At 42.5% G+C, this 576,716-nt stretch overlaps 2 protein-coding genes across 4 annotated transcripts; one reads left to right on the top strand and one right to left on the bottom strand.

The window, feature by feature from the left end:
• The first annotated feature begins 198,588 nt into the window (after positions 1–198,588).
• PPP1R17 (protein phosphatase 1 regulatory subunit 17) lies at positions 198,589–237,132 on the top strand. 3 transcript variants are annotated; one of them, XM_030205661.1, is made up of 6 exons: positions 201,021–201,034; positions 203,206–203,209; positions 203,385–203,487; positions 208,886–209,029; positions 211,183–211,341; positions 218,856–219,329. In XM_030205661.1, the coding sequence occupies exons 3-6, from the start codon at positions 203,409–203,411 to the stop codon at positions 218,933–218,935; spliced, it is 462 nt and encodes a 153-aa protein (XP_030061521.1). In that variant the 5' UTR covers positions 201,021–201,034; positions 203,206–203,209; positions 203,385–203,408; the 3' UTR covers positions 218,936–219,329. The 3 variants fall into 3 exon arrangements, with proteins under 3 accessions (XP_030061529.1, XP_030061513.1, XP_030061521.1); XM_030205669.1 differs by lacking the exons at positions 201,021–201,034; positions 203,206–203,209; positions 218,856–219,329 and adding exons at positions 198,589–198,677; positions 236,929–237,132; XM_030205653.1 differs by lacking the exons at positions 201,021–201,034; positions 203,206–203,209 and adding an exon at positions 198,589–198,677.
• Positions 226,163–475,532, bottom strand: ITPRID1 (ITPR interacting domain containing 1). Its single transcript, XM_030205640.1, has 13 exons — positions 475,498–475,532; positions 407,071–407,142; positions 398,584–398,623; positions 377,761–377,847; positions 362,994–363,196; positions 337,113–337,678; positions 304,963–305,017; positions 255,769–255,851; positions 248,266–249,627; positions 240,823–240,950; positions 236,993–237,104; positions 228,931–229,176; positions 226,163–226,841 (listed from the first exon to the last, which is right to left on the bottom strand). The coding sequence occupies exons 2-13, from the start codon at positions 407,087–407,089 to the stop codon at positions 226,785–226,787; spliced, it is 2,958 nt and encodes a 985-aa protein (XP_030061500.1). The 5' UTR covers positions 407,090–407,142; positions 475,498–475,532; the 3' UTR covers positions 226,163–226,784.
• Positions 475,533–576,716: the final 101,184 nt, after the last annotated feature.

Below are 576,716 nucleotides of genomic sequence, written 5' to 3'. Positions count from 1 at the left end.
CATATGAGAATATACAACCAGTTTCTATGTGAGAACAGCTGTAAACTCACCAGAAAATTCTCCAACCTGAAGGAAAAGAGAGGTCTACAATTGACTCAGCTGGCCTTCCTGTGCCAATACAGGGAAGCAAATGTCTCACCTACATTCCTCAAATTACAACATAATGTGGATACATCAGCAGCACAATGGATCCTTAAATACTCCAGCCTGGCACTTCTGAGAAAGGTTACATCAATTCTGGATATATCAAGTGCATCTAGAGAACGAATTCCTCAAACTACATTTACTCCTCTGTTGTTCTAGGCTAGGTGAGATCACAAACCTTCAACAGCCAGTTAAACTATTCCCAAGCAAAAACTTTACCAACAGACCAATTCTTTGGGGCAGGCAGGAAAGATCCCCGGTCCTGCCTGCCCACTGCTGACGCTGGTGCTGGCGCTCCCCACTGCCGGATCGCTGTTCACAATGGCCGCCGATACTTACAAGGGCAGCCTCCAGAACTTCAGCAGAAGTCTCGCGAGTCCACCATTGGACAGTGGTTAGGGTGGTGGACTTTGGTCCTGGGGAACTGAGGAACTGAGTTCGATTCCCACTTCAGGCACAAGCAGCTCCTTGTGACTCTGGGCAAGTCACTTAACCCTCCATTGCCCCATGTAAGCCGCATTGAGCCTGCCATGAGTGGAAAAGCGCGGGGTACAAATGTAATAAAAAAACCTGTGATCTGGCAGCAGGGGAGCGTCAGCACCAGCAGCGGGCAGGCAGGACCAGGGATCTTTCCTGCCTGCCCCGAAGAATTGGTTACACAACCTGGGTGGATGAAGGAGGGGCAGGTGAGAGAGTAGGGTCATTGGACATGGCTGGCTGGAGGGGGGGCAGGGGGAGAGGAGGGTCGTTATTTGATGCGCTGCTCCCTGCCACTTGCTCCGCGTGTTTCCCTACTCCTCCCCCTGCCTGGGAATCAGCTGTGAGTGATGTCAGCCTGGGTGGCTGGAGGGGAGGCAGGGGAGAGGAGGGTCGCTGGACATGGGTGGCTGCAGGGGAGCCATGGGGAGGAGGGTCGCTGGACATGGGTGACTGCAGGGGGGGCAGGGGGAGAGGAGGGTTGGTGGACATGGGTGGTTGGAGGGAGGGGTGAGGGGGCTCCTGAGACCAGAGAGGTGGGGGTGGAAGGGGGGCCTCAAACCATAAAGGGAGGGGGGGCACACACTCACTCGCTCTCTGTCTCTCACATACACACTCTCTGTCTATCACACTCTCCATCTCTCACACACACTCTCTCTCTCAAACATACAATCCGAGGAAAACCTTGCTAGCGCCCGTTTCATTTCTGACAGAAACGGGCCTTTTTTACTAGTATATCATAATACATCCTGCCTCCATGAATATGGAGGCAGAAGAGTCTGAACAAGGGACTGGAGCACCTTAGATGGCATCTTGAGAACCCATGCAAGCCATGCTTCTGAGAAAGCCAGGTCCAGACAGCACAGGAAGTTTGAAAATCTAACAGCAACCATAGCCAATGAATGCATTTTTAATTGCAGAATTAGAATAGATACACAGGACGGCAACGAAAATCATAAAGGGGATGGGATGGCTTCCTCCTAACCAGTTTCTAACCCAGTCAGATACTTTAGGGCCCATAACAAGGACATTCAGTTTATTTGTAAGTCACCTATGCAGAACTGTTTCAAAGGCTTTGCTAAAATCTAAGTACACCACATCTAGCACTCTTGTTCAATCCAACTGTTTGGTCACCCAATTAAAATAAATTAATCAGATTCATCTGATAAGACCTCAGGTCCTGCAATCCACTGGATTCTAGAAACCTCTCTATCCTTTAGAAATGTCTCTATTGATTACTCACTACAGAAGTCTGACTAACCCTTGGGACACACCCAGCCAGTCAGGTTTTCAGGATACCCACAATGAATATGCATGAGAAAAAATCTGCATGCACTACCTCCACTGGCTGAGTGTGTTCCGAGGACAAGGTTGAGAATCCCTGGACTAACCAGTCTGCAGTTACCAACCTTCTCCTTCCTTCTGCTTTTGTGGCGAGGAGACGTGAATCGCTTGTTTACTCTTTTCACAAATACTAAGACTAGGGCGCCTGCAATGAAGCTACAAAGTAGTAAATTTAAAACAAATCGGAGAAAATATTTCTTTACTCAATGTGTAATTAAACTCTGGAATTCGTTGCCAGAGAATGTGGTAAAAGTAGTTAGCTCAGTGGGGTTTTAAAAAGGTTTGGACAGCTTCTTAAAGGAAAAGTCCATAAGCCATTATTAAGATGGACTTGGGGAAAAATCCAATGCTTATTCCTAGGATAAGAAACATAAAATATATTGTACTGTTTTGGGATCTTGCCAGGTACTTGTAATCTGGATTGACCACTGCTGGAAACAGGATGCTGGGCTTGATAGACCTTTGGTCAGTCCCAGTATGGAAACACTTATGTACTTATTCTCCAGTCCTCTGGGAACACTCCAGACTCTAGAGAAGCATTGAAAAAGTCAGACAGTGGAGCACCAGAACTTCCTTAAGTTCCTTCAGTACCCTCAGATGGATCCCCTCTGGCCCCATCACTTTGTCTACCTGTACTTTATCTAGTTCCTTACAAACCCATCTTCTGAAAATTGGTCAAGGTCTACTACACATCCATTACTATTAGTGTTGTTTCCCCCTATGGTCCTATTCTCAGCCCGTTCTCTGTGAACAAAGAACAGAAATATCTGCTTTATCCTTATCAGCATCTACATATTTCTCCCTTTTACCCTTGAGCCTCACAATGCCACTTTTACACTTCCTCCTGTCACTAACATATCTATAAAATGTCTTGTCCCTGCATTTTACCATATTGGCTATCTTTTCCTCCATTTGTATCCTTCCTTTCCTCACCACTTTACTAGGTTCCCTTACCCCCCCCCCCCCCCACCGTTTACAAAGCCACGCTAGCAGCTGCCACGGCAGTGCTGACACAGCCCATTCAAAATGAACGGGCTGTGTCGGCATTACCACACTGACAGCTGCTAGCATGGCTTTTTAAAACATGAGTATTAGTTTTTCCAGGTGTTGTTGCCTGTCTTCCTATTTCTGCATTGTCTTGTAGTTGATTAAAGCTAACCTCTTTTTCTTTTCAGTTACGACTTTTAAGAACCAAAGTGGCCTCCTTTTCCTTTTGTTTTTATTTATTTTCCTAACAAAAAGGTTTGTTGCCCTTAAAATACCTCCTTTCATTTTTGTCCACTGCTTTTCTACTTCCTTTATAAAATACTAGTTTAGTGGGTATTTCACACCAAACTTTGGGTGCGAGCATTTAAGCTGGCCAAAGGCTGGTGTAAATGCTGGCACCTGACAGAGGAGAGTTAGGAGTGGAAATGACAGTATTCTATAATATTGTGCCTAATTTCTGGGAATGCCCCTGACCTGCCCATGCCGCCTCCCATGGCCATGCCCTCTTTGGAGTTGCATGCTATGAAATTTAAGCATATTTAGAGAATAGGACAGGGGGTGCTCAATGTCAGTCCTCGAGGGCTGCAACCCAGTTGGGTTCTCAGGATTTCCACAATGAATATGCATGAGATCTATTTGCATACATTGAAGGTAGTTCATACAAACAGATCTCATGCATATTCACTGTGGAAATCCTGCTCTCACCTCTCCTACTCCCTTCACTCCAGCCCATCCCCTTCCACCTCATCTACCCCTCCAATTGCTCACCTACCTGCGCTCACCCTCTATCACTCCCCTCATCCTTGCACCTCTACATTCTTATCTCTTTCATTACTCCGACTGTATTACTCCAATAACACCCAACTTAGTTCTCTTCATCAATACTTTGTAATTCCAACTACTATGTAAGCCGCATTTGAACCTGCTTTGAGTGGGAAAACACGGGGGTTCAAATGTAATAATAAAAAATATATAAAATCCGACTGGGTTGTGACCCTTGAGGACCGACAATGAGTCCCGCTGGAATAAGGCATAGGGCAGATTCACATGTAACTCTTAATTAATGCCAAGTAAGTGCTTGTTAACTCCAATAACTGATTGTTCATTTCTAATTAATTAATTTACATGTAGATCTGGGATCCATGCCCAAATCTGGGTGAACTATGCAGAATCCAGGGGTTACTGTACATGCACCCTGCTACCACTGTAGCTGCCTCAAAAATGTCAACATCCATCTTTCCAACCAACAAGGTTTATGCAGCCCTTTGGGCAAAATCTTAATAGTATAATGAAACTTCAGAGATTCTGGATATACCCATTGTCTTCAGCCTCTAGGGACATGATATGATGCTAAATTAAGCTATACATCTTTAACGGTATGAACATGGGTTTACTTGCGTTTTTCACTATGAGATCATTTGCTTCCATAGTTCTTTTTCACTGCAACTATTCGTTTTTCTTTTTTGAAAATCTATTACTGCGCAGTATAAACAAAACTGCTCACCAACACACAATTCCATGATTTTTAGTTTTTGAGAAAGTAAATCTTTTTGTTGTTGTTAAATTTTGCCCTGGATTTGACTTCTCTATGATCTCCATTAATAGTAACAACAGCTAAGACTACTTTGAAACTTGATTAACCAAAGCCTGAAAAGAACTCAGTGAAATTCCTTTAAAACATGCTTTAATCTTCCTGGAATGCCATAAATTATTTCCAGATGTGCTCCAGACAAAAGTCAGTCATAGCTATTTCTACTGATACTATGCAGTCCAAATCAGCAACATCTAAACAATGTGTCTCTGCTACAAGGAGGCCATAAATGTCAGTTTTGATGAGTCTGGAGGTGTTGTGGAGATTATGCTAATTTTTCTTCTGAGGTATCTGCTAAGTAGCAATGAATAAAACTGATGAAGGTTGGCGCAGGCTGTCTTCATTAGGCTACATTAGAAGCAAACTTGACACTTCCAACAATGATTTCGAAAGTATCACAGGTCAAGAGTCAAAATTCATTCACTTCAAACGTTAGAAACCTGTCATAGACATGAGGCCAGAGAAAGCTGAAACGCTAGGTTGATCTGTTCCCCTCCTTCCTAGCCCCAAATCCAAAGACATGTGTAGCACACCTTGGACCAAATGGACTGCTGCACAGTAACATTATATAACCTCTGATTGCACAGTATATCTCTTCAAGATGCTTTCAGGCTGTGCGAAACAGCATTTTTCTTTCTAATGTAATTAAGAAGGCCCAACACGGTAACTTAAGAAACTGTTTTACAAATGGCAAAAGTCACCACAGATAACATATGCTTCAAAAAAGATCTATTCTTTGGAGAACTGGGCAACCAACATGCAGAGGAAAAATGATTTAGAGTATAATTTTCAGTGCTGTTTCAAGAAAATGTATTATTGAAGGACTGTGGATTAATCGTGAAATTTCACAGAAACAATACAGTATTTACATTTTTACCTTTGAGCAATGTGCATCTTTAGAGGAGAATTTTAAAGTCCATTTCTGGTAATTATGTAAGAGACCAGACCATATAACGTCTATAGCAAGATGATACATAACATAACAATTTTCAAAGGGAAAGCACATACATTCCTTGCCTTTGAAATTTACACAACTTAATCTAAACCTACAAATTTAAACTTGCTATTTAGTTTGCCCAAATGTTTGAAGACAATCCAGCTTATTTTTAAAAGAGAAAGACGCCCATATTTCGAACCAAATCGGGAGATAGGCGTCTTTCTCCCGTGGGTGCCCAAATCGGTATAATCAAAAGCCGATTTTGGGCGGCTTCAACTGCAATCTGTCGCAGAAATGACCAAAGTTGACGGGGGCGTGTCGGAGGCGTGGTGAAGGCGGGACTGGGGGCGTGGTTATCGGCTGAGGAGAGATGGGCGTCCTCGGCCGATAATCGAAAAAAGAAAGGCGTTTTTAGCGCGAATTTGGGTCTCCCCCAGTGGTCACTAATCCCCTCCAACCAAAAAAACCCCACTTGAAAAACCTTTTTTGCCAGACTCTATGCCAGCCTCAAATGCCATACCCACCTCCATGACAGCAGAATGTGTTCTATCCTGTGACAGCCTTTCCATGGTTCTGATGTGCGTCTCGGGTGAGTGTGATACCTTTTCTGTTAGGTGCACTGCAGAGTCACATCAGCAATGCATTGTGGTGGGTGTAGGTATTGGGCTCCGTGATTCCACTAGCTTGTGTTAAATGCTCACGATGTTGATAGGTGATAGGCTCTATTCCCATGGTGCTTTTCCCCCTGCCTACTGGGTCAGAGTGTGCCCTGTTTTGTTTCCGGTAGTCCATGAGGTACTGGCCATTTTTGTAAGCCAATTTTAGATCCCTTTCATGTGTTAGCCACGTTACAGAACCTAGTTCTTACGTTGAATGTTGCTGAAAGAGGGCATTATACAGCATTCTGCCAGCTCTGACCTACTGCTAATCTCAGTACCAGGGAGACTCGTTGCCAGTGGGGCACAACCGCTGATCTGCAGTTAACTGTGAGTAAACGTGCTTATTCCAATAAAGAACGTTTTCGGAGCGATTAGTCTTCAGGTGTCAACTGGTGTGCCAAGGTTATACAGCAGCAACAAGTCCTAGAGGCCTGCGTGTATGCAGGTCCCTGGAGCACTTTTAGTGGGTACCGCAGTGCACTTCAGCCAGGCGGACCCAGGCCCATCCCCTCCCACCTGTAACACTTGTGCTGGTAAATGGGAGCACTCCAAAACCCAGTGTACCCACATGTAGGTGCCCCCTTCACCCCTAAGAGCTATGGTAGTGTTGTACATTTGTGGGCAGTGGGCTTTGGGGGAGGGGGGTTGGGGGCTCTGCACCTGTGGTAAGGGAGCTATGCATGTGGGAGCAGTTTCTGAAGTCCACCGCACTGACCTCTAGGGTGCCCAGTTGGTGTCCTGGCATGTCAAGGGGACCAGTGTACTACGAATCCTGGCCCCTCCCACAACCAAATGGCTTGGATTAGGCCGTTTGTGAGCTGGGCGTTTTTAGTTTCCATTATCGCTAAAAAAAAACCAAACGCCCAGCTCACAAACGACTAAATCCATGGCATATTTGGTCCGTACAAACCATATTTTCGAACCGAAAGATGGACGCCCATTTTTTTTCGAAAATACGGTCTGGTCCTCCCCTTCATGTACCCGTTTTTGGAAATAGTCGCCCATGGAGATGGGCGTTCGCATTCGATTATGCCCCTCAATGTATGCACATGTTCTGGAAAAGTGCAAATTATGTGCTTAAGTCCAAACGCCATCTTAACTCTTCCCCTAGCAATGTTACCTGCTTGCCATGGATAGAGGTGTGCATGAAATGGCATTATCCCCTGGATTCTATATACTACATCTAGCGTTCTGCGCTGAAATCCAAGCGGATTCTGTAACAACTCGTGTAACTTAATAAGCTTAATAAGCCAATCAGCGCTGTTAACAGCACTTGACAAGCAATAATGAGCACTAATTGACAATAATTAGAATTTACCTGCACAAATCACTAAGGGCCCTGTTTACTAAGGTGAGTTGGCATTTTTAACGCGCCCACAATTAATGCGCACACTAACCGTGTAGGAACCTATAGGGATATTGTAGGCACGTACCCGGGTAATGTGCGTACATGTTTAACGTGCATTAAAAATGCTAACGCACCTATAACGCAGCTTTGTATACAGGGCCCTTAAATGTATTCTGTAATGCAGAGTGCCTAAACTTTAATGCATGCAGACAAAAACAGGCATGGTTATAGGCGGGGAAATGGATGTTTTATGGACATTTCAAAACTTACATGCTCTGTTAGAGAATATGGCCCTCTGCACTTAAATCTACACATCAGGATTTCCACCATGTCTTTGTTGGTGTAAATGGAGGCGTGTAGTTTTAGGCAATGGGATATCGACTAATCGTATTCTATTTACCACGTCTAAATCTAGGTGCCGCTTATAGACTATGCTTAGGCGGAAATGTTTTCCGCACTGATTTTTTAGGTGCCTTATATAGAATCTGGCTCTATGTGCATACTTGTAAAGTATATACTTGGGGCAGTCTTGTAACAATCCATCTGTATGTACCTAAATTTCTGTTTAACAGATGTGAAACCACCATACCTTTATTCAGGAAATCTAGACTGCCTCAACTTGACATTTCGCCCATTAGATTGTAAGCTCCTTAGAGCAGGGACTGTACTTTTTGTTAATATGTACAGTGCTGCGTAACCCTAGTGGCGCTCTAGAAATGTTAAGTAGTAGTAGTAGTAAAGGCTCCTAAAATTACCCCTGAAACTGTGTTTTAAACATAGAAATTGGTGTTTTTGAAATTATGTGCTATAAACATGTGCAAACCAGTCTATACACATGTAACAATTCAAACTGTATTCTGAAAAGATGCACAAATGCACATAACTTAACCCAAACATTTGGGCATGTCAAAGATCAGGTGTAAATATAGGTGCATAAATTCCTTGACGTAAATTTCAAAACATAACGATATACATTTTCAATTGACAAGCGGGATTGAGTTGGGCACTTAAGTGGAACTGCTTCCCAGAGTTTAGAATGCAGTGTAAATTTCTGAGCATGCACGGCCCTTCCTGCAAAGATGGGTTTCCTTAGCTCCTCAATTTTGTTTTTTTTTCTATTCAGCTGAACAGATGCAAAACAAAGCTGCCCATTAAAACTGACCATTTCTTCAACATGCCAAATGCTTTCTATGTTTGGTTCCTTCCTCGCAAGGTTGCAACTTGAAGTCTCAGAAGCTATTTTTAAAAAGCGGTGGCAGCGAGAGGATCAGCGACAGCGGGCAGGAAAGAGTGGGGATCTTTCCTGCCCAGAAGAAGCCACTAGACCACTAGGGTGCCTTAAGGTATGTGTGGGAAGGACACCCTGCGGCTTGGGGGAGGGAAGGCAAAGCTTGGCTCGCCTCCATTCTTCCTCTGATCAACAAAGGAAATTGGATGTATACCCTGGATCTGAAAAGTCGCAAACACACATATTCCAACCTATCCTTCTTTCAAAAAGTACCTCAGGTTTACCCTTCAAACCAACCAACCATTTCCAAACTCCTTCCCTTTGGCCTCTTATCAGCCCCTAGAAAATGCTCAAATTGCCTTGCGGTGGCAGTTGCACACCTTTACAAACAAGGGTCTCTAGTAATTCCACACCTGGCTTTATAACTGCATTGCTGCAATTTCTGCAATGTCTGGTATACTATACTACTGTAAATAAATAAAGTGGTTCACTCGGAGTCACAGGCTTTAACTTTCCTAAACAAAACCATCACTCTCCCTCAGTCTACTACTACTACTTATCATTTCTATAGCACTATAATGCTGTTGTATCGCTCCATGGTGCGACCGCACCTTGAGTACTGTGTTCAATTCTGGTCGCCACATCTCAAGAAAGACATAGTAGAATTGGAAAAGGTGCAGCGAAGGGCAACTAAAATGATAGCGGGGATGGGACGACTTCCCTATGAAGAAAGACTAAGGAGGCTAGGGCTATACAGCTTGGAGAAGAGGCGGCTGAGGGGACACATGATAGAGGTATATAAAATAATGAGTGGAGTGGAACAGGTGGATGTGACGCGTCTGTTCACGCTTTCCAAAAATACTAGGACTAGGGGGCATGCGATGAAACTATAGTGTAGTAAATTTAAAACAAATCGGAGAAATGTTTCTTCACCCAACGCGTAATTAAACTCTGGAATTTGTTGCCGGAGAACGTGGTGAAGGCGGTTAGCTTGGCAGAGTTTAAAAAGGGGTTAGACAGTTTCCTAAAGGACAAGTCCGTAAACCATTACTAAATGGACTTGAGGAAAAATCTACAGTTCCAGGAATAACATGTATAGAATGTTTGTACGTTTGGGAAGCTTGCCAGGTGCCCTTGGCTTGGATTGGCCGCTGTCGTGGACAGGATGCTGGGCTTGATGGACCCTTGGTCTTTTCCCAGTGTGGCATTACTTATGTATTTATATATGTACACAGCGCTGTACACTAAACATGTAAGAGACGGTCCCTGCTCAACAGAGCTTATATTCTAATAAAGACAAACAGGACAGATAAGGGAGTAGGGAATTACTTATGGTGGGAATCATAAAACAGTCCCTGGGATTTCTTATCAACTCAGAGTCCGTGGTGCGTCTGTTCAAAATCATTGCCTTTAAAGGGGTAGTCCTGAACACTGACCAGTCTAGAGCCTTTCTTCCAAGGGACAGAATTCAGATGCCCATGGTCACTGTTTGTGCCATACAGTTATCGCCAAAGGTTGCAGCCAGGGTATATCTACAGATGCCGAGACACAAGAGCGCAGCTATTCATGCTATCCCTTGATCCACTTAAAAATGTGACATCCTCAGTGGGATGTAAAATTTCAGTGGGATAATATTTTCAGCCTCTTTACTGCAAACTTTATCCACTTCTTCAGCTTTGCATCATGTTGGATTTGTCGACTCACAAAACCAGCCTATGTATTCTGTATTATGTGTGTAATTGTGTAGCCTGCCCACAATGTGCCCAGATTCTGTCCATGTATTGAGTGCAGCCTCATGGTTAGTGTAGTGGCCTGAGAACCAGGGGAACTGAGTTTGATTCCCACGGCAGCTTCTTGTGACTCTGGGCAAGTCACTTAACCCTCCATTACCCCAGATACAAAATAAGCACAGTACAGTCTCGGTTAACTGACCTTACACCTCCTGAATCCCTCCCAAACAGATGCAGCTCCACTGCTCCCTGACCCTCCCTTACGTTTCTCCCCATTCACCAGTTCAATTGCAGCCACATGGGGGGGGGGGGGGGGCTCAGAGACCTGGGCCCCCTATAGTGTGGCACCAGCATTTGCTGCTATGGCTGGTGGTGGGGATCTCCAAGCTCTGTCAGCTGAAGAGATTGTCCACTGGCATTCTCTCAACTGCTACTGCTCCCATGAATGCATGAAAACTGAGCATGCATGAGGTAGGCGCCCCTCTCCGTGCATGCTCAGTTTTCATACTTGCATGGGGACAGGAGCAGTTGAGAGAACACCAATCAATCTTTTCAGCTGGCAGGGCTTGGGTAATCCCACCAGTCATAGCAGTAAACGCCGTTGCCCCACTATGAGGGAGTCCAGGACTTGGAGGCCTCCGTGGCTGCGGTTTAGCTGGTGAGTGGGGAGGAACTTAAGGGGGTCCAGGAGCACTGGAGCTGCACCTGTTTGGGAAGATCGGTGGGGTAGGAAGGGTTTCACGAAGTGCACAGTAGAGTCTCTGATAATCCGACTTTTCACTTATCCAGTAATAAGTTGATCCCATTTACATCAGATAATCAAGACTGTACTGTACTTACATATAATAAACTTCTTGACTGTACTGTACCTGCATATAATAAACTTCTTTAAAAGTAACCACAAAAAGGTGGTATATCAAATCCCATCCCCTTTCCCTATTCATCCACCTGCAAACTACTTGCTATTGAAGATATGCACTTTGTTACAGAATATCACCTAGGTGGCATATGTACATACACATGCATATGCTAGTATTTTAAACATTTAGTGGAAAAGTTACCAACCTTGGCTCCTGTTAAGACATGTTACTTTACTGCTAACCCTAGTTATTAGTAACTAGGTCTTGTGGCATAAAATGGAACCTGTGCTAAAATAGCATGAGTTGGTAGTAAACCAACACGTCTTAATAGTAGCCCATGTTAATAACTGTGACTCTAATTTGAAAAATGGACCCCTAACTGTTAATTCCTACTTTATAGAATTATCCTCCAAATATGCTTTTTCTCTGACAAAATTGCTAGAAGAAAAATATGATAAAATCAGTTCCCTGCCCATAATATGTCAAATATTTAGCAGGACCAGGCTAGTGGATGCTAATATCAACATTCATTTTCAGTTGAGAATTATTTCTCTGTTGTATAAGTAGAACTGAACACAATACATATAAATTTTTCCAATTTTTTTCTCTTTTTATAATGCAAAAAATTATAATTGGAAAAAATTGTTGCAGACAGAAATAGGCAGAACATCATTCATAGAGAAAACAGACATGGTTTTTTTATGCCCAGCTGCATACCTTCATGCATGTAGAATAAATTGCTGACTGGGGGATTATGAAAAATAAAACAATGAGGTGACCATGTCATACAAACACAGAACATGATCTCAGATGGAGAACATATGGCCTCTCTTCCCTTCTATTTTGCAGTACTACAGAATTCGTGTGGTCACTGGCTTTCCCCTCACTTCCCCACAACTAAGGATTTTCTAGATTTTATCCAGTCACCTCCATTGTGAAGATGCTCCATACATCTGCCATCCTTTCTGTGAAGAAATATTTTCTTGTCACTCATGTCATCTGACCCTTTTCAGCTATGCTGTAGAACTTCCTTTTAATTTAATTGCACATATATAACCCGCTTAACCATTGATGTGGAGGGGCATAATCGAACATCGCCAGCCAAATAGATCGCCGGCGATCTATGTTGGCGGTGGCGCTACAGCTGACCGGAACTGGCCATCTTTTTTTTCCGATAATACGGTTTAGCCCGGCCAAATGCCGTGGAGTTCGCTGGGTTTGAGATGGCCGGGTTTGTTTTTCAGCGATAATGGAAAGTTCTGTCGGCCATCTCAAACCCCGGCCAAATCCAAGGCATTTGGCCATGTGAGGAGCCAGCATTTTTAGTGCACTGGCCCCCCTGACATGGCAGGACACCAACCGGGCTTCCTAGGGGTCACTGCGGTGGACTTCAGAAAAGCTCCCATGTGCATAGCTCCCTTACTTTGATAGCTGAGCCCCCCAACCCCCCCCCAAAACCCACTACCCACAAATGTACTGCACCCACTAAAACTGCTCCAGGGACCTGCATACAGCCTCTAGGACTTATTGCTGCTGTATAACTTTGGCACACCAGTTCACACCTGAAGACTAATCTCTTTGAAAAAGTCCTTTATTTGAATAAGCATGTTTACTCACAGTTAACTGCAGATCAGAGGTTGTGCCCCACTGGCAAAGAGTCCCCTGGTACTAAGATTAGCAGTAGGTCAGAGCTGGCACAATGATGTACAATGCCCTCTTTCAGCACCATTCAAGGTAAGAACTACGTTCTCTAACGTGAGTAACACAGGAAAGGGAACTAAAACTGGCTTACAAAAATGGCCACTACCGCATGGACTACAACAGAAAACAAAACAGGGCACACTCTGACCCAGTTAGCATGGGGCAAAAGCACCATTGGAGTAGAGCCCAGTACCCTACACCCACCACAATGCATTGCTAATGTGACTCTGCAGGGCACCTAACAGAAAAGGTGTCACACTCACCCGAGAGCCACATTGCAACCAGGGAAAGGCTGTCGGAGGATACAACACATTCTGTTGTCATGGAGGTGGGTACGGCATTTGAGGCTGGCATACAGGCTGGCAAAAAAAGGTTTTTAGTTTTATTTTTTTAGTTTGGAAGGGGATTGGTGACCACTGGGGGAGTATGGGGAGGTCATACCCCATTCCCTCCAGTGGTCATCTGGTCAGTTGGGGCACCTTTTTGAGGCTTGGTCGTGAAAATAAAAAGGACCAAGTAAAGCCGGCGAAATACTGCTTAACGCCGCTTTTTTTTCCATTATCGGCGAAAGCCGGCCATCTGGTAGCCACGCCCATGCCCGCCCATATCCCACCTTCGCTAATCTACCAACACGCCCCCTTGAACGTTCACCAGCAAAGCGACGGGAAAGCAGCGATGCTGTCAAAAATGCCGCTTTCTATTATACCGATTTCACCACTTTTAAGAAATCGCTGGCCATCTCCCAATTTGTGTTGGAAGATGGCCGGCGATCACTTTTGATTATAAGCTGGATAGTTAAAGGCAGGGAACAGCCAGAAAAAATTACATAAAAATAAAAATGGTAGAAGAATACTTTGCCCTACAAAACAAATAAAATACAATCACAAAATCAATAAACTAAAGGAAAAAATAAGAAAGAAATACATATATGGTACATGTAGAGGGGCATTTTTGATATGATGTTTAAATCCAATTTTGAATGCTTTGCTCTTGCCCGCTTAAATCACTTTGAATTTTGGTCTCATTGGACTCAAGCCATTTCTTCTTGGTCACCCCTAAAATTATCGTGGCTAGGTAGAATTTCCTCATTTAAGATGACACTTGCACCTAAAATTAACTATATTATTTCTATGTTACCCTTAAGCCCAAAGGCCTTGTATTCATGGCTTTACTATAAGATTAACACCTTCATTTGGCTGCACAAGAAACCTGGAATAGCATTGAAGAAATTAAAAGCTTACAGATCATTTGCAAAGTATGGCACTTGCTGACTACTACATACTAACTCCAACTCCTTTCCCCGTTTTGGCTGGAATTGGAAGAAATGTTGTGCTTTCCTATACCTCTCTCAGGGGTCCTTTTATTAAGATGTGCTGAAAAACGGACTGCACCTAGTATAGGCACGTGTTTTGGGTGCGAGCAGATCCATTTTTCAGTGCGCCTGTAAAAAAGGCCTTTATAAAAAGTTTTGCCGAAAATGGACATGCAGCAAAATAAAAATTGGCACGTGTCCGTTTTGGGTCTGAGACCTTAAGGTCTTACACAGTAACCATGTGGTAATCATCTATGCAAACAGACTGATGATTACCGCCCGGTTTCCACTGCGTGCCAGAAAATAAAAATGACTTTCCAGCGCGCGTAGCGGACGCACATGAAAACCAAAATTACCTCCCAGGCCACGCGGTAGCCGGGCGGTAACTCTGAATTGACACGTGTTGGGCCCGCATAGGCGTCTACGTGGCTTAGTCAAAGGGCCCCTCTGTTCTTGGTACTATGAAGTTACCTTCCAATCCATCCTGAAGAAATACACCCTACTGACTGACACTCAGCAAGCTATATTCTCTCTAGACAATTAGCTGATACCTCCCTAATATGTGAAAATGTATGAGTCTGGAATAATCCTAGAATTATAAGGATAAATACAAACAAGAAGAGTTATTTCTTCTGGAAATATTAGCAGAAACATGATATATGGATTCTAGATCAGTTATATAATAGTAACAATCTGTTGTCATTCTGGGAATTTGTAAATAAGCTCCCAGCTCTTTTCTCACATAAGTCATAGTGGTTAACTTTAATCAATACTATATGTGTTACTTATATAAGTTTACTATCTGAACCAGCTTTAACTCGTATATGGTGTGATTTAGTCCTTTCCGTAGGCAAAGCTGTTCCACCTTCTACAAAATTTTTAGAGATAAAGTTTTTGGCATTCCAATTGATTTCTATGACAATTGGTGCTCCCAGCTTGAAGTTTCCTCTGCTCAACTGGATTGGTTCCTCATGTGGAACAAAGTCAACAGACCATTGCTTTCTGCAAGTATGATTCGATTTCTTTATTTCTTCATGATTAACACTTATTGGACCTCCTGGAAAGTGTGGAGGGCCAAACTCAGACAAAGATGACCTATGTTGACACTGTCAGTCCTCCACTGGAAACATGAGACATATGTTGTTTGACTGTCTTTCCATCCTGACTTTCTGGAAAGAGATTTGGGCTCACAATAAAATCAATTACGCACTGTTCATCTGACATCTCATATGATATTATTCTCCTAAGATCCCTTCATCCTTGCTTTGCATCAACTACATGCAATCCCAAGCTGATCAACATCTTTTTAGCAACTGGTATTCAACACATGTTCAAAAACGGAAAAAGTGCAATTTTTCTAAATTATACTTCTTGGTGGAATATAGTTTGCCTTTATAAACAATTTGAACTCTGAGCATCTGAAAAATCCTCCTCATTACATGTTGTACAGCAAATTTTGTTACCTAACGACTCTTTTCTTACCAAAAACTGATTGTTAAAACCATTTTATGTACATACATATAAAGGCCATATTTTCTGTTTCCCCCATATTGACTTCAGTTCCTATTCCTTTTTTTTCTACTTTCCTCTGTAATTTGCTTTCAAATAATCTTCAAGATTGTTTATACCACATCTGTTGAAATGTGGTATACCAATTTATTGTTAATTCCTTCAGTTGTAGTTTCCTCTCTCCATATTTTCCATGTGTCCCTTTCTATATTATATTACTATTTTATTCGTCAATAAAAATATTGAATTCAAACAAAGAAAATGGTGATTTACTAGATGTTTTTGTGTTCAGTGCATCTATTGTTTGAAAATAAAATGTCGAAGAGAAAAACACACAAAAACAAGCCACTGGGATGTATTGGGGGGGGGGGGGGGGGGCGGGCAGCATTCTTAGTAGATTGGCCAAACAGATATCCCGGCAGAGCGGTGGGCCACCCTGGGGAGCACTGCAGTGGACTTCACATAAAAGGTTTCAAGTACACATCTCACCATTACCCTCTTACCCACCAAAAACATACTGTACCCAAGTGGAGGAGTGGCCTAGTGGTTAGGGTGGTGGACTTTGGTCCTAGGGAACTGAGGAACTGAGTTCGATTCCCAGCACAGGCAGCTCCTTGTGACTCTGGGCAAGTCACTTAACCCTCCATTGCCCCATGTAAGCCACATTGAGCCTGCCATGAGTGGGAAAGCACGGGGTACAAATGTAACAAAAATAATGAAATATATACCACTACAATAGCTCTTGTGGCTGCAGATGTCACCTATATGTAGGATTTTGGTGGGTTTTGAATGGCTCACACTTTTCACCACAAGTATAACAGGTAGAATGGGATATGGGGCTGAGTTCCTTTCTCTATAATGCATTACATTGACCACTAGGCTACTCCAGAGACCTGCTTGCTGCTCTAATATGGCTGGTCATAGCATCTGAAGCTGACAGAGAAGCTGGTATTTACTGTTTCTTTGGGTGGGGGGGGGGGGGGGGTTGGATGTGTGGGAGGGTGTCAGTGACTACTGGGGGAGTAAGGGGGTCATGCCTTAATCAATCCAGTGGTCATCTGAGTGAGCTGATTAAATTTGCAGACACAAATCTATTCAAAACGCATGCGGATTGTGATAAATTGCAGGAAGACCTTAGGAAACTGGAAGACTGGGCATCCAAATGGCAGATGAAATTGAACGTAGACAAATGAAAAGTGATGCACATTGGGAAGAATAATCCGTATCATAGTTATCTGATGATAGGGTCCATCTTAGGAGTCAGAATACAAAAAAGATCTAGGTTTCATTGTAGAAAATACGTTGACATTTTTCTGTTCAGTGTGTGGCGGCGGCCAAAAATCAAACAGGATGCTAGGAATTATTAGGAAAGGAATGAAAAATAAGACCAATATTACAATGCCTCAGTATTGCTCCATGGTGCGACCTCACCTTGAGTATTAAGTACAATTCTGGTCGCCATATCTCAAAATAGATATAGCGGAATTAGAACAGGTTCAAAGAAGAGTGACCAGAATGATAAAGGAGATGGAACTCTCTCCATGTAAAGAAAGGCTAAAGTGGTTAGGACTCTTCAGCTTGGAAAAGAGATGGCTGATGGAAGGTATGATTGAGGTCTATAAAATCCTGAGTGATGCAGAACGAGTAAAAGTGAATTGATTTTTCACTCTTTCAAAAAGTACAAAGACCAGGGGACACGCAATGAAATTGCATGGGAATACTTTTAAAACAAATAGAAGGAAATATTTTTCACTCAAAAAATAGTAAAGTTCTGGAACTCACTGCCAGAGGATGTGGTAACAATAATTATTGTATCTGGGTTTTAAAAAGTTTGGCTAAGTTCCTGAAGGAAAATTTAGAATATGCTTAGCGAGTTATGCGCATAAATTCTAATTATTGTCAAATAGTGTTCATTATTGCTTGTTAAGTGCTGTTCAAAATGCTAATTGGCCAATTAAGTTATGTGCGTTGTTATAGAATTCGTTTGGATTTCGGCGTGGAATGCTAAGCGCGATATATGGAATCTGGTGGTTAATGCTCATATGCCCAGCTCTTGCCATACAGAAACGGTCTATAAAATTCTGCAGGTTCTTGACAGATTCAAAGTCAGCAGCTACTACCCACTGGGAAACAGGCAACAACTCCAAGATGTTTCGAGCAGACTGAACCTGCACTAACACTGACCGAGCACATCACTTGTTTCATTATAATAGCTTCATCATCCTTCAGACACCTGTCTTGAGTAATTATACAGCTATTTCTCTGATACATGTCTATTCTACTTCGTTCACAAATACAGTGTGTATATTTTGGCTGAACTTTCCTTTCAAGTGTGTAATAAAGTTAAACTCTGTTAAATATGTATTTTTTTTAGGCTAAACAGCTAAATAAGTTTTTGGAAGCTAAACTGATGGATTCACCTTTGCCACCACCAAGGACTATAACAACTTCAACTCCGTAATTAATATAAATACACCTGGTCGCTCCTATCAGCCGCCTTATCCTAGAATTAGAAGTTTAATTCTGTTCTGTTTAATTTCCTTAAATACTGTATGTTGCCCCGAAATTGTGGACTGAAGATGAGTAAATAGTCAATAATTTGATTTATATACTATTTTTTCTTTTTGATTATGTATTGACTAATAATCATCTTTTTCTGAACTCAAGATTTATACTTGAAGTACACTGTAAAAATTTAATAAAAACAAAACAAAAAACCCAAATACAGTGTGTGTAAGGCAAAGCTGTAGGGTATAGGTTTGGAGGAGGTCAATAACGCTAAAGTTGCCACCTGGCTCATGTCATAAAGAACAGATTCTTTCAGTGCCGATGTGACCCTAGTTCATAAAAACCAGGTTAGTCTTCACTTCCTAGAAAAACTCTAGGGAATATTTGCAGCTGAAGACTACCCAGATGATTGGGTAAAACCTGGAATGGACTGTCCTGCCCCTTATAACAGATTCAGGAAGCTATCTTACATAAGTACATAAGTACATAAGTACATAAGTAGTGCCATACTGGGAAAGACCAAAGGTCCATCTAGCCCAGCATCCTGTCACCGACAGTGGCCAATCCAGGTCAAGGGCACCTGGCACGCTCCCCAAACGTAAAAACATTCCAGACAAGTTATACCTAAAAATGCGGAATTTTTCCAAGTCCATTTAATAGCGGTCTATGGACTTGTCCTTTAGGAATCTATCCAACCCCTTTTTAAACTCCGTCAAGCTAACCGCCCGTACCACGTTCTCCGGCAACGAATTCCAGAGTCTAATTACACGTTGGGTGAAGAAAAATTTTCTCCGATTCGTTTTAAATTTACCACACTGTAGCTTCAACTCATGCCCTCTAGTCCTAGTATTTTTGGATAGCGTGAACAGTCGCTTCACATCCACCCGATCCATTCCACTCATTATTTTATACACTTCTATCATATCTCCCCTCAGCCGTCTCTTCTCCAAGCTGAAAAGCCCCAGCCTTCTCAGCCTCTCCTCATAGGAAAGTCGTCCCATCCCCACTATCATTTTCGTCGCCCTTCGCTGTACCTTTTCCAATTCTACTATATCTTTTTTGAGATACGGAGACCAGTACTGAACACAATACTCCAGGTGCGGTCGCACCATGGAGCGATACAACGGCATTATAACATCCGCACACCTGGACTCCATACCCTTCCTAATAACACCCATCTTATTTGTGTTTTCTCTGCATGGCCTCTGCTTCCTAAAATACACATGGCCCCCTTTCAACCATTACGGAGGCAAGGCTAGTCCTGTTGCCACTGCTTCCTCTCCTCCAAAGTGTCTGAAGGCCAAATGCTACTACTTTGCCCCTGACAGGGCTACTGTGTTTCTCTATTTGTGTCCTAAAAATTTAAAATTTAACAGTGCTTGAAGAGGTTTGCCTAGCTTTGAGTGGGAAGGAAATGGGATGAGGTAGGACCCTGGGAAGAGTAAATCATGAGTTATGAACTGAACAGTCAGGGCAGTTAACTACAGTTGGGGCAGAGCTAATCTTTAAAACCCCAGTAGAACAAGTTATAAACATACACATAAATACAGTCATGAAAACATCTGTTCTGAGCCATCTCTAAAAAGAATTTGAAAAATATCGTAAATCCTTCTCCTTTCTACCCTCCCCCCCCCCCCGAAAAAATATAGCACAGCCACACATCTCCATCAACAGTGCATTCTTGATAAATGAGACTTAACAGGCAATTATGGGGTGTCATTCAGTGGATCCATGAAGGATCCACAATCTGTTGGAGCAATGAGGAAACCAAGCCGACATCCATAGCTTTTTGGGGTACCTGAAATTAAACTGTACATGAAGTCAACTATGTGATGCTCAAGAAAGCTGTGTTTAATAAGTCAGAGTGCAGGAGTAGCCTAATGGTTAGTGTGGTGGGCGGGTTTGATTCCCACTACAGCTCCTTGAAACTTTAGGCAAGTCACTTAACCTTTCATTGTTCCGGGTACAAAAAAACTTAGATTGTGAACTCCCTACGTACAGAAAAAGTACCTGCATATAATGTATACAGCACTGCATACATCTAGTAGCACTATAGAAATGATTAGTAGTAATAGAATTTAGTTGTATGAACAGTATTTCCATTTGTTAGTGGAGATTTCATACATGTGTATTCTCTTGCTGATATTTACATTCACAATGAAATGTGTTTCTAGCAACGTAGCACTTCTGAATAGTTGGCTATGCCCATAGGATCTGAGAAGGACTCTTTGCTCTCCGTGCCTTCCAGTTCAGGCCATAGCAAAGGTTTTCTCTTTTCTGTGAAATTATTCTTTCTTCCCCTATTCTATGAGTTTCTCCCTAAGCTTGTACACCAAAGGGTCGAAATTCAAAGCAATTTCACTGGCCAGAAACAGCTCCTGACCAGTTCAATCATTTGTTTGGGGTTATCCGCTGATATTCAATTAACCATTTAGTGCCAATGAATATACTACAGACAGCTAAACTCAAAGCTAGTTATTTTGTGGGCGGTCGGCAGTTATGCAGTTAAGTGCTAATATTCAACACTTAACATCCTAAATTTAGCAGTTAAATTGGACCACATAAAAGTTAGTTCTATCTACGCTGAATATCTCACTTAACTGCATAAGAGATAGCTGGCCGCATAAACCCAGATATTTAGTGCCATGCCCAGACATGTTCCAGCATTAAATATTTGGGAATAATGCCGGAGGCAGCTTTAAAAAAAATGCTCACTGCCACGAGCTACCAACCCCCAAGTTTCCACCCATTAAAATCATTCTGTTAGTCCCTTGGTGCTTCTGGCTTTGGTGGGCTAAAATCCTGGACTAACCTCAAATGTCTCTCAGAGAAGAGGGTCAGTTAGTAACTCTGTTATCATGACCATCTACATTTCCCACCCTTATCTTTCCTCATCATTCATGTCCAGATGCTCTTTAGCTATACATGTGGCTTATGTTGGTCTGAAAATGTCCTTTATATGGCAGCAGGTTCTGCCTGGTGGATCCTCAGGATGCACAGTACAGGGCAGGCATCACCATTTTTTAAGATGATGGCACCAGAAGAAGGAGCAAATGGGAATCGCCCCTGCCTCTTTAATTAGGTACATCGGTTGGGCTGGGTGAGGGGTCAGGAATAGGAGGGTGCTACTAGATACCAGGGATTACATTTTTAAAATAAAGTCTGAGAGGGAGGGGTGCCACTAGACACCAGGATGGGCAGTGGGGGGGGGGGGGAGGGAGGAAAGGTAGGCTGGTGCCGGTCACGTTGGTGGTGGGAGGTTGGGAAGGCAACTAGATACCAGGGATTTGTCTGTCTCTTTCTTTTTTAATATTTGTGGTAGGGGGGAGGGAATGGGCCAAGTTAGGTGGGAGGGAGTTTAGTCAGGGGCCAGTGCAGATTGCTGGCAATTAAGTCCACCTTCAAACAACATACCCTTGCAGTTAAGAACCATATTATAGAATGTAGGCATAGGCAGAATATTGGCATTTAGATGCATATGTGCACACATACAAGTGTATATGTTGGTATTCTGGTCATTTACATATGTTCTCGGCACCCTCCTTACAAAACTACCACCCTCAATGAGAGTGATTTCCAAATGCCATTTACAAGGGTAAATAGGCGATTTGAAAATGGCCCATTCTTCCTGCATGTGCAAATGATTCTTTGAGTTTGTGTGGCTTTCAGGACCTATCATTTTGGTTCCAACTGCAGCTGGTGTTTGTCACATCCCCCCTCCCCCAGTCCCAGAAGCTGCTGCCCTAGGTGACTGCCTATTGGCTAAACTGGCCCTGACTCTGATTACTGCTGATATTCAAACCCACCTCCTTGGGAAGAAAGTTTCAGAGGCTGACTGCATAATTAGCCCAGTCCTGTCAGGTTTCCAGGATATCCACGCTGAATGAGCATGAGAGACATTTGCATACAATGGAGTCACTGCATGCAGATCTCTCTCATGCATATTCATTGTGGATATCCTGGAAACCTGATTGGTTTGGTGTGTCCTGAGGACTGGGTTGAGAACCCCTGCTGTATGCAGTACTACTTATTAGGAATGTGCATTCATTTGAAATGGCGTTTCCCATATTTTTTCATATCATTGGCAAAAGAAAATGAGCCTAAGAGAGACAAAATTTTGTATTCTTTTCATGTGCCGTCAATAGTGCATGCTTTTTGAAAGAGTACACACTATTCGCAAAGGGCCATATTCTATAAATAATGTTGGGAAAAATCGCCACAAAGTACTATTCTATAAGGGTTATTCTGGGCTGAGCATCCTTTATAGAACAGCATGTAGTCTCGATTCCTGCACTCAAATTTTGGTCCTAGCATACATACCAGCTTAAACTATCACAAGAATCGTGTCAAAATTGGAGAGAATATGTGATGCACTTGTGCAGCAGAGAAGACTTCAATTCACTGTAAGCACTTTCTGTGGAAAAATGTTCCCTATATATGCAGTCTCTAATACATCTGTTCCTAATGAGCCTGGAGCTCTGTTATACATGTTAACTTTCTTCCATTATAACCCTCACTGGAATATCTCATTATAAACTGTATCTTTGTCAGTTTTCACACTTGTAAATCTAACACTTAATGTTCATCCTCTTTATCTTTAATCTGTGCAATTACTTATTTCAAGTTCTCAGTGTTCAAAATGCTGAAACAGGAGAGCTTATCTGTTTCTATAAACAGCTGTCTGACAGCTTTATTGGATAGTGAGAAACACTGAAAACAAACAAAAAAAAGTACTCCCTGGACCTATCTACCAAATAATAAAGTTAACTCCTCAGACCTGCTCTATTGGGAAGGAACAACTGGAAATGCCTTGAAAGCCATTATCACTAGAATTAGTCTTCTTTCTAACAACTGTATTTTTTCAACAATGATTCAAGCATGCTGACTTTAGTAAAATGGAGGAATACCTGAGGAAGAAGCTGATGGGCTGGGAGGACATAAGAGAAGTGGAAGGACAGTGGTCCAGGCTGAAAGAAGCTATAAATATGGCCACAAACCTTTATGTGAGGAGAGTAAATAAAAGCAAGAGAAAAAGGAAACCGATATGGTTCTCCAAGCGAGTGGCTGAGAAAATTAAGGCTAAAGAGTTGGCGTTCATGAAACACAGAAAAACTCAAGAAGCGGAACACGGAGAGGAATACCGGATGAAACTGAAAGAAGCCAAGAGAGAGATACGTCTGGTGAAAGCGCAAGCGGAAGAACAAATGGCTAGAAATTGGCGACAAAAATGTCTTCAGGTATATTAGTGAAAGGAGGTAGAGTAAAAAGGGAATTGTGAGACTGAAAGATGCTGAGAACCGCTATGTAGTTAATGATGAAGAAAAAGCAAAATTTCTAAACAGATACGTTTGTTCTGTTTTCACAGAAGAAAATCCTGGAGGAGGACCACGATTGACTGGCAAAAGTACATATGAGAATGGAGTGGATATAGCACTGTCCAGGGAAGAGACTGTGTATGAACAACTTGAAAATCTAAAGGTGGACAAAGACATGGGACCGGACGGGATCCACCCCAGGATACTGAGGGAGCTCAGAGAGGTTCTGGCAGGTCCTCTTAAAGATTTGTTTAATAAATCCTTGGAGACAGGAGAGGTTCTGTGGGATTGGAGAAGAGCGGATGTGGTCCCGCTTCACAAAAGTGGTGATAGGGAAGAAGCTGGAAACTACAGGCAGGTAAGCCTCACTTCGGTTATTGGAAAAGTAATGGAAGCGATGCTGAAGGAAAGGATAGTGACTTTCCTGGAAGCCAATAAGTTGCAAGATCTGAGACAACATGGTTTTACCAAAGGGAAATCATGCCAAACGATTCTCATTGAATTCTTTGACTGGGTGACCGGAGAATTGAATCATGGACGTGCTATAGACGTAATCTACTTAGATTTCAGCAAAGCTTTTGACACGGTTCCCCACAGGAGGCTCTTGAATAAACTTGACAGGCTGAAGATAGGACCCGACGTGGTGAACTGGATTAGGAACTGGCTGACGGGCAGACGCCAGAGGGTGGTGGTTAATGGAATTCGCTCGGATGAGGGAAAAGTGAGTAGTGGAGTGCCTCAGGGATCAGTGCTGGGGCTGATTCTGTTCAATATATTTGTGAGTGACATTGATGAAGGGTTAGAAGGTAAAGTTTGCTTTTTTGCAGATGATACTAAGATTTATAACAGAGTGGACACCCAGGAGGGAGTGGAAAACATGAAAAAGGATCTGTGGAAGCTAGAAGAATGGTCTAAGGTACAGACGGGGAGAGGGATCTTGGGGTGATAGTATCTGAGGATCTGAAGGCGACACAGTGTGACAAGGCGGTGGCCATAGCCAGAAGGTTGCTAGGCTGTATAGAGAGAGGTGTGATCAGCAGAAGAAAGGAGGTTTTAATGCCCCTGTATAAGTCGTTGGTGAGGCCCCACCTGGAGTATTGTGTTCAGTTTTTGAGGCTGTATCTTGCTAAGGATATAAAAAGAATTGAAGCGGTGCAAAGAAAAGCTACAAGAATGGTATGGGATTTGCGTTACAAGACGTATGAGGAGAGACTTGCTGACCTGAACATGTATACCCTGGAGGAAAGGAGAAACAGGGGTGATATGATACAGACGTTCAAATATTTGAAAGGTATTAATCCGCAAATGAACCTTTTCCGTAGATGGGAAGGCGGTAGAACTAGAGGACATGAAATGAGATTGAAAGGGGGCAGACTCAAAAAAAATGTCAGGAAGTATTTTTTCACTGAGAGAGTGGTGGATATGTGGAATGCCCTCCCACGGGAGGTGGTGGAGATGAAAATGGTAAAGGAATTCAAAAATGCGTGGGATAAACATAAAGGAATCCTGTTCAGAAGAAATGGATCCTCAGAAGCTTAGCGGAGATTGGGTGGCAGCTCCGGTGGTGGGAGGCGGAGCTAGTGGTTGGGAGGTAGGGCTAGTGCTGGGCAGATTTCTACGGTCTGTGCCCTGAAAATGGCAGTTACAAATCAAGGTCAAGTATACACATAAAGTAGCACATATGAGTTTATCTTGTTGGGCAGACTGATTGGACCATACAGGTCTTTCTCTGCCATCATCTACTATGTTACTATGAGGGGCATAATCGAATGGTGTCGGCCAAATCAATGGCCAGTCATCTTTGGGGCCGGCGCCGTAAGCGGACGGAGCCAAGTGTATTTTCAAAATACACTTGGCGCTGGCCAAATCGCTCGCCGGGTTTACAACAGGATCGCCGGCGGATCCCCGGGTTTATATGAGATGGCCAGCTTCAGTTTTCAGCCATAATGGAAACCGGGCCCGGCCATCTCAAACCCGGTAAAATGCAAGGCATTTGGGCGTGGGAGGAGCCAGCATTTGTAGTGCACTGGCCCCCCTGACATGCCAGGACACCAACCGGGCACCCTAGGGGGGCACTTACAAAAATGTAAAAAAAAAAAAATAGCTTCCAGGTGTATAGCACCCTTACCTTGTGTGCTTAGCCCCCCTCCTAAATCCCCCCCAAAACCCGCTCGCCACAACTCTACACCATTACCATAGTCCTAAGGGGTGAGGGGGGGCACCTACATGTGGGTACAGTGGGTTTTGGGAGGTTTTGGAGGGCTTGACATTAACCACCACAAGTGTAACAGGTAGGGGGGATGGGCCTGGGTCCACCTGCCTGAAGTGCACTGCACTCACTAAAAACTGCTCCACGGACCTGCATACTGCTGTCAAGGAGCTGGGTATGATATTTTAGGCTGGCATACAGGCTGGCAAAAAAAGTTTTTTTTTTGGGTGGGAAGGGGTTAGTGACCACTGGCGGAGTAAGGGGAGGTGATCCCCGCTTCCCTCCGGTGGTCATCTGGTCAGTTGGGACACTTTTTCCAGACTTGGTCCTAAATATAAATGGACCAAGTCCGGCCGGCGAAATGCTCGTTCTAGCTGGCCTCTTTTTTTCCATTATTAACCGAAGATGGCCATCTCGTACCCACGCCCCCGCCCTGCCCCTTGTCCCGCCTTCACTACCCTACCAACACACCCCCTTGAAGGTTGGCCGGCGCTTTGACGAAACAGCAGTTGAAGCCGGCCAAAATCGGCTTTCGATAATATCGATTTGGCTGGGATCAGGAGATCGCCGGCGATCTCCCAATTTGTGTCAGAAGATCGCTGGCGATCCCTTTCGAAAATAAGCCTGTATGTTACTATGATACACAAAGCTGTGCACGAGAACCATGTGCTAGAGCTCAGTGCATGATTTCCTAATACACATGTAAAAATCTGCAGTGGTATAGATAAGGGAAGATGGTGTCTAGCATTCTTTCCCCCTCCTAGCAATGGGGGATCTCTTAACTGCACTCCCCCCTGTACCTTTTTAATCCTTCTGTTCTTTACCAGCAACAGGAACTCCTACCCGCTGCTCACAACAGCTCGAGCCTTCCATCTCATGTAACTTCCTGGTCCCGCAATGAGGAAGTTACTACTTCTACTACTACTTATCATTTCTATAGTGCTACTAGACATACACAGCGCTGTACACTGGACATAAAGAGATAGTCCCTGCTTGACAGAGCTTACAATCTAATTAGGACAGACAAACAGGGCAAATAAGAGACAATGGAATTACTAAGGTGGGAATGATAAAACATGGGTACTGAACAAGTGAGTAAGGGTTAGTAGTTAAAAGCAGCATCAAAAAGGAGGGCTTCTAGCCTAGATTTGAAGATGGCCAGAGATGGAGCTTGATGTACCAGCTCAGGAAGTCTATTCCAGGTATATGGTGCAGTAAGATAAGAGCAATGGAGTCTGGAGTTAGCGGTGGAGAAGAGTGCAGATAAGAGAGATTTACCCAGTGAATGGAATTCCAGGGGAGGAGTGTAGGGAGAGATGAGTGGAGAGGTACTATCCACTCTAATTTAATTGTAATCGTTTAACCACTGGTCTGGCGATAGCCTAATCAGTACATTGTAAGCCACTTTGAGCCTGCTCACATGTGGGAAAAAAAGTGGGGTATAAATGTGCAAATAAATAAATAAATAAATAAATATGCGGACGTAGATAGGGAGCCAACGTAGTGACCTGAGAGAGGGCTAATATGAGCATAGCGACACTGGCAGAATATAAGTCGTGCAGCAGAGTTTTGAATAGATTGAAGAGGACAGATGGCTAAGTGGGAGACCTGTGAGAAGCAAGTTGCAATAGTCTAAGTGAGAGGTGATAAGAGTGTGGATAAGGGTTCTGGTAATGTGTGTGTGTGGGAAATTAGATCTAAGGGAAGGCTCAGGGCCAGTGTGAGCAGTTGATAGGAATCCATGCTCACTGCCGGTGAAGAATAGAACTATTTAAAAGGTACTGTGGGAGGAATACAGTTAAGAGACCCTCCATCACTGGGGAGAGGGGAGAGGAGAGATGCCAGGAGTTTTCAGCTGGAGGGGCTTGGGAATTCCCACCAGCCACATCACTGCTGTGCTGCTGTAGGGTGGTGCCCCTGCTAAGACGGTGTCCGGGGCGGTCTGCCCCCACCCCCCTCTTACTATGATATTGATTTCCTGAAGTAGGCTGTGAAAACTGTAAGGCTGTTTATAGCTACTCTGCATCCTGTTTTTGATTCTTTAATTTGTAATTTTTCTATTGGTATTTATCTTTTCATTACTTTTTATTCTTTTTTTTTCAGAGCTGCATTTTCATTAAAATTTGTAATTGTGATTAATCACGCAATTAAAGGTATGTTATTTTTTTTTTTTTCTTGACTGTAGTTCCTTGTTATTTTGGGCAAATCACTTAACCCTGATAAAAAGGTCTAATGTTCTGGGAGTTCCTTCTTTCTATTTGATTCAAGTTTCTGTTTTTTATTTATTTTTATGATTTAAGTCTGAATGCTCTTTTTAATTTTGTATTTCAATCACTACTGCCCCTGACGCAGCCTGTAATTCTGGTGAAACATGGCCATGTCGGGCATTGCATGTTTTGAACTTCTGGGAGCTTTTAATTCACCCATAAAGACTATGTTTTTCACAAGAGCTGCCTTTTAGTTTTATCTTCCATATGTGTGCCAAGCCACCTTCAAACACCCTTACAGAATAGTTTGTAGGTTTTCTGCACACAAACAGGCTTATTTTCGAAAGAGAAGGGCGCCCATCTTCTGACACAAATCGGGAGATGGGTGTCCTTCTCTCAGGGTCGCCAAAATCGGCATAATCGAAAGCCGATTTTGGGCGTCCTCAACTGTTTTCCGTCGCAGAGACAACCAAAGTTCACGGGGGCATGTCGGCACTGTAGCAAAGGCGGGACTGGGGCGTGATTAAGAGATGGGCATCCTCAGCCGATAATAGAAAAAAGAAGGGTGTCCCTGACGAGCACTTGGCCGACTTTACTTGGTCCATTTTTTCTTGCGACCAAGCCTCAAAAAGGTGCCTGAACTGACCAGATGACTACCGGAAGGAATTGGGGATGACCTCCCCTTACTCCCCCAGTGGTCACCAACCCCCTCCCAACCTAAAAAAAAAAAAACTTTAAGAAATTCTTTTGCCAGCCTCAAATATCATACTCAGCTCCATGACAGCAGTATGCAGGTCCCTGGAGCAGTTTTAGTGGGTGCAGTGCACTTCAGCCAGGGAGACCCAGGCCCATACCCCCCCACACACCTGTTACACTTGTGGTAGTAAATGTGAGCGCTCCAAAATCCACCCAAAACCCACTCTACCCACATGTAGGTACCCCTTCACCCCTTAGGACTATGGTAGTGGTGTACAGTTGTGGGGAGTGGATTTTGGGGGGGGCTCAGCACACAAGTTAAGGGAGCAATGCACCTGGGAGAAATTTCTGAAGTCCACTGCAGTGCCCCCTAGAGTGCCCGGTTGGTGTCCTGGCATGTTAGGGAGACCAGTGCAGTATGAATTCTGGCTCCTCCCATGACCAAAGGGCGATTACACACTGGTGCTACAAAAATTAAAATATTTTTGTAGCGCCGGATATGATGCATGCTGGTGGTGGGAACTACTGCCAGGCTGCTGTGGTAGCCCGGCGGTACTTCCTTTTTAGCGAGTGGTAAGCCCACATTGGGCTTACCGCCGCTTTGTAAAAGGGGTCCAAAATCAGTCCAATTAAAAGATATCACAGTTATGTGCATTCCAGTGGACTCAAACAACAACCACACCACCATATCATTCACAGGTCTTAGTATAAACCCTGGAGATCAAAGGTTGCTCAGGAATAAAAGTCATTCAGTGATGTTAAAGCCAGCAGACAGTGAAAGTGAATGAAGATAAAGGAGTCATCCTTGAGATCTGATAGTACCGCTTTAGCATAACCAGAAGGGGTCAAGAAGAGGGTTACAAGATGTCACCACAGTGCTTATCTCACCCATTGCAGAAAGATAGCACAAATTGGACTGCTTTGAAAAAAGACCATTAAATAAAGAAATAAGTCAGAACATTCTAGCAAATAGTAAAGCGTGCTCTCATAGTTTTTATAGTTTACTCCATGAGCTTAGATTGCTCAATTTCTGCTTTTGTATTTCATGCTTATCCTTTTGTTCTGAATGGGTCTTCATCCAGGTGTCTCTGCTGATGGCAATCCTGTCATTTATTAATTTAAGAAATGTCCACTCCACACATTCATGGTGGATCACCAGTAAAACATACTAGTTATACCCTCATGGCAGTGACTGGGGCTCCTTATTTATGCTTGAAGATAAAATATCTTCATAACAGATCATGAAATGCAAACACACAATATCAAAGATCAATGCAAGTTAGCAAGAGACGTAACCAAAGAAACTCATGTTATTGAATTTTCAATAGAGACCAGCTCATGATAGTATCACTATTTTCTGCTGGGAACAAAGACAAATAGTACAAAACCTAAACGCTGACAAATGGAACTGCTAGAATGTTATGAGGCAGTTTTAAGTATAACTACCTAATTACACTCAGCGATAACACTTTCCAATTGGAAAATCCCTCATTTACCGAAACAAGCAACTGCATTACAGTTGAGATAATAACTTTAGTAGATAACACAATCTAATCAAATGAAAGGGAAAAATACAAAAGAAGCAGATTTTCTTCTTCTCTTTTACATCCTCTCAAACAGAGCCACTATCCTTACAGCTTTCCATCCAGCTCTTTTCTAATGTTCATCATGCACAATTATTGCATTTCTCTGTTGTCCATCACCTCTTGACTCTTTCTGTTGCGGACAGGGGAAATTGAAAATCACTTGGACTTTGATGTAGTAAGCACCACACTGAGCATTGTAATGTATGCATAAAAAAAAGTTTAGTCCAAATGCAGTTAAATATGCTCTGGTAGAATAGAAATAAAAGGGTGCATACCTCTGAAGTAATTTGCTGAATCACAAGTCAGTGTTTGAATGGGGTTTGCTTCATGTACTGACAGAAAGGGAGATAAACAAAAAACAGGCTGGACACCTCAAAAGATCCAACCTCCCTCCAGTCCATGGGCTCCTCAAACCTTACACCCCCCCCCCCCCCCCAATAGTACACTGTTTCCCCTTGCGTTAACTAACCCTCCAATAATCCAGCATCTCTCTTCTACCTTCCCTCAGTAGTCCAACATCTCCCCTTCCTTCCCTTACTCTCTACCCTCCCCAATAGACCAGCATCTCCCCATTCCTTCCCTACCTCCATAGTACAGCATTTTTCTCCTCATCCCTCCCCTCCCCCACTACCTTGCCCTGCATCCCATGTTTTCACCTCTTCTCTTTCTCTACCAGGCCTCCTCTGCTGCTACTACCACCCTCCCTTTTCTGAGGCTGAATTTGCAAGGGCATTCAGCACCTGCACGGTGGCTTTAACTACAGAAATGTGTTCAAGCACTGCCCTGAAAATTTATACAAAGTTTTACCTGTCCCTTAATACTCAGTCATTATGCTCACTCCACTGAATTTCCCCATTGCACCATCCTGATTCCGATACTCTCCACTCTCTCAGTAACCCCTTTGACTGTCGTGCCCCCCCAATCCACACAAATGGCTGTGATGGCCTGTGACCTCTGGACCCCCAACACCTGATTCCCTCTCTTATCCCTCACCATACCATATTACACTGTGGGCCAAAGTGGACCCCCCCCCCCCCAATACCCCTCAGAATCCCTCTGATAATCCCCAGAATCCTCCTTCTCATATTCCTCAATGTTTGGAGACAGGAGCAATATCAATTGACTTCTGCCTTCATGCCACCATTTTGGAAAATGTCAACGCCTAACTCCCTGAATGTATTATATAGGGGTCAGTCTGCCAAGAGGTGCATCCTGAAATATATCTTGGGAGGAGCCGGGTGCTGCATTTTGTATGATAATGGCACAGTTTCAGGAGTAAGTGAGCATGCTTACCGCCTCTCAACATTAAAAGGTACATGAGGTGGATTAGGGAGGTTGGATGATATTGGGGTGGTCTTCTTTGGCCCCTAGAGTACTTTGGTAGGGTTAAGGAAGTGAGAACTATGAGCCATGGTGCCCAGTAAAATTATTGGTGTGAGATGGGGGTGGGGGTGGGGTCAGGGAAAACGGGCCACTGGGCCACCTGAAAGGTCTTCAGGGTAGGTAGTCAGAGGCCAATGACCAGAGGCCACTAGTCCACTAGAGAGATCTTTGGGGGGGGGGCAGGGTAGATTGACAATCATGAAACTGCAAGGAGCCTGGCCTTTTATATATCCTATTAGGTTTTAATTTGCTGCTCTCAAGTTTACCTCAGTTATTGTATTCATGTTTATATTTGGCCATTTTTACTATTGTTATGCTTTTAAGAAAATTATAAGTTTTATGTTAAACTTTGCCTTCTGTACACCGCCTTAGATGAATCTCTTCATAAAGGCAGTTAATAAATCCCAATAAATAAATAAATCCTCAGTTTCTGCTCAATCTGATAGGGAGGTATTTTACTCCATAATAGAGCAAATGGTTGCATCTTACTGCAGCATGAATTTTGTTTTCTGACTGCACACTTTTTAAGGCTGCAATAATTTGCATGCTGTTTGTTTATAGCATCATTGAGTTAAATATTCGTTTTATGCTTGTATTAGGAAATAACAAGGCAACTGTATTGCTTCCAAAATCTTTACTGGCTCCAATAACAGACAGAACTGAACATAAAGTGTTGTGTTTAGTCTACCAGGCTTCTTATAGGGTCAGCCACAGTACAGTATCTTGTGGACAGGTTTTTCCATTATTCTCCTACCAGGTTCATCATCTAAGGACCTGTTGTGAATAATATTAGTGACAGAGTTGGGCCTGATGCCTATGCACGTGGGATCAATTTGTGAAGTCCACTGCAGTGCCCCCTAGGGTGCCCGGTTGGTGTCCTGGCATGTGAGGAGGACCAGTGCACTACGAATGCTGGCTCCTCCCACGTCCAATGGCTTGCATTTGGCCGTTTTTGACATGGACGTCTTTGGTTTCGAAAATCGCTGAAAGTCAGAAACGTCTAGATCCAAGGATGTCCAAATCTAGGGACATCCAAATTTAAGGATTTGGACGTCTCTGACGGTATTTTCGAAACAAAAGATGGATGTCCATCTTTTCACGAAAATACGGGTTTCCCTGCCCCTGGATTTCAACGTTTTGCAAAGACGTTCAAATTGCAACTTGGACATTTCTTTCGAAAATGCCCATCCACATCTCTCTCTATTTTTCCAGGACTGCTTGGTGCAATGATTGACATCTCTAAAGTTAAGCTTTTAGCTGAATCAGGTTGGAGAGTCTGAGGAGCACCTTCACATTTATATGTTTAATCTACCTGCCTGAATGCAAGGGCCTATTAATTGGTATATCAACCTGAATAGGCAGGGCTGTAAACCTTTATCTTTTCTGTTCCAATGTGGAGGTCTGTCTACTTCATCACCCTTTCCATACTGGGTGAACAAAAGTCCAAAATGACAGTCCATCTGATAAAAGCCTTACATTTGGTTTTTACCCAGAGTTTATGGTTACCTGTAATGCAACAAGTATATCAAACTCATGACTAATGATGGGCTGCACTAAACTATTCATCCTCTTTATTCTCCCCAATAGTTAGGAGTCAATGACCCCCACTAAAATATTTGTCTTCCTTATTCTCCCCATTACAATTATTTAGGAGCTAAATTTACATTACATAATTAACCAGATGTTAAATTTAGAATGTGCATTAGATGCTATGACATGAGCCACACAGAACTTCCCCACATGCGACATGCTTGACACACCTGCTGTAGTGTCTCTCTTCACTCGTAGGTGCACTGACAATAGTGATACTCTGTCAATACTCTTACATACCAATTATTGCAAGCAGCGCTAAATTGCTTGTCTATGGGGGTCTTTTAGTAAGGCGCACTAGCGTTTTTAGCATGCTAAAAATAGGCACACACTAAACATTAGAGATGCCAACGTATTCCTACGGGCGTCTCTAGTGTTTAGCACGTGCCTATTTTTAGCATGCACTAAAAACACCAGCACACCTTAGTAAAAGACTCCCTATAAGAAATAGTCACACAAACATGAAATGTTAACAATGTACTATATAGCCCAACATTTTTAACACCACGATTTCTCTAACTAATCATTGTCACAGCATTTAAAGAACCAAGACTATCTGTTCATTAAAGTGATTTATGCTTTTTGTGTAGGCCACAGTCTCTGATCAGACAGCGCAAACAGTAATGATGAATTCTGCATATTTTATTATACAGATTGACAGTACAGGTCTACTATTATCCATTTTAACTCCAATTCTCTATTTATCCTTTTCCCCCGCCCTCCTGGTAAAACAGTAGGTAACAATTTGTGATAACTTACATCAGTACATTCACACCTTCTTCTTTCCACAACTTCAAACACAATCTGATGCATGGAGCCATTCTAATCATTATACCACCTTTATTACAAAACGTCCGGTCTACTAATACTTGATTCCTGGAGCAATAATGATAGCACTGTTAGTTACTGCTGCTTAACTCCCCTCCGGGTATCAGCTTTTACAGTTACAAAAAACATAGAAAAGAAAATAAGATGATACTTTTTTTTATTGGACTAAATACATTACCTTCGAAAGCTAATCAAAATGTATTGTTAGTCCAATAAAAAAGGTATCATCGTATTTTCTTTTCTATGTTTAGTTTTATTTCTATTTATTACCTTTAAAAGTGGACTAGCACGACTACCACACCCCCTGTACTCAAGATTAAAATCTGGAAGCAGCACATCACCATTCTGCCAACATCAGTCTATTTATACTTCATCTTCCAAACTGAGCTGCTCACAGATTAAGAGTACAAAATGCACGAAATAAGTTTTCCGCAGTGTATTTTTTCAGCTGATAAGACTTGTTTTAAGCTCTTTCCACTGTCAATTACGGCAATAATGTCATTTTAGTGGTGCTTTTAAACATAATGAGCAATTATAAGAGTTACTGCACTCTCGCTCATTGATAAGACTAGCTTGTTTTGAAAAAGAATGTGTTTACATGGCACAACATCATTCAATGACCTACGATCTTACTGAATAAGCAGGGAGAGTGGGATGATCTTTCAACTCCGAGGTCAAATTCATATAGTATAATGAATCTATTTTCTGCAGACTACCTTTAGCAGAAAGCTGCAGATTGGCAAAAGAGAAAGGAAAACCAAAAAAGAAAAAGGAATTAACTCACAATTTGAAAGAGGGTAGCCCTATGAGAAAGCTATGTGCCTTTGCAATAGATCACTGCCAGTGATCTAACAGGAGTTCATTATCTTCCAGTGTTATGTGCTCATACAGCAAACCAAAAACAATTCATTAAAAAAATATCCACATATCTAATGCCTCGAAGATTACCAAGTAGTTTGAAATGCTTCCCTTCTCATTTAGCATATTCAGTTAGGAATGGAAGCCCTCTGGTGGTCAAGATTCCTTAACTGAGATCCATAATGGACAAAAGCTGCTGGAAAATTACATGAGAGACTGTTAAATTTTAGGGAACCACACTGGGTTTTTTTTCTTTAGACACAATTACACCCATGGGTTTGAAAGCAGAGGTAGAATGGATGACATTAATATGATATGGGCTCCAGTGATTGGTGGACGGTTCTTTAGTTGGTTGTTACTTGGTAGTATAAAGCATTATGGGAAGATGCCATCGCCACCTTGGCTGCATTAATTTTCTGTCGGCAAGATGAGCGAGAGCTAATAGAAGGTAATAGTTATTTTTACTTTGTTAGATGTACTGTATAGCAATTGCAAAGTTTGTAATGTAAATTTATTGTGTTTTATTTAGGGGATGTCCTTGAGGAAGCATTTAGCGAAACATGTGCCATGTCAGATTTAAACTCCCCTAAACCGACACCACAGTAAATGCCAACATTTCAGATGAGTAAAAATTTTTCAGTTGAATAAGATTTAATTCTGATACTTATAACACATATGAAATTCTTTTTTTTTTCAAAGGGAAGGGAGGTGGTGTGAGACCAGTGACGATTCTGGAGTGTAATTCGCCATGATTTAAAAAAAAACCCATATGACCACTGCATGACACTTCTGAGGTCTTTTCACCCACTCTTTAGAATTTGTTTAGCTCACTGGATTATGACTTATTGAGCTATCTATAGTCCAGAATATGGAAAGAAAACCAGCATTTAAATTGCCATAATTGTGCTTTGTGGAAAAATACAAATATGCATACATTGTGAATACTCAAAAATACAGAACCTGTAACCAAACATGGCAAATCTTCACAAAAACCTTATGAATACAGTTTTCTCTCAACTAGTCAGGGCATTTCTCTTAAATCTTTATTGCTGTTCACACATCGTAAAAGGACATGGGAATCATATAGGGTGTAGGGTGCCATGTTTTTTCAGTTTCATTTATGCTTGAGAAATCAAAACTCATAAATCACAAGTGGCAAAGCTAGAAGTGACTTATGAAGACCTTTCCCTAAGATGTGAAGATCAATGTTAATTCTGTGTAATACTACACAACAGTGAAAACCTAACATGCACTATGTACAATGAAATATAGTTTAAAATGTTTTACATTTTCTTAGAAAATGCTAGCTTATGTAGGTTATTGTAGAAGGGTTAGGTGCAGGGGTGGCCCTATAATGAGGCCAACTGAGGCAGTGGCCTTAGGTGCAGGTTTCAGAGAGCAGCATCACAGACAGTTCACCACTGCCCTCCATGCCTGACTGCCTTCCGCTGTCGCTCCCGCAACACTGCCTTTTGCTGCTGCTGCCCTCAGCCGTCCTGCTGTCATGCATCTCCTGTGCAAATTCAAAGCATGCCCCCCCCCTTCTGGTCCAGTAGCTCTCCTTCCACCACACTCCCCCAGTCTGGCAGTTCTCCTTCCATCTGCTTTCCCCAGTCTGGCAGTTCTTCCATTTACCCCTCCTTTTTTCTGGTCTGGTAGCTATCCTTTCCTCCTGCCTGGTCTACCTTCACTTGCTGTTTACAGTACAGGTCACCAACTGCAGCCATTCCCATAAGCTGGCTGCTGATTCTGGCTTCTTCCCTGTATGGCATCCTACCCGAGGGAACAGAAAATGACATCACAGAGAAGATGCTGGAGCCAGCAAACAGCATATGGGAATGGCTGCTTCCGGCAAACTCTGCATAGCACGTGATTACTGAAGATAGACCAGACAGGAGGTAAGGAGAGATGAGACCATGGGGGGGGGGGGGGGGGGGGAGGGGGGGAAGGAGGAGATCCTGGACCAGGGCAAGAAGGACTGTTGAGAGAGAGAGAGAGAGAGAGAGAGAGAGAAACTGATGGGAGGATGACAGAGCAATGCATACTGGGAGGGAAAGGCAAAGGGTGAACAAGAGATGCAATACTGGGTGGGTGGGAGGGAGGAAGCAAAGAGTGAGTGAGAGATGCAATAAGGGGATGGAGGGGGCAAAGGGTGAGCGAGAGATGTATTACTGGGTAGGGGAAGGGTGAGTAGAAGATGTATTACTGGGTAGGGGAAGGGTGAGTAGAAGATGCATTACTGGGAGGGAGGGGGCAGTGGGTGAGCAAGAGATACATTACTGGGCAGGGGGCAAATGGTGAGTTAGAGATACAGTACTGGCAGGGGGCAAAGGGTGAGCAAAAGATACAGTTACTGGGAGGGGGAAAAAGTGAGCAACAGATGCAGTATTTTATTATTAATTTTTTTTTATTTTTGTTACATTTGTACCCCACGCTTTCCCACTCATGGCAGGCTCAATGCGGCTTACATATTGTATACAGGTACTTATTTGTACCTGGGGCAATGGAGGGTTAAGTGACTTGCCCAGAGTCACAAGGAGTTGCCTGTGCCTGAAGCGGGAATTGAACTCAGTTCCTCAGGACCAGAGTCCACCACCCTAACCACTAGGCCACTCCTCCACAGTTCTAAAGCAAATGGTCAGTGAAATCTGTGTTCAGGGAGGGAGGGGCAAAGAGTGAGTGAGAGATGCAGTACTAGGAGGGGGGAAGAGAGGGGGGGGGACAAAGGGAGAGCAAGAGATATAGTTCTGGAAGGGAGAAAGGGGGTAAAGGGTGACTGAGAGATGTGTTCAGGGAAGGAGGGCAAAGGGTGAGCAAGAGATACAGTTCTGTGAGGAAGGAATGGGGAAAAGCATGAGCAAGTAATGCAGTTCAGGGAGGGAGGGGCAAAGGTGAGCAGGGGATGCAGTACTGGGAGGGAAGGGGACAAAATCCTGAATGAGAGATGCAGTTCTGGGAGAGAAGAAGGGGCAAAGGGTGAGTAAGGGATGCAGTTCTGGGAAGGGTGAAGGTGGCAAAGGGTGAGCGAGAGATGCAGTTCTGGGAGGGAGGAAGGGGCAAAAGGTAAGTGAGAGACGCAGTTATGGGAGGAAGGGAGGGGTAAAGCACGAGCGAGAGATGAGTTCATGGAGAGAAGAACAAAGGTTGAGTAAGAAATGCAGTTCTGGGAGGAAGGGGCAAAGGGTCAGCAAGAGATGTAGTTCAGGGAAGGAGGGGCAAAGGGTGAGCGAGAGATGCAGTTCTGGTAGGGAAGGAAGGAGAAAAAGGGAAAAGCATCAGCAGATATGCAGTTCTGGGAGGGAGGGGGGAGGGAGGGGAAAAGGCAGGGAGATGTCAGCCCTAAAGGGTGGAGCAGAGGATAGGAAGGGGAAATGCCAAGAATGGTGGAACCATGTGGGAGAGGCCATAGAAGAGCTGTCAAAGAAATGAGTGAGAAGAAGGTAGTGAATACAGATGGTAGAAATGTGGTAACGGGGAAGAGGACAATGATGAAGGAGTGATATGGGAAATGGAAGAGCAAGGTGGTAGCAGCTGATTGAAAGTTGCTAGGTAGATGAAAACTGAAAAAGAAGAGTGAGAGGGTGAAATGTGAAGAAAGGAAGGGAGAGAGATTTAAGGAAAAGATCAGTAGAGATATAGTGAGGGAATGGAACAAAGCAAGGCATTAGAGACCAATGGAAATAGAATTTGCAGAAGACAGAGAGGAATGCAGAAAAGAGACACTGTGATCAACATGATAGAAAAATAAAATGCCCAGACAACAAAGGTAGAAAAAAGTGTTTACATTGAATTTATAAATGTTTTGTATTCCTTAAGTAGGTATATTGGTGTTTTAGGGCCTATTTGCAGAGCTGCCTATTCGTAGTTTACGCCTGGGAGAATGCTACACCACTGTGCAATGCAAAATTCAGTACAGGGAACAGAAGGCAGAAAATTAGTCAAGTTTCTGATTCCCTCCCCTCGCAGCACATATCCACAAAGCGCTCATACAACCCTAGTTGCACCTGACTTATCCTGCTCTCCTGGATCATATGGCATAAGGAAAAACTAAGCAGCTGTTCATCAGACTACTTCCTCCTCTCCTGGCCTCAATGGGTGGCGGCAAATGCTCCTTGTCGCATGGCCACATGGTAAGGATTATCTTACTGTGTGGCCATTTTTTTTTGGGGGGGGGGGGGCATTTTATCAGTTGCGGTAAAAAGGGCCCTGGCGCAAAGGAAAAATGTCCTCCACCGCTACTGCAGGGCCCTTTTTCCTGCAGCTTAGTAAAAGGACCCCTCAGTCACTTCTCCCCTTCCCTGCTAACGCTGTCACTAAAATCTCCTCACTCACTCTTCCAACCTCACTTCTTTCCCATTGCCATTGCTCACTCTCCCAGGGTCTCAGAGGAGTACAGAGGCACCCCAGCTGCAAGCTCTTCCTCTGTGCTCAAAGCATAAACACTCCAGTCTTGGGCAGCCCAAGGTACCACAGGGTCTTTTTCCTCTGTGTCCTGATGTGGCACAGGAAGGAACATGAGGGGACTGCACGTGGAAGGATGTGTTGCCACTCCATTGCCCCAGAGAAGCTTTGGCTAGGAACCTGCTCTCAGTCACTCACAATGATGTCACAGGGACCAACCAATCCCATAGTAAGTGCTGAATTTTACAGTCGTTACCACAGTCATAGAACTGCAGAATTCCAAGGATTCTATATTGTATTCATATTGTATTAAGGTCTTAATTTTTTAATAAATGCTTTTTATAATATTTTGAATTCTGTTATAACAACAGTACATATTTTGCTCTTTTATTTTTCTGTTTCTTAGATGCTGTGTTTAATTGCATGTTTTATAATCACCTTCACGTCCTTCTGCATAGATGGAGAATTAAATGGAAACAAACAAATTCATTAAGGAATATAAGGGGTATCTTAGCATTTAGCAGACACTAATTTTTAGCGCATGCTAAAAACGCTAGTGCTCCTTTGTAAAAGATCCTCTAAATCATCACTGCAAGACTGATCTAGTTTGACAAATGTTTTTGTGTACTGTAATATCATATGTCTGACTTGATCCTCAAATTTACCCCATTAGTAAAGGATACTCTGTGTGTGTGCCAAATGCATTCTTCAATACCAGCAGTTTCATTTTTCTATTGAATGAAAACAAATATTTCAAGCAAACTATAATGGATCTTGGCATATTATACAAATGCTATCTCTCAGATTTTTTTTGTTAGAATTCTTAGCACTTCCCACCCCATCCACAGGTGCTAAAATATTATTTTGACCCAAAGTGAAATTCTCACCCATTACTTCCCTCACCCGTAACTGTCTTGTTTGTCTGTATTACTTAGATTGTAAGCTCTTTTGAGTAGGGACTGTCTCTTTGTGTCAGATGTTCAGCGCTGCGTGCGTCTGGTAGCGCTATACAAATGCTAATAATAATAGTAAGTGAAAATGATGTGTGCAAGAGTGAAACTTCCTAGCTTAGGGGCTTCTTTTGCAAAGCCGCATTAGTGATTCCTGAGTAGTAAATGAAAGGAAGCCCATTCAATTCCTATGGGCTTCCTCTCATTTGCCACGCGGGAATTGCTAGCGCGGCTTTGCAAAAGAAGCCCTACATGTTTGTTCAAACACAGAATGATGTTAAAACCTCTCGACACATCCTGCTCAGATAACAAATCTCTAATGCTTTTGTGGATGCAAATAGCAATGCAGAATTTCAGCAAGATGCAGCATAAAATATTCCTGCTCAGTGATTGAACAAGCCGTGTACCTTACAGCTGAGACACATAAAGACAATGGATGACCACACACAACTCTTAACATCTGTTCAAAACATGCACAGTTCACACTAGTTCTCCTTATCCTTTTTCAACACTTGTTAAGAAGTAAGTTTTTCTATATATGTTTTAAAAGTGCCAAGCGCTTAGTATGTAACATTTTAGTTATGCCTCATTTATAACTAGTGCTAACATATGTCTCACAATCAATTGGAAATTTGGAATCCTTTTCAGCACACCCTGAAGACTAATGAAATCAAGTTTTAGTGGAAAAGCTTGGGGAATAAGGCACACAGCTACCATCAAATGTAGGAACTGGCATGATTGCCTAATTTTTTGCATTGCTCACTGAGAACATATCCCAAAAGGGTTCCTCAGTCACTACATCAAATTACTCTGCTAGTGCATTGCGTATGTTTCCTATAAATGATTAAGTCGCTACTGGATGAAAGGGTTCTTTAAACTGTAAGGCAATTGGCTCAATGTTACTTTCAGGCTCATTTTTGAAAGTAAAGGATGTCTATCTTTCAACATAAATCGAAAGATGGATGTCCATCTCCCAGAGACGTTCAAATCGGTATAATCAAAACTCGATTTTGGACATCTCCAACAGCAGTCTGTCGAAAAAACGTCCAAATTTCAAGGGGCGTGTCGGAGGCGTAGCGAAAGTGGGACTTGGGCGTGCCTAACACTTAGATGTCTTTGACCCATAATTGAAAAAAGCAAGGACGTCAAGAGGTGTACAAATGCTCAGATCAAGCCCTTCCACCTACTCAGAGAATATATTACCTAAAAACTTTGCCAAAATTGAGTAAGAATGTTCCTGAAACTCTAGATAGGACTCTTGAATCATTGGATTTATCAAATATTTTGGAACAATCAAATGAAAACATTGAGGCCAGAGCTACTTTAATTGTTTCATTTATTTTCTTACAAGACAAAGAAACTCTATGGAGACTATACTTTAAGAATATACACCCAGAATTAAAGGGTGCTAAAATTTCAATCTTTCCAGATATATCTCGTTGGTCTCAACAGAGGAGAAAGAAATTCCTAGAGATGAAACAAGAATCTCTGGCTATAAAGGCAAAGTTTCAATTGCATTTCCCGTGTAAATGTATGTTGACTATGAATGAAAAAAAGATACATTTTCTTTGAGCCTGATCAATTACGTACGTTACTTGATGCACAAGGCGATAAGGGTTAAGTACATATAAAGAAAGGTTGTATAATTAAGGGGTAACCTCCTGCCGATCCTAAGGTTTATGATTGTTTAAATCCCAACTTCCATGGGTTTTCTTTAAACTATCTTGAATCCCCAATTGATTTTGTGGACTATAAAGCAACTAAGGTTATTATTATTATTTGGAAAGATTTTCTTTTGTAATTATATCCTATGGCTGTATCTTATCAAAGATGGTATCTTTGTAGTTAATGAAATAAATAAATAAATAATAAAAAAGAAAAAAGCAAGGACGTCCATGACAAACACTTGGACGTTTTCACCTGGATGTGTTTTTTTTACGAATAAGGCACAAAAAGGTTGCCGAAATGACCAGATGACCACCGAACGGAATTGAGGATGACCTCCTCCTTACTCCCCCAGTGGTCACTAACCCCTTTCCACCCTCAAAAAACATCTTTAAAAATATTTTATGCCAGCCTCAGATGTCATACTCAGGTCCATGACAGCGCATGCAGGTCCCTGGAGCAGTTTTAGTAGGTACTGCAGTGCACTTCAGACAGGCGGACCCAGGCCCATATCTCCACTACCTGTTACGGTTGTGGAGGAAACAGCAAGCCCTCCAAAACCCACCACAAATCCACTGTACCCACATTCAGGTGCCCCCCTTCACCCGTAAGGGCTATGGTAGTGGTGTACAGTTATGGGTAGTGGGTTTTGGGTTTTTTTTGGGGGGGCTCAGCATACAAGGTAAGGGAGCAATTTATAAAGTCCACTTCAGTGCCCCCTAAGGTGCCCGGTTGGTGTCCTGGCATGTCAGGGGGACCAGTGCACTACAAATGCTGGCTCCTCCCATGTCCAAATGGCTTGCATTTGGACGTTTTTGACATGGACATCTTTGGTTTTGAAAATCGCCGAAAGTCAAAGATGTCCATGTCTAGGGACGTCGAAATTTAAGGACGTCCTTGGATTTGGACATCTCTGACGGTATTTTCAAAACGAAAAAGATGGACATTCATCTTGTTTCAAAAATATGGTTTTCCCCGCCCCCCTGGATTTTGGCATTTTGCAAAGACGTCCAAATCGCAACTTGGGGACGTTTCTTTCGAAAATCCCCCTTTTTTGTCATCTGGGAATTACTTTGGGGGATTTTAGATTATTGGGATATAAAGTTTATTAAGATACACTAAGAGGACCTTTTACTAAACCGTGTAGGTGCCTACACGTGCCCAGCGTGCATCAATTTTGAGTTACCGCCCAGCTACCATGTGGCCCTTGCGGTAATTTCATTTTTGACGCGCATCCACTATGCGCAACGAAAAATATTTTAATGTGGGTAATCGAACAGTAATTGGCATTTTATGTATGTAGACCATTATCACCTGGTTACCAAGTGAGACCTTACCACTAGGTCAATGGCTGGCAGTAAGACCTCAGACCCAAAATGGACGCGTGGCAATTTTCATTATGCCACATGTCCATTTTTGGCAAAAATTTCAAAAAGGCATTTTTTTTACAGGTGCGCTGAAACATGATTCTGCGTGCACTCAAAACAGGCATCTACACTATAGCAGGCCTTTGTAAAAGGGACCCTAAGAAAGGGCCACATGCAGAGATGTATATCCAGTGATAATTTCTTTTAGTTCTAATTGAATATCAATTGAAGATATTACTGGAGTATGCAGACTATTTCTTGAGTTTTCTTTAATGAATATTTTCAGATCAGGTCAACAAGAAAATGAAAACACGAAAGAAACAAGAAATGTAGTAGTAGTAAATGAAGAAATAATTTTAATGTCTTAAATATACACCAGAGACCAAATCAATCTTTATATTTCAAGCTCAAAACTAGGAAGTAAGCAGACCTCAGCAGTGCAACTGGACCGGATGGTATTCATCCTAGAGTACTGATAGAGCTGAAAAATGAACTTGCGGAGCTACTGTTAGAGATATGCAATTTATCCTTAAAATCGAGCATGGTACCAGAAGATTGGAGGGTGGCCAATGTAACGCCGATTTTTAAAAAAGGTTTCAGGGGAGATCCGGGAAATTATAGACCGGTGAGTCTGACATCGGTGCCGGGGAAAATGATAGAGGCTATTATTAAAAACAAAAGTACAGAGCACATCCGAGGACATGGATTACTGAGACCAAGTCAGCACGGCTTTAGTGTGGGGAAATCTTGCCTGACCAATTTACTTCAATTCTTTGAAGGAGTAAACAAACATGTGGACAAAGGGGAGCCGGTTGATATTGTGTATCTGAATTTTCAAAAGGCGTTTGACAAGGTGCCTCATGAAAGGCTACAAAGGAAATTGGAGGGTCATGAGATAGGAGGAAATGTCCTATTGTGGATTAAAAACTGGTTGAAGGATAGGAAACAGAGAGTGGGGTTAAATGGGCAGTATTCACAATGGAGAAGGGTAGTTAGTGGGGTTCCTCAGGGGTTAGTGCTAGGACCGCTGCGTTTTAATATATTTATAAATGATTTAGAAATGCGTCCTCAACTGCTTTCCGTCGCGGGGACGACCAAAGTTCACAGGGGCGTGTCGGCAGTGTACCGAAGGTGGGACGGGGCGTGGTTAAGAGATGGAGTCCTTGGCCGATAATGGAAAAAAGAAGGGCGTCCCTCACGAGCATTTGGTCAACTTTACTTGGTCCCTTTTTCTTCACGACCAAGCCTCGAAAAGGTGCCTGAAGTGACCAGATGATCACCGGAGGGAATCGGGGATGACCTCCCCCAGTGGTCACCAACCCCTCCCATCCTAAAAACAAAACAAAACATTTTTTCCAGCCTCTATGCCAGCCTCAAATGTCATACCCTGCTCCATCACAGCACTACGCAGGTCCGTGGAGCAGTTTTTAGTGGGTGCAGTGCACTTCAGGCAGGCGGACCCAGGCCCATCTCCCCCGTTACACTTGTGGTGGTAAATGTGAGCCCTCCAAAACCCACCCGAAACCCACTGTACCCACATGTAGGTGCCCCCCTTCATCCCAGTTGTGGGGAGTGGGTTTTGGGGGGGGGGTTGGGGGGCTCAGCACCCGAGGTAAGGGAGCTATGCACCTGGGAGCAATTTGTGAAGTCCACTGCAGTGCCTCCTAAGGTGCCTGGTTGGTGTCCTGGCACTACGAATGCTGGCTCCTCCCACGACCAAAAGGCTTGGATTTGGTCATTTTTGAGATGGTCGTCCTCGATTTCCATTATGGCCGAAAACCGGGGACGACCAACTCTAAGGACGACCATATCTAGGTCGACCTAAATGTTGAGATTTGGGCGTCCCCGACCATATTATCGAAACGAAAGATGGACGTCTATCTTGTTTCGATAATACTGGTTTTCCTGCCCCTTCGCTGGAACATCCTTAGAGATGGACGCCCTTAGAGATGGTCGTCCCGTTCAATTATGCCCCTCAATGACACCTAGATCCTTTTCCTGGTCAGTGACTCCTATAGTGGAACCTTGCATCACGTAGCTATAGTTTGGGTTCCTTTTTCATCTGCATTTGCTCACATTAAAAGTCAGCTGCCATTTGGATGCCCTCTGCTGCTCCTTGTGATCTTGGGCAAGTCACTTAACCCTTCACTGCTTCAGGTACACACTTAGGTTATGAGCCATCTGAGAACAGGGAAAATACCTACTGTACTTGAATGTAACTTACCTTGCTCACAGGATAGCATATACTTATAAACACAGTTCTGAATAGCTTTATGAAATAGCCACCAAGAACCACTACTGGGGCTGGTTCTGGATAATTATATTGCCTTTATGAAATAGGTACTTTCTGGACTCTCCACATAGGCACTCTGTTATAAAATTACAACATGGCTCCTTGGAGCATTGTATTATTCCCGTTATACATCTGTTGAAAGTACAGTATAAAGACATTTTCTGCACAGTACTTTAATCAACAAGGGACACAAACAGTAGAATGGAACAGATGGATTTCTTTCTCCTAAATGTAGTTTGTTTCCTTCTAAGGTAATTCAGCAGGCCAAATGGAATTCAGCCATGGTGCCAAAATTCGCAAATCTAACCTCACAAAAAAAATAGCATGAAGCCTATTGATCCTCAGAGAACACCTTAATCTGCAAGATTGCGGATTAAGATATTTTCTGAAGTACAGATCTATCCCCTGCAAAGTGCCTCCTTGCATCAATTATCAAATTCAATTCCCTTAGCTTCTAGCATTCCCTGAAAGTCTCCAATATGTATAGGAGCTAATTTTATAGCAGGGCACTGCCATCCTAGCAGCAGAAATGTGCCTGATTTAAGCCAATTTTATGGTATTTTCCTGTGATTGATGTCCTGATTTCATGATGGGTTCGTTTTGCTGTCTACGAGTGTTTATTTCTTGTGAGAAAACTTAAACCACAATAAATACATAGTTGAAACATTTTTTAAAAAATAAAGGAAACAGAAGCTCCTATGTGCCATTATGAAACAGGATCCCAGAAGCAGTCCGAAGAGCATGCAAATGCTGATGCCTACATTTGCACCTGCTCTGACATTGGTGTAAATATGAGCCGGAACGCTTTCCCCCTCTTTCTATAACAGAGTGCTTAAGTGCCCTCTGCATATTTAAATAATAGAATACTAGCACTTAAGCAGATGAATGTACGCTTATGGAGGAGTGGAGGAGTAGCCTAGTAGTTCATGCAGCAACCTAAGGAGCCCTTTGACTAAGCCGTGTAAGCGTCTACGCATGCCAAAATGGAGTTACCACATGGCTACCACGTGGCTCTTGCAGTAATTTTATTTTTGGTGCACATCCGATACACGCATCTGAAAAATATTTTTTATTTTTGGACGTGCGGAACGGACACATGCGAAGTGGCGTTTAGTGCGTATAAGTCATTACCGGCCGGTTACCGCGCGAGTCTTTACTTCTAGGTCAATGGCTGGCGGTAACATCTCAGACCCAAAACGGACACGCAGCAATTTTCATTTTGCCGCACATCCATTTTCAGCAAATATTTTTAAAAAGGCTTTTACAGGCGCGCTGAAAAATTGATCGGCGCATGCCCAAACCCCGTGCCTACAATACCACAAGCCATTTTTAAGTGTGCCTTTGTAAAAGGACCACTAAGAGCCTGCGGAACTGGGTTCAATTTTCACTGCAGCTCCTTGTGACTCCTCCATTGTCCCAGGTACAAAAATAATAAGTACCTGTTTATAAATATGTAAACCTCTTTGGCTTCTTTTACAAAGCCGCGCTAGTGATTCCCATGCAGCAAATGAGAGGAAGCCTGTTCAATTCCTATGGGATTCCTCTTATTTGCCATGTCGGGAATCGCTAGCACAGTTTAGTAAAAGAGGCTCTTTGATTGTAACCACAGAAAAGCAGTATATTAAGTCCCATCCCCTTTCCCTTATGCACTGAAGTGCTAGCAGAGCACTCAGCGCATAATTTTTTGCAGAGGCTTTTGACATCTAATGAAGTTGATATCTTATACAACTTATTTACTGCACAACTCAAATCATTTTTGCTGTGTAGCTCAAAGAGGCGTTTGAAGGTACATTTTTTGTTGAGGCACCTGACACTTGTTGGAGCCAGTGTTTCACATGGTCAGTACATTATGGGGCCCTTTTACTAAGGTGCACCGAAAAAAATGGGCTGCGGTGATGTAGGTGTGTGTATTGGACATGCGCAGGTCCATTTTTCAGCACGCCTGCAAAAGAGACCTTTTGGGGGTTTGGCCAAAAACAGACGTGCGGCCAAATAAAAATTGGCACGCGTCCATTTTGGGCCTGAGACCTTACCGCCACCCACTGACTTAGCGGTAAGGTCTCACGCGTTAACCGGGCGGTAATGGTCAGCCCACGTGCACTACCGATCACTGCCCGGTTAGTGCCACGCGGTAGAAAATAAAAAATAGTTTCTGCCACGCATATTGAAGGCACGTAAAAATTAGAATTACCACCCAGGGCATGTGGTAGCCAGGCGGTAGTTCTAATTTGACATGCATTGTACACGCCTAGGTGCCTACACGCCTTAGTAAAAGGGCCCCTGTGTGTTGTTAGCTTCTTTTAATAATGTTGTGTATGTTTTAAGTGGAACCTGCTTGGTGCTGTAAGATTATGTATGTTTTTTTTTTTTTATTATTATTTTATTTATCAATGTTAATCATTATTTCACAACAAATTATGAATATGCAATAGGCATTGACAAGGAAATAACAAAACAAAGAATATAGTTTAAGGCCTGTTCGTCCACAAATTAAGAAATTGATCCCAAGAATCAAAAATTTATATTTACGAAGGCAATAAAAAGAAAAACCTCCCTTTGCATATCTCGGGGTTACTGATCCCAGCCTGCTATTATGGAGGGCACATAACATTCGTATCTACTCTAGCATCAAGAAATTCCTTTAACTGTTTAGGGTCTACAAATTGAAACTGACTGCCCTCTAGCATCAAATTACATATACAAGGAAAACGTAATACAAAGTTGATCCCCAATGCCAACGCTCTAGGACGCAGATCTAAGAAAGCCCTGCGTCTAGCTTGAGTAGGCCTTGAGAGATCAGGAAAAACACGAACCTTTGAGCCCATAAACAAGTTTTCTAAGTGTCTTAAAGAAAGTCTCAGTATTGCATTGCGGTCAGGCTCCAATACAAAGGTAACAAGCATAGTAGACCTCTGTGTAATTATCTCCAGTGAGCTTTCAAGGAATGAAGTTAAATTCATTCCATCCCCCACCTTTGGGAGATTTCGATCGTCTCCCTGTGGGTTCCAGATGTAATAGGCCCTTGTTATGGGGGGCAATGAATCCTTGTCCATTCCAAGAATGTCCACCATATATTTCTTGACCATTTCAAGAGGTGAAATTAAAGGAGACTTAGGGAAGTTTAGGAACCTAAGATTAAGTCTACGAATCTGGTTCTCAAGGTATTCCGTCCGTTTATGAAGAAAAATATTGTCTTTAACCAAAACATTCTCTAAAGTTCCCATCTCTTGCAATTTAATATTCAAATTTTCCATTTTAGTGGCCTGTTGTGCAGATACCTGTGCTTGGAGTAGCGCAGCTTCGGAAAGAGTTCTTATATTTTCAGTATTCTCTTTTAAAGTAGGTTGCATGGAGATTTGGATATTATGTACCATGTCCCATAGTGACTCTAAAGTCACAATTGCAGGTCTTACCACACCAGAAATTCCAGGAAGGACTTGAACCTGATCACCAACCTGAGATAGTTTTGAAACAATATCCAGTGGAAGTACCTGTAGAGCTGATTGGAAAAGTGCTTCTCTAGGTTGGGGTTCGTGTTCTATCACCGCAGACCTTTCCTCGAGAAGGTTAGGCTGAGCGTCTCCGTTCGCCGTTCCTACTTGGGCTGCCAGTAATTCCCTTCCGGGTTGAGGTGGAGCAATGCGCTCTACGGGGCTCAGGGAAGCCCCGTTAGCGCTTTCAATCGACGCCGACGCGTCGAGAGCGGCAGAAGGGGTCGAAGTTCCCCGAGGTCCCGGCTGCTGTCTGGAAAACTGCAGGGTCGTCTGTCGCAACGCCAAGGACGCCCCAGGAGCCGAGGAATGCTCCTTGACTTTCCCCCTTCGTTTCCCCATCAAGGAAACCACAAAGGCAGCGAAACCAACAGAAAACACCGGGGTCACCTCGGCAGCAGACTCAGGTGCGTCTGGTCACAGCGCCATCTTGGGATCAGCCAAGATTATGTATGTTTTGAGTGTAACCCAGTTAGAATTGTTGAATAGAGCAGGATAGAAAATGTTTAAATAAATAATTTAAGTGTGAAGCTTGCTGCACTGCATCTAGGCACCTAAATTTTGGTGCCCTGAATTATGTGTATCCACATATTTTATAAAATTTGTAGATAGCTTGTACCTGTGCTTCCATTCTGCCAGAACTTGTCCCTGGGAATGCCTATGTGTGATCTTATAAATAACTCACAATCACGTGCCGATGAACAAAAGTAAACCCGGGCGCTAGCGGTCATTAGCACCTTACTAGTGCCTGCATGAACCAGCGCAGAATGATCAGAGGGGTCTAGCACAGCACATAATGACCACACCAGGCCTTAGCACAGACAGCATGCAAATGTAGTCAAGCTTATTTACATGAGGTCATTCTGTATTCCTCCCAAATGATCAGAAAAGAGCGCCCGAAACAAAACTGCCTTACCGCTACAAAAAAATAACGACAGAGCGGAGCAGGCATTAGGATGTTAGATTTCTCATGATTCTCATGCTTCTCTCATGATTCTTTCTGCAAAATCTACCAGGTTTGATTGCATTTGGAAGCAGGAAGCCCGTGCAAGCCCTTGAGCACTGGTTGTGAGAAACAGCAGACCCGAACGTGAAGCACACATTGGCTTTCTTGTCCTGGGTCTAAGTTGCCATGATTTTAAAAAAAAACAAAAAAAACCCCCAAAGCACACATTGGAATCTGTTACTTGCATCTATATATATATAAGCATCCAGAAAAAAAAATTAAAACCACTTACATTTAGGCTGCAGAAAACAGACGCTAATGCGTACTTCACATACATAGTAGATGACGGCAGAAAAAGACCTGCACGGTCCATCCAGTCTGCCCAACAAGACAAACATATGTGTATATCTTACCTTGATTTGTACCTGCCTTTTTCAGGGCACAGACCGTACAAGTCTGCCCAGCAGTATTTCCCGCCTCCCAAGCACCAGTCCCGCCTCCCATCTCCGGCTCTGGCACAGACCGTATAAGTCTGCCCTCCACTATCCTCGCCTCCCAACTACCAACCTCTCTTCCCCCACCTGCTCCACCACCCAATTTCGGCATAGTAACATAGTAGATGACGGCAGAAAATAGTAGATGACGGCAGAAAATAGTAGATGACGGCAGGTTTTACCAGGTGCATACGCACAGGAGCTGAGCTACCCGCCGAACTCTTCTGTGTGTATGTGCCAACCACAATCCTCCCGCACCAAAGCACTGAATTTCTTAATGCTCAATTTTATGAGCATCCCTATATTTGCATCTCATTAGCTTTGAGCATTAGGGCATTGCTCTTCTGCGCTGTTCCAGTAGCATTTTTATGGCACTATTCAGAATAGCACAGAAGTTTTCATCATTGGCCCCTCAGATAGGGAGTACAATTTGTAAAAAAAAAATAAAAAAAAACCCTCTCCCCGATGATAATTGTAACAAAATACAAAAGAGGAAGCGACAATACCAAGAATCTCAATATACTCCAAGATTAGTGCTAAATGCAAAACAAAATGTGAAATGTGCAAAAACATGTGCGCAGATGTAAGTGCCAATGTACATCAGTCAGTGCAGGCAACCTGACATTCCGTCATTGCACAAACTAGACATCCTATCTTTGACCAAACATTTTACAAAAGTTCTTCTAAGTCGCAAAAATAATGTGCACTTATCTTAAACATGTAGATGTTGCCAATCTCAGTGCAAAGTCTAAAGCCTGTACAGCCGAGATGACACAGTGAAACATAAAAATCAACTGCTCCCTCAACACAGACTGTGTTTCAGCACCAGGGCTTCATCAGGAGGAAGCAGAAGCAATCACAGGTGTGCTTGCCCTGCCAAGATAAGTGATTTCTGCTTCCCTGAAACCTGAGCTCTAATGTGTCACATTTTAGATTATAACATTTATAAAATCAACCCTCAAATTTCACCAACATTTTAAAACAGTAGCCAGACTTTGGAAATACAATGTTTCATGAAATAGGGTAATATCTTAAAGTACCTGGCCTGTCAATGAGCCATACACATACTTGAATACTTTGGCATCGGAGGAAATGTCTTGAATTGGTTCAAGGGGTTCCTAACCCTGCGCTCGTATCAAGTCACATCAAATTCAACCACATCCAAGGCATGGATACCTGAATGTGGAGTCCCACAGGGATCACCTCTCTCTCCAACTATATTCAACCTAATGATGATCCCTTTAGCAAAACTCTTATCAAACCATAACCTCAACCCGTACATATACGCCGATGATGTGACAATATACATCCCATTCAAACAAGACATCAAAGAAATCTCCAGCGAAATCAATAAAAGTCTACACATCATGAACACATGGGCAGATGCATTCCGCCTGAAACTGAACGCAGAAAAAACCCAATGCCTGATACTCACCTCCCAATACAACACAACAGAATTCAACGTGATAAACACACCAAACCTAAAACTTCCAATCTCAGAAACGCTAAAAATCCTTGGAGTGACTATCGACCGCCACCTAACACTCGAAACTCACGCAAACAACATAACCAAGAAGATGTTCTTCAGCATGTGGAAATTGAAAAGAATTAGTCCATTCTTCCCAAGATTCGTCTTCCGCAGCCTAGTGCAATCCCTCGTCCTTAGCCACTTGGATTACTGCAACTCATTATACGCTGGCTGCAAAGAGCAAATACTAAGGAAACTTCAAACAGCCCAGAACACAGCAGCCAGGCTCATCTTCGGAAAACCTAAATATGAAAGGGCAAAACCACTACGAGAGAAACTACATTGGCTTCCACTCAAGGACCGCGTTACTTTTAAAACTTGCACACTAGTCCATAAGATCATTTACGGTGAAGCCCCAGCGTACATGTCTGATTTAATAAACCTACCACCTAGAAACGCCAAAAGATCATCCCGAACTCACCTCAACCTTCATTACCCAACCTGCAGGGGCTTGAAATACAAGACGATACACGCGTCAACCTTTTCCTACAAGAGCACGAAGTCTTGGAATACATTACCACGCAACCTAAGAATGATCAACGAACAAGCCTCCTTCCGTAAACTACTGAAGACACACCTGTTCGAACAAACTTATGGAAAGAGCCAAAACACATAGAGACCACTCACTGTCCACAATGCAATACACATCCACATCTGATCCATCATCCCTTTATCCAGTCAACCATACATTCGTCCACGGAACTATGTACACTATATGTCTAGGCGCCTAATAATGCCCTTTTTTCCCATTGTCTCTTTCTAATGTTTCTATGTTGTTGTCCCATTGTTATACTACCAATGATATTCGAATGCCTCACACAACTCTGCTCAATGTAATCCATAACTTAGTTGTAACAAATGTATCTCTATTATTCAAGTCTTATTGTAAGCCACACTGAACCCGCAAATAGGTGGGAAAATGTGGGATACAAATGCAACAAATAAATAAATAAATAAATAAATAAACTTGAATACACCTTAAATTTCTGGTTGGACTACAGCAGGCTGCTCTTTTATTGTCCTTTGTTTTGCTCCTGTCCTTTCTATCACGAGTGTAAAAGTGCTTTATGGGTTGAGAAATTTTGAGTGTCATTTACTGAATCCAGCCCTGTGCATATTTATGCCGGCTCTGGAGCAGGTGTAAAGATAGCACATGTATGTCTGCTGGGTTATGCATGTGTGCTTTGCAGTTCAGAAATTGAATTTCAATGAGAAATTGTAACCACTTTTATGCAAAATGCTGTTTGAAAACTTTATCTTGTATAACTGCTTATAATATGGGCCCTGTTCACTAAGCCACGCTGTAGGCTCGCAAACATTTTAGCACGTGCTAATGATAGAGACGCTCATACGAATATAATGGGTACCTGCACATTTTAATGGAACACCCCTGACCAACCCATATCCCTCCCATCATTATGACCTCTTTTCAGACCCGCCCAGAAACAGGTGATTTTCTATAACTGGATGCATAAGTGTAGTTCCATATGAATCTGCCATTTTTGGCCCATTTTGGTACCTTGCTTCCATTATAACACATTTGTGTGCTGAAAACTCAGCACAAATAATGTTAGGTGCTATATATAGAATTCCCTAGATTATCCATGATCTGTGGTGCCATATGTTCATGCTTCTATGACCCTCGTCACCTTTGAAAAGTAAGGATTGTCTGTGCATGTCCCATATCTTAAGCAAGTTCAAAGGTGGCTGAAGAAGGCTAGAAGGGCTTTCTCTCCCCAGTTAAGAATGCATGTTATGTTACTGTATACCAGTGGCTTAGCTATGTGAGGCTATGGCAGCCTAGGCCCACCCACATTTCCTCTGGGCCTCTGGTTTTGCTGGTGAGGGTCCCTAACCCCCATCAACTGAAGCCTTAGCCAGCACCGGTCTCTGGTCCCGCCTCATTGCCTGCCCTTTCTTCCCCTCACGTCCGGCAAACTTCTTTTAGTGAAACTGAGCATGCTCAGTTTCACTAAAAGGAGCATGCAGGACATGAGGGGAAGAGAGAGCAGGGCAGGTAACATGGCGACGTTGGAGACCGGCGCTAGACAAGGCTTCAGCTGGTGGGGGTTATGGACCCCCGTCAGCCAAGGTATTTGCTGCGGCAGTGGGTGGGGAGTGACAGGGTGGGGGTGGGGGGGGGGAGCAGCGGCAGGGCGGCAGACCAAAATGTGCCCCCCACCTCCGGCTCTGGCTCCCCTCCCACCGCAAGGTCTGGCTACGCCCCTGCTGTATAAAGAATCCCATGAAATGTTCGGAACTGATTAGCTCTAAACCATGACCTGGATTTATACTTTCCTTCAGTTACAACCCACTGACAGTACAAGTACCTGGTCCTGCTTCACTTTCAAGGTTTGATTCAAACTTGATCTCAGCATAAAGAGCCAAATCTGTGAACTGGAAATGTTGATTTTTATTCTTCATGTTATGCACATTCTTTTAATGCTGACAATATTAAGAAAAAGAGGAATATTTGATTCAGACTATCAGTGCCAAGCACATTGAGTAGCCATAAAGCAGAGAACTGTAGTCCAGCCAAGAAACTTGCAATCTGCCATGCTTGTAGGAGCTGTACTGTAATTCATCACATTACATGACCCTAAATTCTTAAAAGTAAAATCTATCACAATGGGATGGTTGCATTAAGTATGGTTTATCCCACTTTGTTATACTACTTACTACTAAACATTTCTAGAGCGCTACTAGGGTTACGCAGCGCTGTACAGTTTAACAAAGAAGAACAGTCCCTGCTCAATGGAGCTTACAATCTAAAGGACGAAATGTCAAGTTGGGGCAGCCTAGATTTCCTGAATAGAGTTCCATTATAATCAACATCAATATCCCAGGGAGTTATTTCAAAACACTTTTCATGAATGAAAACATCTTTTCTTTTTTTAGGCTTTGGCATAATATAAAAGGTTTGGAGAAAGAGATAGTATAGAGTGTTTATGGAAGAAAGAGTTAAAATTAAATTAAGAGCAATTTAGAATCCTGCACTTACAAACCAGGAGGGAATCTTGAATGACCTGCAGATCATGAAGCATTTGAGAGACAATAACCACAACCAGGCCTAAAATATCATCTCCAATGACACTGTCCCATGACAATAGAGGTAAATATTCAGCTGGTGGTGGTCATCGTTTTGTTAAGCACTGGCTGTCTCCAGCTGAATTGTGAGCAGATATTCAGTTCCAGGCCTTCTCTAGGCACTTAATATTGATTTGGTTTGATTTATTTACTTAATATACTGCTTAATACAACAAGGTTTTAAAGCAGTTTACAGTGACCAGGAAATAACAATTTTAAACAAAATAATGACACAAAACTATTATAATACAAATAAACTGTTGGGACAAAATGGAAAACAAATATCACATCTGAAAAAAGAATGTTATAATACAGAACCTGTTAGTGGCTAAAAACTAACACTGCTAATTTCAGCTGGTAAGGAGTTTCATAAAGAAGATCTGTCATAACAAAAGGCTCTATTTCTGGAGCTCCTTGTGACCTTGGGCAAGTAACTTAACTGTCCATTACACCAGGTACAAAATAAGTACCTGTATGTATACTGAACTCTAGAATGAGTCTCCTTTCACCACATATTCAGTCAGTTTAAACCTAATATTCCACTGCCAGAAAAGGACTCCAAGCTCTAAGTCCAATTGTTTTCGTTAATACAGTTGATCACAAGCAAAAGATAGATATACACTTACAGTTTCGAGTCTGTTCAGTGACCAGCCCTTCTGATACAGACAGAGAAGGGGCTGGGCAGAGAATAGCTTCAAGCTCCTGGTAATAGGTAAATATTTAAAGGTAAAAGAAAATCACCATGATTTTCAAAGGCTTGGGCTATCAAGCAGTAGGATTACTGCCTCAGCATGGAGAGGATCAGGTCTCTCAACACACTGGCAGTTTAACAAGCTGCCATCCTTCTCTTCATGAAAGCTAGACAGGCAGGCAGGCAGGCAATGGCATTCAATGGGAGGGGTAATTTGCTCCTCCCAGTATCACGGCAGCCAAGCAAAATAGAAGGGCCCCTTAAGGCAATCAGAGTGGGAACAGAGTACAAGTGCCCAGAAAGGGTCCATTACCCAAGGACTACAAACGCCAGATAGCTAATTAATCACAGCTTAATACTTATATATACACTAGTAAAAAAGGCCCGTTTCTGACACAAATGAAACGGGCGCTAGCAAGGTTTTCCTTGGAGTGTGTATGTTTGGGAGAGTATGTGAGAGTGACTGTTTGAGAGTCAGAGTGAAAGTGTGAGTGTGTGAGAGAGAGAGTGAGTCTGGGTGTCAGTGTGTTTGTGAGAGAGTGTGTGTGAGAATGAGAGTGTGTGTATGTGAGACACAGTGTGAGAGAGAGTGTGTGTGTGTGGGCAAGAGAGAGAGTGTGTGTGAGACACAGATTCTCTGTGAGAGTGAGTGTATGACACCAAGCGAGTGTGTGAGTGACTGTGTGGCACATAGAGAGTGAATGTGATACTGTGTGAGACAGAGTGTGTGAGAGTGAGAGTCAGAAAGACATTGTATATGAGAGAGAGAGTGTGAGCCGTGCCCTCCCAATCCATGGCCATCTGTCCCCTGCCCCCTCCATTCATCCTTTTCCAGCAATTCCCCTCTGTCCCTGAGCCCTGCCCTCCCAATCCATCGCCATCCATGTTTGTCTGTCACCTGCCCCCTCCATTCATCCCTATCCAGCATTTCCCCTCTCTGCCTGAGGCCTGCCCTGCAATCCATATCCATCCATGGCCATCTGTCCCCTCCATTCATCCCTATGCAGCAATTCCCCTCTCCCTGAGTCCTGCCCTTCCAATCCATGCCCATCCATGCTCCTCTGTCACCTGGCCCCTCCATTTTTCCCTATCCAGCATTTCCCCTCTCTGCCTGAGGCCTGCTCTGCAATCCATATCCATCCATGCCCATCTGTCCCCTCCATTCATCCCTATCCAGCAATTCCCCTCTCCCTGAGTCCTGCCCTTCCAATCCATGCCCATCCATGCTCATCTGTCACCTGGCCCCTCCATTTTTCCCTATCCAGCATTTCCCCTCTCTGCCTGAGGCCTGCTCTGCAATCCATATCCATCCATGCCCATCTGTCCCCTCCATTCATCCCTATCCAGCAATTCCCCTCTCCCTGAGTCCTGCCCTTCCAATCCATGCCCATCCATGCTCCTCTGTCACCTGGCCCCTCCATTTTTCCCTATCCAGCATTTCCCCTCTCTGCCTGAGGCCTGCTCTGCAATCCATATCCATCCATGCCCATCTGTCCCCTCCATTCATCCCTATCCAGCAATTCCCCTCTCCCTGAGTCCTGCCCTTCCAATCCATGCCCATCCATGCTCCTCTGTCACCTGGCCCCTCCATTTTTCCCTATCCAGCATTTGCCCTCTCTGCCTGAGGCCTGCTCTGCAATCCATATCCATCCATGCCCATCTGTCCCCTCCATTCATCCCTATCCAGCAATTCCCCTCTCCCTGAGTCCTGCCCTTCCAATCCATGCCCATCCATGCTCATCTGTCACCTGGCCCCTCCATTTTTCCCTATCCAGCAATTTCCCTCTCTCCCTGAGTCCTGCCCTCCCAATCCATGCCCATCCATGCTCCTCTGTCCCCTGCCCCCTCCATTCATCCATTTCCAGTAATTCCCCTCTCTCCCTGTGCCCTGCCCTCCTAATCCATACCCATCCATGCTCCTCTGTCCCCTGCCGCCTCCATTCATCCTTTTCCAGCAAGTCCCCTCTCGCCCTTCCATGACCCCCCCCCCCTCGCATCCATGCTACTCTCTCTGCCATGTCCCAGCCTGGCCCGCCCTCTTCTCCCCCCCCTTCGCATCCATGCCCCCCCCTCGCATCCATGCCTCGCATCCATGCCCCCCCCTTCGCATCCATGCCCCCCCACCCCTTCGCATCCATGCATCCCTTTTTTATTTTTTTTTATTCTTTTTAACTTTACCTCCGTGGCGGTTCGTGCAGCGAAGCGTCAGGGAAGGAGGCGGCGCTCCCGACGTCTAGCTTTCCCTTCGCTGTGTTCCGCCTTGTTTTGAAGGCGGAACACAGCGAAGGGAAGGGTAGACGTCGGGAGCGCCGCCTCCTTCCCTGACGCTTCGCTTCCGGATTTGTTTGTTTAGACGCGAGGGCGGGGCAGAGACGGCTGGATGGCTTCACACCACGAACACCACGAACGCCACGAACCCTACAGCCAGGGACTCAGGGAGTGACGTCAGATGGCTTCAGAACGTTGTCCTCATTAGAACGTTCACGGTGCGTTTTATTATATTAGATATGGACAATGTAATCTATCACACATAGACAGCAAGGTCTGCTCCCAAGCACATGGGGCAGAATCCTATATAATAAAACGCACCTCCAATGTTCTGAAGCTGACCGTGTGGACATAAGCCTTGAGGCATTCGTGCTTCTGTATCCATCTCCTGAAATGATGACGTCTCCCACTTCCGGGTGCGTCAGCAGTGGCAGTGCCCAACCACAACATAGCAGCGCGAGCCAACTCCGTCGTGTACCTGTGTTTGGGGGAGAGGTGCCGGATCGCAGACACGGAGAAGAGGTGGAAACATTTTAGATCGGTAGGAGAGAGGGAAAGATGGCAAAATGCGTGTGGAGGGGTGCTCAGCATATGTGAGTGTTAGGGCAGACGAGTGCGTGTGACTTGGTATATGAATCAGTAGGTGTTCAGTTCTCTGTAGTTCTACATGTAGCTAGGTTGTAAAATACAAAGTCTGATAGGCTTTTAAAGCCAAGTCCTAGGTAAAACGGTAAATCTGGGTTCTTAACACATCCCAAACTTGATAACCTATGCAATTTCTAAGGGTTTCGATTTTCTCTTAGTAGGAATGTAGTCCCTTTACTGTTAGAAAGTAGTGGGGTTCTCCTGAGTTCTTTTAATAGTCCGGCTTCGGGTCTTTAATCTTCCTCATCAAATTTATTCAATGGAATCCACCATCTCTGGCGCTGACAGCACAGGTACAGGACAGCGGCGGGGGAGGGTTTTCAGCGGAAAGGGGGGGGGGGTTGAGTGGGTCACGGCAGAGGGGTCCAGGGGTCAGTAACGCAGGGGGGGGGTGTTGAAATCGGAGGGAGGGGGAGTCTGTAACTCGGTGGGAGGGGCGTGAGGGGGCCTTGAACTGGAAGGGAGGGAGGGGGGTCTGGAACTCGGAAGGAAGGAAGGGAGGGAGGGAGGGAGGGAGGGAGGGAGGTGTGGGTCTCGGAGGGGATAGAGCGAGACAGCAAGGGAGGGTGGGGGATTACCTTGCTAGCGCCCGTTTCATTGCCTACCGAAACAGGCATTTTTTTACTAGTAGTATATAATATGTGAGCCACTTTGATTGTAACCATAGAAAGGCTTTATATCAAATCCCTACCCCTTTCATTTCTGGGTACATGGTGGCCACTGGGAGTTACCTGGGTATTGCTGATGTTCAAAGGTGGTCCCCTATTAACTTAGGACACCCTTTTTGCTGTAATAAATTAACTGGAAAATTATCTGGGTACTGCCACTGAATATTAGCAGTACCTGGGTAACTCCTGGCTCTATGCAGACACCATCCCTGGAACAGCCTGACACTAACCAGATAGTGCTAAAGTGGTCTGCCTACACTTCCAGTGGCACTATTCAGTGATGTGCTAGGTTTTAAAAGAACATGCTAATGCCCAATAATTTCTGAACACACTACAGGAGTCCCATAATATATTAAGAGTCCCTAATGTGATTGAATGCAAACACAAGATGACTGTGATGTGATTACTCCTTGGTATTCTAATACTTCAATTGCACACTATCAAAGAAAGAAGACTCATGAAGAAACAGATTTATTAATAGAATATGCGAATCGATTTTAAACTGGGGAAAGCTGAGCAATGCCTTATTACATAGAGATGAATACTGGACACTTCATTACGTTGTAATCATCCTGTCTCCTACATCCTGATAAAAACTGCAATAATTTATTCTTAGTTTGAGAAAGATAAAATCCTGCTGCTTTCATATGGTTCTCATCAAAGTGGAGGTGAAGAACTTAGCTATGCTGTAGGCAGTGTTTCTTTACTGTAATCTGTGGATTAGACAGTATTGATGCTGCTGGTCATTTTTCTTCTTAATAAGAGCAACATTCAAATGTTATTAATACTGCTGCCTTGGCAATCTACATTTAACACATAGGGTCTTGCCCTCTTCATGGCACATGGACCATCCATCAAGACGGAATGTTTTCCAGTTCATTATGGTTGTCATCTAAAGGAAAAAGTGCTTAGACCTTAAACGTGTCTGCCATGATAAAGGTGCAAATGATGTAGCTGTTACTAACATTAGAAGAAAATTCAGAATTTTATTTAAAAATGTATTTACACCCTAGTCTCCTATGTTTTACTATAGTGAAAGATTTTTTTAATGGAAGTCATAAGAGGTATAATTTATTGATATTTTTATTTACATATTTATTCATTCTATTAACTGTTTGCTCTTGGCATTTTACAATAATAAACAGAGGAGCAGAAAAACAGCAGTATTAAATCCACTTCATGTTAACTGGATCAGTTATTTAGTTAACTTGAAATGATTTTCAGCCAGCTCACATGGTTTGTCGGACCTCTAAATAAGTAGTCCTAACGTTAGCCAATTAAGTGATCCGATTAACTTTAGGAGAGATATTAGTGCTGACCAAAACACTGGAGTTAATAGGATAGTGCTAAATATCAGAAGAGTTTCTCACAGAAGCAAACAAAATATTTATGTTTATATTTATTCCATTTCAATATACCACCTTTCGTACCAGGAAACAGACCAGTTTACAATCAGATTCAGAAGAGGGTGAACATAACGCCATTAACTGATAGGAAAGCAGAATAACGGAAAAGCAGGTATTAACAGAGACCAGAAGAGACAACCAACACATCGGTAATGCCACCTGCCATCATGAGGCACTCCAAAATGCACGATTACACATCACAGACAAGTTTGAAGTCCTGAGCAAAAGCACGGGCAGCATTTTCCCAGACCTGAGCTATGGATGAGAAATAATATAGTGGTCCTTTTATTAGAATGATTAAGAAATGGGCTTAGCATGTTTTAACGTGGAACTTTCCTGCACGCTAAACTCTAAAATGATATGATATGTTTTCACATTTTTAAAATTGTAAACCACTGAGACCCTCTTTTGTAGGTATTGGCGGTATATCAAATTTTATTAAACATAAAATAGGGTTTTTTTTTTCCCTTTTGCAGGTCCCGCACTAACTTTCCATTAGTGTGCAAGACCTGCACAAATATTGATGTGGGAGCATTTGCCAAGTCCTATTTAGGAAGCTAAGAGGAGGTGGTAAATGCTCCCACATCGTCTGCATTATCTAGTTAGAGCGCGCTAATGCAAATGCACTAGCTGGATGACGTTTCTATGACCAATCCCCACCCATTACACACCCCCAACCCCAAAAATAACAACAAAATAAATTTCACACAATTAGTGTGCGCAGACAGGCAAATTATCACAAAACATTTCAATGCATTTTGCAGTATGCTTTTTCTTACGCGCTAAACCCACGTTAGAACTTAGCAAACTTTAGTAAAATAGCCCTTTAATTCTCTAAAACTATTTTAAACAGTTTGGGCAATCCCTGTTTACAGTTTTATAAATCAAGGGCCCTATATTCAGCTGGAGGTGATCAGAGTTTTGCTGACTGCTGCTGCTGGCATTATGCCTGAAAATCGAATGTTGGCCATGTCCAGACTCCTGCAATGAATTTCCAGGTATATGAAGTTTCTGAAAATATAGGGGCTCGTTTACTAAGGTACATAGGTGCCTACGTGCGTCCAACGTACGTCAATTTGGAACTAGTGCCCCGGGTGGTAATTCCATTTTTTACACACATTCAATACACATGGAAAAATATTTTTTATTTTCTACTGCATGGCGCTAACTGGACAGTAATCAGAAGTATGCACATTGATGATTACTGCTCGGTTCATGCATAGACCTTACCGCTAAGTCAATGGGTGGAGGTAAGGTCTCAGACCCAAAATGGATGCGCACAAATTTTTATTTTGCCGCACATCCATTTTTGCCCCCCCCCCAAAAAAGAGGTCTTTTTTGCAGGTGCACTGAAAAATGGACCTGCGCGTGTCCAATACACATGCCTACAACAGCGCATGCCATTTTTCAGCGCACCTTAGTAAAAGGGCACCTTAGCCAGTTAAGCTGCTAATAAGACAAAACTTTTTAGTGGCTCATTCAGCCTTCAGTTTTTCAGGTGAAAACAGTTCCATGGTTGAACAAATACTGTACTGTACTATGATCCTTCTAACTTCTCAGCATGTGACTGTTCTGTTTACTTTCAACAACCATGAGTCCCTATTCAGCAGCTGTCTAAGTTGAAAATGAATATAATTTACTCTTACAAAGCTGGGAAGGCTATAAAAGAAATCTCTAAATGTTTACAGAAAATATTTCTTCACTCAACGTGCAATTAAACTCTGGAATTCATTGCCAGAGAATGTAGCAAAAGCGGTTAGCTTAGCAGGGTTTAAAAAAAGGTTTGGATGGCTTCCTAAAGGATAAGTCCATAGACCTTTATTAAAATGGACTTGGGGAATATCCACTGCTTATTTCTAGAACAAGCAGCATAAAATGTATTGTTCTGTTGGGATACTTGTGACCTGGATTAGCCACTGTTGGAAACAGGATGCTGGGCTTGATGGACCTTTGGTCTATCCCAGTATGGCAATACTTATGTACAGCTGACAATTCCAGAAACATTGTTAAAAAATGTTAGTTACATGGAACTGTTGAAGTGAAGACAAGATCTAAAAGATTAAACATCTTAGTGGTCGGAAAGGCCGAAAATTTTTTTGTTTCCTTAATGTACTGTATTTTTCCGTAAAATTTATGCCGATTGCTTCTTCACATTGCTTTGTGATATATTATAAATATGAATAAAATAAAATAAAAAAAAAATAAAAGACTTATCATCTGACAGAACTTCCCAAAAATCATGACACTGGAGCAGCTGTCCACAGGTACACAATACAGAATTGCTTTCACAACAATAATCTGCATGGGAGCACTGTCAGAAGGAAACCTTTTTTCCAACCTTATCACAAAAGACTTCAAATAAAGTATGGAAAAGAAAACCTTGACAAACCTTAAACTTTTTGGAACTAAGTGCTTGGGGCTGATGAAATAAAAATTGAACTGTTCAACCGCAGTCAAGCAAGATATAATTTGGGGAAAAAAGGTAAAGTAGGGGAGTGGATGCTTTGGGTGTGTGTGAAAGCCAATGGAAACTCTTGGGTGGAAGGGTGAATATGACTTCTGAAAAATGGCTTGCGGTAGTGTAGGTGCGGGTTTTGGGCGCACGCAGATCCATTTTTCAGTGCAACTGCTAAAAATGCCTTTTTTTGCTGAAAATGGACGTGCGACAAAATCAAAATTGCTGCGTGTGCATTTTGGGTCTGAGACCTTACCACCAGCCATAGACCTAGCGGTAAAATATTTGGGCAGTAATGACCTGCGCACGTCCATTACGCATGCCAGAAAATAAAACATTTTTTTCGGATGCACGCCAAAATTGAAATTACCGTAAGGACCACGCAGTAACCGGGTGATAGTAAAAGGGGCCCCCAGTGTTTAGTTTCTGTGTAGGGATCTGTAGCAGTCAGACTTATTCTGTATTTTCAGTAGGAAGTATATTGATATTCTAGGGCTCTGCCTCTTTATAGGTAGAGTTGTTAGAATTTGAGTCCTGGACATTACCTCTTTTAGGTCTCTGCTACCCACAAGGAGCAAACTGTGAAATGCTTATGAGGCTACTGTAAGTGTGATAGTGAACCAGATCGTATAGGGTGAATATACAAGGTGAACTTTCTGACCCTTGGGATGCAGTGTGTGGAGTGCCTCAGGGGTCTCCTCTCTCACCTTCATTGTTTAACATCTTGATTCAGCCCTTATCAGACTATTTAGACTCACTTCAGTTGCAGTTTTATATATAGATTTTTCATCTAGTAGTGCTGTCATTAATATTGACCCTATTGGATTATTGTAATTCCATTTATATTGGCTATACAAAATCCTTAATAATGAAGTTGCATAGAGTGTGGCAAGGGAGCTGGGGCATGGCATGAGGGAGGGGCATGGCCAGAGCATTGAGCTGGGCAGGTGTCAGGTTTTTCTTCGGCAAAAAGTTGGCAACTCTACTCTTTGCTCTCCCGACCAGCCTACCACAGCCTTCTTGAAGGTTTCCACTGGGGATAGAGTGGCACCCAACAATCCCCTTGTTACTTTGGTGTGGTCCTTAGTCATCATCCATCTCCCACTGACACTGGCGCTCTGCTCTCCAGCCATCAACTTAGCAGAAAGAGAAAGAAAAAGAAAGGCAGTTTTCCTCCAAAATCTCTTAAACCCCTCTAGGTAATTCCCTAAAAATACTCAGCCGAAAATAAATAAATAAATAAAATAACCAAGACAAGAAAAGGACAAAAGTAATGAGCAAAGTCCTAAACGCTCATTATCTCAAGCTCCTGGGTCTTGAACAGGTTCATTTTCACCTTTTCATTTAGAATCCTCTTATGGGGCTCTGCTCAGACTCCCCATCTTATCTCTTTAGCACACTCACAGAAAATAGTCCTTCTAAACTTCAGAGTTCAGTTTTAAGGCCTTTAGGTAGCTACAGGAAATATCATTACCTTGGACATCTTTATGCACATTAATGCAATTCCACAATCCTCAGAAAAGTAGCTTTTGGAGAAAGGTATAGGAGAACAACTCAGAAGTTACCAAAAGTAAAACTGTATCAAAATATCTCGATCTCCCTCACTGCCTGCCTGCTCAGGATGAAATGTGGTCTAGTCTCTCATAGTTCAGCTTGAACATTCAAGGATATTTGAAACAGATACATCTTCTTGGTTCCCCAAACCTCCTCAGAAACACCAAAACTTACTCACAGATCACTGTCTTACAATAAACACCAGTTGACCTTGTCGTAATTTTTCACCAATGAAGTTTAATCTCATACCTTTCATTTATTATTATAAGATGAACTTTCCTTACCTGAATACCTAATCAATTCTGTCTCCTCTACCTTAACTATGTATTTTTCTTTTCCAGAACTGATAATCACCGTTACGGAACTATGTAAGCCACATTGAGCCTGCAAATAGGTGGGAAAATGTGGGATACAAATGTTATAAATAAATAAATAATGTCTATTGTAAAACTAGCTGCTACAACACTCAGCTAGAAATTGAACATGCTTCTCCAGAATCTTCTTTTGGTTTGATCTCCTCTCAAGCCTTCTCTCACTGTTAGGACAAGCTGGCCCAGTGTGGCTCCTATCCTCAGGCTATAGCCTACCTGGCAAGCCAGTTTCCCCTTCAGCTGCCTCTGAGCCCTAAGCTCCTTGTGTGACAGCAGCATCTCTGTCCAATTCTGGCACAACTCCCCACCACCAAACCCAAGCAGGGCTTTTTATAACTTCTTCCAAAACTGCAGGAGGACACAGCCCCTGGCCACTGACAGGCAGGCTCAACGACAATTACATTGCACTTTTAGAGAGCACACACACTTAGGAGTACGGACTCCAGAATCTTCCTGATTCTGAATAGAGAGGGCAGATATCTATAATCAGATATTCTAATTTACAGTTAAGCTCCCACTCAGTTTTAAAAAATAGAGCAAAGACATAAGTTTCAGAATACCCCTCATTATTCTACTGTGGACCTCACACATTAAAAATGCCTAGAAATCATATATAGCCTACCTCACAGCCCTTCTCAGCTCGGCCATACCCTTTATAGCCTTTTTCATAGACCTTCCCAAACAACCTGATCTTATTGTCTTCCAGAACAACTAAAGCAGGATAGAGTTCTCTTTTTGGTGAGAGACAATCTCACTATGAACTATTCTTACAGAAGTTGTACTGTCCAATTGGGTATTTGAAACAATGGGCCAATGGAAGAGCATTTTCGAAAGGGACGTCCAAGTTCTGATTTGGACGTCCTTGCAAAATGGCGAAATCCAGGGGCAGGGAAATTGTATTTTCGAAACAAGATGGATGCCCATCTTTCGTTTCGAAAATACCATCAGGGACGTCCAAATCCTTAAATTTGGACGTCCCTAGACATGGACGTTTCTGACTTTCGGTGATTTTTGAAACCAAAGGCGTCCAAGTCAAAAACATCCTAATGCAAGCCACTTGGGCGTGGGAGGAGACAGCATTTGTAGTGCACTGGTCCCCCTGACATGCGAGGACACCAACCGGGCACCCTAGGGAGTATTGCAGTGGACTTCATAAATTGCTCCCAGGTACATAGCTCCCTTATCTTGTGTGCACAGCCCCCCCCCCCAAGTCTCCCCAAAACCCACTACCCACAACTGTACACCACTACCATAGCCCTTACGGGTGAAGGGGGCACCTAGATGTGGGTACAGTGGGTTTGTGGTGGGTATGGGCCTGGGTCCGCCTGTCTGAAGTGCACTGCAGTACCCACTAAAACTGCTACCGGGACCTGCATGCGCTGTCATGGACCTGAGTATGATATCTGAGGCTGGCATAGAGGCTGGCACAACATATGTTTTTGAGGGTGGGAGGGGGTTAGTGACCACTGGGGGAGTAAGGGGAGGTCATCCCTGATTCTCTCCTGTGGTCATCTGGTTATTTTGGGCACCTTTTTGTGCCTTAGTCGTAAAAAAAACCACATCCGGGTTAAAACATCCAAGTGTTCGTCAGGGACGTCCTTGTTTTTTTTGATTATGGGCCAAGGACGTCTAAGTGTTAGGCACGCCCAAGTCCTGCCTTCGCTATGTCTCCGACACGCCCCCTTGAACTTTGGCCATCCTTATGACGGAGTGCAGTTGGAGACATCCTAAATCGGGTTTCGATTATACCGATTTGGATGTCCCTGGGAGAAGGACGTCCATCTTCTGATTTATGTCGAAAGATGGTCGTCCTTCTCTTTTGAAAATGAGCCCAATAGTGACTTACCTATGTGTCTCCCATTTTCTGGTTCCAAGTCTATTATTCCAACTACTAGGCCACCCATACTAACTTTCCTCTTTGTATGTATAATTATCACCGATGACATGCAGAAATAATGAAAAGTTTTAGGCCACCCTAGAATTTTCCAGGAATTAGAAACACTACTTTAAGCCTACATCCGTTATTTACTGTGAGGACTAGAGTTGGGCCTTGTTTTCAGCACTGGAAAAAATCGTCTCATCCTTTATTTTGCAGCTTTCTGCTGCTTCCCCCTTCCCCCCCAACCACTTCTTTCTTCAGTTTGGTGCACTCTATTACAGCTTATATGTTACTGTATAATTAGATTGTGTTGTGTTTATATTTTTTTGTATTACGTATGGGTAAGTTATTTATACTGTATATATATATATTTTTTTTAAATCATTTATTTATAATTTTTCATTTTATAAGGGTACTGTATATATTTTTGTATTCTAAACATGGAATACAAATGTTTACATCCCCACTAATTCAAACAGAGAAATAAGTAACACATAGCTTGAAGAGAAAATCTATTTAATCATCAAGAAATATACTGATTTATATAGTTCAACATTTCCTAAAGCCCATTACAAAATAAGGGTCCATCAACTATTTCAGGCTTCAGCTGTGTTCTTTGGTCATCAATGGTAATTCCAGTGAGTGAAAATGCCCTTTCAGATGAGGAACTGATTTCTGGAACTGCTAAAAGATACTTTGCAAGTTGACTTAGTTTAAGCCATACTGCCAAAATGATAAAATATTCTCTCAAGTTTCCGAGTTCATTAAGTAGCTGTTCTTACAAATCACTGTGCTGATGTTTTGGAGGTACTACCGCTTTAACATTATTACTGTTAGTGTGGTAATGCTATGCAGATCATTCTTGTTCCCGCAAGAGGTGCCATGGATACCTCAGTATTACCGCCTTCCCTATTTCTGTATCACACTTTAGTGCAGGGGTTCTCAATCCAGTCCTCAGGGCACACTTAGCTAGTCAGGTTTTTGGGATATCCACAATGAATATGCATGAGAGAAATTTGCATGCACTGTCTCCACTGTATGCAAATCGATCTCATGCATATTCAGTGTGGGTATCTTGAAAACCCAACTGACTAGATGTGTCCCAAGTACTGAGTTGAGAACCCCTGCACTACCGTGTACTTTCTTTCAGGGCAAACAACATTGTAACCATTTTAGTAGTTATCACTGATATGTAAGACTTGATTAAGCTTTTGGAACAGAAAGTGTCTTTTCTGTGTGATGTACTGCAGAAAAATAATAGCTCTCTTAGGCATGGAGAGAATTTTATAACTGGCAGCCTCCAATTAGCACATGTAAGTAGGATCCCTGCCTATGTCCTGCCCATGTTCTGCCCCGAACTATGGGGTCAATTCAATAAAGGGTGCTCAAACTTAGACACCTAAAATTAGACCACTCAACTAATATCATATAATGGTGCATTTGCGCACCTAATCTGTTACAGATACTACTGTACATAAGAACATAAGAGTAGCCATACTGGGTCAGACCGGTGGTCCATCTAGCCCAGTATCCTGTTTCCAACAGTGGCCAATCCAGGTCACAAGTACCTGGCAGAAACCCAATTAGCAACAACATTTCATGATACCAATCCCCGGGCAAGCAGTGGCTTCCCCATGTCTATCTGAATAGCAGACTATGGACTTTTTCCTCCAGGAACTTGTCCAAACCTTTTTTAAACCCAGATACGCTAACCGCCGTTACTGCATCCTCCAGCAAAGAGTTCCAGAGCTTAACTAGTCATTGAGTGAAAAATATTTCCTCCTATTTGTTTTAAAAGTATTTCCATGTAACTTCCTTGAGTGTCCCCCTAGTCTTCGTACTTCTGAAATGAGTAAAAAAATCCATTTACTGTAAGTTGATGTTTAGGTGCCATGTCTATGCCTGGTGTAAATGAGCATGCCTAAATGTTACATTGCACATGCAAATGGGAGTATTTTATAAAGCGTGTGCTAAGATAGTGGCAATGCCCATGGAACGCCCCCTTTGCAGTTATGTGCGAGAACACTTAGGTGCCCAGTTTTAGGGTAGCGCCTAAGTGCACTTATGCGTGTGCCTGATGTTTTACCCCATTTTGGCGCTCAACTGCCATTGTCTCCCATTTGCACACTGACAATTGGGTGCCTAACTTAGGGGTCCTTTTACTAAGCTGCGATAAAAGGGGGCCTGCGCAAGCAGTGTGTAATTTTGATGCGTGCTGAGGCCCCCTTTTACTGCAGCAGATAAAAAGCTGGCCATTTTGGGGAAAAGAAATAACCATGTGATAAGTGGCCATTTTGGTAGGAAGCCCTTATTGTCACCCATTGAGATGGCGGTAAGGGCTCCCATGCTAACCCGGCGGTAAGCAGGCAGCGTTGCCTGATTACCACCAGTTACGTTCTGGCACTACAAACGTTAAAATATGACTGTAGCACCGGAAATGGCATGTGCTGAGGATGGGAACTACCGCCGGGTTCCTTTGGTAGTAAAAGGGCCCCTTAGGGCGCATTATGTAGGCGGTCAGTGACTCAGCTGTTTGGGGAGGGTGGAGTTTGAGTCTATAACTGTCTGAGAACATATGTCAATGAATAAAAGTGACAAGAAAACTTAAACTACAAACTTCTATATATATATATATATATATATATATATATATATATATATATATATATATATATATATATATATATATATTTCTTTTAGGTAACAGAATTACAGTGGATTGAAAGTATCATTCATAGATGATGCCTACACCCTCCATAGAGGCCTACAGGCAGCCTGCCTCTCTCTTTCAATTCCAACTCCCTGCAGCCAGCCTACTCCCCACTCTCTCTCTCTCTCTTACATATCTTCTCTTGCTCCCCTTCCATTCTCAGAGAGGTTGTTGAATTTCCTGTCCCATGAGCTGCAAGATCAACAAGTTGTTCATGAACCTTGTTGCTAAAAGTGACGGCTCAGTGGCTGCACAGTGCAGCTGGAAAGAAAGCACATTTCTGCAAAGTAGATAGCCATAACTTTGGGATGACACAAAATCGCCACTGCCAAACTCCAGTTTGCAGGCACCATGGCAATATGGCGCTCAGGACTTGTTGAGTCTTGACTTGAATGACCTATACGTTCATTATTATGAGCATACAAATCAATAGATCCATAGTAAACAGAAAAAGACATAGGCATACATTAACCAATAGATGCCCTAGGAAACTCTGTCACTGATAAGCACAGTGCATATACTCCAGGGAATAAGGCACCAAAACAACATAATAAACAGAACAGTATTTGCTGTATTCTGGAAATATATACACCTACTTTAACACATACAACAATTTATGGATATCCAATATGTTTGTTGTGCATGGGATAGGGTTAAGGAAATTGTTGGACACTAGAGTAGGGCAGAGAAGGAAGATGCTAGACCAGAATGCAAAAGTGCCAAGGGTGACCCATCCCAAAGAGTGAGACGTACTACCCTAAGAAGTAAGACTGAAGGCCAATGAGTGAGGTTTATTTTCCAATGTACTTGGTGTATAAATTTAGCATAGTCATGAAGGGACTCAGGTTCAGGGAAGGGCTGCTGGCTACTCTTATTGACAAGTAATGCTTTCATATGCATTTCTGCCTCATGGGTGACGTTACATATTTTATACTCAAGTATATCAAGCACTTACTAACACTAAACCTCATACATATCTATGAAAACAATTCAACTATATTTAAAGATCCCTCAAAAAGCAGCGTCTCATATTTTAAACCTGATCACACAGAAGTCTGCTATAAAGATAACCACCTCAACACACATTAGATCCAACAAAAGTTTCTAAAACCACGTCTGATGTTATGGCAAACTAAAATTAGACTTTTAATGTCACTTCAATAAGACCATTAGAGAACTTACTTCCAATATAGTGCAAATATACCATAGACCTTGACCATAGCTGCATCATGCAAGGTTCCACATTAGGAGTCACAGACCAAGAAAGGGATCTAGGTGTCATCGTTCATAATACATTGAAACCTTCTGCTCAGTGTGCTGCTGCGGCTAAGAAAGCAAATAGAATGTTAGGTATTATTAGGAAAGGAATGGAAAATGAAAATGAGGATGTTATAATGCCTTTGTATCGCTCCATGGTGCGACCGCAACTTGAATATTGTGTTCAATTCTGGTCGCCGTATCTCAAACAGATATAGTGGAATTAGAAAAGGTGCAGAGAAGGGTGACGAAAATGATAAAGGGGATGGGACGAATTCCCTATGAGGAAAGGCTAAAGAGACTAGGCAGCTGAGGGGAGATATGATAGAGGTCTATAAAATAATGAGTGGAGTGGAACGGGTAGATGTGAAGCATCTGTTTACGTTTTCCAAAAATACTAGGACTAGGGGGCATGCAATGAAACTACAATGTAGTAAATTTAAAACGAATCGGAGAAAATGTTTCTTCACTCAACGTGTAATTAAACTCTGGAATTTGTTGCCAGAGAATGTAGTAAAGGCGGTTAGCTTAGCGGAGTTTTAAAGAAAAAGTCCACAGACAATTATTAAATGGACTTGGGGAAAATACACTATTTCTGGGATAAGCAGTATAAAATGATTTGTACTTTTTTGAGATCTTGCCAGGTATTTGTGACCTGGATTGGTCACTGTTGGAAACAGGATGCTGGGCTTGATGGACTTTTGGTCTTTCCCAGTATGGCAATACTTATGCACCTCAGTTGTGCCACTCACTGAATATTGATTTTAAACCTGTAAGAATTATGCACCCAACTCCTCATCGGTCCTTAGTATAAAGGTTTTTTTTTTTCAGTTTATTCACATTTTTACAACTCTATTCCTACTTATTCATATTTCCCAACAATTCAATTATAGTAAAGTTAACATAGTTGGAAATACTCATTTCAGGATGAATTCATTATCAGTCAATCAGGTGATTATTTAATCCGACATAGACTATGCTTCGCCCTGGAGCTGTTTCAAGGAACACCCCCTAATTTAAATGGTGCCAGCATTTCTCAGCCCTTTACACACACAGCTTTAAAAAAATCAATAAGGCCGGCACACAATTAGCTGTTTAGCAGATCAATGTGGTTTACAAAAAGGTAAAAACATTAAAAATTAGCAAGAAAAAGAACACCAGGACGTCAGGAGTCAAGACTCACAGAAACAGATCAGCGAACGCGCCAGAGACCGGCGCTGAAGAGGACTTCACCCCCGCCAGCAATGGTACCTGGCGGTGGTGGGGGAGTGGGGGAGAGTTGTGGCGGGACGGGGGGTTGAAAGTGGGGGGGTGGGTCATCGTCGGGGGGGGGGTCAAAAGTAGAGGGGGCCAGGGCTAAATCTGTGAGGGCCCATGCCCCCACCTAGCTACGCCCCTGCTTCAGCACTGTGCTCTTCTATACACTGAATCAAATAATATAGCTGCTCTGCTCTATTCTATTTTTCTAGGGGCCCTTTTACTAAGCTGCCGTAAAAGGGGCCCTGTAATAGTGCCAGTACCCATTACTGCCACATGCCAGGGCCCCCTTTACCGCAGCAGGTGAAAAGGCCAAAAAAAATAGCCATGCATTAAGTTTGCACTTGCTGCGCAGCCATTTCGTGGGGGGAGGGGAGCACTTACCATCACCCATTGAGGAGGCTGTAAGGGCTCCCATGTTAACCCGGCAGCAACCGGGTGGCACTGCCCGATTACCACCAGGTAACTCCTGCACTAGAAAACCAGACCTGATTTTCTGTAGCACCAGAAATCGCACGCACTGGGGTGGAACTACTGCCAGCACCCACGTTGGGTCGGCGGTAGTTCCCGGTTGACGTGCAACAACCCTTTAGTAAAAGGTCCCCCTAGTTTCCACACTTGATGCAAAAGATACATAAAAGCATATGCCTGAGGGAAAAAAAAAGCTGTATCTTTTGTTCGAGTCACTGAAAAACGCTAAAGAAAATTCCTGGTGCTTTCAGTTTTACCACACACAGTGTTTCCATTATTTTCGCATGTTCGATCTTGGAAGACTATTCTTTCACAAAATGAAAATTCAGCAGAACTCCTAATAGCTTTCATATTTCAGTCAAATAGGTGTCATGGTGTTGGATTGCCACCCATCTTTGCAGCTGTATCACATAGCACATTTAACTGCCACTTTTCTCCTTCAAATGGAGCTTATGTGCTGGTCTTTTCAGGGACCTTACTATTAACAGTTAGCACAATCTACAGGCACAAAGCACATTTATGAACACCTGCTGGGGTGCTTTATTAGCCTTAAAATTTTTATTATGACTGCTACATTTTCCTTTAATGGTTTCTGTGACCAGCTGTAAATGACAATCGGGGTCCATTAAGCAACACAACCTCATCATTGGCGCCTGTTCAATAAATGTTGCCATTGCCTAACCAGGTACCATCACCAATTTTGAAAGGCAGAGAGGCAATTTACTTATGATGGAACACATTGTATAGCAGAAAATTAAAAAAAAAATCAAAGCAGTTGCTGAAATGAAATTGTAGGGTCTGTGAAAAATAAAGACAAATGAAATGATAAAAAAAAGATTTTGCACCCTGCACAACAAACAAACAAACAAACAAAAAAAAACACATTGATTTTCTCTGATTACTGATTAGGTGATCAGATTGTAGCAGGTACCTGTTGTCTGTTTGAATCATATTTTATTATTGCACAGGATCAGACATCCAATTTGGAAATCAATGCCCACCTCATCAGTTTTCCCTGAAGGGTTCCATTATTCACAAATGACTGCGCAGGAATGAAAGGCACATTATTAACAAGGCTAGCTGCAGAAACTCCTTGGATGAGTTATTGAATGTCTAAAAGCAAGTTAATTTTAACATCGTCGAGACTCACCAATTGATGTTTCGTGTGCTGATGCTAACCCTTTCTCAGTTAGAGAACTGCAAAAGCACAGAGCAGCTTAGTCATCATTTAATTGTTTGGAAAGCATCGTTCAAAAATGATTAAAACTCATCCATACCGCAGTTTCAAGAAAGAAGGGCATAGGGTTTCAACGTGGTGGTTCACTGGCCATGCTGCACACTGCTGTGCCGAGGACCTGGGTTTAATTCTCCGGCTAAGTTTTCCAATAACCAGGCCAGCTTGGCTGCTGCAGAGGCAGGATTCACAGCCCCTGAGACAGGGTTGTAGCCAGACAACAGAGTTTGGGTGGGCATCAAGTGTTCCCCCCCCCCCCCCCCCCCCCCCCCCCCCCACAAAAAAAAAAAAAAAAACTTATCTCAGCTAACAGGAAAACGCTTTTTTCCACCCTGGCAGTCTGCAACAGGCATGCGCTGAAAACTGAGCATGCAGCAGGTGCCGGTATCATGGAGAGTAGCGTTTTTGTTACCATCAGGGGGAAGTCTTCAGCTGGTGGAGCTTGGGATCCCCACCAGTTACCACTAAACGTGTGCTACTGTTGGGTGGGCCTGAACCCTAAGTGGGTGGGCCCTGGCCCACCCAGGCTCACCTGTGGCTATGCCACTGCCCTGAGAGGAGGAGTCTCAATTATCACAGAACAATGACATCTTATATCTAATAAATAAAATAAAATAAAACAAGGGAAAATAAGGAAATACCTCTTTTACTGCACTAACAATACATTTCTGACAAGCTTTTGAAGGCAAAGCCACTGTCCTCAGGAACTGGAAACCATTTAGAGGTTACTACAAGAGCCACCCCTAAGGGTGAAGATATTGACGTCAATAAATAGAATTGGCTCATTTGCATAAAGACCACACAAATGGACTTGCATTATACAAATCATATTGAATTTTGTAGAGTGAAAAGGATCCCTAGGGGTCTACGCATTCTTAAGAAACCTAGGATGTTCTTAGAAGGTAAAGATTTTATCAAAGATTGCAACACTTTTTTAAACAAGTGTTCTTTAAATCTTATGATGAGATCTCAAGGAAATAAAGTGATAGAATAAAAAAAGAAGTAGAACAGAAAGATAAAGCTTTAGAAGAGGACTGCTGATTACAGTAAATTTATTGAGGAAGTTAATAGGACCTCGGATGAGTATCAGAAAGGTGTGAAGAAAGTTACAGTTGACAAATTTAAGAGAGAAGAAGCTAACTACAAAAAGGTCTAGTATATCAATGGATCAGGAGTAGGCCCCAAATACCTAGACTTGTCACCTTTTCTAACAATTAAGAACATAAGCAGGGTGAATCAGATGGTTAACTGAAAAGTAGGAAGTGAATTCAGAATGAGAAGCACCCTCCCCTCCCCCATCAAATACCCCACTTCCCACCCCTACCCCATCCACTTCTAGGATTCTTTTGTACAACAGCTCATGGAGGTAAATAGAGATGATCACTTATGGAACAAGGAGAGGGAGAGGCAGGAGGAGAAGAACGTCATAAACCAAATCAAACACTCAGTGGTAAATTTGTCAAATACATATTGATTTCAGTCAAAATAAAGTGCTTGGGAAAGGACTGTCATTCATCCCCACACATAAATATAATGCATTATAGACTCAGGTTGATCTTTTTAAATTTACCAGAAAAACTACAGATTCAACATTACTTTTCTAAATTATCTGAAAATCCTTGTGACGTCTAAATGGGTACCTCCTGAATCTTGGCCTTCCTGATCTCTGTATCCAAATGTTTCAGATGTTAGTAGTGAGGAACTTTGAATTTTGGAAAAGAAAAGACACAGGATGTTTCATAATATGACTAAAGAAAATCAAGGATTATAGGGGAGGGGGTAGATTCATCGATGTGCGGTAAAAGATCGCACTTTACTACATCTTGATACCCCATGGGATTCAGCAACATGCGGGAACCTGATACCGCAGGTTGCTGAATCTCACCTTACAGGAATAACACTGCTTGCAACTTGCAAGGAGTGTTATTCCCATAGCCAGATGCTCTCAGGCTGGAAGTAGAGGGTCCCTGCCTCAGTCCTGACTGTATCCCTCGACTAAACTCCCCCCCCCCCCAGCCCCCACCCTCCAGGGGCTACCTGTTAAAGAACACTGGTTTTCCAGGGGAATCCGAGGGTCTGGGGGGTCCAGAGGGTCCTCAGGCAGTAGTGAGGCCCAGTCACTCCTGCCTAGTCTGGTGCCTTTCTGAAAACGGTGCCTCTACCAGTAGTAAAGAGCATTTGCATATTTTGCATCTCATTACTACCTAACCCGCAGCAACTTAAATATGGCTGAGATATTTTAGGTCAGGGCAGCATTGGGACTTTTTTAAGTTGCACTAAAGTCCAAATAACATGACTTAAGGCCCTAATGTCTCTTTATGAATCCCCCCTAAGCTCACTGAGGAACAGCACAGATACAGTCATCAAACTGTCAACAAGGGCAGAGCAGTTATCTTGAACAGATGTGATTACATTGCAGAGATTGCAGATAATAAAGAAACACAAATTTCTACGTACCTCTGACTACAGATCCAACTAAATCCTTACAAAAACAGATTGAATCTCTGGTGACTATGTAAGTAGAAGCAGGCTTTCTTACACCAAAAAGAAAGATTTTCTATGTGTTGAACACCCTGTCATCCCTAAAATATATGTTCTACCAAAGATCCACAAATTTCTTGTGAACCTCCCAGTTGATCAACTGTATCAGTCATCAGATCAGTATAGAACCCCTGTCAAAATTCACTGATTTCCTTCTAAGACCCTTCATCCCCAAAACAAAATCCTGAGTCAATACATATTGGACTAGATTCTATAGATGGTGCTGAAAAACAACGGTGTGGAAAGGAATGTGCCTAGTGCTAGTCTATAACCCACACCTAACATTAGGCACAGTTTATATAATACCGTAGTGCCTGGACCCATGACTAAATTTAGGCGTGACCATTTAGGCCAAGCGTGGATGGGTGTATTCTATAATAGTGCATATAATTTCTAGAGAAGTCCACAACCCACTCATGTCCTTCCCATGACCACACCCCTTTTTGAGATCCACACATTAGAATTTACATGTACCACTTTATAGAATATGCTTAGAAAGTTCCAAGCATAAATTCTAATTAGTGCCAATTAATGCTGATAATTGTTTCTTGTTGGCCAATTATCAGCGCTTACTAGCTTGTTAATATATTGATAGTTGTTGTGTATTTTCGAATTCTTGGATCATTTCTTTAATTTTGTGGTCGATAGGAATTTTGTCATTTTCTTGGTTATTTTATTTCCTTATATTTTTCAAGTATTGTGTATTATTATTCTTGAATGAATATTATGTAAACTAAAATGCTTATAAATAAATAAATAAAAACTAGCTTGTTAAACAAATAAGTTGCTTGCACAGTTTCGTCCCACTGCTAAATTTGTGCACGCAACTTTAGTCGCCATATATAGAATCCAGGGGATAATCAATATACTGAAAGATATTTAACATGGACCTATCTGTGATCCTCTTGGTCACACTAGTCATTGAGTCTTTGTACACCAAATTTCACAAAATGAAGTGCTATCTATTGGTCCTCGGCAGTAGATGTTCTGCCAGAATTCCTACAGAATGTATTATGGTACAAGCTAGTATGGCATTGTTAAAAAATTTCTTCAATTGTAATAGATGATTTTTCCATCAGATAAATGGCACGGCAATGGTGGTCACATGGCCCTGATATTGCTAACCTGTATGTGGAAAGATCTGAGGAAACCTTTTTGAAGAAACACATTCACTGTAAAAATGTTTATCTTTGGAAAAGATACATTGATGATATTTTGTTACTGTGGTAGGGAGACCACCGGCAATCATAAGACTTCTATCAGTGGTTAAACCAATGCGCTGTGAAACACAGAAAAAGGACAGCAGATAAAGGCGCATAACCCATCAGTTTGCCCATCCATACCATCCACTATATCTTCCTCCCCCTGAGCGATCCCCTATGCCTGCCCCATGTTTTTTTGAACTCAGACACAGTACCTGTCTCCACCACCTCCACCGGGAGGTCGTTCCATGCATTCACCACCTTAGAATACTTCCGAGTCTGTCCCCTTTTAACTTCATCTTATACCCTCTCATTTCAGAGCTTCCTTTAAGTTGAAAGAGCCTTGTCTCCTATGCATTTATGCTGCAGAGCTATTTAAATGTCTTAATCATATATCTCCTCTATCTCATCTTTCTTCCAAAGTATACATATTGAGGTCTATGAGTCTGTCTCTATATACTTTATGATGAAGACCTTTGACCATTTTTGTAACTGCCCTCTGGACCAACTCCATTCTGTTTACATATTTTTGAAGGTGTAGTCTCCAGAATTGTACACAGTACTTTAAATGAGGCCTTACCAGAGACTTCCCCTTTTTCCTGCTGGCCATTCCTCTTCCTATGCACCCAAGCATCCTTCGGCTTTGACCGCCATCCTTTCTACCTGTTTGGCCATCATCAGCCCTCCAAAACTCACCAGAAACCCACTGTACCCACATATAGGTGCCCCCTTCATCCATAAGAGCTACTGTAGTGGTGTACAGTTGGGGGGTAGTGGATTTTGGGTGGGATTGGGGGGTCTCAGCAGACAAGGTAAGTGTGCCATAGTAAGATGTGTACCTGGGAGCATTTTTTTGAAGTTTACTGCAGTGCCCCCTAGGGTCCCCCATTGCTGTCCTGGGATGTCTGGGGGACCAGTTTACTAAAAATACTGGTCCCTCCTACATCCCAATGGCCCGATTTTCTACTACTACTACTACTACTACTAACTAGCATTTCTAAAGCGCTACTAGGGTTACGCAGCGCTGTACAATTTAGACATAGAAGGACGGTCCCTGCTCAAAGAGCTTACAATCTATGTAAGAAAGCACAAAACCTTGTACAAAACAGTATTTTCGAAAAAAAAAGAGACTTGTTTTTTAAAAATAACCTTCTTTCCTATATAGATTTTGGATGTTTTGTGTAAAATGTCCAAAGTCGTACTTAGACTTTATATTGAAAATGCCCCTCCATGTCTCCTTCCACTTAACCAGCTTCTAACCCAGACCAAGGGCACACAGTTTATTTATCAGTTGCCTATACAGAAACATGTCAAAGGCTTTATTAAAATCCAAGTACACCACATCTAATGTTCCCTCTAAATCCAACTGTTTGGTCACTCAGTCAAATTAATCGGACAAGTTTTCCTCTAGTAAAACCATGCTGCATTGGGGTCTGCAATCCATTTGACTCCAGAAACCTCTCTTGCTGCCGTTTTAGAAGTATTTCTTTTAATTTAGTCACCATGGTGATAAGACTAACAGGCCTGTAGTTCCCAGCCTCCTCCTTACTTCCACTTTTGTAGAGAGGGACCTTATGCGCCCTTCTCCAGTCTTCTGGGATCACTCCCACCTCCAGAGAAGCATTGAAAAGGTCAGCCAACAGAGCCACTAGAACTTCCCTAAGTTCCTTCATTACCCTTGGATATATTTCATTGCATTGTCTATCTTTAGTTTAGCTAGCTCCTCCTTAAGTTTCAAATCATTGGAATAGAATATTTGGACATTCTAATTAAAAAGAAATGTGATCATTTTGAAACTACAGTCTTTCACAAACCTACTGATAGAAATAAACTATTGCACTATCAAAGCTTTTATATCAGGAGTCTTAGCATATATAAAAACTGGTCAGCCAGTTTTTATGTATTAGAAAATTATGCACTACTTTTGAAAAATTGGAATATCAAGCAACAAATCTGGGGCAAAAATTTAGGGAGAAAAGTTATCCCGAAAAATGCATTAGCCAGGCATATATAAAAGGAAGAAATATAGATCCCATGTCATTTTTAAATGGACAAAGGAGTGAAAATAAGGACAAATTTGTATGCACTATCCGTTTTCACATTTGGCCAGGAAACATTGAAACTTACTCCAAAGTTTTAATTATTTTAAAGCCTAATCATTAATTGCTATGCATACAGGAGACATCTGCCCTTCCTGTGCCAAAAACAGAGAAAAAGAAACCTAGACATTTTAAATGTGGCAACTATATTTTCTTTACATCCTCGAGTAGTAGTGTCAATGTCAAACTGCATGATTTTTCAGACTGTACGTCAACCAATGTTATTTATGTGATTGTCTGTCCTTGTGATATGCTATACATTGGATAGACCAACCAGATGCTATGGCAGAGACTTTGAGCTTAAGAGTTGCATCAAGAGGAACCATTTGGAAACCACCTAGTGGAAAACTGTAGAGACAAGGGTCACACTTAAGAACTAAAACTTTATGTTTTTCGAGTGATGAAGAGTTAATTTACTGTAATTTTTTACTCTGTTGCATTACATATAATTGTTTTATTGTATACTCCTATCCATTTGGCCGACTTTACTTGGTCCAATGTTTTTCACGACCAAGCCTCAAAAAGGTGCTGAACTGACCAGATGACCAATGGAGGGAATCGGGGATCACTTCCCCGTACTCCCCCAGTGGTCAACAACCTCCTCCCACCCAAAAATTGTTTAAACATTTCTTGCCAGCCTCAAATGTCATACCCAGTTCCATCACAGCAGTATGCTGGTCCCTGGAGCAGTTTTTAGTGGGTACTGCAGTGCACTTCAGGCAGGCGGACCCAGGCCCATTCCCCCCCCCCCCCACTTGTTACACTTGTGCTGATAAATGGGAGCCCTCCAAAACCCACCCGAAACCCACTGTACCCACATCTAGTTGCCCCCCTTTAAGGGCTATGGTAGTGTTGTACAGTTGTGGGTAGTGGGTTTTGGGGGACTCAGCACCCAAGGTAAGGGAACTATGCACCATGGGAGCAATTTATGAAGTCCACTGCAGTGCCCCCTAGGGCATGTGAGGGGAACCAGTGCACTGGTCCTGGCATGTGAGGGGGACCAGTGCATTACGAATGCTGGCTTCTCCCATGACCAAAGGGCTTGGATTTGGTCATTTTTGAGATGGGTGACTTCGGTTTCCATTATGGCCGAAAACCGGGGATGACCATCTCAACATTTAGGTCGACCATCTCAAGGGTCGACCTAAATGTTGAGATTTGGGCGTCCTTGACCATATTATTGAAACGAAAGATGGACGTCCATCTTGTTTCAATAACACGGGATGCCCCGCCCCTTCACGGGGACATCCTCAGAGATGGATGCCCTTAGAGATGGGCGTCCCTGTTCGAAAATGCCCCTCCACGGCTCCTATTTTAGAAGCTGTATTTGTGTTTTAGATGTCTGAAAACTGGCATTTAGACATCCATATTGCACGAATGTCCAAATCCCGATTTGATTAAAGCCAGGTTATAAGCATCTAAGTCTACAGTACGACCATAAGGTAAAGGGAGATGGTCTGACTATATTTTGGGCAGGGATAGGAAGAGACCAAAACATGGATATCCAATTCCGATTTTAGAAGGGGAAGGGATGTCCATGTCCAAAAAGATGAACATCCATAATTAGACCTGGTACTTGGTACGTCCAGGTTACAGAAAGGTGCTTTGAATGAGCAGCTCTCCGCTGGATGGAGTAAGGGAAGTCACAGTAGGTATTTTTGTGTCCATGGAGGGCTCACGATTTAAAAAGAAAAGAAAAGAAAATTGCAAAGGACTGTAGTAGGATTTAACCCACCAGCAACCTCTGGTTCTCTGTTGGCTGTTCTAACCATTAGGCTACTCTTCCACATAAACATCTATGTGGCCATTTTATAATATGGATATTTCTAGGCTGCCACAAAGATGTCCTTGTCTCTTGTTTTGCCCAGTTTCAATGTTTCAGTTTGTAAAATAGACGTATATGCTGGATGTAGCCAGCAATTGGATGTGCATTTCTCATGCATTTTAGAATAGCCTGGATGTTGGCAGATCCTGTTCTAACATACATGAGAAATCGACATTTATATGTTACATACTGACTTGAACATCCTTATTCTGAGTTGGATGTCCTTTCTAAAATTAGCCTCTATGTACTTAAATGTCTTGTTTTAGTTTTGTTTTTGTTCTTATTTTTTATTTTTCATTATTCCTTTGATTATTTTTAGTTGCAAAGTTGTTTAAGTACATGAAATAGTTTCCCTTAAAAAAAAAAAGAAGGCCCTGTTTTGAAATTGCTGTGTTTTAAAAGAATGTTTAATGTTTGTTTGTGACTTTTATCAGCAATGATGTCATTGTGATGTTTTTGACTGGACACAGTCTGTGTTTTGGCGTAAAACAACACCTGCCTCAGGGGTCAATTCAACAGATCAGCACTAATCACATGAGTTGTAGCTCAAAATTTAATGTTTAGTGAATGGACAATCCACTCTGGGAACGGAGAGTCACCGCCTTGATGCGGAACAACCTGCCATAAAAACATATGAACTGGGACAGACCGAAATTCTTATGTTTTTATGGCAGGTTGTTCCGCATCAAGGCTGTGGCTCTCCGTTCCCAGAGTGGATTGTCCATTCACTGGACACGGCCCAAAAAAACATTAAAAATTATTTTAAAACATAGCAATTTCAAAAGAAGGCCTTCTTTTTTTTTTTTTTTAAAGGGAAACTATTTCATATACATAAACAAGCCTAGTATCCTGTTTCCAACAGTGACTGATCAAAGTCACAAAACCTGGTAAGATCCCAAAAGAGTAGGACAGATTATTCCAGAAATAAACAGTGGAATTTCCAAATCTATCTTAATAATGGCTTATGAACTTTTCTTTTAAACACTTGTCTAAACTTTTTTAAAATCCTGCTAAGCTTTTACCACATTCTCTGGCATTGAATTCCAGAGTTCAATTTCACATTGAGGGGTCCTTTTACTAAGCTGCAGTAAAAGGGGGCCTGGGCTAGCGTCAGCGAGTTTTTGATACACGCTGAGGCCACCTTTTATTGTGGTGGGTAAAAGGCAGGCTATTTTGGTGGGGGAGCTTATTGCCACCCATTGGCAGTGCGATTACCGTCAGTTAAGGCCCAGTGATACAAAAATCTAAAAAATTACTGTAGCGCAGATACTGGGACCAACATGATCAGAAAAATAAAGTCACCAGACAACAAAGGTAGAAAAAATAATTTTATTTTCATTTTAGTGTTTGGCAAATGGCCAATTTGAGAATTTATATCTATCTTATTTTGCACTGTATAGGAGTTAACATGTTTCTTTCTGGTAGTGTTCTGCATGCAGAGTCTAGCTTCTTAGGATTTCAGGTTAATTTTTGCCTGTATTTGAAGAGGGGCTATCTGTTCTGCATGTGTGACTGCAAGGTCAAGTGTCTGAATAGAGATCTGTTTGTTAGGTTCTGAGATTTTGATAACATATTGTGTTTCATATTTGGCAAGACTGTTCTCCTAATTCCTGGTCTGTGTACTAATTTGGTTTGTGTCATTTAGTACCAGCTGTACCAGCTTAAAGAAATGATAATGGAAAAAATGACAAGTTATTTTTCTTCTCCTATACTGGTATAATATTTTCATTGATCTCTTTTACTAGCCATGGTGCATATAAACAGGTGTGTGGCTACTGTGGGTGTGGCTACTCAAAGGGGTGGAGTCAGATAGTGACCCAACCCCTAAGGTTATCCATAATGAGTACGGGTACCTTTTTTCCTACAAAAAAAGCACTGACTAATACTAATAATTGTAGAGAAAGACTGTCTCAAAATCTATCCACAGTCTTGTTATCTATATCATTTCACTTCATTTATTAGTTCTTATACTCCACATTATCCAAAGTTTTGGTCAATGTGGCTTACAGTGTAACAGGGTGAAACATTACACACAACTATAAATAACAATGTAAGTAGGGTGGATACATGAGGGATATATGGGTAACATGAGACAATCATAGTATAGCTAAGGCAGAATACATGAAGTAATGGATTGCGATGTGATGGTCAGCAAAACGACAGATTGGTGGCAGTTTGACATTTTAACAGTGTGACAAATTAGTAGCAACTCAACAAAGTGACCAAAGGTGGCAACACAGAATGCTTCAGAATTAAGAATTAGTTCACCTTGGTCAATGCAGTCAGTGAGATGTGCCAGCACCGAACCACAGTATTACAAAAAAAAAAAAAAATAGTGCTCATACGTGAGCTTATTTTTCCTGAAAGTAAAATATAGTAGCTTTCTCCTACCTGCAGCTAGGGCTAGCTTCCATTCATCAGCAGTCTTGTCCTTTATACAATGTAATAGCGTGTCAAATGCTATGGGGTGTTTTGAGCAGGATTCTGTGCTGCCAACACAGCAAAGTATGTAAAAATCAGTATTTAATTATGGGTGCATTTCCGAGGGAGGAGGGATTTCTTTCACTAAGAGAAATAAAGGAAGAGGAGAGAGAGGGTATAATCTGCAGTCGGATTCCTGCTTTAATTCCAGAGTTGATGCCGCTCCTGGGACTCTTTCATTTTCGAAGAGAAGCCCGGACTAATTAAGATGGAAAGAAATAGGGCAGCTGGCACTTTGGCTTTTCCTAGTCAGCTCTTGTTGCTGAGTTCCTGCCTGCATTGTGTTAGCGATCCATTTCTACACTTTGGGTGTGTACACTTCTGCACAGTGTGAAATGGAGAACAGCATATTAAAAGGGACATTTTTGATGCGACATCTAAATCTGATTTTAGACGTTTTGCGAAAAGCATCCAAAAATACAGTAGAGAATACGGCCATTTTCAAACCAGAAAAACGTCCAACTTTTGTTTTGAAAATGACCATTTGCTAGAATTTTTCTGCTTAATGTGTCTATCTTTTAGGACTATTTTTTTTTTTTTAATTCCAAGGGAAAAACACACAAAAACAAGCCAGCATTCTTGGTAAACTGGCCACACAGACCTAGGGGGCACTGCAGTGGGTTTCACATAAAAGGTCCCAGGTACACCTCTCACCATTACCCCCTTATGGTGAGCCCTCCAAAACTCAACAAAAACCTACTGTGCCCAACTCTACACTACTACAATAGCCCTTATGCCTCCAGGTGTCACCTATATGTAGGAACAGTAGGTTTTTGGTGGGTTTTGGCGGGCTCACACTTTCCATCACAAGTGTAATAGACTGAATTCACTGAACTGACCAATAGACTACTCCAGGAACCTGCTTGCTGCTCTAATAGAACTGTCCATTTATCATTTTTTGAAAAAAAGTTCAAGTGAGAAACGTAGAAAATCAAGCCATTGGGATGTAGGAGGGGGGTCAGTATTTTTAGTATACTGGTTCCCCAGGCATCCCAGGAGAGCACTAGGGCACCCTAGGTGGCACTGCTGTGGACTTCATATAAATGCTCCCAGGTACACATCTTACCATTGCTCCCTTATCTTGTCTGCTGAGCACCCCAAAACCCACCCAAAACTCACCGCCCCCAAATGTACACCACTACAATAGCCCCTATGGGTGAAAGGGGAACCTATATGTAGATAAATTAGGGTTTAGGTGAGTTTGGGAAGGCTCACGTTTTCCACCACAAGTGTAACAGGTGGGGAGAGGTATGGGCCTGGGCCCACCTGTCTGCAGTGTAGTGTACTGAACCCACCACTAGACTACTCCAGGGACCTGCATGCTGCTCTAATGGACTTGAGTATAACATCTGAGGCTGGTAAGTAATGTTTTTAATCACATTTTGGAGCTATGGGAGAGGGTCATTGACCACAGGGGGAGTAAGGGAAGGTCATCTCTGATTCCCTCCAGTGGTCATCTGGTCATTTCAGGCATCTTTTCATGTCTTATTCATTCTAAGAACAGGTCTAGCTCAAAACATCTTAGTTTTAGTCCTGGATGGTTTTGTTTTGTTCCATTATAGCTGAAAAACATCCTGAAGTCTTAGGAACACCCAAATCCCATCCTTAACACCCCACCCCACCCCCCGACACACTGCAGATGAATAGCATAGAAAAAGTCTGAAAAACAGGTTTTGAAAATGCCGATTTGGATGTTTTTGTGAAAACAATGTCCAAATGCTGCTTTATGCCATTTTTTTTAGATGGTTTTCTCTTTTGAAAATGAGCCCCTTAGAGGGGCATAATTGAATGAAAACGCCTATCTCCATGGGCGTTTATCTCCGAGAACGGGTCCGTGAAGGGGCGGACCGAACCATATTTTTGAAAAAAATAGACGCCCATGTTTTATTCAACAATGTGTGAGCTGGGCGTTTTCGTTTTTCAGCGATAATGGAAAATGAAAGCGCCCAGCTCAAAAACGAATAAATCCAAGACATTTATTCGTGGGAGGGGCCAGGATTCGTAGTGCACTGGTCCCCCTCACATGCCAGGACACCAACCGGGCACCCTAGGGGGCACTTTTACAAAACCAAAAAAAAAGGTAAAAGAGCTCCCAGGTGCATAGCACCCTTCCCTTGTGTGTTGAGCCCCCCAAATCCCCCTCAAAACCCACTGCCCACAAGTCTACACCATTACTATAGCCCTAAGGGGTGAAGGGGGGCACCTACATGTGGGTACAGTGGGTTTGGGGGGGTTGGACGACTAATAAGCATTAAGCAGCACAATTGTAACAGGTAGGGGGGATGGGCCTGGGTCCACCTGCCTGAAGTCCACTGCACCCCCTAACAACTCCTCCAGTGACCTGCATACTGCTGCCAGGGAGCTGGGTATGACATTTGAGGGTGAAAATAAAAAGTTGTGAAACATCATTTTTTTGTGGTGGGAGGGGGTTAGTGACCACTTGGGGAGTCAGGGGAGGTCATCCCCGATTCCCTCCAGTGGTCATCTGGTCATTTAGGGCACTTTTTGGGGCCCTATTCGTGAAAAAACAGGGTCCAGGAAAAGTGTCCTAAATTCTAGCTAAAAACGCATACTTTTTTCCCATTACCGGTGAAATGCGCCCATCTTTGTTCGGCAGATAGCCACGCCCCAGTTCCGCCTTCACCACACCTCTGACACGCCCCCATCAACTTTGTCCGCATCCGTGACGGAGTGCAGTTGAAAACGTCCAAAAATCGGCTTTCGATTATACCGCTTTATTCATATTTGTGAGATAAACGTCCATCTCCCGATTTAGGTCGGAACTTGGGCGTTTTTCTCGTTCGATTATAAGCAGGATAGTCTCACATATGATCCAAGGATGGTATATAATGGTGTCAAATTATTTCCAAATGTTATCCAAATGATACATATATGTGGCCCATAATTCAGGTGCAGGATCACTGCCTCTACATATAACCTAATGGTACATTTCCTTTTCTAAAAACACGGAAAAGGATAATTATGGTTCTCTGAACAAGTGCATTGTAACTTTGTTATTTTACATAAACACGGATGTCTTATCTTTTAGTTAACTTTGAGGTTGATGTACTAACCTATGAAAAAATATTATAGGTTGCTGGCTGTTTTGCTTAAAGTTTAGGTCTAAATGCAAATGAACTCCTTGTTCACTTGATTGGGAAGTTAACCTTCACAAGAAATGTATCACACATTCACAGTCATGGCAACACGTAAGAAATTTTTACAAATACTGTGTCATTTGTGCAGTGGCAGCATCTATTTAAAGCAGGCGTGGGCAACCGTGGTTCTCAAGGGCCACAACACAGTCGAGTTTTCAAGATTTCCATCTTGTGTAATCAACATTTCCACAATGAATATGCATAAGATTGATCTGCACGTACTACTTCCATTGTATGCAAATGGATCTCATGCATATTCATTGTGGAAATCTTGAAAACCCGACTGTGTTGTGGCCCTCGAGGACCATGGTTGCCCACTCCCCTCCCCCTAATTTAAAAGAGCCACTGGCCTCATGTTCAAAGTCATCCTGGAGGGGAGCCTTAAATCCATAGTGGCCAAGTAACCTGTACAACCTCTGCCCCTCTCAGTCCTTCCTGGGAAACCCTTCTTATAATAAAATAAATTAGGTGCATGGCTAGGGAGCTCATTTTTGCCATCTCCCTCCAGAGTTCTGACTCACCCGCAAACCAACCAAACCTAAAGGAGGCAGGAACGATTTCCATTTGTCCCAGCCTGGGAGCTGCTATCATGAAAGATACAATTGCTAGGTCAAATTCAGGCATTTAAATAGTTTTAGACGCCATCTTTTCTTAAGATGGTGGCACTGAGGCCAACGTGAGTGTGGATCACTTCTGTGTCCTTCGGGCCTTGCAATTTTAAAGATGAGTTGAAACTCCAAAGAGAGAGAAGAGAGAAACAAGGAGAAAAATCCCAGCCGAACACCATAGTTTTAGGGCAAAGGAAAGGGAAAGGGGATGAGACTTGATATACTGCCTTTTTGTGGTTACAATCAAAGCAGTTTACATATTATATACAGGGAAATGGAGGAAGGAGCTTAGTATGAGGCAGGGATCCCTAGGAGGAAGAGGGGACCATGTTCCACCCCTTACAAGGGTTGGGGGGGGGGGGGGGGGAAGTGTATGGATCAATAGAGTAGCATAGATTCAAAGTCAGTCTCTAGACCACCATAGCTTTGAAGGCACCTCTCACATAGGGGCTGGCAGCTCCTTTAATGATATAGTGCTGTCACCATTTGAAAGAAGCTCCAGGGCAGGACAAAGAAAAATGGCAGGTCATTGAGATGCAGATTTTATTTATTTTAGAAACAGGCAAATAAAGCCCCTCTCATGCTTGTTTTCAAAAAATTCCAGATGAATGAGCTGCTTTGCCTGATTTCAACTCACAGCAGCTCCTTAATGCGGAATTTACATGAACATCCATGCAGGGCAGATTACATGTGAACGTTTACTACTGTGAAGCTCATATCCAAGGGAGTTTATAAATGTGGGCCACACATAGAAAATAGATCACAACGCAAAAAGTTGTGCAATTTGCAGTATTTTCTGCATGAAGCCCGATTCTGCACTCTGAAATATCAGCCTTTTGTTTTTTAAAGGATTATCCCTTTGACTCATTTTACTTTTCCGATGTAATGGCTGGATCCGATGCCTAAAGGTTTCCAAATACAAGAACAAAGGCACAAATCACCACACTCAGAAAACAAAACAAGATGTTTCAGTTTTTACTTTTTTCCTTGGAACACCTAAGTACAACTTCCTCCAAACAGAAATGGTTTGTTTCCAACATGGGAAAATGACAATGAAGCTGTAACTGTCAGTGCATTCAGAAAGGACTGCTGGCTTGCTGGAATTACAGTTCATCTTTTTTACACAGACGTACATCTCTGAAGTAAGTTAAATCAAGGTGATACCTAAATCCTGATTGGAAGATTACTGGGGGGGGGGGGGGGGGGGGAATTCAGTCAGTGGTGCCCAAAGTTAGACATTGGGAAGATCTGTGCTAAATTAATATTCTACAAAGATGCTCCGTGCATAGCGCCCTTTGCAAAATGCTAATGTAAAATGCATTTCACACCTAACTTTGGGCTCAAGCAATTATACCTGCTGAAATGCATACAGCCCTACACTGCACACTGTCACTGGTGCAGATGGTGGCAATGAGTGGAGGAGTGGCCTAGTGGTTAGAGCACTGGTCTTGCAATCCAGAGGTGGCTGGTTCAAATCCCACTGCTGCTCCTTGTAATATTGGGCAAGTCACTTAACTCTCCATTGCCTCAGGTAGAATTGTGAGCCCTCCTGGGAAAGAGAAATATCCAGAGTCCCTGAATGTAACTCACCTTGAGCCACCACTGAAAAACGTGTGAGCAAAATCTAAATAAATAGGTGCATCTAGGCCCTGTGCAATTGTATGTACTGTGTGGTAACTGTAAGATGATGGGAACAGGTCCAAGAGCACATTCCTGGATTCTGTATAGGTCACCCAAATGTGGGTGCAGATCAAAGATCTGTGTGTAAACTGATTAATCAGATAATTATGTGCAACTAATTAGTGGAGGGCTGTCAAGGGGCAAAGCCCCTGCCCCACTCCACATGCCTCCCCCCCCCCTCTGCACACAGGCCCCCACTCTCCCATCCCTGTTCCGGAGCAGGGAGCCAGCGGAGCCGACAGGCATGCGGCTGCTCTCTGCACCCCTCCAGCGGTGTGCACCCAGGGTGGACCGCCCCACCCTTGGTACGCCGCTGGGTCAGGGGTGCTCCCAGGATTTAGACGCAATGTTATAGAATAATATCATTTATTCAATGAACTGTCATTAGTTGGGTGCCAGTATTTACAGCACCTTTTGGCAAATGTATATGCTCATGCTCGTGCCTGCTAAGCTCGTATTCCATAAAGGCTGTTCCATGCAGAGCACCCTTTGCCTAGCGCAGATTATCCTAACGCCTAACATGGGCATCATTCACTGAATTCCTCCCACAGTAGGTTCATCTTTGAACTTTAGTAAAAGGACCCCTAATTCTCAATTGCTATGTCCTGTGGGGGGGGGGGGGGGAGGGAGTATTACACATTGCTATTTATTATTTAATATTAGGATTTATTTACTGCCTTTTTGAAGGAATTCACTTAAGACGATGTACAGTAAGAATAAATCAAACATGAGCAATAGACAATTACAGCAGTACAAATATTCAAATAATAATATAAAGTATGGCATGGTATACTACTTACAAATGTCAATACAATATGTAATAGAACATTTTAATTGATAGTGAAGGGTATAAGCAAAGATGGAACAAAAAGATAGATAAGAGAGTAAGAACAGTAAGAAACAATGAGACAAGGCGATGGCCACAACCAGAAGAATGCTAGGCTGCATAGAGAGGGGTATAACCAGCAGAAGAAAGGAGGTGTTGATGCCCCTCTACAAGTCGTTGGTGAGGCCCCACTTGGAGTATTGTGTACAGTTTTGGAGGCCGTATCTGGCTAAAGATGTAAAAAGACTGGAAGCGGTGCAAAGAAAAGCTACGAAAATGGTATGGGATTCGCGTTGCAAACTATACGAGGAAAGACTTGCCGACCTGAATATGTATACCTTAGAGGAAAGGAGAAACAGGGGTGACATGATACAGATGTTCAAATATTTGAAAGGTATTAATCTGCATTTGAACCTTTTCCGGAGATGGGAAGGTGGTAGAACTAGAGGACATGAATTGAGGTTGCAGGGGGGGCAAACTCAGGAGTAATGTCAGAAAGTATTTTTTCACTGAGAGGGTGGTGGATATGTGGAATGCCCTTCCATGGGAAGTGGTGGAGATGAAAACGGTAATGGAATTCAAACATGTGTGTGATAAACACAAAGGAATCCTGTTTAGAAGGAATGGATCTATGAAATCTTAGCGGGCATGGGTGGCAACACCGGCATTTGCAGAATAAAACCGGTGCAGGGTGGACTTCTATGGTCTGTGCCCTGAGAAAGAAGGGACAAATCAAACTCGGATATACATATAAAGTATTACATACCATGTAAAATTAATTATCGTGTTGGGCAGACCGTTCAGGTCTTTATCTGCCATCATTTACTATGTTACTATGTAAAATAAGGTGACTAATTTAAAGAAAAGTGCACATGAGGCCAGAGAGATGGTTAAATATTATCTCAGCTAGGGTAGGAGTGGATAAACATATCCTGCTGCAGTATAGTAACTCAGATATGTATATTCTGTTCAGCTCCTGTTCTCCACTTACATTGGGCAAGTTACATGATCACATCAAAGTTTGTGATACAGTATTAACAAATCATTCAATTTGCTGCAAATAGAAGTGAACTATGGGGTCCTACACTAAGGGAGGACTTCGTCAAGCAGCATTAGGGTCTTAATGCACATTAAGGGAATTAACGTGCGCTAAATGCTAAGAAGCCCATTTTATAGCAATGGGTTCCTTAGCATTTAGTGCTCGTTAATTCCCTTAACCTACATTAAAGGCCCTGAGGCTGTTTGATAAATTCTCCCCTAGGTACATTTCCAGTGCATCCAGCAAAAAAGGCTTTTTCAATTTGGTTCATTAATGGCTGTCCACTAATGTCAGCATCAGCATGCAGCCATTAAAAAAAAAAAAATTACCATGGGGGCTCTTACTGCCACCTATTTAGGTGGCAGAAAGGGCTCCCATGTTAACTGTGCACTCACAGAAACATCCACTCTGCACCCCTAACAAGCCCTTCAAAACAAAAATAAATTACCGCACACTTACCCCGGATTCTATATATCGCACCTACAGATCTGTGCCGAAATCCAAGCCTATTCTATAGCGATGCACATAACTTAATTGGTTTAACAAGCTGGAGGAGTGGCCTAGTGGTTAGCGTGGTGGACTTTGGTCCTGGGGAACAGAGTTCAATTCCCACTGCAGGCACAGGCAGCTCCTTGTGACTCTGGGCAAGTCACTTAACCCTCCATTGCCCCAGGTACAAATAAGTACCTGTATATAATATGTAAGCCGCATTGAGTCTGCTATGAGTGGGAAAGCGTGGGGTACAAATGTAACAAAAATATAAAAATCTGTGTTAATAGCTCTTCAGCAATAATGCGCACTAACTGGCAATAATTAAAATTTATACACACAACTCAAATAAGCACATTCTATAATGCAGTGCACCCAACTTCTATGGCATGCAGGCAAAAGGGGCATGGCTATAGGCGGGGAAATGGACACTTCGTGGGCATTCTGAAATGCAAGTGCATAGTTATAGAATATGGCCCAGTGCACCTAAATCTATGTTCTGGGATTGATATAAACGGATGCGCTGGGATACCAACTATGTGTATTCTATAAACACCTAAATCTAGGTGCCACTTATAGAAAACATTTAGTTGGCTTTGATTTCCACGCTGATTTTTTAGGTGCCTTATGTGGAATCTCTCCCTTAGCGTATGCACATGCCAGAAACAAACATGGAATGCTTTTGCATCCCACATTAGGCTATCTTTGTTGCATTAAGCGTGTGTTAGCACTTAATGCAGCTTAGTAAAAGTCCTACCTAACTGTGTAAAGATATAAAGGGGCTGATATTCAGCCAGTAGGAGGCAGCTCACATAATCGACGTGGTCAGTGCTGACTCTGGATAATCAATGCCAGGGGCCATTTCCGGTGACTGGCATTGAATAGTTTTCAAGTTTACCTCATTTATTGTATTTGTGTTTATTCTTGGTTATTTTACTATTGTTATGCGGTTAACAAAATTATACATTTTATGTTAAATTGTACCTGCTGAACACCACCTTGGGTGAATCTCCTCATAAAGGCGGTTAATAAATTCCAATAAATAAAATAAATAAATAATCCAGGTTTTCACTGACCAGCTAGGGCATGCCTGGTTAAGCTGATATCCAGCACTAATTGGGCATCGGCTAGTACATACATAAGTACGTACGTATTGCCATACTGGGACAGACCAAAGGTCCATCAAATCCAGCATCCTGTTTCCAACAGTGGCTAATCCAGGTCACAAATACCCGGCAAGATCCCCAAAAAGTACAAAACATTTTATGCTGCTTATCCCCGAAATAGTGGATTTTCCCCCCAAGTCCAATTTAATAATGGTCTATGGACTCCTTCCAGAGTTTGATTTACACATAAAGATAGGAGCGCATAAATAGCAGGTCACCTGCTGTCCCATCTTGTGCTAACCTTGCCTGGCCTCTGAGATAGCCAACTCGCAGTTAGGCACCAACCACGAATTTTCAGCGGAGATAACTGGTTATCTCCCACTGAATATTTGGGGATAGCTGGCTAGATGCGATTTATCCAGTCAGCAGCTGTCACTGACCAGTTAAATTGTTTTCAATATCGGAGGGGAGGAGGGAGGGGGGAGACTGTACTATGAGCAATCAAGTTGAATTTTTAAAATAAAAATTTATGAATTTATTTAAAATGTATAAACTGCCATTTTCAGAAACACAAGTATTGCCAAACCCTGTGTAAAAATAAAAAAACAATGTACAACACATAAGGTCATAAAATATTAAGAACTGGTAAGTGAACCAGAGCATATACTTCATTTCAGTGCCTTCATTTTCATGTTTCTCAAGTACTTGAACCACTCAGTTTCCCTTGCTCAAGTGATACTGTCTAACCACATTCCAGGTTATAAGACAAAATTCATTTAGGTAGTAATTTTAAAAGGCACAGTAAGTCCTTTTATTGTTGCTAATTACAACTAGAAAAGCTGCAACAACAACAACTGATCACGCTAAGTCCTGTTTGGTAAAATAAAATTCCTATGTTTAGGCATATACCAAAAAAGTTTTATTACAATATCCCAACATCATTTAACCTGTCATTCTCACCTTTTCATTAAATCACGGACTCCTCCTGCACCCAGTTACTTGGAAAACACATAATCCCCTTAATGCAAAATCAATAGGCAAAGACGATTCTTTGCTTAGATGAGAATCCATATCCCTCCACTGCCAAAAAGACCAGGAAAATCTCCGGCGTGAGAGCAGGGCTACACCGAGATTGCCCGTAGCAATCTTCCGGACTGTTAATTATGCAAAAGTGCAGAGATTTGTCACTCTGTGAAAGGATAGTGGGAGCTGGATCATTTAAGAATTTACATCAGGGTTTTTTTTTCTTTTCTTTTCGTATTATATAGGCACTACTGCCATAATCACGAGTGACTCTCAACCAAAAGAAAAAACAAAACAAAAGATTTTGTATACATTTTAGCGGCTCATTTGTGCCAAATGCAGAAACAGAATTCTAGAGGCAGATAATAACCTCATTTGCTGTTTATTTTGCTGCATCTATGTGTTGTCAGACTTCTGAGCATGGTTTAGTGTTTCCTATTCATGGCTTTATATTACCAAATCACTCCCTACCCTAATGATGCCTCAGATGTGCTTTTTCTCTGCAAATGAGAAGGAATAAAATACCAGGCCATTATCATTAAATTACCATCGTTAATGATGTAAATGCAAAAAATAATTACTTCGTGCCATTAATTGCGCTACTACGTTCATTACCGAAGTTCTTATCAAGCTTTGATTTTCTTGTACCAACTATCCCCCCTCCCCCCACACACATTTTGCTCAGTTATTTTATATTACAGACTGTATATCCTAACCCCATGCAGCACTTACCCAGTTCATCAACTCCTGTTTAAAGCGCCACTACAACTTTTCCAGCCGCCTAAAGTATGCGCACACCATCCAGCGCGTGCAGATATTACTTCTCCGTGTCAGGTGTCCGCTTACTGGCAAAACCAGTAGGCCAGTCCACACTCAGCAATCACTGGGAATCATCGGACAAGAAAACCGGAGCGATGTGAAAGGGTTTACAAGTCCACCTCATTTTCCAACCCGTCCTGCATCTGGGCTTGGCATCGCAAAGCAAGGAAGCCACATGCTACGGGTCACCTTTTTCCAAAACTGAACATGCGTAATGGACTTTTCCCCTACCTCTAGTTTTAAATCTTCCTTCGCCTCTTTTCTTAACGCCACACAAATAACTACAGCCGACGAGGCTGGCTTCTGTACAGAAAATCACTTGTTTCTAGGGCTGAGCCTGCTCTCTGTGGGCTGCACAATTCCACCCCCCCCCCCTCCTTTACTCTTTCTTACCAGCTATTAAACATATGCACTCTGAGCTCTTTCATCATTTAGAAACCCAGGCATCGTGGAGGATATGATTTTATTTGTATATTTTCACACGATAGTTTTTATTCATTTTCTTGCTAACTTCATACAAAAGGGTGATGTAATCCAACCAATAGAATCCTATATTGCTCAAACAACTGAGAATTGTGTGCTTCCTTTAAAAGTAAGTCCTTCTCTATTAAAAAGACAAAATAACCATCTGCATGCATGGTTAAAAGGTTATAGCAACTGCAAAGCTAAGCACGTGCAAGGATGGAGCTGATCTATCTTTACCGTTAGAAGTGGGCGGGGCGGGTGAACTGTGATCGGACAGCAGAGGGAAACATCAGCAACTCCGCGAACCTGCAGCATTCGCAGGCGGGACCAGTTATTGCTGCTTCGAGGCTGTCAGACGTCTTGGTACGGGACAGTCAAGGGAGGGCGCAGGCTGCCTTCCAGGGAGCAAAGCAAACGGGGCTCAGAACGTTCATAATACCAGCGTTCCATCTGTTTAAGGGACGTGCACCAATTAGGTTCGGATAGTGAGTTCAGATTTTACTTTATTTTCAACCAAGATTTCTGTTATGATGGATTGAGATGACGCAGATGAGTAAGAAACAACAGGTATCATATCTGGAACGCACGCACATCCATCGGATTTCCACAAAGGGAGCGAAATTATTTTCTAGAGATATGCAATAAGGCATTTTAAATAAATAAACAAATAAACACACACATACATAAACACACACACACTGATAATGTAATTGTGTTGTCTCCTTGTACCGGCGCACATTCTAATTTCGCAGGCTCACTGTACTTCAGTAAAGAGCGTTGGTAACAAGCAGGTTGATGACAGGAGAAGCCTTGAACCTATCTCTATCTGGCCCATTATCTGGGCTGAAGCCAGTGGGCGGAGCTTGCTCCATATTGAAAAGAATAGCAAACTTCTGAGGTTTATATAATTTTGCATTCTTTCTGTTAGGAGAGGATGGGGGTAAGGGGAGTTGGGGGGGGGGGGGACTTGGGGAGCTTTAGGGGTCTGTGAAGGGAGGAGGGTTATGTTCAAAATGTTGGCATTGCTCCAGAGCTTGCATTGTTATTTGTAATGCTGTGTTGTAGATTTAGTACTGGGATTCTATATATTGTGCTTTAATTTCCATGCAGAAATCGAAGTGTATTCTGTAACAGTGTGTGTAATTTAATCGGTTAACTAGCTAATCAGTGCTGTCAATTGGATGTCAACACTGTCAGCGTTAGTTGGCATTAAGATTTACGTGCTCAACTCGCTAAGTGTATTCTGTAATGTTGTGCACTTAAATTCTAAGTTGCATAGCTATAGGTAGGGCATGGGCGTTTTTAAAATCTATGCGTTTTGTTATAGAATACACCTGCTCTGCGCCTAATTTAGGCATTGGGATTTACACCAAGTAAAACAGTATAAATAGCCGTGACTACATTTGGTCACGTGGAGAGGTGCTTGGTGTGTTCTATATACTGCATGGAAATGTTATGCCTATTCTATAAAATATAGGCATGCTTTAGAGAATACGCATAGGCGTACTATTTTTCTTTGTGGGATTTTCAGGTACCATATATAGAATCATAGAAACCTAGAAACATGACAGTCGAAAAAAGACCAAATGGCTCATCCAGTCTGCCCATCTTCTGTAACCACTAACTCTTCCTTTTCCTAGCCCTATATGTCTATATTTTGCTTATGATGACAAAGATATTTCTAAGTAAAAACGAGGCCTTGGTCGCAGTTGGGGTCTGTGTGTGCAGACAAAGTGGGGGTAAGGGGGTCTGTGGGCCACTATGTCCTGAGAACAGGGGAGGAGAAGGGAAGTGGAAGCAGGCTCTGTGCCTTGTTAATTAAAAAATACTTGCGCACAGAGACTTGGAGCGGTCTCGCACAGTCAGCAGGTGTCTTCTTCCTTCCTATGCCTCTCGTACCCTTCTATTCCCCATGTCTCCCCTTTACTACAGTTCGACACATGGAGGTTTACTAACAGTGAACAACATGGATGCATCAGCTGATTGTTTTTGGAAGTACCAAGATGGTGACTGCTGGGGATACCGGCTTCAACTTTTTGACATCATGCTATCTCCTCTCATTAAACTCCTTGGTTGGTCGCAGCCCCCTTCCTTCCCAGGCTGTCCTCCGGGAGCTCACCTCAGGAAAGGAGCATATGCTGAATGCCCGGCTTGTTGGTGAGAGCACTTCCTCCTGACTATCTGTTTCATGCATCCACAAAGCCTCTATTTGTGGCAGAGTAGCAGCAAGTGTTATAGTATATTGGTTCCTAAGCTTGTCCTGGGGGACCCCCATCCACTCAGGATTTTAGGGTACCTGCAATGCATATTCATGAGAGACATTTGCATGCATTATGCAGATTTATCTAATGCAGGGCTGTCCATCCTTGTTCTACCGGGGGCCACATTTTCTGTTTCATAACATTCGGAAAGTCAAAACATGCATGTGCGCACACACAGAACCATATTTGTGTCCCTTGCCTTCACTCATTCTCTCTCTCTCTCTCTCTCTCTCTCTCTCTCTCATATGCTAAGCCCCCTCCCCTACACACGCACACACCTTCACCCATCTTTGGTTCTTTTTTTATAGCAGTTGAGGTTAAAGTAGCAGAGGAAGAAAAAGCTGGAAAAAATGAAAATGAAGAGTCCTCTTTTGTTATAGTTGGACTCATCATGCCTCACCTGGTTTCAGCTGCAAAGTCCTTCTGCAAGATCCTGCTTCCCTGCCGTGACTCCTCTAAGTGCAATCTTGAAGCAAACGGCTCAGAAGTTTGGGGTGGTCTCAGAATATGAAGCCTCACAAGATTTGAAACCATGGGACCAACCAAAACTTCCAGCACTGTGTGGCTCAAGCTCATAGTTAGAGGACTTGCAGCAAGGAAGCAGGGATCTCATTGAAGGAATCTGTTTCTAATGAACTTCTACAGGCCAGAAAAATTAAATTGGTGAGCCGGGTTATGGCCTGCAGGCCACGGGTTGGACAAGACTGATCCAATGTGTATTCAGTGTAGATACTGGAAAGCCTACTGGATGGAGGTCTTCAGGTCAGCTATGGGAACTATTTCTGTAATGTGCTTCAGAGGTACTGTTTGCTGGCAAACTTTGGGTCTGTCTTCCAGATTTCTGCCTTGGGGCCCAGCATGCTTAAAACTGCACTGCAGTGGGTTTCAGTTAGGCCTACCTAATCCAAGTGTCTCACAAGGCCAATGGGGCTCAGGAAGCAAAGATTATCAGCATACATAGTCCCAAACTGAAGAGAAAAAGGCAGAATGTTATTAGGCATGGTGGCTGATCCAAGAGGAGCTGAAGGAAGAGATATCCCTAGACCCTGAGTCGTGTTTTTTTTTTTTTCTGTGCCTTGGCACTGGTGACCCCACATCTAATTATGCAGCTACCTACAACTATCTGCAGTTGCCAACCCTCCCCTTAAGCCTTCCCTCCCTCCCCTGCAGATCAGTGAATTTCTAATGGCCCAATAAAAGAGTATTTTTTAAAACAGAAATCCCTACCAGCCTCCTTTAATGGTTTTTTTTTTTTTTAAGTGTGGGTTGTGTGTGCCTGTCCAGAAACTTCAGAGAATAAGAAGCCAGCCACCAGGGGGAATCCCTATTTTGTTCTGTTTGCCTGGGAAGAGACTAATACAGGAAATTAAAGTTTTGCCACAGACAGAAGACTTGGTAACTTTGAAAAGGTCTCCTAAAGTTAGACACATTCTAAGCATACGTTCTATAATGACAATGATACACATAACTGCTGTTCTAGAGTACTTGGGTAAGTCTAGCTTTAGGTATGAGCACTCGTGCTAGCTCAATGGCTACTGCAAATACTCACACTAATTGCAGTCAGTCAGGCGCATAACTGAGAGTGTTCTACAACCTACGTGTGTGCTAGACGCACCCCTGACCTGCCCATGTCCTTCCTAGCAGTAGCGCACTAAGGACCCCTTTTACAAAGGCGCACTAGCGTTTTTAGCGGACGCTAAAAATAAAATGCGCTAAACCCTAGCGATGCCCATATATTCTTTGGGTGTCTCTAGCATTTAGCGCACGCTTATTTTTAGCATGCGCTAAAAACGCTAGCGCGCCTTTGTAAAAGACCCCCTACAGGATCTATGTGCTAATATTATGCAATATCAACTAAGTGCTTTTACACCTGTAACTACAAATTAATGCCAAGTAACTCTAGTTATAGATAATTATTGATTGTTAATGCCATCTACTAGCGCCTAATAATCAATTAAGTTATGCACATAATAGTAGGTATTCTGCCACTTGTGCACACAGTTTAGTGCATTAAGTATACAATTGGTTGCTCAAGATTATATAATTAGGGGATTGTGTGTGTGCTGACCTCTAGAGTCACCCTCTGCCCCACCAATTGGAGGGACCAGCTAAATATTTTTTTAAAGGTTAGCACTTTGATGAATACAGATCTTTGAGGTAAACCAGACAAAATTGGTTCTGATTTGAGATCACTAATTGGTATACGTAAGAATTATGTAAACACTTTAAAGTGTAATAAATGCATGCAGTTCTGTTGAACTGTTTATGAACGCAACAGTGAACATTTTACTGCTAATGTCTTTTTAACTTTATATAGCTGGTGTAATAAGTCTTTGGCTTTGCTGTTTCATGGACAGGAAATCATTGCATGGTAATGGATGAGCCACTTCAGGAGAACTGCTAGATTCTGTGCGCATTCATTCATAAATGCTATATATTAGAAGAAGCAGGATGCCTGCCAGCTCTTCCAATTTAATTATTACCATGCCAGTTCCAGGCCTCTTGTTTCAACTTCCTAAGGCAACATGTGCCTATAATAACAGAAGAAAAAAAATTTGATCACACCATCTGAGGTTTTATTTTTATTCTTCTTCCTTATTGAACCTTCATCTAGTCAGACAGTCTCGGGCTCAGTAAATTGCTAAGCAAGAAGGATTTGCTGTCATCCTATGTCTACATTTACAGATTTCATCAAAACAGAAAACCATGGCCACTCCTGGGGATTCATTCTGGGTTACATCTTCTTGTTTTCTGGTTGGCCATTGTAAGAGATACTGCAAAATCCTTTGAGGGAGGGAATCAGTTGTTTAAGAGTGACACCTATTGGGCAGACATAGGGTTCAGTCTTGCCAGACTCTAGATACAGCCATGGTTTGTGAGCCCAGACAAAACACTCACTGCCGACGGCTGAATGGTGACCCCTTAGTGCCTATATGTTCTAGTACACAACTACAAAAGACGTGTGCACATGGGTGGATCAGGGGCGTGTCCAGTGGCATGCTGGTAAATTTTTAACAATAGGCTCTCTCCCCGGGTATAACCTGCACCAGTCCACCTCTGTGCCCCCTCCCCCCTGGGAAGAGAGCCTGGGGGTGCAATGCATTACTATCTCCAGGAAAAAAAAAAGATTTTAAATGCTCCCATGTTACAATCTAATTCATGTTTAATGTGGGATAAAATACCATAAATAAGTAACTAAATAGATAGATAGAAACTCTGAATGTTGAGCACCTGATTCTCATAACATGATGCCTGTTTTAGTGGCCCTTTACCAGCAGAAAAAAAATCTCTGCACGAATGTAACACGTGCTAGGGTGTCACTATAACCAGCCCCCACTGATTACGATTTATAACAAATTACTACTCTACCTATGAAAAGTTATTCTGTTATTATACTTCCTCTGTGTACATCCCTATGCACAAGCTGGCATGTTTGAAATATAAGTGAGATTAAATACAAATTCAACAATTTTTTTTATAGTATCCTTCCTACCCCACTACCTACCTAACTATTCCAGACTTCCTCCCCGGTCCCCTGAGCGGCAGGGTCCCAGCATATAACTGAAACTGAAGCCACCCTGGTGGTCTAGTGGATTCTATAACCTACACATGCAACTGCAAGACACATCCAGTGGTGTGCTGAAGCTGGCTTGCACCAGCTCGCAAGAGCCGGTTGTTAAATTTTCTAACATTTTGCAAGCGGTTGTTCATGCAGGGCGAGCTGGTTGTTCAGGCAGGGCTCTCCCTCTCGCTCCCTGTTGTGCTCTCGCTTCCGTGAGCCACAGGGTCCCAGCACATTGTGACAAGGCAAGCCCCAGAGTTTCCCCAGTTGAAGCAGTTGAGCACAGAACTACGGGTCCCAGAAGTCCTTGCAAGAATGAGTGAGGAGAGTAGTCCTAAAAAGATGGAATGGATTCCCAGTCCCAGCAGGGGGAGCAATGGCTCAAGGCAGGGTGAGCCTGTTACTCCCTTCCCCACTAGAGGGCGAGGGAAGGATGAAGCTCAGTTTCCCTGGCTTCACCATCAGTATATAATTCTCCCGGCTGTGTGAAGGGGAGAGCAGATTTCCTGGAGGCTCTCAGTCACCAGGAGAGAGGGGCGATGAATGGAGAGAGAGATTCCATGGAGTATGTGGAGGAAGGAAGTAGCCTGCCACTAGAGCTGCCTAAGGGAGAGGAGCCAGCTACCATGGAGTGGGAGAATTCAAAGGTGCCCTGCCAAGCACTGTGAAGGCAGTGGAGGAGCAACACCGGGCGTGGTGCTGAGAGGTGGGAGAAACTGCCAATCCTGCTCCTTACAGGGTTCCCCCTGTGCTGTGAAAAGGCAGGTGATTTGTGGCATAGGCGGTCGGTGGCCCAACTGTTTGGGGAGGCCCTCTGGAGGAGGGGTTAGGGGTGGGGCCAGGGGTGGAGCTTAAATCCCATAATTGTCTGATAAACACAGAAAAAATAAATAAATAAAAGTCACAATAATACCTTTTATTACATTTCGATATTAGCTATTTTATCATATGTCAAAGAATAAAGTGGTTCCTCAAGCATATACTAACCACAATCACTCAACTGCAAAACACTGCACAACTTTGTGCAAAAACACACACAGAACCTTACTGTACCATAAATATTACACTGGGCAGAACCTAATACACCAATATACACCCATACGGAAAATGCAGGACTGTCAACAATATAAAACAAGGGATCATAATCACAATTCTCATGTAGAGCCACAAATATCCTAATTCATGTTTAATGTGGGATAAAATGCCATAAATAAGTAAATAAATAAATATAAACTTTATTGTTTGAGCACTGATTCTCAAAGTGGACATATTCCAAACACTAATGAAAATAAAATGATTTTTTTCTAACCTTTGTTGTCTGGTGACTTTGTTTTTCTGATCATGCTGGCCCCAGTATCCGATTCTGCTACTATCTGTTCTCTTAACTCCGTTTCCCGGGCTTCCTTTCCATTTATTTCTTTACTTTCCGCCTTTCTTCTTCATTTCTGGTCTCAGCTTCTGCCTATTTTCTTCATCCATATGCAGTTTTTCTCCTCTCTTCCTTTTCCCTCATCTCATCTCCTTCCTCGCTTTTCCCTTCCCTCCATCCATGTCCAGCATTTCTTCTCTCTCCCTCCTATTCCTGCCCCTCCATCCACCCCTGTCCAGCGACCCTTCTCTCCCCCTGCCCTCCATCCACCCATGTCCAGCAGTGACCCTCCTCTCCCCTGCCCTCCATCCACCCATGTCCAGCGACCCTCCTCTCCCCTGCCCTCCAGTGACCCTCCTCTCCCCTGCCCTGCATGAATTCTCCTCCCTCCCTCCGGATCCTGACTCTTCAAATTCTTCGGGGCGGGCGCCGGGCAGGCAGGCAGTTTTGCCTGCCCGCTGCGAGCGCTGACTCTCCCCCAATGGCGCTGCCGCTACCGTCGTTCATGCTTCAAATGGCCGCCGAGACTTACAGAAGTCTCGCAAGGCCACTGGAAGTCTCGGCGGCCATTTTAAAGCGCGAACGCCGGCAGCGCAGCGCCAGCAGGGGAATCAGCACTGGCAGCGGGCGGGCAGGCAGGCAAGACTGCCCCAAAAAATTAGCACACCACCGTCGCTGCAGCTGGGGAGGCTTAGCCTCCCCAAGCCTCCAATACGGGCGCCTATGATTTGTGGTATTGGTTTGATGTGCAAAGGACTGTCCATGAAGGACTTGTTTGAACTGTTGTTGCTATATTGGAAGTGTGCTGAACTCTTACTAAACCCTTCTGAAGGAGGGGGAAAGGGAAAGCTAATGCCCTAATAGAAGACCTGAGGTCTTGAGGAGCCTGAGCATTTGCTGAGGGGATTTTGGGACCTGGACTGTACCTTTTTTCCTTTGAAGATGTATCTTATGAGGACTGTACCTTTTTCTTTTTGAAGACTATATTAAGAGGGCTGTACCTTTGTTATGAAGAATTAATTATGATTTTTGGTATGAAATTGCCTTGACAATAAAATACTTTGGCCCTGAGTCCCAGTATCAGCGGTATTCTGTCCTGGAACCCTGGACAGGGTTGCTGGCTCCACCCAAGAGGAGGAAGCGGACCTCCCTTTACACATACCAAAAGGCAGCCCACCTGTGCTCTAGTGGATTCTTTGGAATAGGAAAGATCCCCCGTCTTTCCTGCCCGCTGCCGGCGCTGACCCTCTTGCTGCCGTATCCTATATAATAAACGCACCTCCAACATTTGAAGCTGACCTGCATGGCTGAGGCATTCCTGCTCTCTGTATCCATTCCTGAATTGATATCACGTACTTCCGGGTTCGTCACAAGCAGAAGTGACCAACAACATGAGGTTCTCGGCTTCAGAATGTTGGAGGTGCATTCTATTAAATTGATTGGTCCGTTCCTTGAAGCACAGCCAGAGCTCAGCATCCTGCCACAGTAATGCTCAGACACCAGAGAGAGAGGGGGGGGGGGGGGGGGGGGCTGACACCAGAGAGAGGGAAGGAGGGGGCCTGACACCAGAGAGGGGGAGGTATCTCTGTCACACACACACTCTCTCACAGTCAATGTCCTTTCTCTCTCTCACTCTCACACACTGTCTCTCACACACTCTATGTCTCAAACTGTATCACATTCACTCTCTATGTGTCACACAGTCACTCACATATTCTCTTGGTCTCATACACTCTCTCAAACATACACACTCCGAGGAAACCTTGCTAGCGCCCGTTTCATTTGTGTCCGAAACTGGCCTTTTTTACTAGTCTTCTTTAAAATGGCTGCTGAGACTTACAACGGTGGCCTCGCAGTACTTCAGCGGAAGTCTCGGCAGACATTTTTAAAGAGTGATGCGTGCTGGCTCCAGCACACGACTGGGCGTGTCTTGCAGTTGCATGTGTAGGTTATAAAATACTTATCACTTTTGTGTGTAACTGTCAACTTTAGGCACCAGCATTTACACCAGCCTTTGATATGGCATAGTGCATGTCTATACTTATATCTGTGCATATTGATTTATCCTATATTCTATATTGTCAGTTTCACACTAAATTGGTGTTATAGAATTGACCACTTTGTGCCTATATTTTTGGCACCAAATTTTCGATGCCCTATCTAGAAGCTCCCCCTATATGACTTAGATGAGCATTTTCAAAAGAACATTCAAGTCAGAATTGGGATGTCCTGCTTATAACACACAAAAAAGACCCCATCCATCTCACAGCCAATTTGAACAGGAAAACGTTCAGATTTCTTATTCAGAAATATGTGAGAAGGACATTTGTGCACTGAAAGCATCCAAATGAACATCCATTTTCCAAAATGAAATGTCCAAAATATGAATGCCAAAAAGCAGCCACAAAAATGTCAGTTCTAGCATCATTTATACAAAAATGGCCACACAGATGTCTCAGAATAGGCGTAGTTTGTGGTGGCGAGGGGGGCATGCACATTTCCAAGTTAACATATTTCAGTGAATAATTTTTTAATGCCTTTTCTACCTTGTTGTCTGGACATTTTATGTTTCCATCATGTTGGTTCCAGTTTCTCTTTTCTCCTTTCCTGTCTGTCTACTGCTAATTCTTCAAGTGGCTGCTGTCCATTTGTCTTTTCTCCTCTCTCATTCTATTCCTTCTCTACACTTGCCTCTGACAATTATCTTTCTGTATTAGTTCTTACCTCCTTTTTCCCTCCCTTTTCTTCATCTCTGTCCACTCAAATTTCACATTTTTTTCTAATCCCTTTCCTTCTTTTTACTTTTCGGATATCCATCAAATGTCCATCTCCTGTTTCACCCACTAGCTTTCCTATTCCCATTTCCTTCCTCAGCCTTCCATGCCCTTCCATCTTCAATCTACTCCCCATTACCATATTTCTAAACCCCTGTAATCACTATCCTCCTCTCATTCATTTCCTTGCCACCTCCATCTCCCCCCACCCCACCCCACACCCTGGCCTTTCCCACATGGTTTCACCATTCACAGTGTCTCCCTCCCTCCACCTTTCTAGCCCAGCATCTGCTCCCTCTTTCTGTTTCTGTCCACCATAGTAGCCTGACCTTTCCCTCTCTTTTCCACTCCACCCCCCTCTTCCTGACCCTTCTCGCTTCCCTCTTGTCCCTCCCCCCACGGACCAACATTCCCCCTCCCAATTCTTAGCCCAGCATCTCTCCCTCTCTCTCTTCCCTCCCCACCCATAGTCCAGGGTGAGGCTCCTGATAAATACAAATCATTAATTGATTATCCAGTAGTTCTTTTTGTATAGATAAGCTAGATCTATATATGGTGCCTGAAAATTTCCACATGGAAAAAAAATATGCCTAGGTGTATGCTATAAAGTACACCTCAATTTTATAGAATAGGCTTAAATTTCCATGTAGTATCTAGAATAACACCAAGCGTCTCTCCACACAACCAAATGTCGTTGCGGCCATTTATGTCATGTTTTACTTGAGTAAATCCCTACACTTAAATTAGGTGCAAAGTGGGGTGTAGTCCACATCCTGCTTATGGCCCTGCCCCCTTTTCAAATATGTGACTTAGAATTTAGGCACACCACATACAGAATATGCCTAGCAAGCTGTTGTACTTACATATTAATGCCAGTTAGTGCTCAAATTGTTGTTAACATCCAATTAACAGCACTGATTAGCTAGTTAAACCAATTAAGTTAACTTCGATTTCCACATGGAAATTAAGGAACAATATACAGAAATCCTGGGGGATAATTTGTTCTTCTGGATTAGGTGACCCCTCCCCTCCAATCAGAATCAAACTAACATCATCCAAAGCCATAGTTGAGAGCCGTACCAGAAATTTGTTAGAAAATTATGAAGTAATAAGTCATGAAGTGTGTTGGATATCAATCAATAATTTTGTATCAATCAGGAACCTCACCCTGACACAAAAAAGTGAAATGTTGATATTATTATTATTGTTACATTTGTATGCACATTTTCCCACCTTTTACAGGCTGAATGTGGCTTACATATAACCGTTAACGGCGTTAACCGGTTACGGTTTGAACAATACCTAGTATGAATGAATACAAAGTGATATTGTGGTATAATGAGGTATAGGTATGGTAGGAAACAGTTGGGAGGAACTTAGAGGGGGAAAGGGGGAAGAAGAGTCAGGTAATGTCGTTACGGTCTTTGGTTATATTGTGTCGCAAGTGACCGGTATTTTTATGTTGGGTCAGTGGGGTATGTTCTTCTGAACAAGTCTGTCTTTAGTGTTTTCTGAAAATTAGGTAGTCGAGCGTAGTTTTTACTGCTTTTGGCAATGAGTTCCATAGTTGTGCGCTTAGGTAGGAAAAGCTGGTTTCATGGGTGGATTGTATTTGAGTCCCTTTGCTGCTTGGGTAGTGGAGGTTTAGATATGATCGTGCAGATTTTGTGGTTGTTTCTGGTTGGCAAGTCAGTGAGGTCTGTCATGTATCCCCGGTGCCGTGCCGTAAATAATCTTGTGAACAGCGTGCAGATTTTGAAAGTGATGCATTCTTTGATTGGTAGCCAATGCAGTTTTTCTTTGAGTGGTTTGGCGCTGTCAAAACGTGTTTTTCCAAATATAAGCCTGGCTGCTGTATTTTGGGCGGTCTGAAGTTTCTTTATGATTGATCCTTGCATCCCGCATAGATTCCATTACAGTAGTCTGCGTGGCTTAATACCATGGACTGAACCAGGTTACGAAATATTTCCGACGGTTTTACACGTTTGAGTTTCCACATTGAGAAAAACATTTTCTTATGGTGGATTTCACTTGGGTCTCTAGCGATAGGTTACTACTACTATAAATCATTTCTATAGTGCTACCAGTCGTACGCAGCACTTCACAATCGAACATGAAGAAAAGACAGTCCCTGCTCAAAAGAGCTTACAATCTAAATCAGGACAGACAGACAGACAGGACCAATAAGGATAAGGGTAAGACAAAGAAGGTTACGGTCGATTGTTACTCCGAGAATTTTCAGGCTGTCTGAGACAGGGAGGGTGTATCCTGGGGTGTTAATGTTTGTGGGTTTGTATGTATTGTATTGGGATGAGATGATGAGACAGTGTGTTTTTTCTGTATTGAGTTTTAGTTGGAATGCATTTGCCCATGAATATATGATGTTTAAGCTTAGTTTGATTTTGTTGGTAATTTCCGCCAGATCATGTTTGTATGGGATGTATAATGTAACATCATCAGCGTAGATATATGGTTGAGGCCTTGGGTGGATAGGGTCTTGGCTAGTGGGGTCATCATGAGGTTGAAGAGGATCGGTGATAGTGGTGAACCTTGCGGTATTCCGCAGCCTGGTTTCCACGGTGACGATATGTTTCTTTTTGATTTCACTTGATAAGTTCTTGTGGTTAGAAAGCCCTTAATCCAATTGAGAGTACCACACTGATTCCAAAATATTCTAGGAGTCTTAGCAGTATGTTATGATTGACCATGTTGAATGCACTTCATATGTCAAATTGGAGGAGAAGAATGCTCTTGCCTATTAGAGGAGGAGAATGCTCTTGTCTATTGCTATTTCCTGCTTGAATTTGGTTAGGAGAGTGAGTAGTACTGTTTCGGTGCTGTGTAGGGGTCGAAATCCTGATTGTGACTCATGTAGTATAGTGAATTTGTTTATGTAGACATTGAGTTGTTTGGTCACCAGTCTTTCCATGAGTTTTGACTATTAAGGGGATAGAAGCTACTATGCGGTAGTTGGTAATATCTTGTTTTTTTTCTAGGTGTCTTTGGTATTGGGGTGAGCAGGATGTTGCCTTGTTACAGTGATGTCATGTTAAGAGAGCTTCTGCATGGACGAAGCTCAAGTCCAGATAAGTAATCAGAGTAAATCATATATAAATGGGTTATGAAATAAGAATATAAAATAAGAACAGGAAAGGTAATTTAGCTGTGCTTAAGGAATAAGTCAATTTTACATTCTGATGACCTGACAAATAGTATGCAAAAATGTTATATGACAGTGGGTTTGTTGAATGATTTTATTTTAATTAGTGTCCAATGTTCCCGTAATAAGCCATATGGGAACAGATTGATGGGAACATTGGACACTAAAGGGTTAAAAAAGCATAAAACATAAGTACGGAATTTATAAGGACAAGAAAAACAAAGACAGAAGACCTAAGAGTAAACCCTACAGAAGGAACAAGAAAACCAAGAAAAGGTGAACCAGATCATTTGAGAACTCCATGTATTCTACCTGAACCTTTCCCACTTACCAATTCACTCATGTATTTATAAAGTTAAATACAACTTTCTTTAATAACATGAACATATGTGCAATCATCTGTTTGTAAATGCATAATTAATAACATGAAATGTACAGCCCTCCACAAATTTTACATTAATTCTGCATACAAATGTTACTGAGTCCACTAACGCAATTCCTTTGGCTGTTGCCAGAGCTTGTAGTATTTACTTGGCTGAGGACCAAATAATTAAAGCCAGATTCCAACAGAAATTATGGCTCTGCAGGGTACACTACACACATAGGAAGTCCAAAGAGGAGGATCGTTTTAGCTAGTTCAACGTTTATGTGCATATACTGCAATGCACATTTTGGTTTTGTGCTGAGACAATATTTTAGGTCTTTAGTCCACTTGGGATGATATAGAGAGGAAAAGAGAGAGAATGTGTCTGAAATCATTCTAAATCTGAAGTGCATTTTATGTGAAATAAATCAATGTATCCCCACAACAATAACAAAAATAGTTCAAATTTCCAAGCATCATGTTTCATTTTACAGAATTGCACTTGATGTTTTGATGGCTTAATAGCATGTAATATTTTATAAATAATATTTGATAAACAATAGCATTATAATCTCAACATTATTCATCAAAAGATATAAGCCTAAACCAATGCTAATTAATAATAAAATGCTGGTATTATTTAATTCTGTGATTGTAGTTGAGATATTGCACGACTATAAGATAATGGGTCTCTATGATCATCCCTCTAAAGAAAAAGGTCTGGATTTAATTTTAAACATTTAAATTAAATTAAATTAAACTAAATATTTCTATAGTGTAGGCCTATTCACTATTCCTATATCACATTAAATAGCCCATGTTTTTAGTGTCCAAAAGAAAAAAGGCTGTGAATTCTATAGAGGCTTGGTGCACCTCACCAAGGGCCTATTTTACAAAGCCGCACTACTGATTTTCGGTGCGGCAAATGGGAGGAAGCCATTTGATTTCTATGGGCTTCCTCTCATTTGCCGCACAGGAATCACCTGCATGGCTTTGTAAAAGAGGCCCCAAATGCACTAATGAGTTAGGATAAATAACAATGCCAACTCCTAACACCCTTAGCTATGAACTTAGAAAGTATGATCTTCATGATCTGATTAAAATGTTCCATCACCTGGCCATTTGTTATTGGTGATGGAGGCCCTCAATGTTTTGATGCCCAGATCACTAACTTGATTTTAAAAGCCATTCCCTAATCTTCCAGGACAAATCTACATAGGTGAAAATTAATTTTATTTATTTATTGAGTTTTATTAACTACCTTTATGAAGGAGTTCTATTGCCAGGACCTTAGTCAACATAGTTAATTGAGGAATGGCCCGTGGATATTGAGCTGCAATGTCTACTATTACCAACAGGTAAAAATAACCCTATCCCTTTATTTCTAGAGTTTTGTTGAGGAGGTGACCTATAACACTGTGTCCAGGGACAGTGTTGGAATATCATACTGACGCAGAAGCTCAGCACTGATAAAATTACCTGCTGCCCCAGAGTCAATGGGGGCAACAGTCTCAATGGTAATCCCAGTCCGTCGGAGGGTAACTGGAAAGGTCAACAATGAGTTGGGGAGGTTAGAAGATTGGCCCAAGAACACCTTCCCTGAAGATCCCAGGTGTAGTAGTTTCCCAACTTCTGAGGACATTACTGGTGTAAATGCTGGTGCCTAGCTGTAGGCAGTTAGACACATAATTGCAAGCATTCTATAACCCTGAGCCACCCATGCCTGTCCTAGGTCCATGTCTCCTTGCAGTTGTGCACCCAGTAATTTGCATGTACGGGTTACAGAATACCAACTACATAGTAACATAGTAGATGATGGCAGAAAAAGACCTGCACGGTCCATCCAGTCTGCCCAACAAGACAACTCATGTGTGCTACTTTTTGTGTATACCCTACTTTGATTTGTACCTATGCTCTTCAGGGCACAGACTTTATAAGTCTGCCCAGCACTATCCCCGCCTCCCAATCACCAGCCCCACCTCCCAACCACAGGCTGTGGCACAGACCGTATAAGTCTGCCCAGCACTATCCCTGCCTCCCACAGTTACATGCATAATACTAATTACTGCCAGGTAGCTACAATTAACACTGATTATTGCAATAATTGGTTGATAAAGCCAATTAGCAACTCATTAGTTAATCAAGTCATGCATGTAACTGACCCTTTGCTGTAACGTATGTAACTTTGCACGCTAGCAAGACCAGTTGGGTGTGCAACTTTATAGAATTGAGGGATATGTGCACACATTTACACCTTTTACATGGAGTGCATAGATTTCTCATGAACAGCAGACCCTTCTCCACTCCCACTTTTGGAAGCACCTCTGCTCACTGCAGGGAAAAAGTACATGTACTGGCTAAACATGGAATACTATTGCGTATCAATTTGGAGGACAATTTTGTAAAAGGTTATTTGCACAACAAAATTTTTCGTGTACTACTGGGCAAAACCCATTTGTCCTATACTAAATTCAGCATGCGTATTCCAAATCTGAAGTCAGAATTGTTGTAACACCTCAGGAAATTTTGTTATGCATAAGTTTGCCCAAATGAATTAAGCACTTGGAAAGCATTGAATAGTTTTTACAGAACGAGTTTTACTCCAACAATTACCTGATCTACATCAAAGTTTTCGTAGTAAACAGTATATGAAAATGTAATGGAATAACAAATTTTCAAAACCGAAGTCAGCCATCTGTAAACCCAGCGATCTGAACATGTGACCTAAATGCTGAGATTTAGCCGGCCCCAACCATATTATTGAAAGAAAAGATGGCCGGCCATCTTTTTCGATAATACAGTTGGTTCCGCCCCTTTGTGGCACCGGCCCCGAAGATGGCCAGCCATATAGATGGCTGGTGCCATTCGATTATGCTCCTCCAGGTGACCACTGGAGGGAATCAGGGATGACCTCCCCTTACTCCCCCAGTGGTCACTAACCCCTTCTCAACCCCAAAAAGTGTGTTGAAGAACATTACTTGCCAGCCTCTATGGCAGCCTCAGATGTCATACTCAGGTCCATGACAGTAGCATGCAGTCCCTGGAGTAGTTTAGTATATTTCAGACAGGTGGACCTGGCCCATACCCCCACTACCCATTACACTTGTGCAGGAAACTGTGAGCCTTCCAAAACCCACCACAAACCCACTGTACCCACATATAGCTGCCCCCTTCACCCGTAAGGGCTATGGTAGTGATGTACAGTTGGGGGTAGTGGGGTTTAGGGGGGGGGCTCAGCACACAAGGTAAGGGAGCAATGGTCAGATGTGTACCGGGGAGCATTTTATGAAGTCCACTGCAGTGCCCCCTAAGGTGCCCGATTGCTGTCCTGGCATGTCAGGGGGACCAGTCTACTAAAAATGCTGGCTTCTCCCACATCCCAATGGCTTGACTTTGGACGTTTTAGACTTGGACGTCTTTTTTTTGAAAATGGCCGAAAATCAAAGCCAAATCACAAAACGTCCAAATCGCAGGACGTCCATGGTATTTTCGAACACAAAAGATGGACGTCCATCTTTTTTGAAAATGACCTCCTTCCCACTTTGGAATTTAGACGTCTTTGTAAAATGTCCAAATTCTAATTTAGACATTTCTTTCGAAAATGCCCCTCCAATTGTATCTGTGAGATGTTGTTTTTAATTTAAAGGTTAGTGTAATCTAATTTAAGTTTTTGTAGAAGTCTAAAATACTTATTGGTTTTCCTTTTTATATCTGTCACTTTTTAAAAGTTATTTATATTTACTTTGTGTTTAATCATTATTTTGAATGAATTTAATTATGACATTCTTATCTGGTATTATTATTATTGTTTAAATTTTTTATTGTTATATAGGACCCCTTACATAAACATGTCTTCTGAAACATGGCCAAGATGGGTTGATTTGCTGATAAAGGTGTTTTAATCTGACCTCTGTCTATTCCTTCACTCTTTGGCTATTTCTACTCATTTATGTTTCCTGGTGTGTTCTGCAAAGATTGATTCTTCATATTTCTCTCCTTCTATTCTTCTTACATCCTATCTTTTTTATACAGATAGATTTGTTTGGGTCTGCACAAACAATTTTTGTATAAGTGTTGGAGAAATAGACAGACAAACAAATCCTCCCCAAATAACACTCACTTGAATGATACAAGCCGAAAAATGGTTGTTTCCCCAGAAATAATCTGCTTCTTGAAAACACTTGCATTTGAAACATCTCTCAACAAATTCACCAGCTGATTTATGGTGGCAAGTCGACTGAATTGTTCTAAGTGAAAAGAAGGCTGCTAATTCAAGGTTATAAAGTCAAAGAAGAGAGACAGTATATATAAATTATATGGTTTAAGTAATCTCTTCAATCTTTTAGGCTTTACAATTCCATGCAGTCATGGGGAAAGAAATTAGAGTTTGTCCTTCTAGAACTCTAATAGCACTAGCTAAAAGCAGCAGTATCTTCACACTGCACATAATTTAACAGCAAAATCAGGATAGAAGAAAGCTAACCGTAGGGAGATTCTGAATTTAAAGAAAATTGGAATTATAGCATGTTTTAAAAAAGTTAATGACTACAGTTCGAAACATAATGATTAGCAAAATTTATTTTTAAATAACATTTACAGTGTGGGTACCTTAACTGTGTACACAGTTTAACGTGCCTACACTATTAAGGCGCCTTAACTTGATAATATGCCTACACCATGTAGGCGCGTTATCGGGTTAAGGTGCTTGCACTATGTAGGCACGTTATCAGGTTAAGGCGCCCTAACGTGTAGGTGCCTTAACAGTGTAGGTACGTTATCAGGTTAAGTGGCCTACACCATGAAGGCACCTTACTAGTGTAGGCATCTTAACGATAACGCACCTACACGGTGTAGGCACCTTAACCCAATAACACCCTACACTGTTAAGGCGCCTTAACAGTTAACCCATTAAGGTGCCAATATTTTCCTATGGCAATTATGTTCAGATTATTTTCCAGTAACTTGTAAGAGTGTGTATATGTGCACATGGCTTAACACTGATATAAAATGTATTCAATGGCATGTTTAAAAAGCAAAAAGCATGTTTCAAATTGTATTCAGAATTCAACATTAAATTTAAATATGGTAACTTTAAATCCATATAGAGCCGAACGCAACTCTATAACCTGTGTTCCAAAAACACTTAATTGTCCATGTCCACTGTATCACAGTGCTTTCAATGTAATGAACAGTGCAATGAGATGCTGGATAAAGATGATGTTACACTCCTTTCACCAATAAACTGGTTGCACTTTAACAGAGCCACAGCGTCGGGCCAGAGTTAGGCTACTGGAGGAACCGGTAAAAGCCCATTTCCCAGGCCTGGATTTAATCATTAATTTTTGAAGATTCTTCCCCCTCCCCCCATCCCTAAACTGCTTATTTCTTGATCTGCATTAGTTTATATGAAGAGAGAAAAAAGTCAGTTCAGGGGGAGATAGATTTACCAGTACTCCTGCAGAGGATTATTTAAGGGGCCATTTGATAACGGTTAGTGCGTGTTAACATTTTTTAATTAGCATATAAGTGACCATTTTTTCTGGTGACAACTCCACTAAGATATCTTCGTGCATCTAACTGTTTGCTTGTTTGTGATACTATACATACAGTATGTACAGATGGGCTGATGAAAACACCATGTAGTTGTTTTAACAAATGCTTAAGATATTAATGTAGGTTATGGCTGCATAAGACCTTACACAAGTGCAGTATACCTTCTGGTGGTTCTGCGTTCACAATGTTTGTACACTTTCCTTATTACTTGAGGTGGTGAAAGAGGCTTTTAAGTGTCACCTTCTATCCCAAAGTGGCAAGGATTTTTTTTTTCCTTTTTGCTGAAAATATTAAACGTGAACCCACAGGGTTTGCACTTCTTGGTATCTACAGAGATGTACACTGACCCCTGGAGTTCCTCAGGGGTCGGTGCTGGGGCCTATTCTGGTTAATATATTTGTGGGAGATATTGCTGAAGGGTTGGAAGGAAAGGTGTGCCTTTTTGCAGATGAAACAAAAATAGTGGATACCCTGGAGGGAATAGAAACAAGAAGGATCTCTGAACCTTAGAAGAATGGTCGAGGGTCTGGCAGTTAAAATTTAATTGCACTACTTTCGGGGAAATTTTCAATTAACCGGAGTACAAATATTATCAGGTAGTAAACCATCAAGTACTCATTCAACAGATTGCTTGATTTGGTTCTCCTGATGAAGAATTTGACGAAATGCGGTCTCGCATTGAGGACCAGGATGAGTTAAGAAGAAATTGATGTTTGAACTTTTACCGGTTCCTCCAGTAGCCCGACACTGTGGCTCTGTTAAGTGCAACCAGTTTATTGGCGAAAGGAGTGTAACATCATCTTTATCCAGCATATCATTGCACTGTTCATTACATTGAAAGCACTGTGATCGGTGTTATACAGAGGACATGGACAATTAAGTGTTTTTGGAACACAGGTTATAGAGTTGCGTTCGGCTCTATATGGATTTAAAGTTACCATATTTAAATTGAATGTTGAACTCTGAATACAATTTGAAACATCATTGTGATCACTATAATGGTGGGCTTGAATGTATGAATATGGTAGTTGTGAGTGAGTGTGAGCATCTGTTGGGCTAGTATGTAAGGAGTTCTGGGGTTACTTGTTGTGGGATAGAGAGATTGGATATATTGACACAGCACAATAAAAAGTAATTTTATAAAAAAAGTGATAATATAATTGTAGTGTGAGTTAAAATTTAATGCCAAGTAGTGTAGAGTGATGCACTTGGGGTGCAGAAACCCGAAAGAGAGATACCGAATAGGAGGGGAGAGATTAGTAAGCTCGATTCAGGAGAGAGACCTTGGGGTGTTGGTGTCTGAGGATCTAAAGACGAAGAAACAATGCGACAAGGCGACGGCCAATGCCAAAAGGCTGCTAGGCTGCATAGAGAGGGGAATAACTAGCAAAAGAAAGGAGGTGTTGATGCCCCTCTACAAGTCATTGGTGAGGCCCCACTTGGAGTACTGTGTTCAGTTTTGGAGGCTGTATCTTGCTAAAGATGTAAAAAACTGGAAGCGGTGCAAAGAAAAGCTACAAAAATGGTATGGGATTTGCGTTGCAAACTGTACGAGGAGAGACTTGCTGACCTGAACATGTATACCTTAGAGGAAAGGAGAAACAGGGGTGACATGATACAGACATTCAAATATTTGAAAGGTATTAATCTGCAAATGAACCTTTTTTTGGGAGACGGGAAGGCGGTAGAACTAGAGGACATGAATTGAGGTTGAAGGGGGCAGACTCAGAACTAATGCCAGGAAGCATTTTTTCATGGAGAGTGTGGTGGATATGTGGAATGTCCTCCCGAGGGAGGTGGTGGAGATGAAAATGGTAATGGAATTCAAACATGCGTGGGATAAACACAAAGGAATCCTGTTTAAAAGGAATGGTTCCGCAGAATCTTAGCGGAGATTGGGTGGCGACGCCGTAATTGGGAAACAAAATGAGAGCTGGGCAGACTTCTATGGTCTATGCCCTGATCGTGAATGATAGGAGGGTGGCTGGAGTAAATTTTAAAGGGCTTTGACGTTAGCTTCAGAACTTAGTACAAGAACAGTGCTTGGCAGACTTCTACGGTCTGTGTCCTGAGAAAGGCACGGACAAATCAAACTCGGGTATACATATAAAGTATCACATACCATGTAAATCATTTTATGTTCTGGGGCAGACTGGATGGACCATACAGGTCTTTATCTGCCGTCATTTACTATGTTACTATATTAGACTTGTGTGGTCTTCCTGAGTTATAAAGAGAAACTAATTTTTAAAAAGTTATATCATCTCAGTTCACAAGGATGGTGAATATCTTTTACCAAATCACCTTGTTTAAATTTTCAGTAACTGGCTTTCCCCCACAAAAGCATACATGCAAAACTGAAAGGGGGGAGTGGGGCGGGGCATTATGGCTCATATATACTTAAAGGCCCTTTTACTAAGTACATAAGTACATAAGTAGTGCCATACTGGGAAAGACCAAAGGTCCATCTAGCCCAGCATCCTGTCACCGACAGTGGCCAATCCAGGTCAAGGGCACCTGGCACGCTCCCCAAACGTAAAAACATTCCAGACAAGTTATACCTAAAAATGAGGAATTTTTCCAGTCCATTTAATAGCGGTCTATGGACTTGTCCTTTAGGAATCTATCTAACCCCTTTTTAAACTCCGTCAAGCTAACCGCCCGTACCACGTTCTCCGGCAATGAATTCCAGAGTCTAATTACACGTTGGGTGAAGAAAAATTTTCTCCGATTCGTTTTAAATTTACCACACTGTAGCTTCAACTCATGCCCTCTAGTCCTAGTATTTTTGGATAGCGTGAACAGTCGCTTCACATCCACCCGATCCATTCCACTCATTATTTTATACACTTCTATCATATCTCCCCTCAGCCGTCTCTTCTCCAAGCTGAAAAGCCCTAGCCTTCTCAGCCTCTCTTCATAGGAAAGTCGTCCCATCCCCACTATCATTTTGTCGCCCTTCGCTGTACCTTTTCCAATTCTACTATATCTTTTTTGAGATACGGAGACCAGTACTGAACACAATACTCCAGGTGCGGTCGCACCATGGAGCGATACAACGGCATTATAACATCCGCACACCTGGACTCCATACCCTTCCTAATAACACCCAACCTATTCGCTTTCCTAGCCGCAGCAGCACACTGAGCAGAAGGTTTCAGCGTATCATCGACGACGACACCCAGATCCCTTTCTTGATCCGTAACTCCTAACGCGGAACCTTGCAAGACGTAGCTATAATTCGGGTTCCTCTTACCCACATGCATCACTTTGCACTTGTCAACATTGAACTTCATCTGCCACTTGCACGCCCATTCTCCCAGTCTCGCAAGGTCCTCCTGTAATCGTTCACATTCCTCCTGCGACTTGACGACCCTGAATAATTTTGTGTCATCGGCGAATTTAATTACCTCACTAGTTATTCCCATCTCTAGGTCATTTATAAATACATTAAAAAGCAACGGACCCAGCACAGACCCCTGCGGGACCCCACTAACTACCCTCCTCCACTGAGAATACTGGCCACGCAATCCTACTCTCTGCTTCCTATCTTTCAACCAGTTCTTAATCCATAATAATACCCTACCTCCGATTCCATGACTCTGCAATTTCTTCAGGAGTCTTTCGTGCGGCACTTTGTCAAACGCCTTCTGAAAATCCAGATATACAATATCAACCGGCTCCCCATTGTCCACATGTTTGTTTACCCCCTCAAAAAAATGCATTAGATTGGTGAGGCAAGACTTCCCTTCACTAAATCCGTGCTGACTTTGTCTCATCAGTCCATGTTTTTGTATATGCTCTGCAATTTTATTCTTAATAATAGCCTCCACCATCTTGCCCGGCACCGACGTCAGACTCACCGGTCTATAATTTCCCGGATCTCCTCTGGAACCTTTCTTAAAAATCGGAGTAACATTGGCTACCCTCCAGTCTTCCGGTATTACACTCGATTTTAGGGACAGATTGCATATTTCTAACAGTAGCTCCGCAAGTTCATTTTTTAGTTCTATTAATACTCTGGGATGAATACCATCAGGTCCCGGATTTACTACTCTTCAGCTTGCTGAACTGACCCATTACATCCTCCAAGGTTACAGAGAATTTGTTTAGTTTCTCCGACTCCCCCGCTTCAAATATTCTTTCCGGCACCGGTGTCCCCCCAAATCCTCCTCGGTGAAGACCGAAGCAAAGAATTCATTTAATTTCTCCGCTACGGCTTTGTCCTCCTTGATCGCCCTTTAACACCATTTTCGTCCAGCGGCCCAACCGACTCTTTGGCCGGTTTCCTGCTTTTAATGTATCTAAAAAAGTTTTTACTATGTATTTTTGCTTCCAACGCTAATTTCTTCTCAAAGTCCTTTTTTGCCCTCCTTATCTCCGCTTTGCATTTGGCTTGGCATTCCTTATGATCTATCCTGTTACTTTCAGTTGGTTCTCTTCTCCACTTTCTGAAGGATTGTTTTTTGGCTCTAATGATTTCCTTTATCTTACTGTTAGCCACGCCGGCTGACGTTTAGTCTTTTTTCCCTTTTTTCTAATACGTGGAATATTTGTCCTGAACCTCCAGGATGGTGTTTTTAAACAGCATCCACGCCTGATTAGTAAATGGGCTTAGTGCTCATCCTTGCATATTTTTCCTCATATGCTAAGCCTTACACAGCCACAAAATAGCTTTTTTGTCTATTTGTTTCATTTCTGGCCACGGACTAATGTTAGCATTAGAATGCGACCATTGAAAAAAATTAACTTTGGAACGCTTACCGCCTCCTATTTAGGAAGCCGTAAGGACTCTCGTGTAAATTTGCGCTAACCAATTCTCAGAGCGCTAGCTGGTTAATACTTCCATGACCACTTTCCACCTCGACACCTCATGTAAAAAAAAGGTTTAAAACTAATTACTGTGTGCTTAAAGCGCAGATGGCAAGACTAACATAGAATGCTTTAGAGTGTCCCTTTGCCAACAAAGTGTAGGCTCTCTCAAACTTTCCTAATCGAAAAATAAGTCTAGCAGCAGTATTCTGCGATAATTGCAGCCTCCTTAATGATTTATCCAAAAGTCCACAGTACATCACATTACAATAATCTGGATATGGAAGCAGTTTAGCCTGAGCAATACTCCTAAAACCCTAAGGACTCAATACTGATCAAACTGACCCTCAACTGTCTCAATCGAAAGAAGAATTTATTTCACCAGAGCATTAATTTGAGGTTCAAAAGTTAGATTAGAAGATAAGACTCCAAGAATTTTAGATTTATCTTTTTAATTTCAAGATCTCACTGGTAAGTAAGAACAATACACTATGGGGCTCATTTTCAAAAGAGAAAATGTCCAAAAATGACATAAGTTCTGCATTGGATGTTTATCTCCAAAAACATCCAAATTAGTATTTTTGAAATTTCTTTGTAGGGCATTTTTCTCTGAAATCCATCAGAAGAACATCTAAATCTCAAGGGGGCCTGCCAGGGGCGTGTTCAGGCGGGACTTGGGCATTCCTAAGGACTTAGACGTCTTTCAGGCATAATGGAACAAAACAAAAATGTCCAAGATGTTTTGAGCTAGACCTATTTTTATAACAAATAGCTACAGTGGGAATTAAAGTCAAACTGCACTAACCACTAGGCTACTCCTCCACTCCACACAAAAATATGCCTTTACTCCCCCAGTGGTCACTAAACCCCTCCCACCCAAAAAATGTGATTAAAAATATTACTTGCCAGGACTCTGATGTTATACTCAGGTCAATTAGAATAGCATGCAGGTCTATCAGTAGATTGAGCTTTGAATTCAGATCTATAGATAAAAAGGAGGTCTCATTATATATATCTAAATACCAGAGTGCTACTTTTCCATACTTCATAGCAAGAGTGTACATTCCCTATTTACCTGTCCCAAAAACAACTAAAGCTTTTACCTCCTCAGTGCATGTAAATGGTTTCATCCCTGTGTGTATTATCTGGTGCATTGTGAGGTTTACCTTCTGACCAAAGCTTTTACCAGACTCTATACATGCAAATGGTTTAACTCCCGTGTGGACTTTCTGATGCACTTTGAGATTTACATTACAACCAAAGCATTTACCACACTTAGTACACCTGAATGGTTTCACTCTATTGTAGATTTTCTGTGTATTTGGTATGTTTGCATTTGGACATTTTTTTGTTTGAAAATGGACCAAACACAATAAAACGTCCAAATCACAAAATGTTTTTTCCAAACAGCTTTTTCAAAAGGAAAAGAGAGTTATTTTTTTAAATAGAAAATGACCTTTTCTGTTCTGGATTTTGGACGTTTTACAAAAAACAACCAATTCAGACTTAGATGTCATATCCAAAAATGCCCCTTGTGCATTTGACTTGCCCAAAGTCACAAAGAGCAGCAATAGGAATTGAACTCATGTTGCCAGGATCAAAGCCCACATGGGACTAACCATTAAGCCACTCCTCCTATGTTTTTGGACATTTTGATTTGGACATTTATTGTTCGAAAAATTGACCAAAAACAAAAAAACGTTCCAAATCACAAAATGTCCAAATCACAGAGACATCCATAGTATTTCGAACACAAAAGGTAGACATCTATCTTTTTCGAAAATGACTTTCTTTCTTGTTCAGAATTTGGACGTTTTTGTAAAATGTCCAAATTCTGATTTAGACGTTCTATCAAAAATGCCCCTCCACACCACCACACCGTTAAAGGATAATTCGGGACAGTTCTGAAAAATATATATAAACACAACTCTCAGCCAAAAATTATTCTCAGCACAAACGATTCATGTCAGATTGTTGCAAAGGAACCAATAAAAGCTAACCTTACCAACCTATCTTCTCCAGCACATAGAGGGGTGGATTCAGTAAATGGTGCTCAAAATTCAGCTCCAACAAAAAATCCGTGCTGAACAGTATTTTATAAAGGGCATTCTGGGATGGGTGCCCTTTATAGAATAGTATGTAGAGCCAGGATCTCTGCTCAACTTTGGGAGCAAACATTTACACCAATTGAAACCAGAGGCCCTGTTACTAGTGTTTTTAGTGCATGATAAAATTAGTGTGCGCTAATGCTAGTCACCCAGGCGACTTTAGCATTTAGCATGCACTAATCATTAGCGCATGCTAAAAACACTAGTGCATCCTTAGTACAGCTTAATAAACAGGTCCCCAGGTGTGAATCCCAGCGTGCCAGTTGTAAATATATAAAAATTGGTGAACATATTTCAGGAAGTTACTGGGCAAATCGTGGTGTACCGCGGGATATGCATTGTAAGCATTGTTTATATGGCATCATTATTTATTTTTATTTATTTTATATCATTTATACCCCATATTTTCCCACCACTGGCAGGCTCAATGTGGCTTACAACATTAAGAAACAAACAGTACAGTACAATAAACTGAAAGTGATATGGATAGGGTTAGCATTTAGAAAACATGCTGATGGTATCCTGTTTTTTTTTCCCTATAACTAATAATGTGAATGATTTTTCTAAAATGTTTACTAAATACTTAGATACAATTACTGAATAGATGGAACATCATGAATTGTCTCTGAACTTTACTAGAACAGAAATAATGTATGCATGTCGAAGTATTGACTTTTCCCTTCCCTCATCAATAAAATATCAAGGCACAGAAATGAAAATTAAAGTTACTCTTTGAAATTTAGGAGTTATGCTGGATTCATAATTAGCTTATCAGAATCAAGTAGATTGTGTTATTCCAACATGTTTTCATTAACTTCATACTCTCAATAAACTGAAAGATCTGATTCCATTGTGTGATTTCCAAACAGTCTTGCAGAGCCTTCTAATATGTAGGTTGGATTATGCAATTCTCTATACCTTGGAGTGTCAGCAGCTAGGGTATAGGCTCTGCAAGTTATTCAAAATGTGGCAGTACATTTACTACCTGGACTAAAAAAGTCAGAACACATTACACCAACCTTAAAAATTCTTCATTGGTTACCAATAAAGTTTTGGATATTACCTTTGATCCTCCATTGGAGTTTGAGCATGCTCACCACGTGCTGTTAACAAGAAACTCAGCCAACCGCACCCAAGGCCTATAGTTGTGAAGCTACTGCACTTTCAACAAGCTCTCCAGTTATTAACGTCTGCTCGCTCACATTCAGCTTACATATTGACGGTAAGACTTATTGTTCCTGATCTTGCTAAAACTGCTGCAAGGAACAGAAAGGCTTTTCTTGAAATGTGACCGAAACTCAAATCTCTAGGGGCACGATTCGGCCTACAGTGACCAGCCCGAATGACTGTTACTGTTCATAACACTACTAAGACATACAACTCCCCAGAGCCAGTGGCGTTCTGTGGTTGCCTGACACCCAGGGCGGATCGCCACTGCTCCCCCTCCCCCCCCCGGGTGCAGGGCAACACAGCACGGCACCCCCCACCCCACACAGTCCCCACTTGCCTTCAAAGTTCCAGCTCCGTCCACCCCAGCATGGCGCCGCCTCCCTCCCTCCCCCCTGACATAGTCCCCACCTGCCAACCAGTTCCAGCTCCGTCCACCCCAGCGTGGTGCCTCGCATCTGCAGCGCTGCTGTAAAAAGAAGAAAATCGCCTCGTCATTGGCCTTTCCCTCACTGTGTCCCGCCCTCGAGGAAATAGGAAGTTATGTCAGAGGGCGGGACACAGTGAGGGAAGGGCCGACGACGAGGCGATTTTCTTCTTTTTACAGCAGCGCTGCAGATGCGAGACGCCATGCTGCGGTGGACGGAGCTGGACCTGGTTGGCAGGTGGGGACTGCGTTGGGGGGGAGGCGGTTCCATGCCAAGGGGGGGGGGGTGTGGATGGACGGAGCAGAGCACTCCCCCACACGTTGACACCCGGGGAGGACCGCCCCCCACCGCCCTGCCCTTGCTACACCACTGCCCTGAGCAATTACAGATTTATTTGGATCCACTACAAACTCATGGCGTGTCCTAGCAGTCCAACATATTTGTCTTCTTTTCAATGCAAAATCTAAATGTTAGCAAGTTATATCTTTGTTATCTGCTGTGAATCTCCACTAAATGATTGTCCACTTCATACTCTCACCAAAGTATAATCTCTTTTATATATATACTGCTTAGGTATATTATCATTTAACTAATGCTATTAGTTGTTCCAGTATACTTGAACAACGATCTAATAATTTTCTCTAGACTGGAGGGATTTGAATGTTAGGTGTCTCTGTGTTTTGTCCTAATCACCAGCACTACTTAGGGGTAATTTTCTCTTTGACTGAGCTTTTTCTTTTTAGCTCTATATGTCGTTAGGTTTCCTTATGCATAGGAGTTGGCTCCATTGAGTTATTTTTTTGAATGGGATCGTGTCAATAAGAAATGCTGTTCTCAATATTTATCAACCTCTTTAATGGCTAATTTTTCTCCCAAAGCAGCTCTTAATGTTGTTTCATGGAATGTAAATGGTATAAAACACCCTGTTAAATGCAAAAAAATATTTGCTTATCTTAAAAGATTAAAGCCCTCCATCATATTTCTACAGGAAACATGTTACCAATTTGACTAAATTAATCTCTCCTTATAATTGGATTTCACATTCTATTGATGCTCCATCCGTTGGCAGGAAAAATGGGGTTTCAATACTCCTACATAAAGATCTTCAGATTACAACATTTGAACATATTGCAGATACAGAAGGGTGCTGGTTAATTATTAGAGTGGAAATTGCTTCTCAACAATTATTATTGGTGAATATATATGCACCTAATATAGACTCACCAGTGGCAGGATGTTAGCTAATTTTCTTAAATGCAAACGAACTAAGGTTCAGATTCCTTCCATCAAATCAATAACAATATTGTTACCTCATCCCCTGAAATATTGGGTTCATTTCACCAATTTTATAACGTTCTATATACTACTGAGTCAAAGGGGGGTTCTACTCATATTACTGATTTCCTTACCTCTTATGAGCGTCCTCAATGGTCAGATGATGATATCAACTCTCTCTCCAAATCACTCAATTTAGAGGATATTATACAAGCCTTAAAAGATCTTCCCTCTATTAAGGCTCCCGGTCCAGATGGTATCCCAATTGAATTTTACAAAATTATTTTAAAACTCTCTAGCTCCAATTCTTACAAAATTATTCAATTTGATAGATCTCACAAATATTTCACCCAGTCGTTTTACGGAAGCTGTTATCACAGTTATTCCCAAACCTAACAAAGATTCTTAATTAGTCCAGAACTATAGACCATTCTCTCTGCTTAATACAGATTATAAATTCTACACTAAGATACTAGGTAACAGACTGAAAAAAATTATTGGAAAGGCCATTTCCCCAAATCAAATTGGGTTTATGCCACACAGGCTAATCACTGATAATTCTAGACTATTCTTTCACTTATCACAAGTAGCCAAGACTCAGGAAATCCCTATCATTGCCATGTCTATAGATGCTGATAAAGCTTTTGATAGGGTAGAATGGCCATATCTATTTTCAATTATTAAATGGTTTAGAGCTCCCTCTGAATTAATCAATAAAATTAAAGCCCTATACACTAATCCTACAGCTACAATTATTGCTAACAATCAGCTTTCAGACTACTTTACTCTCCAAAGAGGTACACATCAAGGGTGCCCTCTCTCTTCTTATTTATTTAATTTGGCTTTAGAACCACTCTTTTTTTTTTTTTTTTATAATTTTTATTGTTGAATGAAATCAGTAACAGATGGTAATTACAAGATCAGATCATTACAATTTCAATGCGGTAACATCTTTACAAAAGGGTAATTGAAGAGAAAAAAAAACTAAAACAAAACACAGGAACAGATATCCATTTCTCTTTCATTCTAATCTTCATAGCTTTTTATCATTTAATCCCTCTCCCCCCACCTCCTTCCCCCCTCCCCCAAAGGCTGCCATTGCATTATTCCATGCTGTTTCCTGTTTGATCACCATTTACTGGGCCCTTTGGCGAAAGCAAATCTAGCCGTAGCGGAGAAATTAAATGAATTCTTTGCTTCGGTCTTCACCGAGGAGGATTTGGGGGGGACACCGGTGCCGGAAAGAATATTTGAAGCGGGGGAGTCGGAGAAACTAAACAAATTCTCTGTAACCTTGGAGGATGTAATGGGTCAGTTCAGCAAGCTGAAGAGTAGTAAATCACCGGGACCTGATGGTATTCATCCCAGAGTATTAATAGAACTAAAAAATGAACTTGCGGAGCTACTGTTAGAAATATGCAATCTGTCCCTAAAATCGAGTGTAATACCGGAAGACTGGAGGGTAGCCAATGTTACTCCGATTTTTAAGAAAGGTTCCAGAGGAGATCCGGGAAATTATAGACCGGTGAGTCTGACGTCGGTGCCGGGCAAGATGGTGGAGGCTATTATTAAGAATAAAATTGCAGAGCATATACAAAAACATGGACTGATGAGACAAAGTCAGCACGGATTTAGTGAAGGGAAGTCTTGCCTCACCAATCTAATGCATTTTTTTGAGGGGGTAAGCAAACATGTGGACAATGGGGAGCCGGTTGATATTGTATATCTGGATTTTCAGAAGGCGTTTGACAAAGTGCCGCACGAAAGACTCCTGAAGAAATTGCAGAGTCATGGAATCGGAGGTAGGGTATTATTATGGATTAAGAACTGGTTGAAAGATAGGAAGCAGAGAGTAGGATTGCGTGGCCAGTATTCTCAGTGGAGGAGGGTAGTTAGTGGGGTCCCGCAGGGGTCTGTGCTGGGTCCGTTGCTTTTTAATGTATTTATAAATGACCTAGAGATGGGAATAACTAGTGAGGTAATTAAATTCGCCGATGACACAAAATTATTCAGGGTCGTCAAGTCGCAGGAGGAATGTGAACGATTACAGGAGGACCTTGCGAGACTGGGAGAATGGGCGTGCAAGTGGCAGATGAAGTTCAATGTTGACAAGTGCAAAGTGATGCATGTGGGTAAGAGGAACCCGAATTATAGCTACGTCTTGCAAGGTTCCGCGTTAGGAGTTACGGATCAAGAAAGGGATCTGGGTGTCGTCGTCGATGATACGCTGAAACCTTCTGCTCAGTGTGCTGCTGCGGCTAGGAAAGCGAATAGAATGTTGGGTGTTATTAGGAAGGGTATGGAGTCCAGGTGTGCGGATGTTATAATGCCGTTGTATCGCTCCATGGTGCGACCGCACCTGGAGTATTGTGTTCAGTACTGGTCTCCGTATCTCAAAAAAGATATAGTAGAATTGGAAAAGGTACAGCGAAGGGCGACGAAAATGATAGTGGGGATGGGACGACTTTCCTATGAAGAGAGGCTGAGAAGGCTAGGGCTTTTCAGCTTGGAGAAGAGACGGCTGAGGGGAGATATGATAGAAGTGTATAAAATAATGAGTGGAATGGATCGGGTGGATGTGAAGCGACTGTTCACGCTATCCAAAAATACTAGGACTAGAGGGCATGAGTTGAAGCTACAGTGTGGTAAATTTAAAACGAATCGGAGACAATTTTTCTTCACCCAACGTGTAATTAGACTCTGGAATTCATTGCCGGAGAACGTGGTACGGGCGGTTAGCTTGACGGAGTTTAAAAAGGGGTTAGATAGATTCCTAAAGGACAAGTCCATAGACCGCTATTAAATGGACTGGAAAAATTCCTCATTTTTAGGTATAACTTGTCTGGAATGTTTTTACGTTTGGGGAGCGTGCCAGGTGCCCTTGACCTGGATTGGCCACTGTCGGTGACAGGATGCTGGGCTAGATGGACCTTTGGTCTTTCCCAGTATGGCACTACTTATGTACTTATGTACTTATGTACTTAGTGCTCTCCCCCAAATATCTCTGTACTGGCGGTTCCTCCATGAAACAGCAAATCTGAGGGTAAGACGCACCCAATTGGCCATTTCAACCATACAGTTTTTCCACATATCTAGGTGCGGAGGTTCAGCATCCACCCATGTTTTTAACACACATTTCTTAAGCAACATCATCGCTAACAACACAAATTTAACTTGGGCTACTCCCAGCTTCAGCTCTCTAAGTGAGTCTCCACACCCTAGCAGAGTGATCGAGTACTTCCACTCCACTTGGCGTTGTAAAATGTTTTCCACCAACCCTAATGCCCCAACCCATAATGCATGTAGTGATGGGCATTCCATCAACGAGTGCAAAAATGTTCCTACCCTGCTCTTACATTTGTTGCACCGGTCATCCTCCCACATACCCAGCTGCTTCCCCTTTACCTTAGTGATATGTACTCTGTTTATAATCCGGTATTGTATATCTTGTAAGGCTGCGTTTGGGGTGATTTTCCCCAGGTTGCGATATACCGCACCCAATCGCTCCACTGTAACTTCTTCTACTATGTCCCTACTCCACACCTCCGCTAGTTGTGCTAAGTGGGGTGCTGTCTGGTGTTCCCTCATCACCTGGTACCACCCTGCCATTTTGTTATTAAGTGGCGTCATCTGTAGGAATATGTGGTCTAGTTGTGTAAAGCGGGTAAGGCTTTTACTCTTTCGCTCCATGCTCAGGATGTAGTCTCGCACTTGTAAATATGCAAAAAATTGGGAACCAGGGATCTGCAGTTCATGCCTGACCATGTCAAAAGTGGGGAAGGCGTCCTCTCCAACTTTCCTGAACTGCCCTATAAATCTGCAACTCTTCTCCCGCCAACCCTGGAACACTGACCTTCCCATTCCTGCAGGGAAGGCCATATTCCCTACCAGCGGCAAGAATGGGCTGGTTCCCTTCACTGCCCCTCCTTTCTCTCTCCACCATCTCCAACCCAGTTGTAAGGCTGCCACGTATGGGTTTTCCACTATTTTTTTTGCTCCCTGCACCTCCCGTGATTCCAGTACTGTAAAAGGATCATTCAAACCACACCAGCTCTCCCAGAATCCCAAGGGGGCATAGTACCCTTGTCCCGAGATCAGCTCATGGATCCAGCGTAATGAGGCTGCTACATTATACCCTCTCAAGTCTGGTAATCTAAGGCCCCCTTGCCCTTTACCCCGGGTCAGTTTTGCAAACGATATTCTGGGGCGCTTCGCGTTCCAAATGAACGTGCCTATAACACTTTTATACAGCTTGTCCTCCATGGTTCTCACCCATAGCGGGAGCATCTGCAGTGGGTATATTAACTTGGGTAGCATCACCATTTTAACTAGAGCTATTCTACCTAAAAAATTTAATGGCAGATCTTTCCACCGTTGACATAATCGTTTTACCTCTTCCAGTCTGTCTTTCACATTTTTTTTTATACACCCATAGTTGCTCTGCACCAAGATAAACCCCCAAATACTTAATGCCATTCTGGGCCCACCTCAGAGGAAAGTTCTGCAATTCTTTAATCTTACATGGGCTACTAACCGGCAAGGCCTCTGACGTTTCAAAATTTATGCTCAGGCCCGCAAACTCCCCAAACGATTGGATGATATCCATCACCACCGGCAATGTGCGGGATGCCTCATCCATCAGCAGCAGCATATCATCTGCGAATAAATTAATTCTATACTCCTCCTACTTTAATTCCTTTCAGCCTTGTATCTTGTCGTATCCTTGCCGCCAGTGGCTCCAGCGTCAAAATAAACAATAGGGGCGATAATGGGCATCCCTGCCTTGTTCCTCCCCCAGAGAGAATCCCTCAGTCAAGGAGTCGTTAATTATAATTTGGGCCGTTGGTCCACTGTATAACGCCTGAACTCATTCCAAGAATTCCCCCCGGATGCCGAACCGTTTCATTATCCAAAACGTACTTCCACACCACCTTATCAAAAGCTTTTTCGGCATCCAGGCTAGCCACTATAGAATCTCCCTTTATCCCTCTTCTCTCCATCAAAATGCGGCTTACTTTGAGAATGTTAGCTGATGCGAAGCGCCCCTGAACAAATCCTACCTGGTCAGGGTGCACCAGGCAGGGGACTACCTTCCCCAAGCGGTCTGCCAGCACTGCTGCCAGGATCTTTACATCCTGGTTTAACAGGGAAATAGGTCTGTAGGACCCTACCAGTTCTTCGTCCTTTCTTGGTTTGGGAATCATTACAATGTGTACGTGGTTGAGTACTGTTCCTAAAGCCCCTGTCTCCCTTACGTCCTCACACATAGAAATAAAAGGCGCTACAATGACATCCTGGAGTATTTTATAATATTCCACTCCCAACCCATCAGGGCCTGGTGCCTTTGCCAGCTTCAATCTCTTAATAACCTGTTGGACCTCCTTCCCCTGTATTGGCATATTTAGCATTTGCTGCTGCTCCTCCATTAGGGACGGGAGTTCCACCCCTGCTAGGAAGTCTGCACACTGTTCCTCTGAGAATGGGCCCTCCCTGTACAATGATGAATAATAATTCACAAACTCTCTCTGAACATCACTTAGCGTTGTGCTGGTTCCCCCATTCTTTGCTCTGATTTTACTGATAAATTTTCGTGTTGCCTTTTGTCTTACTAGTGATGCCAGCAGCTTGCCAGTTTTATTACCCCACTGATGTAACTTGTATTTATAAAGCTTTATGTTGTAAATCGCACTCTCATCCAAGATTCCCTGTATCTCTTTTCTACACTGCGCATATGCTTTTTTGTTGGACTCAGAGGGGTGCCCAGTAAGGGCTCTGCGAGCTTCCCTTAATTTTACTGTAAGGGCATCTATTTTTTGTCCTCGGCTCTTGTTTTGGGAGGCGACATATGCTATGATTTTCCCTCTTAATACTGCCTTAGCGGCCTCCCAGAATATTCTTGGACTCACTGACTGTGCATCATTATCCATTATATAGTCTTTCTCAGGTAAGTTTGGAATTCCCTACTCTGATATAATGCCGGGTTCATCCGCCAGCGTTTCGATCCCTCTCTGCTCCCCCAACTCAACTCCACCCACACTGGGGCATGATCAGACACATCCGGCTCTCCGATTCCTGTTTGTATTGCCACTGAGCTCATCGAGTGGGAGACCAGCAAGTAATCAAGTCGCGAATGAGTTCCGTGGGGATGCGAAAAGAAGGTGTAATCAGTTTCTTCTAAATGTTGATGCCGCCAGATGTCTATCAACTCTAATTCCCTCATCATTAGGTTCACCCCCTTGTCGTCATGATCTTTTCCTGCTCTTCTGGGGGGTTTGCAATCAATGGAGGGATCACTGATGATATTAAAATCCCCTCCAACAATTAGTTGATAGCTATCAAACGTGACCAATTTAGCTATTAGTGTTGTAAAGAATTTATGGGAGTAAATGTTAGGCGCATAGACATTGCAAAACCCCACCTTTTTACCCTGCAACGTCCCCGCCACTATTAGATATCTCCCTTCTGGGTCTTGGTATAGCTTGTGCATATCAAAAACTAATGTTTTTCTTATCAAGATAGCTACTCCTCGCTGCCTCCCATTATAGGAGGCAAAAAATATTTCTCCAACCCAGTCTCTTTTTAATTTGAGGTGTTCTAGTCTGCTTAGGTGGGTCTCCTATATCAGAGCTACATCAGCTTTCAGGCGTTTGAGTGCTTGCAGTATTTTCGCCCGTTTCACCGGGGAGTGCACTCCGTCAACGTTTAACGTCACTATTTTGAGATTAGCCATGCATTATATCAAAACAGTTATCTAAGCGAAAAACATTTTTATAGTGTATCCTGAGTGCCTTCCAGCTGGGCACCCAGGATCTGTCCCTATTCCCTTGTCTCTGTGGCCACCTAGGGTCCTGCTTCTGTCTTTTATCCCTCTGGTCCCGTACCTTCATGAAAAGCAGTCGCAACCTTTGTGCTTTCCTCCCTCCCTCCCCCTCCCCTCCCCTTCTCCCCCTCCCCTCTTCCCCCCTCCCCGTTCCACACACACCCTCCGGTCATGCCAGTTCTCAACACTCATACTTCCTTTACACACCACCAACTCCCCCGGTCTCCCCTCTTAGAACACTATCCTTTCCTTCCCTTTCAGCAAATCCTTTTCGGACCCCGCTTCTAACACCTTGAACCATAATATAACAGAACATTTTGAAACTTTTTTGAAAGAAGAAATAATAATAAAAAAAAACTGGTTGGGTTTCCAGTCCCGCAAGGAGCACCCTGTTGTCTGATCATCTGGGCCCCCAACTTTTCTTCAACTGGAGTTTGTTCTCTTGCAGTAGCTGGCTGGTTGCCTCGAAGCTGATCAGGGTGTCACGCCTTTTCCATGACTCAGAAACTTCTCAGCAATTTAAACATTCTCACTGTTTGCCGTCCAATCTTTAGAGTCCTCAAGTGTTCGGAGCAATTGCAGATAATGTTCGCCTTCCTCTGAGACTCTCAAAAGGTCAGGTGCTCCGCCACTCTAATATCCAGTCACTTAGGTAAACCAGTTGCTGCCAGCCTTATTGCTCCAGTACCTTACTTCTGCCTCACTGTAATCCATTTGCAAATGCTTCCAGCTCTGCCGCCTCAGTGAAGTATATGGTCTTGTTCTCATGTAGTACTCTTACTTTCGCTGGGTAGAGCAGAGCGAATCAGATCCCCTTGTCATATAGTCTTTTACAATGGCGACCCATTATCTTCCTCTGGTCTGACACAATAGTAGAGTAATCTTGAAAAAGAAGTATTTTCCCTCCTTCATAGGTAAGACTCTGTTTACCTCTGTGCGCCTGCAAAACTGCTTCTTTGTCAGAGTAGTTCAACACCTTTGCCAGCACTTGTCTCGGCCTGTTTTCATTGGCCCGCATTGCTCCCACTCTGTGCACTCTCTCGATCTGCAGGGCTTTTCCGCCAAGATCTAGGCCTAACTCCCGGGGGAGCCACTGTTCCACGAGCTTTCGGAGGTCTGCTGCCTTTACTGTTTCTGGAACTCCTACGATCCGGAGATTGTTGCGCCGACTGCGATTTTCAAGATCATCAGTTTTCTGTGTTAACTGTTCACATTTCCGTTCAAGCGCCACAATCCGATCGTTCGTGCCTACCGCCGCGTCCTCGCACTGTGACACTCGTTCTTCCACGTGCTGCAAGCGGGCACTCTGGCGCTCTAGCGTTTCATGAATTTGATCCACCGACGACTGGAGTTTTGATAGTTTTTCCTCCAGCATCGCGGAGATTTGTTGCGCTAGTTCCCTCACCAGCTCCGACGGCAATGGTCCGATCATCAGGGTCTCCGGAGCCACCTCCGCCATCTTGGACCGCACTGTGCAGGTGTTTTTCTTTCCCCACGAAGTCTTTGCGGGCATACCTTCGGGTACTCAGCTGGAACGGTTCCGCGAACGCTCGTTCTACTGCTCCTGCTTTCCCCTTGCGCAGGGGACCGGTTTGGGATCGCCTCTCGGGGTTAATCACTGTTTATTTTGCTGATTTTTGCCTGCTGAGCTGGAGCCGGTTTCAGGGACGTCCATTCAGCTCTACGTCATCACGTGACCGCCCAGAACCACTCTTAATTGCTATTAATTCCCAGGTTCAAATTACAGGGATAACCTATCAGAATACACATTTCAAAGCTTCCGCTTATGCGGATGATATACTACTGTATATTTCCAACCCCACAACATCTTTACCTTCACTCTTCTCCCTTATGCACAATTTCTCAACTATTTCTGGAAACAAAATTAACCAATCAAAAACAGAGGTCCTTCCATTAAATATACATCCTGATTTAATTCTTCCTTGTAATCTAGTCTGGTCTTCTAAGAAAATCAGATACCTTGGTATTGATCTACATTACACAATACAAGACACATCTCTTGGTAGGGAAGACTTGAAACTATTAAAATGATGATTTCCCCCAAGATAAACTTTATACTTAGTATGATACCTATTCTTTTTCATACCTCTTTCTATAAACAAATAGAAAAATTATTGGTTTCTTTTCTCTGGAAGTCCAAACCTTCTAGAATCTCTCTAACTAAACTCAAAGTTCCTAAGGAAAATTTTGGAGTACTGTTTCCTGATTTCTTATTATACCATAGAAATCAAACAAAAATAAAACATGGAAAAGAAAATAAGATGATACCTTTTTTATTGGACATAACTTAATACATTTCTTGATTAGCTTTCGAAGGTTGCCCTTCTTCGTCAGATCCGAAATAAGCAAATGTGCTAGCTGACAGTGTATATAAGTGAAAACATTCAAGCATTACTATGACAGTCTGACAGGGTGGGAGGATGGGGGTGGGTAGGAGGTATGCATGGGGACATCAAAGCATATCATTGATATTCTAACAGGATGAGTGTGGATAGGTGAGGGGTGGAGAGAAATACAGCTTTATGGTTTATAATGGGCTAGGAAACCCAGACTTTACTTGGTCCTTTTATTTTCATGACCAAGCCTCAAAAAGGTGCCCCAACTGACCAGATGACCACTGGAGGGAATGGGGTATGACTCCCCATACTCCCCCAGTGGTCACCAATCCCCTTCCAAACTAAAAAAATAAAACTAAAAACCTTTTTTGCCAGCCTCTATGCCAGCCTCAAATGCCATACCCACCTCCATGACAGCAGAATGTGTTGTATCCTCTGACAGCCTTTCCCTGGTTGCGATGTGGCTCTCGGGTGAGTGTGACACCTTTTCTGTTAGGTGCCCTGCAGAGTCACATTAGCAATGCATTGTGGTGGGTGTAGGGTACTGGGCTCTACTCCCATGGTGCTTTTCCCCCCTGCTAACTGGGTCAGAGTGTGTGCCCTGTTTTGTTTCCTGTTGTAGTCCATGCGGTAGTGGCCATTTTTGTAAGCCAGTTTTCCCTTTCCTGTGTTACCCACGTTAGAGAACGTAGTTCTTACCTTGAATGGTGCTGAAAGAGGGCATTGTACACCATTGTGCCAGCTCTGACCTACTGCTAATCTTAGTACCAGGGGACTCTTTGCCAGTGGGGCACAACCTCTGATCTGCAGTTAACTGTGAGTAAACGTGGTTATTTCAAGAAAGGACTTTTTCGGAGAGATTAGTCTTCAGGTGTGAACTGGTGTGCCAAAGTTATACTGCAGCAATAAGTCCTAGAGGCTGTATGCAGGCCCCTGGAGCAATTTTAGTGGGTGCAGTACATTTGTGGGTAGTGGGTTTGGGGGGGGGGGGGTTGGGGGGCTCAGCTCCCAAAGTAAGGGAGCTATGCACGTGGGATCTTTTCTGAAGCCCACCGCAGTGACCCCTAGGGTAGCTGGTTGGTGTCCTGGCATGTCAGGGGGGCCAGTGCACTAAAAATGCTGGCTCCTCCCAATGCCAAATGCCTTGAATTTGGCCGGGGTTTGAGATGGCCGACATAACTTTCCATTATCGCTGAAAAACAAACCCGGCCATCTCAAACCCGGTGAACTCCACGGCATTTGGCCGGGCTAAACTGTATTATCGTAAAAAAAGATGGCTGGCCATCTTTTTCAATAATACGGTTCAGGCCAGCTGTAGCGCCGCCGCCAACATAGATCGCCGGTGAGCTATTTGGCCGGCGACGTTTGATTATACCCCTCCACGTCTCATTAATCCATGCTGTAATTTTGTTTTTAATAATAGTCTCTACCATTTTGCCCGGCACCGATGTCATACTCACTGGTCTATAATTTCCCAGATCTCCTCTGGATCCTTTTTTAAAAATCAGCGTTACATTGGCCACCCTCTAATCTTCAGGTACCACGTTCGATTTTAAAGATAAATTACATATTTCTAACAGTAGCTCCGCAAGCTCATTTTTCAGTTTTATCAGTACTCTGGGATGAATACCATCCGCTCCAGGAGATTTGCTACTCTTCAGTTTGTAGAACTGCCCCATTACATCCTCCAGGTTTACAGAGAATTCATTACGTTTCTCCGATTCGTCAGCTTCGAATACCATTTCCAGCACCGGTATCCCACCCAAATCTTCCTCAGTGAAGACCAAAGCAAAGAATTCATTTAATCTCTCTGCTACGGCTTTGTGTTCCCTGTTTGCCCCTTTTACTCCTCGGTCATCTAGTGGTCCAACCGATTCTTTTGCCGGCTTCCTGCTTTTAATATACCTATATATATGGAACAACGCTAAGTTTCTCATTAATGATAACACTATTTTTTGGAAAATAGGGACAGATTGTGGTATATGGTCTGTTAAAGATATATTTAATTGCGTTAAAAAAGACTTACTAAATTTTCATGATCTTCAATCACAAAAACATTTGCCCTTTACTCAATACTTTCAATGTCTTCAATTAACACATTGTTTAAAAATATCTAATGTTTTGAAAACTGTTACCTGTCATGAACCATCTATGTACCAATTTGTTATATCCCTCTTTAATAACGGCCATATGGCTTCAGCTATATATAAGAATTTTTTGCTATATCATTATAAACACAATATCACTCTCCAGTCTATTTGGGAAAAAGATTCAGATACTAAGGTTCCTGAATCTTTGCAACCCAAATTATGGTTGCCCCTTATTAGGCCTTTATCTGCTGCAAATTTTATGCAGTCCATGTACTTCTTATATCAAAGAGCTGTTTGGACGCCACGTAAATTGCACAATGCAATATTAGCCACATCAAAGTTATGTTGGCCCCAGACACAAATTTGAATGTTAGTACATATGATATTTGAATGTGCGAAGATCCAACCTTTCTGGCATTCTATTTGAAAAGTTATATGCGGCATATTCAAAAGCACTATCATCTTCTTTATCCTTATCATTAATAGTCTTCAAATCTTACTCCTCTGATTTTTCTATTTTGGAACACCAAGAAGCTTAATTTGATATATTAATTACCACTGCACAACAATTGATATTGGCAAAATGGAAAAATTTCTCTTTATTAAATGAACATTTCTGGTGGTAATCTGTATTACCAGACCAAAATATGAATTAGCTTCAGTACAACTGCCTGGTTCAATAAACAAAAAAATTTAATTTGGTCTCCACTCACTGATTATATACATTCATTATCACAATAATAATAATATACTAGATTTTACTATTTATATGATTTCTGTGATTCCCATCTCCTATACATAGCATTGTTGTTCTCTTTTTGTATTTTTATCTTGGTTATTTTTCTATTTTCATGTAATTTTTAAAACTCAATAAAAATTTCTTGGAAAAAAAAGTAAAAAGTAGTAATACATACTCTAAATTAATTGTCTTATAACTTGGCAGAATAAATTCCTGACAGCAGAGATGAACCAGAATGAAGTATTTTGTGTAGGTGTTGTGGAAGGGCAAATTTCCAAAGATGTATCCTATTTCCCAGAGTCCTCTGCAACACTCGTCAGAGTCTCTTAGTCACTGTTTTCTTGGTAGATTAAATTTGCAGATGTCTTGGAGATTATATTGATAAATATTCCTGCTTGCAAAGCTAAATGGCAAGCAGCTGAAGAGGGTAGGTTGACATGATATGACAAATGGAAAAATTAAATGCACTACTGTGTAAAGCACTTACTTACTCATCTCAATTTTTTTTTTTTAGTTTTGATGGAAACTGGATCTCAAATGAACTGGATGACATTTGTGATGAAGATAGCAATGTTATCAATGATTTATAGGAGCATTCCTTTTAAGGAACGCAAATTAAGAAGGATAAAGTTAGGTACTTAGGCTGCTTAGGTTCCTCAGTGGTAAATTCACAGATGGAGCTCATGGAAAACATAAATTTAAGGTAAATGTCAACAGGAAAAAAGTAGCTGAAATAATTGGTTGCTTTGAGAATGAGCACGTAATAGACAAATCCATCTTCCCGCTGGAATTTAGTGCAGTGCCCCTTTACCCTGGAAATGTTTTGGAGCTGTAGTTTTAACATTCCAGTGCTCACACGGCTCTTCCTATTAACGGAATCCATCCTGCATTGAAAAATGCTGTTTTAGTTTATTTTGCACAGCCAGCTATGCAGAAATATCCTGACAAGCTGCACTTGGTAATAAATAGCAAGGAAATTCTTTGGTAATAATCACATATTAGTCAATAAGAGAGCTAGTGTCAAGTCACTTACAACTTGGCATAATGAATTACACTTAAAGCTCTTCCTGTGCTTCTTTTCTGCTGAGCCTGCTAGAGTCCTATCTCCTGGAGGAACAGAAATCAATTTCAATATGGATACTATGAAGGTCATTTTAGAATGATATATTATATATATCATTTACATGTGCACCATCTTCACATGTAAATGATTGATATACCGTTTACCATCATATAATAATGGTAAATTGCTTTGGTTCTACCACAGAAAAGCAGTCCATGACCTTTTACACCAATTTTCCAATGCTTCTAATTAAGGGGTCCTTTTACTAAGGTGCGCTGAAAAATGGTCTGCGGTTGTGTAGGCATGTGTTTTGGGCGCGCGCAGAATCATTTTTCATTGCACCTACAAAAAATGCCTTTTTTTATTTTTGCCGAAAATGGACATTAGGCAAAATGAAAATTGCTGCGCGTCCACTTTGGGTCTGAGTCCTTTCCACCAGCCATTGACCTAGCGGTAAAGTCTCACGTGATAACTGGGCGGTAATGACCTATGCACGTCAAATGCCACTTGGCGCGTGTCCAATACACGCGTCTGAAAATAAAAATTATTTTTCAGACTTGCGTATCAGTTGCCCGCCAAAAATGAAATTACCACAAGAGCCACACAGTAGCCGGGCGGTAACTCCATTTTGGCACGCGTACACACTTACACGGCTTAGTAAAAGGGCCCCTAAGTGATTCCCAAACCTGTCCTGGGGAAACCCTAGCCAGTCAGGTTTTCAAAATGAATATGCCTAGGTTAGATTTGCATACCAAAGGTAAAGGTGGACAAAGCCATGAGACCGGACGGGATCCACCCCAGGATATTGAGGGAGCTCAGAGAGGTTCTGGCGGGTCCTCTTAAAAATTTGTTTAATAAATCCTTGGAGACAGGAGAGGTTCCGTGGGATTGGAGAACGGTGGATGTGGTCCCTCTTCACAAAAGTGGTGATAGGGAAGAAGCTGAAAACTACAGGCCGGTAAGCCTCACTTCAGTTATTGGAAAAGTAATGGAAGCGATGCTGAAGGAAAGGATAGTGAATTTCCTGGAAGTCAATAAGTTGCAAGATCTGAGACAACATGGTTTTACCAAAGGGAAATCGTGCCAAACGAATCTCATTGAATTCTTTGACTGGGTGACCGGATAATTGAATCATGGACGTGCTATAGACGCAATCTACTTAGATTTCAGCAAAGCTTTTGATATGGTTCCCCACAGGAGGCTCTTAAATAAACTTGGCAGGCTGAAGATAGGACCCGACGTGATGAACTGGATACTGGTTGACAGACAGACGCCAGAGGGTGGTGGTTAACGGAATTCGCTTGGATGAGGGAAAGGCGAGTAGTGGAGTGCCTCAGGGATCGGTGCTGGGGCCGATTCTGTTCAATATATTTGTGAGTGACATTGCCGAAGGGTTAGAAGGTAAAGTTTGCCTTTTTGCGGATGATACTAAGATTTGTAACAGAGTGGACACCCGGGAGGGAGTGGAAAACATGAAAAAGGATCTGTGGAAGCTAGAAGAATGGACTAAGGTTTGGCTATTAAAATTCAATGCGAAGAAATGCAAAGTGATGCACTTAGGAAGTAGAAATCCACGGGAGACGTATGTGTTAGGCGGTAAGAGTCTGATATGTATAGACGGGGAGAGGGATCTTGGGGTGATAGTATTTGAGGATCTGAAGGTGAAGAAACAGTGTGACAAGGCAGTGGCCATAGCTAGAAGGTTGCTAGGCTGTATAGAGAGAGGTGTGACCAGTAGAAGAAAGGAGGTGTTGATGCCCCTCTATAAGTTGTTGGTGAGGCCCCACCTGGAGTATTGTGTTCAGTTTTGGAGGCCGTATCTTGCTAAGGATGTAAAAAGAATTGAAGCAGTGCAAAGAAAAGCTACAAAAATGGTATGGGATTTGTGTTCCAAGACGTATGAGGAGAGACTTGCTGACCTGAACATGTATACCCTGGAGGAAAGGAGAAACAGGGGTGATATGATACAGTCATTCAAATATTTGAAAGGTATTAATCCACAAACAAACCTTTTCCGTAGATGGGAAGGCGGTAGAACGAGAGGACATGAAATGAGATTGAAGGGGGGCAGACTCAAGAAAAATGTCAGGAAGCATTTTTTTCACGGAGAGAGTGGTGGATACTTGGAATGCCCTCCAGAGGGAGGTGGTGGATATGAAAACTGTAACGGAATTCAAAAAAGTGTGGGATAAACATAAAGGCATCCTGTGCAGAAGAAATGGATCCTCAGAAGCTTAGCAGAGATTGGGTGGCAGCGGTTGGGAGGCGGGGCTAGTGCTGGGCAGACCTCTACGGTCTGTGCCCTGAAAATGGCAGATGCAAATCAAGGTCAGGTATACACATAAAGTAGCACATATGAGTTTATCTTGTTCGGCAGACTGGATGGACCGTACAGGTCTTTCTCTGTCATCATCTACTATGTTACTATTAGTATATCCTGAAAACCTGACTGACTGGGGTTCCCCCAGGACAGGTTTGGGAATCACTGATCTAATTGATTGAATAAATAAACATAAATATACAGATGTTGGAGGATGTATAAATGTAAACTGTTTTGGTTGGTTGCTTGGGAGCCGGCCATCGGGATCTAACTATCTGGTTAATTCCCTTTTGAATATTGACCTCTAAATTTTGGTGGTCCATGTCAGGACCAGTGAGGGGAAGGGGAAGGGAAATGGGACTTGATATACCACCTTTCTGAGGTTTTTGCAACTACATTCAAAGCAGTTTACATATATTCAGGTACTTATTTTGTACCACGGGCAATAGAGGGTTAAGTGACTTGCCCAGAATCACAAGGAGCAGCAATGGGAATCAAACTCAGTTCCCCAGGATCAAAGTCCACTGCCCTAACCACTAGGCTATCGGAAATAAGCAAATGTTGGTTATTTGCTTATTTCCGATCTGACGAAGAAGGGCAACCTTCGAAAACTAATCAAGAAATGTTTAAAGTTATGTCCAATAAAAAGGCATCATCTTATTTTCTTTTCCATGTTTTATTTTGTTTTATTTCTATTGATAACCCAGATGTGGACACCCCTGTCATTTTCTTCACTTCTTAGCTCTTCTTTGTGAGATCCCAGACCCTATTTTACTCTTGGGATCTTGCCAGATACTTGTGACCTGGATTGGCCACTGTTGGAAACAGAATACTGGGCTCAATGGACCTTCGGTCTGTCCCAATATGGCAACACTTGTGTTCTTATGTTCTCCTGCTTCTCCAACTGCTCAACTCCTCTTCCTTCTCCTTGGAAGCAGCAGTGTGCTGATTCCCCATTCCAGATCCCACCTCCAAGCAAGCGCAGAAGCCTCAGCAGCCCTGTCACTTCTCATCACTTCTCATCACTTCTTTACTCCTCCTGGCACAATAACTGGGCCAGCCAAAGTCCTTGATCCCCTCACAAAACCAGTGTGGTGGCCAGGGAATCAGAATCAAAGAGCAAAGAATTAAAACCTGGGGTTATTATCCAATTCCAGTTACCTTCCAAATGGCGTTACTGATCAGGATAGCTCTCCGTTTTTTCTGAAAACTGTGCGGATATTTACGAGTTAAAGTACATTATGGGGCACTTTCACTAAGCTGCAGTAAAAGGTGGCCCTAGCACGCCCTTATGCAAGTTTTTCCTGTGCACTATGGACATTTTTCCCTTGTTGTAAAAATGGCCTTTTGTGTATTTTGTGTTTAATGTGAGCAAGTGCAAAGTGATACATGTGGGAAAGAGGAACCCGAACTATAGCTATGTAATGCAAGGTTCCACGATAGGAGTCACCGACCAACAAAGGGATCTCGGCGGCGTCGTTGATGATACGTTGAAACCTTCTGCTCAGTGTGCTGTGGCGGCTAAGAAAGCAAATAGAATGTTAGGTATTATTAGGAAAGGAATGGAAAATAAAAATGAGGATGCTATAATGCCTTTGTATAGCTCCATGGTGCGACTGCACTTTGAATACTGTGTGCAAGTTCTCCATGCAGCCCACAAAAGCCAGTCTGCCTTTCCTCACGAAACTCGGGGTGCAGCAAAGGATAAAAAATGAACAATTCATAGATCCAAGTGCTACATGTTCTTTTTTTTAGAGCACCTGAAAGAGGATTAAACCAAAGAAGATTAATGGAGGACAGACATGCAGACATCTGTGAGACTCTGTTTTTTCTTTCTTGGCTGCAAAGTTTAGGCCTGCTGGTGTGTGCTGGTTATGGACTTTTGACTGGGATATTGTGATTTTCCCTTTGTTGAATGTCCTCTAGGCCTTGATCTCTGTGTGGACATCATTGGAGTACTCTCTGAGACCTGGGAGGGACTGACATGCCTGAGAAGCCAATGGATTTCATAGGATAGGGCTCCTGATTTTTACAATGTATGTTTTGTGAAATATCATTGTGGGTTTAGGGAGGTTGCGGTTTATTTTGATATGTTTGTGGCTGGGATGGGGAAGATAAGGAGAATGATTGGATTTTGGATGTATATTGATTAAGAGACTGGCATATATTTGTGTATGAAGAGAGGTGAGGAATGGAAGGTAGGAGAGGATGGGGGAGGGGTTTTACATGGCTGGAGATGGGATATGGTAGGTGTTCTTATGCCTACATGGAGACAGGCAGATGGATGTGATGAGACAAAGGGGGAGGGGTGAGGGGGATGATGTGGAACAAGGGGGGACGTGGATGCTGACATGCTTGTTGATGGAATTTACAGTTTTTGATACTTATTTGAGGCTGGCACTGAATTTAAACAAGATTAAAGCTTTGCCTTTGGCATGGGAATATTCCACTGAGATGGGCAGGAGATCTTTTAAATATCTTTGGGTCATGGTGCCTGAAGATGTACAACAGCAATATCAGTTAAATGCACTTTCCCCTCCCCATGATTAGGGCTATGAAAGAGAAATTACATTTGTGGAATCTATTGTCATTGTATCTCTTGGGCAGGATAGCTTTGTTTAAGAAAACATTCTTTCCCAAGTAGTTGTATCTTTTCCAAACTTTGCCAGTGCGAGTCCTCCAAAAGAATCTGAGAACTGTTTACAGAATTATATGTCAGTTTTTGTGGAGAGGTAAAAAAGCATGAATTCCACTCAAAACATTGTTGTATCCTTGGCTTGGGGGGGGGGGGGGGGGGTTGAATTTACCTAAATTTAGAGTGCTATGGATTGGGCAGTTTGCTTAGTCTTGTGAAAGATGGGTTGGTTAGGCAGCTTTACTTGTGGTATGTGCTTTATGCCCCAGTGGGTGAAATTTCTAAGGAAATGTGATCAAGTGTGATTGTGGGTTCATTTTGCAGTGGGCATGGAAATGTCTTTGTGGTTGGATGGGGAATGACTTTGGAGCACTGAGGTTTCTTCCACTGAGGGATAATTTGCAGTTTTCATTGGGAATACAGTCATCTACGTTTAAGGTTTGGGAATGTATATGAAGATGTCTGGAGTAGCACAGACAGATCGGGAATCTGGTCTTTTCAGACACTACAAACAGGCTTTAGCTTGGAATCATGAAACTTCTTTGTGTATTTGCAGCTTTGCCATTACATTCTGTCACATAAGCAAGATTCTTTTTCCAATCAGTTGCCTGTGAAAATGTGTAAAGCATTTTTCCCACAAGGTTTTTAAAAACATGTACAAGGCATTCTATCCAAACTTGGGAATGCTCTGACAGAAGCTGGCATTGATAGGAAAGGTAAGGGTGGAGCATTAATTATACCACCTTTCTCTGGTATGTAGGGGGGGGGGGGGGGAGGAAAAGGCCAGAACCCCTCCCCTACACTCCCTTTGTGGAGGATAACCACTTCTCCCTTGTGGAGGATAATCAGCTTACATCAGACAACATTGTCAGCAACTCCATTCATTTATTCTGATCATCAGAAGCAGTAATGCATAAGATGCAGCCTATAAAACAAAGCACAGGTTATGGGAGGACCTCTCCTGGCTAATTCCTTACCCAGGTTAGGTAACCCCCCCCCCCCCCCCCCCCCCCCCACACACACACACACAACATCTGATTTTTTTTTCTTCTTTTTATAGAGGTGTACAAACAACTCAGCAAAATCCTTTACATCTGCAAATATGTTATCCTGCATCTCAAATGCAAGTGTCCAATAATTGCCGGCATGGTTAGGGAAAAGTAGATCCAATGTAAATATCTGATCAGAGGGGGAGGGGGGGGTAGGGGAGGTGTACACATTGTCCTTTACTACAAAAAAAAGATTTTATATTTGTTAGCAAACAGACACACTGGCAGCGGAAGCCATTGCTTTGGAATGCTTTTGTTGAGGGGATGCCATTCAAAGCAAGCAAGCTGATTTCTCTGTTAACCTTGGTGGCCAGGTGTGAGATAACAATGCACAGGAGAAAATGACTGGAATCTAGAACTATATCTTTAGTAAGGAAATTTGCAAAGCCATTTCTGCTGGAAAAGCAGTGCAACAGTGATTTTGCTACTGAGAGAAAAACATGTGATTTATACTAAATTGAACTCGCCGATTCAAAATATGAACTCCAAATTTGCCTGACACGTCTAGATTTTAAGTTATGCATGCAAAGCCTATTCACTTATAATATTAATGCATTATATATTGGAAATATTCCAACAGATATGCCTGGACATGCCCAGACCTGTCCGGACGCGCTCAGACAGGTCTATTGACTGATGTCAGCAGTAAGTATATAAGGCAAGATGGATAGACGCAAATGTGTTAACGATCCGGACAATTTCTGCTACATATGTGGCAAATACACTGCTTATGATCAGCGCAAGAATCTGACAAAGCGAGTGCGCCTTGCTTACAAGTATTACTTTGACTGTCAAATTGGAGATCAAGATAAAAGCTGGGCACCTCATGTTTGTTGCACTGTGTGTTACTCTGGGCTAACGCAGTGGTTGAATGGTAAAAGGAAAGGAATGGCTTTTGCAGTGCCGATGGTTTAGTGTGAGCAGAAAAATCACCATTCCGACTGTTATTTTTGCATGACTAAAATCGCCGGATATTCAAAGAGAAACTAGTCACAAATTGTGTATCCTGACTGTGAGTCTGCTCTTAAACCAGTACCACACGATGTAAAGAATCCAGTGCCTGCCCCTCCCACAGCAGGAACGGTAATTGAAGCTGACGCTTCTGATCCTGATGAAGAAGAAGATGTTGATTGGCACGATGTATTTCCTGATCCAGAACAACTGGAGGGTCAGCCGCACTTGCTGAGCCAATCCGATTTAGATGATCTGGTAAGAGATCTAAACAAAAAAAAAACAGCACCACGGGCCTTTAAAAATGGAACACAGTTCTTTAATGAATGAGCCTTGGCAAAAAGACCTGACACTGGCCGTGTTTCGGTGTCTAGCACCTGCATCAGGGGGTCACAGTGATGACATGGAAAACTTGGGGAATAACTCGAATATATTCCTCTACAATATATTATTCCTTACCCCATTTGGATACAGAAAGTGAAAGTGCCTTGGTGCTTTGTAGCTTTTACTATATGAGACGTGGGGTAAGGAATAATATATTGTAGAGGAATATATTCGAGTTATTCCCCAAGTTTTCCACGTCATCACTGTGACCCCTGACGCAGGTGCTAGTCACCGAAACACGGCCCGTGTCGGGTCTTTTTGTCAAGGCTCATTCATTAAAGAACTGTTTTCCATTTTTAAAGGCCCGTGGTGCTGTTTTTTTTGTTTGGACTTTAGTTTGTACTTCGTTCCCTCTCTTTTGTTATATCCTGGTAAGAGATCTGTCATTATCTAAAGAAAAGTTGGAACTGCTAGCTTCTAGACTTCGGGAATGGAATTTGCTACAACGAAGCACCACAACTTCACATTTTCGTCATCGACACACCAAGTTAGCTGCATACTATGCAATGGAAAGCGATGTCTGTTTCTGTATTGATGTAAATGGTCTTATGATGGAGTTAGATGGTACACATGTTCCTGGTGAATGGAGGCTATTCATATACTCTAGCAAAATGAATTTGAAAGCTGTCTTGTTGCACAATGGTAACGAAAAACCATCTGTTCCATTGGCTCATGGGGTTGGAATGAAAGAGACCCATGCTTCTATGGAGTTAATTTTGAAAATGATCAAATACTCTGAACATAAATGGAATATTTGTGCTGACCTGAAAGTGGTAGCACTGCTGCTTGGCCTACAGTTTGGGTATACAAAGCATATGTGTTTCTTGTGCCTATGGAATGGTCGAGATGACAAAAATCATTACAAAATGAAACAGTGGCCTCTCAGAGTCGAGCACACAGTTGGCCGGTACAATGTACAACACAAATCACTGGTCGATCCACTTCAAGTTTATATTCCACCACTTCACATTAAACTTGGTTTAATAAAAAATTTTGTAATTGCACTTGATCGTGATGGAAATGGTTTCCAGTATTTGAAGGAGATGTTTAGCCCACTGAAAACTGAGGCTAAAATAAAGACCAGAATTTTTATTGGCCCCGAAATCAGCAAACTAATGCATGATGACACATTCAGAACAAAACTCAACCCTCTGGAACTTGCAACTTGGAATGCATTTGTACTAGTAGTGCAAAACTTCCTTGGGAACAGATGAGCTGAAAACTATGCTGAACTAGTAGACAACATGCTTAAAGCTTATGAACAACCTGGCTGCCGAATGTCATTGAAAATGCATTTCTTACATTCCCATCTTGACTTTTTCCCACCAATTTGGGACACGTAAGTGACGAATATGGAGAGAGGTTCCATAAAGACATTTCTACAATGGAGAACAGATATCAAGGCTGCTGGAATCCCAACATGATAGGGGACTACTGCTGGTTTTTTGCAATGGGAAAGTATGACCGGTCACAAATGCAAAAGCAGATGCCTGAAGCACTTTTAACAGTACTGGGCCTTGCTGAAGTAAGACTTTTAAACTGGAATACGAGACTTCTGTGGAAGTGCTGATTTTCTTTACTGTTTTCTCACACAGCCCACTCTGTCCAGGCCCAAGCCCTTTCCTCACCCATTCTCATTCTATTCCTCCTGCTCCAGGCCTTTGCCTTTCCCTCCTCTTCTTCCTGGCTGACCTGGTGTAGTGAAGTACTGTCTCTTCATCGTAGTTTACTGTTGGTAGTAGCTGCAGCAGTCAGTTCAGGAAAAGCAGTCACAACCACGTCAGACCCCACAAGGATATCCAAGCAGCAGCAGCAACAACAACAGAGTTAGTTGGAAGAAACAGGAATACAGGTGCAGTACTCGACAACCAATTTTGTGTGGGCCTGAGCCCAAAGTGAGTGGGCATGAGAACCCCGCACCCACCTGGCATCTCTCCCTCCCCTCCCTCCTAGGCAACCAGGTATCTCTCAACTCTCTGCCTGCCCGCTGCAGCCCCAAGTCTTCCCTCAGACCTAGTCCTGTCTATGTGGAAACAGGAAGTTGCCTGAGAGGGGAGACTCAGGGCTGGCATGAGCAGTGGGTATGAGTCACTTCCAGCAAACAGTGCAGAGAGGGTTAAAAGTACAAAAAAGTACAAAATCAAACAGAAGCACCAGGAGCCTTCAGAAATGGGACACGATTCTTTATTAATGACTGTCAATATTCTAAATAGACCCGACACAGGCCGTGTTTCAGCGATCAGCGCCTGCGTCAGGGTCTGGGGTGTTGAAAGACCAAAGCTTCTTTACTATAAAGTAGGATAGTAATCCTTATAATTTGAAGAAAGTGGTACTCGATATGTCAGGAGTGTAAAGTTCCTTCGTATCTTGTTCAGATCGCTATCCTACTTCATAGTAAAGAAGCTTTGGTTTTTCAACACCCCAGACCCCTGACGCAGGTGCTGAGCGCTGAAACACGGCCCCTGTCGGGTCTATTTAGAGTGGAGGAGTGGCCTAGTGGTTAGGGTGGTGAACTCTGGTCCTGGGGAACTGAGGAACTGAGTTCGATTCCCACTTCAGGCACAGGCAGCTCCTTGTGACTCTGGGCAAGTCACTTAACCCTCCATTGCCCCAGGTACAAATAAGTACCTGTATAAAATATGTAAGCCGCATTGAGCCTGCCATGAGTGGGAAAGCGCGGGGTACAAACGTAACAAAAATAAATAAATAAATATTGACAGCCATTAATAAAGAATTGTGTCCCATTTTCGAAGGCTCCTGGTGTCACTTCCAGCAAAAAAATGAAGGTTTTAAAAGGTACGGGAAGTGTTGAGGGATTGGAGTTAAGAGACGCTGGAATGCCTGAGGGGGAATGGAGGGAAAGATGCTGAGAGTCTTCAGCTGGCAGGGCTTGAGGAGCCCTATCAGCCACCTCAGAGATATGCCACTGCTGGGTGGGCCTGAGTGCAAACTGGGAGGACCAGTGCCCACCCAGGCCCATCCATGGCTATGCCACTACAAGGCAGGCACAACTGGGTTGAGCCTCTTAGGGGCATTTGGATCACATGAGGCATAGGGCAGCAGCTTCAGCAGTCAGCTGCAGAAAATGCTGATGTAGCACACTTTTAGCAGAAGCCATGATACAAGCAGGCAGCAGGCCATACTTATGGTGGTGGAGGCTGCAGCCCAGTGTCCAGTGCAGGAACAAATCAAGCCCATTTGAAACATGGGAGATGTGGGGAATGTGGTGCACACTGTCTGTGAAGACAAGGGCTATAGAGCAAGTAATGCTATTAGGTTCTTTTTTGGGCACAATCAACACACAGCAGCACATGCAGAGTCACTGTGGCAACTAAATTAAGCAAGTCATGGCAGATCTGCACCTGTCCACTACCTATGCAATTAGAAATTGCATAGGTAGTGGGCAGGTGCAGATGACAAAAGCACCATGTCCTCAATCCACGCAGTGATGTAGATCTCATGAAAGGAAGGTGGATGGGGTTTGATACAGACAAAACAAGCCATTGAAGAAGAAAAAAGGGGCTTAAGTAACGGTGTCTTGCATAGCAAAGAAAACCTAATGATCTAAGTCAGTGGCATAGCCATTCAAGGTGCGTGTGTTGCGTATGCACCCCCTGTCAGTCCTTTCCTTCTCCTTCCTGCCACATCTCTCGCTTCTCTTTCCGGCTCTGCAAAACTCTCACAATTCTCTCTCTCTCTCCTCTCCCCATGCCTTAAAATCACTCCCAGTCTTTGCCTGGGCAGTGCCTGTGGCCTGCATCAGGGCTTTCTCTCTGAACCATCCTACCCTTCAAAAAACAGGAAGTTGCGTCAAAAGAGTTAGGATGATTCAGAGACAAAGCACCAGTGCAGGACGCCTATGAGTGCTGCTGCCCAGTCAAAGACTGCAGATGATTTTAGGGCATGGGGGTGGGGAGCAGGAGGAGGGAGGGAATTGTGAGAGCTTTGTGGGGCCAGGAAGGAAAGGAAGAGATGCAGCAGGAGGAAGAATTTGATATACTGCCTTTCTGTGGTTACAATCAAAGCAGTTTACATATTATATACAGGTACTTATTTTGTACCTATGGGCAATGGAGGGTTAAGTGACTTGCCCAGAGTGAAGGTGAGACTTGAACCTGGTTCCCCTGGTTCTCAAGCCAATGCACCAGTAGGCTACACCTCTGTACTTCCGGTTGCAAATTCCTGGCTACACCATTGATCTAAGTACAAAATTAAAATGTATTCAGACCAATGGAAATAAAGATGGGAATATAAAAAGAAGCAAATTAAGAGCAAGAAAAAGCCCTTAAGGTACTATCCAAAAAGCATAAACGGAAGTATAGACAAAAACGTAACAGGACAATGGCTGCAAAATGGATCATGAAAAAGAGAACCTGAGGCTGTAATTTTTGCAGCACAAGAACAAGCCGTACTTATGAAAGCAAAATTAGAAAAGTGAAGATGCTAAATGGCAGCTATGTAAAGAAAAAGATGAAACACTGCATCATGTAATTAGTAGTTTTAGTAAAATTGCTCAAACTGTATATAGAAAACATCACAATAATGTTGCTTGAATAATACATTAACACTTAGGCAAAACATATGGAGGGGCATTTCTGATATGACGCCCAAATTCGATTTTGGACGTTTTGCAAAAAACATCCAAAAATCCAAGGGCCAAATATGGTCATTTTCGAACCAGAAAATGTCTATCTTTTTGGTTTGAAAATCACCCTATTTTAAATGTTTTTGTCCTCAATATGTCTTTCACTAAGGGTCATTTTCAAACAAAAAACGTCCGAGGGAAAATGCACAAAAACAAGCCATTGGGATATCTGGAGGCAATCTTTCTAGACTGGCCACACAGACATCCCAGCAGAGCAGTGGGACAGGGGGAACTGCAGTGAACTTCACATAAAAGGTACCAGGTACACCTCACATCATAACCCCCTTATATTGTACAGTGAGCCCTCCAAGAATAGCAAAAAATGTACTATACCCAACTGTACACCACTACAATAGCCCTTATGCCTGCAGGTGTCACCTATATGTGGGTTCAGTAGGTATTTTATGGGTTTTGGGATGCTTACACTTTCCACCACAAATGTACCAGTTAGAGTGGGATATGGGCTTGAGTCCTCTTCTCTACAGACCACAGCACCAGCCACTTGGCTACTCCAGGGACCTGCTTGCTATTCTAATAGAATTGGTCATAACATCTGAAGCTGTCATAGGGGATGGTATGTACTGTTTCTTTCACATCTTTGGGGGTGGTGGTGGTGGGATCAGTGACCACTGGGGATTAAGGAGGGCCATGCCTTTATCCCTCCAGTGGTCATCTGGTCAGTTTGACATTTAGTTGTTATTGAAACAGGTCTAGCCAAAAACATTCTATTTTTTTGCCCTGGAAGGTTTTACAATGTTCCATCATTGTAGAAAAATGTCCAAATTGTAAGCCCACCCTAGTCTCTCCCAAAACATGCCTCCAACATACCCTCTTAAGATTTAGATGAACTGAATAGAAAAACATCTTTAAAATGAGTTTCAAAAAAAATAGTGATTTAAACATTTTTGCAAACAAAAATTGTCCATGTAGTGCTTTGTACCATTTTGGATGTTTTTTCTGCTTTGAAAATGAACCCCTTGGCTTTCCAGTGTGCAAACTTTTTCGGGAACATACATTCAAGGAAAAAGTCATAAAAAATGAGAAAACAAAATTTTATGGGACTTTAAAATCTAAATGGGCCATAATTTGGAATATAATACGCCAGATATAAAAGTAACAAAAGAAAAGTTTGTATGGTAGGGCACGAATTACCAGCGCATAATACCAGTCAAGACAGAAAAGCAACTGAAGTATAATGAATTTATTTATTTATAAAATCTTGATATACCACAAGTCACACTCAAAACAAATGCTGAAACCTAAATAAAACAAACGTTACAAATAAGCATGGAATATGATGACATATAGGACTAGATTCTATATATCACACCTAAAAAATTGGCACTAAAATGAAATATGCCTAGTGGGCTCATTTTCGAAAGAGAAGGGCACCCATCTTTTGACACAAATCGGGAGATTGGCGTCCTTCTCCCAGGGTCGACCAAATCAGCATAATCGAAAGCTGATTTTGGGTGCCCTCAACTGCTTTCCATCGTGGGGATGATTAAAGTTCCCGGAGCGTGTTGAAAGCATAGCGAAGGCGGGACTGGGACGTGCTTAATACATGGGTATCTTCGGACAATAATGGAAAAAAGAAGAGCGTCCCTGACGAACACTTGGCCAACTTTACTTGGGCCTTTTTTTTTAAGACCAAGACACAAAAATGTGCCCTAAATGACCAGATGACCACCGGAGGGAATTGGGGATGACATCCCCCTACTCCCCCAATGGTCACTAACCCCCTCCCACCCTAAAAACATTTTAAAAATATTTTTTCCAGCCTCTATGCCAGTCTCAAATATCATACCCAGCTCCATGACAGCAGTATGCAGGTCCCTGGAGCAGTTTTAGTGGGCACTGCAGTGCACTTCAGGCAGGCGGACCCAGGCCCATCCCCCCTACCTGCTAAACTTGTGGTAGTAAATGTGACCCCTCCAAAACCCACCACAAACCCACTGTACCCACATCTAGGTGCTCCCCTTCATCCCTAAGGGCTATGGTAGTGGTGTACAGTTGTAGGGAGTGGGTTTTGGGAGGCTCAGTACACAAGGTAATGGAACTATGCACCTGGGAGCAACTTCTGAAGTCCACTGCAGTGCCCCCTAGGGTGCCCGGTTGGTGTCCTGGTATGTGAGGGGAACCAGTGCACTATGAATGCTGGCTCCTCCCACGACCAAAGGGCTTGCATTTGGTCATTTTAGAGATGGGCGTGCTTGGTTTCCATTATCGGTGAAAATTGGGGACAACCATCTCTAGGGACAACCATCTCTAAGGTCGACCTAAATGTGGAGATTTGGGCGTCCCCGACCATATTATCGAAATGAAAGATGGCCGCCCATCTTGTTTCGATAATACGGGTTTTACCCGCCCCTTCGCGGGATGTCCTCTGAGGACGCCCTCAGGAAAACTTGGGCTCCCCATTCGATTATGCCCCTATAGGTGTATTTATTTATTTGTTTGTGACATTTATATCCCACATTAACCCAAACAAGTTTGAGTTCAATGTGGCTTACAATAAAGAGTATAGGATACATAACAAAGAATAATGCATAAGGAAGTAATTTGTTGTAAGAATCTAATTTTACAATACAGTATCATAAATGTACTGGGATAGCTATGGATGTTTAACATTTAGAAAATCTATTATGAATGAAAAATTGTACATGAAGCAAAGAGAAGGTTAATGGTAAATAGAGTAATAACCAATTCAAGAAATAATTAGTTGTTTGAGATATGGATGTTCTTTATGATGGATTGTTTGAATAGGAACGATTTTGTGGAATCTAGTATATTCCTGTATATTTCTTATTTTGGGTGGTAAGGAGTTCCACCATTTGGTTCCTAGGTAAGTGAAGTTTGCTGAATGGACAGTTTTGTAGATCACTTTTTTGTAATTTTGGAGGTGTAGTCTGAGATAATTTATTGCCTCATATTTAGTGTTTCTTTGAGGAAAGTGCCCCAATTTCCCTTTTTAGAAAGTCTGGTAACAGAAGACTGGTAACAGTCACAAACAGATTGGGTAAGATCTGGGACAATAAGAAAGCTAACAAATCAAATAAAGACACGTGTATAATAATACTGTAATATCCACTGTGTCATACAGTGCAGAAACCTGGCCAGTAGCAAAAATTCTCCAAAACAGACTAGATAGTTTTGATTAATACAGCTTAAGAAGACTCCTACATGTCAAAGGTGGCTAGATAAGAGAGACTAGACAGCCAACAGTTTTTAAGATACTACAACAATGGTGACAGCACATTTGGGCACCTAAAAAAAAGTGTAACCCGGGTCTCGCAGTCCCCGTTAGCTCAGGTCCCACCCGGGCCACAAAGTAGAATTTAACTTTTCCATCACCAGATGTGTCAGGGGACCACACCAACCACACTAAGAGCTCCAGTTTGACTGCAGTTGAGCTTGGGAGTGAGTCAATGGTCTAGAAAAGCAATCCAGGTTGTTGGGAGTTTTAAGAACCCTTTATAGTGATACCTCACGTAGTCTAGAAGCAAATGCGTTCAGTCTCTCTCCAAAAAAAACAACCCCCCCCCCCCCCTGCAAAATACACGCTGTTCTCTAGGAGTTTGTAGAATGCAAAATAACTTTATTGGAACTCAGTCAACACTTCAACCTCTTTACATACACAGTTCTATTCAACATCAGTTGTGGCAATCTTGACCTCTCTTCTTCTCTCTCCAAGTAATTCACAGCTGTGCATATTTACATCACTGGTCCTTTGCCCATCCTGTTATGTAAGAAATAAATCCAAGACTGTTTCCACTACTTCTGGTTTCCAGTCCAAATCATGCAGGCACAGACCCTTTAGACTGTCCTTCTTCTAGCAGTGCACCTTTCAGGGCTATCTGGCCTTGGACAGGCTTCTCCTGTCTTAATCCCGCTTGAAGGCTGGATTCCCATTATCCACCTGAAGCTCCCTCTCCTGCATTGCTACTTATGCGGTAGCAATCCTGCTTATTTTTGAAGGAGAAGACCGGCCATCTTCCGACACAAATTGGGAGATGGCTGGCCGTTTCCTAAACCCGGCCAAATCGGTATAATCGAAAGCTGATTTTGGCCGGCTTCAACTGCTTTCCATCGCAGGGCTGGCCGAAGTTAAAGGGGGCGTTTTGGCAGGGTACGGAAGGTGGGACGGGGGCATGGTTACGAGATGGATGACTTCGGCCGATAATGGAAATAAGAAGTGCCCCAACTGAGCAGATGACCACCGGAGGGAATCAGGGATCACCTCCCCTTACTCCCCCAGTGGTCACCAACCCCTCTCACCCAGCTTCTATGCCAGCCTGAAATGTCATACCCAGCTCCATCACAGCACTATGCAGGTCCCTGGAGCAGTTTTTAGTGGGTACTGCAGTGGACATCACGCAGGCGGACCCAGGACCATCCCCCCCTACCTGTTACACTTGTGGTGATAAATGTGAGCCCTTCAAAACCCACCTGAAACCCACTGTACCCACATGTAGGTGCCCCCCTTCACCCATAAGGGCTATGGTAGTGTTGTACAGTTGTGGGTAGTGGGTTTGGGGGGTTTTGGGGGGCTCAGCACACAAGGTAAGGGAGCTATGCACCTGGGAGCAATTTGTGAAGTCCACTGCAGTGCCCCCTAGGGTGCCTGGTTGATGTCCTGGCATGTGAGGGAGACCAGTGCACTATAAATGCTGGCTCCTTCCACGACCAAATGGCTTGGATTTGGATAGGTTTGAGATGGCTGCCATTAGTTTGCATTATTGGTGGGAAACCAATGGCAGTGATCTTTAACGCCGGCCATCTCTAACGCCAGCCCAAATATTGAGATTTGGCCAGCCCCAACCATATTATCGAAATGAAAGATGGCTGGCCATCTTGTTTCGATAATACGGTCAGGTATGCCGCTTTACGGGGCCGGCCTTAGAGATGGCCGCCCATATAGATGGCCGGCCCCGTTCGATTATGCCCCTCTAAGTCTCTTATAATCAGCCTGTATTTATTTCTCACATTCCAGGATCCCCCAATACTCCCAAGGATCCTGGCAAGGCTACAGGCAACCATAGACCCCGTGTACCTCACTCCAATCCCTTTTATTATTTCTCAAGCTCCACCCCTGCTGTCACTCTCTATAGGGAAACACTTTCTTTCTGCAACTTATTTCAACACCACTCCCTTGGGCTGGGCTTCCTCCTACCTAGGGTCATCCTAACTCTCCAACCCACTGGCAGGGACTTCCTTCCTCCCAGGGCCTCTGAGAACTCTAACCTGTAGGCTCCAGTAATATCCATATCATGGGGTATTTCAAATGCATTGCAGCATATACCAAGGGAAGCCATGAATTGGAAAACAGAAGGGAAGTAATATCCAAGAATGCCAAAACAGAAGTGGCATCAGACAGTTGAAATAATAATACTAATAATTACATTACACCTAATAGATTAAGCTCTCTAGCAGGATACCCTTTACCAGACTGTGTACCGTGAAAGAGAAAATTGAGAGTATTGAAATATATTTTTGGCCAGACATTACTATAATTATTATGTGTTGGCCTCTAGAGTAACCCTGAGACCCAATACATGAGAGGTCCATTATACTAATCTTGGAATTTTTCATTATGTTGGTCCAATAAAGTGGTAGTTTTGTTTTTCTCCAGAACCAATATGAGTAGTAGAGCTTGGCACAACTCTAGGGGATCCTTTCACAAAGGCACATAATGGACTACATGCATGCAGCGTCTGTCAAATCGGCATTACCATCTGGCTAGCGCATGTACCTGGTGGTAATTCCGAGCTTTGTGTGTGCCAAAAACACTCGGTAGAAAATAATTTTCTACCGTGGGGCCTTCCTGCCGGTAATCAGCAGTTGGCGCATGCTGGATGGTTACCATGCGAGTAACATGTGAACCCTTTCTACTAAGTCAATGGGTGGTGTTAAGGGCTCAGGCCATAAATAGATGCGCGCTAGTTTTCATTTTACGCACGTCCATTTCCCGGCCCCTCCAAACCCCACCTTTTTCCAGATGCGGTGGAGAAATGATCCAGTGCATGTCCAATACACATGCCCACACTACCGCAGGCCACTTTTTGGTATGCCTTTGTAAAAGGGCACTTAGCTGAATAAAATAAAAACAGCCACTTTATAGAGAATTATGAGATGCTCTTTGAAGTGTTGCTGCTTCATTTGTAGACAAAAAGTTTCAAGTGAACTACACTTCGAAAAAAATATCTTAAGAGTCTATAGTTTCTTTATAGTCCCTTTTGGACAATGCTTACTAACCAATTAGATATAAATAGAAGCCAGCAGGGCTTTAAGAACAGCTCCCTATCTGGTGTTAGAGCAGATCAATAAATAAGCAGTAACTAGCCAAAAATACATTCTCTGTTGAAATAGAACACACACAGCATGAGACCTCGTATTAAGAAAAACATTATTTACAGAAAAGAAACCAGACAGCCATAATTCAACATTTTGAGAAAATGATCCTTTGTCATTGTGAAGTGTTGATTTACTGACTTTCTGGTTCCTTTGTAATAGTAATAAATTTCCCATGCTTCACATTACTCAGCTCCACTTTGTGTTCATACTGTTTCTATTAAACTAGTCAATTACATGACCACACATATCTTCCAAGAAAGTTTAAGGACCTAAATCTATCATGTGAAGGAAGAGAATAGACCAGTGAACATTCAGAGACAATAGTGGGAATTAACTAAAATTAATAAACCTTAAAATCAAAATGAAAGTGTATGGAGTTCCACATTATTCAGTGAACATCAGTACATGTTGTTAATAAACAATGAACATGACATGTTTCTGTTTGCATTTATGATTCAATTATGTTATTAAATATTGCCAAAACATTAGTCTGTCGTGAGTTTGTTTCTTATGCATGCCCTACCGAAGTACATAAATCTCTACATCTTGATTATTTATTTTTAATACAGATTCCTAAACATTGTCGTAGTCATATCTAAAAATTGCTGTGATATGTAACAGGAGTTCTGAGCATGGGCAGACAGATACATATGGATGAATGAAGAAGGCAGACAGACGGAAGGACTGACCCTCAACAACAAACAGCACCACCTGGTGGCTAATTATGAGTCTGATCTAATGTTCTATTATTCATCTCAGTGATTTTGGTGCAAGAACTAAGGGGCCCTTTTACTAAGCCATGTAAGCGTCTACGCATGCCCATCGCGCCAAAATGGAGTTACACCCCCCCCCCCCCAGCTACCGCGTGACTGTTGTGGTAATTTCATTTTGGTGCACATCTGATACCCGCGTCCGAAAAATAATTTTTATTTTCAGACACACGTATTGGATGTGCGCCAAGTGGCATTTGACGCACATGGGTCATTACTGCCCAGTTACCGTGTGAGACTTTGCCGCTAGGTTAGTGGCTGGCGGTAAGGTCTCAGACCCAAAATGGACGCGTGGCACCGCACGTCCATTTTCGGAAACAATTTTAAAAAGGCATTTTTTACAAGTGTGCTGAAAAATGATTCTGCGCACGCCCAGAACACGCATATATACTACTGCAGGCCATTTTTCAGCGCACCTTTGTAAAAGGGCCCCTAAGGGAAATTAATAATGTTGCTTCTAGCTTCAGGAGTTAGTGTTTAGATGTATGTCTCTCATGTGATCATGGAGACCTTTTTCTTCCAAGGTGAGCCTGTTGTAGCTATATTCATTTCACTGAGACTTACACTGTTGCTGTGTGTGAGCTGCATTTTATTCGGAGGAACATATCACACAAAATTTTGGAAAGCATCAGCCTTTTGAAATTAGTCTGTTGAAGCCTCCTTTGTGACCCCTGACGCAGGTGCGATAGCACCGAAACACGGCCCGTGTCGGGTCTTTCGTCAATCAAAGTTCACTATTAAAGGATTTTTTAATGAAAGAACTGTGTTCCCTTTTGTTTTTAAAGGCCCTTTGTGCTGTTTTTTTTTTGCTTGTAGCTATATTCTCCACATGGATATATTCCTTCATGCTTCACTCCAGTGCGAGTGATATATGTCAGCTCTGTGGGTGCTGTGAGTGCTTGAGCACCCCCAATATTAAGCAAATTCCATGACTATGTCCAGGGAGGAGTAATTTCTGTTGTATTTAGCACCCCCAATCATTTTGAAAAGTTGTCTCCTATGGTGAAAGTAGGGAGGAGTTTTATAATGTACTATCTCCCTGCAAATCCATTTGAAACTTGTAGAATTCCCTCCATTCACTGTTTTAGTTTTTTGATCTGCCTACAGAGAGCAGTCTGAATGACTCTGGTCACCTAATAGGTGTAGGATCAAAAGATCTTTTCTTTTTTTAATTTCCTATGACTTTTTCTACTTGTCATAGTTAACAGCTGCTTCTGACTGACATCTACAGGCAATTCAGTGCCAGCCAGAGCAACTTATGCTGCAAACTGGTTGTGGATCTAGGGTTTATGTTTAATGTTTATTAAAATTCTTCTATACCGCATTTTCCGAACGAGCGGGTCAAGGCAGTGCACAATCTATACTATCCCACCTAGTATATGGGATAGGAAAGAGGTATAGTAATCAGCAGTTCAAAACAAAATAAAATAAAATACAGATAACAGTATCAATACAGTGAGGTCCCAGCTCCAAACAGAATATTAGTAAAATATCAAATTGGGGAATTAAAAGCCAAATTAAAGAAATATGTTTTCAAAAGTTGTTTAAACTGAGTAAAGGTCTCTACCATGTGGAGAGAGGAAGAAAAATTGTTCCAGAGGCGTGGGACTAAGAAATAAAAGGAAGAGTTGCATGGAGGGGCAAAATCGAATGGGGTGCCCAACTTTTCATGAGGACGTCCTCGCAGGATGGCCCTGCGAAGGGGCGGAGAAATCCGTATTATCGAAACAAGATGGGCGTCCATCTTTTGTTTCGATAATATGGTCGGGGACGCCCAAATCATGAAATTTAGGTTGACCTTAGAGATGGTCATCCTTAGGTCGTTTTTGCGATGGTCGTCCCCGTTTTTCAGCACTAATGGAAACCGAGGACACCCATCTCAAAAACGACCATATGCAAGCCCTTTGGTCATGGGAGGAGCCAGCATTTGTAGTGCACTGGTCCCCCTAACATGCCAGGACACCAACCGGGCACACTAGGGGGCACTGCAGTGGACTTCAGAAAAAGGTCCCAGGTGCATAGCTCCCTTACTTTGGGTGCTGAGCCCCCCAACCCCCCCAGACCCAAAACTGTACACCACTACCATAACCCTTAGGGATGAAGGGGGACACCTACATGTGGGTACAGTGGGTTTCTGGTGGGTTTTGGAGGGCTCACATTTACCACCACAAGTCAGGGACGCCCTTCTTTTTTCCAATGTCAGCCAAGGACGCCCATCTCCTAAGCACGCCCCAGTCCCATCTTCGCTACACTGCCGACACACCCCCATGAACTTTGGTCATCCCCACAACGGAAAGCAATTGAGGGCGCCCAAAATCGGCTTTCGATTATGCCGATTTGGGCGACCTTGCGAGGAGGACGCCCATCTCCCGATTTGTGTCGAAAATTCACCTGATAGAGATTCATATTAAGCTTGCCTTGGGCCAGGTAATACCAAAAGATGAGACTCCATAGACCTGACTATGGGAGGGAGTATAAGGGACTGTAACAGAAGAAAGATTCAAAGGAATAGTAGTAAAATATGCTATATGACTCAGACAGAGAAGTCTGAAGGATATTAGAAGTCAGTGAAGCTTGCACAGCAGTGGGGAAGCATGATCAGAACACCTTGCTTTATATACTAGACGGACTGCCAAATTCTGTAGTGTCTGAAGCCGTTTAAGTTGTAAAGTTGACATTCTGGAATAAACAGTATTGCAGTAGACTAAGTGCAAACAAATGCATGAATGAGAGTGTGCATGGCAGAGATATCTAAGAAATCACTAATAGAACGGATGCGACAAAGGTTACAATAGCGTGATTTGATAACATTGAGCATTTGATTCTGGAAAGACAGTGCAGAATCCAACACCAGACCAAGACAACAAAAGGATTCAACAGGAGTAAAGGGGAGGCCAAAGAGCACTGGAGATAGGCTTGGCTGAGTATCTGCGCCTGTAATCCAACATGTTACCATCTTTTCATTTGTGATTAGTAATCCCGTCAGAGACAAAATTTAGACAGTCTTGTAATGACCAGGATTCTGGGTTCAGAGGGGAAATTGGAAAGAGGATCAGAATGTCATCTACATAGATGGATGCCCTAATGTTGAATGACTGCATCAGAGTACATCTAGTAGCGCTATAGAAACGATAAGTAGTAGTAGTAGAGTTGCAAGCGGGCTCAAAAATATATTAAAAAACAAAGGTGAGAGCACTAAAGCCTGGGGAACACCACACACCAACCTTTGAGGTGTGGAATGCAAAGACAAAGTAGAAACAATGCAGAACCAGTCTGATAAAAGTGACTTGAGCCAGTCTAGCACAGCCTCTGCCATGCCGATCTCAACTAGCCTATTCAGTAGGAGCATATGAACGATCCGGTCGAAAGCTGCAGTGAGATCTAAAGATACCACAAGAACAAAATTGTTGTCTAGAAAGGAATAAATATCTCTCTGACCAGTACGAAATCTGGTTTGTCGAGGATGTAAAATGAAGTGTTCTGTGGAAGAAGAATAATGTTGATTAAATACAATCCTTTCTGTCAATTTAGAAATAAAACGTAGATTAGAGATTGGACAGTAGTTACCAGGAATATAAGAATCCAGTTGTGATTTCTTTAAAAGTGGGCAAACAATAGCATCTTTCCAAAGGGAAGGCACCATATCAGATGACAAACTTCCACTGATTAAAATGAGAGCCAATGGAAGCAGGCCATGACGAGATTGTTTAAACCAAGAAGAAGGGACAAGGTCATGGATACATGTGGTGATATGAATTGAATCAAGACCTTAAAAAAGACAGTAAGAGTAGGGAAAGAAAAAAACAGACCAGGAAGATAAAAGCTGATTGGATGTAGAGATTTACATCTGAGTGGAACTACCAGGAGGAAGTAATGACTGATTGCAGACAAATGATGATCACAATGAAGAAATCATATCTGTAAAATAGCTTGCAGTAGAAGCTGGAAGAAGAATGTAAAAGTCTCAGAAATGCTTTAAACGGCGTCTTTTTTCGCGACCGCCGGCTACACTGAGCGGAGGTAGGCACTGTGTGAGGAGGTTTCATTATGCCGATGGCTTTCACTGATATATTTATTTAATTTTCAGATAACTTGGCGTGTGATCCTGATGCAGATAGGACTCAAAACGCTGGCCGCTGTAGATCATAGCCAACATTCACAGCCAATGCCTGTAGCCTAGACGTGAATTTCAAGACCGTTGATGGACATAAAAAGCTAAGTAGAAAAGCTTTATAGTTCTATTTATAACATCTGGAGGTTTTTTCAGCCGATGATGAAGAAGTCCAACTCCGTTTAAAGTATTTGTTTGCATGTAATAGGAGTTCTCGAGGCTTTTTCGTCCAGTAACACACACTTTTGCCACAACATTAGTCAACCCTGTTTTGTCCTTTTGAATCATTTGAATTTGTACAGTGGTTGAACCCTGAGTTGACTGTTGAATCTTGAAAGTCTCAGAAATTGACATGAGAACAGCAAGACTAATGAAAACAGCACCTTACCTGAATTCTGAGATTTAAAAATCAAATTAGAAAAATATTTTTAGGCTGTTTTAAATGGGTATTCAATGTATACAGCCATTCTTTGCACAAGTTTATTTTTGGGGGTATGATTTTTACACCAACGGCATTCAGCCTCTCTAATTAGTTGACACAGCTGACACAAACCTTGATCAAACCAAGGAACAGAATGACAAGGCTTACTTTGCACATACAAAGAGGAGCAATAGCATCTAAGCCAGCTGTCAGACAAGTACTTCAGGATACTGCTTGCTCTTCTGTCAAAAGAGTTCGGGAATCAAGGTCAACACTGTTCAAGCATCTACTCTCATAACCATAGAGCATAACATTATATCTGCAATCTAACTTCTAATTAACGGACCATCAGAGGTGAACTTCCACAGAGACATAATGAAAGTTCAAGAAGATAGTTTTAATGGTGACTATGGATGTCTCGGCTCTTTAAAATAACATTTCACAAAAAGCAGCATTGGAAATGATTGAAACCATTCTAAGTCAAAGAACAGCACCCACTAGGATTTCTATTGCGGTATTGTTAGAAAAGGCCAATTTGGTTATTAAGAACAATTATTTTTGGTTTGAGGGACAACTTTATTTGAAAACTCATGGATGATTTTGGTCTGATCACGCCTTGGATTGGGGGAGAAATTGAGTCATGTGACTGGGGCTGAATATTGAGTGAAGAAAAATGCCATGGCCATTTTGAACTAAAAGCAGTAGGATGAGAATTTACAGCAGTACCACAGTTTAATATTTATTTATTTATTACATTTGTATCCCGCACTATCCCACTAAAAGCAGGCTCAATGTGGCTTACATAGTAATAGGTAACACAGAATTTTGTTATGTAAAGTATGAAATTAAGTATAACATAGTAATAGGATGGATGGGTAGGTAGAGACAGGTGATAGAGAGGAAGGTAAGGTAGGAGATAGTCTGGTTCAATGTCGTTTTCTCTTCGGTATATGTAAGATAGATGGGTTCATAAGATTAATCTGGGTCCTTTGGGTAGGCTTGCTTGAATAAATGGGATTGTAGTGCTTTCCTGAATGGTATTCGGTGCCCATAGGTTGAAAATTTTATAAGTTGCATAGATAAGATAACGCTGAATGTTTGATTTATAGGAGGACTGCCTTGAAACAGCTAAAGCGAAACATGTATCGGCACATATCCCCTTCGGATGAGATTTGAAGTATTTGATTTTTTTGTTAAAGTAAATGAAGTAAAAACAAATTGAATAAGAACAAGTTAATAAATGGAAAATGGAACTGAAAGTGGAATTTATAAAAAATATCTGAAAAATATCTAAAAAAAAAGGATAAAAAAGATTTTAGTGTGCCGACTGCTGACGATATAAGGTGTTTCACCAACTCTCATTATGGGGTCCTTTTACAAAGCCGCAGTAAAAAGTGGACTGCAATAGTGTGGGTGTATCTTTTAGGCACATGCTGGGCCATTTTTTACATTGACTGGAAAAAAGGCCTGAGCCCTTACCGCCACCCATTGACCTAGGGGTAAGGGCTCTGATGTTACCCATGTGGTTACCATGCAGCGCGTGCCAATGCGGGCACGCTGTCGGTTACCGCTGAGAATGCCCCCCCCCCCCCCCCGTGGTAGAAAATAGAAAATTATTTTCTCCCACAGGATTTGGTACACACCAAAATTGGAATTACCACCGGGCGCATACACTACCCCAGCGTTGATCCAATTGGGTGCATGCTACCTAAATGTTAACCCTCCCACACCTTTGTAAAAGGGCCCCTATATAAGATTACAATCTCTGTGGAAGTTCACCTCTGATGGCCCGTTAATTAGAAGAAGTTAGATTGCAGATATAATTTTATGCTCTATGGTTACAAGTGATTATTTTGTAAGTATCATAGTTTTGCATGAATAGGCCTACTTGATACTCAAACATCTACTCTGACATAAGGTTAATTTTATTTAAAAATAGGCAAGCAAATATTTTAAATACTTCTATTTCTTCTGCTTTCCACTGTCACAGCTGAACAGAGGTCACTTTGCCAATGCCTACCTTGTATTTATGAGAATTACATTCATTGCTTTGCTTTTCTGGAATGGAATATCAGGATATTTTCATGTACCTAAGCATTTCCTGCAGTGGCTATTTTAACACTGTATCAATTGTGCTATATTTTTGAAGCCCCTCCTTCCCCCCAGACTTGTAGCATCTTTATCTTCCTATTCCCTATAAGGCCTGATCGGCACAGAAAAGTCCATATTGCACGAATGATTCATGTTGGTTAATAATCCCAGGAGATTGATGCTGAACAGAAGCTACAGCTAAAGCTTAAAACTGATTTTGCAATATGAAAGTCAACAGACTGGGGCTCAGGCTCAGTTGCTGAAGGTAAGCATAAAAGAATAAATAAAACTCAAAGTCATTACATTAGATGGACAATAAAATCTGATAGTTCAAGACCTTTGGGGCTCGAATCATATACAATAACATTGCTTTGATGGCCTCCCTTGGCGTTGCTGTGCATTGTTTGAAAGGGAGTACTCAGGTATGCACTGTATGTGTGGCTCTAAAGAAAAGAGCTGAGGAAATTCTCATGCTGCTGAGGTGCTTGTGCAGTGGCAAAAACAATTAAATATGGCAAATGAAAAAAAAAAACCTGTATTTTTGATTCATGACAATGATTTCATGTTTTCCTTGAATACTGCATTCCTATATTCCACTAACCTTTACTATCATCCCTCAGCTTCAATAAAATAATGAAATTTGAGATAAAGAGAGTCAAGGAGATAATTTTATAAAGAAGGTGCCTCAAATGCATTTAAATAACCAGAATAGCAGCATATATGCATTTATGTGTACCCCATACCCCTGAATGCCCATATTCCAGCTATGAGTTGTTTTGTAAACTAGCACCTAAATGCTAGGGCACATAGTTTGGAAGGTGAGAATGCCAGAGTATGTTATCCACATCTACTATAATAAACCTCACCCTCAACGTTCTGAGGACACTGACGTCAGTGAAGCCAAGCTCTGACTTCCTTCAAAAAGGTTTGAAGGTTCGTGGTGGTGAAGCCACCAAAATCGCTCCGGGCCCCGCCCTCGAGGGCGGAGCAATGGCAGAACAACGAAGGGGTTGGCAGGGAGGCGGGGGTGGGTGGGAAATCGCTCCGGGCCCCGCCCTTGAGGGCGGAGCAATGGCAGGACAACGAAGGGGTTGGCAGGGAGGGAGGCAGGGAGGCGGGGAGGCGGGGGGTGGGAAATCGCTCCGGGCCCCGCCCTCGCGTCTAACATCATGATGTTGGGGGCGGAGCAATGCCAGAACAACGAAGGGGTTGGCCAGGGAGGGAGGAGGGTGTTGGCGACGAAAGCCTTGCTAGCACCCATTTCATTTGCTCTGAAACGGGCTTCTTTTACTAGTAGATTATAAAATACTATAAATGACACACTTTTTTTTTTAACAATCTAGGTACATGCATAGTCCAGCATTTACCTTCTCTTCTTTTCTTTTCGAGCGGTCAGCAGCAGCAAGCAGCAATTCAAACAGCCTGTTTGTGCCAACCCCAGAACCTTCTCTCTGATCTAACTTCCTTCTTCCGCATAGGCAGGAAACATTAGAGAGAAGGATAAATGCTGGACTATTTGTATGTGTGGGGGGGGGGGGGAGGTACATGCTGGACTAATTGTGAGGGTGGAGTACAGAGAAGGTAAATGCAAGACTCTTTGTGATGGTGGGGGGGGGGAGAGAAGGTAAATGCTGGACTATTTGTAGGGGGGGGGGAGTGGAGAAGGTAAAAATGCTGGACCGTGTGTTGGGGTTGGAGGGAAGAAGGTAAAATGTTAGACCATGAGTGGGGTTGTGCCTTGACAATTTTAGTGTTATGTGAGTGTGCTATAAGATGAAAAAGGTTGAAAATCTCTGCTATAACAGGAAAACAAAATATGTTTTAAGTGCCTTCTAGAAACCAGTAAGGGATATCCCATGTTTTAAGTCTACTGGCAGTTTATTCCAAACTTCAGCCACTAACTGCCAAAAGCCTTTTACCTCCACTTTTGTTTTCCAAAGGTCTCTTTATCAGGAGCAAGCAATAAACTTTTTCTGTGCAGACTGCACTAAGCATCTGAGCGTATACATTTGAAGCTGTGAGCAAAGCAAGGAAGCTACATGAAATCTCAAAATTGTTAGAGTCAAAATCATGATTTTAAACATACTCTTCTCCTACATAGGCAACCAATGAAACTGAAATAAAAATTGAGTAGCACTGACTCGCCATGAACTCATAGTTAAAAATCTTGCCACAGTAGTCTGGGCCACTTGGAGTTTTTCTAATAACCTCTCATGTAGATTTTCCCTTTAAAAATACCTTTATAATCCCATGTGTACAATGTAGCCCCAGGCACAGTTTCAAAATTTCCTTAGTAGTGAATACCACTATGTTCTAACATACCTTTTTAAAATGTTTATGATATAAATATTTTGATTTATATTTGTTTATTTTTTGTGTTAGTCAGAGAGTGCTGTTGGTTAAAGTAATGAAAACAGCTCGGTTCATTAATCACTTATTTTCAAAAATGTAATGAGCAGGCCTGGCACCCGCATTCACTTTTGTGAACTGCAGCACTATAAATAGAGAGTAGCTTTCCAACAATAAACAAGCAGTGAATTCTGTTAGTGTATTTCTTCGTGAAACATGTTTATGTGATAGCCTTCCAATTTTATGGCTGGCGTTTATCACCATAAGGTGCATTTCATGACAGCCAAATAACTACATTCAGTTAGACTTGTCAGCACGTGCCTTCAGTATCAAGACACATGCTGATTGTATCAAATACTGTTGACTGTCTTAGTGCTACAAATAGAAAAGATGATTACATTGTTCTCGCAAGACGTGATGTAATGTTATTCACATGGTGAGGAGCAGAAGGTCAAGGTTGCCTGAAAACAGTAGCTGCGTAGACTGTTGATAGCATAAATTAACCTCAGTTAGGATGCGCTCAGGAAGCGAGCGAGTTCAAAATAAGTGTTCCTTTAATTTTAGATAAGCTGGTCAGTTAAAGGTATATACAGAAAATAGTCTAGGATAATAATCGGAGTGGAGGAGTAACCTAAGAACCAGGGGAACTGGGTTTGATTCCCACTGCAGCTCCTTGTGACTCTAGGCAAGTCACTTAACCCTCCATTGCCCCACGTACAAGATAAATACCTTTATATAATGTGTAAACCACTTTGTAACCACAGAAAGGTAGTATATCAAATCCCCTCCCCCAACTGCACATGTCTATATCCCTTCTTAGTTCCCTGATCTTCACATAGTAATTCATAACTAACTACAAGAAAGAGATAAAAGGGAAGGCATTTTGTAAGATTCATATTTATTTATTTATTGCATTTGTATCCCACATTTTCCCACCTATTTGCAGGCTCAATGTGGCTTACAATACATCATGAATGGTGAAACATAAAAGAGTATATACATTTAGTATTACATAGGATCTTGGGTAACATGACATTGACGAAACATGACAGTAGTGTAACAAGCAAACACTACAAGACAATTCTGGATATATGTGTAGGAGTTCACATTTGTTGATCTTTGTGGTATGCCTTGTTAAAGAGATGGGTCTTCAGTAGTTTACGGAAGTTAGTTAATTCATAGATTGTTTTCAGGCTGTGCGGCAGCGCGTTCCAGAATTGTGTGCTCAAGTAGGAAAAGGTTGATGCGTGTGATTGTTTGTATTTTAGACCTTTACAGTTATTTTACTGCTCACTAAAGTATAGTGGCCTATTGTACGGCTTGGTTTGTTGATAAAAAAGAGGTAGAGCTGTGAAGCTAGGGAGTGGGGGTGTATGGAGGCAGGCCATGAGTAGTGGTGAACTGTGCAAAGAGGTGTTGGTCAGGGTTGGGCATGAAGTGTCACTCTCCAGAAAAACCCATGCTCTCCTATAGACATACATGAACATACTCTACACCTTCCTTTTCTCTTTGGAGACAGATGAGTGAAGGATAGCCGGGGGTTGAGCCCTGGAGGGGCTAGGAATAGAGGATCACTTGGGATCTCTTGCCCCTCCCCCAGCATCATTCTTTTCCCCCTCCCTCCAGTTCCTTCATTCATCCTCTCCAACCCTCTCTCCCACTGTGGTCATCAGATGCAAAGGTGGTGTGGCTTGAGAAGACAGCATGAGTAGTAGCAGTCGGGCCAGGAAACTAACACACAAGTAGCAGAAGAAGCAGTGGACCTGACAGATATTCACTCCTTTAGTCTTATGTCATTGATATTTAACGTTGTAACACCAATCATGGTCATCTTAATTCAAACTAGGTTCCCAGTTCAAAAATCCACATTCATATAAAGGGTCACACTAACATTTAATCTATGCATTTTATATAGGACCATCAGAAGGTGGGCTATCTCTTCAATGTATGTACTATAGACATACATAGGCTGCCACAACATTTATCCTCATTGGTCCATAAGTCTCTTTTTTTCCTTTTCTTTTCTTTTTTCACTTGTAAATATAAAAAAGTCCTTCTTATTCTATCTCAACTGCAATATTCCTTAAATATTCAAAATCAGATAATCATAGATTTTCCTCAACTTTAAATCCAAGAGTAGTACTTATCTTCGAATGTATAACAGCTTAAGCTTCAATTGATAGGTTTGTAGATTAGGTAACTGTCAGTCGCTCTGATAAGAACCAGCCCAACATAGCGCCACATTTTGCCATGCTGGCTGCATCAGGGACTAATAGTTTATCTTATTTTGCTTGGCACTTCACTGCATAATCACCCCCCATTTCATTATGAATTGAAGCTTAAGCTGTTTTGCATTCGAAGATGTAGGTGTGGCAGCTTATGTATGGTCCTATATAAAATTCATAGATTAAATGTTAGTGTGACTCTTTATATGAATGTGGATTGATACTTAACTGCACTTAACAGAACAGTGACGCTGAATATCAGCACTAACCGGCCATTTTGAAGATGGGCAGGAGAGGGGCATTACAAGGCAACGTTGAGGAGGAAGCAGCAGTTATGTGGGGGTCACAATATTCAGTGCTGGTGCCTGCACTGCTAACAGAGATGTAGGACCACATAAGTAGTTGTCCTAACTTTGCCCAATTAACTATGTGAGTGCTTGCACTGAATATCGGTCAGCATCCACATAACTGCTGGGTACCGGCCTGAAGCTGCTTATGCTTTCCCATCCCTCACACCCTCCTCACTGATGAAAAAAGTCCTCATCCCATAGTCTTCCACCTACAGTAGCCCCCCAACCTACCATTCCATTTCCTGGTTATCAAGTGGTCTTTGGGCAGGAGCAATGTCCAGTCATTCCTTCCCAGACCTGCTCCATTATCAAAATGGCTACCGTGATCTCTAGCAGCAGTATTGTAATACTATCATTCTATCGTGAGACTTCCACTAGAGGTTGTGGCTGCCATTTTGACACCGAACCACCTGGGTAGGAGCATCTGGACATTGCTCCTGCCCTGAAGACCACTTGACCAGCCAGGAATGGAAAGGAGGGGTCTGTTGGCCAATGAATATCCAATGAATATCCCCATATAAGAGATTTAAACTACCAGGAGCTTGTCCTGGCCATTTAAATTGCTTTGAATATCAACTCCTTTATTTCAGTGAAATAGTTGGTTCAGAACATCAACTTTGGAGTGGACTGAGTTATTAGGAGTGTAGAAAGCACAGGGAGAGTGTACAAACCTGCTTATGGCCTTCCGGTGATTAGCAGTGCCTACTTTAATGTACGTACGCACTGGGTCCACTTCATAAGTCATAGAGGGTCAAAGTACACAGCACAAACAGTCCAGAAAAAAAAAAGCACAAAGGACTTTCAAGAATGAAACCAGTACACTTTGGGCCCCTTTTACTAAGCCGCTTAAGGCTCTATGTGCGCCCAATGTGCACCAAAATGGACTTACCGTTCGACTACTGCATGCCTCTTGCAGTAATTTCATTTTTGCCACACGTCCACAAAATACTTTTTTTATTTTCGGAGGCGCATAGTGGAAACCAAGTGGCATCTGATGCGCGTAGGTCCTTACTACCCAAATTCTTTACAGCTAGGTCTATGGCTGGCGGTAAGGTCTCAGACCCAAAATGGACATGCAGCAATTTTGATTTTGCCACACAACCATTTTGGGAAAAACTTTTAAAAAGGCATTTTTTGTAGGTGCGCTGAAAAATAAATCTGCGTGCACCCAAAACCTGCGCCTACACTACTGCAGGTCACTTTTTACCACGGCTTAGTAAAAGGACCCCTTTATTAGTGACCCAGCATGGGCCATGTTTTGTCATAAAGCAATGTCTGCCTCGGGGGTCAATCAACCAAGCAACGCTAGATACTAAACTTGTTGCTCACAATATAGTGATTCAATACAGTGAAAATCTGCTCTGAAAGCGGGATGAATATCTAATGTGGAGCAGGACACCAAGAAGTGGTGCCAAAACACTAAAACCACTATATTGTGAGCAACAACTCTAGTATTTAGCGTTGCTTGGTTGACTGACCCAAGACAGGGGTTGTTTTACGCCAAAACATGGCCCATGTAAGGTCATTAATACAGTGTACTGGTTCCATTCTTGACAGCCCTTTGTGCTTTTTTCTGGACTGTCCATTTCAAAGTGCCAGTTTGCAGACATACAATGCTGCTCTACATGCTTAAGACATTTATAAAATTAACCCCTAATTGGCTGTCTTAAACTTACCCTAGGAACCCCCCCCCCCCCCCCCCCAGAGTAGCCTCTTCTTTCCTAGGCTAACTTTAGCTTCCATTGTGAATTTAGGAGGATGCATTTAGCTAGTCAATGGGGTAAAATTTTGAAAACCTGGTGGGGGAGGGGGTTAATTAGGTAACTCCCAAAGTTATATTGTGAAACCTTTTGATAATTGATTCCCATAACCTTAGGGTGCACTCTAAATTTTAGCAAGCAGATGGTTAACCATGCTGTCATAGTCTTGATAATGAGAATAATGGTATACAAATGAAAGCATAATGAGTTTTTGCAAACTATCATCCTATTCACTAAACCTGAAAGGCCATAAATTCTATATATCATGCAACTGAAGAGCGGATAGTTTAATTACACCATTTATTTAAAGTTGCATTGTCGGTGCTGAATCTACCATTGCTTTACCTATATTAATTTAGCATTTAAGCCTAAATTTGATTGATCAAGCATCATTGAAGGTTTGTTTTTTTGTAAGTTTAACACTAGTTTGTCATGTACCTTCCATTTCTGGACTGCATCCAAACATGTGGATAATTTAGTAGCTGGGAATTCTGATCCCTACAGGGTTTTGTATGAATTTGGACATCATCTAAGTGTAATACATAATTCAGTGGCTCCCAAACCTGATCCTGAAGGACCCCAGCCAGTCAGATTTTCACCTTAGTGTCCTATGAAGTATGTAGAAGGAGATCCTGTTCTTCATGTACTGGGGGCCATTTCCTTTAAGGGCCTTGAAGAACAGACCCAGAGTTTTAAATGTAGTCCTGTATTGTACTGGTAGCCAGTGAAGGTTTTGTTAAAATGGTGTGATGTGGTCACGTCACTTGCAACCTTCTATTAGTCTTGCTGCAGTATTCTGAATTAATTGAAGCTGGTGCAGACCCTTTGTAGAAACCAAGAGGTAACTGAACACAAGAATTTCAAGTGATAAGCACAAAAAAAAAAATAAAAAGTGGAAAACAGAAAAAGGCTAAACAAAAAAGGGTGTTTGTAAAACAATATGTTAAACTTTATTACTCCGGTAGTATAAAAATGTATATTGCCACTACATTGTCTGGACCAACTCTTCACTCCATTTTTTCTCATAAGGGTATCTTGTGGACATACCATTACTAAGTGCGTTTTCCAAATGCACAGTCTTTTTAAAGACCATCTGATATCCACTTATTTTTGGAGTAGTTAATTTTTCAGTATTTGGATTATATTCCATACAAGACTCCTCCTGAGGCAGGCACTTTGTGCCGACTCACGATGCTGTGTTGAGTTGTTTATGTAGTGGCAATATACATTGTTATACTACAGGTATATTAAAGTTTAACATACTGTTTTACAAACACACTCGTTTGCTTAGCCTTCTTCCTTTTTCCACTTTTTTGTTTTTTTTGCAAACCCTTTGAGTCAGACCAGTGTAGAATGCATTACAGTAATCCAGTCTTGATGTTATCATGGCATGCACAACTGAGACAAGACTTGCCTTCTCAATGGAAAGAGACAGGCAGTGTAGTTGTCGCAAATAATAGAAGCAGCTCATGAAGGTTGCTTTGATTTGGGGAATCAGAGGAAGTGTTGAATCTAACTGTATTCCAAGGTTCCTGACTTGTGATTTGAGGGGAGTTCGTACTTCTCAAAAGAGATTTTGATGTCAGGTATGTATCCACTTGTGTTAGGGACCCAGAGAAACTCGGTTTTATTTGGGTTCAGGCAAAGTTTGTTGTGTTTAGCCTATTCTTGAATTGATGTTAGACAGGTAGTCAGTTTATTCAGAGCTGCAGGTAAGTAAGATTCAATGGGTATAAAAGTACCTTATATAAGAGCAAATTATAACTAGACACCTGCATTTACATGCATTTACCTAAACACTATTCTGTAAGGACATGGAGTGTTCACATGGGTGTAGCATAGGAGGGGCAAGGGCAGGGCTGCCTTACATGTGCAGTTAAATATCTATTCATGACATTTATACCCCACATTAACCCAAAATAGACTCAAGTTCAATTTGGCTTACAGACAAACAATAAAATGAATAAAACATAATAATATACTGAATATGACACAAATTACAATAAGTTCAAGAAGCAAATTAATACATGTGCAGTAAGTAACCAGGGATTTAGACTATCTCAAGGACAAACAAATAATTGAGGGTGGATAGGTGAAGCTGCATTTGGCACCCACAGTTGCCCCAGGTCTGGAATTGTGGGCACCAAAATGTGAGGTGCACCAATGCTGGGTTACACTTGTATTCTATAAGGGAAGCTGGGTGCCTAGATGCCATTATAGCATTGCTATGGCAGGAGCGTAGCCAGACTTCGGCAGGAGGGGGGGTCCAGAGCCCGAGGTGAGGGGGCACATTTTTCCCCCCTGGCGCCGCCGACCCCTCCCCCCCACTGCCACCACCACCAACAACAACAACAACTTTGACCCCCCTGCCAACGACCCTCTCGACCCCCCTCCCGCCGCCAACCCGCCGCCGTCGCGTACCTTTGCTTATGTGTGTAAGTCCACAGTAACGCACCTCACACTAACTGCTAGTATTCTATAACCTGTGTACATAAATGCCAGGCATGCCCATTCCTCTTTCGGGTCCATGCCCACTGTGCAATTACATGCTATGGATTTGGATTTTAGATGCTCAAGTTGTAGAATATTGACTAAGGGCACTTACACATATAACTGCAAATTAATACCAATGGTCACCAGTTAACACCAATTATAGCCAATCATTTATTTAGATTTTGCTCACATCTTTTTCAGTAGTAGATCAAGGTGAGTTACATTCAGGTACACTGGATATTTCTCTGTCCCAGGAGGGCTCACAATCTAAGTTTGTACCTGAGGCAATGGAGGGTTAAGTGACTTGCCCAAGATCACAAGGGGCAGCAGCGGGATTTGAACTGGCCACTTCTGGATTGCAAGACCAGTGCTCTAACCACTAGGTCACTCCTCCACTCATAGGTTTAAACAGCAATTAGCAGCTAGTTTCACATTAAGTTACAAGCACAGCTGACACTGTTCTATGACTGGTGTGTAAAACTTTGCATACTAAACATTAAATTGTGCACGCAAATCTGTAAAATTAGAGGGACGGAGTGCTGTATACTTTTGCATTTATGCACTACAGGGTGGGGTGTTAAGAGCCTACCTCATAAAGCCATATAGAGGGGCATAATCGAATGTCGCCGGCGAAATAGATCGCTGGCAATCTATGTTGGCAGCTGCGCTACAGCTGGCCGGAACCGTATTATCAAAAAAGATGTCCGGCCATCTTTTTTTCCGATAATACGGTTTAGCCCGGCCAAATGCCACAGTTCACCAGGTTTGAGATGGCTGGTTTTGTTTTTCAGCGATAATGGAAAAAAATGCCGGCCATCTCAAACCCGGCGACATCCAAGGCATTTGGTCATGGGAGGAGCCAGCATTTGTAGTGCACTGGTCCCCCTCACATGCCAGGACACCAACTGGGCACCCTAGGGGTCAGTGCGGTGGACTTCAGAAAAAGCTCCCACATGCATAGTTCTCTTACTTTGGGTGCTGAGCCCCCAACCCCCCCCCCCCAAAAAAACCCCCACTACCCACAAATGTACAACACTACCGTAGCTCTTAGGGGTGAAGGGGGCAACTACATGTGGGTACAGTGGGTTTTGGAGGGCTCCCATTACCAGCACAAATGTTACAGGTAGGGGGGATGGGCCTGGGTCCGCCTGCCTTAAGTGTACTGCAGTACCCACTAAAAGTGCTCCAGGGATCTGCATATACGCAGGCCTCTAGGACTTGTTGCTGCTGTATAACCTTGGCACACCAGTTGACACCTGAAGACTAATCTCTTTGAAAAAGTCCTTTATTGGAATAAGCACGTTTACTCACAGTTAACTGGAGATCAGAGCAGTGGCATAGCAAGGGGGGGGGCGGAGGGGGCGGTCCGCCCCGGGTGTCAGCACAAGGGGGGGTGCTCTGCCACTCCCGCTTCTTCCGGGCACCCCCCCCCCCACACCCAAAATCCGCCCCCCTCCATGGGCACCTTGTAGAACCCTCCTCCTCCTTCCTTCCCACCCTCGGCAGCCCTCCTCCTCCTCTCCGCCCCCCCCCCTCCGTATCATAACCTTTTACTTCCCGTAGTGGCAGCGATGTCAGTTACTTACAAAGAAGGCTGCAGGCTCCCCTCCGGCTTCAGCTTCTCCCTTCGCTCTTCACACAGTGAGTGTCCCGCCTTCGCGGAAACAGGAAATGCGTCATCGCGAAGGCGGGACACTCACTGTGTGAAGAGCGAAGGGAGAAGCTGAACCCAGAGGGGAACCTGCAGTGCCTTCTTTGTAACGGAACTGACGCCGCTGCCACCACGGGAAGTAAAAGGTTGTGATACGGGGGGGGGGGCAGAGAGGAGGAGGAGGAGGGCTGCCATGGGCGGGAAGGAAGGAACGGAGAGGGCAGGGGAGAGAGGAGAATGCTGGACATGGATGGGAGGGGAGATCAGGGGGAGAGAACAGATTGCTGGGCATGGGGGAGAGAAGGGGAGGGCATGGGGGAGAGAATGGGAGGGCATGGGGAGAGAAGAGGTTGCTGGAGGGGAGGGCATGGGGGAGAAAAGAGATCGCTGGAGGGGAGGGCAGGGGAGGAGAATTGCTGGACGTGGGTGGATGGATGGAGGGAGGGGAGGGCAGGAAGGAACGGAGAGGAGGGCTGTGGGGGAGCTGAGGGAGGGCAGGGAGAATCGCTGGACATGGATGGGAGGGGAGGGCATGGGGAGAGAAGAGATCACTGGAGAGGAGGGGAAGGCAGGGGAGAGAGGAGAATTGCTGGTGGATGGATGGCGGGGGCAGGGGAGAGAGGAAATTTGCTGGATATGGATGGATGGAGGAGAGGTAGAGGAGAGGAGAATTGCTGGACATGGATGAATGAATGGGGCAGGGGAGAGAGGAAATTTGAAGGATATGGGTGGATGGAGGAGACGGCAGGAGAGAATGGAGAGTTCCTGGACATAGATGGAGAATTGCTGGATATGGATGGATGAATGGGGGCAGGGGAGAGAGGAAATTTGAAGGATATGGGTGGATGCAGGAGACGGCAGGGGAGAATGGAGAGTTGTTGGACAGGATGGATGGATGGAGGGGAGGAAAGTCAGGAAGGAAATGCACATGGATGGAAAAGAGAAAAGAGGAGAAATGTTGGACAAGGATGGAGGGAAGGAAAGACAAAGGAAGGAGATGCACATGGAGAGAGGGCAGATCCTAGATGGAAGGGGCAGGGAGAGAGGGCAGACTTTGGATGGAGGGGACAGGAGAGAGAGGGCAGACACTGGATGGCAGGGAGAGAGAGAGAAGGCAGATGCTGGATGGAAGGAAGACAGTGAAAAGAAGATGAGGAAAGCAGAAACCAGAGACAACAAACTGCAAGTAAAATATATACTTTTATTTTTTGCTTTAGGATAAAGTAGTATTGTAGCTGTGTTAATAAATAGAACATGGAAATAAGGTAATCTTTATTGGACTAATTTTAATATATTTTGACTAACTTTCGGGGAACAAAACCCCCTTCCTCAGGCCAGGATAGGATATTGTAAAATCACTATACTGTACTGATCTGATCTGAGGAAGGAGGTTTTGGTCTCTGAAAGCTAAATGTATTAGTCCAATAAAATGGTGGTATTTTATTTTCTGTTTCTGTGGTGTTGCATTGTATGCTCAGTCTGGCCTCTTGGGGGTTCAGTTTAATTTTTGTCTAAATAGAAAGTTTGATTACTTATTCTATAGTGGTTTAGGGTTTATCTGTGTTTGTGAAAAAGTCACGGCTTTCAGTTGGCATTGACTGTGCAGGATCGACGATCTGTACTATTCTGTCTGGTTACGTTTTACAGTAGGCGAATTGATGTTCTAGTGCTCACTGTAGTGTTTAAGATGCTTTCCTTTTCCTTATGTGACTCGTAGAAATTACTGCTTATGGTATGGTAAAATTGTTCTAGAGATCCTGAGTGTTTTGTATTCTCGGTATGCCTAGTACTGGATTTTGGAGGGGGGTGTTAAAAAATGACCGGCCCCGGGTGTCAACTACCCTAGCTACGCCACTGGATCAGAGGTTGTGCCCCAGTGGCAAAGAGTCTCCCTGGTACTGAGATTAGCAGTAGGTCAGAGCTGGCAGAATGCTGTACAATGCCCTCTTTCAGCCACATTCAAGGTAATAACTAAGTTCTCTAACGTGGGTAACACATGAAAGGGATCTAAAACTGGCTTACAAAAATGGCCACTACCTCATGGACTACCGGAAACAAAACAGGGCACACTCTGACCCAGTTAGCAGGGGGGAAAGCACCATGGGAGTAAAGCCCACTACCCTACACCCACCACAATGCATTGCTGATGTGACTCTGCAGTGCACCTAATAGAAAAGGTGTCACACTCCCCCGAGAGCCATATCACAACCAGAGAAAGGCTGTCAGAGGATACAACACATTCTGCTGTCATGGAGGTGGGTACGGCATTTGAGGCTGGCATACAGGCTGGCAAAAAAGGTTTTTAGTTTTATTTTTTTAGTATGGGAGGGGATTGGTGACCACTGGGGGAGTATGGGGAGGTCATCCCGCATTCCCTCCAGTGGTCATCTGGTGAGTTGGGGCACCTTTTTGAGACTTGGTCGTGAAAATAAAAGGAACAAGTAAACCCGGCGAAATACTGCTTAACGCCGCTTTTTTTTCCCATTATCGGCGAAAGCCGGCCATCTGGTAGCCACACCCATGCCTGTCCATGTTCCGCCTTCGCTTCGCCGCCGACACTCCCTTTTGAACTTTCGCCAGTGAGGCGACGGGAAAGTGGTGATGCTGTCAAAAAAGCCAGCTTTCGATTATACCGATTTTGCCACTTTTCCGAGATCGCCGGCCATCTCCCAATTTATGTCAGGAAATGGCCGGCGATCACTTTCGACAATAAGCCTGATAGGCACCTATGTTGCCTTTCTAACATAGTCTTAAAATTAAGCACTTTGTGGACCTCTCCTTGAGGTATCCTATTATAAAATTAATCTCTTTCCAGATATACAGTACATCTATAGATAGCTGGCTAGACAAACAGATAGATCCCTTTTCCCTTTATTTTATTCTTTTTGAAACCACTTAGACTACTTCAGATATCTAGGCAGTATATCCGGTGCGTTTCTTATAGCAAAAATGGTGCCGGTACTCAAATGTCAGGCCACCCTTCAGGGATGAGGTGATCACTGAGGTACTCACCCCACAATAGCCAGGACCCCTGCAACCAGTCACAGAATCTAAGACAAGGCAGAATTGGTGTGTAGAGCCTGAGCTCTTTCATTAAAACTTGGGAACCATGGGCCAATTTCAGCACACAATGGAAAAGGTGCCGGTACTCAGTACCCCCAAGTACCCCCTCAAAAAAAGCCCTGAGTATATCAACTAAATTGAACTTGAACTTGGTGTAGATATAAAACCAAGTGTACACCGACATACTTTGTACAATATACATTTAGTTCCTGGGTTTAGGAAGCATAGCAGTTAATACAGACAGAAGATGCCATCTTCTGGCAGAAAAGAGTTTTGCTATACAACATCCCTGACTTAAAGCTAGGTATATAGGGCTCAAATTTCAAACCAGACCATATTCAGCCAATGGTGGTCAGCGGGTTTTTATACACTTACCATAGCTGGCTAGATTACACCAAATATTCAGTGCCAGGCCATGTTCGGGCACCAGCACTGAATATCCAAGGCTAACTGAAAGGGCCCTGGCTACCGTAGCTTATGCAGATCCAGGCCAATATTCAGCCAGGGTCCACATAAAACAGTTATGTGGGCCCTGGCTAAATATCGGCCAGGACCAGCATAACTTTTTTTTTTTTTTGGCTCCCTGATCCTCTGAAAAGCCTTCCTTCCTTTCTTCTTCTTTCTCAAGCTCACAAGTCACAACCCCCCCCTCCCACTCCCCTTGGAACAACCCCCTGTCACAAAATGCCTAGCCAACCATCTGGGGTTAGACCCGCAGCCACTTAAAGAGTCTATCTCCAGCACAGCTCAGGTCCACCTGCACCTGCTGCTTTTGCTCTACACTAGCACCCTCCTCCCACTGACTGGGTCGCAACTGCCTCTGGTTGAGTCTCCTACTCTCCAATTATCCCCAGTGATTTCTAGGTTACTGGATCCACACTCCCAGTGGTCCCACAGTTCCAAGAAAACACTCACAAAAAAAAAAAAACACACAAACCGCCAGGATTCTTTATCAGTCGACAGGCAGAGTCAACAAACTAAACAGGTTTATTGTCACACTGCAACAATGAACAAAAAAAAACCCTGTACAATCAGCAAACAATAACAGGTAACTGAATTATAGATCAATTTTAATGCTAACTAAACATTTCCATACTGTCTAAACAGTACCTGGGAAGTTCAGGAAATATAATTCACTGAACCTCAGCAAAGAGATCTACTATTACTACTACTACTTATAATTTCTAAAGCGCTACCAGACATACGCAGCGCTGTACACTTGAACATGAAGAGACTGTCCCTGCTCGACAGAGCTTACAAACTAATTAGGACAGACAAACAGGACAAACAAGAGATAAGGGAATATTAAAGTGAGGATGATAAAATAAGGGTTATGAACAGTGAATAAGGGTTAAGAGTTAAAAGCTGCATCAAAAAGGTGGGCTTTTAGCTTAGATTTGAAGACAGCCAGAGGTGGAGCTTGACGTACCGGCTCAGGAAGTCAATTCAAGGCTTATGGTGCAGCAAGATAAAAGGAACGGAGTCTGGAGTTAGCAATGGAGGAGAAGGGTGCAGATAAGAGAGATTTACCCAGTGAACGGAGTTCCCGGGGAGGAATGTAGGGAGAGATGAGAGTGGAGAGATACTGAGGAGCTGAAGAGTGAATGCACTTATAGGTCAATAAGAGGAGTTTGAACTGTATGCGGAAACGGATAGGAAGCCAGCGAAGTGACTTGAGGAGAGGGCTAATATGAGCATAACGACACTGGCGGAATATTAGTCGTGCAGCAGAATTTTGAACAAATTGAAGAGGAGAAAGATGGCTAAGTGGGAGACCTGTGAGAAGCAAGTTGCAATAGTCTAAGCGAGAAGGGGTAGGACTGAAGCAACAATCAATACTGCTGGGTAATTTCAAACTCTAGGCCAATCAGAGCCTAGTCAACAAGTTTTAAAAGTATACTGCTCACAGTATGTAGATTCACTTCTTCACTAAATGAAACTAAAAGAGGGCAAGCAGTTTTCTGTAACAGCTTTAACATAAAACATGTACCACCTGCTGGCCAAACTACAGAAATGCACTTCAAGAGTTAGTAAAGCAGTTTTACAGGTTTAAAACACACTGTTCTGTCACACCGCCAAACTCCCTGTCTCGGTAGGTCCCCTGGACCTATATGATATCCCTGGTGGTCCAGTGGGGTTGATTAGGGCAGGAGCAAAGGCCAGTTGTTCCTGCCCCTTGAGGCTGCTAAGGGAACATAGCTGCTGTGAGTGTGACCTCTCACAGCAGCACGTGGTACTCATTCTGGGGAGGAGGGAGAGGGTTTGTGACTCATGGATTGGGAGAAGGGGTAGAAAGGAGGGGGCTTTTTTAGGTGGGTCAGACAGCTAAAAAAAACTGTTATGTGGGTTATGACCTATATTCAGTGGTAGGACTCGCATAGCTAGGCCAGCCAAAGCTAGGAGAATTTTTGAGCTGTCCTAACTTGGATGGCCTAGCTATATAGGTCCTGGCATTGAAAATTGCCAGCATCCACTTAACTGCAGGCTCCTCCCCAGTGCCACCTCCTGTACCACCCTTGACCTGCCTACTTTTGACATGGGTGGTCAGAGATGATATTTAGTGATGCTGCCCAGTTGAGCACTGCTGAATATCATTGGTTAGGTGGCTCAGGGCAATTTAAGTGGCCCGGAGCTTCTTCTGCCCACTTAAATTGCTCAGAATATCAGGGGAAGGAGAATGTTTCCTTTTGAGATATTGTTCCCTATAAAACTGACTAGGGCTGAGTGCCTAGGGACTTAAATAGTAATAGTCCAATATTCAGGCATCTAAAGTTAAGGGCCAATGCTTAACTTTATTCATAAATTTCACATGTTCTGTTTCATTGGACATTGGAAGTGTATGTATACAGTTATTTATCTGAGGCTTCTGCCCAGTTTAACCCCACTAAGTGAGCCAGCATCTAATATTCAGCAATTCTTAAGGTAGTGCCACTGAATATATCCAGTAACTGCCCATTCACTGGTGCTAGATTAATGGCAGGCTGGGGGCAGAGTGTCAACTTAGATGGTTAGTGGTGGTTTTTAGTCCGCTAACCGGCTAAGTAACTACATAAAGTTAGGACAGCAAAGCTGTTGTCCTAACTTAATGCAGTAAGTTAATCAGGCACCAATCTGAAAATTGAGTCAGTAGATATACCCAGATATTCAGTGCTGGGAGCCACTCATACACTGGCATTGAATATCTGGGTTTTGTTCAACCTACAGCTGGTAGTATAGTGAAAGTAGGAGTGATTCCCAGTTGCTCCTGCTCCTGTGGCTCCAAGCTCAAAATGGTTTTGTGGCCCCTAATAATACTCTTGCTGTACTACCTATAGGGTTCAAGCAGTCAAATATTTGTACTTATTGATAAGACTATGATTAAGGGTCACAGACACCACTTTGAACCTGGGGCTGAAGGAACAGAAGCAATTGGGGTTCGCTCCTGCTCCCACTACATCACCAGAGATCCTCAGTAAAAGCCAGGTGGAGGGGGTGTATGTCTAGGGTGGATCTATTGGGGGATTTTGATGTCAGGGGTGGAGAGATCACTGCTGTTTTGTTGGGAGGGATCAGGGAGTGAGAGGGATGGATGCTGCCTGGAGCAGTGATTTTACTAAGCTATTCCAGCACAGATCTGGGGAAAAGCTGCATGTATTTTTTACCCATGTGCAGCGTTGCAGAATCGCTGCTGCAGCTGAATATGATAAGACATTAACATGTAGTCCTACATAAGTATTGCAATACTGGGAAAGACCAAAGGTCCATCGAGCCCAACATCCTGTTTCCAACAGTGGCCAATCCAGGTCACAAATACCCGGCAAGATCCCAAAAATGTACAAAACATTTTATACTGCTTATCCCAGAAATAGTGGATTTTCCCCCAAGTTCATTTAATAACGGTCTATGGACTTTTCCTTTAGGAAGCTGTCCAAACCTTTTTTAAACTCCGCTAAGCTAACCGCCTTTACCACATTCTCTGGCAACGAATTCCAGAGTTTAATTACACGTTGAGTGAAGAAAAATGTTCTCCGATTTGTTTTAAATTTACTACATTGTAGCTACATCGCATGCCCCCTAGTCCTAGTATTTTTGGAAAGCATGAACAGACGCTTCACATCTACACATTCAACTCCACTCATTATTTTATAGACCTCTATCATATCTCCCCTCAGCCGCCTTTTCTCCACGCTGAAGAGCCCTAGCCATTTTTGCCTTTCCTCATAGGGAAGTCATCCCATCCCCTTTATCATTTTCGTCGCCCTTCTCGGCACCTTTTCTAATTCCACTATATCTTTTTTGAGATGCGGTGACCAGAATTGTACACAATATTCGAGGTGTGGTCGCACCATGGAGCGATACAAAGGCATTATAACATCCTCATTTTTGTTTTCCATTCCTTTCCTAATAATACCTAACATTCTATTTGCTTTCTTAGCCGCAGCAGCACACTGAGCAGAAGGTTTCAAAGTATCATCAACGACGACGACACCTAGATCCCTTTCTTGGTCTGTGACTCCTAACGTGGAACCTTGCATGACGTAGCTATAATTCTTTATAAGAGGATCTCCATTTGGCAGACCTGGACATCTCAATTCACCTCTCCAAGTCCTATCTAAGAGGGGCCTTCACTTTTGTTTATTGGACATTTCTTGAAAACACCACCAGATGGCAGTAAAAGAGAAATAAAGGAGAGACCAAGGCAGCAGAGGAATAATGGGCAAGAGTTGAAAGAATAAAACAGCCACAATGTATCCAAATCATGAATGGAAATTGTGACTATATGTAATTGTGTCCATTATTCTCATACAGTCCTTGTTTAATTTATTGAAAGGTGAATAAATAAGCAGAACATAAAGAAATTAGGAAAGTCATGGTGAATTGCATTTTAACACCCCAAAGAAGAGTCTAATTTGGATTCAAAACATTTTATGGAATAAAATCAGAAGTTAATCTGGATGGATATACATCTATAAAAGGTTGACAAATAAAGGCTATTTGACACATTCAATTCACACCGGCTGCGGCTGTACGAACCCTACTGTGTGTTAGAGCCTGAGCATTCTCCTTTTGCCTCTTGCTGATACATGTGTCCAAGTCAGTCTGCAGCCCATTCTAGGAAACCTGCTACCACCTTTCCCATTAAATCTGAGAATGTGTGAAAGCCTTTGAAGTCATTGATCAGAAATGTGCTGAGCAAGCTCAGCAGGGGAAGTGGAAGAGGAGAGGTTCTGGTAAAAATGTGGTGAAAGCATGGAAGGCTCTCAGATTGGGTGGTAGTAGCTAAAATAGAAAAGATTTTAAAAGGATAGTGGATAAGGACAGAGGTGCTTGGCTGCTAAAAGTGGGGACAGTATAAGCATGGTTTGATGACACATATTTAAGCATTTACGACACCATGCTTGCCACAACACCATGCTTGTCAATTACTGGCAACACCAGTAATTGGGAAGCAAAGCCAATGCTGAGCAGACCTTTACAGTCTGTGCCCTGATCATGGCTGGATAGATTCAGCTTCAGTAACTGGAGAGCAAGACCAGTGCTGGGCAGACTTCTATAGTCTGTGCCCCGACAAATTAAGATCAAGTGTTAAGTATGTAGTATCTCATCATCAGGGCTTTTTTTGTGCTGGTACACAGCGAACCAGCACTTTTTTTTCCCCAGCGAGTCCTGCAGCTGGCCTGCACCCTTCCTCTCACTCCCCTCTTCCCCGCGACCCTCCAGTGGCGTTCCTACCCTCAATGACACCCGGAGCGGATCGCCGATGCCCCCCGGGTGCAACGCCCCCCCCTGCGAAATGACATCTCCCCCCGGCGAAATGACACCCCCCCAGGTGCACGCCGCTGGGGGGGGGTGCTGCGGCGCTCGCCTGTGGGCTCCAAGTTCGCTACGCTAACTTCGCTGGTTTGCTGCAGCTCCCTCTGCCCCGGAACAGGAAGTAACTTGTTCCTGGGCAGAGGGAGGGAGCTGCAGCAAACCAGCGAAGTTAGCGTAGCGAACTCGGAGCCCACAGGTGCACACCGCGGCACCCCCCAGCGGCGTGCACCTGGGGCGGACCGCCCCCCCTTGGTACACCACTGCGACCCTCCTTACCTTTGGCAGCGCGGTGCAGCGATTAAGAGAGACTACTGGCGTCAGGGCCTTCCTTCTGCGAGTCCCGCCTATGCATAAACAGGAAGTTGAAACAAAGTAGGCAGGACTCGCAGAGGGAAGGCCCTGACACCAGAAGCCTCTCTTAATTGCTGCACTGGCTGATGCTGGGGGCCCGGACTCTCAAGCAGACAGGCAGAGAAAGAAGGAAGATGGGCGAGGGGAGGGAGAATCGCTGGACTGGATAGCAGGGGAGGATGGGGGGGGGAGGGAAGAGAAGAATTGCTGGACATGGATGGCAGGAGAGGAAAGAGAATTGCTGGATATGGATGAGAGGTGAGGGCAGGGGGGAGAGAGGAGAATCACTGGACATGGATGGATGAAGGGGAGGGCAGGGGAGAGAAGAGAATTGCTGGACTTGGATGGAGGAGAGGAGAGGTGAGAATTATTGCTGGATATGGATATAGGGGAGGGAAGAGAGAGGAGAAATTCTGGACATGGATAGAGGGAAGGAGAGAGGAGAAATGCTGGACATGGATGGAGAAGAGGGAAGAGAAAAGAAGAAGATGCACATGGATAGAGATGAGGGAAAGGGAGGAGTGGAGAAAACTGCACATGGATGCAGAAAATAGGCAAAAGCTGGGACTGTATACCTCGTCCAATCAAGTCTGCGGAGGTCCCTGGTTTTACTTATGGATGTAGGGCAAAAATGAAGAAGAAAGGAGGAAAGTAAAGAAATAAATGGACAGGAGGCCCTGGAAATTGAGTTAAGAGAACAGATAGAAACAGCAGAATCATAGACTGGGACCAACATGATAAAAAAAAAAAAAAGCAACAAAGTCACCAGGCAACAAAGGTAGAAAAATCATGTTATTTTCATTTTAGTGTTTGGAATATGTCCAATTTGAGAATTTACATCTGCGGTTTTATTTTGTACTGTATAGAAGGAATCATGTTTCTTTTTGTTTTTCTGGTATTGTGCTGCATGCAGAGTCTAGTTTCTTGGGATTTCAGGTTGAATTTTGAAGAATTTGAAGAGAGGCTATCTCTGTTCTGCATGTATGACTGCAAGGCAGTGTCTGAATAGGGATCTATTTGTAGTTCTGAGATTTTGATAACATATTGTGTTTCAGATTTGGCAAGACTGTTCTCCTAATTCCTGTTCCATGTTCTAATTTCATTTGTATCATTTTGGGTATTTTGGAGCTGTAACAGTTTACAGAAATTATAATGAAAAAAAATCACAAGTTATTTTTCTTCTAAACTGGTGTAATATTGTCAATGATACTGTTTATATGCTCCATGGCTGGTAAAAGGGGTGTGGCTACTGTGGGTGTTTCTACCATAGGGGCGTAGCCATAGATAGTGACCCCGCCCCCAAGGTTACCCATAATGAGTACTAGTGCCTTTATTCCTACAAAAAAAGCACTGGGGCCCATAGTGGGGGTAATTGGGGTCTCCAAGATATAGACCCTCACTCAACTTCTGTGCTTTCCCATAAAGAAGAAACAAGAAGTAAAAAGCAATAAAGAGTGCAGCACCAGTAATTCAGTCTGCCTTCATATTGTTCCTGCCTCTCTAGATCACATACATGTCTAAATTGTAGAAAACTGCCACTTGGATGTCTATAAGCCCCCGCCCCTGAATACAGAGATTTAAAGGAGGCATGGAAGGAATACAAGTATAGTTTGGATCTGCCCCAAACACAGATGTGTACTTTCCATTTCACAATGGAGGAGTTTTTAAAACTTAAACTTGTCTTCCATTGGCTTTTGTATCTCCGCCAAGGCACACACAAGTAACAGCTCCCGTTTTAAACCAGGGAAATCACTAACAAGGGTCAGGTGCTAAGGCCAACAGCCTAGACAGCACAACTTAGGGGGAGGCACAAGATGAAAGTCAGTGTGTCTAGAGAAGGCTCATCATAGCCTGCATGGGGTCTTCAGCATCCATTCATGCTCAAGGCTTGCTGGGGTTTGACCTCTCTGAAATTCCTGTTTAGAGTGGGTGGATCCTGCAAGCTTTGGATATTTGTGGATGCTCAAGGCCCTGCACCAGCCCTGATAAGTCTTCTTTAGACACACTCCAACTGCCATGCTGGTGTTACCCCAGAGGATGTGGGGAAGGGAAGGAGAAATTATGAACACCTCAGGAGTGGAGGGATGGGAGATGTTGAACACATTATTTATTTATTTATTTGTAACTTGATATACCACTTTTAACTTGATATACCACCTGTAACTTGATATACTGCCTTTAACAAACAGAGCAAGGTGGCTAACAATAAAAACTACAATGTTTTGACAGGAAAGGTAACCAAACAAAATCAAGCACTCCACTACAAAATGACAAACGTCTTTCCTCTCCCAGGTGCTGATACCCCCAACAAGCTGTCTTAATCAGCCAGTGTAAGCTTGCTTGAATAACCAAGTCTTCAACATAACCTAAAATTATGTTCACTGCGTAGAGGTAGAGGCATGGAGTTCCAGAGATGGGGGAGAGGAAAAAGGAGATTCTAAACAACTTGGTGGTGGGGGAGGGAGAAATGGGAGATACTAAACACCTTGGGGGGGGGGGAGAAAGGGAATATGCAGAAAAACTAGGAGGGAGGCGGAAAGGGGATGAAGAACTACTTGGGGGGGGGGGGGAGGGAGATACTATGTACCTTGAGGAGGGAGAAGGGAGGGTGAGATGCTGAATACCTTGAGGGGGGGGAGAGGTAGGGAAAGGGAGATGCTGGACTATGAAAGAGCAGCTGTAAACTCCAACATTCTAGTATCAGGACATACACATGCATTTCCTTTCTAAAATCAGGGATACATGTGTAGTTTTTGGTTCCACCCCCTTGCAAACCAATCACACCCCCTTGCAATCTACTTGGGATAGGAAAGGGATGATGTTGAATACGGAGGAGGGTCATGAGCTCCTCACCCCCCACCCCATCCCACTTGGTAGGGTACAGAGCTGAAAATTTGCCTAAGGTGTCAGATACTATTGGGCCTGCTTTGCCAACTACACCTTTCCAAATAACCTCCCTCAAACCAAGCCATACTCTCCTACCCCAAAATCCCCTCCAATGCTCCCCCACCATGGACTAAGTAAAATTCACCTCAGATCTCCCCAAATCTACCTGGCTCTTACTGGGGGCTCTTCCTGATGACTAGTGGGGGGGGGGGGGGGCAGGAATGATCCCCAGTCACTCCTGCCCCATTAGGCACTTAGAATCAAAATGGCATATCTGACCCCTAGTGGTAGTACACAAAACTACAACTAGAGGTCAGAGGTACCATTCTTAACCCAATCCAGTGTTGCTGCTGTCCCTTACTAGACACCAGAGAACCCCTAGTAAGAGCCAGGGAGGATGTCAGAGAGGTAAGAGGATACTTTAAGGAAATTGGGTGGCTGTCTGGATGGGTGAAAAAGTAATGTGATGGATGTCAGGTCTGTCATGGTAGGTGACATAGTACTTTGATGGATGTCATGGGGCTCATGCAGTTTTGGAGGGTACTTTAAGGAATATTGGAGGCTGTTGGAGGGTTAAGGGATTCTGTTTCACACCTTCAGCCCCTTAAGGCATTGTTGAGAGCGCAGATGCAACCTAACTTCTCGCAGTGCACAACCTGCAGTAAAGGTCTGTTTTGGGAGGTAATTACATGGGCAGATGCTGGCCACACCCCCAACAGTTACCTCATAGATTTTGCAGTTACTGTGCATTCATTTTTGCAACCAACAATGCAGTTACTGTGCATTCATTTTTGCAACTAAAATGTCCCTAAGTTTTAGGTTCAAATCCACCTAAATTTAGGAGCAGGGCCAGCTTAAGGGATAGTGGTGCCCTGAGCCAACTTGCTTTGGTGGTGCCTCCCCCTCCCCCCATTGTATCACTTCTGGTGCCCGCTCCCTCCCTCCCCCCATCATGGATTCAGCATCTTTCCCCCTCCCCCCAGTCCCCAGTCCAGTCTCTCTTCCATCCATCCTCCATTGGCATGGCACTCCTTCAACTCTCTCACACGCGTGCCTCCTCTGTTGCAATTTCCTGTGGGCAGGATGTGGCAGAGGGAAGACTCAGAGGCTAGCCAAAGATAAGAGAGTGAGAGAGGTGAGGGAGCAGAGTCAGACCCTCGAGGATGGGGAAAAGAGAAGGAGAGAGACCAGACCAGGGATGGGGAGGGGGGAAAGAAAAGGTATAACCTGTAGACCAGGTGAGTCTACAGGTGCTATGGAGGTCTTGCCCTCCATCTGCATATTCATCTCAGAATTCTCTGGGGAGAATCCAAGGTACATCCTGATCCATTCAGGGCCTCTGGTCCAGATGCCCTGTGCCAAAACAGAAAACAAAACATTTTATCTCTACAGGTTTTTCTTTTCTTTTCTCCTATTTCCAATGGCTCCAGTGCACTTTCTTCTCTTGATAATGACTTTTCCCAACTCTTTCTGCATCTAAAACCACAGCATAATCCCCTGTTAGGTTGGGATTACTGAGAAGAGTAAGTCCTTGTGAAGAGACTAGGAGGTCCTGGGGTGGGAGGAAGCCCAGCCAAGGAGAGTAGCTTTGAAAAGCTGTTGGTTGCAGTTCTGTTCCAAAATGCTGTAATCTTCAGCATTGTAAAGGAGTACAACGCTGAAGATTACAGCGTTTTGAAACAGAACTACTAGAATTTAGTAACGCTGAAACCAGCAGCTTTCAAGGACCACAGCTTCAGAGGTTTCATCGGATTCACACACACCCAGACTTCCCTCAGGAAAGTATTTTACAGTGGTGTGCTATTCCCACTTTCCCCAGAAGCAGGTCTCTAGACTGAAAAACTGTTCCATAACTGTTCTGGCGTCGGGCTGTGGAGAATTTCCTTGATCAGCGCTGAGTCTGCTAATGCAGATAAGTAGTCGTTAATTTTTCAATTTTTAGTATGTTGTAAGCTTGATTAGAAGATTTCTATGAGAGTTTTTTCCATGAATAATTACTTGATATGATTTTTTAGTTTGATTAATAAAGTTTTGATAGTAAGTAAAAATGTTCTCTGGAAGAACTTTAGGGCTTGGGTTTCGGTTGGCAAGTGATTAATTCTATACAGTAGGCTCAAGGATTTGTGATAACTATGCTCTATGGGAGACCTAATAGCCTGGCCACTGACATAAATCTGATGCCCCCCTACCCATTTTCCTCCTTTTTTTGCTTTAGTTACTTTCCTTTTTTTTCCAACTTCCACTCATAATTATTTATGTGGAACATTAGTTGGCATTCCTCACCGAGGATTGTCCCGTTTGTCTTTTATTGATAACGATTTGGGTTTCTGCCAGGTACTTGTGACCCGGCTTGGCCACTGTTTGGAAAATAGGATACTGGGCTAGATAGACCATTAGTCTGACCCAGTATGGCTACTCTTATGGTTTTTGGTTTTTTGTTTGTGCTGTGGGTCTTTTGTTCCCTGCAAGTCCTTGGCAAGTTGATGCCCCTGTATAAATCGTTGGTGAAGCCCCACCTGGAGTATTGTGTTCAGTTTTGGAGGCCGTATCTTGCTAAGAATGTAAAAAGAGTTGAAGCGGTGCAAAGAAAAGCTATGAGAATGGTAAGGGATTTGCGTTACAAGACGTATGAGGAGAGACTTGATGACTAATGTAATAGAGGTATTTTGAATGAGTTATAAAAGATGCAGATATTTTTGCCGTAAACCTTTATATAGTTGAGTTATAATAATCCAAATGTGAGAGGACAAGGGAATGAACTAAGATATCAAGGGCTGACGGATGAAGAATTGCCTTAACAGAACGTATCAGACATAATTTAAAGAAACAATGATGAATGAAAGAGAGCTCAGGTTGAAAAGTCAGAACATGGTCCAGTATGATATCAAGAAGCTTTAAAGAAGGAACTAAAGGAATCTGCACATTACAGAGCATCAATGATGTAGCAAATGATTAGTCACAGATATTGAAAAATAGAAGCGCTTTAGAATTTTCTGGGTTCAGTTTCATTTTGTTATCACTTAACCAGTTTGTAATTTGATTGAGCTTGTCATAAGAATTTGTATTTCCTGTGGATTGGATGGACTTAAATGTGTCATTATTTGGATATTATCAGCATAGATAAAGCCTGTGAGTTCGATGGATTGGAGAAGAGTAAGAAGTGGTGTCAAAAATATATTGAATACATTTGGTGCTAATATGGAGCCCTGGAGGACACCACAGGTCAAAGGGTAAGATCCAGGAAATGGATCTTGATAGCATCTTGGGACAAAAGATATGATTTAAACCAATCTAATACTGAACCAATAACCCCAATAGAGTCATTGAAGTAGGATTGAATGATCTACTAGATCAACTGCAGCTCAAAGATCCAGAGAGAGTAACAGCACAGAATGAGCCTGATTAGATGAAATTGAACATATTTATGAACACCTAACAAAGATGTTTCCATACTATAATGTTGTCTGAACCCAGTCTGATTGAGGTGAAGTAAGTTTGTTTTGTCAATTAAATCAAATATCTGAGAATGAACAATGGTTTCTGTTAATTTAGCAAGAAAAGGTAAATTTGAAACGGGTCGGTAGTTCGAGCACAAAGAAATAGAACTACTGGGATATTCTATTTTTGGCCACAAAACAGCAAGTTTCCAAATGTCAGGGACTTGTGCTTGAGAAAGACAAGTTGTTACCATACAGTGAATATAAGGGACAAGAGTATTTTCATAACGTTATAGTAGAGGGTACAAGATCACGAGGAACTGTTATAGCTTTTATGGAGTCTAATGCATTTTAACTGTTATGAGAGATGGTATATTGAAGTCATTGTAGCATAAAGAGAGCATGGAGAAGGAGAAATAAGAGAAGGATTGAACTGTTGTGAATTTTTGGCAAAGAAATCCCTCAGGTTCTGAATCGTATCTGAAAAATAGTCTGCCAGGGCCTGTGCAGAGGGGTGAGAAGATTGGATATACATAAAGGAAGGGGGAGAGGTAAGTGATCTTACTACTACTACTATTTAGCATTTCTATAGCGCTACAAGGCGTACGCAGCGCTGCACAAACATAGAAGAAAGACAGTCCCCGCTCAAAGAGCTTACAATCTAATAGACAAAAAATAAAGTAAGCAAATCAAATCAATTAATGTGTACGGGAAGGAGGAGAGGAGGGTAGGTGGAGGCGAGTGGTTTTATACAAAACAGAAGTATTGGGAACTTTTGCAATATGGTGCGAATAGTGATTTTTCTTAGCTCAAAGTGCTGCGGCAGCTAAGAAGGTGAACAGAATGTTGAGTATTATTAGAAAAGGGATGGAAACCAAGCATGAGGATGTTATAATGCTGTTATATCGCTCCATGGTGCGACCGCACCTGGAGTATTGTGTTCAGTTCTGGTCGCCTCATCTCAAAAAAGATATAAAGGAATTGGAAAAGGTGCAGAGAAGGGCGTCAAAAATGATAAAAGGGATGGGATGACTACCCTATGAGGTGAGGTTAAAATGGCTAGGACTCTTTAGCCTGGAGTGAAGGCGGCTGAGAGGTGATATGATAGAGGTTTACAAAATAATGAGCGGGATAGAGCGGACAGATGTGAAGCGTTTGTTTACGCTTTCTAACAATAATAGAACCAGGGGACACAAGATAAAATTAGAATGTGGTAGGTTTAAACCAAATCGGAGAAAGTTTTTCTTTACTCAGCGCGTGGTTAGACTCTGGAACTCATTGCTGGAGAAGGTAGTGATGGCAGCTGGCCTTGCTGAGTTTAAAGGGGGTCTGGACAGATTTCTGAAGGAAAAGTCCATTGATCGTTATTACATTTTGGGTTTTTTGCCAGGTTCTTGGGGCCTGGATTGGCTGCTGTCGGAGACAGAGTGCTGGGCTTGATGGACCTTTGGTCTTTTTCCAGCATGGCAGTGCTTATGTGCTTATGTAAAATAGCCTTTCTATACATAGAAACAAGGGCTTTAAAATTAGTAAGCAGGAGGAAATATTTTTTCACTCAATGAATAGTTAACCTCCGGAACTCTTTGCTGGAGGATATAGTATCAGCGGTTAGTATATCAAAGTTTGGACAAGTTCCTGGAGGAAAAGTCCATAGTCTGCTTTTGAGACAGACAAGGGGAAGCCACTGCTTGCCCTGAGATTGTTAGCATGGAATGTTGGCACAATTTGGGTTTCTGCCAGGTAATTTTGACCTGACGTGGCCACTGTTGAAAACAGGATACTGGGCTAGATGAACCACTGGTCTGTCCCAGTATGGCTACTCTTACATTCTTATGTCTGATGACGGCAATTGGGTTTTAAAGAGCTTTAAGTTAGGTTTATACCAAGGTTTTTTGTCTATATTCAAGTGAGTTGATGTTATTGGAGGAGCTATTAGATTTATAGCCTCCTTTACAGAATAATTAAAAAGAGAGACTTGATCAAAAAGGGAAGAATTGACAAAATCAGAAAGAGATAATTTGAGGTTAGCTTCCAGAGTCTTTGATGTCAGTTTGGTTAAATCATGATTGTGACAGAACTGTGGGGTTTTTAAGCCTGTAAAACTGCCTTAATTCTTGAAGTGTATTTCTCTAGTTTGGCCAGCAGGTGGTGCATGTTTATGCTTAAAGCTGTTAAGAGGAAAGACCTGCAGTGATGTGGCCAGATTGTTTTTTAAACTTGTGGTTCTGGGCTCTGATTGACCCAGAAACTCAATTTCATTTGGAATATACTGGCTTTTGCCCCAGTCTTAGCCAGGGAGAAGAGAGAGAGACAGATCTCTTTGCTGAGGCCCTGTGATCAGTTATATTTGATAATCTGTGAGCAGCATATTTCCTGATCTCCCCAAGTACTTTTTAGAAAGTAAACAAATGTTTTATAATTGATCCATATTTCAGTTACTTGTTATTATTTGCTGATTGCACTTTTTCTGTTTCACTGTTCAAGTTCTGACAATAAACTTGGTTAGTTTGTTCACTCTGCCTGTCTGGACTGATAAAGAATCCAGGTGGTTTGTGTATTGGGTCTGTGAGTGCTTTCTGGGAACTGTGGGACCACTGGTAATGTGGTCTCCAGTAACCTAGAAATCACTGGAGATAATTTGAGAGCGGGAGACTCACCCAGAAGCAGTTGAGACCCCGTCGGTAGGAGATGGGTGCTAATATAGAGTAGCAGGTGCAGGCAGACCTGAGCTGTGCTAGGGATAGACACTCTAAGTAACCACAGGGTAACCCCAAGTGGGTGGCTAGGTGTTTCGTGACAGACCTTATGTCTTTCTTTTTTGGTGGCAGCATGGTGAGATTGTCAGACTCAGTGTGTGGGTGAAAATCACCATCTACTGAGTGGTTCAGAGGTTTTTTTTATCTGTAACCTTCAGACACACAGCACAGTGATAAAGTGCAGCAGTAACAGGGTACCTTCCCCATTCAGTTTTTTTTTTTTATGGTAGTGTTAGGAGATTAGCAGCATGCTGATGGTGACTGGCAGCAGTCTTCAGACACCAGAGATGCCTGATCTAACACAACAGCAACCGGATGACCTTGCAAGGAGGAGCTGCAGGACCTGCCTATTCGGAGTTCAACTGGGTGGAGACCAAACTCCTTGTGGGCAAAGGCCCATGAGTTGGCAGGGCTGGATGCCACACCCGCTGAAATCTGGCAGATCTACTAGGAAGAGCGCCAGTGGCGAGAGGAATGGGAAGAGCGACAGTGGCGAAAGGAATGGGACAGAGAAGAGTGGAAATGGGAATGTGAATTCCAGCTGCAGAAAATTAAGTTGGAGATGGAAATGGCTCAGGTCCAAAGCTCCAGCCCAATCCCTGCATCAAGGCTCAAGACAGGATCCACAGCCCAGATCGAGCCCAACTTATTTTCGCAGTTTGATGATACCAGAGGTGACATTGATGGATATCTAAGAGGGGCATAATCGAACGAAAACGTCTATCTCCATGGGCGTTTATCTCCAAGAACGGGTCCGTGAAGGGGCGGACCGAACCGTATTTTGGGAAAAAATAGATGTCCATGTTTTATTCGACAATTTGTGAGCTGGGCGTTTTTGTTTTTCAGCGATAATGGAAAATGAAAGCGCCCAGCTCAAAAACGAATAAATCCAAGGCATTTGTTCATGGGAGGGGCCAGGAGTCGTAGTGCACTGGTCCCCCTCACATGCCAGGACACCAACCGGGCACCCTACGGGGCACTTTTACAAAAAAAAAAAAAAAAGGTAAAAGAGCTCCCAGGTGTATAGCACCCTTCCCTTGTGTGTTGAGCCCCCCAAATCCCCCTCAAAACCCACCACCCACAAGTCTACACCATTACTATAGCCCTAAGGGGTGAAGGGGGGCACCTACTTGTGGGTACAGTGGGTTTGGGGGGCGGTGTGGAGGGCTCCCATTTACCAGCACAAGTGTAACAGGTGGGGGGGGGGGATGGGCCTGGGTCCACCTACCTGAAGTCCACTGCACCCCCTAATATCTGCTCCAGTGACCTGCATACTGCTGCCAGGGAGGTGGGTATGACATTTGAGGGTGAACATAAAAAGTTGTGAAACGGCATATTTTTGTGGTGGGAGGGGGTTTGTGACCACTGGGGGAGTCAGGGGAGGTCATCCCCGACTCCCTCCAATGGTCATCTGGTCATTTAGGGCACTTTTTGGGGCCCTATTCGTGGAAAAACAGGGTCCAGGAAAAGTGGCCTAAATTCTCGCTAAAAACGCATATTTTTTTTCCATTATCGGCGAAAGGCGCCTATCTCTGATCGCCCGATAACCACGCCCCAGTTCCGCCTTCACCACGCCTTCGACACGCCCCCATCAACTTTGTCCGCATCCGCGACGGAGTGCAGTTGAAAACGTCCAAATTCGGCTTTCGATTATACCGCTTTATTCGTTTTTGTGAGATAAACGTCTATCTCCCGATTTGGGTCCCAATATAGGCGTTTTACTATTTTGATTATAAGCTGGTAAGTGACTTTGAAAAAACTTTTCTGCCTCAGTAAGATTTCTTAGAAAGGCTGGGTGCACTCTCTAGGAGGAAAGCTCACTGGTAGAGCACTTGAGGCATTCCAAGGACTGTCCATGGAGATGTGCTCCCATTTTGAGGAGGTGCGCAAAGCTCTGTCGAACCATTATGCCATTACCCCCGAGACCTACAGAATAAAGTTCCAGACTATCAAAAGGGGGAGGATGATTCTGACAGCGAGTTTGTGATTCAGATAAGATACCAGCATTAGCGGTGGCTCAGTGGAGCTGAAGTTAAAACCCTGGAGGGCTGCCAAAACCTGATGGTCCTGGAACAGTTTTTCAGCTTTGTCGCCAAGAGGTGAGGGAACATGTTCAAGATCAAAGCGGCTGAGTTGACTGACATCTTTATGGCTATCCATCCCTGGTTGGCAAATAGAACCATCCTAATCTGCAGCAGCCGCGAACTAAGAGCAGCCAGGGCCCTAAGCCACATATACCTGCAACTTCAGAGACTGTCAGCAAACCCTCCAGTGTTCCCCAAAAACCTAAAGGCATGAACATCCTTGTTACCAGCGTGGGCACACAGGACATTTCAAAGAGGATTACCCAGAAAATCCCAAGCCTGCACTAAAGAGAATTCCAGTTCCTGCACCAAGGCTGGAGGCTTTCATGTGTGGCTCCAGTACCATGAAGGAGACCCACACAGTTGCTTCAGCACAAAATGTTACTGGCCATTCATCAAGCAAGGAAGCAGATGGGTTTCCACAACACTACAGCATCACAGTAACTGTGAATCAGACCAAGGTAGCTGGGCTTGTGGACATTGTCTCTAGCATGACTTTATTACGACCAGAGCTAGTTCCGGAAGATACAATTCTTCCAGGGCTCACTGCGGAGGTAGTGTTAGCCAATGGATCCAGAGAGATTGTACCCATTGTTCGAGTATTCCTGGATTGAGGTACCAAGCCTGGATACAGATAAGTAGGCATAAAGATAAACATGCTGGTACAAATGCTGTGTGGGACCGACTTGGGTCCAATGAACATTACCCTTGATAGCGGAGTCAGCATTTCCACTATGGTGACCTGTAGTCAGGCCTGGGCAGCCCAACAAGTAGGTGCTGCAGAGATCACATCTCCAGTTCCAGATCTTGAGCCAGTCCAGGTAGAATCAGCTAACCAAGCGACAGGAAGAGGCGCTCCAGTGCTTCTAGTAGCATCAGTTCCTGAGGTAGCCGGGTTCATGAGTATGGAACAGCCTGACTTAACTGACATACCTGTTGATCAGACTGTTGACCCTTTCAGATATGGATGCTGATATAGGACAGAGACATGCTTTTCAGAAAGCACGGTGCTCTGATCCTGTCCTGGAAGCCCTGAGGCAGAGGGCTGGGCAACTGATCATTGAGGCTTGTAAAGATTGTATCCTATGGAAAGGGGGTTTGTTGTACAAAGATACTGATCCTGTTGATCCTAATAGACCCCCTGGAGAGCAGGCAAACAGATTAAAGTGCCCAGGACATACAGAGAAAAACTCCTACAGATTGCACATGATATTCCAGTAGCAGGACATCAGGGGGGGGGGGGGTGACCTGCACACGCACTAGATTGACATAGAATTTCTATTGGCTGGGAGTATCTTGAGCCATAGCTGACTATTATCGAACCTGTGATGCATGCCAAAGAATGGACAAGACTCAAGATCACCCCCAAGCTCCCCTGAAACCGTTACCCATTATCAGTGACCCTTTGAGAGAATAGCTGTTGATTATAGTGTGGCCTGTAGCTGTTCCTAGTCAGACTGAGAAAAGATATATATTGACCGTGGTGGACTTTGCTACCAGATTTCTTGAAGTGGTAGCCTTATCCTCCATAGAATCAGAGAAAATTGCCACTGCCCTGCTAGAAATATTTTCCCGAATAGGATATCCATGAGAAATACTCTCAGACCAAGGGACACAGTTTATGTCTGAGTTGAACCAGAATCTGTGGGCACACTGTAGAGTGAAATCTGTTCATACCACACCATATCACCCTGAAACTAATGGGTTGGTTGAGAGATTTAATGGGACATTAAATCATATGTTAATGACTTTTGTGGTATCAGGAGACTGTGACTGGGAATAATACCCTACCTACTGATTGCATACAAAGAAGCACCTCAGGAGTCTACAGGGTTCTCCCCATTTGAGCTGCTTTATGGCTAGAGGGTGAAAGGGCCCCTTGACCTATTAAGAGAATATTGGGAGAGGAAAGTTGATACCTCTAACACCCCTGTAATTGAATATGAGGTTAATATGCAGCAGAGATTAGAAGAATGTGTGGACTTTGTCAGATATAACTTGCAGGCAGCCCAAACTAAGCAAAAGACCTGGTATGATCATAAGACACAAAATAGAGAGTTTTATGAAGGCCAGTAGGTACTTTAGTCTCAGTTCATCAGAATAAACGTCAAGCTAATTGGGCGGGACCTTACAAGGTCATAAGACACCTGAATGATACAAACTATGTTATAACTATCGACTCTCAAGACAGAAAGCAGCGTACCTTTCGTGTAAATATGTTAAAGGCCTATGCAAATCACATAGCCATGGTACTAGCTATGTGTAGCCTACCAGAAGAGTGTCAGGATAGTGAACCCATACCTGACCTCCTAGCAGAGACCTTACTAGAGGGGTCTATACAACAAATTGTAGTGGGAGGGCAATTAACCCCTACCCGGAGACTGCAGTTAGAAGCAGTATTTATTCCCCACATGTGGCCATTACTGAAACTAAGGGGACTACATGTGAATCCATGGGTTCCTGCGGTACCGACTTCTGAGAGTCAATACCCCTAGCCTTCCTCTTGCTCCATCTCTGCAAGAGCAGTAACAGAAAGTCAGTAGCAAAAGCAAAAATTACTTTGGTTTTGAAGCACAACGGGCAATTCTACAACTAGTTGCCTCTATTTAGATGTCCCAAAGATACATGGTAGGAGCCTATTCTATAATGGAACCTGGGTGATGCCATTATACCAGCCATAGAGCTGGCATATATGTATACCTAAATATGGAAAGAGTGTGTATAACTTACAGTATTCTGTCAATGATTTACATCAGTTTAACATCAAACTTACAATTTTGTTAACAGTATAACATTAGTAACATGAACAAGTAAAGACGTAGACAGAATGAAAGAGGAAAACTTGAAATAGGACTACCATGAAACAGGATCAAAAATATACATATTTAACAGCACTGAAATTCAAATGAGATATAATATGATGCAAGCATAATAGTGATGGAATATCTAATAAGCACACAATTAGAACATTCAAATAATATTGATATGATACTAACGCTTTTCTACAATGCAGCTTACCATATAGCTGCGGGGCCAATGATGCACCTAAGTGGTATCTCCACCAAGTCCCACCCATGTTCAAGAAATGTGTATACCCCCTTGCATTTATGTGCTATGTAAGTTACAAAATAATGCTTTAGGCGACTCGCGGGCACTTTCTCAGGTAAGTGTACACATACTCATATAAGCGATAGCATTCTAGATATTTACATGTGAAAGGGACATATAGGCGGGAAATTTATTGTCAATTCAGTCCAAATTTTAATGAGGACAGTGGTATAAACCCCAAAAACATCCAACAATGGGATTGTTGTTTGATATTTTTAGGAGGGAATTGTGCTCAAAATTTGGAAAAAAATCTGCGCCAGACTTACGCCTGCTAAAACCTGGTATAAATGCTGGTACCCAAGTTAGGTGCGCTGAGGCCGTATTCTATAACTACACGCTCATGGCCATGCCCCCTTGTGAGTTATACATTAGTAGAGTTAGGCACTGTGCCTTGTAGAATAGCGTGTAGCCAGATGCGCGTGCAAACTTCAATAAGTGCCAATTAACTTCAATAATTGGTTGTTAGCACCCAATTATTGATAGTTAAGGGCTCATTAATCAACTAAAATTGCAGGCACATCTTGGGTGTGGAAATCTGGGTGCCATATATAGAATTTGGGGTATAGTACGGGTGTCTAGAGTATAGAATTGCCTTTATAGTCGAGGTGACAGAATCTGTAAACTAGGACCCAACAAGAAGTTTACGTATGGTTAACCCCATGTATCTTTATACTTTGTGTAAAGCCCTCTGTAATGTTTTATCCACAAACCTTCATCAACTCATCTTGTTCTTATGCATGCTTTATTTCAGCGCAATAGCTATCTATAGCAACATGTTTCTCTGATACACAATCTCATGTCAGTGATTATTTTTCTTTTTGAAATACACACTTTCTTTGGCTTTGTCCCTTCTAGCTTTGTTTTAAGTAATATCATTTATTACCACAATGATGGATATTCTAGGCCCTTTTTAAAATAGGTTTCTGGCTTTTTCTTTCTTCACTTGGATTTTGTGAAAATACTCTTCTTTCCCCGCCCCCACCCTCACCCCCTTTATTGTTAATGTGCTGATTCCAGTGATAATGCAGGCAGGCAGCATGCATCATCTCACATTTCATGCTGGTTAGTAAGCAGCAGGGCTAAAGGCTGGTGTGTGTGTGTGTGCGCGCTCGCGGGTGTGTTTCCTAGTGCTACTTAACTCAGAAACAAAGGATTGCCATGGAAATCACTGCTACTGCTGCTGCTTCCTAGATAAGGCATGCTGGATGATAGAGCAGCAGCAGAGGAGAAAGGCCTGACTTCAGCACACAGGCACTGCTTATCACACCCTTCCCACTTTTCGGTAAGTCCCTGTGCTTTCTGGATGGATGCTTTAGCTGGAGGAAGGAATGCTGAGTAACTTTGCAGCATCTTCTGCAGGATTCAAGTACAGAGATAAGGGATTGCTTTGTAACTGGGGAACACTTCCACCTAACACAGAGGCAGCTCAGGTATAGTTATGGACAGGGCTTTTTTTGAGGTAGTACTCGGGGGTACTGAGTACTGGCACCTTTTCCACTGTCTCCTAAAATTGACCCACGGACCATAGGTTTTAATGAAAGAGCTCAGGCTCAAGACACCAATTCTGCCTTTGTCATAGATTCTGTGACTGGTTGCAGGGGGCCTGGCTATTGTGGAGTGAGTCCCTCAGTGATTATCCCACCCCTGAAGGGTGGCCTGGCATTTGAGTGCCGGCACCTTTTTTGCTAGAAAAATTGCACTGGTTATGGAACTGACCATCCTGCAAAGAGGCAAGGGGTTAGGCTTCCAGTGAACCATGCCCAAGTTCCCCAGGATGTTATCCTCTTAATGAGATTTGTAAATTGAGAGTGAAGTTGTTTGTTGCTTACTATCCCAGCATTCAAGATGTAGGGTATGGGTCCTGCCAAGTTACATAGGAATGTGCATTTCTTAGTTCACCTTCAGGGGTTCTTTTACTAAGTTGCACTAAGAAATGGGCTTAGCATGCCCTTACATGGGCCTTTCCTGCACATTAAGCCCTTTTTAGAGTGGTTGTCAAAAAGGGCTTTTTTTTCTATTTTTTTTTAATGGTCATATGCTAATGTTAGCATTAGTGCATGGCCATTTAAAAAAATTACCATGGGACTTATCACCTCTTATTTAGGTGGTAAGGGCTTCCGTATTATGGATGTGCTAACCAGTTAGCATGGTGGTAATGTGCATGCGCTAGCTGATTACGGCATCCATGCCCATTTTCTGTCCCTGACATGCCCCTCCCCCCCAAAATACCATGTGGTTAGCGTGCACAGATGGCAAAACTATCATGGAACACTTTAGCGTGTCCCATGTTAGGCCATTTTTGCTGTGTTAGGGGTGCGTTAGTACCTAAAGCAGCTTAGTAAAAGGGCCCCTCAGTTTGTTAGCACACCTTAAAAATGTAGTGTGTGCTAAGATGATTTAACATCTGTTAATTGATGTCCTGGTTATTATACAAAACACTCACCGAATGTAGCCTCCCAAACAACAACCACCCTGCTGTCTCGTAAACCTCCCCCCTTCCCTTCAACAACAACCAGAACATGCATAACCTGAGTAAAAAAAGGATAGAGAAAGGAACGAATAAGAAATGGATATGGGAGATAGGAAAAAAAAATGAAAAATATAATAAGAAATGAAGGAAAGAAAAAAGATGAAGGAAAGGTAAAGACACAGATGAAAGAGATGGAGAGAAAAGATAACGTAAGAGGTATCAGAGAGACAGAGGAGGAAGGTGATGAGAGAGAAACTCAGAAGGGAGAAGACACACAAACAAAGGAGAATTTTAAAGAAAGTCAAAAGAAGAGAGAAGATGAAAGAAGAACTTTAGTAATATAAAGATAAAGGGGGAACTGGTGGAAAAGCTTTTTAATGTAAATACTAAGTTCTGTGAACTGTGAAAATACTGGATCGTATTGTGTGTATGTCGTTCTGCTGCTGGGTTGCACAGTTTAAGATGCAGTGTGTCCTGACAAAGCAGTGGCATGCTCTTCTTTCTGAGTCTTTGTCTATGAATAATGCTAAAGGGATGTGAAGTACCAGGTTTAAGATATTTTGGATAAGCAGAAGGTGTATTTCACTTTCACTCACTATTTAGCAGCAGTCTTGGCAGCTTGATGACTGTGAGTGAGTATTCAGGGTTTCCCCCATCAACTCCTCTTCCTAAATACAAAGCTCACGGAGGTGGAGGAAGAACTGCAGCATTCAGTGTTTGCAGTGCACGTGGACACTTTTAGCTTACACACATTGCATTTGTTGTAAAATGTGAAATGACACCGCTCCTAATTTCCAAAAGGGATCCATGATTATGTGGGTGATTAGGAGCTGTGAAATACATGCTCTAAAATCTCCCACATATTTTGTACCTGCTGCATGTACAAGGGGCCAACCTGGGGGCGGGGCAGCATATGCATTTAAATATCAGATGCTCATGTGCTTTTTGAAACCCACAAAATAAACAGTTAATGCATCTCTGGTAATTCCTTTTTTTAACTCAGCTAAATACTTTTATGTGGGCAGAGAAATGTAATGTTGAGCCAGACATCATAGCCAGGGAAAGAAAGATTTACCTTGGTCTTCCTCTGTATCTCAGCCTCCTCTCTGCACTGGAAGACTACCTGTGCTGCTAGAGCCTTCGGTAGCAAAGGAGAATGTGTGTGTGGAGTTGAGATTAAAGCTTGTTGAAGTAAAGCCTCAGAGATGGCAGTACAGGAAGGAGAAGTAGAAAACTGAGGTGTGGTGATTGGTGTAGGTAGTATGGAATGGAGGCAGGATGCTGAAGTTGAGGCATGGCATGACGGATGCATGCATGTGGTCATTTTTTTTCTTCCTTATAGTCTGCAACTTTAACATGGTCAAAATGCATCTCCTGTTGGATTCTTATCATAACCTCATGGTACTCTTCCTCACAGGTGTCCACAGATGACCCATGAAAACCTTCAGTTGATTCTTTTCAAATTCAGGCATTAAAGCATTCATACTGTCTCTCTGAAAATGATTTTGCATAGCCTTTGACTTTCCCACATGGTGAATAAATGACTTCATACTATGGGAATACGTGAGGATCAACCACCAAGTTGGAGGAATGTGGAACACTACGATAAGTAACACAGTAGTGAAGGAGCAGTGTGCCAACAGGATACTTCCAAGAAGACATGAGGGAGACTGAAATTACTGAACACAAAGTTTATTCATGAAAAGACTCAACGCGGCACTGTGTTTTGGCAAAAGTGCCTGCCTCAGGAGTCTAAAAACAAATATATATAAAAATAAAGACAACGCAGCACCGTGTTTCAGCAAAAGTGCCTGCCTCAGGAGTCTAAAAACATATATATATATATATATATATATATATATATATATATATATATATATATATATATATATATATATATATTTGTTTTTACATTCCTGAGGTAGGCACTTTTACCGAAACACAGTGCCGCGTTGAGTCTTTTCATGAATAAACTTTGTGTTCAGCAATTTCAGTCTCCCTCCTGTCTTCTTGGAAGTGTCCTTTTGGCACACTGCTCCTTCGCTACTGTGGGCTATAAAAACTAAGAAAGATAAGATAAGATAAGATGGACCTTTGATCTATCCCTGTAAAGCAATGCTTATGCACTTGTATACTTATGATAGTACTTTGCTACTCTTTCATTTTTACTACTAGAGAACGGACATAATCTTTAATGAGTATTCTAGACTATGGAATAATTTTATAAAGGCTCTCTAGGTATAAAACTGAGTTTTGCATATAGAAAGTGTATTTTATAACATTTCCCACCAAAGAGAAGTATGGAAGGGTACAGAGGGAGCAATCCTATGCATACCTTTATACAGATGTAAAGTGAGTGTCCTGGGTGCAGGACTGAGCAGAGCTTCAGGTTTATAAAATATACTTTATAAAATGCAATAGGATACATGAATAATCAGCACACACTCACACGCATATTTATCCCTGTTCCAGGGCAGGGGCAAATACCCTTTCGTCATTGGTGGCACGTATAAGCACCAAGTTTATAACAGACAGCATGCATGTACTTTCCCTCTTTTAAACTGTTGCTTTTCTGGCATAAAGGGCCAGATTCAGTAAATTAGGCACTGGGAAAACTTCCTCCTAAGTGCTAATGTATAAAGGGCGCTCAAGGCAGAGCACGTTTTATAGAGTAGCTCTTTGCCCGGTTTCCCCTGCCCAACTTTGGGTGTGAGGATTTATGCCTGCTGAAACCAGGTGTAAATCCTGGAGTGCAAGTTGGCCATGTAACCCCGGTATTCTACCATACAGCACCAAAATTTGTGGAACACCCCTGTCCCGCCCAGGGCCACACCCCCTTTTGAATTGCACACTAGAAAAGTTAGTTGCACTGGGATAGATTTAGGCCTGCAGCTGATCTTCATGAAAATCCTAATTATTGCCAATTAAGGGTCAATTAACATCATGTATTGATTGTTAATGGCTCATTAACTAATTAATTTAGGTGCAGATCTCTGATGCACGCCCAGCTTTGGGCAACCTATAGAATCTGAGGGATACTGGTCACACCTCCTTATGTCAGCATTTATTAATTTTCTGGCTGCATCAGTTTCTTTTCAGGCAGCTATTAGAGCACTGGGTCCCAAACCTGGTCCTGGAGGCATCCCTGCCAGTCAGGTTTTCAGGATATCCATAACAAATATTCGTGAGAGAGATGTGCATGCACTGACTCCACTGCATGCAAATCTTTCTCGTGAATAATCATTGTGGATTTCCTGAAAACCTGACTGGCTGGGGTGCCTCCAGGACCAGGTTTGAGAACCACTGTTTTAGAGTCATCTTAGCTAAACATTTCTAGCAGAATGGTTTATTATAGAAAATGAATTTAAAATGTATGAAAAATACACCTTTGGATTATATGTAATTTTATTTTTAATACAATGATCCCTTAAAGAGCTTGAAACTGGCATAAGTCCATTGCGTACATTTTTATTATCTTACAATAATATATTTTTTCCAACTCACATATTCTTTTTGCAGCTTTAAGAATACCCTTCTTCAGTGATGTCCACAGAATGTGTGCATCTAGCGGACCCCCCAGAAGACAGATTGGATAAAAAAGACCAGTGCAGTAGCCTTTTAGGTAAATATGATTTCGATCCTATAGAAGAGAGGCTGAATCATCCTTAGTTATTGTCCAGTTTACCGTAGATTTTTGGCCATGCTGAAACTTTATAGACTTTGCCTTCTGCTGACAAATCTGATGACAGCTGATGGGGCAAAGTGCAGGTCTCTCTCTCCAAGGGTCAAAATATAAGTGCTGAAACTCTAGAGCAGGACGTTCCCAAATCTGTCCTATCAACCTCATAGTCTTTTCAGTTTCCTGGATGTCCACAATATTGTCAAATACTGGTCCCTCTAGCTTTGCTCGGTGGGTCAGGAACACAGCAACCTCTTCCTTTTCCAAAGATGAGGCAGGGAACTTGTATATAGTTTGCATGTTTTAAGTGAATGTATCACAATGAGCTTCTAGTTAACAACTTTCCATATAGTCCTTTTGTATGTCTCAGTCTAAAAACAGGTGAAAGGGGTCCTTTTGCTAAGCGAAGGCAAAAAAACCCAAAAAACCTTAGTGCATCCTTACTGGGTTTTTCTTGCATGCTAAGACCATTTTTACTGCAACAGTAAAATGGCCAAGAAATGTTCCTTTTTTTTAAAATTAATGGCCATGCAGTAACGTTGCCATTAGCTCATAGTCATTAAAAAAAATTACCACGTGAGCACTTACCAACACCTATTTTGCAGGTGGTAAGGGCTCACACGATAATCCTGCACTAGCCAGTTAGCACGTGGTAATGTGGACGTGGTCACTGATTAGTGCCATAGGTCTCATGAGGCCTGCTGGAGGAACCAGTGGAGGCAGGAGTGACTGGAATAGCTCCTGCCCCAAAGAGGCCACTAAACCACCAGGGCAGTTAAAGGCAGGCCTGGGGAGAGCCTTCGGGTGGTCGGGGGAGTAAGATCGGTGACACCCACTCTCTTCCACTGGGGCAGGGTGGGACAGGTGGCTGGCCTAGCCTGCTGGGATCCAGTTTCTGGAGGGGGGGGGGGGGGGTAGTGCTAGTGGCCCAGGAGGACCTGCCTTCTGCTGGGGGTGGAGGAGGTGCTGTTTTCATTTCCAGTTTCAGCCAAAACCAATTAACTAATTTCAGCTGCTGATTTGGTTTCAGTCAAACTGAGAATCCTGGTTTTGATCGGCCTCTAAAGACCATATGGCCTATCTAGTCTGCCCATCCATGCCATCCAGTGGCGTTCCTAGGGTGGCTGACACCTGGGGTGGATCGCCAATGGGCCCTGCCGGGTGCAGCGCGACCCCCCCCCCCCCCGGCGAAAGGACACCCCCCCCAGTGAAAGGACACACCTCCCCCCAGCGAAAGGACATTTTTACCTGCTGCATTTTTACCTGCTGGGGGAGGGGGTGCCACGCGCCTGTCTGCTTCGCTCGTTCTATGCTCCCTCTGCCCCGGAACAGGAAGTAACCTGTTCCGGGGCAGAGGGAGCACGGAATGAGCGGAGCAGACAGGCGCACGGCACCCCCCCCCCCCCCAGCGGTGTGCACCCGGGGTGGACCACACCCACCGCCCCCCCCCCCCAGGAACGCCACTGATGCCATCTACTCTCCCTTTCACTCCCTTAGAGATCTTCTGTATTTGTCCCAAGCTTTCTTGAATTCTGACACAGTTTTCATGTCCATTGCCTCCACCGGGAGGTCAAGCCATGAATTTACCACCCTTTCTATGAAGAAATATTTCTTCAGGTTACTCCGGAGTCTATCCCCTTTCACATTAATCCTCCTATTGGCCACTTGCACTTATGCAAGTCCTGGCTGATATTCAGCTGGGATATACATAAGATACTTATGCAGGTTTTGGCTGAATATTGGCTGGGACCCATATAAATGCCTCCATCAGTTGCTTTATCCCCTGCCTCTCCCCCACTGATTCATACCCCCCCCCCCCTTCATACACACACTAGCCTCCCTGCCAATTCAAATACCCCTGAACAACAACCTGCCATTTCAGACCCACCCCTGAACACCCCACTACCACCACCATGCTGATTCATCTCCCTTGGGGCCTACCTGCATCCATGGAAGTTCAGTGGTGGTATCCAGGTAGAAGAGATCTTCACTTGGTCCTGTCCATAGCAGCAATATATACTAGAATGAGAAACTGAAACAAATGTAAAATATCAGAAATGTTCATTTTCAAAAGTTGAAATATTCCAATCAATAAATTCAGAATAGAATACTTTTTTTCTTCATATCTTGTCTGAATATTTTATTTTTCTGTTCACTTTGATCCCGGTCTCTCTTTTCTGTGTTTCTTTCTTTTTTTCCAGTCTTTACAGTGTCTCTTGTCCATTTGACATTTCATCTTTCTCTATGTCCACTATCCTTCTTTTGCATCCCTATCCATCTTGTCCAGTATCTCCCCTCTGTGTCCCTGTTCCTATCCTTCCTCGTTTCAGTGTCTGCCCTCTAAGTGTCCCTACCCTCCCTTATATTCAGCGTTTCTCCTCTGTTACTCTGTCTTACCTGTCCCTCCATAGCTAGACTCTCTCCTCTCACTCTCTACCCTATACTTCCTCCATGCCCAGCATCTGTCTTCCTGTCCATTCCCTTTTTTTCCCATTCGTTCCACACTCCTATAACCTGGGTTCAGTATCCCTCCCTACCCACCCCCTCACGTCAGTATCACTACCTCCTGGGTCTCCAGTGTCTCTCCCTCTCTTCCATCCAGCATCTTTCCCCCTATTCCCCTCCCCAATCTGCTCTCTCTTTCTGTCTTTCTCTCACTTCCTCTCTCCTCCAAATGGTCCAGCATCTATCCTATCCCTATACCTCGACCGCTTCCCATCCAGTACTTTGTTCTGTCTATCCCTCCCTTCCCTTCTCCTGGTACGGCAGAACAGCATTTCTCCCTCCCTGGGTCGAACACCTCTCTATCCGTCCCTCTCACTCACAGGTCTTGGCAGCCATTTTGAGACCCAGGATCATTGGGGGGGGGGGGGGGGGGGGGGACGGTCCATCAGGAACAGGTGATAGAGGAGAAGCCGAATGTCAACATTTACACTGCTCCTTCCAGCAGGCATTTATGCACACCTCCTATTACTTTCTGTTAAATGGGTAACCATGTCTGTACTGTAGGACAATCCAGGGCACTCCCTCTCCCTGCCCTACCCATGCACCCTTGACAACCCTAGCCCCGCTCTATAACCTCACCTAGCCCCACCCACTTTAGCCTCCCCAAACAACTGAGTCACCATCCGACCACCTATGTTCACATGATGATGGGAAGAGTTGATTGGAAGAGGAGGCATTCACTAAATAAATGTGTTTCTGTGTCTGAAGAGTGAGAGAATACTAGATTCTATACATGGTGTTGAAAAATCAGCGCCAAAAAAAAAAATAAGCTATTCAGTAAACAGTGCTTCAGTAAAATAAATCAGCATTTTAATAAAATTAAGCAATTCAATAAACAACGCCGTTTAACACCAGTAGCCATGTCTAGCTTTTAGGCACAAGGATTTACACCAATTGAAATCTAGTATAAATCCCCATGCCTACATTAGGTGCGGATCAGACATATTTTGTAACAGTGCACATAAATTCTTGGAATGCCCATACCCCACCCATGCCCCTCACATGGTCACACCCTGTTCTCAGATCCGTGCATTAGAATTTATGCGCACATCTTTATAGACTATGCCTAGCGAGATATGCATGTAAATTCTAATTATTGCAAATTAGCATCAATAATTGATTATTTGCACCCAATTCTCAGCTCTAATTGGTTTGTTATTCAATTAAATTGCATATGGAAATTGGACACATGCCTAATTTCACACACACAATTTTTAAGTCCATATATAGAATCCGAGCGAGAATGCATACATATGTGTGGTGTGAGTGGTTGTGTTTTTTTTTCCCTGGTGGGTACATCTGATATAAATGGAGGTTTCCCTTTGAAAATCTGGATTGGAGTAGTGAGGTCCGGTAGCACACCAAGGGTAGGGCGGTGAAGGCGGTCCGCCCTGGATGCAAGTAGCAAGGTGTGTGCAGCTGTCGGCTCTGCCAGTCCCCTGCCCCTTCTGACGTTACTTCCTGTTCTGGGGCAGGGGAGTAGCAGAGTCGACAGGCACATGCTGACTCCATGCACCCCTTGCTAGGAGGAAAGGTGGTAGGGTGATGTGCTTTGGAGGGGATGGATCAGTGGCAACCCGCCCCGGGTGGCGAAAAAGCTAGGAACAGCACTGGTGAGGTCTACTGGTACAAATGTGCCTTATAGAGGGGCTCTTTTAAGGGGCAAAGAAGGGTGTTAAGCTGAAATTAGTTAATATATTCTACCACAATGTTCACAGAACTGGCAGGTTAGTTAGTGACTTTCATGGTAAATATAAATTTGTGCTTTTGCAGCCCTCTGTCTATTAAAGGGGTTGATAATGTTCTAATTCCTTTGCTCATTCCCCTTATCCTCTCTCAGCAAAGGTCCCTCCCCCTATTATAGGCTCCAAATAAACTCCCCAACAGACTTCCCCTCAAAGAGACCCCACAGACACCCACCACCAATCGGACTCCCCTCCCCCCCCCCCCCCGATCCCCTAAAACAGGCTGTCCACCTTCACAAAGAGACCCCTTCAGACCTAGCATCACTATCCACGGTGTCTAGCAGCGGGGAAGAGGGGCTATTAGTGATCCCTTGTTGCTTCTCTCCTCTTTCTGTCCTTCTCTTCTCTGTTTTCTGATCTTTCTGATTCTTTGGTGTCTTTTCTATCAGTTCTTTTCCTTATTCATTTTTAGAATTGTGAACTGTGAATACCATTGTGTGCTAAGGCAGTACATAAAAATTGATATAGACATTCATGTGCAGCAGTGGCGTAGCCACAGGTGGGCTTGGGTGAGCCAGGGCCCACCCATTTATGGCTCAGGCCCACCCAACAGTAGCACATGTTTAGTGGTAACTGGTGGGAATCCCAAGCTCCGCCAGCTGAAGATTTTCCTCTGATTGTAACGAAAACGCTACTCTCCATGACACCGGCACCTGCGCATGCTCAGTTTTCAGTGCATGCCTGCTGCCAAGGTGGAAAGAAGCGTTTTCTGACCAGCTGAGATAATTTTTTTTTTTTTTGGGGGGGGGGGGAGAACACTTTGTGCCCACCCAATTCTTGCCTAGGGCCACCCAAAATCTGTTGTCTGGCTACGCCCCTGATGTGCAGTATACATTTTATCCAGTGTAAAATTCAGGAAGGGCTGTTGTGAGAGAGGCTGTGGGGCTTGAAGGCACCCAGGGACGTTATCCTCAAGGGCCATTTTCAAAGGCAAACTTTATGGCAAAGGACCTGTGGTTTCCATATAGTGTGAGTATTTTTACCCACCGAGAGGGCTGGTTAATTTTTAAATATATTTTTTTCCATAGGTAAACAGATTTGAAAAAGTAATAATCTGCTCTGTGCATGTAATACTTTTTTTGTGTGTGCAGATGATCTCTCTGAACAGCTAATAAAAAACTGTGATGTTGAAAGTAATCAAAGAACAAGCAAAAATTTTCAGAACCCCGACCAGGAGCTGAAGAAACCTAAGAGGAAAGACACACCTGCATTGCCTATGCCCCCTTTCATACCGAGTGAGCAAGATTTTAGTCTGCATGCTATTAAATTATAGTTTGTACCAAGGGCATAGCCAGACTTTGCGGTGGGAGGGGGCCAGCACATTTTGTTCTGCCACTCCGCCGCCACCCCCTTGCCACCTTGCCGCTCACCACCCACTGCCACAGCAAATACCTTGGCTGGCGGGGGTCCCCAACCCCCGCCAGCTGAAGTGTTGCGCAGAGCCATTCTCTGGTACTGCCGTGTTGCCTGCCCTGCTCTGTCTTCCCCTCACATCCTGCACGCTCCTTTTAGTGAAATTGAGCATGCTCAGTTTCACTAAAAGGAGCATGCCGGACATGAGAGGAAGACAGAGCAGGGCAGGCAATGCGGCAGCACTGGAGACTGGCGCTGGACAACGCTTCAGCTGGCTGGGGTTGGCGACCCCTGCCAGCAAAACCAGGGGCCCAGAGGAAATTGGGGGGGGGGCAGACCCCCCATGGCCCCACTTAGCTACGCCATTGGTTTGTATACATTTTGATGTGGATTGGATAAGGAACATCATTTTTCTTTTGATAAAGTTTTTATTGGTGGCACAAAGTAACAAACATCAGAAGAACATTGATAACAATCAAGAGAGTGGGAGCCAAAAAAAAGTGCACCAACCCTCGGATTCTATATAACATGCCTAGATTTACGTATGGTTCTGTGTGTAAATCTAGGCATATTCTATAACTACACGCGTAGATTAATTGTTTTAACAAGCTGTTAAGCATTAACAGCTCTTAACAAGCAATAATGAGCGCGCGTCAAAAATACACACTGATGCTAGTGCAGGTCCCCCTTTTACCACAGCTTAGTAAAAGGGCCCCAAAAGGATTTAGACCAACTGAACCCTAAATTAGGCACAGATCCCCCCAAACTCTATAACACTGCAGGCAAATCCTAGAAATGCCCCTGATCTGCCCATGTCCTTCCCATAGCCACACCCACTTTCAGATCCTCAGAAAAAATTACACACGTATTCCTCTGCTAACAAGTTAGTGGGTGATAATGTAGCTGTGCTAACTGATTAGTGGCGGGATGCCCACTCTCTACCCCCCACAGAACATCCGAGTGTGTCCCACGGTATGACATTTTAAGCTGCGTTAAACACATTAGCGCCTAATGCAGCTTAGAAAAGGGTTCCTAAGATAGGGACAGTCGTATACTTAGGATAATATGGTATATGCAAATATTTTTATAATTATCTTTCCCAAATATTATATCGTTTTTTAAAAAAATATGTTTTTCTAGATTTTTGATACTTTTTATTCTGCAGATTGGCGAGTCATTTTCCCTGGTAATATGAATCCTATGACTAGAATCATCTATCCATACCAACTTTAGATGAGAAAAACATTAAAGTATAGGCCTTTTTCCTCAAAGTTGTATCATAATAGGTATGTCTTTCATGGGCCCTTTTACTAAAAGGTTGGCGCATGGCAACAGGCTTGCTGCGCGCTAACCTGGAACTACTGTCTGGCTACCGCAGCAGCCAGGTGGTAGTTCTCACCCCCAGCATGCACCATTCCCGGTGCTTAAAAAATCTTTGCTATTTTTGTAGTGCTGGTGCTTACCCGGAGGTTATCGGGAAGCACCGTGCGCTGGTTAGCACAAGAGCCTTTAACGCCACCTCAGCGGGTGGAGGTAAGTGCTCCCTCCCCCTCTTAAATGGCTGCACAGCAAGTGGTTCACTTACTGCGCAGCCATATCTTTTTCAGAAAAAAAAAAGACAGCCTTTTACCTGCTGCAGTAAAAAGGGGCCTCAGCGTGCGTCAAAAACACATGCTGATGCTAGTGCAGGCCCCCTTTTAACGCAGCTTAGTAAAAGGACCCCTTGTTAACCAATAATGTTTCTGTCATGTCTGTCATAATTATGATTTTTTTTTTGTTACATTTGTATCCCGTGCTTTCCCACTCATGGCAGGCTCAATGTGGCTTACAGGTACTTATTTGTACCTGGGGCAATGGAGGGTTAAGTGACTTGCCCAGGGTCACAGGGAGCTGGCTGTGCCTGAAGTGGGAATTGAACTCAGTTCCCCAGGACCAAGGTCCACCACCCTAACCACTAGGCCAACTTTTCTCCCCTCCCCCCTCCTGAGTCCTTGCTTATATTATTTCTATAAATGACGTACTTTTTCTCATACAGGCACATTTCCTGACTCTGAACGGCAAACTAGAATTTGTAATACACAAATGAATCCACAAAAAGGCAAAGTAAGTCCAGATTCTCAGAGCTCTGAGGAGCAGCTGAAAAAACCCAGGAGAAAGGACACACCAGCATTACACCTACCACCACTTATATCAGGTAACGCAGCAGAAAAAAGGTATAATTTTAGCTTAGAACTTGGAACCGTTAACAGCAGAGGAATCATGCAAGGAAGACTTTATTTACTTTAGATTAACACTCACTTGGCTTGGACTTGGATTGGATTGGATTTATTACTTATAACAGGCCCTTGTCCAGGGCGGCAAACAAAAGTACATACATCAAATCACATAAAAAACAATTTACAAAACAAATTTTTCACAATACACAATCAAAAAGAGAACAAATGTCCAGGTTCCCTAGATGGATTAAGTAGTAGCACCAGCAGGCACATAGAACACTAAGCGCAAATCGGGCAGGTGGCACTTCAGCACTCTCCTTTCAGTCCAGACCATACATAGTATATATTCACACTTGACCAGTTATCCAATAAAGAGTGGAATTTATTGTGGCCGCAGCATTCTACAATTTATATCTATGAATTATTCACAATAGCAAGCAAATTCCAATCATGTATACATTTTACACTAATAACCAAATATATGACTCGATTTCTATCTAGAGCATTTGAGGCAAGTGGCCTAGCCTTTTTGAGTCACATAGTTCTCTCTTTTTCTGCCATAATCATGCTGTAGCTTTTTGCTCCACTTGGGGCATATACCGCCGACATGCCCAGGTGCTAACATCACAGCTTTGCTCAAGGGATTGCCGTAAAAGCATCTTCCCTCTCACACCCGTTGACTCTCTTTCTTGAAGCCTTCAGCCTCCCCATTCCGTCCAAGTCTGAGGTAGGCTCCGCTGATCATCTGCTAATCTGGCACTGGCCCCCCTCCATACAAGAGGGGAACTGCCCTTGATCTTAGACATCATCCATGCCACTGCTAGCATGGGACAACAACCACATGACCTTTGACCTTGCTTTGATCTGAAACATAGTGTGGTGTACTCTTTCAGGCTAGGACCCACCGCCTGTGGAATGTTGCGACAAGTCCCTACCTCCTTGATATGGGGTGGGTGGGGTGGGAGAGCTGTGGAAGCAGCAGGCTAAAATGGTGAATGCACCTTGCAGGCACTGCCCTTCTTGCTCCCAGAGGTCACCTCTTTCCCCACCTCCCAGACTTCCTATCTTGTTACCTGCCTCCCTATAGGTCCTCTATTCCTTAGTGCCTCCCCCTTACTTATCCCTTTCCTAACTTGCCTGTGCTTCAGCTCTTCTATACTTCCCATCCCCCTCCCCCCGCCCCCTCCCCCCTAGTCCTGCTGTGCTGGGCCACCGCCCGTTTGTGCTTGTGACCGCCTAATGCTGGATCACTGTCCTTAACAAGTGTGTTTTCATTTGTCGCTTAAATGTTTGTGCATGTCTCTCATTTTTAAGTCGACTTGGCAGCTTATTCAATGCCAATGGTCCATTTATTGAAAAAGTTCCTTTTCGAATTATGTCCAAATGCACTCGATTTAAGGCAGGCATTACCAGATCACAGAACATCAGTAATCGTAATTAATGACATAGAACACTTTTTGCACTTCTTGTTTCAAATGTAAAGAAAACTCCTGATATAAAACATTATGCAATAACTAAAGTAGTTTATAACGTACACGACAAGCAACTGGTAACCACCTCAGTCTCTTCAGATATACAGTAATATGTTTAAACTAGCAAATCAAAGAATAAGCAAACTGCCGAGTTATGAAACATCTGCACAGATATAGTACAAGTGGCAGGCAAACCCAAATAGGCTGTTACACTACAGTAATCAATACCGCTCAAAACCATGGCTTCAAGAACTCTTAGAAGATCCATGTTTGGCAAAAGTATTGGTAATGTACTCAACGAATGAAGTTTAAAATAAGAACTGTGTACCTGCTGCTGAATCTGGAGCCGGAGAGAAAATTGAGGATCAAACAGTAACCCCAGTCTTTGCACCCGAGTACTCCCTTTCACAGACATTTCTGATAAAGGGGAAATGGGACTTGATATACCGCCTTTCTGTGGTATTTTGCAACTACATTCAAAGCGGTTTACATATATACAGGTACTTATTTTGTACCTGGGGCAATAGAGGGTTAAGTGACTTGCCCACAGTCACAAGGAGCTGCAGTGAGAATCGAACCCAGTTCCCCAGGATCAAAGTCCACTGCACTAACCACTAGGCTACTCAGGAAAACAGGCATAGAGTTGCCACTAACACAGAGCAATTTTGTTTTATTATATAACTTTGTAAGTCTTAGTGCTTTGAAAATATGGCTCCACATGTTTTAATGGTCAGCCTAACCTGTGCAGCCAAAGTACACATTATACCAGTTTTTCAAGGGTAAAGTACCCATATTTGTCTTTGAGAAATATCCCATTGTAAAAACCATCACACTTTTACATCTGCTATGTAGTATGCACAATCCCCTGGAATCTATCAATGGCGACTAAAGTTGCAAGCGTAGATAAACAAGCGTAGACGATTTACATGTGCAACTTAATTGCTTAACAAGCTAATTGACCACTAACAAGAAATTATTGGCACTAATTGGCAACTAATTTGAATTTACACGTGCAAATTTCTAAGCTGTGTAAAGTGGTGCATGTAAATTCTAATGCGTGGATCACAAAAGGGGGTGTGGCCATGGGCGGGGCATGGGTAGGTCATGAGCATTCCTAAAATTTACTCGCACTTTTATGGAATACCCCTGATCCATGCCTAAATTAGGTGTGGTCATTTACACCAGGTTTTAGTTGGTGTAAATGGTTGCGTCTAAATTTTAGTCATGGGGACAGGTTCTACATATATTCTATAAACTGTACCCAAACTTTAAGTGAGATTTATAGAATAGACTAAGCACGGTTTTTATCAGCACCGATTTTGTAGGTGCCATTTATAGAATTTGATCCAATGGACCTAATATTGAAAAAAAGCTGTGCACCTAAATTTTCACCCCATTTTCAGCCAAATGGGCTCAGCATTCAAAGGATTTATGCTCCTAACCTTGCCATTGAATATCCGGGTTAGCCTCTGACTCATCTTGAATATCTATTCCTACATGTAAATGGTAGCTTTCTGAAATTGCTATTTGCATATGGATGCCATTTAAAATTACCTCTTTTGTGAACTGCAAGTTCATTTAAGAGTTTGCTTACCCATTCAGTATTGTTTTTTCTTGTGTAATCCATTTTAATCCATTTGCACTGAGTTGGTTTCTCTGCTGTTTACTGTGATCAGATTTATAGATTTTCTCAGTGAGTCTTTCATAGCATTGATTTTGTTGTTGAAGAGGAGTAGACCGTCTCTAATTTTTAAATTTTTGTAGTGGTTCTGATATTTATGCAACCTCAATGGATGGGCTCACAGTTGAAGACAACAGTCAGAAGTGAGGAAATAAAAAAGGAGAAAACCAAAGCAAATCCAGATAATCAGGTCATGATTACTTCAAAAACAATGTAAACCAATTGTCGAAAGGCTCGACACGGCTGTGTTTCAGTAGAAATGCCTTCGTCAGGAGCCTTATCTTAGTACCCACAGAAACAAAAGTGTAAAATAATGACTGGTACAGATATAGTACACATTAGACTCAGACATGTCGAGCGGTAACACCCAGCATTGGGCTCATAGCTTGGAGTTACCACTCAATATATTTGAGTCTAATGTATACTATATTTGTACCATTCAACATTTTTACGCTTTTGTTTCTGTGGGTAATAAGATAAGGTTCCTAACAAAGGCACATCTGCCAAAACACGGCTCTGTTGAGCCTTTTGATAATTGGCTTACACAAAGCAAGAAGCGCAAGTGAATCTTCAGTCCTGATTGTTGGCTTTACACACATCCGTGAGGTTTGGAGTTTCTCTTTCCTTTTTGGTTCTTGTGACTCTCACACTTGAAGATGCGTTACTAGCTGCTGAAATAAAGAAAGCTGAAAGAGGTAGTAAGTTTTAGCCTAAGAAGGTGGTATGTTGTATACGTCAGCTCTTTCACAGGATACTTTTGCAAATAGTAAAGGCTCCTTTTACAAAGTCGCAATAGAAAGTGGCCTTAGCGCACCCTTGAGCGGGTCTTTCCCGCACGCTAAGGCCATTTCTACCGCTGCCAGAAAATAGCTGATTTTCCATTTTCCAAATGAATAGCCAGATGCTAATGTTGCCATTAGCGTGCGGCTATTACTATTTTGTAGGTGGTAAGGGCTCATGCGCTAATCCTGCGCTAATCGGTTAGCATGTGGCAATTAGCACAGAAATTCCCACTCTCTGCCCCCCAGACATACCCCCTCCTAGGAAAATTAAAAAATATTTGTAGCACCTGGTTTGTGTGTGTACATTCAAAACGTACCATGGGACGCCTCAGCGCATCCCGCAGTAAACTCTTTTAAGTTGTGGTAAGCACGTGCTAGTGTTTATCGCAGCTTAGTAAAAAAAAAGCCCTAAGTTAATCTTTTTTGTCTCTTCTTTGAAAAGAGAAAGAAGGGATGTGTAAGTTAAATTTGCTTCTGATTTGCATTAAAATGTCATTATTGTGTGGTAATAGCACTGTTCAAGAACATGAAATGCCCCATTATAAGGAAAATATTAATGAACTGCACTGCACACAAAAGCATGCATAATAGCTCACTGATATTTACGAGAGTAATAGTAAAGCAGATCACACTACATTTTGCAATCTGCATTAATTCTTAAAATATATCTATACCTCAAAAGATAGAGTTTACTCTGCCCTGAGAGCACTGGCAGGCTAATTTGTCTCTGAAAATGCTTAGACTACTACTACTACTACTACTAATCATTTCTATAGCGCTATTGAACGTACGCAGCGCTTCACACTTGAACATGGAGAGACAGTCCCTGCTCAATAGAGCTTACAATCTAATTATGACAGACAGACAGGACAAGTAAGGGATAAGGGTTAGGACTGACAGGACATATCAGGGATAGGGGCAGTTGAAGGTTTAGGTTTAGGAGTTAAAAGCAGCATCAAAGAGGTGGGTTTTTAGCCAAGATTAGATTAGAGACAGATAGTTCTACATTTACGCTACCCCAGTGCTTCCCAAACCTGGTCCTGCAGGCACCCCAGCCAGTCAGGTTTTCAGGATACCCACAGTGAATATTCATGAGAGATCTGCATGCAGTGGAGGCAGTGCGTGCAAATATCTCTCATGAATATTCATTGTGGATATCATGAAAATCTGACTGGCTAGGGTGCCTCCAGGACCAGGTTTGGGAACCACTACCCGAAGCACCAAATTATCCTCCCCAAAGCACAGCTTCTCCCCTTATAGTCCCCAGTTCAACACCCCCTCCTCCTCCTCCACCCATCCAGTATAGCTAGCTGAAAGCCACAATCCCTGTGCCCAAAACACTCCTACAGGACATACCAAAACAGTAACCTCCCAAAGTGATCTAATTTATTTTATGAATTTTAACATTAGTAAGGTAGGAGTGCCTGGGAAGACCTCCACTGGCTCTTGGTGGTGGGTCGGGGGCAATTCTTTCTTTTGGCAAATTGTATTGGATGGGCTTTGGACTGGAGACAGGATCACTACCTAGCTGTTTTGGGATAGGTGGGTTATGCCAGGGGGAGTAGAAGGTAGGATTAGGTGCCTAATAAGGCTAACTCAGGGCTTGCTGGCTGTTTAAAATTTTAGGGTTCAAAGGTGAAGGGGGGGTGTGTGTGGGAAATGTATGTTCCTTGCAATGGTAAATATCATAAAAATGGTGCATTAATGTGCTACTTTAGTACCTTTTAGTAACTAAGCCTTTCAAAATTCCATAGTTGTTGTGTTTTGTTTTCTCAGTGCACAAGATTGTAGAAAGGAATTCCACTGGGTAGTCGCGGAACACTGGATCAACCCATGTTTCCTACTTTAATCCTTATTATAATCTCTGATACATTGTTGTACATTCATGTACAAATCATGAGTACTTGGCATGGAAGTATATTGTAAAAAGTTGTCAAAACACTGTAACTGTGACATAATAGGTCAATCAAAGTTACTTATTATCTTGGTATTGGAGCTTACAAAGTTATTTAACCTTTATATAATGATGTCATTAATGGCCTAATTCTAGATATGGTGTCCAAAATTGCATGTGGAAATTTGGGCGCGTGCCCAATTTCTGTGTGTAATTTAATTGAATAACAAGCTAATTAGCACCACGAATTGGCTGCTAATAATCAATCATCTACCCATGCTTTATAAACCTTCCCAGGCACAAATTCACTTCTATAAAATTTTTATTTTCTATAAAAGTTTTATAGAAGTGAATTTGTGCCTGGGAAGGTTTATAAAGCATAGGTATATGATGGTCCCCGCAGAGGTATAAATTAAATTCTCCAGTTTTATGTGAATAATCAATCATCAGCACTAATTGACATCAATTAAAATTTACATGTACATTTTTAGGCACTGGGAACCACCTGTACATTTTATGTGTAGATTCAAAAAGAAGATGCAGCCATGGGAGGAGCATGGGAGGATCAGGGGCGTTCCTGGAATTTGTGAGCATTTTTATAGAATAAGGGAGATCCATGCGTAATTTAGGCTTGAGAGTTTGCACCAGATTTTACCTTGTGCAAACCCTTGTGCCTTAAATTGGGCATAGATCCTGGCGCCAAATGCTATTCTATAAATGGCACCCAACTCTGAGCGCTTAGGGCTGGATTCTGTAAATGGCGACTGAAAATCCACATGGAAAAAAATTACACCTAGGCATATTATCTAAAGTATGTCTAAATGTTATAGAATAGAATTAAATTTCCATGCGGTATATAGAATACGCTGAGCAGCTTGCCATGCGACCAAATTTGGTCACATCTAGTTAGGCCATTTTTTACTTGGTGTAAATCCCGACGCCCAAATTAGACGCTGATCGGGTGTACTCTATAATAATGCACATAGATTTTAGAAACACCTATGCCCAGCCCATAGCCATGCCCCCTTTTCAACTATGCGACTTAGAGTTTAAGCACACCACGTTATAGAATACACTTATTTATTTGTTGCATTTGTACCCCACATTTTCCCACCTATTTACAGGCTCAATGTGGCTTACATAGTACCGTCAAAGGCGATTACCCAGTTAGTTGATAACAAATATAGGTTGTATAGTGATCGAATGAGGTATATGTGGAGGATCGGAAGGGATGAAGATTGCGTGATGTCCAGTACGACCATTAGTCATGTTATGTTCCTGAGTGAAGAGGTTTACGTGGGGTCGTTGGGGTAGGCCTTTTTGAAGAGGTTGGTTTTTAGTGAAGTTCGGGTGGTCATGGATTGTTTTCACCACTTTGGGAGGCCATTCCATAGTTGTGCACTTATATAGGAGAAGCCGGATGCGTGAGTAGCGAGCTGTGCGTGTAAATCTCAAGAAATGCCAATTAGTGTTGGGAATTGCTTGTTAACATCCATTTAACAGTGCTGATTAGTTAGTTAACCAATTAAATTATGCACAATGTTATAGAATTCGCTTCGGTTTCTGCGCGGATTTTCAGGCACCATATATAGAATTTTGGCCTTAACCTTTTTGTAATTTTCTTTTTGTTTTGTATTATTTGTTTTTTGTTTTTTCTTTTTAGGTGGCAAACTTCTTAAGATTGAAAACAGGACAACAATTGTGGAAGTTGAAGAAAAAGACAGAGAAAAAAATCCTGTTTAACTTTTGTTCTTTATGAAAGGATGACTACGGAAAACATCTAGGATAGTTGAAATGCCTTAAAAACAATTACTTTTAAATTACTTATCTAGGGAACAATAATAAAATATTTTACATGGGTAGATACAAGTTTACCTGCAGAAGGACAAGCCAAGTAAATCTGTCTGTAGTGTCGGACGGACGCAGAAACGCCTGAGAAACAAACAGCAATCCAATATGCACATCTACAGATGGATGTACTTGTCTGTGCTGGTGTTTTGCACCAGGATTCCCTGTTATTTAACCTTTGCTTAGCAAGTTGTATTGTGACTCTTGAAGCAGGTGGTTTTACCGCAGAAACATGGACCATGTCAGGTCCAGTTACTGGTGCTTTGAATAAAAGACTCTTTCACTTCATCCTGTTGGCTGGTTGTGTTTTGTGGCATCCTCAACCCTTGCTTTGGACTTTGGACTATACGTAGTGTTTTGTGTTTTTGACATTTATTTTGCGCTGAATGACCCATTACTTGTAGTGCAGCAAAATATATAGGGTGACGAATCATGGCTCCATTTCTCAATTGCTTATTGGTTAGTAATGTAAAATCATGTCAGGGAAAATGGTTTAGTTTAATGTGCTTTCTCTATCACCTTTCTAATCAATATCATAGTGGGTTATAACAGTGGCGTAGCTATGGGTGGGCCTAGTTTGAAGTTTGGTCGGCTCCGCAAAAGACTGCAGTTGAGGCTGGCCAAAATCAGCTTTCGATAATGTCGATTTTGCCAGCCTTGAGAGATGGCCAGCCATCTCCCGATTTGTGTCGGAAGATGGCTAGCCTTCTCTTTCGAAAATAAGCTGGATAGTGACCCCTAGAATTCTCCAGGAAAGAGAGAGAGCAATTCTTATCCTCCTTGCAAAAGTTGGCAGGAGAAATTGTGGCAGTGTGGATTTGTATATTTTCCCTACAAGAATCAATTACTTACCTGAGGACAGAATTAGAGAGCTGGTTCCCTGTTCCCTTACCCTTCCAGTGCTTGGTTTACACTATAAAGTGCAAATCTGAACTGTCAGGATATCCCCTCTTAGAAGGGCTGTGATGGATCCTGGAACTCTAGAGTTAGGAAATATATTGTATGTGAAGGAATTCTAACTCCTTGATGTAGAATACAGTAGACAAGACAAGATAAGGTATGGAAAAGTAAATGAGCATTTTATTAAACATTATTTTTATTCTTCATATATATGCAAGTCTCCTGTATGGTATTAATTTTAATTTCTTTTTCATTGTAACAATGTATTTTATACCAACAATTACAGATATTTCATTTTAGTTTATTTTCCCCTTTCTCTCAGTACATTTGCATTCTATAGAGTGGACCCCTAAATGCTTTAGAACATATTAAAACAAGGCAGCATAGACTGGCCAAGTGGCACAATGGCAGTGCTGTGTTCCGCCATTTAAGGAATCTGGGTTTGATTCCTAGATAAAGATCTCCTGGTCCCTGGGTCAGTCTGTTACTGGGAACACTGTGTTCTGCTGCTAGATAGGGAGGGAGGGAGTGCCAATTATGATGAAATAGTGACACCTAGTGGTCATATGGAGAACTAATGATTATTGAATGCTACAAAAAGCCCTAATTGTCACTACAATAACTGGACTAAGTTGATTGGGAAGAGTTATAAGTTAAGGGAAGATTCTCTGGCTAGTTGGGAATAAAAATTCATGGCACCATAAACGAGCAAAAGCAAAACACACACAGAAAAATCCAGCATATTGATCAATGTGTAGAAAAATGTCTCTCTCTTGAGTTGACATCACAATGGGAGAATACTCAATGGATTTCCTCAGCTGTTAATTACATTATGACAGTACATGTCTACTGACAAATGAATAATGAGGGTCATGTATACTGTGATAAAGTTGATACTATATTATGCAAACTGAATAGTTGCCATCCTAAACAGTCAAGGAATAGATAAATGTTCATACAACTTTTTCAAGACAATCTACATTTTTTTCATGAGATATGCTTATTTTTATTCACTAAACTTTGTTCTCCCGATATTCAAAACAATTTAACTGGCCAGGAATGGCACCTGGCTGGTTAAATGGCTCTTAACCAGCTATCCGGTGATATTCAGCAGGAGACAGCCAGCCAGCTATCCCCCACTGAATATTCCCAGATAGTGGCTAGAAAATAACTGGCTATACTGTACGATATAACCAGCTATCCCTGGATATCCAGCACATCACCGGCTATTGTAAACGGCCACATTGGACTGCTTAAATAACTGGAATATCTTTGGCCAGTTTAAACTTAGCCAGTTAGTTTATACTGGCCAAAAATAAACCAGATATTCAATGCTGGTCACCGGAAATGGCCCGGCATTGAAACTTAGAGGAGCAGCTGTGAAGGTCAAAAATGTACATCAGGCGTGATTGCTGTTCAAAAATACCATCCTGGAAGCCCAGGCCAAATATATTCCATGTATTAAAAAAGACGGAAGGAAGTCCAAGCGACAGCCAATATGGTTAAAAAGTGAAGTGAAGAAAGCTATTATAGCTAAAAGAAAATCCTACAGAAAATAGAAGGACCCAACTGAAAATAATAAGAAACAGCAGCATAAGGAATAGCAAGTCAAATGCAAAGTGCTGATAAGGAAGGCAAAGAGGGACTTTGAAAAATAGATTGCATAAGAGGCAAAAACATATAGTAAACATTTTTTTAGGTATATTAAAAGCAAGAAGCCAACATAAGAATCAGTTGGACCTCAAGATGACCGAGGGGTAAAAGGGGCACTCAGTGAACACAAAGTCATAGTGAAGAGATTAAATTAATTCTTTCCTTCGGTCTTCACTGAGGAAGATTTGGGAGAGATACCAGTCTAGAAATGGTATTCAAAGCTGATGAATCAGAGAAACTGAATGAAATCTTTATAAACCTAGAGGATATAATGGCGCAATTTGACAAATGGAAGAGTAGCAAATAGCCTGGACTGGATGATATTCATCCCAGAGTACTGATAGAACTGAAAAATGAACTTGCAGAGCTATTGTTAGTAATATGTAATTTATCTTTAAAATCAAGCATGGTTCTGGAAGAGTAGAGGGTGGCCAATATAACGCTGATTTTTAAAAAAGGTTTCAGAGGTTATCCGGGAAATTATAGACCGGTGAGTGCTGACGTCGGTGCCGGGCAAAATGGTAGAGACTATTATAAACAGCAAAATTGCAGAGCATATTCAAAAGCATGGATTAATGAGACAAAGCCAACACGGATTTAGTAAAGGGAAATCTTGCCTCACCGATCTATTACATGTCTTTGAAGGGGTGAATAAACATGTGGATAAAGGTGAGCTGGTCGATATTGTATATCTGGATTTTCAAAAGGCATTTGACAAAGTACCTCATAAAATACTCCAGAAGAAATTGGAAAGTCATGGGATAGGAGGTAGTGTTCTATTGTGGATTAAAAACTGGTTAAAAGATAGAAAACAGAGAGTACAGTTAAATGGTCAGTATTCTAAATGGAGAAGGGTAGATAGTGGTGTTCCGCATGGGGTCTGTGCTGGGAACACTGCTTTTTAACATATTTATAAATGATCTAAAGATGGGAGTAACCAGTGAGATAATTACATTTGCTGACAACATAAAGTTATTCAAAGTTGTTAAATTGCAAGAGGATTGTGAAAAATTACAAGAGGACCTTACGAGACTGGGCATCCAAATGACAGAAGATGTTTAACCTGAGCAAGTGCAAAGTGATGCATGTGGGAAAGAGGAACCCAACATAATGCAAGGTTCCATATTAGGAGTCACCAACCAGGAAAGGGATCTAAGCATCATCGTTGATGATACGTTGAAACCTTCTGCTCAGTGTATGGCGGCGGCTATAAAAGCAAATAGAATGTTAGGTACTATCAGGAAAGGAATGGAAAACAAAAATGAGGACATTATAATGCCTTTGTATTGCTCCATGGTGCAACTGCATCTTGAATATTGTGTGCAATTCTGGTCACCTCATCTCAAAAGAAATAGTGGAATTAGAAAAGGTACAGAGAAGGGCAACAAAAATGATAAATGGGATGGGAAGACTTCCCTATGAGGAAAGACTAAAGCATCTAGGGCTCTTCAGCTTGGAGACCTGATGGTATTCATCCCAGAGTATTAATAGAACTAAAAAATGAACTTGCGGAGCTACTGTTAGAAATATGCAATCTGTCCCTAAAATCGAGTGTAGTACCGGAAGACTGGAGGGTAGCCAATGTTACTCCGATTTTTAAGAAGGGTTCCAGAGGAGATCCGGGAAATTATAGACCGGTGAGTCTGACGTCAGTGCCGGGCAAGATGGTGGAGGCTATTATTAAGAATAAAATTGCAGAGCATATACAAAAACATGGACTGATGAGACAAAGTCAGCACGGATTTAGTGAAGGGAAGTCTTGCCTCACCAATCTAATGCATTTTTTTGAGGGGGTAAGCAAACATGTGGACAATGGGGAGCCGGTTGATATTGTATATCTGGATTTTCAGAAGGCGTTTGACAAAGTGCCGCACGAAAGACTCCTGAAGAAATTGCTGAGTCATGGAATCGGAGGTAGGGTATTATTATGGATTAAGAACTGGTTGAAAGATAGGAAGCAGAGAGTAGGATTGCGTGGCCAGTATTCTCAGTGGAGGAGGGTAGTTAGTGGGGTCCCGCAGGGGTCTGTGCTGGGTCCGTTGCTTTTTAATGTATTTATAAATGACCTAGAGATGGGAATAACTAGTGAGGTAATTAAATTCGCCGATGACACAAAATTATTCAGGGTCGTCAAGTCGCAGGAGGAATGTGAACGATTACAGGAGGACCTTGCGAGACTGGGAGAATGGGCGTGCAAGTGGCAGATGAAGTTCAATGTTGACAAGTGCAAAGTGATGCATGTGGGTAAGAGGAACCCGAATTATAGCTACGTCTTGCAAGGTTCCGCGTTAGGAGTTACGGATCAAGAAAGGGATCTGGGTGTCGTCGTCGATGATACGCTGAAACCTTCTGCTCAGTGTGCTGCTGCGGCTAGGAAAGCGAATAGAATGTTGGGTGTTATTAGGAAGGGTATGGAGTCCAGGTGTGCGGATGTTATAATGCCGTTGTATCGCTCCATGGTGCGACCGCACCTGGAGTATTGTGTTCAGTACTGGTCTCCGTATCTCAAAAAAGATATAGTAGAATTGGAAAAGGTACAGCGAAGGGCGACGAAAATGATAGTGGGGATGGGACGACTTTCCTATGAAGAGAGGCTGAGAAGGCTAGGGCTTTTCAGCTTGGAGAAGAGACGGCTGAGGGGAGATATGATAGAAGTGTATAAAATAATGAGTGGAATGGATCGGGTGGATGTGAAGCGACTGTTCACGCTATCCAAAAATACTAGGACTAGAGGGCATGAGTTGAAGCTACAGTGTGGTAAATTTAAAACGAATCGGAGAAAATTTTTCTTCACCCAACGTGTAATTAGACTCTAGAATTCATTGCCGGAGAACGTGGTACGGGCGGTTAGCTTGACGGAGTTTAAAAAGGGGTTAGATAGATTCCTAAAGGACAAGTCCATAGACCGCTATTAAATGGACTTGGAAAAATTCCGCATTTTTAGGTATAACTTGTCTGGAATGTTTTTACGTTTGGGGAGCGTGCCAGGTGCCCTTGACCTGGATTGGCCACTGTCGGTGACAGGATGCTGGGCTAGATGGACCTTTGGTCTTTCCCAGTATGGCACTACTTATGTATTTATGTACTTATGAGAAAAGACTGCTGAGGGGAGATATGATATAGGTCTATAAAATAATGAATGGATTGGAATGGGTAGACGTGAATCGTTTGTTTACTCTTTCCAAAAATACTAGGACTAGTGGTCATGCAATGAAGCTACAAAGTAGTAAATTTAAAATGAATTGGAGAAAATATTTCTTCAGTCAACGTGTAATTTTTTTTTAAACATTTTTTTTATTGAAGATGAGAGAACAAGTCAACTTCACTTACACACACCTCAGAACCTTATACTACATTCCATAAAGACTTGACATTAACATTGTTATCCCCTCCCTTAGCCTCATCCCTCCCCATCCTCCCTATCAGTTACTCACACACATGATCTCCTCTCCTACTAACTAAGTTTCCATTAGTCCAACTCCTTCCTCCTCTTCACATCCTCTTCCTGCACAACTTCCACACTGTAGATACAGTTTTCAGACACAGGGACCTCTCACACGTTTCATAGCTGCACTCAGGCTCCTCACCTCCTGGATCGCCATAGTCATCCAGTTTCCTGGCATGTACAGGTCTCTTGGCTCCTAAACTCACTCACCTCAACCTGCAGGCAACACCTCCCAATACTGGGTAGCCTTCTCTTATACCTCTTCTTCCTTCTGGAGTACCAGTCTCTTGTTCCTTTTAGTATTCTTTTCCATGTTCCTTCTTTTAGCACCTTCCTGTTCCTTTGCCTTAAGATCAGGGTCGTACTTTAGGGCTCAACCCTCACAAGGTTGTCGACTTCTGGATACAGCTCCCCTTGCTTCCAAGCACCAGAAAAGACGCCAAAGACTCTTATATGACTTCTGGGACCTCCTGACTCCTCCCTTGGTTTCTTGGGATCAAGCAGAAAAAATTCTGAGACCTATAAATCCATGTTGCTCCCAGGCCATATACTACCCCTGAATGACCACCAGCACAGGCAAAATATGTCTCCTATTGCTAAGGGAATTAGTGATGCTAGGGTCACCCTGTGAAACTCTCTGCAGCACTCTCGTCCCTTGCAGTCCTTCTACATACAATCAGGTAGTATGCATCCCAGGCTCATTCTATGTCATTTCTCTTCCACATGCAAACTGTTTCTACTCCATTCCTTTCCTCAGTCTTCCTCTAACTCTTGTTGTCATGCCAACTAAAGTCTGCTTTGTCTTAACCAAGTCTTCTTATAACTTGACGTTTTGCATTTCTCTATGAGACGCTATGAGGCTAATTTTAAAACAAAGCATGTGCACACAGAGTACTGGTAAATTTTCAAAATGAAAGTGGATGCAATTCCATTTTAAAAATTGTGCTACAACTGAAAGACATGGGCTACATCCCAAATCCTTTCCCCTCCTCTCATATTAATCCTACTTAATATGCTTGTGTTATAAGCACATAAGTACGTAAATATATATGTATTGCTGCACTGGGACAGACTGAAGGTCCATCAAACCCAGTATCCTGTTTCCAGCAGTGGCCAACCCAAGTCACAAGTACCTGGCAAGATCTCACGAGAGTAAATAGATTCCATACTGTTTATCCTAGGAATAAGCAGTGGATTTTCTCCCAGTCCACCTCAATCATTATTTATGGACTTTTCTTCCAGGAACATGTTCAAAACTTGTTTTTAAAACCCTTCTAACATAGGATATCATCTGTGAATTTTGTGACAATTATGTTTAGTGTAGTGTAAAACATGCCTTGTCTACACATTTTACTGAATTACAGTGAGAGAAAGGAATTCTTTTTAAACACAGTTGAAACTTTCTTAAAGAGTCCACATTATCATTACACAATGTGCGAGTAGCAGTTCTGATGTAATATGAAACACCCAGCGAGACTCTAGCAATGATTAAGAAAGCTGTAGATTACAGGTCAGGTGGCATTTTACATCATACAGTGGATCTAACAAATCGTCAGATATGTTAAATGCACTTCTAACCTTATTAACCTGCACAGAGCTATCAGACTTAATTCTGTTCCTCTATTGGTACAATGACCTTTGGCAACCTGAACTCATAATGTCAACATAAAGGAAATAAGACTATTGCAGCTAGCAGAAGTTGTTCGGGAGTTGTTGTTTTTAAATTCTTTTTCTTTTGCTGATCCATCATTTCCTTACTTCTGCTGTGTCACTGCCAAAAGGATTTTGGAAGGATTTTTTAAGCTGAAAAGAAAAAGAGAAAAAATTGATATGCTTAGAAAAATGAAAATGGAGAAAATACAGGTAACCTTTACTTTTTTTTAGGACATAAATATAACATTTATAGATGGAACAGTAATAATAAGAATTAGGGCCTGGCAAACTAATAATCATAACATTCATCTTCAATCCTGGTATTTGCATATGAGTGAGGATTGGAGATATTTATGCACGTTTTGGAAGAATATCGGCAGGGATCAGTATATAGAAATGCCCTATATTTATTCCCCCTGGATTCTGATTTCCTCCTCCTCCTTCTGGCTAACATTAGTTGGACAACTTTGCTACTTAACTTTACCAGATATTAAGCCTGATACTTAGCCCAAATTCTTAAAGGACCAACCAGGAAAAAATATAGTGCGTGAACTTTGGATACCAAACACATCTTTTACAAAGGAACGCTAGCGTTTTTAGTGAGTGCATTAGATATGCATGTGCTAAACACTAGAGATGCCCATATCTCTAGCATTTAACACATGCTAATCATTAGCGCATGCTAAAAACGGTAGCGCACCTTTGCAAAAGGACCCCATAGTCTTTAAGAGTTACAAGCAATTTTTTCTTCATGACTTCAGATCTACATGGTGTCCAGAAAAAAATTAGACCCCTTACAATTTGTTTAAACATTAGAAGATTTTTGAAAACACATTTGTATAATGTTTTTTCTTTCTTAATTTATAATTTGTATTCAAAGTGTTCAACCTTGACACATTCACAAAGTCTTCAATGCCACTGAGTCGTTGGCTCAATAAATTCTGGGGGTTTCATTAATTAAGATCTCAGCTGTTTTGCGAGCTCAATATGCTGGAGCTCCATTCTATTGAAATATAAAGTACTCAGAAGTGTCTCGAATTTCAGGCAGAAGTTTCTGCTGCAGTAGGACATTTACTGGTTATTTGGAAAAATGTTGAGGTCTCGTTTTTTCCAGACACTGTGTATATTATTTTAAATATGACTTACTACACAGCGTCCTATATTTTAGTTGCAATAGAGAGTAATTAGAATACATAAAGATCGATATTCAATCGGCAGCAGTCATTGTTTTTTTGTGTGCTGACTGTTGCTGGCTAAATTAGACCCAGCTATTCAATGCTGAGCCATGTCTGGGCACTGACATTGAATACGTGCATCTCACTGGACGCGTGCTGGCCACCGGAACTTTTGCAGCTCCCAGATGATATTCAATTGGGATTCACCTAACAACAGTCACAGTCATAGCAAGAAGACTAGACTTGCATCTTTATTAAATGATCTTCATTTTGCCTTAAGTGTAATGAGGTACTTGTAGTGTCGCTAGACCTCACTGCTGTTTTGGACCTTACTGTTCACTTGTTACTTCTTTCTAGACTTTCTGACATTGATATTACATTGTTTCCATGGTTCTCTTATTTCCTCTCAGAGCGGTTCTTCTCAGTCACACTGCCTGTTTAAGTGATCCTTTTCCTATGATGTGTAGTGTCTCTCAGTGTTCAGTTCTTTCCTCTCTTCTCTTTAATATCTTCCTGAGCCCATTTGCCTCCCTAATCCAGAATTTGTCTATTACCTCTTACTTCTACACTAGCAATATCCTCATGTTATCCATTCAGGACCCCTATGACCCAGATTTAAACTCCCTCTAATCATGTCTTGACTCTGTCAACTCTTGACTGATGAATCACTGCCTTTTCAACCCTGCTAAAAGTGTTGCAGCATGGATTACTGGGCTCCCTTTGTTACCACATCTCTGTTACCATCCTTGAAAGGCAACCCACTAGTCTGGTTGGTAGTCAGTGCTGGCATCCACATAGCTAAACAGGCCAAGTTAGGACTGCTATTTACATGATCCTACATGCCTAGTTAGCAAAGTGAACACTGGCACTGAATACTGACGGCATCCAAATAACTGTCAACTCCTTCCCAACTCCACCCATAAAATGCCCCTCTCCTGCCCACTTTCAAAATGGATGATTAGTCTCCATATTTATCCCAGTGAGTGTGAATTAAGTTGCGGGAGTGGGAGGGAGCCTCTCTTGCCCCCTTAAATTGCTTTAAATATTAGGCCCATAGTTCTTACATTCTGTAGAAAACTGCTAAAATCCATTTTTGGCTGTGCAGGAAGTCCTTTTCTTTCCTTGCAATCCACAGGTATTTCCTTTGATTCCTCTTCTGAAGATACAGTGGTAAGACATTCAGCTACTAAATGAGATGTAGAACCTGAAGACAGAGAAACATCTGAAGTAGTCTTTTCTTCTTCCCGCCAATTAAAGAAGTCAAGCTCTGAACATAGTTTTGACTGTTCTTCTAATAGCTGTTCCAACTGCTGGACAGGAAAACAAAAAGAAGTAACTTATTTCTGTAAAAGTTATTATACTATTTAATTTCTTATTACAACACTAAAATTCTGAAACTTTCAGTAGCAAGTTTATAATTAGGGAAGTGGCTGGTGGATTTAAGATTCACTTGCCAAGAGTGCTGGGGAGGAGCCAGCTACTGTAGCAGATGTTCCTACCAACAACATAGAAATGTGCAGGAAGGAAGTTACATAAGTCAATTTTAGACTTCGATAGGAAATTGAAATCTGGATTTTTAATGGTAGCATCTGCAGAAATGTTCCTTATTTTATGTGGAGGACCCCATAGGCAGGCTAAGCTCCAGAGTCCCAATGCATGGATGAGACAAGGATGCAGAGACGAAAACTTTAGATTCTTTGGGATCTCAGCAACATTTGGAGAAGGAGAACCTATTCCAAAAGGAAGGATTCTACCTTAATCAAGTGCAACCTGACTGCTGATACTTATTTATTTTAATTTTGCTCACACCTTTTTCAGTAGTAGCTCAAGGTGAGTTACATTCAGGTACTCTGGATATTTCTCTGTCCCAGGAGGGCTCACAATCTAAGTTTCTACCTGAAGCAATGGAGGATTAAGTGACTTGTCCAAGATCACAAGGAGCAGCAGTGGGATTTAAACTGGCCACCACTGGATTGCAAGACTAGTGCTCTAACCACTACACTACACTACACTACACTACACTAGCAGAACAGCTTTGAAACTGGACCTTGGTGAAGAAAGTTGACATTCAAGAGCACATGGGTTGGAGTGAGGTATTTCAAAGGACAGTGGCAAAATGGAGCATTTCATGACTGTGATTTGTATTACTATTTTTATGACATGTATTTCTCTTGTTAGGCCAGCTGGTGGTGTCTGTCCTCTACTTTAAAGCTGTTGCAGAGGTGACTGTTTTTCTTTCAGCTTAAGCCCTGAGGGAAAGTAACCTGCACTGCTATTGACCAAATACCCTTCAGTGCTAATGCTCTGGGCTCTGATTAGCCCTGAAGTACAAAATCCAGCTAGAATGTGATGGATTACCCTAATCTCAGAGAGGGAGTGTGGAGAGTAAAGACCGCTGCACTGAGACCCTGTTCAAAACCTGTGAGTCGTTATTTTCCTGAACTCCCCAGGTACTACTCAGGTAGTAAGAAAGTGTCTAGTTAGTTTTTATGTTGATACCTGTTAATTTACCTGTTATTGTTTGCTGTTTATACCTTTTTTTCACCATTCACTGTTCCACTTTCCTGATAATAAACCTATTAGTTTATTAGCTCTGTTGTCCTGGACTGGCTAAGAATCCTGGTGGTTTATGTTCTTAGTCTGTAGGTATTTTCTAGGAACACTGAGACCCCTGGGATTGTGGCCCCAGTGTCCTTAGAAACCACCAGGGAAATAACTTTTGAGTGAGAGACTTGCCCAGAAGCAAGAGAAACCCAGTGCAGTGGAGTGGAGGGTATGCCAGTGTAGAGCATGTGCACAGGTACAGGCGGACATGAGCAGTGCTCTTTAGGTGGCTGCAGGGTTAGCTCCAGGTGGGTGCTAAGCGTTTCGTGACAGAAGGCAAATCTGAATGACAAGCATAGCAAGCTAGAAATGTGCTCTGTGTGACACACCCCCAAGCACTCCTGGAACAGTCCCACTCCACCCACATGTATCACGATGGCAAGGCAAGTGTCCCAGTTTCTCTTGCGCACTGTATGGAGACTGGAAAGTTATAATGTATAAAACTAAGGGGCCTATTTACTAAAGCTTAGTGCATGCTAATGGAATTAGCACATGCTAAATACTAATTAGTTTATAAGTACAAAAAGGGCTTATTAGCATTTAGCGTGCCCTAAGCTTTACTTAGCCCGCCCCCCCCCCAGCCCAGTATAAGAGGCTTGGGGAGGCCTCCCCAGTCACATAAGCAACAGCCCAACACAGCAATCAACAACAGAGTGGTTTCCTCTCCTACCCCAGGTATGCTGGCATCTTGCATCTCTCTAATACCCTTGATCGCTGCCAGTAGCAGCACTGCCACTGTAGCAATTATAGCAGTCTGCCTCAGAGCCTCAGCTTTCTCAGCCATACATCCTGACTATGCAGAACAGGAAGTTGCAGCAGAGGAGGTGGGACATTTAGCGGAGAAGGCCGAGGCTCTGAGGCAGACTATTATAATTGCTGCAATGCTGCTACCAGCAGCGATTATGGTAAATGCCAGGGATTATCAGAGGGAGGGAAAGGGAGAGACACTGGAACTGCACCATGAGAGGAGGAGAGGGAGGGAAGGGGAAAGATGCAGGTATTGCTCTGCTGAACCTTTGAGAGGGGTGATGGACAGACAGGAAGATGTTCTGGAACCACATGGGAGATGGGGAGGATGGAAGGGGAGAGATGCAGGATCTACAGGATGAAGAGAGAGAGGTGCAGGTACTGCTGCTGTACCTTTTGGGGGGGGGGGGATGATGGACAGACAGGAAGAGATGCTGGACTAGGTGGGGGAGGGAAGGGGAAAGATTCTGGATCTATAGGATGGAGGGAGAGAGGTGCAGGTGCTGCTCTGATGGACCTTTTTTGGGGAGGGTGAAGAGCAGAGAGGAAGAGGTGCTGGACTTGGGGGGGGGGGGGGAGGAAAGGGGAGAGATGCGGGACCTACAGGATGGAGGGAGAGAGGAAACCGCTCTGCTCTGCTGGACCTTTTAGGGGGATGATGGACATAGAGGAAGGGGTGCTAGACTCCGGAGGGAGGGGATTGTTAGATGTGGACTAGCTGGTGGGAGGGAGAGAAAGAGAGGCTGAACTTGGGGAAAGGGGGAGAGACATTGGACTATGAAAGGGTGATGGGAATTGAGGACACATTGGCCTCAGGGTAGGGGGCAGGAGGAAGGGAAGAGAAAGGGGAGCATTAGGGTGACAGAGAAGAGATGCTGGGCACTGAGGGAGCATAAGGAGAGGGACACAACACTGGGCAGAGAGGGGATATGGACATACAGGAGCAATGCTGATCATGGGGGGGGGGGGGGGGGGTGAGGGATAGTGATACAGGAGCAATGTTGATCATAGGAGGAGGATTAGGGACAAAGGGAATAGGTCAAGGTAGGAACCCAGAGGGGAGATGCTGAACATGGAGAAAAGGACAGGGTCAGCGACACAGAGGGGAGATGAAAGCAGGATGCATAGGGACAGAGAAATGATGAACAGTGGACATGGATAGAGAGGAAATGTCAAATGAATAGGAGATCCTGCAAAGTCAAGAAAAAACAAATAGGGAAAAGCAGACAAGAGATACTGGGACCAAAGCCAATAGAAAAATAATATGTTCAGACAACAAAAGTTAAAAAAAAGTATTTTATTTTGTATTTATTAATTGGAATATGTTAACTTTTGGAAATGTGTATCTCTGATATTTTGCATTTAAGTTTCTACTTCTCTGTTAGTGCTGTGTGCAGAATCTGATTTTGAGGTTTCTAGTTCATATTTTTATTACTGATTTTTATTACCTTCTTCAGATATATTAGTGAATGGAGGAAGACTAAAAAGGGCATTGTGAGACTGAAAGATGCTGAGAACCGCTATATAGATAATGATGAAGAAAAAGCAAATTTGCTAAATAGATACTTTTGTTCTGTTTTCACAGAAGAAAATCCTGGAGCAGGACCGCAATGGACTGGCAAAAGTACATGTGAGAATGGAATGGATATAGCACCGTTCACGGAAGAGAGTGTGTATGAACAACTTAAAAATCTAAAGGTGGACAAAGCAGTGGGACCGGATGGGATCCACCCCAGGATATTGAGGGAGCTCAGAGAGGTTCTGGCGGGTCCTCTTAAAGATTTGTTTAATAAATCCTTGGAGATGGGAGAGGTTCTGTGGGATTGGAGAATGGCGGAGGTGGTCCCTCTTCACAAAAGTGGTGATAGGGAAGAAGCTGGAAACTACAGGCCGGTAAGCCTCACTTCAATTATTGGAAAAGTAATGGAAGCGATGCTGAAGGAAAGGATAGTGAATTTCTTGGAAGCAAATACGTTGCAAGATCCGCGACAACATGGTTTTACCAAAGGGGAAATCATGCCAAACGAATCTCATTGAATTCTTTGACTGGGTGACCGGAGAATTAAATCAAGGACGTGCTGTGGACGTAATCTACTTAGATTTCAGTAAAGCTTTTGACACGGTTCCCCACAGGAGGCTCTTGAATAAACTAGACGGGCTGAAGATAGGACCCGAAGTGGTGAACTGGATTAGGAACTGGTTTGCGGGCAGACGCCAGAGGGTGGTGGTAAATGGAGTTCGCTCAGAGGAGAGAAAGGTCAGTAGTGGAGTGCCTCAGGGATCGGTGCTGGGGCCGATTCTATTCAATGTATTTGTGAGTGATATTGCCGAAGGGCTAGAAGGTAAAGTTTGCCTTTTTGCGGATGACACCAAGATTTGCAACAGAGTGGACACTCCGGAGGGAGTGGAAAGCATGAAAAAAGATCTGCGGAAGCTAGAAGAATGGTCTAATGTTTGGCAATTAAAATTCAATGCGAAGAAATGCAAAGTGATGCACTTAGGGAGTAGAAATCCACAGGAGACGTATGTGTTCGGCGGGGAGAGTCTGATAGGTACGGATGGGGAGAGGGATCTTGGGGTGATAGTATCTGAGGACCTGAAGGCGACGAAACAGTGTGACAAGGCGGTGGCCGTAGCTGGAAGATTGCTAGGCTGTATAGAGAGAGGTGTGACCAGCAGAAGAAAAGAGGTTTTAATACCCCTGTATAAGACGTTGGTGAGGCCCCACCTGGAGTATTGTGTTCAGTTTTGGAGGCCGTATCTTGTGAAGGATGTTAAAAAAATGGAAGCGGTGCAAAGAAAAGCTACGAGAATGGTATGGGATTTGCATTCCAAGACGTATGAGGAGAGACTTGTTGACCTGAACATGTATACCCTGGAGGAAAGGAGAAACAGGGGTGATATGATACAGACGTTCAAATATTTGAAAGGTATTAATCCGCAAACGAACCTTTTCCGGAGATGGGAAGGCGGTAGAACGAGAAGACATGAAATGAGATTGAAGGAGGGCAGACTCAAGAAAAATGTCAGGAAGTATTTTTTCATGGAGAGAGTGGTGGATGCTTGGAATGCCCTCCCGTGGGAGGTGGTGGAGAGGAAAACGGTAACGGAATTCAAACATGCGTGGGATAAACATAAAGGAATCCTGCACAAAAGGAAGGGATCCCCAGAAGCTTAGCCGGTGGTGGGAGGCAGGGCTGGTGGTTGGGAGGTGGGGGTAGTGCTGGGCAGACTTATACGGTCTGTGCCAGAGCCGGTGGTGGGAGGCGGGACTGGTGGTTGGGAGGTGGGGATAGTGCTGGGCAGACTTATACGGTTTGTGCCCTGAAAAAGACAGGTACAAATCAAGGTAAGGTATACACAAAAAATGGCACATGTGAGTTTATCTTGTTGGGCAGACTGGGTGGACCATGCAGGTCTTTTTCTGCCGTCATCTACTATGTTACTATGATTTGTAGTTCCTTGTTTCTTATTTGTTGAGAGTCTGTGTTGTGTGTGTGATCAAGGTGTAGTACATAAGTAATGCCACACTGGGAAAAGACCAAGGGTCCATCGAGCCCAGCATCCTGTCCACAACAGCGGCCAATCCAGGTCAAGGGCAACTGGCAAGCTTCCCAAACGTACAAACATTCTATACATGTTATTCCCGGAATTGTGGATTTTTCCCAAGTCCATTTAGTATTCTGCTATCATGTAGGGTCTGTGTAGAGATCTTGTTGCAGTACTGTTTGTTTTGTTGTTGTTTTTCACTAGCTAGTGCATTGGTGTTTTAGTGCCTGGTGTAACATGTACAGTACTTGCCTTTCTGTGGATGCAAAATATATGTTTAAATTAGCAGCTTGATAGTCCAGTGTGCAGTGTTAGGGGTCGGTATTATTTATATCAGATTTCTTAGGCTACATATTTAACTGCTATATCAAAAGTATTCACCTGTTTTATTAACACAACTTATTAAGGTGTTTATTATAAAGCAAAGTTGAAGATATGTGCCATGTGGTAATTATTTTGCAGGGTACTGTGATGTGTGTTGAGATGTTGACCAGACTCAAGTCTACTTTAATGGCAAAGTTTAAGCTAAGGGATAATGCACATTTATTTAAAAATGTCACTATTTCCAAATGACTCCTTTTACAAAGCCATGGTAGTGATTCCCACATGGTGAATGCGATGAAGCTCATAGGAATTGAATGGATTTTGTCGCATCTGCTGTGCTGGGAATCACTACCACTGCTTTGTAAAAGGAGCTCGAAGTCTCTACAAGTATGTATGGAGTTTATGTTTGATGCAGGATAGACTGTTACTTAGAAATCTGTCATCAAGTGCACTCTAAGGCATTATTAAGGAGTATACCAAACACTACTCACACCTATATGTCTAGTGCCCCCTCATGTTAGGTCTGCCCCCCCCCCTAAAACAAAAGGTGAAGTATGGCTACACCACTGGTACCACCATCTACCTGACCAGGATGAAGAAAAAGATGATTAAATATTAACAGAAATTAGAAATACAAATACAGTTGGAAATAAGAAAAATAGAGGGATTTTAATTAACCCAGTAGTGACTGGATAAATGTCTAATTAGGACACGTAAGGTAAGGTTTCTAGATGCCATAAAAGACTGCTTCATGGAGCAGCTGGTCCTGGAACTGCTTCAAGTCTAGTCCTCACTGGAATGTAGTATCTGGTGCAAGAGACAACACTAGTGGGGTTGTATAGCAATAGTGTTCATAATGCCATCAATTTTGCCTTAATAACTGAAGGGGGGCACTAATGAAAACTAGAGTACCATCTAACTTTAACAAACAGGATGATAAAACAAGGAAATTAAAAAACTAAAAACAGCAGTTGCAAAAGTTAAAAGTTTGCATGCAACATGGAAACCAGGGGCAGACTGGCCATTGGAACAATAAGGCAGTGTCTGAGGGCCCACGGCAGTAGGGGGCCTATTTCCCCCTAGTCATCATATAGTTTTATCATTTTTTTAAGGTGGTTAGGGGCCTATGTCTGGGTGTCTGTTATTTGGACTAATCATAAATTTGTTTATATAGGGCCCTGTTTACTAAGCCGCGCTGTAGGCGCGTTAACTTTTTAGCGCGCGCTAAAAATTAGCACACACTAATGCTAGAGACACCCATATATTCCTATGGGTCTCTATAGCATTAGCACATACTAATATTTAGCACACGCTAAAAAGTTAACGCGCCTACAGCACGGTTTAGTAAACAGGGCCCATAGTTTAAATGTCTCCTCTGTTAATTTTTTTCTCCAGTATTGGTTTTATTTTATACTCACTTTTTATGTTTCTGTTCCATTGTACCCTCAGAGATCTAGACAGATCACAAGTTGATATGTACATATTCACAATACAGTACTGATGCTTGTAAACATACTAGATTCTGTGGTTCGATTTATTAAGAATACTTTTTACTTTGTAGTAAAAAAGTAGTTTTAAGAGCTGTACTTTATTACTTAAGTATTTTGGGGGGATAAGACTTTCTACTTTTACTTCACTACTTTTGAAGATAGTAGTTTTACTTTTTAGTTAAGTACTTTTAAAAAGTAACAAATCCATCTCTGTAAACGTGTATGTTTTGAAATGGCAGAGTCCCTATAAAGAGGTGACAGACTCAGAGGTTAGTTACTCAGACTTGGTAAAACAATGCATTTTACTGCAGTTTTGTAACTAACCCCGAGTTTGTCTCCCCTCCACAGAGATGCTACTCCAAGAACAAAACAACTCTTAACAAGAAGCAGAGAATAAGAACCTTTACAATACCATTACACTTCCTTCCTTAAGCTGACGGATCCGATCATCCAGCTGGAATTCTAATTCTGCTATCTCTTGGTGAACAGCTCGGCGTAAACCTTGAAGTCTTCTTGATTCCTCCCTACAGTAAAGACATATGCATGACTATATAGCTGATACATTAATGAATGAGATGTATTAAATTTCCACACAACATTGTTTTTCTATACAACAAAATATCTTTCATCAGGAGTAGAAAAATGATTAAGTCACTTTGGGCCCTGTTTACTAAGGTGCGTTAGTGTTTTTAGTGTGCCTACACTTAGCGCGCATGCTAACCACGTAGGTGCCTATAGGGATATTGTAGGCACGTACATGGTTAACGCACGTACATGGTTAATGCACATTAAAAACATTAACGCGCCTATAGTGATATTGTAGGCATGTACATGGTTAACGCACTTATAACGTTGCTTAGTAAACAGGGCCCCAACTTAGGTCAAGAATTGTAAAACGTCACATAAAAGAATGGTAATGTTAAGCACAATAGCACAAGTGAGTAATTCTAATATTTTTGGTAGTGATGCCAGAGGAGTGGCCTAGTGGTTACAGCCCCGGTCGTGCAATCCAGAGGTGGCCAGTTCAAATTCCACTGCTGCTCCTTGTGATCTTGGGCAAGTCACTTAACCCTCCATTGCCTCAGGTACAAACTTAGATTGTGAGCCCTCCTGGGACAGAGGAATAAATACCCAGTGTACCTGAATGTAAATCACCTTGAGCTACTACTGAAAAAGGTGTGAGCAAAATCTAAATAAATAATGTAAATTAACTAAATTACTCTCTTCCCCCCTCCTTCTATAACGTTGTGAGCACATTTATATATACACTATGCTTGCAATTGCAAGTGTATGTTATAGAATACTAGTACATGTGCAACTTAGGGGGCAGATACTCTGCCTACAGTGATCAATGTTTTGTTCACTGCCACTGGCTTTAAACCCGGAAATTCAATGCTGGGCCATGTCCAGGCACCAGCACTGAATTTCCAGGTTTGCGGAGCCGGCTTACTGTGATATTCAGCACTTAACCAGCTATGGGTTACTGCATAAAGACAGGACTGACTTTTATGTAGTCCTATTTATGTGGTTACCATGGCCAGTTAAGTATCGAATAGAGACTCTTAACCAGCTAAGTGCTGACTCCATCTCTGGAACGCTCCCAAAATAGCCGGTTTTCATTTCAATGCTAACTGGTTATTTTCAGCAGTACTAACCAGTTAAGTGCACTGAAAATTAGCAGTTATCCCTGAACAGGCGATTAAACCTGACAGGAGCCATTTCTGGCCCATTAAATTGCTTTGAATATTGATCCCTTAAATAATTTGTAATTGGTGCTAAGGGGCATTAATTGGCTCATATTTACAGATATGCTGGCAAAGAAAAATTATGTCTTACCTGATAATTTTCTTTCCTTTAGTCCTATACCAAATGAGTCCAGACCAATGGATTTTGTGCATTGACCAGCACATGTAGACAGAGAGAAAAAGTAGTTCCAAGTGATTTGTCCCAAAGGGTATTGTGAAGCCATAAGATCTTCAGTATTTCTATTAGCCAAGCAGTGGTGCTCATATTCATACTGTCAATTAAGACCAGATATATGTGGCAGAACCAATGTCAAACTCAGCCAGTATCAATTGGAATTATTCAGGCATAACCTCTACTGACATGCAGCAAGACCATAGAGTCAGGAAATGCATTCCAAAAAATACATGAAAGAAACGTGAAAACAGAAACAAAGGTATCTGCAAAAGGAAAATAATGGCAACAAAGACAGAACCTCAAAGTTCCATCCAATTCCAGAAGGAGTGGAGTTCCAAATACAGAATAGCAGTTCTACTTCATGTAGTTGAGAAGTGTAGCTGTACCCATGGAGCAAAGTAATGCAGATGAGGAGAACAGGGTGCCTGGACTCTTATGCCTTCCAGTTGAATAGAATAACTGGGCAATACAGCTGCCAGAGTACTCATGAGTCAATGAACTCATTAGAACAGAGATTAAAAAACAAAACAAAACAGCTTGTGCCATTCCCATGCAATCAGACTCAGGGTCTCATTTTCAAATCACTTAGACTTACAAAGTTCCATAGTAACCTTTCTAAGTCTAAGTGCTTTGAAAATACATCTCTCAGTGTCTTACCAAATATTGGTATGATAGGAGAAATACTAAGAGAGCGAGAGAGAGAGAGCTCCATTCAGATAAGAACATATCTACCCAGGGAGTATGGGTTAAGCTGAGTGAAGCCAAAGCTGGAAAAAAGAGTCAGCAACTAGCTGAGAAATTTCCCCAGAGGCAAAATAGGAGCACCGGGAAAGCAGAGGCCGAGACCAGCACAAAAGGAGTAAATGAGCTAAAAATAGGCTAAGGAAAAATGTAAACAAAAAGTTGTGAAACCACAAGCAGCTAAAGTAATCAAAAATAATGTTTCTTCAGCATTTAGGAATACTAAGTCCTCAGAAGAAGGAGCTTATGAATATGAAAGCATTATGAGAAACTTGCAGAGCAGGAGGTTCCCAACAATTCAAAATGAAGTACAAAACAAAACTCAAGGCAGAATGGCTGAGACATACAAAAATTAAAGGTAAAATACTTACCCAGTTAAGAATACATAAATATTGTCTTATCAGAGTATAAAATTCTTTCAGCCTGTAGCCTTCTCATTATTACTTCTTAGCATAATGGAGGAGAGGGGGGGGGGGGGGGGGGGGGGGAAACCCAGCACCACTAAGTGTCACCCAAGTTCCAGCCAAATCTTTAAAAAAGAGTGGGGAAACCCCATGCTCAACTGATGTCCAGATAGTACTAGGTCAGGAGCTGGCTCAACTGACATCTTGGTAACACTGAGTCAGGAGCCAGCTGAGAAGCACCAAGTAAGAGCTGAACAGTCCATCAACCATCCACTTGGAGACAGAGAGAATACTGACGATCCTATGGGCTGCACAATACCTTTTGGGGTGAATCACTTGGAGCTACTTTCTCTCTTTGTCTACATGCGCTTGTCGATGGATATAACCCATTGGTCTGGACTAGTCTGGTATAGATCAAAAGGAAGATACTGTTCTAGAATATTATAAGTTACATGCTAAAATACAACATTTAGGCAGGTGCATTTATACCTGCCACAGACTAAGCATAAGTGGTCATGCCTAAATGTTGACATTAAACCCCTAACTTTTTACACAGCACTCAAAATTGCATGTGCAAATTTCAGCGTGCACCCAAATTGTGTGTGCAATTTAATTAAACAGTCAATTAGCGCTGATAATTGGGTGTTATCAAATGTCAGAGCTTATTGGCAATAATTGGAATTTACGCATGCATCTTTATAGACACTATTCTATAAAGATAGCATGTACATTTTTCTGCATGGATCTGAAAATAGAGTATGGCTGTGGGAGGTGCATGGGCAGATCAGGGGCATTCCTATGATTTGCACATAGTGTTATAGAATATGTGGGATCCACGCCTATTTTAGGTGCAGGGATTAACACCCGGGTTCAGTTAGTGTAAATCCTCATGCCCAAAATTGAATGCAGATCCCAGAGCTAAGCGCTATTCTATAAATGGCACCAAACTTTAAGCGCTGTTTCTAGAATAATACTTAATGTGTATTTTTTTTGGTGTCCAAATTTGGGCTCCATTTACAAAACTGAGTCCTAAGTGTTGACTTACACTCTATTGTATCGTGGCATCTGGGCACCCAGATGCTTTTAAAAAATAGCAAATGCCCACCATTTTGGGACCTACAAGCTGGTGACATCTACAGAATTGCCTTTTTAATGTTCTGTGTAGGAACGCAGTTACCTTCCTTCCGTTGATAACGCATTGGAAGACAAAGCTTGCTGCTCAACCAGTTGCTGTTCAATTTCCACAAGCTGCTCTCGATAATGCTGGCAGGAATTTTTCATTCTTTCCATTTCATGAACTGAGCACTATGTAGAAAAAGGAAGGCAGAATAAGATATTTCATTTAAAGGTAATGATGAGGTTAGTGCTGCACAGTAACAATATATGTCTGAGCAGATAAGATTCTTGATCCAACCATGCTCATTTTTCTTGCCCCTGGCCCATATTTGGTTTTCATTCATTTCTTTGCCTTGCTTTTATCACCTTCTGTCCCAATTACTACTCCCAACACAACAGGAAGAAATCTTCACAGTATATATAGCAACCAAAGGAGTGAAGGTGGTCAAGGAAGAAGAAGCAGCAGCCAAGGTTAGCACCAATGCAAATTTATTGAGAGTTGACAGTGCACTGCAGACTGACACTCAGTGGATTCTGAGGAGAGACAAGACAGTGCTGTACAATTGTCCAATACTTGATTTACTGAGAATTGGATGACCCCCCCGATGCAGGCAATTGTTCCGAGCTGGGTCAACTCTCAATAAATTCACATTGGTGATAACTTTGGCATCCTCTCCTTCCTTTGACCACCTTCACTCCTTTGGTTGTCAATTACTAACCCCTCCCACTGGTAGGCTGTTAGTGGTGATCACCACCTTCTAGTTAAAGTGTGTGTGTGTGGGAGGGGGGGGGGGTTCCTCTCATCTCCACTGAAATTCTCTCCTTTCATTTCCTGACCACTTCACATTTTTGGGTGTCTGTTAATGTCACCATTGACCTGAACACTACAAATCCACAGCTTGCTATGACTTGCCGTGAATATACCTGGTTTACCATGAATTCTTGGAACATTAAAAGAGCACAATAAAGACTCCTTTTTATGTGAGAAAAGTGAACCATGGTACACATGCTTGAAAATATATATATATATAAATGATGTGTATGTATTACTTGATAGCACTGTGCCTGCCATCTCCTGTTGCAACCATTTGACCTCACCCTTGGACTTCTCATGTTGTTTCTCAATCCGCCAGGCATTCTTTGCTTCCTGAAATTCCCGGAGCAGCTTGTCAACCTGGTTCAGTGACTGGATGTCCTTGTTTCATTGCAGTACAGTTTTCTTAGGTCTCTCTTTCAAGGGTTTGGGCCCCAACTGTTTGATTTTCTCCTCCTACCACTTGATGGTTTCATGTAGCTCCCTGTTCTCCATTTCCACAACAATGCAGACTGCTTGGAGTTCCTCCACATATTTCTCAGCTTGCTTTCTAATCTCCTTCAGAGCTTCAGCCATTTGGGTTTAGAAGAACTCCTTATCCCGTAACCTTCAAGTATACCTAACTGCTTGCTTGGAACAATCTTCCAACTCAGAAATATAGCATTGGGCTTTATCCAAGTCATTATACAAAGTTGAGGATCAATTTGGAACCCTATTGGTATGCCTGGCTGAGGATCCTTTTCCTCCCATGTGTGATATACTATTGCTGATAACCCATCTGGGTTCTGACAGACCACTGAGTCAGGTTTACTGCCACTGAAGTCAGGTCTACTACTGCCTCTGGACGCAAAGGACAATGCTCCTTCAAGCTTGGGTCATGCCAATCTAGCTCCTTTCTTAGGCCATCTCTTTGCTGGGCCCAGATGGTTTCAATGGTTGGAAAATCTCAGCCCAGAACAACTGGATAAAGGAGGTAGGCCACCACCACCACCGCTTGCAGCTGGGCTGATCCAGTCGATGTTTGGAGGGAGACTTGAGCTGTGGGGTACTGTCTCTAGCCCCCATGCACATAAGACAATGCCATAGTTCGTTTATAGTTTATTTGCTGTTTGGTAACCACTCCTCTTTGCTCGAGGTTCTTCACACTACTGGAGTATACCAGCTCTTGGTAGGGCTTCTTGTTCACTTCAACTTACAGTACACATAAGTATTGCCATACTGGGACAGACCAAAAGTCCATCAAGCCCAGCATCTTTTTTCCAGCAGTGACCAATCCAAGTCACAAATACCTGGCAAGATCCCCAAAAAGTACTAAACATTTTATACTGCTTATCCCAGAAATAGTGGATTTTCCCCAATTCCTGTTCTTGGAATGAAAGTCCTCCACATAGTTGCAAGCATGTGAAGTGACCATATTCACACCCCTGGCCTCTAACCCTAAGCAGTCTTTGGCTAGGTGACCTCTTTCCCTACATCTGAAGCAGGTGAGAAAGTATGGTTCCCACATGGCTGGGTCAACAAAGGGTGTGGCCTCCATGGAGACGAATGCCTCCATCGCTCTAACCCCCTCCTTGGGGACGCTGGACCAGAGAGCAGTTTTGGGTCGCTCGGGTTCTCTGATCCTATTTTTCTAATTTCTTCCCAGGATTTCCAGCTCGCCTCTCTTCCTTGTAGGGTTACAGTTCCAATTGTGCTTGATAAAAAGCTTCTGCTGCTTCCAAAGCACTCTCCAGTCAGTTTAGGGTGTGGCCTCACCCATTGTTTCATAGCTAAAGGTAGCCCTTCAATAAATTGTTCCAGGAGAATGACTCTTGCTATATCTGGACCTATCTTGCCCTCCGGTTGGAGCCATCTCCAGGCTACTTCCTGGAGTCTGTAGAAGAAACCTCAGGGGGTTACTTTGACTTGAAGAGACCCTTTCCAGAACCACTGCTGATAAGCCTCTGAGGTGCAGCCTACCCTCTCTAGAATGGCGACCTTTACTTCTGCATAGGTGATTGTCCCACTGGAGTTGGCATCTTGAAATGCAGTTTTGCTGCTACCAGTCTGTAAATTCCCTAAGTAAGCTGTCCATGATGCTTCTTGCCAATCAGAAAGGCAGGCAGTAATTTCAAATTTGGTCATGAAATATTCTGGGTTGTCCTAAGGTACCATCTTCAGTAACACCGGAACCAGAGGGTGTAACCTGGAGAGACTGCAAGGCTTGTGTCACCTGGGTTATGGAGCTCTGCTGGGCTTCCAGAGAACTTTGGAAGGCTTGCTGGTGCTTCCATTGCCTCTGTACTATTTTCTGCAGCTGTTGCTGGCCCTCCGCCAAGGCCTGGAGCAGCCTCTTCATGTTTTGCTGTAGCAGCCTCGCCCAGGAATTTGCACTGCGTGAGAAAGACAAAAATATAACCTGCCTGTCCAGCACTAACTCTATGTCTCCTCATTAACTAATCCCTTTTGCTCAGTGTCCCATCATAGTATCGTTGAGAGGCCCAGAGCCTTGGAGGTCATGGATCTGGCTTCCTAGAGCATGATAAGCTCCAAATCTCACTCCTGACACCACATGTGACACCCTGAGCGAGGGTTGAGGGTAGGCCTGCAAAATAACACAGCTGGACAAAGGTATATAATGAAAACAAGTGTTTTATTAACTGAATCCTGAGGCCTGTTATGTCACAGGGCCTGGAATACAAGGTGAACCACCTCTGTAGTTCAGTACATACAGTCTCAAGCAGGCCTCTGGCTGGCAGGGCCAAAACACCGTCTGTGGCTAGTGGGACTGCCATGACCCAAACACAGTCTGTAAGTTCTTCTCTATTCTTCTCTGAGTTCCAGATCTGGCTCCACCCAGACCTCAGAGCAAGCCTTGTAAATATCAAATCAGGAAAAAAAGAAGGCTTACTTCAGCCAGGTCATGATCATTAAATACAAGTTGTAGCGGTATATGCTGGAGCTTCAGTTCTTCTTTTCTTGGGCCTCCTTAACCTCAGTCTGGCCCTACCTTTTATACTTCCTGGTTCTGACGCCACCCCTCCCGGCTCACTTCCTTCCAGGATGGGACTAGCAACCTTACAGTGGCTCAGGCTAACTGAGGGGTCCTTCTTAAGAGTGAGGGGCAGTGTTCTGCATATCCCCTCACAGTGTCCTTTTTTTTGTCTCCGCAAATATGGTAACCCTAGTTCACTGTGCCTTGCATTCTAATTCCCCTGGTTATCTGGCCTGTTTTTTTGTCTCCATATACTCCCTTCAGGCTCCTTAGCTCAGACACAGGCTTCTTTTCTTCCTTTTGCTTCTCCATTGTGCTGCCTCCTGCATATTTACAAGGACTCTGTTTTCTCTTGTCTTGGCCTTTCCCTCTGGGATTTTTCTTCCCCCTTACATTCATCTTGAGAGCCCATTCCCTATTTTAAAGAAGGCCATTAAAACTTGGCTTTCTGAACTTGCTTGCTGCAGAGTTTCTGCAGCACCAGAGTTTCTGGTGCTGGAAGGTAATACCTCTTGAAACATCTCCTGTATTCCTTCTTCTTGCCCTTCCCTCTCCTTCTCATTTTTTTCTATCCCATTTTAACCTTGGTTAAAATGTATATTATTTCCTTGAATTGTTTTTTAATGCTTTTATTCTGAGCCTCCTTGCTGCACTTTTCAGTCCTATGGTTGGTATAGCAAATGATATATATATACATAAATACATTCTGTGAGATATTCAAAGCGATTTAAATGGGTAGGATTGGCTCCTGCCTCCTTAAATCAATTGGTGCCTTCCAACTGCTGATATTTAGTTGCACTTAACTGGGCAGTGCTCTGACCAGGCATGTTTGAAGTGGGCAGGTCAGGGGTGGTAAAGAGTTGGAGAGAAACTGGCAGTTATGCATGTGCCAGCAACATCCAGTGCCGGCACCCACATAGCTAACCGGGCAAATTTAGGATAGTTTCAAAGTGAGTCAGGTTCACTCCTGTTCCCACTGGACCACCAGGGATCTTAGGTAGGATCAGGAATGTGAAGGGGGTTCTATCCTTGCTGGGGGGAGGGGGGCTGTGTCAAGTGGGTGGGAAGAGGATCGAAGTGGGGGGGGGGGGACACTCGGGAGGATGGGAAGGAGGGAGATCGGATGGGCTGTACACAATTCTAAAAGTTATGTGGGTCCTGACTGAATATTGGCCGGGACTTACAAAGGCTCTAGCAGCCAGAACAACCACAATTAGCCCTGGATAATCAGTGCCTAATGAAGCAAAGATGGCATTAGTTTTTGCATATGTGTGCAGTAACCGCACAGTAATATTTTTAAGGAATTTTTTTAAGGGGTTTGTCAGGAGCAGAGAGAGGGCATTTCTGCACTAACCAGTTGGTTAGCATATGGATAACGTTGGAGCCCTTACTGCCTACAAAATAGGTGGCAGTAAATGCACCTGCAGTAAGTTAAAAAATGCCCACACGCTAAAAGGAAATTGGGATTTTTTATGGCTGTGGTAAAAATGGCCTTAGCACGTGGGAATGACCTACATAAGGGTGCCTTAAAGCCATAGTAAAAGTTTCAACACATTTCTGGAGAAATCCAAAAAATGGTTATCGAGACAGACTTATGAGAACCGTAACTTCTCCTTTCAAATGAGCTATGAGAAATTTGATCTACATTTTTGGATGTGCATGAAACTTGTGACCTGGCCTGGCCACTTTAGGAGACAGGATGCTAGATTCAATGGACCTTGTTCTGACTCAGAATGGCTTATCTTATGTTGTGTAGAAACAGACCACCTCTGTACTGTGTAGCTTACAATATTGTCAAGACAAATATGTAATAGCTTTACTGTGCACTATCTGCTTCAATCTCATCTTTTCTCCTTCTTTTCTCTTTACAGGACAAAGTTACTCTTCTACCTAATTCAACCACTCCCCTCTTGCTGTTTTGTTGCCCTCCCCTCCCCCCACAAACATTTCTCTGCTCCTTTCCTGTGCAGAAAACACAAAGAAAGGGGTGAGCAAGACTGCTCTGCTCCCTAAGTCACTTGCTCACCATTTTTCTCTGATCCTCTTTTCTTTCCTCTGTAAAGGAGGGGAGAGGATGAGGCCGGTCTAGACATTAGAGCACAGAAGGGTTAGTCTGGTCCCTAATGGAGGCCCTCCTCTGATGATATTCTCCTCAAGGCCTTTCCCCCTTTGTCCTTGCAAAGAACAGGGATAAATGGGGTGAGCCTGGACAGAGAGGAGCACAAAGGAATAGCTTATTCCTTAATCTGGTCTCATCTTTCTGTCATTTCCTCCCTTCAGCATAGACAAAAATAGCAAATGTCTTCCCATTTGTTTCTGTGGAAACAGCAGACACAGAGAGGGGCATAATCGAACAGAAACGCCTATCTCCATGGGCGTTTATCTCCGAGAACGGGTCCGTGAAGGGGCGGGGTGGATCGTATTTTTTAAAAGAAAAAGACGCCCATGTTTTATTCGTCAAGGTGTGAGCTGGGCGTTTTTGCTTTTCAGCGATAATGGAAAATGAAATCGCCCAGCTCAAAAACGAATAAATCCAAGACATTTATTCGTGGGAGGGGCCAGGATTCATAGTGCACTGGTCCCCCTCACATGCCAGGACACCAACCGGGCACCCTAGGGGGCACTTTTACAAAACCAAAAAAACAGGTAAAAGAGCTCCCAGGTGCATAGCACCCTTCCCTTGGGTGTTGAGCCCCCCAAATCCCCCTCAAAACCCACTGCCCACAAGTCTACACCATTACTATAGCCCTAAGAGGTGAAGGGGGGCACCTACATGTGGGTACAGTGGGTTTGGGGGGGTTGGACGACTAGTAGCATTAAGCAGCACAATTGTAACAGGTAGGGGGGGATGGGCCTGGGTCCACCTGCCTGACGTCCACTGCACCCCCTAACAACTGCTCCAGGGACCTGCATACTGCTGCTTGGGAGGAGGGTATGACATTTGAGGGTGAAAGTAAAAAGTTGTGAAACATCATTTGTTGTGGTGGGAGGGGGTTAGTGACCACTGGGGGAGTCAGGGGAGGTCATCCCCGACTCCCTCTGGGGGTCATCTGGTCATTTAGGGCACTTTTGGGGGCCTTATTCGTGAAAAAACAGGGTCCAGGAAAAGTGTCCTAAATTCTAGCTCAAAACTGTTCCATTATCGGCGAAGGGCGCCCATCTCTGTTCGCCCGATAACCACGCCCCAGTTCCGCCTTCACCACGCCTCCGACACGCCCCCGTCAACTTTGTCCGCACCCGCGACGGAGTGCAGTTGAAAGCGTCCAAAGTTCGGCTTTCGATTATACCGCTTTATTTGTTTTTGTGAGAAGAACGCCCATCTCCCGATTTAGGTCGGAACTTGGGCGTTATTCTCGTTCGATTATAAGCTGGATAGTAACATAGTAGATGACGGCAGAAAAAGACCTGCACGGTCCATCCAGTCTGCCCAACAAGATAACTTATATGTGCTACTTTTTGTGTATACCCTACTTTGATTTGTACCTGTGCTCTTCAGGGCACAGACCGTATAAGTCTGCCCCGCACTATCCCCGCCTCCCAACCACCAGCTCCGCCTCCCAACCACCGGCTCTGGCACAGACCGTATAAGTCTGCCCAGCACTATCCCCACCTCCCAACCACCAGCCCCGCCTCCCACCACAAATGACATAGACCTAAAACCCAGTGATATAAAGATATAAACAAATCTTTTTCTTTTGTAGTTCCCTAATACTTACTGGAGAAATTGTCTTCAAAGAATCCTGCAGAAGTTTCAGTGTTTGCAAGAGTTCAGACTCAATGTTTGTATGGGTAGAGCAGCAGATCACAGGAGTACTTTGCATAGAAGTTACAGGACATGTCCGCAAAGCCCAGCAATGATGAATGCAGCAACAGTGAGAGCAATGACTGCATTTCTTAGACCAGGCATCCTGGACATTATTATCAAATACTTCATATTTCCCCAAAGATCCACTGTCAAGACTCGTTGCATTTGTAGGGAAACAAAACCCATGACTCTGAGAGGCAAAAAATTCCTTCAAGTGGGCACAATCATTCTCCATTTCCCTTCCTATACTGTCAGTCTGAATGGAGGAATCTTTTACTCTTTTCTTCTGTGTGCCAAACCTTAAAGTTAAGTCTTCTTCATCCTCTTCATACTCACTATTTCTTAATGATATTGATGTAGATTCATAAGAATTCTCCTTAACGAAATATTCATTAAAAGCAGCATTTTGCAAACCGGACACCAGATTTGAAGACATCTGAATGGTGACAGATTTGTAAAAATTAGTACTTGTTTCGGTAATCTGGATAGGAACCTTTGACTGAGTCTGTGAAATTTCTGTTTTGCTAGTGGGAGGCTCTTTGCATTGTACACAGTCGGATTCGAACTCATCTTCAGTACTAGGAATGCTAGGGCATTTGGTATGAGTACTTAAATTACCACACATATTTTGGACTGGAGAAGGTGTCGATGGTGCATCTGAATGCATCCTTGCCAATGATCGGTCCATGTGGTGTGAATCCATATCCCATACAGAGCCTAAAATAGGAACTGATTTAAGAGCCTCATTGTAGACATCTGGGCTAATTTCCTTTCCCTGCTCATCTTCCTGAGTATTCTGTTGCTGTAAGTTCTTACACGTCAGTTCAACTTTCTCATTCAGAGGTTCCTTACCTTGAAAGATTGTGTGTACCACATAAAACGGTATAAAACAGTCTGATTTGGCTGCAACAGTGTCAACTGCATCCAGATCACTGACTTGGTCACCTGTTGCTGATGTTCCCACGCAGCTGAAGACATGTTCTCTTGCTTTGATACTGTTCTCTGGCTGGTCCGTATCAAGCTCCATGCCTTTTCTGCAACTGCCAGGCAGAAATGGAACAGGCTCCTCTTCTTTTCCATCACCATAGTTGTCCCAGACTGTGTTCGGAGTCGCCTTCATGAAATCGTGTTCAGAGTCTGCCATAGTAGAGCTAGATGTAGCATCTTCTGATTCATACTTGCAATCCTGGTAAGAAAATATGAAATCAAGACTGCATTGCAGCTTTGCTTGACTATCGGAGCTAATATTGAAGGTTTCAGGAAGGCATGAGTTCTGAAAGAAAAGTAAGATGACAGCTGGGTTTCAGTGTAGTTATCAGTATCATTGCATCATTAGATAATCGCTTAATCAGTACCTAATAATGAACATTCTTATTCAATTATACCTATCAAGCTGTAGCTGTGCATATCAAATGAAACTTAATTAGAAATATATGGTTGATGGACATGGTGCTCAGTCATTCATGGAGAGATTAGTATCTGTAAGATAAGAAGTGTTAAGGGCACAGGGAGAACTCCATTTCTATCTTGGATGCATACACATTTTTCAAGTATTTTACCTCGCAGATAATGGTCCACTGGCTTTATTACTTACCATAAATAGGACACGAGTAAAAAGAATTACCAACATTTAAAAGATGTGTTTTATATTATGTAAGAGAGCTGAAACTTGATCCAGACAAAAAAATATTTTAAGATGTGGAGGAATTAGCCATCCAGAGACGCAGAAGACACTTCGAAGGAAACAGAGGAAAAAGTGAAAGAAATAAAAGTTGTGTGGCTTTAAGAAAGTGAGGGACAGAGAACAAGATGCAGCCAGGAGGAGAAAAAAAATATCAGTGAATGGTAAGATTCATTGTTTGGTCTGCAGAGCTGCAAAATTACCCAGTTTAGCTTAGTTTATTCCAACATTTTATATTATTACATTCAAAATGATGGGGGGGGGGGGATGCCCATCTTCAAATCCTTGCTCAAAACCCACCTCTTCAATGTCGCTTTCAGCACCTAACCATTTTACATCTATTCAGGAAATCTAGACTGCCCCAATTTGATTGACTGCACTTTTTTGTCCTTTAGATTGTAAGCTCCTTCGAGCAGGGACTGTTCTCTGTGTTAAATTGTACAGCGCTGCGTAACCCTGGTAGCGCTTTATAAATGTTAAGTAGTAGTAGTAGTAGTAGATTGCTTAATATTTGGAGTGTTCAGCATCCGCATATATCGCTGCTAAAACTCACTGAGAAAGGAGGTTGGGAAATAAAGCTGGTGCTTGGCAGTCTTCTATGCTATGTGCCCTGATCATGGCTGGATAGATCTGGATGGGCTGCAGTGGGCTTAGATGGCAGCTCCAATAGTTGGGAAATAAGACAAATGCCGGGCAGACTTCCATGGTCTGTGCCCAAAAAATGGCAAGAACAAATCAAGATCAAGTATGCATATGTAATATTGCATCATACCTTATGCTATGAGTTTTTCTTGTTGGGCAGACTGGATAGACCAAACAGGTCTTTATCTGCTGTCATCTATTTTGTTACTATATGCATGGAGAGAATGAATGTGGCTTACAATACATTAAAAGAAAAGCCCGCAAATCCTCCAGGTGCCAAGTTGCCATGGTGACTGAAAAATTGGGCCTGGCGCCTGGGTCTCGCCAGACCACCACAAGGCAGTAAACAGCTCCATTCAAGCTACAAAAACAGCAACGGCTCAGCTCACTCTCTCTTCCTCTCCAGCGCTAAGATCATGCGACAAGAAGCGGAGGAAGTGAACTGCGGCACAGTGAATCACTTCATCTTCCTGTCCCGGCTTAGACACAACTGTTTATGTGAACCATGATACCAAGGTTCACATAAACAGTTGGGTCTAAGCAGGCACAGAAGAAGGAAGTGGCCCACTGTGCCGTGATTCATTTCCTCCTTGCCGGGGGGAGCTCAGTGGGAGAGGGGAAGAGAGAGTGAGCTGAGCCTCTGCCATGGCTAAACATGAGAAGGGGCAAGAGAAAAGGTGAGTGTGCAATGGGGGATTGGGGGTGAAAGTAAGGGGTGAATCATGTGCCATCAGGCAGACTAAAGGGGTGCATCATGTTCCATGGGGGGGTGGGGACTGGGGGCAGAGAAAAGGGGTGAATGTATCATGGAGGATTTGCGGGCAGAGTAAGGGAGTGAATGTGTCATGGAGCGGTGCAGTGGCAACATGGTTCGGTGGTTTCCTAAAGTCCAGATCCCACATCGTAAAGATGTCAAACCAGACATCAGCCGCCTGGATCCTGGAATGTGGAGTACCACAGTGCTCCACACTATCACCAATACTGTTCAATGTAATGATGGCACAATTTGGCAAAAAACTCAAACTAATGGGTCTGAACCCACTCATATACGCAGATGACATTACTATCTTCATACCTTTTAAATACAGGATTACTGAAATATTGGACAGAATTAAAAAAGGACTGGACCTTATTTAGATTTTGCTCACACCTTTTTCAGTAGTAGCTCAAGGTGAGTTACAATCAGGTACACTGGATATTTCTCTGTCCCAGGAGGGCTCACAATCTAAGTTTGTACCTGAGGCAATGGAGGGTTAAGTGACTTGCCCAAGATCACAAGGAGCAGCAGCGGGATTTGAACCAGCCACCTTATGGAAGAATGGGCAATCACCTTCAAATTCAAACTTAACAGAGACAAATCAAATTCCTAGTTTTATCCAGCCCATATAACCCCACATCCCAGCAAAATTTCACAACCAACAAACCTTTCAAATTGAATTAAAACTAAAAATATTGGGAATCATCCTCGACAAACACCTATCACTGGACAGTCAAATATCAGCAGTAATGTCAAAATGCTTCAGAACACTATGGAAACTGAGAAGCATAAGAGACTATTTTTCCAAACAATCCTTCCGAATAATGGTTCATTCTACTATACTATCACAACTAGAGTACTGCAACGCAGCATACATAGGATGCAAACAAAGAACACTAAAATCACTACAAACTGTCTAGAAAACGACAGCAAGACTTATACTCAAGAAGTTGAAATATGAAAAAGTGACCCCACTGCTCAAAACACTACACTGACTGCCAATCAAGGCACACTTACTTTTCACAGCATGCATAACACTCATTTACAAGATACTATTTGGGATGGCACCCGAATATATGCTAGATCTGATAAAACTATCCCCAAGAAATGCTAGCCCAGAAACCAGGGAATATCTACTTCTGCATCTATCCAACTGCAGAAACATAACCTACAAAACTATCTATACAGCAGGATTTAGCTATCTGGCCTCCAAATGGTGGAACTCAATACCAAAAACCACAAGAAACATCACAAACTATCTTCAGTTCAGATAAGAACTGAAATCCTACCTCTTAAAAACAAATTCTACAGTTAACTGATAAAACCACAGCCGTCTCCCCCATATACAAATTGTACAAAAACGAATTGTAACTCACCAGATGTAATTGTAAGCCACTTTGAACCAAAACCTGTGTTTGGATAACAGTGGGATACAAGAATACATAAATAAATAAATGGGTGGTTTGAGGGCAGAGTAAAGGGTTGAATGTGCCATGGGGGTGGGGACAGCAAACTGAAGGCTAGCCATGGGGGATAGGGTGAGGGAAAATATACAGTGATACCTGGGGGAGAGGGTGAGGAGAAAGAATAAGAGGTTTGGGTATTGCATGTGGGAGAAGACTTTAGGGGCAGACAGAATTATGGGTTATGTGGGATTTAGAGGGAGAGAAAACTGCATTTGAAGTGAGAGAGGCAACTGAGGAAGCTGGAGTCTGAGAAAGAAAAAGGCAGGTGGGGGGAGGGAGAGAGTGCTGGGTATATGTGTAATGTAGGGGATGGAACAGGAAAGAACAAGAGGTAGGTGTTTGTGTCCTTTGGGGAGAGTGCGGGAGTGAGTGTTGGGTGGATGGGTATTGGGGAGAAGAAGGGAAACTTGAATGTCTGTGCTGTGGGGGTGGGGTAGGGATAGAGCCTTCCAGAGTTTAAGATTGAGATAAAAAAAGTATTACGTTGACCCGCATTTGGACTCGCACCACCCCCGACATTGGTTCACCAGAAGATTGGGCATCCATTTTGTCCTCCTCCTTGTTTAAGAAGCAGCTTTTCTTATCTTGTACTAAAACATTGCTGTCAAAAGACATGCTAGTTTTTTTCACATCTTGTATAAACAAGAATAGGGAGTGGAGGTAGGGTGTGCAATGATGGTGGTATGGTGAAAGTACATATCTCAAGTCTTCGGGTCTTGTTGTATTACACCAAAAAACTGAGCACAACATATTATTTAAACTATAAGATTTTTTATTTCCTTTTTTTATTTCTATTTTTATGTTTTCTGATAACTTTGGATAAATTCATTGAATGGGAAACCGAGACTATAGTTGAAGCCCAGAATACTTAGTGAAATTAAATTTTAACTGCCAGACCCTCGACCATTCTTCTAACGTTCGGAGATCCCTTCTCATTAGTTCTACTCCATCCAGGGTATCCACTCTATTGACTATTTTCGTGTCATCCGCAAAAAGGCACACCTTTCCTTACAACCCTTCAGCAATATCTCCCACAAATATATTAAACACAATAGGCCCCAGCACCGACCCCTGAGGAACTCCACTGCTCACCTTCCTTTCCTCCAAGAGGATTCCATTTACCACCACCCTCTGCCACCTGTCGGTCAACCAGTTTCTTATCCAGTTCACCACTTTTGGTCCTAAGTTCAATCCTTTCAGCTTATTCACGAGTCTTCTGTGGGGGACCATATTAAAGGCTTTGCTGAAGTCCAAGTAGATTACATCTAGCGAACATCCTTCATCCAGTTTTTTGGTAACCCAGTCAAAGAAGTCAATAAGATTCGTTTGGCACGATTTCCTTTGGTAAAGCCATGTTGCCTCGGGCCCTCTAACCCGTCGGCTTCTAGAAAGTTAAACTATCCTTTCTTTCAGCAGTGACTCCGTTATTTTTTCCTACCACTGACGTGAGATTTACTGGTCTGTAGTTCCCTGTCTCCACTTTTGTGAAGTGGGACCACATCCACTTGTCTCCAATCTCATGGAACCTCTCCCATCTCTAAAAATCTATTAAATAAATCTTTAAGAGGTCCTGCCAGGACCTCCCTGAGCTCCCTCAGTATCCTGGGATGTATTCCATATGGCCCCATAGCTTTGTCCACCAGATTCTCCAGCTGTTAATAAACTCTTTCTTCCGTAAACGGCTCAGTATCCACTCCATTCCCAGATGTTCCCTCGGCAGCCGACCGCGGTCCTTCTCCAGGATTTTCCTCCATGAACACTGAAGAGAAATAATTGTTTAGCACATTTGCTTTATCTTCATCACTCTCCACATAGCCATTCTCATTATCTTTCAGTCTCGCTATTCCATTCCTATCTCTTCTCCTTTCTCCAATATATCTGAAAAGGTCTTGTCACCTCTCTTTATATCTTTAGCCATTTTTTTCTTCCGCTCGCACTTTCACTAGCCTTATTTCCCTCTTCGTTTCTTTGAATTTAATTCAATAATCTTTTCCATGATCCTCTCGTTGCGTTTTTTTGTATTTCTTGAACAAAGCCTCTTTTGCTCTTATTTTTTCAGCTACTTGTTTGGAGAACCATATAGGCTTCCTGCTTCTCTTGTTTTTGTTTACTTTCCTCACAAAAAGATCAGTCACCATATTTATAGCAGCCTTTAGTTTGGACCACTGTTTTTCCACTTCTCCTTCACCGTCCCACGTCAACAGCTCCTTCTTCAGGTATTCCCCCATTTTATCAAAATCAGTACGTCTGCAATCCCGCACTTTTTAGTTTTGTGCGTCCGCACTCCGCCTTCTTTCATATATCAAACCATATGGTGTGATGATCACTATTACATAGGTGGGCACCCACCCGGATGTTGGAAACACTACCTCCATTTGTGAGCACTAGATCTAGCATCAACCCTTCCCGCGTGGGTTCCGTCACCATTTGTCTGAGCAAGGCACTTTGACAGGCATCCACAATCTCCCTACTTCTTTCCGATTTTGCAGACGGGACGTTCCAATCCACGTCAGACGAATTGCAATCTCCCAACAGTAGCACCTCCCCTTTCATACCAATCTTTTGACTATCTTCCATCAGATCTTTGTCTAACTTCTCAGTTTGCGCAGGAGGTCTGTAGACGTCCCATGCCCAAGTCATTTAACCCTCCATTGTTGCAGGTACATAAAAACAAAGTACCTGCATCTAATAAATGTAAACCACTTTTGGTGTACCACAGAAAGGCATTTTACATCAAACCCATGACCCATTACCCTTTATTTACAAGTGGCTCTACCTTGCTTCTTCCAAATCTAGAAAATCGCTGATATATGCTATTGACACGGTAATGAGTTTCATGTGACTGATCAGAGTGTAATTGTCTCTTACTTGTTGAGGCAAATGCTCTGGTGGTTCTTCCAGAAATCCACTGCTGTCAGATTGGCAGCTGCTTGTTCTTGTCATCTCAGCTTCTACCAAAACAACATAAAGTTCAGATTTATTGCAGATTAAGTATTTTGTAATCTACATATGTACATGCTAACTCCGACTATGCTCTGCCCAAACTCCTCTCCTGGGCACGTCACCTTATCCGCACAAAACTCAAACACTTATAAAGCACTGTTGATGAATTATTATTCATCCACAGATTTAAAAAATCATAGCACTGCTTCATAATGCATATTTCCACCCACTACAGTATACAGAACAGGTTGTATTTTGTCCCCCTGGACACTTTAACAGGGTGGATTACGGTTCCTTGGGATAGTAGAAGTCAGATATTGTTGGGGTTGAAAGGGTAAGGGGGGGGTATTTCAATTGATCATTGTTATTATAGTTTTCTATTTGTGATTTATAAACAACAGTCACACACAGGATATTATTCCTTTTAATACTTTAAGAATAAGATTTAAATATTAAATCATAAATTTTTGAGGCTTGAGCAGATTAGGACAGAGCCCATTGGGATGGGGCAAGGGTGGGGACAAAGACAGAGTCTATGGGGACAGAGCCTGCGGGGATGGGGTAAACTTTGTCTCTGTATCTTTCTCTAGATCTGAAGACATTCATGTTTGTACTTTTAAACAGGTTTCATTTTAGTAGGCTTATAAAAGATGCAATGCACCCCACATTAAGCCTCATAGCATTAAAATGTCTGCTATCTTCACTCTCTTGTGGGATCCTCTCTTTGGTTCCTAGAGAATTGCTGCTGGAGTTTAGGGCTGAGGTTGAGGGCATAAGAACTTAAGATAGCCATACTGGGTCTAGCTCAGTATCCTGCTTCCAGCAGTAGCCAATCCGGTCAATAGTACCTGGCAGAAACCGAATTATTAGCACCATTCCATGCTACCAATCCTAGGGGAAGCAGTGGCATCCCCCATAACATACTATGGACTGATTGAGCAGCTGTCCACTGGAGGGATTTGGACTGATTGAGCAGCTGTCCATTGGAGGGATTAAGGCATGACACCTCCTTAATTCCCCAGTAGTTGCTGTCCTCATTCAACGTGAAATCAGCAAGGGATACCACCAGGCTCTCTGGCAATGTACTATAGGTATTCTTAACAGAGGAGCAGTCTAGTGGTTAATGCAGTTGACTGAGGACCAAGGTACCCAGGTTCAACTCTACTTCAGTTCTATTTTTCCATTTAAAAGTGAGCCCTCCAGGGACAGAAAATACGTGGGGGGCATAATCGAACGGTGGTGCCAAGTTTTCCTGAGTGCGTCCTCGCAGGACATCCCCGCGAAGTGGCGGGGAAACCCGTATTATCGAAACAAGATGGGCGTCCATCTTTGGTTTTGATAATATGGTCGGGGACACCCAAATCTCAACATTTAGGTCGACCTTGGAGATGGTCATCCTTACAGATGGTCATCCCCGGTTTTCTGCGATAATGGAAACCGAGGATGCCCATCTCAAAAATGACCAAATCCAACTCATTTGGTCATGGGAGGAGCCAGCATTTGTAGTGCACTGGTCCGCCTGACATGCCAGGACACCAACCGGGCACCCTAGGGGGCACTGCAGTGGACTAACTGATGCACTAACTGAATGGAAAAAGCCCTTCCCTTACCGAACCCTTAGCGATTCAGAAGGGAACGGGCATGCATGAAGGAAACCGCATGCAAATAAGCTGCTCACTGTTAGCTCATTTGCACATGATTTCCTTCCTATGGAGGGGAAGCCAGTGCAGAGCAGCCAAGCATTATGTGTGGCTGCTCTGCGCATGCCAAAGATGGCTTTATACATGCAGACAAGCTGCATGTATAATAGCCATCTACAACCTTAGAAAAATACAAGTCCAGGTGAAAATGTCCAAGTGCTTGTCAGGGACGTCTTTTTTTTTTTTTTACAGTATGGGTGAAGGACGACCTTCGCTATGCCTCCGTCCCTGCAACGGCAGTTGAGGACGTCCCTTCGCTATGCCTACGTCCGTCCAAAATGTGGATGTTTCTGTGAGAAGAATGTCCATGCCTGCTATGCTTCTGACACCCCCTTTATTTGCTTGGATTTTGGATCACAAGTAGCAGCAGTGAGAATTGAACTGGCCACCTCTGGACTGCAAGACCAGTGTTCTAACCACTAGGGCTCTCCTCCACTCCACTCCCTTGAAAGTTGGCCATCTGTGTGTGTGTGGGGGGGGGGGGGGGCAGTTCAGGACGTCCAAAATGTTTGAAAGAAGGATGTCCATGCTTTTGCTATGCCTCCGCTGACACACATATACCTCCCCTCCCAGGGACCTGGATACTGCTGCGATGGACCTGAGTATGACATTTCAGGCTGGCAAAAAAAGTTTTTAAAGTTGTTTTTTTCAGGGTGGGAGGGGGTTAGTCACCACTGGGGGAGTCAGGGGAGGTCATCCCCAATTCCCTCCGGTGGCCATCTGGTCAGTTCATGCACCTTTTTGAGGCTTGGTCGTAAGAAAAAATGGACCAAGTAAAGTCGCCCAAGTGCTCATCAGCGACGCCCTTCTTTTTTTTCATTATTGCCTGAGGATGCCCATCTGTTAGGCATGCCCCAGTCCCGCCTTCACTATGCCTCCACCATGCCCCCAGGAACTTTGGTCGTCCCTGCGATGAGAAGCAGTTGTGAACGCCCAAATTTGGCTTTTGATTATGCCGATTTGGGTGACCCTGACAGAAGGATGTCCATCTCCCGATTTGTGTCGAAAGATGGGCGCCCTTCTCTTTTGAAAATAAGCCTGTTACTGTACCTGAATATATAAGATACCTACAAGCATGAAGGCTATTGAAGTGGTGTACATTCAAGTACATTAGGTATTTTTCTGTTCCTGCAGGGCTCACAATTAAAAAAAAAATCAATAGCTGAGGCAGGATTTAAATTACAGACCGGTGGTCTCCATCCCACTACTGATTAAAGTCATGGAAAGGATAGAATCATACAAACTAATGGATTACCTATTACTCCACGCAATCTTTATCAAACCCAATCAGGCTTTAGACCACAATTCAGTACAAAGACTGCCTTTATATCTTTTATGAGCAAAGTCAGAAAAGAGATAAGCCTGGGAAGAAAGGTCCTAATACTCTAATTCAACATGTCCAGCACATTTGATGTGGTGGACCATGCTATTCTACTCAATCTACTGGACAATATTGGAATTGGTGGAACTGTGCTAAACTGGTATGCAGTATTCCTTAGCTTAACCCTTTAGTGTCCAATGTTCCCATCAATCTGTTCCCATATGGCTTATTATGGGAACATTGGACACTAAAGGGTTAAGATCATACCAAGTCAAATTAGCTGATAAGATCTGACCCCCCCCCCCCGGCCCCAAAGTGTGGGGTATTCCAGGGCTCCCCACTTTCACCAATTTTATTCAACATACTGATGGCACCTTTAGGAAGAAACTTAGAATTGAGAGGACTACGATCATATATATACACAGACGATGTTATGATAGACATTCCATTTGATGGTGATATCAAAAACGCAACCGCAACAAACCAGACAGGACTTCATCTAATGGAGAAATGGGCTTCAACTTTTAGACTGAAACTAAACAAAGAAAAGAACAAATTCTTATCAATATCAAGCCCAAATAATTCCATATCCTCTACCAACTTTACAATCAGCCAAACCAGCTATCCACTGGAAAAAAAACGCTAAAGATATTAGGAGTCCTAATAGATCAGAATCTAACATTTGATGACTAAATGTCAGAGGTCACCAATTAGACATTAGGAACCCTATGGAAATTAAGAAGAATTAGAGGCCTCTTTACAGCTATGACATTTTATCTTCTGATCCAGTCACTGATACTAAAAGAGAATCCACAAACGTGGAGAACTCAAAAAGTCCCACGGAGATACTCAAGTAGAAAATGAAAGTGGGAAAGAGAACCAGGATTCCCAAAGACTGGACCACGATGATGATTGAAACGAAGCAAAAGTTTATTGAACAATAAATGACTCGACACAACGTTGTGTTTCGGCCAGAAGGCCTACATCAGGAGTCTTAATGTTCAATTGAAAAAATGATGATGAAAATCTTGAAATAGTCTATATGTTTATTCGAAATATGCTGAGAATCCAAAGATGGTGGATTATAGTAGCCTTTAAAAAGACCGTTGTTAAAAATCTGTGTGGAGTCTCAAAATAGGCAGTCTCTGACAGTTGACACCATTGAGCCACTCCCTTATTGTGATCATTACACTGGTTACCTGTGAAGACTAGGGTCCACGTTAAGATCATAATCATGGTTTTTAAGATTTTACAAGGCATGACCCCAGATTATATGTATACTCTAATAGACCTTCCACTAAGAAATACCTTATGTGGAGCCCAAATGTTTCTCCAGCTTCACCTCCCCAGCTGCAAGGATCTGGTGTATAAATCAATGTATGCAACTGGGTTCCCTTACCTTGCAACAAAGTTGTGGAACTAACTACCAGTAGATGTAAGGAGAATAACAGACTACCTTCATTTTCGCAAACTGGTAAAATCCTACCTATTCAAAGCATTCTCACCAGAAGATGGATAATTAAATTGTCTAGATATAAGACTGCACACTAAGGACACTACTTATTATTCTATTTGGACACTACTTATTATTCTATTAACTAAAGAGTGTTTAATTTGTATTGATTAGCATGAACATATTAAGAGTGCGATCACTTATTCAAGTTACCAGAGACCAATTGGAACATTATTAACATACTACTATATTGAACCAAATTTGTTCGGATAATGTAGGATATAAGAAGTAAAGGAAAGTAAATTTGGGTCCCCTGGTTCTCAGCCCATGGCCATTTTATAAGATGGAAGTTCCTGAACTGCTATGTAGACATCCATATCCCTTGTTTTCCCTGTTCATAATTTGGATGTTTCAGTTTCATAGGAGCCAACATTTCAAAATAATTGAGGGCACTAAACCCAGTGAAAATTACCCCTTCCTGGACACTGTTAAGGAGTTTGATAAATATTGGGAGTACTCAAGCACCCACAGAACTGGCTCCTATGTTCAGTCTGTAAAACGGATATTCATGCTGGACATTTCCAGCACATGGACATCCATCTCACATGTTTGTTAGAACAGTTTGTATCCTGTTCTAAAACACATGTGAGATGGATGCCCATTTGTGAAGTACTGACTTGAATATCCATATTCTGAGTTGGATGGCCTTTCTAAATGTCACTCTATACACACTTTGACTACTGTTCTCTCCTGCTCTGCTACTAGTACTACCGTTTGCTGAGTCTGCCTTCTTCTGCCAATGAATTATGCCAACAATGGAAGTTGCAGCAGGCAGCTGCTGTTGCTCTTTTATCACTTTGCTTCTGACCCAATCCTTTTTCTCTGGATCTGGTAGGTTTCTAAAAACTAGGCCTGCTCCTTATAAAATAACCCATGTACTCCTAGTTAAACACATCCCACACCAGGAGCAACAAATCATTTCCTCTTTCCTCCCCCTTTTTTTTTTTTATCAGCTGATGGACTTCTTTTTATCTTCAGGTTTTGCATTAAAATATGCAAATACTGCTTTGGAAAAGGGAGGCTTAGCATTGTGTGCTGGCATAACAGCTTCTAAAATAAGGACACTTATAAACTTAATTAAGTGCTCCATGTAAAATCCAACTGGTTACTGCCCTCCTAGGAACAATTTAAGCAACTTAACTCTTCAGCTAACCTTTGAGAGCTCTATCATGCAAGTTATGCTCCATTTAATTAGGTTTTCTATAGACTTCCCTTCAGATAGTGCTGAATGCTTCAAAAATATGTTCACTGAAGTTCATGGTTTTCATAATGATCAAATTTCTTAACACATACATCATCTTTCAGAATGGAACAGTTCATGTCCTCTTAAAGTGGAAGTCATGAATATTGAGTCTTCTCTGCATAAATACAGGTATAGTACTGTACTGCTTCATAGCCTTTATTGTCCTAGACAAATGATTCACTGTTATTACTCATGTTTTAATCCCTCTGGATGGGACTCATTGTCCTAAAGTGCCTCTGCCAAGCTATCACAGGTGGTACAAAGGGGGTAATTCTATAAATTGGATGTTAACATTGCATGTGCTGAATGCATGCATAAATGATTTGAAAAATATATATATATGTTTGTGTATGTGTACATTCGGTAAATGCATTCATAGCTTACAAAATCCCCCAGATTCAGTATAGGTTGCCCAAATTTGGACACAGAGCTAAGATCTGCATGTAAACTAATTAGTTAATTAAGCACTAACAATCAATTGATGTTAATAAGCAATTATTTGGTAGTAATTAGGAGTTATGTGCAAATTTGCCCTACACCCTATTCTATAACACGTGCACCTAATTTTCATAACTTGTGACTCAAAAGGGGGCATGGCCATGGAGGAGAGCATGGGCCGGTCAGGAGTGTTCCCAAAAATAGGTGTGATGTTATACCATACCTGCTATCAGTTGGGTGTGAGCATTTACACTAGCATTTGGCAGGCGTTAAGTGCTCGTGCCCAAAGTTAGGTGAGAGAAGCTTGCCAAGCTAGTATTCTGTAAAAGGTGCTCTGTGCACAGTGCCCTTTACAGAATACTAATTTAGCATGGATCATGCTGGTCCCTAACTTTGGGCACCATTTACTGAATTGGGCCCACTGTGTATCATAGGAGCTGACTCTCTGGGTGCTGTGGGTGCTTAAGCACCCCCAATATTGAGAAAATTCTTTGTATGTGTCCAGGGAGGGGTTATTTCCACTGGGTTTAGCACCCCCAATAATTTTGAAAAGTTGGCTCCTATGCCGTGTATGTCAGTTGAGTGTACACATAGGTGGAATCTGGGTGGACCCTCAACAATTGCAATTGCATTGAGGCAGGGAATTCGGTCATGCCCTTGAACTATAAATCCCTGTAATCCCGTAGTTCCCTGTGATAGGCTCTTTCAGAACACATGTTCAGCTCCCATTGTCTTTTGGAACTCTTTCTGTTGGCTTGTCCTGATCTTTGTGCATGCTGGGCTAGCTGCCCCCCCCCCCCCCCCCTTTCTCTCCCCATCAGGTCTGTAAGAGTCTACAGTATATCTCGTCAGTGAACTGAAACTGCCTATGCTGTATTTTGCTATATGATCCCCTTTAAGCTACTGTGATACTATAAAGATTTTATCAGTGTATTAGTATAAACAGCATCATTATTCAGCATGTTGCTGCAATCTCCCAGTCTCTTTTGCTTGAGAGAGAGAGAGAGAGAGAGAGAGAGAGAGAGAGAGAGAACAGACTCCCAGTTTGCAAGGCAAAAACTCTTGTCCAGCACATCTGAGCTGTAAGTTATTGTTCCTTGTTTGCTTACTGCATTAAAGAAGATTTTGGTTCAAGAGTTGAGTCTTCTCATAGTGATGTTCTACACACTGGTTTAAGCTGCATATCATTCACATCCAGTGAAAGGGCAGAACAGAATCCAACATCCCAAGAAATAGGGGTCATTTAAATAGGTCTATATATAATTTTTCTCTTAAATTTCCATCATTTAAAAATGTATCATCAACAAGGGCTCTTGAAACATCTTTTTTCTATCATGCGGTGTCTCTCTGGAATACTTTAACAACTCAGATAAAATCTCCGTTATCTTATAGTTAGTTCCAGCATTCCTTGAAGACCCATCTTTTTGCAAACTATCTGACATTACAATTGTAATTTTCTTCCTCCTTGGAATTTATTGAAATTGACGTTAATGTATCTTTTTCTCTCTATTCTTTTTGTAAGCCACTCTGGACCAAAGTAGTTTATAGTTTATTGAGATTTGCTATACCGCCATGCCTAACTAGGTGGTGTACAAAAATAAATCCAAAACAACGTAAAAGGAAATAGAAAGGAACTATAATAATTGACAGGAAAGTAAATAAGAACAGGCAGAAGAACACTCACACCAACTGACAGAAGGTTAAGGATGGGTAAAAATAGGAGAGGGGTAGAGAAAGGAAGGAAGTGGGGGGAAAGGGGAGAAAATCTACAGCCCAGATCAACCTCAGGCTAAGGGAGGCCAAAGGCCTGTTGGAAAAGGCATGACTTTGGTTTGGTTTTAAAGCTTTTGAAAGAGGTGTCAGTATGGATATCCAGAGGGAGTGAGTTCCAGGAGGATGGAGTGGTAAAGAAGAAGGTATGATGCCTGGTAAATTCTAAATGGGCAAATTTGGGAGCAGGAAGAACCAAATGTCAATCGTTGAGCAACGAGAAGACAAGCCAGAGTGATGAGATAGTGAGTAAGGATAAATATTGCGGAAGGCCAAGTCTGAAGGCTTTGAATGTGAGAAGTTTGAAGAGGACTCATTGCTTAATGGGTAGCCAGTGGAATTTCTGTAATAGAGGACAAACACGATCGCAATGCTGAGCGTGACATAGCAAGCGAATAGCAGTATTCTGGATAGACTGAAATTTCTTGATGTTAAATTGAGCACAGCCCAAATAAGTAATATTGCAGTAGTCAAGTTTAGTAGTCAGTAATGCAAGGATTAAGGAATGACACATTTCAGGTCTAAAGTAATGACAGATTGTGCAAAGCTGACGAAGGACAAAGAAACCAGATTTGCAGACATTGGAAATTTGAGGGACAAAGGTAAGCTGTGAATCAAAAACTCTGCCAAGATAATGAAATGATTCTACAGGGTTTGCAGGAGAGCCAACAAGATCTAAGGAGTGAATGGAGTAGAAAGCCCACCAGTAAACCAACACGTGACTGTTTTTTCCTTATTCAATACCAATGTGTGTTTGGAAAGCTACTTTGAAATGAGCGCCAAAAATCTTGGAGTGGCTTAATGGAGAGATTAAGACGTTGGGAAAAGTAATAAAATATTGTCCGCCACCAAAGTACTGGGATTTATTGAGATATAGGAGAGTAGACTCATTTGGATTGGGACTTACAGAATAATATAAATTAATGCACATATCTCTGGCATTTAGGCATGAAGGCTTACATCAGTTGCTGGTGTAAGTGTTTGTGCCTAAAATACTCGTATGTTTTACTGTTCTGGGATCTTGCCAGGTACTTGTGACCTGAATTGGCCATTGATGGAAACAGGATACTGGACTTGATGGACTTTCGGTCTGTCCCAGTATGGCAGTACTTATGTTCTTATGCCCAGTTACACTAGTATTGTATAGAGGAAAGCAGGTGCCTACTTTCTATTATGGAATAGGCACCAATATATACGTGAACTGTTGTAGAATTACCCACCATGTGTCCATGATTATAATGTAAGAAAGTGAAAAGAGGCGACTGTTTCTAATGTTCTTGTCCATTCAGTTTTATCCTCGTTCCTGGCTCATGTTGCTTTCTTTTGCTGTAGTGCACTGAATTTATTTCATTATACAGTCTCCACTCTCTCAGCACTCCAATTCCTTATTTCGCTCATGTACCCTGAAACACACTCAGATTGAAACCTCACAGTGTGATGTTCAAAGGAGCTGAGGCTGCTGAAAGTAGCAATTGGTGAAGATATAAAGTAGGAATGATGAGGAAAAGTAAGGTTGTCAGACTGTAAGGGCTTGATTTATTAACAGAAGGCAAACACTGGGAGATATTTGTGTTTTCCCAGATTTTGACTGTCATAAAAAAAAGCTGTCGTGCCAAGGAAAGAAACAGTCACACCCTCTAAATATAGATGTTCACCAAGTATGAGGAAGGGAATAACAAAAACATACATGTCAATTATTCAGCTGTGGAGATAGTGGGTTTCTAAAAACATTGCCAATTTATGCAAGTAATTCAGAGCAGACAAGAAATAATATTTCATTTGGATACAAACACAGAACAAGACTATTATGAGAAGAAACTATATTCATTGCAAGCACTATACCATTGAAGAAGAGTGTTATATATACATTGTTTAAAGACATCAAGGCAATAAGGAAACAAAGTATTTATGGACTATATGGCACTGACCCAAAGTGGGGACTGATGATCACACGATTGGAAAAGTGCTTTGAAGATTTGACAGAATATATCTAAAGTGATTTATCGTAGGACCATTGAACCATTAGGTCATGAAATCAACAGGAAAAAGATTGTGAATATATGTTAAACTTTATGGTCTTGAAATTCTGTGAAGACATGTATCTTAATTGGGATTTGCATAATTGATTAAGTATGGTATGATTGGATAGAATGACTGGATTGTATGATTAGAGGAAAATAAGATAAGATGATGATCATGGTAAAACGTCTTTGCATAGTAATGATTTGATATAAGAATATAATAAAATTATAAATACATTTCATTAGTATAGTGGTTACCTAAAACTAATAGATATAGAAAAGAATATTGATGACACATGAAAAGCATTTGGATTGGTGCACACATCAGTATTAAGCTAATTATCTGTATCTTCTGTATCTGAGTTTTTGTATTAAGAAGATAGGATTTTGTAAAAGGGTATTAATAATTAGAAAGGTGAACAATCATGCTTTTTGTGCAATCTGAGAGTTTAGTGATTTGTAAAAACCTTTTGTGGACATTAATGGGCCGGATAACATTTTATATATATTTTAGAATGGAAAATAAAGTATTGTGATTTCAAATATTGAATGTATATGTAAAGGGTCTTTATAGTGATCCTTGATTATAGATATCTAGAGACTAATTACAATTTGAGTCCTTTTGCTATAGTATTTAAGGAATACATAACTTACCTTTACTATAGGTTCCCCAGTGCGATGTTCCCTCTAAGCTGTGCTGGAGTCCTCCACCTATGTTCCTGCCAGTGGGAGGAGCTGTGTCAGTATCACATTTTCAATAGTGAGGGATAGGCAAATTCTGCAGGAATCCAGGAGACCTGCCTGTTTCTAGCAATTGAAAATATGATAGTGAAACTGCTCCCCATCACTGGCAGAAATATAGGTAGAGGACTCCTGCAGAGCTTAGGGGGAACATTGCCCCAGTCCCACATGGTGACAGCTTATTGTATAATGGCATCTGAGTGCTCAGATTGTGTTATGGAATAGTAGCACAATACAGTATCAGCACATCTTACACCCCTGCAGATCCACCAGCCATAGACCTGGCTTAACTGCAGTCAGGAACACATAAAGTTACTCTTGGAACTGGGAGCCCTGCCCATGTCCCGCCCTCCTATGTCATTATGTAAACCATTATAGAATAGTGCTTAAGTGCCCTGCTCGCAATGTCACAAGTGTAAGTGTGCACTTGCACAAGCACTAGAATTCTGTACATATATGAGCACAAGGGGGCGTGTAAATGGGGGTGCCAGTTACAGAATTGCTCTTCACTTGTTTAGTGATTACTACTAGATGTATAAATCCCTTTGAATATTGGCTCAACAGAGTTAGGAAAATCCAGCATACCTGATTGCTGTAGCCATATAGTCCTATTAATTATGGTGGATCCTTTTTCACTCTTTCAAAAATCTTTCCCTGTTTTTTCAAAAATGTTCTATCTTGCTCAGGGCTGTCCCAAGGGCTATGTGAGCAGTGCTGCTGCAGAGGGATCCTTGTGCATTGTCTCTTCCTGTGGTGGCCTCAGTGCAGTGGCCAAAGCAGGGCCACTAATGGGAATGTCACCCAGGGAGCTTTTCCACTAAGGATGCTCTTGATCTTGCTCACCCTATATCTCGGCTCGTTCTGTATTTGAAAAGCCTACGTTAAAAGGTTCTAGATGTATGTTTATTTTTAAGGCCTTCCTTACTCATAAAGCTCTTTGAACAGAAACGTCAAATTGTTTGGCACTGAGCATTACACTGCATGCTCTTCACTCGGCCTCAGAACGCCATCTTTGCATCCCCTCAGTTTTTTTTATCTCAATGCATTCTTTTCCCTTTCACCAGCCTTATGGAATGCTCTCTGTCCATCCATGGTGAGTTGTCATTCTCTAAGGCCGCACTGAATACCCATCTGTTCTCTCTTGCCTTCCCTGGAGTGGCAAAGTGACTGGCAGTGTTGGCATGGGTGGCCATCCTTACTTTTCTCCCCTCTCTGTTTTTCCTTTTTCATCTATTCTAGTCACCGTCCTGTTTAATATTGTAGTTCGCTCTCTTTTTTCCATTACTTAGTACGTAAACTGCTGTACTAATGTTGGTCGAAGGGCGGTATAGTAAGTATCTAGTAAAGATAAACATCCCGCTTATGTCACTTTTATAGGGTCAGTGCTGCTATACAAGTGCCCAGCTTTGAAGAGGTGTTTCTATTTCATGTTAAGGGCTTCAGTAGGTGTCTTAGGATAAGTTGCCTATAGGCTTAGGAGGAATCTAAGAAAGTATTCGTTCACAGAGAGGGTGGTGGAAGCATGGAATGGCCTCCTGGTAGATGTCATGGAGACAAGGACTGTGTCGGAATTTAAGAAAATGTGGGATAAACACATGGGATCCCTTAGGAAAAGGAAGAGATAGTGGTTACGGAGGATGGGCAGACTGGATGGGCCATTTGGCCTTTATCTGCCATCATGTTTCTATGTTTCTAAATATAAGTTACGGGCTAACAAACTGTAAAAAGCCTGTAGGTCAATTGATTTGTACAATTTTGTAACAGCTACCAATAGTTACTGACTGACCTTGCTATTATCAACTCAGAAATTAAATTAATAGAGAAACCCTATTGTTACTCATTTGTCTCCCATCATTGAAGATCATCTCCCTGTTTTTAAGCTGGTTTCAGGTCAAACTGCAGCTTCTGCAACCAGGTTCTGTCTTTCACAACTTTAATCAAAGGGACTTTTCAGTGCCAATATAAGACTTGGCATTTTCATTAACCTGTGATACAGTGTGGCAATGTGAGTTGAGGTTTAAAGATTCTTAGCTTGCCTGATGCTGACAAATGCTACACCTCGCCTCTACAATGATTTCTAACCTTTGCTTTTGTGTTCACCTTGGAGGGCAGGCAAGCCAGATTCATCCAGTTAATAATGAGCTCACTTCTATATTCCTGACATGAGCTAGATTTACACAGAAGGCACCTGCCATTGCCTTAATCAGCACTATAATGGACACAGACATTGAAAAACTGGAGCAATATGTCTGTTGTTTGAAACTATGTTCGGATCTGTCCAATACCTTGGCAAGAGCATTTTATATTGATTATGAAGTTGCTGCTGTAAAGCTGGACATTCATTCCAGCGAGGAGCAGAAAAGAACATGCAAACTCTGTGAAGTACCTAGGAGTCTGTCTGGATTGTTTCCTAAGCTTGAAGAACCATTTATCCAAGATCAGGAAAATGATGAAGAAGTTAACAAATTTCCTTCATCAACACACGTGAACCACACTGGACAAAAGTGCAAAGAACCTCCTGACCTATGTGTTCTCCACTGTGTAGTCACCACAGCAAGATGCTGGATATACAGCTAAACAAAGTGAGGCATCATGGCAAAAGAGCATTAAAATAATAGAAACATAGAACAATGTAAGCAGATCAAGACCATATGGCCTATCCATCTGCCCATCCATGCCATCTACTTTCCCTATAACTCCCTTAGAGATCTTATGTACTTGTTCCAAGTTCTCTTAAATTCAGGCACTGTTTTTGTCTCCACCACTTCCACCAGGAAGCCATTCCACAATTCCACCACCCTTTCCATGAAGGAATATTTCCTCAGGTTACTTCTGAGTCTATCACCTTTCACCTTCACCCTATGCCCCCTCGTTCCAGAGCTTCTTTTCAATTGAAAGTGACTCACCTCCTGTGCATTTACACTATGTAGGTATTTAAATGTCTCTCACATTTTTCCTGTTCCCACCTTTCTTCCAAAAAATACATATTGAGATCTTTAAGTCTGTCCCCATATTCGTTATGACGAAGACCAATGACAATTTTAGTAGCCGCCCTCTGGACCAACTCCACCCTATTTATATCTTTTTGAAGGTGCAGTCTCCAGAATTATACACAATATTCTAAACAATATTGCACCAGAGTCTTACATAGGGGCATCATCACCTCCTTTTTCCTGCTGGCCATTCCTCTTCCTATGCACCCAAGTATCCTTCTGGCTTTTGCTGTTGCCTTTTCTACCTATTTGGCCACCTTACTATCATCACATATGATCACACCCAAGTCCCGCTCCTCTTTCATGCACAAAAGTTCTTCCCTCTGGTTTTTGCAGCCCAAATGCATGACCCTGCATTTTTTTTTTTGCATTAAATCTAAACTGCCAAATTCCAGACCATTACTATAGCTTTGCCAGGTCCTTCCTCATGTTATCCACACCATCGGGTGTGTCTACCCTATTGCAGATTTTGGTATCATCCACAATGAGGCAAACCTTACCAGACAGCCCTTCAGCAATATCGCTTACAAAAATGTTAAAGAACTGGCCCCAAGAACCAAACTTTGAGCACACCACCGGTAACATCTTTTTCCTCAGAATGTGCTCCATTTACCACTACCCTCTGTCGCCTTCCATGGATGGAAGGTATAAAAAATTACAGGTTAATAGCAAAGGAAAAATAGAGCTCTGGATGGACAATGATAACATCCCAAATAAAGAGCTCATCACATATCTTTGGGAAGCAGTACCAGGCTGAACTAGATTTTTTCAAACAAGATATGGACCTCTTTGAACTAGATATGAGCTAGATGAGGAAGATCTTTTATACTGACTGAAACAGAGCAGAGCAAGCAAAAAGTGGAGGCCTAGTGTTCAGACCACTGAGCTTAACATCCAGGAGTGCCAGATTCAAATCCCACTACTGTCCCTTGTGATACTGGGCAAGTCACTTAACCTTCTATTACCTCAGGTACAAAATTAGATGGTGAACCATCCAGGGACACAGCAATACCTAGTGTACCTGAATGTAGCTCACCTTGAGCTACTACTGAAAAAGGTATGAATACAATCAAATCCTGCTTGTGACTGTGAGGACAAACAATGGAAAGTATTAAAGAAAGTCTCCTTCCTGCATGAGAGTGCTTTGCATACAGTGAAGGTATTGAGTATGTAAATGTCTATTATACATATTTATTATGGATGTCCTGAGTACTGAATTTGGCCAAGCCTGGCTACTATATGCTCCTTCTACCATCAAACTATTATTGAAAAGACCCATCTCTTTAACAAGGCATACCACAAAGATCAACAAATATGAACTCTTATACAAATATTCAGAAATGCCTTACAATATATGCTTGTTAAACTACTAGTATGTTTTATCATTGTCATGTTTACCCAAGATCCTTCTGTAATGCTAAATGTATATTTTCTTATATGTTTCTACTATTCATGATGTATTGTAAGCCACATTGAGCCTGCAAAGAGGTGGGAAAATGTGGAATACAAATGCAATAAATAAATATCTACCCCAAAATACTTTCCTCATTAATACACAACACCCAGAACCCTTAGTACCCGTGGTTTAACAACTGTCATCAATCAGATTTAAAAAAAAAATCATTGTATATTTTAATAAAGCAAACCAATACCAGCTATACGATGTGTTAATATTCAGAGCAGTGAGAGAGAGAGAGATACTGTATTAAGTGTTACATTTTGTAGTGTAATTCTCACCTGTGGTTTTCAGTTACAGATATAATTGTATGTGAAGATGAGGCCTCCAAGCAGGAAAGCCACTTTTTTTCTCAGCGCCCTACCACTCATCCCAGTTTGCTTTATATCTAGCCATATAAGGGCAGATTCAATATATGGCACCTAGATTCTGCGCGGAGATACGTGCATAAATTAATTGGTGTAACAAGGTAATCAGCATTTTTAACAGCACTGAACAAGCAATAATGAGCATCAATTGGCAATTATCACAGTTTATGCACAGAAATTGCTAAGCGTATTCTATAAAGACCTAAATTGCAAAGCGCATAGTTCAAAATAAACATGCGTAGCTTAAAATGTTTATGGGCATTTTGTGGGTGTTCCCAAATTTCCATGCGTAATTACAGAATATGGGTCAGTGCGTCTAAATCTACGTGCACTGATTTACACCAGGTTTTTATTGGCGTAAATGGGTGCACATAGATTTAGGCACTACAGTATCGACTATGTGTATTCTATACACCCGTGCCTAAATCTTATAGAATACACTTAGTTCCATGCAGATTTTTTAGATGCCCTACATAGAATCTGGGGGATAACAGGTAAGGTGGGGGACTTTCTCTTCTGAGGTGAGAAATGTGATTTTAAGGCTCATTTTAGATGACTTTTCATTCCTGAAGGGAGCATAGACATTGAAAAGTGTCTCCTGCTGGAAGAATGCACCCCATTCTTAAGCCAGAATATGTGGGCTACAGTCTCACTCTTAAATGAACTGATGCCATTGTAGACTTGCATTGTACCAAAGAGCTTCTTTCTGCAGCTTCTAAGATATTCTATATAGGCAACATATTGAGGTGCACTTGAAAATTCTTTTTAACCAGGCCAGAGGCGTCTAAGGTAATCCAGACCTATTTCTGTAACTTTCTACCCTATGTTCCTGCTCTTTGACTTCATTTCCTGTCTTTGAAAAATAGTTTTGCAATGACAGCTATGAGGATAATATAGTAATCAGCAGTGTAATTCATTCCAAAAGTATGTCTGAATAGAAAAACAAGCTGTATTGTAAATATTTGTAAGTCCTGAATTAAGCTATTTTCTTCTCACCCTATAAAATTGTTTAGTACATTTTAGGTTTAGTAATGCTGCATTTCTGAGATGTGGTCACCAGGTGGCAGCAACTGGCAATTTACAAGTTTTGAATTTACAGATTTGGTCTACACCAGCAGCATAAAAGTTGGAAGCAAGATATTAACATGCAGTTGCTAGTGCTGCTTCATTAGGAGGGAGACATTTTAGAAGGCCAAAAATATTACGAACTAACGGTTAACTGGATGTGGGAGAGAACTGCCCTTGGTGCAATCAACTTGGTCACGTAATGGAGGTTATTCTAGAGACATCTGCACATGTAACTAGCAGCATTTGCATGTGTAGATTGCATATATGGGTAAATGGGGAAGTTCAAAATTCTGCAAGTTACATGTGTAGATGCTTCAGTTTGCAGAGATTTCAAGGGGGCCTGGTTTTGGCAGACAGAAAATGTACACATGCAGTTCCATTGTACAATGGGAAAATACATATATATATATATTTTAAAAAATCTCAGTTGGCTTTTGCACCAGCTGCAAAGCATGCATAGTTTCAGCCAGAGCTTCGAATAAGGGATTAAGGGAGTAATTCTATTTGAAGCCTGTTTTAATCCATGCTAGTGTACAGCGGCAGACTAACCATTTGGGCAACTGGGTAGTGCCTGAGGGCCCAGAGGCTCTAGGGGGCCCAGATGTTCTACCTAATTGCTCCCCACCACCGCATACTACAACCTCCCCCCCCCCCCCCCCCCCCCCCCGATCCTACCTTGGAGGGCCCTGGTGGTCTAGTGGCCTCTGCGGGGGGACAGGAAGGAACAACACTCTTTCCTGCCTGCTGCCGCTATCCTGCCTGGCGCCTCCGTGTTTTAAAATAGCTGCTGAGACTCCCTGCGGAAGTCTCGTGAGATTGTCAAGACCCGTGAAACTACTAAGGGAAGTCTCGGACACCATTTTGAAAACATGGTGGCACTGGGCAGAATAGCGGTAGTGGACAAGAAAGACTGGGGTTCCTTTCTGCCCCCAAAGAAGCTAATAGACCACCAGGGCTGTTCAAGGTAGGACCGGGAAGGACCCACTGAGGCTCAGGGAACTGTGGTGTGTGGGAGGGGGTGGAAGCTGTGCGGGCAGTGTCCTAGGGGGGGGGCACCGGGCAGTGTCCGGGAGGGCCCAGTTCACTGTCAGTCCTCCTCTGCTAGTGTAACTGGATTACATAGGTGCATATGTTTTTAGGGGCTAGCAGACCAGCCATATAGCTGATATAAATGCTCACGCCTAGCTTGTTAAAGAATCTGCGACTAGTATTCTATATTTAAATATTTTAACTGTGCACCTTACCCATGCTCCACCCAGACTCTGCCCAGGTGTACACCCACCTTCAAACTATGGGGTCCTTTTACTAAGCTGAGCTAATTGATTTAGTGTGTGCTAATGATTAGCATGCACTAAATGATAAAATGTCCCTGCCAGCCCAGGTTGCAGTGGGGGCAGAGAGGAGTGGGGAGGCAATAATTGATTGCTAGCAGCCAATTATTGCTGTTAATTGGCTTATTAACCAATGAAGTTGCACACGCATCTCTCGATCATGCCCAAATTTTGGTACATAAATTTGGGCTACCTTCACAGAATTCAGGAGTTAATGTGCCATATTATCACAAATGGAAATCATGTGGAGGAGCATTTTCGATATGACATCTAAATCCAACTTTGGACGTTTTGCTAAAAACGTCCAAAAATCAAATGATGAACATGGCCATTTTCGAACCTGAAAAAAAGTCTTTCTTTTTGTTTTAAAAATGGCCATTTCTCAGATGTTTTTAGACATTTTGTGCTCAGTGCATTTTTCTAACCCATTGGGATGTCTGGGGGTGGGGCAGCATTCTTAGTAGACTGGCCATACAGACATTCCAGCAGAGCAGTGGGGCATCCTAGGGGGCACTGCAGTGGACTTCGCAAAAAAGGTCCCAGGCACACATCTCACCATTACCCCCTTATATTGTCTGAGGAGCCCTCCAAAACCCATGAAAACCCTATGTACCGAACTGTACACCACTACAATTGCCCTATATGTGGGTACAGTATATTTTTAGTGGATTTTGGAGGGCTCACATTTTAGAGTAGGATATGCTCCTGGGACCACTTCTTAATAGCGCACTGCTCCAACCACTAGGCTACTCCAGGGACCTGCTTGCTGCTCTAATAGGACTGGCCATAACATCTGGTGCTGTCATAGAGGCTGGTATGTACTGCTTCTTTCACATCTTTGGGGGAGTAGAAGGGGGTCAGTGACCACTGAGGGAGTAAGGGGGGGGGGGGGGTCATGCCATAATCCCTCTAGTGGTCATGAGGTAATTTAGAGCATCTTTTTTTAATCACATATTCATTATTGAAACAGGTCCAGATCAAAACGTCCAACTTTTAGTCCTGGATGTTTTTGCTTTGTTCCATTATGGCAGAAAAATGTCCAAGTTGTGAGAACGTTCAAATCCTGCTCCAACATGCCCCTGACACACCCCCTTGTGATTTGAACACACTGCAGAGGAACTGCATAGAAAAGCATGTTTCAAAAATAGCGATTTGTATATTTTTTGCAAGAAAAATCTGCTACTTTGTGCCATTTTTTAAAAACTTTTTTCTGTTTCGAAAATGAATCCCAAAATGTCATATTTTTCCTGCTTGTTATCACTTGTAACCAACATACAACAACATTGTCATTGACCTTATCCTATATCATTGCAAATGACAGTTCACCCCTACAGGAAAACTTAAATGGAGTGGTTATAGAGCAGCTCTTAGTACCCCAGCCCTATTGTTCTCAAGTACTTTGGCTCATAGCCATTTACTAAGGAGCCATTTAGAGGAAGAGAAAACTCACAAGCAAATATTGGCACAAATCTGTTTGCCAGAGTTTTATAAGCAAGCTCAGATTTATAGTCAGATCTGCTGTACTTGTCAGTAAACTAAGCCTGCTGGATCAGAGCTGCCCTTTATTCATTGCCTATTGTAAAAGCTCCCTTCAAGAGAGTTACCATACATTTGGTAAGATCTTTGGAGAAGACCATCTGAGGCAACTGGTACATATTGGAAATTATAGACCCATGAGTCTGACGTCGGTGCCGGAGAAAATGGTAGAGGCTATTATCAAAAACAAAATTACAGAGCATATCCAAGGACATGGATTACTGAGACCAAGTCAGCACAGCTTTTGTGTGGGGAAATCTTGCCTGACCAATTTACTTCAATTCTTTGAAGGAGTAAACAAACATGTGGACAAAGGGGAGCCAGTTGATATTGTGTATCTAGATTTTCAAAAGGCGTTTGACAAGGTACCTCATGAAAGGCTACAGAGGAAATTGGAGGGTCATGGGATAGGAGGAAATGTCCTATTGTGGATTAAAAACTGGTTGAAGGATAGGAAACTGAGAGTGGGGTTAAATGGGCAGTATTCACAATGGAGAAGGGTAGTTAGTGGGGTTCCTCAGGGGTCTGTGCTAGGACCGCTGCTTTTTAATATATTTATAAATGATTTAGAGATGGGAGTAACTAGCGAGGTAATAAAATTTGCTGATGACACAAAGTTATTCAAAGTCGTTAACTCGCGACAGGATTGTGAAAAATTACAGAAGGACCTTACGAGACTGGGAGACTGGGCGGCTAAATGGCAGATGACGTTTAATGTGAGCAAGTGCAAGGTGATGCATGTGGGAAAAAGAACCCAAATTATAGCTAGGTCATGCAAGGTTCCACGTTAGGAGTTACGGACCAAGAAAGGGATCTGGGTGTCGTCGTCGATAATACACTGAAACCTTCTGCTCAGTGTGCTGCTGCGGCTAGGAAAGTGAATAGAATGTTGGGTATTATTAGGAAAGGTATGGAAAACAAGTGTGAGGCTGTTATAATGCCATTGTATCGCTCCATGGTGCGACCGCACCTTGAGTATTGTGTTCAATTCTGGTTGCCGCATCTCAGGAAAGATATAGTAGAATTGGAAAAGGTGCAGCAAAGGGCGACTAAAATGATAGCAGGGATGGGATGACTTCCCTATGAAGAAAGACTAAGGAGGCTAGGGCTTTTCAGCTTGGAGAAGAGATGGCTGCCAATCCAGCTGTCCACGACAGCTGCCAATCCAGGCCAAGGGCATCTGGCAAGCTTCCCAAACGTACAAACATTCTATACATGTTATTCCTGGAATTGTGGATTTTTCCCAAGTCCATTTAGTAGTGGTTTATGGACTTGTCCTTTAGGAAACCGTCTAACCCCCTTTTAAACTCTGCTAAGCTAACCGCCTTCACCACGTTCTCCGGCAACGAATTCCAGAGTTTAATTATGCGTTGGGTAAAGAAATATTTTCTACACTGTAGTTTCATCGCATGCCCCCTAGTCCTAGTATTTTTGGAAAGTGTGAACAGACACTTCACATCCACCTGTTCCACACCACTCATTATTTTATATACCTCTATCGTGTCTCCCCTCAGCCGTCTCTTCTCCAAGCTGAAAAGCCCTAGCCCTAGCACTGCCCAGTGCCTGCCCAGGTCACGGCACTAAATGCAGGTTTCATGACCTCATTTGAGAAATCCTAGCATAAAGCTTCAAAGCTAGTTTTTACAACTGAAGTACTTTGTAAGTCAAATGTAAGCATAAAATCAAAGATGCACCCTAAACATTTTCTGCACTAAACAGTTAATGCACCTACTTTACCCCACACTAACTGATCAGCACAGGATTAGCATGTGAGCTCGTACCACCTACAAAATAGGTGTAAGTAAGTGCTCACATGCTAATTTTTTAAATGGCTGTGTGCTAATGGCAAAATTAGCGCATGGCTATTAATTAAAAAAATAGGAAAATCAGCCATTTTCCGATTGTAGTAAAAATGGCCTTAGTGCATGGGAAAGATACACATATGGGTACATTAAGGCCACTTTTTACAGCAGCTTAGTAAAAAGACCCCTAAGTGACTCTGGAAGATTTTGCCTGGTACTAAGATGACACCAGAATCAAGGATTTATTATTTTTAACGTTAATGTCTATGGTGAAATGTCTCAGTTCTGAACCCAATCATAGGGCATGGGTTTTCTGTGGATACAGAATATACATTCCAGAAAGAAAAAGTGAGAACCACAGTGCAGTTTATAATACCAAAATAAAAGCACTTTTAATCATTTTATTTTGGTGCTATGAACTATGCTATGGTTTTTGCTTTGTTATTTTGTTTTTAAACTTTTTTGGTATGCGAGTAGCTTACATATCCTTCGTTTTTTATTTTTCTGCAATATATATATATATATATATATATATATATATATATAATACCATTCTGGTTAATGCATAAATCTATAAATGGCGCCTAAAGAATCAGCACCAAAAAAAAGCATAACAGTATTCTATGAATTGCACCTAAAGTTAGGCACGGTTTATAGAATAGCATTTATGCCCAGGGATTGTGCCTATATTTAGGTGTGCCCATTTGCACCAATGAAAATGTGCTGCAAATGCCCACACCTGGAGCCCCCTTATTCTATAATTATGTGCATAAAGAAGTCACACCCGCAATCTTCCCCAAACTACCCATTGCCCTCTTATTTCTGCGCCCCTTTTCCTGATTCACACATAAAATTTAGGCATAGATCCCGCACCTAAATTTACATGTATATATGTTAATTGAATCTTTTAGTGCCAATATGTGCTTGTTAAAAAGCCAACTATTTGCGTTAATTAGCTCATTATTATTCAATTAACATGCATGTGCAAATTGGACGCACACCCAAATTTGCATTTGCATTTTTTAGCATTTTTTTTATAGACACGGAGGAGAAGCCTAATGATTAGTGCAGCAGGCTTTGATCCTGGGTTCAATTCCCACTGCAGCTCCTTGTGACTTTGGGCAAGTCACTTAACCCTCCATTTCCCTAGGTACAAAAATTTAGACTGTGAGCCCTCTTTGGACAGGGAAAGTATTCCCAGGTTCTATATATATCGCACCTAGGGGTCCTTTCACAAAGGTGCACTAGCGTTTTTAGCACATGCTAAAGATTAGAGATGCCCTTATATTCCTATGGGCGTCTCTAGAATTTAGCACACACTTATTTTTAGCATTCACTAAAAATGCTAGTGCGCCTTTGTAAAAGGACCCCCTAGTGTTCCGCACCAAAATCCAAGCATATTCTATAACAATGCACATGCTGGTACTTACGCCACATTTTCCTTGGTGTGTATGGATGCACATAGTTCTAGGCACTGGGATATCAACTAAGCGTATTATAAATACTGCGCCTAAATCTAAGTGCCGCTTATAGAATACACTTAAGCAGAAATGTATTCCACGTGGATTTTTCAGGTACCATATATAGACTCTAGCCCATAATTTGTACAGCACTGCATACATCTAGTAGCGCTATAGTGATTAGTAGTAGTCATAGAACTGGGGGGTAAGTGAACAGTGTATGGAATATTTTATATTAGAGTCCCAGACTACATAATTAAACAACTATGATTTTTGCTGTATATAAACAGTATTACAGAGGGGTTAGCTGTAGCTTAGCTGTATTTTTAATGGACATGTACTTTGTGCTGCTGAAAATACTCATGTAAGCTACATGTGTACTTACATAGATACTCTCTCTCTATATATATATATAGGCACCATTATTCGGGTGACAATGTGGAGGAACTGAAAGAAAATTGGGGGAATCTGGAAGATGTACTGAGCCAAATTGACAAATTAAAGAGTGATAAATCACCTAGACCGGATGGCAGACACCCCAGGGTACTGAAAGAGCTCAAACACAAAATTGCTGATCTACTGTTAATGATCTGAAACCTGTCATTAAAATTGTCTGTAGTATCTGAAGATTGGAGGGTGGCCAATGTAATGCCGATATTTAAAAAAGGGGTCCAGGGGTGAACCGAGAGTTAACAGACTGGTAAGCCTGACCTTAGTGCCAGGCAAAATAGTGGAACCCATTATAAAGAATAAAATTACAGAACACATAGACAAACATAGTTTAATGGAACAGAGTCATCATGGGTTCAGCCAAAAGAAGTCTTCATTTCACCAATTTGCTTCATTTCTTTGAAGGCATGAATAAACATGTGGATAAACCTGAGCCGGTTGATGTAGTGTATCTAGACTTTCAGAAAGCTTTTGACAAAGTTTCCTCTTGAGAGACTCCTGAGAAAATTTTAAAAGTCAATGGATAGAAGGCAATATCCTTCTGTGGGTTAGGAACTGGTTGTTGGATAGAAAACAGACCGTAGGGTTAAATTGCTATTTTTTCTCAATGTAAAAGGGTGAACAGTGGAGTGTCACAGGGATCTGTACTGAGACTGGTACTTTTAAACATATTTATAAATGATTTGGAAATCGGAATGACGAGTGAGGCGATTAAATTTGTAGATGACACAAAACTATTCAAAGTTGTCAAAACACATGTGTAATGTGAAAAATTGCAGGAAGACCTAAGGAAACTGGAAGACTGAGCATCCAAATGGCAGATGAAATTTAATGTGGACACATGCAAAGTGATGCACATTGAAAAGAATAACCTGAATCATAGATACCTGAAGCTAGGATCCACCTTTGGAGTCAGCTCTCAAGAAAAAGATCTAGGTGTCAATGTAGAGAATACTTTGTAATAATCTACCCAGTGTGTGGCAGCAGCCAAAAAAGCAAACAGGATGGTAGGAATTATTAGGAAAGGGATGCAAAATAAGACCAAGAATAATGTCTCTGTTTTGTTCCATGGTGCGACCTCACTTTGAGTATTACATTCAATTCTGGACGCCGTATCTCAAAAAAGATATAGTGGAATTAGAAAAGGTTCAAAGAAGAGCGACCAAAATGATAAAGGGGATAAAACTCCTTCCATATGAGGAAAGGTTAAAGAGGTTAGGGCTCTTCAGCTTGGAAAAGAGACAGCTGAGAGGGGATATGATTGAAATCTATATTCTCCTGAGAGGTGTAGAATGGATAAAAATGAATCAATTTCTCACTCTTTCAAAAAGCACAAAGAGCAGGGGACACTCAATGAAATTACATGGAAATAATTTTAAAACAAAAGGAGGAAACATTTTATCACTCAAAGAATAGTTTTGCTCTGGAACTCGCTGCCAGAGAACAGTGGTTAGCATATCTGAGTTTAAAAAAGATTTGGACAAGTTCCTGGAAGAAAGTCCACAGTTTAACATGGAATAGTTCTATTTATTGGGTTTCTGCCAGGTACTTGTGACCTAGATTGACCACTGTTGGAAGCAGGATACTGGGCTAGATGAACCATTGATCTGACCCAGTATGGTTATTCTTATGTTCTTATGTACCTATATGTGTTGCTTATTCATTTGACCCAGAGGCCAAACATATCATGTTGGGCCAACCATACAGTATGAACTGCATGTTGTATACTTATTGAGTATATATGTACTTGATGCTACCCTGGAATGCCCCTTCCATGCCCCATTTTCCTGATACAGTATCCCTCAGAGTCTATCTATGGTGCTTGGATTTGCGCACCAAATTTGGGCATGCTCCTGAGATGCGTGTCCTGATTAATTGAGTAATGAACAAATTAATATCAGTAATTGAGTGCTAAAAAATGATTACTGAAGTTAATTGGCACTCATTAAAATTTGTGCGTGCATCTGGCTGCATGCTATTCTATAAGGCATCCAATGTATTTGCTAGGCATACATAACTATTTAATGGTGAAGGGAGTGCATCAATCAACTACTTCATTATACTCAGCTTCATATCAAATAAATACTTAATCAAAACATTATGGTCTAATTAGGCGATTTTCTTTCAATAGGATCGTCAGATCAGCGTGTGTGCTTCCATCGTGGCTAAACTGAGCCAAGCATGATTCAAGGGGCAACACCGCAATCCTCATTAATCCTAATATACGTTTTTTCAAAGTTTTTATCTTTCTTTTTTATCTATTTTCCTTTTTTTCTATTATATATAATCTCACTATTATAGATTATGTAGAGATTGCATCGTTATTATTAGTCTTCAATTGAATAATTAGCTTTCTCCGCTTTAGTAGAGTTCATACTGGAGTTTCCAGTCACCCGCAACTTAATGGCAAGGGGCTCCAACATGAGGACATGGTCATCCCTGTTGGGTGCCCCTATGTAGGGGAAATGGATCAGTAAGTGCCCCATTCGATAGAAGTTGGGCTTCGGGAGCCTTGTACAAAACCCACAGCCATTATAGAAAATCTTTCCCAATCCCATACTGATCAAATGATTGAAGCCAGCTACGGCGCCAGGGCTAGATGGTTTTGGTATCAAATTTTATAAACTCATGGCTGATTTAGAAGCAGATTCCCTCTGTGCCTTGCACACAGAATTCCTTGCTAGGGGAGAAATGGAGCGTTATCAGAATTGGGCCCATTTCTTATAACCAAGATCTGAACTCCTCACCTCAGTTTTGGCATCCAGGCTGAACTTGGTTCTCACTTGGTTGGTGCATGCAGACCAGACTGGTTTTGTTCTGGGGCAATACACATCTACCAATATAGTTCAGACCTTCCTGGCACTTCATTTTTGGACCAGTGTTGGGGAGTGGACAGCACTTGTCGGCCTGGATGCTGAAAAAGCGTTTGACTGGGTAAAATGGGGATTATATGCATTGGCTGTGTAACCTGAGGCAGTTCTAAATGCTTGAAAAAAATATCCCATTATGCCACATTCATATCCTCTGGGCTATATAATTGCTGATAAAAATCTAAAAAAGCCTGAGAGATGGATGGGGAATCACGTACCATGGTGTCCTGAACCCTTATCTTAGTAATACATATCTGAATTTTGGAGGGGCAGACCACATTAGCTAATAGTTTACCGGTTTTGTTCCCCCACTTATATAACTTATATTTATACAGGAAAATATTATATCTGGCCTTCTGATTGAAAGGGGCATCCAGTTCCAATCAAACTTTTAATATTTCCTCCTTGTCAGTGGCGCTCGGAGTAGCAATGTTTCTTTCAACATATTTAAGCTGTATTGTAAGGGCCACGATCCAAGCTTCTCTCTGCTTGCAAACATGGCTAACATGATTTTACCCCTCAACATGGTTTTGGCCATTTCCCAAAAGGTAATGGTGCCAGTGTGTCCATGTATTCCTGCCTAGACTTCCTCAAATACACCTGGAAATCATGATCCTGACACAGGATCGCATTCAGGCCTCATAGGGAACCCCTCACCCCCAAACAAAATTGAAGCTGCAACTGAAGAGCAGAATGATCAGACATAATAGGCAGTAGTATATCAACTGACAAAATAGAGGAAGACGTAGCTTCTGATACCAAAAAATAGGCCAATCTACTATAGGCATTATGAACCTTAGAATCAATTATATAATCAGAATCCAGGGGGTGCAATGTACGCAAGGCATCTAATAGGTGTAATTGGGACATAAAGTTGATGCCCTTGTTAGCAAAATGGAGGGGGGGGGGCAGCATTCTAGGTGGCAAACAATCAAATTGTGGCTGAGCGACTATGCTAAAATCTCCTCCAAGCACCACAAACTGGCCCAAAATGACTTTGTGTCCTTTTATTCCACCCACAAAGCTAACCCTCTCAATTTTCAGGCACTATATGGGAGCGCTGTACCCAAAGTTTAAGGAAGCCAGGTGTCTACCAATGTCCAAGGAGGCTTAGAGGATACTGTTTCAGGGAGGCTCACAATGTATAGGTTATTCCTATGACTCCTACTTTCTTGATCCTCTAGCCAGTCCACCAAGATCTTGCAGCGGTCCTCCAGTTCCCAGATTTTCACTTCTAGCACTGTAGTACTATCCTCCTAGTGTGACACCTGGTCCTTGACCTGAGTCAGTCTGGCCACATGTCCTTCGAGACCCTGATTTCATCTACAGTTTGGTAAGTTTTTCATTCAGCATAGCAGACAAATTTCAAGTAAGCTCCTGCTGTGTTTCTTCATGCAGGGTAACACTGGTGGCAGAGATACGGCCTCTGATGCCATCTTCAGATCCTCGTGCTTCTACTACTACTACTTGACATTTCTAAAGCGCTACTAGGGTTACGCAGCGCTGTACAATTTAACATAGAAGGACAGTCCATGCTCAAAGGAGCTTACAATCTAAAGGACAAATGTACAGTCAGTCAAATAGGGGCAGTCTAGATTTCCTGAAAGGTATAAAGGTTAGGTGCCGAAAGCAACATTGAAGAGGTGGGCTTTGAGCTTTACTGGCTGCAGTGTACAAATTGGCATACCACAAATACAGCTGCACAGGTCTAAGTCTCTCACCCCAAGCTGTGTCCTGATATGTCAGGCTATGTGGCTCATCGAAAAAAAAAAAAAAAAGCTTGCCCAACAAGCTGATCTTCAACATTTTAGCACAAGAAATGGCAAATTGGAAGTGGAGCCAGAAGTCAGAGCCACCACTCAGGGCACTGTCATCACCTGACTCCGACCAGATTTAGATTGTGTGGTGTGAGCCAAAATTCAGGGCACAGTTAAGTGCCACTGAATATTGGCAGCTGGATCACTCAGCATGGCTTAAGCAGGCGGGGGCCTCCCCTGCCCACTGAAAACACACTGAATATTGACCTCAATATATTTACTAAGTGATAACTACAATGCAGATAGACTGATGTAGTTAACTGCATTTATTGAGGTGGTGATAATTGCCTCACATTATCTGCTATGTTAACAATGAATGCACTGTTGTTGTTGTTGTTATTGTTTTTACCATGCATTAAGTTGCAGTTCTTGCCATTTGCTGCTCATTCTCATTCTCCACCCAATCACTATTCTATAAAAATGGTGCCTACATGCAATGGTGCGTAGTGTGAAGATGTGCGTACATGTGGGTGGAGTCTAGGTGAAGCATTGATGGAGTGTATAATTATGTATGTAAATTATAGACTACTATAATTTATGAGCATTTTTCAGCAATCTAAGTGCAAGCATTTACCACCTCTGTGATTGGTGTAAGTGCTTGTGCCTAAACTCTACATGCATATTTATCCTGCTGTACTAGGATTCTATAAAGGAGAGTAGGTGCTTTCTTTTTTTTATAGAATAGGCTCCTATAAATAGAAACCCCTTTGTAGTATTACCCTCCAATCAGCTAATCTTCAATAGGGCAATGAATGGGAGGAGAACGAGCAGCAACTTCTGAGTTCTAATCTAATCAACCTCCCTTTCCAATCCTCCCAATCCTTTGTTCAAACCCACACCCTCACTTGACTCCCAAACCTCCCATTTCTATCCTCTGCCTGGATCCACAATCTAATCCCCTCCTTTTCTATCTCCCCTCACCCCACTGTTCTCCAACCCCCACCCCGTTCTGATCCCCTTCCTGTTCCAATTTCCCATTTTTCCAATAATGTTTACAGATGATACAGAATACTGCAGTTCGTATCATCTGCAGGGCCTCAAAATATGATAGAACGATGCCACTTTTATATCAACTTCACTGGCTTCCAGTTGAAGCCAGAATAAAATTTAAAATCTGTACACTGACTCACAAAGTACTATATTCACTCATTCCATCGTACTTATCAAATCTTATTCTGTCATATTCGCACAGGCGAACTCTTCGTTCTTTTACAGATAACAGATTGATTATCCCCTCTCCACAAAAGGCTAGATGGCAGTCCACCAGAAATTCAGCATATTTTTTCTTGGCCCCCTCTCTCTGGAATTGTCTCCCAAAACATCTTAGATTGGAAGAGTCTTACATTAAATTTCTAAAATTTTTGAAAACATATTTATTCCAGGAGACAGTCGAAAATAATCTGTGATAAAATGGCAATACTAGTTAGAATTGAGTATGCAGTAACATTTATATGTTAGTCATGTTGTTGTTATGAATGGCTGTTTAGCAAAATTGGTGTTTTATCTTTTCATGAATGGCTGTTTTAGTTTGCTTTCCTATCAACTTGATGGAGTTCTTTTATGTTTTTAATACTATTTTTATATTAATATGTAAACCGTTTCTGTTTTGTAACTACAATTTGAGACGGTATAGTAAAATGAATAAACGATAAGCAATAAACGATAAACGATAACCTGGCGCTTTTGGTGTCTAGTAGATGAGGATGTAGCAGTCTCCCTTTCTGCTCCTGCCCTATCAGTTCTGGGTCTCAAAATGACCCTTAAATGGAAGTCTGACCCCTAGTGATAATACTGCAAGTCTACTGCTAGAGGTCAATGCCACTATTTTGAGAACCATTATCAGTTGGGATCTACATAAGTACTGGCAGCTGCCTCCTAGTAGGTCATGTCCAGAGATATTCAACGCTGGTGCCTGGACATGGCCTGGCATTGGATATCTAGGTGTAACTTAGCTGGTGGTGGTAAATAAATCCTAGTAAATAAATAAATAAATAAATAAATAAATAAATAAAATAAGTATTTTTTTAAATGGTCGCTGCTACCCATTGAATATTGATCAGCTTGTCTTTAGGTTAACTGCATGGGACAGTCATTACATAGGTTATGCAGTTGCACCTATAAATTTTAGCAATTAAAGTGTGGCCACTATAAATCTCATAGAACTTTGGTAACTATGGGCCATGGTGATTTATTTGACCTCTATATACACTAAGACTGCTAGCCAGGCTGGGAGGATTTTTGAGATATGAAATCTTCCTGTTCACCCTTGATCTTGTGAACTGGGTAAAACCTAAACCAGCTTTCATCAACAAACTCAAGACAGCCAACCTAACATATGTTAGTCAACATAAGCTGGAAAATTCTGGTTTTAGTCTAGAGTGGATTAAAAATGGTTCAAAATATAGAACACACAACCATAACATATCAGCCTAATGTTACCTAGCATCTGAGTCAATGTTTCAGCTGTAAGATCTCCTTCTAAATTTCTTTTCCCTGGATCATTGCCAAGAAACATAAAACCTCTCTCCTTTTCTTACACTAGTCTTCCCTCCTAAGAACTAGTTGACATGTGCAATAAAATAGCAAGATAAAACACCATTTCCAATATCTGCCAGTAACTTCCCCATGATGTCAGTTTAGCTTGCTTTACAGTGCATACACTATTTATGGAGTAAATACCTCTACTGCCATTCTCACTTCCCATGATTAATCACATTTATACAGTGGCCTGATATTTATGTAATTGAATAAAAGAAAGTATCTTTGTGATTTAAATTATGCTCTCTAATATGTTTCAAGAGATCAAAAAGGACTTAGTAATTGAGTTCCAGAGATGAAAAGAAAAAAACAAAACAAAAAGGATGGACGTGGGATTCCAATCTTGCTACAGTAAGGCATATCAAATAGAATAACCATGATAACCAGTCTGATGAAAGAAAATGTCGAAGCAGCTGCTCAGAGTAGGCAGGTAGAGCTTTATTCTCTACCTGGAATTCTCATCTCTTTTAACGTTTATTAATTTCTGCAGCCAGAACGCTTTGCTGTGAATCTTTAAAAGTTTTATACTTAGACAACTGTATTTAATGGGCATCCAAGTGGAGTAACTACTTTCAATGTTTAACTGGTTCACTTCTAGGGAAAGAAGACTCTAGAAGGATTATATTCCCACTTTTCCTACAATCAATTAGTATTGTAACTGGTCCCTTAGAAACACTGTGGAGCCGATGATCAGAAGCAAACACTGGCACTAGAGGCTACTAGCGCAATACTAGTGCCTGTGTTTGCTCCCGCCCCATGATCAGAGCCCGCGAGCGCATGAAACACACTTGCGGGCTCTGACTGCAAGTAGCATGAAAATACATGCTTAGCAGGGCATTTACTATTCCTCCCCAGTGCTCAATGGGCAGTGCGCTAAGAATTAGTGCTGCTCCCGCGGCAAACCCTATGCCAGCTCAGAGCTGGTGTTAGGGTTTGCAGAGCACTGGGGAAGAATGCTTACAGGCCCTCCACCCCTCCTGCACGCAAGGAGATGGAGGTCCGGTGGACCTCCAGCCCCCCTTATACCCCTCAGACAAGTTTCCCTGGTGGCCCAGTGGCCTTCTCCTTCCCCCCGCCTCCCTGGACACTGGGGGCTGAAGGTTCGTGGATCTCCAGTCCCCTCTCTCCCCAATATGGGGACATAGGGGAGCTGGAGGTCCGGTGGACCACTAGCCTCACTAACCCCCCCCCCCCCCGACACAAAAAACTCCCTCCCTGGTGACCCAGTGGTCAACTCTACCACCACCCCCACCCGCCCTGCTGGTCTAGTGCCCCATGAACCCTCCCTGTACCTTGTAATGACGGAGGAGGAAGTAGCAATCCCTTCTCCTTCTAGCGTCGCTTACAAAATGGCAGCGCCCTGCCCAGCACATTCTGGGATGCGCTGGGCAGGGATTCCCCAAAATCTTTATTTCAAAGTATTTCAAGACTCCCTTGACACAACAAATATTATTGGTCTCCCTCTTCCCAGAAACTCTACTGGTCATAGGTCTGTCAGCAACACTTCTAGATGTAAGTATGTTCTGTTGAGCTGTCCAGAGTCAGTCATAGGACTTCAGTTCTCTCCCCTTTCCCTCAACATTTCTTCAAATAAAAGGTAGCAGATAACTTTCATTCTCCTCTTCAGGGCCTAAGTCAGCAACTAGAACCCAGTTTAACCAGCACCTCCTTGTTCCAGATGGCAGTATGGCAGAAAGGAGGCAAAGGCACATAAATCCTCTCTTTTTCCTTGATTCCCAGACCAGCTTGGTACTTCGGGGTCCACCCTCCTCAGGGCCCGAGAAGCCTGGCTGCTGAGTTCTCAGCCTGCTTCTGTGAGGCAAAAAAGAAGTAAAAGACAATTTTCCCTCCAAAACACCACTATTTATTAACTAGATGACCTTAATGGCTCTTCCCTTGGCACATTTTAATGGGGAGCCATCTAGGAAAATCATTCCATTTATTTACAAGACTTTGGGCCCAGAAGCAATGGCTGTATAAATGCATCCTCCTCTTTCCCTGCATCACTCACTAAGGAGCTCATTTTCAAAAGAGAAAAACATCCAAAAAGTGTCATAAAGCACCATTTCAGGGGCAGACTGACCATTCTGGTAACCGGGCAGTGCCCGAGGCCCAGAGGCTCTAGGGGGCCAGAGGCTCTGCCCAGATGTCCACCGCATACTACAGCCCTGCCCAGTCCTACCTTTAAAGATGCGCCACTGGTGAACTAGTGGCCTCTTCGGGGGGGGGGGGGGGGGGAGGAGGAACATGTTCTTTCTTGCTTATCGCGCTGCTGCTATTCCCCCTGTCCAGCACCGCTGTAATTTGAAAATGGCGGCCAAGACTCCCTGAAGAAGTCTCGCGAGACTAAGACCCAAAGGAATACTGCGGGAAATCTCAGACGCCATTTCAAAAACACGGCGGCGCTGGCAGGCAAAGGAATAGGGGCAGTACAATGGGCAGGAAAGAACGTTCCACCCCCCAAAGACCACTAAACCACCAGGGCCTTTCAGGTAGGCTGGGGCAGCGGGAGTGTTGGCTGCAGTGGTACGGGCAGAAGCATGGTGGTAAGGGATGTGTCAGGCAGTGACTGAGTGGGGGGCCAAGATCACCCTCAATGCCCGGGGGCCTAGACCACTCTCAGTCCGCCCCTGCATCATTTGGATGTTTTTATTCTAAAAACATCCAAATTGGTATTTTCGAAACCTATTTTGCAAACGTTTATCTATGCAATTTGTCTGCAGTGCGTCCAAATCACAAGGTGGCATGTCGGGGCCGTTTCTAAAGTGAGATTAGGGTGTGCCTAGCACTTGGACATTTTACAGCCATAATGGAACAAAACAGAACTAAAACTAAGATGTTCTTGTCTAGCCCTGTTTTCAGAACTAATAAGGCACAAAAAGGTGCCCTAAATGACCAGCACGCTCATTTTCGAAACAGATGGACGTCCATCTTCCGACATAAATCGGTACTTGGACGTCCATCTCTCAGAGACGTCCAAATCGGTATAATGGAAATCCGATTTTGGACGTCATCGCAAGGACGTCCAAATTTCAAGGGGGTGTATCAGAGGCATGGTGAAGGCGGGACTTGGGCATTCCTAAGACGTCTTTGACCCATAATCGAAAAAAGCAGAGACGTCTATGTCTAACACTTGGACGTTTTCACCCGGACGTGTTTTTATTACGAATAAGGCACAAAAAGGTGCCCGAAATGACCATATGACCACTGGAAGGAATCGGGGATGACCTCCCCTTACTCCCCCAGTGGTCACTAACCCCCTCCCACCTCAAAATCATCATTAAAATTATTACGTGCCAGACTCTATGCCTGTCTCAGATGTCATACTCAGGTCCATGACAGCGCATGCAGGTCCCTGGAGCAGTTTTAATGGATGCAGTGCACTTCAGAGAGGCAGACCGAGGCCCATACCCCCCCCCCCCCACCTGTGGAAGTCCGGCCACCTTGTGGTCTGTGGCTTGCCCTGCAACCTGGGCACATGACCCAGAAGGGGACCTGGTGTGGTGGCTGCTGGACCAGTGGCTGGGGAGGCTGAGGATCTCAAGCTCCTCTTCTTAGCGGGTAGTTGCTGTGCAGTGGTGGATGTAGATGCCACTTGTTTCTGCATCAGAGCTGTACTAGGTGCTTTCAGGTCACGGCGTAGGCCCTCAATGCTGTACTCTAGCCGTTGGAGCTGCTGTACCACTTCACATTGGGCCTGTACCGCTTCCCGTTGCAGCTCCAATTTCTGGCGCCAGTAGTCTTCCAAGTGCACATTCTGGCCCAACAATTGTGGGGTGAGGCGCAGTATCTGCCTCCTCTGGCTGGATGGCCTCTGCTGAGGAGGTGCCCCCCCCCCCCCTTCTGCATCTTCTTCTTCAGTGCCACCATCAGCAAAGGCTGCGGGTGGTGGAGGGAGAGCCTCTGCTGTGGGTGGTGGAGGGAGAGCCTCTGCTGCAGGTGGTGGAGGGAGAGCCGGTGCTGCTGCTGCTGCTGGGTCCTGTGGTTCCACCCCATGGTCCTGTGTGGTTTCTTGTGCAGGCCCACTGGTTTGCTGCTCTGTGTGTTGGGGCTGGTGGCCACTAGGGCCAGCTTCTTCCTCTGACTGGCTGCCATCACCTGCATAGCAAAAGGGGAGGAAGTGTGTTGGTCAAAATAACCCACTTTTGTTTTTCAGCATTCATATACATAGCCCCACACGCAAAGACCCAGCAAAGAGAAGGTGAGGAATAGGATTGGCAGACAAGCCACAGATGTCATTGTACATGGTACAGAGCTGGAGATGAGGAGCACAGTGTACTACAGAGACTGATGTGCAAGAGAGCCACACAGGCAGGTGGGTGGACATAGAACTGTGCAGAGGACACAGTGGCTACAGCACAGAGGTGTGGGAAAGAGATATGCAGAGTTTGGAGATGGGGAAAAGAGGAGGGAGTGGGGAAGGCCCCCAAAGCTGTGAAACAGTGGTAACCTACACACATATTGCTGGAAACCCTTCCCCTCCCCCGGCTACTCCCTATGTCATGGTCTGTAATGAAGAGTGATTTGTATTGCATGTGGTGTTCTCACCCCTCCCCCTACTGAGGAGCACCACACTGTCTCCCACTTGTGTAAAACATAGTGTAGTGCAGCACAACAGATACCCCAGCTTCCTAATGGTGAACCTACCTGAGCCCTCAGGCTGTGCTGATGTGTCAAGGGACCCAATGCCGTGGATCCCCTCCTGGGGCAAGAGCCCACGAATGATGCGCTCGATGGGGGTCAAGTTAGCGGTGTCATCTGCTGGGGGATTGGCACCAGCCTTCCTCCTGACATCATGCCTCAGCCGGCGCCACTTTCGTTTGCATTCTTCCACATCCCTGCCACAGTGGAAGACCACGTTGAGCCGGTCCCTTACTGCCTTCCATTCTCTCTGCTTCGTTGTAGCAGCCAGCCTCTGGCCCGTGGGAGCAAAGAGATGCGTGTGCCTCCTCTGGATTTCCTGAATCAGCAGTTCAATTTCAGGGTCACTGAAATTACCCTTGTGGGTGGGTGGTTGCTTTGGTGCCATTGTACTAATGCGATGCAAAGAATCAAAAATACAGAGAAGGGCGTTTAAATACTCTCCCAGGGACGCCCATGTAAGAACGCGAGGGGTGTCCCTGAGATGGGCATCCTAATTTTGATTATTGACAAAATCCCTAAACGTCCCCAGCTGCTCTGGCGATTTGGGCGTTCTCATTTCGATTATGGATGAAAATGATAGACGTCCCCAGAAGCTATTCTCATTTAGAAGTTTGCATTCCCTTTATTGGCGCCTCCTTAAAATGGCTTTCTCTGTGCTTGCACTTTAGAGGTTTTTCTTTAGATTATGGGGTGGTATTGCAAAATGTTTTAGATTCAGTTATAGTAAACCTTGTTTTTGCCACTGTATGCTTTTGTACACCTGGTTTTTTTTTTTTTTGGGGGGGGGGGGGGTTGCCAATTCTTGAACGATAACTGGTGTGTGGGCTTTGTACCTTTCCCTTCCAAAAGTTTCAGACTGGGTGTTAGCTGGTAGCTTAGCATATACTCACCATTCTCTACCCTCCAGGAGCTCCTTGCTGTGTGTGATGTGCTCCCTCACTGGCCCCCATTCTCTCTCTCTCTCCTTTGTTGAAGCAGGCAGTCTCTGGTCCCTTGGAGCCAACAGATTCTTGCACAACAAGTTTAAGGTAAGCTCATACCTCTCAGCCACCTCTTCCCTTTCTGCTATGTAGGTGCTAAACAAACACTTCTTGCATCTTGCAGGACAGCTGGTCAAGAAGATTGCAAGAGACAGCAGTGGACTGTAATACACTGCACTCTGAGAGCCATGATTGTTTCTACCCAATTCATTGTACAGATGTCTTGTTCTCTATTGGACACAGTTGTGGCTGCCTGTGGGGTGGGAGAGGGGGCCCTGAGAATGGATGTGTGCATCCCTCATGGTCAAGGGCTCCCCATTCTCTGTATGTTCTCTGTATTCAAATCTTACCTCTATTTTCACCAGGTTCACGGGTATCCATACCTGGTAGTTTTTCTCCCGCTTTGCACCTCATGTGTCTCCCCGCTAGGTTCCTTCTTTATGTGGTGAACCCCAGTCCCCTTTTATGAAGTGCCCACCCATTCTCAAGGTTGCTGGGGGTGGGGAGGGGTGGGAAGCATATATGCACTGAATGCCTTTTCCACATTACTTAACACAGTCCTACAATCCTCCATAGTTATGGAACAACAACATTTCTAAATTCTATCCTGCAAACTATTTTCAAGGTGGCCACAGGTGCGTGCCTACCACGGCATTGAGCCCTTAAGTCATGGTGAGGGAGAGGGGCTCTGGTTACAGTTCCTATTTTAAATTACCTGCAGGTGGCTACAGCCTGGTGCCTATATAATTCCCCTAGCCTGTGCCCTTCTGTACCTGATGTATTATATTGCAATTGTGATGAAGTAAACATCCATCTAATGCTTTTACCCTTGGTTTCCCTTTTCTCCTCAGCACTATATACCATTGCTGATACATTCAATGTGAAAAGATGACCCAGCTGTTTCTAGCTCCTTCCTCGCCCTCACCAATGTGGTTTGGTTGTGGGTAAGGGTATCTGGTGATCAGAGAGCAAACATCATCTATGCGCTACCTATGGTTATCTGCAAGTTTCTAATTGGCAGATCACTAGTGCTAGACAACATACCTATTATTTACACAACTCTGTGCTGTGGGGCTCTATGGTAAGGGGGGGAGAGGCTGGATGGGCATTTCTGTTCCTCAACAGGAAAAATTTTTTTTTTAATGCTTCCAGGTTTCAACCTAATTCATGTTTAATGTGAGATATAAATGCCATAAATAAATAAGTAGATAGAAACTCTGAAATGTTGAGTACCTGATTCTCATAATTGATATCTGTTTTAGTGGCCCTTTACCAGGAGAAAAATAAAATCTCTGCATGAATATAACACATGCTAGGGTGTCCCTATAACCAGCCCCTCCACATGACACACTGATTATGACATACAACAAATTACTACTCTACCTATGAAATGTTATTCCATTTTTATACTTCCTCTGTGTACATCCTTATTCCACACAAGCTGGCATGTTTGAAAATATAAGTAAGATTAAATAAAAATGCTACCAACAATAAAGAATGACAACGTGGATGCAGCAGCTCATAGGTTTGTTTGCTTTGTTTTGAGTGTATGCAGAATGATAGCTGCGTCGGGAAGGGGAAACACAGACCTGTTCTCAAATCTCCTTGACGTCTACCTGCCCTATGTTCCCACTTCCTTTGTGAAGCCATCTTCCTGTTGAGATGCACAGTAGAGAAATGGAGAACCACACTCTGGCAAAGGATACATATGAGCTGTAACTCACTCACTCACTTACTCACTCACTCACTCACTCACTCTCTGACATTCTCTCTCTCTATATATATGTTTTAACCAGCCAGAAATGGCTCCTGGTTGGTTAAATCACTTGTGGGGGGGGGGGGGGGGGGTCTATCTGCTGATATTCAGCCGCACTTAATCGGTTTGTGCCACTGAATATCACCACACACCACTAAACTTAAAGCTGGATATTTTGTGGGCAGTTTGGGGGGCAGAGTTGGCACTTATGTGATTAGGTACTGATATTCAGAACTTAACTGTTTAAGTTTAGCATTTAAATCAGACCACATACAAACCAGTCCTATCTTTGTGCAGTGTCACGTGCAGGGGCATAATCGAACTTCGCCGGCCAAATAGATTACCGGCGATCTATGTTGGCGGCAGCGCTACAGCTGGTCGGAACCGTATTATCGAAAAAGTTGGCCGGCCATCTTTTTTTTTTCGATAATACGGTTTAGCCCGGCCAAATGCCATGGAGTTCGCCGGGTTTGAGATGGCTGGGTTTGTTTTTCAGCGATAATGGAAAGTTATGTCGGCCATCTCAAACCCTGGCCAAATTCAAGGCATTTGGCCGTGGGAGGAGCCAGCATTTTTAGTGCACTGGCCCCACTGACATGCCAGGACACCAACCAGCCACCCTAGGGGTCACTGCGGTGGACTTCAGAAAAGCTCCCACGTGCATAGCTCCCTTACTTTAGGAGCTGAGCCCCCCAAACCCACTACCCACAAATGTACTGCACCCACTAAAATTGCTCCAGGGGCCTACATAAAGCCTCTAGGACTTATTGCTGCTGTATAACTTTGGCACACCAGTTCACACCTGAAGACTAATCTCTCTGAAAAAGTCCTTTCTTGAAATAACCACATTTACTCACAGTTAACTGCAGATCAGAGGTTGTGCCCCACTGGCAAAGAGTCCCCTGGTACTAAGATTAGCAGTAGGTCAGAGCTGGCACAATGGTGTACAATGCCCTCTTTCAGCACCATTCAAGGTAAGAACTACGTTCTCTAAAGTGGGTAACACAGGAAAGGGAAAACTGGCTTACAAAAATGGCCACTACCGCATGGACTACAACAGAAAACAAAACAGGGCACACTCTGACCCCGTTAGCATGGGGGAAAAGCACCATGGGAGTAGAGCCCAGTACCCTACACCCACCACAATGCATTGCTAATGTGACTCTGCAGTGCACCTAACAGAAAAGGTGTCACACTCACCCGAGAGCCACATCGCAACCAGGGAAAGGCTGTCAGAGGATACAACACATTCTGCTGTCATGGAGGTGGGTACGGCATTTGAGGCTGGCATAGAGGCTGGCAAAAAAGGTTTTTAGTTTTATTGTTTTAGTTTGGAAGGGGATTGCTGACCACTGGGGGAGTATGGGGAGGTCATACCCCATTCCCTCCAGTGGTCATCTGGTCAGTTGGGGCACCTTTTTGAGGCTTGGTCGTGAAAATAAAAGGACCAAGTAAAGTCGGCGAAATACTGCTTAACGCCGCTTTGTTTTCCATTATCGGCGAAAGCCGGCCATCTGGTAGCCACGCCCATGCCCCCCATGTCCCGCCTTCGCTAATCTACCAACACGCCCCCTTGAACTTTCGCCGGCGAAGCGACGGGAAAGCGGCGATGCTGTCAAAAATGCCGCTTTCGATTATACCGATTTCGCCGCTTTTAGGAAATCGCTGGCCATCTCCCGATTTGTGTCGGAAGATGGCCGGCGATCACTTTCGATTATAAGCTGGTTAGGCAGTTAAGTGCTGACTATCACGCTTAAGCACATATGAGATAGCTGGCAACATAAACCCAGATTTTCAATACCGGTGCCCAAACAGGGCCCAACATTGAATATCCAGGAATAATACTGGTTGACTATCGACCCCTTTGTGTTTTGTTGTTCGCTATTAATAGTGCACACTATGTGGAAAGAAGATGCACTATTTCAGAAAGAATGTACTCTCTTTCCCACTAATGGTACCATCATGCATGTGTGAACCATTGTGCATGTTCAAACTAGTGCACATGTGCAAATTTGGGAAAATAGTGCACCCTTTTCCATATAGTTTACCTTCTTTCCACATAGTGCATGCTTTTTCCACATAATGCGTTCTCTTTCCACATAGTGCATGATCTTTCCAAACAGTAGGCACTTTTATCAGACACTGACAAAATGACAAAAATGACCTGAAAAGCCTGAATAAAATGAAAAGTCTCATAAACAACATGGGGAACAACACGAAGGTAAAATTATCTAGCTGCTCATCCCTACTGGATAGGGGTTCCTCCAGGACCGATTTGAGAAACTGTTGTAGTATACTGTATGGTGTATCATGAAAAGGAAAACTTTCATACTTTACATAATCCAAAAGAGGTATGAGGATATTAAGTAGAAGAAAGCAAGATTTGATGATAATAATGATGAAGAATTATCACTAGAAAGTTTGCACATATTTGGTGCCCATTGTGAGAAATGAGAATATGACCATATACTGCAAAGATAACGGCTCAATAATTTAACCAGTGACGCCAGAGGTTGTGAGTTGAGAGTTAAGAAACATTAGTTGGGTACTATGTCATAAATGTGCCAGATGGAGGTGGTTAATCCTCTGATTGATTGCCTCTTGGGAGGAGCAGTTAGAGAGGAGCTTCCCAGCAGTCTAATGCCTTTGAACTGGCACACAACCTACAGGATCAGCAGGATCTACTTTGGCCAACGCCATAGCAAAATCCGTTGTCAGTAATATGCAGGCAACTGCACCTAGAAGGTATCTGTGCTAAGGCAATAAGCCACTAAGCAGTGATGGACTCTGGAACATCCCTCTGTCCCCTCTCACCACTTGCAAGCACTAACTGAAAGTTGAGTGAATCCAGTGCAAACTATTTAATTTGTCACATCTTCAACAGATGAGCTTACATTTGAGTTTCCACCTCATGAGGGCCAGAATACAGTAAATGAAGTGACTTTCTACTCCCCAACTGCCCTTTTCGGCATTTTCCTTTTTTAAAATACGAGCTTTATAATGTAAACAGCCATCTACACGGCAATAACTGCTGCTCCTGCTGGGTGCCAGCTTTGGCTGTTTTACAGTTGCTGTGTCCTGATGCAGGGCAGTGAATGAAGCTTCATTACAGAACAATGGTGCTGTCTGCCAGAGCCCGCAGATTTGAATAAACAACAAATAAGCAACATCTGCTCTAGCATATGTGTTTGGTATAAAAAAAAGTCACAAAATAAAAGAATCTGTAAATGCCAAAAGCAACACTAAACTGCCAGTTGCAACTGTAGAGTGAATTTTTAATTGCACTTGCATGTAGGCAGGCTGTGGGTATTAGTCTCACATATGTCTTGTTGCTGCCAACCTGGGAGTATAGATGAATTTAATTAAATAAGGATTATACTTTCTCCCCAGTACTATTACTAATTTATACCAATGGTAAAAATCACCTAATAAAAACGAATTGCAGTATTTTATGCAATGCTAGAAACTGTCTTCCTTTTTTTCGTAGTTGCTTAAATTGGTCTAGGATATTCTAGCTTTGGGGTTTTTAATAAAGTAACTCGTTGCATTTTGCCAGATATTTAAAAAAAAAATTGTCTTATTGTAAAGCTTATTGCAATTGAAGAGCCAGAATCCACTCTGTAGTGAAATAAAAAAATGATTCAAAGAGCCGGAGAATCAGCTATCATTTGGAGCATAAAAAATTAACCAAATGGAAAAAAAAAATCGAGGCCCAGCTATTAGGTTGATGGACAAGATCAAAGAGACGAGGCCTTCACTGAGCTAAGATTCAGTTTGCTCTAGCTACACAAGTGTGCCATGGCAATTCACCCCGTGTGCTTCTTATACACAATCTGTACTTTGCGGCACAGCTTTAAACTTCGTAACTGCTGTAGCATATTATTATTATTATTAGCATTTGTATAACACTACCAGACACACGCAGCGCTGAACACCTGATACAAAGAGACAGTCTCTGCTCAAAAGAGCTTACGGATACAAAGAGACAGTCCCTGCTCAAAAGAGCTTACAATCTAAATAATACAGACAGACAAGACAGTTACAGGTGAGGGAGTAATGGGAGCTAAAAAGCAGCAGTGAAAAGGTGGGCTTTCAGCACAGATTTGAAAACAGGTAGAGATGGAGCTAGACGTATAGGTCCAGGAAGTCTATTCCAGGCATAAGGCACACCAGCTAAATGACATTTTAAGTCAGGCCTTTTTTTTTAGAGAGTTGCTTAATGGTTAGAATAGGAGGCTGAGAACCAGGGAAGGCAGATTCCAATCCCGCCAGGGCTCCTTGTGATCTTGGGCGAATCCCTTGTTTCATGTATAGCCTTAGAGGCCCTTTTACTAAGCTGCGTAGGTGCTATGCGCGCCCAATGTGTGTCAATTTGGAGTTACCGCCGGGCTACCACATGGCCCATGCGGTAATTTCATTTTTGACGTGCATCCGCAATGCGAGCCAAAAAATATATTCTATTTTCTGGCCTGAGTAGAAAATCGGGCAGTAACTCCAACTTGACACTCATAGGCGATTACCGTACAGTTAACGTGAGAGACCTTACCACTAAGTCAATGGCTGGCGGTAAGGTCTCAGACCCAAAATGGATGTGCACCAATTTTTATTTTGCCACACGTCCATTTTTGGCAAAAATTAAAAAAGGCCTTTTTTACAGGTGCGCTGAAAAATGGATCTGCGCGCGCCGAAAACACGTGCCTACACTAGCGCAGCCCGTTTTTCTGCACACCTTAGTAAAAGGACCCCTTAGATTGTAAACCCTACAGGGAAATATGTACAGCACCTGAAATAAACTTGTCTAAAGCTGCTGCTGAGAAAGGCAGGAGTTAAATTCAGAATTCCTTCTTGTCCCCATCATATACACAGATAAGTTATGTTGACTGAAGCTGCTGGACTGTTATAGAAGGAATTGTAGTTGGGTTACTTTTCCCCCCTCTTAGGGGTACTTATGCACTAGAAAGTGGCTGGCGCTACGATTAGCATATGGGTTTGCCATGTGCTGTGGCCACTTTCTAGTGTGGCAGAAATATAGCTGCAGTCGGCTTTTTTTAAATGGCCACGTGTTAATTTCCCTATTAGTGCATGGCCATTACTGCTGGGAGCCCTTTCCGCTACCTATTTAGGAGGCAGTAAGGGCTCCTGCACTACACCTGCGCTAATCGTGTAGTGTGCGGTAATGTGCCCACACTACCTGATTATCACAGGCATACTTACTCTCCGTCCCCAGACAAGCCTCCCATGGCAAAAAATGTAAAGCATTTTCTACTGCGGGAGTAGCAGAAGCTGCTGTCAAAACTACCATGGGACACCTCAGCGCATCCCACGGTAGTACTCTTTTATCATATAGTAGGCCTACTGCGGCTTAGTAAAAGGGCCCCTTTGTACACACTGTTTTAGCTTTTCCCCCTGCCTACTTATATGGGGTAATTTCCTAACAGGGCACCTAAAAGATTTTTTTTTTTAATGCTGATATGGTTGATCACTGTTTAGTTGCTCTGTTGATATTTTTGCAATAACACAACAACATCTACAGTACTTGTTTATTTCAAGTCATTTTCAAAATGGGTGCTTGAGCGTATAAGGAAAGAAAACCAAATGATATTCTGTTCCAATTTGATTTTTCATTGCATACACAAAAACAAATTAATGTGCATTAATAGCGTTGAAGACATGCTAAAATAATTTAGGAGCACACACTAAAGCGCTTACCATACCATGGTGTCTAAAATCTTGTCTGGTGATGCTCCTTCATATATGACTGACTTAGTGGTGCTACTACATAGAGGGCCCCTTTTACTAAGCCGCGTAGGCACCTACGCGCGCCCAATGTGCGCCAAATTGGAGTTACAGCCCGGGTACTGTGTGGCCCTTGCGGTAATTTCAATTTTGGCACATGTCCGCCATGTGCATCTGAAAAATATTTTTTAATTTCTGGCGCGTGTAGCAGTCTCGTTCCGAGTGGCATCTGACGCACGTAGGTCATTACCGCCCAAATTCTTTACCACTAGGTCTATGGCTGGCTGTAAAGTCTCAGACCCCAAAATGGACACGCGGCAATTTTGATTTTGACACACATCCATTTTCGGGGGGAAAAAGAGGCCTTTTTTACAGGTGCGCTGAAAAATGATTCTGCGCGCGCCCAAAAGCCATGACTACACTACCGCAAGCCATTTTTCAGAGCGCCTTTGTAAAAGGACCCCAGAGTTTCTGTTGCAATTTCCCACAGTTTCCAAATTAAAATCAGTTAAACATTTTTCTTCATCACTTCAATATGAAACAGCTAACATTTGGAATTCTTTATCTTTATTTCTGCGATGCTGCCCTCATTATTTACTGTTCAGGAAAACTTTGAAAACCTTCTTTTTATCACAAAGCAGGCCTTAGTTTCTTTTAATGTGACTTATGTGTATATATGGAATATATGTTTTGATGGAGGTTTTTTTGATCATTTTATTCATTAGTGTAATTCTTAGACAATTTGATTCTGGTTTCTTTTATTGTAATTCACCCTGAACTGCATAGGTGGAGGCGGGCTATAAGACATAATGTAACATAACATAAAATAACATTTATAACATGGGCCTTATGGTACATAATGCATGTTAATAGCGCTAGCTGTATTAATGTTAACAAATCATCTCCTTAGTGCACACGTGAAGGGCGATTCTATAACTGCACACCTGCATTACATGCACTGTGCAGGGCTGCCAAGAGGGAAGGCAAGGGGGCAAGATTCCCCGGGCCCAGTGCCAGCAATCAAAAGAGACTGCTCTGCCAGCCACAGGTCCTTCTTTCTACCGTGACCTGCCTATGCACAAACAGGAAGATACTTCACAGGAGGCGAGGCACGGCAAGAAGAAGGACCTGTAGCCAGCAGAGCAGTCTCTCTCGTTCGCTGCTGAGGGAGGGGGGCAGCGGTGGTGGAGGCGGGGCCCTGAAGATTGTTTGCACCAGGCCCAGCTTTGTCTCTCAGCGGCTCTGGCACTGTGTATGTGTGAATGCAGCAGAAGGTGCCATTTACATGCACACGTGTCCTAAACACTATTCTATAAAAGCATGTGTAAGTGGCTTAAGGGTCAGTTCTATAAATGTGCCACAATTTAGGCACCAAAATTCACCACACTGAGTGAGAATTCTATAACACTCCATTATAGAATGCCAGTGTAAATTGACATTTACACACTGATATGTAGGTGTCCTACTTACCTCATGTCATAAATGTTCACACCTAAATGTAGCAATAAAGCACCTAAATGCAAGTATTCTAAAACCTATTGGGTTGATATTCAAAGCAATTTAACTGGCCAGAAATGACTCCTGGCTGGTGAATTCGCCTGTTTAGGGCTAATTGCTCATTTTCAGTGGTATTTAATCGGTCAGTGCCACTGAAAATAACCAGTTAGTGCAAACTGGAAACCGGCTATTTTGGGGGTGTTCTGGGGCAGATTCAGCACTTGGCTGGTTAAGTGCTGATATTGAGAACTTAACCGGCCAAGATGGCCACATAAATAGGACCACATAAAAGTAATTCCTATCTTTGGGGCCCTTTTACTAAGCTGTGCTAAAAAGTGGCCGGTGCTGTTGTCAGCACATGAGTTTCCCAAGGCCACATGTTAATTTCCCAATTAGCAAATGGCCATTACTGCGGGATCCCTTACTGACACCTATTTTATAGATGCTAAGGGCTCCCATACTAACCCTGTGGTAATTGAGCAGTGCATGGCAATGTGCCCTCGCAACCTGATTAGCACAGGGCATGCCTACTCTCTGCCTATAGTCACACCTCCCATGCTGAGAAATAAAAAAATATTTTTCAGCGCAGGATTAGCGCGCACTGATGGGCACACTACAAGCGGGATGCCGAGTGGTAGGCACGCACTAATGGCTACCATGGCTTAATAAAAGGGCCCCTTTATGCAGTGTCCCTTAGCCGGTTAAGTGTTGAATATGGCACTTAACTGGCTATGTATTAGCCAGCTCTGGAAACCCGGAAATTCAATGCCATTGCCCGGATATGGCCCAGAACTGAATTTCCAGGTTTAACGCCGATGGTGGTCAGTAAAATGCTGATTGCTGATGGCTGAATATCAGGCTCTATTCCCCGGATTCTATATATCGTGCCTAGTGTTCTCCACCAAAATCCAGGTATAGTCTATAACAATGAGTGTCACTTAATTGGCTTAACAAGCTAATCAGCATTGATAATAGGTCTTAAAAAGCAGTAATGAGCACTAATTGGTAATAACTACTACTACTACTACTACTTAACATTTCTAAAGCGCTACTAGGGTTACGCAGCGCTGTACAATTTCACATGGAAGGCCAGTCCCTGCTCAAGGAGCTTACAATCTAAAAGACAGATGTACAATCTAAAGACAAGTGTACAATCTAAGAGACAAGTGTAGAGTCAATCTGATAGGGCAGACAGATTGGGGGGCATACTATATTTCTCGAAAGGTTAGGTGCCAAAAGCAGCATTGAAGAGGTGAGTTTTAAGCAGAGATTTGAAGATGGGTAAGGAGGTAACTTGCTAAGTGTATTCTGTAACGCACTGCACCTAAATTCTAATACACACAGCCAGCAAGGGGGCATGGTTATGGGTGGGGAAATGAGCATTTCGTAGGCGTTCTAAAATTTACATGCACTGTTATAGCATATGCCACTGTGTTATAGCACTTATCCAACCAAGTGTTGTCTCCACCCGTAGAACACCCCCCCCCCCCAAAAAAAAAAAATAGCTGGGTTTCATTTAGGCGCTAACCATCAATTTTCAGTGGCATTAAAAGGTTAAGGGGTCCTTTTACAGAGCGGCAGTAAGTCCAATGCGCACAATTTCTGGGGGAAAACAGCCCAGAAATGGTTAGTGGAGCATTAAAGTTAGCAAATAGCCCCACCAAGCAATTTAACAAGTTAGCAGCCTTTTCCAGCTGGTTAAGTCATTTTGAATATCAACCACTAAATATGGAAAACAAACTGAAGACCCACCAGTGAAATGCAATAAAATAATAAAGTAAAACATATTTCCCTGTAAACTCAAACACTAATTTTAAACTTCTCTCAGATGTGAAGGAAATGATTTTCATTCACGTTTTCAAATGTTTTTGAAGCTGAAATTGAATGCATTGTAAATGTGTTTAAAGAAAAGTTAACTGATGATTGTATAGTACTACCATGATTGCAGAATGGTCAGCAGTTTAATAATAGAGATAAAACTCAGGAAAATGCACACATATATACGCACATACATACCCTTCCCATCTATTCATTACTATAGTTTCTCTTGGCTTTCTTGAAACAAATATCAAAGTCTACTGATGAAAATCAAGAGATTGTACCATACACTAGTAGCTGTGCTCTCAAATTGTGCATACACTTGTGAAAATAGTGAATAAAACATCCTAAAAAGTGAATTACTTTCCACGACCCCACTTGGTCCTGAAAAGGTAACTAAAAAGATAAGAATAGGAAGCTTTTGATTGCATGTGTGTTAAATTGAATACTATCAATCTCAATTCCTAAATCCTTGAACCCATTGAGCTTTGGATTAATACAGTCCAACAATGAATCCACCTGGAATTTCTGGAAAAGCCTTCTTAAGAAAGAAATATCATAAGAAAATACTTCTCAGGTATTTTGTTCTAACCCCTTGCCCTTAGTATTCTATACTTGGTCTGCCAAATCTCCTTGACATTCAGTGGAAAGGCTGTGAGGGACTCTTCTTTATAATGGAAATATGTTTCTCCAGAGCAGGGGTTCTCAGGTTTTCAGGATACCCACAATGGATATGCATGAAATTAAATTTGTACGTAATACCTGCATTGTATGCAAATCTATCTCATGCATATTTATTAAGGGTATCCTGAAAACTTGACTGGCTAGGTATGTCCTGAGGACAGGATTGAAAAGAAACAGATGAAAGAGAAAAAAAAATCATAATGTGAAAGCAAATCAAAATGGTAGTAAATTAATACATCATTGAGATTTGCATGGGCCCAGGGCAGAAATTTGGGAAGGAGATCAAAAGTCTACCAATAAGTTGTGCCTTTTTCAGATTTGGGGGTCCAGGCCAATTGCCCTGTTTGCGATCCTTCTGTGCCCCCCCCCCCACCCCACCCCGGACTCCAAACACCAGTCCTGCTTCAAACAAACTATCCTTTGACCATTTTTACTTCAAATTTGATGCATTCAAAGTGTACATATTTTCAGTTCCTACACATGGACTTTTTGCAGGTTGTGGAATGTGGCTATCTTTTATTAAACAAACATACATACTATCTGCTAGAACATGAGTATTCAAGCTCACATGGGAACCTTTGCCATGCCCTCTAAAAGCCTCACTTTGATGTCTTCATTTGTTAAATGAACATTAATCTTAAACCCTAGGCAAAATTAATCCTACTGATTCCACAAACAAGCCAGATGCTAAAGACACGGCTCAATTTACACAGACACAATATTAAACACTCCAGTGCCAACCAGGATGCCACCTCTGTGGGACAGCACTTTACAAAACCAGAACATTGCATCAGTAATCTTATGGTAAGAACACTGAAAGGAAATTTTAAGACAATCCAGGAATGTAAGACCTTTGAAGTCAAAATGAATAAGTATTTTGACACCCACCAGACAGGACTTAACAAAGATCTGGGCTTTCTATCTCACTATAAACCATAAAATTCTACTGCTGTGTCACTCTGCCATACATCTCTCCCTGTTACATTCTGATATTTGTCAACATTTGCTTATTTCCGATCTGAAGAAGAAGGGTTACCTTTAAAAGCTAATCAAAAGATGTATTAAGTTAGTCCAATAAAAAGGTATAATCTTATTTTCTTTTCTCTGTTTTGATTTATTTCTATTTATTGCAAATAATCTAGGAATTATGGTTCACTACATCACAGGTTTATACAGATTGAATCAATAGATCGTGTAATTTGGTCTGGACCATCTCAACTGGAGAGAAAGTAGCACAAAAGGGAAAACCACTGATACAAATGCATGTTACCTTTCTGCAAGGGTGACTGATGGAGCTAATCTACCTGCCACATGCAAATTAAAAAGAAAGTAGAGGCAAATCTATATGATATGTTCTTCTCTAAAGGAAGCAAAGTCTGAATGGCCTCATGCATTTGCAAGTGAAATTAAGCCTGGTTGAAGCTCTCGCATCAGAGCAGACATCATGAAAGCTACATAGCAAAATGCATCACTCAAAAAACAAAATAGAAACACATAGCCATTACAAAATATGCATATAAAGAGATCATATTAACTTAGATATTTTAAAAAGAGTAATGATGGCCAACCTGAAACAGCTTCTGTGTTCCTTCCCCGTGGAATTTCTTCATCAAAGCTCTGGATCTAAGAAACACCAATACAAAACAACGCAGAGATGTCAGAAAGATGGAAAAATAATACCATCCTAAACTGTTCATATTTTTCATTCTTTGTTTCTTGTTTTGCAAGGCTGTGGAGAGAAATGATGATGAAATTCAAAAAGGTGTGATATATAACAGAGGATCCGTAAATGGCAAGATGGTGGAAACCAAGCATCGGGCATCTCAGCTTAAAGCAACAGTGACACAACTTTTCTTGTGCTTCTACGAAAACTTGGAATGTTGGGAGAACCTGCATGGAGCAGTAGTTACAACCCTAACCACTTTACTAAGAGGCTGTTCAGTCTTTGCCTGCCATCATCTACTATGTTACTACAGTGTGCTTCTCTTGTACTAGTTCTTATCGATTGACACATAATTTGTGGAATAATTTTCAAAGGAACTGATATTCAAAGCAATTTAACCAGACAGAAATGGCTCCTGGCTGGTTAAATCATTTCTTCAGGGCTAACCGGTCATATTCAGTGGCATTTAGCCAGATAGCACTGCTGAAAATGTCCAGTTAGCACCCAGTGTGAAACCAGCTATTTTGGGGGCATTCTGGGAGCAGAGTCAGCACTTGGCTGGTTAAGTGCCAATATTCAGCACTTAGACCCCCTTTTACAAAGGCGCGCTCATGTTTTTAGCGTACACTAAAATTGTGGGCGCGCTAAACATTATAGACGCCCAAAGGAATGCATTGGCATCGCTAACGTTTAGCTTGCCCACAATTTTAGTGCGCGCTAAAAACGTTAGTAAAAGGAGGTATTTAACCAGCTACGGTAACCACGTAAGTAGGACCACACAAAAGTCAGCCCTATCATTATGTGGTTCTCCATAATCAGTTAAATGCTGAATGTGCCACTTGGGCCCAATATTCAAAACTATTTAACCGGCCACAAATGGCTCCTGGCCGGTTAAGTAGCGTTTTAGCGCCTAACTGCAGATATTCAGGGGAGATGTCAAGCGACATAGCCAGTTAGACATGGATATTCAGCATCAAACTGGCTATGTTTAGCAGTTGAAGTAGGCCGCATAAATAGCAGACCTATCTTTAACCGCTAAGCACTTAGCAATGAATATCAGCTTAAACGGTTAAGTTGCCATGGTCAAAAATGACACTGGTAACCAGAAACAGCCTGGCATTGAATATCTAGGTTTAACGCGGTGGCGCACAGCAAAAGCACTGCCCACTGCCAGCTGAATATTGGGGGGGGGGAGGGGAGAAGTATTTTTCATTTGTTCTATAAATAAACAGCTTTTTACTTGTAGAAATAGATCTTCTGAGAATCTTCTCCCCCACCAATTTACATACCAATTCCTACTGTAAGTTATTAATACTGTGGATACTTTTGCCCATAGCATATAAGGTGCAGGTTATATTAGGGGAGTGAGGTTCTGCACCAGGGGCGTAGCCAGACAGCAGATTTTGGCTGGGCCTGGGCAAGAAGTGGGTGGGCACCAAGTGTTCTTCACCGCACCAAAAAAATATCTCAGCTGGTGGAAAAATGCTTCTCTCCACCTTGGCAGTCTGCAGCAGACATGCGCTGAAAACTGAGCATTCGTAGGTACCAGTATTGTGGAAAGCAGCATTTTCGTTACCATCAGGGGGAAGTCTTCAGCTGGCAGAGATTGGGATCCCACCAGCTACCGCTAAACGTATACTACTGTTGGGTGGGCCTGAGCCCTATGTGGGTGGGCCCCTGCCCACCCAGGCCCACCTGTGGCTACGCCACTGTTCTGCACAAGGCTTTAATTGTCAAAGTCCCATGTATCATTTCAGCAGATGTATTTATACCTGCTTCAAGAGATGTGCAAATGTACGTATCAAAGACCAGGCCCTGTTTCCACTGCTGTTGGCATTTTCAAAATGCAATACTAAATAGATTTGTCCTTTGTAGCTGAGCTTGCAGACCTGGAGGTACAATGCATCCACAAATCTGAAAGCCCCACATCAGGTTTTAAAATTGTGCCCTATCTTTGCCACAATTTGCACAAGCACCCCTAATCAGTGGCGTTCCTAGGGGGGCTGACACCCGGGGCGGATCACCAATGCACCCCGCCCCCCCGGGTGCAGCGCGACCCTCCCCCCCCCCCGGCGAAAGGACACCCCCTCCCGGCGAAGGAATCCCCCTCCCCGGGTGCACGTCGCTGGGGAGGGGTACCGCGCGCCTGTCGGCTTTGTTCGTTTCCATGCTCCCTCTGCCCCGGAACAGGAAGTAACCTGTTCCGGGGCAGAGGGATCACAGAACGAACGTAGTGGACAGGTGCGCGGCAACCCTCCCCAGCGGCGTGCACCCGGGGCGGACCGCACCCACCGCCCCCCCCCCCCCCAGGAACGCCACCGCCCCTAATTGACGAGCACTTTCCAATACTTACTCAGTCTATTTTTTGTCAGGAGGGAGTAGAAACAATGAGAATGGATCTCCGAAAGTTAGAAGAAAGGTCGAGGGTCTGGCAGTTAAAATTTAATGATTATATAGACGTCTGGGGTGAATGACTCTGTTCGGTTTCACTCGTGTATTTCTAAATGTCATACAAAGAAACCCCTCAGTATTAAAAAATGAAAGTAAAGTGCAACGTGTATAACCTAACTATTTTTTTCTTTTTAAATATGCTGATAGTGCTCAGTGGAGGGGGTTATGTCCACAGGACTCTCTTGCAGTATATTACTGCTGATATCCCTTATAACATCATAGCACTTCCAACCTTCCTATCCTATTCATAATATGTTCTAAACATCATGCTATTCCTTATGAAAAGATGATGACAAAATGGTGCTACTTAGCTTGTTCAGGATGTTAAGGTTCACTGGTAACTCAAACGTCCTTTAGGGATCCCCATCCGTGATGTGACTTTAAAACATGACCGTAGTTTGCACTACTCCCTAAATTCCGGATTGAAGTCCAGATCTCAAGGTATACTGCACTATTTCCCATCCCCCATCTCTCTTTTTCCTATCAGCCACATGAAGGAATTTCTGGCAGGTCACATGCTCTGATGGGGTCTCATGTTACTAAGGCAATTCAGATACCTGGTATATCCTGTTACAAAAGTGAGTTACAGGTATGGCAAGGACCAATTGAAAGCTTCAAGCACATATGAAAGTCCCAATTACAAGTCTCCAGCCCATGTGCAGCACCTATGATTGGTCCAGGGTAGAGGAGAGATGGATGCTCACCACAGCCTATAAAACCCTGCTGCAGACAAAGGAACTCTGAAAAACCAGGCATGCTTGGAGAGAGTGTTTCAGATTCGTCCAAATGGCCTGTTTTGCCCAAAGGGGTTTGCTCTCCCTCCCCCCTTCATACTTGATAGAAACTAATTCTCTAAAACTATTAATCTTTCTTTCATTTATTCTTTCTCTGCTTTCTCTCTGCTTTCTCTCTGCTTTCTCTCTGTTCTGTGATCTTTCTATTAGGAACAAACTTTCTTCCTCCTTTCTCTCTTCTTTATCTAATTAGTCTAATTACTTATAATTACCAGACTGACTGATGTTAGATTTTGTAAGTTTGTTATAGCTTGAAACTGATGTCTGATGCTATACTGGTGGGTGAGTAATTAAAAAGACTTTTAATTCTCTCTAATTCCTGTATAAGTTTTTCTATGATATTTGATAGAATTCATAATTGTTTTAGTGAATAGCAAACCAAACGCAGCCTAGAACATTACCCACAGACTGCATCAGTTTCCAAATGTCCCTTTGAAAATTGAGGGGTCCTTTTACTAAGCCGCGTAAGCGCCTACGAGCACCTAACATGCGTCAATTCCGAGTTACTGCCTGGCTACTGTGCATCCACTACACACGTCAGAAAATATATTTTATTTTCTGGCACATGGCGAAAACTGGGCAGTAATCGGCATTGTACGCGCGTTGACCATTACCGCCCGGTTAACACATGAACCCCTACCGCTAAGTGAATGGGTGGCAGTAAGGTCTCAGACCCAAAATGGATGCGTGCCAATTTTGATTTTGCCACACGTCCATTTTTGGCAAAATTAATAGAAGGCCTTTTTTACAGGTGCGCTAAAAAATGGATCTGCGTGCATCCAAAACACACGCCTACACTATCGCAAGCCATTTTTCAGCGCACCTTAGTAAAGGACCCCTGAATCAGGTACAAATTTGCACCCCTTATTTTGTGCAAGAATTTTTTACATAGTAATGTAGTGTAATATATGGTAACATATATTAAATGTTTTTTCCTGGGGCTCTGGGGGGGGGGGGGGGGGGGGGCTGTGCCAGGGTTTTGGTGGAGGCTGCTGGCTGGAAAAGGTTTAAAGTTTAGTTTGGGAATTGTTAATGGAGTTAGCTGAAGAAAGTGTGAGATGTTTCTTAAATGTGGTTTTATTTTTCAAGAAATAAACCATGATTAAGTGGGGATTGTACTTTAAAATGTTCCTTTCTGTTTTGGGTACAAGTCAGGTTAAAATTGACTTTGAAATTCTCTGTATAGGAAGTTTTGCATTTACTTCTATGGGGGAGGGAGATTCTAAACAGATCAGAAAAAAAAACTGTCTTTCTCTGACAAGCTGATTGGTTGAGTGATGTCAGATCCTCTAGGGGGGGGGTGAGTTGCCAGGGAGACAGTGTTGCCAGGTGGGTGGTTTTACCGCCCAATTGGGCGGTTTTCCGCGACCCGCCGCGGGAAATTTTTGCCCGCGGCGGGTTGCGGTTTTTTGGGCTTCAGGGCGGTTTTTTGTGTGGCTTTTTCGGCCGCGGGGGCGGGGTTAGTGACATTTTGGGCGGGGTTAGTGACGTAGGAGGCGGGGCCGATGACGTGAGAGGCAGGGCCAGTGACGTGGGAGGCGGGGCCGATGACGGGGGAGGCGGGGCCGGTGACGGCGGGGGCGGGGGTGATGACGCGGGGGTGGGGGTGTCAGGGGCGGGGTTTGAGTTTGGGCGGGTTTTGGGCGGTTTTTGTGCTGGATTGGGTGGGAAAAAATTTTTCCACCTGGCAACACTGCAGGGAGACTGGAGTGAGCAGAGAGACCAGGGCTGTGAACATGGATTGAGAAAGAAAAAAACGTATAGTGTGTGTCTGTGTAAAAGTAAGAACAAAAGTATGGATTTTGTGAGTTTAAAGGGAAATGTGATATTGAAAAAGGGTACTTAAATATTGAAAGTGAGTGAAGGTGAGCTTTGGTGCTGAGAATGAGATGATTTGAGCTTAAAAGTGAGTACTTCAATAAACAGACTGCCTTTTTCATGATTGTGTTGCTGAATACATGTGGGGAAAAACTGGTGTATTTTGGGTGGGAGAGAGCTGTACTAATAGAACGCTGTGAGAAGTTTTAAACCAAATTTAGTTTGGTTTGGAGTGAAACAGAGGTATGTATGTCCCAGCATGCAGTGAATGGAATGGTTAAGTTCTAAGGGAATTTAAGGTCAAGGAAGGTGGAATGAGAGTCTGTATGCTCAGGTATTAAGTGGACACATGGCTGCCTACTCTTTTTAGAATAGGGGAAAACAGTTGAGACTCAGGTTCTGAGAGACTGTGATTTCTGCTGGTAGTTATACTAAGTGAAAGAAACTATAAGGGTGTCAGGAAAAAGTGTGTAAGGATTTTAACTCTGACACGGGAAGGACTGAGAGGTGAATCTGTGATTTGAAGAAAGAAGCCATTAAGCTGTGTCGGGGGGGGGGGGGGGGGGGGGGGGGGAAGGTGTGTTGTTTGTGAGAGTTCTGAGTTCAGTGCAAGCAAGGTTTGGAATCTGACTTCAGAATAAAGAAAATCCAGCACTGCTGTTGTCTGAGTGTGCTGTATTCTCCAGATTGATCTGATAGCTGTGAAGGGAAAAGTTATGCTTTTATGTGAAGTCTGTGAGATGGAATGTTGAAGCCTGCTGGATCATTTTAGACTAGGGAAACAACAGTGAGAAATAGGTTTTGTAGTGAGAAAACCTTTAACTTATTTTATTTCAATTAGAGAGTTTGGCCACAGTATTGAGAATTGGTTAATAGTCACCAGAGCCTGAACAAGAACTGAGGGAGTTCAAGGGTCTTGCCTCCATTTATTTTCTTTATAAGTGAGGTTTAGGGAGAAGAAATCTGGGGGAGTCATCCTCTGAAGGGTTCCAGATGAGCTCCAATGCAAGAAAGACATCACCTAAATAAATTCAACTACAGCTAAGTGACATTGCCAAGGGTGTTGAAAGAAATATGTTATTTTTTCACAACATTTTAAGGGAAAACAAAGGAACAGACCATCAGATATTAAAAATCCATGAGATCCCTGCAAAAACACCAATAGTGCACACAAAGAGACCAATTTCTACATCAGGAAAGAGAATAACCACAAATTCTGATTTTGATAAAAGACAATTTAAATACTTATCTGAAAAGGTTCTTTTCCGCCTTTTTAGGTGAAACAGACAAAGTTAAGGGTATACATGTAGTTCTACATTTGAATGTTGAATATGTTATTGCAGTTCTATTAAGCTTCACACTAATTGTGAATTTGAGTTTATTTGAATGAAAATTTGCTTGCATTTGTATTCAATAAAGAAAGAGATAATTTGCAAATCTGAAAGTTTGGTCCTTCCATTTCAGGAACAAATCCTAAATTTAGCTTCTTTTCCTCCTTATTCTTTGAGAGTAAAGGACGAGGTTAGTTTATTTGTTCCACTCCCTCGGCTGTGAGTGTGTGTTCCCTGGATATTCGCCACGACTACAACCATCAGGTATCTGGGAGCACATCACTACAGTCCAGCCGAGAGGGGTGGTAACAGTAGTAGATGATGGCAGATAAAGACCTGAACGGTCCATCCAGTCTGCCCAACAAGATAAACTCATATGTGCTACTTTATATATATACCTGACCTTGATTTATCCTTGCCATTTTCGGGGCATAGACCGTAGAAGTCTGCCCAGTATTTGCCCTGCCTCCCAACCATTGGTGCTGCCACCCAATCTCTGCTAAGCTTCTGAGGATCCATTCCTTCTGAACAGGATTCCTTTATGTTTATCTCACACATTTTTGAATTCTGTTACCATTTTCATCACCACCACCTGCTGCTGGAGGGCATTTCAATTATCCACCACTCTCTCCATGAAAAAATACTTCCTGGCATTTTTCTTGAGTCTGCCCCCCTTCAACCTCATTTCATGTCCTCTACTTCTACCACCTTCCCATCTCCAGAAAACATTTGTTTGCAGATTAATACCTTTCAAATATCTGAACATCTATATCATATCATCCCTGTTTTTCCTTTCCTCCAGGGTATACATGTTCAGGTCAGCAAGTCTCTCCTCATATGTCTTGTATCGCAAATCCCATACCATTATTGTAGCTTTTCTTTGCACCGCCTCAATTCTTTTTACATCCTTAGCAAGATACAGCCTCCAAAACTCAACACAAATACTCCAAGTGGGGCCTCACCAACAATTTGTACAGGGGAACCAACACCTCCTGCTGGTTACACCTCTCTCCATACAACCTAGCATCCTTCTGGCCATGGTCACCGCCTTGTTACACTGTTTCGTCGCCTTCAGATCCTCAGATACTATCACCCCAAGATCCCTCTCCCTGCCTCTACATATCAGAATTTCACCGCCTAACACATATGTATCCTGTGGATTTCTACTCCCTAAGTGCATCACTTTGCATTTATTTGCATTTAATTTTAATTGCCAAACTTTAGACCATTCTTCTAGGTTCTGCAGATCCTGTTTCATGTTTTCCAATTCCTGCAGGGTGTCCACTCTGTTACAAATCTTGGTATCATCCGCAAAAAGGCAAACTTTACCTTCTAACCCTTCAGCAATGTCACTCACAAATATATTGAACAGAATCGGCCCCAGCACTGATCCCTGAGGCACTCCGCTACTCACCTTTCCCTCATCGAGTGAATTCCATTAACCACCACCCTCTGTCCGTCAACCAGTTCCTAATCCAGTTCACCACTTTGGGTCCTATCTTCAGCCTGTTAAGTTTATTCAAGAGCCTCCTGTAAGGAACTGTCAAAGGCTTTGCTGAAATCTAAGTAGATTACATCTATCGCACGTCCTTGATTCAATTCTCTGGTCACCCAGTCAGAGAATTCAATGAGATTCATTTGGCACGATTTACCTTTGGTAAAACCATGTTGTCTTAGATCTTGCAACTTATTGGATTCCAGGAAATTCACTATCCTTTCCTTCAGCATCGCTTCCATTACTTTTCCAATAACCGAAGTGAGGCTTACCGGCCTGTAGTTTCCAGCTTCTTCCCTATCACCACTTTCGTGAAGAGGGACCACATCCGCTGTTTTCCAATCCTACGTAACCTCCCCTGTCTCCTAGGATTTATTAAACAAATCTTTAAGAGGACCCGCCAGAACCTCTCTGAGCTTCCTCGATATTCTGGGATGGATCACGTCCGGTCCCGTGGCTTACGTGTCTATTTACATACATACTTTTGGAAATACAATGGTTTATGTGTGTAAGTGTATCCTCTACTCAATTCTGCTGCCCAGATTAATTGTTGATCCTCAGGTACGATTTTATACACATTGGGGCTGATATTCAGACTGCGGGAGGCAGCCCAGCTAACTCCTACGGTTGGCAGCGAATCCAGAAATTCAAATTCTGGACCGTATCCAGCAACCAGCGTTGAATTTCTGGAGTTTTTTTGGCTGATATGAATATAGTCGGTTCAGCTGATATTCATTGGCTGACCGACTAAGTTATAGCATCCAAAGATAGACCTGCTATTTATGTGGATCTATCTGGCCACTAAACTTAGCTGATCAGCTAATGAATTTTGGCAATTTCTCAGGGTTCTTGGATGACATTGTCTTTCTCAGAGTTGCATTTCTGCTGCTGCTACGACCTTCAACAAATGTATCATTATCATTAGTCTTTTTAAAGACTCGATCCAGGGTTACACCCATTTTTTTGTACATTTTCATTATTTATCATCATTCAGACTCCTGATGCAGGCACTTTGCCGAAACATGATGCTGGGTTGAGTCTTCTTTTAGTACTAATTAAAGACTTATACCACATCATTACATCTCCTGGGATCTTTGGAAGAGTCCTGTTGATCACGCTACTCCTCTTTTTTTGAATATTGGTACTAACCAGCTATGTTCTCTCGTCCTCTAGATTGTTCACTTGTCTTTAGATTGTTCTCTTGTCTTTTAGATTGTAAGCTCTTTGAGCAGGGACTGTCCTTCTATGTTTGAATTGTACAGCGCTGCGTAACCCTAGTAGCGCTTTAGAAATGGTTGTTGTTGTTGTATGTCGTATGATAGCTGGTGACTGGGCTGGCTGCTAAAAGGCAGTAATCAGCCAAGATAGCCGGCTATCTCATGCTGAATATCACTTAGCTAGCTTCAGGCTATTTAACTGGCCAGGATACATTCTTGGACAGATAAATAGCACTGAATATCGGGGGGATTGACTGTACTAACAGAATTGTATCTGCATATGTGGTGGGCCATTTTCATAAGTTCTGTTTTATGTGTGGAAATGTGTTTGAAAATTGCCCTTTTAGGGTCTAAAGAAGGGACAGGTCCCATAGGCTACATAAATTTCACCCATGATACAGCTCATATGAATCATTTTTTAACTCTGAAGATAGGACTTTAAAATCCATATCCACTTTAAATATCCTGTGATTTTTCAAACTGTTTAGCAGGGTCAAGCTTGTGTATCCTGCATTTGTATTCTCCACAGACAGGAAATCATAGCACATTTTTAATAAATTACATTTAGGGCATCTATTTGTAGGTGGTTTGTTTTCTTTTTTTTTTTGGGGGGGGGGGGGGGTTGGAAAGAATTTTATTAGGTACCCAAATATAGCATACAAAACTCAGAGATGCAGCATAGATGCACAGAACTATTTACAAGCAGTCTAAGTAGACACAAATTAGTCTGCCAACAGGCCCGTAAGTAATAGAGGACTAATTTCAACATAATCTCCCCCCCCCCCCCATACAGAGACTACTAGCAAATTTGTTTTTAAATGGGGGGAGGCATAAATCTCTGTAGAAGGCAGATCTAACAGCACAAGAACATTTACATTATTTATTGAAAATATTTCTAGACCACCTATAAACTAGATGGTTTCCAATTAAAAACATACACAATCAAAAATACAAAATTGGCATACAAAACTATAAAATAACAAATCTCTTCATAACATCATATGACTACTACAGCTGCTTCAAAAAATGCTGTCACAAATAGGCGAGTCTTTAAAGTTTTCTTAAACTGTGTCAGGCTGCCACAATGGCGGAGTTGGACATATTAAGCAGCCTGCTCTGAGCATTGTGTGTGAAGGAATTCCAAAATGGCTCCCAGGTCAAGCAGCACTTCTCCCCAGGCACAGAATCCAAATCTGGAAAGGAACGCCGTTCCATCGTTAGTTGTTCAATAATGTAAGATCTCCTGTGAGCAAGTAGAGGTGCTGTAGGCAATAACCAGTTAAAAAGAATACATTTTTCCCAAATAAGATAGATCTCCGCAAGAATCTTTTAAGACCTTTAGGCAACAGTGCTGGCACCACATAAGTGTCAAAGAGTATAGCAGGCCTGGGGAACCATCAAACATTCCACATAGCATAAATATGAACACAGAGAATAACCCAAAAATGATGCATCCTGGGACAATATCAGAACATGTGTCCTAAAATCACTTTGTAGTGATGGCATTTCACACAATTAGCATCAGGGTGGAGGGTCACCTTGTTTGCTTTATGCGGAGAGGTATTCATGTACATCAAAAATTTGTATTGTGTTTCCCAATGTAGTATACTATAAGGCACTTTTTTATAAAGTGTAAAACTCCATTTGAATTGTTCCTCCACAATAGAAATACGCAGTTCTAATTTCCAGCTGTCTAAAAGGTGCCAGTAGTGTAAGTGAGGAATCTAGTCTTGTAAGGATCTATGGTAAAACTGAAGAAGAACCTGCACCTGGGCCTCTAAACAAAGGTCTTCAATGAGGCGTTTCCAAAGAGCATTGTCCAAATTACCTGGTGGTAAAGAGGAAATACAATGACACAATTGTAAGTATGCAAAAACATCTTTAGGTGTTAGATGGAGAGCCATATATAGAATGTCCAGGGTTTTTAGCCTTCCATCCTCTGGAAGCTTCTGCCAGATGTACACCAGTCCCCTTGAGAACCAACATTTGAAAGTGAGGGAAGAGAGTCCAGGTAAAAGTCACCATTAGCTTGATCACCAATAAGGGAGTGGAACCAGGTCAATAACCAAGGCGCTTAACAGCCATCTCCAAGTTTGGCACATTTATAAATAGAACTGTGCACAATCTCTCCCTCTAGCTTGGTGTAACTAAAATGCCACCAAGAGGTAAAGTTCGTTTCTGCTATAGTAAAAGAAAAATAATTATTAGCACAAAACCAAACATTTATGTGTTGCATTTGACAAGCCATAGAAAAAGCTGAATATCCAACAAACCCAACCCCCCTGTCCTGAGGCATTGAGACAAGGGAGAGGGGAAGATGTGTTCTTTTGCCATTCCATAAGAAACCAGTAATTGCCCTATAAAGTAGGCGTTTATGCTGCACCTGGAGCAGAAGGGGCAGCATCTGGAAAACATATAACCAAGCTGGGATAATCATCATATTATACAGTGCAATTTTACCCAGAAGGGACAAAGGATAAACATGCCGCATCTGCAATTTTTTAATGGTTGAGTTGAGCAGGAGAGTAACATCACATGTATAAAGGGGAGCGAGGTTCCAAGGAAGAACAACTCCCAAGTATTTGATAGCCTCATGCCAAGTCAAAGGAAATGCACTCTTCCAATTATGTACCACTGAATCTTGTAGCAGCAAAGCCACAGACTTCTGCAGGTTTAGTGCAAATCCCGTGTAAAGCCCAAATTCATCAAAAATACTAAGCAATTTAATTAAGGATGCTTGAAGGCTAGTCAAGTCAGCATTTTAATTTCAGCATCACCCAAGTCATCCCCATATATGTCATCATCTTTAAGGATAGTACGTAAAAAGGTCTCAGTATAAAAGGGGGGAGAGGGGGACATCCTTGATCTATTCCCTTTTGGATATGGAATGTCTCTGTCCAAACCCCATTAACAAACAGGCTTGCAGTGGGATCAGCATAAAACACATGCACTTCTTGATAAAACCAGCCTTGTATCCCGACATGGGCCAAAACTTTAAAAAGAAACATCCAATCAACCTGATCAAATGTTTTAGCTGTGGTGAGACTCTTGAGCATGCCCAATATTTTGGCTCGTTGTCAGCAAGACATAACCATCAGAACCTTACGCATGTTTAGGACAGACTGCCTACCTTTTACAAATCCCACCTGATGATCATCAATCAGAATAGGCAAGAGGGCAGACAGTCTACTTGCCAGTATATGGGATTTTTTTTTATATCTAAGAAGAAATATGGTCCTGTATGATTCAGGGTAGAGATCCGATTTCCCCGGTTTAGGAATTAATGTAATTAACACCTCATTGGTCTGAGGAGGAAAACAGCCCCGTTCCAAAGAAGTAGTATAATAAGCCTCCAGGGAGCCACATAAGTGAGGAGCTATTATTTTATAAAATTATGGGGTGTAGTTTTCAGTGCCCGCCCAAATAGCTATTTGTATTTCCTTAGATTTTATAGGGGCATTAAGTTGGACCCGAGCGCCCAGCGGTAGGCGTTAGGCATGCCCAAATCCTCCAAATAATCTGCAATGTCTAGGCCAACTCTCACATCCTTTGCAGCATACATATTCTCAACATGTCACAAAAAGCACATTGGAATCTCCTGTTGTTGTGTTACCACATGCCCCTCTGGTGTCTGCAGCTGGGAAACAAGGTGGGAATCCCTGCCATATTTTTGTGGGCTGTGCAAGTAGCTTACCAGACTGCCAAAATGGTGGTAATTACATCTCCAATAGGAGAGCATTTTCTTAATATGTTTATGAATAAGTGAGTTTAACGATGTGTGGGTAGCCAACATAGTTTCTTTAAGGGTCTGGGTTGGGTCGGTTGACATAACTACACTTTGCCATTTGATAGTTACGTTCTAACAACTGTATGCCTTGGGTGATATGCTTATTTTGAGCTGCAGTGTAGGCCAAAATATCGCTGTGAAGTACTACTTTTGCTGTTTCCCAGAACAATGCACCCTCCTGCTTATGTCGTGCATTAAAGAGGACATAGTCATTCCATTTTTATGTCAAATACCGCTGAAATTCAGGTTCTAAGTGCAAATACAAGAGGAATCTCCAGCTCTGAGACCCGGCTGGCACTCCTAATAATTCTACATCTACCCATAGGATAGCATGGTCTGTAATTTCTATAGGCCCAATGGCCGCTCAACTGATGGATGGAAAACATGACCTGGAGACCAAAAGGTAGTCTATTCTATAAAAAGTAACATTTGCCCTGGAAAGATGAGTGTAGTCCTGCTCTGTGGGGTGCAGGGTACTCCACGGATCCAAAAGCCCCAAGGAGGAGCACAAGTAAGGGAACCCCTCGTAGCACGGGAATGGACTTTGCAGTGGATTTATCTAAGTTGGGCATCAAGAACCTGATTGAAATCCCTGGTCAGCAGGAAAGGAGTATCTAGTTTGTCCACACAAGGTGGGGGAAGAGAGGTTGGTGGTTGTGAGGCGAGGATAGTAGAGGGCAGACTTATACGGTCTGTGCCAGAGCCGGTGATGGGAGGTAGGACTGGTGGTTGGGAGGCGGGAAATACTGCTGGGCAGACTTGTACGGTCTGTGCCCTGAAAAAGGCAGGTACAAATCAAGGTAAGATATACACATATGAGTTTATCTTGTTGGGCAGACTGGATGGACCATGCAGGTCTTTTTCTGCCGTCATCTACTATGTTAACTATGTATGTTACACCTATATGCACAATCTTTTTTAAAAAGGCATGCTGATAAGTATTGGGGGGCATAAATATCAAATAGGTAAAATTCACTTCCCTGCAAAGTCACTTTAACAGCAAAAATCTGCTAAATTCATCTTTAGAAACTAATTGCACCTTATAAGGCAGACCTTTACTGATCAGTATTACAACGCCTACCTTCTTACGAGAGGAAAAGGAGTCAAATATATCACTCACGCAACCACTTTTTAGTTTTTTTGTGTTCCCGTCTGTTAATTTAGTCTCCTGGAGACAAGCTATGTCTATTTTTCTGTCTCTTCAGGGCTGACTAAATTGTACTGCACTTTATGGGGGATATTATACCAGAGACATTCCAGGAACAATGCGTACGTGGTTATCCCCTAGAGTCAAAGATAGGCGAAAGCCATATAGAAAAAAGAGAATAACATGCAAACTCCTGGGGCGTCCAACCTTCACCTTGGAGCAGAAAAAGGATCAGAAACCCAAAGCAAACAATAAAGAACTAATGCTTGTGACACACTGCCTTGTCTACACACCCAACTCAACTCAAACCACACAGTACCAGGCTCACTATCACACCAAGTACACAGATGGGAAGAAAAAAAAAGAGAAGAGAAAAAAAAACAGCCCCGAAACCCCCTCCCAATCCACTCCCTCAACACCCCCAAGAGCTATCATGTTCACCACTTCCAAAGGTAAGGAGAGGTGAAAGATCACATATGTGACCGGGGCTCCACTGCACAGTAAAGTTATATGTCAGCAAAACAATGCACTTCTGTTAGTGACCAAAATCAGAGTCAATAAAATGAGATCTCATATTCTGTAAATTGGCATGCTAGCAGAAGAAGCAGTTTTAAGGCACAATCTCACATTGCAAAACAGTCCAACATATGATGAAAATCCAAGAAGGTCCATGTCATGAAAAACTAGCCACCCTCCTGGGGTTACCCCGCGACCAGTTAGAGGGTCTATCCCCAGCACAGCTCAGGTCCGCCTGCATCTGCCACTTGTGCTCTACACTAGCACCCTCCTTCCACCGACTGGGTCACAACCATCTCTGGGTGAGTCTCCCACTCTCAAATTATCCCCAGTGGTTACTGGGGCCACACTCCCAGTGGTCCCACATTTTCCAGAAAAAACTCACAGACCCAACACACAAACCATCAGGGTTCTTTATCAGTCCAGACAGGCAGGGTGTTTATTCTCATAAAAATATTGAACAGTGGACAGAAACTTTGCAATCAGCAAGCAATAACAGGTAACTGAAAATATGAATCAATTATTATACTAACTAAACATTTGCATATTGTCTAAACAGTACCTGGGAAGATCAGAACATAAAGCTGCTCCCAGTCTGACTATGACTGGGGCAAAAGCCAGTACAGTCCAAATGAAAATGAGTTCCTGGGCCAATTAGAACTCAGACAACAAGTTTGAAAGTATACTGTAGACTGCCTTTCCAAAAGGCTTAAACAAAGAGAACAGCCTTGGTTCTGCAGCAGCTTCAAAATATAAACATGCACCACCTGCTCTGTCACACTCCCCTACTAAGGTTCACTTCGCAGGCACAGTATCGGTACTATACCTGCACCATTAAGCCACTCAGTAGCTTTTGCCAGCGAGTCAAATGTCAGCCAACAGCCCTCATGGTGGACCTTCAGCAATGTTGGATAACATGAATTGCAGCTGTTTACCATTTAGTGCAGTGTAAATTGGAGAAAACAGCTTCCGCTTTTCTATCAGAGCCAGAGAATAATCCTGAAATATACAGATCAAGGAATCCTCATAACGGATCTCTCCACACTTAAGCTTGTAGCAGTGGAGTATCTCCATTTTTTGTGCATAATCATGGAGCATTGCAATAACAACGCGGAGCTGAGTTTCTCCATCGCGGCAGCGACCCAATCTATGCACCCACTCTGTTCTGACTGGTCGCATTTCATGCACTGTAGGAAAAGTGTACGCTAGCCAGTCTTCCAGCACATAGCGCAAACGGGAATCTGAGATCGATTCCGGGAAATCAATAAAGCATAAATTGTCTCTACATGAGTAGTTCTTCAAGTCATTAAATCTTAGCAGCCTGGAGTTCAAGCTGATTGCAGAGTATCGCCACTTCCCTGGCCTGGTGCTGAGCGCCATCTTCCAGATCCAAGACTCTGCATTCAAGTTCTCCCCGTGCGCCTCGAGACATCAGATATAAGTTGACGCATACTGGTAAGTTCAGACAGTTTATCAAATTTTGAATTTAGAGCTTCTACCACCGCATTGGTAAGCTCTGTGACCATGGTATCCGCATGGCGGGAAGCGAGGTGAGGCCTAGTGGTCAGCCATCTTGCCTTCACTCATCTTGCCCCACTCATGCTCCTTTCAAGTCGCATTCAGGACCAAATTTCAGGCAGATTAGTGGGGAGCTGCATAAACCCGATATTCAATGCTGAAGCCCGAACATGACCCAGTATTGAATATCTGGGAATAACACCAGCGGCAGTCAGTAAAACGCTCACTGCTGCCGGCTGAATATTTTACCCCTATAAATTTGGGTGCTTATTTTCTAGCTAATTTTAGTTTGTGGGTGCAAAAAATTGATGTTTCCTAGTGTTTTTGAACCACAGGTATTATTTGTGTCACTTAGAAGCTGTCAGTGCTGAAAAGGCACAAAGTCTGCGTGGATGATACAAGATAAGCTAAGGGAAGAGTAGGAGTACTAGAGGAAGTACCTTCAGAAAAAATATTGCTCTCAAATACAAATCAAAGCAGTATTTTAATCTTAATTTTTTTTTTGCATTGAGAGAATTTAACCTGTATTTGTTGGTTGAACCCTGAAGTCAGAAGCCTTAGTTATACCGCACAAGCAAAAAGCAAAAGAGGCATGGAAGAGTGCAGGTCTTTTTTATTCTATAGAGATCAAAATCCAGATGACAGTGACAGGCAAGACACAGTGTTGGTATAGGGGAGGGGAGTGATGTGTGTGTAGGAGGGGGGAGGTGGCCACAGATCCAAGAAAACAAAAAGGGTCTGTGAGCTGTTTGTGTGGCTGATGACCCATGAAAGGGAAGAGGGACATTTTGATAATAGATTCCTTTACCATTAATAAGGGGACCAATGAAAAAAAAATTAGTACAAAATAGAGAAAAGGATGGTTGTCACCCTCATTTGTTTCTGAAACATGAGATGAAGCACAGCAGCTGCGTGCCACATGAAATAAAGAACATGCAGCGACATTATAAATCCATTTAAACTCACTTTGTGATGTTTCAGTAGTGAATTATGTTGGTTTTGCATTTATAATTAGGCAACCGAACAGATGCGAGGCCTTAAAAGTTATGTTTCCATTAAAATAACTTATGCTGCCCAGCAATTGTTCATTATAGCTGCTAGATGCTTTCACTTAGACAGTTTGCTCCAGCTCCAGTGAAATGCACTTGAGACAAATGAACCCAGAAAAATGTTCAGTGTGTTACAAAACTCACTACAGTGTAGCCTTGTCTGTTAGTACAGAGATCTGTCTACAACTGAATTTTAAAGGGTCTTTTACTAAAGATTAGTGTGCATGTTATCTGCAGCAGAGCCCATAGGAATAAGGGGTCCTGCGTCAGATAAGATGCACTAATTTCTAGTAAATGATCCCTAGTGCGTTTGCTGCCCATTCTATATAGATACACTTTTTTGCTTATTATTCAGCTATAATAATTAATTTTCCCAAAAAATTTGTGTCGTCGCCATATTTTTTATTACCTAGGATTGTTTTTCCAAAACCATCACAAAGCAAATTTTCAAAAGTGGCAAGGTTTCACCCCTTGTGCACAAACTGGGAATCCTTTGGTTTGCAAGGTTATGGAATTTTTTGTTTGTTTGTTTCATGTGTTGCCTTTTGTTATACACTGCAGAAAATACAGGCGCAGCCTATTGCATTAGTAGTTCTGGTCCAATGACTAAGACAAATACAGTAAGAATGATGGATGCTTCACAATCATACACTTTGAGGGGTTCAGGGGTGGTTATTAAGCTACGTTAGGGCATTGACCTGTGCTATTTGTCCCTTAACAAGTGTTAAAGGGCTCTAAAGGTGCTTGTGGTGCCCTAATTCAGCGATACTTAGGAAACTCCATGCTAACTAGTAATGAGATGCAAAACATGAAAATGCATGCAAAGAAGCTCATTACTACATGTATACTATAACACAGAATGCACACTGCAAGCTGCATTATAGGAATATCAGGCCTCTAAGCTGTGGCCTAATGCTGCTAGACCACATGTTAAAGGGGCCAGCATCCCTTAGTAAGAGCAGTGGACAGAGTGCTCCCTCATGCCTATAGCCTCTCTTATTTGTACTAAATATTCAGGCAATATATAATTGTTCAAACTGGAACCTCTAAATAGCATCAAAATACATTTTAGATATCCAGTAGATATTGTTTGGAGAATCGGGAGGAGGGTGGGTCTTTAAAGAAACTGTTGAATTTTAGGGAACAATTTAATATCTTTTTGTTGCAAACAATTATGCCAAAGGGTTTAAATGCCGAGATTGAGTGGGCATCTCTCATTTGATCCTCTGATAGGAGAAGAGAATTAATACTATTGGAGGGGGGCCATGAGGGGGCGGGGTGTTCTGTAAAACGTCATTGTAAATGTCACTGCAAACGTCATTAAGTGGGAGGTACTTAATAGAGGAAAAATAACGCTAGCGCCATCTTGGCTGATAAATTACTTTTGCTAAGCTGATGCTAAAAAGACTATGGGGTAAGTCACTTTAAAATTAAGTTCTCTAGATATAGATTTAATACTTATGTCTGGCTAACTTTGATTGCTTTTATATGTTTCAGGGGATGTCCTTGAGACAGCCCGGTTTTGGGCGAAACATGCATGTCGGGAAGTGAACCCCTGGTCCGGCAAGACTAGAGATTGTTTACAAGATAAGTCTGTAAAAATCTAAAATTGAATGAAAATCAGAGAAATTGATATTGATAGATGAACCAGTGAAGAGGTTGATATTTATAGATCGCTAAAACTTTGAAATGGTTGGCGATCAACATCACTGAGGTTCATGGGAAAAACGCAGGTGTGAGCTGATAAGTGAAAAAGTGTAAAAAATTGTGTCTTTTGTTAAGTATGCTCATTTAAGTACCAAGAAAATATCTACTGGATATCTAAAATTTATTTTTATAGCCTCTCTTAGGCATCCCCAAATCAAGTCCATCCGTCCCCCAGTGGTACCAAAACCAGGTCCCTCCAACTCAAAGGGTCCCTAGTGGCTAACCCTCTTGAAAGTTGTCCCTTCCCTAACCAAAGACCCTCACAGGCCCCACCATCTCCCCAAAGCCGCCCCCCCCCCCCTCGCCAGTCTACCTAAGTCAAAATCCCCAGTTTCCAGTGGTGCTGGCCGAAGCAATCCCTGTTTGCTCCTGTACTTGCCAGTGCCTTCATCCAAAATGGTGCTGGTGACTCCTAACAATAGTTTTCTGGTAATACTGCTAGGGTTCATGTTTCTGTATAAACGATGCTGACCCCTATAAATTGCAGGCTAGGAGCATCGGGATGTGGCTTGGTGGCCAGCTGCTCCCGGGCCCATGGAATAACGCTGCTTTCCCACTTTTAAACACAGTTTGAAAATTTCTCTCCTTAATGTCTAAACCACTTTTGACTTAGTACGCTTAACCCAATTTCCAGTGGACAGTTATAGTAGTATACACACATTGCAAAAACCATCTTCATTTCTCCTGAGTCCTCAATGGAATAGCTCTTAGTAATTTCTCCAATGAGTCAATTATAAATTTATAACATAGGATTAAACTGATAACTGTGTGACCTGCACTGTATTTCTGATGAATGCATTATCTTTTCAGTATGTACATTGCAATGGCAAACAGTTCCGTTCTTGGCTTCCTGTAATATTGAGAACGTCATTTAACCATCCAATGTCTTAGGTACAAACTTAGGGCCTGATATTAAAAAAAGGCTTCTAAATTTATGATCCTAAATAGACTCCAAAATTTATGCCCTATTTTCAGCCAAATTTAAGAGACTATGGTGCTAATTTTCAAAGCAGACAGGTGTCTTAAAATGCCTAAAAAAGGGTCCATCTGCTAAAAATGTCCAAATCCTGATTTTGGAAAGTCAGAAGTTTGATATTTCATACTGCAGTTTGTTCAAATAGCAAGCGGGCATGTTGTGACCATGTATTAGGCGGGACTAGAGAGTGCCCAAAAGAAGGACAGTTGTCACAAAATACTTAGCCACCCGCCTGGGGTTACCCCGCGACCAGTTAGAGGGTCTATCCCCAGCACAGCTCAGGTCCACCTGCACCTGCCATTTGTGCTCTACACTAGCACCCTCCTCCCACTGACTGGGTCATAACCACCTCTGGGTGATTCTCCTGCTCTCAAATTACCCCCAGTGATTTCTAGGTTACTGGAGCCATTCTCCCAGTGGTCCCACAGTTCCCAGAAAGCATTCACAGACCCAACACACAAACCACCAGGATTCTTTATCAATCCAGACAGGCAGAACGAACAAACAAATGTGTTTATTCTCAGAACTTGAAACAGTGGACAAAAAATGTGCAATTAGCAAACAGTAACAAGTAAATGAAAAATGGATCAATTAGAAAACTAATTAAACATTTGCATACTTCCTACAAAGTACCTAGGGAGATCAGGACATATATAGCTGTTCACCAGGGCTTCAGCAAAGATCTTTCTCTCTCTCCTGAAACAGAACTGAAAACCAGTAAAGTCCAAATCAGAGCCTACTCAACAAGATTTCAAATATATACTGCTTCTTGCTTCTTGTTTGTGTCAAACTAAAGAAAAAGAACACTCAGTTCTCTGTAACAGCTTTACAGCAAAGAAGCACCACCTGCTGGCCAAATAGGAGAAATACACTTCAGAACATAATCAATGCAGGAAAATATCCAATACATTTTTCAGGCTTAAACACACTGTTTCTTCACAATGTCCAACAGGGATTTTCAAATGGGAAGAAACAGTCATGTCTAAAAAGAAGGATGTTTAATCTAGACCTGTTTTAGTCATGTCCAAATTACAAAAAGTTGCTCTAATTGCGCAGCTGGCCACTGGAGAGAATAAGGCATGACCCCTCCTTAATCCTCCAGTGGTTGCTGCCCCATTCCCTCTCCCTTGAAACTGAAACTGAAAAGGAAAACCAGGCTGTATATCAGCTGCAGGTATTATGGCCATTCTGAACAAAGCAGCAAGCAGGTCAGAGAGTAGCCTAGTGGTTAGTGCAGTGGACTATTAGCCAAGGGACCTAGGTTCCAGAAACAGAAAAATATCTACTGTACATAAATATATAACCCACCTGCACAGGGGCAGCCCAACCATTATGCCATCTGAGGTGGGGGCCTCAGGTGGCACTGTTCTGGGAGCGGCATCTCCCCCTTTCCTTCCTCTACCCATTCCCCGATTTTACCTTCTTTTTACATTTTTTTAAAAGCTGGCAATGGCAGCAATTCCCATACGCTGCCCTGCAACCAGCACTCACCTCTTCCCTTTACTGCGGTCGCCTCTCTGATGAACTTCCTGTTTCCTCAGAGGCAGCCGCAGTAGAGAAGAGGCCAGTGCCAGTGGCAGGGCAGTGTATGGGAATCGCTGCTGCTACCGGCTTTTAAAAAACATAAAAAGAAAGTAAAATCAGGGAACGGGATGGAGGAAGCAAGGGGGGGAACCCTGGGGGGCAGAATCTCAGCCCTGCCTTAGGTGGCAATCTTGTCTTGGGCTGCTCCTGCATTTACAAGCCTGAAGGCTATTGAGGTGATGTACTGTACATGCAGGTACAGTAGGTATTTTTCAGGTCCTGGAGGGATCACATTTACAAAAAAAGAGTTATAGTGGGGTTTGAGCCATTGTTCCCTCAAAGCTGAGTGGGAGTCCTCCACCTACAATCCTGCCAGTAGGTGCTGCTGTTTCACTATCATACTTTCAATAATGAGGAACAGACAAGTTCAGCAGGACTCCAGAGAACCTGCCTGTCCCTAGTGATTGAAAACACCGTATTGAAGCACCCCCCCCCCCCCCACTGGCAGCAATTCAGTTGGAGGACTCCCCCTCAGCTTAGGGGGAAACAATGGTGAACCTATGTCCCTTGGTTTAAAGTCCACTGCACTAACTACCAGGCTACTCCTCTGTTCTGCAGGGACATCTGTGTGGCCATATCTTTGAAAATGATGCCAGGCACACGTTCATGTCACTGTTTTTTTGTCATTCAAATGTTGAACATTTAACTTTGGAAAATAGCAATTCATTTTGGACTTTTTCAGTGCAAAACCATTCATCTCAAGGCCATAACTGAACAGGAAATCTAAATGGGTTTTTTTCTGTTTGATTATGGCTGTGAGATGAATGGGTTTTTTTTGGATGTCAAAAGTAGGATAGTTTTGGGGGGGGGGGGGGGTTTGAACTTAGATATTTTTTTTGAAAATGCCCCTCTAAGTTTTCAGCGAAAAATTCATCTTAAATTAGGAGCTTAAACATAGTAACATAGTAAATGAAGGCAGAAAAAAAACTGCATGGTCCATCCAGTCTGCCCAACAAGATAAACTCATATGTGCTACTTTTTGTGTATACCCTACTTTGATTTGTACCTGTCCTCTTCAGGGCACAGACCATATAAGTCTGCCCAGCACTATCCCCGCCTCCCGCCACCGGCTCTGCCACCCAATCTCGGCTAAGCTCCTTAGGATCCATTCCTTCTGAACAGGATTCCTTTATGTTTATTCCATCCGTGTTTGAATTCTGTTACCGTTTTCATTTCCACCACCTCCCGCGGGAGGGCATTCCAAGCATCCGTGAAAAAATACTTCCTGACATTTTTCTTGAGTCTGCCCCCCTTCAATCTCATTTCATGTCCTCTCGTTCTACCGCCTTCGCACCTCCAGAAAAGGTTTGTTTGCGGATTAATACTTTTCAAATATTTGAACGTCTGTATCATATCACCCCTGTTTCTCCTTTCTTCCAGGGTATACATGTTCAGGTCATCAAGTCTCTCCTCATACATCTTGTAACGCATATCCCTTACCATTCTCGTAGCTTTTCTTTGCACCGCTTCAATTCTTTTAACATCCTTCGCAAGGTACGGCCTCCAAAACTGAACACAATACTCTAGGTGGGGCCTCACCAACGACTTATACAGGGGCATCAACACCTCCTTTCTTCTGCTGGTCACACCTCTCTCTATACAGCCTAACAACCTTCTAGCTACGGCCACCGCCTTGTCACACTGTTTCGTCGCCTTCAGATCCTCAGATACTATCACCCCAAGATCCCTCTCCCCGTCCGTACCTATCAGATTCTCCCCGCCTAACACATACTGTACATCTCCCAAGGATTTCTATTCCCTAAGAAAAAATTATGGTCCTCATTTTACAAGCCTTGTTAGGGTTTAATATGTTCAAAAACTGATACTTAAACATTTATCTTGTATAAGTTCCAATTTTACAATGCCAAGGATATCCATATATTAGACCCAACTGAGTGCAAATGGCAACGGAGCTTGTTTTGGGCAGCACAAGGGCATGGAAATTTCACAGATATTTAGGGTCCCTTTTACCAAGCTGCAGTAATAGGGGGGGCCTGTGGTGGTGTCAGCACGTGGATTTGCTGCACGCCGAGGTCCCCTTTTACCGCAGCGGGTAAAAGATTGTTTTTGGCCGAAAAAAAGAAATGGCCCTGTGCTAATTACAGGCATTGACATGCAGCCATTTCCATGGAGAGCCCTTATCATCACCTATTTAGGTGACGGTAAGGGCTCCTGCGCTAACCCAGCGGTAACCTCTCACTGCCCGATTACCACCAGGTAAGCCCAGCACTACTAAAATAAAAAAAATGTTGTCGTGCCGGAAATGTCATGCACTGGGAGTAGGAACAACTGCGTAGTAAAAGGGCCCCTTAGTCTCCATTTCAGAAGGGGACAAATATCTATTTTCTAAAGATCCACATTGGAAGTTACACCTGCTCCCAAGCACATTTAGAGGTCTTTTTATAAAGACAAGCGTGTGTTTATTATGCGCTAAAAATAAATGTGCGTCAAAGGCTAGAGATGCCCATATATTTCTATGGGTGTCTTTAGTATTTAGCACATGCTAATCATTAGCGTGAACTACAAACACCAGCATGCCTTTGTAAAAGACCCCCTTAGGATTTAGTGAATAGCTGCTATTGAGCAGCACTCCACTGGAGTGATGAGTGGGGGAGTTGCTCCTTAATCCCTCAGTGGTTTTTGACACCCCCCTCCCAAATCTCAGACTGCCATGGTTAACAGGTCACTGTGACAGCATCAGAACATAACTGGTTATCTTTGCAATCTTAGACACATAAGCAGTTATGTGCCTGCTTTCTAAACATCTATCTTCTATATATATATATTTTCATGGCTGCTTATGCTGCATGCACCCAGCTTATAAACATCCATTTCCCTGTATTTTAGAACAGGCTCTTCGTCCACAGATTATGTTCTAAAATACAGAGGAAAATTGAGATGCTATGACCTGTATGTCTCAATTCCTACTTATATGACCTATCTAAAATGGCGTAGCATATTTATAAATTTAGGACTGCCATTGTTTTGCCCAGATTTATGAGCTTAATTAATGAGCCTAGTGCTGAAAATCAATGCTAAACTAACCAGAAACGCCAAGGTTGGTCCATCCCAATGATTTACCACCGCAATGATGGAGATTGAAGGCCAATGAATGAAGTTTTTCTCACAGGCCCCTGACATATTCCAATCAATAAATAGAAAATATTTTTTTTCTATCTTTGCTCATTTCATTTTTCTTATTGTGTTGGTCCTGGTTTCCGTTTTCTGGGGGGGGGGGGGGGGGGGGGGGTTGTTTTCCTTGCCAGTGTAGCCTGTCCAGTTGACATTTATTATTTCTCTCTATATATCAACCATCTTCTCTATGTTCAACATCTCCCCTCCCTATCTTCCCCTGTCCAGCATCTCTCTTTTATGTCTATATCCCTCCTCCTATGTTCAGCATTGCCCCTCTGTATCCCTATCCCTCCATTTCTATCACCTCTGTATCCCTGTCCCCACCCTCATTCAGGATTGTCCCTGTTTCCTTATCCTCCTATATCTAGCATCACTCCTTTGTGTCCTTATCCCTCCCAGTGTCTAACACCCCTGCTGTGTACCTGTTCATACCCCCTCTCTGTATCCAGCATTATACTTTTGTATACCTACCCCATCCAAAATCACCCATCTGTGTCCATGTTCCAATGCTCCCCCATACCCAGATCTCCCTTGTGTCCCTGTCCCTTCTTCCCACTCTCTGTCCTTCCTGCCCAACATGATCTCTCTTATGCTTCAACTACTCCACCCTCATGTGGTTGAGCATCTCTCTGTCTCTGACCTCTCTGATTCAGCCCAGTATCTCTTCCCTTCTCTTCTATCCATTCCCCACAGGCTGGCATTTCTCCCTATCTCCTCCCCTCTCCCCAGTTCCCTACTCCCTAGTCCAGCACTTCCTCTCTCTCTCTCCTGTTCCCTCACCCATAGTCCAGCATCTCTCCTGTCCTCCACCCCCACAGGTCCAGAACCTCAACCTCTCCCTCTCTTTCTCCCTCTTGATGAGTTCAGCACACTTACCCCCACCGGTAAGTCCAGCATCTCTTCCCCACCCCCACATCCCTGGTGAGTCCAACACCAATCCTACCCCCCCCCCCCCCCGTGACTCCAGCATGTCTCCCTTCTGATCCCCACGGGTGCAGCCCTCCTTCCTTCCTCCCTCCCTCCCCTCCCTCTGTAACCCTCATCCTTCAAGCCTTTCTGAATCCAAAATCTCTTCTCTTCCCTTCTCTATATGTATTGTGTGTTTTATTATTTTATTGCGAATTTGAATTTGTATTCCTTATCATTTATTTATGTTTCAAACCTTTGCAGGGGTAATTCATGATTGGAAAGAATACATTTTTTTAAAAAAAAGTCTTTGCAAACAGTATCATAAATAATTCCTAATGTCTGCTGTGTTTTTCCTAGGGAAGGAGGGGAAAATCCATAAGATCAAAACTCCTAAGTACTAAAGGTCTATCCTGGGAAAAGAGACTCTAGATATTAGACTTGCTATAATACAGAAGGTCAATATTTCAGTTTCAAGAGGGCTGACTGGATCTCTCTCAGGTGTGATAAACTTTACAGTTACAATAGTTCTTCAAGGTTTATACTGATTACAGGTGTTCCTCAGGGATCTGCACTGTCATTTAATATCTACATCTAACCAGTTTGTCATTTGTTAACAGGGCTTGGAGTGTCATATAAAGGTTACACTGATGATTTACAATTTTATACAGTTAAAGAAACAATGGAATTTGTTCTGTTATGTTTGAAAATCACTGAAACATGAATGTTTGCTAGTACATTTAGCCAGAGGAATAGCTAGGTGGATCACCAGGAGAGTAGCCGCTCCCCAAACTGACTACTCCAGGGACCTGCTTGCTGCTCTAATAGGACTGGCCATGTCATTTTTTATTTTATTTAAAAATGTATAGCCTGCCTGTTAACTAGGCAGGTTACAAAGCAAACATATAGAATAATTCAAACAAATCACATATATGCACAAAATAGTCATCATATATAATTTAAAATACTGTTTCTTCATCCTCATAAGAATGCATGTTTATCTAAATCCTAAAATATGCCTGTGCAAATGCCTTTAACTGTTTCTTAAAAATATCAAGCCCCTACAGCAGATGAAGTCTCATTCCAACCAATAGGGCCGACATAAGATAATGCTGCCTTCGCAGTAGCAGAAAAAGGCAATTGCCTCAATGACAGAATAATTGGTTGTTGTGAATTCATAGAACACAATGCCCATGTAGGCATTGCAACACCTTTTAAAATAGGTGGGAAATGAATCATGTAGGGTCTTAAAAATAATAATAACAATTTAAAACAAACTCTAGAAGCAAATGGCAGTCAATGGAGTGCCTTCATCGTACCCGTAAGAGACTCAAAATGACTCAAACCAGAGATCATAAGTACTGCAGCATGCTGTACTACCTGCACTGCATGAATTCTAGCTTCTTATATCCCCCAAAACAGACTATTACAGTAGTCTATTTTTGTAAGCACTAGGCTTTGAACCACGATCTGAAAATCATACTTTGGCAATAACGGTTTCAACTTACTCTAAAATTTTGAACTGAAAAAAGCACAACTGTACCTGTCTAGAAACTTGTGCCTGCATTGTCAACTGCTAATCAATAGTAACACCCAAACTCATAATCTGATTTTTAATGGGGATTTACATCCTCTCAAAAACAATGGGGCTGTAATCCACATCAACAGACCTAGGTATAATCATCACTTCGTCTTTAACAAATTCAAAGCCAAGTCATTTGCTTGAATCTACTGCTTAGTATTTCCTAAATAAACATCCAACTTCACTCGGCCAGTAGAAAATTTCACATCTACAAGGAAAAAAAACCCCTGAATGTCATCAGCACACAATTTAAATTCCACCTCCAACTCGTGCAACACAGCACAAAGCAGCGTCAAACATAAGTTAATAATAACGCTGGGGCCAAGCCCTGTGGAACTCCTACATCTACCTCAAAAACCTCTGACACTATATCCTTCCAATTCACTTGCCTAGTCCACCCAGAAAAATGGGATACAAACCAGCCATGTACTTTCCCCCTCACTCCAAGGGCATCTAACCTCTCACACAAAACACTATGATTAACAGGGTCAAATGCGGATGAGATATGTAACAACACAAAACAATATATTATACTGGCATCCAAACCGTGTCTTAAAACATCAAAACAAGAAGGTTTCACAACTGTGTCCTTTATGAAAACCAAACTGCCCCACATCCAGCAATTGGTTTTCATCCACAAATTCAAGAAATTGTTTTAGCACAACTTTCTCCACAATTTTTGCCAGTACAGGTAACACTGAAAAGGGGCGATAGTTTGCAAACATATTTGGATCCTTCTTCAATAATGGCTTAGCCTTTTTCAGACAATAAGACAAACAGCCTTCATTCAAAAATCTATTCACAATTTCACCTAAAATATGAACAATTTTAACCTCCAAACCTTTTAACTCCACAGAAGAGCATGAACAATAGGTCTCAAAGATGTTAACATGCATAGCAAATCTGAGGTATCAGTCACTTTAAAAGCATTCACATCTTGCCCTGATTTCACCACTGAAAAAGATGACAGTTGATGCAACAAAGCTTCTACTTTTCAAGTAAAATAATCACCAAAATTCCCAGCTGTCAAATCACTCCTCAATGAACTGACTTTCTTATTCTGAATCAAAAAATTAACTGTTGTAAATAATTCCTGCAGCCGGTTCAAAGCATTAGAAATTTTCTCCTGGAAATATGAACTGTTTCACATCCAGCAATATTCCTGTAAACGAATTTTATAAGAATCATAATTATCTGTATGTTAACAAGCAATTAGCAGCACTAATCGGCATTAAGATTTACGCACACAACTCGCTAAGTGTATTCCGTAACATGGTTTGCTTAAATTCTAAGTTGCATAGTTGAAAAGGGGGCATGGCCATAGGCAGGGCGTGGATGTTTCAAAAATCGATGTGCTTTGTTATAGACTACACCCGCCAATCAGTATTACTGCCTGACTACCGTGTGCCCCAGGTGGTAATTCTGAATTTGGTGCACGTCGAAAACACACGGTAGAAAATATTTTACCATGTGGCTCTTACCTGGCGGTAAATAGCAGTGGGTGCACGTAGCATGCCTACTACCCGGGTAGCGCGTGAGACCTTACCGCTAAGTCAATGGGTGGTGGTAAGGTGTCAGGCTGAAAATGGATGCGTGCTGGTTTTTATTTTGCCGCACGTCCATTTTCCGACCCCTTAAAATATGGCCCTTTTCCAGGACACAGCAAAAACTAGCCAGGCGCTGCAAGCCACTTTTTGCCATGGCTTAGTGATAAGGCCCCTAAATTAGCTTGCACTGACATTATCTTGCCAATGAATTCCAATGGACTGAGAAAATCTGTGCTCGTGTTTACATTGGGAACACCTCCAAGCATTCTTTGCTTATGCTGAGGCTTCTTCATGCATGCCTATCAAAACTGAACTGAAGACCCATCTCTTCAACAAGGCATACCACAAAGATCAACAAATGTGAACTCCTACACATATATCCAGAATTGTCTTATAATATTTGCTTGCTACACTGCTATCATGTTTCATCATTATCATGTTACCCAATATCCTTATGTAATACCAAAGGTATATTCTCTTATATATTGCCACCATACATGATGTATTGTAAGCCACATTGAGCCTGCAAAGAGGTGGGAAAATGTGGGATACAAATGCAATAAATAAATAAATAAATAAATAAAACAGAAATGGCATGCTGCTAATAAAGGGGTCCTTTTACTAAAAGGCATTAAGCCCCCTAACACGCGATTAGCATGTGAAAACAGGTTATTTGTCCTGTTTCGCTATACTGCACATTAGACATTTTTCAAAAATATTTTTGGGAGGGGGCATGATATGGGCATGGATTGGTACTTATTCTTGATAGGTTAATATTGAATATATATGTTTCCAGGGAGGATTTGATATAAATTCCCAGTTTTTTTCTTTATTACATAGACATGGTAGCCAAATAGTGAATTGTACTTAATGCATGCTACCTGGCTAATGCAGGAGCACTTAGCACCCTCTAAGCAGAAGATGGTATGTGCTCCTACGTTAACTCTAGGCAGATACCATGCACTAATCAAATTAAAGCACAACATGCAAAATAAAATTGAAAAAAAATGTAAAAACGTGCTGCATTAGAGACCCCTGTTACGAAGTGGTGGTAAGTCCAACGTGGACTTGCTGTTCGCTAAAAGGGAAGTACCGCCAGGCTAGCGCAGCAGCCTGGCAGTAGTTCCCTCTCCCAGCACACACCATTTCCGGCGCTACAAAAATATTTCAATTTTCGTAGTGCCGGTGTGTACCCAGCAGAAATCACTGCCCGGTAACCGCCGGGTTAGCGCAGCAGCTCTTACCGCCACCTCAATGGGTGGCAGTAAATGCTTCCCCCGAAATGGTCGTGCGGCAAGTGCTTCACTTGCCGCACGGCCATTTCTTGAAAAAACAAAGACCTGCCTTTTACCTGTTGCGGTAAAGAGGGGCCTTGGCGCAGGACAAAAACGCGTGCCAACGCCAGTGCAGGCCCTCTTTTGCCACAGCTTTATAAAAGGACCCTAGATTTGCAGTTAATGCATGGGAAAATCTTGCGTTAAACTGTGTTGACTGCAAATCTTAACGTGCCTTAGTAAATGGGCCCCAAATATTTGCAGTAGTAAAGAACTGTGCCTCTTGGCATCAGGGTAAACCTTCAATATACCATACTGCCCAAAATTTGAATAAAATAAAAAAAAGACACCTGCAAGGTTATAGCTTTGTCTCATCAATGGTGCACTGCAAACAGTAAAACGACTCATACAAAAATATAGGGTTGGAACTGATCTGTGTACAGATACCATAACAACAAGGACAGCACGACAAATAGCGATGGGCAGCTAGAAAAGTTTCATTTTGTGTTGTTTCCAGCAATTTTTGTTGCGTTTGTTTTTTCCAGACTTTCTTCATTATGGAACCCTTTTACTAAGCATTGGTAGGGCTAATGCTCGGGTAGCGAGCACCAAATCGGCACTAGTACTGGGGTAACACGGGCAACCCGTGGCAATTCCAAAGTTGGTGCATGTTGTTTCCCGTGGTAGAAAATATTTTTCTATTTTCTACCACGGGTGGCGTTCTTAGTGGTAATCGGCAGCAAGGCAATATTGGTGCATGCTGCATGATTACTGCATCAGCCCTTACCGCTAGGTCAGTGAGTGGCGGTAAGGGCTAAAGCCGTAAATAGCTGCACGCTACTTTTAATTTTAGCACATGGCCATTTACTGCCCCATTTTTTTTAAAAAAAAAGCTTTTTTTTCTCAGCCACAGTAATAAAGAGGCCCAATGTGCGCCAATTTCACGCTTCCAAACTACCGCAGGCCACTTTTTTTTATCACAGCTTAGTAAAAGGGCCCTTATGGGAGCTATGTCATCGAGAATGTGCAATCTTTTTCCAACAGTGTGCGCATATATGATGGTTTGTGCATGTGTGCACTATCAGGAAAAGAGTGCAAATTATTAATGAAAAATAAAAGCCCAACATGTCACGGTTTTTCTGCTCATTTTCACTTGTTAATGACATGCAATGGCATGGGACATGTTGTTTTGACATTTCTCATATCATTGCAACCAATAGCCCATCCCTAATGAGAAAGGGGGGAACCTATGCATGACGCTGTTCAATCCTATTCTATAAAGCATGCACCAGGATGAGTGCTCTTTATAGAACAGCACTGATCACCAAATTCTGCACTCAACTTTGGGGGTGAGGACTTACACCAGCTGAAACCTGGTGTAAATCCTGGCACACGAGTTGGGTGTGGATCCCTGCTATTCTGGAACACTGTGCATATCTTTTGTGAGCACCCCTGACCTGCCCATGTACCCTCCTCCCATGGCCACATCCCCTTTTGAGTTGCATGTAATCCAGTGTAGGCTTCCATTGTTACAGAACAGCATGCAGCCAGATCAGTGCCAATTAAATGCTTGTTAACTCCAAAAATTAAATCATTGGAGCTCAGTAACTAATTATTTTTTTGCGTGCTAATCTGGGATCCACACCCTTTATAGAATGTGGGAAAAACTGTATATGCCCGATATTTAAAAGAAAATGGCTGCTAAAATGGCACTTAGGTGGTTATCTGGCAGTATTCAGTGCCGGATAGCCAGTTTTCTGGCACTGAATATCGCCGGTTAGGGGCTATATCGGGTGATATAACCATCTATCCGCCGATTTTCAAAATCAGACCGGCCAAGTTTGGTGGCCATATTTGGCTCCACAATAGGTAGAATGACTGTGGCCAGCCTGACTTTAACCAGCCAGTACTGAATATCAACTAGGCTGGTTAAAGTCAGACTGGACAAAGTTAAACCGGATATTCAATGCCGGTCACTGGAAACAGACTGGCATTGAATATCTGGGTTTACAGTGGACCATGGGACATAGCCCGGCTATCTAAATATTGGGATCTAAATGTTTTTCTGGTAGAAGACATGATCTAAAGACTATCATACACCATTGCATTAAAAGGCTCATAGGCGAACTACAAAATGCACAATTTTAATAAAGAAGGTAATTTGTATAACATTTGTTTTATGACTGCAAAACATTTATATTACATGAACTAGGGATCTTACCTCTTCCATTTCAAATGAATCTGGAGACTGGCCTTCTATGCCAGAGGTCTTTCTAAGCGTTTTTTCCAAAAGTAGTTCAGCTTTTTTCCACACTCTCTCTCTGATTGGTATCTCTGATTGAAAAGTAAGGTGAGCTTGTTTTACAGGTGTTTGCATAAAGTCTCGAAGAGGTTTTGCTGGCTGTGAGGATTTCAATGTATTGTCTTCAGATGGCAACTGGTCCTCACCTAAAAGTGACCTAGTTCTGTTTTCTGAGAAATGCTTCCTTGATTTCTCAAATAATTTGTAGCAGTCTGGGGATTGTTCCTCATATCGTTGGCAAAGTTCTGGAACTTGGGTGTCCTGGATGCTTGGTTGATACGTCATGGTCTGCCTAGAGGTTTTTCTGAGAAGCTGACATATTCTTCTCCATCTCTCTCGTGTCCTCTTTGCCTTATTCTGGTGATTCTCTGCTGTGTTCTCCTCTGTCTTTGCTCCTAGTTTCTTCTGGGCAGCATTAACATTATTCAATAATGACGAGAAGACACTTGTAACTTGATCCAGGATCTCTAGTTGTCGGAATCGCCCTTAATTTTAATTAGAGAGAAAAAAAGATGCTTTTAAAAAGTGTATGCCATTTTTAATCATAGTGAAACCTACCTAGCATATAACATAGAAGCAAAGTAACATAGTAAATGATGGCACAGTCCATCCAGTCTGCCCAAAACGTTGACCAGAGCCACGTTATTATTATGGTTGCAGCATAGTCACACTCATTATCAATATCGATTAAACCAATAAGCCAACAAAATTGCTAACTAACAACATTTTACTTGATAATTTCAACCTTAAGATGTCTTACTCCCCAATGAGATATACAGCATCAATATTCCCTCTAAGCCAGGGGTTCCTCTGAAGCAGCGGGACAAGGCACTGCAAAACGTTGGCCAGTGTTGGGGTGACCAGTTTGACATTGAACTGAAGTTAAGTAAAAAATTAAAAAAGAACATTGATACATAAGAAGTGCAAGAGTTTTGAAATAATAATAAACAAAGAAGGAGAGGTTTATCGAAAAGCTGATGATTGAGAGCTGGAGGTGTATGTATTAACACCCACTATAGGCCTGAGACTATTTTTCCTCCTTTTTGATTTAAGAATGTGAATCACATTTCACTGTTGTTAAGAATTTTTCAGCACTATTACAGTGGAGTTCATATGATAATAGTATAGTGTGGATCACTTCACTCCTTTTGATATGAGATTTGTGTTTATTTTGTACTCCACTCAAGATAAGTGGTAATAAATTTATTTATTTATTTGTTACATTTATATCCCACATTTTCCCACCTATTTGTAGGTTCAATGAAATGACATGGAGATAAATTTGCATACAATGGAGGTAGGGCATGCAAATCTATCTTATGCATATTCATTGTTGGTATCCTGAAAACCTGAGCTAAGCATAAATCCTCCAACCTCATTCCTGCCAGTAGGGAGTAGTGCTTCAGTATTGTGTTTTCAATCACTAGGAACAGGCAGGTCCTTTGGAGTCCTGCAAAGTTTGCCTGTCCCCCACTATTGAAAATGTGATATTGAAACAGCACCCCTCCCCCACTGGCAGAAATGTAGATGGAGGCCTCCTGCACAGCTTACAGGGAACATTGCACAGCACCCACACTCATAGTGTATGAAATGAATGTGATACTGTATAAAATATCCATACTTGATCCTGATCTGTCTTTGCCATTTTCAGTGCATAGACCATAGAAATCTACCTGACACAGGCCTTACTGTCCAACTACTTAAGTTGCTGTCAAAGCCCACTCTAGCCTATCCTGATCTGTTTTGCCACTTTTAGGATTCAGAAAGTATTTATTTATTTAGCACATTTTTATACCACTTAAATCAAAGCAGTTTACAAGAAAACACACAAAGCAATAAAACATACAACAGTAAATTCATTAAAAATACATAATTCAAATAGTACCATAAAGTATATCACAGCCATCGCCTGCCTAATATCCGAACTGCACCCAGAATATCAATCCACATAAAAGCTTCCACTAACAGAGAGGTCTTTAACAACCGCTTGAATTGAAGACTTCATTGACTTCATTGCACAACTGAAGTTCTCCTTTCAATGCATTCCACAACTGTACTCCAATGATGGAAAAAGTAGCAGAAGTCTTTTTGACACTGGTCTTACTTTCCAACTACCGGAGTTGCTATCTAAGCATCACTCCTGCCCCATCCTGCCTATCACAGCACATTAACAGCCATAAGGTCATTTAAGTTTTGTTTTGTTTCCATCCTCCTTCTCTATAGGAAAGACCAACAGTTTATGTATGTACACAAATGTATGAAGAGGTGAATATTTTCACTGAAAAGAGTCAGCACCAAGCGGAGATTTTCTCATGGTGCCAGGTCATTCATATTATATGTAGATTGGAAGTACACATTTTTTTCTGGTGAAAGTTGGGTGACATTGCAGTGTTTTTCACAAAATTCTTTGCCATCTCTCTCTCAGGTGTAAGATTTACACAAAAAAAATGTTTTTATTAAATTGTGCACATGAAATTTTGCTGTCACAGAATTGTTCCTGAGCTGATCTGAATGTATTCTTCAGCTCATTAGATGATTTTGCATATGATTTGGGTACAACTGTGCACCCACAAAACTTCACGTGAACCAACAAGTAGCAAGCACAAAAATTTACAAACATGATGTAATGTGATTTAATTTGATATGGGTCTTGTATCCTGCCAACTCCCACCTAGGTGGTTCAAAGAGGGTTACAATAAGAAATGAAAAACAGAAATAATTAACAATAATACTTTTGAAATAAGTAAGTCTTCGAATTCTTACAAACACTCAAGTACATTGATATTTTTCTCAATGAAATAGGGAGAGAAGACCAGATCTTAACAGCCTGATAAGAAAATGACAAGTCTATAGATTTCTTGTTTTTAACACCCTCTACAGAAGGAAAGTAAAGAAGGCAGGAGTCCTCCTGGTTTAATAGAAGAAGAAGGAGATAATAGGAATGCGAATAGTTTAACCAGATACCCTGGACAAGACCCTTCAAATATTTTATAGATCAGACAAGCCAGCTTAAAAGAAACTCAGGACACAACAGGAAGCCAATGTAAATTCACTAAACAGGGGGTGGCAAATAAATTTGGTTGTAGCATTTTGTAAAACTTGCAGTTGAGAAAGTGTAGTAGATGATTCTAAACAGTACAGAGTATTACAATAATCTAGATGAGACAAAATGGCTACCAGAATGATGAAATGTCTTTCAGAGAATAATGAATGAGTTTCTTAATTGATAAAGTAAAAAAAAAAACCACTGACAACCACAGAGTTGATCTGGGGAATCAAAGATAAGAGAAGTATCCAAATAAACTCCCAGTAGAAGCTGAATGGCAGTGGATGTACCAGCACAGTTTAACCATTATAATTTCATCTTGTCTTTAATTTAAAACTATGAGCAACACTACATTTTTCAATCCTTTCCATACATGATATAATACTGGGCATCAATATCCTTATCTATGGGTAATAACAAAAATATATATTGTCTGCATAAGAAAAAAACTTAGTCCCCAGAGAGAGAAACCGGCCATGACAGAATGAAGTCATAAAGACCCTTGTGGAACACGACAAGGTGATTCCCACTGAACTAAAAGTTTATTGTTCATTTTAACATGATAATATCTGCGACTCAAAAACTCCCTAATACAATTAAGTACACTGCCTGAGATACCCAAAAGACTCAACTTACAGATCAACCACATCAAAAGCGGAAGTAAGATCAAACTGCAGCAGTATTTATTTTTTTCTTTATTTTTGTACCTTGCACTTTCCCATTCAGGGCAGGCTCAATGCAGCTTACATGGGGCAATGGAGGGTTAAGTGACTTGCCCAGAGTCACAAAGAGCTGCCTCTGCCTGAAGTGGGAATTGAACTTGGTTCCTCAGTTCCCCAGAACCAAAGTCCACCACCCTAACCACTAGGCCACTCCTCCAGGGCAGCTTTACCCTGACAAAAAAATAACTTTACTTCTGAAGTGATAGCCAACAAAATAGTCTCTGTTGAATGAAATGGACGGAAACCACATTACAAGGAATGAAAACAGTTAAATTTGATAAGAAAAGCAGATAATAATTCTGCCACATACGCTTCCAGTAACTTTGCAAGAAGCGGAATACTGGCTACTGATCTATAGCTTGAAGACTGATCAGAGTCCAAGTTAACATTTTTCAGACTAGGGGTTAAAATGATACCACCCGGAGCAGTTGGAAATGAGCCCTGTTGTAAAAATCATTTAAGAAAAAAGTAAGCCAAGCAAATAGCTGACTTGGGATATCTCTCGTAAGATAAGATGGACAACTATCCAATAGATAATTGGGTTTGGATAGCTTCCAATCAAGACTTTGAGCTTACAAATTGAAAGTGGTGGAAAATCTGCCCAAACTCTATCGGCTGGGCAGCTAATACAGCCATCGTGAACTGAAGAACTAATTACTATATCAAAATCTGGAGGAAATACATTTCTAGTTTTTGTTATTTTATCAGAAAAGTGACATGCCAGACTATCAGCAGAGAGACAAAGTTGTAAGTCATTGACATTTGAATTTAACCCATTAGTGCCCAATGTTCCCATAATAAGCTCCCATATGGGAACGTTGGGCACTAATAAGTTAAAGATATCAAAGTACGAAACAGGCCAAAAAGTTTCTTTTGATCTAAAACATTATTTTCTATTTCAGTGGCATAATATGTGCACTTGGCAGTTTATAAAGCACATTTATAATGTTTAAAAGCCTGTTTCCATTCAAGTCTACTTGATGTATTTTTGGCCTTTTCCAACTGATGTTCTAGCTAGCCTACTACAAGTTTTCTTCAAAGAAGCCAGCTCCATAGTATACCATGGTGCCTGATGTCTAGCTGATGACAATTTACAAATAGTCAGTGACAGAGTATCAGTTATTGTGAAAAGAATATTATGCCCAGTATTCACTTGATCAGAAACTGTTGCAAGATCTAATTGAGAAAAAACATTCATCCAAAAAACAACCACACTACTGGTTTCCAAATAATATTACTTACTGATAAATGAGAAACAGACCCAGAAACAAATGAAACCCAGTCTAAAGCATGCCCTTTCTCATGAGTAGGTTGTAAATCAATAATCCTAAAACATCAACCCCCATGTTTACAAAGGGCCCTGTTTACTAAGGTGTGCCAAAGTTTTTAGCGCATGTACAAAATTAGCACACGCTGTGTAGGCGCCCATAGCAATATTGTGGGCACCTACACAGTTAGCACGCACTAAAAATGTACGTCTAGTGTGGCTTAGTAAATAGGGCCCAAAGTACACTAGCGTCTCCCACGCGGCAATGCTGACACAGCCCATTCAAAGTCGGCATTAGCATACAAGCAGCCACTAGTGCAGCTTTGTAAACAGGAGGGGCAAGTTTCTAAAATTGACAAAGAAATCAGCTACATCATGATCTAGAGCCTTTTCGAGATGAAAATTAATTTACCCAAATAAAAATATTGAGTCAAAACATAAAAACTGCTGAGATATAAAATTAATAAAAGACTGTCTCAAATTGTTCCAGAGACCTGGAGGATGGTAGGGTATAACAAAGTCTACCAAACCTAACACAGATGAATCAGAAAATTTACAAGAAAATATCTCAAGGCCAGGAATACAGAGATAGTCAGTCAAAACTAATTTATAAAAACCCTTGCAAATTATTGCTAAACCACTTCCCTTCTTATCTAATCTCGGGCAACTCAAAATTTTATAGCTGAGTGGACAAAGGCTGTTTAAAATAAAAACATCTGAGTCCGTAAGGCCAGGCAGGGGCCCCAGATGACCAGATGAGCACTGGAGGGAATCAGGGATGACCTCCACTTGCTCCCCCAGTGATCACTAACCCCCTCCCATCCCCAAAAATTATGATGAAGAACATTACTTGCCAGCCTCTATGCCAGCATCAGATGTCATACTCAGGTCCATTACAGCAGCATGCAGGTCCCAGGAGTAGTTTAACAGTAGGTGCAGTGCACTTCAGACAGGTGGACCCAGGCTCCTACCTCCCCCTACCTGTTACACTTCTTGAGGAAACTATGAGACCTTCAAAACTCACCAGAAACCCACTGTACCCACATATAAGTGCCCCCTTCAGCCGTAAGGGCTATGATAGTGGTGTACAGTTGGGGTAGTGGGTTTGGGGGGCTCAGCACACAAGGCAAGGAAGCAATGGTCAGATGTGTACCTGGGAGCAGTTTATGAAGTCCACTGCAGTGCCCCCTAAGGTACCCTATTGCTGTGTTGGGATGTCAGGGGGACCAGTCTACTAAAACTGCTGGCTCCTCCTACATCCCAATGGCTTGATTTTGGACGTTTTGCACTTGGACATTTTTTTTTTTTTTTTTAAATGGCCCGCAAAAAACCATCCAAATCACAAAACGTCCATAGTATTTTCAAACACAAAAGATAGACGTCGAAAATGACCTTCTTTCTTGTTCAGAATTTGGACGTTTTGTGTAAAACCTCCAAATTCTGATTTAGACGTTCTATCGAAAATGCCCCTCCACATGTCATGCAACAACATCTTATTGTCTGGATCATAACAAGATAATTAAATCAACCAAGCTAAACAATTCTCATTACTTTGCAAGAAGCTAGAGCAACAGATAACATAATGTAAAATAACAACTTCCTAAAAGAAATTAAACAAAGATTATAATACCAGTCATTCCACCAATCATTACACCAAACTAAGTGCCTCTTATCAAGCCGCATGGCAATGCCAACGGAGCCCATTCAAATTGAATGGGCTTTGTCAGCATTACTGCATCGAGAGCGGCTTGATAAAAGAACGAAGCCCTAAAAGAAAAACCTAAATGGTGAACTAATCCACAATAACACAATGCACCAGTCTTGTGCCAGTCACTGCACAAAGGCTCGAACTAAAGTGCGCGCCTTTGGCTTGTGCCTTAGGCACTGTTGAAAATTACCCATGGCATCTGACGTCAGTTCTTGGGTAGGCAGAGCTTGCTATTTTCCATTTTAAGGTGCATCATCATATTTGCAATGACACCTTTATACACTGAAACCATAGTTGCTCAGGAATACTTTCAGTAATAGCTAAGTAAACTATTCCCAATGTATTATCAAGTGAAATGAGATAGTTGATTATTTTTCTACATTACAAAATGGCATAAGATAGAGCTTATAAAACCTTTCGTGGGGACCCCACAGCCAGTTAGGCTTTCAGGATATCCACAATGAATATGCACAACAAATTTGCATATATTGGGGCAGATCGAACCCATATATATTCATTGAGGCCGATATTCAACCTGTGGGAGGCAGCCCGCCTAGGTGCCATGATCAGCACTGACCCTGGATATTCAATGCCAGGCCATTTCCAGTGACCAGCATTGAATATCTGGGGGGGGGGGGGGGGGGGTTGGTTGGCTCAAACTTAACCAGCTATGTCAACATTCAGCACTGGTCGATCAAGTTTATAGCAGCCAAAGAAAGAAAGATTGCTATTTAGGCAGTCCAATTTGGCTGCTAAACTTAGCCGGTCAGAGCTGAATGTTGCTGGTTATCATGTGATATAGTCAGTTATCTTTTGGTGTTAACTGGCAATATTCATGCCGAATATTAGCGGTTAGGCGCTGAAACACTAATGGTCAGCCACCATTTCTGCCCAGTTAAATAGCACTGAATATCTGCCAGATTGTGGCTATTAGGGGCATGCATGGGCAAAAGAAATGTGTGGTTTGTGCTTATTTAAAACCACCTGGTGCCACTTTGTGGAAAGGGTAGAATATCAAGCATTTTCAACAAATACTGTAAATAAAACAATTTTTTTAGCAACTTATGGGCATTTTTTTCAAGTAAGAATTCAAAAATGTGTGCAATTGACTGTGCACACATTAATTCATAAGTGTAAGCAAGTTGCATGCACATTAAAGAGTGGATATTCAAAAGGGTTTAACCGGACGGAGGAGACTCCTGCCTGGTTAATCCCCACTGGGCTAGCAAGCCGCCGATATTCAGTGTCACTTAACCTGGTAGTACCGTTGAATATTACTGCTGACCAGTCATCCCCTAACTGGTTAGGTTAGGGGCAGGCTGGGGGCGGGGTTAAGATGGAGCAGCAGCTTAGTTGGTTAGTGGCGATATTCAGTCCACTAATTGGATAAGCAAACGCATAAAGTTAGAGCAGCAAAACAGCTATGAGACGAATTAACAGGCACCAGTCTGAATATCAGTTTGATAGGGGGTATAGATAATGAATGAGAGATAGGACTAGAGATGCATAGATGATGGGAGAGGGATTGGAGGGTGAGGAAGGACTGATGAAACAGTGAAACATTGGGGGAGGGGGGCTGGGCATGGATTAAGGAGGAGTTGATAACCTAATCTTGGCACTGCCTCCTGCAGGTCTGATTGTTTCATATTGAATTCTACCACCTCCCAGTTTGCTCAGCCTATGCTGCATCCTATCTATTAAGGCTGCTCCCACCATCTCCCCAAAACTATCACACTCTCTCTTATTTATGATGCAGACCTCCTCCCTTCTCTCCCCCCCCCCCCTAGCTAATGCTACTCCCTTCTTCACTCCTACAGTGGTGCTGCCCTCTTTCCTTCCCCTCACCCTTCCAGAGCTTTCCCCATCTCTCCCCTGTTGTACACTTCCCTTCCCTCTCTTCTTCTGATGCTAGCTCCCCCACCCTTCACTCTTCTCTTTTCAGTTCTGTCCCTTTACTCTCTCTCTCTCTCTCTCTCTCTCTTTCTTGATGTTTTTCCTTTTCTTCTTTCTTTCCTATTGTTTTGATGGCTATATATTTCTCCCTGTTCACAGTTACCTTGCCTCTACCTTCCCACTCCCTCTTCCCCCTCCAGACATAAGGGGAAGAGTAACAGAAAGTAGCAGGAAAAGAAAGGGAGAGTGAAATGATGCATTAAGTGAGGACACAAAGAGGCACTAGCTGAAACAGAAAATAAAAAGGAAGGAGACCAGACACAAGAAAATAACAGGTAGGAAAACATGAAACAGAAGATGAATAAAAAGAGAAACAGAGCAGAAAATAAAACCAGAGACACCAAAGGTATGCACTATCGGGAAACAGTGCATGGCAGTTTTTAGCTGCAAACCCTAATATTGGGCTTGGAGACACATGCTGCCTCTGATGGGAGGATTGGCTAGGGAAGGTGAGGGAGGGAGGGTGTATCTCCAGTCATGGGGACACTATCTACGTATAGATATATAGATAGATACATGAGCAGCAGAATGGGATGGGCCATAGTGCTACCAAGATTTTATCCAACACAGCATCAGAAATTAGAGAATCTGGGGTGGAGTCAGAGATTGGTTTGTTGACCCCCTCCAACCAAAAAAAGGCGAGGGATAGAGAGATAGCCTTCCCATGGCTGGAGGTAGCAGATATTTGGAGAAGTGTTCTGGCAGTAGAAGCAAATGGGTATATCTCACATGCTGGATTACAACTTCCCTGTACTGTACTGTGTTTGATAGTCAAAACAAGGCAAATCCGTTTTCTGCAGATGCAGGCTATTCAAACACTTTCCCTTTGAGCAACATGCCACACCGCTTGTTATTAAAGGTTTACTACAGAACATGCACAAAAATGAGGTAATTCACTGTTAGTTTACCATGGTAACTGTAACTCAGCATGCTTTAGCATTGTCATTATATCACAAATGATCATGTAAGTTACTCTCATGATGTTTAGATTTAACTCACAGTTCTTCAATGGAAGCTCAAGGTGTGTAACATTCCATAACATTAGACACTTTTTCTGCCCCAGAGGGTCAAAATGTTTTAAAAATTACAGAAAGCTGGGGGGGTGGGGCAGGTGTTTCCACTGAGCTATATATCAGAACACATATTTTAGAAGCATCTCTATGTGTAAATGGTGAATTGAACATATGGAGATCTGTATCAAACAGATGTTTCAAGGGCAGGCCCTGAGTGAGACAAAAATCTACCCGTGTATTCCCCATTTTACAAAGGGAATACTTGTGTATGAGAAGAAATTTCCCCATCAGGTTTTATACCAGCTTGGAAGCATGCACAGCTTTTTAATAAGGCCTTTGCACAAGGGATTAAGGGAACTATTCTTCTTAATCACCTAAAGTTTATTTTTGCATCCAAAATGAAACTACTTAGGAGGAAGTTTTCAGGGTGCGGTAAAATGTGATCTTTTACTGCACTTCGATATAATATCAGGCTTATTTTCAAAAGAGAAGGACGCCCATCTTTCGACACAAATCGCAAGATGGGCGTCCTTCTCACAGGGTCGCCCAAATCGGTATAATGGAAAGCTGATTTTGGGCATTCCCAACTGCTTTCCATCACGGGGATGACCAAAGTTCCCGGGGGCGTGTTGGAGGTGTAGCAAAGACGGGACTTGGGCGTGCCTAACACATGGGCATCCTCGACCCATAATGGAACAAAGGGTGTCCCTGATGAACACTTGGACAACTTCACCTGGTCCTTTTTTTCTTACGACCATGCCACAAAAAGGTGCCCGAACTGAGCAGATGACCATCAGAGGGAATTGGGGATGACCTCCCCTTACTCCCCCATTGGACACTAACCCCCTCCCACCCTCAAAAAAAAATTTTTAATATTTTTTGCCAGCCTCAAATATCATACCCAGGTCCATGACAGCAGTATGCAGGTCCCTGGAACAATTTTAGTGGGTGCAGTGCACTTCAGGCAGGCGGACCCAGGCCCATCGCCCCCCCCCCCCCCCCACACCTTTTACACTTGTGGTGGTAAATGTGAGCTCTTGAAAACCCACCAGAAACCCACTGTACCCACATCTAGGTGCCCCCTTCACCCGTAAGGGCTATGGTAGTGGTGTACAGTTGTGAGTAGTGGGTTTTGGGGGGGGGGGGCTCAGCACACAAGGCAAGGGAGCTATGCACTTGGGAGCAATTTATGAAGTCCACTGCAGTGCCCTCTAAGGTGCTCAGTTGTCCTGGCATGTCAGGGGGACCAGTGCACTAGGAATGCTGGCTCCTCCCATGACCAAAGGGCTTGTATTTGGTCGTTTCTGAGATAAATTATAATAAGACAAAAATGTTATAGTTAGGCACGCCTACTCTGACTCTATCAAATGGAGAATTAGAGTTAGAAATGCTACTTTACCCAACGAATCAACACTAAAGGTAGTAGAAGTAGTCATAAGAACATAGGAATAGCCATACTGTGTCAGATCAAATCCATCTAGACCGGTATCGTGCTTCCAACAGTGGCCAATCCAGGTCACAAGTTGCAAGACTCCATGTTACCAATTCCAGGGCAAGCAGTGGCTTCCCCCATGTCTACCTCAATAGCAGACTATGGACTTTTCCTCCATGAACTTGTCCAAGGCTTTTTTAAACCCAGATTTGCTAACTGCTATTACCACACTCTCTGGCAACAAGTTCCGGAGCTTAACTTTTCTTTTCACCTAGACACCAGGGGAACCCTTTTTTAGGGGTGGTGAGGGAAGGGCAATTATTGATGTGACTCAAGGGTTGGAGATTGCTGATGAAACTCTGGAAGGTTGGAGAGTGGGTCATTGCTGTTAGGGGGATCAGGTGGATTTGCTGTTCTACCTACAGGGTCATGGTAACTACTGCCATACCACAGTTGCACTTTATTTCTCCTCTTGAGGGTTAGCACATAGTACAGGGATAAAGGGTAAAAGGATATGCATGATATGCAGGTAATTCACCATGTGCTAACTGTAAATACTGCCCATCCCCTAGCTCCACCCATAGCCTGCTCTGTTTCCACCCAAACCGTACTAAACAGTTACTGTGGGATTTTTACCATGCTGTCTGTTTTAGCATGTGCTAAATCCTGTGTTAACTGTTTAGCGCACCTTAGTAAACATGCTCATAAATTCATTAAAAGGCTAAATCGCACATTATTTACCATTAATGCACATTCTTATGCAATGTAAGGAAAATAATGATGAGATTCAAAGCATGCAAAGTATACAAAGGAGCTCAGCATTATGCAAAATGAATAAAACAGTTTGCCTTTGACCTTGCATACTGCATTATTCATTGAAAGATGAACTGGCAATATCTTGTCTCCCTGGGAGTATGGGACTATTAATGCATAGACCAATGCTCCCAAGGGACCTCATAAAGGGGCTAGTGGCAGTGCCAACAACCCACCCATGCCCTGTCCTCATCATAACCAAATGCCCCTAAGAAGATCCCCCAAAGACCTTCCTCAACCAGATGTTCTCCTAATCTCTCGGCACCTACTAGGCATCTCCCAGTCACTCTAGTCCAATCAGAGTATGGATTCACAATGGCACCACTCAATACCAAGTGATAAATCTGGTTAAAATGCATTCAAATCACTTAACAGGAATGCCTACTAGACTAATTCAGGTTGTACGTATAACAGATTTCAGAGAGAGCTTTGGTCTCTGACCCTGGTGGAAGACTGTCACTTAATAGATTCAGCTACATGAGTAGGGGCTGAAGTGTGTGTGGGAAGGGAGAAACCCAGGTAGTCACAAATAAAGGCTCATGACTCTATAACCTCAATAGAAACCAGTTATGACTGAGCCAAAAACTCAAAGGAGATGGAGAAAAACTACAGGAGCCAAAAAATAATAATAAAAAAAAGTTTTCCTGAAGTTCCTACAATTTACAGATATCTTTTAACTAAGAACTTGCTTCTGCAACTTTTTGCTTCAAATGTCTTGGTGGCCTTTTTGGCTGATTATTTACTTAACTCAATTAAAAGCGAAAGGTGCATTGGCCTCCATGGACACATTTAAACTGCAGTTTTAATGATAACACTAAAGATGCAGAAGCTCGGGAAAGGTTGCCTCAGCTTGTCCTTAAAGTAATTAAGTTGTATAAATCATTGACTTTACAGGGAGTCATTATTCCAAATCGTAACAACTGATGAGGGAATACATGTTAACCTATTCTGCTCAAGGAGCTATTAAAGAATATTAGAGAATTTCTCAATTACCAAGTTGTGTTTTTATACACTGTTATGATGGGCTGTGTTAGCCAATCACTAGCACAGCCCAGTTGAAAACTCAGAACTACAATCAGCTTGCAGATGGGCAGATGGTGGAGGGAGGGGGAGAGTTTAGGGGTGCAGGTGCTACACATATTAAATTAAGATTGGATTTAAGTTTCCTTGGAGAGTTGGCAAACAGACCGCATTAGGACTCCACAGGTTGCAAAGGACAGATATATGAGGGAAGCAGGACCAGTACAAAAGTATTAGGCACCCATGGAGAATTTAAGCCTTGCACAGCTTCCCCTTGCCCTCCCTAAATTTTTGGACATAAATCATGGGCCACCCCCTTTGAGATTTTTTGATAAATAAACTCAACAGTCGCAATGACTTCACTACTCCACCCTCCCAGAGCAATTCTTAAAAAAGACAAACTTGTACCAGTGTGAAAGGACATTTTGAAATTTGGCCACCCTAAAAGCACTTAAAAGTATGCATTGTTCAAAGGAAATGTATGCTTGTACCTACTCTCTTAGACATGGTATAAAATCAACAAATAAAGGTCTCCACAAACTTTACTCCAAAGTATAGTTTTAAAATTCACCCATATACTTTTAAATTTTAATGCTAGTTCTATATAGAGGGTCGCAGATACAGATTATGTCACAGCGTCTGATGAACATGCTATGTATGATTTTGCGGGATAGACTACCGCAAAAATGAGAATAAAATACATATATTAATAGTATAAATTGAAAGAAATCCTTACCACTTTGGTTAAAGGAAGTCTCTCAAAAATCACTGGTTTACCCCACAAACATAGTAACATAGTAAATGGTGGCAGATAAAGATCTGTACAACCCATCCAATCTGCCCAACAAGATAAACTCGTTTTACATGGTATGCGATACTTTATATGTATACCAGAGTTTGATTTGTCCTTGCCATTCTCAGGGCACAGACCATAGAAGTCTGCCCAGCACTGTTCTTGTACTAAAAGTTCTGAAGCTAATGTCGAAGCCCCTTAAAATGTACACACCAGCCCATCCGTATCTATTCAGTCATGATCAGGGCACAGACCGAAGAAGTCTGCCCAGCACTGGTTTTGCTTCCCAATTACCACCCATTCTCCACTAACATTCCATAGATCCATTCCTTTTAAACAGGATTCCTTTGTGTCTACCCCACACATGTTTGAATTCCATTACCGTTTTCATCTCCACCACCTGCCGCGGGAGGGCATTCCATGTATCCACCACCCTTTCCATGATAAAATACTTCCTGATGTTACACCTGAGTCTGCCCCCCTTCAACCTTATGTCCTCTAGTTCTACAGCCTTCATATTGTTTTGTCATCTCAGTAACAGTGGCATAAGCTCTCTCCATTACCAGGCACATTGTGAAGTAACATCAAAAGTCTGTGAAAAAGTAATTGAGAATCTATATACTAGAACTTTTTTTTCCAGCACAGAAAGGAGTAGACTAGTGATTAGAACAACAGACTGTGAGCCAGGGAAAGCAGGGTTCAAATTCCCACTCCCACTCTTTTTCACCTTGGACAATTGCTTTATTGCATGTTGGTGATTGTTCACTTTCTGGTGAATTCAAAAAATGCCCTTAGCTCCACTCTGGTTAGGCTAATTGTATATACAATTATTTCCATCGGGAGTGGCATATGGAGCCGTCACTTCCAGTGGTCACCCCCAGCTAAAGACAAAACATGCATTCCAGCTAAAACTCAATGCAGAAAAAACACAATGTCTTATACTAACCTCACATGGATATAACAAAAGAGAGGGAACGAAGTACAAACTAAACTCCAAACAAAAAAAACAGCACCACGGGCCTTTAAAAATGGAACACAGTTCTTTAATGAATGAGCCTTGACAAAAAGACCCGACACGGGCCGTGTTTCGGTGACTAGCACCTGCGTCAGGGGTCACAGTGATGACGTGGAAAACTTGGGGAATAACTTGAATATATTCCTCTACAATATATTATTCCTTACCCCATGTCTCATATAGTAAAAGCTACAAAGCACCAAGGCACTTTCACTTTCTGTATCCAAACGGATACAGAAAATGAAAGTGCCTTGGTGCTTTGTAGCTTTTATCTATACTAACCTCACAACATAACACAAATAAATTTACCACCATAATCACCCGTAACTTTTCCCTCCCCATCTCAAACAGCCTGAAAATTCTGGGAGTCACCATTGACTGAAACCTCACACTTGAAAACCACGTGAAGAATACAATGAAGAAAATGTTCCACTCCATGTGGAAACTCAAAAGAGTAAAACCTTTCTTCCCAAGGGCCATCTTTCGAAACCTGGTACAATCCCTGATACTAAGTCACCTGGACTATTGTAACTCACTCTATGCTGGCTGTAAAGAACAGACCATCAAGAAACTCCAGATGGCCCAGAATACCTCAGCCAGACTCATATTTGGAAAAACAAAATATGAAAGTGCAAAACCCCTAAGAAAGAACCCCACTGAAAGAACGAACCACGTTCAAGATATGCACGACTGTTCATAAAATCATTCATGGAGATGCCCCGACCTACATACTAGACCTAGTGGACCTTCCACCAAGAAATGCTAAACGATTTTCCCGCACCTTTCTCAACCTACAGTTCCCCAGCTGTAAAGGGGTCAAATACAAACTAACACATGTGTCCAGCTTTTCCTACATGAGTACAAAGATGTGGAATGCACTACCAACTCACTTGAAAACGATCAACGAATTAAATAGCTTCGCAAAGCTTTGAAAACCTATCTCTTTAACAAAGCCTACCAAGAGAACCCATAATTACTTGAACACAAGCCTTACACTCCTTTATTCAGAATGTCTCACTGTACAGCTGCATAACCAGAACCTCTTGTTTCTTTTATCTCTTTGCAACACCAATTGTATTTATTCCCTGCTATGGCGATGCCATAACAGATCTTTGTAAGCCACATTGAGCCTGCAAATAGGTGGGAAAATGTGGGATACAAGTGCAATAAATAAATAAATAGTAAAGAAAATAATGAAAACGACAATTTTAGCAAATCACTTCCTATCAACACAGCAGGAAGTGAGACTAAGTAAAAAACTAAACAGAAGATGAGACTGCCACTGAAATGTTGCTGGAAAGCGATGACTACAATGCTCGCAGTCTAAGTAATGTTCATGATCCGCAAGCTCTGATGTTAGAGGCAGACATAGACGTTGTTGCTATCATGGAGACATGGTTCAATGATTCCCATGAATGGGATGCAAACACACCAGGCTACAATCTATTTAGGAAGGATAGAGCTGGTCGTAAAGGTGGAGGAGTAGCTCTGTATATGAGAAATGATATCGCAGCGACTGAAATGCCAGGGGCCTGGGGAAAGGAAGAAGTGATATGGATCACCTTGAAAAGAGATGATGGAACCTCTGTCCACATGGGTGTTGTCTACAGACCTCCAACGCAATCGGAGGAACTAGATAAAGATCTGGTTACAGATATCCAAAAGTTGGGAAAGAAAAGAGAGGTGCGGTTGCTGAGAGATTTCAACCTGCTGGATGCAGATTGGAAAGTTCCATCTGCGGAATTGGAAAGAAGTAGAGAGATCGGGATGCCTTTCAAAGTGCTCTGCTCAGACAAATGTGACGGAACCCACAAGGGAGGGAGCAATGCTGGATCTTGTGCTTATAAATAAGGAAAGTGTGTCTAATGTCTGACTGGGTGCCCACCTTAGCAGCAGTGATCATCAAACAATTTGGTTTGATATAACAGCTACAGGGGAGGGCAGCCACTCAAAGTCCTGGATTTCAAACATGCTGACTTTAGTAAAATGGAGAAATTCCTGAATAAAGAGCTGATGGGCTGGGAAAATCAATGAGAAGTGAAAATCCACAGTGGTACAGGTTGAAAGAAGCTATAAATATGGCTACTAACCTTTATGTAAGGAAAGTAAATAAAAGCCAGAGGAAAAGGAAACTGATATGGTTCTCCAAGCAAGTGGCTGAGAAAATAAAGGCTAAAGAGCTGGCGTTCATGGAATACAGAAAAACTCAAGAAGAGGAGCACAGAAAGGAATACCGGATGAAACTGAAAGAAGCCAAGAGAGGAAAGTGGGAGCAGAAGAAATGGTTAGAAATGCAAGGAAGGGGGCTACCCCTATGTGGTTAACTATTTGGATTATGTTAGCTAGCACTTTAGTTGTCCTAACTTTAACTAGATAGTTATCCAATAGCAGTCTGAATATCTCCAGAGAGCGATAATACTACCTCCCTACAAGTATATCCAGACAGCAATGCAGAATATCTGTGAGTTATTTAAATGATGCAGCCAGCATTTAAAACAGACATCAACCATGGACTTTAAATGTCAGGCCATGTGTTTATTTAAAAGTAGTTTAAAAGCCAGAGGCTTCTTTAAAAGCTTTTGGCTAATGTATTTTTAAAAAGTACATTATGCTTTGCAATACTCTATTAAAAATGAAGGGTCCCTTTTACTAAGAAACCTAATTAGGTGCATCCAACCGGTGTCAATTTGAACTATCATCCGGCTACTGTTTGTCCCGGGTGGTAATTCTATTTTTTACACGCATCTGATATGTGCAGCAGAAAATATTTTATTTTCTACCGTGTGGTGCTAACTGGGCGGTAATCGGCAGTGCACGTGCGCTGACGATTACCACCCGGTTAACACGTGAGACCTTACCACTAAGTCAAGGTCTCAGTCCCAAAATGGACGTGCGCTGATTTTTATTTTGTCGCACGTCCATTTTTGGCAAAAAAGGCCTTTTTTGCAGGCACTCTTGAAAAATGAACCTGCTCGCGTCCACTATATGAGTCTACACCAGTGCAGGCCATTTTTCAGCGCACCTTAGTAAAAGGACCCCTAAGTAAAGCTATACAGTAGGCTTGTTTAAAAACTTTCTGTAAATGTTTGTAACTCCTTTGGCTGTGAATTTTGATCCAAGATTGGTATGCCACTTCTGCATTATCTGTACTCAGTTTTTGCTTTGGTTTTCCCCTCACAGGCCACAGAGCACTCCTGAGGAAGGCTGGAAAGCTGAAACATGGCCTGTGTTCAGTCTAGATTTATCTGGGATTGTGGATTAATATTCTGTTCTGCTCAGGACTATGTACCTATACAGCTACGAATAAAGATTTGTTTTATCACCACCTTGGAACACCATGGTACTACCCACCCCAGGTTTAAGCTAATAAAGAAGATAAGATTGACATATGGAGTAGAGGAGTGACCTAGAGGGGCATTTTCGAAAGAAACGTCCAAGTTGCGATTTGGACGTCTTTGAAAAATGTCGAAATCCGGGGGCGGGGAAAACCGTATTTTCGAAGCAAGATGGACGTCCATCTTTTGTTTTGAAAATACTGTCAGAGACATCCAAATCCAAGGACGTCCTTAAATTTCGACGTCCCTAGATTTGGATGTCCCTAGACATGGACGTCTTTGACTTTTGACGATTTTCGAAACCAAAAACGTCCATGTCAAAAACGTCCAAATGCAAGCCATTTGGATGTGGGAGGAGCCAGCATTAGTAGTGCACTGGTCCCCCTGACATGTAGAACACCAACTGGGCACCCTAGAGGGCACTGCAGTGGACTTCATAAAATGCTCCCTGGAGCATAGCTCCCTTACCTTGTGTGCCGAGCCCCCCAACCCCCCCCCCAAACCCACTACCCACAACTGTACACCACTATCATAGACCTTACAGGTGAAGGGGGCACCTAGATGTGGGTACAGTGGATTTGTGGTGGGTTTTAGAGGGCTCGCTGTTTCCTCCACAAATGTAATAGGTAGGGGGGTATAGGCCTGGGTACGCCTGTCTGAAGTGCACTGCAGTACCCACTAAAACTGCTCCTGGGACCTGCATGCGCTGTCATGGACCTGAGTATGACATCTAAGGCTGGCACAGAGGCTGGCATGAAATATTTTTAAAGATGTTTTTTGAGGGTAGGAGGGGGTTAGTGACCACTGGGGGAGTAACGGGCGGTCATCCCCGATTCTGTCCGGTGGTCATCTGGGTTTTGTGTGGCCATGTAATATGACGATAAGATCAGATGTTTTACAACCTTACAGTTTAATTGGCCTTGAATACCTTTAATTGGTGGAGTGATGTTGGTTCATTAATGTTGCATAGCGGATATGGAGTGGAGGAGTGGCCTAGTGGTTAGGATGGTGGACTTTGGTCCTGGGGAACTGAAGAACTGAGTTCAATTCCCACTTCAGGCACAGGCAGCTCCTTGTGACTCTGGGCAAGTCACATAATCCTCCATTGCCCCATGTAAGCCGCATTGAGCCTGCCATGAGTGGGAAAGCGAGGGGTACAAAAATAAAAAATATATGCACTGAATATTAGATACAGTATCCTAGTACAGATGACACTTGTCTTTCTTATTGTAGAGACCATTAGACAACGTTCCATTTGTACCAAAACTATTGAATTACCATTCCAACATTACATCAGTACATTAATGGCTATACACGCATTGAAACTCAACATTTGAGTTCACTTCTTTCCGCTATCTGCTCCTCCCTCTATCCCTACCCTTCTCCAAATACGTAACCCCTTTGTCTCACACACAGCCAAAGAATTGACCGGCCCACTTAGTAATCTAGGGGTTAAGAGATCACACACCTTCAAAAATGTATGTATTCAAGACTGGCATTCTTTCCATCCTCAGCAGTTCATGCAGATGGTTTCTCCATAAGGTTAAGCCAACTAGTTGTTACTCCCCATGATATTCAAAGCCATTTAACCGACTAAGAATGGCACCTGGCTGGTTAAATGGTACTTAACCGGTTATCTGGCAATATTCAGCAGAGGGATAGCCAGCTATCTCCCACTGAATATTCCTGGTTAGCGGCTAAGAGAGGCTGTATCACGTGATATAGCCGGCTATCCCCGAAAATTCATTGCATACTACTACTACTATTTAGCATTTCTATAGTGCTACAAGGCATACGCAGCGCTGCACAAACATAGAAGAAAGACAGTCCCTGCTCAAAGAGTGGCCTAGTGGTTAGGGTGGTGGACTTTGGTCCTGAGGAACTGAGTTTGATTCCCACTTCAGGCACAGGCAGCTCCTTGTGACTCTGGGCAAGTCACTTAACCCTCCATTGCCCCATGTAAGCCGCATTGAGCCTGCCATGAGTGGGAAAGCGCAGGGTACAAATGTAACAAAAAAAAATTTCAGGCACCTTTTTGGGCCTTATTCGTAAAAAGAAACACGTCCGGGTGAAAACGTCCAAATGTTCGTCAGGGACGTCCTTGCTTTTTTTGATAATGGGTCAAAAACGTCCAAGTGTTAGGCACGCCGAAGTCCCGCTTTCGCTCCACCTCCAACATGCCCCCTTGAAATTTGGACGTCCTTGCGACAGACTGCAGTTGGAGACATCCAAAATCTGGTTTCAATTATACCGATTTGGACGTTTCTGGGAGATGGACGTCCATCTTCCGATTTATATCGAAAGATGGACGTCCTTCTCTTTTGAAAATGAACCTGCTAGTGGTTAGAGAACCAGCCTTGATATTCAGAGGTGGCCAGTTCAAATCCCACTCCCCTTGTGATCTTGGGCAAATTACTTAACTCTCTATTGCCTCAGATACAAACTTAGATTGTGAGCTCTCATGGAACAGTGTACCTGAATATAACTCACCTTGAGCTACAACTGAACATATGTGAGCAAATCCAAACAAATAAAAATTTCACCACAGAACATAATTGGAGATTTTCATCAGCAAATGATTAACCCTTAGCAACAGATTAATTTTAGGTCCTTTGCAGCTCATTGAGAAGCTAATATAAAATAGTAGCATAAAATATATTACTCCTGGGGGAATTCCAAACAATTGTGCAAAGCAGAATTTGTGCACAATTCTCCACCTGTACAGAATGTGCAGTTTTTTTCATCTCCCGTGCAGAATTCTATGCTGCAGCTATAATGGTTTGGTGGAGTGGAACAAGGCTTCCCTCACTGCCTCAGTCACCTCCCTTCCACACTCAAAGGGAGAGGGACATGGCTGCACATTAGGCCACTCTCTCCTCTGCCACCTTGCTCCTGACTGTTCCTTTAAGCCATATGGCTATACAGAGGCCTGTGCGGCTCAGAGGAACAGTCAGGTCCAGGACAGCAAAGGAGAAGGATGCAGCCTGATGTGCAGCTCCTCTTCTTGCTGCACCATTGGGAAGGGGAGAATGACTGAAGAAAGGCAGATGGGGCACTGTGTGTTATGGAAGGCTGTTGAAAGGTGAATGAGATAGTGTACCCCATGGGGGAGATGGAAAATGTGGATAGGGTGGAATGTGCCATAAGGGGACTGGAGAAAGTTGGATGAGGTGCGTGCCATGGGAGGGGGAGGAGGACTACTGAAAATAGATGCCATGAGGGATGGTATGGAGTGGTGTGTGCCAAGGGGGGCTGAAGAAAGATGGATGAGGTATGTTTGTGCACCATGGGAAGGAGTGGATGACAGCAGAAAGATGGATGAGGTTGTGTATTCCATGGGAGAGAGGAGGACTGGAGAAAGGTAGATGGGGTGATCTGCGCCATGGGGTGGGGGCTGGAGAAAGGTGAATAAGCTATGTGCGCCATGGGGTGGGGGGAGTAGAGGACAGTGGATCATGTGTGTGCCATGGTGGGTGGGAGGGCTAGGGAAAGGTGGATGGAGAATGTGTGTGTAGTGGAGATTGGGACAGAAAAAAGCAAGATGGAGTTTCTGTAGGGGAGGAGGGTAGAGACCTTGGGAGTGGACAGAACAGGGGTTATGCTGGGACTTTGGGAGAGAGAACAGGGGTCATGCTGAGATTTTGGGAGAGAGAGAACAAGGAGAGAAGTGAATGCTGAAGATTTGGGAGAGAACAGGGAGGGCTGTGAATGCTGTGAATGTGAAGAGAGAACTGCAGAAGGCAGAGAGCTGTTAGAGGGTAGAGAACACAAGAACAGAAAAGGGCTATAGGAAGGGGAGAAAATGGAGGAGCTCATCCTGGAGAAGGGACAAAGAAATCTGGGGGCTGAATTTACCAGGGAGAGGAAGGGATAGAAGCTAAGAGAGAAATGGAGAAGGTGGAACCTGAGGAGGGAAACTGCTGTGTGATTGGGGGGGGGGGGGGGGGGATGTATCTCATGCTGATGGGACAAGCCAGCCCATATAATGGGAGAATTCTGCACAAGAAAATTACAAATAAAGGAGCACATTTACCAAGATGTGGCAAAAAGCGGCCTCAGCGGGCCCTTATGTGGATCTTTCCCATGCACTAAGACCATTTTTATCGCAGCATGGCGACTAACAAAAATTAGTCTGTGAGCCCTTATCGCCACCCATTTTGTAGGTAGTAAGGGCTCATACACTAATCCTGCAGTAGTCAGTTAGTGTGCGGTAATGTGGCTGTAAGGGTTTTTTTGTGCAGAATTCCCCCCAGGAGTAAGATATCTAATTAACTTAAGGGACTTTATATTAGTTTAGGTAGCCCTATCCCATAGCAACTTTACATAACTAAAAACTCACCGATATAAAGCTACATCTAGCAATGAAATGGGGAGGCTATCCACATGTACAATTATCTCCTAGCCGGTGAGAAGTTATATATGTGCACTTGTTGCAAAGAGCTTCTAGCTCTCAGACAATGAGTTTGATCACTAGAGGCTAAACTAGCAGAGATGGAGGAGCCGAGGCAGAGAGACAGGTATATAGAGGAGACCTTCCAGTGGCAGAGAAGTCCCACATGCTACCATGGACAAGAAAGGTCACCTGGAAGAAGAGCATCACCTTGGTGTGACAAGAAATGATCCTGTAAATATGACCTTCCCTCCAGTTGATTTATGTGCCCAGGAGAGAAGAGTTAGGATGTTTGTTGTAGTTACTAGACATTTAGATAGGTGGCTGGTCGGTATAAAGATTGCTTAGTAACCTGCCTGCTTGATCTTTTTACATGAGAGTAGCAACAACACAGGAATGAGTGGGAGGGAGGTTCTAGAAGCAAACTTGAGAAACTCCATGGTAGCATTCTCAGAAACGCCTTCCGTCCAATGTGCAGGACCCAGAGAGTCTCAATGCATCCTCCAGTCCACAGACCTGGATATTCAATGTTGGTAATCCAGCATTAAATATTCAAGTCAAATTCGCCCATGGCTGTCAACAGCTTCAAGACAGTTGACTGCTGCGAGCTGAATACCACCCGGAAAATTACTGACCAACATACACAGCTTAATGGGAATGAGTCAGCATGGGTTAAGTGTAGGGCTATTTCTTGCAAAGCATAGGCAGCACAGTGAAAGTCTGCTGAAGCAGAGGAACACTGAAATCCCACGGTAACAAACAATAATGGAAAGTGGGAGGTAGACCAGGCTGCCTAGGAATAAACGCGGAGACTTCTAAGGATAATAAAAGATTTATTAGTGAACACTCGACACAGACTTGTGTTTCGGCGATTAGCCTGCTTTAGGAGTCTTCCTATAATGTGTATAAAACACCAACAGGTGAATGGTAGTGGTAAAAGTAGATGAGAAAATCTGGTCTTGAAAAAGACCTCTGTAGAGAAACGGGATTGGTAGCATCAGCAAGCTGTCTTTTTTACCACTACCATTCACCTGTTGGTGTTTTATATGAAGACTACTGAAGCAGGCTAACCGCCGATACACAGGTCTGTGTCGAGACTTCACCAACAAATGTTTTAATATCCTTAGAAGTCTCCGCATTTGTTTCTGGGCAGCCTGGTCTACTTCCCACTTTCCATTATTGTTCAGTATAGGCAAGACATGAGATAGAAGGCATTACGTTTTGTAGACAGCAAACTGGCTAAAAGACAGGAAACAGAGAATACAGCTGCATGGTCAGCTATTCACATAGAAAAGTGTGAGTAGTGGAGTGCCCCAAAATTCTATACTGTTGAACAAATTCACAAGTCATCTGCAGATAGAAGTAATGAGTGAGGTGAGCAAATTTGTGGATGACTCAAAATTATTCTAAGTTGTGAAAATGGCAGAGGATAGGAAATGGGGCACCAAAATAGCAGATGAAATTAATGTGGACAAGTGCAAAGTGATGCACATAGGGAAAAATAATTCCATCTACAGATACAAAATGCTGGGTTCTGAGTTAAAGCAGTCAACACCCAAGAAAAACATCTTGCACTCAGTGTGGACAGTACTTTGAAATTTTCAACCCAGTGTTTCCGTAGCTGCTAAAGCAAACAGAATGTTAGGGATTATGTGCACAGGGGGTGGAGAAGTACAAAACTAAGAATATCACTAGTTTTTACATAGGTCACTGGTGCAAATACATCTTGATTTATTGTGTGTTCAGGTCGCCAAGTTTCTAAAAGTGTATGCGGAACTAGAAAAGGTTCAGAGAAGGGCAACAAACATGATAAAGAGATAAAACACCTCCCTTATGGAAAAAAAAATTAAACAAATTAGGGTTTTTCACCTTGAAGAAAAGATAATGAGAGGATATACGGTAGAAATTTACAAAAACATGAGTGTGGGTACATCAGCTAAATAGGGAGCGCTACTTTAACTTTTCAAACAACACAAAAACAAGAGGGCAGTCCCTGAAACTAACAACTGAAAGCAAATCCTAGAGCATAATTAAACTGTGAAATCTGCTGCTGGAGGGTATGGTCAAAGTAACCAGCTTAGCAGGATCAAAAGAGGTTTAGTCAAGTTCCTGGAGGAAAAAGCCACAAAAAATTATTAGGTTTCCTGAATAAATATTCAAATATAGGGGTCCTTTTACTACGGTACGCCAACAGATTTAGCACACGCTAAATGATAAGATGCCCGTAGGAATATAATGGGTGTTTTATCATTTAGTGTGTGCTGATTAACACGAGCTAAAGGGTCCTTTTACTAAGGTGCGTCGAAAAATGGCCTGTGATGTTGTAGACTCATGTATTGGACACGCGCAGGCTCATTTTTCAGCATGCCTGCAAAAAAAGGCCTTTTTTGGCTGAAAATGGACATGTGGCAAAATGAAAATTGGCGTGCATCCATTTTGGGCCTGAGACCTTACAGCCACCCATTCACTTGGTGATAATCATCAGTGAGTGCACAATGCGGAGTGGAGGATTGGCCTAATGGTTAGAGCACTGGTCTTGAAATCCAGAGGTGGTTGGTTCAAATCCCACTGCCACTCCTTGTGATCTTGGGCAAGTCACTTAACCCTCCATTGCCTCAGGTACAAACCTAGATTATGAGCCCTCCTGGGACAGAGAAATATCCAGAATACCTGAATGTAGCTCACCTAGAGCTACTACTGAAAAAGGTGTGCGCAAAATCTAAAAAAAACATAATGCTGATTACCACACCTACTGGACATGCTTACACAATGAAATTACCACCTAGGCCACGAGGTAGCTGGGCAGTAGTTACGAATTGGAACACATTGGGTGCACACAGGCACCTACATGGTTTAGTTAAAGGGCCCCTCAATCTGTTAGTACACCATTATAAAAAGACCCAATAGTGTCAAGTCCCTACATTCTATGAGGCCGATTTTCAGACTGTGGGAGTTAGCAAGGCTGACTCCCACGGTCAGCCTCAGCGCCTGGCTATTCAATGCCAGGCCGTTTCCGTTGATCAGCATTGAATATCCAGTTTACTTTTGGCTGGTTTAAACATAACTGGCCAAGTCGATATTCAGTGCTGGCTGGTTAAGTTTAAACCGGCCAAAGATAGACCTGCTATTTCAGTGTCCCTATTTGGCCGCCAAACTTAGCCAGCGATGCACTGAATATTCGCGGTAGCAGGTTAAGTGCTATTTAAACTGCCAGGAGCTGTTCCTGGCCAGTTAAATAGCGTTGAGTATCTGGGGGCTTTAATTCAAGTGATTTGATGCATGTTATTGCTTACCATATAAATTAGGGCTCTCAATATCTAGACGTTGTTTTTGAGCTTGTAGGAAGACCCGAATGTTGATTCCTTTGGATTTGGAAGGATAACTAATAAATCGAGCTGGTATTTTAGTACATAGGTCAGGTTCTTCTTTTCCAAATCCAAGGTCTAGGAGAAGCTCGACTGGATCAGCTTCCAACAGTTCCAGAAATTCAATAATACTGTGTGAAAGAGGGAAAGATTTGTCATTTATAATTAGTTATTCAATTAACTTGTGAAATTTGGTGCCAGATAATGGTGGCAACATACTTGTGGAATTGATGAAATTAAAAATAATAATTCGAAAGGTTTTTTTTTAACAAACGAAAAACAGTTTTTAAAATTTAGTTACAGTTCCTATGCCTTCCCATTCTTGGAGTGATTTGGAAGTACAATGTCTTGTAAAAGTCTTCACACAATTGTATGTTTTTTGACATTTTGCTACCTGAAAAAGAAAACAATTCAAAATGCATTAAAGCAGCAGTTTGTCTCACTAATCTACACAACAAAATCTATGGGACCAATATTCAGTGGGTGGTGATCAACGTTTTGATGACTGTCACCTGCGTTATTCCCAGAAATTCAATGCTGGGCCATGTCTGCACTTTGGCATTAAATTTCCGAGTATACTGAACTGGCAAAAAAAACATAGCCAGTAAGAGCGATATTCAGTAGTTAACCACCTATGGCAAACCGCATAAAGACTTTTATGTGGTAGGCACTAACCACTCATTTTCAGCGGCACTAACCAGTTAAGTTCCACTGAATATAACTGGTTAGCCCAGAACAAGGAGTGTTTCTAGTCAGTTAAATCGCTTTGAATACCGACACTTACATTTTCAACATGAAGACCTATTACATAAATATTCAAAATCTTGAACATGGTGGAAACCCATTTTGCAGCAATAACAGCCTTGAGTCATCTAGGGTACCTGTCCACCAACATTGCACAGTGGGTTAATGCAGTTTTTTCCAATTCTTATTTGAGCTCAAGCTCTTTAAAGAGTTCATCTACAGAGTACAGAAGTTAATCAAAACTGAGCATGCGAAGGAGTGCCAGCATTGGCATTTGACGCATACCACCGACTTCTTTGTTGCTCAGGCATCATGGGAGGAAGCTCAGACAGTGGACCGCTTGGGTGTCCCCAGCAGCTATTACATGGGTGCCACAATTTTGGAAGGGGTCCGAGCCCAAAGTCAGGGGGCTCAGGCCCTCAAGGCTCCCCTCTTGCAGTATGCCCCACATAAGAGAAAATAAATTATGCACTAGGAAAAGTTAAGTCAGTCATCAATATCTCATTATTCCCAACATAACATTTCTGTGAGATTTTGAACTATCTCGTAGAATATTTTTCACTGATGAGTTAATAATGGCTTTTTTTATTCTCTAATTCTATGTCTTGTGTCTAATCTTTTTTTTTTTTTTTGTCTATTTCTCTCTGGTTCCCTTTTTCTTTTCTGTTTCAGCTCTCTCTCCCTTCTGTTTCTCTTTCCTTCAAAGTGGATATTTTAATATTTTCTCCTTCATTTCCTTTATAATCTCTTCTTCTGTCCTTTCTTCCTTATTTTCTTCTTTTCCTGTCTCCTTTTCTTCCTGTCTGCTCACATTTCCCCATTCCTCCTGCTCTTACTCCTACATTATCTTCTTAGGTTCTCCCTCCTCACCAAACCCTCTTCTGTTCCCATCCTAGTCCTCTTCATCTTAGAGTTGCCAACTTTTTAGCAAAGAAAACCCAACACCTGCTCTGCCCCATGCCCCTCCCCTGTCCCACCCCATGCCCCTCCTCTAGTCCCATACCATGCCCACTGATGTAACCTTCTCCACCCCACTCCTCTACAACCAACTATCCGTACTAGGGTTGCCATCTCAGAAGAAAAAACTGCCACATGCACGTATGCTCTATAATTATTTCACAAACTTTACATTAGAGAGTCAGAGCTCCAGTAACCAAACCCTGCAAAAAACAAACGCATTCCATACATATACTGTATAGAAAACCTGGTAAAATAAAGCAGCACTAAAGTCACCAAAAACTGCGCACACAAATTTGGGTGCGTGTCCAATTTGTGCATGCAATTTAGTTGGATAATGAGCTAATTAGTGCCAATAATTGGCTTTTTAACAAGCAATTATTGGCACAAATTAGATTTAGTTGGCATTTTTGCATGTAAATTTAGGTGCTGAATCCATGCCGAAAATATATGCATGATCTGAAAAAGGGGGGCGTGGAAATGGGAGGGCCATGGGCATAAAATGAATGCATGTTACAGAATAACGGGGATACACACCTAATATAGGTGTGTACATCTGCACCACATTTCAGTTGATACAAATGGCTGTGCCTACAGTTAGGTGTGATTTCCAGCATAAGTGCTATTCTATAAACAATGCTTAACTTTAAGCATGACTTATTGACTAGCTCATTTTCAGTGCTGATTTTTTGGTGCCATATATAGAATTTAGCCCTAAACGCCAATCTTCATACTTTGTATTTTGTACGCTCTTAAAAACAGTTTCATTCCATAAGTATTAGACTCAGGTTGCTTGTTCATTGAGTTCTTTCTTTTTTGTAGCTTTATTTCTCAGTATTTTGGTTGGTCAATCTTATTGTAAATCGCTCAAGATCTAGTTTGGATATTTACAGGTAAAAAATACCTGAGATTGAGGTTGAGATTGAATATAAATTAGCAGTGCTCATCACAGCAACCACACTGATGGCTGTGATGTTCGGCCTCTGTCCATATAGTACAGTGGTTTATATTAGGGCAGCAATTTTTCTGGCTTAACTTAAACCACTTAGTTGTACGGAAAAGGTACTAAAATTTAGATGTCAAAAATTTGGGCTAGATTCTATATATGGCGCCTGAAAAATCCACACGGAAAAAAATATGCCTAAATTTTATAGAATAGGCTTAAATTTTCACAGGATATACAGAATATGCGGTGCGGCTGTCCACACGACCCAAATTTGGTCACATCCATTTAGCCCACATTTTACTCGGTGTAAATCCCAATGCCTAAATTAGGCGCAAATTGGATGTATTTTATAATAATGTGCATTGATTTTAGAAATGCCCACGCCCTGCCTATGGCCATGCCTCCTTTTCAAATATGCAACTTAGAATTTAGGCGCACTACGTTATAGAATACACTTAGCGAGTTGTGCACATAAATGTCAATGTCAATTAGTGCTGATAATTAACAGCGCTGATTAGCTAGTTAACTAGTTAAACAATTAAGTTCTGCATATTGTAATAGAATACGTTTCGAATTCCGCATGGAAATTTAGGCACCATCTATAGAATCCCAGGGTAAGCGCCAACTTTATAATGCCAATATCTCACATAGTTGTATAATAGAATACTAGCATAAATCTGGATTTTGATGCCCAACTCTAGGTGTAAACACTTATGCCATGTCAAGGGCTGGTGTAAATATTTGCGCCCAAATACTGGCAGTTACATGCATGACCAGTGGCGTACCAAGGGGGGGGGGGGCGGTGGGGGCGGTCCGCCCTGGGTGCACGCCGCTGGGGGGTGCCACGGCGCGCGCCTGTCGGCTCCAAGTTCGCTAACTTCACTTGTTCGCTGCAGCTCCCTCTGCCCTGGAACAGTACTACTACTACTACTAACTAACATTTCTAAAGTGCTACTAGGGTTACGCAGCACTGTACAATTTAAACATAGAAGGACAGTCCCTGCTCAAAGAGCTTACAATCTAAAAGACAAGAGAACAATCTAAAGACAAGTGTACAATCTAGAGGACGAGTGAACAGTTAATCTGATAGGGTGGATAGATTGGGGCATTCTATATTTCTCAAGTGGTTAGGCGCCAAAGGCAGCATTGAAGAGGTGAGTTTTAAGCAGAGATTTGAAGATGGGTAGGGAGGGGGCATGGCGTATGGGTAAAGGAAGATTGTTCCAGGCATAGGGTGAGGCAAGGCAGAATGAGCGGAGCCTGGAGTTGGCAGTGGTGGAGAAGGGTACTGAGAGAAGGGCTTTGTCCTGTGAGCGGAGGTTACGGGCGGGAACATAGGGGGAGATGAGGGTGGAGAGGTTGTGAGGAGCCGCAGACTGAGTGCATTTGTAGGTAAGGAGGAGGAGCTTGAATTGTATGCGATATCTGATCGGAAGCCAATGAAGTGATTTGAGGAGAGGGGTGATATGAGTATATCGGTTCTGGCGGAATATAAGACGTGCGGCAGCGTTCTGAACGGATTGAAGGGGGGATAGATGGCTGAGTGGGAGGCCTGTGAGGAGTAAGTTGCAGTAATCAAGGCGAGAGGTAATGAGAGTGTGCACGAGAGTTCTGGTGGTGTGCTCAGAGAGGAAAGGGCGAATTTTGCTGATGTTGAAGAGGAAGAAGTGACAGGTCTTGGCAGTCTGTTGGATATGCGCAGAGAAGGAGAGGGAGGAGTCGAAGATGACTCCGAGGTTGCGGGCAGATGGGACGGGGAGGATGAGGGTGTTATCAACTGAGATAGAGAGTGGAGGAAGAGGAGAAGTGGGTTTAGGAGGAAAGATGAGGAGCTCGGTCTTGGACATGTTCAGCTTCAGGTGGTGGTTGGACATCCATGCCGCAATGTCGGATAAACAGGCCGATACCTTGGCCTGGGTCTCCGTGGTGATGTCAGGTGTGGAGAGGTATAGCTGGGTGTCATCAGCATAAAGATGATACTGAAAACCATGAGACGAGATCAGCGAGCCCAGGGAAGAGGTGTAGATTGAGAAAAGAAGGGGTCCAAGGACAGATCCCTGGGGAACTCCAACAGATAGTGGGATGGGATTGGAGGAAGATCCATGGGAGTGTACCTTGAAGGTGCGGTGGGAGAGATAAGAGGAGAACCAGGAGAGGACAGGGCCTTGGAACCCAAAAGAGGACAGCGTGGCAAGAAGTAAATCATGATTGACAGTGTCAAACGCGGCGGAAAGATCGAGGAGGATGAGGATGGAGTAGTGACCTCTGGATTTGGCCAGGAGCAGGTCATTGCAAACTTTAGAGAGTGCCGTTTCTGTCGAGTGCAGAGGGCGAAAACCGGATTGAAGTGGATCGAGGATGGCATGAGAGGAGAGAAAATCAAGGCAGCGGCTGTGAACAGCGCGCTCAAGTATTTTGGAGAGGAAGGGTAAAAGAGAGATGGGGCGGTAGTTGGAGGGGCAGGTAGGGTCAAGTGAAGGTTTTTTGAGGAGAGGTGTGACAACGGCGTGCTTGAAGGTGTCAGGGACAGTTGCAGTGGAGAGAGAGAGGTTGAGGATGCGACAGATGGAGGGGGTGACAGTATGGGAGATGGTGTTGAGTAGGTTGGTGGGTATGGGATCAGAGGAACAGGTGGTGCATTTCTAGGAGGAAAGAAGGCGGGAAGTTTCATCCTCAGTGATCTCAGGAAAAGAAGAGAAAGAGGCCTGGGTAGGTTGGTTGAGGGAGAGGGTTAAAGGGTGAAGAGGAGGTGGTGGCTTGGTCGTGAACTCAAGGTTGATCTTTTGCACTTTGTCGCGGAAATAGTCTGCCAGTGATTGAGGAGAGAGAGAAGGGGGAGTAGGAGCGGGGAGCACTTTTAGGAGGGAGTTAAGGGTGGTGAAGAGACGACGAGGGTTGGAGCTGAGAGAATTGGTCAATTGGGTGTAATAGTCCTGTTTTGCACGGAATAGGGAGGAGTGGAGGGAGGATAGCATGAATTTGTAGTGGAGGAAGTCTGAAAGGGTACGAGATTTCCTCTAGAGGCACTCAGCGGATCGGGTGCAGGAGCGAAGGTAACGGATGCAAGGAGTCAGCCAGGGCTGGGGATTGGTGCAGGAGATGGATGGTGCGAGGGTGTCCAAAGGTTACTTCCTGTTCCGGGGCAGAGGGAGCTACAGCGAAAGAGCGAAGTTAGCGAACTCGGAGCCGACAGGCGCGCGCCGCGGCACCCCCCCCCCCCCAGCGGCGTGCACCCAGGGGGGTGTCATTTCGCCGGGAGGGGAGGTGTCATTTCACGGGGGGGGGGGGGGGGGGGGCTGCACTCGGGGGGGGGGGGGGGGCGCGCATTGGCTATCCGCTCCGGGTGTCATCCAGGCTAGGAATGCCACTGTGCATGACTGACAGTATTCTATAACTTAGGGTGTCGTTTTACTAAGCTTTGGAAAAAGGGAGCCTGTGCTAGCACCTGCACATGTTTTTGGTGCTTGCTGAGGCCCCCTTTTACCACAGCAGGTAAAACACTGTCTTTTGGGGGGGAGGAAGAAATGGCTGTGTGGTAAGTGAACCAACGGCCATTTCAAGGGGGAGCACTTACCGCCACCCATTGAGATGGTGGTAAGGGCTCCTGCGCTAACCTGGCGATAACCGGGCAGCAAGCAGCAGTGCTTGATTACTGCTGGGTAAGCACTGATGCTACAAAATATAGACATTTTTTTGGAGCACCGGAAATGGGGCGCTGAGGATAGGAACTACCACTTGGCTCCTGTGGTAGCTCGCCGGCAGTTCTGGATTGGCGCATGGCAAGCTTGTTGCTGCGCACCAACCCTTTAATAAAAGGGCCTCTAAGTGTCTAATTGCTTCACACGCCCCCCTGACCCACCCATGCCTCTCCCACATCCACACCCTATAGAAATTAGGCACCAAGTTCATAGATTATGGGTGTAAATTGTGGGATAAACATAAAGGAATCCTGTTCAGAAGGAATGGATCCTCAGAAGCTTAGTGGAGATTAGGTGGCAGCACTGGTAGTGGGAGGTGGGGCTAGTGGTTGGGAGGCGGGGCTAGTACTGGGCAGACATCTACGGTCTGTGCCCTGAAAATGGTAGATACAAGTCAAGGTCAGGTATACATACAGTATAAAGTAGCGCATATGAGTTTATCTTGTTGGGCAGATTGGATGGACCATACAGGTCTTTTTCTACCATCACCTACTATGTTACTATAAATTACAGTCAATTAGTACTTGTTAGGTTATCTTTATTGAAAATAGCACTCTTTATTAACTCACAAACAGTAATTGTTAAGAGCAGGGAAAGGAACTACAGTATTTAATAGGATAGAAAATATTCACTCAAAGAATAGAAATTAATAGAAGAAAAACAACTTTCATTTAGGGAGAGTAATATACACCAATTTATTTATTTATTTATTGCATTCGTACCCCACATTTTCCCACCTATTTGCAGGCTCAATGTGGCTTACATAGTACCGTCAAAGGCGTTTGCCTAGTCGGTGGATAACAAATACAAAGTTGTATAGTGATCGTATGATGTATAAGTGGAGTGTCGAAATGGATGAAGATTGCGTGTTGTCCTGTGTAATCATAGTACATAAGTACATAAGTAGTGCCATACTGGGAAAGACCAAAGGTCCATCTAGCCCAGCATCCTGTCACCGACAGTGGCCAATCCAGGTCAAGGGCACCTGGCACGCTCCCCAAACGTAAAAACATTCCAGACAAGTTATACCTAAAAATGAGGAATTTTTCCAGTCCATTTAATAGCGGTCTATGGACTTGTCCTTTAGGAATCTATCTAACCCCTTTTTAAACTCCGTCAAGCTAACCGCCCGTACCACGTTCTCCGGCAATGAATTCCAGAGTCTAATTACACGTTGGGTGAAGAAAAATTTTCTCCGATTCGTTTTAAATTTACCACACTGTAGCTTCAACTCATGCCCTCTAGTCCTAGTATTTTTGGATAGCGTGAACAGTCGCTTCACATCCACCCGATCCATTCCACTCATTATTTTATACACTTCTATCATATCTCCCCTCAGCCGTCTCTTCTCCAAGCTGAAAAGCCCTAGCCTTCTCAGCCTCTCTTCATAGGAAAGTCGTCCCATCCCCACTATCATTTTCGTCGCCCTTCGCTGTACCTTTTCCAATTCTACTATATCTTTTTTGAGATACGGAGACCAGTACTGAACACAATACTCCAGGTGCGGTCGCACCATGGAGCGATACAACGGCATTATAACATCCGCACACCTGGACTCCATACCCTTCTTAATAACACCCAACATTCTATTCGCTTTCCTAGCCGCAGCAGCACACTGAGCAGAAGGTTTCAGCGTATCATCGACGACGACACCCAGATCCCTTTCTTGATCCGTAACTCCTAACGCGGAACCTTGCAAGACGTAGCTATAATTCGGGTTCCTCTTACCCACATGCATCACTTTGCACTTGTCAACATTGAACTTCATCTGCCACTTGCACGCCCATTCTCCCAGTCTCGCAAGGTCCTCCTGTAATCGTTCACATTCCTCCTGCGACTTGACGACCCTGAATAATTTTGTGTCATCGGCGAATTTAATTACCTCACTAGTTATTCCCATCTCTAGGTCATTTATAAATACATTAAAAAGCAACGGACCCAGCACAGACCCCTGCGGGACCCCACTAACTACCCTCCTCCACTGAGAATACTGGCCACGCAATCCTACTCTCTGCTTCCTATCTTTCAACCAGTTCTTAATCCATAATAATACCCTACCTCCGATTCCATGACTCTGCAATTTCTTCAGGAGTCTTTCGTGCGGCACTTTGTCAAACGCCTTCTGAAAATCCAGATATACAATATCAACCGGCTCCCCATTGTCCACATGTTTGCTTACCCCCTCAAAAAATGCATTAGATTGGTGAGGCAAGACTTCCCTTCACTAAATCCGTGCTGACTTTGTCTCATCAGTCCATGTTTTTGTATATGCTCTGCAATTTTATTCTTAATAATAGCCTCCACCATCTTGCCCGGCACCGACGTCAGACTCACCGGTCTATAATTTCCCGGATCTCCTCTGGAACCTTTCTTAAAAATCGGAGTAACATTGGCTACCCTCCAGTCTTCCGGTATTACACTCGATTTTAGGGACAGATTGCATATTTCTAACAGTAGCTCCGCAAGTTCATTTTTTAGTTCTATTAATACTCTGGGATGAATACCATCAGGTCCCGGTGATTTACTACTCTTCAGCTTGCTGAACTGACCCATTACATCCTCCAAGGTTACAGAGAATTTGTTTAGTTTCTCCGACTCCCCCGCTTCAAATATTCTTTCCGGCACCGGTGTCCCCCCCAAATCCTCCTCGGTGAAGACCGAAGCAAGAATTCATTTAATTTCTCCGCTACGGCTTTGTCCTCCTTGATCGCCCCTTTAACACCATTTTCGTCCAGCGGCCCAACCGACTCTTTGGCCGGTTTCCTGCTTTTAATGTATCTAAAAAAGTTTTTACTATAGTCATGCTGTGTTGGTAGGTGAAGAGGGTTACGTGGGGTTGTTGGGGTAGGCCTTTTTGAAGAGGTTGGTTTTTAGTGATTTCCTGAAGTTCAAGTGGTTGTGGATTGTTTTCACAGCTTTTGGGAGTCCATTCCATAGTTATGCGCTTATGTAAGAGAAGCTGCTGCACAAATTAGCTAACTAAATTTAGCACGAATTAGCTAACTTTGAGCCTCTTTTAACAAACTGTGCTAGTGATTCCCACATGGCAATGCTGATGAAGCCCATTCAAAGAGTCCCACAATCAAACAATAGCAAGTAACTATTATAAACAGACAAAATTTTGTATAACCGACCACACAAACTATATTCAGAAAGTGAACAATCATAACATTCAGAAAAAAACTGAATTGCATATGAGCAGTGAAATTAGACTAACATAATGAGTTAGGAGTGTTGGAAGCTTTAGAAAGAAAGTTGTCAAACTTGGACCATTTTCTATTATATTTGCAGTTAGCTAGTAAAGGATTCAGATAAATATCTTCATATTTTCTAAACTGTAGGACAGTGTTCTACCATATGAAAACAGAAAGATGTTGAAAGATCATTTAAAATGCTATAGAAATTTTTAAAAATTTAACAAAGCAGCATCCTTATCTGAAAGGACATTAGAGAAAGACAACGCTTTCCAAATGATGAATTTGTACGATAGTGATTCATTAATTTGTTGAATACTCACAATCTTGGACCAACCATCTGTCCAAAATGAATAAATGTTATTGCAATCAAAAATCATGTATCTGAGAGTTCCTTTCACATTGTTGCAAAGACCAACAAAGATAATTTTGAGAGAGACCACATTTGAAGGATTAAAATATTTTAAAAAGAAAAAGTCACTTTTTGCAGCTCTCCAATCATCCCCTCTTCATGATGCCTACTCTTACTGCTTCCAATATTACTAGCAGAACCAACAAGCCAATCAGCTTCTTCATGGTGTTCCCAGCTTCACCCATCAATCGCATGCAGGAAGGGACCAGGACAGGAGTCACAGAGACTGGGGGTAGGAACCAGCCAATGGGAAGGCACTGGTGGCAGAGCCACTGGAAGCAGCTGTAGCCATAGGACGAGAAGGGGTAAGCCAGGGGAATGTTACAGTGCTGTGTAACTGAGATTTGTGTTTGAAGTTGGGGCATGATCTTCAAGGACACTGAGCTGACCTAGCGAAAAGCTGGGGAACTAGTAAGGGTCCTGAAGGAAAGGTGCTGAGAATGGGTAGGAATGAGAAAGTGTTCTTAAGGCTGATCAAAAAGCTGGCAGCAACTGTAAGAATTTTAGGGGCCCTTTTACTAAGCCACGTAGACACCTGCGCACACCCAACGTGCATCAATTTTGAGTTACCGCTCGGCTACCGCTTGGCCCTTGTGGTAATTTCATTTTTGACGTGCATCCGATACGTGTACCGGAAAATATTTTTATTTTCTGGTGCATGGGCAGTAATCGGGCGGTAATCGGCATTTTACACGCATAGACCATTACCGCCCAGTTACTGCGTGAGAACTTACTGCAAGGTCTCAGACCCAAATGAACGCGCATCAATTTTCAATTTGTTGCACGTCCATTTTGGCAAAAAGTTTTAAAAAGGCATTTTTTACAGGTGCGCTGAAAAATGATTCTGCGCGTGCCCAAAACATGCGTCTACAGTATCGCAGGCCATTTTTCAGCATGCCTTGGTAAAAGGGCCCCTTACATGGCACTGAGCAGTGCCATTTAAAGGGGACACTCACTGAGTGAGCACAAGTGAAAGCAGAACACTATTATGCGCAAAACTAACCAATTTGGTGAAATTTCTCCTCCACCCTACGGAATGTGTATGAGTAAATGTATGTGTCTGAGGTATGTGTGTTTCTGAAGAGTAACAGTCACATGTGTCTGCGTGTGTGTGTGCTTGTGCTCCTTTGTCTTTCTCTATCATTTAAAGAAAGTTTCTCTTTGAACATTGGAGTTGGAGAAATCCACAAATACAAATGTGCCTCATACACATTTTAAATGAAGAGAAGATTCCAGCCCAGAGAATGTACCTAGTTAACTATTTAATTACCTTGCCAACTTCCTCTGAAAACTGCCCTAAGTCTGCCTCTATTCTGGTCTTTATCCCTCCTGTTGTTTCTTCCCATTGTGAAGCCTTTTGACACTTGCATTTTTCTAGACTTAAAACCTCAGATGCTTTGTCTGTAAATCCTTCTCTGTGGCCTTTAGTCTTACTTTCTGGAGAGGTCTACCTTCCACTTCTCTGATTTGTGACAGAGGCAGTAGAGTGAAGGAGTGGCCTAGTGGTATGAGCACCAGTCTTGCAATCCAGAGGTAGCCAGTTCAAAGCCCACTGCTTCGCCTTGTGATTTTGGGCAAGTCACTTAACCCTCCATTGCCTCAGGTACAAACTTAAGATTGTGAGCCCTCCAGGGACAGGGAAATATCCAGTGTACCTGAATGTAACTCACCTTGAGCTACTACTGAAAAAGATGTGAGCAAAATCTAAATAAATGGAAGCTGAAAATGACTTGCCTAGATTCCCCAGTTCTCAGCCCCCTGCTTTAAATATTAGCCTGCTCCACTCAAAATATGTGCTTACAACACAGCCACACACAAAAACAGTGAAGGTGACTCAAAAGAATGTACAGACGATGCTTCCATCCAACTAGAAGTCTATGCTCAGAAGCGAGGGCTTCGGTTCTTCAGTGCTGAACAACATAGTCCCCATCTTTACTCACAGCCTGCTGCTCCTATCACACCCAGACATAGGCCCTGCAGTTTTTTCTTCAGGCCACTTCTGGAGAAGTGAAACGTGAGGGGAAAGGCCATGAACACAGATCTGGTGGTGGAAAGGGGGTAGGGTAGAGTGAAAATGATTCTGTAGAGTGGGAGGGTTGAGGAAAGAATTAAATGTGAGTTTGTGGCAGGAGAACCACAAACATATGTTTGCCTAGGGTCCAATATAGTGTTAATCTGACCCTGAATTCATAGTAGGCAATGAAAAATAAATATAAATAATGCCAAGTTAAAAATATTACGCTTTCAGGTTTGTATATACTAACACAATGCTGTTTTTGCTGACCTATCCCCATTCCTATGAATCCACGCTCTAACCTAGCCTCATCTTCAGCATTTAACTTGTTTTCTAGTCACCATGTTGTGACCATAGGCGTAGTTTGACTGTTTCATTTGGGGGGGCAAAAATGGGCGGAGCATATTAGCATATCATTTGCATATATACATATGCAAATGAATATGCTAATATGGAGGAAGGAAATGAAATTTACAGGCAAAATATCACAGATGCACATTTCAAAAAGCTGACACATTTCAATTAATAAATTATGAATAAAATAAACTTTTATTTACCTTTGTTGTCTGATCATGTAGTTTTTCTATTCGCTTTGATCCCAGTGTCTTCTGTTTTATGCAGTGTCTTCTTTCCAGTAGGCTTCCCTCTGCTCCCCACCCTCCCAGTCCCATCCATCTCTTGCTCCTTCCCTCTGCTCCCCCCCCCTCCCAGTCCCATCCATCTTCTGTTCCTTCCCTCTGCTCACCATCCCTCCGTCCCATCCATCTCTTGCTCCTTCCCTCTGCTGTGCCTGACCTCTCCAAATCCCATCCATCTCCTGGTCCATCCCTCTGCTCCCCACCCCTCGCAGTCCCATCCATCTCTTGCTCCTTCCCTCTGCTCCCCACCCCTCCCAGTCCCAACCATCTCTTGCTCCTTCCCGCTGCTCCCCACCCCTCCCAGTCCCATCCATCTCCTGCTCCTTCCCTCTGCTCACCTCCTTTCCCAGTCCAATCCAATTCCTGGTCCTTCCCTCTGCTCCCCACCCACCCCTCCCAGTCCCATCCATCTCTTGCTCCTTCCCTCTGCTCCCCACCCCTCCCAGTCCCATCCATCTTCTGTTCCTTCCCTCTGCTCACCATCCCTCCGTCCCATCCATCTCTTGCTCCTTCCCTCTGCTGTGCCTGACCTCTCCAAATCCCATCCATCTCCTGGTCCATCCCTCTGCTCCCCACCCCTCGCAGTCCCATCCATCTTCTGTTCCTTCCCTCTGCTCACCTCCTTTCCCAGTCCAATCCAATTCCTGGTCCTTCCCTCTGCTCCCCACCCACCCCTCCCAGTCCCATCCATCTCTTGCTCCTTCCCTCTGCTTCCCACCCCTCCCAGTCCCATCCATCTCCTGCTCCTTCCCTCTGCTCACCTCCTTTCCCAGTCCACTCCAATTCCTGGTCCTTCCCTCTGCTCCCCACCCACCCCTCCCAGTCCCATCCATCTCTTGCTCCTTCCCACCCCTCCCAGTCCCATCCATCTCCTGCTCCTTCCCACTGCTTCCCACCCTCCCAGTCCCATCCATCTCCTGCTCCTTCCCACCCTCCCAGTCCCATCCATCTCCTGCTCCTTCCCACTGCTTCCCACCCTCCCAGTCCCATCCATCTCTTGCTCCTTCCCTCTGCTCCCCACCCCTCCCCCCCGCGCGAGGTCCAAGATGGTGACTCCGTTTACCCCCTCTCTTCCTCCCTCCCTCCCTCCGGCGCAGGCAGCAGTCTTTTCCAGCGTTCCTGGCAGCTGTAGCGATATACACGCTGCCTTCGGTCTGCCCCGGAAGCCTTCTCTTCAAGTTCCTGTTCCCACCTATGCGGGAACAGGAACTTGAAGAGAAGGCTTCGGGGCAGAGCCAAAGGCAGCGTGTACAACGCTACCGCTGCCAGGAACGCTGGAAGACTGCTGCCTGCGCCGGAGGGAGGGAGGAAGAGAGAGGAGTAGACGGAGAGACGCTCCTCTCCGTCCGCTTGGCTTCCCTGCCCTCTCTGTCTGCGTCCCGCCCGAAAGGAAATGACGTCAGAGGAAGGCGGGACGCAGATAGAGAGGGCAGGGAAGCCAATCGGACGGAGAGGAGCGCGTGCCTGCATGTGTTTTTTTTTTTTTTTTTTTACTTTTTTTTTTTTTTTTAAACTAATGGCGCGGCAGCGCCTCGCGTCGTTTGGGGGGGCACTGCCCCCCCTCGCCCCCCCCCAGTCTACGCCTATGGTTGTGACTATACCACTCCCCTTCTTCTCAGCCTGCAACTTCAGGCTTTACCATATGCTTCTGTCCTCCGCTTCCACATTTCTTTCTGGCTTCTCGCCAGTTTATCTACACTGGCTCTTGCCTTATGCACCACTCCGTCCAATTTATCTCAGTCTCCCAGGGATTCCTTGTATCTCTGACTTTCTCAAATGTCAGTCTCTGTTCCTTTGCCTTCCATTACCTGTCATGTCACTTGAAGATTCAGCTGTCATCCTACTTCTGCTGTACTTCTCTCTTTTTTCTCTCCCACCACACTTAAGATTCCCTTTCATCTAAATCCTAGAGTGATGGCAAGTGTAAATAGTTGACGTATGTAACCAAACTCTATATGACATCAAATATTAAATGGTAAATATCACTGTGCAAACAAAACTAAACTTTAGTCTCTCACCTGTTTTTTTCTCAGTATGAACAAGAAAAAAACCCCATAAATATATACTGATAACTTATTTTGAAATCACCAACCTTTTAGGCCTGAAAGAAGGTGCAGAGGAGAAGTTTACACTGGTCCGTCTTGGCTTAGCAGGAATTTCAGACAATGAGTTCATGGATCTGGTTGAAGAAAAGAAAAAGATCCATGTGGCATGTTGATTTTTACAAATCTCTACATAGAAATCTCTACCAGAACATCAACAAGAGAAAAATCTTGCAAATTAGTTTGTAAGCAGTGAGCAAGATTATGGTGAAAACCTCCAAATCTCCATTTAATGCATTTTGTTTGTTCATGCAGTTCTCGTTTTTGCTGTGTATTTCTTTTTCTTAAGGAATTATATTTCTTAAACATACAGCATTTCAGAGAGCAGTATGGCAAATCTTAGGTGTGAGAATAGAGGTGTTAGGTAGTGTAGTGGTAAATGCTAATTATACAATAAAAGGGACAGAAGGTACTGTTTTCTGACAGATGGAAAATCAGCTGTTAAACCTTCAGGGAACACATCTCCCCTAGCCCCCTACTTACAACTGATATTATTTCTACTATGGAAGGTTATTTTGAAAAGAAATTGTACAAAAGAGAGCAAGGTTTCTCTGAAATGAGTGCTTACAGTACCTTACCATTTGTGGAAAACAAAAATGTTCCACAATTGATTTTTAACCCATTGCCTGTTGGACTGCAGTGAAGGTTATGCTGAACAAATATTTTTTGTGTGGATTAAGGTTGAGGTTCTCTGCTTGTCACAGAACATTTGTACATTGCTTAACATGTTTCATACTTGCTTAGCAAACAGTATTCTGCCACACGTAAAGAAAAAGAGAGAAACATCTTGTATGATATACAGTATATACATAGCACACACTAAGGGGATCTTTTACTATGTTCAAGTGTACAGCGCTGCATACGTCTAGTAGCACTATAGAAATGATAAATAGTAGTAGTAGTAAGGTGCACTAGCGTTTGTAGCTCATGCTAAAAATCAGCTGGTGCTAAATGCTGAGATGCACATTATATTCCGATGGGCATCTCAGCATTTAGCACCAGCTGATTTTTAGCATGCACTAAAAAAGCTAGTACACCTTAGTAAAAAGACCCCTGTAGTATGAATAGGGAACACTATTAATGACTGCCATAACACAGACATGTAAAGTATGGATAGCTTCCTAAAAGAAAAGTCCATAAGCCATTATTAAAATGGACTTGGGGGAAAATCCACTGCTTATTTCTAGGATAGTGAAACTGTCAAAACTCTTGTGCCAAACTCTACTGAATCGTCTACACAACAAATACCAAACAATAGTAGAGATCTCTACTATTGTTTGGTATTTCTAGGATAAGCAGCATAAAATGTATTGACTTTTTTGGGATCTTGCCAGGTACTTGTAACCTGGATTGGCCACTGTGGGAAACAGGATGCTGGGCTTGATGGACATTCGGTCTGTCCCAGTATGGAAATACTTGTGTTCTTGTGTTCTTAAATGGCCTGGAGAGGCGCCTTGCCATTTTGGGGGGGGGGGGGGGGGGTAAGGATATAGAACTAGAGGGGAAGTTGGGGATAAAAAAAATAAAAAGTATGATGACACAATGTAATATCTCGCTATTACTGTATTTGCGTTTTTTGTATTATCTGTTAAATTGGAATTGTATGTATTCAGACTGTCTAATATGGTTATCTGAATTGGACATCAATAAAAAACGTTGAAAGATAAATCACTTGTCCGTGGATAACCACAAATAGTTAGTGGCACTTAACTGGTCAGTGCTGCTGAATATCCATGGTTAGCACGTGAGCTGAAACCAGCTAACCTGTGGGTGTTCCAGGGGTGGAGTTGGCACTTTTGTGGTTAAGTGCCGATACTCAGCCCTTAAGGGGGGATTCTATATATGGCACCTAAAAACTCCATGTGGAAAACATTTATGTCTAAGCAGTACATTTTTTCTAGTGGAAAAGGTGCCGGTACTCAAATGCCAGGTCACCCTTCAGGGGTGGTATGATCACTGAGGGACCCACCCCACAATAGCCAGGCTCCCTGCAACCAGTCACAGAATCTATGATAAGGCAGAATTAGTGTGTAGAGCCTGAGCTCTTTCATTAAAACTTGGGGACCATAGGTCAATTTTAGCAGACAATGAAAAAGGTGCCGGTACTCAGTACCCCAAAAGCCCTACGTCTAAGCGTATTCTATAAGCAGCACCTAGATTTAGACACAGGACATAGAATATGCTTAGTTGACACCGTAGTGCCTAAATCTATGTACCTCCATTTACACAAAAGAAAACATGGCGTAAATCCTGTTGCGTTGATTTAGGCACAGAGAGCCATACTCTATAACAGTGTGCATACATTTTGGAACACCCATGGATCGCCCATTTCCCTACCCATAAACACGCCCCCTTTTGCCTGCGTGCATTAAAATTTAGACACTGTGCATTACAGAATACAGTTAGCGATTTGTGAACGTACTGTAAATATTAATTACTGTCAAATGGTTCTCATTATTGCTTGTTAATTGCTCTTAATGCTGATTGGCTTGTTAAATCAATTAAGGTATGCATGTTGTTATAGAATACGCTTGGATTTCAGCACGGAATAGTAGGCGTACTATATAGAATCCAGGAGTAACCGCATAAATTGGGCCACATAAAAAGCAGTCCTATCTTATGAGGTTAAGGGCTGAATATTGTACTTAACCTTATATGTTTTGGTGGCCAACAGATAACCAGATATTCAATCCCAGTGCTCAGACATGGCCCAGCATTGCATATCCGGGAATACAGCCACGGCGTTGAATATCTGGGAATACAGCCAGTAGCAGACATAAAAAAGCTGACCGCTGCCTGCTGAATATTGGCCAGAATATTAACTGACAGGATATATTGTTGAAATATTCTCCGTCATTTCAAATGACTGTGCAGTCATTTCTTATACTACTACTACTACTAACTAGCATTTCTAAAGCGCTAGAGGTCAATATTCAGATTAATTCTAACTTCAAATTATACATATATATCAGCAATATCCAAATCAGACATTTCAAATTATACCTGCTATTTTTGCTGCATAGGTTTAATAATGCTATGCCCAAATCCCACCCCCTTTTTTCCTAAGAAATTATGGTATTGATATTGAACTGGAGTTAACTGAGCCAGGAGGGTTAACTCCCACACTGATCAGGTTTCGACAATGATATTCAGCAGCACCTAACCAAATAGTGCTGCTGAATATCATGTGTGATCACGATGACCCTATGCAGTTACCCCCGGATTCTATATATGGCGCTGGAAAATCCAGGCGAAAAACGAAGCGTGTGCTATAACAATGCACATAACTTAATCAGTTAACTAGCTAATCAGTGCAATTAATTGGATGTTAACAAGCAATTATCATTTTACGTGGAGGGGCATAATCGAAAGGTCGTCCAAGTACGCATTAGGACGTCCTTACGAAAACGGCCAAAATCAGGCATGTATAATCGAAAAATAGTATGGGCGTTTTTCGATAATCGATTATCCCTGTAGCAAAACAACCAAATGAGGAGCGTATAAGCGTGACTAAATTGGCGCTCTAACACGTTCGATTATCGCAGGTGCAAACGACCAAATCAGAAAGTGTGTAAAAGAATGTACATAGGTGTACCGCAAATACAGTACATGCTGTTCTGGACATCCAGGTACGGGAAAATATGAGGAACGATTATACGCGTCAACTACAGAAAGATCATGCTGCTCCACCGATATATTCCTCATATGTGCCCTATCTGGATGTCCGGAACTGCATGCAGCTATATGCATATTGTGTATATGTGAAAAGGGTCGGGTGCTTCATACTCATCTATATAAGGCAAGATCCGCACACATAACACCCAGGCATGCACGTCAAAGACGTCTATGCTTACGACGGCGTCCACGTGCTGATAGGGCCATATATGGGATGGTCATCCATATATGGAGCTGTGCACGAAACGACGTTTGATATCTTAAAGATTCCTGAACAAGCCTGCCCACCAATCTCGAATATTTACTATTTACAACCATATAAAAAATCAAGTTCTGGTGGACAACTTGACTCAGAAGGGACTGAACCGATATTTGAGACTTTGAATCTCTCACAAATAATAGAAGGAGATAACGTGGGTTTGGAATCAGCAACTCTTATTGTTACATTTGTGCTACAGCCACATAGGGATTGGATATTGAAACAATTTTTCCGACATAGAAAAGAAACTTTTCTTAATTTCAATGTAAGAATATATCCAGATGTATCCAAAGTAACACAAAAGCGGCGTCAAAGTTTTCTTAAGTTGCGCCCGATTGTCTTTCAATTGGGGGGATTGTTTTGATTGAATTTTCCTTGCAAGTGTGTTATGAAACTGAAATCAGTGAAATATATTTTCTATGATCCATTACATTTAAACTCTTTCTTGGAATCTAAGAAGGTAGCCACCCCAATCCCAAATTCAGATATGGTTTTGACAATTACTCCTTAATTATATAAATATATCCTGTGAATCTCCTTTCAGGGCTCCGAATGAAAATGTAAACGCTTGTTTTTTCCTTAAATTGTGCCTTTTTTTTTCTCCCCCATAATTATGGACTAACATAAGATGATTATAAATTGTTTTCAGTCATATTAACATTTTTCTTGTTTTAATATTGGGAATTATATCTAAAAAATAACTATTGTATAATAAAAATAAAATACAAGTTTAATGCAGTCACTTGATTTAGTGCATTGAATTCAATGGGGATATCCTGAAAACCCCAACAGGCTGAGTGTGCCCCGAGGACTGGGTTGAAAACCTCTGACTTTCTGCCTAAAACATAGACACCAGTAAGGGCTCATGCACTAAGTTTTAATAATTTAGGGGTCTTTTTAAGTAGAGAGGTGTGGTAGCCGTGTGAGTCCACTCTTAAAGGTTATCAATAGAAATCAAACAAAATAAAACATGGAAAAGAAAATAAGATGATACCTTTTTTATTGGACATAACTTAATACATTTCTTGATTAGCTTTCGAACCTTTTTATGACTGAGCTGGAAGAGACATTTCTGAATACATACAGTACCAGACCAAACCTCTAAAATACTACCGGTACATCGATGACATTTTTATGATTTGGACGGAGGGGGAAGAAACTCTGAAACAATTTTACTATTCCTTTAATACATACCATCCTACAATCAGATTCAAAATTGACTACTCCCCAGAAAAAGTCAATTTTTTGGACACCACTGTCTCAATCAGTGATGGCTGTATACAAACATCTATATACAAGAAACCCACAGACAGATGCAGCTACCTCCACAACTCCAGCTTCCATCCTTCACATACAAAAAGATCCATTATTTACAGCCAAGCCACAACATACCACCGTATCTGCTCTGACCCAGGGGATAGAGACAGACACCTTGAAATCCTGACCACATCCTTCAAACAGAAAGGCTACAACCCCAAAGTAATCTCCATTGCCTCCTCCCTCCAAACACCCAGGGAGAATCTGCTACAGTACAAAGAAAAGAAAGCCACAGACAGAATCCCCCTTGTAGTTACATATAACCCAGAGCTGGAGAAACTGAGGAAAATCATAAGAGACCTACAGCCCCTACTCCAGGAGGATGAATTACTGAAAGAGATATTCCCATCCCCACCAGTGCTGGCCTTCCGACAGCCACCCAACTTAAAACACAAGCTAATCAGAAGTAAACTCCCAACACAGACTGAAAAAGAAAAGGGCACGTTTCCCTGTAACAGATCCAGCTGCAAGCTATGCCAAAACATTTCACAGGACCCCACAGTCATTCACAAAGGAAAAACATTCAACATAAAGGAATCTTTCACATGCTCATCTTCCAATGTAGTATATATCATTCAGTGTAAAAAATGTAACGAAGGATGGAGAAACAGGCCAGATGCTTAAGACAAGATTCAATTTACATAGACACAACATGAAGAAAGCTGGTGCCAGTCAGATTCCCACCCCTGTGGGCGAACACTTTACAGGACCAGGACACTGCACCAGTGATTTCACAGTAAGAATCCTGAAAGGTAACTTTAAAACAATACAGGAACGTAAGACCTTTGAAGTCAGAATGATTGAATATTTTGACACCCAACAGACAGGACTTAACAAGGATATGGGTTTTCTAGCCCATTATAAACCATAAAGTTGAATTTCTCTGTTTATCACTCTCCTCTCAACTACCCGCACCCATCCCGTTAGACTATCAATGAAATGAAATGCTTTAATGTACCCATACATACCTCCTACCCACCCCCACCTTGCTAGACTGCCATTGAAATGCTTTGAAGCTTCACTTATATATACTATCAACTAACACATTTGCTTATTTCCGATCTGACGAAGAAGGGCAACCTTAGAAAGCTAATCAAGAAATATATTAAGTTATGTCCAATAAAAAAGGGGTCTTTTTACAAAGCCACGGTAAAAAGTGGCCTGCAGTAGTGTAGGCATGTATTTTTGACATGCGCTGGGCCACGTTTTACTGTGGCTGGGAAAAAAGCCATTTTTTAATGGGCGTGCACAAAAATTAAAACTAGTGTGTGCCTATTTATGACCTGAGCCCATACCGCCAACCATTGACCTAGCGGTAAGGGATTCGGTGCACGCCAATCTCGGAATTACCACCTGGCGCACGCACTTCCCGGCGGTAGTGCTGATTAGGCCTCCCACGGCTTTGTAAAATGGCACCTGATTTATTTGGATTTTTTGCTCACACCTTTTTTCAGTAGTAGCTCAAGGTGAGTTACATTCAGGTACACTGGGTATTTCACTGTCTGTTACGCTCTGCTACACTTCTCCAGGATGGGTTGGTTTCTGTTTCCTAACCTAGCAGCCGTCATCCGGGTTGGATCATGGACAGCAGCCATCTTGGCTAGCTCAGGAGGGGGCAGCCATCTTGGAGTAACGAGGTCAGGAAGGAAGCCCACATTTGGATATAGGCACCTCTGCTGATGGGGGCAGCTATCTTGGAACAGCTGCTCATGGTTGAGCCTAATTCCTGCTCTATTTAAAGCCCTGTTTCCAGTCCTTCCATGCTTCGGCTTCTATTCACTTAGAGGTTGTGGTCTTCATCTGTTCCAGTGTTTTCCTGTGTTCCTGACCTTGGATTGTTTACTGACCACGCGTTGTGTTGCTGCCTGCCCAGACTTTTGGATTGCTCTCTGTTTTGCTGCTTCACTGACTCTTTGCTCCTGGACTGTGTCTGCCTGCCTGCCAGCCTGGTCAGCGGTTGTGCAACTCCGCCGGTTCCAAAAGTCCTGGTGGCCGCCTGCACTTGGGGGCTCAACTCCCAGGGAACGGTGGTCGCTCCCCAGGTGAAGCTAGGGGTTGTCTGGCTGCCTGATCGAGTGCGGTGCCACTTCATCTTCGCCGTGCTCAGTCGGAGCACAAGGGCTCACATTCACCAGGTCATAACAGTAAGCCGAAGCCATGAGCTCGCCAGACAGGTCTGAGCTGTCTCACCTGGCTCAGGTTCTCCACAAGCAGCAGGAGCAGCTAACCCACCTGTCCAGTACCTTGCAGGAGGTCTGCAGTCAGCTACCAGGGCTCCAGCGGCAAGCGGCCGTGGTTCCTCCAGTCCCGAGAGCAGAGACTTCTGCCGCACGTCTGCGACTTCCAGAGCCACCTCGCTTTGACGGTACTCCCGCAGCTTGCCGGGGGTTCCTGAACCAGTGTCAGATCCTGTTTGAGCTGCAACAGGAGGCTTTCCCATCTGACAAAATAAAGGTGACCTACATCATCTCCCTGCTTTCCGGTGCCACGCTGGCTTGGGCGTCCCCGCTATGGGAACAGCGGAGTCTGGTTCTGGCAAACCTGGAGGAGTTCTTGTGGCAGTTCCGGATGGTATTCGACGTTCCTGGCCGACCTTCTTCTGCCTCTGGGGAGCTGCTGCGGATCCAGCAGGGCTCCGGGTTGGTCGGGGCGTATGCTGTCCGGTTCCGTACCTTGGCTGCGGAACTCAGGTGGAACCAGGAGGCCTTAACGGCCATTTTTTGGCAGTGGCTGGACGGCCAGATAAAAGATGAATTGGCCAGCCGAGAGATTCCCGCTACTTTGGATGCCCTTATTGCACTCTGCACTAGAATCGATATCCGGTTCCATGAGCGAGCCCAGGAGAGGGTCAAGCAGCCGGCAGCACAGGGATCCAGAGGCCTTCCCCGTCGCCCCAATACGCCCCGGTCCTTCGAAGAGGATTCGGAAGGAACCAAGGAGGAACCCATGGTATTGGGGCGGCATCGCCTGTCCAAGAAGGAGAGGGCCCATTGTCTCCAGAACCGGTTATGCCTATACTGTGGGCAGGCAGGACACTTCACGGGCTCCTGTCCAAACAAGCCTGGGAGATCGGGAAACGCTCCGGCCCGAGCCCTATGAAGGGGGTGGCTCTGGGCCGGTTGTCTGCCCTTCTGGACAACTTGCTCTCTGTTCCCATACTGCTCCAAGGAGAGGGTTTCCAGGCTCATACTAGGGCCTTGCTAGACTCCGGGGCCGGAGGGAACTTCATTGATGCCGAATTCCTGTCGCAGCTAGGTGGCTCCACGGTGCCCTGTCAACCGGAGCTTAGGGTCACCTCCATCCAGGGGGATAGTCTTCCTCGAAACATCACCCGGATCACCTCGTCCCTGGGTCTACAGGTGGGGGCGTTACATCAGGAGAAGATCCAGTTCCTGGTTCTTGCCCGAGCCATTCACCCGGTGATCCTTGGACTGCCTTGGCTCCGACTACACACTCCTGTTATCGACTGGGCCACCGGGGAGATCGGGAAATGGGGTTCCCGATGTGTCGAGCACTGTCTCCAGCAGTTCAAGCCACCTTTGCCACTCTGCTCAGCTAAGCTGCAGACCCCACAGGAAGGTTCGCCCATGCTGCCGGAGAACTACCAGGAATTCTGTGACATGTTCAGTGCTCGGGCAACTGACACGCTGCCTCCCCATCGGTCTTTTGACTGCGCCATAGACCTACTGCCCGGATCCAACCCACCTAGGGGGCGCCTTTACACCTTGTCCCGGGAGGAGTCCCGAGCCATGAGGGAGTATATCCAGGACAATCTTCGCAAGGGGTTCATCCGAGCCTCCACTTCCCCTGCAGGGGCCGGATTTTTCTTCGTCTCGAAGAAGGATGGGTCACTTCGTCCCTGCATTGATTACCGAGGATTGAATAAAATTACCATTAAAAACCGGTACCCGCTTCCACTCATCCTGGAGCTGTTTGACCGTCTTCAAGGGGCCAAGATCTTCACCAAGCTGGACCTGCATGGGGCCTACAATCTTGTATGGATCCGGGAGGGAGATGAGTGGAAGACGGCTTTCAACACCCATGAAGGACACTTTGAATATCGGGTGATGCCGTTTGGTCTCTGCAATGCCCCTGCAGTATTTCAGAACTTTGTGAATTACATTTTCCAGGACTTGCTCTACTCCTCAGTGATCGTCTATCTGGACGACATCCTGATTTTTTCCGCTTCATTGTCACAACATGTTACTCACGTCCGCACCGTGCTCCAGTGCCTCCGGGAACATCGGCTGTATGCCAAGTTGGAGAAATGTTCATTCCACCAACAGAGTTTGCCTTTCCTGGGATTTATCATTTCCTCCACCGGGTTACAGATGGATCCCGGTAAATTGACAGCGATCCGAGACTGGCCGGTGCCTCAAGGTCTGCGGGCTTTGCAGAGGTTCCTGGGGTTTGCGAACTACTACCGGCAGTTCATCCAGGATTACTCTCTCATCATGGCTCGTCTGACGGCCCTCACGAGGAAGGGGGCCGATGCAAAGAATTGGACGCCGGAGGCTTTCTCTGCATTCTCCACATTGAAGAAGGCCTTCCTCTCTGCCCCGGTACTCCGCAGTCCGGATCCTACTCAGCCTTTCCTGGTGGAAGTGGACGCCTCGTCCCTGGGAGTAGGGGCTGTTCTCTCTCAGACATCGGCATCCAGGAAAAAACATCCCTGCTTCTTCTTCTCCCAGAAGTTCACCCCCGTGGAGCGAAACTACACGGTGGGGGATCGGGAGCTTCTGGCGCTCAAACTAGCTTTTGAGGAATGGCGATACTTACTAGAGGGAGCAGCACATCCAGTAACTGTAATAACCGACCACAAGAACCTGCTCTATTTGCAAAATGCTATCAGACTGAATCCTTGCCAAGCCCGGTGGTCTCTGTTCTTTGCCCGGTTTGACTTCCGTCTGATCTTCAGACCGGGGGAAAAGAATGTCCAGGCGGATGCCCTGTTCCGCAGCTTCGAGGCTCCCGAGGACCAGGAGGAGCCCTACCCAATGTTGAATCCGGCATGCATTCCCTCCATGCCCGAGGCCAGTGCCACCTGCCAGAAGGCCGTTCCTGTGAGGCTTCGTAGGAAGGTGCTGCACTGGGGGTACGCTTCCGAATTTGCTGGATACTTCGGGTTCCACAAGACCCTACATCTGATCTCTCAATCGTATTGGTGGCCCCGGATGGCGCAGGATGTTCTACAATACGTATCTACCTATCCAGTGTGCACCCAAACTAAATCTTCACATAAAAAGCAGTGGGGGCTGATGCAGTCCATGCCGGTACCACAGCAGCCATGGGAGGACCTGTCCATGGATTTTATCACTGACCTGCCACCCTAGCAGGGCAACATGGTCATTTGGGTGGTGATCGACCGGTTCTCCAAGATAGTGGGGATGGGACGACTTTCCTATGAAGAGAGGCTGAGAAGGCTAGGGCTTTTCAGCTTGGAGAAGAGACGGCTGAGGGGATTTATGATAGAAGTGTATAAAATAATGAGTGGAATGGATCGGGTGGATATGAAGCGACTGTTCATGCTATCCAAAAATACTAGGACTAGAGGGCATGAGTTGAAGCTACAGTGTGGTAAATTTAAAACGAATCGGAGAAAATTTTTCTTCACCCAACGTGTAATTAGACTCTGGAATTCATTGCCGGAGAACGTGGTACGGGCAGTTAGCTTGACGGAGTTTAAAAAGGGGTTAGATAGATTCCTAAAGGACAAGTCCATAGACCGCTATTAAATGGACTTGGAAAAATTCCGCATTTTTAGGTATAACTTGTCTGGAATGTTTTTACGCTTGGGGAGCGTGCCAGGTGCCCTTGACCTGGATTGGCCACTGTCGGTGACAGGATGCTGGGCTAGATGGACCTTTGGTCTTTCCCAGTATGGCACTACTTATGTACTTATGTACTTATAAGATGGCCCACTTCATTCCCATGAAGGCTTTACCCACTGCCGCTACCCTGGCCGCAAACTTCATCACACACATCTTCCGGCTCCATGGACTGCCTCAGAGGATCATTAGTGACCAAGGCTCGCAGTTTACCTCGCGCTTCTGGAAAGCTTTGTGTTCAGCTTTTGGGGTTACCACTTTATTCTCGTCTGCATATCACCCCCAGACCAATGGTATGGTGGAGCGGGTCAACCAGACGGTGAAGGCGTTCCTTCGGGCATACTCTAACCAGCGCCAGGATGACTGATCTACGCTGCTACCCTGGGCTGAGTTTGCCTATAATAACAGTCTGCATTCGGCCTCCCGGACGACACCTTTCAGCACCATCTATGGATGCCACCCGCGTCTACCTCCTCCAATTGCCCCCGCAGAAGTTCCACCTCAGGTGCAGTCCACCGTCTGTTCCTTTCAGGAAGCTTGGAGGAAGGTCCAGGAACAGTTACGACGAGCCGCGGTCAAGGCCAAGGAGACCTATGACCGTAGAAGACAAGCGGCTCCCATATTCCTGCCGGGAGAAAAGGTTTGGTTGAGCACCCGATACCTGAAACTGCGGCTCCCATCTCTGAAGTTTGCTCCCCGGTTCATTGGACCTTTGCCGTTTCTGTTTCCTAACCTAGCAGCCGTCATCCGGGTTGGATCATGGACAGCAGCCATCTTGGCTAGCTCAGGAGGGGGCAGCCATCTTGGAGTAACGAGGTCAGGAAGGAAGCCCATATTTGGATGTAGCCACCTCTGCTGATGGGGGCAGCCATCTTGGAACAGCTGCTCATGGTTGAGCCTAATTCCTGCTCTATTTAAAGCCCTGTTTCCAGTCCTTCCATGCTTCGGCTTCTATTCGCTTAGAGGTTGTGGTCTTCATCTGTTCCAGTGTTTTCCTGTGTTCCTGACCTTGGATTGTTTACTGACCACGTGTTGTGTTGCTGCCTGCCCAGACTTTTGGATTGCTCTCTGTTTTGCTGCTTCACTGACTCTTTGCTCCTGGACTGTGTCTGCCTGCCTGCCAGCCTGGTCAGCGGTTGTGCAACCCCGCCGGTTCCAGAAGTCCTGGTGGCCGCCTGCACCTGGGGGCTCAACTCCCAGGGAACGGTGGTCGCTCCCCAGGTGAAGCTAGGGGTTGTCTGGCTGCCTGATTGAGTGCGGTGCCACTTCATCTTCGCTGTGCTCAGTCGGGGCACAAGGGCTCATATTCACCAGGTCATAACACTGTCCCTGGAGGGCTCACAATCTAACCCCCTCCCCCCATTTACTAAACCGTTTGCTAATGCCACACAGCAGCTGCAAGCGTAGCTTAGTAAACAAGGGGTTTGTTTGTACCTGAGACAACGGAGGGTTAAGTGACTTGCCTGAGATCACAAGGAGCAGCAGTGGGATTTGAACCAGGCACTGCTGGATGTCAAAATCTGTGCTCTAACCACTAGACCACTTCTCCACAACACTAGTGCATGGCCATTGATTCAGATGATGGAAAATCGGCCATTTTTCAGCTGCCTTAGCACACGGGAAAGGCCCACATAAGAGCACACTAAGACCACTTTCTACCACAGCGTAGTAAAAGGAGCTCTAAGCCTTCTAAAATCACTTCCTTTAGTTTTGAGAGAAGTACGAGAGCTGCTTAGTTGTTGATGTAGATGGTCAGATTGGAAGGTCATGTAGTTTTTAATCTACCATCATTTTCTGTGTTTCTGTTTACTGTTCCCTATCCCCCTTTGAAAGAGGAATGTGGATAAGATAATTGAATGTCATTTACTTATGATATATTTTTACTCATTTGTGTATACTGGCATTTAAATTGTTTGCTTATTGTTTTGTTCTATTGTATGATCTTGGCAGCTTTGAATTCTTTTTTGAAAAGGACTGGGAAATAAAAATGAAATTAAAAAAAATTATCTCCATGGTAGACAAGAAAGCACAATAAAATATTGGATATGTTCTTGCTACCTGAAGGCAGGCAAAAACAGATTGCATCAGCTGTAAAAAGGATTACCTGAGAGGCATATTCTTTTGGTGAACATGGAGCATTTTAAACCTCTGATTGCAGTAGGTGAAAGAAAGAGAGAGAGAGAGAGATCAAGAACAGCAAGGCAAAACAAGACAGAAAAGCCACTTTTTAATGGCAGAAGCAGAGGGCTGATTTTATAAGGTCATTTATGTGTATATGCTTGACCTCCAGTAAGCCTCCACTCACCGGCACTATACTTCCCCCATTGTTCAAGACTTTACATACAAATAGTGAACTCTTGAATTCTACTTGGTAAGCAACAGGAAGCCAATGGAGTTTGTACACAATTTATGTAGGTTCTGGAACACCCTGGGACCAGCCTTGCCACTGCATTCTGTGCTACTTGTAATGCACATAAAATACATATTGTCAGTCTAACAAATAAAGAGTTACAATAGTCAAAAGAAAGTGTAATTAAGCACTGAAGCACCATTCTGAGATTTCATCTATAAAATAGTCATGTAATCTTCTAATTAATCTTAGTTTAAAGAAATCAGTTTTAACTAATGCTTTAAGATGTGTTTGTAATGATAGTGATGAATCTAAGAGGACTCCCAAGTAGCACATTTCTTTCAAAATTAGGATACTACAGTTGTCTATTAATAGATTGTTGGAACAAACTACATTTTTTATGTAGTCAGAAATGAAACCAGGGTTTTATTTACATTGTTCCAGGTTAGGCATGTAACTGCAGGCTTATGCTAATATTCTATAACCAAAATTACACGCAAAACTGCCATCATAGAATTCCCACTTAGAGGTGAATTTTATATATGGTGCAGAAAAAAAGCACAATTCTATAAGCTGTGTGTACAGTTATGCGTTATGCCCAGCACTTATGCCCAGGAATCGCATCTAACTTTAGGCATGGCCATTTGCACCAACTGAAACGTGGTTCAAATGTGTGCGCCTAAATTAGTTAAGATTCCAACCTTATTCTATAACAATGTGGATAAATTCAAGGAACACTCCCGTTCTGCCCATGACCCTCCCATTTCTGCGTCCTTGTTTTACTCATGTGTAAAATTTAAGAGTGGATCCCGTGCCTAAATTTACAAGGGTAAATTCCAATTAAATCTAATTAGTGCCAATAATTGTTGTTTATTGGCACTAATTAACTTGTTATTCAATTAAATTGTGCACACAAATTAGACACATGCCCAAATTTGTACCCACAATTTCTGGCAACTGTTTATAAAATTATGAGGTTAGTGCACATACTTTGGGTGCCTAACCTTAGGCAATCTTTTGAAAATAAACCCCAAAGTGACTTTTTAGTGTCTGCAACACATTTATTGCTCTCTTCTTGCCTTTGCCTTTTCCTGTTTCTGTGGTGAGAACTGAGTTTTTCCAAACTATAAGTTGATTTAAAACATAGATTCATTCCTCAAGGATGCAAAACACACTTGTAGGGCTGGTTGCTTTGTCAATAGAACATGAAATTGCACAAAACATTAACCTGAAAAAATTTATTTACACATTGGGTGCTATATAAGAGAAAAAGCCAAATGCTAAAGACAAGATATAATCTACATAGACATCGTATGAAACATGACAATGCCAACCAAGATGTCACCTCTGTGCGATGGCACTTTACAAAACCAGAACACTGCATCAATGATTTTATGGTGAGAATACTAAAAGGAAAATTTAAGACAATCCAGGAACATAAGACCTTTGAAGTCAAAATGATGAAATATTTTGAAACCCACCAGGTTTATAGTGGGTTTTCAATCCCACTATAAACCATAAAATTCTACTGCTTTGTCACCCTCTTATCACCCATTCATCTCTCCCTGTCTTTCACCCATACAGCTCTCCCTGTTTCTCACCTAACCCACCCCACCATCTTCCTGTGATACTGCCATTGGAATGCTTTTATGTTTCAATTATATATTTTGATATTTGTCAACATTTGCTTTTTTTCTGATCTGAGGAAGATGGGCTACCTTTGAAAGCTAATCAAAAAATGTATTAAGCTAGTCCAATAAAAAAGGTATTATCTTATTTTATTTTCTATGTTTTGTTTAGTTCCATAATGTGTGCAATTCACAGACTCCCTCATTCCCCCCCCCCCAAAAAAAAAACCCCCCACAACATAACCCCAAATTGTTTGGAACAATAAGGGCTGCAGCTTTATTAATAATTTCACATAAACCATATTCAAGAACTTTAACAATCGACACCCTGTCCAGTCATTTATATATGCAATTGTCAATTCTTCAACCACTTGACTAGGCGGTAATGCCCTAGTCCAAAACATTCAAAAGACAATGGCCAACTGGGACCCCTATGGTGACACCAAAGGCCTTTTCCTGACCAAATGCCTTTATAAATTATTCATATGGCAGAAACATTCTCAACCAGTGACGCAACAGAAGATGTATTATCCATCCAAAAATTATCACATAACTCTTTAGGCTGGATTTTTCAGAGCATCCCCAATTTCCACTACCCAGCTGCAACAAATACAAAACCCTCAACAAGAAAACCTCCCTCACACCACAAACGATGTCACAGCAATGCTGCCAAAACCCGCTGTCATGGGATTGGCTTCACAACAGCCAATTATTGGCCACCATCGTTAGAAATTTTAAAAAATGGGGGAGGGGAAGAGGGGGCTGTTCCTGCCCATGTTATTTCACCCCAGCTAAGTCTGGGGCTTTATTCTTATTACCTCATGTGTAACACAAACTTTTGCTGAGGTGCGTTTTAAATTTCTTTCATATTATACTTATTTACTTTCACTTATGTTGAATACTCTATATTATGTATTTAATAGGTATTATCTGTGGTTTATTATTTTATTGGTTTAAGTTTAAGGATCACATTGTCTTAGCATTCAAAGTGATGTAAACAAAGGGGAATTCTATAACTAGGCACATGCAGTTACACGCCATGCACGTGTAAGTACATAAGTAATGCCACACTGGGAAAAGACCAAGGGTCCATCGAGCCCAGCATCCTGTCCACGACAGTGGCCAATCCAGGCCAAGGGCACCTGGTGAGCTTCCCAAACGTACAAACATTCTATACATGTTATTCCTGGAATTGTGGATTTTTCCCAAGTCCATTTAGTAGTGGTTTATGGACTTGTCCTTTAGGAAACCGTCTAACCCCTTTTAAAACTCTGCCAAGCTAACCGCCTTCACCAAGTTCTCTGGCAACAAATTCCAGAGTTTAATTACACGTTGGGTGAAGAAAACCTTTCTCCAATTTGTTTTAAATTTACTACACTGTAGTTTCATCGCATGTCCCCTAGTCCTAGTATTTTTGGAAAGCGTGAACAGACGCTTCACATCCACCTGTTCCACTCCACTCATTATTTTATATACCTGTATCATGTCTCCCCTCAGCCGTCTCTTCTCCAAGCTGAAAAGCCCTAGCCTCCTTAGTCTTTCTTCATAGGGAAGTCGTCCCATCCCCGCTATCATTTTAGTCGCCCTTCGCTGCACCTTTTCCAATTCTACTATACCTTTCTTGAGATGCGGTGACCAGAATTGAACACAATACTCAAGGTGTGGTCGCACCATGGAGCGATACAACAGCATTATAAGTACACAGAAAAGTGGCACTTTGGTGTGTAAAGTACAGTACACACCATTTTATTAGGGTGTTTATAAGTGCTATATGACTGGATTCAGTAAATGATGCCCAGCAATATTCTATAAAGGGCGCTCCCTCCCTCCCTTCCAGTTTCAGGCTTCCTCACTCCAAATTGTAAAAATCATCTTCACACGAAAGCAGCATTAAAAGGCGTGCAGCCTCGGCCCTTCTCTCTGTGTTAGCTCTGGTCCCGTCCTCATTGCAGAAACAGGAAATGAGGGCGGGACCAGAGCTAACAGAGAGAGAAGGGCCAAGCGTGCACGCCTGGGGGCGGCGACCTGGGGAGGCGTGGCATTGCGGCGAGGGTGGCAGGGGCGGGGCCTCATGCTGGTGTCGTGTTGTTGGTCAGTGCTGCGGTTGACGTACCCGGAAGTACGTGATGTCGGTTCAGTAGGTGGAGCCTTACAGAGCGCAGGAATGCTTCAGCCATGGAGTCAGCATCAGAACGTTGGAGGTGTGTTTTATTAGATAGGATGTTTATCATTGGGAACCTTTTTCACTGGTTTGGATATCTGTGCTTTATCCTATGCAGATGATATTTTTCTGTTGATTCCAATATTAGAAAGCTTCGATGATAGGTACTTTCTATTTTAAAAATTATATTTCTAGGATAGATACTTGGGGTAGGAGAAATTTCTTAAAATTGAACAAACAGAAGACTAGATTGGAAAAAAGACGGCTGAGGGGAGATATGATAGAAGTCTATAAAATAGTGAGTGGAGTGGAACGGGTAGATGTGAACCCCTTGTTTACTCTTTCCAAAAATACTAGGACAAGGGGGCACACAATGAAGCTACAAAGTAGTAAATTTAAAACAAATTGGAAAAAATGTATTACACTGTTTTGGGATCTTACCAGGTACTTGTAACCTGGATTGGCCACTGTTGGAAACAGGATGCTGGGCTTGATAGGCCTTCGTTGTGTCCCAGTATGGCAATACTTATGTACTTATTACTTAGATTACTTTCGTTTCGGAATTAAGAAAATATTCCTACACATAAATTTACTCTTATTTCAGGCAAAACTTTGAATATTGAAAACAGATCATTTTGGACTCTAAAATGTACTTTTGAGTACCAAATAAATGAATTAATGAGGAAATTTTTGTTAAACTTCGACAACGAGCAGTTTGCTCTTTTATAATGGATCAAAACTTCAGAATCATAACTCAAGCTATCTTACTACCTCAATTAGACTATTGAAATTCACTTTATCAATATTTCTCATCTATCCTGCTTATTTTTGAAGGAGGGTGGCCATCTTCCGACACAAATCGTGAGATTGATGGCCATCTCCTAAAGCTGGCCAAAACGGTATAATCGAAAGCCGATTTTGGCCGGCTTCAACTGCTTTCCGTCGCAGGGCCGGCCAAAGTTCAAGGGGGCGTGTCAGCAGTGTACCGAAGGCGGGACGGGAGTATGGTTAAGAGATGGCTGGCCTCAGCCAATAATGGAAAAAAGAAGGCCGGCCCTGACGAGCATTTGGCCGGCTTTACTTTGGCCGGTTAAAAGCATTTGGCCGGCTTTATTTTGGCCATGATCCGCTGAAAATTCCCAGTTAGTGGCTAGCAGATAGCTGGTTATATCGTGCGATATAACCAGCTATCTGCCAATTTTCAGTGCATCGCTGGCTCAGTTTGGCAGCCATATTTGGCCACGTGAACACCAGGCATATCTTTGGCAGGTCCAAACTTAATCAGCCAGTGCTGAATATCAGCTTGGCCAGTTAAGTTTGAACCAGCCAAAAATAAACTGAATTCCAGTCACGAGCATTGAATATCCAGGCTCAGCGCCGACTACGGGAGATAGCTAGGCTAACTCCCGCTGTCTGAATATCGAACCCTATGTTGTTGAAGCTTCTTTAATTTGTAATTCGCCTTTAATTCTTAGGGAAGTTGGCAGAATGTAAGAAACAGAATAGAATAGAAAAGAACGCCCCATTTTCAGTTGTTTGTGGATACAATGAGAAGCTATCCTATAACTGGACCCATAAGTATATTTCCACACTGATCTGCCATTTTAGCCCCATTTCGGTACCTTTCATCCACTGGAACACATTTGCATACTGAAATTTGGGCATGGAATTAGCGGCTAACTTTGGGTGCCATTTATACAAGTCCCCAGATAACCCGTAACAGCAAGGGGGTGTACTCATAAGTGGAGCATGGGAGGGGCATGGCCATGTCTCTTACTTCTACACACAAATTATAGAATACTATAAGTTATACACCCATTTATACGTACCTTTGACCAAGTGTAAATGGTCTTACCTACATTTTGGTGTGCTAATGTGGGTTTCTACTAGTATTCTATAACAGAATCTTGGAGCCCAGTTGACATTTAAAAAATAAGTGCTCCCCATGCAGCATTGGGAGCACCTAAATGATGCCCCCTGTTATACAATTTTCCATTTAGGAGGTAATTCTATAAACTTGTGCCTAGATGTATACACCATGCATCATAGGCACCTGGCCATTACACATAATTGGGTACTAGGTATTATTCTATAAGGTAGCACCTAAGTGCTATAGAATGTAACTACAGGGGGTATATACATACACAGAGCATGGATGTGTCTTCAACTGATGCAAATAACTTATAGAATACTATCAGTTACACGTGTCACGTGGAGCATGTATGCATGCCAGTTTACACCTGTCATTTGACATGGCTCAAATAGTTGTACCTAAACTTAGGCACTCCCATGTTGACTTACACTAGTATTCTATAACAGCATCCTGGCACACAAATGCCATTATAGAACTGGCATCCAGCGCTCGGCATCTGCACACCTAAATGAATATGCCAATTTATAGAATTGCCTCCTTAATGTTTATAATTTTTGCTTAAACTTGTCCCACTGCATTTTGTTGAATATCTTGATAGGAGGCAAACGATGGGGCCCTTTTACCAAACAGCGGTAAAAGGGGCCCTGTGGTGCACAGGTTTACTGCTTGCTGAGGCCCCCTTTTACTGCCACTGGTGAAAAGCATTTTTTTTAAAAAGGAAATGTCTGTGAGGTAAGTTAAACACTTGCTGCCTTGCTGCCTGGCCATATCCTGGGGAAGCCCTTACCACCTTCTATTTAGGAGGCAGTAAGGACTCCCACGGTAGTAACTGCTAGGCACACCCCTGGTGCTAGAAAATACACAAATATTTTCTAGTGCCGGGAATGGCATGCAGTGGGAGTTAGAAGTACCGCCGCGCTCCCCTGGGAGTCTAGCGGTAGAGCCAAATTGCCGCATGGCAAGTCCGCAGTAGGCTTGCTGCGCTTTGGTAAAAGGGCCCCTAAATGAGAATGTCAATCAGTATCATATTATTCTTTTTATTATAAACATGGAGCTTTTTTTTTTAATTTATACTCATGCTCAGTGTTAATTTTTAAAAGTTAATTGTGTGGAAGAGGGGGATATGACTGAAGGTTCACCTAGGGCACCCAATTCCTTTAGACCAGCCCTGACTCCCCATTAAAGAAGGAATCAAAAGAAAGGGAGACAGCTAGAGGTTGGGTTTTATTTTCACACCTATAGAATCAATATCAAGGTCATAGCTTTTGAGATGAGGTAAGCCAACCCTGAGTATCTGAGTGGCAGCAGGCTCTTATCATCAGGAAAACAGCTGGAAGATTATATTTTTTCTGAAGACATTACATAATCTTGTATGCTTAGTTTATAAAAATGTTCGTCCATATTATCTCAGAACCCCATTACTTTAGCATGCCTCTATCTTTTAGTTGACCCAATATGATTTGCTTTGTTCTTACAGCAAAATCACATTTTGAATCAGATCAACATCTGTATGTACTCATTCATAAAATTTAATTACCTCCAGGTGGCCAACTGCACTAACTCTCCTATGTTATGAAGCTTCAGTTCCAGGATAGAGATTTAAGCCTAGGCCTGGATTTCTGACTACCCTACCCAACGCATTTTTATGGGACCTGCAGCACAAATTTTAATGGGCAAATTCTATGCTATTATTCATTGGTAAATACCGTGCCTCAAACTTACTTTATGTAGTCCTTTACAGTCATTATACTGGACAAGGAACCTGTAAACAAAAGAGAATACACTATATCATTCTGTAAGATGGACTCTTCCCCCTGAATTCTATAAAGGTTGCTAAAAATTGTGTGTATAAATTTGGGCATGTACCCAATTTGAACACACAATTTAATTGAATAAGAAGCTAATTAGCACTGATAATTTTATTTATTTATTGGGATTTATTAACCACCTTTATGAAGTGATTCACCCAAGGCCATGTGCAGCAGGTAGAGTTTAACATAAAACGTACAATTTTGTTAACAGCATAACAATAGTAAAATAACCAAGAATAAACGTAAATCCAATAAGTGAGGTAAACTGAAACCTAATAATAGAATTACTGTGAAACAGTATCAAAAATATACACATTAACAGCACTGGAATTCAAGTACCAGAGATATAATACTAATGATACACCTATTAAGCATGCATTAGAACATTCAGCTAACATAGAAATGATGCTAAAGAATACAATACAGTTTACCACCTAGATAGGATTCTAGATAGTGCTGGGGAGGAGTCCACTGTCTTGGTACATGTGGGTACCAATGACATAGGAAAATGTGGGAGAGAGGTTCTGGAAGCCAAATTTAGGCTCTTAGGTAGAAAGATCAAATCCAGATCCTCTAGGGTAGCATTTTCTGAAATGCTACCTGTTCCACGCGCAGGGCCCAAGAGAGAGGCAGAGCTCCGGAGTCTCAATGCGTGGATGAGACGATGGTGCAGGGAGGAGGGTTTTAGATTTGTTAGGAACTGGGCAACATTCTGGGGAAAAGGGAGCCTATTCCGAAAGGATGGGCTCCACCTTAACCAGGGTGGGACCAGGCTGCTGGCGTCGGCATTTAAAAAGGAGAAAGAGCAGCTTTTAAACTAGAAATGGGGGCAAGGCCGACAGTCGCTCAAAAGCGCATGGTTCGGGAAAAGGTATCTTGCAAAGATACCTCACAAACAGGGAAGATAGGGTTCTGGATAGTGAGGTTGCACAACAGACCGTGGTAGGCCAGGTGCCCTTAAATACAACTAAAGATCAGACAAAAGATGGCAAATCAATAGTGTCAGGTACTAAGCATCATGCAAATAGGAACAACAAACATACTCTGAAATGTCTATATGCAAATGCTAGGAGTCTAAGAAATAAGATGGGAGAGTTGGAATATATTGCACTAAATGAAAAATTGGATATAATAGGCATTACTGAGACCTGGTGGAAGGAGGATAACCCGTGGGACACTGTCATACCGGGGTACAAATTATATCGTAGTGATAGGGTGGACCGGACTGGTGGAGGGGTAGCATTGTATATTAACGAGAGCCTTGACTCAGATAGATTACAAATTCAGCACGACACAAATCAGACCTTTGAATCATTGTGGGTTGAAATTCCATGTATAAAAGGGAAAAAAAAACGGTGATAGGAGTGTACTACCGTCCGCCTCGCCAGGATGAGCAGGTAGACACAGAAATGATAAAAGAAATCAGAGACGCGAACAAAATCGGCAATGTGATAATAATGGGTGACTTCAATTATCCAAATATAGACTGGGTAAATGTAACATCGGGACACGCTATAGAGGTACAATTCCTTGATGAAATCAAGGACAGCTTTATGGAGCAGATGGTGCAGGAGCCGATGAGAGAAGGAAAAATTCTAGACTTGGTCCTTAGTGGAGCGCATGATCTGGTGAGGGACGTTATGGTACACCGGCCGCTTGATAACAGTGATCATAATATGATCAGTTTTGATATTGACCTTGAAGTAACTGTACACAGAAAGTCAAATGCGTTAGCGTTTAACTTTAAAAAGGAGACTATGATAAAATGAGAAGAACGGTAAAAAAAAAACTTAGGGGGGCAACTGAGAGAGTAAAAACTGTACAACAGGCGTGGACGCTGTTCAAAAATACCATCCTGGAGGCCCAGACCATACATATTCCACGAATTAGAAAAGAAAGACGGAAGTCCAAAAGACAGCCGGCCTGGTTGAAAAGTGAGGTGAAGGAAGCTATTAGGGCTAAAAGAAACGCCTTCAGAAAATGGAAGAAGGAACCGTCTGAAAATAACAAGAAGCAGCATAAGGAGTGTCAAAGCAAATGCAAGGTGCAGATAAAGAAGGCCAAGAGGGATTACGAAAAAAGATAGCATTAGAGGCAAAAAAACATAGTAAAATTTTTTTTCGGTATATTAAAAGCAGGAAGCTGGCAAAAGAATCGGTTGGGCCGCTGGATGACCGAGGGGTAAAAGGGACGATCAAGGAAGACAAAGACGTAGCAGAGAGACTGAATGAATTCTTTGCTTCGGTCTTCACCGAGGAAGATTTGGGTGGGATACCGGTGTCAGAAATGGTATTTCAAGCGGACGAGTCGGAGAAACTTACTGACTTCACGGTAAACCTGGAGGATGTAATGGGGCAGTTCAGCAAACTGAAGAGTAGCAAATCTCCTGGACCAGATGGTATTCATCCTAGAGTACTGATAGAACTGAAAAATGAGCTTGCGGAGCTACTGCTAGTGATATGCAACTTATCCTTAAAATCGAGCGTGGTACCGGAAGATTGGAGGGTGGCCAACGTAACTCCGATTTTTAAAAAAGGCTCCAGGGGAGATCCGGGAAATTATAGACCGGTGAGTCTGACGTCAGTGCCGTGGAAAATGGTAGAGGCTATTATTAAAAACAAAATTACAGAGCACATCCGAGGACATGGATTACTGAGACCAAGTCAGCACGGCTTTTGTGTGGGGAAATCTTGCCTGACCAATTTACTTCAATTCTTTGAAGGAGTAAACAAACATGTGGACAAAGGGGAACCGGTTGATATTGTGTATCTGGATTTTCAAAAGGCGTTTGACAAGGTACCTCATGAAAGGCTACAGAGGAAATTGGAGGGTCATGGGATAGGAGGAAATGTCCTATTGTGGATTAAAAACTGGTTGAAGGATAGGAAACAGAGAGTGGGGTTAAGTGGGTAGTATTCACAATGGAGAAGGGTAGTTAGTGGGGTTCCTCAGGGGTCTGTGCTAGGACCGCTGCTTTTTAATATATTTATAAATGATTTAGAGATGGGAGTAACTAGCGAGGTAATTAAATTTGCTGATGACACAAAGTTATTCAAAGTTGTTAAATCACGACAGGATTGTGAAAAATTACAAGAGGACCTTACGAGACTGGGAGACTGGGCGGCTAAATTGCAGATCACGTTTAATGTGAGCAAGTGCAAGGTGATGCATGTGGGAAAAAAGAACCCGAATTATAGCTACGCCATGCAAAGTTCCACGTTAGGAGTTACGGACCAAGAAAGGGATCTGGGTGTCGTCGTAGATAATACACTGAAACCTTCTGCTCAGTGTGCTGCTGCGGCTAGAAAAGCAAATAGAATGTTGGGTATTATTAGGAAAGGTATGGAAAACAGGTGTGAGGATGTTATAATGCCGTTGTATCGCACCATGGTGCGACCGCACCTTGAGTATTGTATTCAATTCTGGTCGCCGCATCTCAAGAAAGATATAGTAGAATTGGAAAAGGTGCAGCGAAGGGCGACTAAAATGATAGCGGGGATGGGACGACTTCCCTATGAAGAAAGATTAAGGAGACTAGGGCTATTCAGCTTGGAGAAGAGACGGCTGAGGGGAGACATTATAGAGGTATATAAAATAATGAGTGGAGTGGAACAGGTGGATGTGAAGCATCTGTTCTCGCTTTCCAAAAATACTAGGACTAGGGGGCATGCGATGAAACTACAGTGTAGTAAATTTAAAACAAATCAGAGAAAGTTTTTCTTCACCCAACGTATAATTAAACTCTGGAATTCGTTGCCAGAGAAAGTGGTGAAGGTGGTTAGCTTAGCAGAGTTTAAAAAGGGGTTGGACGGTTTCCTTAAGGACAAGTCCATAAACCACTACTAAATGGACTTGGGAAAAATCCACAATTCCAGGAATAACATGTATAGAATGTTTGTACGTTTGGGAAGCTTGCCAGGTGCCCTTGGCCTGGATTGGCCGCTGTCGTGGACAGGATGCTGGGCTCGATGGACCCTTGGTCTTTTCCCAGTATGGCATTACTTATGTACTTATGTACCATATAGCTGAGGGACCAAGAGCAGATACAAGGTGCGTGGTACAGAGTTAGTTAGGATAATTTGATGGTTTGCTAAAATCAAAGCAAGTTCTTTGTATAGTTAAGCAAGAAAAAAGGAACTGATCTAAGTTACAGTATTGGGCTCATTTTCGAAAGAGAAGGACGTCCATCTTTCGACATAAATCGGAAGATGGACGTCCTTCTCCCAGGGATATCCAAATCGGTATAATCGAAACCCGATTTAGGATGTCCCCAACTGCACTCCATTGCGAGGATGGCCAAAGTTCAAGGGTGTGTGTCGGAAGGCGGGGCTTGGGCGTGCCTAACACTTGGACGTCCTTGAACCATAATCAAAAAAAAAAACAAGGATGTCCCTGATGAACACTTGGACGTTTTCACCCGGACCTGTTTTTCTTACAACCAAGGCACAAAAACGTGCCCAAAATGACCACCAGAGAGAATCAGGGATGACCTCCCCTTACTCCCCCCAGCACCCACTAAAACTGCTTCAGGGACCTGCATACAGCTGTCATGGACCTGAGTATGACATCTGAGGCTAGCATAGAGGCTGGCATGACATATTTTTTTAAAGATGTTTTTTGAGGGTGGGAGGGGGTTATTGACCACTGGGGAGTAAGGGGAGGTCATCCCCGATTCCCTCCGGTGATCATCTGGTCATTTCGGGCACCTTTTTGTGCCTTATTTGTAATAAAAACATGTCTGGGTGAAAAAGTCCAAGTTGTAGTCATGGACATCTCTGCTTTTTTCAATTATGGGTCAAAGACATCCAAGTCTTAGGAAAGCCCAAGTCCGCCTCCACCACGTCTCCGATACGCCCTCTTGAAATTTGGATGTCCTTGCGACGGACTTCAGTTAGAGACGTCCAAAATCGGGTTTCGATTATATCGATTTGGACGTCTCTGAGAGATGGACGTCCAGGTACCGATTTATGTCGGAAGATGGGCATCCATCTCTTTCGAAAATGAGCCTGATAGTCATATAGTACCTTTTCAAATTTTACAATATTTCTCCATACCACATAACCAAATGTTTAAATCATTCCAATTACAGCACATTGTTTCCAAAAATCAATGTGAATGCTCAGCAACCCTCTCTTTCCTCCTTTATTGAAACTCTTTTTCACTTAGGTCACATTGAGGGGCATAATTGAACGGCGCTGGCCAAATCGATGGCCAGCCATCTTCGGGGCTGGCTCCGCAAAGGGGTGGAGCAAACCGTATTTTAAAAATACGGTTGGGGACGGCTAAATCGATCGCTGGGTTTAGAGCAGGATCGCCGGGTTTACATGAGATGGCTGGCTTCATTTTCCAGCCATAATGGAAACCGGGCCTGGCCATCTCAAACCCGGCGAAATGCAAGCCATTTGGTCGTGGGAGGAGCCAGCATTTCTAGTGCACTGGTCCCCCTGACATGCCAGGACACCAACCGGGCACCCTAGGGGGCACTTCTAAATATAAAAAAACAAAAACAAAAATAGGTGCCAGGAGTATAGCTCCCTTACCTTGTGTGCTGAGCCCCCCAATTCCCCCCCCCAAAACCCACTCGCCACAACTCTACAACATTCCCATAGCCCTAAGGGGTGAAGGGGGGGGGCACCTAGATGTGGGTACAGTGGGTTTTGGGGGGGGGGTTGGAGGGCTCAATATTTATCACCACAACTGTAACAGGTAGGGGGGATGGGCCTGGGTCCACCTGCCTGAAGTGCACTGCACCCACTAAATACTGCTCCAGGGACCTGCATACTGCTGTCAAGGAGCTGGGTATGACATTTCAGGCTGGCATACAGGCTGGCAAAAAATGTTTTATTTTATTTTATTTTTTTGGGTGGAAAGGGGTTGGTGATCACTGGGGGAGTAAGGGGAGGTGATCCCCGCTTCCCTCTGGTGGTCATCTGGTCAATTGGGGCGCTTTTTTGAGACTTGGTCCTAAAAATAAATGGACCAAGACCAGCCGGCGAAATGCTCGTTCGAACCGGCCACTTTTTTTCCTAATAAGGCGAAGCCGGCCATCTCGTACCCACGCCCCCGCCCCGCCTTCACTACCCTACCAAAATGCCCCCTTGAAGGTTGGCTGGCGCCGCAACGAAAAAGCAGTTGGGGCCGGCCAAAATCGGCTTTCAATAATACCGATTTGGCCAGGATCAGAGATCGCCGGCGATCTCCCGATTTGTGTCGGAAGATTGCTGGCGATCACTTTCGAAAATGAGCTGGATTGCATCTCGCTTATATAAACAGTTTAATTTTCAAACTCTCAATGACAAGACTGGGACCGATAAAATCTTGGGAACTAGGTAAAGATGTGGAATTATCTTCAGATCAATGTTTTTTTGGTCCAAAATAAGCAGACCGTTATCATCGGCCAACCTAGTACAGTCATTATTTATTCTTCATCATTGTGCCGTTTGGACAACACAGAAGATGGCAGTGGCTGGCCTCCTTCCTAATAACTCTTGTTGGTCTTGTAGAAATTATCCTGGAATACTTAAACACCTATTTGAATGTGCTGACACACAATGCCCCTTATTATCTTTGGTTCGCTGGTATTAACACAAAAAATAGACAAATATGATGCAAAGTTACTGAACATCTTGTTAGCTTTGGCTCTGAAAGTGGTGCTGAGCAATTGGAAAGATAATTATTTTCTGAATATTCATTTCTGGTTGCAATCAGTATTACAAACCCATATTTGAAACTTCTTTAGCAGATAAATGTAATTCCTTTATATCTGTTTCTAAAACATGGGCGGTGTGGTAGCCGTGTTAGTCCACTCTTAAAGGTTATAAATAGAAATCAAACAAAATAAAACATGGAAAAGAAAATAAGATGTTACCTTTTTTATTGGACATAACTTAATACATTTCTTGATTAGCTTTCGAAGGTTGCCCTTCTTCGTCGGAGATAAGCAAATGTGTTAGCAAATAGTATATATAAGAGAAACATCAAAGCATTACTTTGACAGTCTGACAGATAGTATATATGTCCCCATGCATACCCCCACCCTCCCACTCTGTCAGACTGTCAAAGTAATGCTTTGATGTTTCTCTCATATATACTATCTGCTACCACATTTGCTTATTTCCGATCTGATGAAGAAGGGTATTAAGTTATGTCCAATAAAAAAGGTATCATCTTATTTTCTTTTCCATGTTTATTTTGTTTGATTTCTATTTAAAACATGGGCCAAACTAGACGAGTATTTGGCACTGGGATAGAAGGGGTGACAGAGAATTCTCTTACAGATACCTGCTTATAATCGAACGAGAAAAACGTCCAAGTTCCGACCTAAATCAGGAGATGGACGTTTATCTCACAAAAACGAATAACACGGTATAATCAAAAGCCGAACTTGGCCATTTTCAACTGCACTCCATCGCAGAAGCGTACAAAGTTGATGGGGGCCTGTCAGAGGTGTGGTGAAGGCGGGACTGGGGCATGGTTATCACCCGGACAGAGATGGGCGCCTTTCGCCGATAATGGAAAAAAAGTATGCGTTTGTAGCTAGAATTTAGGGCACTTTTCCTGGACCCTGTTTTTTCACAAATAAGGCCCCAAAAAGTGCCCTAAATGACCAGATTACCACCAGAGGGAATCGGGGATGACCTCCCCTGACTCCCCCAGTGGTCACTAACCCCCTCCCACCACAAAAAATGGTCATACCCACCTCCCTGGCAGCAGTATGCAGGTCCCTGGAGCAGTTGTTAGGGGGTGCAGTGGACTTCAGGCAGGTGGACCCAGGCCCATTCCCCCTACCTGTTACAATTGTGCTGCTTAATGCTTAGTCGTCCAACCCCCCCAAACCCACTGTACCCACATGTAGGTGCCCCCCTTCACCCCTTAGGGCTATAGTAATGGTGTAGACTTGTGGGCAGTGGGTTTTGAGGGGGATTTGGGGGGCTCAACACAAGGGAAGGGTGCTATGCACCTGGGAGCTCTTTTACCTTTTTTTTGTTTTTGTAAAAGTGCCCCCTAGGGTGCCCGGTTGGTGTCCTGGCATGTGAGGAGGACCAGTGCACTACGAATCCTGGCCCCTCCCACGAACAAATGCCTTGGATTTATTCATTTTTGAGCTGGGCGCTTTCATTTTCCATTATCGCTGAAAAGCAAAAACGCCCAGCTCACAAATTGTCGAATAAAACATGGACGTCTATTTTTTTCGAAAATACGTTTTGGTACGCCCCTTCACGGACCCGTTCTCGGAGATAAATGCCCATGGAGATAGACGTTTTCGTTCGATTATGCCCCTCATAGTATAGTATCTTTCACTACATGTCTTTCTTGGGATTCTTTTTTTTTTGGGGGGGGGGCAGGTGGAAGGATTGAATTTGAATGCATAACAGGATTCTACCTATCCATCTCTTACCTTTTGTGTTTAACATCATGCCATCCTTGCCAGGCTGTGGTCTTCAATGTGAAATATTAGCCACTTCATGATCTGTGGAGAAAATATTGCTTCTCTGTAAATCTGAAGCAAATGTGATGTATTGGGATTACTTTTCTCTATATGCTACTATATATTTGTCCCAGAGTTGTATTCTCTTTTCCGGAACCTTACCAACTTCCTTGCACCTACTGTTACTCTATTTTCCACTCTGTATATATTCCCGGAGATGGTACTCTACTCTCTGTAGCCTGTAAGCCACATCGAGCCTACTGCTATGTGGGAAAATGTGGGATGCAAATGTAATAAATAAATAAATAAATTAATTAATTAAAAGCTACCTTGGGGTAAATGACAATTTTAATCTTAGGCTTTTCAACTATTTAACATCCTCCTTCCTTCACCCCAAAAAACATTTGGGGTTCCAAATGATCTGCTACTATCTACAATTTGAATTTCTGGCACAGCCTGTGATAGCACAACACATCTTTATTTCATTTCTGCAGTGCCTTTACATATTAGTTATTTTATAAGCAATAGTAAACAGATTAATGCTAGTACACAGAATATCAGTATTCAGAGTGATTTGTTCAGGCAAGAGAGATCTTGCCAATTAAAATGCTCTGCCTGGCCCAAGCGCTGTTTAGTGACAATTAATTATTAACTCTGACCACCGTGGCAGTCTCAGTTAATACTGGGGTGGTCTGTGGGTGGAGTCAAGGCAGACCAAGAAGTTATCCAGGCACTGCCAATATTCAGTGCTGCTGCCCAGGCAAGTAGGACTACATAAAATGCAGTCCTAACCGTGCTGGTTAGTAATCTGGATACTGGCACTGGCATTGAATATTGGCAGAACCCATATAACGTCTGGTGGGCCGCAAAGACCCGGATATTCTGTGCCAGTACTTAGATTAGACCCAACACTAAATACCAGGTCTAATTTAGCCCATGGCAGTCACTACTTTAAAAATTTGCCTGCTCAGAAGTGGGGGTAAATGTTAATACCTAAAAAGACCCATTATAGATAGAATTAGAGGCCAACCAAATTTTGGCTTTGGTTTTGGTTTCAACATGGGCAAAAACATGAAATTCACTCTCCTACCCCATGATTACCCCCCCCCCCCTGCAATTACTCTCATCTACCATCTCACCATACCACCCATAGGCCCACCCCAGGCCTATCTTAGGAATTCCTAGTGGTCTAGTTAGGGTTACCATAAGGCTCCAGAAAAAGGAGGACAGATTGAGCCAGTCTGGGTTTTATTTTCCCTTGCTTTCAGTGGAAGCAAAACCCGGACTGGATCAATGTGTTCTCCTTTTTCTGGAGCCATATGGTAACCCTAGGTCTAGTGGTCTCTTCACTGGCAGGAACGAACCCCACTCATTCCTGTTCCATGCTGCTGCTCCCAACACAATGGCTGCCAAGACTGTCCCCCACCTCCCCCACTCCTGTCCATGCTGGTTCCAGTTGCAAAATGGCTGCTGGAACATAAATCATTACCGCCTGCACTCTGCTCAAGCTTTGCCTCTGAACATGCATACATATGGATCACATACAAACACATGCCTTCTTACCACCATATGTAGATTCATGTGCATAACCTCTGGGGTAATTTTATAAAAGTCATTTTAATCATGAAAAATTATTCATAAAATTAACCCCATAGTGCTTGAACAAATTAAGGGTGAATCTAATATCTCAAACACTAAGGATTAGCATTTTGTTTTTCAAATGATATAGGACCTTGGAAGCAATATTCTTTTAAATACAATTTACAATTATATTAATACCTATTCACAAAACCTATCAAATAACTATTGCCTATATTTATGAATGTTTTTAAATCCTAAACTGAAAACAGACTAAAGTGGTTGCTATAGGCTGAAACCAGATGGATCATTGTGTTTAATAGCACAGGCTCCCTGTAGGCAACAAAGCCTTTTCCCTAACAATGCTCTTGTGTCCCTTTGGCATGATGGATTATTAATTAGTTAAGGGGAACTGCAGGTTTCTGGTTATGTTATAAATTGACAGCCCAGAAGCTGAAGAGCTTTTGCTCTAAATAGACAAGATTTTAACTTAGTTACTTGTAAAATAATAATAAGTCCCACTAACAGGGGAGTTCCAGTACTCATATTTAAAACAAACTGTTGCATGAGGAGACTATTAGAATTAGTTGGGTTTTGTAAATACTGCAAACTGGAGAATACCACAGAAGTGACTGACAATTTTTTATTACATTTGTACCTCATGCTTTCCCACTCATGGCAGGTTCAATGCAGCAAGGAGGGTTAAGTGACTTACCCAGAGTCACAAGGAGCTGTCTGTGCTTGGAGTGGGAATCGAACTCAGCTCCTCAGGACCAAAGTCCACCACCCTAACCACTAGGCCACTCCTATCCCTTGATTTTCAAATACCATATAGAAATTACTACTACTAGATGTACACAGCAATAAGAGACAGTCCCTACTCAACAGAGTTTACAATCTATTCAATACAAATAGGATGAATAAGGGATTAGGGACTATTTAATAAGAGAATGATTAAAACAGACATGGGTACTGAACGAGTGAATAACGGTTAAGAGTTTAAAACAGCCTCTAAAAGGTGAGTACAACCACAGACAGAGCTTGATGTACCGATTCAGGAAGTCTGACAAACTGTTCATGCTCTACTGGAAGTCTTGAGGCTAAAAATATAGAAAAGTTTCTTACAAATGCAACTATACCTTCTACACCAGTGGTTCTCAAACCTATCCTAGAGGATCACCACCTAGTCGGGTTTTCAAGATATCCTTAATGAATATACATTAAACAAATTTGCATATAATGGAGGTGGCAGGCATGTAAATCTGTCTCATGCATATTGATTTCACATATAACTTGAGAATCAGTATTCTATCTAGTTACAAACATCAATACTCATATACTCCAAGTAACTAGCAATCTTTGTTTAGTAATTATTCCACAACTTTTTATTTATTACAAATCAATACAAATGTCAAATATCCAAAAGTGTTTGTTTAAAACCAGTATCTTTCATAGTAACATAGTAGATGACGGCAGAAAACAACCTGCACGGTCCATCCAGTCTGCCCAACAAGATAACTCATATGTGCTACTTTTTGTGCATACCTTACCTTGATTTGTATCTGTCTTTATCAGGGCACAGACCCTATAAGTCTGCCCAGCACTAGCCCCGCCTCCCAACCACTAGCTCCGCCTCTGCCATCAAATCTCCGCTAAGCTCCTGAGGATCCCTTCCTTCCGAACAGGATTCCTTTATGTTTATCCCATGCATGTTTGAATTCCGTTACCGTTTTCATCTCCACCACCTCCCGCGGGAGTGCATTCCAAGCATCCGCTACTCACTCCGTGAAAAAATACTTCCTAACATTTTTCTTGAGTCTGCACCCCTTCAATCTCATTTCATGTCCTCTAGTTCTACCGCCTTCCCATCTCCAGAAAAGGTTCATCCCTCACTCTCTCAATCCTCATTTATACCATACATACCCAATCAAACCTTATTACATATAATATAAAATGTTAATCCCTCATCCAAATTTCTCTCTGATGTTAGAAACTTCTTCAGAAAATGGAAGAAGGATCTGACTGAAAATAATGGGAAATAGCATAAGGAATGGCAAATCAAATGCAAACTGCTGCTAAAGAAGGCAAAGAGAGACTTTGACATCGATAGTAATATGTCATTTATTTTTAAAACCGAGCATGGTACCAGAAGATTGGAGGGTGGCCAATGTAATGTCAATTTTTAAAAAGACTTCCAGAGGTGATCCTAGAAATTATAGATCAGTGAGCCAGATATTGGTGCCAGGCAAAATGTACAGACTATTATAAAGAACAAAATTACAGAGCATATACATAAGGATTAATGAGACAAAGCCAACATGGATTTCATCAATGGAAATCTTGTCTCAACAATCTACTGCTTGTCTTTAAAGGGTTGAATAAACATGTGGATAAAGGTGAACTGGTCGATATTGTGTATCTGGATTTTCAAAAACTCATTTGACAAAGTACCTCATGAAAGACTCCTGTGGAGTTTAGAAAGTCATGGAATAGGAGGCAATGTCCTATTGTGGATTAAAAACTGGTTAAAAGATAGAAAACAGAGAGAAGGGTTAAATGGTCAGTATTCTCAATGGAGAAGAGCAGATAGTGGGGTTCCCCAGGGGTCTGTGCTAGGAACACTGCTTTTTAACATATTTATAAATGATCTACAGATGGGGAATAACTAGTGAGGTCATTAACCCCCCCCTGTTTACTAAGCTGCCCTAGCAGCTGGTGTTTCACTAACGTTGACAAAGCCCATTCACTGTGAATGCGCTGTGTCGGCGCAGCCACTAGTGCAGCTTAGTAAATGGGGGGGGGGGGGTAAATTTGCTGATGACACAAAGCTATTCAAAATAGTTAAATCACAAGAAGACTGTGAAAAATTGCAAGAGGACCTAACAAGACTTGGAGACTGGGCATCCAAATGCCAGATAATGTTTAATGTGAGCATGTGGAAAGTGATATGGAAAAGAGGAACTCAAACTATAGCTATTTGATGAAAGGTTCCACATTAGGAGTCACTGCCCTAGAAAAGGATCTAGGTGTCATCGCTGATGATACATTGAAACTCTCTGCTCAGTGTGGAGTAGCATCTAAGAAAGAAAAGAGAATGTTAGGAATTATTAAGAAAGGAATGGAATACAAAAATAAAAATGTTATAAAGCTTTTCTATTGCTCCATAATGCAAATGCACCTCGAATACTGTGTGCAATTCTGGCCACCGCATCTCAAAACAGATGTGGAGGGGCATAATCGAACGGAAACGCCTATCTCCATGGGCGTTTATCTCTGAGAACGGGTCCGTGAAGGGGCAGGCCGAACCATATTTTCAAAAAAATGGACGTTTTTGAGCTGGGCGTTTGTTTTTTTAGCGATAATGGAAACTAAAAACGCCCAGCTCAAAAACGTCCTAATCTGAGCCATTTGGTTGTGGGAGGGGCCAGGATTGGTAGTACACTGGCCCCCCTGATATGCCAGGACACCAAATGGGCACCCTAGGTCAGTGCGGTGGACTTCAGAAAAAGCTCCCACATGCATAGCTCCCTTACCACGGGTGATGAGCTCCCAACCCCCTCCCCCAATACCCACTACCCACAAATGTACAATACTATCATAGCTCTTAGGGGTGAAAGGGGCACCTACATGTGGGTACAGTGGGTTTTGGAGGCCTCCCATTTACCAGCACAAGTGTTACAGGTGGGGGGGGGGATGGGCCTGGGGCGACCTGGCTGAAGTGCACTGCGGTACCCACTAAAAGTGCTCCAGGGACCTGCATACACGCAGGCCTCTAGGACTGGTCGCTGCTATATAACATTGGCACACCAGTTTACACCTTAAGACTAATCTCTCCGAAAACGTCCTTTATTGGAATAACCGCCTTTACTCACAGTTAACTGCAGATCAGAGGTTGTGCCCCACTGGCAACGAGTCTCCCTGGTACTGAGATGAGCAGTAGGTCAGAGCTGGCAGAATGCTGTACAATGCCCTCTTTCAGCCACATTCAAGGGAAGAACTAAGTTGTCTAACGTGGCTAACACAGGAATGGGAACTAAAACTGGCTTACAAAAAGGCCACTACTGCATAGACTACAACAGGAAACACAACAGGGCACACTCTGACCCAGTAGGCAGGGGGGAAAAGCACCATGGGAGAAGAGCCTACCAACTACCAACATTGTGAGACTGTAACACAAGCTAATGAAATCATGGAGCCCAGTACCCTACACCCACCACAATGCAATGCTGATGTGACCCTGTCCTGCACCCGAGAGCCACATCTGACCCAGGGAAAGGCTGTGAGAGGATCAAACACATTCTGCTGTCATGGAGGTGGGTACGGCATTTGAGACTGGCATAGAGGCTGGAAAAAAAGTTTTTAAAGTGGAGTATTTTTGGTGGGAGGGGGTTAGTGACCACTGGGGGAGTCCGGGGAGGTCATCCCCGATTCCCTCCAGTGGTCATCTGGGCAGTTGGAGCACTTTTTTGGGACTTGTTCGTGAAAAAAAAGGGTCCAAAAAAAGTGACCCAAAATCGCGGTCAAAATGCCTTTTTTTTATTCGATTATCAGCTAAAGACACCCATCTCTCCTCGGCTGATAACCACGCCCCAGTTCCGCCTCCACCACGCCTCCGACATGCCCCCGTCAACTTTATTCGTTTCCGCGACGGAGTGCAGTTGGAAACGCCCAAAATTGGCTTTCGATTATACCGATTTGGGCGCCTTTGCGAGGCAAACGTCTATCTCCCGATTTAGGTCGCACTATAGGCGTTTTTCTCTTTCGAAAATAAGCTGGATAATGGAATTAGAAAAGGTACAGAGTGAAGGATGATGAAAATGATAAAGGGGATGGCATGACTTCCCTATGAGGAAAGGCTAAAGTAGCTAGGGTTCCAGCTTGGAGAAGAGACAGCTGTGGGGAGCTATGATAGAGGTCTATAAAATACTGAGTAGTGTGGAATGGGTAGAGGTAAATCACTTGTTTACTCTTTCCAAAAATACTAGAACTAAGGGACATGCAATGAAGCTACTATTTAGTAAACTTAAAACAAACCGGTGAAAGTATTTCTTCACTCAACGTGTAATTAAGCTCTGGAATTCATTGCCAGGGAATGTGATAAAAGCAGCTAGCTTAGCAGGGTTTAAAAAAGGTTTGGCTAATTTCCTAAAAGAAGTCATTATTAAGATGGACTTGGGAAAACCCACTGTTTATTGAATATTATTTTCCTTCCCTATATTTTCTGTTGGATTATTTGTAGTAAATAATTAGCAGATTTTAGTACACACAGCTTCAGCTTTAGAAATGTTAATTTCTTTCTTCATCTCTCTCTCATTCACCCCTGAATAATTCACTGCTGAGTCACTTTAAAGTTGAAGTAACAAAACATCTGTTTACTCACAGTTTGTAGTTAGATTATAATCAGACAGGCTTATATATACATATTACTATACATTTGTATTATCAGCTCCTTCCATGTGCTTAGATGGTAATGGATGCTCACACCACCATAGATCCTCTCAGGTTAGGAGAGATCATGAGCTCCATGTGCTCCATGTGCTGCATCTGCTGTGTCTAACCCCCACAGGAAGTTGCATAGCTGTGTGACCTCTCTAAGTAATTCACATCAGAGGTCACAGAGTAATCACAGAGAAATAATAGGTGACAGGCAATGCATGCAAAATACAATACATTCCAACAAACCCCTTCTCATGCATAACTGTCATGCAATTATTTATTCATACAAAGTCCAAGCTTTATACGCAGATTCACAAAATGTTCTCTGGGTAACGGTTTGGTCATGATGTCAGCTGTCATCTCACTGGTGTGACAATAGTGTAGACTGATGACCCCTTCTTTCGCCAACTCTCGCACGTTGTGGTATTTCGTTGCGATGTGCTTGGTGCGTGACTGAACCTTGTCATTCTGTGACAGTCGGATGCAGCTCTGATTATCTTCCATTAACTGGATTGGTCTCTTTTCAGCTATTCCGAAATCCAGCAAAAGTTTTTCAATCCACATCAGTTCTCTGCACGCTTCCGATACGGCCACATATTCAGCTTCTGTAGAAGACAGACTCACAATACTTTGTTTATGACTGGCCCATGAAATGTGTACATTTCCATACATAAACACATATCCACTTGTGGATTTATAATCAGAATGATCCCCTGCCCAATCTGAATCACAGTAACATATTAGTTTTGGATTACTATTGGCTGAAATCTTTAATTTACAATCAATGGTACCCTTTAAATACCTTACCATCCTTTTAACTGCAGTCCAATCTGATTTGGTAGGTGAGCTGACCCTTCTGCTCAAAATTCCTACTGCATTTGCTATATCAGCCCTGTATGTGGTAGCTAGATATAAAAGCTTACCTATGGCTGATCTATATTGGATGTTATCTGGTAAAGGTTCTCTTACTGTTTCATCCTTCAGAAAATCAGTGATCATGGGAGTGCTTACAACTTGGGCATCTTGCATACCTAAACTTTCAATAAGCTCATTTATTTTCTGCTTCTGGCTTAGAAGATAAGAACCATCATTTTGTTTCTCAATTTCTATACCAAGATAGTATGACACATTACCAAGTTCTTTTATCTCAACATTGAGGTTTAAACACTTTACAATGTCCTTGTACTCTTGCTCACTTTTGCTTGCAATGAGCAGATCATCAACAAAAGCTAAAATGTATGCATATTGTCCATTTCTGCACCTAGTGTACAAGCATTTATCTGCTTCACCTTGCTTAAATCCTAAATTTGTCAATATTTCATGCAATTTTTCATTCCAACATTTTGCACTTTGCTTTAATCCATAAAGACCTTTGTTTAATTTACACACTAGCTGTCTTTGTTTTGTATTTATGAAACCTGTTGGCTGTTCCATGTACAAGTCTTCAGTTATATCTCCGTGAAGAAACGCTGTTTTCACATCAATGTGTTTGACTTGCATGCCTTTTGAGACTGCAATGCTCAGAAGTGTTCTTATTGTCGTGTGTTTCACTACAGGTGCAAACACTTCATCAAAATCTTCTCCATATTTTTGAAGATATCCCTTTGCCACTAATCTGGCTTTATACCTTTCCACTTTTCCTTGTGCATTCCTTTTTAACTTGAATACCCATTTGCATCCTATAGCTTTCTTGCCAGGAGGTAATTTTGTAAGAATCCAAGTATTATTTTTATCCAATGCATCAATTTCTTCTTGTGCAGCTTTATGCCATTCAGCAGCTTCTTCTGCTGGCATTTTCTCAATCTCATCCCATGTTAAGGGCTCTTGAGCTTCTGCTGACTTTGTTAGGTAAGACAGTCTTGGGGGTGGAACACCTTTGTTTTCCCTGGATGAGCGTCTGACTACAGGTTGGTCTGACCTTTCCGCATCCTCTAAATCTGAGAGTTCTTCTCCAATTGATTCCCCTTCTCCAACTGTACTGTCTTCTTCAATGATCCTTTCTGTGTCTGCTTCCTCTGCCTGTTCCTCGTTAGATACAGATGAGTTGCTTTCAGACATCTGCCTTGGTATGGCATTTATATACACTGGCATGTCTATTATGGTTCTAGTTTCATATTCTGGATGATAAGGCTCATCTGGGATAATCCAGCCTTTATCAACCCTTTTGTTTTCATCAAAATATGTAACATGTCTTATGCCAACAATGCCAGTTTTCAGATTCAAAATTCTATATCCTTTGTGTCCTGGAGCATAGCCAACTAAAATGCCCCTTTCTGTTGTGGAATCCAGCTTATGCCTTCTTTGCTTTGGTATATGAGCATATGCTGTACTTCCAAATGTTCTTATGTGTGACAGGTTTGGCTTCCTACCATGCCATGTCTCATGTGGTGTGCGCTCAGCGCCTTTAGTTGGCATTCTGTTTTGTAGGTACACTGCTGTGAGAATGGCTTCCCCCCATAGTCTTTTAGGGAGATTGCTATCTGACAGCATACATCTGGTCATTTCCACAAGTGACCTAAATTTTCTCTCTGCAACAGAATTTTGCTCTGGTGTATAAGCTACTGTTGTGATATGCTGAATGCCTTCTTGTTCTAGAAATGTGCGCATGCTTTGTGAAGTGAACTCACCACCATTGTCGGTCTGAAGAACCTTTGGTTTTCTTTCAAATTTATTGCTCACCATGGCTACGTATTTCTTCAGCATGTCTGTGACTTGACTTTTTTCTTTCAGCAAATAGGCCACACAATATCTAGAGAAATCATCCAAGAATATTAGCACAAATCTGTTATTTCCCAATGATGGGATATTAAACGGTCCACATAAGTCACTGTGTATTAAGTCCAGCACTTTATTACTCCTATTTCCTGTGTATGCAGGAAATGAGGGTCTTACACCTTTTTGAGTAACACAGTCTATGCATTTCTCCATTTTACCAGCATCTGCACTTATCTGAATGCCGGTGGCCAGTTGCTTACTGTAAAGATCCTGGATCACCTTACAATCACGATGTCCCAGGCGGCGGTGCCAGATTTCCAGACTACATTTACCATCATTCTTCCTTACTTGCGCCATATGTGAGGCTTCACCTGAAATGTTCAGCTTATAAACATCATTATGCATAAAGCTTCAGCATACACTTCATCATTTTTAGAGATTGTGCACTTACTGTTTTCAAAATGAATCGCAAATCCCTTCTTATCTAATGTAGATACACTAAGCATATTGCAAACTGCTTGGGGAATATACAAGACATCACTTACAGGAATTTCTTTAACTTCATTAGACACTTTGCATTTTAAGAATCCAATACCTTTTGCTTGGATCTTAGCAGTCCCTGCGTTTGCAGTTTTAAGAATACCTTCCTCTGGACACATTTCCTGAAAGAAATTCTTACAATTGGTTAAATGGCATGTGCTCCCTGAATCCAAAATCCAAGTACTTTCATTTGAATTATTATTTACCATAGTCAAAGATTTTTCTGCCATTAGAAAGCCCTTGTGTTTATCTTTGTCCTTCATACATTTCCTGGTTTGAAAATTCTTTAGTTCCATTGGCTTAGGTGAGCTAGAGGGAGTGTTTTGTGTTTCCTTACACCATTTAGATACATGTCCCTCCTTTCCACATGAGTAGCAAATCAGCTTGCCCTTGGGTGGAGTTTTCCCATAGCTCCGCCTTCCTCTGTTCTTTGCCAAGAAATTTGTTTCATTTCTCTCTGACTGACTTTGAGAACACATCTCCTCAGAATCATTTATTATGCATTCCTGCCTTAGTTTTGATGTTGCCTGTTCAAAAGATTGCCCTTCAATGGCCTCATTTACAGACCTAAAAACATCAAACTTCTTTGATAGTGAGGTAAAAAGAAATGCTCTTTCAATGCATCACACATGGGAATTCCAGAAAGTTCTAGCTTTTGAAATGAAGACATAAGATGCATAATGTGATCATTACATTTACTTTTATCCCTTAATTTGGTTTCATTCAACTCTGCCAACCAAATTGGTTGCTGCTTTGCATATGTAGTTGCATACATAGTTCTCAGTTTATATAAAATGTCCTTTGGTGTATCTTTTCCCTCCACTAATATGGCTTGTTTCTCTGAGAGAGCTTCCAAAAGCATGCACTTCACATAATAGTTTGCATTGTCCCATTCAGCCATATTTTCAGCTGTTCTGTCTTGGTCTAAGCATATATTTAATCCTTTTGCTCGAAGGAGACATATGAATCTTAGTTCCCACTGCTGATAATTAAACTCAGTTAATCTAGGCACCTTGAGAGAATAGAAAAATGATGAATTTCTTCCCTCAGCCATTTTCTTAGCCTTCTGTCTGCTGTGTGGGGGGAGAGAGAGACAGACTGAATCTTTCCTTTAAAACTTAAGAGAAAAATGTGGCCTTTTTTTTCTGCCTGGTAATATTTCTCTTCTTTTTCAATTCCTGGACCCTGGGCCCATAACCCTTTTGTTGGATTATTTGTAGTAAATAATTAGCAGATTTTAGTACACACAGCTTCAGCTTTAGAAATGTTAATTTCTTTCTTCATCTCTCTCTCATTCACCCCTGAATAATTCACTGCTGAGTCACTTTAAAGTTGAAGTAACAAAACATCTGTTTACTCACAGTTTGTAGTTAGATTATAATCAGACAGGCTTATATATACATATTACTATACATTTGTATTATCAGCTCCTTCCATGTGCTTAGATGGTAATGGATGCTCACACCACCATAGATCCTCTCAGGTTAGGAGAGATCATGAGCTCCATGTGCTCCATGTGCTGCATCTGCTGTGTCTAACCCCCACAGGAAGTTGCATAGCTGTGTGACCTCTCTAAGTAATTCACATCAGAGGTCACAGAGTAATCACAGAGAAATAATAGGTGACAGGCAATGCATGCAAAATACAATACATTCCAACATTTTCTAGGTTGCTCTTAACAAGTTTTACTTGTGATGATTATGTTAAATTTCATAAATAAATACAAAAAATTTTAAATCCACTGTATATTTCTAGATAAGCAGTATAAAATCTGTTTTACTGTTCTGGGATCTTGCCAGGTACTTGTGACCTGGATTAGCCACTGTTGGAAACAGGATACTGGCCTTGTTGGACTTTTGGCAAAGCTTCCTATCTTTTCTCTGCTGTATACTCCAGCCTTACTTCCTACTTCCTCCTACAGAAAACTATGGGCACAATAGGAAGGGAGGGTCTGGATTATGAAGCAGAATGAATCTTCCTTGCTCTGTTCTGTCTGCTCCAGTTTCACTCCTTGCCTCATGTTCTCTGCACACTGCCTGCGAGATCAGGGACCTGAGCAAGAAGCACAGGATTGCCCTTTGCTGCATGAGATGAAGATCACAAGTAAAAGGAGTGTCACCTGCATGTTCATAGCATGAAACCCATGATTATAAGGAGGGCAACTTGTAACAGTGAATGTAGATGTAAAGATGAAGGGAAAAAAACAGAAAGGATTCAGGGTAATGTTCCCTTTAAACTGTATGGAGTTCTCCATCTACATTCCTAACAGGGCGGTGCTGTTTCAATATCATGTTTTCAATTTTTAAAAAAGTACAGAGAAGGACGATGAAAATGATAAAGGGGATGGGACGACTTCCCTATGAGGAAAGGCTAAAGCGGCTAAGGCTCTTCAGCTTGGAGAAAAGACGGCTGAGGGGAGATATGATAGAGGTCTATAAAATAATGAGTGGAGTAGAACAGGTAGATGTGAAGCGTCTGTTTATGCTTTCCAAAAATACTAGGACTAGGGGGCATGTGATGAAGCTACAAAGTAGTAAATTTAATACGAATTAGAGGAAATGTTTCTTCACTCAACGTGTAATTAAACTCTGGAATTCATTGCAAGAATATGTGGTAAAGGTGGTTAGCTTAGCGGGCTTTAAAAAAAAAAGGTCTGGACGGCTTCCTAAAGGAAAAGTCCATAGACCATTATTAAATTGACTTGGGGAAAATCCACTGCTGTTTCTGGGATAAGCAGCATAAAATGTATTGAACGTTTTGGGGATCTTGTTGTGACCTGGATTGGCCACAGTTGGAAACAGGATGCTGGGCTTGATGGACCTTTGATCTGTCCAAGTGTGGTAATACTTATGTACTTATGCAGTGAGAGATGGACAACTTCTGCAGGACTCCAGAGAACCTGCCTGTCTCTAGTGTTTGAAAACACAATATTGAGGCACTACTTCCTACTGGCAGGAATGCATTTGGAGGATTCCTGCAAAGCTTAAAGGGATTATGGATGGGAGCTCCACTCTGGTTATGCTAACCCTCACCCTAAGTTGTTAATTCTCTTTCTGTTTTGGATGTTAGTTAACATAGGGTAGATCTAGTGAAGAGATGATCTTGTTAGATATTTGGAATGTAGCAACTAGAACTGAAGCTCTTCTTTTCACACAAGACACTGTGGATAAATTAGAGGAACTGGAATATAGAACATTGAAGATGGAAAAATGCATGATGAATGCTGAACCTCAGTTACCTACACTGCAGGCATCTGGTGTTCTAGTATTAAACATAAGTTGCTTATCCATTCAAAGATGGAGCTCTCAGAAAATATGGCTAGGCTTAGGAATTTGAGGTTCTTACATTCTCCTGTAATGAAATTACTGTCACATGAGTTTTTACTAAACAAAATTTTACATGAGGTAGTTAGGGCTTAATTCTGTACATGAAGCCGAAATCTGAGAACCAAAAAACAGACATTAAGGAGCCATTTTTACTAAGCCATGTAGGTGCCTACGTATACCCAATGAACAATTTGGAGTTACCACCTGGCCACTGCGAGGCCCGGGTGGTAATTTCATTTTTTATATGTGTCCGCTATGCGTGCCAGAAAAAGTTTTATTTTCCTGCGTGCGGCGGAAACCAGGCAGTAATCATCATTCTACGCACGTAGATGATTACTGCATGGTTACCTCATGAGACCTTACTGCTAAGTCAATGGGTGGCGGTAAGGTCTCAGACCCAAAATGGACGCGCACCAATTTTTATTTCGCCACATGTCCATTTTCGGCAACAATTATAAAAAAACTTTTTTACAGGTGCACTGAAAAATGGATCTGCGCTGCCCAAAACACATGTCTACACTAGCACAATCCATTTTCTGGCGCACCTTAGTAAAACTTAGAGCACTGATTATAGAAAAGCGCTTAGGGCCTTATTCTATAAAGGTTATGCTCCTAAATGTATGCTCCTGAATTACAAGCATAATCTATTTTGGAGCACAGAGTATGCTCGTAATTTAAGAGCATACATTTAGGAGCATAAATTTAGAAGCGTGTTTCTATAAACGGTGCTCTAAGTTGCTTGCAGTTTATGGAACAGCGCTGAGCGCCAGGATTCACCGGAGGATTTACACCAACTGAACCCTGGTATAAATCCCCACACCTCAAATAGGTGTGGATTCCCCCAAATTCTATAACATTGCATGCAAATTCTAGAAATGCCCCTGACCTGCCCATGCCCCTCCCACAGCCACGCTCTTTTTTGGATCCACATGGAAAAATTTACCTGCATTGATTAGCGACTATACAGATGCATTATTGCCAATAATTGATTGTTAGCGCTCAATTATTGGCACTAATTGGCTCATTAAGTTATTAAATTATGTGCACAATTTGGGAGTGCAATTTTGAGCACTATATATAGAATTTGAGGGCTAGTGTCCCTATGCAGATGACGTGGTATCTGAAGTATTTTGAAGAGAAAAAACTGAGGCGGGTATAGATTTAGTGGTGAAACCTGAGAGATTTGATTTAACTGCCTTTTTAGAGACTTTGCAAGATGAGGATTCTCAGAGGGTTATCTTCTTTGTGACTTATTTCTGAATGTGATAAGTTAAATGCCCTTAAAGTTTACTTTCAAAATAAAGAAAAATGTTCTGTAGTCGGAGGATTCGGATATTCCCTGATGTGGCTTGTCCTTCTTGAGAAAAAAAGCCTTTCTTCAATTAATGTGACAGGTTCCTGCCATGAGGCCCACTTTTGTTTGAGATTCCCTTGCAAGTGCCTTTATTTTCAAGGTAACAGTTGTTTTCTGACCAGAGTTGGTCCAACAGCATTTGACATTCTAGGTAAACCCTCAGTCATACACTCCCCACATATAAAGGGGTGGGTCAAGGCTCCCCTCTCCCCTCCCATGTTCAATATCTTTCATTCTATTCTCTTCCTTTCCCTTCCCTTCTCTACTATTCCGTAGTCCAGCGTTTCACTCACCTCCAAACTCATGTGTCCAATGTCTGTCTTCTTCCCTACCCTCTACCCCATGGTGCCCAGTATCTCTCTCCTTTCCTATCTTCCCTCCTCAAGGTGTTTGCCTTTTGCCTGTGAGGTATTCAGCAGCTTCTCTCCCTTCTTGTCCACCTCCAGAGTGGCACTAATGCTATTGCAGCAGTCATGGTGTCTATAGAAGATTCATCACGGCCAGCACAAAGCCTTGAGCATCTGTGCATGCTTAGGGCCTTCTAGGTCCCACCCCCTCCAAACTTGCTGTTAGGGTGCATGGTTATCAAGATCCAGAAGGAGCTGTGTCTGTGGCCTTTGGCCAAGGACTGTCACTAAAATGTCTTGGGTAGTTGTGAATAAATGTTCACAGCACTGTAGTCCAGAAAGGGCCTGGCTCTGACGGAGCTGGCAATTCAGCAAAGTAAACTGTAACCATAGAGCTAATAACAAGAATAGAAACAAACATCTCTGATCTCATATAGAAAACAGGAAGCACGAAGCTTGATTTTTCATAGAGAGTCAAGGTAGGAAATGAGACATCTAGCTCTGGTCATGCACAGTTTCCCAAGTATTTTACAAAAGGTTTCCTGAACACAGAGCTTTCTATAAAATACAGCTAAGAGCTTGCAGCACATTCAGCAGGGACAACCATTTTACAACAGAACATGTGGAAAAAAGGTTTTCAACATGGATTCTATAAAACTAGATGTCCAGGGCCAATTAAGGAGCTGACTAAAAAAATAAAATCTCTTTTTTGTTTACTTTTTAGAGATTGATAAACATCAGAGAGATAAGACAAATATCTCCTCAATCAAATGTTCAAATGACCAATTAGCAGATACATCTGCCTCAGAACAGATGTAAATACCAATGTGTAGTGTTCTTTTTTTTTTTTCTTAGATATGCGTGTATTACCATTACAAAATTGAAAAGTCACATATGCTGTACCTTTAGACCCATACAAACCACACTCAAAACATACCCCCTTCTAAAATGTGCAAACTGTGGATCTGCATATAGGACTACATTCCATACATGGTGCCTACAAAATTGGCACCAAAAAAATAGCACTTAGCACTACTGTATAAATGGTGCTTAAAGTTACACACAAAACAGCGAAGAGGACCAACAAAAGAAAAAAGATAACATAAGAAAAAAAAGTTAAAAATATTTAAAAAAACACAAAAAAAATAAAATGTAGGGCGTCAACACTGGTTGTTGAAATTCAAAAATAAACTTTATTTGTCAATGGATAGCAAGGAGAAAGGGACTCGACACAGCTGTGTTTCGGCCATATAGGCCTGCGTCAGGAGTCTATACAAATAAAAACACATATATGATTTAAAATGAATAAATCTTATAAATGTTAAAACATGTAATGATAACATCAAGAGACATTACAAATGGCTAAACTTTCTATGACAATAAATATTATCAAACAAAAAACAAATTTTCGTATCAAAAGCAGCCAATCTCTAAAACGAATACATAAAGATAAAATATGAAAATCTAAAATACAAAAAAGCAAAATTTAAAACTGATCACATATTTATATAACATATTAAAACACCAAAAGCATCCTGTTAAACAAACACAAGGTTATATATATATATATATATATATATATATATGTAAAGCTAATGGTAATCAAACCCACTGTGGGTTATCTTTTTTCTTTTGTTGGTCCTCTTCGCTGTTTTGTTTGTTGCTAGTTTTTGCGAAGACTGGTTTCTTCTGTTTTTTGCACGCTTAAATCGCTGTTTTGTTTGTTGCTAGTTTTTATGAAGACTGGTTTCTTCTGTTTTTTGCACGCTTAAAGTTACACACCATGTATAGAATAGTGCTTAGCGTCGGGAACTGTGACTACATTTAGGTGCTGGTAAACAGTCCACCGAAGGTGGATGAATGCCAAAATCCCATGAAGAGATAGACAGTACAAAGGAAGTGGGAAGTGGACCAATGGACCAAGCCTTTGTACTGTCTACATTTAGGCACAACCATGTACACCAACAAAACCTTGGTGTAAATTCCCGCACCTAAATTAGGGGCCCTTTTACTAAGCCACAGTAGGCTCTACGCGTGTGCAGCGTGCACCAAAATGACCCTCCTTGCGGTAATTTCAAATTTGGCACATGTCCATAATGCCTGGATGAATTATTTATTTCCTCCTGAATCGGCACTTGGGACGCGCTGACCAGTCACCATGCATGCAGTATGTGAGCTTTACCACTAGATCAATTGGTAACGCTAAGGGCTCAGGCTGGTTTTGGGTGTGTGCTGGTTTCATTTTTACCGCAGGCTCTTTTTCCGTCCCATTAAAAAAACAACACATTTTTTTGTAGATGTGGTAAAAACTGACCCGGTACATGCCCAATACATGCACCTACACTACCACAGGCCACTTTTTACCTCAGCTTAGTAAAAAGACCCTTTAGGCACAGATCCCCATTATTCTATAACAACGTGCATAAATTAAAGGAATGCCCCTGATCTGCCCATGATCCCCCCATGGTTGTACCCCCTTTTTGGACCCACATATAAAGTCGATGCATGTAAATTTTAATTAAATCTAATTGGCACCAATAATTGCTCATTAAAATCTCAATTATCAGTGCTAATTGTCTCGTTATTCAACTAAATTTCATTACAATTTTTAGCAAGTTTTATAGAATTCAGAGGATACTGTATATGTAGTGTTTTTCTAAAATAACTATCATTATGCATAGAACATTTATGTAACACATCACTACATGTGGCAAGGTTACTTCCTATTATTGTCAAGTGTCACGGTTATCAGAAGTAACTTGTCACATATAATTACTGTACAGTGTTTAAACCCTTTACTTATTACCTTAATGCAACTTATAATGTGCAACCCCCTTATAAGAGAGCAGGCCTTAGTCAAAAGAACACTGTTTTTGTTTTTTAAAGGGAAAGGGGATGGAACTTGATATACTGCCTTTCTGTGGTTACAATTAAAGCAATTTACATAGTATATACAGGTGTTTATTTTGTACCTGAGGCAATGGCAGGTTAAGTAACTTGCTCAGAGTCACAAGGAGCTGCAGTGGGAATTGAACCCAGTTCCCCAGGATCAAAGTCCACTGTACTAACCACTAGGATACTCCTCTTCATAATTAGACTGAGTTTTTTTAAAATAAGCTGGATTGAGTTCTGAGATTGCTGACGATTTACTCATCCACACCATAACAATGCTTCATAAGGCACAGCGCCCAAAAGCACGGAACCTCAATACCTCGGGCAACATTCCGAACAATTGATTGCGATCTAATTACCCAACTCCACTCACAAAAAGAAGTTTCTTAGGGTCCCCTAGACTTTACCCCAACCAACAGCCCGGCGCCCAGGACTATAGAGTCTCTGTACCTTGGACGTCACCCCTTGATCATCTAACTGTGAGTATTTACTACCTCCAAACTGACACCAAAATGAATACAGTCAAACTTTTCCTAGCAATCCATTCTCTATTATTGATTCACCTAACACTATCATCCCACTCACACCAAACAATATCATACCCATCCTATCCATCCCACTCGCACCAAACAATATCATACCCATCCTACAAATTCACCAAAAGCTGATCATAAACTCCACACCTCACCAAACTGACAACCACCAAAATGAAGGAAGAATACCCACATACGGACAACACCAACAAAACGGTAAGAAAAGTCATAATAAGCAAACACTAAGGAAAGACAACTAAAAAAAATCCACATATAACCAATTATAGAAGCCCCATACCAAAAGATTCAAGTGGGCTATATTAATGGCAGATCCGTAGCACTTACTGCCACCCATTGGCATACATTTTAGGAGCGCAAAATTTAAGAACATAAATTTTAGGAGCGTAAATTTAAAATCATAAACTTTATAGAATAAGACCCTTACTGCTGGCCTTAGCACATGTCAATTATGTACTTCAGGGTTCCCGGCAGGGCTTAAACTGCAGTCTTGAGCTCCATGGGAAAGCATCCACAAGCTTTCCCCACTATGCTCTGCCAGCCACCACGGCCCCCTGCTTGCAGGCAAAATAACTGCCCCCCCCCCTTCTTATTGTCACATTTATATGTGGAGACACCATTATTTAGGAAAGAACAGTTACTGTGTCAAGTCTCCAACCAATAAAGCCTATTTGAGAAACTTTAGATTGCTGATCAAGACTCTTGAATCCACCGTTGATTTCCCACTGTCTGTTCTTTCCTGTGCACCTTCCATGGGAATCCAACATTCTTCCACTTCGATACCATTATTTAAACATTTCAAAGCTGTGCAAGATTTCTAAAATGGCTTGCATTGTGCAAGAATTTCAGCTTCTGCATTTTATACTAAGGTAAATAACACTGGGGTCCTTTTACTGAGCTGTGGTAAAAAGTGGCCTTAGTATGCCCTTATGCGGGCTTTCCTGCACGTTAAGGCCATTTTTAGTGCAGCTGTAACAATGACCTTTTTATATTTTTTGTCTTAATGATTATACATTAATGTTGCCATTAGCGCACAGCGATTAAAAAAATGTACCACATGAGCACTTACCGCCACCCATTTTGTAGACGATAAGGGTTCATGAGGAGTGCAGCTACATTAGTGAGTGGTAACTGGTTAGCACTGGAATGCCCACTCTCTGCTCCCAGATACACCCCCTCCAAAAAATACAAATAATTTTTTAGTGTGCAGTTAGGGAGCAGTTACCACAGACTGTCTGAGCACAGCCTGTGGTGCGCCATTTTGAGCTGTGTTATGCGCACACTAGCGCCTAATGCAGCTTAGTAAAAGGGCCCCATTGTAATTAGCTATAAACTAGCAAAAATGTCCATATAAAGAGCAGCCTTAAGTAAGAAAACATTTAAAAAATGCTTTTGTCAAAAATTGACTTTTGTCAAAAATGCCATTTTGGGGCCAATAAATGTGGCTTGAAATCTATGGACTGTGATGTACCAAGCATGCTCTAGACTTGTGGGACTTCAGCCTTAGTCACATATTGGTCATTTTCTGTTTGTATTTCATAGGTGTGCCTAGACTAATCTTCAAGTTACCTGTGTTATCATATAAATCAGTACCACATGGTGTTCCCCTAATGTCTTCTGTGAATTTAATTGCTTATACTCTATTCTAATCTAGTCGCTGCTCAGACACCAGACAGCTCAGTGATGCTGCGCCATCTGTTAACTGGTAGCTATCTAGTGCTGGAAGTTGGCATGATCTGCCATAAAGCTAACACTGCAACAGGATGTGACTAATGATATCACATTGTAAGACATTGCACACAGTGACCTGGAAGATATTTTAGTATAATCACTTTCTACTGGCTCTGCAGGGAGGTAGAAATGGTTGTCTTAAGCTGAAATGATTTAAGCAATAAAGTGAATTTTTGGATCAGAATGACTTGCTTGGAAGAGACCATTGCAATAAACACAATCCAAAGCCTAATACTTTGAAAAGACATTTGTAAATCGCTCACACATTTATAACAAATAGAGGGGCCCTTTTACTAAGCAACTTAGGCGCCTACGTGTGCCTAATGCACGTCAATTTTGAGTTACCACCCAGCTACCGTGTGGCCCTTGCGGTAATTTCATTTTTGACGTGCTTCCGCTACGCACGCCGGAAAATACTTTTATTTTCTGGTGGTTGGGCGGTAATCGGCATTTTACGTGCATAAACTGTTACCGCCCGGTTACCGTGCCAGATCTTACCACTAGGTTAATGGCTGGCAGTAAGGTCTCAGACCCAAAATGGACGCGCAGCAATTTTCATTTTGCCGCACGTCCATTTTCAGGAAAAATTTTAAAAAGGCCTTTTTTATGTGCAACAAAAACATGTGTCTACACTATCGCAGGCCATTTTTCAGCACACCTTTGTAAAAGGGCCTCAGAAATTGCTTGCTATTATTAATATACCAAATATACAATTGTTACATATAGTTGTATGCTTCGATGAATTCATAAGTAACCAGAAACTGATTGTGATAGTGTGGACAAGTACTTCAGCAATAATGCAAAAACAAAAAAAGTAGCTCATCCTCCCTTATGTGCTGTGGGATACTTGCAAGCCCATCTTTTGACACAAATCGGAAGATGGGTGTCCTTCTCACGGGATCTCCCAAATCGGCATAATCGAAAGCTGATTTTGGGCATCCCCAACTGCTTTCTGTCGTGGGGACAACCAAAGTTCCCAGGGGCGTGTCGGAGGTGTAGCGAAGGCGGGACATGGGCGTCCTCGACCCATAATCGAAAAAAGAAGGGCGTCCCTCATGAGCACGTGGACAACTTTACTTGGTCCTTTTTTTGTTACGACCAAGCCACGAAAAGGTGCCCGAACTGACCAGATGACCACCGGAGGGAATCGAGGATGACCTCCTCTTACTCCCCCAGCTTCTATGCCAGCCTCAAATGTCATACTCAGGTCCATCGCAGCAGTATGCAGGTCCCTGGAGCAGTGTTAGTGGGTGCAGTGCACTTCAGGCAGGCGGACCCAGGCCCATCCCCCCCTACCTGTTACACTTGTGGTGATAAATGTGAGCCCTTCAAAACCCACCAGAAACCCACTGTACCCACATCTAGGTGCCTCCCTTCACCCATGAGAGCTATGGTAGTGGTGTACAGTTGTGGGTAGTGGGTTTTGAGGGACTCAGCACACACAGTAAGGGAGCTATGCACCTGGGAGCAATTTGTGAAGTCCACTGCAGTGCCCCCTAGGGTGTCCGGTTGGTCTTGGTATGTGAGGGGACCAGTGCACTACGAATGCTGGCTCCTCCCATCAGTGGCGTTCCTAGGGGGGGGTGGTAGGTGTGGTCCGCCCAGGGTGCACGCTGCTGGGAGGGGGGGTGCCGCGCGCACCTGTCCTCCGTTGTTCCATGCTTCTTCTCTGCCCTGGAACAGGTTACTTCCTGTTCCGGGGCAGAGAAGAAGCATGGAACAATGGAGGACAGGCGCCGTGCACCCAGGGGGAGGGGGTTCCTTCGCAGGGGGTGTCCTTTCACTGGGGGGGGGGTCCGTGCTGCATCCGGGGGCGCTGCACCCGGGGGGCGGGGCACATCGGCGATCCGTCCCGGGTGTCAGCCCCCCTAGGAACGCCACTGCCTCCCATGAGCAAAGGGCTTGGATTTGGTCTTTTCTGAGATGGGCGTCCTCAGTTTCCATTATCGCCAAAAATCAGAAACGACCAAGTTGACCTAAATTTCTCTAAGGTTGACCTAAATTTCCAGAGTTGGGCATCCCTGACCGTATTATCGAAATGAAAGATGAACGTCCATCTTGTTTCAATAATATGGGTTTCCCCGCCCCTTCACGGGGACGTCTTGTGAGGACGTCCTCAGAAAAACTTGGGCGTCCCTTTCGATTATGCCCCTCCACATGTTCCTCACACGAATCCCAATTTCAGTAGGGATGTGAATTTATTAATTAGGTTCACTAGCTCCTTAAACAATGTAGTGTGTTCTAAATCAATTTAATGCAAATTTACATATGTTAAAAACGTCTAATGTGCATTTAAACATTTTTTTTTTTACTAAAACAATGGTAAAACATTGCTGATCAAATATCTAGAAAACATTAGAAAAAGTCCAAGCAAGCTAAAAATATACAGAAAATAAGTGTCCTGTGCACATCACTAGTGTTTAGGGCTTCCACAAGTCTGTGGGTAACTAATCTGCATACCATGGGTTACTGAAATAATAATGTGTCTACGTTTCAAATGTGTTAGCTTTTCTGAAAGTGAGACTTGTTTTGCTAGCTTCAGAGACAGCAATTGTATAGCTTGCCAAGAGTAAACAACCTGCAGTGACATCGATGCAGTTGTTGACAAGAAGTTAAGTTCAATGACGCACTGCACAGCTGTAGCCAGAAAAAGCAAACATGATGCTAGGTTATATTGTTGACTTTTCACTGAGTCACAGGAAAGAAAGCCAAAAAAGTGATATTTTAAGGTAAGGTAGGCAATGGAAGGGTTACCACAGAACGAAGTGTTGAAAAAGCATGTGTGATTTTTCTTTAGCAAAGGTGATGCAAGTATCGCAAAACATATAAGTATATAACCTTGACAAAGCCAACGGCACATTAGCATTGCACAGGAAAATATTTGAAGCAAACCAACGAGTTGCTTGTGCATGCATGACACTGTCCTAACCTAAAGGAGAATGACCAAATGTTATTCTATTCTATTCTAAAGTGTGCCCAGAAAAGACCCTCAACAGGCTCATCATCTTTTGGATGGGCTGGTACAGCAGCTGCTGTGGAACATCTTACATTGTTCCTTGATGTCGCATAAGCTTCCTTGGGGTCACTCTGATAGACAAGCACAGCAAAGGAATGCCTTTTCTAATTTAACTTTTGGCCCCTTATCCAACTACTGTTTCTGGCCTTCATGAATTTGAACATGTGGCACATCGTTCATCAAATTAACCAGAAATATATCCATACATTGAAAGAGAAGGAGAGAAAAAGAGAAACATGATGCTTTATGTTTCTCTTGAAACATGAAGTAAGGCGGATGCTGTGTTATGCCAGTTGGGTACATAGAAAAAGTCAGAAGCAGACTGCAGGCCATTCCTTTTCATTGCAAAGAATACATTTGTCACCAGGAGGCCCTTTTACTAATCCACGTAAGTGCCTACGCGCACCCAATGCGTGCCAAAATGGACTTACCGCCCAGCTACTGCATGGCCCTTGCAGTAATTTCATTTTTGGTGTGTGTCTGCTGAGCGCGGCTGAAAAATATTTTTTATTTTCTGTCACGCATAGTGGACACGCGTCAAGTGGCTTTCTATGCACGTAGGTAATTACCTCATGGTTAACGTGTGAGACCTTACCACTATGTCAATGGCTGGTGGTAAGGTCTCAGACTCAAAATGAACGTGCACCAGTTTTGATTTTGACGCACGTCCATTTTCAGCAAAAATGTTTAAAAAGGCATTTTTTACAGGCACTATACTAGCACAGGCCATTTTTCAGCGCACCTTAGTAAAAGGACCCCTAGCTTTTCAGAGTTGTGAACTCTGAAAAGCTAGGGGTCCTTTTACTAAGGTGATCTCTTAATCAGATCATTACAAAATGTTTTAGGTGTATTGTGCAGAGTGTCAAAAGATGACTAATACATTTTCAAAGAAATATCAGCTGTGAAATGTTTTAGTTGAAAGGGACTTAAGACATTTCTTTTCTAATCTTTAAGTCTCTTCAGTAGAACAGGGACTCTTTTATTAACTGCAGAGTATTAACCTACCCAAAATAAGAAATATACAGGAATATACTAGATTCTGCAAAATCCTCAAATCGTTCCTACTCAAACAAATCCTCACAAAGAACAACCATATCTCAAACAACTAATTATTACCTGAATTGGTTATTACTCTATTTACCATTAACTTTCTCTTTGCTTCATGTATAATTTCTCATTCATAATAGATTTTCTAAATGTTAAACATCCATAGCTATCCCAGTATGTTTATGATACTGTACTGTAAAATTGGATTCTTACAACAAATGACTTTCTTATGCATTATTCTTTGTTATGTATCCTATACTGTTTACTGTAAGCCACATTGAACTCAAACTTGTTTGGGATAATGTGGGATAAAAATGTCACAAATAAATAAAATAAACCTTGTAAAAAGGTGACACAGGTCATGCATGACCATCCCTGAACATGAGATTTATTACATGGGGAGCCCCATTTACTTTAGACTTAGATTCTTCTCGTAATGAAAATCATATTACCTCCCCTGATTCACTCAAGAACATCCCTTTTGTTTGTTCCTTCCCTATCTTTTCCTGAATGGAGTTCCTCCCTCCTTCCCTCACTTTTATTGTTGTCTATATACAACTTTCTATCTTTTTCTCATGAAATTGTAAGCTGCATAGATAGCACTCCCGACTGTTGGATCCGTAAATCCTAATAAACTTGAAACGAAGTCAAAATTGAGATGTCCAAGTCAGGACACCTAGAGAAATGTTTACTAAGGCGCATTAATATTTTTAATGTGCCTTTAAATTTAAGGTGCGTTAAATTTAAATGTAAGGCTGCAATACATTCCTATAGGTGCGTTAGTGTTTGAAACACGTTAACATTTAATGCACGTTAAAACTGCTAACGTGCCTTTAGCGTGCCTTTGTAAACAGAGGCACTAAAGTTTCACTTATATAGAACAGAATCTGCTGACATAGAATCTGTTCTAAAATGCAGGAGAAATGGACATTTATGAGCCCAAGTGTGTGTGGCATAAATATCCATTTTAGGAAAAAAAATTATGAAAATTTCAATGGGTTGAAAGCCAGCACACAAACATACAATTTCCTTCCCCTGATCCAACTGTTAACTTTTTGTGTCAGATGTGTTAACATACATACGTTTTACCCATGTGAGAGGGCAGCAATCAGCCTGCAATTTATTAGGCTAAACTGCAATATACATAAATGGCACATACACATTTATTGTAGCCAGTTTAGAATTATAAACATGTATTTTCCTGAAAATGTCACAGATACCAGCATCCCTTGTCTGTTTGACTTCTGGGGGGATTAACCCCCCTGATTTTATATAGCGCACCTAGAGATCCATGCTGAAATCCAACCGTATTCTGTAACAAAGCATGTAAATTGGCTTAACAAGCTAATCAACATTAACAGCACTTAAGCAATGAGAACTAATTGGCAATAATTAGAATTTATGCACACAACTCCCTATGCAAATTCTGTAACACACTGTGCCTAAATTCTAACGTGCGCAGGCAAAAGGGGGGCGTGGTTATAGGCGGGAAAATGGGTGTTTCGTTGGTATTTCAAACTTTACGTTGTAACCAGGATCCTCTAGGTGCAGCCAAGGATAGAGCAATCTCCTCCTGCCACAGACTCCTGGTACAGTCAAGAAATAAATGTCCACCAGCAACTTCAATCTTAAGGACTTTATTCCATGCAGGTTTCTAGTAGACCTGATACACAGTTCCAACAGCAGCATTCACCTTCCATCTTAAGCACATATAAGCCACCTGAAAGTGTGTGGCAAATAGTCCCCTTTAAGCAGTAGGCTATCAGCACATACCAGGATTCAATACAGGCTCACAGTCAGCTCCAGTCTGGGCTCTTTATCCAGTGCACAATAAACAGTAGTTCAATTCCAAATAGGCAGTTCATTCAGTTCATCATCACAGTTAAATCACCAAGCAGAGGTTTCTACCTTCTACTCTCTTTACCTTCATAATAGGTTCCATACTTTAGGGACTTCTCATACCCAAGGGATTCCACCCTGCATCTGCTTCACTGGTAGACTCAATACTTTAGGGACCTCTCTTACCCAAGGGTTTTCAGCCTGCACAAATTTAGGGACTTCTCTTACCCAAGGATTTTCACCCTGCATCTGCTTCACTCTACCCTCTTCTCTCCTTCTGCTTCTCTCTCCCCCGGGACTCCTTCCCACCTGCCTAATCAATCCCTTGCTTCTGCTCTCACAACCAATCATTCTCCTTCCTTTAGTTTACCCCACACCCATACCAGCTGAGTAGAGCATTAGACTAATGATGAGCTCCTATACACAGGGTTTCCTATCCCTCATTCCCCCTAGTGGCAGCCAATCTACACGTCCTGCCAGCTTACACCCATGTCTTCCCCTATTGCAGCTAGGAGTCCAGTCCGGGTTCTTCATCTCACTTCCTGGCTCCTTGCCTGCAATGCCTTCTGGGACTTGTATTTCAGACTGAAACTGCCTTAACCCAACTATCCTGGATGTGACTCTATCACAGCATGCGTTGTTATAGAATATGGCCCTCTGCGCCTAAATGTACATACTGGGATTTACGCTATGTTTTTCTTGGTGTAAATGGGGGCATGTAGTTTTAGGTGCTGGGATATCAATTAAGTGTATTGTATATACTACGCCTAAATCTAGGCACTGCTTATAGAATACACTTAGGTGGAAATATTTTCCCTGTGGATTTTCTAGGCACCATATATAGAATCTAGCCCTAAAGGGGCAACCTCCCCTAATCCCTCCAGTGAAGTGCAATTTGCTATTTCATGGTAGCAGAAATAAATCCTGACATCAATCTATTAGATCATCAATGCTTATTTCCCTTCTGAAACAGCCAATACACACCCAGACCATGCCGCCTTGGTATTCAGGGAAAGAATGAGACTCCCTTCAGGTGATGAAATTAAGGTGGGCATCATCATGTGGTCAATGTTTCCACAGGTTCCCAGACTGAATGAAATATTTCTGTTCTTTCAGTTTTCCAACTGAAAAGTGTCTCAAGTTTAAATGCAACACAAACTAAAATCTACCAATAGTGAATATCAAAGTAAGTCTTTATTCAATAAAATATAGTTAGAGGGCAATGAACACAAACACTCACAGTTTAAACTACAACGTTCAGGATCTGCAAGCTCTAATGTTAAAGGCAGATGTAGATATTGTTACTATCACAGAGACATGGTTCAAATAACTCCCATGAATGGGCCACAACCATAGCAGGCTTTAATAGTTTTAGAAAGGACAGAGATAGTCAAAAAGGGAGAGGAGCAGTGCTGTGTGTGAAAAAGAATATTCAAGTGACTGAAATGCAGAGGACTTAGATAAAGGAGGAAGCAACACAGATTCTTGGAAAGAAAAGATGAAACCTTTATCTAAGACAGCAAAAAAGGAAAGGGTCCAAAAGTACACAAAATGCAACAACGAACAGCACAAAAGGGCCTCCAGAACCTCATCAGGAAGCCATTGGTACAATCATATTGAAACTATTGTTTTTAAGAAACATCCATATCGACCCCTGAGGCAGGCGCGGTGGAGCCCATGTAGGGTCATTTGCAATAAAGACTGTACCACTGTTCCAGTTCTGGAGGCCCTTTCGTGCTGTTTTTCGTTGTTGAAACCTTTATCTACACAAACGTCATTGACAGACTTTCAACACAAACAGAAAAGCTGGATAAAGATTTTAACCTGGAAGTCTAAATAGTTTCTTACAGACCCGATGTGGCCACGTTTCGCCAATTAAGGCTGCATCGGGGTAGTAACATAAAACAGCTAACCAGGGACAAAGAAAGGCTTAGCCTGGATAGCACAACTGATCATCCAAGATGACTTCTGCAGAATCAAAACGGAATAGAGAGATTGTTGATGCCTTTCACACTGCTCTGCTCAGATAAATCATGATAGAGCCCATGAGGGAAGGAGGTGATGCTGGATCTAAAGAGTAACATTTGGGTGAGTGCCTATCTGGCCAGAGGTGATCATCACATGTTATGTTTCTCATCCTTCTTGATCTATCCACCGCTTTTGACACTGTTGTTCACGCTATCTTCATTTGGATTCCATGGCTCTGTTCTTTCCTGGTTCTCCTCCTACCTCTCGCTTCGCACCTTTAGTGTACAATCTGGTGGATCCTTTTCCACTTCTATCCCTCCACCAATTGGTGTACCTCAAAGTTCTGTTCTCGGTCCTCTCCTGTTCTCCATCTATACTTCTTCCCTTGGCTCTCTAATATCTTCCCATGGATTTCAATACCATCTCTATGCTGATGACTCCCAAATCTACCTCTCTACCCCCGAAATCTCAACCAGCATCCAGACCAATGTCTCAGCCTGCCTATCTGACATCGCTGCCTGGATATCTGAATGACACCTAAAACTTAACATGGCCAAAATCGAGCTCCTCATCTTTCTCCCTAAACCTACCTCTCCTCTCCCCCCTTTTTCTATTTCGGTGGATGGCACTCTCATTCTCCCAGTTTCATCAGCCCGTAACCTTGGGGTCATCTTCGACTCCTCTCTCTCTCCTTCTCTGCTCACATTCAGCAGACTGCCAAAACCTGTCGTTTCTTTCTCTATAACATCAGCAAAATCCGTCCCTTCATCTCTGAGCACTCTACCAAAACCCTTATCCACACTCTTATCACCTCCTGTCTTGATTATTGTATCCTACTACTCACCGGCCTCCCTCTTAGCCATCTCTCTCCTCTTCAATCAATCCAAAACTCTGCAGCGCGACTCATTTTCCGCCAAAGTCGCTATGCCCACATTAGCCCTCTCCTTAAGTCACTTCAATGGCTCCCTATCCATTTCCGTATTCTATTCAAACTTCTCCTATTGACCTATAAGTGCATTCACTCTGCCGCTCCCCAGTACCTCTCCACTCGTCTCCTCCTACGTTCCCCCTCGAGTACTCCGTTCTGTTGATAAATCTCTCTTATCCGTCCATTCCTCTGCTACTGCTAATTCGAGACTCCTTTCCTTTTATCTCGCTGCACCTCACGCCTGGAATAGACTTCCCGAGCCTGTACGTCTAGCCCCATCTTTAGCCGTTTTCAAGTCCAAACTCAAAACCCACCTCTTTACCATTGCTTTTGACTGCTAACTCACTTACCCTGGCCTTTATCCTCATCTCTCTTTATTCCCTTTACCCTTCATTGTTCTGTCTGCTTACCTGTCTTATCTAGATTGTAAGCTCTTTGAGCAGGGACTGTCTTATGTGTATGGTGTACAGCGCTGCGTATGCCCTGTAGCGCTATAGAAATGTTAAGTAGATAGGTAGAATATAAGAGCTAATGCAGAGTACAATCACACAAAACTCAAAGCCCTGGTTTTCAAACATGCTGACTTTAGTAAAATGTGGCGGTAAAATTATTATGAGTCGCCGGGATGGGAGGACATAAGAGAAGTGGAAAGAAAGTTGTCCAAGCTGTAAATAACTATAAAAATTCCAACAGATCTTTTATACAAGGAAAGTAAATAAAAGCAAAAGAAAAAAAGAAACTGATATAGTTCTCCAAACAAGTGACTGAAAAGCTAAAGACAAAAGAGATAGCATTCAAGAAACACAGAAGAATGCAAGTAGAGGAACACAGAAAAGAATACAAGACAAAACTTAAGGGCCCTTTTACTAAGCTGTGTAAGCGTCTACGCGTGCCCAATGCACACCAAAATGGACCGCGTGGCCCTTGTGATAATTTTATTTTTGGCATGCATCCACTACACACACCTGAAAAATATTTATTATTTTTGGCATTTGGCGCGCATAGGTCATTACCGCCCGGTTACCGCATGAGTCTTTACCGCTAGGTCAATGGCTGGCAGTAAGCTCTCAGACTCAAAATGGACACGTGGCAATTTTCATTTTGCTGCAGATCCATTTTTGGCAAAAAATTTTAAAATGGGCTTTTTTACAGGCAATCTGAAAAATGGATTGGCGCGCACCCAAAACCCGCGCCTACACTACCACAAGCCATTTTTCAGCACACCTTAGTAAAAGGGCCCCTCAATGAAACAAAGAGAGAAATATGGCTAACAAACGCACAGGCAAAAGAAAAGATGGCTAGAGATGTAAAGATTGATGACTAGACATTTTTCAAGTATGTTGAGGAAATGAAGATTTCTAGAAATGGAATGGTAAGACTGAAAGATGCTGAGAACTGCTATGTGGAGAGTGATGAGGAAAAAGTGGACATGCTAAACAAACACTTCTGCTTTTTACGATAGATCAAACTGTACAATAATCGAGCAGTGACCCTGACTCAACAAAGATTTCTCATGAGTAACCAGAGAACTCACAATTGATTCCGTACTGCACCCTTTATGGAAACCTGATTGCAATGAAGGCAAACTCCCAAATCTATCCAAGTAACTTTCTAGTTGTTGTGTAATCCAACCTGCCATGATTTTAGTTAAGTGCGGGATAGAGGCCACTGGTCTAAATTAGTCACTTCCTGAATGTTGTTACCCTTATTGTTCTTGAGAATAGAAGTTAAAACTGTCACCTCCTGATGATGGAAAATTTCCAGACTTCAACTGACTATTTAACCAATCAGTAATTGCACATAGAAAAGAAGAGGAGACTGTTGTCATCAACTGTAACCAAATCAAATTGTTTCCAAATTCTATCGACTGGGATCTCTCCCCTATCTTTGTTAAAAACGGTACCCAGACTATTGTTTAATATTAACTGATTCCTATTATTTTTAAAATAAGAAGCTAAGTGTGCAGCAGAAAGTGCCTGTTTTGCTATGCTATATGTTCAGACACAATACAGCTAAATGGTGTGAGTTTCCCCCAGAAGAAGCATAGCGAAACAGGCACTGTTGGGGCTTCTACACATACCAGTCTGAATTGTGGAGCACACAGGCTCTTTAAGCTAAGTGTCTTTTGAATATTCATATAATTGCAATTACAACATTAGGGTGGAGGTGGTTTATAGTCAATGATTAAACCAATGCACGTTTATAGAGTCACCAGGGGAGTGATATGAATATCCGTGCTAAGTGATATGAGACTCCACCTGGTTGTCAATTGCAAGTATTCTTAGGGACTTTCTACCCAGTTTATATTTTTTAGTAGTTTATACTTACAATTGGAGAAAGTCAAGCCATACAGTTTTTTATTTCTAGGATAAGTAGCAAAAAAATGTATTGTAATTTTTGGGGTCTTGCCAGGTACTTGTGACCTGGATTGGCCACTGTTGGAAACAAAGATGCTAGGCTTGTTGGACCTTCAGTCTGTCCCAGTATGGCAATACCTGTTAGAGGTCTTTTTACAAAGGTGCGCTAGCGTTTTTAGCGCAAGCATTAAATATGTGTGCGCTAAATGCTACAGACGCCTATATATATTCCCATGGTCATCTCTAGAATGTAGCATGTGCTAAAAACACTAGTGCATCTTGGTAAAAGACCACCTTAGTGTCTTATTGCCATATATTTTACATATGATTTTGTTGTTGTTGTTGTTGGACTCCTGACATTTTCATATACACATTGTTTTCCTATTTAGAATCTGCTTAATATTAACAGTGGTTCCAGGTAATTTGGAATTTTGGAATTATTGGTATTTGTTTGCTGTTCATTTACATTCATTTAAGCTACTTTGACTTTTACCACATCCTCTCTTACAGAATACTCATTTCTCTGTTTGAACACTAGCCTTTCAAAATACTGTACTCTGAATTATGTAGTCCTGTGAGATAGGGGCATAGCCAGACCTCAGTGGAAGGGGGGGGGGGGGTCAAGAGCCCAAGGTGGGGCAGCACAGTTTAACCTGCCTCCCCCAGCAGCTGACCCCTCCCTGCTGCCGCCGACCCTCCCCCACCACTTTCGATCCCGCCGCCACCTGGTATCTTTGCTGGCAGGGGTCCCCAACCAACGCCAGCTGAAGTCTTCTCAGCACCAGTCTCCGGCGCCTTCGCTGATCTGTTTCTGTGAGTCCTGAATCCTGAAGTCTTGCAGGATGTCAGGAGTCTGGACTCACAGAAACAGATCAACGGCGCTGAAGAAGACTTCGGCTGGCGTTGGTTGGGGACCCTCGCCAGCAACGGTACCAGGCAGCAGCAGTGGGGAAGGGTTGGCGGGGGGGGGGGGTCAAAATAGAGGGGGCCAGGGCTAAATCTGTGGGGTCCCATGCCCCCATGGCCCCACCTAGCTACGCCCCTGCTGTGAGACTGTCAGCTTTCCACCATAAGCACGTTTGAAAACTATTCTCTCTCCTTTTTAGTTGTTAGGGCTAGCAGTTGGTTTCTGGTCCATTGTAAATTCAAAATCCTGTCCCAGACATGTGAAGGGTAATTTTATAACAGAGCATCCAGGTAGGAAAGGTACAGAGGTATATACATTATGCAGAGTGTATTAAAACAATTTATCATGCACATATTAGGGATGTGAATGACAAAAAAATATTTAGTTCAGTTCATTTTCAGATAAATCACTTGCTCTGTTTGGTTTTAGATTCTGAATTATTCAGATCATTCATTTTCATTCAGATCACTGGGCCAAGTGAATTTGCATTCCAACAGTGGAGTTTTCCACCCATTTTTATTCAAATTTGCTAGTAAGCATCTGTCACAGAGACAAAAGCACTGTAATGCAACAACAACAACACCATAAAGACCCCATAGCACCAAAATAGTAATAATAATTAGGTTAGTCTAATCTAATCTTGACATTTTTATATTGCCTTTTCCCAAGGACTTTGGACCCAAAACAGCCTACAATAAGGATTATAAAAATAACATATGAATGTTAAAGTTTTCAAGAACATGCAGGAAGTAGTTTAAGCATTAACTAGAAACATTTTGATTACAGAGCTGTTTCTAAGTTTTTACGAAAATGATGGTTAGGAACCACTAGTCTTTAACAAAAAAAACGACAAGTATTTCATACTTGAAGTGCTCCATAAGAAAATGAATTTTCTAAGAACCTTTTAAAACAAACCACCTTAAAGGATGGGAAAACCTAGTCGCTGTTAGACTTTAACATGACATTTTGGAACTTAGGGGTCTTTTTACTAAACTGTGTGGAAAAAAGCACTTAGCTTGATAAAATGTATAAAAAAGCACTTAGCTTCAGGCGTGTCTTCCTCAGCTCCCCTCCTCCTAACAGATCGCGACCAACGGTGGCCAGACATTTCGTTGCCTGCTTCAGGGTCCAACGGTCAGGGGATATCGAGAGATCACACCAGTCTCTTCAAGCTAAGTGCTTTTTTTCCACACAACTTGAAAGTACAGCGTTGCATTTTCCACAGTTGTGATACAGGCTGTTTGGAGATTGTTGAATTTAGATAAGGAGGTTTTTTCATGCCGATGATGAAGCAGCCCTGCTCTATGTGCTTATAACACTTGAGAGCTTCTTGAGGATTTTTCCTCCTGTATAAATCAGCAGTTTTGGAAGTCGGGCCTTAAGAGAACTCCTACTATTGCACTAATATTGCCATTAAAAATATTACCGTACAAGCACTTACCAACACCTATTTTGTACACAATACGTAATCCTGCGATAACCAGGTAGCACGCATTAATATAGTTGCACTAACTGATTATTACATGGATGCCCACTCTCTGCCCCCTGACACGTCCCTCCATCAGGATTAGCACAGTCCCATTTGGAATTTATTGCAAGACCCCTGAGCACATCCCATGGTAAGCCAGGCAAACTTTTGTGAAATAAAAGAAACATTATAGAATCAGCCTAATAAGATAAAACTTCAGCAGGAGAACAACAGTAAGTTGCAAGTGATGAATTACTCTACTAATGGGGCAGTCTGCTTGTGTCTTAGGTCCCTCCAAGCCCAAGTGATCAATGCATAGAATGGTACATCTGGGAACTAGTAAACCATATATCTATCCTGGAGTATGTTCAATGGACAGGAGAGAAATATGTGAAGTCCTTAACTTCCCCAGAGAACTGGGCCAGTTAGTCCTTCAGTTGAGCATGCTCTTCTCTCCATTATTGCCTACAGCTTCCAGAACTATCCAGCAGAAGGTTCAGAGTAACAATAAAGTCACCACTCATTATCAGTTGGCCCTTTCCATGACCTCTCAATGTGTTCATTAAGTCCAAAAAAAAGCCTTTTGACCTTGATTCAGGACATAGACATTTGCCAACATATAAACCTGTTCTAAAATAGTCACAACTAAAATACGATATCTCCCCTCCCCCCCCCCCTTTATTTTTGCAAATTTGTTTGACTTGGCATGGTAGGTCCCTAGAGATAACAATACCTACCCCACAAGTTTTCTTTTTTTAAATAATTGGGAGCCTCTTTTACAAAGCTGCATTACCAATTCCCAATTTTCCTAACAGCTTCTTTTCATTTGCTATGAGGGAATAGCTGGTGTGGTTTTCTAAAAGAAGCCCTGGATGCCCAGAATATTTGAGGAAATTTAGGATGCACAAGGAGCTTCTCATGTTTGGGTAGTAAGGGCGTCTCTTGCATAAACCCTATGTGTGCCTGTAGCCAAGTTAGTTCTTTGAACCACAATTATCTCTTCATAGGGGTATTCAAGCCCTGAATATTCAAGGCTACTAATTTAATATTACTCAGTTGAGTTTATTCCCACTGACCATGCTCAAATAGCTAGTCCACTCATTAGGGTAAAATACAGTATTTGCCCCCACTTTCCATATTCAATCCCATTCCCCTCACCCCCACCCCTACAACCCCATAATACACTATCCATCTTCCTCACCTTGGTGTTAGAAGCAAGTGACGTACCTCACCCCCGCAAACCCATCCCCACCCACAAACTGTAGTAGTGCTGTTAAAGGAAAATGTTAAAAACATACCCAATAGGGAGAGTCAAACATGATAAAACAACGCAACATTGCACAGTGAGATCATTTTAGAAACCTGGCAAACACATGCAGATGCCATTCTGGAGCTCTCCCCTCATGCTGGTAATCTGTTTTTCTTTCGCCCAACCAGAGCTGCAGTTCTGCCCATGCGGATCCTTGGTTCTTACTGCACTCAGAGAAGGAGTCTCCATAGCATGTGGATGCTGAATCCTCCAGCTGCTTACTTGGCCCTTCCGGCATCTTAGGGTCAGGCTTCTTGCTAGTAAACCCAAACTTTTTTGAGGTCTGAAGTGTGCTTTTTCGATGTCATCGTATGGATCGGTAAACTGCAAGCTGGATAATTATAAAATGAAGGTGCTAATAGTGCCTTATAAGTGTGGGTAGGGAAGTGGAGCACCTCGATCACACCACTATCTCTGTCAGTGATGTCACTTCCTCCCCGATTTATCAAATTTTAAACTATATTTTTGCTACTTATTATCCAGAATTTCAGAACAATCCAGTATTTTCATTGAAATTATAGTACAGATAGAAAACAAAGAGCCTTCAAGTTTTTCTCACTCTACCTCACCACAACCTCTTCCAGGTTCTTCCTTCTTTTGTACTTCCCCCTTCCCCCATGCAGACAAAACATTTATTCAGACTGGCTGGCAGGAGGCAAGCATGTCAGACACTGAGGGCCAGATGCACTAAACCTAACGAGCCCACAACTTGCATTTTAAACTGGTTCCAGCCAGTTTAAAACGCAAGTAGTTTACCGGGGGCATGCACTAAGGGCATTTTCCCTGCCACGGTAGCAGGCAACGAAAACGGAATGCAAACTATTCAAAAGCTATTATAATGAGCTGCACTACCGTTGCAGCCCATTATAATGAGATGCACTACCGTTTTTCTGATTCCCTTACCGTAGGAACCCTAACGGGAGGTCTGCACCTCTCGTTAGGGCTCCTGTGAGGGAATCAGAAAGGAAAGGGCCCCCCAAAAAAGGTAAAAAAAGAAAAAAAAAAGCAGGGAGCGCATGTGAGGGGCATCCTTTATGGAAGTACTCTCCCTGCGCTTGTGAGAGACGTCTTTTTTTTCACCGTTTTTCGCTCTGCCGTTTTTCCCCCCTTCTATTTTGTCTTTGCCGCGCCACTTACCCCTCCACAGCAAAATTTTTCTATTTTCCCGGTTGCCGGAGAATCAGGACGTCCCTTTCGATTATGCACCTCTTCCTGGTCTCTTCAGCCAATCAGAGCGCGTTTTGCTGACAACAGCCAGCTACATCCGCTTTGATTGGCTGAAGAGACCAGGAAGAGGTGCATAATCGAAAGGGACGTCCTGATTCTCCGACTGGCAACCGAGGAAAATAGTGAATGCAACTGAGCTACAACGAGTAGCTCATTTGCATTCCCTATCGTTGATGCATTCCCGTTCCCTACCGATTCGCTATGGAATCGGTAGGGAACGGGAATTACCAATGACTTTAGTGCATCTGGCTCTGAATCTAACTCCATCAGTGGGTTGCAGTGCCAATTCCTGATCTTACCCTTCAGTTCCCTTATCCAGCCTGTCTGCAGAAGTGCTTAAGCACATATTCTCCTTGCTGCAAAACCACAATAAAACACTGCTCTTATCATGAGATTTAATCCTGCAGCAGGAGATTATGCATTTTAAGCACAGGCCTGATGGCACAATTGAAGAATAAAATCAGGAAGCAGCATAGCAACACTTTCAAAGCCAGGACTGGCCCTACCTGTAAGCAACTGTATTTTCTTTCAGCCCCTACTTACTTAATGTAAAGGAGTCCAACAATGATTGGCTGCACAAGTAGCCTAACATCCCTCGTGAGTCCCGCTCAGGTTAAAGAGAAGTAAGTGTGCCATACTCATCTCTTCCCAGTATGCTCACCACTGCTGCTGCCCCCTTCCTCAACAACTGCTACCCAAGATTACTGTCTTGGGTAGCCTATAACCTATCTACCCTGCAGATCACAGGTCACTGGACCCTTTTTTGACAAGGCCCCCCTATCCATTTTGCAGTTGGCAGGTGCTGCTTGCTTTTGGAGCACCCTCCAGCTGAAGGCAGGCAGCAGCTGCAGACTGAGGGACCAAAGCACCAGCCTCCTGGCACGTGCTGTCTCTTCTGCTGTCAGTCAGGAGCACTGGCAGCTCTTCACCTGCCTGGCATTGCATATCAGAGAGGAGGGGCTAGTACTGCTGTCATTCAGCAGCACTGACACTTCTTCTCCTCCTTGACTTCAGGTACATTGTCAGGAAGGGGAGGAGGAGCTAGCACTGCTGATTGGCTCTTCTGTTATGAATGGCAGCTTCTTCTACTTGTTCCCTCCTATCTCTGCTACTCCTCCCACAAGTTCCCATGGAGCCAGCTCATCAGCAGCAGAGTGGGCTGTTCCATGGCTCCTTGTCCTGCGGGCTTCCCAAGCTGTTCCTAATGAGGGTTGGGCTGGGCAAGGAGATGCAACCAGACCTGAAGAGGGGGAAGAGAAGATCTGATTGGGAAGCCCGCAGGACAAGGAGCCAAGGAGTAGCCCACTCTGCTGCTGATGAGCTGGCTTTTTGATGGCATGACATCAAAAAGTAGAAACCGTCTCTCCCGCACAGCTGCCATACTATCCAGCTTATAATCGAACGAGAAAAACGCCCAAGTTCCGACCTAAATCGGGAGATGGGCGTTTATCTCACAAAAACGAAGCGGTATAATCGAAAGCCGATTTTGGACGTTTTCAACTGCACTCCGTCGCGGATGCGGACAAAGTTGATGGGGGCGTGTCAGAGGTGTGGCGAAGGCGGAACTGGGGCGTGGTTATCTGCCGAACAGAGATGGGCGCATTTCACAGATAATGGGACAAAAGTATGCGTTTTTAGCTAGAATTTAGGGCACTTTTCCTGGACCCTGTTTTTTCACGAATAAGGCCCCAAAAAGTGCCCTAAATGACCAGATGACCACTGGAGGGAATCGGGGATGACCTCTCCTGACTCCCCCAGTGGTCATAAACCCCCTCCCACCACAAAAAATGATGTTTCACAACTTTTTATTTTGACCCTCAAATGTCATACCCACCTCCCTGGCAGCAGTATGCAGGTCCCTGGAGCAGTTGTTAGGGGGTGCAGTGGACTTCAGGCAGGTGGACCCAGGCCCATCCCCCCCCTACCTGTTACAATTGTGCTGCTTAATGCTTAGTCGTCCAACCCCCCCCGAACCCACTGTACCCACATGTAGGTGCCCCCCTTCACTCCTTAGGGCTATAGTAATGGTGTAGACTTGTGGGCAGTGGGTTTTGAGGGGGATTTGGGGGGCTCTACATACAAGGGAAGGGTGCTATGCACCTGGGAGCTCTTTTACCTTTTGTTCTGTTTTTGTAAAAGTGCCCCCTAGGGTGCCTGGTTGGTGTCCTGGCATGTTAGGGGGACCAGTGCACTACGACTCCTGGCCCCTCCCACGAACAAATGCCTTGGATTTATTCGTTTTTGAGCTGGGCGATTTCATTGTCCATTATCGCTGAAAAGCAAAAAACGCCCAGCTCACAACTTGGCGAATAAAACATGGACGTCTAATTTTTTCGAAAATACGCTTGGGTCCGCCCCTTCACGGACCCGTTCTCAGAGATAAACGCCCATGGAGATAGGCGTTTCTGTTAGATTATGCCCCTCCATGTGACCTCAAACCATTCGCAGACATTATTGAAAACAATAGCAAACTTGTGAGGTTTATGACTGCCTAGGTGTGTTTTTTTAATTTGACAGGGTTTTTTTATTTATTTGAAAGCTTCCCATATATCACCAGAGGTTTTTATTTTTTTTCCCTATGGAGGGGTCCTCACAACTAGGCCCTGAGGTTCAGGCAAAGTCGCAGCCTTTCTTAAAGCTGCCCCCTACAAAATGCAAGCCTTGCACAGTTCTAAAAACAAGTCTGCTGCTTGGAGCACCTGCGGACCGCGGCTCACGCCCCAGGACCCCCCAGAGGTTTAAAAAACTCCTCCAGTTTTGTGTGGGAAGCTATCACATTTTTAAAAACACACATAGGTAGTCATAAACATCACAAGTCTACTATTGTTTTCAATAGCATCTGCAAATGTTTGAGGGTCACACAACATGGTGGCTAGCTCCGCCTACTGCCTTCAGCCCACAGAATGGGCAAGATAGGCTCATGCCGACTCCTATCATAAAACCTCCTTGGAGCTGGGCACATGCCAAGGAGGTTTAATGTCAGGAACTAGCATAATGATCCTATCTGGCCCATTATCTGGGCTGAAAGTAGTGGGTGGGACTTACCACCATATTGGCCAGAACAAAACAATAACTATTGCTATTGAAAATAATAGGAAACCTGTGAAGTTTATATTGTTTATTAAACCTCCTAAGTTTTGCATTCTCTCTGTTAGGAGGGGATCAGGGGTAGGGAATATAAGGGGAGTTTTGGGGGGAGGGACTAGGGAGCTTTCAAGGGGTCTGTGAAGGGCAGTGCCATAGCGAGGGCAGCTGACACCCGGGGTGGGTTGCCGCTGCGCACCCCCCCCCTCGGGTGCAGCACGGTGCACCCTCCCCCCTCCGGAGCCCAACCCCTGGAGTGCGTACTTACGAGGGAAAGCGACGAGGGAAAGCGGCAAGGGATGGGCGGGAGGGCCGAACCGCCCCGACTGCATGTCACTGGGAGCTGCGTCAGCTCCATTGGTTCCCTCTTCCGGAGCAGAGGGAGCAGGGAACCAGCGGAGCCGACACCCCCCCAGCGGCGTGCACCTGGGGTGGACCGCCCCACTGCCCCCCCTTCCTACACCACTGATGAAGGGGGAGGGTTATATTCAAAATGTATTTGTCAGTGCTCCAGCACTTGCTTTGTTATTTGCAATGCTGTATTGTGGATTTCAGTGCTGTGCTATATGCCTTTATTTTTTCTTTTTATATAGAAATATCTTTATTGTCATCATAAGAAAACATTTCCAGAGGTAATGATGACAGCTAGAAACTACTACTTTGGTTCTTGGCACACACTTCACAGCTAGGAGTACTCATAGAATTTGGATAGTTTGAGCAGGTTTAATTAGTGCCCCCTTAATGTTTTTCTTCTGATGGCTTTGTTGTGTGATACTTTAAAGTTGATTTACACATTTTTAAAGTTGCTGTACAGTAGGGTAATTAAGTAAACAGGTTTCCTTCCAAACAATACCTAACAGCCTTAACACCGGTAAGATGATAACTGGATTAAACAATAACCCAAGCATATAATTACATGTTATTATAAGAAAATGTCATCTGCTAATTGCAAAAGTTCAACAACTTAAACTTGCAAAGGCACATCTTCACCCTATTTAAGCAGAATAAGATGTTTAACAACTTGTCAGGTCTGTAAAGAGGAGCGACGACATATTATTGGTAGAGCAGGGCTGGGAATAGATGGGAAAAGCTTTTTAATAATCTCCCAGACTTCCATCCAGTCGTAAAGCATGTGCCTCAGAATTCCCGCAATGTGGCCACAATGATGAGGGCAACAGACAGGCCTTATACATTTTGCATGGTGTTTAGGATGCTCTGTGTTGGAGGAAAATAGAGTTTGCATAAGGCTAGCTGATGAAGTTGGTCTAATTATAGTTTGCCAAAGATGCTTCCAATCAATAAGCTCTGGTGATATTTGAGCATTTTCAGGGCATTGAATTGGATAATGAAAGGCTTTGCATACAGAAGATCCAGCAATGTCTTGTAACACAACAATCCAGTATGGCTAAATAACGAGCTCTTAACTTGTAGTTCCATTATAGATGGCTCCCCATGCTGCATAGCCTTACGTAAAGAAGAATGTAAGAGGCAATGGTTTATTTGGAGCCAATGGTATTGAAGCAAGCTAGGGATGCCAAATGATGTCTGCATAGCAGTAAGGTTTTTTACAGCCTGACCATCACATATTTGATCAATGGACCATATGCCCCTGCTAGCCCAAGCTTTCCAATAAAATGATCTATTCTATTTTCAGTAGTGGATTATTCCAGATGGGGGCTGCCAAACTGGTAAGAAATGCAATAGGCTGCAAACCATCTGCAAATCACATTGCCAGGCAGGTATTCAAAGTTACATAATAGTCCTAGAGTGATGAGGGAATAGCCATAGCCTAAAACAGTGATAGAGGTAGTGGCTGAACAGCCCACTCATTCCAGTTGTAACCATTATGGTGCATTCTCTACTACTTGTGTAGATGCCAGCCAGCATAAACCATATCATTGTATGAATGAAACATTATAGAAGTCGGGGAAATTTAATCATCCTCTCCTATAAGGTTTTTTTCAGTTTTCAACTGGTAATCTTAAAAGGTTTCTTCATCCATTTAAACTTGAGCAGAGTTGCCTCACATCACTTACAGAAGCTCCTGGGAAATAAGTAAGGGGCCATACTCAGAATATAGTTGACTTAAGGAACCACCACCATGTCAACAAAGTCCAAACGGCCCCACCAAGTCAGGGACTTGACACACAAAGTAGAGACAGATTTGGCTAGGATGGATTCAATTTTTTTCTTAGCGCTGATCAAGTTTCATCAGGATCATGGGTTAACTTAGTGACAAGGTATTTGATGCCTGTACCAGCCCAGTGAAGTGAATAAGACTTGACCTGACTTAAGACGCAGTCTGAGTGGGACAGGAATAACAAAATATCATCTGTGTATGCAGTAAGTTTACACTCCACTTTAGCCACACCAATACCGACAATGGGTGGATCTTGATGAACTGCCAATAACAAAGGCTCCAAATTAACAATGAAAAGCAGGTGCAACAGCAGGCAGCCCTGCCTGGTGCCTCGATGTAGAGTGAAAGTCTCAGAAAGAACACCATTAACAAAATTATCTATGGCAAAGTCCCAGGCTACATGACTGACCTCATAGATCTACCAACCAGAAACACAACCAGATCATCACGAACATACCTAAACCTCCACTACCCAAACTGCAAAGGACTCAAATACAAAGCAACCTACACTTCCAGCTTTTCCTATATAAGCACACAACTATAGAACTCACTGCCAAAAGCTGTGAAAACAACCTACGACCATCTAAACTTCAGGAAATCACTAAAAACCAACCTGTTCAAAAAGGCATACCCTACTGACCCAAAATAAATGCCTACACTCTGCAACACAACAAAACGAAAGCTTGTAATGAACACTATATAACCTCTCCTCTCTTTGATCCCCATTGTGCCTGAACCTTAATAGACCACATCACCACCATATATTTGTTTCTCTACCGGACTTGGCAAACGCCTTTATGGTACTATGTAAGCCACATTGAGCCTGCAAATAGGTCGGAAACTGTGGGATACAAATGTAACAAATAAATAAAAAAATAAATAAACAAGGATGTGAGAGCTAGGCTTCCAATATAGGATGGAGATGCAATTTGAAAATGTTGTTCCAATTCCAAACCACTATAGGACAGCTGCAAGGAAAGGCCACTCAATGCAGTCAAATGCCTTTTCAGCATCTATAGAAAGGGCCACTGCTGGGACTGTAAAAAAGTCTGCCATTGTCAGTAATGCAACGATCTTTCATGAAGCCAACTTGGTCAGGATAAATAAGGGTGCCCAGAACTGAGCCTCTCCACAGTTCCAGAATTTTTCAATAAAGACTGAATAGTTTAAAAAAAAAAAAGCTTTCTTCTCTATATAATAATTGGTCAATCTGCCTCCCTGGCTGGCTGGCTGGGTTCGTAACTGTATGCAAATGACGTATACGTAATCAGCTCGCCTCCAGCCTTCCCTTTCCTCTGAGTGTCCCGCCCTCGCGGAAAGAGGAAATTACATCAGAGGAGGGCGGGACACTGAGATAGAAGGGAAGGGAAGGCTGGAGGCGAGCCAAGCTGAGCCTGCCACTTTCACTGACACCGCTGCGACTTCAGGTAAAATAAATGTTTTAAAGGAAGGGTGGCAGGTGGGGGCTGGGGCGAGTCACCGGACATGGAGGGGAGGGGAGAATAGAATCGCTGGACATGGATGGGATCGCTGGACATGGATGGGATGGGAGGGGGAAAATCACTGGACATGGAGGGGAGGGCAGGGGAGAGATGAGAAATCACTTAGACAAGAGCCTTCCTAGGGCCAGTTTCATTTTTGCAGAAACGGGCGTTTTTTGCTTGTAGCAGAATAATATAGGGCCCTGTTTACAAAGGCACACTAACATTTATAGCGTGCGCTAAAAATTAGCACGTGCTAACCGTATAGATGTCCGTAATATTCCTATGGGCATCTACACGGTTAGCATGCACTAATTTTTAGCGGACGCTAAAACCGCTAGTGTACCTTTGTAAACAGGGCCCATAATGTTTGGCAGCTAAGAATTACTGTAATGCAATGAAGTTCAGACTGATGCACTTGGGGTGTAGAAGGATTAAGGAGCTTTATGCAGTAAGAGATGAGAGACTGATGTGCATGGATCAGGAAAGAAACCTTGGTATGCTAGTTCCAGGATTTCAAAATCGTGCAAAAATATTTTTAAAGCAGTAGCCAAAGCCAGATGGATAATAGGCTGTACAGAGAGGGACATAACCTGCAGAAAGGAGGAGGTGATAATTGTCTTGTACAGGTCATTGTTGAGGCTTCACTTGGAGTACTGTATTCAATTTTGGAGGCCATATCTCACTAAGGATATGATAAGACTTGAAGCAGATCAGATAAACACAATTAAAATGTTATGGGGTCAGCACCAGAAGACAGAGAGACTTGAAGACCTGACTATGTATATCCTAGACAAGAGGAAGGGCGGGGAGATATGATAGAGACATTCAAATACTTCAAAGGTATTATTGAACACACAAACCTTTTCCAAAGATGGGGAAAAGTGTAGAACCAGAGGACCTGAAATACGCTGAAAGGAAGAAAATGTAAAAGCAATAACAGGAAATATTTTTTCATTGAAAAGATGGTGGATGCTTTCAATGCCCTCCCAGCGGAGGTGGTGGGGAGAAAACAGCAAGAGGTTGGAATCAAAGTATAGAGTATTTTGACTCAAAGCAAAACATAAATGACTTTATTTATATTGCAACCTGCTTAGATGACATATTGATAAGCTATAGATCAAGAAATAACGAAACTTTTCTGCTATCATTGCCTATATTACTATACAATATGTTGCACTTCAAAATTATTATCTTGGGCAGTTATGAACCTGAAGGTAAGTGAAAAATATAATGCATCATATACAGGTCAACTAAAAAAAAGTGTAACTGAGAAATGTTCCTGGTAAGTGGTATGCAATGATGGTTAATACTAGAAAGGTATAATGTAAGCACACAATCAATAAGGAAACATGTTAGTCTAATTACTACAACTCTAGTTCCTTGACAAAATATTTACACACTTGACAAATCCCGTAAAAATGCATTTCATCTCACTATATTCTGTTCAACACACAAATCATTTTCTTAAAATTATACAACTTACAGGATGTGAAAGCACTTCAGAAATCGTTTAAGCCCTGCATTTTAGTTTAAGTTCAGCCATTCTGTGAGTCCTTTTCTTCTCTCACATTTGGAAGGAGGCAGATGCAGGAATTTGTTAACCACAGAGCAAAGAGTACCCAGTGGTCAAGGTCCAGTCTGCCATGTCTGTGCTGGCATTTAAACAGAACATCTTTTTGGTGACCTGACCTAGTGCTGCACCATCTCTGCTCTATCGCAGACCTCAAAACTGAAAGCTCAGGATCCGTAATGCATGTTCAGAGGGCTACTTGAAAGTCAGCTGCTTACCCACACTTGCAGCTTTGAAATCTATGCAAAAGATCTGTAGGGAACGGCTTCTGACCAAAATCCAATTCCCAGACAGGCAGATCTGATAGATAGTTCATGGTTAGTAAATAGGAGGAGCAATGGAAAACTGAATGGGGTGAAGGAGGAGGGAGAGAAGAGCTGGAGTGGTGAAAGAGGTGAAGTAAATAGTGCTGGAAATAAAAGGAAAATGGCTTCATTTGCTTCTTTGTATTTTAACAGCATGCCTGTCACTGTCGCTTTCATGTACAGCCTGATGCTCTGGCATGTGCACAAGGGAAAGGGCTTCACTTCACCAAGGCGAAAACACAAATGTGTCTTTATGTGGTTTCCATGGCTGTGACACAGTTCGCTTCAACCCCTTCCATTTGCATCAGAGATAGTGAGAAAGAAGTATTAATGGCATAGAGCTTGATAGGATGCAGAGGCAAATAAAATAAAATAAAAAAATGAAATAAAAACCAGCAAGTGTTCAGCCAGCACTTATATTTAAAGGGAAATTCATACTGCCTTGTGGTGCAATTGTTTGGTCACTTGCTTACTGTGTGGTATCAATGTGACATGTCCACTGCACTTTTGGAATACTGAAACTGATATACTGTAGTTTGTGATAATGTGAGGTAAAGTTAAAGGTCCTGTACCAAGTCACAAACAACTCTTGGGAGCCACCACTTGCCTGAAATTTTCTTGGCAGACCATCAGATGGGCAACTTGCCATTGCCTTCCCCAGTCATCTTTACCCCCAGCTAAGGCTTGGTCTCATTTACCAACTGAAAGAGAGTGGATGGCCAGAAGCTCACTACCTGACAGAAATCCCAATGCAGGATTTGAACTCAGGATGAGGGTACACTGTAACATAGTAAATGTTGCCAGGTCCATCCAGCCTGCCCAACAAGGTGGCCAGAGTAGTATCTGGCACTCTGCACAGGCTCCGCTTCTTCATTATTAAACACTGGCATACTTAATCTCTGTATCTCTCTGTCAATGTTGGGGCACAGACTGCAGAAGTCTGCCCGGCACTGCCCAAGAAAATGTCAGGCAAGTGGTGGCTCCCGAGGACTTTTATCTTCACCTCGCATTACCACAAACTATAGTATATCAGTTTCAGTATTCGAAAAGTGCAGTGGACATGTGACACTGATACCACACATGAGAGCTCTTAATTCAAGTTAAAGTATATAGTTTCTGGCACATATAAATGGCAATAAATTTCAACAAGAATATAGGGAAATTATTTTTAAAACCTTCCCACCAATTTAGGGGCCCTTTTTACTAAAGCTTAGCAGGCTAAATGCTAAGTCCATAGGTATAAAATGGGCTTCTTATCATTTAGCACTTGCTAAGCTTTAATAAAAGGGCCCCTTGGTAAGGCAAAAACAAAACTGTAACTAGGAAGGATCAGTTTGTGATAATAATCAAGCTTTTTAACTCAATACATTTTAACCACCAACTTTTGACTACATTTTTGCTACATAAATATTAGAATGAGTAAGAGGGACATCCGAACAAATGTACAGGGGCCATAGGATCTCTTATAGCTATAGCTATTAGAACATACTGGGTCAGACCAATGAACAGTGGCCAATTCAGGTCACAAGTACCTGACAGAAACCCAAATAGTACCAACATTCCATGCTACCAATCCCAGGGGCAAGTAAGTAGTGGCTTCCCCACGTCTATCTCAATAGCAGACGATGGACTTTTCCTCCAGGACCCTGTCCAAACCTTTTTCAAACCCAGATACGCTAACCACTATTACCATATCCTTGTTTTAAAAGTATTTCCATGTAACTTCATTGAGTGTCCTCTGGTCTTTCTACATTTTGAAAGAGTAAAAAAAATCAATTCACTTTTACCTGTTCAACACCACTTAGGATTTTATAGACTTCAAGCATATCGCCCCTCAGCTGTCTCTTTTCCAAGCTGAAGAGCCCTAACCTGAAGTTGGTGTGCGCTGTTTCCCGTGGTAGACATTTTCTACCGCAGGGGACATTCCTGGTGGTAATTGGCAGCACGGCCACATTGCAGCATTTGCCTGATTACTGCCTGAGTAGCGGGTTAGCCCTTACCACCAAGTAAATAGGTGGCGGTAAGGACTCAGGCAGTAAATAGCCGCATGCTCCTTATATTAGCGCACAGCCATTTACTGCCCCATTTTAAAAAGGCTTTGTATCTGCCGTGGTAAAAAATGGCCCAGCACGCATCAATTTTACATGCCCACACTAGCGCAGTCCAATTTTTACTGCAGCTTAGTAAAATGGCAGATTTGAACACATTTAAGAGAGAACTGAAAACACTTTTTTTTTTTGTGAAGCATTCCTACCAGGAATGTACTGATGGAATCTGTGTGGAATATAGGAAGTGAGTAGAATTTTTATAAATGTTGATTACTGATGCTGATGTTTAGTAATAAGCAGGCTAGAAATTTTCAAAAGAAAATAAATAAATAAATTTAGGCCTATCATTCGTCTAGATTTATGAACCTACTTTGTTAACCTAGTGCTGAAAATTAGAGATAAACTAATTTTTTGTCCTGCCTAAGTCTACACCAGTGCTACTTGCTTTTTGTGCTCATTTAGGAGTTTACTGAAATTTATGAGTATAAATTTAGGCATTCAGCCCTGGTAAATTTTCAGTTTAGGAACATTTGAATATCAGGTACAGACGCCCAAGTCTTGTTTTTCAGTATATCATCCACTTCTGAACCACTTCTTTCTGGAGCTTCCAATATCTCCTCATTCTTCCAGCAGCAGCAGGAATTTTTCCCAGGGCTTATTTCTCTCATTTCCAAGTTGTTAAGTACAGATATCACATCTGCATATTCATTACAAGTCCAAAACCATATCAATTGGGAAAGGAAGGGCCAAGCACTATATTTAGAATTACTGTATTAGCAACACTCCATATATGTGAGACAAACTAAAACAGAAACACAGATCTGAATTCCCGACATTTATCCTCATCTGCTCTTTGGTCCAAATAGGACAGAAATTAACCCCAGTCATTCTTGGTCCATCAGGCACAAGCTGACGTGGAGGGGCATTTTGAAAAGGGATGTCCAAGTTGCGATTTGGATGTCCTTGCAAAACTAGGGGCAGGGAAACCGTGCCCTGGGGCCTTTAAATCTTTTACCTCCGGTCACAGCAGCATCAGTGAAAGCGCTGCCGACGTCTCCCTTCCCTTCACGCTCATTGGTTCCCTTAGTGTCCCGCCTTCTTATGACGTCAGAAGAAGGCGGGACACTGAGGGAACCAACGAGCGTGAAGGGAAGGGAGACGTTGGCAGCGCTTTCACTGCCGCTGCTGCTACCGTCGAGCCTTGGAGGTAAAAGGTTTAAAGGCCTCGGCGGCGCGGAGTGAGGGTAAGCGGCGAGGGTAAGCACCGCGGCGGCGCCCTCCAGATGTCGGCGCCCCCCTGCGGTGCTTACCCCACTTACCGTATCGGCACGGCCCTGCTCACAAATATATTGAACAGAATCGGCCTCAGCACCGAGGCATTCCACTACTCTGCTTTCCCTCCTCTGAGTGATTCCAACTACCACTCTCTAGCGTCTGTCCGTCAACCAGCTCCTAATCCAGTTCACCACTTTGGGTCCTACCTTCAGCCTGTCAAGTTTATTTAAAAGCCTCCTATGAGCAACCGTTTCAAAGGCTTTGCTGAAATCTAAGCCGATTACATCTATCGCACATCCTCGATTCAATTCTCTGGTCACCCAGTCGAAGAATTAAATGAGATTCACTTGGCATGATTTACCTTTGGTAAAACTACATTGTGTTGGATCTTGCAACTTATTGGATTCCAAGAAATTCACTATCCACTCCTTCAGCATCACTTCCATTACTTTTCCAATAACCGAAGTGAGGCTTACCAGCCTGTAGTTTCCAGCTTCTTCTCTGTCACCACTTTTGTGAAGAGGGACCACATCTACTCTTCTCCAATCCCACAAACCTCCCCTGTCTCCAAGGATTTATTAAATCTTTAAGAGGATCCGCCAGAACCTCTCTGAGTTCCCTCAATATCCTGGGATGGATCCTTTCTGGTCCCATGGCTTTGTCCCCTTTAGATTTTCAAGTTGTTCATAAACACTCTCTTCCGTGAACGGTTCTATATCCACTCCATTCTCATATGTACTTTTGCCAGTCAATCATGGTCCTTCTCCAGGATATTCTTCCGTGAAAACAGAAGTATTTGTTTAGCACATTTGCTTTTTCATCATCATTTTCCATATAGCGGTTCGCAGCATCTTTCAGTCTCACAATTCCATTTTTAGTCTTCCTCCTTTCACTAATATACCTGAAAAAATGTTGTCACCCCTGCTTATATTTCTCGCCATTTGTTCTTCTGCTTGCAATTTCACCAGATGTATATCTCTCTTGGCTTCTTTCAGTTTCATCCAGTATTAGATTGTAAGCTCTGTCAAGCAGGGACTCTCTCTTCATGTTCACGTGTACAGCGCTGCGTACGTCTAGTAGCACTATAGAAATGATAAGTAGTAGTAGTAGTAGTAGTAGTATAATTTTAACAAATTATACTCCTAGCAACTGGCGATCCTCTACCTTATTCTATAGTTACTTGAATTGTATTACGTTTTCTCTCTACCACCTCCACATCCACCACACATCCTCTAAAGAAACATTTTCTGTTTTTGGTCCTGATTTTACTTCCTTGGAACATCATGCCATTATCTCTTGTTCTAGAGTCTAGAGCTTGCCCTAGAGACAAAGTTCTCAAATTTTGGGAGAGGCATGCCTGGTTCCCAGTACCACTTTAGCTCTCCTTTGGCTCTGGTCACCACCTTTTCACAATGTTTTGCTACCACTAGATCATTAGACAAGATTACCCTGAGGCCTCTCTCCCAGGTGGTGTAAATTAGGGATGGGCAGCAGAAAATTTCTGTTTCATGTTGTTTCCCCATGTGGTTTACAGAAGCATTTATTTTACTTGGGGTTTTCTGGCCATTTTGTCAGTTTTCATTAATAGTGTGCAGTCTTTGGAAATTGCGTGTACTATGAAAAGAAGGCACATTATTTCAGAAATAGGACACACTCTTTTCCTGAAAGCGCATGTACGTATTTACAAGTTTGCAAATGTGCACTGTTTCTGAGATAGTGTACCCTCTTTCCACATAGTATGCATGATTTCCAAATAGTGTGCACTTAACATTTCTCTTACAATTCCTTATATACCATCTCACTGTCTCCATTCTCTTGACACTCATCGATTAGTTCTTCCCCCACCAAAATGTGCTCATTGCAAGACTACCAGGTATTCAGCTTTCTTTTTTTTTGGGGGGGGGGCACCCAAATTATGTAATACCCAAATTATGTAATACTTCATTCATTCGATCTGAGCTCTGTTTTACAATTTTTTGACAATTCTATATAACATGCGTTGCTCTAGCTGGGCCTGTGCATTGACACAATGTTCAGCTTTTCTGTGTAGTACTATTGTTAGGTTTTGTGTCTTGGTTTGAGTGTACGCTTTACTATTACCATTGGAATTCCTATTTCTATCTTATTCTGTTTTTACTTTTTTAAACTTTTTTTATTTATTTTGTAAACTACTGTGACCTAGCCTTAGACATGGCGGTAACATGAAATTTTTAATAAACAAACATTATCAGCAAACCACAAAACATTTAATTTTGTGTTTTTTCTGCTCACTTTAGTGCACTAACCATATGCAGTAACATAGGATATGTCATCATTTCCTGTGTCATTGCATCTTCCCCATCATATATTGCCCCCTTAGATTTCTATACCACAAATGACATCTGACTTCAATAACAGATCTTGAACATCAGTGAACCTATACCTAAGAACATACAAAATAACCCTACTCAAGACTAGCACAACTTAAAAAAATCATCCAGCAATCTAAAACAAGCATTTATCATCAAGAAGACCAGTTCCTGTAAAAATATTTGGAATAGCCATATATTAAAAGAATGTCTAAAATCTGCATAACTGATACTGCAAGTCATTTGGTAATGAGTGACATGTTTCTCGCCATCTAATTTGTTTTATATTCAGTATCTGCAAACTAATTTCTTCTAGGATAACTGTCATTGAGGAACATATAAAGTATTGCCTCATCTATTATGGTGCCAGACCAAACAAAATCTTAAAAACAAATAATGAAAGCTTAAACAAAGCTTGAGCTCTGATCAGGAGCCAGTATATTCTGACCAAATATGGCATAACCCGACCTGTTTTCTTTCCCCCTAGAATCAATTTAGCTGCCATATTTCTGTTCTGAAAGAAGCAATAACATAATGTTGCCATAGTCTAAACGGGTTAGTATAGTTGATTGTACAACCAACAGCAAATGTCCAGATTCTAAATTTGGTCTAATGTAATAGACTAATTTTACATTTAAAAAGACCTCTTTAACCAAAACCAGTGCATCTTTTCTAACAAAAATGGTGCCGGTACTCAAATGCTAGGCCACCCTACAAGGGTGGGGTGATCACTGAGGGATCCACCCCACAATAGTCAGTCCCCCTGCAACCAGTCACAGAACCTATGACAAGGCAGAATTGGTGTGTAGAGCCTGAGCTCTTTCATTAAATCTTGGGGTCCTTGGGTCAATTTTAGCAGACAATGGAAAAGGTGCCGGTACTCAGTACCCCCAAGTACCCCCACAAAAAAAGCCCTGACCAAAACCAAACAGCTTCTGAACTTATATATTATTTCAGTTTAGGGTTGTAACTGCAACTTCAATTTTTTTTTAGATCACTTCACATCCTGTGTGTCTGAAGATGGCATTCAGTATGACAAACTCAATGCTTATTCCTGAGTTCCTGATTATGTAAGATAAGGCAACTATTGCTCATAGTTCCTCCATACAAGGCTTTATATAATCAAAGAATCCTACACACAAGTTAGAATTTGCTTTTTAGTAATAAAGCAAAACTAGTGGAGGATTACTCAGTAATGCATCTCACTGGCATTTGTCAAACAAATTGACTTTGACAGGTGGCACACCCACTTCCGGGTTTTCAGCCAATCAGAAGCAAGGTCACACTCAAGCCGTGCCCATGCTCCACCCAAGCCATGCTCATGCCCCACCCCCTTTGATGATATCACTGGATATGATATCATAGCCTCACCCAAGCCCTGTTCCTTTTGCATAAACATATCCCTTGCCCCACCTTATTTGCATAGCCCCACCACAACCCCATTCCTTTTGGTGATGTTGCAGGAAGTGATGTCATAGCCATGCCCCTTTTCCACTACTAGCTGCCATCTGGGATGGCTTGCATGATGGAAAGTGATGCCAAATGCCCCCCTGACACCGCCCCTACAGCCATAGAGGAATGTGTGCAGCTTAACCTTTATTCTCACAGGAAAGAAAATAGGTATTTGTTTTCTTTTTTTCTTTTTCTTTCAAAATGACACCTTGTGCTTATTTTAAGCTGGATCGTTTTAGGTTCATCTGTTTTTAAGAACAGGCTGATTGCTGAATGACAGCTGTTTTAGATTTTAAAACAAAAGGCTCAGCCCAGACCCTCCTCCTCCTCTTCCTCTTTGCTTTAAAGGGCACATAGACAAAAGAACTAGGGCCAGATGCACTAAACTTAACGAGCCATTAACGAACAAGTAGTAAACCGTGGCATGCACAAAAGGCTTCTCCGAGCCATTTTCCAATCATGGTAGCAGCTAACGAAAATGGAATGCAGATGAGCAAATTAGTATTATAATGTGTAGAAATCGTATTGTAATGAGATGCACTACCATTTTACGATTGCCAAACCGTGGAAAATCTAACGGGAAGTCTGTACCTCTCGTTGGGGCTGCGTGGGATTTATTCGCCTCTAAAAACTTCTATAAATTTAACAAAAAAAACATCGGGAAAAAAAACATCCAAGTGCTCGTCAGGGACGTCCTTTATGGACGTCCTTCACTCAAAACCAAACAAACAACAAAAAAAAAGCAACCAGCTGGAAACCTTTGCCTAGCCACGCCAAGTGTTCATCAGGGCCGTCCTTCTAAAGTGCCTATCATGAATGTCCTTCACTAAAAAAAAAAAAAAAGGACATCCTTGACGAGCACTTGGACATTTTTCCTCCAGATTTTTTGTGATGGTGGCCTTCTACTGCCTATACTGACCACCGCCGGAGAGAATCGGGATGTGCAAGGACGTCCAAATCAAAAAACTATTTGGATGTGTCTTTCGATTATGCCCCCCTCCAGGTCTCTCTCAGCCAATCACAGCACGTTTAGCTGATACCAGTGACAGCTAAACGCGCTGTGATTGGCTGAGAGAGACCTGGAGGAGGGGCATAATCGTAAGAAAAACACGTCCAAGAAGGACGCCTATCAAAAAATCTGCAGGGAAAAAAAAAGTCCCATCAAGGACATCCATTTTTTGTTGCTTTTTGAGTGAGGCAGCCTGTGTCTGGTCCTGCACTGCTGTTCCAGTGCGGGCGACTCGCGAGAGGGTCGGGTTCATCTCCTTATTAGCCACGGCTCCTTCCCCACCTCTTGGTGCACAGCTGGTCCCTCTTCCCCAGGCATAAGGGTGGAAGCTGGGTCACTCCTTGTCTTGCCGGCTCAGGGAAAGAGGAGAGAGATCAGCTGTGAGGCACGGGGTTTGATTGTTTTTTTAGTGAAGGATGTCCTTGGCATGCGCAGAGCAGCCAGCATAATGCTTGGCTGCTCTGTGCATGCTCGACCGGCCGACTGGCCGACTGGCTTCCTAGGGAATAGAGAATGCAAGTAAGCTACAATGAGCAGTTCATTTGCATTCCCTTTCCTTGATGCATGGCCGTTCCCTACCGATTTGCTATGGAATTGGTAAGGGAAGGGCTCTTCCGAGGACCTTAGTGCATCTGCCCCCTAGTCTGAATGCGATGTGCTGTGCCCCTCCTCTCACAACCCTCCTGCTTTTTGTGCCTGAAGAGCTGTTTGCTTTTAAGACATTCTGTATGAAACACAACACAGATCAACTTCACTGAAATCAATTGCAGATACTTATCAAAACTCCAACAGTGAAGAATGACTTTTCAAGAAGGAAAAAAGATCTCATACAACTGTGACAATTAATTAGCGATTCTTCTGCACACAGTGCAAAAAGTAATCATAGATAAAAAAAACCCTAAAATATTTGTTGTTTTATTTATTGTAAGCCCCGCCCCTTTTGCCCTCAGCATAAGGGTGTATGTCCCCGATGTTATTGTTTGTAGTCTAATAACCGAGTGTTTGGGGTCACCCTACCAAGAGTAAGGGGAGGAAGTACAATAAATGTAACTTCTTCTTCTAAAGAAAACAGTGCCTAAGAGAATAATAAAATCAAACTTTTAAACATTTTACTTAAAAATGATCAGACCCAAACGTTAAGATAATTATTTTATTTTTCTCTAACTCAATCAGGTAAGTATTCAAAAAAAATTTTATGTTTCAAACTTTTTTTAGCAACTCAATAATATATTTTTCTTCTTCAATATTTGAACACAAAATTTCTCTATATATACTTATAAAAATTTACTTAAAGATTTCTTTTCATTCTCTTAACAGGGCTATCACCAATACCCTAGAATCTGTGCAACCATCAGATAAGTTCATGCTTTGAAATATTTTAATTTCCTTTACAAACTTTCATATTTCATTTATTATTTTTCCCTCTTTTGTAAGGATCTGATTCTCTGTGTGTACTTTTATGTCTCTGCAGAATTCACCATTTGACCACCCAAAATCTAGGTGAGTATTTCAGTTTATTTTCATTTCATAGTTACTTAGCTGTGGTCGAGCAAATTATTCTCCAGAGAAAAGCTGAGCTGTAGAACTCTTTCTTGCGTGGGGGCCCAATGAAGATCCAAATAGCGTTCTTTCACTTCTTTTCCTTGTAGGTCTTCTTCCTAAACCTAACTTAATCAAATTAAAACTGGAAAGATAACCCTCTCTTCCTGTCACTCATCAAAGGAACTCCTCTAGGTGACTTTTTAAAGAATTTTAAAACACTGTGGCCAATTGAACTTAAACATAAATTTACTTAATTAAAATGTCCCTGTCTTCCAGGCCTAAGCTTTATTACTGTTTCCCTAAGCTAAAGAAGGGCACATCCAATCATCCTCAAACCTAACCAGCAACCCTTTCAATGTTCCCAACAGACACTCCTCAACCCCTTCAGACTCCCACCTAAACCTATATTGTCACACAGCACTGCAGCTCAACTCGCTTCTCAATACAGGGAATTCCTTTTCATAAATTATGTTATCCCAAAATTCACTCCTACTCATTCACATTTACCAACTCTTTATAAACTCCCTTTAGAAATACCATCATTCACCAGTGTAATTAATTACACTTAGCACGAGTCACAACTACTCTGCTTAACTTACAAATTTTCTTTTAAGTACTTTCAAACTGCTCTTTCATACTCTCCACCTCAGACACTCTCTCAGCACATCCTTCTTCCTCAACTGCTTTTTCCCTTCTCCTCTGCTGACCAGCCAGCCGTTTCCTAGACAACAGAGTCTCAGCTCTCAGCAAATTCTAGGGACCTGCACTGCTGGCCACAATGGAACTCTGAGACAACTCAGGTAATTTTATTTATTTAAAAAAAAACCAATTCTATTATAACCCCTTAGGGTTACATTATCTTGGGACCGCACAATGTGCTGGAGTGTAACCACGCTTCACATGAACTGCACAGCGCCACAAAGATAAGTCTTTTACTTTCAATGTCACTAACCCCCTCCCACCCTCAAAAAAAACCTTTTAAAATATTTTTTGCCAGCCTCTATGCCAGCCTCAAGTGTCATACCCAGCTCCCTGACAGCAGTATGCAGGTTCCTGGAGCAGTTTTAGTGGGTGCAGTGCACTTCAGGCAGGTGGACCCAGGCCCATCCCCCCTACCTGTTACACTTGTGGTGGTAAATGTGAGCCCTTCAAAACCCACCACAAACCCACTGTACCCACATGTAGGTGCCCCCCCCTTCACTCCTTAGGGCTATGGTAGTGTTGTACAGTTGTGGGTAGTGGGTTTTTGGGGGGTTGGGGGGCTCAGCACCCAAGGTAAGGGAGCTATGCACCTGGGAGCAATTTCTGAAGTCCACTGCAGTGCCCCCTAGGGTGCCTGGTTGGTGTCTTGGCATGTCAGGGGGACCAGGGCACTACGAATGCTGGCTCCTCCTACTACCAAATGGCTTGCATTTGGTTGTTTCTGAGATGGGCGTCCTCGGATTCCATCATCGCTGAAAAACTGGAACGACCATCTCTAAGGATGACCATCTCTAAGGTCCACCTAAATTTCGCGATTTGGGCATCCCCGACCGTAATATCAAAACGAAAGATGAACGCCCATCTTGTTTCGATAATACGGGTTTCCCCGCACCTTCGCTGGGACGTCCTGCGAGGATGTCCTCAGGAAAACTTGGGCACCCCTTTCGATTATGCCCCTCCACGTCTTTTAACTTGATAGCCGTCGCAAGTGCACAAGAACTAGTTTTTACCTACGTTGTTTAGATCTACTAAATGTCTTCTTTTTTCACGATTATGTGGCTAATGAGAACATTTTGTCAAGACTTGATGCAACCCCCACCACCACTGTTGTTTCTGATAACCGTCACAATGAGATGCATTTTCTCACTGATGTGTATTTCTCTGAAACTCTATAGTAAATAACTGATCTGTTCTAAGAAATGCCCCGTCTCGGTCCCTCCTGGTCTGTGACTTCTAGAAAGCAAGGAATTATATAAACCACCAGGCATAAATCCTATTTGAAAATAATTCTCGGGCAATGCTCTACTATTTTTTATGATATCTAAAGCTTGTTGAATACCCTGTCATATGGCGTTTTGAACATCGCTGAATGATCTTGTCATATCTATATTAACAAAACAAAATTGGTCTGAGTAACTTGTGCCATTAAACCTGGGTGAGGTTCTAGTCTATATATCTCACTGGTTTAGGGTGCCCTATAACATTTTCAGACACATTGTTTATAACCATATCACTCACAGTTTCAGAATTGTTACCAGCCTCATACTCACTAACAGTGGTGTTTACGTTTGAAGACCCGCTCTCTGCATTGATATCTCAGCACACCCTCTTTCTCCCTCTTTTATTGAGAGGGCTACTCATGCATTTTTCTCTTTTCTCAGTTGTGCTCTTCGTTCGTTTTTCCAAATGGCTACCAATCAAAGAACGTATCGCCTTCAAACGTATCGCCTGGTTCACAAATTACTTCACAGACTAGCTCCTGGCTACATGACCGACCTGATCGAACTACCAATGAGAAACACATTCGAATCAGCAAGAACATACCTAAACCTTCACTTCCCAAGATGTAAAGGACTGAAGTACAAATCAACATACGCGTCCAGTTTTTCCTACATAAGCACACAACTATGGAACGCACTACCAAAAGATCTGAAAACCACGAGCAACCACCTAAACTTCAAAAAAAAACCTTACCCGACGGAACCAATATAAACGCCTGGCCACTGAAACACATCATCACTAAAACACAACATGGATGTAACGCAAATCTTCAGTTGTTCATTCCCCCAGTGTGGTTGAACCACAATAGTCCCATTTTAATCATACTATCACCTTGTAGTTGTTAACACCGCAGTTCTTAATCATCTTTCTGTAACCATGTAAGCCACATTGAGCCTACAAATAGGTGGTAAAAAGTGGGATACAAATGTAACAAATAAATAGGTTTAATTAGTTTGACAAATCCCGGTGAGATACAGTACTGTACTCTAATTGTTAGTGCAGTTGGCTGAGAACCAAGCTCCATCTCTGGCCATCTTCAAATCTAAGCTAAAAGCCCACCTTTTTGATGCTGCTTTTAACTCCTAACCCTTATTCACTTGTTCAGAACCGTTATTTCATCATCCTCACTTTAATATTCCCTTATCTCTTGTTTGTCCTGTTTGTCTGTCCTAATTAGATTGTAATCTCTGTCGAGCAGCATATAGCGGTTCGCAGCATCTTTCAGTCTCACAATTCCATTTTTAGTCTTCCTCCTTTCACTAATATACCTGAAAAAATGTTGTCACCCCTCCTTATATTTCTTGCCATTTGTTCTTCTGCTTGCAATTTCACCAGATGTATATCTCTCTTGGCTTCTTTCAGTTTCATCCGGTATTAGATTGTAAGCTCTGTCAAGCAGGGACTCTCTCTTCATGTTCAAGTGTTCAGCGCTGCGTACGTCTAGTAGCGCTATAGAAATGATAAGTAGTAGTACCTAGGTTCAATTCCCCCATGGCTCCTTGTGACCATGGATAAGTCAATTAATTCTCCATTGCCACAGGTACAAAACTTGGATTGTGAGCCCATAAGGGATAGAGAGAGAACCTATAAATAATACGTAAACTACTTTGGTTATGCCATAGAAAGACAGTATATCAAAGTGCATGATCCTTAAAGGTAAAATTTACTATACAGCAGCTGATATTACACAGCTGCACCATGAAGGGAAAAACTGCTTCTCAACTTGTAAATAATGTATCCAGTGATAAGAGGCATTAATGTCCACACTAACAATGTTTTCAATAATATAATTTCATAATAAGTACAAGGTCCTTTCACCTGTCTTATTGGGTCATATCTCATATACCTCATTATATTGATCTGTCCCTATATCTCATTTGTATTAAAAGCTATTTCATTGGTTGTATTTTTAGATTTACAGCCATGAATAGTACCATGCTGACTCAAAATAATCAGCACAAAAGAAAGTGGAAAAGAAACCAACTTCAAGAGATCAGTCCACACAAAGGGTAAGATGCTCCAATAAACAATTTTATTTGGACCCCTCCAATAAACAATTTTATTTGGACCCAATTGTTTATTGGAGCATCTTACCCTTGGTGTGGACTGATCTCTTGAAGTTGGTTTCTTTTCCACTTTCTTTTGTGCTGTTGAACTTTTGTGGATATTGTGAACCCCTCTTATTTTTGCGACTCAAAATAATCATCTGCATAGTCCAGCATCTTCTTTCTGACAGCGGCAACCTGGAATCAGTTTGGCGTACTCAGCATATCTTAATGGGAAGATCCCAGATATAGGAAGTAGCAACCCCTATGCTGCCTGGTTAATAAGCATCCATTGATCTATCTTTCAGAAAATTATCCAAACCTGACTATTCACCAACCACATCCTCGATCAATAAATTCCTCAGCGTAAGGGTATGTTGACTGAACTAAATAGGGGGTAATTGTATAAATAGGGGGTAATTGTATAAAGTGACACCTAAATGTAGGTGCAACAAAGAAACATGCTTAGTGCTAATTCTATAATGGAATTACGGCAAGCCTAACTCATTATAGAATAGTAACACAAAGACACCTTGGCATGCTGAAACAGGTGCAACAGCTTACTCCAGGTTAATCTAATCTAATTAATGTTTTATATACTGCTCTATCCCAACAGGAGGCTCCAAGTGGTTTAGATAAAAAGAAATTCAGTCAAAAGTGAAAAATGTAGTGAGCCACATAAGTGTCTATGAGGCATATTTTCAAAGCACTTTGGGAGGCTAAGTTCCATAGGTTTCTATGGAACTTTGGGAGGCTAAGTGCTTTGAAAATGAGCCTCAAAGTGCTCCAAAATGGAGTTACCATCCGGCTACCGTGTGGCTTTTGCGATAATTTCATTTATTGCGCACGTCCAATACGCGCATCAGAAAAATAGTTTCTATTTTTGGACACGCATATTGGACGCATGCCAAGTGGCATTTGACACATGTAGGTCATTACCACCCGGTTACCATGTGAGACTTTATCGCTAGGTCAATGGCTGGTGGTAATCAAAGATTTTTTAAAATGGAATATTTCAATAACAAACTTTCACAAATTCGGGTTAACATATAAAAACATTAAGAAAAAACTGAATTATTAACACTGAATTATTACCATATAAAATCTGGAAAATTATACATGCAGCGTTAAAGTAATCCAAGCATGAACATGAAGCCAATGAAGTTGTTTAAAGTAATCAGACACACTATCCCACTTCCTCAACAGGAAAATCATCCAAATGCCGTATTCTGTAATAATTGCGGTTTATAATGCAACTTATTATTCACTCCAACATATAAAGAGTTACAGTAATCTAAATTAGATAAAACCAGCATCTCAACCAGAAGAGCAAAGTGATAACTATGAAAAAAAAAGATCTAATCAGCCTCAATTGAGGTAAACAACAAAAAAGATTTCTTCCAAACTTGATTAACCTGGACTTCAAAAGAAAACGAATAGACCAGAATAACACCCAGAACCTTAGATTCCTTTTCAACATTTAGAATAATGCCATTTGGCAGTGCAAGATTCAAAGGACTATCCATTAGAGAATTAGAAAACCACAAGACTTTTGTTTTTACCTGGTTTAGCTGAAGCCTATGTTCCATAGCCCATTTCTGAATTTTTTTCATGGCAACAGAGATTTTAACAGCTGTTTTATCTAATGTAGAACAGACTAGGACCAACATTAGAATATCATCAGCATTAGAAAAAAAATTTCATCCTTACCTAAAGTACTTCCACTACCCAAGCAGCAAAAGTCTTAAATACAAATCTACCTATGCAACCAGCTTTTCCTACCTAAGCACACAACTATGGAACACACTGCCAAAAGCAGTAAAAACTATGCTCGACCACCTAAATTTCCGCAAAGCACTAAAGACAGACCTGTTCAGAAGAGCATACCCCACCGACCCAACATAAATATACCTGGTCACCCGAGACACAACATAACCAAAGACCGTAATGGACATTAACTGGCTCTTCTTCCCCATTTCCCTTTCTAAGTTCCCCCCAACTGCTCCTACCATACATGTACCCCATTATAGCACAATATCACTTTGTATTCATTCATACCATGTATTTGTTCAGACCGCAATCGGCTAACGCCGTTAACGGTTATATGTAAGCCACATTGAGCCTGCAAAGGGTGGGAAAATGTGGGATACAAATGTAGCAAATAATAATAATAATAGTAATACATGAAAGAGAATTCATAAACAAACTAAAAAAGATTGGGGACAAAGGCAAGCTAGTTTGCATTAAATTTTTTAAATATACAATTCTAAAAAAAAATTAAAAGATTTTTTTAAAAATTAAATGTAACAATTACCAGTGTGAGAAGGAAGAGGCTATCCTACCCTGGTTAGGCCCCTAAAGGGGCGCTGTTCCCCTAAAATGTCCAGGGAGAAGGGCTGGATGAGTCATTAAAGGAGCCAGTAAGGGGATGTATAGCTGGAGGTCGCTAGGACCGAGGAGAGTCCTGGGGATAGAAACAGGTGCAGCAGGTTATGGGCTGGGTCCTGTTTGGTCATTAACCACTTAAGACCCCACCAGAGTGTGAGGGAGAGGGGAGAGCTAGCAGCTGAAGAAGAGAGCTGGTAACTGAAGCAGGAGGATCCCCATGAGAAGTACTGGCTGAGCCCTTTGGACTGGTGGTGAACTGTGTGCAAAGCAAGGAAGCTGGCTGGGGTAAGAAGGCCCTAGATTGTCAGGTATAAGAACTGTGTATTACAAGGAAGGACTGTGTGTCCAGGTTACAAGGAAGGACTGGGTGTCCATGTTACAAGGAAGGACGGAGTGTCCAGGGGCTTAAGCTGGAAGATTGAACTGAGTAGGAAGAAATGTTTAAGCTGGAAGGACTGTTTAAGCTTGTAAAAGTGTTTTAAGCTGGAGGAAGTGTGCCCCAGGAAGGGGGAATAAAAGATTTGTATGAGAAATATTCTGTTGGTGAGACCTGACTGTGTTTGCCTTTTGAGAAGCAGGTCACCCTGAGCAGAAAGGGGTAGTAGAATAATTTGCATAAAATCTGCATACTGAGAACCAGCTCACCCTGAGTGAAAGAGGGACGTGGGATCCTGAGGTGGGAGCCTCATCTTCACAATAGCCTCATCTTCACACCAACTAAGAATGCTCAAATGTTAGCTCAGACATCTGAGAATGCTGTAATCCCAATAGATAGGTTATGGCTTTATTGCAACAACATTAATGTCCATAATACAAAGAGGTTATTGTTAAAGTACAACAACAAGAAAGAAGGATCTATTACACCAATAGCAACAACAGAGAACTCAAATAAATATACTGGTGCATAAAGGGAAATACAGGAATGTGCAAAATGCTCTACAAAAAATTGCTATAAAAATTGTCAAAATCAGGGAGAAAAAAAACCTCATAAAGACCATTACCAACAATATTAAGGCTCCCGAGTAAATAAAGCCACTGGGCAATGCACACGGTCAAAAAGTAATCATAGGTCTAAAAACTTCCCCCAATGGTCTGATAGCTCCAACAAAAACATTTTTTTTTTCATCTATGGAACTACCAATGGTAAATATATCAAAAAAGCACTTAGCTTTAGACGCTGACTTCACTGTAAGTGAAGGAAATAACATCTTCCAATCTCAAATGATTATATATTGTGTGCTCTCATTGTAGAATACTAAATAAATATTCTTCAGTAAATTGGCTAAGGTCCCAACAGGGACCCGTTTCACAGGTATAGCTTCTTCTAGAGACCTTGCCAAAATGTCACCTGATAGTACACAATGACTGATGATACTATAGTTCTGAAGGGATGTTTGTTGGCGAAGGGACTGTTCCAGTGTTTGGGACCCTGAACTGAAAAAATTGCCTTTCTGGTATGTTGATGGATTAGCTCTCAGAAAGATGGAATTATCCGCGAGTTTTGAAAAGTTGAACATAGCTTCTGCTTCTCAACCTGTGGGGACAGCACGAAAAACAAAATCGAGCTTCACCTCCACACTGCCTGCCTGCCCAAGCTACCACTTTCCCAATTCAGTGGCTCAATAGACAGAAACCTTGCGCAGGGTCATAGGGGATACAGGTACCTATACAGGCTCTGTATGCTGTTGATGGCTTTGCTAGTCCATCTGAACAGGAAGTTACATCATAAGGGATGGACCGGCAGAGCTGTCAGCAGCGTGCAGAGCTCTATAAACCTGTTCATGGATTCTGTTTTTTGAGCCGTTGAATCTGGAAAGGCTGCAGGTCAGGCAGGCAAGTAGTGCGGAGGTGAAGCTCAATTTTGTTTTTCATTTTATTAAAGATATTTTGTTTTTCTTACTGCAGCTGGGCAGAGGTGCCCAAGAGCAAGTAGATGGGGAGGAAAAAGAGAGATAGGGTTCTATGTTGGAGGTGAGAAATGGAAGGAAAGAAAGACGACAATGGGGGGGGGGGGGGGGAGGGAAGAGACAGAGGGGTAAAGCTGGATAGTAGGTAAGGAGAAAGAGATAGGCAGTGCTGAATGTTGGGGGAAGAGAGGCAGAGGGGTGATATAGAGGGACAAGAGGAAATAAGCCATTACTGGATTGGAGGGGGGTACATAAGAACAAAAGAATAGACATACTGGGTCAGAGAAATGGTCCATCTAGACCAGCATCCTGCTCCAACAGTACAAAAGTGGCCAATTCAGGTCACAAGTACCTGGCAGAAACCCAATTAGAAGCAACATTCCATGCTACCAATCCCAGGGCAAAGAGTAGCTTTCCCATGTCTGTCTCAATAGCAGACGTCGACCTTTTCCTTCAGGAACTTGTCCAAACCTTTTTAAACCCAGATACAATAACCACTGTTACTACATCCTCCAGCAATGTGTTCTAGAATTTAACTATTCTTTCAGTGAAACATTATTTCCTCTTGTAATACCATGTACTAATATGTACGCAAGATCACAATGCATCCTTCCACCATGTTTGTACGCACTTGATTGCAAAACCATGTGCATATTTGTAGTCCGGAATGGCAATCGCCATTACGGCAAATGTAAGCCACATTGAGCCTGCAAATAGGTGGGAAAATGTGGGATACAAATGCTACAAATAAATAAATAAAAAATAAATAAAAGTATTTCCATGTAATTTCATTGAGCGCCCCCTGGTCTTTACAATTTTTGAAAGAGGAAAAAAATCGATTCAGTTTTATTCATTCTACACCACTCAGGATTTTATAGACCTCAATCATATCCCCCCTTAGCAGTCTCTGAGACAGAGGGGCATCATTGTAAGGGGGGGGTGGAGAGACAGAGAAGAGATCCTGGATGGCTAGGAGAGGGGAGAGAGACAGAGAAGAGATGCTACATTGCAGAAGGGAGAGAGAGACGGGGTAGGATGTTGCATGGGGAAGAGAAACAGAAAGGAGATATTGCATGACAGGTGGGGGGGGGGGGAGATAGAGAGAGAGAGGGAGGGAGAGAGACATACAAAGACAGACAGAAGATCCTGGATGGTGGGGTGGGTGGGAGAGAAAGAGAAGATCCTAGATGTCTGTGGGGGGTCCTTCTCTGCTGTGTCCAAACAGGTGCTGCCACACCCAAAGTTTTAAATTTGTCCTTCCACACCCCATCCCACCCTGCCTTAGCCCCCCCCCCCCCCCCCAACACACACACACTTTAGCCTCCCAAAACATCTGAGTCACCAACCACCTATGGTTCTATGGTACATGGAACACAGTACACAGTTTATAGACATTTTGTTGAAGAATCTTCTTTGTCCCTTTTGGACACAGTCTTAGCTTTGAGAAAGCTTAAGCAGTACAGCGTTAGGTGAGTGGGTCAAAGTTACTGGTGAGAATCAAGCCCAGCCCCCCCCCCCCCACCATCTGTTCCTAGGCTGCTACCCTAACCATTAGGCTACTAGTCCAGGCAGAGTTGTAAAGTTTGACTATGAGGGACCCATAGCACTGTATAGGCTAGATATCCAACATCTCTGGCCACCTACAGACCACCTTGGCATGGGATGTGAAGTGCTATACAGGCCCCCATCACCATGCTTAAGATCACTTCTGATCCATAATGCATAGAACCCACATTGCCCTCAGACCACCTTCAGTCAGTGAGGCTGCATATAGGAACAGGAAGTCTGATGCACGTCACTTAGATAAGCTTGGGATGCTCCACTCTTGACCTGCCAGCTCATTTGAAAATGTTATCACATATAACAGCTGCAGTTAAAGGTCCTCTACAAAAGAGTGAACTATCCTATACAAGTAGAGATCAGGGTGAGAAATACCTGTGCCTTTACGATTTAATTAAAAAGATTATTAAAGATTGTGAGAAAATGAGAGAAAAAAACACATCAAATTATATTCCACACCCATATCATAGTCAAGCATGCAAATATAAACCCTATTCTGATGATTTTGGCGCCAAAATGTTGGGCATGTGATTCAGTGATATTTTCTGGTCTGCCAACCCTATAAATAAAGTGCCATTTTATAAAATCCTCATTCAACATGAAAATGTTATGCTCAGGGAGGGGGCCAGTGGTTGGGTAAAGGGACAGCAGGGCAAAGGGTGGATGTAAGGGACAGCAGGAAGGGATAGAGGTGGGGGCAGGAAGTGGCAATAAGAGAGTAGACAGAAGTAGCTAGGACACAACTCAGGTGAATTTGGTATAAGGTAAGTTCTAAACACTCACCACAATTGCAAAATTTCGCCAGTAACACTGTACAGCATGCCAACACAATTTCCAAGCCCAACAGACAAATGCCACCGGACTTGGGCGCTTGTTATAGAAGGTGCAAAATTCCATGCAGATCTTTGGTGGCATCAAGATCCACGCCATTTACAGAATATGTTTTCTGCGCTGATTTTTATGACACTCCCCCCACTCCACCCACTCTCCACCCCATCCCTACCTCTTTTTTTGGCATGGAAAAATAGGCATGATGGGCAAGTTGCACGCTCAACTTTAGATCTTTATAGAATTGTGCTTCCCTCTTTTTGGTGCCGAAATTGCTGATCGGTGCCCAACTTAGAAGCTGATTTTTTTTTTATAGAATTAGGTGGTAAATGTCCAGTCACGGTCCCCAAGGCTCAGTACTAAGGCTGGTACTTTTCAATATCTATGAAGACAATTTCCAAGCTTTTCTAAGTCTACGCCAAAATGACTACCGAGTATTGCTCCCTCCCCCAAGGCCTTGGTGGGTTATACATTTTTTCAGAACAGAACATACTGTACATATACTCTAGCAAATTGATTAATACCCCCAACAGCACCCAGCAATTTAAAAAGTAGCAATGTTCTACGATTGTAACAATTTTCAGTGCATTCTTTCACAGCTAAAAATATACTTAACTGCTTATAACTAATGGGACTCCTAATTTTGCATAGAGTGTCTAGGTGGAAAAAGGGATGTCTAAATAGGGGTGTTTGAAATGTGCAAGATATATAACAAAAGGCTTGTTGAATGCAGATCCTTTTATAAAATATATATAAAGCCATGGAAAACATGTGTATTCATTGGCACACACAGTGGAAAAGTGATTCCACAAAAATACACATTAAAAAAAAAAGTGCCATCATTTGGAGATCTGAAAATATAAGTAGCAGCTCTTAGAAATGTAAGTGGCACATTTTGCAAGCTATGTGTATAAGTGTTAGATCTCACAAAACTGAATATCCAAGGGGAGCCAATTAAGAATCAAAGCCACAAATCTGAAATGTCTGGATTTTTTGAGATAATTATAAGCACAGAGCTAAGCACAAGAACTTCCTTAATCATCCACCCCCCCCCCCCCCCCCCCAAAAAAAAAAAAAAAAAATCCAAACAAGAAGTTAGCTGACATATGAGTCAGAGCAGGTATAAATTTAGACAGGTACATGTTTAAAAATAGATGTGTGTTTCCATTGTCAAATGGAACATTCATATGTACTATTCAGGTCCTCCCAAATCATAATCAGAATCCACCCCCTTCATAACTGTGCTTATCCTAAAATTGCTTCTGCAGGGTCTATATTCAAAGTGATTTAAATGGGCAGGAGAGTCTTCTGTGCAGGGCTATCCAGGGATATTCAACAACATCTAACCAGATAGTGCTGCTGAAAATCCCTTTTAATCGCCTGTGCTGAAACCGGCTATGTTATGGGTGGTCCGGGGGCAGAGTCTGCACTTCTGTGGTCAAGTGCCAATATTCACCACTTAATTGGATAAGGTAACCAGACAAATTGCACTGCATAAAACACAGTCCTGTCTTTGTCTGGTTAAGGACTGAATATTGCTCTTATCGGATAAGTGCCAGCAGTCCACACATACTTGGATATTCAAAGCATGGCCCAACATTGAATATCCTGTCACAAAATTGCTAACCATCACCGGGTGAATATTGACCCTACATGTCTAGGACCATTTACATTTATAAATCAACTTTCTACACATAAATTACACCTAACCATTTAAAAAAGGTCCTCCTTAAGCTGATTATTTCATTCTATAGAGGGATAAAGGTACCTAAGGGCCCCTTTTACCAAGCTGTAGCAAAAGGAGACCGGCGCTGGCATCGGTGCATGTTTTACATGTGTGCCGAGGCCCAATTTTAACCGCAGCTGGTAAAAGGGAAGTTTCGCTTTCAAAACAAGAAATGGCCAGGCAGCAAGTAAAGCACTTGCTGCGCGGCCATTTCAGGGGGGAGCCCTTACTGCCACTCATTGAGGTTGTAGTAAGGGCTCCCACATTAATCTGGCAGTAAACGGGAAGCGCAAGGCACTGCCCAATTACCGCCGAGTACACTCCAGCACTACAAAAATAAAAAACGTTTTGGAGCTCTGGAAATGACGGTGCACTAGGGATGGGAAGTACCGCCAGGCTGCGGTAGCCTAAGCTCGTGTTGGGCTTACCAGCACTTAGTAAAAGGAGTCCTAAGTCTTTGAAAATTTACCCTGAGTGTCATGAGATTTAAATGTTCTAATTTTATTTTTCCCCTATGCAATAAGGGTAATTTATAACAGGGCATGTACTGTGTGCATCAGGAATGCTAATAACTTCTACCTATGTCATAGAGGAAATATAAGTGCATATCTGCCTTTTATGAAATAGCCTCTGGAAGGTCGATGCTGATACACCTGTTCTCATGATTGAGCAAATGTCCCAGTTTATTTTACATATATCTATGTGTATTTTATAACATACTCTTATAAACCAAAACTCTGCCCCAGTTCTGCCTCAATGGAAGTTTGTACATCTGCTGCCTGTGCATGCTTTTACATATGCATGCCTGGCCAATAGCATAAATGCCTAATTTTGCATGTAAAGCATTGTTTTAACTAAAGAAGAGGCTAACACATTAGTACTTCTAGCCACCTAAGACTAAAGATCTTACAGTTTCCTTAAAACAAAATTCATTCTTTTCACCAAGATTTCATTCATTCAGACATGGCAACAAACTCATTCTCAAACTCCAGCCCCTGCCTCTAATTAAATCCAGTTTTGCATATTGCCCATAAACAAGATTCCAGAGATAAACACACACAAATACACACCATGTTTCTATATCTCATCTTTGTGAATGCAAAAGAAGAAAAGCGGTCACCTGATCTCAGTTTCCAAAGGATTTGCAAGTAAATGTGCATTCCTTACCGACAGAAGAATAACCATGTGAGAGTGCCTGGAAAACCAAATAGGACAGAAAATAAGAGCGTAGAAAAAAAAAACAGTCCCCAGCAGTTACTTTGGTTGGACAACATCTTCCATTACTCCCATAGCCAGCTTTGTTGGAGAGTGTCTGATAAAAGTACAGGGAAAAAAAAGTAAGGAAACGTTTGCATAACATACACTAGGTGAGATATTTGCATTAAGTTCCACCTAAAAGTTCTGAGATGAAAACCTGTTTGTCTAGATCTTCCTGGCAGAATACCACTATTCAAAAACCTGTTGACCTTACAGTAGGAAATGGGAAATTACAGGGAGTTGGATAGAAAAGAATGCAAAAATCCTAAATTATATCCTCTTGATAGGCTAAGGGAGAACGGTGGGTGGGGTGAGAACGAGGTAATTCTTAAATGCTCACCTCTTTGAGCAGTTTACTTAACAAAACAACAACAAAAAAGCAGACTGTTTTGATCAATATTGGTGTTATCACTTGGTATGTGTTACAAAAATTGGCATCCTGAAACCCTAAGCAAAGCTTTTATATGTTATTCATAATTCTTGGTTAGCTTGTGGGAAAGGAGGACTGTGGTCTCATGAATGACAAACACCGTACATAAACTTGGCAAGCTATTACCAGTAAAGCTGAACTCTATCCAAAAGGGTTTATTGCACACAGAACAAGGCAGAGCACTTCTTCAGACAATGCGCTGTTTTTCTCATAAAAAGAGTTCTAATTTGTTATAGTATATCCTAGCCCTGTGAAAGTTCCTGCACTAAACATGCTTAATTTATGCTACTTCAGTATGCTGTGTTAAATATTACCTAAAAATGCAATAGGCATTTTCTTCAGTAGCAATTGCAAATGCCGTTGATTGTGCTTTTAGGTTTGTATGGAATTTGCTTTTCATTGTGCATATCCTGAAAACTTGACTGGCTGAGGTGCCACCAGGACCAGGTTTGGGAACCACTGCTTTAAGATGAGCAGGAGTCCTGTTACTGCATTGCTGCCAGTAGGGTTAGTGCTTCAATACTGTGTTCTCAATCACTAGGGACAAGTAGGTTCCCTGGAGTCTGACAGTTTGCTTGTCCCTCACTATTGAAATTGTGATAGTGAAACAGCACCTCCCACTGGCAGAACTGAAGGTGGAGGAATCCTGTTCAGCTTCCTGAGAACAGTGTTTACCTCCATCTACACTCCAATTCTCCATCTTCCTCTTCCATATCCATCCACTCTCATTGCCTTCAATGAAACCTGTTTCCATTCTGTAACTCATTACTTGGCACCAGCAGAGCTTTTTTAAAAAAATGTATGTGACTAATGCTTTACAGTTTTCTTATGAAACTTTGATGGTCAGTAATTTTTATTATTTACCTAGAGATGTTAGAGTGACTGATCTCGAAAAAATCCTGAATACAATTAATTCTCCTGATAGTTTGGACATTTCCAACTTTATTGAAAACCCAACAGGATAATATCTCAAAAAGGGCAATTTTGCTTGTTATTTTTCATAGTGAGGATTCTAAAATGTTGGTTTGAAAGCATATTTCTCAAAGAACCTTTCTGTGGTCAATGAAAAATGATGTTCCCCGATGTTTCCAGACCTGCACAATTAAGGCATAAAGCTTTCCTTCAGCTAAAGCCAAGGATCTTAGTGATAGGAGATTCCTTTTTTCCTGAACTTCCTTCAAGTGTCTGGTAACAACATATGAAAACAAATCCTATGTTTTCTTGGACCCTATACATGTGGAGAAATTTCTTTTAAAACAAACTTTCTCAGCAAGATGATGTTAAATAATTTGTTAACTCTTTTCCTCTGGTTTAAAAAAAGGTTCTAGATAGATATATATTGTCAGCTTGGGAAAGGGGGGATGGTTCTTGATATACTGCCTTTCTATGATTATTTTCAAATCAGTTTACATATTATACACAGACATCTATTTTGCACCTGGGGCAATGGAGGGTTAAATGACTCAGCCAGGCTCACAAGGAGCAGTGATGGGACTCAAGCCCAGTTCATGAGGCTCAAAGTCTGCTGTACTAACCAGTAGGCTACATGTTCTTTTCTTTGTAGGCTTTGGATTTTATTTTTAACTATATGATGCTTCGTTTATGCTCCTATACTCTCTCCTTGAAGTGGACTGGGACATGATTTTGTTTGTATTAGACAAAATTTCTTTTTGTGATTTCTGTTTTTACCTGAGAATGTTGTGATAAAAAAAAGTTGCTACCTTTGCTAAAGAACTATTTAATTGTAGCAAATGTGTAAATGACTTTTAGTTAATGAACACATATCAAACAGTGACTTGACTTACAGTACAGCAGGAGACAATACTTTTCATAAACTTCTGGATTCGAGTTTGACTGGGTCTGAGCCCAAGCATACTTATCAGAAGAGTGGATATCCCTCAACAACTTTGACTTCTGAGATACGTCTGAAAGTCTTTGCATGACATATGCTTAAAGTTTTCTGGAGAATTGCTGGTCATGGATGGATAGAGAGGGCAGAGAGAGGAAATTTTCTGGATATGGATGGATGGTGGAGAGGGCAGGAGGGAATGGAGAGTTGCTGGACATGGATGGATGGAGGGGAGGGCAGGGGAGAATGGAGAGTTGCTGGACATGGATGGATGGAGGGGAGGACAGGGGAGAATGGAGAGTTGCTGGACATGGATGGATGGCGGGGAGGGCAGGGGAGAGAGAAGAGTTGCTGGACATGGATGGAGGGCAGGGGAGAGAGGAGAATTGCTGGACATGGATGGATGGATGGAGGGAGGGAGCAGGGGGGAGAGGAAATTTGCTGGATATGGGTGGGTGCAGGAGAGGGCAAGGGAGAATGGAGAGTTGCTGGACATGGAGGAGAGGGAATTCAGGAAGGAGATGCACATGGATGGAAGGGAGGGGAAGAGAGGAGAAATGCTGGACATGGATGGAGTGGAGGGCAGGGAAGAGAGGAGAAATGATGGACAAGGATCGAGGGAAGGAAAGACAAAGGAAGGAGATGCACACGGATGGAGGAGAAGGGAGAGAGGAGAAATGCTGGACATGGATGGAGGGGAGGGAAGACAGAGGAAGTAGATACACATGGATGGAGGGGAGGGGAGTAAGGAGAAATGCTGGATATGGATGGAGGAAAAATTGCTGAATTTAAGGGCTGGATCGGAACACTTTGAGGGCAGATGCTGAAACTGGAGAAAGGATATGGACAGGGCTACAGATGGTAGACAGGACGCATAAGGATACAGGAGGATGGTGGACATGGTGAGTGAAAAAATATCAAATGGAAAGAAGACACTGCATAAAACAGAAGACACTGGGACCAAAGCAAATAGAAAAACTAAATGCTCAGACAACAAAGGTGGAAAAAAGTATTTTATTCAGAATTTATTAATTGGAATATGTCAGCTTTTGAAAATGTGCATCTGTGATATTTTGCATGTAAGTTTCTATTTTTCTAGTATTGCTACATGCTGAGTCTGACTTCTTGAGGTAACTTTCCAGTTCAGTATTTTGCCTTCATATTTTTTTTTATTTCTAGTTCCTTGTGTCATATCTGTAGTGTCATGTGTTGTTCATGTGTAATCAAGGCACAGTATTCTGCTAGTGTGTAGTATTTGCAGCCCTTTTTGTTTTGTTTTTTTCACAAGGTAGTGTACTGGTGTTTTAGAGCCCAGTATAATTACAGTGCTGCCTTTCCACGCATAAGGTTGTAGCTCGTCCTGTCCTTGGAATTAGTGCTGTTATGGTTTGGTGAGGTTATGAGTATGTTTTTGTACAAGTTTGTGTATAGTGTTTTGCAGTGGACAGATTGTGTGTTGGCCTTACTGAGGTGGCACCAAAACATCAGAAAGGGTGTAGAGCCTAAATCATGACACACTACCTCTTGAAGGATCTACATATACAGTGGTGGAAATAAGTATTTGATCCCTTGCTGATTTTGTAAGTTTGCCCACTGACAAAGACATGAGCAGCCCATAATTGAAGGGTAGGTTATTGGTAACAGTGAGAGATAGCACATCACAAATTAAATCCGGAAAATCACATTGTGGAAAGTATATGAATTTATTTGCATTCTGCAGAGGGAAATAAGTATTTGATCCCCCACCAACCAGTAAGAGATCTGGCCCCTACAGACCAGGTAGATGCTCCAAATCAACTCGTTACCTGCATGACAGACAGCTGTCGGCAATGGTCACCTGTATGAAAGACACCTGTCCACAGACTCAGTGAATCAGTCAGACTCTAACCTCTACAAAATGGCCAAGAGCAAGGAGCTGTCTAAGGATGTCAGGGACAAGATCATACACCTGCACAAGGCTGGAATGGGCTACAAAACCATCAGTAAGACGCTGGGCGAGAAGGAGACAACTGTTGGTGCCATAGTAAGAAAATGGAAGAAGTACAAAATGACTGTCAATCGACAAAGATCTGGGGCTCCACGCAAAATCTCACCTCGTGGGGTATCCTTGATCATGAGGAAGGTTAGAAATCAGCCTACAACTACAAGGGGGGAACTTGTCAATGATCTCAAGGCAGCTGGGACCACTGTCACCACGAAAACCATTGGTAACACATTACGACATAACGGATTGCAATCCTGCAGTGCCCGCAAGGTCCCCCTGCTCCGGAAGGCACATGTGACGGCCCGTCTGAAGTTTGCCAGTGAACACCTGGATGATGCCGAGAGTGATTGGGAGAAGGTGCTGTGGTCAGATGAGACAAAAATTGAGCTCTTTGGCATGAACTCAACTCGCCGTGTTTGGAGGAAGAGAAATGCTGCCTATGACCCAAAGAACACCGTCCCCACTGTCAAGCATGGAGGTGGAAATGTTATGTTTTGGGGGTGTTTCTCTGCTAAGGGCACAGGACTACTTCACCGCAACAATGGGAGAATGGATGGGGCCATGTACCGTACAATTCTGAGTGACAACCTCCTTCCCTCCGCCAGGGCCTTAAAAATGGGTCGTGGCTGGGTCTTCCAGCACGACAATGACCCAAAACATACAGCCAAGGCAACAAAGGAGTGGCTCAGGAAGAAGCACATTAGGGTCATGGAGTGGCCTAGCCAGTCACCAGACCTTAATCCCATTGAAAACTTATGGAGGGAGCTGAAGCTGCGAGTTGCCAAGTGACAGCCCAGAACTCTTAATGATTTAGAGATGATCTGCAAAGAGGAGTGGACCAAAATTCCTCCTGACATGTGTGCAAACCTCATCATCAACTACAGAAGACGTCTGACCGCTGTGCTTGCCAACAAGGGTTTGTCACCAAGTATTAGGTCTTGTTTGCCAGAGGGATTAAATACTTATTTCCCTCTGCAGAATGCAAATAAATTCATATACTTTCCACAATGTGATTTTCCGGATTTAATTTGTGATGTGCTATCTCTCACTGTTACCAATAACCTACCCTTCAATTATGGGCTGCTCATGTCTTTGTCAGTGGGCAAACTTACAAAATCAGCAAGGGATCAAATACTTATTTCCACCACTGTATAGCTTATGCATTTCTTTTTTTTTTAATATTTTTATTGAAGAATGGTTCACACAACACGCATGATAAACCAGCTAACAGCAACATCTAACCAAATAAAGTTTGTCATTCACATCCAGCTTAAAACTTGCGTCCAGGAGAACATTTAGTTACAAGTCTTCGTGTACCATTCTCATTTCCATTTTCTCCCAACAGAGCCCCCCACCATCCCCCCTCTCACCCCTTTTCCGTGCCCCATCTCAGGTAGCCCGTGTCTATGTCTGTCCACCCAGGGAGGCCCGAGCTGACTTCCAAAGGTCTTTGTATTGTCCCAGGTCGGTGGGCTTCCCCTCTGAAGCTGATATACGCATAAATTCCAAGGTTGCCATTTGTATCATGCTAGCCTTCCACTCAGCCAAGACTGGCGGGTCCTTCCTCACCCAGTGGCGGAGCACTGCTTTACATGCCAACAGCAATGACAAAAGGATAAAATGCCTTTGAGGCTCTACGAGGCCTTGGTTCTGAAGGTCAGAGTCCAACCCTAACAAAAGAGACCCATAGGTCCATTCACATGACACTCCCAAAACTCCATCAATGCTAGACAGGACTCCCGACCAAAATGGTTAGAGCTTGGTGCACTCCAAAAAATTATGCACCGTGGTGCCCTTTCCCACTTATCACTTATGTCAGTGTCCCATAACCCCATTGATTTCCCCTTGCTTTTTGTAATGTAGACATCATGAAGAAGTTTGAACTGAGTTTCATGTAGCTGTGCATTTAGTGTAATCCTAAAGGCCAGCTCAAAACAGTTAGCCAATTCGCATTGGGTAAAGGCTTCCCCTAAACTCTCACTCCAATGTAGCATTAGTTTGTCTAGAGTCTGGGAGGCCCACTGCTCTTTTCCTAACTTATACCACCCAGAGAGCGTGTTGGAAGTAGCCGGTGCCCGCATGAATAACATATCCAACTTAGTGAAGGCAGGGAGACACGTCCCAGCACTCAAAGTGGATTTGATATAACATCTAAGTTGATAATATGAAAACAAAAAATTATTAGGAACACGCCATTCCGCCTTACATTTCTGAAAAAGAGGTATATCTCCCCCTCCGAGCTCAACAATCTGTCCCACATATCTGCATCCCCCTTTTCGCCATAGATCCCACACAGAGAAACCCTGGCCAGCAGGAAAATCTGGATTGCACACAAACTCCAAGAACGGCGAGGCCCCCTTTGCCCCCCCCCCCCCAATTTTGAACGCCACCATTCCCATGCCCTACATAACGGTCTTAACAGCGGTGATAGGGTAGTTCACATTCCTCTAGCTTGAATAGCATTATAAACTGTATAGGGGGAAGCCTCATGAGACCATATTTACCCGGGGGCATACCGAGAGGACCCCGTGTGTATCTCATGTATCCAACGGAGTATGGCCGCTACATTGTATAACCTCAAGTCCGATAAGTTAACACCCCATTTTGCCTTAGTCTGTTCCAGTTTAGCAACTCCTATGCGAGCTCTCCACGCTGACCAAATAAAAGAAGATATTGCCCCCTTGTAAAGCCCCTCGTCTTTCCTGTTGACCCATAGAGGCATCATTTGGAAGGGGTATAGTATCTTGAGCAGAAGGACCATCTTTACCAGTGCTACCCTCCCTAAAAAAGAAATACCCTCCATTTATGACATAAAAATCTGATATTCTCCACTCACTCATGCACATTTTTCTTATATATAACCTCAGAATCTAAGTGTAGATACACCCCCAGGTACTTCAAGGACCCCGTGTTCTATGCTAAAGGGAAGTTTATCAGGGACCTGCAAGGGCAGGCAGATGACAACACCATGGCCTCTGATTTTTCAAAATTTATCCAGAATCCAGAAAAGGATCTGAACTACCGAATAATGTCCACCAACAAGAGTATACCTTGGGAGGCCTCATTCAAAAATATCAGCATGTCATCAGCAAATAAGTTGATTTTGTACTCCATGGAGCCCACTCTTATGCCTTGCATGTTTCGGGATTGACGTATTTTACATGCCAGCGGTTCTAGTGAAAGGACAAACAATATTGGCGACTATGGGCACCCCTGCCTCGTCCCCCTTTGTAATGTGAAAGAGGGGGGTCAGTTGTCCATTTACCAGAATTTGTGCCATAGAGCAGGCATAGAAGGCTTGGATACCTATAAGAAATTCTCCCATGATACCAAACTGTGGGAGGACCCAAAACAAATAATCCCATAAAATGTTGTCAAATGCTTTTTCAGCACCTAGACTAGCAATTAATGCGTCTTCCGGTCTCCCCCCCCCCCCCCCCCCCATTCCTGGATTGCGCTCATTGCTTGTAAGATGTTAGTAAATGTGTTTCTCCCAGGCACAAAACCAGTCTGGTCAGGGTGTACCAACATGGGCAATACGGCCCCCAACCTGGAGGCCATTATGCTAGCAAATAACTTAAGGTCTTGGTTCAATAAAGATATGGGGCGAAATGATCCCAGTTGTTCCCTATCCCTGTTCGGCTTGGGGAGCACTACTATGGTTGTGTGTGCCATCCTGCCAACATCCTGACCCCTGGTGCAAAGCACCTGACACAACATTTAGAAGGGACAAGCAATACGATGCCCTAGTATTTTATAGTACTCCGGGCCTAGCCCATCCGGTCCCGGTGCTTTTGCTAGCTTTAGACGTTTCAGTGCTTGCTGTATCTCCTGCCCGGTGACTGGGTCATTAAGCTTTTGTAGCTGAGCCTGGGATAGACTAGGAAGCTCCAGATCACTAAAAAATTGCTCCCTGCGCTCCGCATCACACTGCCCTGTGTCGTATAGAGTTCTGTAGAAATCAACAAAAGCTTCTTGTATTTCTTTCTCCTTATTAGTCAATGCACCATTTTTATCCCTGATTTTAGTGATCACTTGTTTAGGTGTTCTATTGCAGATCATGGCAGCCAGAAGCCGCCCCATCTTATTTCCCCATTTGTGCAGCTGATATTTGTATAGCTGTATGTCCCTTAGGGCTTTCTGGCTTAAAATTGAATTAATCCAATGTTTAATATCAAGGTACTCCCATCAGGCCTGTTCTGTGCCACCCCTTACTAGCTGTGTTCTGATAGAATGCAGTTGTTTTGCTAGAGTAAGTAGGTCCCTCTCCTGCTCTTTTCGCCATCGGGAAGTGTAAGCATTTATCTTCCCCCTAAGAACCGCTTTCCCAGCCTCCCAGTAAACAACTGGATCCACCTCGGAGGGATCATTCTCATCCAAGTAATGTTGCCACTCTTCTCCCAGAAAACGTTTAAATTCTTTATCTAAATATAGGGAGGGGTTCATTTGCCATCCTCCTGGCTGTTTACTAGCTGAAAAACCCATCACCACCCATACCATACTATGATCAGATACCACCCAATCTTCTATATCTGCTTCTCATAGAGACAAGAAAGTATGGGAGAGTAATATGCAATCCAGCCTTGCCTGAGCCTTATGCGCCTGGGAGAAGAAAGTATAATTACGTTCATCGGGGTGAAGCACCCTCCAAATACCTAGTTTAGTTCCTGCATTACGAAGTTTACTCCCCTTACCTCCAGTCCCTTAAGTCTTGCTTTTGGGGGGTTGCAGTCGGTCAGGGGGTCAGCCATGATATTGAAATCTCCTCCCACCAGAAGTGGAGAGCCCTGGCGCACAGCCAGTACTGCTATCAATTTGGAGAAAATGCTATGCGAGTAAACATTTGGGACATAAACAGAACAGATAGCCATACTCCTCCCTTTGATGCTCACCCATCCAGACCACATAGTGGCCCTCCGGGTCTGAAATAGTCTTATGACACATAAAATCCAGCCTTTTGTGGATGAGGATGACCACCCTCCGCTGCCTACCATTAAAGGATGCAGACACCAGCTCTCCAACCCAGTCACTTTTTAATTTTGCATGTTCCATATGAGTTAAGTGGGTTTCTTGCATAAGAAGGACATCCACCCGGTTGCACTTAGCATAATTCAATATCTTTGTGCACTTCACGGGTGAGTGAATCCCATCCACATTTAGCGTAGCTATTCGTAGGTCACCCATTCTCCCCATCTAATGAGGATCATATGAAAGCAATTAACCTATCCATTTCATTGACTAAAGACGACATCTCAGCTGAATGTAACTCACCTTGAGCTACTACTGAAAAAGGTGTGAGCAAAATCCAAATAAATAAATAAAAAATAAATAAAAATAAAGATGCTAATATGCCCCACCCCATCCTCCCCCACCCCCAAATTAAACAGTCAAACTACACCCATGATTTTTGGCCAAAACCCAAAGCAAGGACATCAGTGGGGATTCCACACATGGAACTTACAGGACCTAAATTACACGTATCCCTATCACAGTTACACCAGGTCTATGGCTGCTGCAACAGTGGGCACATAAATGTTGAGCATACTAATTCCAGGTTACACTAGTATTCTATAGCAGGATCTGGGTGTCCAAAAGCCGTTAAAGTGTAAGTTTTCACTCATGCATCCTCAGAGCATTTGAGTTGCCCCCTACAATTTCAGATTTGATTTGATTACTTTTTTTTTTTGTCTATTAGATTGTAAGCTCTTTGAGCAGGGACTGTCTTTCTTCTATGTTTGTGCAGCACTGCGTACGCCTTGTAGTGCTATAGAAATGCTAAATAGTATTAGTAGTAGTAGTAGATCAAATCCATTTCATTTAGGGGCCTTATGATTTTATGCCTACCATTCGTTTGTCTAGATTTAGGAGCCTAATGTGTATGCTTCATGCATAAAATCAGTGCTAAGCTCATAAATCTTTTCCCTTTCCTAAATCCAACCCTGTTGGCATCCACTTTTTATGATCTTAAATTTAGGGATTTAGTGACATTTTAAGGGCCCTGTTTACTAAGCTGCACTAGAGGCACATTAGCATTTTTAGCACACGCAAACCATGTAGATGCCCATAATATTCCCATGGACATCTACGCAGTTAGTGCATGCTAATTTTTAGCATGTGCTAAAAACACTAGCGCACCTTAGTAAAAGACCCCCCTTATTGTGGGCACACTTTCAGCCTCCTAAATATGAGGTGGTAAGTGCTCCTGCATTAATATTTTTGCAGGACTCAGCCAAGTAAATTTTCTAATAGGATGACTTAGGAGCATAACTCTCAAAAGGGCCCTTTTACTAAACCATGAACACTAATGTGCTCTTAGGGGTCCTTTTACTAAGCTGCACTAACAGATTTAATGTGCGCTAATAATTAATCCTCATATTGTATACCTATGGGCTGCATGACACTTAACACAGACTAAATCATTAGCACGTGCTAAATCTGTTAGCGCACCTTAGTAAAAGGACTCCACAATGTGGGAAAAAAAACTTACTGTAGAAAGCATTAAAGTGTTTTGTGGTAATTTGCCTGTCAACATGAGCTAATCACGTGCTTTTTTTTTTTTGGTTTTCAGAAGGGGACGTGTCACAGGTGGGGAATGAGCGTTATCCAGCTAGCACATTTGCATTAGCAAGTGCTACCTAGATATCACAGACTCTGGGGGGTCTTTTACTAAGGCACGCTAGTGTTTTAAGCCCATGCTAAAAATAGGCACATGCTAAACGCTAGAGACGCCGATGCATTCCTATGGGCATCTCTAGCGCTTAGCGCATGCCTATTTTTAGAGCGTGCTAAAAACACTAGCGATCCTTAGTAAAAGACCCCCCCCTTATTGTGGGCACACTTTCAGCCTCCTAAATATGAGGTGGTAAGTGCTCCTGCATTAATATTTTTGCAGGTCTCATGCACTAATGGAAAAATTTGTGGGGGACCTGCAAATAGGAAAAAGCCCTATTTTTGTGCCATGTTAAAAATGGTTCTAGCCTGTGGGGAACCCATTTCTTAACACATTGTAGTAAAAGGCCCAAAGTTAGGAGTATGACTCATTTAAATATCAAGCCCATAACTTTTAAGCACCTGAATTAAAATAATTTAGGAGCCTAAGTTTTCAGCTGAAAATTATGCAAAAATTAAGATCAGCTTTTTTTGAATATCAGGGCCATGCTTTTCAACTATGTGAAATATTCACATTGGCCTTACATATTTTGATTCTTCAGAACACTGAACTGCCTGGTGACATGCAAGAACCATAATTCACCATCCCAGCTCTAGGATACTGCATTTCCTTCTGCCACTAAGTTAACGCCTATCAAACCCGAGCCCAGTTACACAACAGGTGTATTTGTTTTGTGTTTATGTTCCCATTTTAACAATCCCCAAGATCCCATATCACAGTCTTGTAAGTGCACAGAGAGTAAACAAATAGAAAATAGAAACTGAGAATTGTAACTATGCAAGAGCTACTCTTTGTTGACTTGCAGACACAGCCTAAACTGACACAGAATCTCTGCCACATCCTGTTCCAGGCAGCACCACCCTTACAAATGTAAAGACAATGTAGGAAAAGATTTTCCTATCCTATCAAACAAAAATAAAATTGGTATGTAGGGGTCATTTCAACCATGGTGGTCCACAGAACACTAGATCCATTATTGACCATGGTATCCTGATAGGACCAACATTCTGCAAATCCAGTTCACCTGGGAGTAAGGATGAGCATTTGTTAATGGGCATTCAATTTATTAGTGCACCTTAAAATATTTACAGGGCAATTCTATAACTGGGCTTACCTGTTTACTCAAGACTTTCAACAAAAAAGATTCCTTTTGGCCCTTTCCTGTAACCTAGTTTGCTATTGAGATGGACATGGGGGAAGCCAATGCTTGCCCAGGGATTGGTAGCATGGAATGTTGCTACTTTTTGGGTTTCTGCCAGGTACGTGTTTGGCCACTGTTGGAAGCAGGATACTGGGCTAGATGGATCATTGGTCTAACCCAGTGTGGCTATTCTTATGTTTTTACTTATACAGTGCTTTCCCTCCCTCTTTTGTACTTTCCTTCCCTTTCATTCCTAATCCCTTATGATATTGTACATTTTACCTTTTGTTTTTTTCCTAGTGTTTTCCCCTCTATTTCCTCTTGCCTGTTCTTTTTTTGTCTTGTCGTTTTATTAATCCTGTTACCCAATTTTAGCTGATATTGTGACCCGCTTAGATATTTTATAATGACTTTGTGATATATCAAAATAAACTTTAACTTGCACATTTATGTACACCTTGCACATGTAAATGCACAGAATAGAAGCACTTGTATGTGTAAGCGTGCACTTACCATGACATGGTAGCAGTGCACTTAAGCACTATTCTGTTGTGGCATGTGTAAATGCAAGGGGGTATATGCAGGGGAGAGACAGGGATGGACAGAAAACTGTCAGTTACGCACGTCCCTGCCACATGTGTTTGAATGCGGTTCTGCCAGGTCTCTGTTTTATGTATTATTATGTTCTGATTTATGTATTTGTTTTATTTAGAGGACCTTATGACTTCTGACGCTGGCATAGTTGCCAAAACATAGTTACCGTGTCGAGTCCATTTTATGATTGTGCAATGGACTTTGGGGGAAGAGGCTACAGGATGATAATTCAACATCTCACTCCATTTTAAGTTTGAATTCTTAGGTATGGGTGTCAACTGTATAGACCCTTTCTCACCTGGGCATAAACTTTGGTTTAACATAAAATTTAAATACTGTGTAAAACAATATACAAATTTTGCTGGTGCTGCTTTCATAAGGTACCTAGTACAAATATCCAACAAGCAGGAAGAGCATGCATATTTCAGTACATATAATTGAACTAACAGGAAACTGGTGTAAATGTTGACCAAACCTTATCCATTGGTAATCCTGCCATATTGACAGGGATTTGTAGTTTTAAGACATGACCCAAGTCCATGCTTCCATGCAAATGGGGACAGACCACTCCCCAATTGGTATCAGTAAACACCACTATTTAATTTACCAAACTATCAACATTATAAGTATGCAAAGTCCATTAATAAAGCTGGACCTTGTGGGTTAACAACTTCTTGCTTTCTCAAGTTCTCTGGCATTCAGGTGACTACTCTGTTGCAATCTCTCAGGAGCTGAAACAAGAGACAGACAACACAAGTAAACAACATCAAAGAGAGAAAACGTCTCTGAGTCTCTGGAATAGACAACAGTCCACGGAGTTCATGTCTCTGCACGAGGTAAGAGAAGTACCTCTTTGGTGACTGGTCAGATGAAGGTCTTCACTGTCCCTTGATTCACGGTCTTAATTTCCAGCTTGCAGACTTTCCAATCTTAACTCGGAAAGGTTTTAGTGATGAACCTCAAAGGCCAACAGTTGCCTATAAGGTCGCCTTATTATGGGTTAGGTTGGTTATATTTCCACTTATTTCAGTACTGTAGGGTAGGAAGGTATTCTCTCTTCCAATGTTTCCAAAGATGTCTGTGAAGTTTTGAACCTGCTTCTATTGATGTTTGTAGATGTTGCTACTTTTGAAACTCTAATGGTGGAGTAGAAATGGCATTAGTCTTTTGCATCAGAAGCATGGTTGATGTTAAAATCAATGGCAAATCTGGATCAGAAGACACTGGTACTAGGAGTTTGGCATTTATGATAGCCAAGACCTCTGCAAGAAAATTTGTTAGAGCTCCATGTGTCAGTCGAAGGTGATCAGTTTCTAAGAGCATAGCATTAAGGATATGATGAGCTATTTCAATAATTTGTTCCCATTCTCCTCCCATGTGTGAAGAGTGAGGAGGACTGAAGATCCAGATACACTTTGGTTACGTGGGTACCTTTCAATGGCAGAAAGATCCAATTTAGTAGACATAATCGTCAACTCTCTGCAAGCGCCCACAAAGTGGGTTCCATAGTCAGAAGGGAATTGCTTAGCTGGACCTTTGATAGAAAAGAATCTTCATAAGGCATTAATTTTTATTTTATTTATTTATTTGTTGCATTTGTATCCCACGTTTTCCCACCTCTTTGCAGGCTCAATGTGGATTACAATACATCATGAGTAACAGAAATACATGAAAAAGTATACATGTATTGATAACTGTAGGATTTTGGGTGGTATGATAATGATAGAACATAACGGTGTTTCAACAAGTTAAACATATTAAGAAATATATAAGAAATATATAAGAATTGTATAGGAAAGTATACATTAGTAGTAGTTACAAGATCTTGGGTATCATAATGGTATAAAAACATGGTGATGTTTTGGCAGTATGATATAGTAGAGGTAATTTTGGATATGCGTATAGGAGTTTATATTTGTTGGTCATTGTTGTATGCCTTATTAAAGAGATGATTCTTAGTAGAATTCGGAAGTTAGTTTGAAGCATCCATTGACTCAATAACTTCAATGTGACCTGCTCAGATGCTCATGCATGTAAAAATCACAGCCCAACATTTACTGTTGGCCCCTTCATATCTTGTGCATCATGTCACAACTGACCAGGGTCCAAAGACATCTAGCCCCATGTAGGTGAATAGCAGTTCAGTATTGAGCCAGTCTGCTGGCAAATCTGCCATTCTTTGTTCTTGATGCTTGCCCCATATTCTAAGACGTTTGACACACTGGTGAATTACAGAGGTAATGTTATATTTTTCTCCCACAATCCATAATCCTGTGGCTCTGATAGCTCCCTCTGTGAAATGTCATATTTGATGTTTAACTTGCTCATGGTAATGACGCACAAGCAAGGTTGGTATGTGGCAATGACCTTGGACAATAAGAGGGTTCTTCTCACCCCTCTCTAATTCTGTTTGAGTGAAGGCAGCCCCCTACTCTCAGAAGGCCTTCCTTGTCAATGAGGGGTTCAACTTCAGAAGTGGGCTACTCTTTGGAAGGTTCACGCCTTTAGTAATGAATTTGAATTCTTCTGCATACATTTTTTGTTGTACGCAACGTAGAATGGTACTCTTTGCAGAATAATCTCACTTACTGAGAGAGGCTTTGTACAGATGTGCCAGTGGTGACAAGTGCTGGATCTTTTATCAGTTAACTGATGAGATGAAGATGCAATATGAATTAGGTGTACTATGGCTCTTCTGAGCATGACTTAACCTGAGAACCAAGAGAAACGATGAGTTCCTAAGTTGCTTTCAGGCACAATGTTAGTATCAAGAATGGTCATCTCTGGATTAACCTCTGCATCAGAGGGTCTATAAGCTCAAAGGAATTCATTATAGCTGGGGATGTGTGGCCAGATTTTAGTAGGAAATCTGGTCCTGATAACCAAGTGGTTTCCATTAGATGGAATGCTGGCACAGCTCTGATGGCACAGTCTGTTCGATTTTGGTTAGTTGGTATGTAATGCCACCATTCTGGTTGTGTTGACTTCCATATATGCTCAACTGTATTGCTGACGTACATATAACATTTCCTGGTTTGGTTGTAGATGTAGCCCAAGGCGACTTTACTGTCGGTGTAAAAATTGACTGTGTCAATTTGAATGTCTATTTCACTTAGTATCATCTCTGCTATTTCTACTGCCATCACTGCTCCACACAAGTAAGTGCAGAATGGTATGATTAGGTTATGGTGCTAACGTGGCTTTAAGATAGACTATCTGCATCTCAAGCTTTCAAGTAGGCCACTACAGCTATGTCTTTTTCAGAAGCATCTGAGAAGATGCAGATCTTTTTGTGTCAGGCAGTATTGAGTGCTGCAGGGATGTAAGTGGGTAAGATGTGCAGTTCTTCAGGCTCTTTAGAGAATCTTTCCATTTCTCCCATGCTTGTAATATTCCTGGTGGCAGTGGGACTTACCACTCATCAGTACTTTGGGAAAGCTCCCTCAGTTGGGATCTTTCTTGAATGGTGACTGAAGCCTCAAACCCCAGTGGATCATACAGACTATTAACTGTGGACAAGACACCTCTGTATGTGTATATATGGATTCTCTTGGGTGTAGACTTGAAAGGTGAAAACATCTATTTTTAGGTCCCAATGTAATCCAAGGCTTCTCTGAAGCAGAGAGGTGTCTATTCTTAGATCTACATCCTTTAAGTCTTTGGCATGATGCTCTGTAGGAAATACTTTAATTACTTCTCAACTGTTGGAAGCAATTTTGTGACGTCTCAGATTGGCCTCTTCCAGCACTGCTTGTATTTCTTTAACAAGACAATGGCACAGCAGGGTCTAGTTCAGCCTTCATAGGAAAATGTGGGAGGGAGATTCAGGAAGCCAAATTTAGGCTTTCAGGTAGAAAGCTCAAATTTTCAGAAGTGCTGCCTGTTCCACATGCAGGGCCCAAAAGACAGGCAGGGCTCCGGAGTTTCAATGTGTGGATGAGGCGATGGTGCAGGGACGAAGGTTTTAGATTTGTAAGGAACTGCGCAACATTCTGGGGAAGGGGGAGCCTATTCCAGAATAATGGGTTCTACCTTAACCAGGTTAGGACTAGGTTGCTGACATCAGCATTTAAAAATGAGATAGAGCAACTTTTAAACTAGAAACTGGGGGAAGGCCAACAATTGTTCAAAAGTGCATGGTTCTAAACAAGGTATCTTTCAAAGATATCACCAAAACAGGATATCCTGATAGTCAGGTTGCAATAGAGACCATAGTAGACCAGGAGGGGCATTTTCGAAGGGGGAACGACCATCTCTAAGGGCGCCCAACTCTAAGGATGGTGCCGCGAAAGGGCGGGGCAACACGTATTATCGAAACAAGATGGACGTCCATCTTTCGTTTCAATAATACGGCCAGGGATGCCCAAATCTTGACATTTAGGTCGACCTTAGAGATTGTCGTCCTTAGGTCGTTTTTCAGATGGTCGTCCTCGGTTTTCGGCAATAATGGAAACCAAAGACGTCTATCTCAAAAACGTCCAAATCCAAGCCCTTTGGTCATGGGAGGAGCTAGCATTTGTAGTGCACTGGTCTGCCTCACATACCAGGACACCAACCGGGCACCCTAGGGGGCACTGCAGTGGACTTCAGAAATTGCTTCCAGGTGCATAGCTCCCTTACCTTGGGTGCTGAGCCCCCCCCCCCCCCCCAGGTCTGCCTGCCTGAAGTACACTGCACCCACTACAACTGCTCCAGGTACCTGTATACTGCTGCGATGGACCTGAGTATGGCATTTGAGGCTGACATAGAGGCTGGCAAAAAAGTATTTTTTAACTTGTTTTTTTTATGGTGGGAGAGGGTTAGTGTAACAAAAGAGAGGGAACAAAGTACAAGCTAAAGTCCAAACAAAAAAAACAGCACCACGGGCCTTTAAAAATGGAACACAGTTCTTTAATGAATGAGCCTTGACAAAAAGACCCGACACGGGCCGTATTTCGGTGACTAGCACCTGCATCAGGGGTCACAGTGATGACGTGGAAAACTTGGGGAATAACTCAAATATATTCCTCTACAATATATTATTCCTTACCCCACGTCTCATGTAGTAAAAGCTACAAAGCACCAAGGCACTTTCACTTTCTGTATCAAAATGGATGATACAGAAAGTGAAAGTGCCTTGGTGCTTTGTAGCTTTTACTACATGAGACGTGGGGTAAGGAATAATATATTGTAGAGGAATATATTCGAGTTATTCCCCAAGTTTTCCACGTCATCACTGTGACCCCTGACGCAGGTGCTAGTCACCGAAACACGGCCCGTGTCGGGTCTTTTTGTCAAGGCTCATTCATTAAAGAACTGTGTTCCATTTTTAAAGGCCCGTGGTGCTGTTTTTTTTGTTGGGAGAGGGTTAGTGACCACTGGGGGAGTAAGGGGAGGTCATCCCCGAGTCCCTCCGGTGGTCATCTGGTCAGTTCAGGCACCTTTTTGAGGCTTGGTCGTGAAAAAAATGGACCAAGTAAAGTCGGCCAAGTGCTCGTGAGGGACACTCTTCTTTTTTTCTATTATCAGCTGAGGACGACCATCTCTTAATCACGCCCCAGTCCCGCCTTCGCTACCCTGCCGAAACGCCCCCATGAACTTTGGTCGTCCCCACGATGGAAAGCAGTCGAGGGTGTCAAAAATCGGCTTTCGATTATGCCGATTTGTACGACCTTACGAGAAGGACGCCCATCTCCCGATTTGTGTCAAAATGTGGGCGTCCTTCTCTTTCGAAAATAAGCATGCAGGTGTCTTTAAATAAAAAGCAGACAGATTTTCAAGATTGCAAATTATCACTGTAAACTGCTGAGCAAGATATAAATTAGAATAACAACTATAATTTGTAATGTTTATATGCAAATGCCAAAAGCCTAAGAAATAAGATAGGAAGGTTAGAATATATTGCATAAATTGAAAAATTGTATATAATATGCACTTCTGAGACCTTGTAGAAAGAGGATAACCAGTGGGAAACAGTCACTCCAGGGTACAAATTATATCATAGCGATAGGGTGGGTTGCATTGGTGGGGGGATAGTATTGTATGTTAAGGAGGGCCTTGAATCAAGTAGTCTAAAAATTCTGCAGGACACAAAACACATCTTGGAATCCCTATCTATTGAAATTCCTTATGTAAAGGTGAAAAGTATAGTGATAGGAGTATACTACCTTCCACCTAGCAAGGATAAGCAGACACATGTAGAAGGGTTATCAGAAATTAGGGAGGCTAACAAACTGGGGAACACAATAATAATGGGTGATTTTAATTACTTCAGTATTGACTGGGTAAATGTGTCATCAGGGCATGCTAAGGAGATAAACTTGCTTGATGAAATCAAGGTCTGCTTTATGGAGCAGCTGGTACAGGAGCCAACAAGACAAGGAAAAATTCTAGACAGTCCTTAGTGGAGCACATGATCTGGTGCAGGAGGTAATGGTGCTGGGGCCACTTGATAACAGTGATCATAATATGATCAGATTTGATATCAGCTCTGGAGTAAGTACACATAGGAAATCCAATACATTAGCATTTAACTTTCAAAAAGGAGACTATTAAAATGAGAAGAATGGTGGGAAAAAAAACTTAGAGGAGCAGCTTCAAAGGTCAAAAATTTACATCGGGTATGGATGCTGTTCAAAAGTACCATCCTGGAAGCCCAGGCCAGTTATATTCCATGTATAGGTATATTCCAAGTAAGGTGAAGGAAGCTATTAGAGCTAAAAGAAAATCCTTCAGAAAACGGAAGAAGAATCTGACTAAAAATAATAAGAAACATTATAAGGAATGGCATATCAAATGCAAAGCGCTGATAAGGAAGGCAAGAGAGACTGAAAAAAATTATTTTGGAGGCAAAAACTCATAGTAAAAAATTTTTTTAGGTATATTAGAAGCAAGAAGCTGGCAAAAGAATCAGTTCGACCACCAGATGACCGAGGGGTAAAAGGGACACTCAGGGAAGACAAAGCCATAGCGAATAGATTAAAAGAATTCTTTGCTTCATGTTCTGTCTTTTGACAGCCTTGCCTAAGTTACAATGGAACCCTGGAATGGGTTAATGTTTGTTACTATTTCACTGCTAGGTCATATGAGTTAGGCATTGTGTGTAGTCTAGTTTGTTAATGCAACCAATCTTGCCACCTCATTGACAGGCTCTGTTTCCTCCAAATATTTTATTAACTTCCAAGAATACAAATAACAGGAAAACAATGATAGAAAAACATAGGAAGCAAGAAACACAACAGGTGGGAAAGGAAAAAAGAGAAAGGAAAGAAGAGAAAAAAGGAGGGGAAAGCATCCAGGTGTTTAACAAATAAGTCCTTTGTACTGGTTTAAGGTGTGGCCTGAATAGTTTGAAGGTAGTTGTCCAAAATAGACCAAATTTTTTTCTTAGATACTATCATCCAACTTTTTGCAGCCATGGCGAGCTCAAACTTCTGATGCTGCAGGACTGTATTCCACCAGAAATGAATATTCAGCAACTGTGCGTTTTTCCAGTTTTGCAAAATATGCTGTTGAGCAATAGTGAGGAGAATGTCCAATATTTTTGATTGCGGGGAGGTCAAATCAAAAGTTGCATGAACGGACTTAAAAATTACAATTGAATAAGTCAGGTCATCAGTTATGGGCAAAAGTTTTTGTATAATATTCCAAACAGCCTTCCAGAATTGAAAGATCGGAGGACACTCATATAACATATGAGAGAAAGTACCCACTTGCAGCAAACAGTGCCAATATTTGTCTGATGAGCTCAGGCCAGCAGTAGCAAGTTTTCGAGGAGTCCAATTGGTTTTATGATATAAAAAAAACATAGACTGCAAAACCGCTGCAGAGGAAAGAGGTTTCATAACTTTAGACCAGAAACAGAACCACATATTTTCATCTACCACAGACTCTGTATCAAGCTGCCAATTATGTTGAAGGGCAGTATTGAAGTTGTGTGTTGCGTTAATAAAAATTTTATAAATAGATGAAGCTGTGTGCCCAGCTAATACTAGTGTCTGGGCATTGGCAAATAAAGAAGGCAGCCGAGATGACAATGATGCCAGCTCAACAGATGCCTTCACACTATGAGTAAGTTGCATCCATTGAAAGAACATAGTAGGAGGTAGAGAAAATTTGGATACCACCTCAGAAAAGGACCAAAAACTATTATCAGCATTAACAATATCAGACAGATAGAAGACTCCCTTATCTATCCACTCTTTCCAAAAGAATGGAGCCTTATTTATTAAGATATGCGGATTATACCAAAGTGACTGATGTGATGACTTACTGAAAGGTATTGCTTGAAATTTGTCGATGTCCAATAGACATTTGACCTTGGAGACTATAATCTGATTAACTCTATGTGATGGAAATGAAGAAGCAGTAAGAAGAAGCGGTAAAATGAGAGGAGCTACCATGGCCTCTTCCAATTGCAGCCACATGGGCTTGTATTCAGAAGTGCGGAAGAACCATCTGCACCCCTGCTGTGAAATGTAAGATTTATGATAAGTGAGGAAGTCGGGAAATAAAACTCCACCTTTTTCCCTGGTGCATTTAAGTTTCCTCAGGCTCTGTTTCTATTGGTCTTTACCTTCTCCTCTGGGTTTGTGTGTGCCCTACTTTCTGGCCCTCTCTCTTTCTCTCTCTATGATTCTGTATCCATTTTACTTCAGTCAGCTTATATCTTGTTAAACGCTCTGAAGATAACTTGGTTTTTTACCTTGGACACATCCTTATGTTAAGATATAACATTTCCAGAAGGCCAGCTCTGATCCTCTCCTGTAAACCCAGCTATGTTTTTTCACCTGCTCAGCAAAGCATCCACTGAAGCAACTGTCAGAATCATGAAGTCTCTGTGCCAAGAGGCAATCTTCTGAGCTGCTGACTGTGAGTACATTGTTGTGTTATTCAATAAAGAAAATATCAGAAAAGAAAGAGACTTCAGGTGTGCTGGTATGACAAGGTTAACTGCAAGATACTGAGACTTTCAAGTAACAGGTTTTAGGAGATTTGTACACTTCGGTCTTCATCGAGGAAGATTTGGGAGAGATACGGGTGCCAGAAATGGTATTCAAAGATGACAAGTCAGAGAAACTGAATCAATTCTCTGTAATCCTGGAAAATGTAATGGGGCAATTTGGCAAACTGAAGAGTAGCTAATCACCTGGACTGGATAGAATTCATCCCAGAATACTGATAGAATTGAAAAACGAACTTGCAGGACTATTGTTAGCAGTGCTTTTTTTGTAGAAAAAAAGGTGCCGGTACTTATTATGGGCGGGGTCACCACATATGGCTCCACAGCTTTTATAGCCACACCCACATTAGCCACACCCCTTATACCAGCCATGGCGCATATAAACAGACATCCTTGAAAATATTATACTAGTATAGGAGAAAAAAATAACATGATTTTTTTTCATTATAAACTAGTAAAAGAGGCCCGTTTCAGAGCAAATGAAACAAGCGCTAGAAAGGTTTTCGTCGCCAACACCCCCCCTCCCTCCCTGCCCAACCCCTTCGTGTTCTGCCATTGCTCGACCCCAACGTCATGACGTTTGACGCGAGGGCGGGGCCTGGAGCAATTTCCCCCCCCCCCCCCACCGCCGCCTCCTCACTGCCAACCCCTTCATTGTTCTGCCATTGCTCCACCCTCGAGGGCGGGGCCCAGAGCGATTTTGGTGGCTTCACCACCACGAACCTTCCAACCTTTTTGAAGGAAGTCAAGGCTTGGCTTCACTGACATCAGTGTCCTCAGAACATTGAGGGTGAGTTTTATTATAGTAGATACTTTCTGTAAGCTGTTACAGCTCCAGTATACCCAGTGCAAACTAAGACAGCAGATGTGAATTCTCAAATTGGACATATTCCAAACACTAAAATGAAAATAAAATGATTTTTTCTACCTTTCTTGTCTGGTGACTTTGTTTTTCTATTCATATTGATCCCAGACTCTGATTCTGCTGCTCTCTATCTGTTCTCTTAACTCTGTTTCCAGGGCTTCCTTTCCATTTATTTCTTTACTTTCCTCCTTTCTTCTTCATTTCTTCCCTACATCCATAAGAAAATGCTGGGTCCTCCTCCGTAGAATTGACTGGAGGAGGTATATTGTGGATCCAGCTTTTGCCTATTTTCTGCATCCATGTGCAGTTTTTCTCCTCTCTTCCCTTTCCCTCATCTCCATCCATGTGCATCTTCTTTTTTCTTTCCTCCCCTCCATCCATGTTCTGCACTTCTCCTCTCTCTTCTCTCCCCTTTAAAGCAATAATTCTCTCTCCCCTCTCCTCCATCCAAGACCATCATTTCTCCTCTCTCCCCGCCAGCTCCTCCATCCATCCATTTCCAGCATTTCTCCTCTCTCCCCTGCCCTCCCCTCCCATATCCAACAATTCTCCTCTCTCCCCTTACCTCCCCTCTCATCCATGTCCAACGATTCGCCTCTCTCCCCTGCCCTCTCCTTCCATCCATGTCCAGCGAATCTCTCTTTGCTGACCTACCCTCACATCCATGTCCAGCATGTCTCCTCTCTCCTCTGCCCTCCCCTCTCATCCATGTGCAGCGATTCTCCTCTGCCCCATCCTCCCCTGCCATCCATGTCCAGCGATTCTCCTCTCCCCTGCCTTCTCCTCCCATCAATGTCCAGTGATTCTCCTCTCCCCTGCCCTCCCATCCTATCCATGTCCAGCAATTCTTCTCTCTCCCCTGCCCTCCCCTCCCATCCATGTCCAGCAATTCTCTCTTCCCTGCCCTCCCCTCCATGTCCAGCATGTCTCCTCTCTCCCCTGCCGTCCCCTCTCATCCATGCCCAGTGATTATCCTCTCTCCCCTGCCCTCCCCTGTCCATGTCCAGCAATTCTCTCTTCCCTGCCCTCCTCTCCCCTCCATGTCTAATGATTCTCCTCTCTCCCCTGCTCTCCAAATCCAACGAATCTCTCTTCACTGACCTCCCCTCCCCTCCATGTCCAGTATGTCTCCTCTGCCCCCTGCCCTCCCCTCTCATCCATGTCCAGCAATTCTCTCTTCCCTGCCCTCCTCTCCCCTCCCCTCCATGTCCAGTATGTCTCCTCTCCCCCTGCCCTCCCCTCCATGTCCAGCAATTCTCTCTCCCCTGCCCTCCCCCCTCCATGTCCAGCGTATCTCCTCTCTCCCCTGCCCTCCCCTCATCCATGCCCAGCAATTCTCCTCTCTCCCCTGCCCATGTCCAGTATGTCTCCTCTCCCCCTGCCCTCCCCTCCATGTCCAGCAATTCTCTCTCCCCTGCCCTCCCCCCTCCATGTCCAGCGTATCTCCTCTCTCCCCTGCCCTCCCCTCATCCATGCCCAGCAATTATCCTCTCTCCCCTGCCCATGTCCAGCATGTCTCCTCTCCCCCCCTGCCCTCCCCTCCATGTCCAGTGATTCTCCTCTCTCCCCTGCCCTCCCCTCCATGTCCAGCAATTCTCTCTCCCTTCCCCTGCCCTCCATGTCCAGCATGTCGCCTGTCTCCCCTGCCCTCCCCTCCAAGTCGCAGTGAACTGGAAGTGAAGGCAGCAGTGCTCACTGAGGCAGGCACGCAGGCAGGTTTGTCTCCTCTCTAGTCACTTTCCTCTCAGTGCGTCCTGCTATCGAAGGCGGGAAGCGCTGAGAGGGAAGCATGAGACTGGGCATCCAAATGACAGTTGACATTTAATGTGAGCAAGTGCAAAGTGATGCATGTGGGAAAGAAGAACCCAAACTATAGCCACATTAGGAGTCACCAACCAGGAAAGGGATCTAGGTGTCATCCTTGATGATATGTTGAATCCCTTGCTCAATATGCAGCGTCAGCTAAGAAAGCAAAAAGGTATTAATAGGAAAGGTTTGGGAAACAAAAATGAGGACATTATAATGCATTTGTATCGCTCCATGGTGCTACCACACCTCAAATTCTGTGTGCAATTCTAGTCACCGCCTCTCAAAAAAGATATAATGAAATTAGAAAAGGTACAGAGAAGGGAGACGAAAATGATAATAGGGATTGGGCGATTTCCCTATGACGAAAGGCTAAAGCAGCTAGGGCTCTTCAGCTTAGAGAAGAGATGGTTGAGGGGTGATATGATAGAGGTCTATAAAATAATGAGTGGAGTGGAACAAGTAGATGTGAATCATTTGTTTACTGTTTCCAAAAATACTAGGACTAGGGGGCATGCAATGAAGCTACAAAGTAGTAAATTTAAAACAAATCAGAAAAAATATTTCTTCATACAATGTGTAATTAAACTCTAGAATTCATTGCCAGAGAATGTGGTAAGAGCAGTTAGCTTAGCAGGGTTTTAAAAAGGTTTGGATATTTTCCTAAAAGAAAAGTCCATAACACATTATTAAGATGGACTTGGGGAAAATCCACTATTTATTTCTAGGATAAGCAGCATGAAATGTGCTGTACTGTTTTGGGATCTTGCCAGGTACTTGTGACCTGGATTGGCCACTGTTGAAACAAGATGCTGGACTTCATGGACTTTTGTTCTGTCCCAGTATGCAACACGTATGTTCTTATGTTCTCCTACGGTAGGTAAGGCCTTCAAACCATCGTTGACATCAAAAACTCTTTCGATAAAGCAGTCTGGCATCTGTGCCATATTCTCTTCTCCGTCTTGGACTGTTCTTCTAAGCCCATAGATTGCCACTGCCAGTGGTAGACTGTTACCAAAGATGTGAACTCTCATTCTGTGTTCCACAGTATCCTGGTTGATGCTGTTGTCACGGTACCACAGGAATCTCAAGTAGTTTCTGTAGTCGGGGTGTATGACAAAGCAGTAGAACATTTTTTTAGATATCCACTATTATGGCGATGGGTTCTTAAGTGAATCAAGACTCCTAACAAGCTGTTGATAATGTCAGGCCTAGAAAGCAGACCATTTTGAGTGAAATTCCTTGAAATTGAGCACTGGAATTAAACACAATCCTGATATGGCCTGGTTTTTGTGGGTGATACACACTAAAGATGTGTTTTATTATGTATGTGTTGAGTTGTTCACTGCTCTGGATAAGGGCAGTATATATATGGAATTTAAAAAAATGAAATGAAATAAAGGTATATAAGTACCAACATTCTTCTTTGTCTTTTAATGATGAAGCTAGTTGTGCATAACCATTATCCAGCATGTTTTGCATGAATGTTATAAAGTGCCATTTTGTCTCTGGTTTCCTTCTTAGAGTCTTTTGCAATGAAGTAAGTCAAGAGAGAGCTTGATGTCTGTTATTGGGGAGTCGTGATCTGGTCATAACGAAATGGTAGAGCTGCCCAACTGTTTGACTCATCTTTGTAAAATTCTTATTCGTGATTCTCTAAAATTCTCTGTCTTCTACTGTAAGAATCAGTTTGCCATCATCCTTGATAACTTGGAACACTGAATTCCCCAGATGTTCTTCTAAATCTGGTGGAGAGGCATTCTGGACTGATGGTTGAGCCAGGGTCTGGTTCTTCACAACTGGAAACCCTCCTTTTCATGAAGATAGTTATTGCAAGGCTTGACCAAGGTGGTATGTCAATTCTCCAAGATGCACGTTTTGTATACATCTACACTTGATCTCCTCAATTTTTTTAAGGCAGACATCACCTACTTTCACCGATCCCAAGGTGAGTCGGTAGGCATATGGAGCTTTGGGTGGACCTGCACGTGAATCATGATTTCTGATAAATGTTGGTACATCTGTTCCCAATAAAACTAAGATCTTGGCATTTGGGTCCAATGGCTGCAGATACTTAGCTATAGGTTACAAATAAGGGTGGTGATGTACAACCTCTGGTATGAGAATTTTCTCCCTATTATCAGATATTTGATTACATTCAATGAGTCGATAGATGGGTCTTGTTGTTGCCATCCATCACTTCTATTACCTATCCACTTGTTCTTCTCCCTGTCCTCCTTGTCATCCTTGTACATGTCTTAAGGTTGTAAAGACAGTGATATCCATGGATGTCAAAAAAGTCAAAGATTTCTGTCCTTGCCAGGGACTGATTACTCTGCTTACCTATGATGACATACATCTTTACTGCCTTTTCTGTTTTTTCTTTTGGATATACTTTAGCTATACATATCTTGGTGCATGACCTTCCACTGTGACCTCCTCCACACACTTGTGTACAGTTTGGAGTAACGTTCGGTGGTGATGCTTGTTCTGCCTCCTCCCTGCTGTGGCTTAATTCTGAGACTGGGGTTCCTGGAGAAGCAGGCATACTCTAGTCATAGTGTAAGATGCTGACATGCTGGGCACTATTGCACTACTTTACAGTCTTTAGCCATATGCTTGGATGTAGGGCAACATTTGTAACAAATTTTGTACTTTTTCAACAGTAATTTACACTCTCTCAAAGGTTTCTCCCTAAACCCTCACATTCTTGAAAGGACGAGGTTTCTTATGTATAGGATACTATCGGTCTGGATCCTCTACTTTCTCTGTAGTAGAAGACTATCAGTGGGGTTGCTGTGGGCGACACATCTGTCATGTGTACAACTATAGGCTTCCTGGTGTTGCTGTACTTCCTGACTGTCCTTTCATTCAGGATGCAGCCTGTCTTGCCTGCTTCATGTACATCAAACCTGAAGCTGGGATCATTTCTCCACTTTGCCAAATCTCGGAAAAACTTCACGAAGACCGTAAAGGGAGGAAATGTCTCTTGGTTGTTCTCTTTATACTTTGTGCCTAATGGAAGTTTTGGATCAGCTTTGATTGCTTCCAGTTCCTGAAGGAGATCTAGTTCTTGTAACTTGTCATTATCTTTCCTTGTAACCTTTGGGAAATTCCTTATTCTCTTTATCAGTGCCTTTTGGATAGCTTCTGGGCTGCCATAGTGCTAGTCACGGCTTTCCCATATTTCTTTCAAACCTTTGGCAGGGCCATGCAAATATGCATCCTTTAGTCTGTTTACATGATCAGATAACTCGGTTCCCAGACATTTTATTATCAGGTTCATTTTTTACTTTGGGGTGGGCTTCATAATTGCTATTGCATGCTTAAAGTCAGATTTCCATCTGTATACTTTTCAGGGCAGTTATTGAACTGGGTAAGCCCCATGTTCATCATCTTTTTATGAGCCATATATATTGCTAGATCTTTTCTCTTTGACGTTTCTAGAATGATGGCAGTAGGTATCTATGGCTGGCTCTTTGCTGTAATTTGTTTAGAGTCAGGTATAGAGTGTGACTGGTTGGGTGCCTCTTGCTTAATCATTGTGTATTTAGCAGGGTGCAACAGCTCAACTTTTATTTGGGCCCAATTCCTGTGTGGCACCAGAGTCTGTGGTTGAAATGAAGTGTTTCTCTCGGTGTGCTTTCCTAGAGCAAGACTCAATAGTAGTGCATGTGTATGCATGCCAGCGGGTGGATCACCTTGGTGACAGTTCGCCTACGTGGCATGCTTTGCCTTAGGCTTGCTTCTTTCAGATATGTAAGATTCTGGTGTGCAGAATCTAATGACTTTTCTGAGTCAGACGGTGACTGTGCACTCCTGTGTGCTAGAGTATGAGCCTTCACATAGGCTACAGTTCACTTTTCACGATCTTCAAAAGCAATGTGGCTAAGCTGGCTCTCCCCACCATCCTGCTTTGTGGCTACTTCAGATGCCTTTTTTTTTATACAGCACTTGTCTGATTCACTGGGACTTATAGTCCCACCACCCTCCCCACACCCACCCTCCCCAGGTTGTCTAGTCATATATAGACAAATCAAAAATCATCAGCTTTTCTCCTCAGTCATACACAGGCAATCTTGCAGACTATTAACCCTATCATAGTATATCTGTTCATACCCATTCCAACCACTCAAGATGACTTTTATCCTCTGTAATAATTGTGGTGCTTTCGTTCCAAGGCAAACCATCTGGAGACTTAAGGCTTGTCCTATCTGTCTTCAGCTTGCTATTTTAAAACAGGAGCTCAGCAAACTAAAGCAGGAATTGGATGCACTTAAAGCATCTTCTATCACTGCACAGAATCATACCAACTTCTCACCAGTGCCTCAAAGGATAAAACCACCTAAGAACAGAAGGTTCACAGTAGGCTCAGGCAGACTACAACATGTGGCACAGAAGCATCCGCCCTCACAAGTGTTGCCCCTACAGAATTGTTTTGCTCCATTACAGCACTGTGATGCCCCTGAAAATAGAACTGAGGTGGAACAAAAAGCAATAAAGGTGCCCAAAGAGGAAAGACACTCCCAAAGCACTAATATTGAAACTCATACCAGGAAACTGTTGCTACTAGGGGATTCTGTTATCAGAGGCATTAACTTTGAAACACAGTTCAAGGGGCCATACAAAGTGAAATGACTTCCTGGCTCCTGAGCTACCAGGAGTACCAAGCAAATAATGACTGTAATCAGAGAAGAAACTAAGGAGTCAAACAATGATGCTCTTATCCACCTGGGAACAAATAACCTGTCCAATAATACCCCACTTGCAACTCAGAGAGCTTTTCAGGCAATGGGGGAGGGGTTAAAACCTTTGGTACAAACATAGCTTTTTCTGAAGTACTACCTACCTTTGGAAAGGGAGAGAAAAGATTGTGAAGTACTGAAAATTTCAATAGCTGGTTCAAGCCTGGTATCACCAAGAAGGTTTTAGGTACATAGGAGGATGGGGCAATACTTGGAAAAACAAAAGACTATATTGTAACAATGGGCTGCATCTCACTGTGGCAGAAAAAAAAATCCTTGGGGAGAAATTTGGACAATATGTTTCTAGGCATTTAAACTAGAAGGCGGGGGTGGCATATGAAGGCAGGTCTCTTCCAGTGGTCACCCCTTGCTAAAGACAAGATGTGACAGTAGGAAAGAAAGCAAAGAAAATAATCTTAGCAAATCCACTTCTTACCAACACAGCAGGAAGTGAGACTAAACAAAAAACTAAACAGAAGACGAAAATGCCAATGAAATGTAGATGGAAAGCGATAACCACAAAAGCTCGCAATCTAAGCAACAGAGTTCATGATCTGCAAGCCCTGATGTTAGAGGCAGACTTAGACATTGTTGCAATCACGGAGACATGGCTGAATGATTCCCATGAATGGGATGCAAACATACCAGGCTATAATCTATTTAGGAAGGATAGAGATGGCTGTAAAGGTGGAGGAATAGCTCTGTATATGAGAAATGATGTTATAGCAACTGAAATGGCAGGGGCCTGGGGAAAGAAAGAAGTGATATGGATCACTTTAAAGAGAGATGATGGAACCTCTGTTCACATGGCTGTTGTCTACAGACCACTGATACAACATGTATGTTTACATTTTGAATAAATTTATATGTTTGATATGAGGTGTAGGTTATTTGACAAATTACACGTGTGCATTTTGAATACATTTATACGTTGTTTGCTATGAAGTGTTTGATATGAGGTATAGACTGACAAATCTATCTCTATTCGTTCAAAATGCAAAGTGTCATTTTAAGTTTTATTATGTCTAATTTAAGAGATTAAGAGTTATTTTACCTCAGAAAGGTCACCCTCAGTTCACAATATTGATGACTGTTTCTGAGCACAGTCTCTTAGTTCCATATGTATATATCTCTTAGCTTGATTTTAATTTTATTGATATTTACTAGTAACATTTTCTTGATTGTGTCATTCTTGCAGTTCTTCTTTTAACTGTATGTACTGTTTTTAATCTTACTTTGATGTTTTTATTGTTTACCTTATACGTTTTCTATGTGTTTTAATTTAGACTGCAAAGACTTCTGAGGCAAAACAAGGCCATGTCGAGTCTTTAAAGTTATACAATAAACTTGAACAAACCAAGCATTGTCAACAGACTTATTTTTGTGTCATCTTCGCTGTTTCCTGTGTAAAATCTTGATAGTGTCACAGTAACTTGAAGGGGGTCATAAAGCATAGACAGTTTCAGTTCACAGAGGAGATATGCTGCAGACCATAGGAGCCAACTTTTCAAAATTATTGGGGGTGCTAAGCCCAATGAAAATAACCCCTCCCTGGTCACATACAAGGAATTTTCTCAATATTGGGGGTGCTCAAGCACCCACAGCACCCACAGAGTCGGCTCCAATGCTGCAGACTAACTCTTACAGACCCGATGGGGAGAAAAAGGGGTGGGAGGCAACTAGCCCAGAATGCACAGAGAACAAGGCAAGCCAATAGAAAGAGTCACATAAGACACAGGAGCTGGACATGTGCTCTGAAAGTCTGGAGCAAGAGTCACTGGTGCCATCCAAGGAATCTGCTTGAGGGGGGGGGGGGGGGGGGGGATGTGGAGTACAGAGCCCAATGAGCTTTAAAAGGCTTATAAACAGCAAGGATGAGAATAATTAAAAAAAAAAGTTTTTATTCAATGTCAGCCATATTTATTTTCCACTGACTTATTCAGGATATGAGTAGTTACTGTGCTATTTTCTCCATATGTCCTCATTAGTAAATTCACAGTCTTGTCACGGAATGCACTTTTTTTTTTTTAAAGCTGTGGTTTGACTAGAGTTCCAAAAATAGTTCTCATGACCCTTAAGCTGCAAGCCACCAACAAATCCTTTATGTATTATTTGCATAAGAGGTGTGTGCCTTTAACCTATTCACTGTGTATGCAAAACTTAATCAGTCCTGCTTTTCAATTTCTTTTCTTTCTAGATGAAACCTAACATTTCAACTTAGCAAGGCCTTTATGTAATACACAAGACTTTAAGTCAACAATCTCAGTTTAATTTACTTAAACCCCTTTACGTATCCCTTGCTACTAGCTGAGTACTTTCTCCCTTTACCTGCTAATATCAAGAGCTAGAAATGCTCATGTTGCTGAAATAAGCTGCAAGGAACAAGGAAGTGTTTCTAATTTATTTTGACATTTCTGGAGACGTATTAGACAGGGGCGTAGCCAGACACCCAATTTTGGGTGGGCCTGGGCCCAAGATGGGTGGGCAGAAGAACCATGCCCCATCCCACAGGTTGATTTGGTCCTCTCCTCTCTCACCTGCATGCCATATGGTCTCTCAAACACCCCCCCTCTCCTGCATACCTTTTAAATAGCAGATTTTCACCGGCAGCATGCAGCAACTAATACACACTGCTCATGTTGGCCCCACAGCCTTCCCTCTGTTGCAACTTCCTGTTTTGGCATAGGCAGGAATACATCAGAGGAAAGGCTGTGGTGCTGGTGTGAGCAGTATGCATCAGTCGCTGCTCACTGCAGGTGAAGATCTGCTATTTACAAGGTATACAGGAGGGACAGTTGTTGGGAGTTTTCGGATGGTGGGACTTTGGGATCCCTGCCAGCCACATCATAGATGTGCTGTTACTGGGTGGGCCTGAGCCTAAAGTGGGCGGGCCTAGGCCCACCCGGGCCCACCCTTGGCTACGCCACTGGTATTAGACTTCACGATTAGTTGGGTTTTAGTAATCTCTCTTTTTTGTGTTTCTTTTCTTAAGAAAACCAGACATGAAGGTGTAAACATTTTGAAGTAAGGCAGCTTGGGGTTACCTTCAGATCTTTCTTCAGAAGACCTCCTGTTTAGCCCCAAAATTGAATGGTTTGCTTGTTATGTATTGATTGACTTGTTGCATTTAGGATAACTTGATAGAAACCCCTGTACAAGTGTAGCAGGATCTTTCTAGTCTCAGATGAGGAAGGTACTGAAGTCTCTGTTCCTGATGTATGATTATTATTTATTTAGATTTTGCTCACACCTTTTTAGTAGTAGTCAAGGTGAGTTACATTCAGGTACACTGGGTATTTCCCTGTTCCTGAAAGACTCACATATAAGTCTGTACCTGAGGCAATGGAGGGTTAAAGTGACTTGCCCAGGGAGTAGCAGAGGGATTTGAATTGGTGACCTCTAGATGTCAAGACCAGTGCTCTAACCACTAGGCCATTCCTACACTCCATAATGGAGGGTGGGCCTGTTTGGCCAGGGGGTCCCTCCTCCTTCTGCGTTGAGAAATATAGAAGACCTCTGGATAACAAGAGCTGAAACAGTTGGTATAGGTGAGTCTATAGCCAGTGCAAGGCATGGACTCAGGCAACAAGAAGCAATGAGGGGAACTGCATGTAGCCCAAACTGGAAAGTGGAAGAGGTTGGCTACACATAGGAATGAGATGAGGAAAGGTCTTGAATGAAGAGGCAGCCAAGGAGAGCTCCTGAGAACAGCAGAGGCAACAGCAGAGATGCCAAGGTACCCAGCTCTAGGCTGGAGATTTTGGGACAATCAGATTTCTGATCAACCTGTTCTGTGCAGGTATGGACTTGCAGCACTGATGTCACGTGGACGGATTAGGTACTATAATCCCACACTGCTTTGGGATGTATATTCAAAACCAGGACTGGCCAATAAGCCTTCAGAATAGAACTGGGTACCTTGGCATCCACTGCAACAGGGACTCAGTCCTCAGCTGCCACAGAAGGATTTTATTTCCCTTGGGAGATAAGTGGGACTGATGAAATGCATCCAAGATCTCACCTCTGAGAAATTACATTCTATGGTGCATCCTGAATGTGCAAGCGAAGTGTTAAAAGAAACGTTTGCAGGAGTTTTTGAGGCGGCAATACCAACTGCAAAGCAATTGCAAGTACATAAAAAGAAAGTAGGACAGCTTTAAAAAGGCACAAACAAAATTTATTAAAGGGCTTTCTTTTTAAAGAAAACTACTGCATTTTAAATGTGATTTAGTGGGGTTTTGGCATGTTTGAAGCTGTGATGTAATCAATAACATTTTCACAGGAACGTGACTTTTTAATGGCAGGCATCACTAGATAGTCTTAGTTTTGCACACGGCTACATGCTGAAAAAGCTGTTTTTCCGGTAAAATGCTGGTTTTTAATAGTTTTCTGGCAATTTTATGTTTTAAATTCACTTTGTTTTAATATTATTTTAAGACAAAAACTCTGAGATTTTTCCAAACTTATATTAGTTTTGTGGTGCCGCAAAGCATGTAGAATCATGCTAATGTGGTTGTTTGAGACTGAAATGTGTTTTCTTTTATTTTGCACCATTCTACTGCTTAATATATGCATGGAGCAGTGCCACAGAGCCAAGAGCTTGTGTGTGTGTACTCTTACAACCTGCTAATTTAAAGTTACAATACCTCATAAAATGTGGCTGTGTGGGGGGGTTTTTGGAATATGATTATATCTTTTGTAGCTTAATGAGCAGTGCTACAGAGCTAAAGGCTTACGGGTTAGATTCTATATATGGCACTGTAAAAATCTGCGTTGAAAAAAGTATGTCTATGCATATTCTATAAACATTTAGGCATGGTTTATAAAATATGCCTAGGGCCTTTCCACATGACTAAATCTAGTTACAGCAATTTACACCAAGCAAAACTTAGTGTAAATGAAGAAACTAAGTTGGGTGCAGAGCGGGTGTATTCTATAACACGTGCATAATTTTGAGAAATGCCCATGGCCCACCCATTCCACGTCCGTGGCCACGCCCCACGTCCGTGGCCATGCCCCCTGTTGGCAGCGCGCATTAGAATTTACGTGCATCACTTTATAGAATACACTTAGCATTCTTATTAAAGCCAATTAAAGTCAGTAATTGCTTGTTAATTGGCAATTATCAGTGCCAATTGGCTTGTTAAGACAATTAAGTTGTGCACACAATACAGAATTTTACCTGAATCGCATGCGCAACTCAAGTTGCACTATAGAATCTGGCAGTAAGTGTGACTGCCTCATCATAAAAATGTGGTTGGTGATTGTTTTTTTTTGGGGGGGGGGGGAATGTGATTTTTCTTTTGCTGCTTAATGTAGACATAGAGCTGTGATACAGAACTAAAAACTTACATGTGTACCACCGACTATCTGCTAATAGAAAGACTGTTTGCCACAGAAATATTTCCCTGTCCTTCCATATTTTTAATGAATTCATCATGGAATCCTTTTTAATCAGTTTGATACTGTTGTTGAAAAATTAACCTGTCACCATTAAGATTTGCAAAATATTTTTATGGGCCCTTTTATCAAGCTGCAGTAAGCACCGAGTACTTACCGCAGCTTAACATGATGTACTGCAGGGCACACTGAGGCATCACGTAGCACGATGAACATGTGCACATGCACCCAGTGTGCTAAAAAATAAAAGTTATATTTTCGCCGTGAGGGCTTAGAGTGGACGTTTCTGCGCTAATTAGTTAGTGCAGGTACATTACTGTGAACCAACTGATAAGGGCAGGGATTAGCACATACGACCTTTCCTCCTACAAAATAGGTGGCAGTAAGGGCTCATTCATTAAGTTTTGTTAATAGCTGCTTGTTAATGGCAATCTAAGGGGCCCATTTACTAAGGTGCGCAGAAAAATGGCCTGTGGTATTGTAGATACGTGTTTTGGGCAAGCACAGAATTATTTTTCAGTGCACCTGTAAAAAATGCCTTTTTAATGCCGAAAATGGATGTGCGACAAAATGAAAATTGCCACGCATCCATTTTGGGTCTGAGACCTTACCGCCAGCCATTGACCTAGTGGTAAGGTCTCACCTGGTAACCGGGCGGTAATGGTCTATGCACATAAAATGCTGATTACCGCCCATGTGTCAGAAAATTTAAAAAAATCCTATACGGTACTTTATATATATATATATATATATACTGTATATATATATATATATATATATATATATATATAATAGGAAACAAAGGCCATCGCTTAGTAAACATTAATAATAATAGACTGCAAACTAGAAACACATATCTAGAAATAAAATGAAATATAAAGCAAACAAAAAAAAAGTGGATGCAGAAGAACCCCAAAGAAGGAGAAACAGATGTATTTACTGCTGGGTCAGGGCCCATGTACCCCCCCCCCCCCCCCCCCCCCCCCCCCACTGTAAATGAATTCAAAACCTGAAGAAAATTCAAACTCAATATACATTTAGCAAACAAGTCATACAACAGTAGTACCAATACTATGGTACAAACAGCAAGAATTGTACTTATTACTCCTAGGGGAATTCAGTGCAAGCTGAAAATTTCTGCATAAAACATTTTGAGGAAATTCTGTGAACAATATTTTAATAGTCTGCATTATTTGTAATTTTTTGTGCAGAATTTCCCCAGTCATAAGGCCTGAACACTCCCCCAGTAATAATCACTCACCAGGCTCTACCCTCTCCATTTCTTTCTCACCCTGACTTAGCTTGAACCCCTTCCCCCAGCTCCCTAGTTCTTTCTTTCCTCTTAACCCCCAACTCTCATCTTTCTCTATTCCTTCTCTCCTTGCCCCCCACCTTACCGTGTCTTTCTCCCAGATCATGTGGCATAAGAAGAAGCAAGCAGCTGCACATCAGATCATTTCCTCTCCCTCTACCAGACTAGGCCCACTGCTTATTTGAACCAAGCAGACTCCATACAGCCACACAATTCAAATAAGCAGTTGAGCTCAGGCCAGCAGAGAAGGAGGAACTGGTCTGATGCAGCTGCTTGTTTCTTCCTTATGCCACGTGATCCAGGAGGGCAGCACTACAAATATTAAACTGGACCCTAAAACACCAAAACATCTATTCAAGTAAAACAGAGCAACACTAAAGAAACATATACATTTACTTTTGTACTGAACACAATACGTAAACATCTGAAATGCACATTTCCCAAAGCTAACATATTCCAGTTAATAAATTCAAAAACAAAACTGATTTTTCTACCTTTGTGTGTCTGGGCCTTATTTTTCCCTCACATTGGTCCCAGTTTCTTTTTTCTGCTTTCCTGTCTTCTGCTAAATCTGTTTCCAGTGGATGCTGTCCATTTGTTATTTCCTTCTCTCTCCTCCTTCCCTTACTACACCTGTCTCTGACAAATCAATCTTTCTCTTTAAGCTCTCTCCTCTGTTTTTCTTTTCTGCCTCTGTCCACTCAAATTTCACCCTCTTGCTCTGTTCCTTTTCACTTCCCATCTACTTATGAACTTTCTATCTTTTTTTCTCTTCCCCAGCTCTCACATTTCCCATCCTCCTATTCCCTTTTATCTTTCATCTGCTCTCCATTACCATATTCTACTCTCTGTACTCACTATCCTCACTCATCTCCTTGTCATCCCTCCTATGGCCTCTTCCCAGGGCCGGTCTTAGGCAGGGGCAACAGGAGCGGTCGCACAGGGCCCCGTGCCTCCAGGGGTCCCACGGTGCATCCTCCCACTCCCTGCCATTCGATCCTCACCTGCCCACTCTCAGCTTTCTGACAGCCCTCATTTCCTTCCAGCCGCCCTGCATTTATAAAGTCGCAGCAGCTTCAGCGAAAGCAGCAGCTCACCTCTACCTCCCCTTCTCTCTCAGTGTTCCGCCTTTCTCTGATGCAATTTCCTGTTTCCTTAAAGGCGGGGCATTGAGAGAGAAGGAAAGGTAGAGGTGAGCCTGCTGCTTTCGCTGCAGCCGCTGTGACTTTTTAAACACAGGGCGGCTGGAAGGAAAGGAGGGCTGTGAGAAAGCTGAGGGCAGGCAGGTGGGGCTAGGGTTAGGACTGAAAAGGGGGTAAGTTGAGGGCTGGGGCAAGTCACTGGACATGGAGGGGAGGACAGAGGAGAATCGCTGGACATGGATGGGAGGGCAGAGGACAGAGGAGAATCACTGGATGTGGATGGGAGAGGAGGACAGGGGGCAAAGGAGAATCACTGGACATGGATGGGAGGGGAGGGCAGGAGAGAGAGGAGAGTTGCTGGACATGGATAGATGGAGGGGGCAGGAGAAATGCCGGACATGGATGGAGGTGAGGGAAGACAGAAAGGAGATGCACATGGATGGAGGTGAGGGGAGAGAGGAGAAATGAAGGACATGGATGGAGTGGAGGGCAGAGAAGAGAGGAGAAATGTTGGAGGGAAGGAAAGACAGAGGAAGGAGATGCACACGAATGGAGGGGAAAGGAGAGAGGAGAAATGCTGGACATGGATGGAGGGGAGGGGAGGAAAGAGAGGAAGTAGATGCATATGGATGGAGGGGAGGGGGAGAGGAGAAATGCTGGACATGAATGGAGGGGAAGGAAGACAGAGGAGGTGATGCACATAAATTTAGGGGAGAGGAGAAATTCTGGACATGGAGGGGAGGGAAGAGAGAGGATGTGAGATGAAGTGAGATGAACATGGATGGAGGGGAAGATAGAGAGGAGAAATGCTGGACATGGATGGAGGAGAGGGAAGAAAGAGGAAGGAGATGCATATGGATAGAGGAGCGGAAAGAAAGAGGAAGGCTGTGCATTCTGATGGAGATGAGGGAAAGGAAAAAGAGGAGAAAAACTGCACATGACTGGAGAAAATAGGCAAAAGCTGGATCCATTCTATACCTTCTCCAGTCAAGTCCACGAAGGACCCAGCTTTTACCTTTGGATGTAGGGCAAGAAGTGAAGAAGAAAGGAGGCAAGTAAAGAAATAAATGGAAAGGAAGCCCTGGAAGTGGAGTTAAGGGAGCAGATAGAGAGCAGCAGAATCAGAGACTGGGACCAACATGATAAGAAAAACAAAGACATCAAAGGTAGAAAAAAATCATTTTATTTTCATTTTAGTGTTTGGAATATGTCCAATTTGAGAATTTATATCTGCTATCTTTTTTTACACTGTATAGCAATGTGTTTCTTTCTGTTTTTCTGGTATTGTGCTGCCTGCAAAGTCTATATGCTAATTTTGGTTTGTGTCATTTTGGGTATACTGGAGCTGTAACAGCTTACAGAAATTATTTATAATGAAAAAAAAAAACAAGTTATTTTTCTTCTCCTGTACTGGTGTAATATTTTCAATGATTACTGTATATATGCGCCATGGCTGGTAAAAAGGTGTGGCTAAATGTGACAACATTGTCCAGTTCAGCACACTATTAGCAGCCAAGTTCATACAAAGTTAATTATGTTCAGTGGAAATAAATCTGTTGGCTCAGGCTGCTTGCCATCTGAATATTCAATCACTGTTTCATTATTGCTACCAAGTATTACATATTAAGGGGATTCATTTTAATTCATTTATCCAGTCCTTACATGCACATGGTTTTGCTTTTTAAACCTAAAGTTTTCCTATTATAGCATTTTACATGTTTGAATTAGTTTTTCTATATAAGTTTTGCTTGATTTGTCTTTATTTGAAATAAAAGAACATGTTTAAAACATATCTTGTCAACAAGTGGTGGGGCTATGTGGGGGTGTGGCTAGGTGGGGTGGGGCTAGGTGGGACTGGGGGGTGCCCCACCGAACTGGTCTGCACAGGGCCCCGCAATTGCTAAGCTTGGCCCTGCCTCCTCCACATGGATCCACCATTCCTAGCATCCCCCCTCCTTATCCCTCACCCCACCCTTGTAACCCTTCCACCCCCAGGCATCTCTCCTTTCCTCCTTTCTACCCCATCTGACATCTCTCTCTCTCTTCCCCTTCTGCCCCCAAGTCCATCTGTCCTCTGCCTTCCCCATCCATCTCCCCTAAGTCCATCTCCCTCTCTCCTCTCCACACTCCTCCAAGTCCATCTCCCACCTCTACCCTCCCCTGATTCCATCTCCCCTTCTCCCCAGTTCCCCTCCCCCTCCCCTGTCCATCTTCCACCTCTACCCTCCTCCAAATCCATCACCCCTCCCAATTCATCCCTCTTTGCCATCTCCCAAGTCCATTTCTTTCTCTCTCGCCACCTCCTCATCTATCCCTACTACTCCATCTTCTGTTTTCTCCGTCTACCCCCTCTGCATTCCCTCGCTCATCTCTCCTTCTCCTGCCCCAAACCTCCCTATCCATCTCTTCCTCTCCCACCCCCTCCTATGAATCTGATATCTCTTCCTCCCATCCCATTACCCCATCCTCAAGTCTTTCATCTCTCTCCTCCCTCATTCCCTCCTTGTGTCCAACATCTCTCGCTCTCGCCTTTCTACCTCTTCTCCAAGTCTGCAATTTCTCCCTCCCTCCATTTTTCTAGTCCTCCGAGCCAAGGAGGTTAGATAAAACAGGAGACAGGGTGACTTCAAAAAGTTTAAAAATTAAATTTTAGGTGTACTCCGTAGAAGTTGTTGTTTACTTTTGAAATGTGTGTATGGATGCCTGTTCTGGTATGTGCATGTGATAATGTTTGAATAACTGTCTATATTTATGGCTATGATTTCTGAACATGTGGCATCATTAAAGCTCAGACTTTTAAATGCCCAGTTTGGTATTTATGCTAATCTCAACTTTGTTAAATGTTTCATACATACCCATTTACTTGCTCCCATAATATAATTGAATTCTATTATTTTATCTCACTGTATTTTCAAATATAAGCCACATTGAACCCAAGTTTGCTTGGGATAATGTGTGATATAAATGTAAAAAAAAAATCCTTTTAAGACACTGCCTATCCAGCTGGATGGTGATGGCACAAGGAAAGCAAGGGCCCTTTTTACTAAGCTGTGCTGTAGGCGCATTAACATTTTAGGATACGCTAAAAATTAGCGCACGCTAACGATAGAGACAGTGGAAACAGGATGTTACCTCAGAGAGAGCAGGCCCCCCGCAGTAGAGAGAGAATGCTGGGCCAGCTGTGAACTGCTGCTGCTGTCCAGCAAGTTTTGAAACAAATTAAAGGTAGACTCAGGGGAAGAGGGTTGAGGGAGGGAGAAAGAAAAGAGGAGATGCCAGCTCGGTTCAGCGGTGAATAGAAGGGAAGGGAAGGAAAAATGCTGGAGAAGGAGTGCAGCAGTGTGCTGACTGGCAGCAAGATGCCACTCCCTTTTAGTGCCATTTGAGGCCGCCGCCTCACTTGGCCTCATTATAGGGCTGCCCCTACCTCGAGGTTTTGCAGCCCAAATGCATGACCCTGCATTTTTTTAGCATTAAATCTTAGCTGCCAAATTCCAGACTACTCCTCTAGATTCACTAATTCCTTCCTCACGTTCCACACCATCAGGAGTGTCTACCCTGATGCAGATTTTGGTATCATCCACAAGAAGCAAATGCTACCAGATAGCCCTTCAGTAATATCACTTACTAAAATGTTAAAAAAAGAACTGGCAGCACACCACTAGTAGCATCCTTTTCCTCAGAATGAGCTCCATTTACCAATCCCCTCTGTCGCCTTCCACTCAAACAGTTCCTAACCCAGTCAGTCACTTTAGGGCCCATACCGAGGGCAAGCAGTTTATTTTAGCCATCTATGTTTTACTGTGTCAAAGGCTTTGCTAAAATCTAAATACACCACATCTAGCATTCTACATCGAATCAACTCTCTGTTGACACAGTGAAAGAAATTAATCAGATTTGTCTGACAAGACCTGCCTATAGTAAAACCATGTTGCCTTTGGTCCTGTAACCCACTGGATTCCAAAATCTTTACTATTCTTAGTTTTAAAAGTGTTTCCATTAATTTACATATCACAGAAGTCAGACTTACCTGCTTGTAGTTCCCAACCTCTTTCTTACTTCTGCTTTTCTGGAGAGAGACCATATCTGCTGTTCTCCAGTCCTCTGGGACCAATCCCAACTCTAGACAAGCCTGAAAAGTTCATATAGCAGAGCTGCCAGAACTTCCCTAAGTCCCTTCAGTATCCTCAAATTTATGCCATCTGGCCTCATCACTTTGTCCACCTTTAGTTTAGCCAGCTTCTCATGAAAACATTCCTCTGAAAATCATTCAGAGACTACCACCACTCCATTCCTATTTGTGTTTGTCTTCTGTGGTCCTGCTCCTGGCCCTTCAGCTGTGAACAGAGAACAGAAATATTTGTTAAGCAATTCTTCCTTATCTTTATCAGCTTCTACATATTCCTCTCCTTCACCTTTGAGTCTCACAATGCCACTTTTACACTTCCTGCTATCACTAACATCTAAAAAATGCCCCCCCCCCCTCCATTTTACCATATTGGCTATTTTTTTTTTTTCTTCCATTTGCATCTTTGCTTTCCTGACTGCCAGCTTCTCTTAGCTTTTCCAGATATTGTCATCTGTCTTCCTCTTTCTGCAATCTGTTGTAGTTTATAAAGGCTAACCTCTTTTTCCTTACTTTTTCAGCTTTTGAGAACCAAAGCAGCCTTCTTTTCGTCTTACTTCATTGCCCCAGGTACAAAATAAGTACCTGTATATAATATGTAAACCGCTTTGATTGTAACCACAGAAAGGCGGTATATTAAATTCCATCTCTTTTCCCCTTTCCCATTTACTTTCCTTACAAAAAAGGTTTGTTGCCCTTACAATAACTCCTTTCATTTTTGCACACTGCTTTCCAACTTCTTCTAGATGTTTCCATCCAGACAACAAATTCCTTGAGGTAATCCCTCAGATGAACAACATTAGTTTTGAGTCTAGAACTTTCACTTTTGAAGGGTCCCTCTCCACACCTATCTTAATATTAAACCACACCATCTGATGATCACCAGATGCCAGATGATCAACTACTATAACATCAGAAACACTCTTCCCATTTGTAAGTAGTAAGTCTGGTATGGCCCCGTCCTGCATGAGTTCCATTACCAACTGCTGGAATAGTTCCCCCTGTAGAGAATCTAGGATCTCCCTGCTTCTAAAAGACCCTACAATAGTGATATCCCAATCAACATCTGGCATATTAAAATCACCTATTAGTAGTGCTTCCCCTTTCTCAGCTATATTTTGAATGTCTTAAATTAAATCTCTGTCCATTTTGTTTCTGTCTGTGAAGGCCTGTATATCACACCAATGTAAATACATTTGCCATTCTCTCTTTCCAGATGACCCACAGTGCCTCTTTCTTACCCTGCGGGTCTTGCAATTGTGTGACTTTAATATTATCATTAACATATAATGCCACTCCCCATCCCTTTCTACCTACCCAGTAGTAAACAATCAAATATGAGAGATAATCTAAGCCAGCAGTTCCCAAACTGTGAGCCGCAGCATTCTGGTGTGCTGCAGTGAACTCTCAGGGGTGCAGTGGCGCATCGCTCCCTACTTTCCCCTCCCGCAGGTCCGGCATCTGCCGCTTTCTTCTTCTTCCCCCACCGCCGCTGCAGTGCTTGCAGCTTACATTTTCAGGGTGTCCAAGATTCACCCTGGCACTGCGGGGACTTCCCTCTGCCACGTCTGGTCCTTGCAGCAGGAAGTTGCATCAGAGAGGGCCAGACGCAGCAGACTGGGAAGGTCTCGGAGGTCTTGTATGAATCATGGTCAACCCGAAAATGTAAGCTGCAAGCACTGCAGCAAAGGAGGAGGAAGAAGAAGAAAGTGGCAGCAATCCTGGACCTGCAGGAAGGAAGGTAGTGAATGATGCTGGATTTGGGGAAGGCTGGTGTGAGAGAAGGAGGCTGCAGAGAAAGGGAGATCCATGTGGGGGGAGTGCGGAGACCCATGTGACTGGAGGGGGGGAGTGCAGAGACCAATGTGTCTAACTAGCTTATTTTCGAAATGGAAGGACACCCATCTTCCGACACAAATCGGGAGATGGGCGTCCTTCTCCCGAGGTCGCCCAAATCGGCATAATTGAAAGCCATTTTTTTGCGTCCTCAACTGCTTTCTGTCCCGGGGATGACCAAAATTCATGGGGGTGTGTCGGCAGTGCACCGAAGGCAGGATGGGGGCATGGTTAAGAGATGGTTGTCCTCGGCTGATAATGGAAAAAAGAAGGGCGTCCCTCGCGAGCATTTGGTCGACTTTACATGGTCCCTTTTTTTCATGACCAAGCCTCGAAAAGGTGCCCGAACTGACCAGATGACCACTGGAGGAAATCGGGGATGACCTCCCCTTACTCCCCCAGTGGTCACCAACCCCCTCCCACCCTAAAAAAAAACAAAATTAAAAAGCATTTTTTCCAGCCTTTATGCCAGCTTCAAATGTCATACCCAGCTCCATCACAGCAGTATACAGGTCCCGGGAGCAGATTTTAGTGGGTGCAGTGAACTTCAGGCAGGCAAACCCAGACCCATCCCCCCTACCTGTTACACTTGTGGTGGTAAATGTGAGCCCTCCAAAACTCACCCGAAACCCACTGTACCCACATGTAGATGCCCCCCTTCATCCCTAAGGGCTATGGTAGTGATGTACAGTTGTAGGGAGTAGGTTTGGGGGGGCTCAGCACCTAAGGTAAGGGAGCTATGCACCTGGGAGCAATTTTTGAAATCCACTGCAGTGCCCCCTAGGGTGCCCGGTTGGTGTCCTGGCATGTGAGGAGGACCAGTGCACTATGAATGCTGGCTCCTCCCACAACCAAATAGCTTGGATTTGGTCGTTTCTGAGATGGGCATCCTCGGTTTCCATTATCGCTGAAAACCGGGGACGAACATCTCTAAGGACGACCATCTCTAGGGTCAACCTAAATGTTGAGATTTGGGCGTCCCCAACCATATTATCGAAATGAAAGATGGACATCCATCTTGTTTCGATAATACGGGTTTCCCCGCCCCTTCGCTTGAATGTCCTTAGAGATGGACACACTTAGAGATGGTCGTCCACGTTCGATTATGCCCCTCCACATGTAATAGCACATAGTAACAGTTGGAAGGTGGGCATAGACATGGGCACCATTGGACAGAGTATGTGTGTGTAGAAATTATAGAACGCCATCTTTTATGCATGCATTTCATCAAGTTAGGTGTAACCACTTACATCAACTCTAGGCATCAGCATTTATGCCAACTATAAATTATAGGTGCATATTTCATCTCTTAAGCAGGTGCCAACTTTTCTTTATAGAATAGGTGTCCTCCTATACCAGTCCTCCCCATGTGTCTATTCTGTATGGTAACTGTATGAAAGCTGCTTGGCAAGCTTCTAACAGTTACCACACAGGCTTTGCACTTACCATGCATTAACTTTTTGCAGCTAAGAGGCACTTCAGTAAACATGCCCTAAAGTATGTAACTGGGATTGGCTCACTCAAAGATACTCAGAGGCTGCCAGAGGTAAACCACCTCTCCTTTAAGCCCCCACCTTGTATATGTTTTTCTCTCTCACCTCTTTAAAATTATTCTTAAAACATTTCTTTAGCAGGGTGTTTCATTAGTTTTGCCCTTTGAGAAATTTTTTTTTTTTTTTACTTTCTTTCTGTCTCTAGCTCTGAGGATTTCTAAGCTGAGGGGAAACGGTGAAGGGAATTAGGCTGAGCTTGCTGGTGAGCCTAGAATCATGCTGCTGATCAGTCCCTTCAGAATTGTTTTCAGTTCATTAAAATGTAAAAAGGTGTTGCATTTTCTTTTTGATCTTCTAGTCAATGAAAATATTTAAAATTCTTAATAAAAACAAAAGTTTTCAGATTTTCCATAATGCATGTCACACATTCCTTTTTTTATTTCTAATAACTGAAGAATGGTATAGAGGTAAACTGACCTAAAAAAGGTAAAATGAACATTATGGCTTTAGTTTTAGATAGCTTGCAAACATGATCTAGTTTATTTGTTTCCATAATGTGTTTCAGAAGTTTTTCTGTGAAGACTAGAGATAGGTAGATATAGTTTTATGCAATTAGAGTTCATAGCTTATTGCACATTTTTACCGTGGACAAAAGTCAAACCCAGTTGTTATCCTCTGTACAAAGATTGTGGTGCATTTCCATTCCGAGACAGGAATGAAAATCATATCATTTACATTCTAAGAACCAAAGAGAGAAAACAAGTAATAACAGCTGGAGTTTATGCATATTAATAGGGTTCCCTTTGGTATCCTTCTCTGCGAAGATGAAACAATCTCTTCTTTGTCCACTGGGAGAAGCACCCTTCTTGAACAATTAGATGTACTCTGTTTAGATAATATTAATTATGAAGGCCCTGTTGCATCACCAGAATTACAGGCCTCATGCTATTTCCATTTCACTTTTCATATTTCAAAATTTACCACAAATAAAAGATGTCTAAGCAGTTTCCAGAAAATCATAATATTAATAAGGATGGGGAATGAAAACAACATAGGCCTAGGTTTCAACAGAATATAACTTGGTCATATATGTAGAAAAGGGATAAGGGGACTGGATTACTCTAAAACACACATGGGGGAGCTTGTGCAAGAAACTATGCATAGGCATAAGTGAATTTTACAGCTCAGGGCCATGTTTGCAGAGTTGATTATGAATCATGTCTTTCAGGGAACGCGTTGGTAAAGAAATAAGTTTTATGAACAGCTTTGAACTTCTTAAATGACAACTCTAATCAGAGTCTTGAGGAGTTGTATTCCAAAGGTTAGAACTATAACAGAGAAGCAAGATGTTCTAGTCAAATGTAAGCAGACCTCTAGATGGGTAGGCATGATCAGTAAATGTTGCTGGGATGAATGGAGAGGTTGAATTGAAGAATAGGGGATAAGGGTTCTTAAAGGAATTGCAGTAGTCCAGAATGAAAAATCTGGTAAGTCAAAGCTAGCATTACAAAAGCAATTTGGTAATGAATAGGAAGCCAATGTTCAGTTAGAAGAGGAATAACACTATCACATCATTTGGCCTCATAAATTAGTTTAACTGTAGGATTTTGAATAAATTGTAGCCGTTGAAGTTGATATGGTGGAAAACCATGAAGGATAGAGTTACAGTAACCTAATCATGAGAGTAAACTAATAAGTGGAGAGATTTGATATAAAAAAAATGATCAAGCTGTTTAAATCTGTCTTAGTGAAAATATGGATCCCTTGACTAGTAATGAAATATGATTTGAAAATATGTTTGGGTATAACAAAAGAGAGGGAACAAAGTACAAACTAAAGTCCAAACAAAAAAACAGCACCACGGGCCTTTAAAATGGAACAAAGTTCTTTAATGAATGAGCCTTGACCCGACACGGGCCGTGTTTCGGTGACTAGCACCTGCGTCAGGGGTCTACATAAAATACAAAACATAGAAATAATATATTTTTAAAAATTGTTAACATATAATGAATAAAACCAAGAATTAAAAATAATATTTAGACTCATCAAGCATACATATATAAGCCTATATAAACACCTAAAGCATTTAATATTTTAACATTGCATTTAATAATTTAACATTCTCATATATTATTATATAGTAATTTGAAAATAAATGGATAAATAATCAAAACAAAAATGGTAATGGTAACTCACCACAGTGATGACGTGGAAAACTTGGGGAATAACTCGAATATTTTCATCTACAATATTCCTTACTTTTGGACAAAAAATTTTTTCATATATTAATATATGTTTAAAATGCTTATTTTAATTATTAATAATATATTTTATAGAAAGGCCATATTATATAATACTGGCTATAACTGAATTTAAAAATAATTTTTTAAAACATTTTAAAATATACAACAAATTTCAAACATTACACTGATAATATCATGAGCCTTCAAAAACATTCAAATCAGCACAGAATAAATAGATATATACATCTTCAAATATAAAAGCCAAAAATATAATATCTAGTGGCATTACTTGATCTTAATTTAAAATGTTTTAAAAAATTATTTTTAAATTCAGTTATAGCCAGTATTATATAATATGGCCTTTCTATAAAATATATTATTAATAATTAAAATAAGCATTTTAAACATATATTAATATATGAAAAAAATTTTTGTCCAAAAGTAAGGAATATTGTAGATGAAAATATTCGAGTTATTCCCCAAGTTTTCCACGTCATCACTGTGGTGAGTTACCATTACCATTTTTGTTTTGATTATTTATCCATTTATTTTCAAATTACTATATAATAATATATGAGAATGTTAAATTATTAAATGCAATGTTAAAATATTAAATGCTTTAGGTGTTTATATAGGCTTATATATGTATGCTTGATGAGTCTAAATATTATTTTAATTCTTGGTTTTATTCATTATATGTTAACAATTTTTAAAAATATATTATTTCTATGTTTTGTATTTTATGTAGACCCCTGACGCAGGTGCTAGTCACCGAAACACGGCCCGTGTCGGGTCAAGGCTCATTCATTAAAGAACTTTGTTCCATTTTAAAGGCCCGTGGTGCTGTTTTTTTGTTTGAAAATATGTTTGTCAATTAGAACTCCAAGAATTTTAGTCTTGTTCTTAAATGGAATTTGCATGCCATGGTATCAAGGGCTAGAATGTAAGCTTGGAAACGCATTCAAAATAATGTTTGCTTATGTACTACCAAGTGATAAATGATTTTTTTAAGGCCTCAGCAGAGAGGTAAGATGAATATTAATTCTTATTCCATCTAAAACAACTCTCCAGAGTCATAACTGGTCTTATTATTTTCCTTTTTTCTTTTTTTATCTTATGTTTATAGTTGTTAAACCCTAGAAATGACTTAAACTCTTTTAAAAATGTTTTGTTATTATGGTAATATAGATTGTAATCCACAACTTACCTTACTGGTAAGAGATTCAGCAATGTCGGCAAGGATGGCGTGAGAGATTTATAGGGGGTGAATCCTTGATACAGCCAAATGACGAAGCATGATTCATGTCAGATCAAAAATACCCCCGGAGCTGACATCACTAAGACAAGTTATGGATTACAATCTATATTGCTGTAATAGCAAAATGATTTTGATAGAGTCTAAGATATTTTTAGGGTTTGACAACTATAAGCACAAGAAAAAGAAAAAAAAGTAAAATAATAAGACCAGTAATGACTCTGAGGAGTTGTTTTAGATGGAATAAGAATTAACGTCCATCTTACCTCTCTGCTGAGGTCTTCCAAAAAAATAATTTATCACTTAGTAGTACAAAAGCAAGCATAATATTGGCACTTGCATCGCATCCGTTCCTGATACACACATGAACAAAGAATACTATGACAACCTTGTAAATTGGAAAAATAATTTTGGCTGCAGCTTTATTAACCAATCAAAAATTCATAACCAACACAAATAAAAATGTTATCAATATTTCAATGCAACTTTCACTTTTCTAATTACCTTTTATAAAGCTAGCCAGTGTCGACCTAGCTGCACATATTTATTCCATCAAATCTATTAATACTCCATGAACCACCTTGTAAAGTGAGGCCTGTGGTGACATCAAGGCCTCACTTCTGCTTCTGGCGGTTTCGCACACACACAGATTACACCGTAAAATCCATATAGCCAATAAATTCATTGTCCTTAAATGAAGGCTGCTTGAAAAATTCTCATTTAAATTACTGCAGCTGTGACTTAAACTACCCCTTTTAACATCCCTAAACATCGCTATCCCCACTACAAAATTACCCAAAATCCCAGACCCAACCCTCACTCTTCTAAATTTTGGAGGGATTGGGTGGGATGAAATTTCTTGCTTCAGTTCCCTCAACTAGCTTTCCTCTTTGCTGCCCATCAATTTTCCTCAGCCCAGAGCCCGCCAATTTTCCCGACGTTCTCGTGCTCTTTTGCTCATCCCCCAACCTTAAAAAAAAACAACAACATTTACATACCCTTTGAAGTCACCATTCTTTCTGCTCTAGTTTGGATTCCTTACTAAACCTCAACATCTTTTCCCAGTAATTCCTTCTTATTTTGTTTACTCCTTATTGCTAATTAATGTGTTAATTAATTTAATTACATCAAAATTTCATTGATTTTAATTCCTAAGTCTTTATAAGACTCCCATTGCAAAATAATTATCTTCTTATCAAGTATATACTGTATGTATCATATGTCAAAGAATAAAGTGGTTGCTCAAAGCATATTCTAAGCACAATCGCTCAACTGCAAAACACTATGCACAACTTTGTGCAAAAACACTCTCAGAACCTTACTGTACCATAAATATTACACTGGGCAGAACCTAATACATCAATATACCACCCATACGGAAAATGCAGACCGTCAACAATATGAAACAAGGGATCATATCATCACAATTCTCATGTAGAGCCACAAAACACCCTAATTCATGTTTAATGTGGGATAAAATGCCATAAATAAGTAAATAAATATAAACTTTTAATGTTGAGCACCTGATTCTCAAAGTGGACATATTCCAAACACTATAATGAAAATGAAATGATCTTTTCTACCTTTGTAGTCTGGTGACTTTTTCTGATCATGCTGGTCCAGTATCCGATTCTGTTGCTATCTGTGCTCAGTGCAGGTCAGGAAGTCATCCTCCTTAAATATCTCCCTGGCAACCCAGGACACCTCCAGCCAACCCCCCCCCCCCCCCCCCCCCAGTTCTCCCAGCAGTAAGCTAAACAAACCATAAACCAATTTCTACAATTGGTTACACAAGGCTAGAGGGCTTTCACTGCAGCTCCTGCTGTGAGGAACAATTTAAACCTCTCAGAGCACAGCTGGGGAGGCTTAGCCTGTCCAAGCCTCTTATACTGGGCGCCTATGCCTATTCTGCCTAGAGGGTGGAAAATCTGATATATGACTTCTTCCTTCTGCATATTATAAGGCAGTGAGCTGTGCTGCTTCTATGCCAGCAGGCTGTCCTCAGATTATCCATTCATTTTTATATTCTACTATCAATAGGCCTATGGTATTCACTGATGTACCTTGAGGTCTACAACTGGCCAGGTTTTCAGGACCCACCAACTGAATATGTACGAGATAGATTTGCATGCATATTACCTCAGTTGTATGCTAGTCTATCTCATACATATTTATTAAGAATAGCCTGAAAACTCAACCCATTTGTGGTCTTCAGTGACAGGAATTGAATACCACTACGATAGACTGAAAAGATGGGGAAGTCATAGATCACAGCAGACTGAAGCAATAATGGCTAACTTTGATCCTCAAAGTGCTACTGCCAAGCTTTGGTTTTCATGGAATCCATGTTGCAAATGTACCTTGATTTTGGTCAATGTATATAGAGATCTCTCCAATATTCATTGTTGAAATGAAGAAAACTAGCACCTATTTGAATTACTCTAGGGCCAGAGTTCACTACAGAAAGTGAAGTATTTGCTGGAGATAGGAATAAAGGCCAAGGTTAGATTTCACAGCATATGTTTATGCAGATGGTATTCAAGTTAATTGTACTATTGACCCTTCTGATCCTCTGCATATCGCAGCTATCAACCAGAAACTATCTCATATTACCTCTTGGCATAGTGACAATAGACTAGTCCTAAACCTGGATAAGACCAAGGATCAAAGAAAATACATTCTAAGGAAAAGAGCATTTGAAAAAAAAAAAAAATGATTGTCTTTGTACATTTTGCTGAAGCAGATAGAAGTGGTCAGGGGACAGGAAGAGGAAGAGTTAAATCAGGCAAAGGTACAGGGAACTGAAAATTAGTCAATATAAACCGAAACAGTAACCTGGTGCCTCTGGTGGGCAAAGAAAGAAGATGCAGCCACACAGGACCGGCGCGCCAGTGAGAGCCCGAGCGGGCAACTCAACTGCCTGGGGCTGGGCGAGTGGGCGGGCTGAATTTGGGATGGGGATGGCGACAGCGTCGTGGTCGCGCGCGTCAGCATCAGCGTCGGCCGGGGGAAAAAGTGTTGCAAGTTGCAGTGCTGATGATCGGTGGTGAGCCCCGCGGGCGGAACTAGTAGGGCTGATGCGGCGTGTCGGCGTCGGACGGACCTGTCAATCAAAATCTGACAGTCCTCGGCTGGGGAGGCTTAGCCTCCCCAAGCCTCTTATACCGGGCGCCTATGACGCAAACCCCTTAATACAAATATAGCAAAACCTCAAAGTTTGTAGAAATAAAGATACTTATAGTTGTAGTTCAGGTTGCAGTTCAAGCTGAAACTAGCCAACCCACTAGTGCTTGTCTTAGGTTAATTGCCACTCAGTTTAGCAATTGTTCCATAACGTCTCCACTATCCAGTCCAGTCCAGGGTATTAAACTCTCCAATATAGAGAGTTTTTTTCGGATGATTTTATTTCCTTTTTCCCAGGTACAGACCAGTAATAGTACTTCACTCCCTGATTGGATAGGGGATTTTGAATACTGTTAGTATTTTCCCTATTGGGAAGCATTTGAGGTCCCATTGTTTAAAATTCATTTTTGAGATTTCCTGGTTTAAATCTGAAGGTTCCAGGAGGTGAGACACAAAAATAGCTTCATAGCTTTATAGCTTCAAACGTTTTTGAATTTTTGGATCTTCACCATAACAAAATATATATAGACTCTACTACAGCAATCCCAATATTATCCACCCATAATTGATCTTATGGGGGGTTTTTTAATTATGGATAGTAAGGGAGCATGACAAACTAGATGAACCAATTAGAGGAAAAAAATAAAGCAACACTCTTAGTGGTATTTAATTAATTTCAATCCATTAGCTGTTATTATATGTAAGGTGTTAGATTCAAGAAAATAATAATTGCACATCATCAGCATAAAGTTAGAAAGTTATCTCAAGTGTTTGCAGAAGAAGGGCTAGCGATTGATAAAGAAATATTAAAACAAAAGGATCAAAGTCAGAGGAGGGTTTAAACCAGTATTCCTGAAAGGATCTACCTTGTAAATAGGAACTAAAACAGGTTAATGGAGTACCAGTGACTACCAGTTTTTCCAAACGTTTAAGGAGGATATAATCAGGGGCATTTTCGAAAGAGAAGGGCGCACATCTTCTGACACAAATCGGGAAATGGGCATCCTTCTCTCAGAGTCGCCCAAATCGGCATAATCGAAAGCCAATTTTGGGCACCCTCAACTGCAGTCCGTTGCGGGGATGACCAAAGTTCATGGGGGCGTGTCGGAGGCGTAGCGAAGGTGGTACTGGGGCTTGCTTAAGAGATGGGCGTCCTCGGCCACTAATGGAAAAAAGAAGGGTGTCCCTGACAAGCATTTGGTTGACTTTACTTGGTCCATTTTTTTCACGACCAAGCCTCAAAAAGGTGCCTGAACTGACCAGATGACCACTGGAGGGAATCGGGGATGACCGCCTCTTATTCCCCCAGTGCTCACCAACCCTCTCCCACCCTAAAAATTTTTTTTTTTTTTTTGCCAGCTTCTATGCCAGCCTCAGATGTCATACCCAGCTCCATGACAGCAGTCTGCAAGTCCCTGGAGCAGTTTTAGTGGGTGCAGTGCACTTCAGGCAGGCGGACCCAGGCCCACCCCCCCCCACCTGTTACACTTGTGCTGGTAAATGTGAGCCCTTCAAAACCCACCCAAAACCCATTGTACCCACATCTAGGTGCCCCCCCCCTTCACCACTTAGAGCTATGGTAGTGTTGTACAGTTGTGGGGAATGGGTTTTGGGGGGGTTGGGGGGCTCAGCACACTAGGTAAGGGAGCTATGCACCTGGGAACAATTTGTGTAGTCCTCTGCAGTGCCCCCTAGGGTGCCCAGTTGGTGTCCTGGCATGTTTGGGGGACCAATGCACTACGAATGCTGGCTCCTCCCATGACCAAATGGCTTGGATTTGGCCAGTTATGAGATGGACGCCCTTAGTTTCCATTATATGCGAAAACCGAGGGCAGAAAGTGAAAGTGCCTTGGTGCTTTGTAGCTTTTACTACATGAGACGTGGGGTAAGGAATAATATATTGTAGAGGAATATATTCGAGTTATTCCCCAAGTTTTCCACGTCATCACTGTGACCCCTGACGCAGGTGCTAGTCACCGAAACACGGCCCGTGTCGGGTCTTTTTGTCAAGGCTCATTCATTAAAGAACTGTGTTCCATTTTTAAAGGCCCATGGTGCTGTGTTTTTTTTGTTTGGACTTTAGTTTGTACTTTGTTCCCTCTCTTTTGTTACATTGATATAAACGTAAACCAGAAGCAATTAAAGTAGATACATGATTAGTTAAAACTAATAACAAAATGTTGTATTGGATACGAAATTCAATCGATGACCAGTGAAGGTGCATAAATGTTGGCAAAATATGATTGAATCTTGATAACCCTTATAGTACATGTGCTGTGACATTTTGTGCAATTTGTATACATTTCAGAAACTTTACCCAATTAACAAATTATTACAGAGATCAAAGTGCAAAACAGTAATGTTCTCCATAACCAATCAAAAATTTCCTGGATTAAGATAATCTCTCAAACATTGTAATGTTCTCATCTTTGCAAAAAAAAAAAAAAAAAAACAGTTTTGCTTACTTGCGGGCTCATTTTCGAAAAAGGACGTCCATCTTTCGACATAAAACGGAAGATGAACGTCCATCTCACAGAGACATCCAAATCGGTATAATTGAAACCCGATTTTGGATGTCTCCAACTGCAGTCTGTCGCAAGGACCTTCAAATTTCAAGGGGGCATGTCGGAGGCATAGCGAAGGTGGGACTTGGGCGTGCCTAAAACTTGGACTTCTTTGACCCATAATCAAAAAAAGCAAGGACGTCCCTGACGAACACTTGGATGTTAGTCAGCACTGATATTTGGATGTTAAGAAGCAGTTAGCGAGTCATGGATTGGGCGACTCATGGGTGTTTCTAAAATCTATATGCATTGTTTTAGAATACACCGGATCTGTGTCTAATTTAGGCATTGGGATTTCCACCAGATTTTAGCTGGCTAATTGACCGTGACTACATTTAATCGCATGGACCACCACTCGGCATATTCTTTATAGCTCATGGAAATTTAAGCCTATTCTAAAATAATTAAGGTATACTTTACAGAATACACCTAGCTGTATTTTTTTCCATGCAGAATTTTCAGGCACCATATCTAGTCCATTGCACACGGCAATTTGAATTTTACCATAGGATGTCTGAGTGCATCCCATGGTAGGCCATTTAAACTGTCAGTAAGCATTGAGTAGTGCTTACCGCAGCTTAGTAAAAGAGCCTCTTATTTATTTTTGAGATGTAGGGTCTCTGAATGAGGCATTGTAACTGATCTGAATATTGTAATTTAGCATATAATATCTGCCTAAACCAAACGATTCTTTCTTTTTTTATACAAGCATATTATGAGAGGAGAAATTAATCCATGCATTTTGTAATCTGCAGATTTCAGCTTTTGCTTAACTTGATAAGTGCTAAATTCTACCAGCAGAGGTCATTTTCACACAAGAATAAATCATGAAAGAAAAAGAATTGTAATTGACCATCTCCACAGAATAGATATGCCAGTGTAATTTGCAGCAGAAAAATGTATTCACTGCCAAAATAGGGCATGTTGAGTTTCTTTGTTTTAAGGTAAACAGGCAAAACAAACCTAGGTCATTTGATTCATTTTTGCTAATAATTGTAATAATTAACTGTTTCATTTATTACTGTTGATACTGTTACCTGTAATGCAGGATCAAGATTTGCTACCGTACATCAGGTTATCAGTTCTTGTTGGACGTTGCCACTTGTCAACAGGGTTTATGGCTCATTTAATATGGAAAGGGCAGCTTACCAAGCTTGCCCATGTGTAACAAAAGCATTATTGCGCAGGTGCTTGAAATTTCTGTGTGCACACATTCTAGCATATTGCATAAACGTTTTTTGAAAAAAAATCCTTGTATTTTCTTTGAGCTAATATTCAAAAGATATGTTTGGTTAGCTTCATGCATCAACCATACAGATTTTCACTGCCCTGATCATTGGTTAAATTTTTAGCTGGTCAGTTTGTTCTCTGGTTAAATTTGGCATGTTTTCTTGGGGAAGTTTGAGAGGGATGCGTGGTGTGTGGATCAGATAACATCAATATGATGTATAATCTGATTAAAAATAACCAGTTAAGTCTGATTGGAAACATTCCTATCACAAATTTGACAGGTTGGTTTTAAAACAGTAGTGGTCAAACCAGTCTTTAGGACACACCCAATAAGTCAGGTTTCTGGATAACCACAATAAATATGCTTGAAACTGATATGCCTTAATTGGAGGCAGTGCATGCAAATCAGTCTTATGTATGTTCAATCTTATGCATGTTCTGAAAACCTGACTGATTGTCCCGAGGACTAGGCTGAGAAACTGCTTTAAACAGTTAACTTTAGCCTGTGATTTTCAACACTGCAGACTTAACTGGTCTAGGAGGTCATTTTGGAAGTATCTACCTGTGGAAATAGCAGAATTTACACGTGTAAATTGCATATACTTGTGTTCTGGGGATTTTTTGTTTGGGGGGGGGAGGGGGGAGGGCACATTCTCTTTACATGCACCGGGCCCTTTAAGATGTTCCTGGGCAGTATGAATAACTCAGCTTGTGAGGAAGATCACAAGCTGCATTATTCATGTACCCTGGGAATCACTAACCTGTAGTATTGAAATATTACAGGTGACTCTCACAGTAAACTATGGTGCAGTAAAAGGGCAACTTTTATCATAGCTTAACTACCCCCCTGAGGAGCCAATGCAGAAAACTATCTCAAGCTCAGTGATGCGGTTACAGCACTTTATTGGGCGCTAAATGCAGAACGGGGTTGAGCGCATGAGTTAACTTGTACAGAAGACACATCTGCACACACTCCATTAAAATGTATGGTAATGAGCGAATTTAAATATTCGATGCAATGCAGATGAGGCAACAGTGGCTTCTGACTCATGCATGATGCAAGCCATTTTTGTCATGTCCAGGGAAGCGTAGAAGGGTTAACAGAGAAGATATCGTGCCAGTTTTTGAGATGTAATTGTGAATTTTATCTTTCATTACAGCCAGAAGAAAGCTGCTGCAAGTTTCAAAAGCAGACAGGTAGTAGACATGTACACATGTTCAAACAAAACCGAAAGTGAAAGCACATATCGGAGCCTGTTCTTCTGCACCTAATTATGAGCCTTGCAAAACTTTCCTGCCCATAAATTTTTGCGAGGCTCATATTTAGGGTTAGTATATTTGCCGTGACAAAAAAAAGAGGACACAAAATATAATTCAGCCCCGCCACACCCCTGCACCACAGTGTCACCTTGACCCCCTCCCAAGAAAGCCAGATTTCTTCCCTATTCCCCCATGTATGTCCCCTCTCCAATCTTTTTTCCAGCCTCCCTCCACCCACCAATTTTTATAGCTAGCTCCCTCCCTCTACCCACATGACTCCCCTTCCCTTCCCTCCCCTCCCCTCCCTTATCGTCATGCTTTGGTGATCTAATGGCCTCTTTGGGGTAGGAAGTGCCTCCTCTTTCTTGCCCAGCGCTGCCGCAGACCTCTTGCTCCTGGCGCCACTTCAAAATTGCTGCCGAGAGCTCAAGCAGTGACCTCGCAAGATTTCTGCCAGGAGCAAGAGATGATGATCTGCGGCAGTACCAGGCAAGAAAGAGGGGGCTCTTTCCTGTCCTGAACAGTCCTTTAGACCACCAGTTCACAACAATAAGGTACAGGAGAGAAGGGGAGGACAGAACACCCTGCGTACCACCCGCACGCAAGTCAGTCTGCTCGCCCGCAAACCCGGATAAACAAGCAGGCTGGCAAATCCCACCCGGACGCCTCGCAGTGTCCTCAAAAAGAGGACATGTCTGAGTAAAACCAGACATATAGTAACCCTACTCACATTTATAAGCAGAAACTGATGCTGAAACTGCTGCTCACACTTTCAGTTTTCTTCATACATATGTACAAAAGCTGGACTTACTGCAAAACCTTTGTATGTTTATGTCTGGCACACTTCTCCACTCCCAATTAGCTGCAAGTTTTCTGTGCACAGAATCTGCATATATTTAGCTTTACACATTAGAAGCCAACTAAAACCAGTGGTCTTGGTTCTGGCTGAAACCGAAACCATGGCCAATATCCAGCCGGACTAGAAAGCAAAAATGAAACTGTGGTCCAACTCCCTGCCACTGCCATGTTGCGGGCATGTCCCTGCCCCCCCCCCCCCCCCCAGCTGGTCTCTCCTCCGCTCAACCTCTTGAGCTGCTCCTGCCTCTACTTGCTGTGTTCTAAAAATGGCAGCCGCAGTTTACCACTAAACCACCGGGGCTTTTAAAAGGTAGGGCTGTGTGTGGGGAGGGGAAAGCAGCCTGGGGAGGGAACAGGATTTCTGTAGGGGGAGAAAACAGGCTTGCAGCTGTGGGGGAGGTAGTAGAGGCATAGTTGGGTGCAAGGGGAGCAGCCACTTCCCAAAACAGATTTTGAATAAAATGGTGTCTATGTAGATCAGCCCTTCAGCCTTGCACCGGCACCTATTTTTACAAAAGGTCTGCTCCCCCTGACATCAAAACCTGGCAATACTTCTGGGGAGCGGGACTATGGTTTTGGATTCTGCCAAAAATGCACAGGCATTTTCGGCCAAAACCCGAACCCAGATTTTGGGTTGATTTCATAGTAACATAGTAGATGACGGCAGAAAAAGACCTGCACGGTCCATCCAGTCTGCCCAACAAGACAAACATATGTGTAAACCTTACCTTGATTTGTACCTGCCTTATTCAGGGCACAGACCGTTCAAGTCTGCGCAGCAGTACTTCCCGCCTCCCAACCACCAGTCCCGCCTCCTATCACCGGCTCTGGCACAGACTGTATAAGTCTGCCCTCCACTATCCACGCCTCCCAACCACCAACCCCTCTTCCCCCCACCTGCTCCGCCACCCAATTTCGGCTAAGCTTCTGAGGATCCATTCCTTCTGCACAGGATTTCAATGCCGAATCCAAAACCGAAACCAAAATTTGGTCAGCCTCTATTCTGCAAGGTATGATATTACACTTGTGGAAGGAGCCATATGCTCAGAAATTTGTGTGTGGTTCTACCATGAGCCTTTCTGCATCGGCTTCTGACTGTCCTGTACCCAAATATACTCATTAACTGTGTTGATGAGTAATTAACGGTAAAGTGAAGCCATGCAGAATTTTTTTCTGAAGGCTGTATATTTTAGAAAGTAAATTATTTCACTTTAGATATTTCTTCATGCTTTAAATAACATCATTGCCATTGGTGTATATTACACAGAAGTGCAGTTTATTTGCTATACTTTCACTGTCTTACAGAAGAACATAATAGCCATATTTCCAGTATCCTGCTTCTAGCAGTGACCAATTCAGGTCACAAGTACCTGGCAGAATCCCAAATAGTAGCAATATCCATGCTGCTTATCCCATGGACAACCAGTGGCTTTTGTGATGTCTATTTCAAGAGCAGACTTTGGACTGTTCCTCCAGGAACTTGTACAAACCTTTTTTTTTAAACCTACATACACTAACTATTGATACCTCATACTCTAGCAATGAGTTCTACAATTTGGAGTGGAGGAGCAGCAACCTAATGGTTAGTACAGTAGGCTTTGATCATGGCAATCTGGGTTCAGTTCCCACTACAGCTCCTTGTGACCTTGAGCAAGTCACCTTCATTGCCCCAGGTACAAAAAAAAAGACTAGACTGTAAGCCCTCTAGGGACAGACAAAATGTCTGAATACATCTAGTAGCACTATGAAAATGGTTAGTAGTCGTACTTAGCCATTTGTTGAGTGAAAAAATATTTCCTCCTTTTCATTTAAAAAGTAGTTCCATCTAACTTCCCCTAGTCTTTGTACTTTTTGAAAGAGTAAAAAATCAATTTATGTTTACCCATGCTACACCACTCAGTATTTTGTAGACCTCTATCTTATCCCACCTCAGCCTTGTCTTTTCCAAGATGAAGAGCCATAACATCTTAAGCCTTTCCTCATATGAGAGGAGTTCTATCCCCTTTATCATTTTGGTCACCCTTCGTTGAAACGTTTCTAATTCTGCTATATCTTTTTTAAGATATGGCGACCAGGATTTCACCCAGTACTATATGTTCAGTGATTTTATTCTTTATAATGTTTTCTCCTATTTTGCCCGGCACTGACGTCAGGCTTACCAGTCTATAATTTCCCGGATCATCCTTGGATCCCTTTTTAAAAATAAGCATTACATTGGCCACTCTCCAATCTTCAGGTACTACAGACAATTTAATGACAGGATCCAGATCACATATTTGAGTTCTTTCAGAACCCTGTGGTATATCCAGTCCAGGTGATTTACTGCTCTTTAGATTGACGATTTGGCTCAGTATATCTTCCATGTTCATCAAGATTTTTTTCAGTTCCTCTGCATCATCACCCTTGCAGGTACAGGTAGATCTCTTACATCTTCTTCAGCATAGACCAAGGTAAAGAATTAATTCAGCCTTTCTGCTATGGCCTTTGTCCTCCCTGAATGCCCCTTTTACTCCTTGATGATAAGTACATAAGTGCATAAGTAATGCCACACTGGGAAAAGGCCAAGGGTCCATCGAGCCCAGCATCCTGTCCACGACAGCGGCCAATCCAGGCCAAGGGCACCTGGCAAGCTTCCCAAACGTACAAACATTCTATACATGTTATTCCCGGAATTGTGGATTTTTCCCAAGTCCATTTAGTAGCGGTTTATGGATTTGTCCTTTAGGAAACCGTCTAACCCCCTTTTAAACTATGCCAAGCTAACCGCCTTCACCACGTTCTCCGGATACGAATTCCGGAGTTTAATTACGCGTTGGGTGAAGAAAGATTTTCTCTGATTTGTTTTAAATTTACTACACTGTAGTTTCATCGCATGCCCCCTAGTCCTAGTATTTTTGGAAAGCGTGAACAGATGCTTCACATCCACCTGTTCCACTCCACTCATTATTTTATATACCTCTATCATGTCTCCCCTCAGCTGTCTCTTCTCCAAGCTGAAAAGCCCTAGCCTCCTTAGTCTTTCTTCAGAGGGAAGTCGTCCCATCCCCGCTATCATTTTAGTCGCCCTTCGCTGCACCTTTTCCAATTCCACTATATCTTTCTTGAGATGTGGCGACCAGAATTGAACACAATACTCAAGGTGCGGTCGCACCATGGAGCGATATAATGGCATTATAACACAGGCTTTCTACTTCTGATATATCTAAAAACATTATTACTATGAGCTTTTGCCTCAGAGACAAGTTTCTCTTCCTATTCTTTTGGCTTTTGTTATTAATGCTTTGCATCTAACTTGCAAATGCTTATGTTGCTTCTTCTTTGCTTCATTTGGATCTTTTTCCATATTCTGAAATATGTTCTTTTGATTCTAATAGCCTTTTTTACTTTTCCCTTTAATCATGCTGGCTATCATTTGCTCTTCTTTCCACCTCTATTAAAATGTAGAATACATCTGGTCTGGGCTTCCAAAATGGTATTTTAAACAACATCCATGCCTGATTTAACGTCCTAACCTTTGCAGCTGAGTCTTTCAGCTTTTTTAAAACCATCCTCCTCATTTTAACATAGTTACCCGTTCAAAAATGAAATGCTGCTACAGTAGATTTCCTGACTGCACTCCAGTTGTTAATTTGATCATGTTATGATCACTGTTTCCCAGCGGACCCAACACTGTTATCTCTTGTACTAAGTCTTGGATTCCACTAAGGATTACAATAGCTCCCCCTCTTGTCTGTTCCTGAACAAGTTGCTCCAAGAAGCAGTCATTTATTACATCTAGGAATTTTACCTCCCTAGCACGCCTTATTGAGCAGTAAATTGTGTTATTTACATTCCATTAACAAAAGTTTGGGAATACATTCTGTGTGATAAAAATAGACTGAAGGTTTTCTAATGTGTATATGACTGAAAGTCTTGCATTCTGTAGTTATAGCTTATATAGGTCAATGAAAAAATGTAGTCAGCACTGAATTTATTTTGACTCTAGGTATAATGGGTATAGATCCTCAGAATTCTAGTTTAACATTTTCTGTTATGTATTACTGCAGTTCATCTCATGGGAGTTAATGAATGTCTGACTGTAATCCTATTAAATACGCTTTTCTCTATAGCCCCACACCCAGGCTTCCATAGATTGTATTGAGAACATCGTGTTCCTCTATCATAAACAGAATCTTGTTTATAAAAATATACTTACTCAGCTCCATGGTAAGTTAGTAGTGGGAGCCTTAAGTTTGTCATTTTTATGGATCTGCATGTCATTTGAAATGACATAGGAAATGCAATTTCTGTGTCATTCTCTGTCCAAAACGGGATAACCCAACATTTAGGGTTTTCATGTGTTGGGAAGAGGGAGCTATCTTTCCCAATAGAGGGTAAAGGGTCATGGATTTGAAATACTCCTTTCTGTGGTTAAACCAAAGAGGTTTACATTTATTACATGCAGCAAGTGCATGTGTTATTAGTGCATACATACTTCCAAAAGAGGGTATACTACAAACAATTGATGAGAAAACTCAGATAAGCTGAGGAGTTTTGTACTCATAATAATTTTTTGTCGGAATAGCAATAGCAGTAAATATAAAAATGAAGTAGATATGTCTTTGTAGCAGCAAATTCATAACATGCTCTTATCTTGTGCAAATTAATCAATGTAACAAAACGTAAACACCAATATGCCTTGCACTTCCAGTGCCAAAGGAAAAATTTTCTATCTGTTCACAAGCCAAAAAGAAAATAAAATCACAGCCTCATAACCTTGTAGAAGCAGGGAATGATGCCAAATTCCAGATCCGGCTCCAGGAAGAGGCAGCTGCTCCACGGATGATGCAGGATTTATTTATTATACTGGCTCCAACCAACCCAGAACTGTCATAGAGAGACAAAAAAAAGAAAAGACCAACAGTCCACAATCAAGAGAGTAAGAAAAAAATTAAGAAAACAAAGCAGTATGGTAGAAAGTCTTTAATGTTCAGTTCATTTTCTGACACAAAAGTCACCTACCCAATGCAGTCATGTTTCGGCTTGCACCGTTTCAGTGGCATATGATAATACCTTAATAGAAAATCTCACATGTAATTGTCAAGGTTTCAAACATCCAGCAATGAGATCTAGTCAATTCCTTTCTTCAATTCAATGAATCTATTAAGCATATGGGTATTCCAACATGGTTCACACAGCATTTGTTTTAGGACGTTTTAGGCTAGTGGGAAGGCCAATTTGCTCAATAGATTCTTTGAACTGAAGAAAGGAATTAAATACAAAAGAACATAATAATAGCCATACTGGATCAGACCAATGGTCTATCTAGCCCAGTATCCTGCTTCCAACAGTGGCCAATCCAGGTCACACGTACCTGGCAGAATCCCAAATAGTAGCAAAATTCTATGCTACTGATCCCAGGGATAGCGGTAGCTTTCCCCATGTCTATCTTAATAAAAGACTATGGAAGTTTTCCTCCAGGAACTTGTCCAAAACTTTGATCCAGAAAGTAATATTGAATACAAAATCATCTCAAAAAAGAAAAAGAAAGTATGTCAAAAGAAGTTAATACAATTACAATACTGACCTATGATAGGAAAAAGAGGGATAAGAGGAAAAAGAAAACCACCCCCTGTTTGGAGAGCATAAGGGGGGGGGGGGGGCATAAACCAAATCAATAAAACAACTGAAAATGTATTAAGGGAGATCATACAAAACAGAAGGTGGAATTACCATTATAGCACTTCACAGAGAAGAGGCACAAGGGGGTCACAAAGTCTGTAAGAGCCTTCTTGCATTCTATAAATCTCTTCAATTGCTTAGGGTTGAAGAAAACATAACTATTACCCTCACACTTAACACAACATTTACAGGAAAATTGTAGGGAAAAAGTAGTCCTCAAAGCTAATACTTGGTCCCTCAAGGCTGAAAGAGCCTTGCACCTAACTTGTGTTGGCCTAGAGAAATCAGAAAATTTAAAAATTTAACAACCCCAAAACACAGTATTTTTGTATCAGAAATACAGCCTCAAAACCCAGTTATGGTCAGGTTCAAGGGCAAACATTGCTATTAAAGATGCTTGGGAGAGAACATCCTGTTGGGACCTTTCCAGAAAATTTGTCAACTCCAAACTGTCCACAGAAACTTCTATGGACTGGTTCCCAAATCTAACATGATAAGCCCTTGAGATAGGAGAAATAGTTTTTGGGGTAAGCTGTAAAACCTCCCAAAAGTATTTCTTGACCATCTCTAAAGGTGACAACATTAAAGATTTGAGAAAATCTACAAATCTTAGATTCAAGTGCCTCAACTGAGTCTCAGGTTGCTTCCAGTTTATCACGTATCACAACTATATCTCTATTAAGTACTTGCAGGACAGATTGTAGGTCACCAACTTGCCGTTCCAAGTTCCCCATAGACTGAACAGAATGCTGCAATCCTTCCTCGGACTTTGTCAACTGGAACTGTAATAAATCCACTTTCTCACCAAACGTCCAAATGATCCAACAAGGATTTCTCAAACCTTCCAACAGTCACCAGTACCTCTTTCTAGCCTTCACCCAATACTCCAGACTGGATTCCAAAAGGCAATGAACCATAGGCACCAATGCTCACTCCACTCCCAGAGGGAATGTCACCACTCAGGGACATCAAAGCTCCAAGCAACTCTAGTTCAACAGGAAGGGCCGCACAACTCTCTGGGTCTGTCCCGCTTGACAACTTCAGTGTAAAGACGCCTCCCGACAAAACACCAAAATCACCAGACCCGACAGCAAGGCCACTTCCGGGTATCAGAGGAGTTCTGCGAACCTCAGGGCTGAAGGAATATTCACTCCCTTCAGCTGGCACTGACTCTCCAATACAGCATGTACCTTCTGAGTTTGCCTCCAGCACGGGAACCACAACTTGATCCAAAGTCCGTTGTCCAGAGAGGACACCAGCACCCTCCTTCGTGGGAAAGATATGTGCTTTGCACTTCTGTTTCCCCATCAGGTCTGGTACCACAAACAGCAGACTGAGAACCAATGGAGCTCACTCCTCCATGTCTGCTCTCATTGCCATCCTGACTCCTTCCCCAACTATTTGTTGAGTGAAATAATATTTCTTCCTATTTGTTTTAACAGTATTACCATGTAACTTCATTGCATGTCTCCTTGTCGTTGCACTTTTTGAAAGAGTAAAAAAAATCAATTCACTTTTACCCATTCTACATCACTTAGGGTTTTGTAGACCTCTATTATATCCCCCCTCAGCCGTCTCTTTTGCAAGCTGAAGAGCCCTAACCTCTTCAGCCTCTCTCATATGAGAGGAGTTCCATCCCGTTTATCATTTTGGTAGCTCTTATTTGAACCTTTTCTAATTCTGCTTTATCTTTTATTTAAGATACACCGACCAGAATTGAATGCAATACTCAAGGTGAGGTCACACCATGGAGCAATATAGAAGCATTATAGTGTTCTTGGTCTTGTTTACCATCTCTTTCTTAATAATTTCTAGCATCCTGTTTGCTTTTTTGGTCGCTGCTGCACACTGGGCAGAAGATTTCAGTATATGTCTACAATGACACCTAAATCTCATTGTTGGATGTTTGACATTTTGGCAATTAAATTTGAGATTCCCTGTTAGGGTAACATCATATGCCCCTGAAGCAGGTGCAAGCTGAAACATGACTGTGTCGGGCAGGTGATTTTTGTACAGCAAGTAAACTAAATATTATTAAAGACTTTTTATCATACTGCTTTGTTTTCTTGAGTTTTTCAATCTTCTGACTCCAGACAGCTTAGTCATCAGGACAGCAAACCACGTGTGTAAGCACAAAGATAAGACATCCGGCATACTGAAGGCTAGGTGGCAAAATATAATGCTCTTAAACCTGTAAGACTTAGGGCACTGCCTTGGATAGTAACACAAAATCCAGAGGCCCAAGGCAGAAGTAATAGCAAAAAGCATATGGTACAGGCATTTTTAATAGGTTTTCTTTTCTGGAGATGGCCCCTCTGGTTGGATCAGAGTTTACCAGTGTTAACTGGGCAAATTATACATCTTCTGAAACATGGAAGTCAGAAGCACAGCATCTTCAGTGATGAGAGACGGAATGCAGATGACTAGTGTACCAATGCTGGCTCAGGATAATGGTAACATTGTTGCCTATCAAGGTCTTCAGTGCTGGTCTCAAGACTGTGAGGGCTTGGGGAACCACATCTCTGCATGTACACAGCAGGAAAACAAAGAACAACGGAGCCAATATTCAAAGGCATTTTCTCTGTTTTCAAAGTTCTGATCAATAAAGTTCCATTCATTATTTCTTCGAGCTTACATTTACATCAGCCATAAAGATCATTGCAGTCTGCTTCAGTAGATCTGTTAGATGTTCCTTTCATTCAATTTGCCTTGACGAATACAGAAATTCTCATTGTTATGTTGCAGATCCAAAAATTTGGGATACGTGTGCCTACTTCTTTAAGATCTATGAGGAATTTAGAATTATTTAAAAAGGCTTTGAAATCCGTGTTATTTCAGTGGGCATTTGAAATTGTGTGTGTTATTCAGAAAGGAATACACTAAATAGATGTTGGTTAAATCACAAATTTTGTTTTATGTCTTTTTTTAATATGATAATGTGATATTGATATTACATATGTTTTAACTGTTCTCCGAGGACAAGCAGGTCATATTCACATGTGGGTGATATCATCCACATCGCCCAACAAAGAGCATCAAAAGGTTAATATGTCTTTAAGAGCATGCACAGTGTCCCCACTATGCATGTGTGAGTGCCATCCCATCCACAAGTGCATAGGACCAGCAGTCTCTTCTGATCTGCTTTGAGGAGATGATGCGAAATTCACAACTCCTGACATCATCTGGTGCGGGAGTTGCTTTTTGAGTGTGCTACATTATATTCGTAATCTTATATTCCACTAGTTCCATAAACTAAGAATTCTAAGTGGTTTAAAAAGAAGGAACCCCAACAATAGGGGAAAATTACAGAATAGATCAAAATTATCTAAAAACTATTAAGTATTCAAAGACATATTTAATTAGAAAACAAATAAGTTTTAACCGTTCTTTGAAAAAGTAAATAACATGGTAGTTCTCTTATCTGTCAAGGAAGTGAGTTCCATATCCTAGCCCCCTAAAAAGAGAAAGAAAACTAACTGTCCCTTTTAGCGAGGGAAAACCATGTTTCAATTTATGTATTTCACGTACAAAATAAGATTTAGAAGGAAAATTCAACAGCTTAACAATACCTTTAGCATGTACCCCCGGGAAAATATTTCTGAGATAAGCAGCATAAAATGTTTTGTACTTTTTGAGGGATTTGCCAGGTATTTGTGACCTGGATTGGCCACTGTGGAAACAGGGTGCTGGGCTTGATGGACCTTTGTTCTGTCCCAGTATGGCAATATTTATGTACTACTAGATTGAGATCTTTGGTAGGTAGAGGTCCTGATATATGGAATAAATTACCGAGTGAAATTCGAGAAATTGCCTCATATAATTTATTTAGGAGAGCTGTTAAAAGCGATTTACTTGGGTAATATCTGACAGATATTTAAATATCAGCATATCTTAGTTGTATTTTAATGTTCTATAATCAAATGGTATTTGTCCATTTGCATTCATATTTATAATTTGCCTTCAGCCTCTTGGTTGGTTAAACAGAATAGAAATGCCCATATTAGATTATGTTAGAATAATAAGCTCCGAACCATCAATAATTGGATGCTAACAACCAATTATTGGGGTTAATTGGCACCCATTAGAATTTGCACATGGATCTGGGGGTGCACTATTTTATAAAGCAGAGTGTCTAACTCCCAAAGTGCCTATCTTAAAAGGGGGCCTAGCCAAGGGAGGAGCATGTGTATGTCAGGAGCATTCCAAAAAATTGCAAGTATACTTATAGAATACATAGGAGCTCATTTTCAAAAGAGCAAAATGTCCAAAAAGTGGCATAAATCTGCATTTGGACGTTTTTTTAGATGTTTTTCTATGAAGTCTGTCAGAAGTGCATTCAAATGAAAAAGGAACATGCCAGGAGCATGTTAAGGGTGGGATCTGGGTGTTCCTAACACTTGGACGTTTTTCAGCTATAATAAAACAAAACCACCCAGGGCTAAAACTAAAACTAAGACGTTTTGAGCTAGACCTGTTTTGATAACAAATAAGGTACAAAAAGGTACCCTAAATGACCAGATGACCACAAGAGGGAATCAGGGATGACCTCCCCTTACTCCCCCAGTGGTCACTAAAAATGTGATTAAAAACATCACTTGCCAGCCTCAGATGTTATAGTCCGGTCCATTAAAACAGCATGCAGGTCCCTGGAGTAGTCTAGTGGTGGGTGCAGTGCACTGCACTGCAGACAGGTGGACTTAGACTCGTACCTCCCCCTACCTGTTACACTTGTGGAAGAAACTGTGAGCCCTCCAAAAATCACCAGAAACCCACTTACCCACATATAGGTGCCACCTTCACCCATAAGGACTATGGTAGTAGGTTACAGTTGGGGATAGTGGGTTTTTTGGGGGGTTTGAGGGGCTCAGCAGACAAGGTAAGAGAGCAATGGTGAGATGTATAGTAGGAGCAGTTTATGAAGTCCACTGCAGTACCCCCTTGGGTGCCCTATTGCTTTCCTGGGATGTCAGGAGGACCAGTCTACTAAAAATGCTGGCTCCTCCTACATCCTAATGGCTTGATTTTGTGTGTTTTGTACTTGGACATTTTTTTCCCCCGAAAATGGACCAAAGTTCAAATCACGAAACCTTGTTCAGTATTTAAACAAACAAAAAAAAAAGATAGACATTTTTCTTTTGTGAAAATGAACTTCTTTTATATTCAGATTTCGGACGTTTTTTTGCAAAACGTCCAAATGCCCCTCATGGTGCGCCTATCATGGGTCCCGGTATTTACACTATATTTCAGCAGGCATAAGTCTGGCGCCCAAAGTTTGGGTGTGGGAATTGGCCCCAAGCATGATTCTATATAGGGAGTGTTTTTTTTTTAGAGAATCACGCTTAACACCAATCTTTTATTTGGTACCAATTTTTTGAGCTCGATTTAAAGGATTTCCCAATAAGTGTTAACATTAGAGCACAGTCATATATTCAACACATAGAAAAAAAGCCCTTTTTGATGGCTGTGCTAGAAATGGGCTTAGCACACAGGAAAGTCCCACATAAGGATATTCTGAGCCTAACTCATAGCACAGCTTAGTAGGCCAATTAGTAAATGATGGCAGATAAAGTCCATCTAGTCTAGTGTGAAAGCCCAGAAAGGTAGCCAGGTTGTACCTATGCTCTGTACAGGTCCCGTCCCCATCCCCCATGTTACTACTACTACTTGACATTTCTAAAGCGCTACTAGGGTTACGCAGCGCTGTACAATTTAACATAGAAGGACAGTCCCTGCTCAAAGGAGCTTACAATCTAAAGGACAAATGTACAGTCAGTCAAATAGGGGCAGTCTAGATTTCCTGAAAGGTATAAAGGTTAGGTGCCGAAAGCAACATTGAAGAGGTGGGCTTTGAGCAAGGATTTGAAGATGGGTAGGGAGGGGGCTTGGCGTAAGGGCTCAGGAAGTTTATTCCAATTTACTCTTTGTGTAGATTACCCCATCTCCACCTTTTTCTTTTAAAATATTTTTATTACATTTGTACCCTGCGCTTTCCCACTCATGGCAGGCTTAATGCGGCTTACATACTGTATACAGGTACTTATTTGTACCTGGGGCAATGGAGGGTTAAGTGACTTGCCCAGAGTCACAAGGAGCTACCTGTGCCTGAAGTGGGAATCAAACTCAGTTCCTCAGGACCAAAGTCCACCACCCTAACCACTAGGCCGCTCCTCCACTCAATAAAATTATAAAAGTCATAATTGAGTATGTTATCTCATAAGTGTGCTCCAGACAATTTTTTTTTCTCCCTAAATCTCCAACTAGAAAAAAATGTTGGCTCCAGAGCTTCCAGGAGTGAGATCTTAGGTCCTGGAGCTGTGTCAAGCCCATTCTGCAGCACCGGTTTCAATGAGTAGAATCAGGATCTAAAAGTACTACACTGCTTTGGATGTAAGTTCAAAACTAGGACTGGCCAAAACGTTTATTTCCTGGAACTGGCTGACTTGACAGCTATGCTGTTCCCTTCTCACATTAACAGAAAATCTGATACAACCCTGCCTCATTTGATCTCTGCTTTCAAACCACAATGATAATGCAAATAGGAACTTTGAAATAAAGACATAACAATAACTACCAGCTTACAAAACAGACATACACCTATATTCCAGCAGCTTTGTGTCACATGAAAGTTTTCATATTCAATAGATCTCAATGTCAGCCTCTTTAATAACTTTTGGAAGTATAAACGTATAGGCTGTATCAGTTTTATTTTTATATTTGAGGGGGAGAATGCAAAATGCCATGTCGAAGCAGATGGATGAGTTGATGCTATGCTTAAAATGACAGCAATCGCCTCCCACAGAATTTATTTCTCACAACTTCAAAGTGAAACAGTATAATGAGCTGAAAACAACTTATAAATGTATTTTCCATCAGGCAATATATTGCTTTGTTCATTCTCCTCTTGTTTTATTTTATTTTTACCTCTTAAACCAGCCAGTACAACGAGGTGACACACTAAACTACAGTTTCAAGGAGGCCAAATTTAATAAGAATGTGGAGTTTTGTCATTCATTATTAATTATTCTGGTTAAATGCGATTAGCCCATGTTATAATATCTATGCCGCTCCAGTATCATCTGCCTGTGATTGCACCTCATGTATTTCCTGAAATATTTTTCCCCATTTCATTTCTGATATGGAGGCTCTGAAGAAACCTATAGTATTTGGAAGGGGTGCTGGATTACTGCTATTTGTTCAATCATCAGGTATCTTAATGGTTTGATAGGAATTCACACAGCTAGGCAATATGTACCTTTCTCTAAGCCTCACACAGCTGTCAAGTTGCTCAGTTCCAGGAGGGAGATGTTAGGCCTGTCCTAGTTTTCTGATAGACCCACCCAGATGCATTATAGGATCTGCAGCACTGATCTCAATGGGTACAATCAGGGACTACATATCATCACACTAGGACTGGCCAAAAAGCTTTCTCCTGGTACTGGACAATTTGGCAGCTGTGCCCCATGGAAGTCTCAGTTATGGATAGATATTATTTTTGTTTTTAGAATTCATTTACTCAGTGTTCTGCTCTCAGTAATTCAGATGTTTTGGTGAAATTTTTCCCTGAACATTGCTTTACCTTTATTGATTAATATTACCACTTTAATGGGACAATTTTTGACAGTCCATGGTTCTTGCGTGCCCTTTTATATGTAGTAATCATAGACCTGCAATCAAATATTGAAAGGAGATACAGGCACATACTTTCACATCTCCTTCAAATCAAAGCAGGTGCAAATGTACCCATGGAAAGTATGTGTGGGGCAATAACTGGATGCCCTGTGTGGATTTCCTCCCCTCAGTATCTCTCCACCCAGCTTCTACCCTCTTTCTGAATATGTATAAATGCGTCCACACTCTGAACAGAGCAGATCATTTTACCCATGGGACTTTTCCCATGGTTAAAGTACTGTTGACCCATGGGAAAGGTTTGAAAATCGCGCCTCCTTGAAGGGAGGGGAGGAGTTCACATGTAGAAGTCAGACCATACAAGTCTGCCCTGCACCTGGTTTTAGCTTTTCACGTGTAAATTCCCAACAAAGCACTACTCGACACATTATCTATGTTTTGGTTTTTATACCATCCATTTTCTAATTAAAGTGGATAGTTACTTTCATTGCTATAGCTCTACTTTTTTTTTTGTTACGTTTGTACCCCGTGCTTTCCCACTCATGGCAGGCTCAATGCGGCTTACATGGGGCAATGAAGAGTTAAGTTACTTGCCCAGAGTCACAAGGAGTTGCCTGTGCCTGAAGTGGGAATTGAACTCAGTTCCTTAGTTCCGCAGGACCAAAGTCCACCACCCTAACCACTAGGCCACTCCTCCTCTTTCAAAATACTAATCAATAAAGAGAACTAAAAAATTGTTTTAATGACTGCGTGTGTTGATTTGTTAAGTGGTGCTTAGATGGCAACTCTGGCTGTGCCGGGCAGACTAGTACAGTCTATGTCCCTTATATGGCAAGACAGTTTGGGATGAGCTGGAGAAGGTTTTGATGGCAGCTCTAGTGGTTGGAATGTAAGGACAGTGCCAGGCAGACTTTTACAGTCTGTGTCCCATATGTGACAAGATGGATTCAGATAGGCTGGAGTGGGCTTTGACAGCAACTCCAGTGGTTGGAATATAAGGACAGTGCCGGGCAGACTTCTATGGTCTATGTCCCAGAAACACCAAAGAAAAACCATGATCAAATATTTTATATCACATTCATTGTTGGTTTCATCATGAATTGATAATGAGTGTGACTGTTGGATAGACTTTTCAGGTCTTTGCCGTCATCTGCTCTGTTGCTAAGTAATCTTCACAATTTATTTTTTTTAAAACACGCTACCATGAATCAATAAATTTCATCTATACAAGACATCAGTAATATAGAACCAGATTGTACTGTGGATACCAGATGAATTTCTTGTCCCTGTTACTTCAACTAAAAGTTGCCATCAAGGTTGAAAATCTTGCTCTGATCTTGAATGAGTGTTGCCATTTCTCTGCTCCTTCTTGGCTACTTTTAAGTCCCAACATATACAGAAGCCCTTTAAAATTACATAGCTGTTTTATTAGAGATGTCCAAGGCATTATGTGTTTACTTGCCCAGTGCTAAGAATTAGTGCTGATCATGCTATATTTAAGAGTGGCCACACCTTTTTCATAGTCTTGGCACAGAATAATTATATGTTAAAGAAATTGTATTGTTTTTTTCATTCTTGGTACCCCTGATACAGGTGATCAGCTAAAATATAGCAATGCTGAGACTTTTCTGATTATTTTTCTGATTTGTTTTTAACATTTTGCATTTCTTGGGGATTTTTTGTTTGTTTGGAATTACATGTTATTTTCTCTTAATTATCTTTCAAAGTGTATTTTTTTTTTAAAAAACACCTTGTGTTCTATCAGGATCACTATAGCAATCTAACATCAAAGGTTCACATTTTTGGCTCCCCCTCCTCTTTCAACTTATTTACAAGTACTGTCTCAGTTTTATGTTATATTAGCTGTTTTGTAAACTGCTCAGATGGTGCCTGATAGGGGGTATAACAAGTAACAAATAAACTTGGAAACTTAGCATGTTCTCTATATTATGTGAAGGGTGTCTTTTTTTTTTTTCTGTTCACAAGCTTTTTTCAGAGTCATGTCTACTAATGTACACTAGGAAATGGGCTTAGGGGGGAATTGATCAAGCAGTGGTATGGCCTTAACGTGCTTGAAAGGAATTAGCGCGTGCTAAATGCTAAAAGTCCTTTCTGTACCTATGGGCTTTTAGCATTTAGTGTGCATTAATTCCTTTAATGCACGTTAAGGTACATTAATGCCATAACGCTGCTTGATGAATCCCCCCCTTAACTTACTAATGTGGGACTTTCTCATGCACTAAGCTCATTTCTAGCATGCCCAAAATAGGGCAATTTCCAGTATTTCTCTTCCAGGTCATGCACTAATGTTCACATTAGCGAGCGTAACCTGAAAAAATATGACAAGGGAGCAGTACTATTTACGAAGCGCTAAGAGCACCCACATTATGAACATGCTAACCAGTTAATGAACAGTAATCAGAACACATTAACTGGAAGGGGTGGACTGACAATGATCTGGGCCCCCAGGCAGTAAAGGTCATTGGGCTCCCTGCTGCCCCGCCTTTGTTTTGACCCCCCCCCCCCTGCACACTACAGCCCTCCTTCTGCACATAACACCCCCACCTTTTGTTTCCAGCCCCCACACACTACAGCCTCACCATTGCTTCCAGCACCTCCCCTTCACACTTTAGCCCCCCCCCCCCCCGAGCCTCAGTGTGCCCTTCCCGGGCCAACCTAGAAGGGCACTGGTGATCTGCTGCTGCACTAGCTGGCACTGCCACTTCTTTTTAATGGTTGCTGAGACTTCCAATGGTAGTCTTGTGGGTCTTGGCAGTCTCGGCAGGCATTTTGAAGATGTGGCAATGCTGGGAAGAGCACGACAGCAGGCAGGAAAGAGTGCGGTTCTTTTCTGCCCCCAAAGAGGCCATTAGACCAACAGGGCCCTTCAAGGTAGGTCCAGGAAGAGCCCACTGAGGTTTGGAGGGGGGGGGGCGGCTGTAGTGTGCAGACAGAGAGCTAAGGAGGGTTGATTGAGAACAGGAGATGGCATGATATCAAAAAGTTGAAGCCACTTAGGTTAGTCTATGTTTCTCCTTCCCCACATAGCCGTCATTCTACAGACACTCGAAAAGTAAGCAAACATATCAGCTACTGCATCTATGTTGTTGTTCTTTATTGTTGGTAGCATTTTTATTTAATCTCACATATTTTCAAACATGCCAGCTTGTGCAGCATACAGATGTGCACAGAGGAAGTATAATAACGGAATAATTTTTCATAGGTAGAGTAGAAATTTGGAGGGGCTGGTTATAGGGACATCCTAGCATGTGTTATATTCATGCAGAGATTTTTTTTTCTCCTGGTAAAAAGCCACTAAAATAGACATCATGTTATGAGAATCAGGCGCTCAACATTCAGAGTTTCTATTTACTTATTTACTTACTTATGGCAGTTATAACCCACATTAAACATGAATTAGGCGGTAACCTGGGAGCATTTAAAATCTTTTTTTTCCTGTGCCTAGATCAAAAGAGAAAGATGGTTTGTGGGAACTTGCTCCTTTTATTTTGTTGAACACAGTGGTATATTATAAAAATGCACTAAATATTGTTTTACTACTATTTAAAAGAAAGATATTAAATAATAAGGGCAGAGCTACCTTCATGCAGAAGTCCAGAATTAGTCTAAATGTGCCAACATTTTCCAGTTCTAAGATATATATTTATTTCCTCTTCAAGCCAGTTTTCAACAGCATTTTCTTAGTTATTACCCAAGGGCCCTGTTTACTAAGCCGTGTTGTAGTTGCGCAAGCTTTTTAGTGCATGGTAAAAATTAAGATAAGTGTAGGCCTTATTGAAGGGGCCACAGAAATTGTTCTCTCTTGTGGAAGGGCAGCTGCCAACAACACTAAAAAGAGCTGTGGTGGGTCCCCTTCTGAAAAAGAGCTCCATTGAACAAGACAAGCTCAAAAACTACTAACCAGTCTCTAACATTCCTTCCTGGCAAAACTTATAGAACAGACAGGCTGCATTCAACTCAGTGACTGGCTAAATGAAAGTAATTGGCTAAACCCATGTCAATCCTGCTTCAGAGCTGGGTACGGAACAGAGACAGTTCTTGTTTCCCTTCTTGATGATCTTTACAGAAACCATGACAGAGGATCTGCCTCGATGCTAGTGCTGCTGGATTCTCAGCAGCCGTCAACACTGTGGATCATGATATCATGCTTGCAAGGCTGGCAGAAACGGGTATCGGTGACACAGTATTTACATGGTTCAAATCCTATTTGTCACACAGACAACAATCAGTTCTGCTCAGCAATAGCACATCATTATCTTGGGCACTGAACTGTGGGATGCCATAGGGATCCATACTGCCATCCATTTTATATACTATCTACCTGACGCCTCTGGCTGAGCTGCTTTGGTCAATGGACACAAAATTCTATATCTATGCTGATGATGTACAACTACTTACATCCGTTGAACCAGATCTCCCCACAGCTTTGAGTAAACTGACGGCCTGTCTAACCTCAACTCAGGAATAGGAAAAAAGCAACAACAAACTCTGCCTGAACCCAAGCAAAACAGAGATTCTTTGGGTACTTAACACAAATGGACAAATACCAATATCTTTTGGGACATATGAACTACCCCTAAAATCACAAGTCAGGAATCTTGGGATACTGCTAGACTCATCACTGACTCTGATTCCGCACATTCAAACAACCTTTAAAAATTGCCTCTATCATCTGCAGCAGCTACGAAATCTCTCTCTATATATATTGAAATGATGAATTGACCACAGTGATCCATGCCATGATAACATCACGACTAAACTACTCTAATGCCCTGTATACTAGTCAAGCCAAAAAGAGTTTAGAACATAAGAGTAGCCATACTGGGTCAGACCAATGGTCCATCTAGCCCAGTATACTGTTTTCCAAACAGTTACCAAGCGAGGTGTATCTGGACTTCAGTGGTAGGGGGGGCCAGAGCCGAGGTGAGGAGGCACATTTTACCCCCCCCCCCCCGGCGCCGCCGACCCCCCCCCCCCCACCGCCATTGCCGACACCCCCTGCCACCGCCAGCACCACCTCCAACAAGTATGACCCCCCCTCTCGACCCGCCCGCCATCCATCGCCGTCTGTACCTTTGCTGGCGGGGGACCCAACCCCCGCCAGCCAAAGTCTTCTTCCTGCGTTTGGTTTCTTCTGACATCCTGCTGCATGTACAACATGCAGGACGTCAGACTCACAGAAACAGAACGAAGCCTTGCGATCTGCAGGGCTTCGTTCTGTTTCTGTGAGTCTGACATCCTGCACGTTGTACGTGCAGCAGGACGTCAGACTCAGAAGAAACCAAATGCAGGAAAAAGACTTTGGCTGGCGGGGTTGGGGTCCAGGCCCCCGTGGCTCCATAGCAGTTACGCCCCTGCCATATATAGAATCCAGGGAATATTGTTCGGCCCCCAAGTAAACCAATACAGTTGCTTTCCATCTATTTGGAGGTGAGGGGTCCACCTCAAAGGAGCTGCCTTAGAATTCATAACTCTAGGTGGCAACACAGTGACTAGAACGCCAGCAACGTTGATGCAAGAATTCAGTTCTCCTTCATTCGCAATGGGAGCCTAGCACCTAACAAAAACTAAAGCTTTAAAGACTGAACTAACAACATTTGTAGGTCCATCCATGAAGGCATCAACTGCAAGTTTTTGTCCACATGCCATAGTAAACCTTGCATTTTACGTAACTGCAGTCACATAAAATGCAGCGGGGACATGGAAAACTGATACTATTCTCTACGTACCTAAGTGGCATCCCTACTTGTGTCCCAACCACGTTCTGCTTCCCTAGAGATGGGGCTTAAGTCTAGTCACTGGCCCTTTAGAGCTAAGAAGAGGACCTAGACTGTAACAGAATTAAGGACAATATATACATACATTTTCTTCAGTATCAGTAGTCCATATTCCCAGTAGCTTACACACTCAGAGTGCATTCCCACAAATGGTCAGACCACTGCTCCCACAAGTTTAGCCGACTCCTTCTGTGAGACAAGATAATAACTTTATTATTTAGTACCTTCTGAACCGCTTTCTGGCAGAGGAGAGACAGGAAAACACCATGCTAGAGAGCTTTGCTTATGCAAATTAGCTTGTAATGTCTCTAGCAGACCTGTTATACAAATTAGCTTTCTTCTAGCACAGTCTGAAGGTTTTCTCTTTCCACTTTTCCTTAAATAATATTGAAAAAGAACAAGACTGGCTCCTTCCAAGTAAGCACTAGGAGCTCCAGTCTAACAACCTCCTCTTCTGGATAGGACCACACTCAATATGATTTTTAAAGTCATATTCCCCACCCTCAGCTGCTTAAACTGATCAAAGATAATCATAACAACAATGTTCAGGTTTCCAGTTCCCAAGTATTGGCAAGTACCCCCCCCCCCCCCCCCCCCCCCAGAATCCTCCATTATCCAGCTTCAGGTCCTTTTCAATGCTGTCCTTAGAGTGAGCTGTGAGGTGAAAGGGTTCAAAGGAGTCTGCCCCTCGAGGAGGCTCCCAGATCTATGGCTGGTATAACTGAAGACATGTAAACAGTGGTGTGCTGGAGCAGGCTCTCACAGGCTCGCAAGAGTCGGTTGTTAAGTTTTTAAGAATTTTGGGAGCCGGTTGTTAAATTAGGGCCCTCCATGGCTACTTTAACAACTGGCTCCCAAAATGTGGGCTTGGGCCCCCTGCTGAATTATCTTTTACTTTGCTGGTGGGGATGATGAGCCCTGCCAGCCAAGTAAATAGACTACTGCTGCTCCCCGCTCTTTGTTTCCAGCTCTGGGCAGCAGGCTGGGACTTCTCGAGCATGTGAGAGAAGTTCCAGCATGCTGCTCAGAGCAAGACGTTGGGAGTGGTGGCAGTCCATTTATTGGCTGCCAGCAAAGGTATGCCTTATGTGCCCGCACAAAGGGAGGGAGGAGAGAGAGGCAAGTGTTGTGTGTCCCCCCCCCCCCCCCCCCCCGGCCACCCCTGGCCCTTCCAACTGCAGAGCTGGCTACGTCCGGAGAAAGAGCCTGTTAAAAATTTACCAGCACACCCCTGCATGTAAATGTAAGGTGCATCAATACTGGGTTAAGCTGGTATTCTGTAAGAGAATCTGGGTGGCCAAATGCAATTATAGAATAAGATCTCACTGTGCAGCATCAGAGCACCTAAATGGAGGTGCCCACTTACCAAATTGCCTTCTCCAAGTCCAGCAAAACCTCAAACTTATGAGCAAAGTTTGGACTGGGACTCCATGCCTTCCACTGCCCTAAAAAAGAGCCCAGTCTAAATGCCCAATGCAGATAATGTGTCCCTTTACATTGATTTCCAGATAACTAGATTTCCTCCATTGAAATAAGGGTTAGCATCTTGAGCCCTTTGAAAACTGGTTTTTAGGTTAAAGGAAAGTTAGGATAGCAGCAGCCTACATTTGCACCATCCCCAACTGCTTTCCATCGTAGGGACGACCAAAGTTCACGGGGGCATGTTGGAGGCGTAGCAAAGGCGGGACTTGGGCGTACCTAACACATGGATATCCTCAACCCATAACGTAAAAAAAAGAGTGTCCCTGACGAGCATTTGGACGACTTTACCTGGTCCTGTTTTTTTTTTACAACCAAGGCACAAAAAGGTGCCCGAACTGACCAGATGACCACCGGAGAGAATCGGGGAGGACCTCCCCTTACTCCCCCAGTGGTCACTAACCCCCTCCCACCCTAAAAAATATCTTTCAAAATATTTTGTGCCAGCCTCTATGCCAGCCTCAAATGTCATACTCAGGTCCATCACAGCATTATGCTGGTCCCTGGAGCAGTTTTAGTGAGTGCTGTGCACTTCAGGCAGGCAGACCTAGGCCCATGCCCCCCTACCTTGGTACACTTATGGTGGTAAATGTGAGCCCTCCAAAACCCACCACAAACCCACAGTACCCACATCTAGGTGCCCCTATTTCACCCCTTAGGGCTATGGTAGTGGTGAACAGTTGTGGGTAGGGGGATTTGGGGGGCTCAGCACACATGGTAAGGGAGCTATGTTCTTGGGAGTATATTATGAAGTCCACTGCAGTGCCCCCTAAGGTACCCGATTGGTGTCCTGGCATGTCAGGGGGACCAGTGCACTACGAATGGTGGCTCCTCCGACGATCGAGATGGGTGTCCTTGGTTTCCATTATCGCCGAAAATCAGAAACGAACAAGTCTAGGGACGACCATCTCTAAGAACGACCTAAATGTCAGGATTTGGGCGACCCCAACCGTATTATCGAAACGAAAGATGGATGCCCATCTTGTTTCAATAATACGGCTTTCCCCGCCCCTCCACTGGGACGTTTTGCAAGGACATCGTCAGCAAAACTTGGGCGTCCCTTTCGATTATGCCCTTCTGGATCCTCAGAAGCTTAACCGAGATTGGGTGGCAGAGCTGGTGGTGGGAGGCGGGGCTGGTGGTTGGGAGGCGGGGCTAGTGCTGGGCAGACTTCTACAGTCTCTGCCCTGAAAATGGCAGATACAAATCAAGGTAAGGTATACACAAAAAGTAGCACATGTGAGTTTATCTTGTTGGGCAGACTGGATGGACCATGCAGGTCTTTTTCTGCCGTCATCTACTATGTTACTACGTATGTTATAATTGGAGTTAATTGGCATCAATTTGGATTTTCAAGCGTATCTGGCCTAGTTGCTATTCTATGACATCAATGTCTAAATTTCATAGCGTGTAACTCAAAAGGGAGTATGTTCATGGGAGGGACATGGGCGGGTCAGGAGTATTCCCAGAAATTAGGTGTGATGTTATAAAATACTGTGATTTGTGCACTCAACTGCTATCAGTAGGGTGTGAGGATTTACATCAGGTTTTAGTTGGGCATGGGAATCAGCTCTAAGTGCTATTCTATAAAGGTAACAATGCTAAGCAACCTTAATAAAATTGGTGCTTAACATGGATATTAACTGCGCCTAACTTTGGGTACAATTTACTGAATCCGGCCATGTATGTACAGAGTACATGTTTATACCCCTGAGCCTGCAAGGCAAGTCATGCACATTTATTGGTTAATATAAGTAATATGGTTCCAATCATAGGAGCCAACTTTTCAAAATTAATGGGGGTGCTAAGCCCAATGGAAATAACCCTTCCCCGGCCAGATACAAGGAATTTTCTCAATATTGGGGGTGCTCAAGCACCCACAGCACCCACAGAGTCGGCTCCAATGGTTCCAATCTTAGACTTGGACTTGGTTGCCTTTATTTCTGTTCACAGCCCTCACCACAGGCCCAAAACTCCAGTCACTCACTACAGACTAACATATGTGGTGGCTGAGTGGGATCCTACTGTCTACTTGCCGAAAGATCTTTTACAGTATAGGTTGTGGGGCTTAAAGAATTAGACCTACTCTAGTAGACAGGGATCAGAAGAATTTGGATCAGGCAGGCAGGTGTTGTATTAGTCAGGGGAAGGCATTTGTTGGAAGAAATCCTTAGTTTGGATTTATTCTCGGCGATTCCGTTCTTATCATTGGCCTGTAAACTCCACTTGTGTGCAAGTAAAAGGCTCTACCTGGGATTATATGCACCCCATAAAGAACAACTTAGGCAACTGCTTCAATACACATGTTACTCCGTTGGGCGAAGGTGTTCAAGCTAAGTAACATGTGTATTGAAGCAGTTGCCTAAGTTGTTCTTTATGGGGTGCATATAATCCCAGGTAGAGCCTTTTACTTGCACACAAGTGGAGTTTACAGACCAATGATAAGAACGGAATCATGTGATTGCTGGCATTAAATACAAACATTATATGATTGCCATGCTTTGATTATTGAGGTTGTTTCTCCACTTTTAACAAATATAGAAGGTGCAATTATTTGGATATCGCGTTTGAATGAAGACTGAGATAGTTAAGCATTTTTCAGCTCATTATTAGTACTTTGTTTATTATATTTGATGAAGATTGGATCTAATTTTTTCTGGACACTCCGTGGGACACATAATAGAGACATATATGCTTTTGTGGCTAAACAGTCCTGATTTGTGCAGTGTACATTTTTCCAGCAGCACGTGATTGTGAAACATACTCCGTTAACCCCTATAAGAAGGAGCATCAGGTACTGTCCACACTTTCAAGATTGATTTCTACTTTCCAATTATGCCACACACTAATTTTCTTTAATGGCTGCATGCTAATGGCAAAATTATCACATGGCCATTAATTCAAAAAAATAGGAAAATCCACTATTTTCTGGATGTGGTAAAATAAACTTAGCACGTGGGAAAGACTCACACGAGGTTGTGTTAAGGCCACTTTTTACTGCAGCTTAGTAAAAGGGCACCTAAATAATTTTTCTATTTTTTTAGGGGGTATTCAGGGTTGAGAGTGGGTGTTGGGGAGAATGGTTAAGACCGGTAATGTTACTCCGCTATATATATGTATAGATTTATTTTAATTGGCAACATTGCACATGGCCGTTACTGGAAAAAAAAAATCAGGGATTTTATGGTGACAGTAAAAATGGCCTTAGTGTGCAGGAAAGACCTTTGTAAAGGCAAGCTAATGCCTATTTTTATTGCAGCTTAATCAAAGGACCCCCAAATTTGTAATAACAAAGGTACATCCGTAATATTCAGCACTTCTGTGTGGATAGCAGTGCTGATTACACACATTAATTTAAACATTGTGGCCAGCATTTAACAAGCTGTGCATTGAACCAGCTCAAAATTGATCCCAATATTGTCTTTAGAAAAAAAACTTTGCATTATAAGACACAACAGCTTTTCTTTTCATTGGCTACAGATGCCGTCTTGGACTTGCCTTAGCTAAAGGCAATGTTAGAGAAAGGTGAACAAGATGCTTTTGTAAGTAGGAAACCAAGACAAAGATTTATCAAAGCCAAGTTTAGAAAGAAATGTCATTAGTAAAAAATGCAAATCAGTACATAAATTAAGCTGACAACTTCTTTATTCAATGACTCTTACGCCCTTTGCTATTTCAGAGTTCTCGGGATTCAGTTGTGTGCTAAGTAGAATCTATGATGTTTTCTGTACAAGTCCACAGTTCTATACAAGAGAAATCTTGCTCAAAACACTGTGGAGTATTCAAATGGATTGTAGTAAATAGTTCTGAAATGCCACAATTCAACTGCCTGCATAAAACATATTTACAGTAAGTCCAACCTATAGTTCAGGTTTCTATTTAAAACTACTTTGAGTTTGATAAAATGTGTTCTTCCTTCAATAATGGTAAGTGTCGGAAATCTTTCTGACGTAGGCAGAGTGAAATATTAATCAGTCAGAGGGCAATTTTTAAACTTGCAGGTAATTTGCAGGTTTGTGAGAACCCTGTTTTAAGAACTTAAGAACTTCCACTTTCAGACCAAAGATCCTTCAATCCCAGTTATAACAGTAGCCAACCCCATCACAAGAAAATGGAAACATCCCAAAATGTAGCTAGATTCTATGCGGCATACCCCGAGGGATAAGCAGTGGCTTACTAACTAAAAAATTGGTTTATGGGCATTTCTAGAAAGCAAAAACAGGACAAACACCTACGTAGAAAGCTCAACACAAACAAAATAGAGGTTGGCCACAAAACCTTCAGCAGACAAATTAGGTCCACAAAATGTTATTGTCACAGAAACTTATTGTCAAAGCAATTCACATGAGAAGACCTGACACAGAACCGTCATACACTCTGTCAGCAACGATAAAAAATAATTGTTGAATTAAAAGTGCTAAACGAACACTACTGTAAACATCAATGAGGGTCCTTAATAGGGTGCAGAAGAAACCCCTTGTTGCGATTCACTCTGCACTCCTCTAGGACAGAAAATAAAGAACTCCCCCTCTCCCTGCTCCCCTCCACTCTCCCCACCTGCCATTTGTGATAAATAAGAGGCTGTCCTAGCCGGGGCAGGCCACTAGATGGCGCTGTTCCCCTAAAAATATCCAGGATGTCGTCGCTAGGACCGGGGAGAGCCCTTGGAGGTCCACAGGTGTAGGAGGTTATGGACTGAGTCCTGTGGAGCTAATTAACCACTTTATACCCCACCTGAGAAAGAAAGAAAAGAAGAGAGCTGGTAGCTGAAGAAGGAGAATCCCCCTGGAAAGAACTGGCTATGGACTTGTGGTGGACTGTGTGCTCAAGGAAGGAAAACAGGCTGGGGTAAGAAGTCCCTAAAGCATTAGTGTTAGAATGTGTAGCCTCAGTACTTAGAGGAACTGTGTGTTCAAAGAAAGGACTGTGAGTCTAAAGAAAGAAAGGACTGAGTGTCCAAAGAAGGAAGGACTGGGTGTCCAAAGAAGAAGTAGGGCTGTGTGTCCCAGTACTGAAAAGCAGGCTGCAAAGCCTGGGGTTAGAAGTCCCCAAAGTATTAAGGTTAATGCTGAGCCCAGGAATCTGTGTGGGGAGGCTCAGTGTGAAGATATGTAAATGTATAAAGTATTTAAGCTAGAAGAACTGTGCCCAGGGGCTGGAATAAAGAATTGCCTGAATATGCTGTTGGTAAGACCTGTTTAATTTTCCCTTTGGAGAACCAGGTCACCCTGAGCGTGAAAGGATAACATGCTAATCTGCATACAATTTGCATACTGAGAACCAGTTCACCCTGAGTGAAAAAGGGGACCAGGAGCTTGAGGTTGGATTGCTCAGGCTGCTAGGAAGAGACTGTTTGGAGTTCTGTTCAGAGGCCACAGGCCAGTGAGGCCTGCAGGAGAGTGGGAGCAGAAGCCTCATCTTCACACATTACAATCACACTACCAGACCCTCACCAAATACAGAACAAGGAATCACAAAATAAAAATATGTAGACAAAAATTGAACTGGGAACCTCAATATGTACCTCAATAGTGGAAAAATAGAAACAGAAATGTGTTTCATTTTCTACTGAACACAATAAAAAGACATCCACTATTCATACTTCCCAAGCTAACAAATTTGAGTTAATTCAAAATAAAATGCTTTTTCTACCTTTACTGTCTGGACATTTTATTTTTTCATCCTGTTGTTTCCCGTTTCTCTTTTCCACTTCCCTTCAAGCAACTACTGTCCATTTGTCTTTTCTCCTCTCTTATTCCATTCCCTTACTACACTTGCCTCTAACAAATTGATCTTTCTATTTTAGCTCATCTCTCTTTTTTTCTGCCTCTCTTTCAAATCAGATTTCACTCTCTTTCTAACCCCTTTCATTCGTTTTACTTTTCAGATACCTATCAATTTTCTATCTCCTTCTTTCACCCACTAGCTCTCCCATTCCCCATCTCACTCCTTCCCCAGCCTTCCATGCCCTTACATCTTCAATATGCTCCTCATTACCATATTTCTACCCCCTGTAAACACTATCCTCTCATTCTTTTCCTTGCCACCCATCTTGACCTCTTCCACATGGTTCCACCATTCTCAGTGTCTCCCTCCCTCCACCCTTCTAGCCCAGCATCTGCTCCCTCTTTCTCCCCTCTCTACCCTCGTAGCCTAATATATCCTTCTCCCTTCCTGTCCAGCCCCTCCTCCCAGAATCTTCCTGTTCCTTCTCTCTTGCCCCTTCCCCCATGGTGCAGCATTTCTCCCTCTCTCTTCCCTCCCACCTATAGTCAAACATCTTTTCCTCACTCCCTTCTGCCCCTGGATCCAACATCTCCCTCCTTCTCCCCTCTCTATCTCTACCTCCCTCACGTCCAACATCACTTCCTCTCTTTTTCCTCTTCCATCTCTTCCATGGTCCATCATCTCTCTCTCTCTCTTTCTCCCTTGCATCCTAGGTCTAACATTCCTCCCCCTACTGCAGCATCACTCCATTTCTCCCTCCCCTCCACTACCATGTCCAACATTTTTCCCTCTCATCCATCTCTCCCCTGGGCAGCATCTCTACCTCCCTCCCTCTCTCCCTCCCAGGTCCAACATTTCTTCCTCTCTTGTCCTTCATCACTCCTGTGTAGCATCTCTCCCTCCTTCTCCCTCTCTCTCCCCTCCTTTCATATCCAACAATTATCCTTCTTTTCTACCCCCTCCCCCATGTAACATCCTTCTCTCCCTCCCCCATGCCCAACAATTTCCCTCTCTCCGACCTCCCTCCGTGCAGCATTTTTCAAAGGAAAGGAAGCTGCATCAGAGTTGGGGGGTGCAGCAGAGGGAAGGCTTTTGGGGTCAGCCGCAAGCAGCAGGAGCAGCAGCGATTCTTACACACTGCCAGTGATTCTGTGAAGACAGACGCAGAGGAAGATGCCAGGCAGTGGTAGTAGCCAAACTTGCTCCCCCAATACCAGCATTATCAAGGGCTGCTAGGTGCATCCTGTTTTCTTTTTCTTTTCTTTTTTATTTTAAAAGATATTATTTTAGCTATAACAGCCTACTTCACCTCACCTTTTTAAAAATGTTATAAGTCATTTGGTCTTCCTACATCTTTTTCATGCATGGAATACATCTGACCCAGGATTCCACAGTGGTATTTTAAACAATGTCCATGCCTAATTTAAACTCATAAGCTTTGCACCTGTGCCTTTCTTTTTTTCCTTTAATCATTTTCCTAAGTTTATCATAGTTTCCCTTTTGAACATTAATGCTAGTGCACTAGATTCCTTTAGTGGACTCCCCCCCCCCCCCCCCCCACACACAATTAAGTCAAAAGCCTGTAGAAACTGATCAATGCAGTGTGAGATAGTTGGCTGGCTAATGACTTCTGTGGTCCTAGGAATGTTTAGAACTATCTAGTAGCAAAAAAACGCTAGGGCTGTGACAACCTTCATGTGCACCGGCACGGCTTCTCTCCTCCACACATGGGCTTTAGGTCCACCTCCAGCTGGATGCACGGGCATACTGTTTCCTCCTTATCAAATCTGAAACTGCATAGGCACATCTCCTTTGTCATGTCTATGAAGTATGTTCTGGACTTTTATGTCCTCTACACAGGGGCTCTCCTCCTCCTCCTCCTCCTTCTCTATTGCCTCTCTCTCCTGCAAGCTAGTGTCTACAAGAGCCAACATCTCTTTCACTCATGTTTGTAACCACTATCAGCACCAACAACACTTAGCACCCAGCACCATCAATGGCACAGGGACAAACACACACACACTCAACCAATTATCCATCCCATCAGTCTCTTGTAGACTTTAATCAAAACATCATTCTGCTTTCTTTTTTTTTGTCACTTCTCTCTGGAATTCTCTCCCATCTCTAATTAGAATCTTAAACATCATATCCTAGATTTAGATCATCGTTAAAAACTCACCTTTTTTCTCTAGCTTTTGACAGTGACACCTGAGCTTTTTGCCAGGCACTCACCGGCTCAACTCATTTCTTCTCTTGCCTCTCTCTCTCTCCTTTCCTATCAGCTTGTAGTTTGTTTCCAACTTTTATATTGTTTTTACATTTTTGTAAACCACCTTGATTCACTGCTTTGTAAGGTGGTATATTAAGAAATAATAATATATAAACATAAATGCACACAGACAAGCTATGGCACAGGGAGAAACCCAAATGCATGTGTGCACACCCAGATAGACTCACACATAGAGTGACATTAGCACTGAGAGAACGAGATTTCAAGTGAAAGAATGAGTGCATAGACAGGCGCTGTGGAGAAGGGGCTAGGAAGGCAAATGGTTTTAGTGGTGGAGAAAGTGTTAGGGATAGAGCAAAAAGGAAACAGAGTGGGTGGGAATGGGGCAGTAGAGGGTTTAATGAGGACTGAGGAGTTGATAGTTTGAGGATGAGAGAGGATTGACCATGCACTGAGACCCAATCTACTCATTTTCAGTACATATTTGGCAGCTAGCTTTTATAGAATTACTTCTAAATGACCATTCTGTATTACATGTAAAAAATTCTCTAGTACTAACATGTAATCGAAGACCAGAAAGTCATTTGTATTGGGTGATACAGGACTGATTAAAAACAATTATTGCCTGTGCATACTAACTTTCCAATAACTTATCACTCCACACATCCTTACTCATATTATCACTAAATCAGAAAAAACATTCAAGAAAATATTTTTGAATTTTCCTTACCAGCCACAATGGGCTGCCTAGGATTCATGCCACACCCATGGAACACAGCGGGTTTCCCAATGAAAGAACACCTGCGCATGGAGTGCCTCGGGAAATTGCTCTTTAAATAAGCGTATCCCTATACGCTGAGCCAATCAATTTCTCTGTTAAGCCCCATCAGGGCCACAGTGTTCCAACTGAAAATCATGTGTTGTTCCCTTCGTAATAATGTTAAAGAGATATTGCCACCCCTAGGCGCCACCACCTATTGCAAGACAACGAACCTCAAATCTTGCACCTCATGTCCTGCCTCCAACCAATGAGACACCAAGGGAGCCTCCACCCACTGCAGTCGTAGATTGCTCAAATGTTGAGCAATCCTCAATTTAATTTTCCGTATGGTTTGGCCCAAGTACCACAACCCACATGGGCATCACACACCATATACACACTGGGACGAATTACAATCAGTATTCCCATGTAATTTGAACATCCGATTTTGTGTATGAGGAATTAACACTTCAGTTGTCTGTATAGCATATTGACAATAGGTACATTGGTTATATTTAAAATGCCCAATGTTTTCCTCATTATCTGGAAAATCCCTATGCTCTCTCTCTCCCCCAAATTATTGCTTCTGGTAAAAGCAAACATGGGCTTTTGCTGAAACTGTGTATGCATTGTCAAAATCGTCCAGTGTCTTTTAATGATGTTTACTACTTTTTTAGACATGTGTGTGTATGGCAACACACGTGAGACGTGAGGCAGCCCCAGATGGACCTGGTGTGTTAATCCCAGATAGAACTGGTATGTTAAACCTTTCAAGCTGAATATTATAAGTTCACTTCATTGCCCTATGCACTACCTTCGAAGGGTAACCTCATTGTTTAAACCTCGCTGAAATTTCACGTGCTTGTACACAAATTTGTTGTCTGGAACTACAAAGCCTGTGAATATGCAGGAACTGGCTTCCCGGGATACTATTCTTCAGACCTTGAGAATGGTGACTTCGATACTGCAACACCGCATTTTGATCTGTATATTTGCGGTACGCATTTGTAACAAATCGACACTGAATCCAACTGATGTCAATATCCAAAATATTTACACTTGATCCACCAACATGGTGTTCAAATCTAATGTTGGCATCTTGAATTCAGGAATTCTAAGAATTGATGCAAAGTATGCATGTCTCCCTCCCAAATGAGAAAGACATCATCATCAATAAATCGTAGCCACCCCACAATGTCTGAAAAGAACACAGATGGGTACACATGATTATCCTCAAATTGCGACATGTACAAGCACACCACCGTGGGGGCAACCGTGGCCCACAAGGCGACTCCCTTAATTTGATGAAAGAACTGCTGCTCGAACATGAAAAGATTGTGACATATAACCAACTCTGCCATTTCTTTCAATAGAGGTGCCAACCCCTCTACTAATGGTAGGGTATCAACCAACCGATCCACCAGGTCCGTAGCTATCCTTTGAGGAATGATTGTATATAATGCAACAACATCCAGGGTCACTAACATAACTTCTTGCAAACTATCAATTTCAACCTGCTCCAAAAGTTGTAAAAGATGTCCAGAATCTCGTACATATGAGACAATCTGAGCCAGACAAGGACATAAATGAAAGTCTAAAAATTGTGACAGTAGCTTAAAATGGTATGAGTGATAAGTTATTGGGTTTTATGATATTATGGTGATTTACAATTTATAATAAAGATATTTGATTAAAATAGTTGTCATAAGTTTTATACACGAATGACAACTATACACTTACTACTACTACTACTTAGCATTTCTATAGCACTGCCAGGGTTACGCAGCACTGTACAACTTTAAACATGGGGAAGGACAGTCCCTGCTCAAGAGAGCTTACAATCTAAAGGTTACAAACTATGTAGTCAGTGTAGGTATCATGAATGGGGAAGGTGGTTAGGCGCCAAAAGCAAGGGAGAAGAGATGGGCTTTGAGTAAGGACTTGAAAATGGGCAGGGAGGGCGCATGGCATATGGGCTCGAGAAGTCTGTTCCAGGCATAAGGTGATGCGAGGCAGAAGGGGCGGAGTCTGGAGTTAGCGGTGGTGGAGAAGGGTACAGATAGGAGTGATTTGTCCTGGGAGCGGAGGTTATGGGTGGGAACATATGGGGAGAGGAGGGTAGAGAGGTAATGGGGGGCTGCAGATTGAGTGCACTTGAAGGTCAATAGGAGAAGCTTGAACTGTATACGGTAGCGGATCGGGAGCCAGTGAAGCGACTTGAGGAGAGGGGTGATATGAGAGTATCGGTTTACGCGGTAGATAAGACGTGCGGCGGAATTTTGGACAGATTGAAGGGGGGATAGATGGCTAAGCGGGAGGCCAGTGAGAAGAAGGTTGCAATAGTCAAGACGAGAGGTAACGAGTGAGTGGACGAGGGTTCGGGTGGTCTGTTCAGAGAGGAATAGGCGAATTTTGCTAATATCATAGAGGAAGAAGCGACAGGTCTTAGCTGTCTGCTGGATATGGGCAGAGAAGGAGAGGGAGGAGTCGAAAATGACTCCGAGGTTGCGGGCTGAAGAGACGGGGAGGATGAGGGCGTTGTCAACAGAGACGGAAAGTGGGGGAAGAGGAGAAGAGGGTTTGGGTGGAAAGACAAGGAGCTCAGTCTTTGCCATGTTCAGTTTCAGATGCCGGTTGGACATCCAGGCAGCGATGTCCTATGAGATGCAGTCTCCTTTTGCTGACATTTCCCTCCTATCCCCATCTCTTTCATCCCTTCTCCTTCCCACCTTTTCCATCTCCCTACTACTACTACTAATACTAATAATTTCTATAGCACTACTAGACATACACAGTGCTGTACCCATTATATGTGGAATTTTCTCTGCCCCTAAAGGGCTCACAATCTGTTTTGGAACCTGGAGCAATGGAGGGTTAAGTGACTTGCCCAAGGTCACAAGGAGCTGCAGTGAGAATTGAACCCATGTTGCCAGGATCAAAGCCCGATGCACTAACCATTAAGCCTTCCCTCCATCCTTCCCAGCATCAATTGCAAAGACCTCTTTTGTCCCCAAAAATGGTCAAATAAAGTAACTGGTTATACAAGAAATGCCATTAAGGGGGTAATTCTAGAATAGTGCATCTCTATTTAGGTTACCTATCCTATAAAGAAAACGTATGTCTCTGCCTTCCTCTATAGAATACTACCATAACTGGATATATATGTATGTATGTAGTGAGGTAAGAGCACTTACACTAACCATAAAGATGGTGTGAGTGTTCATATCTAAATGCTGGAGCAAAAACAGAAGCACAAGGAGCCTTCAAAGATGGGGGCAAGAACTCAAAATTGTATTAAACAGATCTGACACAGTCCATAATTCAGCAAAATCACCTGTGTCAAAGGTCTATCAGTTTTGGATGATGACCAATAATGTCAAATTAACTCCAATGTCTGGGGTGAAAGTCTAAATACAATAAAAGGATGCCAAAAACAGTGTGCCTTCAATTTGAGAAGCGTTACTCTGCCAGTTTTCCAGTAGATTTTCTTTATGCAGTTTTGTTCAAGAAGCAACTTGTTGTACCTGCGCTGTATTTGGCGTCCAATAAAGACACAGTAGGCCTCATAGATGTAAGGATTGTGGACAATTTTGAAAAGTCCATAATGTGTGGTTTTTCAATGTAAGCAGCTAGAAAGCAGGGTATTCAAAGTCACTTATGTTTCAAAAATTTTTATTGATGACAAAGCAAGATAAACATATGCCACAATTTGAGGGTACATAAACTCGGATATGAAAACATATTCTAGAAAGACTGTTACAGTCCGTCATCAACATTTTAACCTTTTACCCCCCCCCCCCCCACCACCCCTCTTTGGTGTTTTATGGACTTTCACTGGTTCAAACACATTTAGTATCCAATATTACCGATATTCAAGCCAATAGCCTCACTACGTGGTTTTGCTCCAACAAACCCACCCCACCCCCCCACCTACTTCCTTCCCTCCCATCCTCAATCTCTCCCCCCTCCCTTCCTCCCCACTACCCCTACCCCAGTGCAACGCTCAAAGTGCTAGTGAATTGGAATTTACTTCTGCCAAGGGAGTTTATTCAATATTTGACTGCGTGCTCTTGGCGAGATTACATTTAAGTACGCCCCCCCCCCATACTGCCAAAACCCTCCGCTGCCTTCCTGGCGACAGGCCCGCACCCCGTTATTCGAAGTCACTTAAAAATTTGTTGATCAGCTAAGTAGACAATCCTGGTGGCAGACAAAGCTATAGGTACCGTATTTTTCGGACTATAAGACACACCGGACCATAAGACGCACCTAGGTTTTAGAGGAGGGAAATAGGAAAAAAAAAATTTTCCTTTTTCCCTCCTCTAAAACCTAGGTGCTCTGGTGCATCTTGTCCGAATCCCTCCCTCCGAGTTCGGGATCGCCCTCCCCCCGGCCCTGTCACCACTTCTCCCTACTCACTCGATCTTCCCTGGTGGTCTAGTGACGTCGGGGAAGGAAAGAGCCCCCTCTTTCCTGCCCAGCGCGCTGATCTCCATCCTCCTGTATGCAGCCTGACGGTCTCGGCGAGATTCAAAATGGCCGCCGAGAATTGAAGTCTCGGCGGCCATTTTGAATCTCGCCGAGATCGTCAGGCTGCATATAGGAGGATGGAGAGCAGCGCGCTGGGCAGGAAAGAGGGGGCTCTTTCCTGCCCCGACGTCACTAGACCACCAGGGAAGATCGTGTGAGTAGGGAGAAGTGGTGACAGGGCCGGGGGGGGGGGAGGAGGTAACCCTGACGGCGATCCGGAATTCGGAGGGCGGGCGGCCTGCCAGCCAGCCAAATCTACCTTCGGACTATAAGACGCACCCCCCATTTTCCTCCCAAATTTGGGGGGAAAAAGTGCGTCTTATAGTCCGAAAAATACGGTAAGTGTAGGATCAACTGTTTGGGAACTTTAATAAAAAGGGAATAAGCCTGGGCTGTAGGGAAGAAGAGTCCGAATCTGGAGTCTCATCTTTAACGAAAAGTGTTTTTTTTTTTTCTTTCTTGGGTGAAATCATGCCCCGCTCCTTGCGGCTCGTCAACTGTTTATGCTGCTTAATTTTCTCCATCAGGTGCTGGGGAATGTAAGCCTGGAGCTCAAGGGAGAGCATCTCATGGTTTCCAGCAAGTTAAACAGTCCAGATAATGATAGTTCAATTCATTAGTAACTTGATGCATCTGAAAGGTGTCAACTGTAGAGAAAATAAGGGTGCTTTGAATGAAAACAAGCAAACAATTAAACAGAGCAGAACAATGAAAACTGCATAGTTGTTTATAAGTGTAAAGTCAGAAAGTTCATAATTTCCCAAAAAAATGAAGAAATCTACTTAATGTCTGCCTAGCTCCATAACAAAACGACATAAGATCATTGTTGTTCTCTGTCATACCGGGGTACAAATTATATCATAGTGATAGGGTGGATCAAATTGGTGGAGGGGTAGCATTGTATATTAACAAGAGCCTTGAATCAAATAGATTGAAAATTCTACAGGAAACAAAACATGTCTTGGAATCACTGTGGATTGAAATTCCATGTGTTAAGAGGAAAAGGATAGTGATAGGACTGTACTACCGTCCGCCTGGCCAGAAGAACAGACGGATGCAGAAATATTAAAGGAAATTAGGGACACAAACAAACTGGGCAACACAATAATAATGGGTGATTTCAATTACCCCGATATTGACTGGGTAAATGTAACATCGGGACATGCTAGGGAGGTAAAAATCCTTGATGAAATCAAGAACAGCTTTATGGAGCAGCTGGTACAGGAGCTGACGAGAGAAGGAAAAATTCTAGACCTAGTCTTTAGTGGAGCGCATGATCTGGTGCGGGAGGTAATGGTGCTGGGGCCACTTGATAACAGTGATCATAATATGATCGGATTTGATATTAGCTTTGAAGTAAGTATACATAGGAAATCAAATTCGTTAGCGTTTAACTTTAAAATGAGAAGAACGGTGAAAAGAAGACTTAGAGGAGCGACTGCAAGGGCCCAGGCCAAATATATTCCGCATATTAAAAAAGGAGGATGGAAGACCAAACGACAGCCGGCGTGGTTAAAAAGTGAGGTGAATGAAGCTATTAGAGCTAAAAGAAAATCCTTCAGAAAATTGGAAGAAGGAACCGACTGAAAATAATAAGAAACGGCATAAGGAATGTCAAGTCAAATGCAAAGCGCTGATAAGGAAGGCTAAGAGGGAGTTCGAAAAAAAGATTGCGTTGGAGGCACACACACATAAATTTTTTTTTAGGTATATTAAAAGCAGATCTTACGAGCTTCTTGTCCTACTATCCCTCTTTTGGAGTCTGATAAGAAATTGTATAACATACTGCTAGCTGTTGCCTTACATTTAATTGTCTCCAATTGGAAAAATAATGTGTACCTGAATTATAATGAATGGTGGAGTTATGTATGCGTGATCAGAAAATATGAAATAATTTTGGCTCATAGACGCCGAAATATTAGGTCTGTTTTGAAGACCTGGGCTCGTTTAGACCTTTTTTGTCAGGAGCCACATAGCACGCCTTGAACTTGAACTTGTGTAACTCTGCAATTTGTCTCCAGGTATTGCCTTTTAATAACGAATTTTTTTTTTTTTTTTTTTTTTTTAAGGGGGGTTTTGTTTGATTATGTGTTTACTTTTGCATTCTATGTAAGGCAAAATCTTTAATAAAAATATAATTTAAAAAAAAAAAAAGCAGGAAGCCAGCAAAAGAATCAGTTGGACTGCTAGATGAACAAGGAGTAAAAGGGGCAATCAGGGAAGACAAAGCCGTAACAGAGAGATTAAGTGAATTCTTTGCTTCGGTCTTCACCGAGGAAGATTTGGGAGTGATACCGGTGCCGGAAATGGTATTCGAAGCTGACGAGTCAGAGAAACTTAATGAATTCTCTGTAAACCTGGAGGATGTAATGGGGCAGTTCTACAAACTGAAGAGTAGCAAATCTCCTGGACCGGATGGTATTCATCCCAGAGTACTGATAGAACTGAAAAATGAGCTTCCAGAGCTATTGTTAGAAATATGTAATTTATCCTTAAAATCGAGTGTGGTACAGGAAGACTGGAGGGTGTCCAATGTAACGCCAATTTTTAAAAAAGGTTCCAGAGGAGATCTGGGAAATTACAGACCTGTGAGTCTGACGTCGGTGCCAGGCAAAATGGTAGAGACTATTATTAAGAACAAAATTACAGAGCATATTCAAAAGAATGCATTAATGAGGCAACGTCAACATGGATTTAGTGAAGGGAAACCTTGCCTCACCAATCTACTATATTTCTTTGAAGAGGTGAACAAATATGTGGATAAATGTGAGCCGGTTACTATTGTGAGCTCAACGGGAAGGATCAATGAGAACACCACCTGTGCACCTACAGTAACATCTTCATCCTCTGTTCCAGAGCCATAAAGTCTCATTTGATATGTTCAGTAGGATACCTAGCAGTATTATTTGTGCCAATATGGATGAGTAGCATAGGACAGTGGTTAATAGCCTTGATACATCTTGGTAAACTTTCTGCTACATCTTGAATCTTGGCACCGGGCAGACAGAACACCTCCCTGGACATCATGTCTAGTCAGCAAATGGGTGCTTCTGTACCCCTCAAAAGAGAATCACCAACCACCCTTACCTTTCACTTCTTATTGGCCACTGATCCAGCAGCTTTGGGGTTTTAAAACTTTGTTTCCTCCTGTTCTTGAGATATTTTCAGCTCTCCCATCTCCAGAGCTGCAAACTAGTTCTTCAATTGAACAGAAGTTGGAGTTAGGGGAGGGAGGGTTGAATTTGTAGAATCTGGTGATCTGTGTCCTCCTGTCCTCTTTCTGCACATTTCCCACTTCTTTGCTGGAGATCCCTGATGCCTCATGATGCATTTCTGGGATGGATTTCTGGTTGTCACAGATGCTTCTTAGTCATGCCACAGAAGCTGTGATAAGAGCAGCAGCTTTGAGGACACAATGTTTCTTAGCCATACTTCAATTATAGGATCTTTTTATACCTGTAGATAGAAAGGAAAAAACCTATCAAAGTCCCAATCCTATTTTTTTCCTTCACCTGTTCCGTAAGTTGCAAGAAGTAGGTAGTTACTTTAATGTGAGATATAAGAACCTGCTTAGATTCCCTCTGTGGGTGTAGTTCTGTGTACTTCCTTGCCTATTATTGGGATATACAGTGATTTAGCTTATCCTTTTAGGCTTTAGAATTGTGTTCTATGTATCTAATGAATAGTGTAGTGTGTTTGTGCTGTAGACTTAATTCATAGTAACATAGTAGATGACGGCAGAAAAAGACCTGCACGGTCCATCTAGTCTGCCCAACAAGATAAACTCATATGTGCTACTTCTTGTGTATTCCTTACCTTGATTTGTATCTGCCATTTTCAGGACACAGATCGTAGAAGTCTTGCCCAGAACTAGCCCCACCACCCAAACACCAGCCCCGCCTCCCAATCTCGGCTAAGCTTCTGAGGATTATTAATGAATTGCCCTCCACAGCGGGGAAGCATTTCCAAGAGGTGTTTAGGTTGCAGGTGACAACTAGTGGAGGTAGATTGTGTTTGCAAATATTTATTTTGGATTTTGCTCACACTTTTTTCAGTAGTAGCTCAAGGTGAATTACAGTCAGGTACACTGGGTTATTTCCCTGTCCCTAGAGGGCTCACAATCAGCAGCAGATTTGAACTGGCCACCTCTGGATGTCAAACCCAGTGCTCTAACCACTAGGCTGCTCCTCCACATCCATATACCTGTGGTATTTTCCATTAATTTCTCACCAGCACAGACTGTAGGTACAAAATCCATGAGTACCTTATATCATTGAACAGCATTTAAAGTGAAAGCTCAGAAACCCAGACACCCTCTGTACATACCAGACACACACACACAAAGAGGTCCCCCTACTCCAACCCCTTTGGTGCAACATGGAAAAAAAACACACACACACATTGACTTATAGCATGTACTCATTATGCAGTGAGAGAACCCCATCATCTCCTTCTGAAGCATTCCTGAAACCATGTCTCTGCATGCTTTCTCCACTTCAGTGCTTTTAATGGACTACGTTTCATTTCAAGGAACTCTCTTTCTCACTCTTTCTCATTCTCCAGGAGGATAACATGTGGGAAGTGAAAAGTTGACACATGCTGTGTTATGCTGCTTTCATTAATTACTGCCCAGCTCCAGCTCTTTGTGTAGCTCTGCCCTGCAGTGAGAGGTTAATACTTATGTGACAAGCTGGTGGGCCATTGGCAGCTGCAGGAGAGACTGTGAACTGTTCCCACCCCTGGAGAATGTCTGCCACTAACACTGATCTGGTAAATGCAAGACTCAAAAATCTTTAGTACTGAGGTAATTCACAAATGACTCACATCCTGTAACCTTTATTTGCACACTCGTGTGCAAGACACTATCATGTTTTTTTTTTCTTTGTTGTTAAGTTCAGAACCATTTTGTTTTCCTTGGAAAACTACAGTATTCTAGAAAACTCAGTCCTTGGATGAACCACTGCACACAATGGTAACTAGGATTTCACTAAAATGAGTAGGTAAAGGAAAGGGAAAAAACTACACACATGGAACTGAGTAATTAAAGAGAGACTCCTTTCCATTTGTCAGTTTTTTCCTTTACTTATATGTTGGAAGGGCTATCTGGTAAAATTTGCCTCTTTGCAGATGATACTAAAATCTGAAGTAAGCTAGACACCCTTAAAGTGGATAGAAAGAGGAAGGACCAGGGGCATATCTGCGTGGGGCCACAGGGGCCTGGGCCCCCGCAGATTTCGCCCTGGACCCCCCTACTGCCGCCGTGGGTACCTTTGCTGGCGGGGGACCCCAACCCCCACCAGCCGAGGTCTGCTTCCTCCTGCCGCTGTGAGGTTTTTTAAGTTCATCGGGATTCATCCTCCGTCACTCTGTGCTGCTGTTCAAAGAAGCTGCTAGCTGAATGCAGTTTCGGACTGAGTCTGCCGTCGCTGCTGCACGTTGTACATGAGTCTGACGTCCTGCACGTACAACGTGCAGCAGCGACATCAGACTCAGTCCGGAACTGCATTCAGCTAGCAGCTTCTTTGAAAAGCAGCAGAGTGATGGAGGACGAATCCCGATGAAGAACTTAAAAAACCTCGCAGCGGCAGGAGGAAGCGGACCTCGGCTGGTGGGGGTTGGGGTCCCCCACCAGCAAAGGTACCCACGGCGGCAGGGGGGGGGTTGGAAATGGCGGCGGCTGGGGGGGCTATAATGTGCCCCCTCACTCTGGCTTCAGCCCCCGCTACCGCCGACTTTCAGATATGCCCCTGGGAAGGACCTAACAAAGCTTAAAAGAATGGTCTAGAAATTGGAAAACTCAGATTCAGTGCTAAAAAAAAATGCCAGGTCATGTATTTCAACTGCAAAAAAAAAAAAAAAAAAAAACTGAAGAAGTGATAACAGTACAGGGGTAAAGTAATTCTGTGCACAAAAGAGGAGCAGGACTTGGGTGTGATTATATGTGAAGATTTTAAGGTGGAAAAGGTGATGACAAAAGCCAGAAGGATGCTTGGGTGCATTGGGAGAGGAACAGCCAGCAAGAAAAAGGAGGTGATAGTGCCTTTTTACAAGTCTCTGGTGAGACCCCAAGTTAGAGTACTGTATACAGTGCTGGAAGCTGCACCTTCAACAAGAAACAAGATAGAACCAGTCCAGAATTTGGCTACTAAATGCTCAGTGTCATAAAGAATATGAGTCAGACTTAAAGATCTCAATATGTATACATGGAAGAAAAGTGGTGGAGGGGAACATATGATACAGACATTTAAATGCCTCATAGCATAGATGCACAGAAGGCAAATCTTCAGCTGAAGGGTAGCTGTGGAATGAGGGAGCATAGGATGAAGGTGAAAGGGAATAGACTCAGGAGTAAAGCAAGGAAATACTTTTTTACAGAAAGAGTGGTGGATGCATGGAATGGCCTCCTGATGGAGATGAAAATTTAAAAAAAGAAAGAAAGACTGTATCTCAATTCAAGAAAGCATAGGATAAGCACATAAGATCTCTAAGGGAGAAGAAGAGATAGTAGTTGCTAGGGATGGGCTGACTGCATGGGCCATATGATCTTTATCTGCCATCATTTTCTCATTTTTTATTTATTTTATTTGTCTAAGACTTTTTATTGTCATTTTGAAAAAGTTATACGAAATAGTGAAAAGAGAGAACAATATGAAGCTTAACCAGGAACAAAGAGCTTACAATAGGATATATAAAGCTTACATCTTACAATATTAACAACAATATAATTTATGAAATGGAACAATCTTGCCTAAACATAAAATTTGGTCCAGTCTAGAAAATTCTCACAGATGTTGCTGTTACCCCAGTTTTTAAGGGCAGCAGCAACATCTGTGCAATAATTTTCTAGACTGGACTGAATTTTATGTTTAGACAAGGTTGTTCCAAGTTTATTTGCAATTGACATTTCAAATTTGTAATGTTTTAAAACTGACTGCCAGCAAAAGTGAACATGAAGGGGTCCTTTCGCTAAGGTGCACTAATGGATTTAGGGGGAGATTCTATATATTGCACCTAAAAAATGCACGCGGAAAACATATCCGCTTAAGCATATACTATAAGCGGCACCTAGATTTAGGTGCATATATAGAATATGCTTAGTTGATATCCCAGTGTCTAAAACTACGTGCATCCATTTGTTCTAATGAAAACATGGCGTAAATCCCAGCGTGTAGATTTAGGCACTCTGAGACATTTTCTATAACTATGTGCATAAATTTTAGAATGCCCATGAAATGCTCTTTTCCCCACCCACAATCACACCCCTTTTTACCTGTGCACATTAAAATGTAGGCGCTCTGCAGAATACGCTTAGCAATTTGTGCATGTAAATTCTAATTATTGTCAATTAGTGCTCATTATTGCTTATTAAGTGTTGTTAATGCTGATTGGCTTGTTAAGCACCTTAAGTTATGCGCACTGTTATAGAATCCACTTGGATTTTGGCAGGGAACGCTAGGTGCGCTATATAGAATCCAGGAGTTAGCATGCACTAATAATTAGCATGCGCTAAATGATAAGAATCCCCTTAAGTATATAAGTATTGCCATATTGGGAAAGACCAAAGGTACATCGAACCCAGCATCCTGTTTCCAACAGTGGCCAATCCAGGTCACAAATACCCGGCAAGATCCCAAAAATGTACAAAACATTTTATACTGCTTATCCCAGAAATAGTGGATTTTCCCCAAGTCCAGTTAATAATGGTCTATGGACTTTTCCTTTAGGAAGCCGTCCAAACCTTTTTAAAATTCCGCTAAGCTAACCGCCTTTACCACATTTTCTGGCAACGAATTCCAGAGTTTAATTACACGTTGAGTGAAGAAACATTTTCTCCGATTCGTTTTAAATTTACTACATTGTAGCTTCATCGCATGCCCCCTAGCCCTAGTATTTTTGGAAAGTGTGAACAGACGCTTCACATCTACTCGTTCAACTCTACTCATTATTTTATAGACCTCTATCATATCTCCCCTCAGCTGCTGTTTCTCCAAGCTGAAGAGCCCTAGCCACTTTAGCCTTTCCTCATAGGGAAGTCGTCCCATCCCCTTTATCATTTTCGTCGCCCTTCTCTGCACCTTTACTAATTCCACTATATCTTTTTTGAGATGCGGCAACCAGAATTGAACACAATATTCGAGGTGCAGTCGCACCATGGAGTGACACAAATGCATTATAACATCCTCATTTTTGTTTTCCATTCCTTTCCTAATAATACCTAACATTCTATTTGCTTTCTTAGCCGCCGCAGCATACTGAGCAGAAGGTTTCAACGTATCATCGACGACAACACCTAGATCCCTTTCTTGGTCCGTGACTCCTAACGTGGAACCTTGCATGATGTAGCTATAATTCGGGTTCCTCTTTCCCACATGCATCACTTTGCACTTGCTCACATTAAACGTCATCTGCCATTTAGACGCCCAGTCTCCCAGTCTCCTTATATTTCTATGGATGTTTTATCATTTAGTGCATGCTATTCATTAGTATACGTGAAATCTGTTAATATGCCTTAGTAAAAGAAACCCTTAGTAAATAATCATTTTTCCATTTTTTCAAAATCATCTTAAGTACTATTATCAAGAGTACATCTAGTAAATGCAACTGAGGGTCTGGTGGATCTTCTGAAATAACTGGTGATTTAAAAATTATAACAGCAGGCGATGTCAGTGTCTAAATGCAAAATATTTTTATTAATAGTCCAAATTTCTTTCCAGAAGGATAAGGTGTGTGGACATTCAAAGCACTACCTAGAGCAGAAGGCAAAACAAGGTGCCCTTGTTGGGGTTCGATGGAGAGTTTGAGCCGGCTCTTTGTTCTATAGTAAAACATCAAGTTCCTGGTATAAGCGCTGGTTCCTCCTTTGAATATTAAAAGACATGAAGCAAGGGGGAGGAGCAGCAGTTCACAAGAGGAAGACAGATGAAAGAATTGCTATGGAGAAGGAGCAGGAGAACTATTTCAGATAAGTCTTTCTTTTTTATTTTATTTTTTTTGTCATCAGTTTGGCCAAACTGTTTAAAATGATAAAAGATTCAAACTAAATTTACTAATGGACATGTGCTCAATGGGTCCCAAATTTGGATTATAAAGAGGATTTGGGGGAGACAGTAATTTTTTTCCTCATAAAGAGGAGTTTTATTCAGTGTTCCTTTTTTTTCCTCAATTTAAAAGTGAAGCAAATGATAGGACCCCAAAAGTTATCTTGTACAGATATTACTCTATGTGATCGGGAACTTTTGAGGTTTCAGTTATTTATATCTTTAGTTATATCCAGGGAATTCATTGTGAATATATGTTCTTAGATTTATAGTACACTTATAGATTGTGATTTCGACTGAACCTGTTTGCTTCTCCATTTATAGTTTACATTAACAATAACAACTTAACATGACCTTTTGCAAGAAGTAACTGAGTGAGTGTGAGCAAAGCAGGAGGATTGAGATTGAAATTAGAAATAGCATATTCACTTTCCAGACAGTGCTTTAGTTGCAACCGTTTAAAAAGCTGGCTAGGAGATAGTGAGAACTTTTGTATAAGAGAAGGGAAAGTTGTCATCACTGAATGATCTAAAATGACTTTTAAGGTCCAGATTTCCTCTGATGCCCATTCAGTCCAATACATTGTAGTTTTAATTTAGGACTAGATCATAGTGAAATGAAGGAGAATTTGTGCCATGATTTCCTGTTTCTTCATCATTTCTATTTATTTTACCATACCATGCATTACAATAAAGTCTTTTGATCAACCAGTAGGTGAAAGGTAATTTAAGCACACATGATTGGCAGGTGGAGAGAACAAAGTGTGGCCAGATAAACTAAATATGTACTAAATGCAAATTAGTCCTTAAAAATGCATTCAAAGAGTAATAATTAGTATGAACTGAAAAGGTGGTTTTCCTCACTACTCTCACTACATGAAGGATTACAACATGGGATTATTAACAAATAAATCTGAAAAACAAGGGGGAATAGAGAACAAGGAATTATTTCTCTACAGAATGGGGGCTGGATGCATGGAACAGCCTCCTTGTGGAGATGGTGGAGACAAAAATTTAAGAAGACATGGGACAAGCACAGAGGATCCCTGAGGAAGAAGAGAAATTGTAGAGCATGGAAGATTGTATGGATGGACAGATTGGGTAGAATATATGATCTTTATCTGCTGTAACTGAGACTGCAAACAGTATCATAATAGAGAGAGTTAAGCAGCAAAAGATTGGAGACTGCCAGTAGAGGTCATGGTAGCCTTTTAGAGGCTGAAGCTGTGATAAGTAGGAATGAGTGGACACTGCTCCTGCTCATAGGATCCATAGACTACGAGGGTTCACAAAAGTAGGCCTGAGGAACCTACTGGGGATGAGGGCGGGGCTTCTTGTCTTTGAGGGGAAGTGAGGGAGAACAGGATCAGGGGAAGAAGGGAGTACTTGGAGCAGAAGAGGACACCTGCTTTCC

This window comes from Microcaecilia unicolor, chromosome 1, assembly GCF_901765095.1.
Source record: "Microcaecilia unicolor chromosome 1, aMicUni1.1, whole genome shotgun sequence".
Classification (NCBI taxonomy): domain Eukaryota; kingdom Metazoa; phylum Chordata; class Amphibia; order Gymnophiona; family Siphonopidae; genus Microcaecilia; species Microcaecilia unicolor.
The sequence above is the reverse complement of the archived record's forward strand: the minus strand, read 5'-3'. Positions and strand labels throughout refer to the sequence as shown.

Bases quoted from the DNA above. Each gene is read 5' to 3' on its own strand.
- PPP1R17 (XM_030205653.1), top strand. From the start codon at position 203,409: ATGTCCACAGAATGTGTGCATCTAGCGGACCCCCCAGAAGACAGATTG. The intron at 209,030-211,182 runs GTGAGCAAGATT...TTTCTCATACAG, and splicing joins TATGCCCCCTTTCATACCGA to GCACATTTCCTGACTCTGAA. The intron at 211,342-218,855 runs GTAACGCAGCAG...TTTTCTTTTTAG, and splicing joins CCTACCACCACTTATATCAG to GTGGCAAACTTCTTAAGATT.
- ITPRID1 (XM_030205640.1), bottom strand. The intron at 305,018-337,112 runs GTAAGATCCCTA...GGTGTTTCTTAG, and splicing joins ATTCATTTGAAATGGAAGAG to ATCCAGAGCTTTGATGAAGA. The intron at 240,951-248,265 runs GTAAGTATTAGG...TTTTCTACATAG, and splicing joins CTTTGAAGACAATTTCTCCA to TGCTCAGTTCATGAAATGGA.